Genomic DNA, 572,679 nt, shown 5'->3' on the forward strand with positions numbered 1-572,679 from the left:
CTGTCACAAACCAGTTTTTCTCTGGAGCGTTCTATTATAGGTGCGATTAGTAGAAGAAAAACAAATGTGTTCTTGGTATTTGCTTTCCACGTTCCATCCACTTTCAGACTTAAGACAACAAATGGAAACTAATGTGATTGTGGTGTGTGTTGTAACCACAGGAAAAAACACTTTCATCATAAATCATAAACCACTGTCGTCATTGGCGGCGGTTCAAAACCACCAGATATTTAATTTACCTTTTTTTCAGATTACTTGATTGATAACTAATGATTTGTTTTTAGATTTAGTCCAAATACCTGCCTTACTACTACTACCCTCTGTGTTGTGCTAATGTTTGCATGCTAACACGCACAGGTATATCATGAGAGAATCTCTTCTTTTTTTTGTACTACTTTGTATTAACGTTGTGATGTATTGCAGCAACTGTTTTGTATCTCTTTGTAGTCTCTTTTTGTCTCAATGTGATCCTTGTTATTTCCTCCTGTAGTTGATTTGTGCCTCTTTGTGGTTACTTTATGTTTGTCTGTGGCCATTTTAATTTTCTCCCTGCTTGGCATGTGTCTCTTTCAAGGACATTTTGAAGATGGATCCTTGGGCCCTACTCCTGTCCCACGTTGCCCGTTGAGTTATCTAACCACTCTACTACACTAAGATGAGAACCTGTTAAATATTAGTGCTAGCATTGTTATTGTAAAAAATTAGCATTGCGATGTTGGCATTTAGCGGTAAGCAGTAATTATTGTGCTTACAGCATGACTGTGGACTCAATATAAGAAGGTATTGAGGCCTTTAGATCCTTGTGCATTGGAAACGTAGCGTTATCAACGCCACGGCCCACCCGCCGAAAGCGCTCGCTGTGATACTTGAGCTGACGTTGTTATTTACGAAACCTGCTGTCACACCCGGTGTCTCGTCAAGTGTTTGTCTCCACCCTCTCCCAGGTGTTTCTCCTTCCCTGATTGCCTCCCCGGTGTATTTCACCTCTGTTCGTTTGTCGGCTCCCTGCCAGATCGTCTTGTGTTGTTTCCAAGCCTTCCAGCGGTCCTGTCTCCCTGTCTTTTCCGGCCTGCTCTTCGTACCTGACCCTCCCGCCTGTCTGACCACGTCTCTCTCTAGCCTGAACCCCGCCTGTCTGACCACACCTGTCTCCGGCCTGACCCCCGCCTGCCTGACTACGTCTGTCTCCTGCCTGACCCCCGCCTGTCTGACCATCCCGTATCGTGCTCTCGCCCAGGTCACGCTACTCACAAATAAAAACTCTGTATCCAGCTTACCTGTGTCCCCCGTCTGCTATTGGGTGGTTTCCTGACGGACCGTGACACCTGCAGCTCATTGGGTAATCAGCGCCTTTCTCTGCCCACTATGCCGCACATTGCAAGCATGTAAATGCCCCTTTTAATGGACCTCCTTCTCTCTTTCTATCATGGATCAGCCAAAGTCCCAACGGCAAAAATTTCACGTGTTATTTGAGCACGAGTGGTGGGGAAATTATTGTATTGACCGATGCGCTGTAGCAAAGCGTGAAGAACTTGTGCCGTGATTCGGCTGAGTGCAGACTGCGATATTCCCACTGCTGATGCGAACTATTTGAGATGATCCTGATGCTAATAATTGTAATGTAGCGAGAAGTTTAACACCTGCTGGAATGGAATGTGAACGCTGAGTCAGAGATGCAGAGTAATCTTTGAGTTCTTCCAGGTACTGTAATATTGCATGGCTGCTTAATCTGTAACGTGTGATGATTTCGTGTTCACGCAACTGAAAAAAGTGGGATTCTTGAGGGCAAACATTTTTTGCCGCTCGTCTCCTACGTTCACCAGGATGTCTGGTATTGGAAGTACGGAGAATTTCACTGCAAAACAGTTGCGCTTCCACAGGCGCTTTCTGTACATACCGCGGAATACATAAATATAATTTACGCATCTCTTTATAGGAAACTCCCACTTTCGCCTTGATCCTACCATGAATGCATATTTATGACACAAGAAAGGGCCATTTGCCATTTTCAGTTCCCGCGACGGGCAAACTGCGCTTTCACCTCCGTGACAAACAAACACACCTGAAGTGGGTGTTTTGGGCACGTCTTGGTGGGGTTATTACTTGTTGTAGAGCACTCCAATGTAAAGGTAAAAACTAAAACATAGATGTACGATGGGGGCTTGGGGGGTATGCTTGCATATTGACGACCGTGATTTAGCACATGTTCAGTCTTTGGTCTATTTTGGCCCGCCAGATGACTTTGCTATTGTGAGAATTACAGAAAGACATAAACTGCATTTCTATAAAAGTAGGTGTTATTTTAAACCAGTCCAACTAGTCCAAAAACTGAAAACTTGGTAGTGCTAATTAGCGATGTTTGCCTACAAACGGACTACAAACGGACACATGGTTGTGACGGTTCCCTCGACTCTGACAGATGAGAGGCCTGTTGGTTTGTTTTGCGCTTACAAAATGCAGCTTTTGTGGATTCCGGAGGGGGGAGGAGGTTGTAGTCGGACAAACGGGGAGGGGGGTCACCGTGGCTTGGTTAATTAAAAGTAGTTCGAGAGCCAAAAAAATGTGGGCCCCCCTGCGTTAACACCCCCCCCCCCACATCGGCCTGACCATTGCCTGGGATTTGACTGGTCTGCCCCACTTGAGATCAAAATACCCAAAATGAGTTTGACAGCCCAGCTCTAGACATCCAGTGTCATGATGTACCATAGCAGCTGGTGACTTGACACTGAATGGTGGAGAAAGCTTATGTGGTGGAATAGTTCTGGATGATTGAAGTGGAAGAAATGTTCTACTTATTTCGCTCAAGAAAAACCATCACGTTCCAGCAATCCGCTTATGGGACCTCCTGATCTCCTCTTGTTTGCAGGTAAGTAAACACAAACGGTTAATGAGTCAATGTCAGGGATATGACAGAGGGCGACCCAATAGCAGACGCAGACACAGGTAAGCAGGATACAACGCTTTTATTTTTGAGTAGCGTGGCCTGTGCGGGGCACGATGCGGGACGGTCGGGCAGGCGGGGTTCGAGCAGGGGATAGACGTAGTCAGCCGGGCGAGGGTCAAGCAGGGGACGGACGTAGTCAGCCAGGCGGGGGTCGAGCAGGGGACAGACGTAGTCAGCCGGGTGGGGGTCGAGCAGGGGACAGACGTAGTCAGCCGGGCGAGGGTCAAGCAGGGGACGGACGTAGTCAGCCGGGCGGGGGTCGAGCAGGGGACAGACGTAGTCAGCCGGGTGGGGGTCGAGCAGGGGACAGACGTAGTCAGCCGGGCGAGGGTCAAGCAGGGGACGGACGTAGTCAGCCGGGCGGGGGTCGAGCAGGAGGCAATCAGGCAGGCGGGGGGTCAGGCTGGAGACAGAGGTGGTCGGACAGGCGGGGGTCAGGTACGAAGGGCAGGCCGGGAGAAGACAGAGAGACGGGAACGCTGGAAAGCTTGGAGACATCACAAGACGATCTGGCAGGGGGCTGACAAACGAACAGAGGTTAAATACACCGGGGAGGCAATCAGGGGACGAGAAACACCTGGGAGGGGTAGAGACAAACACTTAACGAGACACCGGCTGTGACAGTACCCCCCCCTCAACGGGCGCCCCTGGGCGCCCTACCGGGAGCCGCGCCTGGTTGACCGGGATTGCGGCGGTGGAAGTCTTGAATGAGTGTTGGGTCCAGGATGTGCCGGGTCGGGACCCAGCAGCGCGCCTCGGGGCCGTAACCCTCCCAGTCAACCAGGTACTGGAAACCCCGGCCCCGCGGTCGGGCCCCCAGGAGACGCCGCACCGTATAGGCGGGACCACCGTCTATGGTCCGGGGGGCGGGAACGGGTCTGGGGGTAGAAGACAGAGGACAGTGAGAGACAGGTTTGACACGAGACACATGGAAGGTGGGGTGGACACGAAGAGAAGCGGGCAGCCTGAGTCGGACCGCCGCCGGATTGATCACCCGCGTGATCGGGTAGGGGCCAATGTAGCGGTGAGCCAGTTTTCGGTTATCGGCCTTGATGGGCAGGTCCTTGGTGGACAACCAGACCCGTTGCCCGACACGGTAGCGAGGGGCGGGGGTGCGGCCTGTGTCTGGCCCCCAGACTCCAGACTCCAGTTGGCCTGTGTCTGGTATCGCCGGTTGGTTCGGAGTAGGGCAGTTCGGGCTCGCCGCCAGAACCGCTTACAGCGACGGACAAAGGCTTGGGCCGAGGGCACTCCCACGTCGATCTCTTGGTCCGGGAACAAGGGGGGCTGGTACCCCAAGGAGCACTCGAACGGAGAGAGACCGGTGGACGTGCAGGGCAGGGTGTTCCTGGCCATCTCCGCCCAGATCAGTTGCTGGCTCCAGGTGGTCGGGGAGGCGGCTACCATGCACCGGAGAGAGGTCTCTAGGTCTTGGTTGGCCCTCTCAGCTTGGCCGTTGGTCTGGGGGTGGTAACCAGAGGAGAGGCTGGCAGTAGCTCCGATGAGGGTGAAGAATGCCTTCCAGAACTGGGAGATGAACTGGGGTCCGCGGTCAGACACCACGTCGACCGGAAACCCGTGCTGCCTGATGACATGGAGCAGTATAGCCTGGACGGTCTCTTTGGCTGAGGGGAGCTTGGGCAACGGGATAAAGCGGGCGGCCTTGGAGAACCGGTCTACGACGGTGAGGATTACTGTGTGGCCGTCCGAGGGTGGCAACCCCGTAATAAAATCCACCGCGATATGAGACCACGGTCTGTGAGGTACCGGCAATGGGCGAAGGAGGCCCGCAGGAGCGCGGTGGGGGTTCTTGCTCCGCGCACACACCTCGCACGCAGCCACGAACGAGGGAACGTCGGTGGTCATAGTGGGCCACCAGACACGTCGTCGTAGGAACGCCATAGTCCGTCTGGAACCGGGGTGGCACGTCAAACGTGACGCGTGACCCCACTCCAACACCCGGGTCCTGGCTGCGTCCGGGACGAAAAGCCGACCCGGAGGACCTCCTCCCGGATCGGGCTGCGACCGCTGGGCGTTGCGAACCACCGCCTCCACCCCCCAGCACACTGCGGCGGCGAAACAGGAGGCGGGAAGTACTGTGGCCGGAGTCGACACGGTCTCATCCGGGCCGAACATCCTGGAGAGGGCATCGGGCTTCCCATTGCGTGACCCAGGTCTGAAAGCCACTGTAAATTTGAATCTGGCGAACAGGAGCGCCCACCGGGCCTGGCGGGCGTTGAGGCGTTTGGGGGAGCGGAGGTAGGCGAGGTTTTTATGGTCCGTCCATATGATGAACGGCTGGTCGGCCCCCTCCAGCCAGTGCCGCCACTCCTCCAGGGCAGCCTTGATGGCGAGGAGCTCCCTGTCCCCCACGTCGTAGTTCCTTTCAGCGGGGCTTAAACGGCGAGAGAAAAAGGCGCAGGGGTGGATCTTCCGGTCCCTCGCGTCCTGTTGGGAGAGGATTGCCCCAAGCCCGGTGTCTGAGGCGTCCGTCTCGACGATGAATTGGCGCGTGGGGTCTGGCTGGATCAGGATGGGTGCCGTCGTGAACCGCTTCTGGAGGCGCCGGAGCGCGGCGTCGGCCTGGGGTGTCCACTGGAAGCGGTGTTTGGTAGACGTGAGTGCGGTGAGTGGAGCTGCCACCGTGCTGTAACCCCGGATAAATCGCCGGTAAAAGTTCGCGAACCCCAGGAAGCGTTGCAGCTGCGGGCGGGTGGTCGGGGCCGGCCAGTCCACCACCGCCCTTACCTTCCCTGGATCCATCTGGATGCTCCCTGCCGCTATGACGTAGCCCAGAAAGGAGATGGTGGAGCGGTGGAACTCGCATTTTTCTGCCTTCACGAACAGTCTGTTCTCCAGGAGCCGCTGGAGCACCTGGCGCACGTGGTTGACATGGTCCTGGACAGATTTAGAAAACACCAGGATATCGTCTAGGTAGACAAAAACTGTAATATTCAACAGGTCGCGTAGGACGTCATTAACCAGCGCCTGGAAAAATGCTGGTGCGTTAGTTAGCCCAAAGGGCATTACCAGGTACTCGTAGTGGCCGGAGGCTGTGTTAAACGCCGTCTTCCACTCGTCGCCCTCTCTTATGCGTACCAGGTTGTAGGCGCTGCGCAGGTCCAGTTTAGTGAAGATAGTAGCTCCTTGTAACAGCTCAAACGCAGACGACATGAGGGGAAGCGGGTAGCGGTTTTTGACGGTGACGTCGTTTAGCCCTCTGTAATCGATGCAGGGGCGTAACCCTCCGTCCTTCTTGGTTACAAAGAAGAATCCCGCCCCGGCGGGCGAGGAGGATGGACGGATGTGCCCTGCTTGGAGAGCCTGCTCAATATACTCCTCCATGGCCTTAGTCTCTGGGCGGGAGAGGGAGTACAGGCGACCCCGAGGGGGAACTGCATCCGGGAGAAGGTCAATGGCGCAGTCGTATGAACGGTGCGGAGGCAAGGATGAGGCACGTACCTTGCTGAAGACCTCCAGTAGGTCAGCGTAGTTGTCCGGAACCCCGGCGACGTCGCTTCGGGTCCCGGGTCCGGAGTCGGGAACCGGTACTGGTCGAGGTGCGGAGCGCAAGCATTGCGTATTGCAGGACGCACCCCAGCCCGTGATACGTCCGGTCTGCCAGTCCACCACCGGGTTGTGTCGCCGCAACCACGTGAGCCCCAGCACCACCGGCACCTGAGGACAGGGGAGAAGCAAAAAACGTATCTCTTCTCGGTGGTTACCGGAGATCAGCATGGTTATAGGGGAGGAGGCCCGAGTCACCCTGCCCAGGGAGTGACCATCAAGAGCTCGAGCGTGCACCGGCGCGTCGAGCGGAGTCCCATCTGGGTTGCCAGACCCGTGTCCAAAAAACACTCATCCGCCCCCGAGTCAATGATTGCCTGTACAGTCAGGGGCTTCTCACCATGAAAAAAGGTGACATGAAAACGGAAATGACGAGGGGTGAGCCCCGGAGCACCGGCACAGCCCAGCCGCAGGCTCCGTGCTACGGCTGGGCTCGCCCTTTTCCCGGGCAGGTGGCGATGAAGTGGCCTGATTCCCCACAGTAGAGACAACAGCGGTCCCTGATTCGCCTCTGCCGCTCGGTCGGAGAAAGCTGGGAGCGACCTAGTTGCATGGGTTCCGGGGCTGCGAACTCGGCTGCGCCCGGAGAGTCTCGGCTGTGTCTGGCGAAAAATCCTCGGCGTGGGCGAAAATCGTCCCGAGAACCCGGAAGTCCCGTTCCTCCCGGTCCGTAGCTTTCTTTTGTCCGCTCCCGTAGGCGGCCGTCCACTCTGTTGGCTAGAGCGATGAGCGAGTCCAGGTCTGCGGGCATGTCCCGTGCCGCCAACTCGTCCTTGATTGCGTCGGCGAGTCCATGTAGGAATGCGTCGAAGAGCGCTGCTTGGTCCCACTGGCTGTCGACGGCCAGCGTGTGGAATTCCACGACGTAATCCGCCACACTGCGAGCGCCCTGGCGGAGACGGAATAGCTTCCTGGCCGCCTCCCTCCCGGACAAGGGTGCCCCGAACACTCTCCTCACCTCCTCCACGAAGGCGTCGTGGCTCTGACAAAGTGGTGATCGATTGTCCCAGAGCGCGGTAGCCCAGGCGGCTGCTCGCCCCGACATATGGAAAATCATATATGCCACCCGGGAGGCTTCGGTCGGAAAAGATGACGGCTGTAGCTGAAACAGCAGGGAACACTGTGACAAAAACGGTCGACAGGTGCTGGCGTCTCCGGAAAAACGCTCCGGGGGAGCTAGGTGGGGCTCCCGGGTCGGCGTGCTGGACGAAGGAAGAGGCGCTGGAACCGGGGCGTCGGTGTTGGGGCTGGCTGCTCCTGCCGCCGCACAGAGGTGCCGTAATTTCCCCAGTTCCTCCATGATTGTTTGAAACGCCTGCTCGTGGTGGGCGAATCGAGCGTGGCTGCGGGAGATGGCGTCCCGCCAGTCCTCGGCGTCCGCTGGGTCGGACATGGCCAGATCGTACTGTCAGGGATATGACAGAGGGCGACCCAATAGCAGACGCAGACACAGGTAAGCAGGATACAACGCTTTTATTTTTGAGTAGCGTGGCCTGTGCGGGGCACGATGCGGGACGGTCGGGCAAGCGGGGTTCGAGCAGGGGATAGACGTAGTCAGCCGGGCGAGGGTCAAGCAGGGGACGGACGTAGTCAGCCAGGCGGGGGTCGAGCAGGGGACAGACGTAGTCAGCCGGGTGGGGGTCGAGCAGGGGACAGACGTAGTCAGCCGGGCGAGGGTCAAGCAGGGGACGGACGTAGTCAGCCGGGCGGGGGTCGAGCAGGGGACAGACGTAGTCAGCCGGGTGGGGGTCGAGCAGGGGACAGACGTAGTCAGCCGGGCGAGGGTCAAGCAGGGGACGGACGTAGTCAGCCGGGCGGGGGTCGAGCAGGAGGCAATCAGGCAGGCGGGGGGTCAGGCTGGAGACAGAGGTGGTCGGACAGGCGGGGGTCAGGTACGAAGGGCAGGCCGGGAGAAGACAGAGAGACGGGAACGCTGGAAAGCTTGGAGACATCACAAGACGATCTGGCAGGGGGCTGACAAACGAACAGAGGTTAAATACACCGGGGAGGCAATCAGGGGACGAGAAACACCTGGGAGGGGTAGAGACAAACACTTAACGAGACACCGGCTGTGACAGTCAAGTTCTAAAATGCACACAGATGCTGAGGTTAAGCAGAGATAAAGGCTGCGTACATCATTTGGTAAATATTGGAAACAAATTGTAAGGTAACCCGGAGTTAACCTGGAGAGCACGAAGCAGTGCCGCACCCCACCTCATACACACGGCTGGTGCAGAAGAAAGTGACTATGGATTACTTTTCGCCTAAATTGATTTGGACACTGTATCTTAATATGCCTATAATAATTACATCAGTATCTTCTCTATGTAAGGTCAATCATGTTTTTTGTATCACTCACTTTACAGCAGCAATATTTTAAATTGCCATCCCTATTTAGCTTTATTGTACACAGCTATCTCAGGGTAGCTGTTTCTCTTTTACCTGCACGATGAGTTGCTGGTTAATGATTTGTATGTGTAGAAATGTGTTTATGAAACTTGGTGCTGCTGACGAGGTGCACGTGGGTCCAACTGAATATCAATGTCAACCACAAGGATCGGCCTATGATTTCATTCGTGTTCGTTGTTCCTTGAAGCCTCCAAGGTGGTTGTTTGAACATTAAAGTCAAACTCTACCTGCTAATATGGATTGACCTTAAAGGGACAGTACACTCCTAAATAAAAAATTGTTACTTTTCTCCTTATCTGTAGAGGCTTCTCTAGATTGTTTCGGTGTGAGTGGCCAGATTTGAAAGATATCGGCTGTGGGACATCAAAAACAACATTGTCTCTTTCCAGAAAGTTGAGTAAGTACTTACAGGCGTTGTTGTGAGCATTTTAATGCAGGAAATATTTTCTTTTAAGAGGAAGAATATCCCCAAATTGTATTAGTTGAGCTAAATGTCAGCTTGGTGGAGGTGGGAAAGCTAACTATAACAAATACAGATGGAGATACGGTATGCAAGTGTAGATTAGTCCATATCAAAGATCAATCCACATTAGTATTCATATCAACAGGTCAAGTTTCAATAAAATATGTAAACCTTTGGCTTTGAGTTTTTGAAGGAACCACTGAGATAGTGACATCATACCCACATATTTGTGGTCATACAGTAATAATAATAATACATTTTATTTACATAGCGCTTTTCAAAGTACTCAAAGACGCTTGGTTACATGGTATTTACACATGGTTAAAATAAAAACAAAAACAAAGACATCATATAAAAACACAGCATCAATTACACATTAAAAGCAGATCTAAAAAGGTGTGTTTTGACTAGTGACTTAACAGTTGACAGGCTAATGCAATGTTAAAGGTTAATGTTAATGTCTCTAATGTGTTCCGGAGGGAGCGGCGATGGAGAAAGCTCAGTAAGATTTAAAGTAATCATTTATGCCTCGTCAGCAGCAACTAGTTTCACACAAGCATACCTGTGGTCATTCATTTATTCATTATAGGGACAGTGACCCTTTAAAAGCACTGCAAGGAATCTGGACAAACAGCTGATGGTCACCAATTCCTTAATTAACCATGAGGAGCAGATTTCAGGGCAGCAGTGCTGTTTGCTGTTCAAAACATTCAGAAGTAGCAGAGCTCCTGATAACAGAAAGAAATCACTAGTTTCTTCATATAACATGGGGCATAGATGTTGCCTGAAGTGATTATGACTTGTTATTTGCACTGTGTGTAGCTAACAATGGAGAGTAGATAAAGGAACTTTAAAGGAACCAAATAAAGACTCACTAATGCTTAAGCACACAGTCTGAGTACAACATTAAAATGTCGTTTGAGTGTCATGTCTGCATATTGTTTTAGCTGTATGGCATGTTGCCTGAGTACACAAAGTTACGCAGAAAGACTTTCTGGAAAGACAGGAACAATGAAAAACGCTGCAGAAGCTATAAGTGCTGCAAAATGACGGCTCAGAGCAACGGCTAAAAGAGAAACTAAAACTCGCTCTGAGAATTCTCGTTATCTCGTCAGCGGAAAGAACCGGAACTTTTCATGGACATACAGTGAAGTCCTTTCAAAATGCTTGAAAAACAAGAATTATCCTTGGTGGTGTTTCTGAAGGTCAGACAGCGTACTACGAGTCACACGCACACAATACTCCCAATGGTTCCCTGACGAAGCGGTCAGTTAAGATGCGTTTCACATGACCAGTCCGATGCTCCCACGTGTGCAGATGAGATAAAGACCAGAGGCAGGCTTTGTGTATACGTGGATAAAGGGATTTGGGTCATTTCCTGTGTCTACAGGACACACGTTTGGTGTTTACATAAACAAAAGTAAATCGTAAGGAGGGTAAATTTTTGCTAAAACCAATATTTTTGAGCGTGAGTGTGTGTGTTTATGTGTCATCAGGACTTATTCAGAATTCGATAAAGTGTCATTCTGGGGAAACCCAAGACTGAACTTTAAACTTTTGTGAATAAACACTATAGGTGTATATATATATATATATATATATATTGATATGTCTATTCATATGTATAAAACAGTTACACACACTCAGTTGCAGCTCTTGAGAGTGCAGCTGCTCAGTTACATAAAGCCCACACAAGCAGACACACCTACTGAATATATTAACATTTTCTCCATGGATTTTGGAATGTGCCTCTACAAAGTTTCCGATCATTTCGGTCATCTACAGCTTGTATGTAGAGGCTATATTTCTATACACAGGGCTAAGACTTATTTTCCGTGCACTAGCGTTTACAATACAAGGCGTGGCGTTGCTATTTCGCTCATTTTAAACCAGTAAAAAGCCAAACAATTGTACGACGAAAGCCAGTGGGTTCCCAGATCGCCGCTCGGCCGATTGGTTCTTCATCCTTTTGCAGGAGCAGGGTGGGGATGTGACAGAGCCGGGGGCGTCAGTAGGCTGGTCAGGAGCGGCTAACAATTGAGTAAATAGTAAAGACAAGCCGATGACAGCAATTATCTGAGTAGGTCTAACTGCAGGCGCACAATACTAGAGGACAGGCTACTATATTACCCAACCTCAAAAGGGTTGGGTTTAGGCAGAAAAACTACTTGTTGAGGTTTGGTACTGTAGTGAAGTGAGTCTGCAGACAGAACCATCTCCAATGTTCTGATCCAGTATGTCCTCTGAGAAATTAGCTGTTTACAGATTTTACTGCCGGTACAATTTTAGTAGTTGATGTGGAAACTTAATAATAAAATAAATAAATGGGACAAAGTTCCACATTGTCAGGCCGGGGCATGGTAATAAATGTTAAAACAAGGGATCTATCTATTGGAATTGGCCAGTAAATGAGTGAACAAGTCCAGTGATGATGATGCACGGTTAGAAGCACAGATAAAAGCATTCAAAACTCCAGCTTTGGATTGAACCCCTCTTACACTCTATAAAAGTGTCATGCCACAGTTTCCATTGGATGTGGGACCTAGTAAATCAGCAAGGATCCAGATGCTCCCTCAGGCTCCCTTTGGGTACCAGTTTTGGTCCTAACAGTACTGAAATATACGGCAGCCCAACACACATGGTGGTTTCAAACATCTGCAGTTTGATTTAGTGCCGGGAGACACGGTGTGACGGCACCTCTTTCTCCGAGCGGGGTCACACTGTGGAGAGGCCAAACCACTGGTCGATTGGACAGAATACGAGCCACGTCTCCTCACACATGCTGAGTCCTCATTGAACCGTGGCCAAACAGGTATGTGGCGTTTTGTTGTAAAGCCATCACATTGCTGTTACTCTCACTCCATTCCCCCCTCCATACCTTCCATAATCCATACAGAAATTCTTTCAACATTTTTGCACTTTTTCACCAACCTAATTTTCCATCTCCAGCCATCATCTCGTTTTTCCACTCTCTCATCCCGGCTGCTCACCGCCTGTCTTTGTCATTCACTCCTCCTCAGTGTGGCCAGACTTGCTCTGTGATTTATGTTCCCCAAGACACTTTTACTCCTCTATGCCCAGCATTCTTTTGTTCTAGAGCGCCAAGAGAGCCATGCAACAGAAACACATAATGGGATCACACCTGTGCACTGTTTTTAGTAAAAAGTTGATGGAAATTGCTTTTTAGATTGCATTTTATTAATGTATCCTTTATATTGAGACTTTCTTATATGAGGTCTAAGAATATATTGACTGATAAATATGGTCCGTTTGTGTGATTACAGCGTTGTTGAATACACAGAGAGTAATTGCTCGTTGCCTTTGGTTTGACTGGTTGATTTGAGATCCAGCTTTAGTACAGTAACGCCATCTAGTGGATACACAGGTCATTTCTGCCATGCTTTCCTAAAGGATTCACATAGAACATGAATACGGAAATATTCCAAAATACAAAATACTAGCATATAGGTACAATAAATACAAATTATGTAATATTTAGTTATCTTAAATGTTTATTATGCTCTCACTAGACAACATTTCATCTGGCAGCAGCAGGATCTGACAATCTAAATCCTGGTTCTGGTTCTAGTGCCTCCATTCTCTCCAGTGGGCTCAGCAATGCGGGCCGGGTCTCCAGCATGAGGAGAAGCTCTGCTCATTCAAAGGATGCAGCAAAAGCCCATCCGGGTAGCAATAACTATGTAGAAATAAACAATGTTCTAGCTGATGGTGTCGTTCACATAGGTCATTAGTATTATATTGAGACCTTTTCATAACCAGTTCAAGGTTTCTCACAGAAGCTTTTAGTAGATCGATTACAAAAAAAACTAATTTTCATTATTAACACGTGGTTTTGATTGCTTGCATCAAAAACCGTTTCAAATCTATCAGAATGCACAGGCTGTTCTGTTGCACAGAGAGTAAAATTTCCACTGAGTTGGAAAGTGACATGTGATCAGTGAGGTTAGCCCCATGTTAAAGCAACAGAGAAGCGGATGGGCTAACCAGACATAGGGAAAAGGAAGCATTGTCCCAGTATCCTTCCCTTTACACTGTTATTTTCAACCAAGTCAGTTAACAAACCCTGGAGTGGAGATTCACATGTGTTACAGTCAAGTGCTAACCGGAAGAAACAGCTGGTACAGGTCGCATGCCGCCGAAACAAACAATCCTGACTCAACAAAAGTGAGTCAATATTCTATTAAAGGAGAAAGGGGTCAAAACTGGCAACCCTATGCTTGGCCGCCCATTGAATCCTTGAAGACTCTTAACATTTCAGCCATACCTCATAATGGAAGTATGCCTCCCATTTCCCAATGGACAGATAATTCTAACTTGCAGTCTACTCAGTCACTGGAGGCTTCTTGATCTTGTCTTCCTCCTCCAGCTGTGGGTCTGGGTTGTTGACATCTGCATCAGCGGACTTGCCCTCTGGCTTCTGTCCACCCCACGTCTGTTTGAAGTGGGTGTTGAGTCGTTCCAGGATGTCGATGCAGTGGTTGATGAGGAGGGCCAGCCAGGCCAGGCCGAAGAAGATCCACGAGGCCATGAGGACACTGTACCACTGTGGGTATGTTTTGTCTGGATTGCTGTCTGTAAAGGAAAGACTGGGTTAATGCAAAGCTGAGCATAGAGCGTTACCAAATAAAAACATCCGCCCGAAGGAATGCAAATAGCTGCTCGGGGTCACAATGCGGCGGCGATCCGCTTGCCGTACCTGCCACAAAGTCTCCAAAGCCGATGGTGCTGAGGGTGATGAAGCAGTAGTAGATGGCCTGGGAGAAGGTCCAGCTCTCTTGCAGTTGGAACACCATCATTGGCATGACAAAGAAGAGCAACACTCCAGACAGGTAAGACACCAGGTGGACGAAAAAGCGGGTACACGTCTGCCGAGAGAAGCATTCCTAAGAACAACTCCCAGAGGGGTTTGAGACAGACTTCATCATTCGATTAGGTGATTAAAGACCTCCTCACCCTCCGCTTGGTCTTCCCCTCGAGGAAGTTGGAGAAGCTCCTCTCGATGGCGAGCATGTACTTGCCCACCCTGTTGAGCACGACTAGGTTGAGAGGAATGCCAAACAGCGCGAAGAACACACAGAAGATCTGGCCAGCAGTGGTGCTGGGACTCATGTTCCCGTAACCTGCAGAAACTGACAGCTGTTAGTGTCACATCTGGCTGTGTATTGGTCAGAAAGAGGTTCAAACCCACAGCTCTTGGGGTTCTTGGTTATGGTTCAATTAATCCTTATCAGGGCTAGTTGGGTCAATATTTTCAACATGAAATAAAATCCAGAATAGAGAATGAAAACTGGTTGTTAACATGGTGAAAAGTCTGATATGAATCCCAGGTGACGGGGGGTCTGGCGGCCTCTTGGGTTTCATGAGGAGACGACTGACCTATAGTTGTGACCACCGTGGCAGCGAAGACAGCTGAGCTGGTGAATTTCCAGAAGCCGTCCGACGTGGAGTTTCTTTTCAAACTAAGGCCTGCTTTGGATGCGTCTTGAACAACCTAAAACAGATGGTCATAAGAATCAAACTCAATTGAAAAGACTCCTGTACAGATTGATCCTAAACCTTTGAGGCGTTTTAGGTCAACGTAGCACAGCTGTCTGCCTGAGAGACCCCTCCTCATGTTGACACAGTCTGTTACATAACAGTCTTGAGTATGGGAAATATTTTCCACGAGAAATACGTAAGTCTGATTTGGGCTTTCAAACGCTTTGTTTCTTGTGTAAATGCAGATTTATACAGTGAGTAATTTGATTACATTCCACTACATTTTTTAAGAAGGGAACTTCCAATAATAAGTCTATCATAAACTGGATAGGCAAAATATAGAGTTAGACTCCGAGAGACAGGCTGGATTTGAATTGTCAAAAAATTACCTCCTAACATTTATTACTAAAAACCACTATTCCTTGACCTCTGTGGAAAACGTTACAGGGTCAAGGAAAGGTGGTTAGGAGAGTTCATGAGGAGTTTGGAAAAGACAACGTGGTGTTGAGGGAATCCGACATCACTTTCACTGAGCTACGTAGTTCTGATGCGACGGGAGACGCATGTCCGTCATGTCAGAACTACAATTTGTCTGAAGATGCACTACAAAGAAGCCTCTTAAGATGCTGAGTCATACAGACGACATAAACCACCAGGTTTAAAGTAGTACTATAATATAACTTAGATATGCGGGTGATTTACGTTTCTCGGCCATGATCGTTACGTCTTGTTCCCGCCCGAATGAAACGTCACTATTTAAATATTGCCGCCGCAAGGAATTGTGGGACAGAATGATCTCCTTTCTGTTGGTAAAGGATGGTCCAGTGGTTCCTATGCTAAAGGAGCTAAGTAAGGCAGCATTCAGGCTCCTTTCTTTAGCATTAGAGAGCACCTCTTATCATGGCGCCCACGTACACTACTTCATTTCACTCAGTTAGGATCCTTCCTATGGAAATCTGACAATTCAAATCCAGCCATATTCAGACCCGTAGGCTCCTTGATAGAAGTCTTAATTTTTTCCAAGAAGTTGGTTTCCCTGGTGTCCTCTGGGGGCATTGCTGCAGTTTTATCTGTTTGATGCAATACAAAAAATGAAAATGGTCTAGTATTTAGTATACAGGAAATATTTCAACACTTGTTTTGTCTTTGGATTACATTCAAAACATGCATGGATAATCAGTAGTTGGTTAAAAATATTTAAGCGCAAAAGTAATGCGTTACTTCCTAATCCCAAACAGACTGGAAGCGATTTCTTATTTCAATAAATCCAAACCAAACAAATTGTCAAATGGCTTTCTCTCATCGCAGAATTTACAACAAAGTGTTATTTAAATCCCTCTACAATCTGCTGTGTAAAAGAAGTCAGGGCTGGATGCAATGTAGAACGTGCGGCGCTGGGAACATGGAGAAGCTGGTATTTGCATGGAGGAAATGGCCTCTGCCTTCATTATGGACCTATATGTGACTGCAAATTGCCCTGCACTGTTTAAAGTGATTAGTGATGAGTTTGTTGCTCCTGCCGAATGGTCCCAATACTACTGGTGTTGATTATATTTATATGTATTTAAGAGTAACAAAAGTGCTCGTTCTTGCCACTAGGGGAAAACCAACAGGGATAAAAAAAGACTAATGAAAAAAATGGACAATTATATTTCCCGTATTTCATCATAATTTTAACAGCCGGTTCCTCACCTTAGCCACCTCCTCCAGGCCCTCTTGGTTCAAACAGGTGTACCTCTCAAACAGCCTGTTCTTGCTCAGCAGCAAGTTTCCGATGTCCTTCTGACCGAGATCACCCTCCAACTTCCAGAAAACCACCCCGCCGACCAGCACATAGGTCACATAGACCAGGCCGAGCAAGAGGGTGGAGAGCACCCGCGCCAAGCTGAACATTTCCTTTATCTTCATCTCGGCTGCAGTGGTGGAACTCGTCGGATCCAAGGAAGCTCGGGATGTGGACCTCTGCAGCGAGGAGTAAGGTTTTACCTACTTGGCTTCCTGTCTTTCCGTGCATTGCATGCAGGCAAATGACCCTCCACCCGCACTACTGTCTCAACCTCTCCAATGGCCTGTCATGCAAATCTAGCAAGGTGAAATGAGAAATGGGACAGACACCACATGTGGGGTGGAGGGGTCAAATTCAGGAGTTTCTTGACAAGATAAGTAAGGTCATGGAGATCATAAAAGAGGTGAATCCAAGACCTGTCACAGTAGTTTGTCGAGGCACTGAACGAGCTTGAGTTGCGTTACATTCTTTAGGACGACAGTCGTCTTACTGAGTGGCTTTGAGACAGAAAGGCCCAGTTTTGAGTGAACATAATGACGAGCATGCCGGGCAAAAGGCTTGCTCCTGGCTTCCAGCGGCCTTCCAGGGATCAGCGCTGCGTGCTCTCAGCTCCCCCTGACCCCAACATGTTGATTGATATGTTTGTGTAGCCCTCCGGTCTCGAGTCGCCACACCAGTACACAAATGCAGATGTGGGCCCACATGATCACACACACATTATATACATATACACATTGGCACTGTGCAATTGTAATGCTGCTTGGTAGCATATAACAGAAAACAGGACGACAAAATTAAACACAGACATAGTCAAGAAGGAATTTATAATGTAAAGTGTTACAAACATTACGTTATTCTCACCTGATAGAAACCCCATGTTTCCATCTTCACACTTTCATATTATGCCTATATTTATCCATAAAATGTGTTATTCATTTTATTTTGAAATAATTGGAGAATTGCATGTGATCATATTGCAAACTTTTTGTAATTCTACTTGCAAACCAAGGACCGCCAACAATGCCAAGTAGTCTTTGTCACTCTGATATAAATATTAGGCAAACAGCGAACATGTATACCTTAACATTACTTTCTTTAGGGAAACTCACACTGGTAGTATCAATAGTAGTAGAAACTCACACTGGTAGTATCAATAGTAGTAGAAACTCACATAATTTAATAAATTATTATGTGGGGTGCGCCAATGAAAATATTGCCAAATCTTCTTTGCTGTTGGCAATTTATGAATTGAACAATGTATAGATTTAACACTGCTGAGGGACCTTCAAAACACATTTGTCCCAAGTCACCAACGTGGTTATGTTGGTCCCTCTGTGATTGCTACTGGTTTGAGAATGGCCCAAAAGACTAAAAAAAATCCACCAAAAGACCTTACTCTACTGGTGCAGCAGGAAAATAAATAAATAAATAAAAGATTCAGAGAAAACATTCGAAGCTAGTGGTGTATTTTGCGTTTTTTGCAATTTTAGATAACGTGCGGCATATATACAGTATATGGAGGAATAAATATCTTACAAAAGCAGTTTCTGCTAGCTGCTACATCTTCTTCCCCACTGTACCGTAGTATGTACACAATCTTTCCCATCTACAGTCCACTGTCAAGTCTTTGACTCGTCTTCTAGTTTACTTGGTGACACCTCCTCCTTCTCCTCTTCCTCTTGAGTCAGGCCAATAACAAGCTCCATTATTCTGGCTCCCATGTTGAGGACAAGAGCGAGCCAAGCCAAGGCAAAGATGATCCAAATGCCTGCAAGGCTCCGGTACAATGAGATATACTCCTTGCCTGGGTCGGTACCTACCAGGATCGACATTGTTAAAAATGCCAGATCGTACCAGACTGAAATGTCATGTTAGAGTTGTTTGTCTACCTTTATACGTTAAAATAACATAATAAGTGTTTAAGGCTCTTTCCACCAAAGTAGATTGTGTTTGCTGTCTCTACTCACCCACCACATAATCTCCGAAACCAATGGTGCTGAGGGTAATGAAGGAGAAATAAAAGCCCTCGCCGAACGTCCAGCCTTCCACATAACTGAACAGCAGAGGAGGGATGACCAAGAAGACGAGGCTGCCTGTGATGAAGAACAAGCTCACGGCTAGAGCCTCCACCATTTGCTGGAAAAGAAACCAGTTGCGTCAGTTGGGCATGTTTTTTATAGCTTTGACCTCCGCAGTAGTGGCTTGCAATTTACAGAGCTAGAACTAGAAGGGAAGGAATCGCCATGGAGTTCAAAACTGTTCTCACTGCCACAGCTGCTTGGTCGGTGCCTCTCAGCGTCTGATATTGACCGTATGAAACACACTGGCTGTCATCTAACTCCAATGAAAACACATGTGTGTCATTATCGGATGGCCAGAGTAACTGACATAGTACAAAGGCTCTGATATTTTTGCCTAAACTTCCTATGAAGACTGAAGTTGAAATGACCATATGCCTGTGATGAGTGGAAGCCGACATGCTGTCCGTGGGTCCCAAACGGTCACTGGACGGGGAGCTAGAGCCTTCATGCTGAGGGGTAGTTGGGAGTGAGAATGTTGCCATGGTAGTTCCCAGTACACAAGGTGTCTCAAGGACACAACAGTAACAATGAATCCGGTAATAACGTGCCTAGAAACCATATCCCAGATGTTTTAATGGCGCCCAATGGCTCCTGCATCCATACCTTGTGTGGAACAACTGAGAACATTCCCCTCTCCAGCCGACCAAGGTGGATGGTGAGACACCTGCCCAGCTGTTTGAGGAAGACCAGGTTGAGTGGGATTCCGCACAGGGCGTAAAACACACAAAACACTTGACCGGATACAGTGCTGGGGGAGAGGTTGCCGTAGCCTGCGGACAAGGCAACGTTCTTATTATTATTTTTTTTAATCAAATGGTAAAGTTAAAATGCTGTTGATGTAAAGATGATCACCTATAGTGGTGACCACTGTGCCTGCAAAAAAGAAAGAGCTACTGAAGTCCCAGTTGCTGGGGTTTGTTGAGTTGCCTGAGGGATTCACTCCTTTTTCCCAGGCATCTAAAATCACCTGCGGACAAAAAAAGTGTATTATTACCCTAGAAATAAGATCCCATTTACCTCACTTATGCTGGCCCTATTAATCCCTTACGTAAACATCTTGGATCATGAAGCACTGATTGATTTCTCAGGTAAGGTTACAGCGACACCATTTACTGCTTTGCACCTTATCATAAAATGTATCTCTCAATTTCTCTGTGACACAAACTCTCCGCTGCACATATGCAACAGGGATTCCTTGAAGAACTGCAAAGAAAGTCAACCTTTACAAACGTCTCCAGGGCCTGTCCGTCCAGGCAGGTGTAATTAGACAAGAAGTTCAACTTTTCCACTTGGAAGTGGATCCGGTTGTTGCTCTCGGCCTCCCGCTCCAGCATCTGGAAGATAGTGGCCCCAATCAGCAGGTATGAGAAGTGGGCCACAATCAAAAGTACTGTCCAGTTCGCTTTGACCCACAGAGACTGAAACCTCGCCATCAACCTCCTCGAGCACCGGAACGGATCCAAACAAAGAGGTCGGTCCCGTCAGAAAGTTTTGATGAAATATGCAGATCTCATGGGTAGCTCCCCAAGGTTGTTTCCACCACTGCAGCGCGTGGCATTGTCCTCCGAAAGACAAAATAGGAAATGGTCAAAAATGGAGACCAAAGAGTATTGAAAGTCCTTTTACAGATTTAAATCACAGCAATAGAAAGAACATGTTGATGTTTGGCATATTGGGCTAACAGATCGATGTGGATAATCCCATAACAGTAAAACATCTCGACTTCTTGCCCTTACTCTGATTGGTCCAAGTACAATAGATGTCTGGGCTTTGATTCATGGGTTGCTTGGACTACGATCACACCCCTCTTCACCATTGGCGTGACATCTGGACCCAGACAAACACACTTTCAACCGTTTCCACTAATAAAGAAGCGGTGGCAGCATCTTTTCCGCGGAACAAAAGTTAATATTTTACCCCACTGCTGTCGGTTGGTTAGGCACACACAGCGTTGATTCCAGAGCCCTTCCACACAGTTCAACATTGCAGTGGAGTCATTCTATTGGAAAGGTGGCATGTTAAAATAGCCTGGAAAAATGTGAGGAAAATAATGGACCTCAGAGAAGATGGCGATAATGACAGCTATAAATATCATAACATTGTCCATTGTCCTGAAAATACCTTTTTTCATAATGGCTACATATTACACAGGATACTATGTAGCCTGATAGCTATCCCAATGTTCCATCAGTGATCAAACACACCCTCGTCACCGCTGAGAAGGTTTTATTTATGAAAACTAATTTTGTGGAGACACGTAACAACTCAAATTCAAATTCAGCCAGTGCAAGGAGTGTCGGAGGTCTGACCCGTGACCCGGCCCAATGAAACCTTCTGTCGCCGCCCAGCTGAGACCCTGAGAACCTGACACCAGGGTTTTGTTTCTGGCGGCTTCTAAGTTGCCACAAAAGCCAACTGGAGGTCTGTCTCCATGGAAAAGCAGATACTGTACCTTAGAAAATGGCGATACAGGTAATTGAAAAATGTACCGCTCATCAGAGCATAAATGAATGACGACCCGGAGTTAGAAAACTCTGCCCCCTTGGGAGGAGAGCCCTAGAGACGACCTTTAGTCCACTGGCTCGAGCTACTCAAAGTCAGCCAGGTCGAAACCCGGCACTCAGCATCACTGCCGGTTGGTGGCTATGGAGATTTTTCTTTTCTTATTAGACAAGATACTCTTGTTCATTTCTTTTCTTCTTTTCCAGTAGAATTTTTTTTCGGAGCAGCCTTATACAGTCTTACAGCTGTATGTGAGCTGGGAAACAGATACCATGCAAAAACAAAGACAAAAAAAAATGACAAAAAATGCATGCAAAGAAAGTTGGCAGAAATGAGCCAAAATTGGAAGTTCAAATCACAGTCAGTCAAACATCAGTCAGAGAAATAACAGATGCATTAATTAATGACAGCTCCTTGTTCCAAGCAACTGGATGCAAATTAGGCAGCTCCTTGTCATAACTCAAACAAATGAAGGCAAAGCCATGTAAACATGTTCCCTGAAATCTTCACAGGTAAAGTCTTGGGTCACAGGTGTGTCTGACGGCATATGGCCCATTATGATTACCGCCTATGTTGAGGCATTGAGTGAAGGTCAGGAGCACCGGGGCAGTCGGATGAAACCCTGCAGTCATGTAGTGATGTGGACTAACACATATGAAACATGCGTGTTGCTTCGTTAAGGCCAGTAAAAATCTAAACTGGAAATTAGCCAGACCTAATGCTAATGTTCAATAAAGTGTTGGTTTGACTGCTCATTGTCTGCACAGAACTATGAAATAAAATGTTACCATGGTAGAATATAACACAAACAACATCATTGCAAGTCACTACAAGTTCACTCCATGCAAATACATGTTTTTAACCTTATTTGAATTTCAAATTCTGCTTAAGGAAGCCTTGTACAGAGGTTTTTTAGGGTGTTTCCACGCCTTCTGCCCAGTGCATGCTGGGAAAGGTTCCACATCCCCACCTCCCTTAATAGCAGTAAGCAAAGATGGGTACATTTCAAGGACCAGATCGCACATTAGTTAACAGCTACACGATAATGGATTCTGCCCATACAATCTGCTCTTATCATTTTGTGGCCCGTATAATAGTTCTGAGGAGAATGTGAGAGGGGATTCGTACCACTGTAATGTAAAATCAATTTTCTGAACCGCCTTGTTGTAGCTTTATTGTCTTTATCAAACATCTTTTGATCAGATTCTTTTTTTATAATCATCAGAAAAAAATGAATCTGCTGTATGTATTACATACATCTGTTACAATATTTTACACAAATTGTGTTAGGCCTAGAATGAAAACCAAACATGTGTCTGCATGTGTGATGACTCCTTTCTTCAAACACGTACTGGAGCCAACTGGTTTCCAGTTGCCCGCTCCTTCCTCTGATATCTAGAGACAACATTTGTTCAGTTCAGATGGCCGGCGTGGGCTGTGATTTATACTGCTGTCAACGGCACGCTCTCCGGGAAGCCAACAAGTGTGTGTATGCAAATAATGTCAGACAGGATGTAAGCCTTGACCTGAGATCTCTTTTTCAGGTGAAAGCCAGCTCCCAGATGAGATGGTTTCTTCACACATCTGCATTTTCTCCATGGCGTGATTTTGAGTGTCTTTAAGTGGACGTGTGGTACAAGGAGTCACATGACGATAGCTTCCTGTTATTACTGAGGTTGGCCTGAAATACATGATAGAAAAAAGCACAAGATGGATTAGACATCCAGTTTAGACATCCACCTTGTCCTGGTGTGACAAGTGAAGCCAATGCAGAGGTCCATTAAACCCATGTAGCAAAATCCCTTGCAACACAAGCAAACACTTCTTACGTGCAGTCTGTAGTTGTAAGATTGTTGTTGTTGAGAAATAAGCATCAAGAAACTTGACTATATGGTCTCACAAAGGTTTTGCATTGTGATATACAGGTATGTCTTTATTTAACACCCCTAAATGACTTACACTGACAATACCAGCCTCCAATCTGCACCTGTGTGGGATACTTTATGCCAAGTGACCTATCCCAGCATGCACTAGTGCCAAAGCCGTTTTGGTAGGAGGGGTAGCTTCACACAGGGATTCTCAAACAACCAAAGAGAGGGGCTCTCCTGTCAAAGGTCCAGCCAGGTCAAAGAGTAGGGAAGCAAGTCCTCCTGACCCGACAGAGGGCAAAGAAAGAAAGAGAGACTTTTGAGGACGTTCTCTCTGCCACCGGTCTGCTACATGACCTCAGCCGGATATCTAGCCGCAAACTAAAAGTCAGCCAGGGAGTCCATCTCCCTGTGTGCCAAAGCAGCGAGCCTAACAGAGAGGGGAGGCCTGTTAGGTGTAACCAAGAGTCATCAGAAAGGGGGGGGGGGGCTTTGTGAGACCTGTTTTTGTCACTAAAATGGATACAAAATAGTGGATATTAATTAAAAAAACAACTTTCAGAAGCTTTTGTTTTGCTTGTTTTGCTGTTTACGTGTGTGTGTGTGTGTGTGCGCGCGTTACCTGTCCTGTTCAGGAGGTTTTGCCTGGCTTGGACAAAGGCCAGGATGTCTGCATCAGTCTGCTGGTCTCCAGTCAGTGGAATAGAGGAGGAGAGCTTGGTGGTGGACAGGGCCCTGGAGATGTACAGTTCCTTGCATAAGTATTCCGCCCACTTGCAGGTTTCCCCTGTTGTTGCTTTTATCCAAAATATAATGGTCAATATAATTTGGCTTTTTGACAAAATTTTCAAAAATAAATTCAACAATATAAAAGTGCAAACATATTTTAAAAAGGTAAAGTAAATGATTTTATAAAAAGGCCCCAAAAATCATCATCATCATCATCATCATCAGACCAAAGAACCTTCTTCCAATTGAAGCAGGAATACTAAAGAAAACAGGTATTTATACTCACCGGCCACTTTATTAGGTACACCTGTCCAACTGCTCGTTAACACTAAATTTCTAAGCAGCCAATCACATGGCGGCAACTCAGTGCATTTAGGCATGTAGACATTGTCAAGACAATCTCCTGCAGTTCAAACCGAGCATCAGTATGGGGAAGAAAGGTGATTTGAGTGACTTTGAACGTGGCATGATTGTTGGTGCCAGAAGGGCTGGTCTGAGTATTTCAGAAACTGCTAATCTACTGGGATTTTCACGCACAACCATCTCTAGGGTTTACAGAGAATGGTCCGAAAAAGAAAAAACATCCAGTGAGCGGCAGTTCTGTGGGCGGAAATGCCTTGTTGATGCCAGAGGTCAGAGGAGAATGGCCAGACTGGTTCGAGCGGATAGAAGGGCAACAGTGACTCAAATAACCACCCGTTACAACCAAGGTGGGCATAAGAGCATCTCTGAACGCACAGTACGTCCAACTTTGAGGCAGATGGGCTACAGCAGCAGAAGACCACACCGGGTGCCACTCCTTTCAGCTAAGAACAGGAAACTGAGGCTACAATTTGCACAAGCTCATCGAAATTGGACAATAGAAGATTGGAAAAACGTTGCCTGGTCTGATGAGTCTCGATTTCTGCTGCGACATTCGGATGGTAGGGTCAGAATTTGGCGTCTACAACATGAAAGCATGGATCCATCCTGCCTTGTATCAACGGTTCAGGCTGGTGGTGGTGGTGTCATGGTGTGGGGAATATTTTCTTGGCACTCTTTGGGCCCCTTGGTACCAATTGAGCATCGTTGCAACGCCACAGCCTACCTGAGTATTGTTGCTGACCATGTCCATCCCTTTATGACCACAATGTACCCAACTTCTGATGGCTACTTTCAGCAGGATAATGCGCCATGTCATAAAGCTGGAATCATCTCAGACTGGTTTCTTGAACATGACAATGAGTTTGCTGTACTCAAATGGCCTCCACAATCACCAGATCTCAATCCAATAGAGCATCTTTGGGATGTGGTGGAACGGGAGATTCGCATCATGGATGTGCAGCCGACAAATCTGCGGCAACTGTGTGATGCCATCATGTCAATATGGACCAAACTCCCTGAGGAATGCTTCCAGCACCTTGTTGAATCTATGCCACGAAGAATTGAGGCAGTTCTGAAGGCAAAAGGGGGTCCAACCCGTTACTAGCATGGGGTACCTAATAAAGTGGCCGGTGAGTGTATACTACAATCACATGACACACATCAACTGAACTTGGTGATCTCTCAACTAGCTCCTCCTCTGTTGAATTAGGTCAGTCACTTTGAAGGGGTTGAATAATTACAGTATGCACAGACATATTATGCACTACATATTTTAAGTCAATTGACATTAGTATTTGAGGTGTAAATTAGTTTAAAAAAGAGCAAAATGATATTGGCCATGATTTCATGTATAAAAGCAACAAAAGCAGAAGTACAAGTACATGCGCTTTTCCTGATTTATCGTTGCTGTATTAATAAAATGAATAGTAATAAAATGGACAAATCCAAAAAGTCAATTGGTGTGTGTGTGTGTGTCCACCAACATAAATATGAGAGGCAAAATGAAAAAAAAAATGAAATCGTGTCACAGTCCAAATGCTGATGGCTGTACAATGCTATGGTGGCTTATTTTTTTAAAAGTGGGGCACCATAAACTAGGCAACAGGCTGAACAAACTTAACGGTGAAATCTCCTCATATCATGGAGCCGCAGTAAAAAAATAAATCATCATAGCATCTCTGTGTGTGAGTGGTTGCTGGAGTGACAGACAAAAGCGTGCAAGTGTTTTACTGTGCTTGTAAAACGGTAGTTCCAGCCACAGTGCACAGGCCAGCCTCCTGCTCTTTGATTGGTTAGTAGAGTTTGGAGACATTACTCTTCAAGAAATACAAATCTATGGCTACGTTCCTAAGTGCAGAGAAAACACACTGCAGGGCTATAAAACGTAGTATGTATGGACTCAAGAGCTAACACAAACATGTTGGATATGTTGCTGCATCGACTGGGAACCCACTGTGTAAATGTATACACATGTTTTCAGGTGCCCTATCACATGATGAGAGACCCCAGCAAAGTCAGTGATCTCTGAACAGAGACGTTCAGGGAGCCATGACTTTAGTTGATTGAGGTGCTGGAATCGGCTGCAAATCGGCTGTTTTTCAAAGCTGTCCGTAACATGCCGGCCCTCCATGTACCTCCACTCAGAAGAGGAAGGGAGGTCAGCCCCCCTTTGATCCGAGGTCTCTTCACGTCCCGCTTCAACGGCCGCAGAGAGAGGGAGCCTTTTGGGGGCGAACCTCCTGAGATACAAAGAATGTGCAATTGTTGTATGATGATGAGGACAAAGTGTGGCATGCTGTATTTTTGTCTGGAGGTGAAGCTACGCTGACCTGAGGTCTCCAACAGCGGTGGAAGAGTCCGGATTGGGTTCTGCGTGGGCTCCAGACTCTCTCTCAGAGCTGTATGACAAGCCATTAATACATTAAGCAGTGCAGCATATGAAATCCACCTGGGCCCAAGAGTAGATCTAACCACAAGAGGGAGCCACAGAGCCACCTGCCACATGCACATTAGGATTCTGATGGTTCAAGCTCAACTTAGGACCTCCTAGATACCAAATCTAATAAAATGCCCAGATGATGTATCATTATTATATCACATTTACTTCCCGACAGTATATAACAGTGATTCCAGATCAAATGTTCAGTTTATTGACAAGGGGCCCCCCAGCTGCTGACTGAACACCCAACAAAAAGAATGAAACAGCCCTCTGCATGAACATCTAACTTTTACCTTTTAAAGAAAAGGTGTGTTCTGGTCAATGCCTGTATCAGTCACCCTCCGACACAATGACATTATATTGTTTAATATTGTTTAATGTTTCTTCCATGGACACAAGCGCTGAGGAGCAGCAGATTGTGTCCCGTTCAAACACACATGGTGAAGTATAAAAATAGCATAAAGGGATTAAGAGGAAATGACTCAGCGAGGGGCAGATGTGTCTCCTTGCTTCACTGTAACCGGCTCAGTCAACACTCAGTGACACAACCATTTCCTCTACAGGTCCTCTATCTGTTATTGGGGATTAGAAGGAAGTCATTATCAGCACAATGTCTCACCAAAATCCTGGAGTGCTAGGCAAAGGCGGCTGCAAGGTTCCATGGGGGGACCCGGTGGGACATCTGGCCGTGGCCTCTGACTCCTGGTCACAAGCATCGAGAAACATTTGAACAATTTGAAGAACACCCTTCCATACTGGCGACAGCAAAAACACAAGTGGGCCACATGTGACTCACAGGCGGAGGGAACAGGACACCTCCAGGTATGTTGTATTTGTGTTGTCTGGCTCCATCTCTTACTCAGAGCTTCACCAATTGCATGTGTACTTCTTTCCAAAAACAGAACAATAAATGGATGAACCCAGACGGGCCTGCTTCCTGCTTCCCAAACTGCACATGTAAGGTCTGTCTGTCACACATCCTCTTATTTGTAGTGAAGAATTCCTAAAACCTTGCTCAGATGAGAGGGATTAATCGTGTAAACCTCAGCAGTGTCTGCAGGTCAGATGTTGCTGCTTAACATCCTTTGTGTTTGAGGACCACAGTCATCGAGGGCAAGCTGACTGCGTGTGAGACCAGAGACTCCGTGGCGAATGGGTTCTTCTCTCTAAACCTCTGCAAATAGTTGTCCTTCACAGTGATGTGCCAGTCTCCTGGAAGGATGGTTTGGATTTTTCCCAAAGAGGTTGTATGAGGCTGTGTGAGTAGTTCCTACAGTACACAGAGTCATCAACTAATGCAGCTCCATGTACTGTAGACACCTGATACATCGTCAGCGGCTTAGTTGACAGTAGATATTCGTTTCCCACAAGGAACTGAAGACCAAACCACATGAACCTGTGACAATGTTTACTGAGGTTGCTGCCTGACTAACTGACAGAGGCAGCTCTAGTCCAGCAACCATTACTAGTGGCTCTGAGGTGCCCCTGTCGGTTTCTCCATCTTTAGTTGGGAACCCTATGAAGAAGTCCCTCATTTAACCCCACTTCAAAACATCAGGACCACACCGAGCATTCAAGCACCAACACAGTTGTTTTTTAGGACTGAACCAGTTGCTGACTCACTCCTTCTCCCCTGCCGTGGCGCTGACAAACCTCACGAACATGTTGTGCTTGTTAGGACTCTGCCTGGAGGATGTTGATGCTGTTGCTGTGTTGCCTCTCTAAGCTGCTCTCCAGGCCCTTGCTTGGGGTCACGTGTAATTCTGTTTGTCCTCCTACGCATCTCCCCCCCCCCCCCTCCCCCCAGAGCCCCATCCAGCACGATGCTCACCAGAGGCTGCACGGTTCACGCTGGTGCCGTGAAAAAGGATCATCTTACATGCACATGACAAAAGAAAGCTGCGTGATGAAGCGACACGGCCTCCCTGACTCATTCCACAGTCCGGCTGTCATGCTCACAGAAGCTTAATGTGGTGTTGTCACATAGATGGGTGGGGAGGAGTAAGGTCAGTCACCTGCACGTTTGAAGCCTCCAGGCTCCACCACTTATGGAAGTCTCTCTGGAGCTTGACCTTCGCTCTCTCCAACAACAGCTGCAGGTGCTCGATCTCGGTCCGCAGCGCTTTTAGACCGCCAATGGAGCTCTTGTAACTGAGGGGGGGGGGATATGGGCAGCACCAGATTCACCTCATGTCCGCCGCACACAGCCCCCGTTGTCTCCGATGAATCTGAGCAGCGTGTTAGCAGAAGCTGCACAACGTCTGGTATGCAATACATCAAATGCACTTCGACCCCACTCACCACTTCTTCTCTTGCTCAATGTGTTTGCACAGGTTTTCTTCCACCGGGTCGACCTCCTCCTCGACCTCTGGGCAATTCTCTGCGACACCTGTGGCAGAGATGGACAGACACAAGGCCCGGAAAATGTTTTTGAAGCCAGACAGAAATGTAGAAATATTATATAGACATAAATGTAATAGTCAGAGGGTTTTCTCCTTCTGTGGTAGTCCAGGAGCTAATGCGGGTGCGAGGCACGCGAGTGTGTGGCCTTCAAAGACAGCGCTTTGAGCACTTGGCCCTGGATAACAGAGGCCAAGTGCTCTCTGATGCGGGACTGGAAATAACAAGCAAAGCCTTTGGCGCCTGGACTGGAAGGGAGAGGTTTGTGTGCATTGCAACCAGATTTCCTCATCAAAGCATTGGTGTCACTGATGAAAATGTTCAGAGAAGAGCAAAATGAGGGAGTCTGTGACGCCCAGTCTTTGGTCACTTAGCGCTCAGTCAGCGAGGACCACTGCAGAGCTTTGAAGTGGGCCCCGCTGCACACACAGTGCAGGAGCCCCCGCAGTGGACCTGAATACTGAGGTCTTCTAGAGCGCAGATGTGTTGAGATCGTTGGTATTATGATGTGGTTTAATTGCTTCAAGCGTCTGCGCATTGTTTAGCTGTCAGTGTGTAAATGGAGATGGACGTTATGCCGCATGTCTTCAAACACACAGTTACATTTCCTACTGAAGGAATACCCATTTGGATCTTACTAAGAGCTGCCCTGTGCCTCCTCTGCATCGCTAACCGCTTCTTCAGCTCATCTGAAAAGAGACAGAGTGCAGGAAAAAACAATTACATTATTTCTACATTTAAAATACATATACATTTATTATGTTTTTTTCCCCACATAAATGCATGTTTATAAGAGAACTGTTTAAAACTTTAGTTTTGAATAGACAGACATCAGAAGGTATAATGAAAGTGTTCCAAAGGGATCTCACCTGAATCACGATGCTACTGCGTATACCAAAGCTAAGTACCACGTGTGATGACAACAGATTGAACAATGCGGATTTATATATTATATTATATATATGGGAACTGTATGAACCGGGTAAAATGAACTTTAAAGTGCAGACTCTCTGAACTCCCCGATGACACTGACTGCAATAGCACTATGAGGCACTCTTCCTCACTTTGGTTTAATGTTCCAACTTCAGTTCTACCAAAACAAGCCGTGTAGCTTCCTACTGTTCATCAACATGTTAAAAATGTGTTCTGTCAACTGATATTTCTTAGAGATTATAGGTGGTGATGTTTAATCCTCTTGGGAGGACTGCCTGAGCTCTTATCGCTCTTCATCCCCAAGCTGCTAGCTTGACGTGTGATATAACTAAGAATAAGCCTGTTTTTTGTTAACATTCATTGTGATCATTTTGGGGGGCGTGGCTTTGTGTGTTTCTGACTTTCTTGCTATGTGTAGCGACTTTTAGAGCTGGTGCTGCAAGCTACTTTTATTGGAAAAGAGTTGGTAAAAGTGGAGAGTGACCAATCAAGAGTAACCTCTCTGGGCTCAACATCTTTATTTTGACATAGATGAACTTGTGGTAGAGGGTTTACAGAAGAGCGACGCATTTTCCCCAGCAGTGATTGGCCTCCTGTGACTCCGCTGAGAGCCGCTGGAGGGAGGCGCGTCTGGTCGCTGTGGTGATACGGGGGCAGCACATGGGTTAGTCGTTAGTGTCTGCTCGCTGGTTTTCACTGCGTCTCTTCCCTCTAATTGACAAAATTAATTGTCCCATTGAAAGTATTGAATTTGCGAGGCGACGCTTTGGTGGGGCGACTTTAAGGCAAATGGACGGAAACATATTGTGTACTGTATTTGAGGCTATTTCCATCCACACTAAATCAGGGATACATTTATTATGAGACCAAAAAAAAACATTCCTCATTGATGTGTGTCGGATAGTGAGTTAAGTAAACCCATAGGACAACTACATGAGGCAGACAGATAAAAGGCACATTGAATGGCAGTTGGGCATGTGGGGAGTTTCCATTACAACCCCTCAGGTCTGTAACACAATCCTGTCGCCAATCTAAAAGCCCCAAGACCAAGCGCCAAAAACGAGAAATCCAGATGAAGTATCGTTTTGGCAAAAAAAGAGAGCAAAGGGGTAAAAGGGGTGGGGGGGGTCATACCTTCTTGTGCAACACCTCTCATGGTGCCATAAAGCAGTTGAATGAGAGCTCCGGCTTTGACGAAAGGAAGATGGAGACTTTGAGAGTATTTAAGACTAACATCTGTCCAGCTGAAGTGCCTTTGAGTAAAGCACAGTCTCTTATATAAAAAAAAACGGGATTAGTGAAGAATAACAATGTCGTTATTCCATAATACAGGTCCAGCTTTACATCAACTCTCCGCATTTCACTATTTTGACATTTTTTGAAAATGATTTGCAATCTGTCCAAGCAGCACACAGACCAGCTCATCTTTCAAATCTCTCGACACGCTCTTCAATAAATACATGTGGACCGCACCACTGGGGGGGGTTTCAGCAGACGTGAGGGGATGATGTGAAACGTGACAAACGACGTGCATGGACGTGTTGTGCCCACGATGATACTGTTTTTCCCTCTGACTTTGGAGCGGGAACCGGGGTCTGCGAACCCCTCCCAAAGCCACGTGTTTTGACACAGAGTCGGCGGTGGGAATAGCGGGGATTGTAAATGAGCTGTGGCTTCACGTTGTGGTCACATGCTCCAGCCTCCTCACCAACGGGACCCGTGACCAACGCACGCACAGGGTGCTTCTTCCACAATGGACATAGGACTTGGAGTGATGGAAGCCAAACGTGTGCCATGCCGACGGGGTGAAGGAGTGCAGGGAGCACATAACGGACTGCTCTAGTTTACTTTTATAAAACGCAGAGACAAACTCCGGCTCGCCACAGTAATCACATCTTTTTATGTTTTTTTATATGTTTTTTTTCATTGGTTGCCGTGCATCCGCAGTCAGGCGGCTACTGGCTGATGGAAGGTACTCTCCGGCCACAATTAGACAGAAAGTTTTAATCAGGCAACCGGCTGTACTTTGTTGCCAGGTTTTCAGAGTTATGTAGTTACTAAAAGCCCGGATGCACAGTATGGACGCCATGAAAGTCTAGGTGAATCAAAGAGACTAGTTCAAACCACCATCTTATACTGAACCTTCAGTAAGAACGTGACTTCAATACGTTTTGGGATGACAATCAAACTCCTGTTGGCCGTACCATCAAAATAATGTACAACAGTATTACTCAACTTCCATGACAGGAACAATTATATTAAAGATGCATTTTCATACGTGTCCAGTAATGGCAGAGTGAGGTGTTCTGGCTCCAATAAGCCATGCTTGCGTGTTCACATCCCGACCTCTTCCAAACCATGCGGGCTCTCCTCCCACGTGGGCAGGAGACGTGCCGTCGCCTCTAAGGAGCCGTGTTGAGCTGCAAGCCTCAATAAATATTTGGTGATTTTTGTGGCCTGGAGGTTAAATTGGATATGCTGCACACTACCACAGCAAGCTCAAGATCCAAAGATCATGCAGACTATCCACTTTCTCCATGTGTGGATGGGCGTGGGGTCACGTTTGTATGAAGGACGACCGCACAAAGTAACTGCTGTCATTTGTTGGTACGGTTAGCGATCATTTTGGAGAAAAATCCAAACCATCTTCTTGGCAATGCCATACATCTTAGGCGTGATAGACCTTGCATGAAATCTATCTGCAAGTCTTTGGGTCGTCTCAGCAGAGGTGAGCAGAGCATGAAAGTGGGACACTCAAAGCAGTTAGCAGATGCTTCATCTTGGACTGTATTTTAAACATTTTCCTTCTACATCTGGCAGAGAAATTCAAGGATGTCTGTTCATTTCCATCTGCCATACACCTTTCATGAGGTAGAAGATGTGCATCGTTGATCCCTCTGAATAAATATAGATCCCTGCTTTTTTGGAGGGCTTGGATCATATATGCTCCTCCAGAGTCATTTGCTGTGGCCAAGAGCAATAGTGTAAAGCAGGGTAATATTTAGACTCTGATGTCTCCACGGCCTATCGCCTCTCTCTTTCTCCCCTGCCACTGACCCTCATGCTCGGTACATCCATCAAAAAAAAACACCACAGAAGGCTTTTGTCTACATTCTACTGAATGTTTCCATGTTCTCCATTAACCATGAGACGCAGGTAGTGTAACATTTCCAAGAAGGGCTTCCAAGATGGCACGGAAACACACTGAGCTAAACATTATGGTACTACTTTCCATCCAGAAGAGGCAACCACCTTCCACTATAAACACCGTCTCTCATCTAGGAAGAATGCAGCCCTGTGCACCTAACAATGTAATAATATCTGACAGCGTCAAGATGTTTTTTGGGTATCTTTCCAAATGTGAAGAAGTTGAAGGATTCAAATGTTAAATCCTATCCTAAGAACACATATTCATTCAGTAAATCCAATTTCTAAATGCTACACCCACACAGTGATGATGTCTGCAGAACACATTGGAAGAGTTTATATGCAACACGGTGTCTTAGCGTGATGTATGACAGGTCCGATACACGGCTGTGTCAGCACCTCACGGACAGAATGCTCCTTCCAAGGATGATAAGTGTATGCTGGCATGAATGAGGGTAACAGGGAAACGCTACCAAACCACCAAGCGTGATCTGAGGCTGCAGTGATGCCAGACACCGGTGTGAGGCAAACCTCTCCATTTCAATGGCATGTCAAATGAGCCACACACTCACACAGCCCAGGGAAATTCATAAATGTGGCTTGCAATAGTAAATGCAAACCACATTGAGAAATAACAGCACATTTTTTAACATCAACTTTAGTGGAAAATTCAACAAAACTGCAAAGATATAATGTGAACCTATGGAAATCAGTGGTAGCCCTGTGTGATACATTGCAGAATAATTTGATTTGTACAGTGACTTCATGTCAAACGATGACTTTATCTTTAAAATTTTGAAAAAAGAAACAAGATAAGAGAGTATTGAGACACATGCACAATGTGACGTGACCAACAGTTGGCGTGCCGATCTCAACTTAGACAGGATTTGTACTTCAGTTTAACTCTTTCCATTCTTGCTGATGGACTATTTGTGGTGTTTACGTGTGGACACACAGTACATACACACATGTATTAATGTCATACAACAGGGACCTAAACGTTCTCGGCCTAGGCCTCGCTGCGAAGGCGTCGTAAAGCTGTGTGTCACAGACGCTGCTGAGAAGAACTCAGGGGTTTGCTTATAGAGGTGTCATAAAACAGCCTGAGCCAGGCCAGTAAAGAGCCCAGGTAGGAAGACCACAGGAGGTGTGTGGAAATCAGAACTACTCTCCGTTTTGGAAACGTTCAGGAATGTGCTGAGAGACATTAGTGCGCTGCGGGGAAACAGAAACCCATCAGAGATCTGTTCATTAAGGGGTTTCCGTGTTTTGGGCTCCAGAGCACGTTAACAGAAATGATTAGTGTTCTTGGGCCCTGTAGCCTCATGGCTTGTCCTTTACAATGTTAATGATGGAATGTAGAGTTTCATTTTTGGACAACTCCTGAATGTAATGTGATTTCCGCAGGGCAAAAACTCACTTATTCGGTTTTTGGCCTCGCTTAGTTCCTCCCCAATTCTTCTGGCCTCGGCAGACCTGTGCAGAAGAATTAGATGAATTGAATGTGGTAAAGTAAATATAAGCATGCCCAATGAAAGCAGACAATGTCTTCAATTTTGAGGCAATGATGCATCCAGGAGCATTAGTAAGGTATTGCATATAATATGTGTTATATCTTTTGGCATGTCACTCATAACACATCAAACAGCCCTTGGCTAGATGGACGTTGTGGAAGGTTTGTGTCTTTTTCAAGACCAAATCCACCCATTTCTGAAGTGCAACCCTGCAGGTGCCAATAACCCGAGTTGCGATGCCACATTACAACATAAGTTCTTCTCCAAGTAAAGTACAGCAACCAGGGAAACACAATGAAGCATTCATGAATCACAAGGTCAAATATCATCACTGTTAGCCAATCACTGTCTTTCTTGCGAGATTCATTGTGTGTTATAATTTCTGCAATTATCTGACATTATAATGTTTTTTACATGTGTTATAATTAAAGTAATAATGTATTATATTGTGGTGTTACTTTGAGGAAAAAACAATAAATGTACAGTTTGTTGGTTGTTTAGTGATTTCAATACATACCAATGGTGAAAATTATAACACACATTTCTTTGCCTAGTGTGAGTGAACAGCAATTATAAATAATACATTTAAAAAATGAATTTAGAAATGACTATATTTTAAAATGTGATATAATGTATTATGTTTTAAGGCATAATAATTTATGAGCACCTTTAATTATATAGCTCTCTCTGAACAGCATTATAATTGTGTTAAATTATACGCAATATAGGTTGAATAGAAGATGTTACCAGCATTATTTGTGAGGTCCAAAAAATAAGGAAGTTGAGTTGCTGCGTGTACAGATACAAAAATAGCATTAAATAAGCTAAAAATAATTAAATGTTTCAAGGGTGGCTAACAACTTGTGTTATTGGTCACTAACCTCTGCTTGAGAAGCTTCTTGTTGTCCTCTATGGTCACACAGTCCTCATGGTCCCTCATGAAGGTCTCAAAGGCCTCTTGCTTTCCCACAGACAGGTGTGGATCTAGAGGGAAAAGATCTTCATGACCTGCGTTGTGATTATCAGCAGCTCCTGTTCATATCACCACGCCCATCCTAACCCTACCCTACATAGTAGCATCCTTAAGAGGCTGCACGCCTGCCGTGCTACTCAAATGAATAGACTAATTGGGGGAAGTTGTGTAGATTATGTCAGAGCTGAGCTGTGTGCGCTCCCACATCCACAGGTACTCTACTCCAGTCTGGCAGCCAGATGCCAGCTAGAGCCTCACAGATACAGTGCAGTGGATGCAGACGCCTATTAGTCAGCCATTCGCTGTTTAAAGAGGATATTAACACAAATATAAACAGCATACTCTGAGCATGTCAGCATTACACAGCAGATTGCCTTCATCTAACTTTGACCACTTACCACATGCAAGGAAACATCCTGCTGGGTGTTTGTCTTTTGTGTATAGGCTTTGTTATTCTGTAAAGGAATTTGTCTTAATGTGCTATACATCTGCAACATATACTTTAACACAAGAACAACAGCAGGCCCACGTACAGTGTGCCTGGCACACACAGTCTCTCAAAGGAGACCGAAATCGTATGTGGGCACTGGAGGTGGTGGTTAAGAGCAGTCTGGGTTGTCATCAGGCAATGTCTACATTCTCAAAAACATTGAAGTTGTTTTTGTGGTAATACGCAAAGCCAAGCTATAATATGAAACAGTTTGATACAAACCAGCATTGATGAATGACAAATACCCCCCCCCCCTTGCTAAATTGTAGGAATCTTTGTGACAAAAAATGTTCTAACCAAAGAGCGTACACAGGACAATAACTCTTTGCGAGATTAATTGCAGTTCAGCGTGGATTTTTTGTTTCTTTATTTTTGTCGTGATTGAAACCAGCAGAAACCTCCCGGTCACTGAAAGAGCCAAGCTCAACCAATCGCTTCAAGGGTTTCCAGACGGGAATGCACCTACATTCCAGGGATATCTAACAGCAATATGACATCGTATTTGTGGAGTAATGAGATTGCGCGGACCAGGGGCCAACTTTCCAAATTCCTCTTTTCCGTGCTTCCGTGCTTCTAGGGCTGACAAAGTGCAGATGTTTCACAGGCAGGAATGTGTTATTGGGACCGTAGTTGCTGCTTCATCACTTTTTAATGAAATACCACATGAATGACTACACTGTTATTGTTATAGACATTGCTATTGTTGTACATCTGTGGCTAGTAGTACATTTCAAAGTAAAACACGGTGGCATCCTGATTGGGGACCGAAGTGTCTCACTGATGCTGGTAGAACCATCAGCGTCTAATTACATGCCCGCTGGGTTTACAGATCAAAGTGTCAGGAGCTTAAATGCAAGTCCACACCAGCCTGAATTACACCAGTAACACCTCGTCCACCCATTCAACAAGTTTGAACTTTACAAGAACAATCTGAAGAGCACAGGAAGAAGACACTATGCATCTGCGCCTGTGGAGGAAGTCAATAAATGAGCATACTAGAGTGGTCCACTTTGCAATCCACGCTGCACGTAGAAATCAGGTTCTATAAGGAACTCTACTATCGCTCCATCGTGCTTGTACGCCTAATGGCAATCGTTTGGGTTGCAGCTTACATCCATTTCTGTGCAAAATCTCAGCTCTTCATCCTTTTACCCTATTTGACATTTGAAGAAAGTGGTGACATTTATATGATCCCTTGTGTTATGGCCAAACAATGAACTTTCTAACAGTAGCATTTACATTTTGAAGCCTTAATGCTAACCACCTCATTCTCTAATCCAAGTGGGTCTGTGGGCCAAAGTAATTCTCTAGAGGCGTTCCTGAAATATATCGCAAGAATGGGGCGGACGGCAGGTCACTGTGACCTTTGACCACTCAAAACCAAATCAATTCCTTCTTGATTCAAAGTGGATGTTTTGCAAACATATATAGGGACAGACTGACAACCCAAAAACAACTACCAGAGCTGCCATGTTGGCATAAAAGGCTCCCCAGTGTTCATCTTTCATTCCATACCGGCAAAGCTGGGAGTCCAGTAGAGAAAGATTATGGAAAGGAGTGCAGGGGATAATACGCCTTTCAATCAGCATGAATGGTTTCCATGGAAAGGTCATCATCATTATATTCACAGTTAATCTTCATGGGACAGGAATTACCCTCAAGGTAACCATAGAGGCTGCGGCGCCAGACCCCTCCGATTAATCCTTAATTTAAACATTCAGTGAGCCATCGAGCGCACGGAGAGGAGACGTGTAGGGCATTCGTTTTGAATTAGGACAGCATGAAGAACAATGATCTAATGTGCACATACACTTTGGTTACGAGTCTCCAAGTGGTTCATGGAACACTGGCTCCCCACATGTGCAGCACATGACACAAAACGATGTGCACTCTACGAAACAACAGCGTCAAGCAGCGTGTGTTTCTACGACTGTTTGTGCTTACAAAGCGCTTCCGACCAATTATACCCATTGTGTCTTCAGAGCAGCCCCTTCTGCCCCAATGAATCGGGTATTCTCTGGGATTAAACTCTCTGATGTCTGCGTGCTGCCTGCTGCACGTGTTCTAGGGGACTCGTCATCTTTCCGTTCGCTAACGACACAATTCACTGTGGTCTGTGATTCACCAGCGTCACAATGAGACCGGGTCAGTTGGGAGTCTCTGCCCTGTCTACGCTGTTAGCAGTTCGTAGAGGAAAGGCCAGACATAGTGCATAGTTCTAGTTGTATTATTGCCTGAGAGTGGCACTATACAGGTCTGTGGACCAGGACTAAGCAGATAACTAAAGATCATCTCAAGGCATATTCTCCTCTAGGTGGAACTCTTTTTAAGAACATACAACAATCTAACTTAATATTAAAGAAACCAGCCATGAAAGGGCCGCTTGTTTTGGCCAAAAAATAAGAGATGAGATGCAGGAGGATGCTTCACAATGTCTTGTGTTTGTGACTCTGGCAGACATTGTCTGCGTCCTATTCTCTCAATATCACATGCTACACAACATGAATGGATGGATTAGTGAGGAGGCTTTCATCCACTTCCGAGAAGAGACCCGAGACAACAAGAAACCAACATAAACTAGAGGTAGGTGTCAACAGACAGACTACTACAACCACAAAGCAACACAGCAGCACACTATTGCATTTTGCATGTCTGTGCTCAGCGGCCATCGTCAGGAGAAAAGAAGCAGGGCTGAAAATCCTGTGTTGAGATGACCCAAACGATGATGCTTCATGGCGCTGTTGGATAGCAAACCATTCTAAGAAGCTAATACACACCGAGCACCTGAGTGTTTTTTATGACCCACAGGTTCGCAGCCCTCCGTCACAGCGCTCCTCATGGTCCCTCCGATGAACAACAGATCTGCTCTGTTTTCTAATAGGCTCTTCTTTCAGATGCCTGTTGGCCATTACCTCTGTGCTGGTCTCATCCCTGAATGGAAACAAAAGGAGAGCTGTGGTCATACTCCCGTGCCCCGTGGCTACGGCTGAGCTCGTTACGGGGCTCAGGTTCATCATCGGGGAGCAGGTCCCGCTCCATTGCTCGTATACTTTCATTAAGAACCAAACCCTCTGAAGGCAAACTACATCAACTGCAACGCTGTGAGGACACTCAGTGACAGTAATCTGTCAGTATCTGAGACAAACATCGGTTTAATCATTCCCATTTACTGTCCTGTGCTGTCCACTGTTACTTGCTCACACAGTCATACCCGGACGCTCAAATGACTTCTCAAAAGGGAAAATCTGACTGCAAATGCATGCAGTGGCACTGATGACATTGTTTAGAAATAAGACAACGAAGGGAGACTCTTCGCTGAGCAGCAGACTCCAGGAATCAAGGGTTCGTCATGCCTCAAAGGCACAGAAAATCAGCATCATTGTGTTCATTTATGTTTGTTTAGGTTAAAACATCTTTACACACTGTCTTTGCCTTGTAAAGAGCAGTTAAAGAAAAGAGACTTAATGCTTATAAAGTACCTCTTTTCTGTTCAGCTGGTCCTCCATGGTTGGCCGGGATACTGTCCAGGCTTCCTTCCCTGGACGGTGGGCCTGCTGCCGGCCTCAAGGCCCTCTGAGAAGCCGGGCTATTGTGTTTGGGAGTGTTGGCGAGCTGATCACCAGCGATCTGGAACCGCTTCTTCTCCCTCTTGAGCGTCTTAACTAGGATACCTTCAGGGACCAAGTTGAGGATTCTACTTGTCTTTTGTTTGGACAAAGTACGGTATGGAAAAAAAGGATATTTCCCTCATGTATAAATAAACGTGGAGACAGATCTCAGGATATGAGGAGGACAGTTGGCTGCATGGACGAAATACAGTAAAACCGGGAGCAAAAATGTCATTTCTTAAAGGCCGCTGGATCCATTGTGAACTTTTAGAAATAGTGCTGATATGGGACCAGCGTTTAACCCACACACTGTATTTAACCTCTTGCTCCTTTTCTCTCCCTAAAGCACAAATCACACAGAACGGGTCTCAATTTGATCGCAGATGTATTGACGTCGTGGTTAGACCTGTCTTTCTAATGGACTACACTTCAAACAATGTCACCAGCGCAACACGCCAGCTATCGCCTCCACAGTATTTTGGCTTCACCTTTGCGCAGCGGGGGGAAGCGGAGCCGTGTCGTCTGGCCTTGCAGCCCAGGGAAGATGTCATGGTCTGGTATGAATAAAGGGAGAGGAGAGGAGCCGGGGAGTAAGAACACTCTCCTATTGATGAGGTGGCACACGGGTTTGTGTGCTTACCGCTGAGTGGAGACGTGTCCGTACATCTGGGTGCGCTTGTGGGACAGAGAGTAATTAAGTGGTTAAATGGGGGGGGGGAGATAAGATCCTGTTCAAATCTTCATTGCCATGACACGTTTCAACGTCTCCAAGCATTGGAGCATTCACTGTAATTGATTTCTCTGTTCCATGTGTAATTCTTTGCTTCAAACTCAACAGCATTTGATCAACCGCCTCCTGCTCAGGCTCACTTTCTCCTTGTTTTTTTGGTGTATAACACACACAGCAGAGAATAGATCTGTTCGGCACTTTGCAAATCTGTATAAAAGACGTCTTTCAACGGCGGTGCCAGCACAGGAAATGTTGTTTTATTGCATTAGAAGTGCTGATGGATGGAAAGCTCTGATTGTGTAAACGAAAAACGCATTGAAAAGAAATATGTGATTAAGCCAAAGGTTGACAAGGTTGCTTTTAAAATGTCAACGGAGCCTGTCAGCGGCTAGCGGGTAAAAAGCTAGAAGTATTCTTACACATCACCTACATGAATAAAACATTAGCGCCTCATAAGATTCTTCCACTATAAATGGAAGTGCGCTTGACGGCCTAATTACAACCCATAATTTAGAGACAACACATTAGTCTGTTCTTCAAGCACGGGCCTATCATGAGATTAGCAGACATCTCCTTGTGGTCGGGCCAAAACTGTGGTGGTCAGCAGATACTCTGGGAAGTTCAAAGAAAAAAACCCAAAGAGTCAGAATGGCATTACTTTGGATGATAAATGAACGTAGTTTTGAAGGAGCTGGAGACGTTAATTCATACTCCTGTCAGCCAATACAAAGGGCATGTCAGGGGGAACAATAACATGAAGGAATCAAGTCTCCTATGGCATTTTCTAATGAAACCAACCATGCAGTCTCCTCAAAACTGCCAAGGTCTAAACCCAGACACGGTTCTAAATGATCTACTGCAGCCAAGTGTTACAAAAAAATAGGACTGTTTCTGTGTCATTGTTTCTCAAAAGTTATTACTTCAGGCTGTTGTTCACCAGGTTTTCCCATCATCGAGATCTCTGGCGTCTGATATCTTCATCTATGCTGAACATCACACTGGACTTGTGGCATGGGGTGAACATCTCTTTTAGGGGTTGGATCAGTGAGCGGCTTCGCATGCCACGCACTCTAAATGCGGTCAAACTCAGCTCACCAAGCGCATTCCATCTCTCCTTCTCATCTTCCCTGTCACTCTGTGTTATGCTGTCCATTAAAGCAGACTTCGCAGAGAATGACCACAGCTAGAGGAAAGGTGCAGTGCCAATCTCGCGTGGAGCCACAAATTGCTATTGATTTCCAAACAAGAACAAAACATATTTTAAGATGGGTTCGGGTTTATGGTTGATGCAGTATCAAAAACAAATACTGTGAAGTGAAGCTCCACGCCGCAAATATCCTCTTTCTGTGTTTTCCAAGTCAAGAGTCTAATGAATCATTAATCATCTTTGCTCTTTTAAAGATCCGTAACACACGAGCCTTGAATATACATAAGCTTTGCGCAGAGCTTAACTTCATTTTTAGAAACAAAACTACTTGATTGGGTTTAGGAGAAGGTTGTGGTTCTGGGTAAAATAAGTATGTTTGTAGCATACCAAGGGGATATAAGTCAATGCTGACAAACAACTTCATTAAGCTGACACTATGGATCTCTGGTGAATAAACACGAAATCTTACTAGAATATGCGACCTTTGACATGTGAACTGAATGAAAACTGAGAGATGAGTTGCCAATGACGCTCAAATACATTTTGATTTGTAAATGCTTTAAATGCTTATGTCAGACAAATCACTAGCTAGAGTTTAGAACACATCGGTTAGTTACTTATACAACGTGCAGTGCACAGGGTGTCAGACCTGAACTTGAAAGAGGAAGCCGTCTTTATTAGGATCTTTAGTGACAAAATAAGCGGCTATGGGAATCCTAGATTATCTAACAAAAGTTTTTAACAAAATCAGAAAGAAATTATCCCTAAACAGGAAATCACTCTTCCCAGAGGACCTAAGAATGTGAACTGGAAACTCAAAATCACTCCCTTAAGAGGCAAACGAGAAATGCTCTGAAAAAACCAAGAGAATTTTCTTAAGAAAATGTATAAATAGAACTTCACTCGTAAACAAAAGGAATCGGCTAAATGATCTGAGACAAGGCCAAGCAAGAACGGCTGTGTCTGTGGGGAGGTTTGGGTGAACGCGAGATCAGAAAACACTCAAGACAAAGGGAGACGCAGATGAGGGGAACAGGGAACGCAATCAGGAATCAGGGAATGCCATTTGACGGGTGACACGTGAGGAAGAGCAAGTGACCTGAAATGAGAGGAAGGTTACGTCTTTCATAATAAAACAGGAAATGACAAGACAAACCCTAACGTGACCTCACGGCGTTGTGACAGAGATATTAAAAAGAATCCAATAGACTGAAGCCAGCTGTCTGACGCTGATGTCAACAGAGCATCGAGTTTACAACTGAACCAGTGTCCTGTTCTTTTGAGTCCTACCCTGCTTCAAATCATTCAAAAATAAAAGCTTCTGATTCTGCAGTTTAATCCATGAACAAAATAACATTCCCATTCTGCTAAAAGACTTATGGAGGTCATTTCATTCAATCAGACCTCATTTGCATATACACTAACCCAACTTTGAATGTTGTTATTTTGGGGTACAGAGCTCTGGATGAGCTACACAGCTGACTCACTGCAGGCTAAACCAAATGCCTGTAGGCAAGGATGATTACTTATATACAGTAAGCACAAACCAACAATTTAATAGAGGCTTGTTATCCCAGCTATCTTTGTTGTCTCCTCAGCCTTTTCTCCACCAATAACCTCAAACTGCTATCGGCAACCAAAGACCCCGTGTAGCTAAACCTGACGTAAACTACAGCAGCTATGAGACCCCGTTTGTTTCTTTCATGCTTAGTCTTTGAGCGGCATTATTTTTGATTGACCTGAACTTGGAGAACCAGTGTCTCTATGAAATAAATCCTAATGAACAATGTTACAACAACCCAGGAAATCCTTGCCAATGCAGTAAACGGGCTGTGAGATAACTTCTGTGCTTTATTACTGTTGCCCTTTGGATTTAGTACCAGCCAAATCTCTACTGAAAACATGTGATCCAAGAGAAAATACAACGGAACAATCTGATAGTTGTATTACCATTCTTCTTTTACATTGTCAGTGCCAGAAGACAATGTTTTCAGAGTTTGCTTCTGTCAACCCTTCTAATGAATGTTACTATCAAAAGGTTGCCCTCCACGATGTATATTTCAAATACATATATGTAGTGAATGGGAGGCCATTGGGTGAGAGACTCTTAAAGGGAGCTGTGGTACTTTTTAGTGGGTGAAAATCAAACTGCTCCGTCCAACCGAAGAACGTCGCTGTCCTTCACGTAATCTAAAGCCCCCCTAGAGACAGTGATTGGTTTGTCCATCCGTTGTAGAAACATGCAACATGGCGTACTCGCTGGACAGGACACACTCTACTCTTTTTCAGGGGATGATACAAACTGGCCCTTTAAATGGCGAATTCATATTTGCCCCTTTCAATTGTTTTCTAATGTAAAAGATGCATAGAAAAGAGGTCTGTAGTGATGTCATACAGGCCATCTGTGCCCTCTCTATTATACAGGCAAAGTTAATGTAGTATTTTGTTTGTCCCATTTAGAAGTTATGGGTGCAGCTCCACTTCTGTAGAATGCAAGCACAGGTGAACAAGTAAAAGGCCAAGACACAATTTACTTGTACAACAGCATTTTACCACAGCAAAGGTTTGGGAGGTATGGAGTGCTCTTCAAAGCAGTGTCTGTTGTTTTCCCTTGTTGCCCTGTCATCATGTTGGCGGTGGACGTATCATAGCTCCAGCAGAGTCCACTAAGCGCTACCAGGTGCCCACTCACGCAGACTCTACCGCGCCTGGGAACACGCAGGGCGAGCGATTAATTAATTAATAATAATAATAATAATAATAATAATAATAATTAACTGTGCAAGGACTCAGTCTGGGAACAGTAAGCCTTCAGCAACAGGAACCTTTGAGCTCCTAACATCCGTTTTCACAGTAGTGGACAGGACAGTTCCATCGTCATGGAAAGCATGTTGATTTGCCAGGGGATGCAAGCTCTAGTTACAGAAATGATTAGGATTGTGGCTGGAAATGATGTCACTCCATCCAGACTATAGCGTATTAGACAGATTGGCTCCTTAGGCTCCTGCAGCTTTATAAACCATCTTCTCAAAGATAGAATGGGGGAATATGGTCTGCAGCGCCTGTGCATTACTCGCTGAAATATGTGCTTTTAAATGCGGAATGACAATTACTTTCGAATCATGTCAAAATCAGCGTCGGACATTTTGAGGGAGTAAAACCCCCAAAGGAGAGAGGATTTCACATTACATACACTCGGTCCAAGAAGTACTGCGGTGAAATATCTGCATGATAATATTCTATTTATTTGACGGGCTGAGGTTTTTGTGGCGAAACAATCAAGCACACGTCTCAATTTTCCAACTAATGCGCTGCGATCTAATGACAAGCCACGGCGAGAGGGGTTGAGGAAGGAATAATTACATAAAGCTATTAAAAATATCATAAGAGCATAAATAACTGTGATTAACAGCTATCATGACAAACTGCAGTGGGAAGATGGAGACCTATCGGAACGTACACATTAAAGCATCATTTAGTGTGTGTTTTGGGGGGCTGATGATAAATGATACACTGGCATTACTTAATTTGTAAAAGCGTTGCAATAACACAGGCAGATTTACTTCAGGATGAAGCCCATTAATCTAGCCATGATTTAACCAGCAAATAAAAGCTGACTCCACTGTATGTATTTTATGCCCCTGAATGGGGGGGAGATCTAGGAAGACTGCTCCCCTTGTGATAGATGGTGTTGTCGGCTGCTCCTATCAACTTTTACCTTTTCGCTTCTATGCAATCTGCTGCAGTTCCGCCTTACAACGTGTCACAGTGACAAGGGGAGTCAGAAGGGCGAGAACTAACAGTCTTGAAATCAATCAAAACAAGCCACATGTGAATCAGAACCCTGATTGGTCTGGAACTTCACTCCTGCAACTCAACGCTCTTAAAGCCTGGTGATCAATGACAGACTCATCATTGCTGTTAGAGAAGTTATCTACAAACCGTCAGCTGTATCAGGCTGAAAGGATACTGATCTCATTATCACGTTGCATCACCATCTCCTTTAGTTTGGTCACTTCTGCTGCAGAGCAGGGGCTGTTCTGAAGTACTGCCGCTGTGGTGGCTGGTGATGCTTCCCCATCACTCTGTCTATTTCCTGCACTCTGCTTGTCCATGATCATTATCTGCACAAAAAACAGAAAGCAAAGATTCTTGACCGTTAATGGAAGATTTACAAGGGCTTCTTTTTTGGGGATATGGATATGAAACAGAATTGATAAGAATGACATAATCTGTCTGTTAATCTGTTAATGCATACCATTAAATGTAATTGTTACGGTTAGGGCTAGAGTTATAGATTTGCAATGGTATGCCTTTAAACTGGTGTAAAAATACCATACCTTCACTACAATGCAAGCAAGCATTGTAGTTTCCATGACTTTAATATATTCTACAGAAAATGTGGCCTCCTAGCTACTACGCTAGGGTTCGCTATGCAGCACAAACCACCACCTAAAGGCATGAATGTAAACACAATTAAAAAAACATTTTGGTATCATCCTGGAAAGTGTTCTTCCTAGTCCTGTGATATTCCCTCAAACAAAAATAAATGTAACCTTTTATCCCGATCTGTAACGTACAGTAACCAGTCAAAAGTTTGGACACACTTTCTCAAAAAAGGAAGAGAAGGGGGTTCAAAAGGCCGAAGGTACACTTCTTGTTCAGTGCGCCCGCATGCAAAGGATCGCATGCCTCGTCCGGAGAGTGAGAACAAACGGAGGTTAGTAAATCACAAGGACAAACTGCGCACTTTAGCTTTCAGCACTGCACCAGCAGAGGGTTGAGCATAAGGACTCAAATCCAAACCAGATCCAAATTCTTTGAGAATCTGTGAAGAGCGACTGGAGCGATGCTCAGAGGAATGTAAACTGAACACGAGATAGAGTTTGTGGATCATAACAAACTGAAGGAACCATATACAGAACTCAGAGTGGGATCTGGATGTGCTTCTGGTGGCCTGATGTTCTCCAATGCAGGAAGGGTGTAATCCCTACGCTCTACATTCATTATCCGAGGGCCAGTGGCTGCTGTTTGACTAATGCTGAATGCACTCTCTCTCCAAAACAAGAAGGCTTCAACAGTTTATGTTTCCTACCGACAATTGGCATTGCAACACGCAATTTCAAACTTCTTCCAAAAAATGAGAAGAGAGCCAAAGAGCCAGAACCAGAAAAAAAAATGAGAAAAACAAATCACCCAGGGGGCTTCTTCACAAATAATGAATCAACCAGGATTTCAAACACTATAACAACACATTGTATTAAACTGGGTGTTGTGTGACAATGGATAGATGGAAATAATTGTACTGTCCCATTCATTAACGTGTTACCACATCAGCTACTATGAGAGCTCTCATTATCAAATAAGTCCACCAATTGGTACTCCTCAGAGTCAGCGGGAGGGTCCTTAAGGGAGCAGACTGGGATCGGGCCAATGATGCTTCCTTGTTCCTATGAACAGGATGTGCTACCGGCCTAATAGGGCTTCACCCATTTCTATTTCCGGTGTCGGCTTAGTTAGGTTTTACCTCTTTATTCAACAATTTACAACAATAACGTAAATTAAAAGCTGTGATTATAGCATTTAAATGTTGTGACAATTAAAATATAATTTAAAAAAATCTTGCAGACATGTCTAAAACATCTAAAAATAAATGCAACTTGCATGCAACAGATATCTGTGGATGTGACAAGTTTTGACAGAGCTCTGTGTCAAAACATGAACCTTCTTGATAGCAGCAACTACCTCTGGGAGAGTAAACAACCACATTCATACCTTTCAACTGCACATATTTTGTTCTTAGGTATGTCTCGGCTTAGTTTTCATAGCTGCCATGCCATTCTTAAGCCCTGGCATTGGCAATTGCATGTCACATTACACCTTGCCTCTAATTAGATGGCAAAGACCATTTGAAAAACAAAGCGTCTAGACTTAAGGCGAGTCATGGGAAAATCAACAGCACAAAGAACCTTTCTAGCCTTCAGAAAAGAAGCATTTTGATTTCTAGTTTATGGTTAGCCTTGAGAATAACCCTCACCCTTCTCTGTGAAGATAAAGTGAGAGCATTCTACCAAATGACACGGTAAGAATGTGCAGGAAGAAAGGTACATTTAAATACTAAATAAAAAGTGAGGCATCTCTCTGTAGACAGCTGCAGGAGCTGTATGCAGAAGGTGATTGGTCAACTAGTCACGTGCAGAGATCCGTTATGATACCTCACTGATCACATATGCTGCGTGAAGGTAGACATCCAGCACCAACACTAACCAACAGGAGCCAAACATTCCTTTCAATGAACAGACATATCTTCATGTACAGGAGGAGGGAGACAAACACCAATTGTATTGTGACCATATTACCTTCAGCAGGGAGAAGCAGTGCTGGATCTTTCTCATGTCTGGTCCCATAGAAAGGGTCACGTCTGGATCTGGGTCCTCGAGGAAGGCCTTGACGAGCACTTCCAAACTAAACACATGGACACGGACACGCAGATGCTCTTGAATAACCAACTTACGCTTTAACCGGTGCAACATTCCACATTACAATCCCTCTTCATCACACTTAACTTGGGCTCAGCAGCCACTCAATGTTTAAAATGTGGCTCTGGTCGAAAGAAAACTATTTACTTAAACGTGTTCCAGCTCCCCTAGGCCGCACAATGACAATCCAAACATCGGCTCTCTGAAATGGCCTCACAAAAAGACAGTTCAAGTCCTCCATGCAACCTCTTGGCTGAACTCTGACCCTGACTAACTGGGTCCCTCTGCCATTCAAGCATACCAGCAGAAATAAAGCCACGGGGTGCCGAAGAGGAGCCCTGGGGAACTCCATGTAAGGCCTCAGCGAATGCAATGCATGGCCAACAGAATAAGTTATGTAGGGACTTGAGTTAAACTCAAAATGCTTATACATCATAAAAACATATTAACATATCATAACATAACATATTTCTGGGCGGCTGATGAGATCATCAAAGCACTTTCCGACCTGACCCGACATGACTGGCTCACTGAGCTGCACAACATTGAGAAATGATGCTCTTTGCGATTTCAAGCATGATTTTTTTTTTATTTGTTCAAGAAACTCTCACTTTAAGCGAGATAAACAATGTCGGCCTGCTGGGATGCAATTTGGAATTTGATGTTTGCGACGCAACAGAGCACAACGATAGACGGGTCAGGAAAGATTGCTTAGAGAGAGATCAAGTAGAGAAGAGAGAGAATGAGACATACTGATCATCCTAGCCTTTCAGATAAGCCTCATAGGCCTGCACTCGTTACTTTGCCTTTCTAAGATTATTACATGATTATATTAATGCATTGGTTTGATTGTAAGGTTACTCAATAATCATACATCGTCATATAGGCCAAGCCGGTTGCAATGCATATATGTCCCTCTGCAGCCCATATTATCTAGGTTATGCACAGAGACCGGCTGGATTGTAGGGATGAAGTATCAGAGAGCAGAAGGAGGTGACATACCTCTGGATCTCCTCCCCAGTGAGCTGCTCATCTCTCTGTTCTCCTGTCAACATGGCCAGCTCTTCCTTCAGAGACTGGATCTCCCTCTTCAAACGGGCTATCAGCTGGAATAGATTCACAAAAAAGCAGGGTAAGAGATGGTGGAATACTTGTGCTAATGCACACACACACACACACACACACACACACACACACACACACACACACACACACACACACAATGTAAAGCACATTAGACTCCATGCAAAGACGAAGGCTGTCTTCCCTGCTGCCAATTGGTGAGACAATCCTTCTGAAAGTGGTCTTGCGACTTATCTTGCCGATGCATTTTGAGGACAAGCTTAAGTGATTCCAGACAACTGGAAGCTCCAATGCAGGAAGCAAAACATAAATTATCATTAGTTAGTTACAACTGTCTGGGCCTGGTGATATATATATACACTCACCGGCCACTTTATTAGGTACACCTGTCCAACTGCTCGTTAACACTTAATTTCTAAGCAGCCAATCACATGGCGGCAACTCAGTGCATTTAGGCATGTAGACATTGTCAAGACAATCTCCTGCAGTTCAAACCGAGCATCAGTATGGGGAAGAAAGGTGATTTGAGTGACTTTGAACGTGGCATGATTGTTGGTGCCAGAAGGGCTGGTCTGAGTATTTCAGAAACTGCTAATCTACTGGGATTTTCACGCACAACCATCTCTAGGGTTTACAGAGAATGGTCCGAAAAAGAAAAAACATCCAGTGAGCGGCAGTTCTGTGGGCGGAAATGCCTTGTTGATGCCAGAGGTCAGAGGAGAATGGCCAGACTGGTTCGAGCTGATAGAAGGGCAACAGTGACTCAAATAACCACCCGTTACAACCAAGGTGGGCATAAGAGCATCTCTGAACGCACAGTACGTCGAACTTTGAGGCAGATGGGCTACAGCAGCAGAAGACCACACCGGGTGCCACTCCTTTCAGCTAAGAACAGGAAACTGAGGCTACAATTTGCACAAGCTCATCGAAATTGGACAATAGAAGATTGGAAAAACGTTGCCCGGTCTGATGAGTCTCGATTTCTGCTGCGACATTCGGATGGTAGGGTCAGAATTTGGCGTCTACAACATGAAAGCATGGATCCATCCTGCCTTGTATCAACGGTTCAGGCTGGTGGTGGTGGTGTCATGGTGTGGGGAATATTTTCTTGGCACTCTTTGGGCCCCTTGGTACCAATTGAGCATCGTTGCAACGCCACAGCCTACCTGAGTATTGTTGCTGACCATGTCCATCCCTTTATGACCACAATGTACCCAACTTCTGATGGCTACTTTCAGCAGGATAAAGCGCCATGTCATAAAGCTGGAATCATCTCAGACTGGTTTCTTGAACATGACAATGAGTTCGCTGTACTCAAATGGCCTCCACAATCACCAGATCTCAATCCAATAGAGCATCTTTGGGATGTGGTGGAACGGGAGATTCGCATCATGGATGTGCAGCCGACAAATCTGCGGCAACTGTGTGATGCCATCATGTCAATATGGACCAAACTCCCTGAGGAATGCTTCCAGCACCTTGTTGAATCTATGCCACGAAGAATTGAGGCAGTTCTGAAGGCAAAAGGGGGTCCAACACGTTACTAGCATGGGGTACCTAATAAAGTGGCCGGTGAGTGTATATATAATATATATATATATATATATATATATAAACAAATATATAACACAGTTGTTTTCACACATTGTTTTCATTAGGAGCATGTTTACACCGATTAATACAGACAGCCCCATGTTTTTTAATCTTTGTAGCCAGGCAGTCTCCACCCCCTTAGCACAGGTAGGCCACAGACTGCCTTGCAAGTTTATCACACTATAAGGAAAAACATCTACTTGAGGCAAGAAAAAAAGAATCCTTCAAATACAGATGTGTCCTTCTCTCGGCCTCGTTGACATAGTAACCTTTAGTCTTTGGAGATAAGCCGGGGGCGCTCTGGTTCTCCTTGCTGAAAGGGTTCATGCCTCCAGAGGTCAGTCTACATAGGATATGTGAGTCTAGGCAGGGATTAGCAGGCCTCTAGCTACCTAGCAACTTGAGGATCAGTGAGTTCAGCGGGGAGAGCTTAAGTTACATGTATGTAAGAGTAGTCACAAACAATGGATTCTGATAAGTTCTTCTGATGTATTTCAGATACGGTACCCCCAGCTCAAAAGGAGCAGTGATTGGTCACATGAGCCAATGCAGCATCCGCGAACGCCAGGTTAAAAGAAAAAATAGTTAACTGTGGAACAGACGTCACAAAACAATAGCATATTGTAACAAAACAAGAAAAACCTGGCGACAGTCACGTTCAGAATGGAACTTATTCTCTCTCAGAGACTCTCAGTTCACAGCCCAATAGGTCTCACATATTAAATTCCTTCGTCGTTTTTCCAAATCCTAAACCTCCTGGTCCACAACAGGAGCAAGAGGTCAGAGGTGAGCCCATTTGACATGTGACCTTATTTTGAAGCTGAGCAGTGTGCCGTTACTTGAACTTGAGGCGTTAGGATTAAATGTGAAAGGGGCCACATCGATAACACACAACCCTAACTAATTAGCAGAACTAATTAGCCCGATACAACCTGTGGCTTGATTCCTCTGCAGCAAGTATGAGATACTAACAGGTCTTTTGTTTATTTGCCAGGAAAAGGGGAATAAGTGGAATAAGAGGATGAGCTTTCTATTACATTCAAATGCTTCTACAAAATGACATGAACGGCAAGAAAAGGGAAGAAAATACAACACCAAAACCAATGCATGGTTCAATTATTGAAACTAGGACCGACCACGTGTATTGAAAATGTGCATGTATCACAAAACAAAAGAGTGAATCCACTTTAAAAAACTTAACTAACTTAACTATCCCCCGCTGAATTTGACCACACTTCAGGATGCTAAGGGAAGGCTTGAAGAGAGCAAATACCACACAAAGTGGTGACTCCTGACACAAAGTTGCCAGGGAGCTTGGAAGTTCAGTGTACACTTAAATCAAGGTCAAAAGGTCAGACTGAGGCATCCACTTCAGCGGAGCTTTGCCCCTCCTAGCAAACCTTTCGACTGGGAAGTCTCAAGCAGTCAGACATTGTTAACTCGAGATACTCTTAACAAGACAGTTTGGGGTTGGTGCTACTTAGCTTCAACAATATTTCACTCCAAATCAATCCCCAAATCATATTGCCCCAAATCTCCTAGCTGGCCATCCCTCACCAGAGCCACTCCCTGCATTTCCTTCCTGGAGCTGTTGGTCTGATGTCATTCTCCTGGATGCATCCTGAAAGGCGCAGTTTATTTCAGACTGCTGTGCCCACAGCCGCTCCACAGCCAGCTTCCATATGTGCCATGTGACTGATGATACCAGCATGTCCTATGGAAACCCAAGTCAGTGCAATATGCAGCATGCAACAAGCAGTACTGCATGCTTGTCTGCATCACTGTCTATGTGCTGTAACAAATGTGCTATATACTGTACTTGAACGTTTAGCCCATGCTGTCCATGCTAACCTTAAAAATTGATGTCATTTTGGGGAAAAAAAGAAATAAATGATTTCAGGAATATATGCAGGATTCAATAGTGACAATAGATAAAAAAGAGATAGAGATGCTGAAGTCTAAATCACAGTGTAAAATGAATCACAACCGCTGTCAAAGGTCTTTTGAGGGACCCGATTTTCCTGGACTAATGTGAGGGTCCCGAGACAGAGGATGTCAAGCCCTCTGAGGTAAATTTGTGATTTGAGATGTTGGGCAACACAAAATGGACATAACTAAGGGACCATGGGAGAACAACCATCCCTCAGGAATTTTCACACCCGCTTCTTAAACATGTCTCTCTGGTGGGCTATGAGCAGGGTTCTGTTTGACTAACAAGTACACGATAATCAGAGTTGTCTTCACAAGCAAAATGTCATGTGTATCTAGGAGAGAGAGGGGGGGGGGGGGTCACGCTGCCTGCTAATGTGCTGTGTATAGCTGCAGAACAACGTAAGATCCATTTTTTTGACTTTAAGAATGACCTAGAAATGTGATGGAACTAAGCATGTCCACAATGCTTAAGGGTCCCATAAGTACACATCAAAAACATGGTGGAAGCATGTAAGAGCTGATAACGATTTCCTTTATACCAAGATCAGCCTAAATGATGATTGAGACTGGCTTTGGTGCTCATAGAGACCAACAGAGCCGACCTTATATGGGGAGCTCAGTATGGCTGACTTCATTATGATCAGAGGTCACTTTCAACACCTCATTCTTAGTCTATTAGAGACGTTTGTTGGGTCTGGTCTGGCTGGTTTCCTGCTTTACAGGCTTTGAATACGTTTATTCTGGAGCCTGAAGGCTACAGTATAGGAGCATTGAGGCCTAAGTGATGTAACACGCACTGCGATAAACCTCCAGGAGTCAAATCAATTACTGCAGCCAGCGTGAGCATTAGACGGTGTGACTTTGGATGAGGACTGGCAAAAAGTGGGAGTGTCACCCCCAAACCACAACAAATGACATCATTCTCAACTGAAAACTGCACTGCTGGCTGTATTTTTCTTTCTCAGTAACCCATGCAGAGGGAAAGAGGGAGAGACACAGAGACTGCCGCAATGGACAAAATAAGAAACATACTAAAAAGACATAGCTGGAGACAAGAAATTTGCCCGCGGAGGTTTGGGTTCGCCTGGAGCTGAAACAGTTCCCGACCCAAGTGGGAGCAGCCAGACACCGTCACAATTACTGTGCCCGGGCCGCAGACTCTCTTTAAAATACTTCTGTAGAGTTCGCAAGTGGCCAGCCAAGTCTCACCAGCAGTAATACAGTAGCAGTCGGTCCTCAGGCAGATCTGGGTGGGAGGGGAGGAAGCAAATGTAGCTGTGTACACTTACTACTGTATATCCCCCGAGGGGCCTTTATAACAGCTACCAGGTCTGCTTCCTGGCACACCACAATACAGGAGGGTGGGAGAGTTGTAAAGGGAGAAAGTGAAGAAGGGGAATCATCGTCAACGGCTAACTTGGTTTAAGTGATCAGGCCACTTCTCATGGGATTTCTTTTCCCTGGTTATACAACGTAAACCAAAAAAAGAGAACTCTGTTACAAACATACTGTATGTTGGAACCATTCATGACATCTTCTCACAAAAACTTTCCCTACTCTCAATCTCCTTCTGCGACTCACCACAACAAAGCATGTATCCACAGTGTATATAGCTGCTAAACAAAAGGACAAGAAGGTAAACAAGCAACAGTGGAAAACTGCTGCTCTCACCGTGACACTGTGACACTGGAAGGGAGGGCACTTGGTGGGTTACGTCTTGAAGCTTGATTCTCAATGCTCTAAGGCGGGCCTCTGTGGTGCGATTGTGTGGCTAAGCGGTGGGATTTGTAGTCACTCACCAGAGCAGGATCCAGTTCTTCATTCAGTGTCGCCTCATTCTTGATGAGAGCCACACGCTGAGCAAAGCGGCATGTGGAGATGGACTCCTGTGGAACCATTTCAAACAGAGGTTTCTATGTTTACTTTCATGCCCGAGGAACAATATCACTGCTAACGAATACATCTGGTACATTTGATGTAAGTGACTGCATGCAAGGACTCAACACAGATGACACTAGGTAGTATACAGTGCTGTTGAGATACCATCTATACAAGCCTCAACCTTCTATTCATTTTTATGAAGCAGAAGACACCCAAAGTATGTTATGATTTAAAAACAATTGAGTCAATGAACCTTTGAGATTTAAGCAGTAAACGTATGTTTAGATTTACTAAATGTAGATGTATTTTCATATTTAAAATATCATTATTTCACTCATAAACCTTGTTTCTTCAAACTTTTTGTGTCAATCTTCCAGAATAGTCTGAGTGAACAAGGCCTTACATCAAGGTTCCTCTTGTCCACTGCTATTGTGGCAATCATGGTAGTCATGCAGTTGCCCCCGAGGCTGTCCCTCAGCACCGAAGTCAACATGGAGTTCCTGTAGGGGATATGGGAGCGCTTCTTCTCGGACAAAGCAATGATCACCTGGAGAAAACAGCAGTGGAAGATGGAGATGGAGATGGAGGGTTACTCCATTCATTGCTGAAGTGATTGTACCAGACCAGATGGCAGTTGTAAGATGTCTCACAAAAAATGAAACGCATGGCAATCCAATTGAAGTAGCTATTGTCAGTTTAATTGATTTCTTCTCCTGCACAGATCATTATTATATTTTTATTATTATATTACATTCCCTAGCATTCAATTGAGCAAATAAAACGTATGCCAATTCATTTCTCGTACAAAGCATATATTCATTACAAAATTCTTTGCCCGATGAAAAAAGGCATACCTGTTCCAAGTAGTGGAGGGAGAGGTTGATGTACTTGGCTTCAGTAAGCAACTGCCCGGTCAAGCCAGTCTTGCTAACTCTATCCGAGCCGGCCAGGTCCACCAGGTGGAGCTTGGAGCGCCGCAGGGTGGCCGAGCCCGGCTCCCGTCTGCACACGTGCACAGTGAAAATACAATGGGAGCGCGTGGAGGCCTGGTTCATCGGAGTCTGGTGGGAAGAGTAGAGACACCATTTTGAATAAGTGGCAAAAGTGCAAGGTCTGCAGAGGAGTATTCAGAAACCTCTAAAATGCCCCATCTGCCCTACTTTCCATGTTGAAACAACAAGAAACATGTTTCTGTTGATTCTTCGTTTTCTTCTTGCTCCCGCTGGTTTGAAGATCAAAGCCACACCATGTGTAACCCAAGAGCAGTAAACACATGGTGGCGGCTTTACAAAAAAAAAATGGGGTTTTTTTTTCAGATGCTGACTGGAACAGCAGGAGTCAGGTTGAGACAGAGTGGGAGTCACTCTGCACAAACAGGCTTTATTAGCTAGAGGAGGATGGTTACTCACGGGGTCCTTGATAATAGAGGAAATGGATATTCTCTGAAATAGTGCTGATCTTCTCTCTTCTTCTAGGCAGCTATGACACATGATGGTGGATAGGAACAACAGATAGTAATTAAAACAAAAAGGGCTTGTCCAGCGGATACAGCACATCTTTTTTCCTTCTTTTGATTGGCCATAGGCCAAAGATATGGTTATGATTTATTTTTTTCTCTCTGCTCGAATTAACATCATCACCGTTCATTCTGAAAAGGTTCCCTGACCCCGACTTGTTTTGGGCGTAAATGTGCCAACACCTGCCTGTTAGGCTGGTGACAGCTCACAACATATCTTTCAGTCTTAACCCCTCCTGTCTGCTCCTTCCTAAGTCCTGAATTCCCATCACTCTGCACACATCCAAGTGTGCTCCTCAGGGAATCCCTTACAGTAATGTCAAACAGACCGGAGGATGTTCAAGGGATCACATAGCGAATAGATAAAAAATCATATCACGGGTAAGGGATAGAACATCCCTTTTTAAATAATCTGCACTACTACCAGCTAACCAAACAAAGGCTTTTTTTTAGTCATTGGTAAAATATGGGTCATGTGATTGTATGATCTATCAATCCCATTTTTGCCGAGGCCACTCTTTACAAGAGCAAATACAAGGTCGCCGCGCCCCAACTTCCAATATAATCAAGAGTCCGCTGATTCTTCTGCCACCAGTAAAAAAAAACATCATCCTCCAAGATGACCATGTGATTAAGCCAAAACATCTCTAAAACAATTTCCATAAAGCTTAAGCTTATAACCCTCATGATGGTAGGATTTACTGCAGAGCTGCATCTGTTTTCGCCGAGTGTGACGTATGCAGTGAGTGAATGTTATCACAAGTCCTACAGTGGAAAATGAAAGCAGCACCCATGGATGAGAGTTAAAAGCATTCTAAAAGTGGCTCATATCTGTCCATACTGTCCATGGATGACTGTTTGGGTGAGCTGTGTCGTGTGTAAGTTGTGTGCGATAAAAACTTAATTTTGATATCACCAGATATTATATAAGCAGGTCTTTAATGGAAAGAAGAATGAAATCGTGTTGAGAGCACTGTCTACATATGGTATAGCGTCTGGGACATTTAGGTATGTCTTTGCTGTGGAAAAGAAACCAGTGGGGACATTTCAACCTCATTGAATTGTATTCATTCCTGTATTCTCTTCTGTTCTCATTTGGCCGCTCGCTGATCTTCGATGCGCCACATGCTGACTGCACGCACACAAGCAGCGGTGCAGCGGCTCAGCAGGAAGAGGAGAAAAGTGAGCTTTCATTCAGACCCTTCTCTGCACTGCACAAGTTCAGCAGGGGTTGGGGATGTGGAAAGGGGAAAGGATCCAGGCCCACATGTTGAACAGGAACAGAGAGCAAAGGAGTGGATGAGAGGAAATGTTTCCTGGTGAGGTTCAGGGTGAGGAGTTTAAAAAAAAAAAGTGTAGTTTATTTCCTGTCCAATAAAAGGACTGCAGAGGGGATTGCCAAGTCTCAGAGCAAGTGAGTTCATGGTCTGCTTAGTGCAGCTACGGATGTGTCATCTTTTATCCACATGGTTGGGGAGAGAAGAAAGAAAGCACAAGTGTTAACTTCATTCCACGTCTCTGTGGACCGTGGACTTCTGGGATGACTCTGGCGGTGATAAATTGACTCTGTTGACAATTCTTTGTTTTCTTCTGGTGAAGAAGTCCCAGTGAGTACAGATGATTTCACAAAAGCGTCGTTGTGGGTGGACTGTGCTGAACTGTGAGACCTCTCAATTGCCTAATAAACGGAAGAATGTAACATCCAAGAATGTATTTTCCCCCCAGGTTCTACAACAGTGTCGACTCAAGATGCACAAAAAGAAAGGAGCTATTGTTCTGCCTGACTTGTGCTACCAAGGTCCAGGGAAATTCCATCGTGGATCCCATAACTATGTCCTTTGCATTGGTTTTGCTCTATGGTTGACCCCTTGGAATACTCGTGAAAAGTGAAAACCCATCATGCAGTTCACTTTTACTGTCGAGTATTTACTTACACACCAGCAGGAAGAGTAAACTAGGTGAGATCAGCCTTTTATTCCAAACCTGCGGTTTAAGCATAAGCTGCCCCACCACGTGTCACATCAGCCCGGGGAGTCCGGGTGTCTAAGTGAAGAAAAGAACTACTGCAACATAAGCAGAAATGACAGAAAGAACCCTCTGAAAACCAGGAAAATAAAGAGGGAAAAAGGTACCACAGGGGCCGAAGTAATACGTTTTAGAAGGGTCTTCAGGTAGCCTTCACAATACATATTCAATTTATGGACAAAAAATGACATTTCTTTCTCACCTCTGCAATCATGCGATTGGTGTCGCCCAGGAAGAGCAGGTTCAGAGCCTCCTCCTCATTGGCTGACTGCTGCAGGGACAGATTTCTCAGATGGATGTTCTGGTCGGGATCTTCCATGATCAATACCTTTCTGGGGAAGAAAATAATTAAATCCACTTGAAAACAACTAAAGAAATGACAACGAAGGACAAATCCAGGCAAAACCTTAATAATTCCAACACTGAAGCAATTATGTCATCAATTCTGGTTCGGCTCTGTTCTAAATCCAAACAAACCACATCTGCGAGTCAGTGTGGCCCGGGTCCCAGTGTGGCCCGGGTCCCAGTTTGACACGTGTGCATTATCTTTCCAGGGGTGCAGAACTTGATAACAGACAGACCCTGCAGCTAAAAACAAACAGGTGATTGGTTCTTACCCACATCAAGCCCTCAGAAACACAGTGTGCTTGGACTGAAATGACACCTATGAGCTCACCGTGTAATTTCCATCACGCCACCAGGGTTGTGACAGTTTGGCTACTGGTAATGTCAAAGGCGGTGCAATGACTGGAGAACATATGTGGACAATTATGATAACATGTGTGGGGAGTTGATGTAGCTTGATTAAACAGTATTAATCTTAATGTGATTAAAGGCCTGTGCGTTGGCAGCCCCGCACCCTCAGAGAAATGTGGATTATTGTATTTTACACAAATGTTATGACTGTTTAGCCTTTGAAGAGGGGCGAACGCTAAATGTATGATGGAAATAATGAACAGATGGAGACGAAAAGAAGTAAAACAGGAACAAAAACAAGTCCAAGAATGCGGGACAGACGAGAAGGAGCAGGCAGGGAAAGACAAGAAGAGAGAGATTGTCCCTGCCACGACTTCTTCTCGAATCAGCAAGTGTGGCCACAGCATGGTTAACATGGGGCTGTGTCTATTTCCAGAATACTGTTATTTGTGGGTATGTCAGCCTTAATCTGGATGCACTGCAAAAGGACGGAAGACACTTAAATGGAACTGGTACAAGGAACTACAGAGATGTCCAGACAATGTACTGAGACAACGTTGTGCCTGAAGTCTCATTTGAAATGAATAAGTATTGGAGTTTGACAAAAAAGAAGGAGGGAAAAACCAAGACAAACCTCCAGAGCTGGAATTTATAATTACAGATACAGATGGACCCAGAGAAGTTTTTATGTTTTTCTTTGGGTCATCCATTGCTGTCCCACAGTGTCATTATGGCAGTTTGAAGTGAGGTGGTAAATACTTAGGTCTCCATATTTCACCACACCACAACTCAAATGGCTGTTAGAGAATGAGCTTTGGTTTGCTCTTTCCAGCTTTGAAGTATTTCAAATAGATTTGGACTTTTTAGGCTGTGTGTACGGCAGCATCAGCGTAGTTACGGAATGAAAACGAACACTGACGGTAAGTCCTCCAGTCGAGATGCTTCATGTCGGGAATCCAGGAGGTCATATCCCATCTCATTGTAGATCTCCAAGTAGGAAATATGTGTGGTGTAAATCATACTGCTGTCCTGTGGAGAAAAACAATCTTTGTGTTTTTGATGTTTGGCGACAGAGAGAAAAGAGGAATGGCTGAGAGACAGTAGAGCACACATTGTATACATTTTTTTCATGCAAAATGTCAAAGAAATTAAATTATATGTTGTCATGTTATGTCAGCTAGAAGCCATGTTTCCTGCTGGCCCAGAGATAAAGACCAGCGTTACATAACATTTGAGCCATCAGAAACATGTGAGGAGTTAAATGTTTGCTCTTTGCTGCTTCTGAGGCTTCCACAATGTGCATAGAAATGTGTGAGTGGAAGCAGGGTAACTGTGCGTGGCCTAACTGTGCCACTGAAGCTACTCTAAATAAAAGAAATGGAAACAAGCCAACCACCTGGGAGAAGCGTTGGAACAGGTAGGAGAGGGTGCGGGGAATAATGCCGCGATCACCGTAGCGCTCGGCCCCTCCTGTGATGGTAAAGGTCTTCCCACTGCCTGTCTGGCCATAGGCAAAGATGGTGCCATTGTACCCCGCCAACACACTGCATGCATGCACGCAGACACACACACACACACAGATGAACAGATTTTATGCTTTCTTTTTGTGGTTTTATAGCTTTGAAATAGCATTAGACCTTTAGTTGATGAGGTGGACTGGAGACAGAGGGAAGGGTGTGGCATGCTGGCTGGAATTGAACCAGAAATTGATCTAAATATGTAATGCTGTTCATTTGCCAGAGTGCAAGGCACAGTCAAGCATATCCCAGAGCAGACGGCAAAAGTCTGAGGGAATTGGATGGGACACTTTAAATCCACAGGAAAGGATGGCAGTGGCTGGAGAACTGCGATGGCGACAGACATCTGCTGGTGAGGGAGGAATGTCTCGGAGTAGAGGAAAAAGGCCCAAAACCCCACTCAACCAGGCAGGGCCTGTAGAGTTTGGGTCTGGCACTGAACTGCCCCTTCTGCACGTGCACAGGGCCATGGAAACAAATGTTATTGAGCTCCGTTTGAATGAAAGAACACCCAAAATGGTGGTGCGCAAATGAGGCAGGATCAATTTGCAACAAAAAAAATACCACTTGTGTCCTATAGTCTTGCATATACACCACAAAGAAATGACCAAATGACGTCATGGCCTCTGACACACGAGCTTGGATCAAAGATGAGGATAAACGGTGTGCTCCCTGACATGCTAATCAAAGCCTCTCGCTTATTGTAATGGACTTGCCAACCCGGTACTGGAGCAGTTTGTGGGTTTTCCATCCCTGTGTACTGGACAGTCCACACCCTGCATGACACCAGTGAGGGGAAAAAACTGTTTATATATAACACCGCGTCCATGAGCGACGAGTGAAGACACAGGCTCCCTTGTTTGGTTCGACGTCAGCCCTTATGATGCGGCTTCGGGCCCTTTACTCTTCACACCTAAGCTTCCCTGTGAATTGGTAACTCGTCTTCCAGAAGATCCTTTTACTTCCAGTTGTTTTTTTATGGGAAGTCCAATCTTGCCTTGTGAAATTGGATTACAACGCAGATGGAAGGTTCTCTTTGCCAGACCAATAGCATTACAGCGACAATTCTTCTACTGGAGCGATTAATGCTGGTTTGTCCTCCTCCTCCTTTAAAAAAACGTGTTTAGGCCGAAATGACTGGTTTGGGTTACACCACAGTAGAGACAGAGACTAGTGTGCAAGTACACAGCCTTGATATGTGGATGACAGAGTTCTGACCAAAACAAGGACATGACAGTTAATGCTAGTTAACAGAGATTCACACTCCTGACTAAACGTTTGGAGATTAGGGGGGCTTTAGAAAAAACCTTTTCTTTCTTTTGATTCTGTTAGTGATTATTGTAACCAGATGTGCTTCTGTAACAGGTACCAAGTCAATATCGACATGGGTGTTAGAAATGATCAGCACACCAACTGGGATTCACGTAGCTTGGTCCGAGTCAACCCCAGGTCCTTTCAGGAAACCCATTTCAGGCGCTTGTACCCGCAAACTAGCTCTTTCGGGCCATGACCCATCCAGGTGAGAAACAAAGCTTTGCCATCCTTCTCATCTCTCTTTTTGTCACAAAGGTGCGGTAAAGCGAGTGCAATACCGCCCCCACTGCTCAGATTCTCCGGCCAAACTCACACTCCATCGCCCCCTCACCTGTGAACTAGACCCTGAGGTATTTGAACTCCTAATGGACACATTCCCTTCCAGGCGTAGACAAACTATTGGTTTCCATATCATCTGCAAAAAGCTACGATGAGATCCGCTGCACCCTGAACTGTAAGCCCTCGCTCCCCGACCCTGTACTCCCACAGTATCTCTTTCGCTTTCTCCAGGGCCACAAAACACGTAGACCAGATGAGTATACTCCCTGGCCCCCTCCAGGATCCTTGTGAAAACGCTACCTCTGAGTAGACTTTACCAGGGAGGCTGAGTAGTGTGATACCCCTGTAATTGGCGCATTCTGTGGTCCCCTTTTTTTGAAAGAGAGAAACCACCAATCGGGTCTTCAACCCCTCAGGGCGCTACACCAGACTTCCACGCAATGATGAAGAGGCGTGTCATCCAAGACAGCCCCCCCAAAACCCATTGCCTTCAGCTTCTCTGGAGAGATCTCAGCTTTGCCACTGCAGAGTTGTTTGACCTCAGTGACCTCCACCAGGCAAATTGACAATGATCCTTCCTCCGCCTCTACCAAAGAGGGCGCAGTAGATTGAGCAGTTGCTCAAAGTGCTTCTTCTACTACCTAATAACTTCCTCAGGGACAGTCAGCAGAGTCCCATCCTTACTGCACACAGCCTGCCCCACCCCCCCCCCCTGCCCCCCCAAGGTGCCAGGTCATAGCTACTCCGGACTCTTCCCACACTTGCTGCATTGCCTCCTTCCCGGCAGAAGCTGCCACTCTTTGGACCCGTCTGACTCGGGAGTCCCATGGGAGGAACCCCTAATTTCTCTTAAATTGATAGTACTAACAAAAGACTTATAGTGCTGATTATTTCTGTAGGTTCCTCTAATGAATGTGATCCTCATGCATGATGAATTAAACAAAGTGAGTGAGCCGTTACAACTTAACTCTGTGTTGTGGCTTGGAAATGTTCTCACACTCACGATGGCAAAGTGTGCCATTTCGCCTGCCAGCTCGGTCCACTTAGTGGTTTAAGTATGCAAAGCACGCCAACAATCACAGAAAGCCTCCATTTCCATCCTAAAAGAAAGCTGGGCTTCACCGACTTCCTGTCAACAAAGACACTTAAAGCCTGTGTGTCATGGAGAGCTGAGGGTTGCTGAGCATAGGTGGCCTGGCATTTTTGAATGGGCTAATCGAAAAGGTGGTAGTTTTGCTAAGCGTTTTTATGAAGTCATGTTTAGATTTGTCATTTGGAGAAGAACAATGAGATTGAACCTGTCTGCCACTGGTTTGGCGATGTCTGTAAATATCTCTTCTTGTTTCACGGCTTGATCGAAAACCTTTAGGAACCTGTGACAAGAAGTGAAAGAAACCACATCAGTCCGAACAGAATTTAAATTATTACCATTCCACACAGAACATGTATGTTGATGTTTAATCTCGCACATCGAAAGCTGCAATAAATAACGGAATTTGGTCACTTTGTTCTGTAAAGCCGCCTCAGTCCGTCACTTTGCATCCCTCAGAATGATGAGAGCGATGTGAGCGGAGTCCGCCCAGTAAGATTTTTAAATGTGGAAACTCTATTTCTATGAGGGCACAAGGGAACCTCCGCAGGCTATTACAAGCCGCTGTGGTTTCCGAAAGGCTGTCGGTGTCCGCTGCTGTCTCACTCGCCAACTGTGAATTTAGGGTTGGAAGCGTGGCACGGGCCCCGCCCGGATGGTGCAGTACATGAGCTTCAAACACATGTTCTGGCTGTGCACGGCTCTTATGTATAGCTTCTTTTTTGTTGATAGTTTACATTCTGCTGGGCAGCTCACACATACGCGGGGGTGCCCTCTGTTATACTACTACATGGATCTTTTTAGCTAATTATAGTGGTCATCTACAAGACACTCAGCCACCACGAATATTTTTTTGTGATTCAATTTCTATTTCCATAGATAAAAGATGCTTATTTGGTCACAGAAAAAAAAACCTGTCTAAGGAATTTAGAGCAGTAAATTGACATGGCTTTACGTTTAATGGCTATTCTTTTGTGGAAAGGAGAGCAGACAGGACAAATAATTATAAAGTAAAGTAAATATTATACTTCAAAGACGCCATCAGCTGAACTTACTTCAACCAAATGAGTTTGCTGATATGAGAAATGAATCTTCCAGGGTGGGAATTACTTTTCAGCCCATTAAACACAAAATCTCCATAAAACACACAGCTGTTCTATAAAACCTTGTTTTTACAGATACAAATACATCACTACCTGAACTTGTAGCACTCCCTCTTGTTGTTAACGAAGCCCTCAGCCTGGTCCCTGGGCACCAGAAACTCCAAAAAAGCCCCCGTTGGCTCATCGTTGTCCACAGAGTAGACCTGAGGGAGCCAGAGACAGTAGCTGAGTTACGCCTCCAGTGGGACACGGCTTACGGACTGCTGGTCATCATCGCAAGGCAACGCAGTAGGATAATTGACCACAATATTTGCACAGCAATTTAGAGTATCCATTTGCATTTATTTGAAAATGTTTTCAAGTGAGTGTAATGCCTGTAAACACCTAAAGGTTAGGTCAACAATAGAATTTTGGCAACGTGTGTGTTGTTCGTGTAATGCAGGCCCTAAAAGGAAATCGTTGGAGTTTATGTATCCTGTGGAAAGCAATAGAACAAAACAAGCAATCACGATCAGTGTGCAGTGTATGGGGACATTTCTGCAATATCACCTCCGCTCAGCGGGGCCCCAGGGGACCAGGGGGAATTAAACCAATACAGATTGGGCTCTAGCAGAAAAGGACAAGTCAACCCAGACACCCCCAGCCCTCAGCATGTGTTCTGGCATATGTTTCAGATGGACACAGATGCAATTACTGGTCCCCAGGGGTGTTGGGGATAAAAGATAAAACCTAAATGATTGGATTGTGTTTCACCTCCTCCCTGCTCAGAAAGCTAAAAAAAGACGAAAAGTCCCCAAGGAGGTAGCTGTGCTCATTTTGATTTCGCTGGATATTGTCGAGCTCACGCTGCAGTGCCACAGACACCCTCAAAGTAATTTGATCATTTCTTCCATCAGCTGTTACTCTCAGACAATAAACAGAGTTCCACAGAGAATAGTGGGAGTGCTGCCAGGGATGTTTATCATTGAAATTAGTTTTTTCTGACGTGTATCCAATATAGAGGCCACTCATCTAATAGTAGGTGGACACCTTGTGTGTAGAAAAATACAAAAACACAGGTAGGTTGGTTGATAAATAAATTAGGAAATTGGATTCTGGTTACACCTGTGCTTTCCTTGTACGTTGTGTTGTGAAAAAACTTAAAAACTAAAACGTAAAACTGTACCCAAGGGATATAGTGTCCAGACAGGTGTGTTTATAGCGGGTCAAAGTTGTTTTTTTGCAGGTAAAATGCCGCTCTGAACCGGGATTAGAGTTAAACAACATTAGCTCACGTTAGCTTAAATAAACCCAATGTCTAACCAGCATTTGATTTTAATGTTGTTTCGGTTTTCCACTTACCGCTGTAGTATTCTTAGAGGGTTTAATGCGGCTAAATATCTGTATCGTTTGTTTCACCATTTCCCCCGGTTCAACTTCAGGTTGCAAGTTGCTGGTTAGCTCGCATGCTAACGCTGACGCTGTGTGTCCTCTCGTTAGATGCAGCCTGTTGCTAGGCGACGGCGGTCCACTGCTGCTGACAAAGATCGTCTATATTTCTGGGGATGGTTCATTGGTGTGAAACAATCGTTTCATCTGCCCCGCTCATGCTGTCTTTTATCCCTGATGTGTGTTGGCCTGAGTCTTTAGATATGTCATGCTAGGTATGTATATAGGAGGGGGTATGGGAATAACACTGAAGAAGCTGTTGGGTAAAGAAATAGGACGCATACATGCTCTTTTCTTTCAATGTTGATTATTCTCTGAGCATGGGTTATGTGAATTAAGTAAGACAGAAGGTCACTGCAGGTTCAGTGACCCATACAGTGAGAAATGTGTTTTTAGCACTCCCAACACACTTCACCAACAACTGATGGATGGGAAAGTCATGGATATATCATCAAATAGGACATTCAGCAATGGTTACCACATACCTACTTTGACTTAAGATACCCTAGAATCTAGGGTCTAGATGGTGCATTAAAAAAATAAAAAAGACAGAAAAAAGCATGACCTATAGCACAGCATATTTTAGAGAAACCAAAGACACGTCCATGCATCACATTAGCTTTAGGGGTAAATTACCATTTGTTTGGTTGAAGTTAACTTTTGAACTGCACAACTTGTATTACGTGTGCAGTGTGGTGCTTACAAACACACTGGAAGATGTTATAGAATAGCACACGCATCCACCAGCCCAAAACAAACATGCCGTCCCTCGCAGAAACTTGGGAGGACTTAACAGCTGTTAGTACCACAGAAAAGAACATTTCTTGTGTGGGGCCTTGTTTTTGAAATAGTCCTGTGTGTCTTGTTGCGCATGGCTATATTCTTCATGCCGCTGATTTTAGAGTGCAATTTGGTTTAAATGTGTAGATAATTATATGCCAAGGTTGCGGTGCAGTTGCCTCTACAGCATTGCTGTAGGATAGGCGTTGTGTGTTTTAGAGTTTTGTGTTATGCAACGGTGTAAGTGGGGTAAGCTTATGCACCTCGCCACGCATGGCGCACGTTAACCCCGAAGCAGTAAAACAACATCAAACAGTTAACCTTTTTTAAGGGGGTGGCCAGGTGTACCCCGCCTTCGTCTGTTTGGCTGCAGGCCAGGTCGTTTCGTATTAGATTTACACACATCTCTTCGGGGACCTAACTTTTCAAAACCCAAATAGATTTCTTGGGAAGACCAAGGTTTATTTCTAAGAACTTGTGTAGACTGGGGAGGAGCCTAACTTATTGTAAGAGAGTGTAACTGCAGTTGTACAAAGATACTTTGCTCTGCTTCACACATTGTCTCAAACAGCTTCACAGTATGAACCACATGCCTTCCAGATGGACCAAAGGGAGGATTTGCTGCTCCTGTAGACACTGGAGCTGGTGGTGATTCTGGAGTGGTGTTAATAAGAGAACTAATGCGGTGACATTAACTTTTATTGATGTGCAGATTGTATCACTATCGAAATGCAGCCTTTGAGTTCCAAGAAGGAAGCAGCCACTTCCCTTTGTACAAAGCAGTTATACAGTAAATCTGTTTCCTTGAGGGAGAAGTGCAGAATCTGCTGGACTGGGCATGTTAGGGAGCTGTGAATTATTATTTTCGTTTAATTTCCTGTTTTGGTCCATGTGTTGTCTTTAGCTGACATAGCTGTGGTTTCACCCCAGAGGAGGCAAACAACTGGTAATGCCATAGTGCGACACATGGAAACAAACTTCAAAATCTGTATTTTTTTACTTCAAAGTGTTGCATGCGAGCAAAACCACGCGGACTTGTTTCTCTTTGGCGAAGTGAAGAAACCTCAGAGCCATTTTCTATATATTCTTACAAAAGAATCCCACCGATTTGGCACTTTCGTTTTCTTTCATCTTCGTGTATCAGGTTTACGAGAAGATCAGGTGACAACAGGAGGTGTCGGATCGGAATTGTCGCTGTAGATGACGATTACACACGGTGACATGTGCAAGCATGCACGCACTCAGAGACACACACACGCTTCATCAACTGTACACAATGTGATAAATAATGTTGATAGTGTAGAGTTTAGGCTCTTGTGTAAGACCTTAAAAACGCAAAAACAACAAAAAACCTGTTATTTCAGTGCTCTCTGCCAGAATCTGACGTCTTTGTCTCAATGCGCTGGCCTGGCAGGTATGAAAAAGGTGTGTTTGGTGTGAGGACTTCAGCTCCAGCAGCACTTGCTCAGCAGACATTAGCTGAGTCGTTGCTATTTTGCATGGATGTTTGCAAAAGATGACCTGGGACCCGCCTGCTGTGTGACAACAGGATGCGATGTGCTACATGAGTGACAAAGAGTACTTGTCTCATGCAGCGGAGAACTGGGAGACCGTTTCAATTAGTCTGTGTCGGCTTCTGTAAACTTGAACATTATTTCCAATGCTAAAAAATAGTAAACACTGCACCCTCCGCGGCCCCTGACTAATCAATCCCTTAGTTAAGCCTGCTGGAAAGGTTTTGATTCAAACAGGCCATTATTACAGAGCAGGGCAAGATGATGCTTTAGTTAAGTAGCTGCTTCTCTGTGGCCTACTGGTTGAGGTTGGATAGATTCCATAGGATGATATATTGCTGGCTGTGTGTGTGTGTGTGTGTGTGTGTGTGTGTGTGTGTGTGTCGTCCCGGGTCTGTCTGAGTGGCCACATGAGGCTTAGTGGTAGAATGGGTGCTTGATTAGAGACAAGCTACTGCCGCCCTGGTACCTTACGTTACCGAGTGTCATCATACAAACACACACATGCAACAAGCATACGCACATGCTGACACACGCAATGGTGGATGGGAAAGAAGTCAGTAAACTGTACATTCAGCCACACTCAGTCTCTCGGCTGGCGTTCACGCATCTACTGTATATTGAGTCAGCCTGGGTTAAAAAAGATTTATTTCTAACACCAGCACTTTTGCACGAGTGAGCGAGCCCTGCAGTTGGCAGGGAAACGAATGCAGGAGAGTTATTTACAGAGTGAATTACGTGGTCGCTGCGGCCAGAGGAGGTCACTCCATGCCCTGACCCATACATGTATGTAAGCGTGTAGGGTGCACAGATCCTATTTTTACCATGTCACCACCGCTCTTAAAAATGTTCAGCATACTAGGAGCAGTAACGTTTCCCCATGGAGCTGCATCAGCGTGCCCTGCAGTTGCAGAACACACCAAACGATCCCATACAGTCACTGGTACACATACTGGGAGTGTACTGGCAGGGGACCACACAGCGGCCTGTTTCTCCCTCAAATCCTTTGCTACAAAGCAAAATGAACTTTTAAGAAGCATAAAGACCGACGCTTTTAAAGCTGTGAGTCCAGAGCTGTAAGCAGGTGGTGGGGCAAGGTTTGTCCACAAAGCGAACGTGACTTGTTTTTGGAGCAAGCCTTGAGTGGCCACTCAAGGAACTGCAGTTTTTGGAAGTTCTGCATTGGTTTCATGCCACAGCATTACATTACATATCATTTAACTGATGTTTTTTTCCAAAGCAACTTATATTGCCTTATAAACCATGCGTTACATTTTGCCTGGGGAGTAATTAGGGGTTAGGTGTCTTGCTCAGGGACACTTTGACCTGGCACATGGGGCAGCCAAGATTCAAACCACCAACCTTGCGGTTCCCAGCGCACCACGCTACTCCATGCGCCACCATCGCCCCCCAGCACTGGAGGCTACGAGCGTTAATATATCCAAAACAGTAATGTTGGAACTTGCAAAAATGAATAATAAGCTGAAAGACACTAAGACGGACTGCAGAGCTGAGGGGTTAATTATTCAAAGGCATTCCTCCTTGATTAGTGCAGCTTTAATGTCAACTGTGAGTATAAATACCTATCCATATAGATATTTATACTCACAGTTAAGAGGATGTGGTCCTGATCAAAACATTGAATGCACTATTGAGTGGAATATGGTCAACTCTGAGGACATAGTGGGAGAAGATGGATAGAGAATTGAGATGAAATAAAATGCATAAAATCTATATTTATATAGATGGATAGATATTTATACATGATTTCAAATGGCCCAAGGCAGCCCAAACCAAAGTGCTGAGTGTCCATCTCAGTCACTCCACGTTATTTAAGTCTGGGGTTTCAGCAGTTCCAGGGCACGGTTTTCTGGTCAGTAGCTGTGTCCAAGGGAATTCTTTAGGGCTTTGGTTATGTTATTCTCTGAGGCTTGGGCCTTCTGTTATGCTAGCTACACCCAGGCCTATCAGACTTCAATCTGCATTCTGGAAATACAGTATATAATGTAGACCAGCAATATTGTGGGATGGATGTGGGGATGAGCAAGAAGTCACAGACAGGGTGACATTTAGCTTCATCTTTTTTTTTTTTATCCGTCAGCTTTGAAGACCATTTAAGGAAATAGTCATCTCCAATCCCACTATCCTTTGTACAGGGTCGCAGAGGGGCTGGACTAAATCCTAGCTAACCTCTCAAAACAATTTTGGAAATATATATTTACGATGTTGTATAGTTATTGAATGTCTACACCTACATCCATTCTACTTTTTATGTTGTCTTCATCATGCCGTCTGCCATGTTGAACCTATAGCCTGGAGAAGGCCTTTCACCTTCTGACGTTGAATTGGCAGCTTGTATTTGTCGTGTCAATTCCCCTGAAGGCCACACTAGGTTTTTCTATACGCTTGCTCGGCCTAGTCCTCAAGGATTGTCTTGAGTTGCATTTCCTGCCGTCAGTAAACATTATGCAAGTACATTACTTGTCCTTGTGATAGATTTACCATCCAAGTAATTCCAGATCTATTGCCTGCATGTGCATCTGATGCACCTTTTCCTTTTATAGCAACTGTCATGCTCTGCATTTTTTAGCGAGTGTTTCATTTTTTTTTTTCAGACCGGTGTTGAATAATGGACATCATCATGAGTTTTCATTGATCACAGCTGCATGTGTGCAGTGGCTTGGACAGGAGGAATGGACACGGTCGGGCGGCACGTCAGCAGAGAGGATGTGGGCCTCATCAAAACATTAAATGCGCTATTGAGTGGAATATGGTCAACTCTGAGGAGATAGTGGGAGAAGATGGATAGAGAATTGAGATGAAATAAAACGCAAAGGCATATCCACCCTCCAAAACAAGCAGGGTCCAAGTGAAGATGTTTTAGCACACACACACACACACACACACACACACACACACACAAACACACACACATATACACAGACACATTGCGTTATGTAAGCGGTGGGAAGGGAATGCTAACCGCAAATGTGAATTTGACACCCCAGTAGGTTCCCCAAAGTCCTGCTGCCATGGAGGATTCTAGCATCCAAATCCCTCTTCTTCTGCGTATCAGATTCACAATGACATACCTCACGGTGCTGAACTCAGCTACCTATGAAGTCCCATTCAGGACCATTGCATGCCATTCCTCACACACAATAAAGCTGTTTTGTGTTACCCTGTTACCCCTGGCACAGCCCCTGTGATGTGTCACACCAAAGTAGGCCGATCCATGCTCAAAACCAACAGCCCAAAGGATTTCTGCTGTTAACAAGAGTGCAGGCTCTAACATTTTGATTTGAATATGATATGCACCATTCACCACTTTGCAACATAATGCAAACACTGTGACTACATCATGTCTCATTGTATCATTTCGTTCTGTTGCACACGCACACGGGACATTTTGTCAACGTACGTAGCTTCTTCCAATCTATTGAGAAACAGAGACATCAGAAAACGCAGGTCACAGGAGAATGTTGCTCCTCAAGACTTTTAAAGTTATGGTAACGTAGTTTTAAGGTTAAGATTATGCTTATGGTAAGTCTCAAGGCAATACACATAACTCTTTTGGGCATACTTTACATTTCCAATGTATGTTGGCACACCTTTAAAATTGGAACTATATACTTCTAGGGTGAGGTTTCAACCATCGCCAGTAGACCTTCCAGTGTACCCGTTTGTAACGATAACAACAAACCTTTTCTGCATCATGCGGTGATCCCCAAATCCCGCTCTTGTGCGTAAGCACGGGTTTGGAGGACAGAGATTTCTTTACAAGGCTTCTATGAAATGGATTGTTTTTGAGCTCAATGCTAATGTGTGGACTGGACACGAGTGTCTGTGGAAGGAATACGGAAAGTTCACAGAGGATATTTCCATAGCAACAGTGGGTTTGAGCATTGATTAGCAACGTGTCACTTTCAATTAGGCCACACCGAGGAAATTACAGCCTGTGTGTGCGTGTGTGGGAGGATGCTGCTTTATTTATATTTATGCTGGCCACAGGGCAACGCCAACTTCATCTTGTCTCTAGTTAAAAAGTCATTGATCGTTCTGTTATCATTGGCACCCATTTGTAATACTTGTAATACTCACCAAACACACCAACACATGCACACATCACCTCCACAATAAAACAAGGAGAGGATAGCAGTGGAGGCACATTTGATGACAGCCAGGAAATAAAAGGCAATGTATCACTCAAGGCAGGAACAGAACAGAGAGGAGTCGTAGCGATCCTTAGATTCTGATTCTATAGTCATCACAATGCATACAGGGAGAAGGAGAAGGAGTGGGGGGGACGTGCAGTGCAGATAGCTTTGAATCCTCCCAAAGCTTTGTAGATAGTGCTGAAGTTTAAATGGATGTGTAACTGAGCTGCTCCTTCAGCCTTTTACCCTTCATCACAGAAGTTACAGGGAGAGATACAGCGAGGATGAGAAAATAGCTCCTACGTGTGTGTGTGTGTGCATCTACAAAGAGAGTAGACCCAAACAAGCAGAGCTTGCAGTTTCACGTACAATAGAGGGCCTCTGAGCTGAGTTAGAATGCCGTTCGGGGCAGTAAACTGCCATGGTGACGGTGGCCATGTTCTAACATTGTGTGTTTTGTTTTGTAGGATCCCAAGAACTCTAATAGTATTTGCAGATGGATTATTGCATCTCTTCTATTTTCTCCACAGTGTGTGTTTAGTCTGTTGGTACATGTTTAATTTATCCGGACATAACTCTGCATTATCTCGTTTCATCGGCCCGCTCCGTTTGAGCCATACAATCTGTTCGTACTTTACATGCCTCTATTTTCCCAAAACATGTCATTGCATTCATTTAAAGGACTGCTTTAAGGGCCTTACCTGGGTGGCATGACCCCCCATGCACAGTATATGAACAGGCCAAACCACAGCCCGCCACGTCACCTGCGCATTTGTCATTGTGGCCAATCGCAGCACCAACGCAATGCGTCTCCACCAGCCACAAAAACTCATGTGAAATACACACACCCTCGGGCTAATTGTGATTAGTGATGTCAGGCCACATGAGGAGAATTGAGTGTATCTCGGCTCAGGTTTGACACCAGGAAGTACGTGCCCGGACACTCTAGCAGACTTACCAGTGAGGCTTTCCCTTGTGAGATCTTGCAGTCCAACAGCTCCTCGTGTCATTAAACCTTTGAAAGAATTCCAAGAATACATCAGAACTTCGGCCTTTTCCTCATTAGTTTCTCCGACGTCAGCGAAAAAACATGGGGCAACAAACGGAGCCTCTCACTGGGCGCACCAGAATGCCACTTCCTTCGCGTCAGCGTCACTGGAGACACGTTCACTGTGACATGGTGGGCTCATGTTATACTATCATAGAGAGTCAACTTTGGGCTTTGGGTTTGTGTGTGTCCACATGTCACCATGTCTAATTCACTGAGTTTTGGGGGTCAGGCTAAAAGGCTCAGATTCAATTACTGACAGAGTGTCATTATCTGACATGAATGTAACTCCGCTATGATATACTATCCGCTCTGGATGATAGATTTGACCTACCCTTGGTTTTGCCAAATTGAAGAGATTAATTGAGGCCCCTCGCCTGGTTTCCTCCCAGGGGCCGAATCCCTGGCTTCCACTGGGTAATGTCATCCTGGCTTTGAGAGGCCAAGCCGCCGAGGCTCCCGGACAGCTCCATCAACTCCTGACACTTCAGTCCAAGTGTAGACACGCACTTCACCATCGGACAAACTTGAAACTTACAGTAGCTGACGTAATTATTTCTGGGAAGAGAGGAAAGTAACTCGTTGACAAATGCAGGGGTGAAAGGGTACACACACATTTGAGTGTCTGTAGCGTCTACCAACCCACGGACTGCGAAATAAGACATTTATTTTTGGACTTCCTCGATCTGAAAGTATATTCATTCATAATGCATCATACCTTTTTGCATAATGCAGCTGCCCTTACAAACTGTGTTCTCTTGTGAGAATGAGCTGGAAAAGCTCCTTATAGCTTGCGTACTGCAGAAGTTGACTAGATATGGTGTGGCATCCTGGTATTTCCTGAGATACTGCACTTCACATACTGTATATTGGACCATACTAAATCCTTTCTGGTACCCTATTTAGTACCCCAGTATGGGCATGCATGGCATGTGATTGAACCAGCCAATCCGATTTTGCTCCCCTTCCAATGTCACATGCAGGCTCAGAGCAGACTGGGCTTTTTTGGGAGGGGGTCCACTGGAAGGGAGGGTTGCAGACAGAAGGCGAATACATTGATATGAAGAAAAAAGAGTGTGTTCTTTTTAACATTCAAGCATGTAAACAGGTTTTAGTGCAAACCCAGGATGCATGTACAGACCACACTGTTATGTTCGACAGTGGCAAGTAGTGCTGAGGGCTTTGGAACGGTTTTGCGCCCACAGTGGGAAGGCATGTAAAGAATCCCAGGCAAACAATGCAGGCACAGCTACTTTCATTTTGACACCAGCTTCCTGTGGGTTTGCTGTCATATTAATAATGTAAATATCATTCCTCTCTGCCCCGAGAATATGCCAATGGAAATGGTCTCACAGCGGCTGTAGTTTTATTCTCAAACATGTGAAATTAGTATGGATGTCTCTGTATGCGCCAGGGTCAAAGTGGATGCCCAGAATCTGCAATTAATGAAGGATTACAAGGTGCGAGGAGATCAAAACACAGCCAGTCATACTGTTTCCTCATATTTCAGGGGATTAAATGCTTAGCAGCTGGGGGAAACGCACCCTTGACTCTAACATTTGTGAAAGTTTACTGGAGCTGTAAAATGCTGAAACCTGTTTGAGTACCAGTACGTGCTGTTAGATCTGTACGGTATTGTTGACATGCATGTCAGCTACTTTGCAAACACGCATAGTTCCGTTGTTTTACCAGAGCGGTACGCTTGTGGTCACGTTTTCTCACTGTTTTTATGACCCGCGACTTGACTTGAAAGAAAGATAATTGACTGGAGACTCGACCTGGTGGGTTAGAGACTTGTAACAGAACTTAACATGATGACTCAAACGTGTTTCTACAAACACATTGTACGCTTGGTCCTGGTCCCGGCTCTCCAGTGCCTCCCTTTGCCTGGGTATCTTGGTGAGAGGCCTAGCAGTAGAGAGGGGGGGGGGGGGGGGGGTTGACTTGGGACGACTTTAGAAGACATTCCTACTGTGTGCATTGACCTGCTAATGACTGCCGGTGTATTTACCTGTAACAATGGAAACATGAACCAGGAATTGTTCATCAAAACGGAATGGACTCGTGAAATCTTTAAACCTCAGCACACGCACGCGCGCGCGCACTCCGAGCAGACGGACGGTGGCTTTAAGAGCGGGGGCGTGGTGCCGCTGCTGCTTGTCAGCCCGCTTCTCTCCCCACCGACGCTCCGCGCGAGCAGCCTGCCACGGAGCACGGAGCACGGAGCAGGGCATCGGGTCTCTCTCGCATCCCTCCCCGGGACTCGGTGACAGCGGACCACCGGATTATTGCGACGTGCCGCAGATTGTTTCTCCGCCACGACGCCCGGAGGTAAGTCGAGCGATGCCGCCGCCGCCGCCGCCTCAGCGGGAATCAGGAGCCGGTCCCTTGTGATGGGGCTCATAACCCGCTCAGGGAGACGTCGGGTGGGGGGGCAGTGATGAATTGTACTGTGCGTGGGGGTGATCTAACATTATGAAATAAGGTTTGACGTGTTGCCTGGGTTGTCTGCTGTTTTTCTGCTCGTCATGCCAATCACGATGCAGCACGTGATGTGAAGCCTATAGATGTTAACATTACAGAGCAGCAGGATCCCCGGCTGCACGTCAACTGGTTGTCTATCAAATACCGCCCGTTACCGGCCACCATTTGAGGAACATTGCTCACTTTAGAGGCTGTTCACAGTGCGTCTCTGTGTCTCTGTCTGAGGTCTGGATATATGTCTGTGTCATTTCCAGTTATGGGTGTGTGTTGTGGCACGATTCATTGATCTCGATGGATTCTCTAATTGACCATTTGCCACACTGCACGGTGAACTTCCCGCGGGCATCCAAAGGGGGCGCTGCTCCGTCATCGCAGCGCGCGCCTCTGTCGTGCTGCAAAAAATGTCCACTCAGAAATACGTGTGGCTGTGGTCTCCTTTCGCTTTCATTGAGATTCGCCCAACCCTGGCTTTGGTTTCTTTACCCTTTTACCTCCAAAAGAAAACGTCTTTGAGAACTTCTTGATCAGTGTGTGTTGATATATTTATCTACACACACTCGTGGACATCTACCAGGATGACTGACTTGCGATGACTTCTGAGCTAAATCAGGTCAAACTACTTGAAACTCTAAAACCGAAACAGGTGTCTCCTTGTTGCTCTCCACATTGGAAAAAGAAACTGACAATGTGATCTGTAAAGATTTCTAGTCGCGTCAGTCTGTCAATGCTTGTTTTGTTGATCTGTAAGGAAGTGGAAGGATTGCACACTTGGTGGGTGGGGGGCATCCACACTGTCTGGGAGTTCACAGGATGGCATTTAATCTGACTGAACATCTGGCAGTGATGCAGCGTTGGCTCCTCTCAGTCCGTTGTTGAGGCTTTACGAGCATAGCACCATGCGAGGCACAGACCCCATCGCCTGCTTCTCTCACACACACACACACACACACACACACACACACACACACACACACACACACACACACACACAGCTTTGCCAATATAGCATCTGCTACATTCTTCCTTCTGGATCAGGACTGCTTCAAACCACAGGACAGTGATCATTTTGGCCAGTTTAAGGAAAAAAAGAAAGGAAAGTCCAGATGATGAATGCGGGTGATATTGATTGGAACAGGATTATGACGTGGAAATGACATTTTCATCGTGCTAAGTTACTTGCAGGAGTTGCACATGTAAGGCTACTGAAAGAGTTTTAAACAATAATGTCTCCTTACAGGCATTACTGGGCTTCCCACTGAACACTAGTGTTGATGGACAGCAGCAATGGATGGATTTGGGGCAAACCCTCATACTATAGCCGGCTGTATTTAGCTACAATCCACTGAGCTTTTAATATGCTTTAAGCGTTTTTCATACAATATAAAACAGGAACAATTGTCTGGCAAAGACCGCTGTTGAGTTGCAATGTGGCAGAACCATCGGCCCGGTGTTTTGATTGCGGCGCACATACCCTGCCCTGCTACCTGTGTGCTCTGAGGGGAAGAGGGGAGGAACCAGGCACGACGTCATCAACAAGGCCTCTGGACCCGGGTGTTGTGCCTCGGGCCGTGCCCCCCTGCGGACTGAGCGAGGGAAAGACCACGCACAGCATGTCCAGAAGCCTCGCTCAGCTCAGGGCGCCAGAGTTGGTCACCGGGTATCGTGTCCAGTGGAAGCCCCTCTGCCCCGGCGTAGAGGGTGCCCATTGTTCCCAACCAGCCACCCAGGTGGATGTTGAGTCTGACACAGATCTTTACAGCAAGGGGCCACCATTTTTCAAACCTTATGAGAAGCAGATCTCTCAATACAAAGGCACAGTCAATGAAAACACTTAATCGACCTGATTCGGGATAGCCTTTTTTTTCTCTTTTTTGAGGTTTAAATATCTATCTTAAAATAGAAAATAAAGTGTTTTTTTTACCTCAATCATTGCCCCACCTCTCATGTTAAAAAGCTGTAGGGGCTCGTTGTGCAGGGTTTTACTGATAGGTGGTTACAACGGCCTCTGGTCTACTTGCCCTGCACACTACCTGTGCAGAACTTTCTTTTACCAGAGACCCCTCAGCATGAGGCTCAATGTGCATTTGCTAACCCTTGCACCTCACCTCAACTTTCTGTATATCTCCAAGATTGTCTCTCTCCTCTCCGCATCACCCTACAGTCTAGTTATTGTGTTGTGCATGTAAAGCTATGCAATGCTGACCATATTCATCCTAATTGCATGAAACCAACGTTATTGTCCGATGGGATCTAAACAAAACCGTGCAAGACACTTTTGCATTCTTCTCCCCCCCCTCCTTCTCCTTTTTCCTTCTCCTAAATCCGTCCCTATAGTCTAATTTCCTGTCTCTCTCACCACACAAACTAACTCGCTCCAAAAGTAAGAGGAAAAAAAAAGAGAAGGTATTCTGGTAAAAATGTCATAAACCCCAGATACTATATCATACAATAGAACTTAAGTTCAGTTCCTGCAGCTCTGTAAAATGTGTCCATTTAAGCCAGGCTTTAATGCTCTTCCTGGAAAACGCAGCTTTGCTGCCTCGACTACCTGATTTAGACGTGTTTCATCCACTGGAATAAATTGGAGGCAATTTAAGTGGATTGCTGTGCATTGTTCCTAAAATGCGGAGTGACTATTTTGCACGTTGTTGTGCACATGATGTGCAGGATTGGTTCTTCACACACAGGGAGCAGGTGCTCGTGTTCGATTGCTTCTTCAAGGTCTTGAGGAATGACGTGCCTGTCACTGGGAATGATTTAGCACGAGGGTAATGGAGGTTGAGAATATCCTAATATGTCTTTACTTTTGGACATTTCCCTGCCCCCAACCTCCGCCTCCTAATTTCTAACCCCCCTTTCCACCCAGACAACTAAGTCAATGCAGCGGTTGTTTCACCCCCCCTGTCTCCATGTAGTCACAGGCAATTAGCCCCCGTCAAAATACCCTGCCGGACTGAGGGTTGAGACTCGGGCATCCAGCCCCTTGCTCTTGCCCCTCTACGCTTGGCTACTATTACCTCGAGCTACCGGGAAAGGGCCAGATAGGTTTGGTCGGTGGATAGAAGTGGGGGGGGGGGTTAGTCGCGTGCTACCTCACTGAGCACAAAGAAGCTCTTTCACATGGGATATGGAGCACATATGGAATCGTTTCTCAAGCCTCCAGTGCGTCAGTTCCCCATATCCCCTCGGCTGCAGGTTTCCCTCTCACCTCTGCATCTTCGGTTTACTTTACCCCTGGAATTCAGTTGAGGATGGAGATGCTCCTCCATCTGCCCCAGATCCCCAGCTAACATCACCCCGACACGTTGAGGTTTACTCATTTAAGTGCCCTGAAAACAAGATGAAGACCGCTTTGGCTGATTCATTGGTGCCAATTGGATCATTGCTATTGGCAGCAATGCACAGCGGGTACCAGTCCCACATACCATTATACATAGTTCTGTACATGAAGTCAATGTGTACCTGAGATAGATTTTAGTTTCCTTTTTTATCTTCAAGTTTAATTGGTAAAGTGTGCTGAAAGCATCCTGTCTCTGTAAAGCCAGTAAGCACCAGTGTCACCTTTCACTCACGTAGCAGCAAGTGAAAGCTAAGCACAATTTATTAGATCATTTCTGGGCCACAAAAAAAGCTACCGTCTGTGACCTTTTACTATTTACTATTTTTGTGTGTGGTTGGTAAAAAACCATTCAGTGGACATCATTTAGCTGGTGCACCACAATGATCTCTTGGTTGGCGTTTTGTTGAGCAATTTCAGTTAAGAGAAAGATTTAATTTTTTGAATTCGTACATGTATTTTGGGTGTCCACACAACACTTTATTTTTCTCCCAGTCTATCTGAATTGTCTGTATTCACCTTCTGTCTGAGACGTATCTCTTTAGGAACCTTTCCCATTCTTTTATTGGTTTGCGTATTCTGGTCTCAATCTCTACGGTATCCAGTATGTAAGTTTATATGACCTTAATTCAAGTTTCTAATAGTGTTTGCTTGCCTTTCCCTGAATTAATTTGTGCCTAAACAAAATCACAGGAAGCCTATTTTAACAGTAACGCAATGCCAGCGTGACATCATCTCCAAAGATTGGCCTCTAAACGGCACAGCTGGGTGGAGATAACGGAGCAGCCTGGATGTTTATTTTTTCCCCTTCTGCATTCCAGCTTCTTATTTATAATGGCTGTGATATCCAGCTCGGGGGGTTACTTCTATAAAAGGAAGTTTGAGGACTGCTGCTGCCCCATTTGAAAGGAGGCTTGCATGCCGCATTTTCTCAAGATGTAACCTTTTGATTTGGCGGAGAAGGACCTAAACCACCATGGAGAAGAATGTCTTGGGTATAAAACAGTGGGAAACATGACCGAGGACTGGAAACACAAAGCTGTCAGCTCCCTCAGCAGTGTGCTGACTTTGTAACATCCTGGTGTTTCCCCAAAGAATTTAAGTACAGTTTTTAGTTGTTATGCAACAAAGAATTTGGCTAAATAGCTGTATGAAACAGCTGAACAGCTCTTCGTATCAGAGGCCAATCCTAATTTGTTGTTGATGTTCGAGTCAACACATAGTAAAATGTGGTGAAAGGTGACCTTTGCCCTGTGACCCAACCCAACTGCCTTCCAAGAGATGGATTGTGTTTACATTGGGTTGTCAGTATGTGCTTGACATTTAATTATCTTCAAATGTTGGTGTTTGCAAATCTATCTGGAGTCATTTCACTTTCTTTTCCTTTAACAACAGAGCTAACATGTTCCTCTTCTGAAGAATTTCCTTCGAACAACATTTTGCTCCCAGTGTTGTTTGGCCCAAACCATCTGCCCTTGAGTTTTTATCTTGCATTGTTTGTTTCCCAGGATCAAAATTCTCCCAAAATTAGCCTCCCCTCACCGCTAGCAATCCAGATGTCCTCAGTGGCCTGACACCCCATTTAATGCCTTGCAGATGGTATTTGTACTAAAGAAAGATTACTGTAATGAGGTAATTTACCAATGAATGAGTTTTGCCAAATCATCTGGTAGAGGCCCACTCCAGCCCCCTGAGTCTCCAAAATGTATTTCAGGTTATTTGCAGGTTAAACATTCCTGCAAGACTGAAGTCCACCGAATATCCTCCACGTGACAGCGATTGCCCCTAGCGAGCATTCAGCGGGAGGGGCCTCTCACCAGAGACATGGCATAGCCTGAGCGTCTTTGGGCTGTTATTGCAATGATCACATCTTCCTCCTCTTTCACTCTCCCCCCTCCTTGGCTGACCGGGGTCCTTTTCGCTGCCCTGTGAGTGTGTTTGATTGTGGGAAAGTTTCTTGACTGTCCGTGAGAGTCCCCCGCTCTCAGGACCGGCTTTTCCCTTGGGGTCCAACAGACTTGGAGATGCTGAGCCCCAGTACTTTGCCAAGGGTTTCTTCCCCCCCTTGAGAGCTTCTAGTGGTAGCAGTTGTTTAAGCTGTATGTATAACCCGGCCCCCTTTACTTAGAGTCAGGACTAACCATACAGGTTATCTTTTCAGAAGAGGCCACATCCTTCAGGCTTTTCAGCACAGCAATAAAGCAGCTTTCCTTTTTTTCTGGATATTGACCCTTGAGAAAGGTCAAGTTTGTAGCTTTTTGCAGTTTTGCCAATGAGACTGAATGTTCTGGTTCTGTTTACGCGGATCCTCCCACACATTTCTTTCCAGTCATGTCATTTTATGGCACACTTGAAAGCTCGTAAGTAGAATCAAACTGTGACAAGCACTTGTACTGTCTTCTACGGGCTGTCCCCCAGCCCCTGATGTTACATCTGAGCTAACTGCTCATTGTGTTGGAGCCTTCAGATGGATGGCTGCGTGCAGTTGAAGGATTCGGGAGCACTAAGAAATGGTCCGGTCCTTTTTTCGTTAAGCAGATAAACAGAGCAACTCTGCCTGAACTGTGGAGCCGAGCCACAGATCCTTCATCCCCGGCAAAGTTCTTTTCAAAACCTCCTTTTTGCCAAGTGACAAACCGCGTGGTTGGTAACAACTAAAGCATTCAGAGGCCGTATGAATGGGAGCCTTTCTCAGGAGAGGCCTGTGGAAATGGGGCCTTTTTGCTGTTAACCCTCCGGAGAGGAAGATTTATTTCACTCAGGTTTTTTTGCGATGGCGCTGTGCTCGGCCCTTTAAACCAAAAGGCGACTCTTTGTGCCACGCAATAAACTGACTCCTTCACACAGTTTGATCATCGGTAGTTGTTCTTCGTACCAGGCCATCCCTTCCAGGTCATTTTGTCCATCAGTCACTGTTATAGCTCCTGACAAGCTCCTTTTCTTAGCCTCTACTCTCCCTGATCAATTCTGGCGGCTCCTCGTGTGGAATCTGCGTGTTCTTCTAAAGGACATGAGGAGGAAGCTTGATAAAACGGTTGGCACACTCCTCTGGTGTACACTCCATCAATCCCTCGTGGTAAATATCACATGTGGACATCAGGTGACCTCAATGTTGTTCCCTTGGTTACCGGGATACTGCCCCCCCCCGCCGTGCGCTTTCCGTCTTTGCACTGTGCAGAAGCCTCAGAGCAGTGTACTGTTTTTCCTCTCCTTCCACTTGTATAAACCAGGGGCCTGTCTTCCATCAGCATTCAGGAAGTGCAGGCGTAAACACACCACGGGATCCAACGAGAGGAACTCAAATGACCCAACCGTGTCCTGGCAACCGTCATTTTTGGTCGCTTCGATATCCACACGCATTGTGTTTAGAAAGGGGTTGTTTATATTTGTTTATGTATCGGGGCAATCGTTTGTGCACTTGAGTGAGATCACATGGGGCTGGAAACACGGAAACGAGCCCAGCTTCCTCTCGTTTTGAAGCCCCATCCCCGACCGCGCCAGATGGCGTTGGATGCAAGTTCCCCCCAGTCCTGCCGGTGATCAATTAGTCATTGAGAGGGTATTTACTCCCACACGTGCGGTTGTCTGCTACTGTGGTCACGTAGCTCTTGCCTAACTTGTCTCTAATCTTGGCTGTGGTTTCCATTACCGGTGGGCAGTTAATCGAAAGGGTTGACTTTTTCAACTGTCCTAATAGGAAAGCTAAAAGCTAAAAGCCCTCCCCCCCCTCCCCTATTTCCCTTTACATTGACCAGCAGCCGCAGGGATAAGCTGTGCCATGAAGCGTGAGGGAGCTGATAGACATTTGTGATCTGTAGGGAGCGACAGAGGGGGGGGGGGGGGGGGGGGGATCAGCAGAGTGTTAGTGATGCTACCGGACTGTAACCTTGGCCATGACCACATCTGCTGGGATAGCTAGCGCTGGGGGATGGGGTGGATTAGAGGTATTAGGTAAACAGATTGGACCATTGGTGCAGACATTTTAATGCCACTGTATCATCCCACGCACACGTCCACTATCCTGCTGTGCTGACAAGCAAAATCCCTTAAGTGCACAATTCATCGGCGAGTGATTGGGGCTGTTTCAGTGGTACGGATGTGAGCTTTACCATTGGACTGGACCATTTTATAAAGTGGTTGTCAGATAGCGAGAGCCACAGAGGGCTTGGTGGAATATAGCTGGAATAATGAGCACAGATCCAATTAGTCAATGAGAATTAAATGAGATTTTCTAGCGGACTCCAGTGAGCACTTTGTTGAGGCTTAGGACCTTCTGTTAAGTCAATCTAATATAAAGTATGATTGTAAACAGTCTACAACACAGTAACAGCATCATACAAATTCTCAAAGTAAAAAAATATTTGATATATTCACCATATGTCCTCACCTGTCTTTCTTCTAAAATACACATTTGTTAGAACTGCCCCCCCCCCTGTTCCAATCCTTGCCTCTCTCACTGTTCTCCATCCTTCTACCGTTGTTGCTGGCCCCCGATTCGGTGCCATGTTGCCTTGACGACAGGCCTCGGTACATAAACTTGGCAATGTTTGTGGAAACGCAGTGGCAGGAAATCTTTGGCATTCTTTATCACTGATTTACATCCATATTCCAGCGGCCCTAACGTGCATACACTCTGGTATCGTCGACCTTGTGACCTTGCCTTCCTGAAATCCCATCCAGGAGCGTGAGGAAGAGATCTGCTGGTCTGGCCCTTGAAGCAGAATGGAGGGAAGATGCCCTGCTGGGATTCATTTTTCGCCTCCATGCAAGCCAGCGTAAACTCACTTGGAACACTGGGGACCAAGTGTTAAAGCAGACGCTGAACATAAATCTATCTCGTACATTTGGCTACTGGTCAACTTCGTGCAATACATATCCCAGAAGTGTCTTCTCTTTGATTTAAACTATTCATTAGGATACAATTAAACCCTTCCTCAAAGGAACAGTGAAAATGATGAGCTGTTGACAGAGGAAGAGCATCAATGATTCTCTCATCGATTGGCTCCTTTCTTCCTTTCAACCCAGTGTGAACGATCAATGCTGATAATTGAAATGTTTTTGTGAAGCCAGGTTACGGAGTTCAACTTCATAATCTGCCTGTGGTCATAATATAGCCACTTGTACAGAACTGTGTTGACAGAAACACACAAAAAAAAATAACGACTCATTGTTCTGAGAAGGAAACCGAGATGCAGGGAGAGGAAAAGCTGCACCGTGAAAAAAATTCTGACCCAGACTTGGGTGCAATGGGACGATGACTCAAGGCCCGACCGGACCAGTCCGCTTGAATAGCATTTAATCGGAACAATGTGTGTCGATTGAACGCTGCCAGAGCACATGTCATTAACCCGGATGTGTACTTCCGGGTCGTAGGTGGGGGTTTTGGGGGGGGGCAGGCAAAGGGCCTCATTACAAAACCAAAGGGACCGGAATCATTTCTTATTTCACTTTAGGATAATAGGACATAAGAAACATTTAAACAGCTGTGTCTTAAATTGAAAGCGGCTGCAGCGCTGTTCTGTAGTGGTCATTATTGCAATCACAATTAAGATGATAAACAACACACAAACCCGGAAATATACTGATTGAAAGGCCACTGATGAGGGTTATCTCTCATCAGTAATGGTCCCTCCAACTTCTCGCAACTAAAAGTGAATTTTTTTTTTGGAAGAGCCTGCACGTTCTAAACATAGATGCAGTCTTCAGTCATAAAAAAAGATGTGAAATGTGGTTACTCGCCCCTCGCCAGTGGGGTTTAAATCGGGCAGAAACGCTGTCCTACAAAAATGGTGTCACTTATCAACAATGACGTCATGGCTGGTGTCTGTCCTTGATTCTCCACGCCCCCATCACATGATCCTTGGCCTGCAGAAAACAAATGGGCCCCGACTAGCTGTGGTTGATTCTGACATAGATATAGAATTCTATGCCATCAGCTGTTGCACCTTCAATTCAGTCAGAAGTGCCCTGCTGGTGGTCAACATTTCCATGATTCCAGAGCTTAACTTTCTTTGGAAATTTACCTGGAAGATTTCCGCCCTTTTGCAACTCCAACTACAAATGCACGTCAATTGAAAGTCTCCATCATTGTAGATACACTAACCTTTATTGTGTGTGTGTGTGTGTGTGTGTGCATCTTAGCAACAGAAAACGCCGGCAGGACTGTGCACCGAGGAGCCAGATGGATTTCAGGGCCACGTGCTGGGCGTGTGTCCCCCCCCCCCCTCCCCCCAGGCCTACTGTCTCTCTCACTCACTCAGCAGGGGCCCCCGTGTGCTCACAAACTCACAGCAGCATGTAGGATTTGACTTTACTTAGTAATTAGAATTATTAATGAATGTATCTATATTTATTTATGTATAATGATCGCGTGCTTGGCTGTAATCTAATTCCATGGTTTGTGGACATCATGTTTACCTGATCTTCCTGCAGTTATCTGTTGAGGAAGGTGTTGACCCAGCACACAACAGTCCAAGCAGAATTCCCTACGTGACTTTTCTTCAGGAGCCCTCCTCTCCGCTGGGGAACAGGATGTGACGAAGGGCTCTTTAATTTGAGGCAATCGCAAATCACTGTACGAAAACATGCCTGACCCTTCCCACCATGTATTGGGCAGCTGGACAGACCATCCCTCCGTGTGGTTGCGTTCCATCTTCCTCCTCGCCGTTGGAAATGGTCGTCGTTTCCTTCAGCCTCGAGACGTGACGGGCTGCACTGGCCGTACCTCGGTGATTCTACTATGGAGATAAACAGGAAGTGTTTGTTTATATTTTGTCATCTCTGGGGGAGCTCATAAGACGAGACAAGTTCCTGTGCAGTGAACTGCCGAACTCAGGAAGGGAATCATCCACCGAGAAAGAGAAGGAGAGGGATTAAGAAAAAGTGGTCGATGTCCTTTATTTTCAGCAGCGTTGCTCAGAGTAAACTGTGGGTTCAGTCGGGTTGGTTGGAACCATTATGGTCAGGCCAGAGCAATGGGTTTGAGAATAAAATTGGCAGGTTATTTTTATGCAATCCACTTCCTCTGGTTTGTGATTGAAATCTCTCGAAAGAGAATAGAACACTTTGTTGTTGCAGGGGCTGCTCCGATCAACGCCGCCCTCAGTCAAACTCATTTCAGGTAGGGGGGCCACGTGCTGCCCACGCCGACGGGGGGGGGAGGTGGCAGATGGTCTGGCTGACGGGGGCGGCCGCCGTCACTTTCTGCTCCCAAGAGTGAGGCCGATCTCTGTTTCTCACGGCGAGTCCATGGCGTACGCTTACTCATGCAGTGCGACTCCCAGTGGACTGATCAGGAATAGCAACTACTTTGATGGAAATGCAATTCATGCATTTCAGGGATTCTCACACTAGTCATCCGGCGGGCCAAGCAGGAGCCCACGGCGTGGGCTGGATCTGTGTATTTTTGACCACCCTAGTCTAAGGTAACATGGCCTTGGCTGTTCAGACAGAGGTGTCTGTGTCCCATGGTGCCCCCTGGGTTCAAAGACACCCCCCCCCCCCCCCATCCATAACAAAGAGGCTACGGGTCAAGAACCTTGCCATAGGGTCATGGACTCAGACACGCACCTGTTCACTGGGGGCCTCCTTTTTGCAGAACAGATGACTCCCAGATGTTATTATGGAGATAGAAGGGTGTGTGTGTGTGGCGTGACGGCTTAAGAAACTGCTTGTATCCCCTGAGAATGCACTATTTGGAATTGTACTAAACTTTTCAGTCCCACCATGCTCCACCTTGCCTGGATATACAGCACCAGTCAAACGTTTGGACACATTTAAACTGACTCCTTCAACTTAATGGCAAAGTGTTTCCAAACTTTTCACTGGTGATGTATGCAATGCTTTTCAGGGACTTCTGGGCCTTGATTTTTATTTTTATTCAATGGATTTTAAGAAGAGACGTTCTTACACCTGGAAAAGCGTAGATGGAGGGCTCAGTCTTGGGTTGAGTCTGTGGCTAGCTATAAAGGAACTCGTTCTGAGGGCCCCCCCACTGAAAAGGTTGGTGCCGTAGAGCATTTTCTCTTTTGAACAATGGGATAAAAATTGGTGATAAACTGTAATGTCTTTCGTACAGCTGAAGTTGTACATGGAGCAAAGTCCCTTTATCGGCAGTATAATAGGGGATGGAATACATAACCCTTTGGTTTGAATGGAGGATCTGGAAGAAAGAGAGGCCCACTTTACTTCCAAAACATATTTGCACAGTGTAATGAAATTATTCCAAATTGAATAGGGTTGGCCCTCATGCCTGAAGACCAAGGCTTTGCATTGGTTACCACAATGAAGCTGTCATGAGTCGGTCAGCAAAAAGCTGGACCTTTGCCTAAACATGACAGCATTTAGCTGGCACATTTCCAGGCAGACAGCAGAGGTTCTGTGGGAGCAGTCAGTGGGTTGACCTTTGACCCTGCCAGTCTGCCTCCGGGACAAAAGTCCCATTTAGATGCAGAGTAAAAAACACCCAAAAAGGCACCCTCTCTTTCTGACTGGTAATCCTGTTGAAATGCTTATTAACTCTTAATTAGGGCGGATAAACGCAGGTGAAGTGGTGAGAAGCTATACAAGAAGGGTGTAAATAATACTGACGCAAAGGAATGTCACCATAAGAACATAGTGACTCCAATTAGATCAATGGCTTTGCTGTCATTCGCTTAATTTTCCTGCGGAGGCTGTTGAAGTATCCTGACTGATAGCTAACATACAATAAGACCGTGTATCAAAATGCTCTCTCCAGTTAATGCTGTCAGGAGTTCAGGCTTCATGCGGCGACAGAATTCTTCTGGCAATTTATCTCCGTGCTGCCGTGAAAGAAAATGCCTTGACGAACCCAAATAGACCTTGAATAGAACATGAAGGAACAGCAAGTCGTAAAATATGTCAGTTTGCCATGTTGGCTTCAGACGCCACAAGTCCTCAAAGAAGACTCTCTGGTCAGCCAATAAAGTGCCGTTTGCAGGGCTTCTTTAGAGCCACTCGCCATGTGTTTCTTTGCCTGTTATTGGAGGTCTGAAGGAGAATGGGAACGTGGAGGAGACCAACTTCTTCTTGTCCCATATTCCGTTCACCTTTGCTAGTGCAACACTCGGAACAATTGACTGCTCCTTCTGGCCGTTACTTACTCCTTAACTCCTTGACCCACCGGACCAACAAGTGAGTGGAGGTGTCGGGCCTAACCTCGACGTGCTCCGTGGACGGTTAATCAGTCCTGGCGTTCGCCTTACGTTGTCATTCACTGTGGTTAAACGCCCAACCTCACTTCAGTTTAAAAGAATTCCCAGAGTTTGCAGAGGCCACAATCTGCGGTCATCTCCCTGGCATGACGAGTGACACCGTGGAGGTGAGTGTGCAACCTCTCATTGCATTCATTATGCAAAATGCTTGCTGTTGGAGGCGAGTGAAAACAAACGTACCCTCAAGAGGGAAAAGAACACCTCTTATTTATATATATATATATATATATATATATATATATATATATATATATCAAATTGAACGGGGCATGTTTATCTTAAGCATGCCAAGCCCACTCAATTAGTCGATGTAATTGACCCGGCTGTGATGGATGATACAGGGGTAGCTGAAAGTGCATTTGGAACTGGAGCATGAGCTTTGCCTATTTCTCTGGGTTTTCCTCCCTTGTTTTGGTGATGGAGATATTACCCCAGAGAGCGGGACCAGCAGTGATGCTGCACTGAAAAAAGAAGAAGAAGAAAGTCAGTGGATTTTGGACCCCACTGAGTGCACGGTTAATGGATGCGTCCTCAGGGTTCGCTGAGGAATGCACACAGGCATTACCGCCTGCAACTCTGTGTCATCTGCCTTCCGTCCCTGGAGGAAGCCGACAAATGGTATTATTGCAGCCCCCATCTCCACGGTTTGGTTTATGTGTGCATGCGTGAGAATAAAAATGCCACTGTTCAGTTCCCCAAGAATGAATCCTTTTGGGCTCTGCTTCATAGGCTATACAACTTATTTTCAATAAGTCAATGAATATTTTTACATAGCTGCTGAGTTCCAGATACCAAATTAAGTTAAATGCACATTTGTTGCATCTATCAGTCAGACTAAGTGTATCGGTCTTCCTGCTGGTTGTCTTTAACGTCATGTGTTGTAATGCTGCCCATGTTTTTATCTTCTCCCTAAAATCTGGTCAGCAGCTCTACATGTTCATGATAAAAGCAAGGCGGGGGTCAAAGGTCTAGTATTGATTTGGAAATCCCCCCCCCCCCCCAGACAGATCACTCTGTATGAAATCAATTCTCATTTGACCCTTGACAAATGGGTTGGCAGTAAAGGCTTCCAGAAACAATGTGGTAACGTATGGCGGGTGACGTCGGTGTTTCCGTTTAATGACCCAGACTGCGGCCAGCCGGAATGCTCCTGCAACAGCTTCGTAACGAACTGACAAATATTTGAACACATGCCAACTGGCTGGTGCATTTCCTCTAACAAGACTCCGTCTCGGTCGACTCAGGAAGGGTCGCTGTGGGTATGAGAACCACTCGCTTCAGAGAGAGAGAGAGAGAGAGAGAGAGAGAGAGAGAGAGAGTGGCTGAAAATACCACAATCAAAATGACTTATTAATCGAAATGGCCCATTTGAGAATAATAGGCTACATATTCTATCATTGGATTAGGATTGTTCGTGCATCACTCATCACACAGCTGGTAAAGATGGAGCGTCTGAGCTGCTGATTTGAATAATTATACACTTGATAATAATTTATCATTTGATTGTTTTTGTATTCTGAAATGTAACAATTTATGTAGTTAAGTTTCATTATTTGGGTTTGCTGATTTTGCCAGCGAATTGGGACTCTGTGGGGTCTCAGGTGCTCAGTGTAAAGCGACCCCTCCATATTATCCATACTTGACGTCCACTTCACAGACTCGTCTGTGGGGTGGACCTCCAGCCGGCCCTCCAGCCGGCCCTCCAAGGAGTTTACACCATGAGCTAAATCAAGCTGTCTGTCTGACTTTCTTCTTAATGACCACTGATTGGATCTGGGGGGAAAGCAACTTCCTGTCTGTGTCACAGAGAATCCCACTCTTGGCATGTGTTTGTGTGCATGGCCTTCACGCATGCGTCTGATGAGAGGACGATACAGAAAGGGTTTCGTGTGGGCGTTTTTTTGTCCGCTCGGTGAGGAAATCCATTGGGTGGAGTTGGTGATTGCGGGTGGGAAGCGTTGGGCCGTCAAGGGTCATTTCCTTTAATCGTGCCTCCCTTGTCCTCAAAAACAAATGCATATTGTAGATAAATGCATTTATATTCTGAGGAAACCCACCACCCTTTCCAGCTGACACCCACATGGATGCTGTCATACAGTGAAGGTAGAATCCAGAAGGGGAGGGGGAAGCAGGGCTAATAACAGAGCGAGTGAGTGAGAGAGGGAGCGGGAGGGAGGGAGGGGGGGAGAGGGACCGGGGACAATGCCAAGAGCTCAGCTCCCAGCACAGTCAGCTGAAGCTCAGAGAGGCGATGCAGACCAGAGTGCAGCAGCTTCAGTGAGCAAAACATCCAGCCACGGCATGAATTCCAGCCACGAAACACAAACTCCAAATGGCAATAAGAGGGACCAAAATTCAGAGGCTGTTGGAATGCTTTAAAACTTTCTTGTATCCTCACTTTTTTGAAAGGATATTTTTTACCCTTTTCAAGTGACGTGAAACGGGGGACAATCGATCTCTCAGGGCAGCCCGTCTGAAGTAGGTAAGTAGGGAAACTTGATCTTGATACAGATAGCCGTCACCCTTCCTGGTCCCTTGGAGACACAACAGTGGCGTTCCATTTAGTATGGGCTCCAGATGTTTGAAGCAAAACCCCAGATCGTCCCTGGACTGCCTCCCGCTGCTCAGTCCGGCCAGGAAACCACAGGCTGTTTCAGCCAATAAAATAAACATTTGTCAGAAGGCTCCGAACAGAGCTGAGCCACAGGGAAGCTGGTGGGCATCAACGGCTACTGGTCCCACTAGGCTGATTTAAAATGTAAAAATGTGTGTGTTGTCGTGGTTAGAGAGAGGCAGTATTTCCAGCACTTTCCTCTTTGCTACAGTGGCTTTATAGGTTATAAACTGCAGAAAAAGTTGAGTTGCGAAATTTGCATGGTCTTTATGTTTGGGTCGGTTGTCCGTGGCATTGCCAGTGCACCTTGCCTTATCCCCACGTGCGCTGGTGCATAACTTGTGGAAAGATTTTGGCATATTAAAGGGCATCTTCAACCCTGCTTTATCTGAGAACGTTTTGAGGTTAATTTTATTGGAAAACTTCAGATGGGTCGACTCTGAGAGCTGGTGGATAAATAAAGGGTTATGATACCCGTGTTGGTTGTCAACATAGAACAAATATGAAGTGTCTCTAGGAAAATGTTTGGCATTTCAGGAATTGAGGGAGGATGGGATAGTGTAATGGTCTCAGGCCTATTTTGGGTGCTATCCATGGGCTGATCACACGTGTTCATCAATCACAGTCATCCCTTTGGTGTGTAAGTGGTAGCCTGGCAGCCAGAAATTCCATATATGCTGTACATCTCCTCCCAGCAACATCTCATCCCAATATGGAGCCAATGCAGTAGACTTCTACATTCCTGTAAATATGGCCTGCTTTTGCCTTGGATGTTGGGGTTTCCTTCTTATATCCTCAACTATCCTTCCACATTTCCCTCAAGAGTAGCCGTCCACAGCTCAAACATGGGCATAAAAAAAAACATGACTAGGGCAACACACAACCTAATCTCTTCCTTTCAGTGGCTCGCTCTTGAAGGTTGATGAACCAGAGGGAAAACTAATTCATACATTCATAAGACCACGTGCTTTCTTTGATGTCTTGCATTGTGAACAAGTAGTATCCTTTTCCACCACATTAAAGGCTCATTCTCTAGTCCTCCCCCCCCCCCCTCACATGTGCCAGGGGGCAAGCCGAGTGACATCGCTAAAAGATTCAGTGTGTCGGGAGAGCATTAACGCACATTTAGGACTCACACGTAGCATTCATACGCACACTCTGCGGCCGTCAGCGCTCTCTGGCTTTTCATATTTTATCGACCATTACGGATGCAAAAACTGCTCTCTCAGGATTAGAGGAGGTGCGAAGGAGAGTTGGTGAACGAGGCGGCGTGTTTTATGGCTTCTGCATCTGACTGGCAGCTCAACGGCCTCCTCATTACAATAGAGACAGGGAGGAAAACAAGATGGGGTCCGTAAAAGCTGCTTAAATACAACTATGTGATCTTTTGGACCGGATTATCATCATGATTTATTTAGATTGCTTATGGGGTCTGAGGGACACAACCGAGGGCGGTAAGGCTGCTGTGTTTGTGCGTTCGTGTGTGCGCATGTGCGAGCGTCAAATGCCACTATTCATGCAATTGACACACTGGACCTTTATGATGTATAAGTATATCTTCTTTACAGCGTTTCAATACAGTGTAGTGTTACCGCAGGCTATTTAAAACAAATAGTGCGGGTCACTCCGTAGGGCTTTCCCTATATGTGTAGCTATAAGTGTCATTGAGGAGCATTCCAGACGTTACCCAGAAGCCGTCTGTCCTCTATGCTGCAGCTGTTGACCTCTCACCCAGGCAAGATTAATAGCTTAACTATGCACAATATAGACCGACCCAGTCCGTTCACTGACATTGATGGACATCATCAAAAATGGGTGCAGGGGGTTCGAAGGCAAATCGTGGCGTGTGCTAGCAAACAAATGATTGAGAACTGCTGAGCTAGCTAGCAAGTAGAGCCGTATGAATAGAAACTGGTATGGGTTGGTATGTCTTAATGACAGTTCCCAGTAATAAAACCAGTACCCTCAAAGTTATACTAATGGAGTACCCACCATGTGAATGGATGCTATTTGTGTGTTAGTGACCCACAGACTGGCTAATAGTGAAGACTGTTAGCATTCTTAGAGCTGTTCAAGCTCTGAGCGCCGTTAGCATGCTAGCACCACTAGCTGCTATCTTGTCTAGCTGCTGCGTTAGAGGACCAATAATCCGTCCCCTTCAATTAAAGATGTCTGTGATGATTGGCTGCCAGAAACCATACAAAGACTCCTTTATTTTCGATTCATTAGATAATATTTTGATTACCAATACCCAGCCCTGCTAATTGGTGACTAATGTAACAATAATTTTTTTGTGTGTTTTTGATTATTCTGTTCACCAGTTTCACCACGTAGAGCATTTGGATCTTTTCAGACATCCGTGTAATTTGGATAAGTGCACCGTACTGATAGAAATGGGTGAGAGACGGCGGGTGGGGGGTTGGAAAAACATGACGCAAAGTCTCTTGGGTGTTTTGGGACCTTTTCCATTTGAGATTGACCACTAGTGAGTGTACGCCATCCATTTTTCTACACGTATGATAACATGTCCTCAGTGAGACCCGGAGCTCACGACCCTGTTCCTCCCGTATAAAATAAGGACGTAATTTGACGCTGCAGGGTAGCACTATGGTGTTCTAGAGAAAGGGATGCCAAGTATTTCTTTCCATTAATATGTGGGAATGTTTGGGTCTTTGGAATGTGGCCAACTTTCTTCTCAGTCCCAGTATTAAAAGAGTAGTTATACCAGTGATTCGGTCAATTTGATGAGCAGAGATGTGACTAGTGGAGGCATGCCCATCGGCCAGAGGAGAAGTGGGTCAGCAGTGGGCCCGTGCTTCTGATGAAACCCCCCCCCCCCCCCCTTTTGATTTGACCTTCTTTCTGAGCCAACATAACATCTGCGTTGTTAAAGGTCCCACGCAGCAACTCGTGGACTAACCTCCTGCAACATGTGGATGATCATCTGAATACAGTTAATGCAACAAACTGAAGCCGTGATGGATGTCTCACAAAAAATGTATTTTTGTCCTGTCAGGCCTCCAAAACATGCGTCATTATCTTTTTCTAATATTTTGCGTCAAGCTGCAACTGGGCGTGGCTGGGTACTGCTAGAGCATGGGGCTGCTACTTTTTTTCCATCTAAAAGCACAGTTTTAACATCCCCATGGTACCTGATGTGATCTGTTCCTCACATCGGGGAATGTCTAGTTATTCTTTCTTTCTCTTTTTGAATGAATCAAGATAAATGAAATGGCTATTAATGACACACCCGGAGGATTGGAAACACCTCCAGCCTCTCCAATTTTTCCAGAGTGAACCACTGAGGCATTTCCTCTTCATGGGTGAGGTGGGTTACTGGGCCTCATGGGCCTGTGAAAGCCAACTGTGCTTATGTGTTTGTTTTGAATAAGCCAATGAGACCTCCGAGAATTCTCAAATATTTGCAGTGAAATGGTCGAGTTTATGAGGGTACGTTGAAAGACTGCCATGTGCGGGTGTTGGTGGAGAGACAGTTTTGGCAGCTATTCTACAATAACCCGTTTTTAACAGTTGCAGCACAGTGATGGGGGCATCAACTGATTGTACACAGTTAACAGGCAACAAACATAGGCCTTTTTCCTGGAGGGCTGACCTGGGTACTTCCCATGCGCTTCCATATGAATACACTGTCCTTCAGTCGGCTATCCAACGAGACTTGTTTGTAAATAAAAAATGGTCCGAATGTGATTGCCTTTACCTTGGAGACAGTCTGGATTGATTTAAGCAGAAGTATTAACCAGAGGCTATTAAAGTAATTCCTGATAATTGCAGGTGTGGTCAGTTTGAATGGAGGTACTCTTGACTTCAATTACATACTGTGAAGTTCCCCTGCATGTGCAATGGAACTGGCTGAGCAACATCTCCGTGACATTATTCTGTAGCTGTAGTTTTTGCTCACTACATACAGTGACCAGAAGTATGACCGTTTAAAACTGTATGTGTCATTCATTGTCCATTGTCACGTTGTTTCCCAGTGACACCAGCTGACGCCACAGCTCCCAGAGAAGATGAGCTGGAGGGGGGGGGGGTTCGGAGGAAGGGTTGAAGGGAAGGAAGGGTGTGGTTCTGATCATCTGATTCTGGGCTAAGTTGCACGTAGGCATGGGAGCACAGACCCTTGTTAGTTGCTGCTCTAAATGTCTAGAGAGTGTGGACGGAGCCAAAGCATGGTGCTCGTTATTGTTTGGCTGCCTACCCTTATTATGCTACTTAAAATAGGCTGACAATATTCATCAAAAAACATGTTATATCCGTGATATAGCGATGATATAATGGCATCATAATTCAAGAACAAAATTTCACAAGCGACTGTTCATTTCTTTTCAGGAATTGTAAGTTAAATAGTCTTAACAAATGAAGCAAAACCACACAATAAAAACAATAAATAACTTAAAAACAGCTCTCTGATTCATGTCAAAAATGATATATATATATATATGATATATATAATATGTCCATTTACCATATAATGAGTAAGAGTAAAAAGTTATTGTCATCATGTCAATATATTGAACTATTGTGCATGTGCAGTATATACATTAATTTAATCATTGATGGATCAGTGGCCCCTGACCCAAACAGGCTAAGATGTGAACATGGCCTCCCTGAGGCTCCATGCATTAACTGTGGGTGGGCCACAGATCCAATGGGGTCCCAGGTGATTTAGCTTGCAGCCAGTGGCTTTGGCGGGGCAGGGGGGTGTAGGTCCATTAGTCATTGTTAAGCCTGGCAGGCAGACCGTAGAAAGGGAGGGGTGGGCATGTTGTAGAGGGCATGTCTGGGTCAACAGTACCAAAAGAGTGGCACAGCTTCAATGTGTCCAAGGGCTGCATTGAATAGCTAGTCCATCTTAGATGAATGAGTGTGAGAGGTTCCCTGCCACATGTGATCTTTACACACCAGTGCACAGCCATGACTGCCCACAAATACAAGGGCAAGGGCCACCATGACCCCAATGAGACCTTGTGCTGTGTTGTTCAATGTTGGCTTTCTGTGTCAGGACATAAGAGATCCTGTGTGGTTTGAGAGAGAAAGCAGATTTTTACACATAGATGGTCAATTGTCCTCTGTTGCAAGTGCCCAAAAAGCACATGAGGAGAAGTAAACGATTTAATAACTACTTAGTTTCTTTAAAAAAAAGGACAAGTTATGGACCTGTTCTAAAGAAAAGGTCACCTTTTGTGATGATGATTTCTTGATAGAAAATAAAATTAAACAAAATAAACCTGACCTTTTTGGGGGGGACAGGTGAGGGATGGGCCCCCTCCTAATATAGTGGCCGTTGCATATAGAGAATAAATTTCATTGGACTTGCTTTGGTTATCTAGTTTGACAGATTCTCTTTCAGTGTGGCCAAATTACTCTCTCTGGCTCACTCTCAACAGAGATGTGCAAGGAACGAGGAACAATCAAGGAGTCCATTTTGGGAACCTGATATCACGTGGGACTGCACAGACTGCCTAACAAGCTGGTACCCCGTCCAGGGAGACAGCATTCCATCATTGTTGGACATCTTGGTTTTCCTTGTTCTAACAACGGAATTCAGGAATTCTCTGGGATCGGATTAAGACGAGGTCGCTCTCCTTTCATACACGGAAGCTGCTTAAGCTTGCTGTAGCGCAGGAACCATTGGTGCCACCGGATCAACCAGGACCGAGAGCCGCCTGGTGCTTTTCTGACTTCCGCCACAGTTGTCGGTTTGGTTTTAAATGTACGCTGCGCTCACCAGATGTGTGCCAACAGTTTGCCAAAACCTCGGCAATCCCTTACGCCGCACTACGTATGTGTCGGTTTTTCGTGCCTTACTCGGCCTTCTCTGGGGGGTGCTTATGTAACCCAGCACCCCAGGAGGAATGGTCCTCATTTGTGGCACCCAGAAACTGTGTGTGCCGGCCGTAGGGTTCCTTCTGATCTGTTATTCAGTGCTTCTTTAAAATAACTCTTTCTTGCTACCTATTCATTTCCAACCATTTTATTGCTACCCCTTGCAATTCCTGCCACATCACTCTTTATCTCTCTTTAGCCTCTCTTTATCTGCTCGGCAGTAACTGGGTGGAAAGACCTGAATCGGGAGTCCATTCATCCAACCATGTGTTACAAAGAAGGTGACAAGAGCTCGTCCTTACAGTGAAAGTGTGGCTCGTGAGGAGGGAACAAAAGGGTGACGGTTAGCGTGACAATGTGGATGCACAAGCACAGGGTTTACGCTGCACTGTGAAGAGGAGAATGTGCACGGCGATGCCGCTCTTTGGCATTGAGTCCAAGGAGGGATTTGTATGACTTCATTTAATTTAGTACTAAATATAAGATGTACACCTCTTCTTCTGTGTCTCGCCAAACATGAACACCGTCACACCCTAGCAGCAAGAGCCCCCCCCCTTCCTCCTTCCCTTCCTCCTCCTTCTTCCTCTTCCTCCTCCACTGACCTACTTCCTGGCGCTGGGGATGAGGCGGTGAGGTTGTGCGTTGAATGAGAAGTGGCAGCAGTATATCCCTTCCTCCCTGCCTCCCTCCCTCACCTCCCTCATCTCCCTCATCTCTCTCTGCTTGGCCTCCCTCCACACTCTTCTCTCTCACTCACACACACACACACACACACACACAGCAAGCAGCCTCTCCTCTCTGATGAGCGCATCCCAACCCTTGAGAGGGTGTGTCTGACTTTTCAAAACGCACATACACGCACACTGCATGGCTGTGCACATGCCATGAGGGCGGGGGATGAGTCCAAATGGGTCCCGTGTTTACAAGGTGTGCACCAAAATGTACGTTCCTCATGACATGTAGTTAAGCAGCTCCAAATCTCTAAGCGCCTCTTCCTACACCTCTCTCTTTCTCTCTCTCTCACACACACACACACACACACACACACACACACACACACGATGCTTTAATTAGCACCAGTGACACCTTCCTCTTCCTGGGACTTGAAGAACAGCCAAGAATACATCTGCTTCACTGTGTGTGTGTGTGTGTGTGTGTGTGTGCGGATGGAGTGCACGACTAAAGTTCATCCTTCTGCCGTGCGATTCTTCTTCGTCGTACTTTGGGCAGTGGCACTAAATGCCAGATTTGGTTGTAGCTTTCCATTGCGCAGCCTTGTTTGGCTTTCTGCAGCGTCAGGATGTTGGGAGGCGGCAGCACACAGATCCGGCTTTTCTTTGCCAACGAGCGCCGAATGCAGAGAAGCAAGTGAACAGAAGAGAAGGGATTAGAGCTGGCAGGAGGACATGCAAGGAGTAACGAGGAAAAAATGACAGATGTTACCGCCTGAGGAGGGTCGATGGAGGAAAATGTCACTTCATTTGGCGGGAAAAGAGAGGACGGGAGGAGGGAGGGATGAAGAGGGAAGAGGCTGGGACATGAGAAGGGCTCTCGGGGCACACATGGCGGTGGACATGGTCCATTTGCAATGTGTTTGTGTGCCGATGCCACACAAGAGGATGACAGGGCACGACTTTACAGTGCGTACAGTACACAGTGCAGTGTTTCTGTGTGTATTCTGTATGGCGTGTTTGGATTTCTTGGTCTATTTCCCCTGTGCAAGGGCTGGAAGACCGCCAGCAGAACTGTTGTTGAGTGAGGACTGGCCGCACGTGTGGGAATGGAGATTGAAAACACACACACACACACACAGAAAGAGATATAGCTTGTGTGGTTTAGTGCTGAATGGCTTTAAAACCCCCGTAGAGCGGCCTCTGTTCCATTAGGCCCTGCCAGCTGTCCACAGCGTCCGTACTAAATCACCAGCGTAAATGTTTGGCATCAGCTTGCACACCGCCTTAATGTAATAGAAATGATGAAAAGCAGTCACTGACTGTTGCACAAAGAGCATGGAAAAGAATCTCTGTATATTAACATCTTAAATTGGGCTTTTTACTGTCATCGCCGTTTCTATTTTTTCCCCACTGACCAAATGAATGCCCATGGTGTTATTCATTTGAGATGAGCATGCAATGCTTCAGCCACATAGCGTTTTAATATAAGCTGTAAATTCTCACAGTGCACCGGATGGTGCTCGGAGGAGGCTTCACACAGGACATTGGGACTTTGATTTCTATACAATGGCTTACTTTTCTGGCCAGGAGTTGTTTACATGGACATTGTGGGCAACTGGCAGGGAGTTAGCCAATAGGAAGTACCTCATGCTAAACAAGCATCCAACATTGTTGGAACCTTCCTGGAAATAATTAGAACAAAAAGTGCTAAATAGTTTGGTCCAGTGTGCTGGCACGTTAATGTGCTTTTTAGGTTTGTTGTAAAACCCAATCTTTTACATATATTTGTATTCTATTTGTATATTACGTGTGTTGAATGAGGATGTGCACAGAAGTGATGCAACAAGCCAAAGAAAAAACCTGCAGTTTTCACTTGGCCGTTTACAGCCCAGCTGCCATAGGAAAGATGTCAGGTTGAAGGAGGCAGAAAGAAGCGAGTGAGCCAACGGGGGCCAAAGCGAGACCCCCGTCCCTCCCCCTTTTTCAAGCTCCCGTCGAAGGCCCAGTGCATTCATAAAGTATTCACCATCCAGCTATATTTAAACCTTGCAGTGAGAACTCCCAGGCTGAGCGAAGATGTGAGAGAGAGCTCAGGCTTCTGGTGGAAACACAAGCTCTGCCGTATTAAACGGACCACGCATTACTAAACACTTGTTTGCTTATGTATGAATATCAATAAAATCACAACATGTGGGTGCCTTCCTTTTTTCCTGAAGGCAACTTCATGGAATAGTTTATACTGCATTTCACATAAATAGCTCGAAAAATTGATTTCTTTTGGTAGCATGGGGGAAATCCTCCAGGGTTCCCCGGACGCTTCAGCCCCTTGCTCCTGTTGAAGTGGGGGGATGAGCTAACATGAGGGTATGATGGCGGCCTCCCCTCCCTCCCGTACCCGCGGATCCCCCCTGGCACAGCACCTTAGTACCTTAAATCTTTAATCTCTAAGTATGGAATTAATCAGTTCTTTAGCCTGCATTTGTTCCTCCTCATTTAGCTGTTGCCTGCATGTTCCTCTGTTTGTTCCAAACAAACTGGGCCAGCTGGAAACGTGAATTGTTTCACTTCCTTTGCAATGCAAGCCTCCATGAACCAAGTCTCTCTCCTGCTACGTTGTGATTGGATATCCGATAAATGGTGCACCTTACCAGTGGAAATGTCCAAAGAAACCAAAACAACGTGTCTCTAATAGTTTCCCTCTCTCTTCTCTTCCTTCCAGAAGATGCCCCCGAGGTAGTGGCCTTGTCCTCCTTGCCACTCCCCCTCCTTACTCCTTGGCCCCTTTCCTCTACCTCCCTGGTTTTGGCAGCATCACCGGCACCTGTGTCCCTGCAGCCGCCATGCCCCCCAGGAAGAGGACGCGGCCGGGCCTGGGCTTCCTGTGCTGCTTCAGCAGCAGCGAGCCGCCGGAGATCAACCTCAAGGACAGCGTGCCCCTGCAGCTGCTGGAGTTCAGTGCCCCGATGCCGCCTGCTGAGGAGCTGCACGCACGTTTCTCTGAGCTGGTGGTGAGTGAAGATGGAGCCGGTTTTTTGGATGTCTAAGAATGTCATTTAGGATAACGTCTTCACACCTGCTTTGTTTAGTCTGTAGAATTCGCCCTTGGAGAGTTTACCCTCTTCTTGTGTTCTTTGGGGCTTTTGTGAACACAGCAATCATACTTGGCTGTGGATCAAAACAATTAGACCAGGACTAGCTCTTCAACAAGGTCCCGGTCTGGTTGTTGTGGTCTACCAGAGTGAGCTCTGCTTTAGTTTGGTGCTACTCATTTGTGGTCGTCACATGATTCAACCTCTCTTTGACCCAACGGGAGAAAGCGTTCTGCCTTGTCAGGATCAAACCAGCCTTTTGCACTACGGGAATACGCGCTCACTTCAAACGCACCCACGGCCACGATTTTATTTTCAGGCTATATGCCTGAACTATATTCAACTATATGCCGCCTCATGACGAATTGGTCCCTGATTTGGACCAGGGCAAACAAATTAAAAGGTGTGATAGGATCAATTCATAGATTCCTCATGCCTTTAATAGTTGATCACCTGCATCCTACTGCAATACGAACAAAGTGGTTTCATGATCCACTGAATGAGTCAGTCTTTCTTTAACACTAACTAACATCTAGTTATCGCACAGTGATAAGGGTATTTTGCACAATGCCTTCTCTAGGACAAGAACCTGTGGTAGACCACTTTCTGGATGGAAAGGAGAGATTATTAGGGATAATTTCCTGTTGTGATCCACTGATTCTGTTCAGTGAGCATGTTCATCTTTACTGCTGTTTTGGATACTGCAAAGCTTTTTTTTCCAAAATGAGTCACCACGTAGAAATGCTGCTCATTTAAGTAAAAACACAAGTAAAATGTATGAAATTGGCTCAAGACAACAATGTAAACCCTAGACTGGTCTTTTTCCTACTGCGGAGCGGCTCAATTCTTTCCCTTCTCTCGAGTGTTGTTCATTATCCTGACCAAACAGAATTAGGAGACGGGGGGGGTGGGGGTCCTGTGGACTGCGCCTTGATGGTTGGATGAGGCCCCCTCCCAACCCTGTTCTACAAATTGAGACGCTCACCCTTTCCACTACAGTGCAGCAGCAACAGTTCCCGTCTTGTGCACAGACCACACTTGTTGGCAGAGGTTGCTGGTCCCTCTGTACTGGTTCCAGACTGGCACGGCTGTGTTGGCATGTAGCCACGGTGCGGAGAAGCGTCAGGCCCCAGATGTCAGAGTGGAGTGGAGTCTGCTGTGGTTTTCCCCTACCACGCAAGGCGGATCTGGCTTTGGTGGAAGAACAGGGCTTTTCTGTTCGTCCCTTCGCCTCCTCGGTTGCTGTGTGGGGTCCATTTCGGCGCCTCTGCCATGCTCCCCTTGACCTCTGATTTCTCTCTCTCTCTCTCAGCAGCACAGCTACATGGTGCCTTGGCCTCGTCCATGTCTTTGGGAGTGCTAAACTTGACCATCTGCAGGACACATAAGTCCTCCCACTGTCATGATCAGATCAGGGGATTAAGTGAAATTCCATTTGGGATAAGAAATGACTTGTTATTATCAAGGCAGATGTTTTTCCAGAGGGAAACATTTCCCTCTTTATCCCGTTAATTGACCTGTCTTGATCTAAAATGTGCTGTAAGCCTCCATGATAAACCCTGGTGAACCTCATTACCCGCAGGCTATTTATCGGCTTGATTGGAACACATTAGAAGTTAGGATTGTTGCAATAAATGCATTAATCCACTCGGTAATGATCAATCCGCCTTTCATCTGTGCAATAACTGAAGATTACTTCTGTTGAACCAACAGGTGGTCATTTTAAAAACTCTGTGCCGCTACAGGCCTGCATAAAATGAAGCAGGCCTTGTGGTTAAGGTTGAATGAATGTACCCCAGCTCCACGATGAAGCACAACATGAAACAGGAGCAAATAGCAGACAGGTCCGTCTGCCAATTGAAAACCTCTTGACTTGCATTTTTATTTCCACCATGGAGAGAAAGCGAATTTGGCATGACGTCATTGGATCTGGGCCTTGGACACGTTGTGAATAGATTACTGTTCAGATGGTTGCTGGAAGGGCCTGTGGTGTCACTCAAACGTTTGACTCTGGGTCATGTCTGTGTCGGGCTCTGATCCAACGTGTCTCCACTCTTCTGCGTTGAATGTTGCAGATGAAAGTCCGACTCTTGTTGAATTGCAGCGTCTGCCCCGTCAATTCCTTCCTCCGCTCTCCTTTGAGGAGTTTTGAAGGCCAAAAAAATATATATTTCATACTTTTTTCTTGGTTTCATGATGTTATTTTTAGGGCTGTCAAATGATTAAAAATTTTAATCAAATTAATCAGAATTTTCAGTGGATTAATCATGATTAATCACACCTGAATCCTAACCATTTTTTCTTTCTGAAATGCATACTAAAGATAAATAACAGGACACAGATACATAATTATCATTATTATCATCATTATTATTTTTTACATAAATACATGTTATTGATATTTGATTTTTTAATTCATTTCAGAAAATAATCAAAGCAATGTTATTTGATAAGTCACAGACTGATTTCCCTGCATGGCTCTAGAAGGGTCTCGAGCCTCTGCAGTTTATCCCACTCTGCTGTGAGTTTGTGCTCCTGATGGTTCAGGGCTGCGATGACCAGACATGACCAGACATGTCAACCCTCCCGATGTTTCAAAGCCCCTCCCGAAAATCTCCCGGACCGACCTTTCTCCCGATTTCCACCCAAACAACAATATTGCTGCACCACCCGTCACTGGGCGCGCCGTTTCAGACCGAACAATAATAAAGGTTACACCTTGAAGTCGAGCGCGGCGATTAGAACGACTGGCGCTGCAAAGAAATTCGCTACCACCCCCATTTCAGTGTGAAATATCCCCATACCTGGGAGGATTTAGATCGCATTGGCTTCCCTTCCTCCGCATGTTTCAGAACAGTATTACGGGTCTCTCCGATGGTCCTCTACCTCAGCGCTGCTCTTAGCCAAGCTCTGCTGGGCGGAGCTTTTTTTCTCTGTTTTGCTGCGCGAGAACGGGGAGGGGGGGGGGGGGGGGGTGCGGGTCTCTGGCGCAAACGACTTGCTGAACCTGACGTCCTGACATATGCCTGCAGGTGGCAGTAATGTGTTGTATAGGATGAAGTGCATTCCCTAGAGGAAGAGGCACTTTACTGACCTGAATAATTTGTCACACTGCGCATGCGTGAAATGCGTCAAAAAAATTGACGTAATTAACAACAAACAGCTGATTAACGCCGTTAACGCGCTATTTTTGACAGCCCTAGTTATTTTACATGACCGTGCATTTAGAGCTGCACGGTATGGCCAAAAATCCACATCACGGCATTAAGAAACATTCTGACAGTATCACGGTATTTCTTTTTCAAGTGAACACACTAATTCATTGACCCCCAAAACGACCGTGGCTACCCGAACAGCTGCTCGCCGCTCGCTGGCCAACTTGCTCGCAACTGGCCGGCTTGTTAGCGTGTTAGCTTGTTAGCGTGTTAGCTTGTTGTGGCTGCTAGTGTTGCCACCAGAGGCTCGGCAGACTTTGCAATAAATCGTAACTTACGTCTGATTTACCAGAAACCCTCCAGACAGACACAGCTCCTCTCCTGGGCACAAGTTGTGTTGGTGCATCTCCGGCCTCTCGTTGCTCCTCCTGTGTCGCTCTTTCCCGTGTTTTCATGTAGCAACACAGTTACTTCTTGATTTGTGAGCTGTACCCAGCATGCAGTTCGGCGGGGTCATTTTAATAAATGTACAATTATTAGTGTTACAAATTGTTTATGTGTCACAAGCTGTTGTGTTGTGTTACCCTGTTAAAGAGTTTGTTGTGTGTTATTCATTGACCCTTTTCTCAACACACGTAAGACCACTAGCTCCGACCACGTGGCGCTCTGTGATGACGTGTGAAAATAAAATCTGCTGCCTCCCGAAGAGCAAACGTCAGTTGTTATGGCGCAACAGGATTTCATACTGTAAGGAGATCCTATTCTGGAGCAGCCCTACGTGCATTTCCATGGCAACAGGAGATTGGATTATTGTTATGAAAGGAGCAGGAGAGTGACACTCAATGGAGCCGATGGATTGGGAGCGATAAATCTGGGCCAAACGGAGACGCCAGCTGCCAACACGTGTCCTGCTGCCATAGTGGAGTCCTCCACTGCACACTGCACAGCTTACACTGTTAACGGGATTGTAATATAAATGATCATACCACTGTTCTGAACGGCAGGGGTCGTATTTGGTCAATAGCAAGTGTGAAACTAAATTATTGACCAATAGAATTATTAATAACCACCAAGATAATTCACAAAATAAATAAATCATGAGGAACTACCCATTAAAAGGTACTATTAACCAAACTATAAATCCAGCATCTTAATTCTTAGTAAAGAATTATGAAGGTTTAAGTTCAAGCACTTAAGCCTTCATATACCGCGGGAGCGACCCACCCGTCGTGGCTGAGTAATTCTGATCAAGTTGTAACTCCCGGTTTTACTCTGATTAAATGATCTCCGATCATAGAAGCTTCCCTGACCATGAAATGTTGCCACGCTACAATAACCGTTCAGCGTAATCATTTTGCAGATCCTAAAATCTTCAGCAGTAAAACTTGTCACAGTATAAGATCTCCAGGCAAAATGAGCCCAGCTGCAGGACTCAATCAAACACAAATCACTGCCCTCATGCCTTTATAAGCCACTCAACATAAACATCACAGTTTATATAAACACATTCACTTCATTCTGAAAAGCAGCCTGTCGCTGTTCAGTGGCTTCAGTCGGGGTTTTAAACAGGCTGATTGGTGATGACTGAGCTCCTTAGTGGAAACATTTATTGGATAAAGGGGTTTCGTGCATCATATGTCGACAAAAAAGAAAAGGGGGGGGGGGGGGGCGGCGAAAAGCAGCAGACTGATTTGTGCCCTTCTGGCTCCAAACTAAAATTAAATAAAACCACAACAAAATAAAGTCTTTGTTCGTCCAGCGAAGTTAAGACTAAACTTAAGTAAAATAAAAACTGCAAAATTGATCTCAATCTGTTAATGACAGGGGCCTATATTCCTTTTTTTAAACAAGTAAGCTTGGAGCAACTTCAGCTAACTTCTCTGCTACTTGATGAAAAAGGCATCAGCAGACCGTAAGTTATGGAGCAAAGGAGAAGCCTTGAAAGCTATTATTGTTATTATTATGTGTGGAATCCATCGTTGCTTCCCTTGTGTAAACTCTCCCGTTCCACATCTCATCCTGGAGAAGGTTGTGGACCTGTCGCCGCTGATTAGGACACCACGGACAAAGGATGCCACGCCATGTCAATGAAGCTACACATGATGTACACGCTGATATAATGGGTCCTGGGTTTTGATTTTCCGGGGAGAATTGAGTGCGTTTGAAACTGTTTCAAACCGAGTACACGTCTTGCACGCAGCGTTGATGTGTGAGGTTTGGCAGTGCTTCAAGGAAGGAGACTGCTCTATTTATTGCTTCCTATTAGCAATAACCTATCACCACCGAATGTGAGAGTGCTCTCGTATTCAGGTGATTCTGCTCAGTGATATTTAGTCGTGATGAGGTTGATGAGTCGAGTTTCAGCTGACGGCTCATGGTCACAACCTGATAACGTATTTTCCGGGTCTGTGAACGCAACTTCGCAGTGCCAATCAAGCACTGCAGAGTAAAACCTTTAAAATGGTCTCCCTCATCTGCGAAAGGAGACACTGTGACACTGAATCACATCTGGGAGGCCAACATCTGGCAGACTTGAGATTAGTGTGTGTTCTCTCTGCCTCTGTTCCCTGTGTGGGAGCCTCATTCTTTCTTCCTCCGTCTCGTAATTTGGGACAGTTTTAATCCAACCACTTTGGGCAACGGTCCAGCTGTCCAGCGCCAGGCGCTGCATCTGTGCGCCGCGACCTTTTTAATGGCGTTCACTCCCAAACACCATCCCAGCCAGCCCTTTTTTAAACATGAATCTTTTCCCTAATGTTCCCTGCGCGGTGACTTTTAAGCCGTAATGGGGAATGGAAATGTTCCCTGCCCTTTTACTCCACAGTTTACATCCATGGATCGGCCCTCTTTTTATTCCGTATCCCTCCCTCCCTCATTTGCGCTCCAGCCTGCTCCCCTTTTCTAACGTCCACTTCCTACTTCGGTTGTGAAGTCGTCTCTCACGGCCAAGAGCCGGCCTTAGCATAGACATTGTCGAGCCTGGTTGGCAGTGAGTGTGAGCCTAGTGTGTGTGTGTGTGTGTGTGTGTGTGTGTGTGTGTGTGTGTGTGTGTGTGTGTGTGTGTGTGTGTGTGTGTGTGTGTGTGTGTGTGTGTGTGTGTGTGTGTGTGTGTGTGTGTGTGTGTGTGTGTGTGTGTGTGTGTGTGTGTGTGTGTGTGTGTGTGTGATGCTTTACATTGGGACACAGCGCGGCCAAATCAAATCTCACCATATCTTAAGAATAAGAAGTTGGTCTTTGAGCTTTTCTTGGTTGTGGTAAATTAGTGTCTTTGACTTTTAAAACTTTGCCTGGTTAGGTACACACACACACACACACACGCGCACACACACACGCACAAACTCACTCGGGTCAATAATGGCAGCTACAGCTTCCCGTGAGTTCCCCCGAGGCCTCATATGACTTCCTGCCATCCTACTTGTCTTTCCTCTGCCTTCCTGTCCAGAGACTGCTGAAGGAAGTATACCCACCATATGTATACACGTGTGTGTGTGTGTGTGTGCGTGTGTGTGTGTCGGTGCTAATGCAGATCGAGCCCCTCAGACTTAACATGATGCGAAGGCATTCCTGTGTAAATGCCACTTCACATGGGTGTGAAGAGGATGTCATTCTTTGGACCCCACTCATTTCCCATTTAGGTGGAGCTTCACATTCTTAATCAGCTGTCACAGGGACACGCCCCCTCACACCCACCCACTAACTCGCTAGGATTAGTTTCTCTTCAAATTTTTGTTTTAGTTTGTCTTTGTTGTGCTTTTCCTATTTAAATCAAATGCACACACCTCCACCTTTTGTACCCCGTCCATTCCACTTGCAGTAGACCTCTAAGCCAGTGGCCCCCAACATTCCCCGGGGGGGGGGGCAGAGTAGGTAGTATCAGACAGAGCGGCGTGGGGTGGGGTGCAGTCCCACGCTGTAGCGAGGAGTGGAAAATGTTAAACGTGAAAAAAACGTATGTGACACTTGGGAAATGTGTGAAGAGGGACTAGCGCATGTGATTGGGAGAGAATCTGGTCTTTTTTCAAAATCAAATATTTTTTCAGAAACTAAGGTAAAATGAAAAAAAGCAAGTTTATTTATTCTTTCTGTGTGTTTGGAGACACTAGTCTAAACAACAGAAGCAGCTATGTAGGTCTTTCCCACTCTGACTTCCCTCCCATGCGTCATTGGAACTCTGCCCTGTCACTTTCCACATGGTGTTGATAAGTGCAATAAACCTTCCACTTACATGCTTTATCATCCAACTTTCTTTTTGTCATACAAATTAGCTCATACACTTAAGGCTTTGCTGGCAAATGTGCTAAATGTCATCATCAAGAGCCCTTGGGGGGTTCTGTACATCATTTATTTCCTCCAAGTAAACTTCTCTTCATCTCTGAGTGATTACTGCTCTATGTTGAGATTTGGAAGATTTGCCCAGCATTTGGGGAATTTACGAGTTAAATGGGGGGGGGGGGGGGGGGGGGTGGTGTCTGTCAGTGTTTAGCCTAGCTAACTGGCAGCATGGGCCAATAGCTAGCCTGGCTCTCCTAACAACACCTCAAGTGGCAAGTCCTCAAAGATGAAGACAGTGCAGAGGTGCCTTTTAACTTGTTTTCTCTCTCGTCTCCTCTGGTTGAATAGAAGTCTATGAGAGAATTCTCTCTTGATTTATTCCCTCAGTAAACATGGTAAACGAGGGTTTATGGTATCAACCTCTAGTTTCAAGTTTTCTTCATTACAGCATGATGTCCATTTGGTTTAGTAATTGTATCCCATTTAGAGTCCAATTGCCCATAAAGCAGTATGATTTGTGGTGGGGGTACTTGCATGTTTGCACCCTGTTGCCCAGTCTTTAGGTTGGCCTTGTTTGGGACGTACTTATTGAATCTTTTCCAGTGTGTTTTCAGTTCATTGTAACATTCAGACTGTTTAAAAATGTCTTATTCAGCATTTGATTGCACTAAGCTCCGCCCTCCTGTGTCACTTATGTCTTCTGTATTTAAAGTGTGTTCTTTGCCACTAAAGTGAACCTTCTTCTTCAGTGTACAGGTACAAGGCAAAATTAGCTTTTGAATTGTTGCTAACAAAATGAATGGAAAGATGTGCGATGGCACAAAGGCAGCCCGGCAGTCTCAAAGAGAAATATCCATTGCTGCGGACATGGCAGTCAAAGCTCAAAACCGCAAGGCCCTTTTTAAATGAGTGACATTTTTCAATAGGCTGTGGGGGAAATGGGAAATAAGAGGTTGAGAATCCATAGGTATGCATGTCTTCCCCTCTCAGGCAGCAGGTGTTACAATATTAGTTTTGGGTTATGGTGGAATTTGCTGGCGAAGTCAACCGGGGAACATGGAGACAAGTAAAGTGGTTCTGTTTTGGAATATTGACCGATGGTCTACTTGCTTTTGTGGTTGTTGCCTTTCTGGGCCATGAGGAGAGGATGGTGATGCAGATGTAGTGTCGACGCAAGTTAAAAAACAAATGGAGAAATATCGCAGAATTCCAAAACTCCTCTTGTTAGCATCAAGTGACCATTCCTTTTCCCACCCAGCCGATGTCCTCCCCCTCAACTCCATTTCTCTGAATCAAATAGCACTTCAGCCTGGCAGGGACTACTGTAAATAAAACATGCAGTTCAGACAAATTGGCATTCCTTCCCTGTTTTCCCGGTTCTTGCTGCCTTACTCGACTTGGCCGATATCCTAATCCTACATCCTAATCTTATGATAAGGCCTTATGTAATCATATATCTATTTCTAAAAGGAATTCTTGAATAAGGCTTCATCGGGAGGCTTGCTGAGCTCAGCTACCATCTGGTTCGCGTCCAAGGGTGTATCACTCTCACTGGTGTCCCCGCCGGCTCCCAGTGTCTCCAGGATCGCCGTCCAGCCCAAAGCCCCAGGATGGAAGGGACGGAGATACGGGGCTGAGATGTTTAGCCGCCGCAGGGTGGCTAGTTTTCTGCTTGGCCCTCGAGAGCACACAGAGCCCTGAATAACGGCAGTATTCATGTGTCGTAGCAGGTAATCCAGACCCTGGATGATGAACTCCTGGTGTGAGTCACAATTCATTATTGGATCCAAGCTGCCCAGATGAAAACGTCTTTGACCAAAGACTCCAAAGCGTCTTTGTGGTTTCTATCTGTATTAGACCGCCTCGAAGTTCACACCCTTCAGATCCTTTCCTTATTTCTGCCAAAGCCGCACTAATGCTGCTGCTGGTTCTCCCACTGAATGAACTGTGTGAGCGATGATGTCATCCCTCGTAGTGTCAGATACTTGGAATGCGGGCCACCTCAACCTACCCCGTCCAGCTGAATGGATGAAAACAAACTTTGTTAACTCTTCTATGGGGCCCCACCTCTGGCGCTGGTAGCCATCTTCACATTGGGGGGCCCAGGAGGCCCTGCATGTGTGGCTGACGTCATGTTCATGAGATTAGCTTGAGCACAAAGCCTTTACGGCATCTCTTCCGCACCCCATATTTTTTGGTGCTCATCCATTTTCCTGAACTAAATGACGCTGTTTTCACTTTCCCTCTTTCACCTTCATCCATCCATCCATCCATCCAGCCTCCTCTCTATCCCAGATGTATCCTCATTTGCATTTCAAAAGGTGCAAGAGGCTCCTTGTACCAAGCTGAGGAATTGAGCAGAGCAGCAGGGTGAATATTCAAAGAGCCCTGTGTGGGCTGTACAGAACGGGAAGGTTGGACAATAAAGTGATCACTGCTCAAATGCTCTGCTCTGTGTTGGGATGACAAAACAATAGGGATTGAGGGATGTGCCATTTGTCCTCGTGTCATCCAGCGATGAATGCCAAATTGCCAAATTAGGTGAAATGGTGGTGGCGGAGAGCTCCGTTGCGTACAGCTGAACACCACAGCTGGAGGCACAGGTCGTATTCCAGGAGGCCCAAGACTGCACAGATCAGTCACGTTCTGCTGCTGTCAATCGAGAGGATTTCCAAAGGGAATCAGGGCCTCCGAAAGGACGCTTCCTCTCTGTAGCTTTAATCATTGACACGCTACACTTCAATCTGATCCTATTCATTGAATCGTTAGCGCATTGTTTTGAAAATGACTACTGTGTTAATAAAGACATAAACTTGTTGTTGCAGGATGAACTGGACCTGACGGACAAGAACAGGGAGGCCATGTTCGCGCTGCCCGATGAAAAGAAATGGCAGATCTACTGCAGCAAGAAGAAGGTGAGTGGCTCCCTGCCGTGCTCTACTCCACGTCCGCTCTACTCTATGGCTGCCCTGCAGTTGACATGCGGTTTGGAGCTGACCTGCCAACCACTGAATGCTATCGAGAGGCAGAATCCATCCTTATTCAGCCGTTTTTCAAGTTTAGATATTTTCCATCCGCGTAAATGTCGTACGTGCACACAACGACCCCTCCAGCCCCTCTATCTCCAAATCTCCCTCCCCCACGGTGGAGCAAGCAATGTTCTGTTTCAAAATTGTCAACATACCGTGGAAGCATAAGAACATTGTGGTCAGCCCTCTCTTTCACCTCTTTCCTCTTGCCAAAATGTCTCCTTTTCCCCTCATACCCTTCAGCCTGTCTCTCTGTCTCTCCACTCGCTTTGTGGTCAAATATCCAGCAGGAAATGACATTGTGTTCAGAGAGAAATTGGGTTTTCAGCTCCCCCCCCCGACCTCTCGCAATAGCAAATTAGTAAAAAAGTAAATAGTGATAAACCCTCCTCTGTCTCCTTGCTAATTTGTTTGTTGGCTGAGGTTTTTTGTGTTGGCAGCGGGGAAAGCATTGGACCCCTCCTTTCTCTTTCCATGGCATGCAGGCCATGATGTGATAGACTCTGACAACCCACACCCACACCCACACACAGTGTCTGTGTACACCTGCTTGTGCAAAAGTCTGTACTTGTATTCCAGCAAGTATTGAGTTACAAGGAAAAAGGCGAGTGGTGGAGCTGCGGTGTGTTTTAGAGGGATGTCAAGGCGAGGATGGAAGCTGGAGCACCACACCAGTTTACAATGAAATCCAATACAGGTCAAAAATAACACACAAGAAGGATGTAATATTTCTTTCTAATACGTTATGAAAACCCACTCGGTGTGCTGTTCCCTTTCAAATAAACGGCATAGTTTCAAAAGGGGATTGAATTGTTTGCCGAATATGCATTTTGCACATGTGAAGCCACCTAAAAGGCGCATGTTAAATAATACTCCACTGTCAGTTATTCATTATCTCTCTGGAGCAACTATAGATGTTTATGAAGACTCTGTGCTGTGGTTAGGGGGCAGTGAAAACCAACTTTTAGCACAAGCCAGAACATGTTGGAACCAAAATGGTTTGCAGGGCCAGAACCAAAGCAGGTTCAGAGGTGGGACATATTAATTGTTGCAGCCCCATCTCCCCCAGTCAGAAATCATTTCCTCCGTGAGGTTAAGGTGAATAAAACCAGCCACGTGGCCGGAGAGCAGAACCGCAGGCTAACAGCGCGTAGCGGAAGGCTGGGCTGGGGGGGGGAATAAACAAACCGCTCCTTCACGGATAGGAGCGGCCTGATGGAGAATGATCTGCATGTCTGAGTAACTGCTGCACACACAGGGAAAGACGCGGGTCTTTTGTACACACTTGATTTGGAATGGAGAGCAGAGGACAGCAGAACGTCACTTTCGGAGAAAAACACTGCTTCCCTTGAGCAACAACTCCCAGTTGTTGTGGTTCGGGGCCACAGAGGGCGCGACAACGTGACACCAAAGAGCCACCTGGAACACCAAGACATCTACATTGATAGTTGAATGTGCAATGTACCTTATTTTATGTTTATTATTGATTATAAGCTAAGAAAGTAGGTGTTGCTATTGAAAATAGGCCCGAGGACAAGTGAGACAGCATCAACAAGTTCACCTTCCTGCTGTCCCAGAAGAAGCCGAAAGAAGCTTAAGTTTGAGTTTGTTATTGAAGCACTGGCTGGTCGTGTCTAGCTAGCTCAGCTATCAGCCGGCGGTGATGTAAGGGAATTAGTGTAAACATGGTCTCTGTGTACCATGACTAACCCCAACGTCTAGTCCAGGCCTTCAAGCATTACATAAGCCAACAGTATCTGCACCGCTGATCGCAGCCACCCAGTCAGCCATGGCCACCGGTGTTGGATGTCTGTCTGTGTACGTGTGTGTGTACGTGTGTGTACGTGTGAGAATAAGAGCCCTTTCATTCTTGGTAAGCGTGAGAACGATGACGGGGCTACACATGGCATGAGTGAATCTAGTTGAGTGTGTGTGTTTGCGTGTGCTTTTTGTTTTATTCACGCCTGTTTTGGGTCCCCTCACCAAATAGCGCACAGTGTCCCCCTCTTTGGTGTTAGGTAAGGAACACAGTGTATAATCTAGTACCTCCTGATAATTGCTCAGTGCCCCTGGCTCACATTAGTAGTACTACACTGACACCCATGCTCACAAGATGGCTCTCTATCAGTGTCAAAACAGCACTAGCATCATCTACTGTCACACATTTGTCTCCATCAGCCTTGTAGCCCTTTCTATAGCAGCTTATGTCTTCAATTATTACCCACTGCCGCCTCATCCAAATCACTGGAACTAACGTGACCCCCCCCCCCCCCCCGCTTAATATTTCTGCCGGCGCATGTGCTGTTATGTTAGCTACGTGTAAGAGGCGGCGAGCGGGCACGCGATCTTCCAGAATTCAATATCCTGTCCATTTCCTGCCTCTGGAGGTGAGACTTTACATCCCGGCTTCCAGAGATAAATATTCCACACGGAGAGTTTGGCTCCCTGGAATGTTGGACCTTCCCCATGGCTGCTCCTACGGGACCATGTTGTGGTGTCAGCCGGAGCAGAGAGGAGGCAAAGTGTGCATATATGTGGTGTACTGTATACTGTCTGTGTGTAGAAGTCAGCGGCTTTACGACTTTGGGCGATGTGCGCTGCAGAGAGCACAGGGGAATTGTAAACTCACAACCGCGTAGAGACAGAAAATGTATAACATAAATAACATGAGGCTATTTAGTTGGCTTTTTAAAATAAGCTATATGGACCTGTTCTACTGGAAAAGTAACCTTAAATGACTTCTGTTGTGATCTGGCCCTAAATAGAAATATGTGACTTCATCTGCGCTTTCAACAGGTGCCTCTGCAAACGCAACAGGCTGCCAAACGCAGAGGGAAATATTCTTGAACCCTGGCTTTCGTCGAGTACTTGGCTCTTCGGAGGAGCAATATATCCCTCAACAGATGGTTGAAACAAAGAGGAACACCTTGTAGAAATAGTACCCAATACCCTACCGGGGATTTCTCTCTTTTTGGTGCTGCAAACTGGGTTGTAGACCATATCTAACGTCCTCAGAAGACAGGAATGTACAGTAGTGCAAGTGTCTCATTTCTGTAAGAGAATAACTGGTGTTGACCCTAAACTGGAATGTAAGTTGAGGGCCACAAGCAAAAGAGCGCCATGTTTACATGTACTTGCATACACACACACATACATACATATACAAAGTATAAATAGAGGGCTTTCACACAAATATTCAAACAAACTGTCCATCCACCCTCCATTCGTATCAAAGGCCTGGCCTGTGGAAAATGGCAGCACTTTACTCCGGCCCGTGCAACTGTCGCAGTAAGCGATGGCGCTGCACATGTTTTTTTTGTAATTGGGCTTAAGTTGTTAATCTCAGCATCAGGATCTGCCTGGCCTCACGTCCTGAGCACGTCAGCAGGGTGGTGGAAGCGGCGGCCAGCTTGAAAACACAAGCAGTACAGTGAGTTCTATTGTTTTAGCTTTTGAGCTTGAATGCTGCCAAGGCCCAGAGGTACATAGTGTAACCCAGAGCTAGGGTTAGGGGTCAGAGCTGCTCCACGGCCTACTTACCACATTCAGTGGATCTGCTGTTTCTGCAGCTCATTCTTAAAAAAGCAGCAGGTTTATTTCTGGTAATGATAAAGTAAGAGGGTTTTATGTCTGAGGACAGTTAAGGAAGTTTTGTACACTGCATGTAATTTGTTTTCAGCTGATCTGGAACCACTATAAAAGTCTGGAGGCAACCTTTTACCCATAAGGGGGATTGGGTGGCATAGATTTGAGATTTTCAATATCAAGATGGAACACAGGAAAGATTGAACTCTTGCTGCAGTATGATTGCTGATGAACATTTAGAATGTCAGGAGTGTCTATGATATTGCAGGAGCCCTCAAGTATTTGAAGGCGATGTACAGGAGTCTTAAGTTTGAAATGTCCAGCAGGGGGCGACTCCTCTGGTCCTGTAGAAGTCTATGAGAAAATGACTGGATTTCTTCCCTCAGTAAACTTTTCAACCATGTATGGTCTTAATCTCTAGCTTCAAGCATTAGTCAATACACTATGACGTTCATTCATTTAATTAGCGTCCATTTGGAGTCGAATCATGAAGCAGGGTATGATTTAGGGCGGGGCTACCTTGTGATTGACATGTCACAGCCACAGAGTAGTCTGGATGTGGGAGTCATCTGTTTTTAATGACACAGTCGGTTTTAACTTCTTGAAAGTTTATTTTAACTTTTTGATGGACTCAAATATTAGCTTTCTCCCTCTCGTGTCACTTCTGGTGGTGAAACCCAAGATTGCAAAAGCCGAAATGGCCAAAGACTAGGCTTCAGACCATAGGTTACGTCAGAGGAACTTCGTTTATACAGTCTATGGTTAGACCACATTTAAAAAAATATGCATTTAAATAAAGAAGCTCCTCTTAATTTTTGGATCAAGTGAAATTGATGACATATGTCAAGTTTCTAAATGTGGTGAAGAACTCTTCTCTTATCTTACAAAATGTTTCTTTAATGCGGGATCCTGTGCCTTTCCAACTCTAGCTGATGTGCACAGTAATAAAAACAACGACCATGCGCACAAGAGCTCTTAGCCCTGGCTAAACCAAACCAGATGTGAGCACGCAACATGGTCTCTTTCTTCCCCGTGCCTTGGGTTTGCTCGTGGCCTCTTGCTCCTTCGGATGGGCCAGGACAAATAGAGCTATTTGAAAACTATTGTGGAGTGCACTTTGTTTCTTCTTTCTCCATGTAATAAAAGACAAAGGAATACTATAATGTATATATGTGTATATATATATATATACTGTATATATGCACATATTGTGGATTGTCTGATCTATTCAGTCCTCTCACGGATGCCGCATGCAGCAAGGTAGAAAGTGAAGGATGAAATTGTGGTGAAGAAACCAGACCCATAGTCAAACTGCTGCCCTGCTTCGTTCATCACAGCTGCTCAAGTTTACTCTACACACACACACACACACACACGTTGACAGTAGTTGCTGGATTACTTATTCCAACTTTTCAGTATATACGCTATCTAGGACTCTGCGATAAACAGTGGTGCTGTGACTCTTTCTTGTTGAGAAATTCGGATCATTGGAGTAAATCTACAAATAGCTTAGTCTCAATATGAGTGAAAGGCGACTAAGACGGTTGGTCAAGGACAGTCCTAATATCATGGACGGAGTCTCTATCGAGGGGCCCTTCACACCTGATGGCGGCACTACAGGCAAAGCGTTTTGTTGGATGTTATAGATGACATAACCATGACCATTAAAGGAGCGCTTCATTAATCCCTCATTCCTACACTCTGCTGTTGTCATACATGACAGCGAATGTCACACTCAAGGTTAAGAGTTGGACTAAGTAGGATTTTAGCACAGATCCCAAACCAGCTAATGTTTGGTTTTAGGCAGGATTACAAATGTTACCTTATCATTCTACATTGTTGCATTAATGAAACCATATGAATATAATAATAATAATAAGTCTTTGTGTTCCCCCACAGGAGCAAGAGGACCCCAACAAGCTGGCCACCAGCTGGCCCGACTACTACATTGACCGCATCAACTCCATGGCTGCTGTAAGTCAAACGTCAAACAAAATCCTAAAACAACCATATTTATAGCAAATAGCCTCCACAGCTCAATCTCCCCAACGACGATGTCATTCACCGACTGAGCACATGACCATTGCTCCCGAGAGGTCACTGTTCACTCAGTCATTCACTCTCTTGGCTCCCTCTTTATCGCCTCTCTGCCGCTTGCTGGTTCATTTTGCATGACCACATTCTTCCATGTGCCCCCCCCCCCCTCTTCTCCGGCATTCACACACACTGTGATGACAAACAGGCCGCTTAGACACTCAACAGTTCAGTCGGTGAAGACTGTAAAAAAACAACTGCCATTTTGTGACTTATTGGATCTATAAGGCCTCTGACCGTGACTACCTATTTGGCCACAAGCTGTTTTGAAGTTGAATGGAATGAGGTACTTATTGTCATTGCATTACCTACAGTAGATGGAGAATGGATAAAAAGACGGGAGCATCCCCATGGGAGCAAAGTAATGTCCTGTTTGGGTCAGCAAATCATATAACACAACACCTACAAAAAGGTGTATGATGTGTAACACGAATATTCTTTGGTTGTTCGTGACATCGTTCAATCAAAACCAAGCAAAGTTACACCGTAACCATAAGAAACCCCAGTGAACAGCGAGGAACATTTCTACTGAAAGAAAGCCTGGATGATTACTTCAGTACTTTGTCACAAACATTGGCTGTTTAGCTATCTCAAAGCAAGGTGACCCGGCAAAGACCCAAAATATAGCATCTGTTTTTAGGTACCTTAAATGCAACGTGCTGCTGCCTCATGCACAGCAGCACGTTACCCTGCTCCCATACAATTTGTTTGGCCAAACTGCTGACCGCCATCTACTACACCAACAATAGAAAAATACCTCATATGCTTCAAAAAAGCCAAACTATGCCTTTTAAGGATGGCATAAGATAATTAAGAAGGAATTTGATCGACCAGCAATTCATCCGGCAGACAGTGTTCTACCTTTCATGTCAGTCATCATTACCTCGTAGCGCCAAAAAGAAATGGCATCGAGAATCTGCTCATTCTGAATGGTACCTAAAGGGTATCTAGCTATGTGTTGAAGTTTGGAGCACTAGTTACACTGTCATATTCTTAGAGGCCCAGACAGCACGCACACGCACAGTATGTTAAGTATAGTCGAGAGAAAGCGCTGATTTGTGAGCCAGGGATTTAGAAATCCACCACTGCTGCCTCTGCTATTTGGCCAGACATGCTGCTTTCCTATTTTTACCAAATATACTGCAAATATACCGTTAATCTTCCATCTCTCTCCACTAGACAGCATCCTGACACGTGGGTGTTTTAACCATAAACTAGCGAGTGAGACCATTAACTCATGTTTGCGGTGTTTACTGAGGTAATAAATTCAGTAAGGAGGAGTTCTTTTTGCAACCAGAGGAGTCGCCCCCTGCTGGACATGAACTCATTACACGTTGGCTTCACTTTTCCGACTGGGTGGGTTGCAACTCGACTTATACCTATTCTGCTCCACTCTAGTTGGCGGAGCTTCATAGTGAGGGTCTGTTAGTCACGTTTAAAATGGCCAACCCTATTTTATCATTTGTAAAACTAGTAGCAAAGCTTCTGTTTTGGGCGTCTATTTGCAGTTTACCAGCTGCATTTCTCAGCAGTGACTTTTAAAAGTTGTGATTGCTAACAAACCCTTACTGTAAATACTACTCAACTTTCCGATCACATCATCCCATCCACATTCCCGCTGTTTGTTGTTGGCCACAAAGGAACAATAGGATAATAAGGCTTGGTTTCAACCTGCATGTTGTTAGACTAATTGGGTCTAATGCCTCAAGCATTTGCATGACTATTTAAAACAATGTTTGTGTCCATTTATATTGAACAATTACTTTCTTTTTTTTACTTTGCGCACCATTGACCCACATGTTCCTAATTAAGGTTTTGATGAGCTGCACTCATCACTCACTCGTTAACAAATCACCGACGGCTAGCTTGCAGGCATAGTTCTGGCTCTAAGGATTAATAATAAGGATTTGGGGAAATACCTTCTGCTGGTTATCAAATGGTTTTAATGGTATCCTTATGTGCATGTTTGGCCACAATTTCCAATGCGCTTACAAATAGCAGATGTAGGAAGGAGGCGCTTGGAGAGACTCATTGACACGGTGAACTGGTTTGCAGCGCGACCAGATCATCGGCACTTCCTATTCAATATGAACACATCCAGAGAAAACGGGAGCCAGAGCCTTTACTTCTTGGCACAGGGGTCCGTGAACCATCTGGACTTAGAGGCTACATTGACACGATGGATGTTTTGACTGCACTGTTTCTAGATTAAACAGACGGGCCGAAGCTGAGGCAGTCACGAGGTCCCGCTCCAGTTAACTGTGGACGGACTGCTGATCCAAAGCGTCCTGTCTTGCTGTGAAATATTTGTAACTTTGACCTTTTACGCCTTACCTTTTAAGGGGTTTACAGGTTCGAAAAGCCAATATTTAGTTTGCAGGCAAGTTAACGGGGCAGTCCCTGTGACTAGCTTACTCCACTGCTGAAGCGCAGCACTTGGCGGGGAGGCAGGGAAGGAGGTTGGAGGCTAAACAGAAGCCCTGTGGGCCTGACTAATGGGAGCACAGCAGCTCTTTGATGTTGCTGAAGGAAGCCTTGAAGTGATGCAGAAATGAATGAACACTACTGCCGTCCCAAGCGTTTAATAACATGTTTTCTAATGATTTGCTTGATTAGTGCTGCTTGCCTGCACATGTTGTATAGTTTCATGCAGTGCTTCATAAGAGATGACACCGCAAAGACTGGCTACTAATTAAGCTTTGATTACCTTTTAATGCTGGGATTAATCCAAGCAAAACCCTTTCTTTTGTAAAGGCAACGTGTTTTAATGGCTGCCAAATTGGGATCAACACGTTGGCCCAGTAGGAACATGTTCTGCATACTGAGTGGCCTTATAATATAATCAGTTACTTGGTACGATAAAGAAGAAAGAAAATCATAATGTCCAGTTAGGACAGACACAACTTGTTGTCTAGTCTTCACACTAAGTTTTATTTCTCTGTGTATGTGTAGATGCAGACGCTGTTTGCCTTTGACGAGGAGGAAATGGAAATGAGAAACAAGGTGGTGGAGGATCTGAAGACAGCGCTTCGGACTCAGCCGATGAGGTAAGTGAATCTCTTGCATATTTCTCTACCACGGCCCGCATAGAGCTCTACATCCACTGCTTCTATGTCATGTTCATGCGTTCCTGCAGTTAGATTTTCAAGCTAATGCTGCACAAAAATCTTTATTATTTTTTAACAAATCTGCCCCTTTTTAATAGTCATTAGCTGCTGTTCAGTCTCCCATCACCCTAAAGAAGTATTCAAGGTCACAGGACAGCCCCCGAGCACAATGGGCCTCCCTCTCCCCGTCTGCAGCTCCTTTAAAGCCGCCCATCAAGCTGTGCAAGTTGTTTGATGCAGTGGTCTGGACCAAAGCGGGGGTGTTGAGTTTTATATTTATAGATTTATTTATGGACCTTATGTGCCAGAGAAAGAGTCTGGGTCATGTCTGGGTCGTGTGTGTGTGTGTGTGTGTGTTTCTCTTTTAAAATATTAATTTGCATCTGTTTCTTGTGATAATTGTCACAGTTATTTGATCCTTGAACTGATCTTGGATTGGATGAGTTTATACAGCCTCTTAATTACATCCCAGAGCTGTACGTCTTCATCAGGTTAACAAATATCATTATCAACATTTGATTAGTTTAGCAGGAGAAATAGCTTCCTGTGTATCCATGTGGTATTTTAACGTAACCCTTTTATAAGCCCCTTATGGTGGCAAGTAAAGAGTTTTCTTATTGCAACGGTCAACTAATGGGCCATGAGGCTCTCCTTTGGCCGGCGATTTCAACTAACGGCCACATGAGTGCCGGAATACGCAGATGTATGTTTGACATCAAACAGCAAGGTCAATTACATGGCACAACTGCTTTTTATTGGTGAAAAACATTAACGTAAAAATTACTATTCAATCTAGTTGGTTCCAAATGGAGACTAATAAATAAACTTGGAACTGACTATCACAGCCATTTTTTATCTAGAAAGAACATTAGAATATGTGTATTTTATGGCACGAGGAGGCTGCTTGGCTTTGCTGCTTTGTGTGTCTCTCTGGCTCGTTTTCTCCGTGCATCGTGTTCAAGTGAACCTAACGACTCAATCTCCAGCGTCCAGTTATCCACCTGCACACCCCCAGCTGTTCGGAGTGAGTTATTGCTCATTAGCCAGCCGATGTGACGTGGGGAGCAGGTGTGTCCCACAGATTATGGCCGTTCGGGGGGGGAACAGGCTGGGCGGTGTTATAGTGTCCCGCTTTGTGGCTCCCTAATATGTGTCATTATGCGTCCCTGTGTGTACACCGTATGTCTGGAGTAGACTATAGCAGGTGAGCTAGCTGCAGCCTACGTTTCAGAATAAACTACTATGCAGCTTACATTTACGACCTGTCCATCATTTCGTCCTGTTCTGTTACATCTTAATACAACACATCATTCACATCTTGCATGTGATGTCAATAACCAGGTTGTAGACTGTATTTAGATGATATACTTTAGTATATATTGTAATATGTGGCCAGGCCAATGAACAACTGTAATGTTATTTTGACGGAGATTTAATTCTGCATGGTATACGTAATTTTTCTGGTCTTAAAAAAGATGTCCTTGTAGCCCGGCTCAAGGCTGCAAAATAAAGGGAGAAAAGTAGAATAGCAGAGAGAAGCATGTTCAGATGGAAGGTCTTTTGTATCTGGCAGTGGCCCATTCCTCCAGAAACCGTCTGAGATACTGGTGGAAGGGAGTGGTCTTCAGTGTGTAGCGGGGTGAAAGCTCCACATTCACACCTGTTTGCCTCTTTGTGTCTTTTATGTATATGGCCCACAGTCAAAAGGTTGGGCCACCTTTTAATTCTCCATGCCTTTTGAATGGCTGACTGAAATGGCCGCTTGGCCCCCTTCCCTGTGGCATCTCATGGTGGTGAAGAGGTCCCCTCCGCATGCACCACGGGGCCACGGCACAGCAGCAGCACATTGGTCATCATGCCTCTCACTCACATCGAAATGAAAAGGTTTGCTTCATGCACTCTGTTCTGCATTCACTAGTATGTGGAATCGGATATTAATTGGCAGAAAATATCTTTTAAAGCTGAAATATTATCTTCATCATGTCATCCTGTGCTGGAGGCCCCCAATTGAAAGCTTGAAGTTTAAGTCCCCTCTCATGGCGCCGCTTTGGGTCACAGCAGGCCGCTGGTTTCAGTGGAAAGTCCGATAGGACACATATGATTGGAATGATAAGTCTTATAAATAGCTGCTGTATTACTGTCCTCTGCAGATCATGTAAGTGTGACTATTTGAGACACTTTGTATTTTCTCCATTTAAATGATACCAAACAAGCTTCCTTTGTATCGGGTTGCATGGGTTACTCATCCAGAGTCCCCTGCAGTGGGTGGTGGTCGGCAGGTAGAAGCACAGATATTAGAGCTAAGCTTTGTGCCATTGTGGAAGGGGGGCAGCAGCAAAACTATTTTAGACACTTGAATAAATCAAAAGCAGTTTAAGTGAATGCTATATTTAGAATATTTTCACCGAGCTCTTCTGCTGTGACACAACCGATTCCAGCAAGGAACAGAAGCTGTCGTACCGGTCTGTTCTCCCTTCAGAAGCCAGCCAGCCACTTCATTAATAATTAAGTCATTTCCCCTCCCAGAACTAGTGACTTTGGTCTATTGAAGGGTTGGATTCTTCTAGAACAGCTCGACTCAAACCCAGTGAGACAAGCAGTTAGTTCCAGTTCTTAGACCAATGTAATTACCCAGATATGAATGTGATTCTTTCTAAACAGCCAAACAACTGCAACATTTCTAAATTGGCCCATTGTCACGCGTGAATTAGCAGCGTATCTCGTTGGGTTCCTGCAGTTGTTGCTTTGTTTACCAGCTGTCTAATGGAGCTCCAAGCATCACTGTGTGTGTGTGTGTGTGTGTGTGTGTGTGTGTGGATCTTAACTCTAGCATGCAGTCTGGTGTGTGTCTCAATTTGTCCTCCAGATATTTCCGACCTGTTCATTTATTGCACATCTGCGCTGATGTTTCTGTCCGTGCCGAGGAGCATGAACATCTTTGTGTCTTTAAGCTACAACGCTCCTCAATCTCTGTCATTTCTGTGATGAAATGTCTATACGCTTTTGTTGTGACGAGGGTAAATGTAATTTGTTACTTTCACTGATCGTGACTGTCTGGTTATTTTCTATATTTTAGCGTCTCATTAAATAAAGAGACTTTGTGTTACACGTCTCTGAGTTACACACACGTAGGCTGTAGATTTAACAATAAACAACTCCATAGGAGCCCTTTCCTTCCTGCCATGACATATTACACACAGATGTGCACCTTGGCTTCTACTTTTTATTGGTGTGTGTGTGTGCGTGTGTGTGTGTGTGTGTGTGTTGCCCTTTCTCTGGCCCTTCGTGTTACCACCTCCATACGCTGGGCCTCTCATTGAGTCTAAATCTATTTGAGTGAGAGCTGCGATACCATGTGACCTGTCCTTCAAGCTCCACAGTAACCTCAGTCAGATGGTTTGAAGCGGCACCTTTTGAAGAACCAACGCACACTTCCACTGTGGCCCCTTTTTATAGTAGAACAAGATATATGTGTGTGCCCTTGTGTGAGGTGAGTGGGTGTTAATGTTAAATGTCTAGGCTTGGGTGTGTAAGTGTGCGCCTGTATGTGTTTGTAAAGGTGCAGCATTTTGATACATGTTCCTGTCTTTCATTTGACCTTATGGTACCTTTGACCGCCCCCTTGACTCGACACACACTGTCAATTTCGTTGAGTCCCGTCACATTCCACGTTCTAAGCGTTGCTGTTGAGCTGCTCCTGAGCTCATATCCAATGCAGCAGTTGTTGAGCCGTCTCCTTGAACCCAGCTTTGGCTCTTTCTTTTGTTTCAAGTATGCAGCGGTTGTTCCGCAAAATAAAAAAGGGAAAAATGTCCCCACTCGAGTGCATGTCAGCGGAGAGGGTTTGGGAACCTTTGATGCAAGTGCTGTATGCAGCGAAGATGAAAGATGGAGAGAGAGTAGTCTCTGCGTTCTGGGGGGGGGGGGAGGAATGATGTGCATGTATGCATATATCCTGCTACTACTTCACCTAACATGTACATGCACAGGGTTGTGGTGGTGTGTTCATGCGTTTCTGGCACACAATCAGAATCACAATGTGTGCGTGCGCGCTTGGGGGGTGTGTGTGTGTGTGTGTGTGTGTGTGTGTGTGTGCGTGTGTCACACCGTGCTGCGTCTGAATCAAGTCGTACCCGACGGCGTGGATGTGTTTGTCGGCTTGGTGTCAAGTGGAGGCCGAGGGCTGAAACGAGAGGCCCGTTGTCTGCAGAAAGCTCGTGTGTTCTCAGGTTGTCTGAGCGCACACATCATGTGTGCTGGAAACGGACTGATTGTGAGTATGGGGTAATAGTTGGATGATTTAAATAGTTCTTTAGTCTGCTCTTTGCCAATGCAGCGGTGGAAAGGGGGCGATGGAGCTCCTGACATCAAAACAATGTGTCCAATGAGTAGCAACAACTCTTCTGCTAGCTGTCCTCCGTCCCTCTTCTCCCACCGTCCCCTGTCCACTGCCTCCCTCGCTCCCAACACAAGCCTCCGTTTGTCTGAAGCACATCAGGAATGTGACTCGTGGGACGGTCGTTTAGGAGCCACGGTGCATCCCTCCGTGTTTACATGCTGCTAATGAGGACTTGTTTCGTTAGCAGACCGGAGGACGTGGTCTTGTGGCGGTGTGAGCTATGAATATGTTTTTCTGGTTTGGCAGCACTTCAAAAGGAGCCCTCACACCTATTCTTCCCTCTAAGCCGAAGTCCTCCTCATGGGAGATGAGTGGCTCAGGAGTGCCTTTGTCATCATGGTTAAAAAGATTGTGCGATACAAAAAGAAGGTGGGAGGTTTGACGGATGGCCCATTGAGGGAACATTCAGGATATCCACTTGGGTTTCGTGAGCCTGCATGTGAAATAGGTAGGGGGGCAACCTCACCCAGGCAGCCTGGGTTGTCTTATTTTCACAGTTTGCAGGTTGCTAGAAACCCAGCTGGGTCAGTTTAGGATAGTGTAGGCCAAACTTCTATTGGGTCTCCTCCCTGCCATCAAAGGTGACGATTCATCAGTTCTTCCTCATGATATACATGCATTTGTACTTTGTTTTTAGTATGCTGATCTGAAAAAAGAAGTGAACTGAAGATGTCCCCTTGAGTCGTGGGATGTTGAGAGGGACAATTTAATCTGTAGAATGTTTTTACTACTCCAGCCACAGTGTGAATGCACATATGCTTCATTACAATATGGGTAGATGAAATGAGAGTGAGGGCTGCATTATTGAGCGATAATGTACATGTCCTGAGCGATGTGAATGAATGAATGAATGGTGCGGGACCCAATGCTGTCTACATGCACAAATGGGGACTGTTTTTTTTCTACACTACTGCAATGAGATACACAACATTTGGTGGCTACAACTATTTTTTGCTGAAAGGCAGCTATTTACTTACTATTTATAATTTTTTTGGGAACTGTGTTATAAAAGCAATAAAGTACTTGAGGCTGTACTTTATCTTCAATAATCTAACTGTTCAAGGGTTTTCTAACAAAGGCCTCGAACTGTTACACTATTGGACGATAAAGTACAGCTTCTCGTACCTTATTGCTTTAAAGTGAAATGTCATTTGCTCTTTAAAACAGCTGCACGGATTTAACCACATGTTCCTTTAAACTGTACTTTGGATACGGAGTCCGACTCTGTCCTCACCGTCCCCTTCCCCAGGTTCGTCACGCGCTTCATCGAGCTCGACGGCCTCACCTGCCTCCTCAACTTCCTGCGCAGCATGGACTACGAGACGTCCGAGAGCCGCGTCCACACCTCCGTCATCGGCTGCATCAAGGCGCTGATGAACAACTCGCAGGGCCGAGCCCACGTCCTCGCCCACCCGCAGAGCATCAACACCATCTCGCAGAGCCTGCGGACGGAGAACATCAAGACCAAGGTGGCTGTGCTGGAGATCCTGGGGGCCGTGTGCCTGGTCCCCGACGGGCACAAGAAGGTGCTGCAGGCCATGGCGCACTACCAGAAGTACGCTGCAGAGAGGACCCGCTTTCAGGTGAGGGGGGGGGGAGCCAGGATGGTGCTGTCGGGTCGCTGTACCATCTACCAAGTGTTGTGGTTGAAGCCTACATGGTTTAAGGAGGCACCGGGCAGATGTAATATATCAGTAAGGAATGTAGAAATAAATCCAGCTGTGGTCACTTTAATAAGTCTGAGACTAGTGCTTTAACAGCCTCAGATGGTTGTCCTTAGGTCAACACTTGGAGCATATTGGAGGCAGGTGAGGACATCCAGAGTTATGGAGGTCAGGGCATGTGTAGCACTTTAGTGACTAGCAGGACTGTGTCAACAAGCCAAGTCTCGAACACCACAGGAGATCACGGAATCCCAATTCATGAGGCCTTTTTTCAAATGTTGAGTTGTGATCAAGCCACAGACGTATGTCAGGGGTCAGGGGGGGGACACGGGGGGTGCAACCTGATTCCCCTCAGCATGGTGTTAGAGCGCTAATTCAGGATCTCCGTGCCGTGTTTCTTTCTGCGTCTCTGCACACCCAGTAAGCAGTCAATATTTCAGTTTAATCAGAAACACACTTGACACACGCTGACTAACCCACAGACCCTGCTGAATGAGCTGGACAAAAGCACGGGCCGCTACAGAGACGAGGTCAACTTGAAGACTGCCATCATGTCCTTTATCAACGCTGTGCTCAACGCCGGAGCCGGGGAGGTCAGCACACACACACACACACACACACACACACCTATCAAGCATCAGGAAGAAAAGTCCTGGCTGGCATGTTATTGTTAACCAGGCATATTTGCTGAAAAATCTCAAGTCTGTTATTGGATGCATTGAGATACTTTGATTTGGAAATCTCACTTTTTTTTCAATATGGGAATTTAAAGGAGTAACACCTATTCTCTTTCTAGCAGGAGAGTTTGATGAGAAAATTGATACCATGTTTTTTCAGTAGATGCAACAGTGAGCATTAAGAACGTATATTTGTAAATCCCAATCTCCCTCCGAATACATGAGGGCTCAAAATGTTTTTAGGAATGATGAGTTCAGATTCCCGAGCTCTTGCTAGATCCTTAAAGATGATCCATTATCACCACTTGTGAAGTCCTCTACCATTGATTGGTTCTTCCATGTTTCCAGGACAACCTTGAGTTCCGCCTCCACCTCCGGTATGAGTTCCTGATGTTGGGCATCCAGCCGGTCATCGACAAGCTCCGGGAGCACGAGAACGCCACTCTGGATAGGTGAGTGAGGCGCTGAAGGGCAACCAGTAACCAATAAGTGTTCATCCGCTTAAGAAACAAAAAGATACTTGTGTTTTGTTGAGATGTGATTTGTCCACGCTGACGGTGTTATTTCTATTGGTCCAGACATTTGGACTTCTTTGAGATGGTGCGAAATGAGGATGACTCCGAATTGGCCAAAAGGTTTGACACGGTGAGTAAATTAAACGTCCACCAAAGAGTCCGTTTACTCCTGAGACACAAAAAGAAATCTCTTGTTTTTTCTTGATTGAGTGATTTGAATACTATTTAAATGTTTCATGGTAGAACCACGTAGATACTAAGAGTGCCGGTGCCATGTTTGAGCTGATCAAGAAGAAGCTGAGCCTCACAGACGCCTACCCCAACCTCATCTCCATCCTGCAGCACTGCCTGCAGATGCCCTGTACGTACCCACAGGCAGTCCTTCTGGACCTCCTTCCACTAGGCTCAAATCCCACGACAATGAATAACGGTCCCTACAAACATTACACAGATAAACGAGGCGGGGGGAGCATGCAGCACTGGCAGCTCTTAGACCGGATCCTCCAGCAGTTGGTCCTCCAGGATGACAAGGGAGAGGACCCAGACGCCGCCCCCCTGGACAACTTCAGCGTCAAGAACATTGTTCGCATGTAAGTGGAGATCTCGCCGTCCTCAACTCGCATCAATGTGACCAGACATCAGGAATAATGCAAACACTTTACCTGAATCTAAAGCCGATTACCAGTGGCCTCCATATGGAGTTACTGTAATTCTTCCATCCTTCAATGAGTGCTCCTTGTCTTTTTTTACAAGCCTCTTATTCTACGAAGCTGCAAACTGCTGCTGTAATTTCTGCAAAATCCTTGTGGTCAATGCATCCCTCATGACGAAGATCAGAGATCAAGAGTCATCGTGCTTCATGTCAGAGTGCTTTGGGGCGTAGCTGGAAAGACGGAAGCATCCGCGCTTTGATTTGAGGAAACGTTTACAGCTAAAAAGAATTCACACAAAGTTATTGCTACAGCAATGTCAGTGGAGAATGTGTTTGCATGGTGAGGTAAAGTGAAGCTGGTGGCAGGGGGGGGGGGGGGGGGGGTTATGGGTAGGATCGGAGGGGAGCCACACTCCAAGGGTGAATTGGCATGAAGGCGGAAGCTGCAGATCAAAAGGAAAAAGGGCTCTAATCGCATTAAGCGAGGCAGGCCGGCCAAGTCAGCCATGTTCAGGTGGGGCCAAGAAGACCACTGGGAGAAATAACCATTTTAGCATTATGAATTGGGAGTAGATGCCTTCTGTTCACATTGAAATTGTTTTTTTTTTTTTTGTTTAGGCTTCACTGAATAAAAAAGGCCTTGATTACTCTCAACAGTTTTCATTTGATCTTTCGGACACTCTGTCTTCCCCTTCCCTAAGGGAGGCTTCACATCAGTGCCGAGTGGGTTTAGTCTCAGTGCGGGTGAGAGCCCCATAAAGCATGCGGCGTGGTAAACCTCGCCGCCCCCAGTAAGTCAGCCTCTACTGTGTTTGCGATCAGCTCACTCGAGCGCAATTCTCTGAACTGAACTTGAGCCCCGGGCGTCCATTACTGTGCGTTGTCCATCCATCCGCTTTACGTGACAGCCAAAGCCTCGGCGTGTTGACATAAAGTATTCTGGAGTAAATGACTTCTGGAAAGATTTGCATAGAGCTCAGAATTCCCAATTGTCAGCGAGTGTCAGTCCGCGGCCAGGGGGAGGAGAGTTAAAACAACTGGGAGGCAAAGCCATCCATCATCTGCAGTCACCATGACGATACCCGCAGGTGCCCAGCCACAAAATGAACACTCTGCTGCAGATCAAATTCCCCGACAACTGCCTAAAGGTTATCGATTTCACCTGGGAACAATAAAGCAATTGTCTCTTCTTCTTTTTGGAATGTTTTTTGGATCGAGGTAGGTTTTGACCACCGACAGGTTTCTGTGCGTTAATGTGCTTTTATATTGCTTTGTATGCATTGATTACCAGCATTTAAGGGCAAACTGTAAACGCTTGTTTGGCGGTCGTATCTCAACACTCTCATGTCTTGCAATGTGTGATACTCTCAAACGTGTCTATTCTCTTCAACTCCAGCCACGGCTTCCACCAATCTTCAAGGTTTTTCACTTTTCAAATCACCATTTGATCATATTTGCAAATCTCCCTTCATTCGCCTCTTTTTGACCTTGTGCAGCTTCACTCGACTCATCTCTAATATCTGTTGGTCCAACATTTATATCTGAACATCAGCGTAACCCCCGCTATACCTGAATTGAACTCATTGTGGCCCTGCAGTACTTCTGTTAGCACTAACAGTGTGTCATGCAGCAAAGGGGAAAACTGCATCCAGCCAGTCATGATGCCTCACACAAAAAAGGAAAGATTGACACTTGAATTTCCTCTAGATGTCCTGCCTTGACTTAATTGAGCTGCAGTCGAACCCTACATGCAAGAGTTTTTGTAGTTTTTCTATTGAGGCTGTGCTCACTGCTGTCCTCCTGCACCACAGGTTGGTCAACGAGAACGAGGTGAAGCAATGGCGAGACCAGGCAGAGAAGTTCAGGAAAGGTAAGACCCACTACACTCACTGCCCTCTGCATCATGAAAAGTCATTGTGCATCCTAAACGACTAAAGAATCTTTGAATGTCATTGTTCTAATCAACGTTGTTTACATCGTGTCCCCTGCAGATCACCTCGAGCTGCTGGGTAAACTAGAGCGGAAAGAGCGCGAGTGTGACACAAAGACCCAGGAGAAGGAGGATATGATGAAGACCTTGAACAAGATGAAGGACAAACTCCAGCGGGAGGGAGTGGAGCTGCGCTCAGCCAGGGAGCAGGTCCTTGACCTCTCCTCGCGCATCAATGACGTTTCTGTGAGCTGCTTTTAATACTGAAGGCTTCATGTACTAACGCTTTTGCGTATTTGTTTAAAAGCATGGCGAGGTTACGTGCCCACATGGCGCACTGAGGTGAAAGCGCCTGTCGCGAGAACTGAAAAGGGCAAAATGCGTACCCCATAAAGAGATGGGAGGGGATGCGTGAAGTCGGCCTCCTTATGCATTCCGTACAGGAACCGCCTGTGGAAGCGCGCCTCTGCCTTTCCTCTTAAAAGCAGGTGTTAACAAGAATGCGGGTTTCCTCGCATATGGCTTCTGGTGAAATGGCAGCAGTAATCAGAGCCAGGCGGCGACGTAGGCCGGGTAGACCAGCTAAGAGGATTTTTTTCAGTTGAGTGAACACAAAATGATCACGCGTTACAGGTTTATGCTGTTTTGACTTTGGCTGATCCATGATAGAAAGAGAAGTCGCTTGCGTGTTTTGTTTAGTGGGCGGAGAAAGGCGCCGATTACTGGATAAGACTTATTAAGACACCCTGCAGCCCTGAGTCGGTGATACGCTGCCGTTAGGGCGTAGTGTTTGTTGTTCTTACGGACAATTGTTCGTCACAAAGAACACTTTTCTAATCCCGGTAAAGAATAATCAACCTAACAAACAATATTACAAACAACAATGGAACAAGGAAATCGTGTATCTCGCCTCCCAACAGCTCCACAGCTATTTAAACAGAGGCACATTAGCTCAATGAGGTTAGCTTACGTTAGCTAGCTTATGCATTGGAGCAATTTACCAATCGAGCATTTCATCAAAAACCTTTCTGGTATTTGCTGCTTTTGTTATTGTGCACCATGTTGGACAAATGTTTGATACAGTAACTTCATCTTTATTTCCCTCTGTCCACCCAAAGGGGGTCAGTGTGTCTTTCCCGCCTCCCCCTCCTCCTCCTGGCGCCCCGGTGGCTCCGCCCATGACGGGCGGCTTTCCTCCGCCGCCTCCTCCGCTACCGTTCAGTTGCCCGCCACCTCCTCCGCCTCCACCCCCACCGGGAGGCCCGCCTCCTCCACCGGGAGCCCCTCCCATTTTCGGAGCCCCGCCTCCTCCCATTTCCTCTTTATTCAACTCTGCGGCCAGCACGCACTCCAAGTCCATCCCTCAGCCTTCTCATCCCCTCAAGTCTTTCAACTGGGCCAAACTCGGAGAGGTGAGAGGACTACGAGAACATCTGCTTGGCCTGCAGGCATCGGGTGAAACATTAGTCCATTATTAATAGATGTGGCGTTAAAATGATCTTAAAATAATTTTTCAGAATGTGATCAACGGCACCATCTGGAATGACATTGACGACCTGAGGGCCTTCAAGATTCTTGACCTCAAGGACATTGAGAAGATGTTTTCAGCGTATCAGAGACAGCAGGTTTGGATGTTTTCAGACTTTGACTCGCAGTTAGTTCAGTGTGTGCGTGTGGGTACGTTTTGTTTTTGGGAGATTAAAAGGGCCAGTGTGGAGCATTTCAGGGCTCTATGAGCAAAATATGGTTATCATCAAAATGTTTTCATTAGGATGAAATGACCTAGAAAATAAATCACTGCTTTTTTCAGTCCTTCATATCTCAACTGGGCTGCTGTAGAACCTGTTATGCTGCCATGTTTCTGGACAAACCAACCACTACAACATGTGTTTATGTCACTGCGTGAAATGGTTTGAGTGGAATGTCAATGAGTTTCTAGTGATCCCAGTTGAAATCAAAGGCCCAATGGAGGAGCGCTGCTGGGCTCTGTTGGGGCATCCCCAGTGTTGAATTCTTTAATAGCATTCTTACAGCTACAATTTCTCTCCTCAGGCTTTTATTGAAGAGCCAAAGGTCATTTGAGGCTTTTGCAGAGTGTGGTTACAGTGTGTATTCATGTATTTATCCACTGTAGCTTTTTATTGGCACCGGCGGACGGTTAAACAGCGATCCCTTTGATAATAGCCACATAGAAATGCTGGGGCTTTACTGGCTTTGACAACAAGGTTCCATTCAATTCAACATTGCAATGTTTGTACATGGCATAATTGCTCGTTTTTTTTTTTTTTTAACTTGTCATTGGCCTTTCTTTCAAAACGGACTTCTGTTTATATTCGCCCTCTGTAGGATTCCTTACCACACTTCATTTTTCATTTTTGTGTTTTTCCATGTCAAAGCAAGTGTAGATGTAATCAGAAGAACACATCTTAGCAACTGTGACCTCCTTAAGAACACAGAAACTAAAATAGAAGTTGCACCAAGAGACTTTCAACATGGACTTCATGAGCCCCTGATTAGCGCTTGGTTCTCACAGAGGGCTTCCCAGCCTCAGCCCGTAGCGTGCAGAGTTCTTCCTTGCTCTAGTCACCACTTTTTTTTTTCCTCTGCTTGAACTGCATATCTGCATGTGTTTTCAATTTTTCTTTGTGTGTGTGTGTGTCTCTGCACTCTCTCGACTGCCTGGCCAGGACCTGCTCACTAACCAATCCTTCAAGCAGGTGAGTCAAGAGGTCCTCAGCATCTTTATCTCCTTGATCACCTAATGCTCTATCAGCTGCTCTGAGTAATGGACGTGATCCTGTGTACAGACTGAATTAAAAGGGCTGCTGCTGTTGATGATCACCAAACTGATGTGCGTTCCTGCGTGCTGTGCAGAGATTGTAGATGACTCATTACGTTCTAAAACATGATGGTGCTAATCTCCAGTCACGCTGAGTTTAGTCTGCATGCTGTGCTCAAGTTGGCGATGCTGCGTTCCCAACCTGCCCAGAGGGTTTGCCAATGCCAACCTCCGTGTGTTGCCAGGCAACGTGGGTCAGCACATGCATGGAAAAACAACTCTTTCTTTACAAGGCACATCTGTTTCACACACGTCAACCTCGACACTCACTGCTGAAACCGGCTCGCACCATAAATAGGATTAGTTTAACACGCAGCACCGGCCGGTTTTCTCAGACATTGGTTCTTTCTCCCGTTGGAGGGTAATGTCACATCGGCGTGAATCTCCTAAAACTATTTATCTGACGCCTGGAGTTTAAGGCAGCATTTCCTGTTCTTCTGAGAGGTTTGCAATGGTTACACGTCAAATAAAGTCTTCTCACAGGACCTACTTATTTATTGACATGTTGCGCCATTTGTGACTGTGTCTTTAATGAGATACACCATGGCCACTGGGAGCTGATACACTGTAAAAGCCTACTGTATCTGGCTGGATGGTCAGTGTATGATGGTGTCAGTGATCAAACAGCAACTCTCCGCTTATTGCTGCACAGTAAATATTCTATACATAAATACATTATTAAATGCTCAGAGGATTTGAAGTCATCAACTCCTCTGAACAGATGTGTGCATTGCATGTGCTTATAGATGGAACCATGTTGCAAAGTGGATCTGGATGTCTGTCTTTATCTTCCAGCAGAAGGAGACGGGTTCCATGGACGACATATACGTCAGCACGCGGAAGGTCAAAGAGCTGTCGGTCATCGACGGCAGACGCGCGCAGAACTGCATCATCCTTCTGTCAAAGTACAAGTCCCGCCCACACATCATGCTTTTTGATCGCCCGTTGTAATAATTGTGAGAAGATGTTCCGAGCACGGTGCATGGGGACCTTTGAGTCCGAGGTTTAAAACGGTACCTCTGCTTGAAGCAGGTGCTCCTTATGTCTGGTACTGGAGACGGGACATCTGCCGGTGTAACCCAACAACCCTCCACAGTGACAGCCAACCCAGTCCTATTGCAGACAAACAATCAAGTACTATTATTCTCCATGAAGTCTTTCTACATCTGACCCGCAATGAATTCAAATCCTAACGAGACCATATGTGTGTCTTCTGACAGCGTTGATCCCAAAGCTCTGTAGAGAATTGGGATCAATGAATAGGCTTCCGGTCAGCATGGTCCCTGGACTGCTCTCATTTCAATAGCAAATGGCCCGAGGGTACAAACTGCACCCAAATGGGGTCAGCAGTTGGTCATAAGGCTTTAGTGAAAGCACTAACACTGCTGTTATAAATCACAAGCCGGGCACACTTAACACGAATCAGATGCACTGAGAACAGCTGGCTGTGCTCCCAGGGCTGAAATGAAAATGTTGTTCCTCTGCAGGTTAAAAATGAGCAATGAAGAGATCAAAAGGGCCATCCTGGAGATGGATGAGAGGGAAGAGCTGGCTAAAGATATGCTTGAGCAGGTGAGGTTGATGGATGATCATGTACGACAACTCATCAAGTTAACTACAGTTGGGAGAGGTGACAACAACGTGCATGGATTTGAATAATTGGGAAGGAAACATTGATGTTCTGTTGTTTATGCAAATTACATCAAACCTTTTTGAAGAGACAGGAGTTGGCCCAGATATTACATTTTCAATCATTTATAAGTAAAATAGCAGAAATAACCATCTTGAGATGTAAACAGCCATAGGTGTCGCCCCCTGATGGACAGTGCAGAGAATGCAGCCTTAATGCAGCGCTGCATTGACCGTACTAGGAATAGACAGCATGCATTTTAGTTTGCACCACAGACTTGAACTGCGTTCACATTTCTGTCCTTGCATCTTTGCAGCTGCTGAAGTTTGTCCCGGAGAAAAGTGACATTGATCTGTTGGAGGAGCACAAACATGAGCTGGACAGGATGGCGCGTGCTGATCGCTTCCTCTTTGAAATGAGCAGGTACACAGCACAGCGCTTATTGTACTACACTTTGCTCTGATGCCTGCAGGCTAACCACATGCCACGTTCATGTAGATAACTCTGGAGACACGTTGGTGAAGATCAGTTTCACAAAAGTTCTGTTCTTAAAAACAGTTGTTGCTTTTGTAATACAGATGTTTGCGATGGATAGTGTTGTCTGGCCGTAATCTAGAGAATGATCGACATGCTGGTACGATCGAGAATGAGCTTTTGAAGCAGCACAGAGAGGCTGAGGTCGAGAACAAGCCTCACAAACAATGTGATAGATTCATTATTTAGCTGTGGAAAGTACTCGTGCCTCCATTGGGGACTCTCGTCACATCAGAGTTTGAAACCTCTCACCTTTCTCAGAATCAGAAATATAACCTCGTCCACTTAGTCTTCTTTTGACCTTGTCTCCCGGGTCGCAGGAATCCATCTAGGAATTAGTCGTTTCCTTTCTTTTCCCCCAGTTTAATATCCTTGGTCAGTCTTTGAAATTCTAACTCCCTCCCACAGTGAACATTTGGGCCACTTTATCCCATTTTATTTGCCAGCTCTCCAACTTGATGGGATCCTATTAGATGATAAAAGGCCAGTGAAAACTGAGAGGGGGGTTTTGTACGATTGGGTGACTTGTAGCTTTTGAACTTTACAACTTTACATTCCCCTGGATACAAATGTGACTCATTCCCTTCTCTGCTTTCCTCCTCTTTTTTTATCGCTTTTCTCCCCCCATCAGAATTGACCACTACCAGCAGAGACTGCAGGCTCTGTTCTTCAAGAAGAAGTTTGCAGAGCGTCTAGCAGAAACCAAGCCAAAGGTTGAAGGTAAGGACAAACCCATCAGAGGCCACTAAAGCACTTCAATAAGGCAGACGGTATTATTTTCTTTTTGGCAACAAAGAAATCGATGATAATAGCAAGTATTGTGTGCTGAGGCCTGATGTGGCCATAGAGCTCCATTGTTGTGCGGAACCTATGGTGCAGGCCGAGAGCGTTGGCTCCGCTCTATTTCCCTTCCTCCGGAGCCCGCCTCCAGGTTACCACGCAGGCTGCTTTGGAAAGCTGGCCTCTCCCGCCCGTAAACACTGCAGACGTGGGTGTGTCCTCGCGGAGGCGTCACGCTGTCCGTTTCAGTTAGAGCTTCTCCAAAAACCGCCCTCCGCTGCCCTGAAGGTGTTTTTTTATTTTTTACGAGCACATCACATCATCTGCGCCAGCGTCCTTTTATCTGCAGACGCCTCACAGCTCAGCCCTGGTTTGTATCTTCTGACACACATCGCTGGAAGGAAACCGCAGGCAGAGGAATAATCCTGTGAGCTAGAGCGTCCAGAGTCTTTTTATACCCGTAATCAAATCCTTGTAGTTCGTATTAGTTTCCCCCGTACTGTGGATGAGACCACCCAGCATGTTCAATCGAAGCTCTTTACAGGACAAGTGCGAGGAGCTCGCCAGACCTTGCTGCACCCAGTCGAGCGCTGTCAGCGGAGCCAGGGGGAGCTGTAGCTATAACAACAGGCTCTGTTGACGCTTCTCACATTCACACCGAGGTCTTCCTCCGTGTGCTTGATTCTTTATGGCTGGACAGAGGGACGTAATGGGTTTCCCCACCGAGCTGCCCAGTACGGGGAGTTATTGATTAATCACCAAGGGGGATGTAAGAAACAAAGGGAAGCATGGAGAGCCTTTGGGCCATGTACAGTGGAGACTTTTCCATGTGTTTGCATGGATGAGGCGGGGGGGCTGAGTGGAGAAATAGAATGGAATAAGACTAGGCCATTATATAATACAAAAGGTTAAGGGAAGAACTAGGCACACACAACATTCATCACCCATATGATCTCTCCAGCTGCTTCTCACTCCGTTTCCTCCAGCTATCCTGAACGCATCCAAGGAGGTGGTCCGGAGCAAGAGGCTGACTCAGATCCTGGAGGTGGTGCTGGCCTTCGGCAACTTCATGAACAAGGGCCAGAGAGGCAACGCCTACGGCTTCAAGATCTCCAGCCTCAACAAAATCGCTGACACCAAGTCTAGCATAGACAGGTGGGCCGGGGGGGACTGTGGTTACTCGCTTTCTCTGATGTTTGTTAAGAGAAAAACGTCCTGCCGTTCTCTCAGAAAGCTTGATATCATAAACGTGCTCTTTGGGGTCTCGGTTTAAAAAAACCCGGCAATTAACACAGCACGATATTCCGTGACTTCAAATCCTCAAAATGCACACCAATTGCACTGTTGGCTGCTAGCCATCAGCTCTGCAGTCACCATCTTGAGAGCCTCCTGGAGGCCACCCCCCCATCATAGACATTCTGTGAATTTCTCATTTAAAAATCCCCCATCCCACATCCTTATTTCCCTTGAACTATTCCTATTGAGATGTGGGTGTAGACAGCTGCTTTGTTCTGGACTGAACCTCCACCATGCCATGTTGGTGAAGACCTGCAGACAAAGTCATGATTAAGTACAGCTTAGGATTCAAAAGGTTCCAAATAAAAAGATTTATCGATTATCTCCAATAAGCGGTTGTACAGTCAGAGTGGTTTTCAACTCTCGTTGAAATGCTTTTGTCTCGACCTGTGATTGAACAGGAACATCACCATGTTGCACTACCTGATCATGATCGTTGAGAAGAACTACAATGATACGCTGCACATTCAGGACGACCTCAGCAGTGTGCCGGAGGCCGCCAAAGTCAAGTGAGTGCACCCCGGTTTGTGCTTCACACTGCCCAATGCACACGGTACACTGCAGGACATGGGCAGTAGGTGGCGTCTAGTGTGATGATGACCTTTCCTGATTTCTGTTTTTCCACATTTGTAAAAGTGTAAATACGGTTGTAGGGAAGTGGCTCTCAAGGCCTTATCTGTTCTCTCTTTCGCCAGTTTGTCGGAGTTGGAAAAGGAGGTGCACAATATCAAAAGCGGACTGAAGGCCCTAGAAGCGGTGAGTCGTTGCCTCCTGCTGACTCTTCTCTCGTCTGTAATCATGTCCATGGATCGGAGCAGAGAGAAGTCTTTAAATGTCCCACACAAACCAGGGCATCTGTGCATAAAGGCATGTCCTTCCTCTTTGCGTACTTGAATCCTTTGTCCTCGCCCTCCAGGAGCTGCACTACCAGCAGAGCCGGACGCGGGAACGCGGGGACAAGTTTGTGGCCGTGATCGGCGACTTCATCACCGTGGCCGGCTTCAGCTTCTCTGAGCTGGAGGACCAGCTGAGTGAGGCCAGGGACAAGGTAGCACCACCAAAGTCTCATGTCCATGTGGGGGGCTCAATAGTAGTCCTCAATGTGAACCATTCATGTTGGACAGAGAGAGGAAAGGGCGGAGACGGAATGCTGAAGGGAGAAACCTTGAAGCCTCTCAGTCCACAGTGATGAGTTGAGCAGGGAAACCGGGCTTTGACAGGTCCCTGACTTGTCCTTCTGTGTCCGTCTCTCTGACTTATTGGAATTCAAACTCCCTCGCTTCCTACTACTGGGACAACGGTCTTTTGAACTTCACTGGCGTGTGCATTGATGAATGGTAGGAAGTATGCAAGCTGAAGACATCAGCAGGACCTTGGAAGTCCCAAAGTTACACTGTGTCGAAAAGATTTATGTGACCCGGTTACTCAATGCACAGGCCTTTTGGGCTCTGATGCTCATTTAGCATCCAGATGCTGACACACGAGAGGCTTTTTCACAAATAATTAACATGATGCTCTAAAATGCCCACATTGCTTAAATTCCCCAAAAGGAGCATCAGACAGATATGAGGACAGAAGGGGGGGGGCTCTTGGGTTTCATGTAGAGCCCCCCCCCTCTGCCCGGTTATTTAAGTAGTAAATCAGAGGGAAAACGGGCCAGTTGGGACGTCATGGCAACAGAACGGGAGGAGCAAGGCACCAGTTACTGCTGTGAAACAAAAGAACGTGTGTGTGTGTGTGTGTGTGTGTGTGTGTGTGTGTGTGTGTGTGTGTGTGTGTGTGTGTGTGTGTGTGTGTGTGTGTGTGTGTGTGTGTGTGTGTGTGTGTGTGTGTGTGTGTGTGTGTGTGTGTGTGTGTGTGTGTGTGTGTGTGTGTCCCAGTCCCAGTCCCAGTCCCAGAGTTTGCTACGGGAGTACGAGGCATCAACTCGCTGTTGTCTGCCGCTCTGTGGTGGAATACAAACTTGGAGGTGGAGGAGAAGGACTGAACACTGAGACAACATTCCAATAGTGTTTCTCCACTTTAATGGAATCTTAAAATCGGATCACGAAAATGCTTTTCTCTGGACTCTCGTGGAAGTGCCACTTAATGGAGCAAAACAAGCAAACATGCCTCTATGGCCTTTTGAAAGTCAGCAGTTCGCTTTTTTGTGACCAACCGTATGTGGGTTGTGTTTATTCCATGCTGGGGGGGGGGGCAGCAATGAGTGGACCAAACTATACAACACAGCTGATCCTTTTATACATATTATGAACCAATTTCCTCAATCTTATTTCCCAGTAGCCCTCTTTCATTGAACCCACCAGCTGCTAAACCAAAGCACTTTAACTGTGACACCTTCCCACCACTTCTTGTCCTTCACTTAATATGCTGGCAAAGCTCTGATGGCTCACTGGATTTTCTGAGGACTTCCTTCTTTGTGCTGGATAGAAACATTTAGTGTTGCTGGTAAATCAATGCAGTTTAGTTCATTAGGTTTCCCTTGAGTGCATTTTAATAGTAAGTTCCCACGCAGAGGAGTCCCAGTTGCTGTGTGTTATTATATTAACAGGAGCTGAAGGTCACACCGAATCCATGATGGGTCAGCCAGAGCCAAAAATCATGCTGGGGATTTTTAACCATTGCAAAACAAAGTGCTCAACAATGTCTTCAATAAAACTTAATGAAGAAATAAACAAATGCTCTACACATAATTATGCTGGTGAGGGTTGCTACGGCGAGAGAACCGTCCCGACTAGGTATCCTCGGACCTGAAAACAGAAGTGAAGCTTGTTTCCTGTCCTCCAGCCGTCAGCGGTCTCGATGCAAAAAGAAGTCGGATTGAATCATTTTCTCACAGACTTTAGAGGAGAATTGTAGTCTGTGTGCGTGGTTGCTTTTCACTACTAGATCAAAAAGATTAAAATGTGAAGATTTGTATACATATGTGCGTATGTAGGTATCCGTACACTTGAATGAATGCTTGAATCTCTGTGCAGTTCACCAAATCTCTGAAGCACTTTGGGGAGGAAGAAGGCAGGATGCAGCCCGATGAGTTCTTCGGGATCTTCGACACGTTTTTGCAGTCGTTCAACGAAGCGCGGCAGGACCTGGACAACATGCAGCGGCGCAAAGACGAGGAGGAGAGGAGGGCGCGCATGGAGGCCATGGTGAGACGCGCACAGAACCAAAGCGTTTCCCACTCACAGCGGCTGAATCGACAACTTAAAAGGGGCTTTCTTTGTTGCAGCTCAAGGAGCAGAGGGAGCGGGAGCGGAGGGCCAAGAAGGGCGGGGCCTCGGACGAGGTCGGCGGGGAGTTCGACGACCTCGTGTCGGCGCTGCGCTCCGGCGAGGTCTTCGACAAGGACCTGAACAAGTTAAAGCGCAACCGCAAGCGCTCCGTCAACCAGCTGGTGGAGGGTGGGGGCCGCGAGCGGGCTGTCACCAAGGTCAACTACTAGGTTGAGAAAAGGAAGGAAAAAAAACCCAAACAAAACGCCAGACTCTTTAATAGTGCCATGGTGTAGCTCTCCCGACACCTTTAGGTCCAGGTCCGTTGATGTTGGACAGGATGTAAATAGCGTGTGTGGACAGCCACGTCGCTTTGAAGGGTAGCCTCCTCTGATTGATCTCGCCAAGCTGTCCCCCAACCCGTTGGTCTTGGACGTTTTGTGACCCCCCCCCCCTGAGGACCGTCGTGATCTACGGATGGACGGACCACTGTGAGACGTCGCCCCGTATCCTTTCACCTCCTAACACTGTGCTCAAGCTTCCCCCTCACAAACCCCGCAGGCTTCCTCCCTAAGGGCCTGGGGGCCCGGAGCAGCCTCAGCCGGCACACTGTACTGTACTGAGAGTGGGTCCCAACTGAAAGGAGAAGGTGGGAAGTGTGGAAGCAAGCCATTCCATCCACAGTGTCCCACCGGAAAGGGCCTTTCTGAGCCCAAAAATAACGGGTATTCATTCATGTCCCTTACTGGGGGGGGAAAGGGACGAGCAGTTGGCAAATCCCAGAATGCTTTTTGGGGCTTGGGAAAGAGAGAGAAAAGGTACGAGCCCCGTCCCGACCGCGGCATTCCCAGGGAGGACGCAGTGTGTCCAGAGGATACCACTCGTCTCCTCATCTGGAGACGCCTGACAAAGTGTGACTGTCACCACGGGGTCCATCCTCGCCTCCACCCGTCAATGGTTTCCACAGCGGCATCCAACCAGTGCCAAAGCAAAGAGAGAACCAAGGCACTCTGCAGTGAGGTGTTGATATGTTTAGATGGAGACAAGCTGATTGCAAAGATGTAGGGGTTGTTAAAAAAAAAAAATTATACACGACAAGCGTTGTTGGTGTTGCAAGTTCACATGGGTGTTGAAGTGGATTTCTAGATATATTGCGCTTAATGTAAAAGACAAAAAAACAAATTGCTCATCCTTTTCACACCTCTCGTTTGCACCATCGCTTCTCTGACTCACCTAGCAGGGGCCGGGGGGGGGGGGCTAGGTAGCAGCGACTCAGGACTAAGTTGGTGGCCCAGTGGGTTTGAGGGTTTCTTAAGGTAGACCTAGGGCTGGAGCCGCTGTGTCTGTATGGTTTTTACTTCCGTCGGCGTGGTAACGCGTCAGACCGCACCGCTCCATGAGTCTCGTATTGCAAAGTGAGGACACAACAAGGCACTCTGAGGTTTAAGTTCAGCGGCAGCCTTGGAGAGGCTTTATTCTAGTAGACCCTGTTACTTTGAGCAACCTGTTGTCAACGTAGGCCACCTTTCCTTCTGAAATATTCAATGTGGTATGATTAAAAAAATAAAAAGTGTTTTATTTATATATGCATGTCTGGAGGCGTGACAGGAGGACATGCAGTACAGGGTAGCTTGATACACACAGGGGGCTTGAATCCTGGGGGCTGCATCATGGGTCATTAGGCACAGTGGGGGATCCGTTAAAAAACAAGAATCGTATGTAAAGCAGGTAGAGGTCAACCACGCACAGATGGAGTTTCTATGAAATATCCTGGGATCATCCATTTTGCTGGACACCCACTTTTTTGCTTTGCCTGCTTACTTTAGGACAACATTCAGCCAGAAACACAAGAGGAAAATTAAGAAAAGGACCCAACTAGTCTTTCTTTCGACTGGACTCCAGCTTTTCTGTTCTATTTTCACATGTACCTTTCTTTACCGTCTTTTTAGTTCCGCTTTCCCAAAAGAAAATGCACAGTGTTTGCCAGTGACAAGCGGTTGGACTTGCACTATCTGGCGCCATCTTGTGACTTTAGATGGTTCCCGCAGCCACTTTGTTGTGGCTGGCATGTGATAGGAGATGTTGGACCTTCTACCTGGATGAAGAAAATTCCAATTGGACTTAAGCGGAGCTTAATCTAGAACAGATCACTTTGCAGAGGAACCCCATCCTACCTGGGGTGTTTTCCATTTATTTGGCCTCAAATGGAAGCAGAGAGAAGCTGAAGTGTTGTTGAAAAGACAAAGGGACACTTTCAAAAATGAAACAAAGTTTACTCAAACTTCCACAGCCCTGAGGGGAGAATGCCGTATGATTGCCTTTTCTTTAACCAGCATCTCATGTATATTTGAGCTATTGGATTTCCTAACCTCCTTTTGTCTTTCCAATTAATCAGAGTTAGCGTAAAAGACAGACCATTTAAAACTCAATCCAGAGCTTTGACCCCGTCTTGTAGTGCAGACTATTTACTGAGGTGCATTGACAGTATTATCACACATTTATATGTTTCATGTTTGGATGTTTATTTTGGCCATTGACTGGCTGATAGCAGAGTGTACAGGTGGAAATCTGAGGAATGACATTTGTAGCTTGTTCAATGCACTTTTATTATGGGACATTTCCATTTGCCTGGATCCATTGCGAGGGTTTCAACCCCCTCTAGAAATGAGATGTGTGCAAAAAAAAAAAGAAGCAGAAGTAAAACAGTGTATGTCGTGTCACATCATGCACTTGGCAGAGAGCTGCACGCCGGGGGAAGTGTGCAGAGCGTGTGGAACCCACCTGTTGCACCACAACTTGTACTGCCTGAGAGAAGTTGCCCCCAGTGGCAGAGACTGCGTAAGTGCGAGGAGTTGGTATTTTTATGGTTGGGAAAAAAAAGTATACTCCACCGAAAAGATGTACAGTTGGATAGAAAATTTAAAAAAGCATTTTGTACACAATTCTTGATGTTTGAGAGAATTTATAAAACATTGAGGAATGTTCCATTTTCCTGTAAATTGTACCTATTTATTTGCCTTATTTAGTTTGCTATATTTTGTATGTACACACAGCATTACAACAAGATGTTATATTAAAATATGAATAGTTAAACTGTGGTCTGTGTGTGATGGATAGTTTTAAGACTTTTTTTTAATTTCTATTACTTCATTTTAGTTTTGTATTTCACCCTGTCTTTTGTAGGATTACAATAAACGTTTGTCCCTTATAACAGCTCGTGTTGTTTTCTTCTGAATCATTTGATATGGACACAGTTATAGCACATAAATGATTAGCCCATCAGTTGTCTATCAACCAAAAGTGTGTATATTGTGGGCACCCGGCCTCACGAGGGTCACCAGTGGGTGTCCAAACGGGGAAAAGAGCAGCGGAAACCCCAGGGTTGCAGTAAATGTTACACAATATTTATTTGTTATAATCAGAGGGGAAGAGGGCAGGGGGCATCAGGGGGCTCCGCCGGACTCTTCCTGGGGGAAGAGGGAGAGAGCAGTTCATCTCATCCAATAGTACATGTGCCAGCCTCGTACCCTGCAGCTGGTTTGCACAGCGTCTGGTGCTCGCTCTCCTGTGGCTCACATCTGTGTCTTCTTCTGGTGGGTTAGCAATTTGGGTCAGTGGCTCGGATTGGACGAGTGAATCCTCTGTCACCACGGTGATATCATTTCTGAGGTCTGACATCACATGTGAACATAAAGGATATGATGACACACCATAAACAATGAGAAAACCTCTCCCAAATCCCAGGTGGGCCACATAGACAGGATTACTACAATCTTATCGCTGCAACTAGTTTACACCATGAAATATGAATGAATGAAGTATGGTATAAAGATTGAGAACAAACCCTTTGAATTGTTGGCTGATTTGAGTGACTCAAGATGTTTAAGAGCAAGGTACCATTAACATTGGAGTCAATAAATTAGCCGATTAACAGGATTTAGATTTTGTCATTTTGGGAGCAGTTAACACAAATTTATCCCAAAAAAAAGAAGGAAGACTGAATGAGAAGAAAACTACGTTTATATGTTAGATTTGTTAGTGTGCCTTTGTGTACATCTAAATGTTAGTGTGTCTTATTGGACTTCAACATATTAGTGTGTCTTTGTGGACATCTAAATGTTATTGTGTGTTTGTGAGCAGCTAAATGTCAGTGTGTCTTATTGGACTTCTAGATGTTAGTGTGTCGTTGTTTAGATCTACATATTGTTGTGCTTTTGTGTAGAACTAACATTTGGTTGTATACAAAGACACACTAACATCTAGATGTACACAAAGGTGACATTTTAATGTGCCTTTGTGTACATCTAAATGTTAGTGTGTCTTATTGGACTTTTAGATTTTCGTGTGTCTTTGTAGACATCTAAATGTTAGTGTGTCTTATTGGACTTTTAGATTTTCGTGTGTCTTTGTAGACATCTAGATGTTATTGTTTCTTTGTAGACATCTAAATGTTAGTGTGTCTTATTGGACTTTTAGATTTTCGTGTGTCTTTGTAGACATCTAGATGTTATTGTTTCTTTGTAGACATCTAAATGTTAGTGTGTCTTATTGGACTTCTAGATGTTCGTGCATCTTTGTGGACATCTATATAATAGTCTGTCTATGTGTACATCTGCATTTTAGTGTTTCTTTGTGTACATCTAAATGTTATTGTCTCTTTGTGAGCAGCTAAATGATAGTGTGTTTTCATGGACATGTAGATGTTCGTGCATCTTTGTGGACATCTATATAATAAAGTGTCTTTATGGACATCTAAATATTAGTGCGTCAATGTGTACAGTGTACATCTAACATGTAGATGTACAATGTACACTGTACATGTACACATCTAGATGTACATGTTAATTTGTTTTCCAAAATGTTAATTTGTCTCAAGCTTTGTAAAAGTGTTTCATTCTTTGTAATGTTGCTTTGCACTTCAGGGCCACCGTACAATACAAACGTGTGTTTGTGGTTAATCTTTGCTTGTCTAATGGAGATCGATCAATAGTAATAAGTTTACTGTCGTGCTGTAGAGCTACATTCCACCGATGCAACAACAGTTTCTATTGGTTTGAATCAGACTTTCCTCGTCGCCGTATCCAATCAGCTTCATTGTCTTATCTAGTTGGTGGTGGGTCGTCTCCTCCCCCTGTCTGGAGCTGGAAATGACATCTGCGAGGAGGAGGAGGAGGCGGGTGAGGTTCGCACTGTGTCCGATTCGCGAGCAAATAGTCTGTTAGAGTGAAACTGAAAAGTAGAACGAGAACCACGACTGGTTGTAAGACAGTAACTGTGAAGAACGAGGTTTCATTTGGATTTGGCTGCTAAAGGAGGACGCGGAGGGCTCAGAAAAAGAGTAAGTATTCTCGTGTCTGAAGCTGCTTTGTTATCAACAGGTGCTGCAGGAAGCTGCAAGCTAGCCAGTTAGCTACTAGCATTAGCCTGATTACGTTGATTAACCTTAACGTTACCCACACTTGTTACATAAAGTGAGTTTTTCAGGGTGACTACTCGCTAACATTGTGCCAACGCTTTGTAAAAACGGAGTCAACTTAATGTCTAGTGTAAAATGAAGATAATCAACGTTAACAGAGACTTAACGTCACTTAACGCTGTTCGCTTAGCTAGCTGTCAACCCGCCTGGTCCGACGCGGAAAACTACTCGCATCGCTGGATCAGATTGACGCTGCTTGTAACTGTTAACAATACGTTTGTGTTTTGCCAGGATAATTTAACAGTTTTACTTGCGTTGGCTTGAGTAGTGTTAAATTAAAGTACTTATACTTGTTGGATTCTTACATTATGACGTGGTTTTTGTTAATGATAAGTTGTAACTTACGGCCTGCTACAATCAGACCCGAGACTTTTCAATTCCCATCTCAATAAGACATTTTGGGGATTTGAGGACATTTTGAGGACAGTTTGAGGACATAGATGTAACGTCAACAGATATATTTTTCAAACGAGTTTACCCTCTCGGAAAAAGTTTGCCATCAATTTGCTCTCATACTACTACTGCTAAAAAAAATCAGCTTGAAGTCAAAACAGGTTCATCTCATTTGTCTTCCTGTGTTTTCATCTAATTGCAAACTGTCCATGTATAAATGTATTACAGTAAGATATAGAGTCTGCTTTTTTAGACTGCAGGATTCTGGGTGAGTTTGGCTGGAATGCAAATAAGTAGCACACACTGGAAGAGAGAGGCGAACCCTAATCTAAAGACCAGCACTGTGGTCGCTCACGCCAGTGAATGATTGACCCCCTTGTTGTGTCATGCTCGGTGCAGGAAGCTGTCAGCACGGATGGGATTATCTATGCTCATTTCCAATGTTGGTTTCACAACATGTAGCTGGGTGCTGTGTTGTGTTTTCGGGGGAAGCTTACGCTCTCGTAAACCTAAACAAACTGTGGTAGGGACAATTGACTGTCATGCAACAAATTCCTCTTCCTTTAGGAACAAGGTGTTGTCTCTCACCGCTGAAGTGTGACGCTGAATGACAAGCCACATTGAAAATATCAATTATGCATTTAACCACAGGTATTATCAGATGGATTTAGTGTTCTTTATAACCGCTGGATTTAGGGATTAAACACATAGTGTATTTTAAATAAATATTGTCTATTACGTAAAGTGTTTTTCTTTTAGTGTGAGTGTATGTAGCTTCTGTTTGATGTCATTACATGTCATAGCATGAGGACTGCGTTTAACCTGAAAGGGAAAGGCTTTTTGTTGTGTCATACATATTCACCAGCGGTTGGTACGCTGCTAACAGGTTTAGACTTGAGCCTCGCTTAACGACTCACTTAAAAATAAAAAAATACTAATATAGTATAGATGTAGTTACAAAAGTTTAGAGATGTTGACGAACTACATGATCTGCAAGTGGAAAAGTCTAGATTCCCAGGGTGTCTTCCATCCAGGTACTAACCAGGCCCTACTCTGCTTAGCTTCCGAGATCAGATGATCTCTATCTATTATCATAACATTGTATTATGCTAATGGTATCCCAACTTTCGTATAGTGGAAATACTGTGGTGTGATAATTACATATTGTAATAATATAATGGTGATTATAATGTAACCTGATAATATCGTATCCTGACTTGGGTAGTGTGATAATCTATCTGGGTGCCTCTGGAGATTTCCACCTTTAGTAATTTCTCATAGCTTTTTTTGATACACAGTAGGAATGTCTTACTAGCCAGGTACCTTCCCATTAGTTATAGGCCGCCAGCCACTGAGCTACAGGTGCATGTGGTTCATAGTCTGTGCTCTCGAGCTCTGAACGGACCTTTCGAAAGACTCCTTTGCAGCTACGAGGTCACATCACTATGACCATGACTTTTATGCAAACATACTGTGAGCTAGAAACCAGAGAGATGAAGACCGGCACGTTGGGCCACAGGCAGCAAAACACATGAGTCCTTTGTTCTCTGGAATGCTCTCTCGTAGCCTTACTCACTCTCATTGTGCCTCAAGTTCTCTGACTTGATTAGGACCCCTGCCAAATAAAGATGTATCCCCAAATAAGGGTTAGAAATGAGCACGCTCGGGCGGATGCTGTCACCTGGTCGGTGTCATCTAAGGCTCGCCGGTATATCTGTTGAATGGGATGATATGATATGAGTTCTTCACATACAGTGATACCAGTGTGTCGCCGTAACAAATGATGTTCCTCTTTGGCAGGCAGCAAAAGCAAACAGGCTAACTCGCTGACCAGCCATCGAGCGGCAAACCTTTTCGAAAATAAAATACCGGGATACCTTTCTGTCCCGAACATAGCCTCTCATGTGCTTAATTTCAGTGTGATGTCAGTTAGTGAAACCCGCCACTTCCAGTAGGAACTACTTAGCCTACTTTCAGTGACTTATTATAAACAACAACATACAGACTAATGGCCATACAGTCAAAAAGAGAATTTGAATTCTGTGCATCATAAATTCCTTTAAGTATTTCAACAGAAACTGAGCTTGTGTCTATATTGCCCCCCTCTCCCTCATTTGGGCTCATTTTTTTTTCTCTTTGTCTGGTACAGGGTGGTACAGCCCTTTTCAAAGTGTGTGTGTGTGTGTGTGTGTGTGTGTGTGTGTGTGTGTGTGTGTGTGTGTGTGTGTGTGTGTGTGTGTAAAAAAGAGAAGATAAGAGGCAGCTCTGCTTCTGCTCCCAGTGACATTCACAGTTCACACAGACAGACTGCTTGACTCTCTCTGTGCCCGTAATATTGGTTGGTTTCAGAGTCCCAGGAACACTACCCAAACATCTTCATTATCAGGTCCACAGTTTGTATTTAAACCTGCAAAAGAAAAAAATAATTTCTGAAAGCAACTACTGCAATAATGTTTTTGAATGTAAACCAAATAGCTGTAATAGTGTTTTAATTCTTATGTCAATGATGCTTGTATTCCCCCTTTTTAAAATAGAGTGCTAAACCTCCCCCATTGACATACAGGCTTCAGTACATTCACAGCTACGATGTGCTCCAGTGTGTTTTTGCACATTGTAGAGAAGTTGGCCACTGCAATCAGCTTCTTCTCCATTTCATTTTTGTGTACTTCTATGTAATTGAGTGGAGCAGAAATAGACTGATTTGCTGTTTCCCAAAGGGAAGCAAACGCAGACAAGATGAAACTTTCTCACATTACCCAGTTTGCATTGCAGAATGACCTTGAACGCCTCACTGACATATTCTGTATGAATAGTGATTTAAAAGGCATTTGTCTTTCTCTAAAAGAGTGTACCGTATTTTCGCGACTATACGGCGCACTGAATTACAAGGCGCACCTTCAATAAATCGCCAATTTTAGAACTATTTTTATATATAGAGCGCACCGGATCACAAGGCGCATAGAAGTAACTGCAGTGAAACGTTTGACTGGGGCTGCGTTATGCATCCACTAGATCGGCTGTGCTAAATCAAACGTTATTAAGCGTTCTGAAAACTCTTCACTCCCATGGTAACGTTGTTCAAACGTTAATGTGGATATTAACAATATCTCTGAACCTCCAACTTTGTTCTTGATTCATGAAAACATTCTTGGAAAATGCTTTGGTGCATCTTGCACCGAGAGGCAGCGCTGGAACAGACGGCGGACCGTCAGCGCGATCCCGACATCCAACTACGAGCTTTAATGTACTGTAGCCACTCTCGCTAATTGTCTCTGGACAATGTGCTTATCTTCTGCTTTTATTGTGGAGAAACAGGCTCCTGTCGGCCGTAGCCTACGCCGAACAAAAACACACCATCGCTCTCCAAAACAACAACAATTCCCGCGTCCCCATAGGTGGCACTAAGATGAGTGACGTAACATTGTGCGCCCTTCACTGACCATCCCAAAACTCTGTAAAGTGCAACGCCGCTCCAGAACATGAAAACACAGTCCGTTACAATACGCTGTTGGAGCTGGAATTACCGCGGCTGCTGGCACCAGACTTTCCCTCCAATGGATCCTTGTTAACCAGTATGGATCAACCAATTGAGCCATATATATGGCGCTCCGGATTACAAGGCGCACGCGCCGTTTTTTTAGAAAAAAAAGGATTTTAAGTGCGCCTTATAGTCGCGAAAATACGGTATCTGAGTTCACAACTCTGCCATATAGCAGCCAGTGAAGATGCACGGTCCCCAACCCTTCAATCAAGGAGCTTGTTGTTTAACTGCTGACACACATGCAGACACACATTCAAACATGCACACCAGGGGGTAAGCTGTGGCAGCAGATGGTGGTGTGAGTCTGTGTAAGTTTGTGCGTGTGCGTCATGTTGTGTTTTCAGCTTATCAACTCTCGGTGTGTTTGTTTAGCAGACTTATTTTTCTAGACTCTGGTCTGACGGCAGAGATTCAGTAGGAGATGGCCCAAGGTCTTCATCAGCGGGACCGTGCACAGGAAACTGTACCCAGCCTCATTGTTTTGAATTAGTAAATTCTCTATAGAATTAGTTTGTAGTAAAGCATTAGTGCACGGCACCTGTTTGATAATGTGTCATCCACTGGTCATGGCAGTTGCACACTGACACATGTGTGAATATGTCTGAGTGGTGCTCGCAGCCCGACTACTGCATGCTACTATGTGTGTTTGGATATATATATACACACACACACACTTCCCTCTCCCTGATGGCCGATACACACACACACACACACACAGACACACTTATAAAAGCTCTTGACATTAAAGCTGCAAAAAACATGCAATTCAAATTTGCAAAAGATAACCCAGGCTGATGAATTGCCACGCAATGAAGGACGAACCTGAAATGGGAACAGACCAGTAGAGTGGAAACAAGAGTCCAGTGTGCTGCACTATGTCCCAGTACTAGTAGTATGTAATACTCTTGTTACCTTGCGCTTCATTTAGGTATGCTATTTTACACTTTCGGTGTCCGAAAATTCATAAAGTAAGTAAAGGTAAACCGTTTCTTTGCTTTTTCTGAATTCAAAAACAAACCCCACAATACCTTCATAAAACTGTCACTGCTCTGTAACTACGGATGGTTCCACCCTAAACCTAACCCTAACCCTGTAGCATTGTTCCATTGCTGCACTAGCTCTCACACAAAAGACTCTTTCAAGGACCCGTTATTGCCATTATAAATGTTCATCTGTCTACATAATAAAGCACAATGATTCAATCCAATAGAACAAGCGAAATATACGTAGCACTAAAGGAAGTAAAATTATAAAGGAAACAAAAGAAAATGATTTATCTGGGCTCCAGACTTTTTACATTGGTTAACATGCTGTGACTTTTGGATGTTTTAATTTAAGTGCATCCAAATGGTTATCTCCGCTGAACATGTTAAGCATTACAGAGTGTAGGACAGAGGAGACAAGTGGTTGGGCGGTCACCTTTCAGGACCAACAAAGGGTGCAACGCGGTCATTTATTTTGAATAATATTCTTAAGCTTTTGATGTTATGCGTAGACACTAGCCTTGTGTAGTGTGTGTGTGTGTGTGTGTGTGTGTGTGTGTGCGTGTGGTTGTCAGTGTTTCCCCACACGTTATATTATGGGGGTTGCCCCCCGCGGCACACCGCCTCCCAAGAAGTGTTCAAAGTCTCGCTCCCACCAGCAGACAGAGCGCTTTTTTAAGGAACCTGACTTGAATACCTGACTGTAATTTTCTTTTCATTTTTTTCAATTTTTCATATTCACTTACTAATCGGACTTGGACTGAACTAAGTCGCATTTCTAATAAAAGGCTGATATTGCAGTGTTCTGAGTGCAAGCAATATAAAGGTAAAAGCAGTCCAACAAGGATTTCCGGAGGATCTTTCAGCGTCTCCTGTTGGGATAGACCTATTTGTCTACTAAACCTGAGGCATCCAGAGAAAAAGCTTTGCTTCTGTAACACAATGATGAGCTAGCCTGCTGATGTGTGCTTCAAATGCAATGGAGGAACGTGTCAAACACCAGGCACCTAAACCCTACTGATATCTCCTAGTAAACCCACAGTACACTGAGCCATGATGCTGATCTCACCAAGTGGATCTCACCATGCGTCACTTTTCTGAAGAGAACATAACCAAAGAGTCAAGTCCCCTTGACTCTGTTGTCATCCAACGTTTCCCACACTGAGAATGAGTCGTCTGTTTTGATGGCTCTCACACACACACACACCCATCCCCCATCAGTTGAATTTTGTTCCCATGGCTGCCTCGCATTCCACACAACTTTATCATGGGACCTGTGTGTGTGTGTGTGTGTGTGTGTGTGTGTACACAGTCCTGCTGGTAAGAGATAGCATATCAACGTACTGTTGTTATTGTGGCAGTGAGATAAGGCATCCATCCATCTTACCGGTTTTATTTTTACCCTCTAGCTACTTGTGTGTGTGTGTGTGTCTCGGGGTGACCACCCGGCGACTGACAAAGCCGTTGTCATGGTTACAGGTGGAAAGTGGGGGGTTGTGATGATGATGTGGTAGACTGACCTAGATGGCGGGAGGGGGACTCAGAAAATCAAACACTTATTTCCATACAATAGCTGTCTGGTGTGTCATTTGCTGAAATTGAGTGAAATCCTGATTGTGGTGAAGAACAGTTTCATACGTTGGGGATAATTAATTAATAATGAATCAACAGATTGGGTATTTATGTCATAGCCCTGAAACTAAACTGTATCTCCTCATAATGGGCGATTGGGGCTTCCACCAAGTTATTTCACATGAGTCGCTGTATTTAAAATAAAAAAGGGTTATGTTTTCAAATCTCATCTTCTTATGATGCTGATTAGCTGTCTTTATTTCTTTTACTTTTTCATTGTTAAGTAACAAACTTTCTTAAAAATTAGAGTTTTGATTGTAGATTTCAAGATGAGTTTAATCTGTTTTAAAATCTGCCAGGTGCACGTGAGGGTAGAAAACAACACGACTGTAAATAAAAGAAATTAAAAAAAAGTCCAGTGGATATGCTGGCTCCCTGACACTCCATTATTAATGCTGTTAGTGTCACTTGTGTTTTTCCCCTTATGACCAGTCTAATTGTCAGTGACAGAAATACCTTGTTCAGCTGTTTCCTACAACTTTAGTTTCATCTTGTTGTCCTCATGGAGTGGCGTGCTGGGTTGTAGGAGCCCTGCAGCACTCTGGTTTCACAGTGAAGCAGTTCACAGGATCGGGAAAAACTAAACTGCCATCTTGTTGAAGCGTTTTTCTCCAGATCATGTGATCTCTGCAATGAACAGCCGGAATTACAAACGTATCTCCCACTTAATTACATGAATCTTTTACCAGTTGTAAGTTGAGACTGCTGTTAACTAGTTAAGTAATGAGTTGCTCAGTCAGTCCAGATAGTTGTGTAGTTTTTTTTAACACCCATTCCGTCTGTGTTTGAGCATTCATACCAGAGTGTTTACATCAGGTAAATGGATACCTGATGTTTGAGAAATTATGTCCCCCCCACCAAATGAAAAACCCAATTTTCTGCTTCCTCCCCCCTTGAAGGTGTCATGGCCGCCCCGTTTACTGAGCTGCCCTCCTAGACCATCTGATATCTAGATACACATACCGTAACGTCCGCCTAATTCACACACGCCCACTCCGAGGCATGACGACCTCCCACCTGAACGGCCGTGTCGCTGAGGAAAGAGGAGGAGGAAGGGGAAGAGGAGGCGATGAAGAGCTAAGGGGAGGACAGCAGCATCGGGAGATGGCCGTTGACTGTCCAGGAGAGCTGGGGAGTCGAACGCTGCCAATCCGACGCTCCACACAGCTGGAGAGGATACGACAGCACCAGGTATGCACACACACACTTATAAAAGCACTTGACATTAAAGCTGCAAAAAACATGCAATTCGAATTTAGCTATAATGTGCAAAAGATAACCCAGGCTGATGAATTGCCACGCAATGAAGTACAATCCTGAAATGGGAACAGACCTGTAGAGTGGAAACAAGAGTCCAGTGTGCTGCACTATGTCCCAGTACTAGTAGTATGTAATACTCTGTTACCTTGCGCTTCATTTAGGTATGCTATTTTACACTTTCGGTGAAAGTAAGTAAAGGTAAACCGTTTCTTTGCTTTTTCTGAATTCAAAAACAAACCCCACAATACCTTCATAAAATATAAGGAATTGTAACGTTAAATCCTCCAAAAGTTACTACAATTTGAATAGCCCTCACCTTGACTACCTTTCTGTGCAGTAGACCAATCGGGACACAGAGGCCAACTGTCAACAGGACAAAGAGAAGCAACACTTTACACCTTTGACTCCCAACACAGAATAGCTGGAGTAGAGCGATATATATCCTAAGGTTGTTCCTACACATCTCATACCGGAAACACTAGCTTCTCATAATAAAGGAATCTTATCTGGTTGTAGATTTAATATTATACACCCATTAAAAAAACTGTCACTGCTCTGTAACTACGGATGGTTCCACCCACATTTTCATTCATTAAATAATGTTTACACAAGCAGTCCTCCTTCTCATCACGCCTGTGGGAGAGCTATTGGGAGGGGCTGCATGTAGTCCACCATGTCACTGACTAAATATACACTCGCCGGCCACTTTGTTAAGTTCACCCTGCTAGGGAAAGGTTGGAGCCTCTTTTTTTCCTTCAGAACTGCCTTAATTCTCTGGCATACTTTCTCAACAAACATTCCTCAGAGATGTTGGTCCGTATTGACATGATGGCATCACGCAGTTGCTGCAGATTTGTCGGCTTCACATTCACGTTGTGAATCTCCGGTTCCATCACACCCCAGAGCTCCTCTATGGGATTGACATGTGGTGACTGGGAGCTATTGGAGTACAGTGAACTCATCGTCATGTTCAAGAAACCAGTTTGAGATGATAAAATGTCCTTTGTAACATGGTGCATTATCCTGCTGGAAGAAGCCATCAGAAGATGGTACACTGTGGTCATGAGGGGATGGACATGGTCAGCAACAACACTCACTAAGGCGCCCAGTGTGCCATCAACATATCTACTACACCAGCAGTCCCCAACCTTTTTTGCACCACGGACCGGTTTAATGTCAGACAATATTTTCACGGACCAGCCAAGGTGTGGCGGAAAAATACACAAAATAAAATGATACGACCGGCATAAAAACTGTGGTATTTTCTAAATAGAATAATAAACGTGAATCCACTGTGTACTCGAATGCAACTTTATTTGCAGCGTCCTCATAACATCGCACTAACAACATAACATGAGTAACATCTTCTCTGCCCCCACTCTCTGGTCGCTATGGTGACATTTAACATTGCAACCCATTCCCCGTCACTGAAATGTGCTGCCTGTAGGGACTTTTTTTCTGAGAGAAATCTCTGCAGCGGCTGGCGATCTCCCTCGGGAGAACCATCTTATTTCTGTGTATAAGAGAAGGTGTCTGTGCTCCGTGTCCATCTCCTCACAAAGCCGCTCGAACAGGCGCGAGTAAGGGCGGGTGCTTTGATGTGGTTAATAAATTTATCGGGAATCCGGTCATTTTTTAAAATAAAACATTGTTCAGACTCGAAAAATAAATCAAACGGAAATATTGTAAGTATTTAGTCTTTTGCTGCGGCCCGGTACCAAATGACCCACACACCGGTACCGGCCGAGGGGAGATGTTGAGAAATACTGCGGAACTTTGAATTGTAATTATTTTTATAATTACCTTGGTGCCCTTAGTTTTGGCTGTGGCTCAGCATGAGGAAAGAGTTACCTGGTCTCCAGATTGGCACAATCTGAACACATATTGGTTGGTTGTGGTATGGTTTCAGCTGGCCATGACCGTGATTATATAAGAACATTTACATTATACAAAGAATGACACAAAGACGTGTTCTGTTGCTTTATATCATGGTAAACGATGTGTTGCAGAAGATCTTCATACTTTACTTATTCTGTAAAAGTAACAAATCATTAAACCATCGTTCAAATTATTAAATTTTTAAATAAAATAATAAAACTAGAGAAATGAGGTCACATACCCTCTTGTTAGTCAATTGAATTAATAATCGTTTAAGATTTGTAGCTCCATGTAAGAATCAGATTTTTGCAAATTAACATTACAAAGTAAATTATGAGTGCATCACAACTGAGTTCCCCATTGTTCAGTTCTATTTCTATCTGATGCATTTATTTCTGTGTATCAGGAAGATCTGCGTCGTCGCAGAGAGGAGGAGGGTCGGCAGCTGGACCTGAATGCCTCGCTCCGACTCAGGAAGCTCTCCCAGCATCCCCACATCGGCATCGACAACCCCACATTCCTGCAGGACTCGCACACATCGCAGCAACCGCCACTCGGCATTCAGCACACACATGCACTGCTGGGTAAAAACACACACTTACAGATCTGGGTGAGGAGGAAATGTAAGGAAGACAAATTCCTCAGGGGGGGAGAGACGAGCACACAAGGTTCTTGAGGGAAGCTAAATTAAAACTTTGTTTTGGGAGGTAATGTTGACACACCATCACGCTAATGAAAACTCTTGCCATGTTGACTTTCAAATTTGTTGACTGTCAGTAATGAAGTAGAAGCCTTTGTCTCCAGTCAATCTGTGACGCTAGGTAAAAATCAACCGCTATTAAGATGTGTTTGGCGTGCGTGTTTTCTTGCAGAGTTGGAGGAGTTGCTGCTGTCCCTGAAGCAGGTCCGAGGCAGCCTGTCCGACCAGCAGAGTCAGCATGACGTGGAGCTGGTCCTCGCGCTACTCAACAAGGTACCATTGCGGCGGTCAATAAGTTATTGTCTTATTTTGAAGACTCCGAGGTTGAAGGGATTTAAAAAGAATGCCGTCTGAGCTGATCATCCATGACAACAAGATCCGTACACTGGGAATGAGGCATTCAGGGTGTGGGGGGGGGGGGGGGGGGGCGCAGATGCTGCAGGCTGCAGAGAGAGCTTAACTTCCCCAATGGTCAAATATAATCCTGTGTTCTTTACTGGAACGTGGAAGCAGTCATCAGCACCAGAACGCTCCCACTGGCCCTCTGAAGCGACATTTGCATGAATCTTTTTAGTGGACATACATAAAAGGAAGGTAGTTTTAGTGTCATTTTTTGTTTCTGCCTCCCCCCCAAATTGTCCTGCTGAGATGGAGATTAGGGTCCCTAAATAATTTTCCCTCTTCTACACAAAATATGATGAAGTCTTTGCTGAAGCACCATTATATAATTGACTATGAGAGGAACGCTGCTTTGTTTCTGTTTCTTTGTAGAGGCTTTCAGAAAGGATTTAACAACTAACTGAGCTAATGTGACACATTTTATGTCTTCTTTGACTTGGATCATGTGCACGCTAAGGCATATTATTTTCCTGTCCAAACACTGGAGTTTTTTTTCCACTCTCCAGGTGACTGAGCTTTAAAAGCTGCTGCCATTTAAAGGTAGCATGTTGCGCTACAGCTTACAGAAATAAACAGGCTGATCTACCAGCCGTTGTTAGACATTTATTTATTTGAACTGTATTTGATTTGGACATCACAGCGGCATTGCGACATTCAATTTGCACATATTTAGTGTTTGTAGCAAAACGGCTGTCTACAGGATGTCTACAGGATATAAAATAAATAATAAAAAAACAGAACTAGAAGATTTATAGATACAAGTGCACCTCTGGTATTGCAAGGTGCAGTTGGCAGTCTCAATATAATGTTTTGGTCTGGATCGAAATTCTTGATGATATAGTAACTGTTCATGAAACACATAAATGGTCGCTCACTACCTCATTCCATGTTGTGATGGAGATTAATTAATGCAATTGATCGACCAAACATAATGAGAAGAACCCTCTGTGCGCCCTCCTGACTTTGCTTGCTTTTCCCTACTTCTGTTTCTGCATGCTGAATCAGCCAAAAGGCAACCATCAACTAGGGCCAACAGCAAAACCTAACAAAACCTAGGCACAGAGACGCAGTGCAGCGTCCCCTCGGCTTAGTCTGACTCAGGGGTGTACAGCAACAAAAATGCACTGTGATTTGAAACAATGAGGCATAGTGACGTCAAATGGAGAACATGCACATACTTACTGTCTTCTTTGTTCTCCTTTAGTCTGACTTCCAGTCGGCCCTGAAGATCCATAATGCCGTGGCCACCAGCATGCACCGGCCCTCTCCTCCATACCCACACACACAACAGGCTCTTCAGCTGGCCCTGGAGGTATATCACAGCATCACGTTCATCACACACACACACACACACACACAGAGAGAGTTCAGGTCAGTGAGTGTATACTGTAATAACGAGGTTGAAGACAGAGCCGCTCTGTTCAGCATCAATTAGAGCTGTGCACAAACCCAACTCTTTTATGGTGCGATCACAATTTAAACGAGCAGTCCGTTTATAATGAATGCTGCCGCAGTCCATTTGGCTCAAACTAGAGTAGATTCATCAGAAGGAGCGCCAAAGACAGAAAGGTTTTTATTCTGTGAAGTTTGGATCTTATGGGTGACTACCGCAGTGCTTTCTTTCCATTGGCTAGCTGTTCGTGGCTCATTTCTGTGGAATCTCATTAAGGAGCAGCACATTATTTCTGCTCCATGTCGAATTATAATTAAAATAATGGTTGCTGCAACACAGTTTCTCCTTGAGGTTATCATTTCAGATCTCCTCTCTTCTTACTTGTATACGTGTCCCTGTATGATGGGACTGTTAACTCCTAGATTAGACCCAGATCTAATTATTTCTCTGTTCTCAATGCGCACCCATAATCTTCAGATGAACCCACAGTTGTCATCGCCCTATAGCCTAATGACTCACTGCAAATGTTTGTTTTTAAATAGCTGCTACATTGATACTATACTTGTGATGATGCCAAAGATGTTGTATGTTGCAACGGTTTTCAGACGAGAAGTCTCATCCAGTCAAGTCAGAACAAAGAGGGCCTGGAACTCCACAGCCTGCTGTCGGACACACACATCCAGGTAGAGACAAGCAGCTCACTCATTGGCAAAGACATTAAAGAATCGTCTGCAGTCCTATTGCTGAGGTGTGTGTGTGTGTGTGTGTGCGCGTGTGAATGATGTCCAGTCATTGCTCCTGGCACATGACAGCATAGCGGAGACAGAGATGCAGCCTGAGCCGCTGCCCTCCGAAGGAGAGACTCTGACCCAGTGGGGAGGAGAGACTGTGAAGATAGTTCGCATAGAAAAAGCCCAGGACATCCCTCTGGTAAGACTGAGAGCGCAACTAAGTAGTCAAGTACTTCTCTTCTAATTCCATCAATTCATCAAATATTTATTAAAAGATTTTCAACAGTGAATATAGAAACGAGAGAATGAGGTTGAGGATCTAACTTTTTAGAATAATCAACATTGTGTAGCTTTATTTAATCTCAATAAAATGATCTTCCAAAGCTTGAACCAGTAGTTGAACTCAAGATAAAACATTCGGAATATTGTTCTTTTTTTTGTGGTCCGTAAATCGTGTAAAGCTCTCCTTTTTAGGAAAAATGCACTCCTTACATTCTCTGTAAATAATGAGATATTACACAGTATAATTGCTGATTATTCTTTGTAAAGTACCAGCCTTTTCTTTCCTGGAGTCAATGTCCTGGAGATCACGTGATGTGTAAGTAACCAGGACGTGCAGTCATTCCGCTGTGCTTCTGTGTGCGTCCTGTAGGGGGCGACTGTCCGTAACGAGATGGAAAGCGTCGTGATCAGTCGCATCGTTCGAGGCGGAGCAGCTGAACGTAGCGGACTCTTATCAGAAGGAGATGAAGTACTGGAGATAAACGGCGTGGAAATCAGAGGAAAAGATGTCAACCAAGTGTTTGACATACTTGTAAGTATTCAATTCATTTTATTTTGTATAGCCCAAAATCGCAAATTACAAATTTGCCTCAGAGGGCTTTACAGTCTGTACACATGCAACATCCTGAAACCCTCACATCGGCACAGGAAAAACTCTGTCCATGGGGAAACACTAGATGAAACCATGAGAACGTCAGAGGAGGGATCCCTCTCCTGAGATGGACAGACTACAATGGACGTCCTGTGTACAGAATGAACAATGTATAAGATGTACAAGACATTCAGTTCCTCTAACAGAGATGATTCAATAATTGCGAGTAGTAAGCCAGGTGTACGGCAGGACCACTGCAGGGGCTACCACCATCAGATAGAACCACCATCCACAGAACTTTGTGGGGAGGGAAAGCACAGATACTTTAGGAAAGTGTAATGTTGGCTTATGATGACAGTTTTAGAGAGCTGAATTAGTGTAGCACATTAATGTTTACAAGAAATGGAATTATCAATGGTGTTAATAGCGGTAGGACTCAGGACCAGGGTCCAGACGGAACCACGATCTACGGAGACCTGTGAGGCGAGAAAAAACAAAATAGCTCCAGGGAAGAAGCTGAATTAGTGATGTGCATTAATAAAACATGGGTTATTGTAGAAGGACAGAGTGAGAGAGGGGCTCGGTGTGTCCTAAGAAGTCCCCCGGCAGTCTAAGTCTAGAGCAGCTTAACTAAGGGCTGGTCCGGACTGAAAGTTGAAGCTGTTTGACACAGTTCCTTAATCAATAAATCAAATCTATGCTGTTTCTTTTAAGTCTGTTGTGTCCTAAATGCCATATTTTAGCCATTTTCTCTTTTTGTGTCTGTTGTCTGTGTTTTTTTTTAAGGTGAAACATTTAGACCACTTTGTAAAAGTGATTTTCCCGTCTAGAAATGTCAGTAGTTGTAGCACACCAGAAATATGTGTGCACGTGGAGCCTTTCTAGATGTTGTACACACACCCTACCTCTATCCCACTGATTTGTGATCAGGCTGATTCTTTGTTGTGTTTTGTATTGATGGTGGTATACATTACATTGAACACAAGAGTAAACGGAAAAAAAGGCAGTCTCCAGATTCAATGCATTTGTACTGTATATAATAGCTGATAAATAATAAGTGCTCTCTCTGTGTGTGTGTGTGTGTGTGTGTGTGTGTGTGTGTGTGTGTGTGTGTGTGTGTGTGTGTGTGTGTGTGTGTGTGTGTGTGTGTGTGTGTGTGTGTGTGTGTGTGTGTGTGTGTGTGTGTGTGTGTGTCTGTCTGTGTGTGTGAGACAGGCGGACATGCACGGCCTGTTGACCTTTGTGCTTATTCCCAGCACTCAGAACAAACCTCCTCCTGTCAAAGAGTCTGTGGTGAGTGGTGAACACCTGATGCGTGGATTAGAAAAGGTGTCGACAGACAGGTGGGAAAAGGTGTTGACTTCTTTTCCCCCGTCGGCCTTCTCTCGCTCCCACAGATCCACGTGAAGGCCCATTTCGACTACGACCCATCAGATGACCCATACGTGCCGTGCAGAGAGCTGGGCTTGTCCTTCCAGAAAGGAGATATTCTCCACATTATCAGCCAGTCAGACCCCAACTGGTGGCAGGCGTACCGGGACGGGGACGAGGACAACCAGCCTCTAGCTGGACTGGTACCAGGTACTTGCTTCTTTTTCTTTCTTTTTTTGAGAGCATCTGAAGAGTACTTAAGTCAAACTCGATGGCCGCTGTTTGTTGTACTCACATTCTCTTTTCTTCCACAGGGAAGAGTTTCCAGCAGCAGAGAGAAGCCATGAAACAGACCATAGAAGAAGAGAAGGAGCCAGAGAAGTCTGGTCCGATGCTTTCCTCTCTACACCATGACACATTTGATAATTCTGTGAATGACCAGCTCAGAGCATACTGTACAGTCAGGTGTACAATGTACAGCATATAGTTTGGGGAATAATGTCTATAATGATTGAATTAACGTTCAGAGGGACCACAGGAGATATGTTTTTCACTCGGGGCTTCGTGAGTTCCTGATCTTCATTTAGCTAACAGACAGGAAACCATTTCCCACCATACATCAACTCCTCGTGCTAAAATGAAATAAGCAATTAATAAATGCATGGTCCAATGCAGCACGGGTGTTTCAAGATGGTTTGCTCGTTACAGGGAAGCTGTGGTGCGCAAAGAAGAACAAGAGGAAGAGAAAGAAGCTGCTGTTCAACACTAACAGGAATGATGGTACGGTAACTGGAGTATTTGGACTGTCTAAATTGTAGCTGTGAAGAAAAATTAGACTGCTTATTAGGAGCACTGCATGTGGAAAGACTAATGGGGTGTGAGGTACACTGTTCATTTACAGAATTAAATTGGTACACTTGTGAGAAAAGTCTCGCCAGTTTATATAAAAAACAAAAGGCAGAGTCTGAATCTTTAAAAGGACCTAAACTGTTCTTCTCAGCGTTTTGTCAAGTTACCCATCGTTTGCTTCAGTCTGATATCCTCAGTTTCTGTCCAGCTTTCCCCCTCTGTACCTTGTTCATACTTTCTGTTCCTTGGCCCAGACGTTGATAACGAGGAGGTTCTCACCTATGAGGAGATGGCTCTGTACCACCAGCCGGCCAACAGGAAACGGCCCATTGCACTGATTGGTCCAACCAGTTGCGGGCAGGCGGAGCTTAGACAGAGACTGCTCAACAGCCAACCAGAACGCTTCGCTGTAGCTGTGCCCCGTAAGACTTACACACACGTTCACACACTGCACACAGGCTTTTCAGTGTTTTATGGCTATACTAGTCTGTGTGTGTGTGTGTGTGTGTGTAGACACCACGCGGAGCCGCCGGGATTGCGAGCTGAGTGGCCGTGATTACCACTTTGTATCTCGTCAGACTTTTGAGGCGGAGCTGGCAGCAGGTAAGGTTTCATGTTATCAGATACTGTAGATGGATCATTTAGGGGGACGTTCTTCGCTCAGTGTCATTGCTGTTTTGATGTTGATGTTTTATGTATATTTCACTCATCAATTGACAAAATAATCATTTATGAGCCTAGTGTTATTGTTAGTGTTGGAAGCTGTATTGGCATCCTAATACTTTAGATAAGTTACAGTGTATATAGTTATGTCAACTTTAAATAGCCTGAAACTGAAGCCAGTGCCGAGGTGCCATAAATCTGCATTCTCTCTACTGGCCATCACGGGGCGACTACTTTGTTCTAAAAGTCTATTAGGAGAATTACTCTACACTCAATAAACATTGTATTTATATGTGTATGGTCTCCATATCTAGTCTTCTTCAATACATCATTATGTTAATTTAGTGAACTATGGTCCATTTAGAGTCAAATAGCCCATGAAGCATGGGATAGTTTAGGGCGGGGCAACTGTGATTGACATCCTGTTACCACGGCCTTGTCCAGTCCGGGTGTTATCTGTGTTTTGATATATCCTCCCACAGTGTGTTTTAATTCATGAAAAGTTCATTGTAAACATTTTAAAAGCTTAATGGCTTATTGAGCACTTTGTGGGGATTAGCTGCACCTTCCAGTGTTACTGCTGGTTGTACAGACACAAGATGGTGACTGTGTCGACGTCTTACATGCAGTCTATAGGAACACCACCGCTCACTGATGGAGCATTACACTGTGATATGGCCACTGTCTGCCTTTCCATGATCACAATGTAGACAGCAAACCGCTATTAGCAAGCACAGCATGGCTTTCCATGATGTGTTCAGTTATAAAAGTAATGCACAGAAATTAACATTTACAATGTAAATTCCTTAAGCTTGATATTGTCTCATCCACATGTTATCCAGTCTTACACAGATGCTTTTTAATTGTAATTAATAATTGAATTGTGCCTGTGGGTCCCAGGGAAGCTGATAGAGTCGGGAGACTATGAGAAGAACCTGTACGGGACGAGTACAGACTCAGTGAGACAGGTCATCAACACTGGAAAGATCTGTGTGCTCTGTCTGCACACACAGGTGTGTGAACACACACACACACACACACACACACACTGACCAATCCTGCAGAACACGGGCTAAAAGGTTTGTTTGTGTGTGTGTGTGTGTGTGTGTGTGTGTGTGTGTGTGTGTTTGTGCAGGCTCTAAAGGTGGTCAGGAGCTCTGACTTGAAGCCGTATATAATCTTCATAGCTCCGCCCTCCCAAGAAAGACTCCGAGCCCTTTTGGCTAAAGACAACAAGAACCCCAAGGTATTTATTCTGGTGTGCCTTCTCTCAAATGGTTAAGTATCGCCAGTGTTTACATCTCGTGTGTGTGTGTGTGTGTGTGTGTGTCCGACAGCCCGAGGAGCTGCGGGACGTCATTGAGAAGGCGCGGGAGATGGAGCAGAGCTGCGGCCACCTGTTTGATGGCGTCATCGTAAACACGGACCAGGACAAAGCCTTCAATGATCTGCTACGACTCATCAACAAGCTGGACACTGAACCCCAGTGGGTGCCTTGTTCCTGGCTGCGCTGAGAACACACACACTGTGACACTGCTGAGCTTCGATGGAGTATTAAGGCCACCGCCAGGAGAGAACAAGTGCTTTTACAGTGGAAATTATTCGAGATAAAGTTGTTATTTCACTACATATAATATTGCAACCTAAAGTGGGTTTTTTACAATACAATGTCATAATGTTAAGAGATAAATGATAAAACAACTATCATATGAATTAACATAGTTTTAGTCATAATATTAAGAAATTCAATTAGATTTTTACCTGACCGAATTCTACGCGACCTTTTCCTCATAAAACCGTTTTCTTGTAGTTTTAAGTAAAAATAATATTACAACTTCAGTAAATGGTATATTCTTAAAATAATTATTGTCTTCCTTAGCAAACTATGACTTTATCTCTACATTTGTTGAAATGTGACTTTTGTTGTGATTCCCACTTTATAGTCAGAACATCTTGACGTTTGTCTTTTCTGACCTTTGACCCTAACACTCCATTGATCTGCAGAGTACAAGAAGTAGAATGTATTGACCTGTTGGCACTGTAAAGGACAAATCTACAAGTGGATTAGCATTGTGTGAATGGACAGATGTTGGTTGGTGTGCGACATTCATCTTTTTCTTATCATATTCATTCTTAGAGACCAAATGTGGACCTTTTCGTCTTAACTTACTCCAAAATGAGGCCTCGTTCATGACGCACCCTTTGCCTTGATTCTGTCAGCATTTCAATTGTTATGATTTCCAATAGTTAAATGATCACATTCACCATTATTTGAACTTAATGCAGTGTCAAGAAACCTTGTAAAGAATTAGATTTTGTGTTGAGGCGTTTTTAGTTGTTGTCTGAAACAGGTTGGCTCTGAGCACAGAAGAGGCCCCTGGTGAGAAGTAGACGTGACACTGAGATTCATGAAGTGCTCTTTTAGATCCACGCTGCAAAGAACACGCACACACCCACACACAGTGCGTTAGACGCTGACTTTACCCAGACGTCTTTGTGGCCTTCTTCACACTGACTGAGCGCTCTGTCGAGGCTACTACAATGAACACTAAAACTAAGGACGCAGCACTTGATTCTTCCTCTCTGACGGCTTTGTCTTTCTGTCCTGTGTGATCACATTTAGGTAGTAGTGACGTCTGAGCCTGTGCAGGTACAGGAAATCAGGAAGTTGTAGTTTTAGTTGTGATGCTGAGTTATTATATATTTAGTGTGTGGGTGTTTGTGTGAATGGATTTGTGTGTGTGTGTGTGTGTGTGTGTGTGTGTGTGTGTGTGTGTGTGTGTGTGTGTGTGTGCACCTGTCTTTGACGACAGCAAAGTATTATTCTGATCTGAGATAGACCTGACAAAATATCACTCATCACTGGCTAAAGCATTTATATATTTGTAATATTGTAAAATAGATCTATGAACTCCAGAATGCACCAATAGGATTGCAGGTTTCACCTTTTGCCTCAACTGCCATTGGTCCAGGAGGAGAAGGGGGCGGAGCTCAGCAAATTAACTGTTGAATGTAAGGTTAATCAATCAGACATCACTTCTTGAGTAAATCTGCTTTTTGTATGAATATTCACAATGAATAAATAAATAAATGGTTAATTGAAAATTAAGCTTTGAGCTTTCTTCAAGTACAGATTTGTTTTGCATGTGATATTTCTACAGTAACATATTTTTCCTGAACAGTTCTGGCCAACAAAATGTTAAGACAGGTTGACCAATATCTGAAGGTAACTCCAATAAATGGAAATCCAGGTGCAAAAACATCTGTCAGCCGAGGTTCAGGATCAGTATTGGCCCGTCTGTAATGCTGAGTCAGCGCTATGAGTTGAACATTTTATTCTCTTATTCTCGCGATGAAGGGTTGTGTCACATGTACTGTTCCCAAGTGAAAACATAATTCTATTAGAAGATGTCATTTTAAACCCGCCTACCTTAACGTGCAAAGACGTATAGCTTTGAAGAACTACATTTCCAATAGCATCTCCCCATCAGCTGGCTTTGAGGGAAGGAGATCACATGTAGTAGAATAAATGAGCCACGCGGGGGGGCTGTTCTAAGGATTGTTGCTATGCCATGTGGGATCCCTGGAGTGGGACAGAGTCCAATCCCATAGTGAACACGGCCGGATCACCCCCATCGCTTGGTTTTCCTTGTATTGCGCAACGTGTTGGGTCTGGTTCTAAACATGATCATGACCCAATAAAAAGTTCGCTGTGAACTGTTTATGTGCCGGTTGGATCCAGCCTGTACTCCTCGACACCTCAGAGGACGTACTCTCTACAATGTCCCCACAAACATTCACATGACGTTGCAGAATTATTAGAGCACAATAGTCTCATGTAAATAATTACTTGTCAGTTGCTGCTACTTTGCATTCGGCCTTTAACCTTTGATCTGAGCGGATCTCCGGTTTCCTTTTCAACAGGTTTGAGGCGCAATCAGAGAGTCTTAGTTTAGAGCAGGAGGATTACCTCAATCCTTTTCTGTGTTAGTTTCATGGGAAAAGTCCCCTTAAAACATTTAAACCAGTGTTTCTCTTTATCTATTACCTGTATCTATCAAAATCTATTATATATCTATATATTATATATTTTCTTGTCTTTCATCATCAAGAAAATCACAAAGGCCTTTTAATTTATACATTATATAAACTTAATATAATATTGAATGTTGCTTGAAGAGCCTTCTCTTTTTACGTCTGTCATGTGAATTGCTAACCTATCGTTGATTACATCTTAATTTGGGAATACAATATTTGGCTTAACCCCAAGATAAATCTGATCCCATTCCATGGACAGGCTGAAATGATTGTCCTTTATCAAATTAAAATGCAAACTTGATTTTAAAAAAGTAATTAAGTTTAAAAAGCCCATATGACAATATAGCTAACTAGCTAAAAAAGTGTGAAATAGCAATAGAAGGAACCATAACTAATATAACAGACTATCAAGCAACTAAAGGAAACTGATATCATGATGCAGACGTTATCATAGTAATCTGCTTTAACAAACTCTGTCAAGTCACGATCATAAGACTGTTAAATGATAGATATATAGATAGATGTATATATACTCTATTAAAAGAAAGTAAAGTGTGTAATAGTAGCAAAACAGAACAGTAATTATAATGAAAAATGCACAATATATACACAGTACAATACAATAAAATAAAATATGAATGAATGAAAATAGGAAATTAATTGATGTAACTAATTTACTACAGTAGTAGTACTAGGGTTGTGAAGGTAATAAGTAATAGTACCTAACTCCCAGAAATACACTTGTTACAAAATGCTTAAAAAGTTGACGCTTACTATCTTGTTCCGTTAAAAGTCTTTGGCGGTGACGCCTTGCTCAGAGAAAACGCCACAGTATTGCATTGTAATTGGCTGATCTATCGCAGGGGGCAGAGGCCGCTATTTTTGCGATAGCGGATTGGTCGACGCTGCGATCACTCAACCCTCCCTCCCCGGCATCTGATCGCATCGCACAGTCAGGTTGATGGAGAGGATAGAAGTAAAGATACGTGGTGGAGATGTAGCAAACATTGGAAACATTTATTTTTAACATTCTCGGTTTGCTTCTACCGCGAAATTGACTTTTTCTCTACCCTTTTTACTTTTATTTTACTATTTCACAGCCGTTTCACGGTTGGAGTCTTGTATCCTTGGAAACGCGAACAACTGTCCTACGAAGTTTGGATCAAGTGTTACACCTTCAGCCGGGAAACCAACTGGATATTTACCCGCTCAACTACCGGGGCTGCCACTGTGGAGCAGGCGAGCCTTCGTGGAAGTATTTCGACCCGTTTTTGTTCACATTTAGCGCTTTTCATTTTAAACCCAGTGTTTAGGGAAACGGGTCAGCGCGAGACAATAGTGGCGAGGAGCTCGTGCAGGCGGGGGGGATCAATGCCTCGCGGGGGCTTTGTTCTGGTGACCTACTGCGAGCCTGCAGCGGATATCGATTAACCAGCCGTTGGATCTATGAATGTTTGTGATCGGTACACGGACTAGGAGCCGCTGGGACGACCATGGACGGGACTCTGTCCGAGTTACTGGCGACTTTCATGGAGTCGCCGCTGGTGGTGTGGGTGAGTGGGAGCAGCACGCATGCACACACACACGCGCACGTACAAGCGCGCGCGCGCGACCCGTGTCTGCGTTTTACTTTCTCTAAGGTCGGCTTCATTTTTTTTTAAACCTCCCGAAGGATTGTTAGAAAAGCCACGTCCTTTGACCTCTCATTTGCCATGTGCTGTAGTGTGCTCAACCATTTGTTTGACAGGAGGCCGTTTTCAGAGTAAAAGCCTCAGATTAACGTGCCTTTTGCGATGTTGCTTTTTGTGCTTCTGGGACTCTCTCAAGTTTCGATCTCATACTGAACTTACTTTTTGTGCTTCACTTGCCACAGTCCATCAGCTAACGATACCTCTGTTACTTTTTGACATTAAAAACCGGATTTGACGTTACACAACAATTCCCCCCAGCAGACTTAAGTGTTCTCAATTTTGAAGAGATTCCATGAAACACAGCAAACATCTGATATCATTGATCTACAGGCGCCTTTGCACACATTAACAGACAATTAAAGGTTGTGTAATCATTCCTTCGTAGACTTCACTCTAGCTATCAGTGTCCTGGTTGCAAGCCTGTGAAGACCCACACAGAACAATCGACAGCTTATTAACTCGGTGGTACTTCCTGTTTGCCTCTAAACCCATCCTGTTGACCTGACCTCTCACCCAACAGTTTCTCTCAATTAACACAGTGTACACAGCGGACACATGGAAGCTCACTAGTTAACTACACTCCTTTTATACGTCCACGGTTAGACAAACTGTGCCCAGGAATTTAGCCAAGATCTCTGAAGCAACTTTTTAGTTAGGGAGGACAAAATGAAATCCAGATCGGACTGGGTGGCTTCAAGCTGTGTCTATGTGTGTCTCAAAACAGAGCAGTACTCACAGCAAAAACTACAAGCTGAATAAATGAAACCTGTATAATATATTGAATTTAAATTCCATTAAAAATCTGAAAGGAAGATTGTGAAAGTGACTGATATTGTTGTAAATAGAAGACATCCGCACTTCTATGTAAGCAATGCTGTACAAAACCCTCTCTCCTGCAATGTGCCTCCGCTGTCTCTTCAATAACAAACCGTCACTGTTGGCCCACGGCTGTACAAGGGAAAATTCTCCATTCGGAATATGTTGATTCAGCGGGACGTCAGCCAATGTATAAAAACAGATCTATTAACGTGTGGTTGACTTCTCCTTCTGTCCCCAGGTGAGGACGCTGGGTCCTCTGGGTTCGTGCGATGACGCCGGCTCAAAGGAGCTTGTCAACATGTTCATGGAGCTGGTGGACGGCGTCTTCCTGCACAAGATCATGACCCACATGTAGGTTACACTGTGCACAGTGACAGGTTTCACATTTATTTTGTCGGTTAAAAAAAGAAACCACATCCTGACGCAGTGGTTTCAGGTTGTAAACAGCACAGCCAGATGTGCCGCTCAAGTGCATCAAGTTAAACAGCGAATATGAGAGATAATTACTGGCCCCTTTGGCGCTGAGCTGCTGTCTATTTAAACTGTGATTTAGTAATTACTCCGTTGCAGACAAGTTAGATTCTCTCAGAATATTCAGTTATTGCACATTTGCACATTTACCTAAACTAGAGACGCACTGAGACAGACCAATCGGTCCCAGCTTCAAGGGCGATGCAACCTGTAGTGACTCATTAAGACTGCAGGATGTACATTGCAGACAGCACAGTGTAGTGTGATGAGGCTTTCTGAAATGTGATCCTTCTTATTGTGTACCAGTGGAGCTCAACTGCGCTGAGGAATGAGATATGTCAGGCTTAGGATACACACACTACTTAAAAAAAGACACATTCATTGTTAGCTTTGGTCTTTTCATGGGATTTGTTGATTATAAAATATGTATGTGTGTGTGTATATATATATATATATATATATATATATATATATATATATAGGATTACCCCTGTTCTGGATAGGACAGACAGCATTTGGACATTAATACCGTCCACGGTCATAATAACCAAACATACCCACAAGGCCCTCTGTCCTCAATCAGAACACATGTTAGTTATTGTCTTCAGAAACCATAATCACGCCATTGTTCTGGGACCACTGAATGTAGCCTGGGCCTTGCGGGGGGGCGGGGGGATTATGTGTTCGTGGAGGTTAAGGGGAAAGTGGGTTGACGAATATTACTGGGAGAACCACTCGGGGGGCGTTGGTAAATCAGTCAGTCAGAGAAGCAGTCAGCTGTCATATCCATCTGTCTGATCTTATTATTCTCTCTTACCCAAAGCAACATACAAGCGGGAGCAGACATTTTCAATTATTCAATTATTTTACAATTAATTGTGGCATATTTGATTAACTGTGTTGGACTCTTTGACGGGGATACAACTCAAGGTGGTTTAATTTCCTGAAGAAAATGTTGCACTGCTCTGTGCTGAAACACAAAATTGACTGAGGTCTTAGTGGTGGTCAAAATCTAGTGAAAGGAGTTCACATGGTTTAAAGTGGACCCGCTGAAGAGCAGTTAAAGTGTGACTGTAGTGAACTACATACAGGGAGCAGCGGTAGTTTAAAAAAAATGGTGTTATCATGGTTTAGCATTGTGTGTGTGTGTGTGTGTGTGGTGTGACGTCAGAAGTATCAAGTTAATGGATTCAACCCTGAGGTGACAGGTAGGAACACTGACGTTGAACGTTGCTTGGCCAAGCAACACCAAAGGGTGATTTTAATCCTCTGTATGTTTAGTAAAGTCTCCTTTCGGCATCAAACTGACGTCATGTTTCTGCAGATCACCCACACAGCGTACCCCCCCCCCCCCCCCTCCCCAACCCGTTCACATGTAAATCAGTCTGGCACGGGTTGATGTGAGCATCAATCTGTCCAGCACAATAGTTTCCCCGCACATGGAATGTGTGTGTGTGTGGCTGTGTGTAATGTGTGTAAAAAGATCTTTATCTTAAGAAGTAACGTCAATCTAATCCGTGATATGCGTGTGTGTGTCTCCATAGCGACCCCAGCCCAACCAATCAGAGGTTGAACAAGAATGTGAACAACGACGTGGCTCTTCGCTTATACAACCTGACCGTTCTCACCAGACACATCAGGACATACTACCAGGTATGCACACACACAAATCACAACGGCAGCATGCATGGCTCAAACAGCAAGATTTCAATTAGTCTAGATCAGTGGTTCTCAACTGGTGGGTCGCGGGCCGTTGCATAGGAAAATGTTTTTTTTTTAAAAGTGATTTTATTTTGAAGGGACTTTTTGTAATGCAGCGGAGTGTCGTTTTTTTGCCGGCGCCGCAAAGACAGCCGCTAGCACCCTGAGGGCTGATGACTAACCGCTAGCTAGGGGTGATGGTGGGTCCCGGAGCCAGACCAGTTGAGAACCACTGGTCTAGATGTCATTTTTTAGTTTAAACCCTCTCCCTACCCCCCAAGCGTTAAGTCCCAACTCAGTCAACCTAATCTTAAACTTCATGAATACCCACATATTAGACATTCACATTCAGCATGGTAAACAAAATATAAAAACCGATGGGACTCCCTACCTTTAAGTGGTCAGATCAAAATGTGTGTCCTTTCCTCATTTTTTATATTCCTTTTGTCCAAAATGGTCCACTGATCCAAGGACCCAGATCAGTCTTTTTGTGAAATTTGTGAAAGTTGTCCAGTGAAGTCCTTTCTATTCGCTGTCTGAAAACTACACTCAAACTGGCACAGGCGATATTAGAGATATTTTCCCTACCAACTAAGTTTTCCCTCTGCATACTTTTGGGTTTGTTGGATTGGATTTTAGGAGGACAGGGAGAGGTGTTGTTACGTTTTCAGCTTGTAAGTTTTGAAGTGTGGAACGGGGTTTTTCCAGACTCACATTCCTGTTGCCAAACTGTCTGTCTGTGTGTGTGTGTGTGTGTGCGTGTGTGCGTGTGTGTGGCTGTGCATGATGGGACGTATCGCTAATACTATTACTCAGTATAGATCAGTTTTGAACTTACTGGCCAATCATGGTTTTTGTTTACTTGCTTGACAACTAGTAGTCTGCAGCGGTCAATGGGAGCAGGAAGTAACACAGGGTGGTCAAATGATTGGAAACAAATCTCACAGCTCAGTGTGAGACATTGAGTTCCTCTGATATAACACATTGACATCAAATGTTACACCTTCTTGTTTTATTATGTCATGATTGAATGCTTTAATAAAGGGCCGCTTCAGAAGGGTTTGCTCCTGTTTATGAAGGACAAATGTGTTCATCTTGCCTTCACAGCTATTTCAGCACTATACATTCTAATAGTGGATGTTGTTACAGTGTAAGAAACGTATTCTAGGAAACATACAGCTGCAAGATCACCAACAAATTGTGTCAGTCACAGATTTGCTAAACGAGTGACCGCAGAGGCTCACACATACATAGTACTAGTGCAATGGGATGACGGGTGGATTTGGGGTGCTAGTTGAGTTACGTGTGTTTTTTTGTGGCGGGGGAGGGGGGTGTATTTTCATTAGGGCTTAGACAGTGTATAATCCAGAAAGTTTTTCCAACGTCAAAGCAGTACTCATCGCTGTGTATCATTGGCAACACTTCTCTCTGTGGCACAGTGACCCGAGTCGTTCCAAATGATTGCTACTACTATTTTTCTTATCTTATTGACGTTTGTGTATGTATTAGGTGAATACGGTGTGCATTACGTGATCTGGTGTTTTCATAATCCATCCACATGAGTAGAGCTGCTTCACTCACAGGTGCACATTGGGGTTCCGTCTCCATCAATGTCAGCCATGACGGTTTTTGTCTTGAAGGATGGATTAATGAAGTACTTTTAATGAGCCTAAAAAGCTGTGATAAAGCACAGAACTCGTTTTGGATCACAGAACTGTATCCTTTGGTCAAGACAACGTCTTTGAATCTCAAGGGCCCTTTCTACGCTTGATTTGAGATTGCAAGAGGAAAGTTCTTAACAGAACAGATGGAGCACCGAGGGCCAATCTGATCTGGTCCCCCAAAACCACTTGGCAAAGTGGTGCGGGCGGGGGCCACAAATCTCCTGACGCGTAAAACTACTAATGCATTGTGTGGGTAGAGATACCTCTCTAGAGTAGAGCGTGCAACATCCTGGGGGATTTGGTTTGCCTTCAATGCGCCCGGTAGATGACCTAGTTTTATTTAGATTTCTTCTTTTAAAATCAGTCAGTCCCACCGGTTATACACATTTTGTATGTGACCGCCTATGGGTTGAGTATGTCACAGAAAACGGTAAAACACAAGTCATGTGACGCTGATCAGACAACAATCAAGGCCACATCTGCTGCAACAGTGCGCGGGTGCGTCCGCTTATGGTGATGTGGGTCATTCTGAGCAGTGTGGGGTTAATCTGTCCATGATAGTTAATCTCTAACCACGTTCAAACACCCCAGCCTACACACACGCGTGCATACACCTCACATTACAACTTGAAGTCAATGAGTTATGAACCCAAGAACACCATTTTGTCCAGGATCAGCCACTACCACTCACACATAAACACACACACACACACACGTTTCTATCCAGCTGTTCATAGGGGGCCAGGCGTTGGCTTTCTCCTAATTACATGATGTCTCAGCAGACACCCGGCTGATCCAGTAACTCCTCCCAGTCGTGTGTGTGTGTGTGAGAGAGATGAGGGGGTGTCCCTTCTGTTCGGCCTCTATTGTACAAAGCCCAGTAACCTGATCTTATGCTGGGTTGTCTCTTTATTGCTGGGATAAGTAACCCACTCCTTGTTTGACAGAAAATCAATCAAAGGCGTTTTAGACAGTAATATTTCAACTTATTGGTGCATCACGTCAAATGCATGGATTAGAATTTTCAATGTTTTAATCATGGTAGAAGGAAAATGACAAATTCTTACTGCCAGGAGAAGCTGCACCTAGACCCTTGTTAATATCTTTCTAATTAAACGGCTCTTAATTCATTTATATTTTCTGAAACTGAAATTGGATCATAAGAGGTCATTGAGGAATTTCATCTGGACCCCAAAAAAGATCATATTGGCTTTGCTGGAATCCAAAATTAAACTTGTGATTGTTTGTGCAATGTTCTTGTTCAAGTAGCTCTGCAGTTCGTGTAAAATGAAATAAAAATTGCAATCCAGACTTCAGTGTGTCAGGCAGCTGATGACAAAAGCCAGGACATAAGTGGTGTGAGAAGTTACTGACTGAATCTGTGACAACGTGTGTTAGAAGTTACCGACTGAATCTGTGACAACGTGTGTTAGAAGTTACCGACTGAATCTGTGACAACGTGTGTGAGAAGTTACCGACTGAATCTGTGACAACGTGTGTGAGAAGTTACCGACTGAATCTGTGACAACGTTTGTGAGAAGTTACCGACTGAATCTGTGACAACGTGTGTTAGAAGTTACCGACTGAATCTGTGACAACGTTTGTGAGAAGTTACTGACTGAATCTGTGACAACGTGTGTTAGAAGTTACCGACTGAATCTGTGACAACGTGTGTGAGAAGTTACCGACTGAATCTGTGACAACGTGTGTGAGAAGTTACCGACTGAATCTGTGACAACGTGTGTGAGAAGTTACCGACTGAATCTGTGACAACGTTTGTGAGAAGTTACCGACTGAATCTGTGACAACGTGTGTTAGAAGTTACCGACTGAATCTGTGACAACGTTTGTGAGAAGTTACCGACTGAATCTGTGACAACGTGTGTGAGAAGTTACCGACTGAATCTGTGACAACGTGTGTGAGAAGTTACCGACTGAACCTGTGACAACGTGTGTGAGAAGTTACCGACTGAATCTGTGACAACGTTTGTGAGAAGTTACCGACTGAATCTGTGACAACGTGTGTTAGAAGTTACCGACTGAATCTGTGACAACGTTTGTGAGAAGTTACCGACTGAATCTGTGACAACGTTTGTGAGAAGTTACCGACTGAATCTGTGACAACGTGTGTTAGAAGTTACCGACTGAATCTGTGACAACGTTTGTGAGAAGTTACCGACTGAATCTGTGACAACGTTTGTGAGAAGTTACCGACTGAATCTGTGACAACGTGTGTGAGAAGTTACCGACTGAATCTGTGACAACGTGTGTTAGAAGTTACCGACTGAATCTGTGACAACGTTTGTGAGAAGTTACCGACTGAATCTGTGACAACGTTTGTGAGAAGTTACCGACTGAATCTGTGACAACGTGTGTTAGAAGTTACCGACTGAATCTGTGACAACGTTTGTGAGAAGTTACCGACTGAATCTGTGACAACGTTTGTGAGAAGTTACCGACTGAATCTGTGACAACGTGTGTGAGAAGTTACCGACTGAATCTGTGACAACGTGTGTGAGAAGTTACCGACTGAATCTGTGACAACGTGTGTTAGAAGTTACCGACTGAATCTGTGACAACGTGTGTGAGAAGTTACCGACTGAATCTGTGACAACGTGTGTTAGAAGTTACCGACTGAATCTGTGACAACGTTTGTGAGAAGTTACCGACTGAATCTGTGACAACGTGTGTGAGAAGTTACCGACTGAATCTGTGACAACGTGTGTGAGAAGTTACCGACTGAATCTGTGACAACGTGTGTGAGAAGTTACCGACTGAATCTGTGACAACGTTTGTGAGAAGTTACCGACTGAATCTGTGACAACGTGTGTGAGAAGTTACCGACTGAATCTGTGACAACGTGTGTGAGAAGTTACCGACTGAATCTGTGACAACGTGTGTGAGAAGTTACCGACTGAATCTGTGACAACGTGTGTGAGAAGTTACCGACTGAATCTGTGACAACGTGTGTGAGAAGTTACCGACTGAATCTGTGACAACGTGTGTGAGAAGTTACCGACTGAATCTGTGACAACGTGTGTGAGAAGTTACCGACTGAATCTGTGACAACGTGTGTGAGAAGTTACCGACTGAATCTGTGACAACGTTTGTGAGAAGTTACCGACTGAATCTGTGACAACGTTTGTGAGAAGTTACCGACTGAATCTGTGACAACGTGTGTGAGAAGTTACCGACTGAATCTGTGACAACGTTTGTGAGAAGTTACCGACTGAATCTGTGACAACGTTTGTGAGAAGTTACCGACTGAATCTGTGACAACGTTTGTGAGAAGTTACCGACTGAATCTGTGACAACGTGTGTGAGAAGTTACCGACTGAATCTGTGACAACGTGTGTGAGAAGTTACCGACTGAATCTGTGACAACGTGTGTGAGAAGTTACCGACTGAATCTGTGACAACGTGTGTGAGAAGTTACCGACTGAATCTGTGACAACGTTTGTGAGAAGTTACCGACTGAATCTGTGACAACGTGTGTGAGAAGTTACCGACTGAATCTGTGACAACGTTTGTGAGAAGTTACCGACTGAATCTGTGACAACGTGTGTGAGAAGTTACCGACTGAATCTGTGACAAAGCCCTCTGCATGCAGAGAGGGGCTTCTTGTAAAAGACGCTTTGTTGTTGAGAAGTAACCTAAGCAGAGCTCTCCCCTCCTCTCTCCTTTCCTCACTTGACGTCACTCCTCCTTGGTAACCGTGGGAACGGCCGAACAAAGCCCAGAAAGTAGATAGGATGTTTTGAACTCCATGTCCTGTGACCTGCTTTGTACGCATTCACACCCTGTGAAATTTAGTGTGTTAGTGCAAATCCCTCTGCCTGTATGTGTGCTCGTGCTGCTGACCCTGGTCAAAGTCATCAACGTTTTATTGACCCTATCTAGCGTATGTGTGTGTGTGTGTGTGTGTGCGGGTGGGGCTGAAGATTTAATGTAGAATAACAGCACACCTAAGCTTGTTTTTAAAGTGATGAACTAGAACTGTTGATAAGTTTGAAATTGTTCTAAATACCATCAAGTTTTTTAGAGCACAGCTCTGACTAGTTAGCTAACATCAGCTAACCACTATTACTACAGACAGTTTTATTCAAAAAGGAACATGATGGTCAAAGACCTGCATCCATCAATGTTTTCTAATTGGCATCAATAGCACACAATGTTCTCTCTCTCTCTCTCTCTGATCTATAGATATTCTCCCGCAGCAATTTACCCAGCTTAATCTCACACTTAAAACTGACAAGGGATCAATAGCGCCTGCTACATGACCCATATTGGTGCATTTCCACCGAGCCGTACGGTTAGTCTCTCTCTCTCACTCACTCACTCACACCAGGAATGTGAGTCTGGAAAAATGGCCTGGATCCATGGCCCACTAACACACACTGGGCTCACATGTCTAATCCCAGATCAATAACATGGGGATGTGACTTTACCTGAGCTGCTGGGTTCTGACCTTAGTTATAAAGCTGTTGTATAGGGAAGGTGGCCTTGTTAGAATCTGCCGCTATATAGAAAATAAAACCTTTGAGACCTTTGTGGGAAACACTGATCTCACCAATGAGGTCAGAGAAAAGTCTGTTATGTTGTTTCAAGTGTAGCTTGGATTGACGGTTGACACTGTAGAGTGATCAACTTTTACCCTAGTCATTTTGGGCTTATTTCTTATCCAGCTTTCAGAGGAATGGTTTGTAAATTGTATCTTTGGATGGATTGAAAAACCAAGAACATGTCATGCAAAATATCCCCTCCCTCGCCCCTGCTAGAGTTTATTAAGTGTAGTTTGTATTTATCGTCGATCTCCATCTGCAGTCTGTCTGGATGAAACAAGAAAAAGAAAAAGCCTCCCGACTGAAGGTGGGTTGACATCTGGTTGTGTGTGTGAGCGACAGAGGGAGACTCCATGGTCTCCCATTACCTCCTGGTGTATTATGGTCCAGTGTAACAGTATCTGCAGGTAGCTCGACGCCGGCGCCCTCAAAGCTGTGACGGGGGTGTAAGCCGATGCGTATATTCCCCGCGGTTAGCAGATGGCACTCCAGACCAGAGCTCTGTTTCTCTGATCGTGAAGTCGTGACATCGACCATAATATACACAGGCACATTATGTGTGAGTGGGGTTATAATGCTTATGTTTTCCCTATAGTGCGTTTTATTCCAACCCGCCCCTCCCTGCTGACAGTAACTTCCTTCATCCCAACACCCTGACCTCACACACACACACACACACACACACACACTTCCCTTCTTCTCAGCTAGGGGTCATCAGTTCGTCTCCTCCCATGTGCCCTTTCTGTATACCTAATGTCTTCCTTTCTGACGTTATTCCCCTGTCATGTTTCCTCATCGCTAAACAACTGGCTTTAACCATCAAATGAAATGTTTTGATAAAGACTGCCCCTCTGAGTTCACTGGAATAAGTGTTTTCATTTGCCTAAACCTCCCTCTTCCTGTCTGGACAATCAGGTGTGTTTTGGCGAACAACAGAGGCTATTCTGGAATGGAAAGCATTCCCTCCTAGAGGGAACAGACACACACACACACACACACACACACACACACACACACACAGACTCTTTTATCGACAGCAGGGTGTTTCCTGTTGGCTGGTCGCCTATGTACACACTCACACAAACATGTAGGTTCACAAGTCTGGGTCAGTCGGTTTTGGTGATTGTTCGGTGATTTCTTTCTTCTTGCTTCATCAAAGTTTGTCCGACAATTGTGCATTTTCATAACTGGAATGACTGGTTTCTTATAGAAATCCCAACAACATAATGAAGGTAATCTAGAAACGCGTAGTGATGTATATGCATTCTTATTGATATATGATAAATATGACCCAAGTTGTAAACACGTGTTGTTGTTGTTGTACATTTCTGCTACCATGGGGGTCTGTGGGGATGGACAGTACCTGTTCGGCTCAAAGATTATTGAATTAGTTTTCATTCTCAAATACGGAGATTGGCCTGAAACAAATGAATCCTTTAGGTTCTCTAATACATTCATTTTGTGCTTTTGAGTTTACGACTGTGGGGAGGGAGGTGGGGGGGGGGCGTGACCGTGACTCAGTGGAGAATGTGATCAGCAGTTCAATCCCTGGTTCCGCTAGTGTCCATGTCGGTGTGTCCTTGGGCGAGATTCTGAACCCCAACATGGCTCCCGTAGCAGCTACCGATGGACAGGGGTCTCTGAGTGCTAGCTCCTGTCATCAGTCTATGAATTGGTGAATGATGACAAAGCCCTTTCAGTGTTCAGAAGACTAGAAAAGAGAAATACATGTACAGTCTATCTACCATTTCCCATTTGCTAATGTAGTGGATGTTTTTCACTGTCTAATCAACCCCTGCCCCCATCCTCTGTGTTGCAGGAGACCTTACAGCAGTTAATAGTCATGCCCCTTCCTAACATCCTATGCATCGCCAAAGATCCCATATCAGGTAATAAACACTCCCACACACACCTCAGTGTCTGAGGGAACAAACACAGTGCGGTTCCTATACAACCGGTACCTGCCGGACCGAAACGCAATGCAGATTTTGGTGCTTTGTTTCAGTGCCTTTTTTAAAATGAAATTAAATGATTAATATTCATCAAATTCCAATGAACTAATGTATACACTTGTATACACTGGCTCTTACAGAGGGATAACACTAGAAAAAAAACGTTCAGATATTGTAAGTGTGTATTTATATTTACAGTACTATTTAAACAGTTAATTTATTTTTCAATTTGAATAAAAAAACTGTTTGACTTTGACTCTTATTCACCATTTCCCTCATTGTGACTTTTCTTGTTGTCGTGGCTGCTTGGATTTGTGGTTTTTGTTAATATGCATTCTAATACACAGTGCGTCTTTGTGTTGTGTTTCCACCAGCTAACAGCATGGAGCAGCTGAAAAGACTTTTGTTGCTGATACTAGGCTGTGCTGTCCAGGTAACACGTGCACACGCATACACAAGCCCAAACACAGCAGCTTACCGGCTGGAAGTGTATTTTTTTTCTATTTAGTTTTGCATGTCTGAGCAAAGCGGCGCCTACTGACGAGGTACAGGGTGGGACGGCAGGATCCCAGTCGAGTCACATGGAGCCCCATCAATAGCACTAATAACCATTAGTGCTATGTAATAAATTTCTCTTGGCTCAGAACCCACCAAAGGCTTTTTTGTTTTTTTTTGTTTCTCCCGTCATCATTCCCACCTTCCTACTTTCCCCTCCCTCTTTTTGTCTCCCTCCCTATCTGTACTGGTTCTACTGGTTTCCGGGAAAGAGGCCATGAGGGAGTGATGAATGGAGAGAATGGGAGGGAGAGTCAGATAAAGCCACGTGCAAAAAACAATGTCAATGTCGTACAAAATAATCACTTTTCCATCTCAGGCAGGGGTCCTATTAATGTTTATATAACAAGCTTGAATCCCTCACCACATGTACTGAAATTTCCATAATCCTCCAATCTGTTGGCAACAAGGAAACATTAAGGAGCACAGTTTCAAATGATTTTGCTCTTTTCGTTCCCTGCTGTGTGTGTGTCAGTGTGAGCGTAAGGAGGAGATGATAGAGAAGATCAAGCTGCTGGACATTGAGACCCAAGCTGCCATCGTCTCTCACATCCAGGAGGTCAGTAGAGCGCCACCACGCAGACGTGATCATAGTAGAAGTCCCAATATTTCTTTTGATGGTTTTGCCCAAGCGCCACTGAATTTCTCATTCAATATGAAAACATGACTCATGAAAATATATGTATACATGTAGATATTGCGCCCATGGCTTCTGAACTACTTTTACAAATGTGCACCATTAGTTTAAATCAGTTTTTCCTTCCCGAATGTGAGTATCTGCTGGTTGTCTTGCTCACTACAGACTCACTATGTTTGATCTCATTTAAATGGAAACATGAATAAATCAAATGAATGACTGATGCCAAGTACTATAACGTTTTTTTGACTGCTTAACCCAACTTCAGAGCGATTGATATTATTATTTTAGATCAGTTTGTCTATAGCCTTGGAGCTTAGCTACTAAAAAAACAAAGACTACTTGTATCAGCTCAACAATCAGCATCTGTTTCAACAACAACAAAAACGTGATGGGGAATCTCTAAAAGTTATATTTGCTTGTTTTTTTCCTGCTGATCAAACGTGTGACTCAAAACCAATGATACAATCCGTGACACCTTTGTTATCCGTCTATCCATCTCTATGCAGCATGAAAGAGTCCAACATCAAAGACAATAAGCGCTCAGTCAGAAGTAATCACCTTAAAGAAATGTGATGTTTACTAAAGCTCCTTTTGACTCAGTCCTTACTCGCCGTGTGGATAAGCATTGTCCTGAGGTCTCCAACTGTATGAAAACAGTCAAGCCAAATTACAGCAGTAACGAGTTTAAAGACAATGCGAGTCGAAATATTGTCACTTGGGTATTAACGTTAGTACGGATTTGTTTTCATCTTGTCTGTCCGCCAGGTGACCCACAACCAGCTGAATGTTCTGGACCTGTCCTGGCTGGAGGAAGGATCGGAGCTGGACCAAGAAGAGCTGGAACCTCTGTCCCGCAACATGGCTGCTTCGTTACAGCAACTGATCGACCAGAGAGACAAAGCCAGTGAGGTACTGAGACTCTCACACATCAACGTATTATGTATATAGGGAAAAAGAAAGAAAGATAGATTTGAGCAGTAAAACAGTTCTCAAATCACAGAAACCATGCTCAGTTCATTGACTATCTATTTCATGAATTGAAATAAAATGTAATTAACGTATGAAACACTTTCCCAAAAGCCCAGGAGTGTTAAAAAAACTTTTTTGACACATGACACGTGTTTCCGCTGTGTCACATGGCTTCCCAGTTGCGCTGATGAGCACAGAGTTTTGATACGAAATAGTAATTGATAATTAATTGGATTTCAAGAAATATAATTATGCTAAGCTAAGACTTGGTTATTTTTCCTGATGGAATTTTTCTTGTCCAGGTGATTGTGGATTTGACCCAAGAGCGGGACTACCTATCCAGTCAACAGCCCCAGGAAGGTTGCAGGAACCTGGGCATGAGCAGCCCAGTGCGTGGGAAGACTTCTGAAATAGTGGGAGTAAATAACAGTGGATCGTCTGCGGCTGGGACCGGGCTCACCAAAGAGGAGAAGCAGCATCTGTCCGTGGAGCTCGTTGACACCAAAGCCAAGCTCCGCAGATACAGACAAGAGCTGTGAGTGTGGATCACATGACCACTTGTAACGGGAAAGGTGTCGCTCATAGGGGCGACCCCGTGTGGCTGAAGCAGTAAACTGTTACACACCAGTCCAAAAGGTTTCTGTGGGTAGCACTGTGGTGAAACTCCAGCAGCTGAAAGCCATTATACATCCAAACAGCTTATTATGCTGTCTAGTTCTGATACATGTGCAATGTAATCACATAGTTGGATCCATCTATTTGCCGGGAAACTATACACTGCAGAATAGAGTGTCTGCAAATAGCTATATTAAAGACTTGCAGTAAGTCTACAGTGTGTTTCTACACTTCTCAATTACCATACATTTTTATATAGGCAGGGCTGATTAAACAACATAATTACTGTGTGTGTGTGTGTGTGTGTGTGTGTGTGTGTGTGTGTGTGTGTGTGTGTGTGTGTGTGTGTGTGCGTGTGTGTGTGCGTGTGCGTGTGCGTGTGCGCGTGTGCAGGGAGGAGAAGACCGAGCAACTGATGGATTCAAAACATGAAGTGGAGCGTTTGGATCAGGAATTACAGCGACAGAAACAAGAGGTCAGGACCTGTTTATCACCTATAGTGTGTGTATGTATGTAAATAAAAAAAGGCCGTTCTCAGTCAATAGGTTAATGGTAGACGGTTTTCTGCATTATACGCTCTGCCTCCTCATATTCAGCCCTTATTTCCCCAGGATGACCTAAACCTGTCCCTATCCTGCCAATCTATTCAAAATATTTGATTTGTGAATTTGCATCGCTTCAGGTATGAATAGTTACATAAAACATTTCTTTATGTAAACTAAAAAGAATTAAATTGTTTTCTATTTGAAAATCAGCCTAATAATACCTACGAACACCCTGCTGTGCTGATCACCTGTCAATCATAGGGCTAACAAAAAGTCAAAAACAATTCACTCTCACCGAAACACACCCACAATTCAGAGTCACAAATTAACCTAACCCCCCAGAACATGTCTTTGGACCGTGGGAGGAAGCCTGAGAGAACCAATGCAGACACATGGAGAACATGCAGACTCCACATATAAAGAAAGGCTACTGGGTGGATTTGGACCCAGAACCTTCTTGCTGTGAGGCGACAGCACCCGTGTGCCACCCCATGAGAGCTTTTAGCTAGTTATTTTTTGGGGGGGGAAAATCCCAATCATTCTGCCTTTTTTTTAAGGTGAATTACCTGACCTTTCCTCTTTATGATCCCCCCCCACTCCTCCCCTTAGAACCAGTCGTTGTCATGTGAGGCTCGTTCGGTCCGAGTGTACCGGGACGAAGTGGACTCACTGAGAGAAAAAGCTGCCCGGGTGGATCGCTTGGAGACTGAACTGACCAGGTGTAAAGAGAAGCTCAATGATATCCACTTCTACAAGACCAGAATGGAGGTACACACTTAACCAACATGTAGCAGCTCTCCTGTGAAGATTCTATATATTGGGTATACGATCATCCATTGGGAATGTTCCCAATGTTCCTTTGTTTTGGAAAGTTTAGCAGTCCTGTGTGTGTGTGTGTGTGTGTGTGTGGGGTTGTACAGGAGCTTCGCGAGGACAACCTGACTCTCATGGAGACGAAGGTGCTGTTGGAGGAGCAGCTCTCCACCTCCAGGGGGCGTTGTGATAAACTGCACACGCTGGAGAAAGACAACCTGTTACTTCGAGCTAAAATACACGACCTGGAAATGGTATGGCACTGTCGTCATCCGCGTATGTATGAGCCATGGTGGACGATCAGCCTTTTTAAACGATCGGATCTGGTGTGTTGTGCAGGAGAGGGACGGTGAACGTCGGCGGTTGGAGGAGCTGGTGGAAGAGAACATGCTGCTGGAGATCGGACAGAAACAGAGTATGAACGAGTCGGCTCATTTGGGCTGGGAGCTGGAGCAGCTGACCAAGAACCACGACAACCCTAACACAGACAGTAAGACACACTGTTCCATTTCTGTGCCCCCACAGGTTCTTACCATATTCTGTCAAACCAAATTATTTTTCCCTCTGCCGCAGCTCGAAAGTCGTTGGTCCATGAGCTGAATGAGTGTGTTTCCAGTCGGGTGTTGAAGCTGGAGAAGGAGAACCGGGAGCTTCAGGCCTCCATAGACGGACTGAAAGAGGACAACCAGCTCCTGCAGGAGCAGCAACTCCACAGCCAGGAGCAAGATAGGGAGAACCAAGGCCTCAGCAAGAAGGTAGGACACATCCGTTCTTTAACTATTACATGTTAGCCATTTGCATTTACTAACAACTACAGTGGGTTTATTTTGTTTCTTTGTTAGTTGGACCGTCTCCAGGGTTTATTGGACCAGGAGAGACTGACCAATCAGGACATGGAGTCTCTGGGAGAGGAACTATTGAAGGAAAAACAGGGTCTGGAGCGAGAGATGTATACCCTGAGAGCAGAGAAAGACAGACAGGTAGTCAACACACACAGACTAAGACGGCGCTAATGTCACCATAAGAGACCAGAATGCATTGCATGGTTCACACTATGTCTTACTCTTCCTGTCCGATCAGATCACAGAGTTAGAGAGTGAGAAGCAGCACCTCTCGGACGCCGTGGCGTCCCTGCAGGAGCGCGCTCAGTCAAACAACGAGGCCAGGGTTCGCGAGGTGGAAACAGAGAACCGCCTTCTGCACCAGAGCATCACGGACACCAGCTCCCGATTGGCTAGCTTAGAAACCCAACTCAAAGTATCCAGTGAGGATGCAGAGAGACTGAGGGAGAAGGCGGGGCGCTGTGAGGAGGTGGAGCGGGAGGCGGCGAGGCTGGAGAGGAGCAGGGACGCCCTGAGCAGAGAGGTAGTAACACAAAGGGAAAATATATATATATATATATATATATATATTGCACATTATATTATGTATTGGTAAAAGTGAAATGACTTAATACAGAAATGAAAAAATAAAACATACTTCCCTGTTTTGCTTCTAGGTGGCTTCTCTGCGTGCATGCAGCGAGCGGTCCGAAGCTTTGGAGAAGCAGATAACCTCCCTGGAGCAGGAGGTGCACAGGCTGAAGCGGGAGGCAGAGGAGGCCCAGAGGGAGCAGCAGCGATTGGGGAAGTACGAGGCGGACAACAGCCTGCTGTCGAAGGAAAACCTGGATTTGCGCTGCTCCCTGGAAAACCTGCGCGCCTCGTCTACTCGCCTGGCCACCCTCCAGGAGGAGCATAAGGAGGCACAGAGAGAGGTGCAGGATCTGCAGAGGAGGCTTGAAGAGACCCAAGAGGAGGCACAAGGAGAAAGGAAGAGGGCAGAGAGGCTTGAGCTAAACGTGGCAGCCCAGAACCAGGAGAAGCATCGCTTGGAAGAGGAAGTACAGAGATGCAAAGAGGAGAGGGAAGACGAGGAGAGACAAAGGCAGGACACCCAGGCCAGAGAGGAGGAACTGAGAAGGGAAGTAAGTGAGCTGAAGGAAGAGCGGAGAAGGAGGGAGGAAGTTGAAGAGGACAGGAGGAAGCTTCAATTGGACTTGGAGCAGTCAGAGAAGAGCAGGAAGTACCTGGAGAAGGAGAGTTGGAGGATCAGAACGCTGCTGGAGGGGAAAGAGACAGAGCTGGAGGAGAAAGCCAGGAAATTGACCACTGTGAAGAAAGAGGGCGTGGCTCTGGGTAAGGAAGTGGATAGGCTGAAAGAGGTGTCAGTCAAAGCCAAGGAGTTGGAGAGGGAGAACAAGGAGCTGCAGAAACAGGCGACTATCGACAAGAGGACTCTGGCCACTCTGAGAGAGGTGAGAGGACAGAGTCTGTCGAACATAATTCATTTCTCAAATATTAAAAAAGCTTCCCCCCCCAGCTGTAAAGTAAAATAATAAATAAAACAAATCTCACCCAGTGCCGCTCATCTGATCAAAAGCTCTAGAACAGCTAACATCCTGTGGTTAAGTTGTATTCCAAAATATATGTGACGAAAGAAATACTAGTTGGTTTAAGTGCAGATCTTTTGACCGGAAAGAAAACTGTGATGTCAAACAGCTCAGTGTGGGTCATTTCTTATGATCTACAGTTTCCTTTTCTTTAACCTAATGCGCGTTGTACTGTCTGTGTGGAAATGTCAATGCGTATGGGTTTCCTAGCTGTAGCTCATGTATCTTTGTGTGTGTAGGAGTTGGTGTCCGAGAAGCTGAGTGTTCAGCAGAAGAGCGTTGAGTTAGAGAGACTCAATCAAGAACTGGAGAAGATCGGGCTCCACAAAGAAAAACAATTACAGCAGGAGCACGCTCTGGAGGACAGGTAGTTAAGCTCGAATTTGCTGCTACTGAGGTGCCATGCTAGACCTGCTAATCAGATCATACTGATTTAACGCGCACATGATGGGATGGGTCGTTGATGGGCTGATTTCTTTTTTGTGTACGGCAGCAAGTACAAGCTGCTGGAGTCTCGGCTGGAGGAGACGGTCCAACAGACGATGAAGATTAAAGAGGAGAAAATATCCTCTCTGGAGAAGAAATTGGAAGAGAGCCACACACTAAACACTACGCTACATGCTAAGCTAACCTCCGTAAGCACATTGATTTGAAAATCTCCTAGTAATTAGTTTTTCTTTTGTAGGGTGTGTTACAATTTGTTTTTGTTTTTTCAGGGGGAAGAAAACCACAACTACCAGCAGTGCTCGGGGGGCAACCAGGGTCAAGGGTCAGCCACTATTGAACTGCTCCGAATCAAAGATCATCTCATTGATGTTGAAAAGAATGTAAGATTTTTACTTATTGTATTTTTTGTGTGTACCTATATTTAATGATCTTTTGGATTTTTCTCATATCTTTAATTTGTTTAAGTCACATTTCCTACTCAATTAATAAGCATTATTCATTATATTCGTTATCTGTTCAATTATTGAACCAACAGGCTCAACAGGGCCTCTTTTTCACCACTTACAGTTGGTGAGTTATTAATTGTTCTGTTGTCACTACTTTCCCAAGAATTCCTCCCTGCAGACAGAGAGCAGTCTACTGAGGGTGCAGCTCAAACAGCTGGAGAACCAGAACACGTCTCTTAACAACCAGATGTTGGGGCAGCAGCGACACACCACCACCCTGCAGGAGCAGAACGCTGCCTTACATACGCAGACTGCAAAACTACAGGTACTCAATGTGCAATTCAGCTTTCACCTAGTGTTGTCTTTGTACAACGGAGCCTATAAGTGACTGTGTCTAAAGAATTATTGTAAGACTGACATCACTGTTTTTAAAGTTCTGCTTGTTTTCTGTGTTTCAGGTGGAGAACTCCACGCTCTCCTCCCAGAGTGCATCGCTCATGGCCCAAAATGCTGTGCTGCAGGGCCAAGTCACCGCCTTGGAGTCGGAGATGGAGTCGTGGCAGAGGCAACGCGAGGAGGCATGGCGAGCCAGAGAGAGCGTGCTCAGTGACCACGAGCGCCTGCTGAGCGTGCACGAGAGGCAAGCGCACGAGTACGAGCAGCTCATCAGTCAGCACGCTGCGCTTAAGGGCAAGCAGAGGGCGATGGAGAGCGAGCACCGCACACTGCACAGCAAGTAAGTGATGACATCCAAACCTCACTGCTACCGTTGTAGAGGTCGACGGTCTGTAGCTGCAGAAGCCTCTGAAAACACTTTTCAGTGTGCAACATTTGGTCATTAACCCTTTAATGAATGGATTTAGTCCTCAGTTAAAGTCACAATGAAATGCCCTCATCTTTAGCTTCTGTAACAAACCATGGATTGCTGGTGGTTTTTAGGGCCACCATACTGAGCCCATACTCCTACTCACCAAAATGTTGATGTAATATTCTGCTAGAGACTATTTGAACAACACGCCATATTTTCCACCAGCTCCCATTACAGAAGGTCCTGGTTCGAAACGCTTCATTTTCTGAAGTTATTGATAGGATAATGAGGAAATTATTAATTAGCTGGAATTGAAGTGGAGCGATCCAGGGGAGAGAAGATGTATCACTCTGCAGAAGTTGGTGAGACTACCGTTCTAAAATATATCCCCGGATGGGCCCTGACAGCGATGGGACATTTCAGTATCAAACTGCATGGACCTAGTACAGAAGTCCAGGTTTATACGGAGGATAACTTCACAAGCTACAAATGTTAATGAAAGAAGGAAGGTGGATTTGATCGTAGATTAATACACTTACTTGACTACACTATTGGTTAACATTAAATTACTTAAGTAGTAGTTAAGTAGAAACAGGACTGACGAGGTTCAACTAGCAGAATAAATGGCTGTCAGTTTTTCAGTTTGGCATCTCTTCACAGCTACTGTGGTCTGGTCTCAGAGGAAGAAAGTAGGCGCTGTATCAAAAGTTGATGTGAACGGTAGAACAAAACACAGCTTTGCTCAAGTTGTAATCACATCAATATCAATATGTCCCTCTGCAGGCATTGTACTTTGCTGCAGCAGAAGGAGAAATGGGAGGAGCAGGAGAAGCACGGTCGGAGGGAGAAGGAGGAACTGAACCAGGAGATCCAAAAGAGTTGTCTTCTACAACAAGAGAATCTACAGCTCAAAACAGAAGTGGGCAGGTACTGTGATAAAAGTTGTTCTCTTTGAGAAGGTCTGCAGATTGTGTGAGCTACTTTTTCACATTCAATGTATGACTTAAGGTATTACCTAACGTAGACGGTCAATACACACAGGAGCAAAGCAATGTGTTGCCCAAAAGAGTAAATATAAATATTTTAAATATTTTTGTCCTTTAAAAGTAGTAGAAAAGAGGGCTTCCTCAGTATTTCCCTCGAGTGGGCCTTCTCTTATGTCTCTAAAATATGTTTATTGACAGCATTACTTTGCTTTGCTTTCGTACTGTTTCTCTAAACCAGTGACATCATGACCAACCTTCTCGTCATACACTGACTGGACAAGCACGTCATGCAACATGATGTACAAAGATCCCAACCACAACTTGGGGCAGACTGCTCGTTATTATGAAACTACCTGAATAGATGACTTGGCTTTACTCATGTAGTGATTCTTTCTCTCCTGCCTCTCCCTTTAGGTTAATAGAGAGCCAATTGCAGCAGTCAGAGCAATGTGAGAGCCTGCAGCAGCGCATAAACGAATACAAGAGTTCTTTAAGCGCCGCTCAGCTGGAAGAGAGCCGATGGATGGCCCGATACGATTCACTAATGGAGAAACACCAGGGCTTGGATCTAACCATGACCAAACTAGATAACCACTGTGAGGTGAGCTCGGCCGGTAGGCAGCGAGGAGACATAAGTGACATCTTTCTTTTACTTTCCTCACCTGACCTGTGTGCATGTTTTTATTTAATTTTGCTTTAGTTGTTGAGCCGCCTGAAAGGGAACCTGGAAGAGGAGAACCATCACCTCCTGAGTCAGATCAACCTACTGAGTCAGCAGAACCACACTCTACTAGAGAGGAGCATGGAGAGCAAAGAGCTCTATCACCAGGAGCAGAAACTATACATGTAACTGCACCGCAACAAACAGCACCATAATCATCAGCACGTGTAACTATAGAGCAGACACGCCCACTAAGAGGGAGTTATCCGTTTTTATTTGTAGTACACGTTTGTACTTGTATGTTGAACCTGCAAAGACAAGTAGCCTTCATCACAAATACATGTGTTCTGAACAGTGAAGCCAATGCGGAAGTACCTTTAACCTCATATTTAGAGTCCATAGGACCATAAAGTGGAGTATGCTTCAGGGCGTGGCTACATTGTGATTGACAGGTCACCATTAGTGCTATATATGGCATCGCTGCGTGAGTCGCCAGCAGTCCAAATATGGTCATATCAGTTCACCCGTTATTAAAGCCAAGATGGCGACGGCCAAAAATGCCAGAAGTCTACAAACTAATGGGTGTGTCCTCTTGTTATGTACAGTCTATAATTTAATCGCACCCTGAAGAATCAAGTAGACTCCACTTCATGGTTTAAATCACATGAGCTAAATTGTTAAACATTAGAAAGGTATATAGTATGCTAAAGTATAGCATGGTGATGAATAACAGGTTACAACGTGTTTCTGTGTTTGTTGTTTCTCCATCAAGTGATAAGCTGAATGCTCTCCGTCGCCAGAAAGAGAAGCTAGAGGAGAAGATCATGGACCAGTACAAGTTCTATGACCCCACACCAAAAAAGTAATACTTTCATAGATTCAATCCATTGTCTTTTTGACAGAAACTCTGGACTAGTTGTGTGTAATGTTCGGTGTAGAACCAGCGCCATGTAACAGGTTCATTTTGTGTCTCATCAGGAGGAGTCAATGGTCCGGAGCTAAAGCTTTAGCCAAACTGATTAAACCTCGAAAGGAGAGCAGCAGGGAGAGAAGGCCCGACTGTGACAAGGAGGGAGGCAAAGAAAGAGAGAGAGCAAAGAGCGCACCAGACATCCCGCTGCCTTCCCCGCCCCCTCTCCTCCCCCCTGAAACCCCACCTCCTCTCCCCCAGCGCACAGGAAGTGACACGCTGGACAGCAGCCAGCCCTCCAGTAACCATAACAACCACATCGGCAGCACCAGTCTGGGACACCAGAGTCCCGCACTCACGCCTATCGGACGAGGTAAACATACAACGTATCATATGATGTCATCTTTATGGAACATAGGAGAGTGGGAAAATGGTTTCAAGTGTTTTATTTTGTAATGCATAATGTCAAGTACATTCTTTGCTCATATTTTGGTTTCAACATGATGACAAGGCGACACTGCCTGTGTTCACCTGTAGAGGGCGCTGTTGAACACCACTTAATATCACTGACCGTTTTGCACATCCATTATCATTCACTGTATCTGTACTTTGCTCCATAGGTACAACTCTCTGCTTGTACACAATAATTTCAATAGCCCACACAGGTATTATGGAATGCTCTAAACTGCCTTTCTACGGCACTTTTTGGGGAATATGTGTAATGTATCATTTTATTATACGGGTAGATGAACTCCAGCATTCTGATTGGTTCAGAGTTACAGGGTGTACTTTATTGAGCCATAATGTACAGTACCTGTTTACATTGACCTGAGCGCTCCATATCACTGCACACTCAAAATAACGGTTAGATTTTGCACGACCGTTACGTTAGTTGTCTTTTAAAGTTCGACAGTTAGCAATCCATGTTTCATATTGCATAGCAACAGCCACACGTATGGGGACTATTTTCTCGTTGTGAAGTGCGACACACAACGTATTGTTACAACTATTTTGTGCAGAAAGGCAGCTATTTACCTGCTATTTATGTCGCTGGTAACCATATTATAAAAGTAATAAGGTACTCGAGGCAGTACTTTATTGTCTATAATGTTACAGTTCAAGGGTTGCCGTCCCCAACACCCTCGAATTGTAACATTATTTGACGATAAAGTACAGCCTCACGTACCTAAAATAAAATGCTTAAATATTGTACACTTCCAGGTGCTTCCCGATACCTAACAATGTACACATTTTTCATATAAACAAAGAAATAAAAGTTTGATTCCATCAATTTAAAAAGATTAAAGATGTGCTATTATTGTTAGAATAAATACATGCTTTGTGGAACATTTTAAATAGGGTAAATTAATTCTCAACTCTAAATTCATCACCTTTCAACAAATGTTGCTAATATTGCCAATAAACGGTATTGTATCAATATTTCTTAAAAGTTTCTGAAATAATACTTCTGGAGCTAAAGCACAGTGAAATGCCTTTGATCTGGCTATGGTTCCTATAACATTTACACCGGACTCGAGCCGTGCTCATTCCCACATCGTGAATCGAGTGAAGCGGCCTCACAAGTACACATTGCTTTGTTTTCACACATACAAAAAAAGGTATGAGGCCACACCACCTAACATTTCAGACTTTTCATCTCTCTATCCTAATAATAAGTGGGTTATAATGCATGGTCCAAACTTTGTTTACGTTTCTTTTTCCGTGTAAATGTTTTAAATGCTCTACTCTTGCATAGAGTTCTCCTCGTGGCTGAGCTCAATTCACTCTCATAGGCTTTTAAAGGGCTTAGGCTTAGAAAGTTATTATTATTATACATTGAAATGAACTAAATCTTAACAAACAAAATGCCTTACATAAGGCAAGCCTTACACCGAGCTTTGCATTTGTAATAATACTTTAATTCAGAGTGAGTTGAGGTCAGCCTTCTTTAGTCAAATGCATGATTTAATTTTTCTTTTTTATTCTCATAGATTTTCTTGCACGATGTCTGTTATTTATTCAATAACTTCTTAACTAACTATTTCTTTTGATTTACCCACCATCATTATTTCATGGTTTGCCTTCTGTCTCTCCACCTCTCCCTCCTATCTCTCTCCATCTCAGCTCCCCTCCCCCAAAAACGCTTCAGTTTCCTCCGCAGTAAAAGTCAAGAGAAACTCCTCCCCTCCCGTCCCTCCCTCTCTCTCACCAGAAGACTGCGATTCTGGTCCTCCACTGACATCCCAGCTGGGGTCAACACTAGCCAGACAATCTCAGCCAACGGAGTATTCTAAAATCCCCCTCCTCCTCCTTATCTTTGACTATGTACATCATCGTCATCATCATCATCATCATCACCATCCTAGCCGCCTCTACGTCAGAATGCCCAGCAACACTCATCACTCTCCTTCTTACAGTAAAGCACATCTCATACAGGGATGCACTTCATAAACACTAAGCAGTCATACTGCAGATAATCATTCAGAACACACACAAACCGGTGTGCGCTGCAGGTGTGAGCCAGCCTGTAATACTCGTAAGTAGTGAGCACACACGTGTGCAGATGGTTTATCTGTGTCTCCCAGCATGCCATGCTAGCCAGCATTTGTCTGCATGTCCCTGAAGAGCTGTGTTATTTCTGATAAGTATCTGTGTGAGGGATGTTTGTGCGCTGTCTGCTCACATAATGTTCTTAATCTCATCTCCCTTTGGATCGCAGCCTTGATTTTAAGAACAAAGCTTGGCTGCAGAAAGTCTTTTGTCGCCAAACTATTACTGCAGACTCAGTCATCATTTTTTCTATGCCTGTTCATTTGCTTTAACCTTTTGTCTGTCCATCCCCCGTCTGAAAGGAGCTTTTTAAGCAGCAGAAGTCAACATGGGTTTTATGTACTACTGTTTTACACTAAGATCAGCGTCTTTTAAGGTAGCTTAAAGAAGAAACAGGACACCATATTGGCTTAAAGAGAGGCTGTCTCTTCTAAAAGTAGAAACAATATTGTCTTCCTCCTTCAAAGGAAAATTCAAATGCATAAGAAATGAAACACGCAGACATAAAACACACACAAGTAGAATTTGCATTTTGACTTGGTCGGGTACGACCAGTAGCTTAAGTGTGCTAACACTAGCTGGTGTTAGCTTAGATGCAACTGTGTGCTGACTTACTGTTGCACCTTAGCACCATCACATTGTCTCTGTTAGGTTTTTTATAATGTATTATCTACTAAACCAATGTAATTCTAGTTATAAGCTCTCATGAATGTTCACAGCCTCATTATATCACCATGAGTTATAAGGTCAGGTATAAAAATATTTAGTAATTGCCGTTCATTCACTGACTTTAATTTTGGAATGACCATAGTGTATGCAGCTCTGCCTTCCAACAATGGTTCCCTCAACAGAAAGCCAATGGGATTCTTTCATTGTATTTTGGATTGTTGTAGAAAATAATATATATGGCTCACAAACATTTATGATCCAGTGAGATAATGATCACAACTTTTATTTTTTAAAGCATGAATGTAACCAACGTTAACTAACGTTAAGCTTTAAAGAAACCCCACCAGGGGTGGGCTGAAGGAAAACCAGTGTTCTGGTCGTCTCATTTAGACCCGCTGTTTTTAAGCTTCTAAATGTACCAGATCTCTTCAGCTTGTGTCAGCCACAGACAGAACAACGAGATAAACGCCAGGGAGCGGGTTGTCGGTGACCCCCCCCTCCCTTGGCATCGTTTGGAAATACCCGGTCAGAATGTCATCGTGTCTGAGTCAGTGAATGGACTGCTGATGTCCTGCTTGCCTTCCTTGCTGCTTTATGTCATGCACACCATCGTCCACCACTATCATGGTCATACTATGGCCTCCAAGACGGATCCTTACGACGCTGTGATTGGTCTGCAGGTTTGGCTGACAGGGGCCGCGGCGTTTACCGTAGCAGTACCCCAGGGGGCAGCAGTGACAGTGTCAATGGAGACGATGGACTTGGACAAGGTAGTGAAAATGCCGATTAACACTCTGCAAAGTTGTTGTGGATCCAGCAGGACTGGAGCCCTCCACAGTGTTCATACAGTCAACCAGCTGCTCGGCGTAATTGTGAAATCAGCAGCTAGAATCATATTTTTCACTGAGGTCACACATGCCGACCTGTTGCTTAATCAGGTCTGGTGGATATTTATTGAAGAAAGTGATTGTTTGACCGTTAAAACCTAAAATGAGTAAATTGAGAATCATACAAATATATTGTGTCCTTTCACAAATATTTGTGACTAAGAAATGCTCTAAATCTTGAAGTTGAAAGGAGATATTTCTGATGATGTATGATATTATAAAACCCAAAGATACTTTCCCTCGTAATATGAAAAATTAATTTGGTTTACTCCTAGGTGCCTCACCTCTTTGATTGTTCTGCCCCCCCCCCAGGTCCGACTCATGCAGCTCTGAGCTCAACTCCCAGACATCCGTCTCCCTCATTGGGCCCCACTAGCAGCTCCAGACTGGGACAAGGTCTTAGCCGCAGGCCTAGAGGTAGGCCACACTATTCATTCTAATACCAATAGCCCTTCTTAAGTGTTTGTTTGCTTGTATTGTAATGGTGCATAAAAATGTACAGGTCTATTATTTGATGAAGACTCTCGTCACAACTCCACTGACTCCATGTTTGGTCAACATGGCAACGGGGGAGGACGCCCGGGGTCTGCAGACTTCAGCCACAACACCTCCAGCTCCAACTCGCCTGTCAACGTCAGAGGTCCACACACACACACACACACACACACACAGTCCTGGTCTCCCACATCACTTTTTAGTTTTAAAAAAGAAAAATTGAGAAATGCCAGCTGAAATGCAAACGTAACTGGTCATCCAAATGATGCACATTTTTATATTTGTGACACTCTATTCGTTGAACCCTACTGTTCAAGAGTTTGCCGTCACCCAGACAATTTCGTGTTTTCCATGAAAATCTGACTTTTATTTATCAAATGAGTTGCAAAATGAATAGACAATAGAGAATGATTAGAAAATTCGGAGAAGGAAACGGAGCGGCTGCACGTAAACTTGCCATTAATGAACCACTGGCAGAGCTGCCAACTCTCATGGTTTCGCCGTGTGACACATGCTGTTTTCACTCACCATAGAAAATCGACTGGTAAAGCAGATTCGTTCATGCCAGAGTTCTTTTTCTGCCATCTGCAGCCTTTTTCTTTGCATCCCTGCATAGAAGGTCAGCTTTCCAGAGTCGCCTCTTCACTCTAGACGTTGACACTGGCGTTTTGCGGGTACCATTTAAAGAGGCTGCCAGTAAACTAGACTGGGGCCTCCCACTTCTTTCTACTTAGTTAGAGACAGTAGTTCACACCATTGTAGGACATTTTCAGTTTCTTCACCATTTCTCGCTTGGAATAGCCTTCATATCGAAGAACAGGAAGCAGAACTAGACTGACGAGTTTCAAATGACAGTTCTCTTTTTCTGGCCACACATGTGATGCTTCAGGTACTCAACTAGCTCAAAGGTAGGCCAGTTTTATAGCTTCTTTCACCAGCTGTTTTCAGCTGTGCTAACATAATGGCACATGGGCTTCCAAAGGGGTTTCCAAATCATCCATTAGTCTTCTAAGGCTATTAGCAAACACAATGTACCATTAGAACACTGGAGTGATTGTGGCTGGGAATGGGCCTCTATACACCTATGTAGATATTTCTCTTCAAAAACCAGTTTCCACCTAGAAGTTGAAGGATTTACCACATTAACAACGTATAGTGTATTTCTGATTATTATTATTATTATTTTTAATAAGGCCATTTCTAAGTAACCCAAAACTTTTGAATAGTAGTGTACTTAAGTACCAAAAAAAGAGAAATACGGAATTAGAAGAAGAATTACAATTCAGCAATACAATTGTTGGAGACACTGTATCTGAAATCCCTAATTTAATCAGATTCTATATCAATCGCTCAATACACTCAACCAGCCTTTAAGTTAGGGTTTGGCATCATCCTTATCTGTGTATCATTTTGTGTCAGTTAGTGATCTTCACTAGTTCCACATTCTTGTACGTGTCCATCGCCCCGACGTACAAACGTGAAAGGCTCTCATTGAACCCCGTGTCTGGTTGGTCTGTTTTGGACTTTGTTTGGAAACTTATATGACGAAGGGCTTATTCTAAGCAGATGATGACTCCACAATGCTTAGTTTCATCAGCATCGTTATGAATATTATATTTCCATTTCTGCCAATTAATCCTTCCTAATCCTACACACTTGCCCTTTAACCATTGGGCGTGTCTGTTGAGGCTGGCTTCAGGGTACTCCATTTGTGCACATGTGAGTATTGGATAGATAATAAAGATACATGATCCGGTCTCTTTACAGGTCAGGCACGTTTTACATGTAATATTCCTCAGATTTCAGTCATTAATAACTCAACACTTCTGACTGTCTTAGACTCAGCAGATCGTCAAGCTCGCTCATCCAGCCTCTCTAGTGATGACGTCATAGGTCTGAGCCAATCACAACAGACTCTGTCACGGAGCTCCACCCTTCCATATGACCACGTACCACAGAGGGCCCAACCGCAACGAGGAGGCGGGGTTAGGACTAAGACCCGCCCATCATCCCCTGGAAGTGAGATGGTGTCGCTGGAACAGTTTCTACAAGAGAGCAACCAAAAGTCCCCTCCTATGGTAAGAATTGTATGCATACATTAAAGAAAGAGATTTGCTAATGTACTGTATGTACATACATGGAAACAGGAACATAAACTCAGCATCCACCTCGTTGTCTACACATCTCATCCCTTAGACAGGGAGTTACTTATACAACACATCGTCTGTGGTGCATTTTAGTGCCAAATAGGTTAAAGAAAACGGCCTCACGGTGAGTAACACACACTCACCGGTGAGAAGGGACAAATCATTATTACAGGGCTCCCATGGGTGTGTTATTTCCGTTGGAGAGGTATCTGTACAGGTCATGTCAGGCATTAAAATGCATGATCGGGGAGGAAAGTAAAAAATTACAGATAAGTCACCTTAAGAGAAAAACATAATGTGTTTTCTATGTGAATCACAAATTCCTTGCCAATGATTATGTCACTGAATCACTCTCAGTCTTCAACCCATCTTGAAGGTAATGGTTAATGTTGGGATTAATCTCAAAGCATAAACAACGCACAAATGTCTTAAATGTTATGATGGAAAGGAGCCGTTAATGAATTCTCCTCCGAGCCTCGAGCCCCCGCAGTCTGCTAGTGTTTGTTTGGTTCTGAGCGCGCCATTCATCACACATAACACTCACCGGACAGCCATGAGACCCCTTGAATGACCTACCCGCTCCTAGTGCGAGATGACTGTATGGTACAATTATGCAGTAAAACTCAAGACAGACAGACGAAAAGAAGAAGTCCTTTCTTTTAGTTGGCTGTTGTTTGTTTAATTGTTATTGTCTTTAAAGATGATGACATTGAGGAAATCAATTTAAACTCTGAGTTCCATGGTACTGCTTAGTCATCTCTTCCTGGAGTGACATATTTAAGATTACGCCAGCCTTTGATCAGTTAATAAACAGCCTTTAATGTGCATCACCATAGAGCACATGAGACATTCAGCCAAAAAAATGACGCTTTTATAACGTGTTAGTCATAGTCCAAATTCCTGAAGTAGTACTTTACACCTCTCATCCAACAGCTGAGGTAGACTCCTGCCTACAAATCAGAAGTTTCATTTCCGCCTGTCATCCGCGTTCGGACCGTGAGAATATCACTTAACGCCGATCTGCTGTTTCATTAAAAGAACTGTAACGCCCATAATAATTCTTATTGATTGATGATACCAAAAAGAGTTTGCTAATGACCTTTCAATAATTAGTTTTCTTGCAATTAAAACCTGTGTTCATAAGAATTTTTTTGCCAGTTAAAAAAATAACATTTTGCTAGCTGAATCTCATGAGAGGCTCGTTGTGGGGGTTTCTTTTAATATAAAGAAGGGGTAGATCGCCATGACCTGGATTAAAAAGTTAAGTAAAAAGTAGCTCGCAAGCCAAAAAAGTGTGGGGACACCTCGTTAGACCTTTTTGACGACGGCGTTACTCCAAAAGGTCTGTGTCCCCCCCGTCGGCCGGACTGTCTGTGTGGCACCACCCCCGCTATGATTTTTAATGGTCTGGCCCACTTGAGATCAAAGTGGGCGGAATCTGGCCCAAACCCAAAATGAGTCTGGGAGGTACCAGTACTTGTCCAACATGTTAGCCCTTATGGCACATTCTCCCAACGCTGATTTAGTTGAGTCTCCTTTAGTTTATTTTAAAATACAGCTGTAGTAATAATATTTTTTTTTTTTCATATAGCCCAAAATCACAAATTACAAATTTGCCTCAGAGGGCTCTACAGTCTGTACACATGCAACACATCTTCTGTCCTGAAACCCTCACATTGGCACAAAAACAATACAAGGTACAGATATTTTCTAAATGGTTCCCGAAGTCCCATCTGACTGTCTACAAAGTCCACAACTAGGTGGAGACATCTGTCCAATGTCCAAAGCAGGAGACCGCCACTGGAGCGAGTGGCGTACTAATGTGTCACACAGCAGCTATGCTATATCAGCTATCAGTATATACAGACGGGTAGTGCTGTGTGACGTTGCGGCCATGTGTCACCTGCTGTGTTGTTAAATATTGAAATCACTGAACCCGTCAACCTAAATTTGTCGTTTTTTTAAACTTTTCTTCTTTTGTCTAGGTGTCAACAGGAAGCAAGGAGGACTTGATGACGGACTATTTCACCAGAAGTCCCGCCTCCTTGGCTCCCGCCGGTAGAGATCAGATGACCCCCACGAGCTACGTCACTCCCACCGTGCAGACGTCCACCCAGAGGCCAGGCCAGAGTGTCAAACCCTTGCCCCGGCAGCCTGTTGGCCAATCCCCAGCCTCCGGCCAGCTCGTCACCCAGAGAAGCAGCCAATCACTGAGCAGGGCTTTCAGCCTGGCCTCAGCTGATCTGCTGCGCTCCAACGGGCCAGACAGTTTCCGTGGAAATGATGGCCAATCGGATGGGGTCGTTCGGAGACAAGGGGGAGGGGCTAGTGCGAGAGAGCGGCCACTCTCTGCTCGACTGGCTGGCCCGACCAATCAGCACGGAGACGTCAGCTTCTTGAATCCGCCTATTCACCATTCGTCCTCTCTAAACCTGCAAACAGAGAGGCAAGCGGAGAGAGAAAGAGAGAGAGGGAGGACACCCGTCTCTCGAAACAGCCCCACCTCGTCCACCACCTACCACCACCGCGGAGAGGTCGCCATGGTAACCCCCGTCAGGGCTGTGCCAGCCACGCAGCCTAACGACGCCTCGGAGCATGGGGAGACGTTAATGGGGGGGCAGTTGGGGGACTTAAATAAAGAAAGCGAGACAGCGGGGTGTGTCTCCGTGGAACGCCCAAAGAGCACACCGGCTTCCCCTGACCCCAACAACGACCCTCAGACTGTGTGGTACGAGTACGGCTGTGTCTAAACACTGACTCTAAAGACAGAAACCAAACACTCCGACTACAGTCTGCTGGGGCTGAATCCAAACCAAAGCAGTCCGTCTCTGGCCTGCGTCACATACTGTGGGAATATGTTATAACATCAGTTGGGAGTAAGTCAAAATACTGGAAAGCAGCAGCCAAATTGAATATGTACATAAGAGTCATGACTTCAGTTTGTATTTTATTGAACAAACTCAACAACCTGACCTGATTCCATATTCTACCTGCCGATCCAGCTGAATAACCCTGAAGAAGGTTTACGGACTGCACAAACACAATCACATCCCACCTCGACTACTGGATCTGTAGAAACATTTCAGCGCTTTTCATCACGTGCAGGATCCCGTGGAGGTGCATGCATTGTACATATGACCACTACACTATAGACGGTTTCTGAGAAGGCTGCAATTCATTTGTCTCTGCTGTTTTATTATCACGGGTCGTTTTTTATTTTTCACATCCAGAAATGGAGTACCACCACACGTACACGCCCCAGATGCAGAATACTGACTGGCTTGGTCTATGAGCTGGAACTCCTTGGACCGCTGACCGATGCACTGTTTGCCCCTGAGAACGTTTACCTGGAGGCCACAGAACAGAACTGCCCACCGGGAATGATTTGATTGAAGCAAAGGCACGAACGACTGAATGTATTAGATTTCTCCTCCTCTGTTATCTAGAACAAACACTGGAAGAGAGGAGCGAGAGTAGGAATGGGATTGAAGCAGAGAGAGCCAGAATAAATCAGGAGGATGGATAGATAAACAGGGCCGAAGGCGAGGCGCTCCTCCCAGTTAAATGACAGTCTTCTCTCTCCATCTTTAGATTATGTCCCAGCATGCAACACTCTTAACACTTTACTGGAAATGTTGCACATTGTGAGCCAACAGTATCTTCACTTACATGCATACATATAATGATATACACAGACACGGAAGAGCTGTCCTTCAGGGGCTTGGTTGTGGTGTCGTAGACCATTGAGTTGGACTTTGTTTACACACACACACACACACACACACCACTGGTCGAACCACTGGGTTTTGGTATGGTGGGCTGCTGCACTGCACAGAGAGCCCCACTGGGATCTGGAGAGTTAGTTTGCACTTTGGCAGTAGAGTTTTTCTGATGACTGAAAGTGTTGGTAAACATAAGATTGTGTTCTCATGCTATGATGGTGAATCATGACCCAGCAGCAGCAGTCTCACTGGGTCCTACATTGGGACACTTCCATCCACAATGGAGCACTGCAGACCCACGCTGTCAACATAACTGGTATTCTTTGACCTGGACCGTATTTTCAATATTTTTGTTTTGATGTGACAATCTTGGGGCAATCGTTTTAGAATTTGTGTCTTTTACATTATATGTGCCTTGTAACTTTATCGGAGGAGAAGCATCTTCCTCTGAACCTGCAAGGTGACTTATTATTAGAGGACAACAGTGGGAACGGGGGGCCGCCCCAGCAGTTTGTTTTGCGTTGTCTCTGATTTAATACGTCACGTTTGAATAGAACCATATTGAGAAGGTTGATGCGGTCTTTGAATTAAATTGCTGCCTGTAATTATTTGAGCAGCAGTATATGGATGAAGAGCTTGTGCAGATAAAAGGGTGAACAAAGAGAGGCGGGTGAAGCAGACGGGTGGTGCTCCTGTGACCACACAGGAAGGCTGCTCTAACGACACGGCTCATTGTGGGATGTAGACTCTGTAGTGATCTCTCTACTCCCTGAGCCCGTTTAGTGTACGTGACGGCGCTACAGCGCATCTGATCAATTTCAAGTGTTGACCCCATTAATCACTTCGACACCAAAATGGGGAAATGGGGACCATGTGTGTGATGTCTCACAAGAATAAGTTGTGAGACATCACACACAATCTTTACACTATAAGACCTTATGAAATGTACACAACAAATCAACCACACTGGAGCCTCCACCTACTAGTGGTGAGAGGTGTGACGGATGGGTTTCCAGCAGACAAAGTGAAGAGGAGGATGAAGATGTGGGGGGGTATAAAGGAGCTTATGCTTCTTATTGTAGTGGAGGGACCTTCTGCAGGTACTGCTGTCTGTAAATACAAAGCAATGCTGACGACTTTCCTAAGAGCACTAAGAGGGAGGAAGAGGATGATGCAACACTGCAAGTGAATATTTGACTTTTGACTTACTTTTCCGCTCACCTGTTGAACAGAAAGCCAACGCCAGCTAAATTATTTTACATGTAACATTTGTACATGACATTAGAGTTTTATTAACGGGCAAATATTTTGTAAAACCCTCTGGAACTGGAGACAAAAAAAAACATTTTCTGAATAACCCTTTACACTGAGGAAAGGTGCAGTTCCAAGAGTTGTAGATTTTTTTAAATTGTTGTTAAAACATTGTAGTCCTGCGACGATGTGGTACATGTACCGTCTCCTTATTGTCATGTGTTTGTGTGTGTGTCCCTGCACAACTGTACTGTCCCATCATTCCGTTTGGGGGGGGGTTGATGGTTCCTGGTGCTTCCTGCCCTGTGGTTGAGCGGGCGGAGGCCGGCCCCACGTCAACACCAACGAGGAGAGAAGTGCGAGCAGAAGGTGGCGTTGGGCCCACGTCACTGAGGTCTCTTGCAGGAGCTGGACTTCCCCCCTGGCTGTCATATGACTGTCATGTGACTAGTGTGTAGAAGAAGCTACTAGAGTGACCTGGTAGAAACTGAAGTTGAAGCTTTCCGCTAATAAAGATTTACAGACTTGGACTGATGCTCCTATGCATTGTGTTTTTTTCTAATTCTTTTAGCTCAGGAGCTACGCACTTCAGCAATATGAATGTTGTGAAGGCAACCATTGCAAATGTTTAAGAATATATCATGGAGACATAAATATTCATATACTCCCTGTTCTGTATGTGGATGGCATCGGCTTCACAGAAAGTAGGCGGGGACCAAATCTGTTGCTGATCAGTCATTGGTTTAACGGTGTAAAGGCTGTTTTCAAAGTGACAGTGAAGGTTTCCTATTATGAACTATATGTCTCCGCTGTGGAAACCTCAGCAGTACGTTCAAAATACGACGCTGACACTCACCAGCGCCTTGCAATGCGTTATTTGTTTTTTCTGGGTGTCCATCGTGTGCTGTGAAAAATCCCAAAGCACTGCGTTACTCAACATTTTGTTTAGATGTCCTAAATTGTGTTGTGATTGTATTCCAGTTTATTTCATAAATCAACATGATTTAGTTTGTTACTGCACAAGCATGTGTGCGCAGCGTGTGCGCAGCGTGTGTGTGTAGGCAGGGGGTGTGCTTCAGGGAGATGAACCACGTGTGTGAGTGTGTGTGCATGTCTCAGTCAGAGCGCCCCAGAGCTGCTCTGTGCTACGGACCTGCAGAGCGGAGGAGCCGGTAAGAAGCCTTTCTTCTCTCAGGGACCTTTTAGGACTAGTTGTCCTCACAAGGGATTGTGTGTATTGTTTCAGTGTTTATTATTCGTTGTGTCTTTGGCTTGAGGTGTCTGAGGCTGAAGAGACATCAGCGCACTCCTGTTGATTAGGCTTTATTACTATGGGTCATTACAATGGGTTATTACTATGGTTAATTGATGTGAGTTATTAATGTGAGTTATTAATATGGTTAATTGATGTGAGTTATTAATATGGGTTATAGATATGGGTTATTAATATGGTTTATTGATGTGAGTTATTAATATGGGTTATTATGAAGCAATCACTTGTGACAGTGAAGAGGTGAGATGACTAACAAATGCGCCCCCAGGTTCTCCAGTGCAGAGTGATTAATTATTGATCTGAACTATCAAGTCGGTCAGTCAGCAGGCTGTTGGTGGACACAAGCAGTGCTCTTGGAGTCCCACGGAGACATTTGCCATCACTGGTCCTCAATTGCTGTGATATCCACAGCATGATTGTGTGTGGAATCTGCGACAGGCTCTATAGTGATGGGATGTAGCATTAAGACCACTGTATCTTCATGTGTGAGGAGTATTTGGATGATAAAGTTACCGCGGTCTAGTGAGCACTTGGGACAGTAAGACGGATGCTTCCTCTCTGGCGGTGTGGCTCACTGGAGGAGCAGTAACTGAGTGAGTGATTACATTAACTATTTTCCATAATGTGTAACGTGATAGGGTGGCCTTTAGGGAACAATATGACACGTACTGTACTGTAGATGATTGGTCTTTACTGCATAGATGGTCCATGAGATGTGCTTGAAAGCTCCAGAAAAAAACATTGAGTTAAGAAATCTTTTGCGTTAAGCTTTTCATTTTGAATCTTTCAAAGTTAGAGATGTTTTGTGGCTTTACTATTCAATCAAATACAGATTTTCCAAATCCCTTACATATAGTGTATAGTGTCACAACATCCAGCGTTATTTAACGTCTTTGGCTTGATAAGGTTTGCCTACAATACAAGTCAATACAGTCTCTATGCTTCCAATTTAATATGAGATGCACTCTAATTTTCCCATAACCTAACGTTGACTCCCTGCCCACAAAAACAGAGCCCCAGCAGCTCTGCTAACTCACCCTGAGACTTCCTATCCGTCACATGTGGACACTTGTCCGGCTCTCTTGCACCGACTGATCATCATTTATAAAAACAGCCTTTGTCAAAGCAAAGAGCAAACGAATACGATTCACATGGTACAAAATGAAGGAAATCAACCTATAGTCAGAAAAGAGAAAAGCAATGCAAGTCCTTTCTAACCACTGGCACGTAGTACACACACTGCAAATCCAATTGTTTCCCCCTCACTTTCACATCAGCAGTCACAAGGGGGACACTGCAGCCGCTCGCCTCCAAACTCACAAATACATGTTGATTCCTTTTGACTTCTGCGGTTGATTCTCAATGCAGGGACTCCTTTCTAATCTCCTTACGGCACACACTTGGGTCCAGGCCCAGACATTGGGCACCAGTTGGACAGAATGCAGCGACCCTTTGTGGACACTAAGTCCCTTCATCTATGGAGAGGCCGTCTCAGGACGGTAGAGCTACATGTGGGGAGTAAGGACTGCCAAGGGCCTGGGGGAGAGTCCAAGGGTCCTTTGTGACTGCCAAGGGGCCACAAGGGAATCAAATGACCCTGGTGGACGCATCCCGGTCGTCCTGCAGGGGGTTCCAGGGTTCCTAAAAGACTTGAGCCCCCTCACAGTCCCTAGTAAAAACCAATGATACCTTGAAGACCCCCAAACTCCCCCTAGAGGCAGCTGGACTCGTGTGTGTCATTAGTGGGGTTTCAGAAGTCCACAACCCTATTGCAGCTTCCCCTTGGGACCTCCGCCGGATGCTTAAGAGGGTCTCTGATTGCAGGTGTTGTCGTCATTGATGACGGAACGGGTCATTGTTCAGGACCAATTAAACCGAGAACATCCCTGGACCCTGCCCGATGCCTCTGGGGATCTTGTCAAGACCCGTAGAAGGTGGCCGTTTCCTAGCAGGACTCAGGGCTTCCTTGTTACTTCTCGTACAAAGATTTAGTTATTATTCTGTGGGAGTGTTCACTGGCAGCAGGTGCTTTCTCCAAAGCCCCTTCAGTTGACCCTAACGTCCGCTTGTAACTGATATCTCCTGTTGCTTCCATGTCTCTCAGGATACAGGATAGTGTCTGAACTGAAGCTGGCTGGTGTAAAGCTCATTTCTTATTTACATTCAGCTGCACAGGCTTTCATCCATTTGAGAAGAAAAGCCCCCGATGCAAGGATACTGAGGCCTGTCTCCACCCTACTACAAGAACGGCTGCTTTCTATGTTTCTCTTCAAATGCTAGATGTGGGAGATTCAGCACATGGATGACTTGGTTTGACTGACAGCTATCGCATTGGCTGATTGCCGGTATATGGCCATATAGCTCCTCTCATTAAGTGGGGAGTTCAATTAACCAAACAAGTATCAGGTTCATCGCCTCTTATGTTTGTGTGGTCGGTTGATTTGTGCTTGTGACTCCACTTCTATATTAATGATATCATTTTCAACTGTAACTGAAATAATAAGTGAATCCAAGTAAGGCTCTAACTCATCACTCTCTAATCGATCATTACTTTCAATGGCTGCGCTGTCTATTGTCAGCAGATCAGAACCAGGTCAAGTAGCTGTCCCAAGTTTTAGTTTTTGACAAAAGATTTCTATTTCTATTTGTTATGAATGTAGCTGTCAAGCATTTCAATAATGTGTACAATGCTCTGAATTATTGATTGCTTATCCAAACAGGGGAGCTTTCAGGATGGATCTGTGGTGGTGATTCAGAGGGGAGACGAGGGTTATCATCTGTGCTCATAGCTCATTTAGGTTAAAAAGCATTCATTGCTTTGAGTATTGAGATAAAAAACCCACATGTATCATTTCTTTAAAATATCTGGACAAAACTACAGTGGTTAGTGTCTAAAAGTTCTTGAGTAGAGCGATTGCACTCAAGTAGTTATTTTAAGCACAGTTGTTAAATACAATAAACGTTCACAACGGTAATATGCTCATATTAGAAATGACACATTTCCACAAAAAATATATAAAGTACGTTAGGAAAAGCAAAGCTGAGCCCCTAGTTTGATGAGAGAAAAAGGAGAGTGTTTGCATGATCTCACCATCACATCAGAGCTCACTTTCTATCATTTGAATAACTGCCGGCCTTCGGGGGCCATTCTGCTTCTACTGGTCTATTGGGCAGCATAAAGACCCTCGGCATGATGTCTGTGACAATAAAAGCAACTTGTATTATTATATTATATATACAGTCATCACAGGTGGACTGTTGAGACAGGGAGGTCATTTGCATGAACAAAGCTGTTAATCCACACGCCAACATGGTGTTTTGAGTCAACAGTAGATGTTAGTGAGTGCTGAACATCACCTCTCTTCACATCAGCTTTACATGAACAACGGTCACCATACTCTGGCCTGCATCTCATTGTGTGTGTGGCTCCTGCCTGAGTTTGTTGTGAATCAAACAGCCGCCCGGTCAATAAATCCCAAAGTGTGCTGTGGAAGCAGAGTGACAAATCATAGCGAGCTCACATTAGAGGGTCAGGGCCAGGGTTTCCCACAGGCTACATACACCCTTTGGAATTACAATCACTCCTTTCCATATGTTCACTTATTATAACACTGCAAAAAGGATGCTGTTACTGAACTTCTCAGTCCAAGAATTGAGGCATAATTGGTGCTGACTGGTAAAATAAGCAAACATAGAAGATTTGCTTTGAGTAAGCCAGTAACACAAAGTGACACTGCGCTGGGGAGTACACACTAACATCCGATACGGAGGAAATGTGTTTGTATGTCCACACAACACATGTTGTAACAATCATGGACGACATCATGGACGACAGTGATGAGGGTGACGATGATGCAGGTTAATGATGTAATGAAGGGGAACAGCATAATCTCTGTAGTCGCGACAGGACACTCTTTATTGGTTGATTTACATCTTGCTGCTGTTGCCACGGTTACTGCTGTCAGGGTCATTGATCAAAGAGCAGCAATGGCATTCAGGCCGCCATAGAGAAGGATGTTAAGATGTTGTTCACATGTGTAGTGTGCTGTACTCGCACAGGGTAGTAGTTGTGTATAGCAAACTTACAGCATAAACTGCATTGTGTGTGTGAAATATGATGGAAAGTCAACATGCTGTATATACATGTATATATATTTTTTTCGTGTACCGTATACAAAATAGCAGTGTGAGAGGCTAGCGGCCCCCACTCTCCCCAGAGGTGATTGAAGCACAAACAGCCTGTTCATCCTGCGCTTTGATAGCAAACAGAGAACCAATCCCCTCTCAGAAGTGGTGTAGTTGACACTGTGCGTGAACTCTTTGTGCTGCTTTGCACCGTTCTGCAGCAGAAATCTATCACATTCAATTCATACATTACAAGATTTTATTTAAAGGCAAGGAGCTTTTACAATTAGGGTTCAAATACACTTATTTAATACAACAAACTTGTTTGATGAATATTGTTCACAGATTTCTAAAATGAAACAATATTTTAAAAACATGCAAAAGGCTCTTGATAAGATCAGAGCGTTATTGATGCCAGATGGAGAAAATTCAGTTGTTAGAGCAGCTCAATAGTCAACGAAGCAAAGATGTAGAGTGAATGAGGGACAAATATATTTATAAATGAATACAATCGCACAGCATGCAGATGTTTGATGATTCAGGTTGAGTTGGTGTGTGTGCTTGCAGACGACGTAGTGATCGTGTTGTGTTAGCGTTTGACTCTCTTTGTTGGACAGGAAGTCAGAGTAGAGACCTCAGAACTGGAGGGATGTGATCCACTTGGTCTTGGTGAGAACTCGAGCTGCAGCGTTCTGACTGTGATCCAGTAAGTCCTCACTCTGTGGCCTTCCCATTACTTCCTGGCTAGTGGTTTTGAAGCAGTCCCTCCAAATGTGACAGGGAAGCAGAAAGAAAGTGACCGAAGTTCAGGAGGAAGGAGAGTATCGGTAAGACAACTCCTTCAACACAATGCGGCCCAATGAGAAAACCATGTACACTTATCAGCACGCAATCACAGTACGTTTAAGAACAGCACTTTAAGAACAAGGCAAAAAAACATCCAATACACTAAAAAGGCAGAAAGAACAACAGAACTTCAGCGACTGGCCACAAGCAACCGTTACAAAAATGCATCCCCCCCCCCATCAACGGGACCTCACGAAATGTTTGTGACTTCCAAACCTCTATTGAGGCTATAGAGGTCAGGTGATGCAGGTTAACTGGTGCAGGAAAAGCTTCACTCCTGTGTGACGGCCTCAATCAGTAAAGTAGTCCACGTGTGCAGAGCTCTTCTACATTGACACTTGAGGAATGCATCAGCGTGTCCAGCTGCCGGTGGCTTGTTGAGGAAAGGAAGGGAAGGGAGAGCGAGCCGGGGCTTGTGGGTGCAGTTTGTTGTGTTCACGTGGCTTTAAATGGTTGCACAGTGTGTTATTATGGAGCCGTTCTAAAGAGGCAAAGAAAAGAATCGGTTACACGGGCCGCTGACACTGCGGCCGCAGAGAGGAAGCAGTGCTCAATTTAGACGCTATTCATGTGCTCACTTTTCTTACAGAACCCAGAAAAGCCCAAGTAAAATCGGACCTGAATAAAGTTGCACTTGCATGTAGAGTTCCGGGGCTGCGTTGGTCAGAGGTCTCACACTCCATTGTATGTGCATTACTTTGCCTTGATGTTGAAATGTGCTAAAACCAACTTGCCACGATGACTGGCAAACTAAGGGCTCAGTGCTTGTGTGGACAGAATGCAGCGGTGTAAAAACAGGAAGGTGTTTCTTCACTCCGCAGCTCGCTTTTGCGGCTGTGAGGGAACTTTCGAGTGATGATAATCTACAGTAGTGTAGCAGCTTCCCTCCTGATGAGAGATCGGTAGTGGCCATTGAATGCTTTATTAGCTATTTTTAGTTGGTTAATGAAATTATTGGTCACTTGCACTTTTTCAACTTTTTTACAATTTGAGATGTTTTCACTGGCAAAAACGTCTTCATCTTGGTTAGTAGGATTAAGGCAGTCACATTTCACTTTGTTACAAACTACACATTTTCCTATTCAACGTACTATGTGTGACATAAGGGAAGACTTCACTGTCCCCGTATGTTTGAGAGGATGATGACTGCTTCCTGCTTTGCGAGGACATTTAGCCAAAAGTGTTTAATCTCTGATGAAGATGAATTCTTCTGTGTTCCACAGTGGCCAGATGAAACTGGATTACGCAATCAGAGAAGAGGAAAAACTCAACCGACATGAAGATTTGTGTGTGTGTTGTTCCGTCATGTTGTGCATGTTAAAGGTGGATTAGTGTGAGTGGGAGTGGGTGTGATACCATGTCTGAGGACATGATGAACTGCACCATCGGGCATGAGATCCACCAGTACCTTTTCTCCTGTGTGTACATACTTGTACTATTGGTAAGTTTGTGCACTTCAATACCTGCACAAAACTGTTTTTTTCATAAAGTGCATAAGTATTTAGAAAGCTTTGTTTTTCCTGTGCTTCAGGTCTTAACATCTCACGCTCTGATAACCCACAATCACAACATTCTAGCATTGACGCACACGCTCAGTTAAAGTGTGCGAATTGCAGCTGTTTCATGTTTTATTGTGTTATCACTGTAATGGAGACGTGTCAGAGGTGCCCCCTTCTGTGTCCTGTAGATTACTGAGGGATTTGGTTACGAGGAAGTGCCTCAAAGCATCGTTTTGGTATTGGTTATCGAGCAGCTGGTTGCATCTTTAAATGATTCGTATCTGCACTAATGTTTTTATCATGATTAGTACATCGGTTGACTCACTTTGGAAATACAACCTGCGCTTGAATAATAAATAAAACCTCTGCGCACACTCTGTGACTCTGTAAAGAAGAACATGCAAGGAGAGACGCTGCTCAGGGAGATTTTATTTGATTCAAATGTGCATCAAGCTGCCTTAGGAATTCAATCCAGATTATTTTCCTTATTGTTCATGTCAACAATTGAGGAGGAAATGATGTAGTGGGCGCTGGGTTGGCAGTACTGTGTTCTACTATCGTGCAGAAGACAGATATCACAGACTTGTAATTAACATTTAGAAACCAAAACCACAATCTTCCCCTCAACCCAACTCCAACCGGCTTGGTTTATGAGCCGTGACTTAGTACCTAAAACCGAAGCACTTGATAACTGTGATAACTTGTTTCCCTGAGCAGAGCCATTAAACACTTCCCATGTGCAGATGTTTTAGAAGGAGTGCATGTTGGTAGTGTTGAACGTGATCCGGGGTTTGGCTGAATCATTAAACATGTGTTTGTAAGTAACAGAATGATGAAGTGCTCTTGATTGCAGGTGGGCGTCCCTTCCAACCTGTACTCTCTGTACCACGCCGCCCTGCAGCTCAAGCAGAACAACGAGCTGGGAGTTTATTTGATGAACCTCACCGTGTCTGATCTGTTGTACCTGGCGTCCTTACCACTGTGGCTACAGTATTTCTTTCAGGTAAAGCACAACCACTCGTCTACCCACTTTAAGAACTGAAACTGTAATTTGAGTGCATTCATTTAAGGGTCCTCTACCTGTATGTGTGTTGCTGTTTCAGGACGATGACTGGAGCCACAGGGAGTGGTTGTGTCAGCTCTGCGGCTTCCTGCTCTACGAGAACATCTACATCAGCATTGGTTTCCTTTGCTGCATCAGCCTGGATCGCTACTTGGCTGTGGTGCACCCGTTAAGGTCATTTTTGATGGGGCTTGATAGAAATACCAAAAGCAGGACACTACCACTGTTTGCCTCAATCCGCTTCACATTTTCATATCATAAGGGTTGTAATATGAGAGCCCATTTAACCCTACCTGTTCCCTGCCTTCAGGTTCACCTCTCTGCGCTCCATGAGAGCCGCGTGGCTCGTTAGCCTCGTTATCTGGCTCAAAGAGATCGCCGTCGGTGTGGTTTTCTTCCGCCATAAAGAACTGAGCAAAGACCGGAAGAACCAATCAGTGTGCTTTGAGCACTACCCCATGCAGTCGTGGGAGTATCCCATCAACTATTACCGCTTCACTGTTGGCTTCATGTTCCCGCTGGCTATTCTATCGGTATGAGAGCTCTTTGTTGCTATTTCCAAATCATAAATGTCATGACCTTTTGGTGACTGCAGACACCCACATACGTTTCCCCTTACAGCAGCTTTCCTAATTCAACCTTGTGTCTAACGATCTAACGTTCTAACTCACAGCTTGATCAGTGGCCCTGCGCTCTTTCACCTGTGACTAGGTGGCACCATGGCATCATTTTGGAATGGTCTTAACTTTTTTCATGCATTGTGTCCTTTCAAAATAAAGGTTTTCATGTATATTTGGTTGAATGAAAGAACTTCAGTAAAGTAGGTCAATGTGGACTCGGTTCATTCCGGCTGACATTTTTGGTTTTCACCCCTCTCACCTCCCCCAGACATCTGCCATCTTTACACTAATACAGTTGCTCCAGTTATGAAGTGGAGGGTCTAAAGCTCAGTGCATTGGGAAGACGAGCACAGGCTGCAGCGGAGTGAAGACCACTGCAGGGACGACGTACCCGGTTTTCCACCTTATGATTTATCAGTCAGCATGGCAACGGTCTTTAAGGACACCTGTGTGGGTGGGTTTTACTATTCAGTGAAACACATCTCACCCACTGACTGTAAGATAATGGAAGGCGACATTAGCCCCGAAAATGGATCCCAGGGCCGTGTCTCCAAACAGAAGTGGTGTGTTTGAGTGGGCCGTGCTTCCACTGAGCTCCGTTAAAAACCTTAACCGGATCTTGCTGCTGTTAACGTATATTTTAAAAAGTGCCAATATTTCAAGTAAACCCAAGATTTGTGGTCTAAATCAGTGGTTCTCAACTGGCGGGACCCCTTTTCAGTGGGTCACAGTCAGGGGATGAACAGTAGAAATGTGGCCAAGGTTTAGGGGGACAGGGTTGGTCTGCTGCACATCTACAGGTACCAAAGGGCTCTTCAGAAAAGCGAATGAGGGCTTTGTGACAACATTGTTTTTTCTACCTTGAGCACACAAAGCTTTAACTTAAAAAAAAAAAAAAATAGAATTGGATTGGATTTTTCAGAGAAGGTGTGCAAAAATGTAGTGGAGTAATTTGCATTGTGATGATCTAAGTGGCTGTGGTGTGTGTTTGTTTGGCTCCAGGTCAGCTACCTGTGTGTTCTCCGTGCCGTGGGTCGCAGCGCTGGGACTCAGCCGGACCAGAAGACGAGGATCAAGCAGTTGGTCAGCAGCACCATCCTCATCTTCCTCGTGTGCTTCTCCCCCTACCACGTCTTCCTGTTGGTGCGCACCCTGCTGGAGAGAGACTGCAACTTCATCACAGGTACACAATGTTCTCAGTGACTAAAAGGCTGTTTTTCATATCAAAGTTTAATTAAGTATAGAAATATACGTAGAAATCTTGCAATATCCAGACGGTTTTTCTGAGCTCTAGCTCCACAAATAAAGGCAACAACCAATAATGCTTGTTTTGTTTTGGAATGTACAATATGTGTTACATCAACATAGATCTCCACAGTCTGCACCAAGAAGGCAAACTTCAGTAGTCCTTTCATTGTTTCCATTGTTTCCATAGTCCATTTCAATAAAACAGGTTACTGGGACACAAATTCATTCACAACTGAAAGTATTCCCTTTGCCATTTCACGGTGAAGGACCAGACAGTAACGTCTGCCTTTTTGAAGAATAAAAACTCTGACCACAGGCTGTTCAGTCTGGAAGTCGTCTAGCACTTGCCTATGGCCAGTCCGCTCCTGACTCCTAGCTTCAGTGTTGCATCACTGCCTGTATGAACAGTTTGGATGGGGGATATTCGCAGATCAGTAAATCAGTAAATTGTTTATTTAACGGTGGATGAAACCGTTTTGTCTTAACCATGTGACCTGTCTTGGTTGTTTTACAGAAATATTTAACTACTACCACCTGTCGTTGTTGCTGACCACCCTGAACTGCGTGGCCGACCCCGCTCTCTACTGTTTCGTAAGCGAAAGTGCCCGCCGTGGCCTCTACAGAGTCATAGTCAAACCTATTGCAAGAATTCTTTGCTGCTGTTGTCGCCGTGGCAACACCAACCCCGCCAACCCAGCCACCGATTCCCAGGAGGTCGCCACGGACGAAAACAACGGACCTCCGACCGTGATGCTGCTCACACACACCAGCGGGCTCAATAACCTCAAAGCATACGATCTCAGCAAAAACCCAAATTTCATCTCACAGACTGATGAAAAAACGTTGATACCCCTTAATGTACAGAATAATGGAAACTCTGACACCTGTGCTGGCGGGAATGGGAAGGCCAGCTGTGTGATAGGCATAGAAGAGCCGTCCAGACACAAAGAGGACTGAAGAGACCACAATCCTCCATCACAGTGTTTCCCCTACCATTATAACCCTCTTTCTGAAGGGGGATCGGTAGGTCACGGCTTACTCAGTGGTTAGTGAATCCTGAACTAAAGTTGTGTTGGTCAGTTGTAAGTGATTATTAACAATAATGTGTTCATAGTGACCTGTAAAAAAGATGTTGATGAAATGGTCCCTGTGTGATGAAGTAGCAGCACGGAGCGTTCAGTATGAGAACAAACACGATAACAAGTGAACCTGATGCCACCACATCCTGTACATGGCAGCTCATTTCATACTACAGCGATACAATTCCTTTCATAATAAATGTATGGATTAGTTTATGTTTTTCTATCTTGTCTCGTGATGAGAAAACTCTTTGTTTGAAATGGAACTCTGTTTGGGTGTGAATACATTTAAGTTGTCCATTAATATACATTAATATATGTAGCTTCTGTGCACTTCAGCATAGAAACGTTGAATTGGAAGTCATTCACTTTAAAGCGTTATACTTTAAACAGTGTAATCGAATATATGGCCAATAATTGAGAAATAATTGATAAGGGAACCCTTAACATGTAACATGTAACGTGTGGCAGCAGGATAAAGTCAGCTAACTGCCATGATATGACGTTATGCGCTAGCTAAAATTAGCCACCAAATGCTAGTTGTCGTATCAGACCCATGATGCTGGTAGGAGCTTGATGTTAAAAGGGCTCATGAATTGAGCATATATATAACCGGATTTGTTATTTATTTTGTTAGAAGTGTTTTTTTTTATTTAAACGGTAATCTCTAAATGACATAACTGTGCTCCCCTTGCTACTTGTTTCAAAACTTTCACTCCAACTTTCCCCTCAACTTTAAAGTTTGTAATACCCTGCATTTGTTTTGTATTTGTGAAGTCCTGATATTTAATGTTGAATATATTCTAAAAAAGGCCGGTTGATACTCTGTAAGCGATGGCGTTACATTTCCATTTAGGGGTCAGTGAATGCAGCATGCGACAGGCTCTAAAGGGGTCTGTCTATTGGTTCCCAACATCAGCATGCATCCGTGTTTAGAGAAGAAACATCCTATAATGCGTGCTATTGCATGCATACTACATGGAATTACTGTCAAATTTTCAAAAATATGAAATTAACTGTGACTTTATGGTTCAATATTGAATTATTACAGAATATCTAACATTATGGTGAAAGTCATTTATTATGAAACTATTAACATGGTCAAAGATGCTTGTCGATGATAATTGCTTATTTCAGTGACGAATACAAAGAATATTTTCATAAATCTTTGAAACTGTAAAGGGAAATCTTTTCTTTTTTATTTTAAACTGGGCGTTGAGACATGCAGCACTGCTGTGTGTGTGTGTGTGTGTGTGTGTGTGTGTGTGTCTGTGCGTGTGTGTATGTGTACCAACATGGTCTCTGCGTCTGTGTGGTTTCAGTCTGAGCTCAAACTTCCCTTTGTGATGCTGCTGGTGTGAGAAAGCACCATTCTTGGACTCGTGCAGTTGAAGTTGCCAAAGCGTCAGTGCAGACTTAAAAAGTAGCACAATACCTTTTCTCAGGAACGGTGGAGCCCAAACAGGAGCTAACGACAACGGTGTAGACATGTAAAAGTATAACACTGAAGTACTTTATGCAACCCCCTTTAAAACATGAGAAACTATCACTGTGGGCAAATTAGACTATGCGCCAGGTACTTTTTCCCATTGCAGGAAAAGCAGAATGACAAAGAATAAATATAGACACATTTAAAAGGACATGGTTTTCCTCTATGTACCATACTTGAGTGCAGTTGCTGTAAGTTGTGGAAATGCATCAGTGGACTGGATGTGACTTATTAGTGTTTATTGGTTTTAGAAGATCAAAATCAAAATCAGTTTGTGTCTCTTTGTATTTGTTTTTGTAGCAGAATCCTTCCTCTGGAGGCACTTATGATGTTGTAAGTGTATATGTGTCTCCTCAAAGTAGTGTTAATACGTGAGTGTGAGAGAGTCAGTGTGGGAGCGAGGAACAATATGCAAATGCTGGTGATTGTGTGTATTAATCTTGGCAGTGTCGACTGCTGCTGGCTGCTGCCGCCGTCCAACAGGAAGTTGCGTTAAACTCGAGTTGGACTGGGTCATAGGTCACGGCTGAGACGAAATGACAAGAACAGACAAAACAGAAGCAGAAAGAAGAAATGTGTTGCAATTGTCCCTTAAACATTTCCTGGATTTACTTCCTCAATACTTCAGTTCCTGATCTATTCATTGAAGCTGGGCGTGATGCATTTCATACCTCCATAAAGTTTTAAATAAACAGAAGCAGAACTTTGTAAAAATGATCCAGAGACAGATTATAGCAAATTTTATTAGATTATATTGGAATAATTTAGAGAGAAACATAGCATCATTGAGTACACTTACAAATTATAGAGGCGTTAAGCAAAGTTAACCCTAACCCAAAGTTACAAGGAAGTCTCTTTTAGAACGGTTTTAAATGGTATCACAAAGAACAGGTCTAATACCTGTGTGTGGAGTTCACGCTAACACACTATTTATTTACATTTTTTAAATTAGAATAATAATTAGCACACCTGTGAAAGCGGCAAAGTTGGGACTCAAGACTTCTCTCAACAATCCTCGGGGGGGGGGGGGGGGGACACACAATTTGACCAGCGGTGACATTTTTTTGTATCTGTACCAAACTTCAGTTCCAGCAAGTGTTGTAACAACTCTAACCGCTGTGTGGTTAAGCAATATCCAATAATACAAAGTCAAGCCAAGTCCAGCTTTTATATAAATGGGCGTGCTGATGAAGTGATGGAGGCCACCAAAGAGACTCCACCGCTGCCCCTTTGTTAAACAGTTCTGGGGACCTGCAGGGGGTCTTCAGGTCTGGACCAACACAAGGTCAAGCCGTTTGGTCTGAAAACAGCCCAGCCATCTTTCAGCTGCTGATTGGAAATAGGACAGCTTAGAAGACAAAGGAGACAAAAAAATTAGGGCCGGAACTCAATTAAAAATATTAATCTAATTAATTAGAGGCTTTGTAATTAAATAATCGAAATTAATCGCATTTTAATTGCATAAATATTTGACCTGAGAACAGTGAGAAGTAATTTTTTTCACATGGATTTTTATTTTTGTTCAACCAATTCCAGCAGACAAGTGTGTTGTGTTGTGGATTCCAGCCTGAGAATCTATGAGAATTGAGGTTGGATTCAAAAGCATCAACAGGTGTGTGGTGGAACAGTGCAGGGAGATAGCAGGAAGGCTGAAGTGTGGAGGATCCTCAGTTCAAACCTGTTCTCTCAGAAGGAGGCTTTGGTTGCAGTCAGGGCTTCAAACTGTAAACTTTGAAACAGTTTTGAGGTTTAGTAATCAATCCCAAGGTCTAATATGAGAAACGGACACAATGAGGCAGGTGCTTGAATAGCACAAGGGAACAACTGAAGGGCTGCAGGCTCCAACCTGCTGTCTGACGTTGTGGGTTCATGCCACTTCATGCAGACATCACTTCTGCTTTGAAAGAGTTTTGAGGTTTGAGTAGCAGTCTCAAGGTTAAATACGAGAAACACAAATTTAATTTTGTGCATGGTGAGGTAGTGCAGCACAAGAGCTGAGGAGCTACTGTCCTTACCCTGTAGGTTGTGGGTTCAAGCCCAGTCTTGGGTTTGAGCCTTTGGCTTTACTTCAGGTTTGAGTAGCAATCTCAAGGTTAAATACAACAAACAAAGGCCTGATTAGTGTGTGGTGAAGTAGCACATCGGAAGAGCTGCTGACGTAAGCCCCTGCACTGCACTTGAAGGTTGTGGGTTCAAGCCCAGATGTGGAAATAGCATTTAAAAAGATTTTTGAGGTTTAACTCACATGCTTAAGGTTAAATAGAAGAATCAAAGTTGGCAAAATGTGACCAGGACTGGTAGTGTAGGGGTGCAAGAAGGAGCCGAAAGCCTCTGTAAGTGCCGCCAGTGGGTTCAAATCCTGCTCCTGCCAAGTCTTGAGCGCACTACCGCGGAGGTAGTTGTGGGGGCATTATCCCCACTGGTTGTTTCAGAGAAGTGAACCCTGGGGGTTATGCAGAAACACAAGGCGCGTTCACTTGTGTTATGATGGCATTGTCAAGAATGATGAAGAATCTTTTGGATGATGAATTGACTAAATTTGATGTTAATTGCTAATTAAGCTTTTATTACTTATTAGCCATGCTACATAGCCTATAGGTTTCCACCTTTTTGACGGGAGAGAAGGCCGGATGAGTCAGTAAAGATGAGCAGATATGTCTCATTCAGTGGTCACACTGACATGAAACTTATTACAGCTTCTGAGGGCATTTTTCAAGACAATCACATGTTTGTCTACTTCAGGGCATCCTGTGGACAACCTTAAACTGACAGTCTGGCACAGGGTGTAGATTTGTTTACCCTTTTTAGTGCATCCACCCTCCAATTCTCTGTTAGATTCAAATTCAATAATTGAATTGAATAGCATGGTTGATCCTCCAAGATGCACCAATCCGTCTCTGGGGCAATATCCCATTATGATTTTTTATAAATGTCAGTTACCCAATACTAAAAAAGGATTTAGGAAGAGCCACCATGTCCCTTGAGGGTTGAACCCAGATAAGGTTTAAAGTACAGAAATTTGGGGCATTTGGCATTAGTGACATGTAGGTTGCTCCATCTAAGATCATTCCAGTCATGTCATGGGAAAAAAATATTGTGAAAAAAGTCAAAATACGTAGGGTCAAAATATAATATATATATAATATAATATATAATATATACATTATTAGGGCCGGGACTCGATTAAAAATATGAATCTAATTAGAGGCTTTGTAATTAATTAATCAAAATTAATCGCATTTGACCTGTGAACAGTGAGAAGTAATTTTTTTCACATGGATTTTTATTTTTGTTCAACCAATTCCAGCAGACAAGTGTAGCAATAGCATATTTAGAAATATAGTACTTTCAGAAATTCAGGTAGCCTATAGGTAAGTAGACCTTCTGTAAACTATGTTTTTTTAAGTAGACCAATACTTTCAAGTACATTCAGAACATTGGTTATTTTGTCAGACGTGGGCTTAGTTACCCTGGTCCTTAAACCAGTCATCTGGTGCAGTGTGGGTTGGGTGTGGGTCTTTGTACGTCCACGCTAGCTGCTAATTGTGTTGCGTTGAGGTGATACTTGAGGCTCGATGTGAATTCCTTGTTGCACAGCTTGCACACAACCATGCTCTTATCGACGCTTCCATCCGTGTGTTTATTATAATAAGATTTCCCATTCACGGGGCCACCCGACACGGTCTCGTCAGCTTCTTCGTTCATGTTCACTGTGGTTTGGTGTTGTCTGAAGTCATGAACGCTAGTTGGTGCTCCAGTATAATCGGTCCTCCGAAACTCATCCAGTGAGAAACGTTCCGCGGTGCAAAAAATAAGTGTAAAAATGCGTAAAAAATGTTTAATGTGTTATTTTTTGTGTAATTAATTAATCTTAATTCACATTGTAATTAATTAATCGTAATTAACGCGCTAAAGTCCCGGCCCTAAAAAAAATGTATTCACAAAATACCTCGACAACATTTCCACGCATTCATGCAGAATTCTACAAACTCAAGCAAGTCAAATTACAGTGAACACCAGCGAGAGTCCCTGAAAGCTGGGAGAGAACAGTCAATCCATCCCTGCCTAATCCCCATGTCGGTGTGTCCTTGGATGATGTGTTGAAGTGGTCAGAAGACTAGAAAAGAGGAAAAGTACAGTCCAGTCTTCCCCCATATCCCTCAGGTTAATTGAGCACATGTTACCTGGTGCTGAGGGTCACCTGATGTTACAAATACATCTCAAGTAGCAGAATCCACCCCTGAAGAGGAGAAACTGTGCTGGTGGACCACAGATTGTCAAACTGCCTTTGAAATCCTCAATTAACTTGTGGTGAAGGCTCGGTGAGTGAACTTCAACCAACCTTGTGTGGTCTATTCGGATGCAATGGGGGGAGGGAGAATAAGTTTTGGCCTTCGCCTGAACAATCCACCCAAAGGAGTAAACACAGCATGAAGCCAGGTTTCTGTCAGTTTAAGGATCCCAAACTTGTGTGAGTCATCCTTTCTCCCACAGGCCACAGGGTTTTACTTCCAGGGTAAACGTTTACTTCACGTTAACACAAGAGAAACATGCCATTTTGTGGGCCATGTGGAAATAGACTTGGCTATAGGGTGAACCCTCGCCCTGTGCAGGGCCGGACGGGGAGCGCACACACAGCCAGGGTGGAGCAGGGAAGGGTGGATGACCTCTAAGGGGTGTAGTAAAGACCGGGCATGAACCAAATCTCGGGGAAACTGGCCTGCATAGTTTTCCTACCAGTTCCTCTGACACAACACTAAGCCTCCACACGGGCCGCCCAGCCTTCCAACCAGGAGTCACTGCAGCAGTCCCCTCACTGTGAAGAAATAACATCACTGGACACCTTGGATGTTCAAACTCCATCTGGGAAACCAGACCACAGCTGATTGCATCTGCTTTATTCCCACTTCTCCTTCTTCACTTTGATGACAAACATCAGAACCCTGCAGAGCGAAGCTGGGAGAGGATCGGAGGGCTCCATTTATGGCTTGTTCTTCTCTACCAAACTGTTTTTATTAAATGAAGAGAACTTCAAACCACACTCTCATCAGCTGTTTTCTTCTTATTGAGACAATAGTGAACTAGTTTAGGTTCTTGTTAACCTGCGGTGGTGCTGATTGTAATTCTATTTTCTCAAATCTGACTCCGAGATTTTTATTTCCTCCCAAATACACACGTCAGACTACCTGACGCTTTGTGTTTAGCTTAGAGGTTGTCATACCAACGGTAGCTTGGTTACCAAGATGTGTCTGTACTTCATGTTGAGATATAAAGTGGGAACTCATTTTGACTTTCAGTATAACCTCCAATTGAGGTTGTGTCTTAGTAACACAAGCATGACAAAGACCTCAGACTCATCAACCAGTGGATATTTGTAAATTAGCTTTGGAGCCCAAAACCTGGTATTTTGTTACCCGGGCGTGAACATGTTGTTATAAATTAAGTTGTGAATCTTAAAATGGACCTCTGCTTGGTTTACACTTATCAAAGAGTACAACTTATGAAAAAACGGATGAGCTGTTGATGAAGGTGCACAAAAGATCACTGAAGCTCCAGTAGGAAAAACACTGAGCATTTAATCAACAGAAGGCCAAAATATTTTTAACAGCACAAACGTACAGCGTCACCAAGGCGTTGTTGAGGAATAATACACTTGCTAAGGTGCATAAAAGGCTTCATCATTAGTGCATCTAGACTAAGCCGTAAGATTTTAAAGATTTTCTCTACTACTCAGGAGAAACTCTTTGAAAAGCAGCCAAGTGAAGGAAGTGCACATAACTCACAGCCCAAGGGACACATCAAATAGTTCTATAGATCTGTGACATCACAGTTATTAACACACGTTCTAGTTACTGGCAATGAATCAACTATATTTATATACCAACAATTAAAAGAATGAAAATAGCAGTTCATTACTCAGCCAGACAGAGAAAGAAGCTCTGATTTTACTTTCGCATCGTTAGTCAAGGAAGAGGGCTGAAAGGTAACACACACACACACACACACACACACACACACACACACACACACACACACACACACACACACACACACACACACACACACACACACACACACACACACACACACACACACACACACACACACCTTTTTGCATTCTGTCCTTTCTCTCTGGCTTCCTTCTGCTGATCTGAATAGAGAGGAAGCAGAATGTCCCCTCCGGTTTGTCTGTTTATGAGTGTGTGTGCATGTTCAGGTGTGTGTTCTCTCAGGGCTCTGAGCGTACATGGCTACATAACCAGCATCATGTTGATATACAATCACACACACACACACTGCTTTTAACAATAAACCGAAAAAATGGATCAAGGGTTTGGGGTGGTGCACAGTGTGACTTCCAGCAGTCTGGTGATGATGTCAGAGTGCGTGGGGTGAAAGGTCAAACCATCCACCTCCATGGCCAGGTGACCAGTTTTCCCGCTTCGTATCCCAAAACGCACCAGAGTGGAAAGGATGGACTCCTCCTGCAGGAGAACGACAGTGTGATTGTGTAAATGGAAGACCAAGAGGAACAAGGTGTCTTCATCCTAAACACAACATTCGATGTGTTAGTGCAGCTGGTGGAAACGCTGCACTATGTTAGCACTCATTTGGACGCGTGTCCAGTATTCAGCCTCCTTTTGGCCGAGTTCAGGTCTAATAATTGTGATTCACTTGCTCTAACCTCTCAGCTTTAATAGAGTTATGTACACCAAGAAAATACATATGCACTCTTAAAATGCTAATTATATGTATAAAATATATTATGAATCTCAGAAAAAAAGCTTCTTCAAGAGATTATCTAGAAAGCTGTGTGTGTGTGTGTGTGTGTGTGTGTGTACCTTGTCCACAGACGGCAGGTTAGCAGTCCAGTCGTGCAGCTGTTCTTGGGGGGTTGCGTGCTCCACACGCAGGCCTCTGAGTCTGTATCTCTGGTGGGAGGGGCAGGTGTGGAGCAGGTAGAGCCCACAGGCCACAGCGTATCCTCCCCAGTTGGACACCCCTTCAGGAGAGGGGGGGGGGGGGGGGGGGGGGCAGATAAACCACAGACACTGACTAGCCCCTTCAAGGGTAACTCATGATCTTAAACAGGACCTCACTATAACAGCAGTGAAGCCTGAAGCTGTCATTGATGTTGTGTCACTCATCTATACTAGTTGTGCGCTGTGTCTGAGCCAACCCGTCCTCGGATGTAGGATCCTTGGATGCAGCCGTGAGCCCTGATACCTGCTTGGATGGTTTCTCTTCCATCAACCTTGATCAACTGACTTCTACAATTTTGAAATCCAACTCTTCCACTTGTCTCCTGGATCCGATTCCAACTAAGCTGCTTAAGGAAGTTTTTCCGTTAATTAGCCCATCCCTACTGGATATTATGAATCTGTCTTTGTTGACAGGACATGTACCACAGTCCTTCAAGGTAGCTGTAATTAAACCTCTTCTGAAGAAACCTACTCTAGCTCCAGAGGTGTTGGCTAACTACAGACCCATCTCTAATCTTCCCTTCCTCGCTAAGATCCTGGGGAAATCTGTCGCGAATCAATTATGTGACTTTCTACAAAACAATGCTTTGTTCGAGGATTTCCAGTCAGGATTTTGAATGCATCACAGCACAGAAACGGCACTGGTGAAAATTACAAATGATCTTCTACTTGCATCGGACCAAGGACTTGTATCTTTTCTTGTATTGCTGGACCTCAGTGCTGCATTTGACACCATCAATCACCGTATCCTGCTGCAGAGACTGGAACACTTGATTGGCATCAAAGAAACTGCACTCAGCTGGTTTAAATCTTATTTATCGGATCGATCCCAGTTTGTGTTTGTGAACGGTGAATCATCGAGGACCACCAATGTTGGTCATGGAGTCCCACAAGGTTCTGTGCTTGGACCGATTCTATTTACCCTGTACATGCTTCCTTTGGGCGACGTTATCAGAAAACACCGCATAAACTTCCATTGTTATGCAGACGATACTCAACTGTATCTATCGATCAAGCCAGAAGACACCAACCAACTTGTTAGACTTCAGGACTGTCTTGGAGACATTAAAACTTGGATGACCTGCAACTTCCTGATGTTAAACTCGGAAAAAACGGAAGTTATCATGATAGGCCCAGAGCGCCTTCGAAGTCAGCTGTCACGTGATACAGTCTCTATGGATGGAATTGCTCTGGTATCCAACAGCACCGTCAGAAATCTTGGAGTTCTCTTCGACCAGGATATGTCCTTCAACTCTCATATAAAGAAGACTTCAAGGACTGCCTTTTTTCATCTACGTAATATATCGAAAATCAGGAACTTTCTGTCTCAAAGTGATTCAGAAAAACTAGTTCATGCATTTGTTACTTCTAGACTGGATTACTGTAATTCTTTGTTATCAGGCTGCTCTTGTAAATCGCTTAAACCTCTCCAACTGATTCAGAATGCTGCAGCACGTGTATTAACAAGAACTAAGAAATGGGATCATATAACTCCTGTATTAACTTCTCTGCACTGGCTTCCTGTTAAATCAAGAATAGAATTTAAGGTACTTCTCCTCACCTACAAGGCACTTGCTGGTGAGGCACCGTCTTATCTTAAAGATCTTGTTACACCGTATTGCCCTACAAGGCATCTACGCTCCGTAGATGCTGGGCTACTTGTGGTTCCTAGAGTTTTAAAAAGTAGGATGGGGGCCAGAGCCTTCAGTTATCAAGCTCCTCTTTTGTGGAACCAGCTTCCACTTTCAGTCCGGGGGGCAGACTCGGTCAGTTCATTTAAGATAAAGCTTAAAACGTTCCTCTTTGATATTGCTTATAGTTAGGGCTGGCTCAGGTTAGCCTGGACCAGCCCTTAGTTAAGCTGCTCTAGGCTTAGACTGCCGGGGGACTTCTTAGGACACACCGAGCCCCTCTTTCACTCTCACTCTCTCCTCCCACAATCATCCATGTTTTATTAATGTACATCACTAATTAAGCTTCTTTCCGGGAGTTCTTTGTGCTTTCTCGCCTAGCAGGTCTCCGTGGATCATAGTTTCGTGCGGACCCCGGTTATGACTCCTGGCATGGCTCTGCTGACACCTGCTGCTGCCATCATCATTACTTTAAATATGATTCATATTACTGTCATCAAAAACCAACATCTTTCTGCTCTCCCTCCCCACAGAAACCTCTGTGGATGGTGGTTCGATCAGATAGAGGTTGTCCCTGCAGTGGTCCTGCCGTACACCTGTTCTGCTACTTGCAATTACTTGTATCATTTCAGTTAGAGAAATTGAGTGTATTGTACATCTTTTACATTGTTGATTCTGTACACATGACATCCATTGCAGTCTGTCCATCCCGGGAGAGGGATCCCTCCTCTGACGTTCTGCCTAAGGTTTCTTCCCTTTTTTCCCCATTGAAGGGTTTTTTCATATTTTGGGGAGTTTTTCCTGTGACGATGTGAGGGTTTCGGGACAGAGGATGTTGCATGTGTACAGACTGTAAAGCCCTCTGAGGCAAACTTGTAATTTGCGATTTTGGGCTATACAAAATAAAATAAATTGAATTTAATTGAATTGTCTACTGTTGTCTGTACAATTTGTTTCCCCACTGGGAACTAATTAAGCTTTTTTAATTCTAATTCTAATTCTAGTCTTCTGGCTCTCCACATTGGCCCGTTGGGATGCCACCGTGGAGCTTTCTGACCCTCTTGGTACTTTTTGTGGGACCAAAAGGAGAGGCCAGGTGTTCATTGTGCGTGTGTGTGTGTGTGTGCACAGCAGGTGACTGTGCAGTGTTTAGGGTGATGGCGTACCAGCAGTGATGGCGTAGTCTGCAGGAACATCGCAGGCTATCAGCCCCCCGTTGGGCATCATGGTCCTCACCTTGTCCCTCAGTGCGCCCATCCCCAACTCATTACCACCATCCCCGATGCCTTAGGTCAGAGAGAGGAGCTCCTCAGAACAGCAAAGGACGTATCAACACAAGTTTGGTGTTTTTAAATTAGAGTAAGTATTATGAGAAAAGGGTTACCATGGCAATGGATAATGGAGGTCTTACCTGTAGTGATTATTCCGGGTATGTCCTTGGCAGCAATAAACAGGTCATCAATGGGATCCACCAGATGTTTGATGTTTACTCCTCTCATGTTGTAGTAATTTCCATCTTCAGCACGTCCAGTGCGCTCTATCGCCACCAGGTGGTCGTACCTGATATCACACAAACAAGGACACTGTTTAAAAATATATATATTCACATTTGTATGCCCTTGAGAATCCTTGACACATGCATCTCCAGTTTTCAAACATTATTTAATAAATGTCCTCTTTAAATATTTTACAGTCGAGTAAGACATGGACCTTCACAATTGGTCCTTCGAGCCGGTTCTCAAGAACTCTTTTCCTCTCGAGGTTTGGACCTGAAACTGTGCACAGACTTCAAAGTCCTCCCCCGTATTCCGTTAAAGGAGTCACATTTGGATAAGAGAGGCCAGGATGCGCTGGAGGAGAGTGATGAGATCCTAGGCCGGTGTTTTCTTCATTACGGGCTTGTACCTACTTCTTACTCAATACAGGACAAGTCTGAGATCCTTGTAAAAACGGTTTTGTCTTCAAGCTTGTCTTTCCCTTTAAACTTTTGGTGGAATTACATTTTCTTTCTTGTAAATTACTGAAAGGGATTTTTTTTCTTTCATGCTTTAGTACTGAGAACTAGGGACTGAAGTTGTGATGTTGACCCAAGTTCATACAGATGACAAAAACATCTAGTACGTATGTATTGTCATAATCCGTAGTCCCTGCAGACTGAGAAATATGCAATAGGTTGTTATATTCATAATCCGTGGTCCGTCGGGACTGAAAAATATATAATAGGTTGTTATATTCATAATCCGTGGTCCACAGAGACTGAGAAATATGCAATTCTGTATTATAAATATATATATATATATATATATATATATATATATATATATATATATATTATATAATGTTTATAATGTTTCTGATTGGCCAGAGAAAAAAAAAAGAGACCAGCTACAGGCCACGGGGACTGGTAAGCAACAATTACCAGAACAGTCTCTGAACTCCCCCAAAATACAATTAAGATAAAGAGAAACACAATACTAAAGTTGATGATGATGAAGTATCTAAACCTACTTATTCTTAGGAGTGTATTACTGAGACAAATGGACCGGGCTGTGGGGGGACAAAGTAACAACAGAGTCAAGAGATTGAATTTCCAATGGCAAATGAAGGCCGTCTTTCTTCTTTTCCCTCTTTCAAAATAGCACAAAAAGTTATTTTATTGTGTTGGGGTCGGCTCACCTGGGCTTGTTGGGGTCTCCATGGTGACACAGAAAGCGCAGTGCAGAGTCTGGGCCGCTTTCTTCAAACGTGACGATTGAGATTGCAGTTTTCAGCACACCTGAGGGCGGCATTACAGACTATCGAACCAAGACCGAGACATTTCATTTCAGGAGCAGGACACCGCTGGAGGTCCATCTCTTCCCCACCTGTCCTCACTGCTTCATCAACGATGGCCCGGTTCATCTCCAAGGCTCTCCTGTCCGTCACCATTGTCACCTGTTTCCCTAGTGACAGCAGCATGGTCGCCATGGCGATGGCTCCAGGCGGGCCATCTGTCTCGTCAGGGGGACTAAATGGGAAACACATTGTTCATGTTTCAGGCGACAGAACACTTAAAGGATGAATCTAAATATTTCACTATGCTTGACTTTGTATGTAAACGTACCTGCATCACAAGCGTATGTGTCTGGGTGCGGGTATCTACCTTTGCGTGTGGTGTGTTGGAAACCCGGTTGTTATAGCAACGGAGTTTGCATGCGAGAGTGCCAGACAGGAGCGCAGGAGTTCGTCCTGAACAAATAAAGCTCTGATCCCTCGCTGGCCTGAGTGAGGGACAAGAGACGGCTCACATCCACATCCATCCAAAGCTGCTGCTGACACACACTGAACGCTCCACCATCCCGCTGCCAGCGGAGGTATGGACCCCCCCTTAGGTGAGTAACACCATCCGATGTCATCGATTAAAATGTTCTGGCTTCTTTGTTTAGTAGTTTGGTTTATAGTATGAAAGCTGGTGTGACAAGGACAATGCTAACATGCTGATGCGCTCATCACCCTGTTTGACTCTATGAACATGCTACGCTTTGATAAAATAACATGAAAGTTATTTGGTCAAAGTAATAAATGATGCATCTTCACCAAAGTCAGGAACATGAACATAAATATCTAATGTCATGAAAATGTGTCCAACATGCGTCCTGATATTTCAGTCTATACACGTCCTCGCTTGCGCTATGCCACTGCTGGAAATAAAATGTAATTACAGCCTGTAATAATAATTCCATTCAGGAGGACCTGCAGCAGTACTTCATTTAGGAGCCCCAATGACCTCACTCCTTGCATGTGTGTACCTGGGTCCTCTCCAATAATGGTCTCCAGCTGTCTGATCTTTGCCACAGCCCTCTGAGATGCTAAACTGAACAGCAAGGGATTGTGGGATATCAGGAAGCAGAGGGGAATCAGTTCGGCGTCGTGATGCGTGCAGTGCGAGCCCACGGAGCCTTTGCTGGGTGGGTGGGGAGGAGAAGGTGGCGAGTCTGGGATGTCAGTCAGGAACATACAGCCTGGTGAGTGGCTGAATGCCAGATGAGGCTCTGCAGGGAGGCAGAACACCAGGTTCTTAGGACATGAAACCACTGTGAGCAAGTTGGATGCAGCATTAGCCAATCATAACGCTTACTGCTGCAGAGTATTGCTTCTATAGCAGTCACTCCACAGGCCCAGAACACGGGGACATCTCCGGGCAGCAGCTGGACCGGCTCCCCGTAGTCTGGTGTGGACAGGTCGTGTATGCCAAGGAGAGCTGCACGCACACACGGCCAAGTTATCTCAATTAGAATTTTACCTTCTATTTACAAAGCACTGAACAAAAAAACAGCACGTAAGGAGAGAAACAAAAAAAAAGAAATAATAATATCAACGAGGCAGAAAGACGACTTTATAACAGCAACAAAACCCAAACATAAAGACACACGTTATACACACGTTTAAAGCACATTTTAATAGATGAGCAATGGACAGAGTGGGGGGTCAGAAGGATGTGGTCGCTAGAGCTAAAGGTTGCTGGTGTGAGTGTGTGAACGTGTGAGTGTGTGAGTGCAGGAGGTCAAACAGTCACGAAGGGCTTTGTACGTGATGAGGAAAAGCCTGCAGGGAAGGTTCTGAAAGACTGGGGTCATGTGATCTCTGGTGGAGTGGGCTGGGGTAATGAAGGCATGGATGGAGTAAAGTCTGTGTGTGTGTGTGTGTGTGTGTGTGTGTACCCGGGTCTCCAATGTGGACAGGAGCTCCATGTGCAAGCGGGTTGAGGTGAGTGACCTCTACTGCTGCGTCCAGCATGGCAGCAGGAACAGGACGCATGGTGACCACTAGAGGGCAGCTGAACACTCCTGCAGGAACACAGCGGACCGCTGTCTGCACACACACAGACACACACACAAACACACACCAGCAAATAGGAGTCAAAGGTGACAAAGACCATAACGCTGAGTAATGTCGTAATAGAATTAATTTCTTTGGAATATATTATTTCAAATCATGTAACAAACCAGGAAACCGGAATCAATCGGTTGATAAGTAAATCATTGTTATTATAAAAATTGGGATTTCAGGTAAGAACATTGAAATATGTGTGGCATTAAGCTCCTCAAAAGCTTGTATTTTATTGCATCTTCTGTTTTATAACATGAAACAAAGTATATATTCGGCTTTACAAAAACTATTTTCATCTATGATATATTTTGAGTTGCAGCTCTGTTGAAGACCTCAGTTCTATATGGAAATTAATACTAGACAATGCAATTTAAACCCACAAATAGTCAGTCAACCAAATATGCAAATACAATTGTCAATGTCAATTACTTGATGATGTCATGGTAAGCGTGTCGTCCCTAATGGGGACCTAACCCAATCCGCATCACTCAGGAATCAGCAAAGGTTTATTGCCATCATATGTCAGACATACATGGAATTTGACTTGGCGGTTGGTGCACGACAGCAGACAGTAAGACGTAGTGCAAGAATAAGATAAAAAATGTAATAAAATATATGCTATGGGTTAGTTAGTTAAGAAATGAAGGTAAAATAAAAAATAAAGATAAAGTGCAGCAGCTAACTCCCCTGCCTCCACAGCATTGGACGGGTCATTTCTACAAGAGGTGTCACGCTGCAGATATTTGAGCCTTACCCTGTACATGCTGATGTTCGTGCCCTGCTCCACGTTTCTGACCGGGACCCCAGCTTTCCTCAGCCGGCCCTCAAAGCCAAAACTGCAGCCCAGATAGAAACAAACCATGTCTGACCATGGGCCCTGAGGAGCAGCCTGCTGCTGGGATGCAACCCCGGGAGCACTAGGAAAAGAGGAGGAGGGAGGCTGGTCACATCACAGAGTCGAGTCCAGTGACCACGTGTTTCTTTTGGGAGTTGTATCACGGATTTCTTATGGGATTAAATCCAACAGAAGTGCTACAAAATAGCAATTAAGCTTTACATCTTCAAATAGGAAGTCCTTTAGTCTATTTTAACTTAGTCATGTTTTAGCGCACAGGACGTGGCTGTGGGGTTCCCTCCTGTAGTGCGGCGATCGGTGAAATACCTCGACTGAGCGCAGTAACTCTGCAGACTGGAGACCGTTTTCACCAGGCAACCCTCTTCGTACACATGGTACTGAGAAATGTCCGTCCTGAAGACACAGAAAGACAGAGCGTTTGTCAGGTGTACATGGATTAAAGTGAGGCACAGAGACGAATTACATTCCTCTATATAGAGATACCCAAAAAGGGAGTAGTGAGTAGGGAACGAGTGACTGATTGAGTGAGGGTATAATTTCAGACGCAACAAGTGATTAATGAATTCTGAGATTCAATTCAGACTTAGATTTTAAAGTTCTTGTGAGAGCAGAATACTGCGCACACACACACACACACACACACACACACACACACACACACACACACACACACACACACACACACACACACACACACACACACACACACACACACACACACACACACACACACACACACACACACCTGCCCCCTGTGTGGTGTACTTTGCTCTACCTGATGTCAGCATTTCTTGCAAGAGGCGTGCAGGAAGTCTCTCCTGACCGGCTGTGATAAAGCAGTGGCAAGGGGGCGGGGTTTCTGCGACAGAACTCTTCAAAGTCCTTGGCCAGATGATTGGGCAGGATGACGACGTTGGCTTGCTGGTATCCTGACACAGACACAGACAGTTTATGCTTGTTATGACAGAAACGGATCAGACAACCAGCTCACGCTCAAGTAGAGTGGGAAGTACTAAAGGATAAAGGGTGGCCATCAAAGTGCCACATCACACCCACTAGAACAACAAAGTACCAAAGGGGATCAACTATGGGAGAGGGTTGAATGACCTCTCACATTAAAAAAGGATTAAATGATTTTTTTGGACATGAAGTGAAATAAAGTGGAGGATCACCTCACAGTGATAGCTAGCAGTTGTTGGGCGTAAATGAGAGCTGGAGAACAGAAGGGTGGGTTAGTCCGACTCACTGAACAGCAAACAGGCTGCACAACCAATATTTGATCACCACAATAACATCACTACAGCTCAAAACTACTGGACATTGGACTCCTCTTCAGTTACAATTTAACTGAAAAGGTGCGTATGTTTTCAGATTGTTTCTTGCTGACAAAAAGCCACTAGATTTTAAAATGTATCATTTTATAATATTTATTTGGATTTGTATGTTAATCATACTAGCTGTTAATCAAAATAGCACTTTTCTATGCCATTGTTATGTAGAATATCTTGATAAAAACATGTTTCTCTAATTGACCCTACAAGCTACTATAAGTAGTAGTTTACGGAGTCAAATCATCAGGTTGCATCTGTAAGCAACAAATAAATTCTTATTCATGGATCCACATTGCACACAGCACAGAGGTGACTCTCCTACCGTTAGCTAATCCTGTCGTGGTGCTTATTCTGGGATCTTCCTGCCTGATCAACTGCCTCAACTCAGCAGGACTCAGAACATGTAAACCATTGGACTGCTCCATTACAAAACGCGTGCTCCTGTCGGATACTCCAATGTGTGCTGGGATGACTTGCTCCTGTCCCAGTACAGGGGTCCGCTAACCGCCCGAGGGCCCAATAAGAGCGGCACACACAGTCGACGCAAACAGCAGTGGGGGGGAAGAAGTCTTGGCCCACTCTGGCCAGCTTCACCAGGGTTAATGTTTAAGTGGAGAATGTGGTCAATCGTTAAACTGAATGGCTCAAGATAAAATGGGGGGGGGGGGATATAAAAAGAGGAAATTTGTTTAAAGAGAGACAGAACAAAATGTATGGAAACTGTAGAGGGAGACAGTTGTAACTAAACCACTGTTAACTGTGTTTGTTGTCTTGACACTCTTAGATGTGCCAGCATCTATTTGCTCCAAAGTTGTTTCTTAAGATGCAATTTTTTTATCTCATGTCTTCTTCAACCTCTTACCCGGAGTCGAGGGGAGACCAAAGTTCCCTTTGCCGGGCTGCATCTACCGCATTGTTCCTCCTCAATCCGACCCCCGGCTGAAGCCTCCTTTCCAGCAGGGAGTAGACTTTACCAGAGAGGCTGAGTAGTGTGATACCTCTGTAATTGGCGCACACTCTCTGGTCAACTTTTTTGAAGAGAGGGACCACCACTGATGTCCTAGACTTAGACCACACAGTGACGAAGAGGTGCTTCATCCAAGACGGCCCCCCAACACTCATTGCTTTTAGAACCTGTCTGGAAGGATCTCATCTCTCCACCTGCCCAGGCTCAAGTCCTTTTGCACATCATTCACATCCATTCATACACTGATGACTGGAGCTACTACACACAGTTATACCCTTTGATCTGTGACCAACATTCACACTAGCAACTTAAATGGTTAAATGGGTTAAATGCCTTGCCCAAGGACACACCGGCAATTAACAGACCCGTGGAATCGAAAAGCCGACCCTCTGATTTAAGGGAGCACTTCAGCCTGGGCAATCCCAGGCCGCATCTAGTAGCTTTGACTGGGGGATCCAGGCCAGGTAGACCTTCTACTGGGACAGGCTAACTAATACCACTGAATACCACATAATTACATTAACTTAAAGAACTTTCCATGCAGTTGAATTCCAGTAACTATCATGTTACTCTTATTTTGTTAACTTGTTTACTCACCCATCTCTGATAACAGAAACGCACATCCAAAGGAACAAATGGTATATGAACTTTACCTGAGTCGATGGCATAGTTAGAGACACTCCTGAAGTATCCCAGGGAACGTCTGGTGGCTCGAACAGCAGTCAGCATGCTGAACCTAAACCTCCGCACACAAACAGACGGCACACTAAACCATTTCTTCTCAATGAAGTTCTTGAAATTAAATCATTTGAAACTCATGGGATCATTTCTGGCCTATTTGCATGAATTGCGTCAGACGCGATGGACAAGGGGCGTGGCTTATCACCCTGAAAACAGTTCAACTTCATTTTTCCTTTGCATCAACCAGGGAAGACTCTGGTGTTCGCACTATTAGACGCCATAGTATGAGTCCAATCAAAGAAATAAAGATATCGTTGGAGACCCAATACGCTACAGAATGCAGAAATATTCTTTATAATATACAGTATGTATGTGCGGTTGCAAAGTTAAAACTTTTAAAAAGCGTTTGCCTTCTTTGAGAAATGTGTCGTCAGAACAACATGGAGTCCAATGGGGCGGGTGGTTGGCGTTCATCTCGCTTTTAGTGCTCACAGAACCAAATGTGTAAGTCTGTTGGATTCCTTAGTCACATGACTACAACCAGCACATTTCCTTACGTTTTATTTGACAGTAAGTGGGCGGACACAGTCACCATAGCATCTCACCTAATTGGACTAAAGTTGCTAGAAGACGGCAATTTCAATCTTTGGCTTAATGCGCTTTAGAAATGAAGATAAAGCATTCTGTTTTGGCTCATATAGCCTGAAACTAATCATTTGGCCAGCGTTTCAATAACCTACCACAGCCAGTTGAGACTAATCACTGGTAACACTGGTGGGTACTACTCCGACTCATTTCATTAACCTGTCACTGGAATTGACGACCCTTTCTCAGGTTTATTTGACTCATGGTTTGGTAAATACAAAATAAATGGTCTATTTCCATGGTAACAGCAGTCTCCATTATGGCCAGCATCCTCATCTTGGGTGCATCACTAGACTCATGGCCACCGTACTAACCCAGGAAGACCAGCCCCTAACGATGCCACTATTAGGTACTGAACACATTGACATGAATGACTGATCCAACAAAATTGACAAACTTGATGGACTGATTATTTTCCCAACAACGTGTGATTATAGAAGGTTAAACAACTTTATAACCCGGCTTAATGAATCTTACTGTAAATTCAAATGCATTCAGTGAAATACTCTATTTTGAAACTATGTTATTAATAAAGAAATGTATGCAATGTAACACTGAATGGTACCGGCAAGTTCATTGGCGGAGTGACAGTCGAAATTCCAAATTGCAATGAACCCAACATCCAGTGTAAAACGTCATTGCACAATCATATTCAGTTATCTAAATAACTAGATGACATGAACGCACCAGGAGAATTCACATGCCCTGGGGCGTGATCTGCAATACACACCTGTATGCGCCCGCTGTTTGAGACACGTAGATGGACGCGAGAGACAGTTAACTACGTCATAGTCAGTCAACTACTCATTGAACACAACGCGCCATAAAGGTGCACTTACATGTAAGTTAAGCGTCTGCCGAGTGGATCGAAGTCGTTGACTTTAAGCGTATTCATTCAAGTCATTCTATTTAGTATTTATTCATGTCGACATACATGTCAACCCTCCCGATTTTTCCGGGAGACTCACGAATTTCAAAGTCCCTCCCGAAAATCTCCCGGACCGACCTTTCTCACGACTTTCTCCCGATTTCCACCCTGACAACAATTTTGCTGCACCATCAGTCACTGGGCGCGCTGTTTCAGACCGAACAATAATAAAGGTTACACCTTGAAGTCAAGCGCGGAGATTAGAAAGGAAAAACCGCTAGAACCCCCGTCAAGACCGCCGAGATAGCGTCATTGGGGGAAAACAAGTAAAAAGTAGTTGTTGGCGTTTCAATCCTTCTTTCTCCACAGAAATCTATGTTCTTTCATACCTTTCAGAATCTGAGAGGGCTACCGTCCCACGGACCGAGGCAGCTTTCAGAGGGAGCGAGTGCTGCCCTCTGCTGTGTCGGAGGGAGAATGTACGGCAATGTGACGTCATCACAATCAGCTTCATTCATACATCAAAGAAAACGATAGAGAAAACATTTGTTAGCAAACATTTTATTGTTGTTAGAAAATAAGAGTAAAGAACTAACAAAGTGTGCACAAACACCAACCAGACGTCATAACTTTAACATGAAGAAGGTTGAAAACAAGCAAATGTTGTCATTCTAAAGATGGAAATTAAATCCCACAATCACTCTTGAAGGAAAGGAAAGGCTGCAGGAGGATACTGGCTACACATTGAGTCTTTGAATAGATGCATCAGGAAACCAGATGCTACAGCAAAATGAAATGTCATTACATTGTACTTGGTCTCGTGCTAAACACTAGTTAAATATGCAGGTGTGCAGGGGTGTTATATTACTTGTTACCAGTCACACTGCAACAGTGGAGCTGATAGCACATCATTAAATGCCATTTGGGAAAAACAGTTCATATATAATTATATATAAAGTTTCACACACAAACGGTGAAGACCCCCGGATGCAGTTAAAGGCTGTGGTGAAGCGCCCAGGTGGAGTGGGAGTTGGGATTGTCTAGTGACAGTCCTGATTGGTGCTGGACTCTGACTCGTGTGTCTATGCAAAACTATGCAAAAGCAACCGCTTTGACATTTGACTAGAGTCAAAGGTCACTTCAATTGTGTGTACTGAATAGATATTAACACACATAGTAATACTATCTAACACGTCCGTACAATCAGTAACAGGCACATGGAAAACATAGTACAGATATATACTGTCCTGTTTCCTTCACAGAGACATTGTGACACTGAATAGAAGGAAGGTTAACTGTCATGATGCCAACAGCAGTCACTAGATCAAGGGAAAGAGTGCGAGCCCTTTCAATGGAAACTGATACACAAAGAACATCAGAGAGAATAGGTCCTTTTATCATTTGACTCTCGTTCATTATCCATAAACTAAATTCACAGGCCAGGAGGGTCCCTCAAACACCTGGCCAGGTACAGTACCATAAGGCAGCCCATCATCTTCACTGGTCCTTTATGCTGAGCTCTGGGTCCACCAGTCTGTTATGAACATGCATTAAACCTGCAATGGAAAACAAAAAGGATGATAAACGCATGTTTGATAGACACAAATGGAAAAAGATTAAATTCTGGGGACTGACATGTGGCTCAGCAGCACTTTACTGACCTGGATGTGCTCATCTATTCCCTCTGGATTACAAACAACTAGTCATGACAAATATGGTTGTTGCATCTAATGATGTATTCTAACCTGTTTACAGCTAAACTTTGCTGTATTAAAAGCAGACTGCTAGTGACACCACACTGTTGGCAGTGTTCCAACTTTCCCCAAATTCCACACTACCCATCCTTTGGTCTCCATCAATACCCCCACCAGGTGGAAGGTAGATTCAAACAGCTGTTGTAGAGAGATGCCAAGGACACACACACAAAGACCCTGAATGAAATATACAGTTAGACAAACTCCTGTCTACAGACTCCTACAGCCCCGGGGGCAGAACAGAGAGGATGCTGCCACCTTTGAAGTATTTGACTGTTTTGACTCGTAGTTCAAGGGTGGCGTCCTCATCACAGACGAAGATCGTGCGCGGGTGCTGCTGGAACGCCGATACAGTCCACATGTGGTTCACTCCCTCCTCTATGGCCTTATAAAGAGCAAAGGCTTTGTGCGCTCCTGTTATCAGAATCATCACCTAGGCAGAGGACATGGATCCAGGGAAGAAGGAACATTAACAGTTAGGCAATATATACATGTGGTTCTAAAAATCTTATTCAGAGTACCACAGCCTGTATAGTACAAGTGCAAATAGTGCATGCGTGGGTCAGAATATCCGAATGCTCCTACAGGACAGCGGTGGGATAAAAGATCGGCCTGTTAATCGGACCTCCTTAGCGTTCATGACGGTTCCGACTCCCACGGTGAGGGCCATGCTGGGAACCCTGGAGAGGTCGTTGCCAAAGAAACGAGCGTTGGCCACGATTGTGTCTTTTGCCAGGGTTTTCACTCGGGTCCTAGAAACAAGGCTGGAGCCGGGCTCGTTGAACGCTATGTGACCATCAGGGCCAATTCCTACAGAACGATACAGGAGATGGGACCGGTTAAGGACGGAGCTGGAGAGAAGCCCCAGAGCGACGGAATAAAGGAAGTGGGGAAGGTCACCAGAGGCTCTACGACACGATGTCGCTATAAAGTCACGATACAATCTCTTTGTCTGGTTAAACACTTTGTGACACGTTGAGTGTTGAAATACATTACAAATTTTGCAGCAAAATGTCTAAAAGACGGACTGACTGACGCTACACCTTCTTTACTACCTGTCAATCCTGCTGACTTTACCCATGAAGAAGCTTCATCGCAATCTAGCAGGCTGACAAGGCAATTGTTAGTAAATAAAAAATACGAAAAATAAATTAAAAAGTAAGATAAAGCAGAAAATCAAACGTGTAAAAGCCCATGTGTCCCACCTCCTACGAACATCTCGATTCCCCCAGCCGCTGCGATCTTGTCCTCGAAGGCCTGACACTCGGCCTCCAGGTCCTCAGCGTTTCCATCCAGGATGTGAGTGTTGGCCGGATCGATGTCGATGTGCTTGAAGAAGTTGTTCCACATGTAGGAGTGGTAGCTCTCGGGATGAGCACGAGGAAGACCTGGGATGGAAAGGGTCAATCTTCTTGCTCTTTTTGTGTTGCGGGGCCATGAGTGGTTGGGTCAAGTAGTAACTTACAGCAGCAGAGATTTGTAACCACCAGAATGTGGAAGGTGCACAACTAAGAAGACTAAAAATAATACACTCCATCCTTTTACAGTGTCATAATGTAACATATCGTCACCTTCAGCTAAGATGCATGAATTCCCTTTATCCAAAAATGGCACAGATAGTGTTTGTTATTAGTTGATTGTAAATCATAAAAATGTTTAAAATATGTTTTTGAGGAATGATGACCTCTCCCACCTTTGATGGGTGACCCTTTTACTCACCTACATATTCATCCATGTTGAAGGTCTTCACATATTTGAATGAGAGGTCTCCACTTCTATAGTATTCTATTAACTTCTGGTAGCAGGAGTACGGAGTGCTCCCTGGAAGCAGAGGCGCGTTCATGTTGACTCAAGTGACACAAACAACAAGAGAAGGACTGGTTGTGTGAGCAGTGCGCACCTGTCGGTAAGCCCAGAGTGAAGCACCTCTCCGCGGTGGGCTTGAACTGGATGATTCGGTTGCGGATGTATTTTGCTGCCCACTCGCTGGCCAGGTCATAGTCGTCCAGAATGACCAGCCTCATCGTGATGGCCCGCTGGATGAACGGGAAGGAGACAACGGAGTCACATGTCTGAGCAGGACACGGGAGCAGCACCATGCTAACGTCTGCTAACGTCTACGCGCAACTCATCTAAAGTACCGCCTTCAAGTGAAGCTTTCTGTAGGTTATATGTCGTTGAGGGAGAAACAGAAAGCCCGTCACAGTTAAGGAACATTGTCCACAAGCAGGAAATTGCTTGGCTGTTGCAATTCATAATTTAACGTTAATCAGTTGCTATTATTAGCAAGCGAAGCTACTCAAACCGGATTTTTTTCCCCCTAAATTGCAGTAATTTCTGAAAAGTCGGTTGGTGTCATTCAGATAATCTGCAACTATAACTTGGTTCGTTTTTAGTATTGCCTACACAGTTTAAGTTAAGCATTTGTACCTACTAAAACCTAACGTTGTTTGTTAAGAGTTGGAGGCAGGTTGGTCTCGAGGTTTGTTTGGTCACGTGATTTAACCGGTGGATGTACGGAAGTCCACGTAGGACATAAAAAGGAGAAAAGTAGATTGTTCAACACGTGTGGATGAAGAGAAAGTCAACTCCTTGACTGTTGTATCAACATTCGTGTGAACTGTTTTCATGGCTACGTCACTTATCCAAAGGGACATCGACCTTACAAGCACAATTCTTTTAGGAAACCCAGTTCTATAAATAATGAGTGTGTATGATTTAGTGTTTACAGATCGGCAAAAAGAATACTGCAAATTGACACAATAAGGTGACAGTTGTTCATAACTAGAAAATGCATTTCCTGCTGAAAATGCGTTGGAATGCATAAAGCTGAAATTAATTTTAGAATGTTGCTTTAAGTACAACAATGAAAAAAGCTAAAATGAATTCTAAACATTGCTGAAAGAATATACATAGGAAAAGCTGAAATGAATTTAAAAATACATTTTTGTAGTAGGTTTAGTACTAATTATAGTTGTAATTGTGGTGTTGATCGGACCATCAGGGGTGGGAAACGGCCGCGGTGTCCCTCTTTCAGGGCAGGTCATTTTATTTTCTAATGATATTTTGTAGAACTAGCATTAAACTTTTTCAGGACTTTTCAACCTCCCTTAAGGCATAGGTTATAAGGTACACTTTTAAAAAGACATTTTGAAACATTCCTTACTGTTTTAATTTAGGAGACATCCAGCAATAAAACATGTAAACTTGTGAAAGAGGGACTTCTGCATAGGGGGTATTTTTTATTTTGCAATATTAATGTTTTTGTTCTGGGGATTTCTAATTCATGACTTGTTTAATTTATTTTATTTACTAGTTGTAAAATGTACTCTTCTTTCGCATTGCCGATGAGGGTCCTCATCTTATCACGGGGTTTTGGTTAACCTAGAGAACCTCTCAAAGTCTTTGCCCATTGTCCTAACTTTTCATTAACTTTTTATTACCTTTAGGCTTTCTTGACAACCAGTGAAACCTGTTAAACTGTTCTGGCACCATAAAACCCATTTGGGGAATTGTAATTCACCCTAATAATTAAGTTTAGTTTCAAAAAGCTTTATCCTAAGCATACACACACATTGAATAAACACATTTCACAAGATAGTTGTGTTTTAAATTTAATGTTGTAACATATTGTTTAAGAAGAAAGATCCACTATACACTTTTCAATCAGAGTCCAAGTTGGTAACAGCTAATTTCAATTTGGGATGTGGAGTGGAACTGTCAGAGGTAGAAGACTGAAGGTACAACTTGTTCCATATTTTCTGATGGTCCCAGGTTGTCATTGGAGACTTTTAGACTTTTTAAATGTCCATTTTACTATTTGTTCTTGTAGTCCTCCAAGTGGGCCAGGATCCATCCAGATGGTCCCAGAATGGTCGCAGAGAACACGGTCAATCCAATGATGGTTTCCTGGACAACAAACGGAGAGGATCAGAATTTCCAGTGTCACGTAACAAGATAATCCATTAATCTGTAAAACTTCAAATCCTTTTACATCATTGTTTATTATTAGTATGAACTATTTTCCCTTTAAATGTGCCAATGGTGAGAAACAGTCACTCTGCCATGTATGTAGTCCCATTTCCTCTCCTACAAAAGCACCTGCACATGTATCCTGAACGCACATTTTATTGGATACGCTGCCTTGGTAGCTTTTTAACACAAATCAAAAGTTTTAGTTATAATTATAAATACAATAGTTCCCATACTTTAAGGTGTACTAAAAGTAAACTTATTTCAATGGCACTTTATATTTCTATTGTATTTACATGCACTGTACATAGTTACATAGTCTGAGTCAGTGGATGGGAGGAAAACGATGATCAAGCTCGGAGTCATCGTGGGCCCCCACCACCAAATAACACTGTGATCATCTAACATTATTATCTAATTGAATTCAATGGGCTGGTATGCACATTGTTTGGTCATTCCTAACCGCATCCAGTGCGAGTGAAGCTCCGCGCAGTGAGCCGTGAATTCATCAACTCTACTGGCCATGCAGCTACTTAAATTCAGTTATTCAGGTTGATAATACAGGTTGGCTTTTATAGCGAAAAACAGAACTGACACCATTTACTTTATATATGTCAAATGTGACCTCCAGAGGCAAGGGCAGCTAAGCTAACGGCTAGCTAGCATGCATTCGGAGCACAAAGCAGTTCAGCATAAGTTAGCAACACGTACAACGGTGCCAATCTTCTCCTTGGCCGGGCCGGCGTGGAGATTAGCCCGCAGAGGGACGGCGGGTCCCCGCAGGACGGGGGTAGCGCGGCTGGCGACGGTTCTCAGGAGCCCCGACATGTTTTTCTGCGGAAGTGGAGCGATGTCTTGTCGGATGAAGGAGCGTCAATGTTGCGTAAAGGAAGTGGAAGAATGCAAAGGTCGTTTCTCTTCTTCTGCGCGCTGCAGGTCGGTAGCGGGACGTTTAGCGCCCCCTGCTGCCCCGGGGCGCATGTACACACACTATGTTGTGGGTTTTGTCTATTAATTGTGTATTTCTGTACTATTAATAGCCACACTAGAGGAAAAATCTATTCATACAATATTTGTATTATTCTTGTAATCTGTTACAAATATCAGAGTCAGACCGGAGCGCTCTGCTGCTTTTCAGATATCGGTATGTTGTAAACACGCTAATGACTGCATCTTTCTGCAATAATCTTTGAACGTTTGTTAATGTGATGACTAAACTATTATAAGATTGTCTAAGGTCTAATGGTTTAAGTGAAATCTGAAAGTGAAAGCAGATGACAAATAGTTAGCCACATCTTTATTAATCTGCTCAAGTACATCCGTTATTTCCTCTGCTAATGAGTCAGACAGATCTCCTCCTGTGGGTTTCATTCTTTGGGCAGAGCACTGCAACAAATGCAACTCTTGACTTAACTACCAGACATCGTTTGTATGATAAACAATACCTGATTTGTGCTTGACGCATGTTGGGGGCTCATAAGTATCCGCGTGGCCCCAGAGGCTTCCCACAATGGGACACTCCTCTTTGTTGGGATCAGATGGTTTTTCAACTGTCTGTTTCCTTGTCACGATCCTTACTGTCAAGTCTGTGAGGAAAGCAAACCATCAATAGGCAGCATAAGTAGTAATTAAGTAGTCATTTTGTAAAAAATCATTTTGACATAAACAAGTGAAGCCTACTGGAGACATCCACAGTCCCTTTAAGGCCTTTTTCAGTTTATAATCCATCCATCCATCTTCAAACCGCTTATCCTGTACTCAGGGTTGCAGGGGGGCTGGAGTCTATCCCAGCCAACTTCGGGCGAGATAAAGTTTATAATCATTTGTCAAAATAATTGCCCATCCAGAAGACATGGGGCTCCTGAAGCAGGTGCCTGTGGTTGTCAGTTAGTAATCTGTACTGGTTGTGTGTACAGTATGTGGACTGAAGAGTCTCTGGTTTGAGCCTTAGGCATTAAATCAAGCACAGTTTTGTAACATCGAAGCTTATTGGCCAGAGCCGAGCAATTCCACGTGAGAGTTAATCCTCTCTTGTGAAGCCCTGTTGCATCCAGCTAACTGGGGACCAGTGGTATGTAATAATCCGCCTCACCCCCCACCACTCCACAACAATACCCAACAGATTTTAGTTTCACCAAGCATTTTGCAATACCAACTCTCTACATCTCCTCCCTCTTGGAATTTTCGCGTTGCCTCTTTCTTCCGAGACGGTGACCCTTTGACACCTATGAGAATGGGGATTGACTCTGGAGTCAATGTTTCAGACGATCTTACTCTTTACGGGGGGAAAAGTGCCTTTACCCAACTGGAGCACAACATAGTGGCTGGATATCTAATCACTGCAGGTAACGGCGCTGATGAACAGTGTAACGGTTGTGTATTCTCTGATGTTCCTTGTACAGTGAACGTCTTCACCTCTGTGGCCTTTCAGGAGCCTGCGTTAAGGCTTTTCCAGTTAACGGTCAAACCGTCAATAGTGGGATAAACTGGGAGTTTGGAGTGGGACTGGCCATTGTACATTTGCTAAAGAATGAGATTTCTTATCAACACACAACTGTTTGGAGGCAATTTATGACAAATTATGACTAGTTGTTACCCTTAGAGAAGTTTTCTGATAGCATTATGTAAGTGATTCAGGTCCTAGCACTGTATTTCAAGACCATTCAGAATTCCTTCTTCTCTCATGGCAACTTCAGTCACACTTTAACTTCTTCTTACCTTTTTTCAATTAGCATCATCGTTCCTTTGTCCATTCCATTTTGTTTTTATCCTGGTGTTTTGCTATAATATCTTTTTTTGGCTGCTTTTCTGCATCTCTGCTCAAGTCAGAGAACTCCTTTTTGTTTAAATTCACAAAATAAAGTTATCTGTAGTATCTATACTACATAAGCCACAAAGTCCATTAAGGAAAACACAGCTCTTTCACCCATGTGACCACTGTTGGTGTCCTGCGAGAAACCAAATGTTCACATTTATACTCCTTCTGAAATCTTCTTACACTTGTTACATAACGCAGTGTACCAAAATGCTTCAAGAGGGGCTATCTATTTACATTTATTCATTCATTTGACCACACATCGTCCTATGGCGTGAACCTACCCAATCGTTAGACAGCGTTAACCCCGCGTTACTGTGTATTTCTGCAAGCTGGATACAAGACCAATAAGAGAGGAAGAAAACACTGTGGTATTCAAAAAAGTACAATGCCTCATTTCAATGGTGACTGGTTTGAAGCACTCATGACACTCAGGATGTCTTTATGCCAAAAAACATAACAACGTGATGCAGCTGGATTCCATAATTGGTCAACTACAGGCAGCAGATCAACCATAACAGTGGAAAACCAATTCCTTATTGAGGTTTGGAGTGGACTGAATAGTGCAAATACTAACATTCTCTCTTTTTGCTTCTGTCAATGTAATAAATAGGACGAGAAGTTTACAAGTTTGGACCTTAACCTCACACTTGTGTTTTTTTTCTCTTCACAGGTGTCGTAAGTTTATTTAGCAACATTGTCGTGCTGCTCATGTTTGGAAAGTTTAAAGAGCTGCGGACTGCCACCAACTTTATTATAATCAATCTCGCATTTACTGACATTGGAGTGGCTGGTATCGGCTATCCCATGTCAGCTGCCTCAGACATCTACGGCAGCTGGAAATTTGGCTACACTGGTTGTCAGGTGGGTGGAATGTGTCTTACCTACATCTACAAGGATCCATCCTACATGGCAACTGTATGTGAACGGTTTTAGTGGCATTACAAATGGAATATCAATGTGTTTTTATTCATTCCATAGACTAACACAGATTCTTCATCTTTTTGCATATATTTACAATTCAAACATTCATTTGACCAATCATGTCTTTATTTTGTCCAAGGTAATAGCCAGGTCAATCAGCCATAACAAATAGTCATTGGTTGCTGCCCTGCGTTACAGGTGATTGGAACACATGGAAATATCAGATCACTGCAGCCTTTACTTCAAGGACACGTTAACCTGCTCACAAGGTCGGCCTGGCAACACTCCTTTCAGTCCCCGACTGCTATGGAGACATCAAGGCCTATCATTTTATATAAAATCTTTTATTGATTTTACAACATATTGAGATAAAAAGGGGAACATGGCTACCTCAGTAGGGAGAGGATTAACAGGATATTACCTTCAGTTGTGCATCACTTGGAGGTAGATAACTGTGACAAACTGCCACTGGATTCAGAAATAGCAAACAAACAAACAAACACACACACACACACATCGCTCTGTGGAGATATGAGTCGTAGGCTGGATAAGACGTAGGCAGAAGATCCCCCAAACAGCCAGCCGAGTAGAGCTGTGAAGGGTTTTAGTTTTGTGCCTAGTACTGACCCAAGTGTTTGGAATAGTTGACCCCAGAACTTGTTTCATTTTGGGCATGACCAAAACACATGGGTATGGTTGGCGGGTGACGGTGTGCACCTGCTGCAGCTGTAGATTTTAGCCAGACAGGCGTTTGTTTAGTGTACAGGAAACAACATTTTGCATTGTAGTAGCCCATGTGGGGCATGGGGCCGGAGTGCGAGCCCAACGCTTGTCAGGTATTGGATTACCGATTTCACTTTTCCAGGTCTGTCTCAAATGAGGCGTTTGATCCGGGTTAAAGGAGAATGAAACCATAGATAATTGAGATGCTGCGTTTTTGCAAGGGACCATAGAGCAAGCAAGGAGGCAATCATAGATTCAGGGGGGTGCTTAGGGAGGGGAGGGTATTCTGATTTAATGAAGTGTCTAATCTGTAGGAAATGGAAGAAGTTAGATTTACGAAAGTCAAACCTAGATGACATTCCTGTAAAACCAGTAGTCTACAAGGCCTATTATATATTATATTATTTATAATCTCTGTGTTTTTTGCCACCAGATCTATGCAGCTCTCAACATCTTCTTCGGCATGGCCAGCATCGGGCTGCTGACGGTGGTGGCCATCGATCGATACCTCACCATCTGCAGACCCGACATAGGTTCCTACTCGCTGCTCTCCTGCTCGCCTTCCACACATCCCCCTCGCTCCCTTTTTCTTTAGTTGGCCGCTATATTGTGTACTGTGATAACTATTTTGTTGATGAAGGTGAAAACGTGTGTGTTGATTATTATGCTGACAATATTAGAGGATAAATATCATGATGTCGTTTACCTCTAACGCATCACTTACAGCAGGGCTTTGCTTGGCCAACACCCTCTCTGGTATTCAGAGCAAGACACTTAATGTGGGCTGCAGGACTTTTAGGAGGGTGTACCATTAGACGGTGACTCATCCAATTATTCTTGACCCCCAGGCTAATCGGTGACTCCTGAACCTTCTTTTTGTTCACATCAAAATCAATTGTAGATTACTCTAGCTGAACACTATTTTGGTTGTAATAATTGTAATGTCAGTGACGATATCATAATCCAACCAGTATCTCCTCACTGACTGCTGTGGCCTTCTTTGAGAACGGAGATGTTATTTGTGTCTCCAGGGCAGAAAATGACGATGCAATCCTACAACCTGCTTATCCTAGCAGCCTGGCTGAATGCTGTATTCTGGTCCTGCATGCCTGTGGTGGGCTGGGCTAGTTATGCCCCTGACCCCACCGGAGCCACATGCACCATCAACTGGAGACAGAATGACGCGTGAGTCCTAATAAACCAACAAAAGCATACTAATGCCTTGCTTCCACAGCATGGTAGAGCTCTGCTCCCCTCCACTCGTGTTGTTTTGTCTGCTGAAAGGGCGATACAACTCGTGCTAGTCACATGCTCGAGAATGTAATCTTTTATAACAGCATGCAGTCGTCCTGTAGCCTTTAAACACACTATCTGATGTAAGTCTTTGGGGCGGGGGGGTGGGGGGGCAAACAATTCCCTAAAAATCACAGGGTTCACAGGAACAGTCAGTGTCGTCATTCCTACGAATGCTCTCGATGTTCTTGTGTTTTTAGGATTTGGATTTAAAGGCTGAAGAAGCTTGTCCATGTTTAAACAGACACTGAGTTGGAACGTTTCCCTCCACAGCTCCTTCATCTCTTACACCATGGCTGTGATTGCTGTGAACTTTGTGTTGCCTCTGTCGGCCATGTTTTACTGCTACTACAACGTGTCTGCCACTGTGAAGAGATACAAAGCCAGCAACTGCCTGGACAGCGGCAACATCGACTGGTCAGACCAGATGGATGTGACCAAGGTGAGAATGGACCACACCTCCATGCAAGGGCATGCGGATTTAGCTACGGCCGCCTTTCCACTGGTTAAATTTTCGCCACTTCCACTAAAAACCATCCTGTTCAGAAACCTTACTCACTGACTCTGATGTGTGTTTTTTAATTAAATTTATTGCTAAAAATTTGGGGAAGCTCTGGGTGGTCAAACAACTCTGACATACATGTAATAATAATGCAGACAAATTGAAAAAACCTTCATGGGGGGCGCTGTGTAAATGGGAATGTGCCAACATGAGGTTGCATCTATTTAGAAACGTTCAACAATTTTGAACAAAAAAAGACTTGGTTTGTGCAAAGTTCTTAAAAACCCTAAGATATTGTATTTCATCTCACTCATGTTTTTTTTTGCTACTGGAGTGGGAGCAAAAATATGGCATCATTTATTTGACTCTCTCTTACATAAACGTTTCTGACTGCATTATATGAAAGGTGTGTTGCTGTGTTTGTGGCTGGCAGATGTCCATAGTGATGATCATCATGTTCCTGGTGGCCTGGTCCCCTTACTCCATTGTGTGTCTCTGGGCCTCATTTGGTGACCCCAAGACCATTCCCGCCCCCATGGCTATCATCGCTCCACTCTTTGCCAAATCCTCCACCTTTTACAACCCCTGCATTTATGTTATTGCCAACAAGAAGTGAGTGTTTTCCTTGTGATTATGCTTTGGTGATACTTGTTGCTTGTGAGAGGTAGTTGTGAAGACACCCTTTAATAATGTCTTCATATTGGACATGTACTCTATTTTTTGCTGTAGGTTCAGAAGAGCCATCATAGGGATGATTCGATGTCAAACCAGGCAGAGAATCACCATCAATAGCCAGGTTCCCATGACAACCTCCCAACAACCCCTGACCCAGTGAGGTCACCTTGTTTTAAAGTCACCTGGCAGTAAAACCAGTGGTAGGAGATCGCTTCGATGGATTGATATGAATCAGTGTCAGTATTTTCATCCCTAATAGTCTAATGTAGTGTTTTGTTTACTGTGTACAACTCCACAAGGCATGATTTCATTTCCTTAAGCAGCTAGCTAACAGTAGTAGTAGTAGTTTCATTGAACTGTGACCCTGAAGGCCCACCATCACTTGTTGTATCAAATACTGTTTCCCCATCGATATGTGGGATCCTAAACAGATATTTAATTACTTTGGGGAACTACATCATCATTCTTTGGCTGAAACCCTCCACCAAGCTTTCTTGTTGCATGTTACATCCATTTCATCATACAAGGCTGTTAGAAATGGGAAATTCTAATAATAAGCATATTAATTATTGTGTTAGGGCCCAACATTTTTGGTTTTGTGACCTAGGAAAGTATTTGTGGCAATATTTAAAGAAATTTCCCTGATACATGTCAAGAATAGACAGAAATGCCAATACACACAAACACATAAGTCCTTCAATGTAGCCAAGGACATCGCTGCAGGACGGCCTCCGTTAGTGTTTTAAAGTTATGTCATATTTATTTGTTATTGTCGATCCATTACTATAGCAGTTTTTAACATTTTCAACGAAACCTGGCATGATGGTTGACAACATATTATTTAAGTATTATTAATGCTACATCAAGTTCATGTTCATGTTGTGAATACAAAATGTTGATCTCCAATACAAAAATATTAATTATAGTAGTGAAGCAAAGAACTTTGCTTTTGTTGCTGCTGGAGCCAAAAGAACATGAAATAAAAGTCATGGCGCAAATTCAGTTGTTTAAGTAAATGTTTATTCAACTCTTCAGCAAGTTTCAGTTCCATTATTGCTCACAGATACAAACGGCAGAATGCAGCTTCACATCATGTGGGAGGTGTGAGCTTCATGGCTGCAATGTGCTGCCAATAGAAAACTCACTCTGCCACAAGTTAAAATCTACTCCAATATATTCGCCAGATAAGAAATGAAGCATCGATGTAGAACTAGCCACATAATGGGATGTTGAACTGTTTGCAGTAGATAGATTGTTCACAACTCCTAACTCAATGCCTAACTGACCTACTTGGTGTGAGGCAGTGTAGTGAATGCTTTGGATGCTTATGGAAATATTTGAAGAGCAGAACCACACTCTGTTAAAGGGGCCAAAACTAAAGCTAAACTATTTCTAAAGTGTTTCACAGGCTGTGGCCCCTTAAGGCCACATTGCTCTCCAGCCAGCTTCTGATCTCGTTCTCATTGCTCCGGATCCATTCGATGTTGTTCCTCACCGTCTCAAGCGCCTGTTTCCGGGGCATCTCCCCGGCACCAGCGTTTGGAGTTTGACTGAAGAAATGCTCCATCTGTGAGCGCAACACACACACATATGTTTGGGGGGCCTGAAAGGAAACAGTCTACCTCTACTTGCTTTGACTCAAACGGTATCACACCATCAAACATTTATCCCCTTTTTGATCCACCTGTAGATAATATCCCATCCTTATGGTGCCTTCATTTGTAACTACAATGGTGACAAGTCTTCACAATGGGGATTGGATACAATATACTTGGCCATAAATGGTTCTGATTCTGAATAATTATGTTAGGAACATACTAAGTAGATGGGATCCAAAATTGGATCAGAATCTTTGAGGGGTTTTCTGATTTCCATCCTTTTTCATTTTCGGCATAAACTTAACCACTGAGATCCACCGTGAAAGACTTTGATAGAAGTTGACGACAGTCAGTAAGTACAGTCACCTTTCAGGCATACTGGAGTATCCATCAAGTTTTGTGAAATATTTTAGTGTAGTGTTTCTTTGAGAAAGAATCATTAGAACTGTGCATCAAGATGTACTCCCCGCTCATCAGTAAAAATAACTAGATTCATCAAATCAACAAGCTAAAACGATAGCAGTATTTGAATGAGGATACAACAAAGGATGAGACAGTTGCACGAGGACATGGCCAACCTTCCATAGCTGGAGCTCTGTGTTGTAGGAGGTGGTAATCCGACCGAGTAGGCGTCCAAGGTTCCTGTCGTTGATGGTGTACCTGTTGAGCAAGAGAAGACCTCACAGTGGGCGACCGCTCTCCTGTGAGCTATGTAGAGCCCCCTCCCAACCCACCTCAGTATGCAGATTAATAGCTCTCCCACCTCACTCTAATCTCCCACCACACATCCCTTACATCAGCAGCACTATTTCTGGTCTTTGTTGCACTGACCTGTTGACCAGGTAATCCCAGTTGAGTGTGGTCCAGTCCCAGGCCATGTCCTGCCCCAGTGGGTTGATGGAAACGTATCGCACCACGGTGAATAGATCCTGACTCCTCACCACACTCTCATCTTTACAGGCCTCCAGCAGCCTGATGGACAGAACAAAGGTTCCATTCATATCATCAGGCTAAAAGTAAAAGTTGTGCGGCAACACAGAGGAACGTCCCAATAAAATATTAGAAATGGAGTGAATTGATTTTTCTTTAACTGAGGGGGCAAAACAACTCTCCCTATGAGGTTGCTACCTGATGTCATTATGTCAAGTGATTTCAGGTTATCAGCTATGATAAACGGTTTAAATTACCTGTAGAGGAGTTCAATATTGTCCACAGAAGACAGTCCATACAGCAGCTTGTCCTTCTCTTGAGCCAGAGACGTGTCTTTGTACCTCTGGAACATTGTGTTCCACTTTGCTTCGGTGCCTGAGTTCTTCATGCCATATCGATAGACCAGCAGCCTCAGGTTCACTGCCACGCTGCTGCAGGTCCAAAGGCCAACAAATGGTAAAAAAATCATTTTACCCTAAGGCCTGTGCTCAGAAAATGGCATAACCATGATACAAAGTGTAATTACTCTGGAACTACCTTGTCTGTCTAGACAATGAACACCTGTGATTGTTGTTATGTGTAAAAATAAGTTTATATGAATACCTGACACTTCCACTGATCCACTGGTCGAAAATGCGAGAGGCTTCGTCCAGTGCTTCCTGATCTCCCATCTGACAGGCGATGCCAAGTGCCGTCTCCCTCAGCAACCTGCCGGCAGCCAGCAGAACACATGACAGCCATGTCGCATTGGTGGGTAAATCAGCACAAAGGTTAGCATTGGGTTAGCATAAAAGAGCCAGGAGAATTGCGAGTGCTCGCTCTGTACCTCTGCGTCTGTGTTCCGGTGTCATTCCATCCGAGTTGGGTTTGGATGGCTTTAACATGGTTACGAAACAGTTCCTGGAGAAAATGTAAATAATCAATTGTGGACGTTCCATGGGGTCTCCATCATTTTATAACGTGTGTTATATTTTCAAGAAAAATGTCTGTGTTTTAATCATAAATGTGCAAGAAAAGTAATCTGAAATACACTCAAAATTTCAATGAACCAAATCACTTCAGCCTGCAAGGTCGATCAACTTCATTCCTCCACTGACCCAGATGTTAAACACTGGACAGCAAGGTGAGCCCCAGAGAGCTATATATGTTAATAGCAATCACATCTATTTGTCTTAATGAAAGCCACATGAAAGTAAACACGTATATGTACCTTTCAGGACATTTGCTCAGAGGTCATCCTTACTTACTCAACCTCATATTACCACAGTTCTGCTCGAGTTCTTTAACGCAATTTACCCAATTTGCCTCTCTTTTTTTTCTTTGAATACTAAACCCCTCCTCTTATAGCCGTGCATACGTGTATTTTGCTGAGGTGGCTCGTTGAAATCTTGAAGATGAATGTGGTTTAAAAGCTGAAGGATTAAAACACCTCCCTTACCTGAAACAATGGGTAGAGTGCAGCGTTGCCTGACAGCATGTCTCGGACGTACGCGATGGAGGAGGCCACGCGGTCCCACACTATGTAGTCCGTCTCATTGGTCAGGTACTTGGTAAGATTGAAGGCATTACCATAATCTATAACATCTGCCCTACACAGTGTCATGAGAACAGTCGTTGGAATCATTGTGTATGATGTCATGGATGTTCGTACAATGGGTTTTGGGCTGAAATCCTACCTTGCGAGAGCAAAGACATCGTCAATGTAGCTTGTGCGATCAGCTGCATCGAACTCCTGTTGAAGACATAGTCAACTGGAAGGTTACCATACGAGTCAGAGTGAATTCTGTGAGGATCCACCACAGTGTCATTAGAGGCTCTCGATCTTCTTACTCTTCCACTTCAAGAATTTGCAATCAATAGTAAAAAGCATGACATAGAAAATTAAGCTGAAAATGATGAAATGATTTACATGTGTGTTGCTGTTTTAAATGTAACCCTGGCTGGATGCAGAATAAAAGTGTTTGCTATTATGCTGATGGAGTGTTCATTTTCATGAGAAAATGTCATGATAAGAGGTTTTGAGAACAATTCTTGGATAGATTAGATATTTAACAAATGTTTTGTTTTGTACAGTTAGAAAATACTTGGGTTACTGTGATGTTATTCATGAGAAAGCCGCTATTTAAACAGTAAACAGACATCTGTGTATTCAACCTGTTTTCTCCTGTCACTTAGTCACTATAGTCACCAGAGTACCGGGTCAAAAGTGAAGTAATGTTGGCTACTGCTGCATTTCTTGAAAGAAAGTACTATCCAAATGGACGAAAAGGAGGCGTTAAAGGAAGGTAACTCGGATGGAGGCGACATAGCGGAAGTGGAAGAGGAGCGATGTTATGAGCAGTAGAACATCCCGAGGGGTACCACAACACAGAGATCTAAACGAGAAGAAACCCTGGCTCACCGAGTGTTTGCTCTCTAGCTGTTGACTGATAGCGTTCCACATGTGGTCCTCGTGGTTGACCCTGTAGAATCCAAGGTGATCGTTGTTGACCTTCAGCAGCCCGTCCTCCGAGGCCAAATAGTTACTGAGTACGTGTTCTGAAATGACCAGTAGTCATTCTCAGTGTGTTGAGTGTGCAAATGACAATACAGCAAAATACAGACTCTGAGATTATCTATAGTGGTAAATATTCTCGCCCTCAAAATGCGAGACTCCAAACTTCCATTTGCTGAGTCTGAGCTGAATGAGTGTTTTCTCTAAATCCTTTTGAATGCACTAATATCAGTGGACTCATATCACCTGTGCTGCTCTTTTGAAACATGGCCAGCATATTTTTGTCACTTTTCACAGAGTGCCATTTGACTGGAATTGTCCAACTGTACCTGTAACAAAAACACATCCATTGTTATCACTGCACTGGCGTACCGAACCTACACAAAGGATCAAGGCTGTTGTGTTACACACTGTCGTCTCTGCATCACTAACCCGAGAGGCGAAGGCGGCTCGGTGGGATTAGCTTTGGGATCCAGGAGGAATCGCCTCTGGCTCAGTTTGGCAACTGTCTCTGAGACGGACAGGTCCAGCACAGGATAACCCATCTGTTTGGTCCAGGTGTCCATGACGTCTGCAACCGGCAGCCCGCTTACCTGTACATTACATTACATGTCATTTAGCTGATGCTTTTATCCAAAGTGACTGACATTAAATGCATTTCAACCATAGAGATACAAACTCAGAAGAACAAGAAACAAGAAAGTACAATTTCATCAAATAAGTCGTTTTACAACTTGTTATAGATAAGAACCATTATAAGTACAATTTAAATGCTATAATTTGTTAGTGTGTTTGGTCAAGGTCTAGTGTGAAGAGGTGTGTCTTTGGTCTGAAGATGTAAGGGCTCTCATCTCAAATGATCTCATCATGCTTTCATTACAAGATCATATTCAAACCGGCCTTTCAGCTTATAAGATTTGACTGACTTTGTCAGGATATGGTATGCCTAGCCTAGTTTGTCGGCTCCCTGCCAGATTGTCTTGTGTCTTTTGCCAAGCCTTCCAGCGGTTTTCTCCCGGCCTGCTCTTAGTAAATGATCCCCGCCTGTCTGACCCCCGCCTGTCTGACCACGCCTGCCTCCTGCCTGACCCCCGCCTGTCTGACCACGCCTGTCTCCTGCCTAACCCCCGCCTATCTTACCACGCCTGTCTGACCCTCGCCTGTCTGACCACGCCTGTCTGACCACGCCTGTCTCCTGCCCGACCCTCGTCTGTCTGACCACGACGTATCGTGCACCCGCCCAGGTCGGGTTCATAAATAAAAACTCTGCCTCCAGCCCACCTGTGTCCCGCGTATATTGAAACCTTTCATTAATTACTGGGGCATCAATCTGGTCTTGAAACATACGTCGGCAAGAGAATCCCAGAAGTTGGCAGTTTTTGCGTTTTTGAAGTGGTAGTCTTTCAAATATTTCTGGGGAAAGAAGAGGAAAATGCTTTGAATAATAATGTGATGGAAGCTTGGATGAACATGAATTGAAAGCGATACGTCCATTTGTCCGATATCTGCTGTGACTCACTCGACAGCCGTCTCTGAACAGGTCTTTTCCCATCCAATCCTCCAGCATCCTGAGAATGGACGCTCCCTGGATGAATTTGGATCATTTTCATTACAAACAGTATTTGGCTGCTCCATCTTTGATTCCCTGCATCCAGTGGTCGTACCTTACTGTACGAGATGGCATCGAACACAGAGGTGATCTCTGCTGGGGTCGACACATTCACGATGATGGGGTGAGAGGAGAGGAGGGCGTCGTCCACCATGACAGGAAGCACGTCACTGATGATCATGATGTCTCGCTGTATGCCACAGGAGGGACACAAGGGAAAGTCCTCAGGACCGCTGCACTGACCAGGGGACGAATTGCCGTGAGGAGGAAACTCACCATGCCCCAGCTGGGTTCAGCTTTCTCCACACCGATGTACTCAAAGAAACTGGCAAAGCCCTCGTTTAGCCAGAGGTCATCCCACCAATCCATGGTCACAATGTTCCCGAACCACTGGGAAAATGGCACGTGGCCTTCATGAATTCATTGCATGACATTTTAATCATTCCCGGGTCCAACCACCGCTTCGCCCCCCCCCCCAGGACAGATAGGGCAGGGGGAAACTCAGCACCTTCCCTGAGGGTTTGTGCTTTATAATGTAACTTTGTTTTCTTCATTCACTCCTTGACTCACTACGGTGCCCCACCACGGCGCTCCCTGTTTCTCTCCCTCGCTCTTTTAGCGTTAGAGGAGGGGCCACATATTGTACCTCTAACTGGATACTGTCCACGGTTCATTTTTGAGTACATGTTACAAGGCCTTATAAGAGCTGGCCCAGAAGACTACTTCACACAAATGAAGCACATGCTGACCCTCACTGAAGATCATAAAACTTTATGGACAACTCCAAGGCGTCTTACCTCCCATCACAGCAGAGCTGTTATCTCTGAAGGACATGTGCTTCCATAACATATTGAACAATAACACTAAAGGATTGTAAACCAATAATATTCTGAACTCTGAACCTTTTCTTGTCGCTTGTGTGAACTAAGGATACAGAACCATCCACTGGCAAAGGAAAAGTGATGTGGTTTAAGTAATTTTTCGATTCCCAGGTGGTTGAAACAAAACAATGTTAAAACTGCAGCATGAGTAAAACAGGCAACTAAAAAAAGAAGAGTAATGAAAGGTACCTGGTGAACCAGCTCATGGGCGATGACACTGGCCACTCGCTGCTTGTTGTAGGACGATGACTGCTCGTCATCGTACAGCAGGTTGGTTTCCCGGTAGGTGATGAGGCCCCAGTTTTCCATGGCACCAGTACCAAAGTCAGGGATGGCTATCTTATCTGGATCAAAACAGCACAGTTCAGTCCACTGAAGTAACCGCTAATCACAGGGTTTTATACCATTAGTGCTTGTGAGAAAATGATATCTTAAAACCTGCCGGCAGTATCAGTGGTTGTTGTAGATGCTGGTAACCCCTGCTTGAAGGTATATATAATTAGTTGCTTATTATGGGAGGTTTGTGGACATTCGTACATCAATCCAAATATTCCAATGTAGGTGCAAAATGGTCCAAATGACCAACCCGAGTATGTGCCTGGTGACTGCTACGTAGGTAAGTGACGTACTGCTGTGGACGTCCTGTTAGTTAAGCAATAACACAAACTAACCCCTGGAGAGAGTGCTGAACCACCAGCTTGTGTGGTCTAAATATAGTTAAAATGGTGAAGACGCGTGGATAAAATTCTGAAGCAATATTTTAACTATTTTTTTTCTTTTGCTTCCATCCACAATTGACAGGTGCAACAGAAAATACTATGTGTCAGTTTTGCCCAGTGAAAAACACTTTTGTTCAGATCAGTTTTAACTGCAGCAGTAGATAAAAACACAGTGTGTAGATTATTCTGGAGGCTTTTCTTTGCACCTGATTAAATAGAAGTTTACAAAAGCAGATGCAACAGAGAACTTTTACATTTAACAAATAAAGTGAATCTGACTATTGTGGAACACAGAGAAAAGAAAAGCAATTACATGTAAGTGCATTGACTCTGACGCTCTTCACCAACGATACATACTGTATACATACCCAGTTTTGTGATGGAGTATGTCATGTTGAAATATTCCTCAAAGTAATCAAAGATGACTTTGGTTGTGTTGGCTGCATACGTTGCAGTTCCTAACTGACTTGGCTGGGCGTAGATTCTCAGCTACAGAGGCAGAGAAAGCACACGCGTGCATGTATTGGCATTTGCCTGACAGTATAAATCAAATGGTATAGTGATTTGCAACACTACTTGACAGTGAGGGAAACTCACAGGAATTCCTCGGGCGGATGTTCTTTCCACATATTGGAACTGGTGCACAGCAAAACACACCAAATAGGTACTCATTGGAATGGACTTCTGGAAGGAGGTCTTTACTTTATCGCCGGGCAGTTGTTGAGGCTCGCCCTGGAGAGGTGGAAAGAAGGGGTGATGGGTTAATGGGGGTGTCACACAGACTCTTCTGTCCCTCCAAAATGAGATGGATTCCACTGCCCTCAGCATTCAAAGTGTTCACACTAAGCCTGGCGTCCTCATCTGTTGTGGGGTTTTTGTGTTCTCTTCCACTATTTTTATATATTTTTTATACATCTCCTGAATATGTATGTTGGGATTGATAACGCTGAATGTAATGTTATTAGCTGTATAACATGATACTATTAACATTATCAATATTTAATGATACATATTATATACATGAATGCATAGATTCACACTTGTATTTTTTTATTCACATATACTGTAAATCACTCCACAAAATATTCCTCGATTCCAACAAAAATAGATCCTCATAAATGTCTAGAAAATATTTCATAAAACCAATGTATTTCTGAAGCTCACATCACATTGAAATACATTGAATCCAAATATATTAAATGTGATGTATGTTGCTACATTAACTAAGTGTTGTACTGGCATTTTCTGTCCCATGTGGACATGTGTTTTTGAGATCGATGGCCCCTTAAGAGGTAAAAAAGGCAGTGACGGTAAAGGAAAAGGTGCAAAGGAGTGGAAAACGAATGAAAATAGGTGACAAAGCTGATCTCTGAGAAAGAAGTTTAATGACCTTGTGGCAGCATATTACGTAGTGGCGTAACCATAGAGACAATGTGTTGATGCTTGTCTAAATGTCGATCCAAGATTGGAGATATGTACATTTGTGAAATGAAACAGCACCTACTTATTTAAAATGGCAATGTTTGTGTCACTGACTCGAGTCCTACCTCAAGAGCCATGTTGGACAACGCTCCGTAGCTTTTATCATGAGTGATGGAAATGTTGTAGGTGGCCTTCTTGTTTGGTTCATCGAAGCAGGGAAACGACTTGCGAGCATCCGTTGGCTCGTGATCGGTCGCAGCGATCTTCCTGCAGATTGAATGAAGGACAGATTATTATTACATGAATAAATCTGTGTATACATTTATCTATCTATTTATCTATCTATATATTACTACATATTTTGGTATTAGGTAATAAACACTGAGAGACCAAAAGACCCAAGTGGCAGTATTCACTGTTAAAGTAAAGATCTTTAAAAAGTATGAGGTTGTGTGCATGTAAGTTAATATTAACTCCCCAAAAAATACTGAGCCAAGATTTTACTCAGCGCAGCAAAAGTGTGTTGGAATTTGGTTAAAGTTCCTCGGATGGATGAAACTATTATAGGTCAGCACTCTGGGGAACCTTGTACCACGTGTCATAGTCCATCAGGAGATTGCTGATGGAGATGGACCTTTTCAAACAACTTAGTAGCTCTTAGGAGTTCATCCAAAGCATCTCCATGACAACTGAGCAAATTCCAGCTGCTGAAATATATAATGTGCATAGCATCACATGCTCTGTGATTTACTCCTCATATAAAGGCATTTATGTTATTATTAATTTATTTTTTATGTTTCCTAATGTTGTTTTATCAACTATTGTAACTCCTTAATGTAAGCGTCTATGACTGGGTATGTAAACAGATAATCAGGATCAGAAGCCATTTATTGCCATATATGTTACATATATGTGAATTTGACTTGATGATTGATGCACTATAAGAATGAAAAAGTGAAATAGAGTAAAATAAGAGTAAAATAGAATAAAATGTTCCATACTTGGTGACCCCGTTCTCGGAGTAGACGACCCTGTAGAACCCCACCACGGAGCCGTTGAGCCAGCCCTGGAAATCCAGGCTGAGCACGTACACCTCTCCTGGGCCGGTGGCAGGCAGCTCCTCTGTGGCCTCCACCACCACGTACTGCTGGGGCACGTATTCGAAGCAGCCTTTCACTGCCACCTCCCTCTGGCCAGCTCGGCCGCTCAGCATCCTCAGCCTGGGCTGGGCACTGACAAACGTCTCCCTGATGTGGAGCCACAGGTGGCGCGTGGGCTTGCTGACGTTCAGGTGGATGTCCACGGTGCCCGTGTAGCTGTCCTCCACCAAGTCCGGCTCCAGGTGCAGGTCGTAGTGGATCGGGTTCACGTAGGTGGGCAGACGGAAGTCCCTCCAGTCGCCGCTGGCGACGGTGGAAGGTGCACAGGGCCCCCTGGCAGGCGGGGGGGGCTGGGTGGGCCCTGTCGTGGGTGCTGGTGTGGAGGTGATGGGGGGTGTGGTGCCAGATTTGGAGAGGCCCACGCCGAGGCCCACCGCCAACGAGCACACCACCACCGTCACGCAAATGATGATGACATGCTTGGTGCGGATGCAGTAGCTCTTCTCTGGCTTCTCCATGTCCATGCTGTCAACCATGGTGACTTCCAAACTTCTCCGGACTAAAACACAACGCTTCCTCCAGGTTCCAAGGCTCAACTGAAATCAGAGCTGCATGCTTTGGACTCTCGCAGTATTTAGATTAGCCACATGACCTGAACCAAAGCTTGCCTCTATGGTGCTGAGGGGTGGAGAGAAGAAAGCAGAAGAGTGGTGAGGAGAGCAAATCTGTCACAGGAAGCTAACACGCCAAGCTGGAGATTTATGGTGTCCTCATTGCTGCCAAAACGCCTCCTCCAGTTAAGCATCTACAATCTGCCTGTAAATCAAGGGCTAAAGTTCAACTTTATGTTTGTGTTGAGCTTCAGAAATACCCCACTTTCACACCTAAGTGTCCTCATATGTACAGAGAACATGAAGTTATCCCTGAAAGAGGGATTTAAATGTCTGAGTAAGTTGTTTGTAGAGCAATCTGTCCTGTCGGCAATGGGGAGGTTCAGAGGTTTTTTCTTGTGGGGGCTATTGTTTCATTCTTGTTTCATTAGCAAATTACGACAGTCATGAAGTTGATCATTTGTCCGTCTAACTTGTGGACTCAACAGGTTTTAACATACATTGGATTTGCTTGATACTGCAGAAGTTGAGAAACATAAATATAGTAAAATACAATTTGAAATAATACAATTTAGAAATACAAAAAAAAATTTAATGAGTTGTACAGTTTTCTTGAAGGGTTTTTAAGAACATCACAGTTTAATGTAAAGAGAATGTACAGAGATGACAATAATCTAAAAACATAAAAAATGTGTTAAGTTAATGTACATGCAATATCTAACGGGACAGTCTGAGTTGTGAAGTGAACTTAAAACAAACGCGAAGCAGTAAACGAACAGCACATGTAACCCTGAAAGCACTTTAACATGTCATCATTCAACCATCCACGTCCATCCATACACTGATGACAGGGGATACCAGAACATCTCTCCACCAGTACCTACATTCACACTGTTCACACACCGCAGTCACAGCTATGGGGTTATGTGTCTTGGCCCAGGACACACCGACATGCGGATTAATGGAACCAGGACCCTGGGGAATCTGCTTAGAACAAGAGTGCCTTCCACTCACCCACCAGCAGCGTACCTGATGGTGATGGAGACGTGGGCCATCATTGTCTTGGGACGATGAACTTTGTTCAGCTGCTGCAGGAAGGCCGTCCTGGGCTGAGGACTGCAGTATATCAAACAAACTTTGCCTAAATATGTAGTTATTTATTTAGAAGGGACAGTGCTTAATCAGCAATGTTTCAGTTTCCAGAGTTAGCAAAAGAGTTCATTTTGTCTGTACTCCAGCTTATTACAATTGTGTGGCTTGGTTCTGTCCAACGTTTGAATTGTGCAATCACCATGGGGAAACACTTAGTTAGACATTGGTTTACGGTTCTAAGCAATCCCAGTAGAGCGGCTTAATATGCAACCATTCTGACCCTGAGCTTCTTCCTCATCCTTAATCTTTAGGAGAAGTTTCCCAGTGATAAGATGCACATAAATGTTATGGCTCCTTCATCTTTGACCTTTATCAAAGATCTTCATGAGATACAATTAACTCACAGTTAGACATAAAAAGAAAAGCAAGAAAAGGTTCTACATGTCTGGGACCTGTCTGTGGTGTGTTAATAAAAGAAATACATGTTGTGCAAGGTATACTAAAAAAACGCCCTCAAACCCTGGAAACAACAACTATATTATGTTATAGTATATAAATTAGGGCTGGTAAAGTTAATGCATTAATGAAGTAATGGCAACAATTATTTTATCGCACATTAACACTTTTTGAAAATGATTATAATTATTTTGAAATGGAAACATACGTGAGATATTGTCCTGTTCGGGAACCGACAATAATAAAGTTTTACTGATTTCGGATCTTTGAGTTCCAGTGAGCAGAATTGATGTCCAACTGTGTTTTATTCGTCCTTCGTCTGGTACATTCGGGCTAGAACTGGTTACTCACAGAACATCTTACAACTGTTAACATGAAAGTCTTGCTCCCTGGCTCTGAATACACACAAAGCATCACCATGCGTCACAGGAGGGGGGTGTTGAATGCTATCAGTTTTGCCTTGGAAGTGTTGTCATCACGCATCTCAACCAAATAGAGCATTTAGGGGCGCGCCTAAGACTCCTGCTGCGCTCACATGAACCAAAACAGAAAAGAACTGGCAGAGACAGAAAAATCTCTTACGTGGACATTTTCATTATTTTAATCTCTTTCAGATGGCACACTTGATAGAACTAATGAAAGACTAGCATTAGAGCACAGTGACAGACCTGGAAATTACAAATGATCTTCTCCTGTCCCGTCTCTGTACTGTGTGGTTGGACCTTAGGTCTGAGTTTGACACCATTGATTATTGTATTGTGTTGCAGAGAAAATAACTTTTTGTTTTCTTATGCTTTCTTATGCTTACGAATATATGTCCGGTTACATGTGCTCTCTATTACAAGAATGCAGTACATACAATAACAAGAGATATACAACAGAAATTAAGAAAATAGTATCTGGTATAGGGAAGCTGGTTGATACACTGACACAAACTCAGGTAGGCATTTTTCATGGTTGGCAGATGTACCCCTTCCTACTAACTGAAATGCAGGCCTCCTCCTTGTCCTCTGGGACACGTGCTTGTCTACTGTCCCTTGTGAGCGCATATGTAGCAATCCTCCATGCTTTGTGGGTTAGGCGTCTGCCCTCACCCCACTTGATGGAACCCTCTGCCTCTATTGTAGCCTTGTTCTCTGACTCCATATTGTTGAGTATGTTGTAATCTGGCCTGTTGTTTCTTTTTATTGTTGGATGGGCTTTCTGAATTTTTAGAAGTCATGTCAGCTTCTTTCGGTCTTCTTAGCTGCTTACTGTATTCGCCTGGTGTCTAGATGAGTAAGGTACTCTTTCCATGTGGCATCATCCGCGTTGCTCTGTCCAACCTCTCCTTCTAGTGCGGTCTGCATTGGATTTGGAAAGCCTTTTTGCACTGTGTAGTGCCAGACTACAGTGGTGGCTTCATTGCTGTCATGTCTTCCTCTGCTCTTTTCAGCTACTGATTCATTTCTTCCTCTGTTTTTCTTCTTATCCCGATGAGGGCGGTAATGCTTTAGTAGGCCAGATCCTTCGTAGGTCTTGCCAGAACGGGTGTCCCCATGGTACATTTTCTGTTAGTTTCAGATAGCAAATGAACGCACATCAGACAGCTTGTGTGTTAAAGATCTGGGCGTGCACTCCTGCATGTATAAAATGTTTTTGGGTCTTGCACGTCGTTGAAGAAGCTTTCAGCACAGACACTGACTGAGTGGCTGGGGTGCAAACTGTCCCCTTGCAAGTAAAAAAAACAAGAAAAAGAGATCTTTAAATCTTTTATATTATTGATCTGTAAACAAAACAGTTTTCTGTGGCAGGTCTTTGTTCTCCATTGTTTCCTATATATCCGTCACCTCCCTCCTGTTAAGTCTCAGAAGGGCTGTGGAGGGGTCTCAGATGTTGGCAGTTTCTGTACAGTACACCTTCCTCTGTCTAGACTAGGTATGACCTTGGTGTGTCACCTTGCTTAAATACCAAAGCAGACTTTGTTCAGCTGCTCTCATCCTCCAGCTTCACAGCCACACCAGTTCCAGGCTAAAGGTCTGGTCGAGTTCTGACATTTTCCTTGTTGTTGCAGGCTTGTTGGAACTGAAGTGAGGATTTGCCTGCCAAGCACGAGTTGAGCTGGGCTCACGCCTGTCGGTTGAACCAGGGTCGGTCTGTAGACAAAGAGGGCTAAGAAAAGGTTGGATTGTTTTAGAATACGTTTGGCAGTCTGCAGAGCTCTCTCTGCCTCCCTGTTTTCTTGAGGGTGGTGAGCGTTATGTCTGAAATCGTACTCCTTAGAGACCTTCATCAAAGCTCTGCCTGCAAATTGGGCATCATTGTCTGTGACGAGTTCAATTGGGCAACCTATCTAGCAAAGATGTTCTTCAGCTTAGCTATCATGGTTTCACCTGACATGTTATTGAGGTAGGTTATTTCTTTAGATTGTGAAAGATTCTCTTGGTGGTTCTGTTCAAATTGTTCATTATTGTTCAGAGGTTCTTTTTTCTGGGTTGTATTGGAGTCCTTACACGTGCTGACAGCATCCTGGCTTGCCTATGTTATGTTAAAAAAAGGAACAACCTCCGGACGAACAAGGATATCTTGCATCGAAAAGTTTTCAATCGAAAGAATTTAATAAAGAATAAGCATTGCGCTAAAAAGTTAACACCGAGGATCCGCAGGCTCCTCAGATCCACAGACCACAGCGAGTCCTCTGACTTCATCGTAGTTCACTGTGCTCCGGTTCCACCTGCAAATTACACACGTACATACAGTATATAGACAGTCAAAAAGGTGTGCTAACTATCCTATTGGTCTAACTAAGTTCTAAGATGAAAAATGTACTTTCTTGTTACTTGTTCTTCTGAGTTTGTATCTCTATGTGGAAATGCACTTATTGTACTTTGGATAAAAGCGTCAGCTAAATGACATGTGATGTAATGTAAAAGTTCTACTGTGGTGATTGGGTTAGAGTTGGTGCGGTAGGCAGTGTCCACCCCTCTCGGCACATGACGTCTTCAGGTGCGTTCAAGGTGGCTAGATATTTGGTGTTTTCCATAGATAAGTGGTGCAAGGAGGTGTTACACTGAATGCTGCGTTCAATGAAACAAGGATTTTGAACGTCTCTCAGTCAATATCAGTTGTAGTGCTTTCAGGTATTACATGCATGCATTTCCGTTGGTTACATTAGATTCAATACAATCATAGCTGTGTAAGAGCTTGTATTATTCTATTGATTCTATTGATTATTTAGTTACACCAGTTTTCAGTTGTGTTGCATATTTCTCAGCAGGTTAAATTTATTTTCTGAAATGACAAGTAAAATATTTTCTCTGTATCGACTGTAAGGTGAGTTTAAGATCTTGCACCAGCAGTTTTATCGTCCAAGCCTTGTTTGAGTCGTCCACGTCTGTAATATCTCCCAGGAATCTCCCGTCTCCTTCCTCGTAGGGCGCAGGGACCTCATTAGTTATGCAGGAGCAGCGTAGTGCTGCAAATTGTCTTATAGCTTCTTACACTTGTGGCATTCTGCATCAATCAACACGTTGGATGTTTCTCTGTTTTCATTTTATTGCGCACGCTGCGAAGCTACTTTACTCACTTGAGAAATTATTAATAGCTTATTAGTCACATATCTATTGCTGACACCATTACTTCCTTTGTTAAAATAGTTAGTTTACTACATCCACTACAGCTGTTATTAATAGTAGTCATTTTAAATCAGCATGTGGCTGACAAGGTCATTGACATCAGCGGGGCCTCTGCAGCTGTACTCTCAGACACACCCATAAGTAGACCTCATAGAGAGAGGGATTTGTAGCAGTTCCTTAAAATAACTTCCCTACATAGGGTTGTCTTTTTCACCTTAGTGAAGCCAAATCCTCCAATTTTCCAATATTCAATATTCAAGTCTTAAACAGCTGGGTTTTTTCTTTTTTCTTTTCATACATGATATGAGAAACATGCTTTTTGCATCATATTGTATCTGATGATGCCCCCTACTGGTCACCTTCCATTCAGATGTGAACTCATGAACTGTAGAAGGAAGTGGCAAAACGCACTGGCGCAATATGTAGGCGTAAAGGTGGGATGCAGTAACAGGGCTCAATGTCAATTACATGGAGTTGCACATGAGGCACTGCATGTTTCTGCAAGCTTGAAACCAGGCTGACGTGAAGCTGTTTATGAAACATGTTTGTGGTTCAAATACATCAACATTTAATGTATCGGAGGCCATTTTAGCATCTTTTCTGGCAACTTGCGAGTTAGATTGGCCTGCAGGCTTGTAAATGGTGACTTCTTGTTTAGACTCCAGGTGTCAAAACATTCTTTTAGAAAACTAAGTTCAAATTACGGGACACCTAGTTAACGAACAAAGAGAAAAGGGGAAAAAAGACTACTAGAGGTTAACAAACATTAAGCTTTATTTTCAATATGTTGAAGTCAAGCAAGTGACAGATCCAAACTGACTTTAATGTACCTCAACCAAGTGTCTATGCAGTTGTAGAGTTGTTCATGGGCACAGATTAGAACTTGTCAGATGTTGAGGTCTTTGCGTCTGTATTTTACTTGTCTTTAGGGAACCCTTTTGGTAAAAGAATCGTCTGGGTCTTGTTGATGGAAGGTGCCGGATTCTTTTGGAGTATCTGATTGTCCTGTACTAAAGGGGTGTTGGTAGGAGTCTGGTTGGGCTTCCTGTATTTCGACGGTGGTTTGGGTGGAGTCTTTTGGGATTTCTTTTTTGGAAGACGGAATAGTCTCGAGACTCCAACCACCCTCAGCTTTATGGGGGCTTCCGATATCCCTGCCATGTTTCGTGCCTGGCAGCGGTATTCTCCGGCATCCTCGTATGATAACCCGTTCAGGATGATTATGGACCAGCGAACGCCCACCTGAGGCGATTGCTGCATAACTGAAACATAAAGTACAAGCTTAAGCATAAGTACAGCTTAGAGAGTGACACAGGCCCTGTTCCCTAGTTAACATCCTGGTAGAATGCTAAGAATCAAGTATCACTTTGACTGTCTCCCACAGGCAAATTGTGTTTATTTGGGTCCAGATTGACATCTAATATGAATGCAGCAGTTGAGAGGTTTAATATTACTGTTTTTTCATATATTTTCTAACCACTTGAAACAATTGGCTGTGATGGACAGAAGATCATATACATGTAATCATGGATTTAAAAAGATTAAGGTAGCACCACTTACAACTCTCCAAATTCCTTGGTAGCTGGTCGGAGTTTTTGAGGATGTCTTGTTTGCAGCAATCTGCAGAGAGAAGAAAAACATGTCATGATGCTCGGGTCTGAGTTACAGCCCTTAATCAGCTGAGAGTGACCTGGGACTGCTCACCGTTGTAGGCCGAGGTTTTGACCCAGGTCAGCGTCGGCGTAGGGTAGCCGGTGGCGTCGCAGCGGAGGATTACGTTGCTGCCCAGTGGAGAGACGACCCTGGTGGCCGCCGGCTGGACTGAAGGCCTCACACAGCGGGACAACTCTGTCTGAGTGAGCAGCACACCTGACTGACCTGGAGACCAGCGGCATAGCAGCAGCTGGTCCATGAGGATGATAGGACTCCCGAGAGACATGGACAATGACATCACCATGGAGATCTGGCAGTCACACAACCAGGGGTTGTCATGGAGACCTGGATATTCATGACAAATTCACTCATTTGGAGGTTTCTAGCGACTAGCCTTGTTTCAAAAGCAGGTTGAAGAGCAGGTAATTGTGATGTATGTATACTTTCCCTTGTCACACACTTTTTAGCCAGTTTCACTGAGGTTTATTCGAAAGGTCCGTACTTTAATGTCAAAATTTGCGTAACATGCAGATTTCTTTCCCTTAACTTAGCTGCTTAATAAGCAGCGCTGTGTGAGGACTTGGGAATGAAATATGTTAAACACCTTTTGATGGTACCTAGACAAAGCTTCTCAAAGAGGTATTATAATGGGGGGAAGAACCTAGTGTTTATCTGCACAGCACCTCATATGCTTTACTTGTCCGAAACCTGAACTTTCCTCTCCTACAAAGTCAGAAATGCTTCAGCACGGTCATATCTTAAGGAGCCCATGGTACCCTTTTACCCCCCTCCCATCTCAGAATGCAGGTAAACTATCCTACGCTAACCCTAGCTAACATGGATAGGAAAACCGATTACCTCTACCTGCCACTCTTAAACATACATTTACTATGAGACATTCTACATGTCTCATACTGTCTGACTGTCTTGAAGTCGAATAAATTAACAGTAGCTTCTTTAGTCAGCGTTATAATAATATAATGTGTTTCTACTACCGAAAACATAATGTACCCAAAATTCTTCTTTGCACTGATCCTCCCTGTTGTCCTGTGAGAGGAAACCAAAGGTCAAGCAGCTCCACGGGTAGTATAGTGAGCCTGAAGAGAGGAGGGGAGGAGAGAGAAGTAGAGCATAATTCCACTTAATGCTCTGTATCATAAGCTCCATGGCTTCATGCTGTCTGGACACACCTGTTGCTGGACAGGTCCAGGTAGGTAATGTTAGGTAGAAAGAGAGCAGCGTGGGCAGGAAGGCTGGACAGACGGTTGTTATGGAGACCTAGCGTCTGGAGGCGGGGCATATCCCTGAGCCCCTCCCAGGGGAAGGACGTCAGGAGGTTTCCGTCAAGGCGCAGCTCACGCAGGGCCTTCAGGTTGACAAAGCTGCTGGGGTGGATGGCTGTGATGGAGTTGTAAGTTAGCCACAGGAAACGCAGATCCGACAGGTTGTAGAAGGCTGCCCGGGGCACCCTGGAGATCAGGGTCTTCTCCAGACGTAGTTTCACCGTATCAGCTGGGACGTTTGTAGGAATGGCTGAGATTCTTGGATCACTGCACTGCACCGACCTGGGAGGTTAAACACAAACCTGTAAGTCCTCAGACAGATGAACACAAAGACGTCTGTTTTATGAGCCAGGCATCCAAAAAAACTTTGTTTAATGCAAAAACCTGTTTTTCTACAATTGCTCTCAGTCATATTTCTCCTTGTAAATTGACCCTGGATTGTTTGGTAAAGTTATCAAAAAGGGAAGTTGTCAACACAGTAATCTATTTTTAATTGGGGAATAAACATCTCATACTGACAGAAGGACACAAAGGCTTATTAACCTGTACATAATTTGGTGCAATAGGATACTGCCACCCTGTCCCTGCCAATGTTATTTGCTATCATCAAAATAATGTAAACTAATGTTTACATTTTCTTTTGTATTATGGGATGCTATTTAGTGACTAAATCTTTACATACAACTAAATGTTGTAAATCCCAATTTCACTGTGTTGGCTCCTTAGAACTTCAATTATGAAGGCAAATTGATATCAAAAATCCGAGAGCGCAAATCAGGTCCATGCACGCATGCATGGAATGGTTGGTCTTGAGCGAGCAAAAGTCTGTCCTGTGCGACAAGCTATTTTTTAGTTGCAAAACTTGAATCTTCACACTTGCTGTTTTTCTTTTGGACAATAACGGGGGGGGGGGGGGGGGGGGGTCACCACAGTATCTTTACATCAAATTGTTTACAAAGCCGTCTTTGGATTGGCCAGAGTTTTATCTCGTTGTTTCGATTTTCGAACCCCTTCATTTTTTTGTGCGAAAATGGGCTTCCATAGTCCTGGGAATGCATAACTAGCAACAGAGAGAAAATCCAGCCCAACCCACGACAAGGTTTGTAACCAATTAGATGTAGATAACCTGGGGCGTGGCTTGGTCCGCCGCCTCACTGTCAAATGGAAAAACTGCACAATAACTGGACACCAATTTTTGCTCATAAATGTTTAATTTTAATTGGTGAATAAACCAAGTTGGAGTTGATTTGCGTGTCTCGGATATTTACATTGATTTGACTTCATATTCAAAATTGTTAAAATGTTAAGTGAAAAAAAATATCTTGCACAGACATAAAAACAGATGAGAATGAAAAAAGCATCACTCGACCTGAGCGCAGCTGCTCCACTGTTCCCAAATGTGCAGGCACACTGAGCTGGACAGGATTGGACCACCAACAGATGGGACTGCAAGATGTAAATCAGGCCCAGCAGATACATCCTTCATCAGTCAAACCATACAGCCAGACAGGCACTTTGTAGCTCCATATTCCCAGTCTTCTACAATCGGAGGTTCGTGTCCACCGTGCAGTGTGAAACAGAATCCCAGATTAGCTGGGATTACACTATTTACAAGTGGAGTGTAATCCCACGGCCCTCCGTCAGAAGAACAAATCACAACATCAATCCTGTGCCTTTTGGGGGGCTTTAATTGTATTATGAGCTAAATATACTTGGTACATATTACACAGTGGAAAAATACAATTTGAGTGCAACAGTATTTCACATAATCTTTTTTATTGCTTCAACAATCGGTAAAGACAACATTTAACTGTTTTTTTAAAATAATCTTATTTTGGCTGGCTGGCTAAACAGTGACATCATCATACATGGGTTGTGAGCAGTGGCGGCTGGTCCAGAAAGGGCATTGGGGTGTAGCCCCACCATGAGCAACAAAAATAAATAAGGCTTGTTTTTGTTTATTATATTAAAAATGTATTTTACAAATAATCAATGTTTGTGTTTTTGAAATGTGGATTATACACCCGGTGATATTTGTAAATTAAGATATCTGCGCAAAATATATGCTTTTCCTGCATGTCCTCTCCCTTGTCTCAGCTGGGCGTGTCCCAAAGCGGGGTCTAGAAGCAGTTAGCCAATCACTGATAAAGTTACTACAGGTAAAACAGCTGGATATGACGCCCCTGGCATGTTTAGCTAGCCAGTTAGCTACGTGCTAACGCCATAAATTCGCGCATGACGTCGCCGTGTTAAAGTTAACATCGCTATCATGTGAGGATATTGTAACTTAAGGGGTGCTGACCATCGGTTCCATGTAACATTTCCCATAAATCCCCTTCCTAATATCTAATCTCTGCCACCAATACCATCACTTCTTTTAGTATTTCATGTTAACACTGCATTGACATGCTCTGTATGACATTTCGAATAGACCACGTGTTAGTTGAAGAACAACCCACTCAGCACTTTTTGACACCATGCTACATCTCGCGACTATAAATGCTACATCAAAAAGACGAGTAAAGTAGATCACAGAGAGCTGTCACGCTGTTTTCATAAAAATCAATTTCGAGGAGACGAGGCCCGACGGACTGGCAGAGAAAGACGGGTCTCATCGCGCGCAGCGCGTTCTCGACACAACCGCGGGAGTTGCTGTTTGAGCTCCAACGGATGTGTCGGGGACGCGCGGTGCGCGGCTCCGGGCAGACTGGGAGCGCGTGCTGTCATTCACTCGACTCGCATGCTTTGATTGTCGGGAAGTTGGCGTCCGTGGACTAAAGCTGTGAGATGTCCACTGTGACGCAGCCCGCTAGCGACCGGCGGGCTGCTCGTCGACGGGAAGCCGAAGAGCCGCCGACGGACTCCCAGAGAAGATGGCTTCCTCCCCAGCCCGAGCCCGGACGGACGGCGTCACACCCGGTAAAGAGAACTGCTCACACGGGCGTGTCACGCGACCTCCTCGCTAATCGGGCCGGGCCGGGCCGACGTTAGCGGGGCAGGACTCACCGGAAATCGGACTCCCGCCGGAGTCACTTAAAATGTACCAACTTAACGTTACTCACCTTCAGTTATCAGAGCTTTCAGTTCAGTGTCCCACGACTCCTACTGCGCACGAGGGGGGTTTCAAACCCGCCGGGACACAAGTTAACTCAGGCCCGTGAGAGGCTCCATGATGGAACTAATCATTAAACCGGTATACACACATATTTGTGTCCTTACGCCACTTTCTACTAAGTCAGTGAACTCTTATGTGTCTCTTATGGGGTTATTTTCTTATCACGTGGTATGGAAGGGCAAAGTTATATCTTATAGCCCTATATTATACCAACGTATCAGTTGAGCCAAATCTGCACAGTTCCTTTATTTTCTGCCTCACTGCCCACAATCTAAACTCAGTGGGAGCCTACAACTCATCATTTATTCCTTTAACATTGTGTCGTGAAGCTTTAGTTGTAGTTTTTGCACTTCTTTGTTTAATTGAAGAAAATTGCAGCGAGCCCAGTCTTTGATTTGTCCAATTCCTTTGTCCAACCCAATTTTTGTCCCTCGGTCCTGGGGATTATCAACCACAATATTAAAATCACCAACAATTACGACACAGTCCAAATCACTACAGATTGTAGTCAGCAGTCCTGTAAAATCCCAGTATTTATGTGGTCTATAAATGTTTAGGAGTAAGGCTCAAATGTAATTCAGAGGCACATATTCAAAAGAAGTAAGATGGCCAAAGTATTAGAGATGCATTAGAGAAAATGATGAAATAAGATGGCAATACAGTGATTAGATAAAGTGTGATGAAAATAAAAAAATAAAAGGGTTTACAAGCTGTTTATTGCAACATCCATACAAAGGGATTAGTAATTCATAGAGGCCTTACACCGTTTGTATGATCAATTATTAACACTGGTCAGTAAACGCTCCAAACCTAATAAGTGGCCCACTTAAGTCTGACATGTAGTGACATCACTTGTGGTCAGTGCACAAGGAATCGGCCACACTCCTTTTTTTTTATTACTGATAAAGGCCATAGTAACTTTGAACAATTCCAATGTGCAAAACGCCTACGTTTCCTGAGCAAAATGCATACTGGCTGACACTAGGGCTGCACGGTATGGCCAGAAATTCATATCACGGTATTAAGAAACATTCTGACGGTATCCTGGTATATCACGGTATTTGCTTTTTCAAGTAAACTCATTAATTACTACCCAAACAATCCCCCTGTTACTACTGGTTGAACACGCTGCAGTGTGTAAGCAGTGATGGAAAGAGCTCCGATATATCTAACCCATTAACAGTGTGAGATGACCACACCTCGGCCAACAGACGCCAGCCACAGGTACAGGCTTAACGAGCGCTCCTTGTGTGCCACGTGTCCCATCAAAAGGCCTCCAAGCCTTTACTTGCTCCCCTTACTCCATGGGGGAAAACATTTCACACACCTAAATAGTGACCAAATGTGCCCTTGACTGACCTCCTTGCCCCCACAGGTCCATGGCAGTCGGATCCGCGACCCCGCCACCATGTGGCCCCACCTGGACGACCCCACCACCAGGGAGCCTCGGTTCGACGACTGCGAGCGCATGGGCACCTTGTTCGGGACCCTCAACAAGTGCCTGCGGCAGATGGGTTTTGGCCAGATGTACTTTGGGGAGAAGATTGTGGAACCGGTGGTGATTGTGTTCTTCTGGATGCTGCTCTGGTTCCTGGGAATCCAGGCCCTGGGGCTGGTGGGCACCGTGTGCATCATCATCATCTACATCCAGAAGTGAAGAGGGCGGAGGGGCGGAGCCTGCTGTTTTTCTTTGCTTGACACTTGACATATGCAGGATCTATATACGCAGTGGGTCTATGCTTTAGGGGGAGGGGGGTGGTGATGCTTGATTCAGGAGGTTGAAAGTGCTACTTTGGAGTGATAGCATTGATCAGCTGATTTAAAGGAACACACTGCTTGTGTCTCTCAGGAACCATCTCTAGCTTCAAAGCTTCTCATCCTCTCCAACATGCAGTTTGTTAATGTTGTGTTCATCCAATAAGCAATTATAACGTGCCGTAAAATCTCTGTAATTGATACTTGGGAGGGACAACATACTTATGGCTGGTGAATGCGCTAATGCAGTGTCTCCCCTCCCCTATAGAGGCGGCTCACACTGACACTGAGCGCACATACAGGTGAGCACACTCCCACCGGCCAACAAAGACCTTGCAGTGAGAAACGACGCTGTCCCTCCAGTTCTGTGTGGACATTGTGAGACAGCTGTGGAGCGCGATGGCCAGGAAAAAACTTTCTCTTCACTTCTAGACAAGGGACACTTGTCCTTTCAATGCAGATTTGTCACATCAGAACACAGCTGAGTTCACAGATCGAGTCCTGACTTGACATTTCAATACCTGAGTGATGAAGCGGTCACTGGAGTGGCTTTCAACATATCCTTTCCTAACAAGTCTTCAGCATGAAGTGATTTAGTTATTTAAAGGTTTTTATTTTGAAGTGGCGCAAAACCTGTAACTGTTGGGTTTTCATCAGCAGTAACTTAACACAGCCTTCCACGTTGGTTGAGTACCTTTGACCCCAAATGCCTCTTGTTCCTGAGTCATATCACAACCATCCTCTTCCATCAGGTCGCGGCCTCCTCAAGCTCAGGGGTTAGTCTCTGAAAAATCAATGTGTTCTTAGCCTCAAATGTACAAACCCCAAACTGAAGGATCTCCCCCCCAGACTCTGCCACTGAATGACACTTTATGATGGATCGCCATTAATGAATATCAAATAAAAACGATGTCATCATTTAGTTTCACTCAATTCACAACAGTTCAAACAGCATTTGAATGCAGGGCGGTTCTTTTTATGAGACGTTGTCATGGTCTGTGTCTCCTACATATATATGTACACTCTCTGGTGATGCGAGGCGTCCAGGCCATCTTATATGTGCTTCATCTACGCACGCACACAGTTCATTTACTGTAATAATTCCATTTTTAACAGAAGGAAAAATCAAACATTCCTGTCACTTTATTTTTTTCCAATATTGGTTCAGGAAAATGTCAAACTAATGAGAGAGGAGCCCATAAACGATGTGAGGGAATGGGTGATGTCTCGCTGCTCTTTGTTTGACATTTATGCGACTCGAGGAGGAATACAAACAGCTGAAGGTGGAGCTCATGCTATGTTTAGCTCACTGCTAAGAACTTCTAATCAATTCAACATTCAAACATCAGCAATTACTTACATGACAAATGTGTCTACATAAGACAACAGCACAATATCAGTTACACACCATTAAGTTGAGTAAAATTCAAAGAAGTATTATTTACTATTTACAGGTTTACCGTCAGCCGAGTTTGTGCCTCCCATGTATTCAGACATCTATACACACACTGACTGAACCAGTCAAAAGGTTTGGAAACACCTTCTCAATGGTATGTAGCTTTGAGGTCTTCAATATAGAAAATAGGTTGAGAAAGTGTTCAAACTTTTGAATGGTACTGTACATATTTATCTAGTGGGGAAAGATCTCTGAAATCCCTGGACAATAAATATATTTAGATTTTTCTCCCCTAACTGAAAAAAATAAGACAATAATTGATAAGACAGACGTGTGACTGGCTCACTAATGCAGCAGCACCCTGCACACAGCTCTCAGGCTGCTGACTCAACGAGTCTAAAACTTGATTTGTCTTGAGCCGAAGCTAGAAGGCCCACCCCCAACACATTAACCCCCCGGCCGGGCCGTGGCGTGAATGAAGATGGATATTACCAACAGTATTGTGAGCAGCTGTCTTGTTCCAACAAGAGAGAAGCGCGTTTGTTCACATCAGAGATGGCTGATGGAACAACATCCGCTCCGACGGTGCATGCGCCCGTGCTGTCACTGTACGGACGGCGCCCTGCTGGGAGCCCAGTCAGTGTCCGCTGCCGCCCTCCGACAGGATGCGGTTGGGCTCCGTGAACTTGGCGGTGGCGATGTAGAAGAGGGCGGGGCCCGGCACCAGGGCCAGCAGCGGCAGGTCCTGCTCCAGCTTGTCCAGTCGGGAGATGGAGACGATGCCGTACGCGTGGAGCAGCCAGTGGCTGAACAGGACCACCAGGCGCTTCTTCTTGGCAGTCAGGTTCTTAAACGACTGGAGGGGGGGGCGGGGTGGGGGGAAGTCAGGTCAGAGCTAATCATTCCTTCAATAAACATAGCAGTGGATTGTTTATTGCACTGTACTTTCAAATTCACTTCCACAGTTCTGTGTCAACCATTCGCTTGTATGTATCTGGTTAGAAGAAAAACATGGATCTCTTCTTTTTGAAGACATCCTGCACTGAGGGACGTTTTCAATGAATCGTCCAATCAAAAACGCTTTGGGCAACAAACTAGCCGGACGCCTCATATGGAACAAAACATGTTTGCACATCGTAGTCGCTAAAACCATCCATATGGAGAGGCTGATTCCACATCTTTCTCTATCAAGAAGTACAATTTAGGAATGGGGAACATTCAAAGTCATGCCAAAGCCAGAGAGGATGTGTGTTTTTGTCCCCACATTACTTTTTGTATTTTGTATAAGGGGAATCCACTCTACACTTGATGAACATCATTAAGACCACCTCAGCGGCTTTTGAGGTCCAAACGACTTGTCATCCAAGTATAGGTGATGTTGAGTGCTGTTACCTGTATCTCAGAGGCAGACATGTACACAGCCAGTGTGACCAGAGACAGGACCAGTATGATGTAGGGGAATGCGTAGTCTGAAACAGACAAGCACAGCGGCAAAGGGGTCAACGTGAGCCATTCAGCACACGGGGCGTGGCAGGTCACATGGGCACCACTCACAGAGCAGCCCTCCTCCCACGGCCTGCAGCACGGTGAGGATGGGGAAGAAGTACAGAGCAGCGTAGATGCTCTTGAAGCGGTCCGACTTGCCCAGGCCACACGCTATCTTCTTCACTAGCAGAGGACGCAGCATCATCATCAGCACCAGGCAGAAGGCGTAGTAGATAAGCACGATGGTGTAGCTGAGGAGGAGGAACGCACGCTCAGTCAAAAGACAGCAGGAAATGTATACATCTGCAAATACCTCCCGCCATCAGGGTAGGAATGTGTGTTAATGATGGCGTGTAGCGTTGAAGACCTCTGAGTGGTTGGAGGACTAGAAAAGCGATGCACGAGTAGCCCCCCCCCCCCTGCCATCAGTGCTTACAGCGGGTAGACGGCCTCCTGGGTGCAGTGCAGTGTGTTGATGTAGTCCGGACTCGGGTTGTACAGCATGGTGTACCAGTCTGACAGCATCTGGACCCGACACGACTGGACACTGAGCTTTCCCACCGGCTCCGTGACCAGCAGGGTGACTACGGCCGACACGCCGCACTCCAGCATGGCCGTGATGTGCTGCAACAGGGCACTGGAACTGCAGCACGCAACACACAGAGCAACAGGAGGTCATCCACCTGATGTGATATTTCATGTGAAAACAAAAAGGTGAAAACGCTGCCTTTCCTGCGAGGCTACAGACGACTCTAATCCACCCAGATTACTGGATTTAGTTTGAGGGCAATGGTGGCGCATGGAGTAGCGTGGTGCGCTGGGACCCGCAAGGTTGGCAGTTTGAATCCCGGCTGCCCCATGTGCCATGTCGAAGTGTCCCTGAGCAAGACACCTAACCCCCAATTACTCCCCAAGCAAAATGTAACGCATGGTTTATAATGCAAGTCGCTTTGGATAAAAACGTCAGTTAAATGACATGTAATGAGTAGTCTGAAGTGCAAACAGTGTTGGATTTTCATGGTGGCAGGCTCTAGTTTTGCCTACCTGAGAAAATAAACAAGCAACACATTTCTATTTGCGTAAAATATACTCTAATAATATAAGAAGTTTGAGTTGGAGGAATATTAGCAGATGGGTTGGAAATAAAGAATGATCAACCATAGAACATAGCACAGGGCAGAGCTGCTGCTTCTCTGCAGCTGAATTGTGTCAGGAAAGTGAGAGACACCAAGTGGATTTCTTTCCTGTGTCAAGTTTATAACCACTGCTTTAGTTTTTACTGCTTAAACCCCACAATGTTTCCTGCAGTGACACAAAATATGCTGAATTAAAGCAGCCAAAACACCTTGGACATCTAAAACAAGAAGCCAGCACTGGGGTAAGAAAGAGCACGTGGAAAGCCGAGAGCGAGAGCCCCTGTTCTGGCCTCACTCACCTCTTCTTCCCGGAGTACCACTCGATGAAGAACCAGTGCAGCACGAGGGGCAGCATGGCCATGAAGCCCAGATAGAGCCAGTCGTACAGCTCGGGGGACCCAGTGCAGCGTTCACACACATTCTGGAGGTTGGCCCGCTCTCCGCGAGGACAAACCTGGCAGGACAGACAGAAGCTGGGATTAAAAACGACCCATCTCCCGTCTGTGTTTTTCCACTTATTCCTTATGTTCTCTCCTAAAGAGAGAGAGACACACATATTATTTTACATGCTATGCAATGCACTCATTTCTGGTGATGGACATTATATAATTTTTAATGCTGGATAAAGTTGCAGAGCACGCAAAAGCACATAAATCTACAATGCATTTATCAATTAATTTACTGTACTGGTGTATTGCACAATGACGTCTTCATCTAATGCAGCGCTGCAAAACAAAAGTATCACAGATGTGAGGGTAACATCCAGCAGATTGTACCAGATGGCACTGCATGGAATGGTGTTTCTTATGATACATGAGGGGAGCCAGATACCAAACCACCTCGCAGGCAAGTGTACCATATAAAGGAAATGGACTGCAATACAAGATGTAATAAGGTGCAGCAAAACACAATGGACCAACATGAATCAAATGCTTGTGTTTCCAAGTATCACAAGCATATTAATAAGTTCTTGATCTATGTATCGGAATCAAACATCATTCATTGATTTGTTCAAAGCTTCAAACACCAAAGCATCACTCTGCCTAAACTGTACATTTGTAAATTGATCATGCCATTCATTCGTCATGTCTTGTGTTATGTTATTTGTCTTGTTGTCCATCGTCTTAGTCTCCGTTGCTGTTGACAGCCTCAGTGCGTCACGGAGCTTTCTTGCCCCCAACCCACGCAGTACTCACACCACAGTCTCCCTCCACGGATCCGTTGACCAACATCCGGCCACAGTACGTGCCAGGACATGTTGAACTTATGGACACGGCTGCAAGGACACACAAACACTGTATTCAGCAGTCTGTACTAGTACACAGACTGTTTGGGGCACCGTAGAAGACATTTGTTATTAAACTGAAGGACATTGTGAGCTTTCATGTTCCCTACACACGGTCTGCGATACACCGCCGGGGAAATGACGTTAACTAGTGCCTCGCTCACAAGTATCTCACGACATCCTCCCACCAGCCCGTTTCTAGATAGTGTGTATTATGTTTGTGAGCAGCCCATCACGGACACATTTAGCTCCATGCATCTCTGCTGCTGTGGGGCATGTTTTTAGCCGTTAGCTGGCTCCCACGCAGGTAAAAACACGCTAATATGTGCGACGTTTCACTCAAACGAACGCTGTCTTTGCATGAAACATGTGAGGGGAAATTAACTCACCCATTATGCGCCCAATAATGAATCAAACAAAGCCTCCGTGTTAGCGTAATTTCATCTGGTGACTAGATCAATTATAAACCAACCGGAAGTGGATGAAAATGAGCAAAACCGGACGTTGCGTTTTCAAACAACTTTATTGAAAATGACAACTGTGACATAACATCGATAACAGGAAAACGTACAGTCAGTGACGCAACCGGATTATTTATCAGTTTTCATAAATAAAAGCTTGAAAACATAATCTGGTGAATAAAAAAAAAGTATTTGTTGCTCTTTTTGAGCAGTATTAAAATTCTACACTTGAATAGTGAGCACGTAATATTAATGTGAAATACACAATCTATTTTCTGCAGAACGCTGAAGTTAAATGTTGGGGTTTAAAGTAAATATACAATTTTACTCTTTTCCTGCCTTTTTTTTAATAGAAAAATGCTGATAACTTGTGAGACCAAGTCCCCAGAAAGTACGCCAGGCCTTGAAGCGAATTTGACAAAGTGAACTTTACCGTAAAAAAAACACGGACAGAACTTATGATCAAGACAATATGATGCAACAATTATAATAAGTGGAATTACAATTTACACGTCCTTCACGTCCCAAAAGGAAGTGACTCTGTCATTCTAAGTTTTCTCACTCTCAACTCTCAAACCGTGTGTCACTAGAATGGTAAAAGGTCGATGGACTTGCTCACGTGTACTTGTACCGACTCTTTCCAATCTCCTGACCACTAAAAGTTCTGTCCACTACATGCTGTCAATCATCTGTTCACCCATTCCTACACTGATGGCAGAGGTCAACATGCAAAGGGCCACCTGCACATTTCAAATGCAACTCACAATTTGCACGTCATTATGCTATGTTGAATGCTGCCATTCACTACATAAGCTGATAACAATGTAATGCCTGTTACTGAAGAACATATAGGGGGAATTCTTATGACTTCACTAATTGGGCAATGTGGTTAATTTAGGTTTATTTGACTCAAATGGGACATCATACTGTGTTTAATTCAGAATGCTCATGGTTAGAACACAACAGCTGCTGTGTTGGGCAGCTTCTGTTGTTTACTGGCACCATAAATGTCAGATTGCAGATTCTGTGGCTACGCTCCGTTATCAGCAGTATTTTTTTATCAACACCTTGTAGTGCCATTTTACTAGGGACAGGGTTGAAGAAATCTATCACCAGTTACCATGGCAACTGCATCAGACGTCACATGAAGAAACAAGCGCGTCCATGAGGAGGGGGGCGTGGTTTCAGAGGGAGAGCGAGAGCAAGGCATTGTAGGTAGAGAAGGCACGAGAGAGAGAGAGAGAGAGAGAGAGAGAGGGAGAGAGAGTTGTGCGAGTTGGTGAGCTCGTGCATAATCGCGTCTCCACTTGGCTTCTGTGACGCGGGCCTCGGTCTGTTATGATGGAGATATAGAGAAGAATAGTTTCCCCTACAGACATAAACAAGGTCCGAGCTGCAGTCTCTTTCGTCTTCGCACTAATGGACTGACTCGGTTCTCTTCGAGGGGCCACACCGCGAGGAGCCCGAAGACCAGCGGGGACCCTCCGTCCGTCCCGGGGGGTCGCAGCCAGAGGAGCCGAGGCGGGACCCGGAGAGCCGGGGGACGGATGGAGAGGCGCGGGGTGGACGCACCGGCACTAAGGTAACGGCACGAGGACGGCGGGGAGCACGTCGCGAGCGAATAACGGCTTTTATGCAAATGTCACCAAGTTACCGTGTCTCTAACGGAATGTCAACAAATAGCAAACTTCCGGGTTAGTCCTTGAGCTGCTCCTATGAAGAAACAGTCAGGGTTTTGGGGGGTGGGGGGCTTTGTTTGGGCAACGTTATGCTAACCCATCAACATCTGTGGGTTTGTGTTCATTCTTCAGACTGTAATGACGTTGAATGGTAAAAATCACGTAAAGCAAATGTCTTTGGCCCAAATATCATTAGAATTGGTAAGCATATATATAATGAGGTTTTGTTGAACTTGTAAATGTAACTCACAAATAAATGTCTAACAAGATCATTACAATGATACACAAACCAGAGAGAAAAGAAGCATAATCCCCAATTCATTGAAATGGCTTAATCTGTACACTTATTTTGAGGTTCCCTTGTGGGTCAGATGCGTCATCAGTCCATGTCTACGGGACACGGGCCCTTGGGAGCTTTATGGCCGACACGATGCCGAGCTGTTATAATTACTTTACATATAATTAAGCCTAACATTGTTGTAAAACATTGGTATCCATCATATGTGTTTTAAAAGTGAGCAGTGATAGTGAATCCTGGCTGTTCACTATCTTTGAAGTTAAAGAACTTTTTACTGCCAGTGTTTACTTAAATAAAGCTTAGATATTACACTGTAAGAAGTTCATTCAAAAAAGCTTGATATCAGTGTTAGCCCATGCAGCCCAATTTGAAGCCCTATTTGCTTTTCTCTTCAATCTGGGGGAAATGAAAATGACAAATGGAGGAAGAAGCGTTGCATGATGAATCCTTCGTGGAATGACTGTAATCTGAATGGATGACTCCCATGCTGCGTTCCCGCTTCATCGATGGATTCGCCCATTGGACCCCCCCTGTGGGGCAGCAGCGGCAACACCTACACGACTGACCCCTCCGGTCCAAGCTTCACCAACCAGCTGGGCACCCCCTCACCTGCTGTGCCAAGGTAGCTCCCCCCGTCCACCCACTATCCTTCCTACTTTGAAATTCATATTGCACTTTGCACGTTTGAGTGTGAGTGAGTCACTCGAGGTAACCAAGTTATACACATATTTCACATAATATTTAATCATGTATATATAATACAGAATACATTTAATTGTCGAAATAGAGAAACTAGCTCATTTCAGCAGAGATATAAATAGCAGGGGGATTGATTTCATATTTCTAATAAAAGAAATAGTATATACTATATACAGAGTGGTTATAAATTCCACTGGTGGTACAAATTCCTAAAAAACCAACAATAAACATCAATAATCTGTGGCATAATCCCCAATTCATTGCATTATTAACAGTGGTTAATCATGCTGTTGTCAATGTTTTATTTTGTAGGAGCCGGCCCTTTACCTAGCACACTGTTTCTATTCCTGCACATTTCCTTTCAGACCGGGCACCATGGTGTACCTCCACTAACTGGTTTGCAATAATACATGTCTAATGGATTTTTAAAGATTTCCCAGCACCCCAATGGAAACTCTCCCCTCAGATCCACGGAAACGTTTTTCAGTGCACTGTTGAAGGAGCTCGTCTGTGACCCCTGCAGCCATGCAGCTGCTCCTCACTTTGTGCCTTGCGTCATGTTTTTCTCCCTGTATATGAGTAAGAATATCTTCATGTATTTAGCTCCATGAATGGGATCGCACCACTCATAAGTGTCCCACTTAGCCCAGGCAGCCCATCAAATAGAGAAAACGTTTTGCCACCATGTTGTGGTGATTTAAAGCATTATTGTTGTATGGATTTAGCCAAGTTGCTCTACTGTTGTTTTTGACGCCATTCACAATTTAAAAACTAGACTCATACTAGTATCAAAAAATATGATGAAGCGCTTTAAGAACCTAGCGTTGTTATTATTTACTATAGTTTCTACCTCTTTTCACTTTTTAGGGTGGTTTCCATAGTGACCAGCCTAGTGAGCGCCACCACCCAGGCCACAGTGGGCAACACAGGAAACCTGTCGACTTTCGGAGCTCAAAGGGGGAGCGAGCTCGACCTGTTCCACCAGGCGTCCACCCCGTCGGTGCTGAGCGCCGCCGAGAGTAACTCCGTCCTGCAGGGCGTCGCCGTGGCCACCCAAGCCCTGGTGCTCCTCTTCATCTTCCTCCTCTCCAGCCTCGGCAACTCCGCTGTCGTCGTCGTCATCATCAAGCACCGCCAGCTGCGTACGGTGACCAACGCCTTCATCATGTCGCTGTCGCTGTCTGACTTCCTCACGGCCGTGCTGTGTCTGCCCTTCTCCTTCGTCATGCTCTTCAGCAAGGATGGCACCTGGATGTTCGGAGACCGGTTCTGCGTGGCCAACGGCTTTTTTAACAGCTGCTTTGGAATCATCTCCACCTTGACTATGACTTTGATCTCTTTTGACAGGTACTACGCCATAGTGAGGCAGCCGCAGGCCAAGATAGGGCCCCAGAGAGCAACTCAGTTGTTGATTGCCGTGTGGGTGACTGCAGTCCTCTTCTCTCTGCCTTGGTATCTGTTGGTCCGAACACCCGCGGAAATCCATAAGCGAGGCTTCTACCACTGTATGTACGCGTTCCACTCTGGGACCTCGCGCATGGGGACGGCCTACAGCGTCTGCCTTATCGTGGTGTGTTTTTTACTGCCCTTCTCCCTCATGTGCTTCTGTCACTACAACATCTGCAAGACGGTTCGTCTCTCTGAAATACGAGTTAGGCCAGTGACCACATACGCGTATTTGCTGCGATTCTACAGTGAAATGCGAACTGCCACCACAGTTCTGATTATGATCGTCTTCATCATTTTTTGCTGGGGTCCATATTGTCTGATGGGGCTTGTTACAGCCATGGGGGAATACACGTTCAACCCTGCGATGGACACCGTGGCCATCTGGCTAGCCTGGGCCAACGGAGCCATCAACCCTCTGATCTACGCTCTGAGGAACCCCAATATCTCCATGTTGCTGGGACGGAGCAGAGAGGAGGGCTATCGGACCAGAAACATTGCCGCTTACCTCTCCGGCCAGAGCCAGAACCAGGAAATTCGGCTGAACCGAGCAGAGAGGATAAGGGACCGCTACGTGAGTCGCGTGGGCGTCAACAATAACAACCGGCTGTCCAGTTCCAGTCCCAGGAAAGGACCAGGGGGAGGAGAGGTGGCCATGTGGGCCTGTAAGAACCCTGCTGTGTTCTTCTGCCGGGACGCTCAAGCCGACACGGCTACACTAGCCAACTCCGCCAGTGCCCCAAAGATGAAGACAGCTGACACCAGCCTGTGACACACTGGGAGAATGATTTACCCTCTTACCCTTGGTTTTAATCTCATCTGTATTTGTTTAGGCACTGGAGACTGCTATCACCTGTTTGTAAAAGAAATGGGAAAACTTCTAGTATGTGGGAAGACAATAGCTGGATGACACAAGGGGTATCATCACGTTCTTACCTTACATTGTTACCATACTTCATTACCTACGTTGTTACCTATGTTGTCTCGTCAAGTTATGTTGTTACCCTACATTGTTTTGAACATTGTTGCGTACATCCTTACTGTACACTGTTGCGTACATTGTCACATTACGTTGTTTACTTAAGTTGTCATGTTATTAATTGACAACGGTCCCGATCCTTTTTCTAACCCTTCAGTAACTTGTTTTGCAGCCTAACTCTGAACAAACATTGCATGACGTTGACATGTTGCATTGTGCCTTTCTGCAGACGTGAACTTTTGCTGAAACCTGTGCTGCCACTATTTTTTCGGGGCGGCTTGGTAGGATTTTGCCCTGTGGCCACGTCCACTGATTGCGCCAACTCTATTTAGATTTGGTCCAGAAAATGTTTTTTTTTCATGTTAGTGTGACCAGACCAATAGGGAGGTGCTTGAATTGAACCAAAACTTACCCTTGGAGGTTTTAGACCAACAACTGTGCCTATGATGAGTCATATGGTTCATTTTGAAAGTCACCAGTCATCAGACTATATATTATCTCGTGTGAGCTTTTTGCATTCCCATTTTGTCTATCTGTTAGCCTGTTGTTGAATTATTCTTATACTTGTTAGGCATGACTTGTTTTATGATGATTATGTGTAAAAGTGTCTTTTAGATGAGGTCTTTGAAGGGACTTCAAACTGTTGAAACTGTCCGATCAGCAGGTTTATTATGAGTTTATTCTTATGGCCTTGTCATATAGGATCATGTCAAACGTTGACTCACATTCACATCTCATTTGCTTATATTAAAAACATCCTGCTGGTTACTCTCTTTTGTGTGCTATAAGAGAAAGGAAGTTTTTAAGGGCCAATGTCATGCTCATTTTCGGGTTTAAACTTGTATTTTGGTTTCCCACTTGAATATTTTACAGTGGGTGAAATAAGTATAAGTAACACGTCACAATTTTTCTCAGTAATATGTTTCCAAAGGAGCTTGACATGAAATGTTCATACATATATACAGAGCAACCAAAACTAAGAAGTTCAGAAATAAAGCTATGTGTAATAATGTGAAATGACACTCTCAACTGGTTTCAAAGAAAGAAAATAAATCTACTAGAATGGCCCAGCCAATCACCTGACTTAAATCCCATCGAACATCTATGGAAAAAACTGAAGATCAAGATTCATAGAAGAGGCCCACGGAACCTTTAAGATTTGAAGACCGTTTGTGTGGAAGAATGGGCCAAAATCACACCAGAGCAACTCATGTGACTAGTTTCTCCATACAGGAGGCGTCTTGAAGCTGTCATTACCAACAAAGGCTTTTGTACAAAGTATTACATAAATATCAGTAACCGTGTTCAATACTTTTTCCCTGTGTCATTTCACTTTATTACACATAACTTTATTTCTGAACATCTTTGTTTTGGTTTCTTGTATGTATGCATTACTTGTGTTGTTACCAACATCTGGTGATAATCTCATGTCAATAGCTCCTTTGGAAATATATTTACTGAGAAAAATGGTGACGTGTTCAATACTTATTTCACCCGCTGTACATGCTTTAATGTAGCACCTGTCTCTTTAAGCTAAGTCTGCACTGATTGGCCGCTCTGTGTCCGCTACGCACTACTCGAGGCACCGCTGTACTGCGACGGTTTAGCGGTGACGTCACAGCCCTGGCGGCTCGTTTAAAGGCGCAGTTCCTCGATAGAGGTTGTGTGTGTTTGTTTTTCCTCTCCGTATTTGAATGCTTTTAGGGTGTAGGCCGGGTGGAGGACTTGTTGGCCAGTCCTAGAAATTAGCATAGCACTGGTTGGCTCGTCCAAAACCAACGTGTTGAGATCATTGATATAAGGCGATTTACTGTATTTTACAATTTAGCGCTCTTCAACCTGTGTTAACCATTCGCTCTTATTTCACACAATCGGGCAAGAAAACAATTAAAAAACCTAGTGACTTTAAGACGAGGTCAAGGATAATCTGAGGACTAATTTCTAATTATGGAACATAGACGTTACCTTTCTACTATATGCATACTATATGGCATTTTGAATATTCTGATTTCTCACAACATATAAATCGTACTGTTGAGTTTACTGTAGGTGTGTTTGGTAACACATGTCAATTAGCTGCAGCACTGGTACATCTGAATAAAATATTGGCATTATTATTTCCTATCGTTTGACAGTCAAGAAATGTAGTGAGAATGTCCTCCTCCATCTACTAATAACAATGATACAAGACAGGATGGACTCCAACTAATACAATGACTGATCTGCAGGTTTAAATGTTAACGAGGATGGGAAAACCCAAATTTGGACAGCACCTTGTTTCGTGGGCAGCTGCTGGCGTGAGTCCTAAAAGCTGTTTCATCGGGTCACATCCTGTACGACACCCTAAAGGTCACGTGTCTTTGAAGGTCGTTCCCCTACCAAGCTATTTAAAGACAAACTGCAATGACAGGAGATGTGAGAGGGAGGAGGACAGCAGCCCGTCATATCAATACTACACAGGAAAGAGAAATACTGGGGCGATGTGAATGTAAAAACCTCTCTTTAAGTCAGAGTTGAGATGACTTTACCATTTGGACATTTGTACAAAATGTCTTTGGATTGACCCCCCCCCCCCCCCCCCCCCCCGGGCACAGATGCTGTGGGGACATTTTCAGATTGTACTACATATTAGAGGTGGATATTGTACTTTTTACTCCAAGGAAATGTAGTTATCCAATAGTGACATACGAGCAGGAGAAAGGCGTTTTGCAAGCAGAAGAGCAGCGATAGAAGTTTCTAGAGGTCCTGCCCTTCGCTCAAAGCCCGGAGAAGCCATGTTAAAGCATAGTAGTAAGTACAATATGTGCACTGCTGTTTGATCTACACAACCACACACAATGATCTAATTTTTGATTTGTGAATTTTAACATTCATTTTCCTTCATAGAAATGCACCATACTTTACTAAATAAACATCATGCTGTAATTGTAGAATACACATGTTTACCATGTTTATTTATGAAATAAATAAAGTTATTTACTAATGGAATCTATTCACTCTGCGGCATTTCTAAAGTTGTATCTTATGTGATCTCATCTGAAACAACCAGAGGAGTCGCCCCCTAATGGACATTAGAGACAATGCAATTTTAAGGCACCGCTGCGTTGGCTTTGGGTGTCATTAGCTTTTAAGTCTCACAGTCTGACAGAGCTGTTTGTTGTTAAGGCTCATTGTAGGAAACCTTCTCATAGTTGGAATGCTGTGCTCATAATGCTGTAGGTACATGTTGGGTCAGAATGGCATCGATCCAGCCCGTCTGTCCTGCACCGTCAAGTTTCTACATGCGGGCAGAGGGTTGGAAACACACTGTTAGTGCGACAGGTTTCTGTGAATTTATGCAAACTAAACCCATATAACCTGTGAGCCTGGTGTTTAGACAAAAGGACGTCTGCCACTGCTCTGCAACAGCATGCGGTGGAATGTCACCTGGCTTTCTAACCCCCCCCCCCCCACACACACACACAGAGGGTGTGTTAGAGAAACGGAAATGTGTGACTCGAAAATGGAACACACTGTGATTCACACAAATTAATCTATTATTTTTATTGTACCCGACATCATATTTTGACAAACAAATATTCTATATTTGAATCATTACATTAAATATATTATACCTGTGATGACAAGTGCTCACTAAGAACAAAGTAGTGGTAAAATGATTTTTTGCATTTTTATCTTTTAGCCCAATAAAGTAATAGAGATGGCTTAACGAGGTTAAGTTTAAGCCAATTCATTTTTCAATAAGCTATAATGAATCAGAATGTGATCTACCTAACACAAAGGTTAAAGGGTGATGTGGAGAAATCAAATCCTTTATTTAGCGTTCACTAAAAAACATCTTTCACAACTCTCACAATCTGAGTTTCAGTAACGAGGAAATTCAAATGAAAATCAAGAAAAAACAAATAGAAGAAAAATACAGAGATGTTTATCACATATTTCTCTGAAGAAATTCACAGTGAGTGCTGATGAAAATGAGACTTGTCATTCCGCTTCTTTCGTCTTGATTGTAATGTTTTTTTAATGTGTTTTTCTGTTAGAACTCAGGGGTCATTCTTCATACTGTGTTTTGCAATTATATTTGAATGTTACAAAACATTTCGAAGCTCAATGAGAGGACTAAAGGTCTTCACTAGGACCTCCTTTTGCTCTGTGCTGATTGCGTTGGATTCTCAGAAATCAGAAAGTGGGGTTCATTATCTTGCTGATCGAAAGATCATAAACATTTGTTTGCCAAAAAGATTCTTTTCTGTAATCGTCCAAATCCAATGGCGTTTCTTTGGGGGGGGGGGGGGGGGGGGGGAGGGGTGTTTGCAGTGCGCCTCTAACCTCCTGGTTGGCCTGTGATAAACCTGCTGATTGTGCAGGATGTTTTGCATGTGAACTGAGCTCTAAAAATAGAAGGAATGTGATGTGTGCCTTAGATGGAGCGATGTCTACATCTGGACGGAAGCACTTTGTAAAAGTTTGTCATTGCGTGGCCTCGTCATCAGCCACGAGGTGACAGATATTAGCACACACACGGTCCCACCTCTCACACACACACACACACTCACTGGGTGAGGTCTGGGCGGGACCGCCTCCACCAGGAATGCAGTAGTGTGTGTTTTAAACTCAGCATGCTGTACTCTCGCCCAGGCAGATGTGTCAGTTTCTCTGCACATTCCATGGGGAAGACAGACAGACACGGATCCGTTTCCACCGGCACTCTGACGGGGACGAGGGAGGACGGAGGACACAGGAAACAGGAGACGAGAGCAGGTGCTGTACGGATAGATGGAACCAATGGGAGAGGATTTGGATTGTATTGGACACAGAAAACAAGCCTGTAACTCGACTGGCTGGATTTATTCACTTTCTCATTGAAAGAACTTTCCTCGGGATTAAGATAGCAGGCTGAGTTTGTACATACAACTACAACCCTGCTTCTGAAAGGTTATTTCAATCATCGCAGACCAACGTTCCTTCTTCTTCTCTGGATTATGTAAATTCTTTAAGAAGAAGAAGCATTCTGCAGGGACAACCAGGTGTTTCAATGTCATTGGAGTTTGAGGTGAGCAAATGACCTCCCCTGCAGATGTCCATGTGACCCCTGACCGCTGCCACACACACTGCTGAGGCCCAGCATGGCGTCGCATCACGTCGCATAGGAGTGCTTCAGAGAGGTCAGTACAGCGCCAACACTTTGAAATGTTATTAACACTTAGTGTTTGCCACAACTTTTAGATGATGATGATGATGATGCCACATCAGAACATATCTGTGACTTCATCCACACGATATGATAGTTGTAACGTATATGAGAGAAATATACAAGAAGGCTGCCATACTTAAAAACTCCCTCGTCGGAGTAAAAATCATCAACCGGCCAAACTTTCACCAATCGTGTTCCGCAGCAAGAAGGGAACGAGCCAATCCGAGGCAGAGGAGGGGGGCTTTCAAACAAATGTAAATAACAACCTGTAAAAGTATGTGAAAGAGTCTCGTAGAGACTCAAACGTGCACACTCATTGCTAACGTGCACACTCATTGCTAACGTGCTGACGGTTACAGTCAACGGGATCCAATTTAAAAGTATTCTTTTGGTCATTTAAAAAAAAAGTATACACATCGTTATTGTCAGCCTCAAACCATTAGGCAGAGACAAACATGTTTAGCTAACGTTCCCTTGGATGATGTGGTGTTAAATGGGTCATTTCCTGAACTCTGAAATCCAGGAAATAAACTGCTTTTCATTGAGCAAACTCCCCATAACCCTCCTTGCTGTAAGATAAAACATATTTATGAATGAGGCTCTGTCACACTTTTTACCCAGAGGTTCTTCTCAGAGCTTCTGGGGGTGCTTTACCCCACAATTTATCCAACCAATGTATAAAAGCACTAATCCTTTGATGTTACTGTTACTGACCGCTCTTTGGTTCCCATCAGCTAGATATTGTATTTCAACATCTCCATCTTCAATAAGGAATAATGGAGCTTGGAGCTGAAGAGGATACGGGAGACAGTAAGCTGGTTAGAGAGATTCATAAACACAACAAGCTCTGGTCAAACATTCACTCTCTTTGAGTCAGAGGGACACTGACCTCTGACCCCCGAGTCGTGAGAGAAAACCCTTTCCCTGAAGGGTTCGATGGAGTATTGATTAAACCCTGTGACCTCAGGGCCGATTGGTTGATCTGAGCGTCAGGCTGAATAATCAATCCATACACACACGTTGCTGATTGGTATCGGAGTCCCGCTGGAATGCTTTAACACAATTACGTAACTGGGGCAAGGACGCATCTGTGGACACGTCGACTATTAACAAAACATCCAGGGACGTTGTCGGTTGCCCGAGTTTCGGTCCTTCGATTCCAGACGCGTGTGTTTACAGTTTGCGAGGCGACGTCCTCCGGTCAATGACTACAGTGTGTTTGTAAACCATGGTCCACTCACTGGGGGCATTCCTGACCTTTCCTCCATTAGGATCCTGTATCTATGGCTCTCAGGACTGTAAAAGGCTCGTAATGATTGGACGAGCTGTCTGATCATGTGTCTTCTGGCCTTTCGCACATTTCTCGTCCACCTCTTCCAAAAAGCTACTGGCTTGTGATGTTGGAAACACCAAAGTTATACAGGGTGGCGGGTGGCGGTTCATTGATGTCTTGCGTCATGTCCGTGCAAACTGAAAGGGAAAAGGGTTTGACCGCTTTGACGGTAACAATTTGTTGTGTTTCTGAACATGGTGGTTGTCGTTGGAAAGATCTGGACGGGTTTTACAAGGTTCCACTCCCAAGAAAACAGACTCTCATTGAAAGAAAATAGTTTGTGGATGATGTACCCACTGCAATCATCCATGGCAAGGTGACCTAGGCTTCCAACCAGGTGGAGGGAAAGACGGTAAATGGTATCATTTTGATCTTACTTTTTACAAAAAGCTTGTCAGGTCAGTCTGTGAGTGAAGCCTCAGATTCCTTCTTAGGACGGTGGTCCTCTACCATAGTCATAGTCCTGTATGAAGGGAGGGACAAGACGACCAATAGAGGATGTGGAGATTTCAAGCTTTGTTAAGCGAATAGATTATCTGGCTTGTTAACCAATATTTGTCAAAATTTCAACTTTAATTTATTAATTTCGATATATCAACATATCAACAATGCGTTCTTTGAACTCGCATGTAGTGGAGGGAGTGATGCTGAAGGACAGTCTGCAGGTCACCAGGACTATGTGAAGGACGTCCCAAAAGAGGGCTGTCAGTCATTCTGGTTGAAAGTTAACAGACAGACTCCCCGTTCTTTCTGCCATTGAAGGGAAAGAAGCTGGTGTTGACGGTCGATTCAGAAAAGCTCAATTCTGTGCTGTCAGACGACATCTTGTGCAAATCGAGCAGAGCGCTTGGTACAACGCTCACTTGACTGTAGACAGCTTGCGGTGGGGCTCCACATTGAAGTCGTGCCTCAAAGAAACAGAGCTTTGCACGGAATGCTTTCATGTGTGCGTGTGGTTTTGACACCAGCTGCCTTTTGCCTTATCTCCACATCAGATGAGATAAGAAATCAGTGAGATCAGATAAGAAATGGTGTAATTCTCTGTGGTAGATCCTTCTTGGCCGGATTAAGTTGACAGGTGGAGCTGTGTCGGCACAGAGGGCTTCTTGGTGGAGGGCCCTGTGCAGTTGTACAGCCTCCTTACCTCCGCCAACATAGATGCCATTACTATGCCGTAGAGTGTTACCACCAGCAGAGGACAGTTTTGTGTCTGGGCTGCTTGTGCACACCTAGTTCAGGCAGCTCGATGAGTCATGACTACTGCGTTCAATCACTTAAAAAGGTGTGGTGTGCTTGAAAAGATAATTGCACTTATTGTACGTCGCTTTGGATAAAAGCGGCAGCTAAATGACATGTAATGTAATGCAATAATTGCTTCCTCGTATTTTCCGTTCTGTTTGTTTGGTCAATTAGGTCAACGCTCATTTTCTCAAAAAATAACATTCGGTTTCGAAATCTGAAACGATGGTTTTTGTGGCATTAAATCAACTGAATACTTTGTGGATTATAATGAACATGCGAGCAGCAGCAGGTGTTTGGGTGTGAAGGTGTGTGTTTGCGTTCATGTCAATTGGCAGAAAAGGGGGCGTGTCCAAATCCAAAAGATGTGAGTAGAGCTGGACCCTTCTGGTGGTTAGAAGGCATCATTGTCCTAATACGCATCTCACAAGTCCGTTTTAGTAAACAGCTATAGGACATGAGGGATGTATTCAGGCATACAGTTCTTCTTCTTTTCATTCAAAAATCTCAACAGACATGACAAATGTATCTCTAAATGCATTTTTCAAGGTACTAGAGGTGAAAAGGGTATTTTTTAAACTAACTTTCCCACTTGATCAATAACAACTAAACATTTGTCTTTGTATAACAGGTTTTACATGTTAAGATGTCTAATCCTTTTTAGCAGAATTAGCAGAAAGTTTAGCAGCAAATGAAACACGTGAATGAACCTTCTAGATGTCCTGAAAGAAGACATGTAATGGATGCAAAATAGAGCCCAAATGATTTAGCCTGTTGTGGTAGAAGATGGGTACAAATGAAACAAGTAACTAACTGGTGGAGACCATCCCCGTGGCGCTGTGTTGTGTACAATGCACCCCTCTGTCATCTATCATCATCTACTCGTACTTCTGGGCTCCCTTTTTAGTCGGTACTTCTGGTGAAGTCCCCCCTGAGACCATGGGGTCCCGTGTAAAGCAACCCAAGGAGAGCGGCCTGTCCTCTCTGTTTTCTTGCTGCTTCAATCGGAGCGACCCACCGGAAATCACCCACTGTCAAGACAGCACCAACCCCATGGCTGTGCTGGAGCCTGACCTGCCCATGCCCCCCCCCCAGGAGCTGGACCTCAAGTTCACCGAGCTGGTGGTGAGTGACAGGTCCTGTTCTCAGGGCCTTCAAACATCCATGTTTGTTCAGCAGCTTGCCTCTTATGATCATCTTCTCTGTCTTCTGTCCCAGGATGAACTGGACCTTACAGAGGAAAACAGAGCTGCCATGTTTTCTTTGCCAGCAGAGAAAAAATGGCGGATCTACTGTAGCAAGAAATTGGTAAGGAACTAGAAGTACAACAGCCAACTTAGGAATATTTGTAGTTTATGGACCACCACTACAACCTCTGCTATACTCCAAAGGCATGGCATGTGTTCCACACATACACAGTACCCAGACGAGCCTGTGAAATGAGCAGCACTGGGATGACCCAGTTGAAGGGGGGAAACAAGCATTTATCCTCAGTGTGAGTCGAATGCAGAGATGAGTCGCACAAATAGGACGACGTAGGAGTCATTTATTCTCAGCAGCTATTGAGTCCGTCCCCTCAGTGTAGACACAAGATGATGGCATCCTACAACTTTTTCTTGTCAAAACCTTACACCCTTAACAGTTTCCCACAGAGGTGAAATGTTTCTGCCATACAGTAAGTGGTTGTTGTTGCATTTTTGTAGAATTTTTTAGTATATCCTCCAACAGCGTCAAATTGAAAAGCTGGTCCTTCCTCTGCTCCACCAAGGCTTTCTGCCATCCATCCTTGTGTTCTGAAACCCAAATCTAACCTTCAAAAACTAAGGACAAATCCACACATTTCGTGTTCTCTGTTGTGGTATGAAGAGGTAGTTGAAGGAGACATGAGTAAGTGTCCATGACCCTGACTTGTGTGCGTATTTTTGTGTCTTTCAGGAGGCCGAGCAGAATAAAGGAGCATCCCGATGGCCAGAGTATTACATTGACCAGCTGAGGTCCATGGCTGCTGTGAGTAACTCTTTTTACTGACGGGCTGAGATATTAAAGTTATGTTATGTCATGTTCGTGCCCTCGTTTGACCTGTAGCACCACGTTCCAACATTTTTAGTTTTCTCTCTGAGTTGCACACAATATTTACTTTAGGTTTGATTATTGTAATCAGTCTCTGAATCTGTTTACAAGATGTCTACTCACAGACACAAACTGATTTATCTTTATATCAATGTAATGTGAAACTATTGGTCATTCTCAAAGCAACTTTAAGTACGACATGTTGACTTCTTTGGTCTCCATTCCTTGTGAATCAACAAGGACAACGGGTATATCAAACATATTGCATTCCAATAACTTAATCATGAGGGCTTTAAGACGCATTATTAGTAATTCCTACAGATATATATCTGCCTTTCAATGATAATATTTAATCCAATGCCATTGCGGTTATTTGTAACAATATAGAACCCATCCGGCAAACCAGAAGCATTACAGTATTTGACCTCCGGTGATGTAATACTTAGTCTTATCTTCACAGAGGAGGACTCTGCTGGGACCAGAGGACGAGGAGGAGCAGGAAAGACATAAAATCATAGATGACCTGAAGACAGCGCTGAGGACACAGCCGATGAGGTACAGCCCCAGTTCTAACGTGCTGTCCTGAAAGGTTTCCAAGGCTTCATTTCACCTTCCTTCCATCCCTGACAGGTTTGTGACACAGTTCATTGACTTGGATGGGCTGTCCTGCATTCTGAATTTCCTCAAGTCAATGGACTATGAGACCAACAACTCTCAGGTGCACACGTCTCTCATCGGCTGCATCAAAGCTCTGATGAACAACTCGCAGGGCCGAGCTCATGTGCTGGGTCACTGTGAGAGCATCAATATCATCGCAGAAAGTCTCACCACCGAGAGCATCAAAACCAAGGTACATGCAACCTGCATTTTACAAATCGTTCTAGTTTAGTCAAGGCCCAGATATGTTCTCCATACTTCTTAAACAGAAGAGTTTTGGACCTACCAGGACTCCTCTTAAGCCTGGCCACCCGGCTGGAGCAACATAGACTTCAGAGTCTTCCGTATGATGTCGAACTGAAGTCACTGTCACAAATCAGTACGTGACAATGTGTGCTAGAAGGTCAAGCAAAAGAGATGTAAAACAACAAAAAGAAACTGAAATTGATGTACAATTATTAAATTAAATTATTAAAAGATGTAAAATAATCACAAAGACACACAAGAGCACAGCAAAGAGACTAAATGCCTGCAAAAGAGGGACTATTCAACCTCATAGAGGAGTGAGAACACTAAAAAGAGACTAAATAACTATAAACGGACACTAAATCATTTCAATTGGTTAATAAATCACTACTTCAAAGTCAAGCAGAGATAATGTTTTCACTTCAGTCAGACACAGGATGGAGAATGTGGTTCATCTTGTTGATCACATGGGCAAAGGAGGAAACCATACGCTGTGGAGTATCAGTCGGTTTGCCAAAAAGAGCAGACACTAGTCATGGCAAGAGGCCCAAAGAGACATGTGACCCCAGGTAGAGGTGACATGCGGAACAAGCCGCTGTGGCATGCTGCTCCCTTCTCTTGGTGGACCTTCATCCTATTTGTGCCCATATTTCTGTGTTTGTTCTCCGACCTGGTTTGAAATGAATGCCCATGCCCCACCTTCTCTCTCCTCTACCTCTGTCTGCAGGTTGCCGTGTTGGAGATCCTCGGTGCCGTATGTTTGGTGCCGGGGGGACACAAAAAAGTTCTGGAAGCCATGCTGCACTACCAGACCTTCGCCATGGAGAGAACTCGCTTTCAGGTGTGCTTGTGCCTGGTCTAGTCTTCTGCTAGAGACAACTCTCAGTGGAGGCTTCAGGGATCATGTCTTGTCATTATGCAACATGGGGGTGTTCACTAGTTGCCCATCCTGTACTGGATGTGGAGCCCGGTCTCCGTGCACAACAGCCCCCGAACCCCCTGCTGCTTTTATCCATGTGATTTTCTGGTGAACACGAAGAAAACACCAGTAGACAAATATGTAGCATAATCCATGGGACATCCAACACAATGAGCCAAAGTTCCACACACAAAGGTAACAATGGCTTGAAACAACGTATTGTTGTTCTATTCAAGTGCACTTAGAAATGGTTAATGATAATAATAATGAGGTCCTCAGGTATCTACATCCAATGGGATGTGTGTTAGGGTTCCATCTAAAGAGAGGGATGAGGCACTTTGTGTGAAGGTGTTCCATTGCTTTTGTCTTTTGTTGGCAGACCCTAATGATGGACTTGGACAGATCCACAGGCCGCTACAAGGATGAGGTGAACCTGAAGACTGCCGTCATGTCCTTCATCAACGCCGTGCTGAGCCAGGGAGCGGGAGAGGTGTGTGGCGTGCGATGTTCGATGACAGACGGACAGATAATGACTGTAGATGTGATTCTTTGGCCTGCAGGGCCACAAGATGATGCTCACTGTGGGAGTCACACAGTACATTTACTACTATGAGATAATTAGTGTCTATGTTATGGCCCCCAGGAATAGGAGCACAGCAGCAAAGTTGAATGGTAAACCTGTAGGACGGATACAGTTGAACACCAGGCATTCAGATTGACATGCACGTTGTTTCTGCAGAGCGGGAGTCACGGCCCAAAACAACCCGGGTGCATATCTTTTCCACAGAGAACATGGCGGGGATTCATGTGTTTGTGTGTTTTCAGACCAGCCTGGAGTTCCGCATCCATCTGCGTTACGAGTTCCTGATGCTGGGCATTCAGCCGGTCATCGACAAACTGTACTCCAATGAAAACGCCACCCTGAACAGGTAGCTCCAGGTGTTAGCGCCGAGCATCACTGCTATCATTGAGGAGGCCGTACGGGGGAATGCACGTGTGCTGTAAAGGGCTTTCAGATGTTCAGATGTTCCGTGTGTGTTGTTGTCAGACATCTGGACTTCTTTGAGATGTTGAGGAATGAAGATGAGCTTCAGATGTCCAAACGGTTCGATGCTGTAAGTCCCTTTTACCAGCCTAAAGGTTTTCTTTATATCAGATGAGGTAAGCAGCCGAGATCCAAGATCTTTAAGGATGAAACGACAGAACCGTCACACCAACTTTAAGTGAGGATAAATTGATTGTTGATTTATAAGATTAAAACTTGCTGCATTATAGAACGTTACTCCAGAATGAAACACACGTGTGCTTCAGCACTATATTTCACTTTGATGACATTAAAACATGAAAAACCGACGTGTAAAGCTGAATGCCTTCTGCTTCAGGCCCATATAGAAACTAAAAGTGCCAGCCAGATGTTTGAGCTGATCAGGAAGAGACTGAACCACACTGAAGCTTACCCTCACCTCCTGTCTGCACTGCAGCACTGCCTCATGATCCCATGTAAGACCCATTCACACGTCCATGTTTCATCCCTTTGAGTCTCCATGAAACGCTCCATGGTGTGTCTGTCTGTCTGTCTGCAGCTAAGCAGAGCAGCACCACCCGTCACTACTGGGCGCTGTTGGATCGGATCATTCAGCAGCTGGTTCTGCAGACGGACAAAGGGGAGGACCCCGATGTCGCTCCGCTGGAGGACTTCAACGTCAAAAATGTTGTACGCATGTACGTTTCTGGGACACTAACTGTGACGTGCGTTTGGATGAGTAATTTGGTAGTAAAGTCAAGTAGGATGAAGAAACATTATGTATAAAACAAAACTGATAGAAGGAATTTGTTGGGATAAATCTGGTCCGTCCTTTACATCATCAAACTGAAATCTGTGGTGCTCTTAAACCTAATATTGTGTGCGTGTGTGTGTGGGTGGGTACTTGAAGTCAATGTGAAACGTGTTTGTGTGTCTATAGGCTTGTCAAAGAGAGCGAGGTCAAAGAATGGAAAGAGCAAGCTGATAAAACGAGGAAAGGTAAACACACACATTTACTATACTTCAATGTGTGTCTTTGGTAACTTGCTGACTTGATCAGCTGCTGAGGAATAAGTGCTAATAAACCCAACCCCTAAACCCTTCTCTCCAGAGCATCACAACCTGCAGCAGCGTCTGGAAAAGAAAGAGAGGGAGTGCGAGGCCAAGAACAAGGAGAAAGAGGACATGATGGCCATGCTGAACAAGCTTAAGGACAAGCTGGAGCGAGAGACCAGCGACCACAAGCAGGCCCAGCAGCGCCTGGCAGAGCTGTCTGCTCTGCTGCAGCCCGGCTCAGTACGTGAAGAACCATGGCCGCTCCTCGTCTCACATCGCACACATCTGCCTCCTCCGTTTGTAATGGATGCCGCTCTGTTGTCCCGTTAGACGTCCGGTGTTCCTGGAGGACCTCCCGTGTCTTCTGCCGGTTCAGTCTCTTCTGGTCCTGTGCCGGCCGGCCCTGCTCCTCCTCCTCCTCCTCCCCCACCACCACCTCCTCCTCCAGGAGGCCCGCCGGGTTTCGGCACGGCCCCATTGGCCCCGCCTCCTCCACCTGGAGCTCTGTTGGGAGCTGTCCAGGAGAAGAAGAATATTCCTCAGCCATCCAACCCGCTGAAGTCCTTCAACTGGAGCAAACTGCCTGAGGTACGCTGACAGTGGGACTGATCCTACTGCTGCCTCACTTCCTGCTGTCCGTTATAGCATATACCAACACACACGCTCCAGCTGCGTCACACATGGATGCGTTACCACCGGAGTCGGGTGAAGTCCTCTGTGCGTCTTCATTCTGGCCTCTCGGTACTACGGAGAGCTCCATTGCAACACCTCAGTGTTGCACTGTGACACGTTCCTTCATTACCACTACACTGGTGTTGCCTCTATCCCACAAACACCTTCCTGTTGCCAAAAATACTCACTACAGCACCAAATGTGGATCAATCCACCGCAGAAAGTAGTGGCCAACAAAAGGAAACCCTCCCTCCTTTTTTAGTTACATTTGATTTGAAAAGCTTTTAAAACCTTAAGAATGATCCAGCCTTACCAAATGTGACCTGTGTTACCTTAATTATTAGAAATGTTTTCCCCTCATGTCTCCACCGTGATGGAGAAACTCAGAACTAAAAATTGTCCAGATGAACTATTACTTTTCCTATGCTAACTACTTCCCAGAGGCGTACGTCTCTCTAATCAGCGAATGGAAACAACAGATGATTGATGGTGCTCTTGTGGAGTAAACCACTCACAATTCTAGGTTCAAGAACTCTTGAATGAATACACAAAAACACACATTGTCTTTCTATTCTATCGTTTGTCTCAGAACATGACCGAAGGAACCATATGGAAGGAGATCGATGACCTCAGAGTGTTCAAAGTCCTGGATCTAGAGGAGCTGCAGAGGACCTTCTCAGCTTACCAGAGAACACAGGTATCCCACAGTGACACTGTTACCGCCCTTCTCCACTATGTTCATTCATCTTCTAGAGACTGTGCTGCTCTGTTTATGTAAAGATACTAATAATAATATCAATAACATTGCCGTTAAATTTGCAAAGTTGACATTTTACGATGGATGATTTTCAGCAGAAGGATGCTGGGGACGAGCCGGCCGCTGTGAAGAAGGTCAAGGAGCTGTCGGTGATCGACGGCCGCCGAGCGCAGAACTGCAACATCCTGCTCTCACGGTCAGTGTGTGTGTGTGTGTGTGTGTGAGCGGTGAACTTCAGCCAGTGTGTTTTAGTCATTTGTGATACACCACAGAAAGTCCTAACAATCTGACTCTAAATCCTCCATCGGAGATCCCTTTGAGTTCTAAAAAGCGACATGTATGTTGGCGTCACAGGCTGAGACTGACCAATGAGGAGATCCGCCACGCTGTCCTGACCATGGATGAACAGGAGGACTTACCCAAAGACATGCTGGAGCAGGTGCAAAACACACTCTCAAAATAGCACATTATACACATTATTCATATATAAATACATAAAGCGCTGATCAAATGAATTGCACATTTTTATACTGTGTGTGTGTGTGTGTGTGTGTGCGAAGCTTCTGAAGTTTGTTCCTGAGAAGAGCGACATGGAGCTGTTGGGAGAACACAAGCACGAGCTGGAACGTATGGCCAGAGCAGACCGCTTCCTGTATGAAATGAGCAGGTGAACACACACACACACACACACAGCCATGTTTAACTACCTGTTTATTCTGCACAGCAGCACCGTGTAAAAGGTTTTCTTTAGTGAATAATAACCTGGATTATTTTTTTAGATGAGTTGTTTATTTCTACATACGGAGCAGGTCCTCTTTCTGGAGCTGGCTGCCATGTTGCTACGGTAACCTAGAAGCAACAAAGCACACATGTTTTGGACAGGGTGTCCCACTGACTTGAAATGAAACTCCATCTGCTCAAACACATTCCCAGGCGTCCCTTCACTCCAGGGGAATTTGTGTTTGATGTGAGCTGCACGCCGGGCGTGTCCTGCTGTGACCTTGTGGCTAGTGATCTCTAAATCCCACGGGCCCTTGAAGGGTTTCCCTTTGTTTAGAAACCAAAGTGGACATCCAGTCTGCAAAGGAGCGTGATGCTCACATTTACACCAAGTGACATAGGAGCTCCCTCTTGTGTCCTCTCCCAGCATCAACCACTATCAACAGAGACTCCACTCTCTTTACTTCAAGAAGAAGTTTGCTGAAAGAGTGGCTGACATCAAACCTAAAATCAAAGGTAGGTTACTCCCAAAGAGTCTTTAAGTTGGGTAATGATGTTGCATTTGGGGTTTGAAATGCTGCTTGTGGACATACAGACTGTACACACACATGACATCGCCTCCTGGTTTCTGCTGTCTCAGCTCTAAGTCTAGCGTCCAGGGAGGTGGTGCAGAGCGGGACGCTGCGCCAGCTCCTGGAGGTGGTGCTGGCCTTCGGGAACTACATGAACAAAGGACAGCGGGGGAACGCCTACGGATTCAAAGTGTCCAGCCTCAACAAGATAGCTGACACCAAGTCGAGCACAGACAAGTACGCTCACAGCAGGGACACAACACAGGGACCTGGTGTAGTTCATGCTGCCTACTACTGATGCTGCTAGATCTCTATGAGGCTTTTAAACAGACTTATAAAGTGTTATAATCGCCTTATAACCCTTTTTATGAATATCCACGGTGCTTACAACACCAATCATAACACATTATGAAGCATTTTTTTTAATGACTTGCAAGTATTTCATAATTCCTGGTTGCCCACTGACTCAGAGATCATGGTGTATTTTAATCCTCATAGTTGTTAAACATTCAAATGTTTAGCTGTTGGGTGCTTTAAGACAAGAAATTAAATTCAGAAATTAAAGGTACGGCCTGAAATAACTCCTGTACACTTACAACATGCTGTAAGCAGATTCAATGCACTATAAGTATGTTCATGGTGTATTATACACTTTCAAGCAGAGTCAGTGAGCGACAATTAGGAAGTGTTACAATATTTTACCTTGTAAGTGTCTTATAATTTCTGTTCTATGATTATAATCATTCATAAACGTGAACATCAGCGTCACCCTGATTGTTAATGTTGTCTCTGCTTTTCTTACTGTGACACGTTGACACCTGCTGTGACTCAAGGTCTCTTTTTAAATTTTACTTTGCAAAGCCGGCGTGATGATGAAATGATGAACTGACTCCTGAATGTGATTTTTAGAAACATCTCTCTGCTTCACTACATGATCACTGTACTGGAGAAGAAGTACCCGAAGGTGGTGGCGTTCAGTGAAGAGCTGGCGAATGTTCCAGAAGCTGCCAAAGTCAAGTGAGAACGAGCAAGCACACTCCTATGTGGAAGGAACACATGCGGAATCAAGTCTATTTCAAATGATAGTTAAATAGCCAGTGGGCAGTATTTTGGACATTTATTAACAGAAGAGAAATATAATATTTCCAACTATGCACAAAACTTGGGAACCTCACCATGGCAACAAGACTTGTGGGAGCTACACATGATTGTTGACGGCTGAAGAAATAGCTGCGTCTCCACCTTGTGAAGCTAATGTCCAACAAAGTTCAGGCTGTTAGTTCCCTCATGCCGAGTCTCCACCCTCCCATGTGTCTCTCCAGTATGACGGAATTGGAGAAGGACTTTGGCAATCTGAGATCTGGGCTGAACATCGTTGAAGCGGTGAGTGATGTTCTTTGACTGAATGTTCGACCCTCCTCATGGTCTGCAAATCCTTTGAAGCCACGACTCAACGCACGGGTGTATTCACATGCACGTTTACGCGTCTTTGTGTGTTCGTCCGCCTCCAGGAGCTGCAGTACCAGCGAGGTCAGTCCCCTCAGGGTCCCGAGGACAAGTTTGTCCCCGTGGTGGGTCAGTTCCTCACCGTGGCCTCCTTCAGCTTCTCGGATGTAGAGGAGTCGCTCAGTGAGGCCAGAGAAGTGGTGAGACAAACATATCGTTGTTCACATTCAATTTGTCACCACCTGTTCCAAACCCTTTAATGGCGAATGATCATCTTGTGCCTTTGTGTGTCATGTCAAAGCTCGTGAAGGCACTCAGACACTTTGGAGAAGACTCAGCCAACCTGCAGCCGGATTCCTTTTTTGGGATCTTCGACAGTTTCCTTGCAGCTTTCTCAGAGGCCCAACAGGACAACATAAGGATGGCCCGACGCAAGGAGGAGGAGGAGAAGCGGGCACTCATGGAGGCTCAGGTTAGAAGAAAATTGTCAAAAGAGGCGTTTTGATAGGATGCAAAATGTCAACTGTCTTTTACCAAGAGCCTGTAACAAAGTGGTCAGAAAAGTAATGGTTTAAGGTTAAAAGGCCACAGACATTGCCTACCCACTTCCCCAGTGTCCATACACTGATGATCACCTCAGTCGTGTATCATCGCACAGTATGTCCTCGTCCTCTCCTAATCTCTCTCCTGCCTTCCAGCTGAAGAGCGACCGGGAGCGGAAGTCAAAGAAGGCCAAACCAAACGAGGACGAGGGGGACGGTGAGTTCGATGACTTGGTGTCCGCTCTGCGCTCCGGAGACGTCTTTGAAATGGACATGTCCAAGATGAACCGCAGGAAACAACGGAGGCACAACTTGTTCGACGGCAGCCGCGAGCGACCCGTGGCAGAAGTGACCCAGCAGGACGGGTCGGTTTGACTCTACGCTCTGTGAAGCAAAGAGTAACAAAAAGACACTATAGTCATATAATTATATCCTTGTATATTTGTAAGTTTGCACAGCTCTGGCTTGTGAGTTTCTTTGGAAATGTTACCTTAAGAAGAGTCAGGACCTTTTTTCAGTCGTAATCTGGATGTTTTAATTCAGGGGCAATGGACGGGTCAATCAAACACAGGCCTATCTCGCACTGTTTGTTTGCAGCAAAAAATGAATGTTGAGATTACGCTTGTTTTGTAACTCGGGGGCCTTTGTCATCGGTTTACACGAGTTAGGTTGTTACATTACGTGGTTTCATTGCGTTACAAACCATTACAAACTGCTTTGTTTTCTAACCATTACCGAATAATTGTATTGCCTAAAGCCAAACAAGGGTTGAACGATGCTAATCACGTCCACAGGCATGAAAGTAGGCTGAAATGAAACGGATTCATGAAACCGAGGTTCGTTCTGAGGACTCTATACAGGTTCTGTTTAGGACACTAGATGTTGCGTTAGAAACCAGCTTCTCCCGGACCAAAATAAATGGATGCATCAGCAGTTGGAATGTTGATCTTCACTGTATGGAGTTATTTTAGTAACATTAATATTACATTGAGTTTAACACTTTGAAAGGCCCTGTGTGGGGCGTCACTCTCTGGCCAGACGTGGCTTTAACCTACGTCTTGGTCGATTGCATCTCAAGGGCTAACTAAATCCAGCACTAACTACCAAGGAACGATCCGGATGGATCCGATCCCTCAAAGCGCTTGGCGAGGACGTCTGTAACACGTTCGACCACATATCTTTTGAAGGGTAAACACCAATGCATCCTGATGCTCACAAAAAAGAAAGCACCATGAAAAAATGTCTTTTCTATTTCCTCTTTTCTCACCTAGATACGCTTTCTAATTTCGTAAGATGGTTTTGTGCACAACACTGAGAGATTATAGATATATGTGTATTAACATATTGGTAATGTTATGTCTCTTTTTGGTCTTTTTGTGTCTCTTTTAGGTATTTCATTTTGTATGTCTTTGTTGGTCTGTTATACATTTTCTCTGTTCTTTTTGATGTTAGTTTGCATCTCTAAGTGGATTTGCAGTCATTCTGTTTCTTTTAATTATGTTTTGGGCCTTTTGAAGTATTTTAAAGTCTCTTTGAAGATATTTGTTTGTCATATGTTAATTTTTGCACACTTAAGGTAATTTTCCCTGTTTAATAGTCCCTGTGAATTTTTGCAGCTGTTGTGCATCTCTTTTATATTTCTTTGTGCCATCGAGGATCTCCTGTGTGTTGTATGGCTGTATGTTACTGAAGGTCCCTGCACTGTGAGGATGTGTGAGTCCTCATCACGAGTCATATACAGTCAACGAGTTAGATAAACTACGAATAAATGAACCCACCACAAGGGACATTCCTTAGTGTGGACTGTGCCTGTGCCGGTGAAGCCCAGTCATCCATCCTAAGGAATAGACACAGTTTATATTCTGTTGATTTTGTATCTATTTTATTATATGGTAAATGGAAAGTACTTGTTTTATCTTTCACCCATTCATACACTGATGACATGAGCGTCCATACACAGCACCCCCTGTCCATCAGTAACTAACACTCACACCATTTGCACACCGTAGTCACAGCAGTGTTTGGGTTTAGTGACATGCTCAAGGACTCATGTGCCAATGTGGATTACTGAATGGTGATGGATTTGTGAAGTGTTGAATGTGTTCATTTAAACATAGATTTGGGAAAGTGCAATCCGATCAGAAGTGGTCATGTGTGAACTGATGTAGCCTACTCAGAGCTGTCCACCTGTGATCTGATTACCAAAGTAAATGCCAGGTCTGATCAGGGCTTACCCCTCTTTTCAAGGGGTGAAGGCAGTTTTAAAAGGGAGGCACTCACATAAATGGCATTGTTCTTGGCGGGTCCAGCTACCAGATTTGGGAAATTAAGGATGCTATGTCCTGAGGATTGTCTCCAAATTGGTACAAATCTGTCCAAAACTAGGTTTGTATTGTTCTATGTAGACTTCCGACTCTAAGAAACATACAATGCAAATTTTGCCTGTTGAATATGTACAAGTGGAAATAACAATATATGTATAGCATGTTTCCTTATTAGTTATGTTCTTTAAAAAAACAGTTGTAGAAGTATAAATAGATGGAAATAGAAAATAGATAGTATGTAATAATGATACTGTATAAGAATTAATGTTGCCCTTAAATAAAATGTACTGTTGCCAATGTTGATGTTCTGTGTCGCATTACAGTCCACATCGTTTTTAGTCCCAAACTAAACAGCTTGCTCTGACATACAGATCTGACTAACCCGGAAGCTGTTTAATATGCTTCTGCGTGTTTGTTTTGGACCTGGCTGCTGAGCCAGAACCTCGCGGATCAGCTGAACATCAGCAAGTTTAAACAGAACGCAAACCCGGTGATGAAGATACACTGTAAGCCCCGCCCACTCTGATCCGGTGATGAAGTTACACTGTAAGCCCCGCCCCCCCTGATCCGGTGATGAAGTTACACTGTAAGCCCTGCCCCCTCTGATCCGGTTATGAAGTTACATTGTTAGCTCCGCCTACTCTGCTCCTTCAAGATGGAAGCAACCGAAAAATACTGCATGTTCAATCGGAAATTAGAAAGGAAAGGTTAATGAATACAAGCTGTGTGCGTGTGAAAGACATACAATGTGTGTATGTGCGCGCGTTTGCTAGTCATGGAAATATGGTTTTCCGCCCCTTTCTCGTGTACGCAGAAACAAAACAAAGCTGCGTTCAAGACTACGCTTCAGCAGGGCTCGTTGAGGACCTATTTTTAAAAGGAATAATTTAAGCTGCATGTGACAGAGTTACAATAAAACATGCTGAGTAGTGAAACTATAATAACCACGGTTCGGCGTGTCAGATAGGCTCCTTTTAGGCTCATTGTCTTCCCTTCTCCGAGCGGGGGGGCGTTCGCGAGCAGCCGGCCCACGGAGCTTTCATCAGGCGCTGCTTCACTTCCTGTGTTCAACAGGAGCCCACGAGCCACCCATCCTGCATCCCGCGACCACACGACGACCCCCGGGTCCACACTCCGGCTTCCCCGGGTCGCACTGACGAGTGTCTCCGCTCTGCCGCCATGGTGGAGACACCGGCCGGCTGTCTGTTCGAAGACATCCAGTACGAAGACATCCAAGTGGAAGCGGTAAACTTAGTGACCGTCAATAAAGGGCTTTATTGCGTGTTGTTGTAGAGGACAGACACTGGCCACCTGGTGTAGCCCTTCACTGTCCTTTCGTGGGACACACGGAGACAGTCGGGTGCGTCGGAGGTTTCGAGCAAACCGGGGCACGCGACAGCATCTGCCGCCGTTAACCTGCCCGCTGTGTGGTCTAAAAGGCGTTTGTAGCTTCTTCTAAATAGTGTAGAAATACAGTTTACAGACAAGTTGGGACTATTCGAAGTCATGATAGTCTGGAGGGGACAGAACTTCCCTTTTCACCCGGGACTCGTCAAAGTGCATCGTGTCCACATTTTGTGTACTATGTTGCCATGTTGCCCTTTTTCAGGCCGTCGGTCGGGGCACATTTGGAGTCGTCTTCAAGGCCGTGTGGAAGGGGCAGGACGTAGCCATCAAGACCATCGAGAGTGAAAATGAAAGGAACGCTTTCCTGGTCGAGGTACGTGAACACGTCCCTGCGTCTCCTCAGTGGGCGGAGCTTCCAGGTGGAGTTACTGTCCTCGACCAAAGACACCCTTGAGTCTAATAGACCAATGATCAGTGCAGCAAACTGTACATGAGCCCACATGTGTACAGATTTCAAGTATTCTTTTCTTTGCGTACAGCTCCGCCAGCTGTCCCGGGTGAATCACCCCAACATTGTGAAGCTGTATGGCTCGTGTGACAACCCAGTGAGTACACAACGTGCTGAAAGCTTTAAGGTCGCACTACGGCTGGTGAAGGACGTGCTGACAAACGGAGGAGCACATCAGCCCAATCTCAGGCCACATTCACCTGATGTGTGTCCAAATCGAGCTCCGTCCACGCAAGCGCCTCAGCATTGTTTTTGACATGATTTCCGTCCATACTGAAAACTAAGATCACATGACATTCATCTGCAGAGGCTGGTGTAAAGAAGTAGAGATACAGACCGTCCTCTCTGTGTCCACAGGTCTGCCTGGTCATGGAGTATGCCGAGTGCGGCTCTTTGTATAACCGTAAGTGTGTGGAATACTTGTGATGATTCATGTTGACTGGGTGCATTGCAGTGGATGTGTAGAACCGTTTGTATAGTTTAATTTCTCCCTGAAATAGCTCATGTTCACATGTTTTGACATCTCTGGGTCGTACGTTTTCGGATAAATGTCCGACCCATGCCAAACCACACAGACCTCATCCAAGCACTTTACGTAGGAGGATTTGAGTTTCTCTTCATGTAGGTATCTCACGCTTAGCTTGTCTCCCAATCAAAGTCCTGCACAGTGCCGACCCCCAGCCCCACTACACGGCGTCCCACGCCATGAGCTGGTGTCTGCAGTGTGCCCAGGGAGTCGCCTATCTGCACGCCATGAAGCCAAAGGCCTTGATCCACCGGGACCTCAAACCACCAAAGTAAGTCTCCTCATGATCCACCAAGGTGTCAATCAAAACAAGGTGATGAGTCATGAGGAGCTCTAAAAATGCCTGTCATAATGTAAGACCGCTCTCCACCTCCTGAGATGGTCCCTGTGGGGTCTTCTTTCACTGGTCCCTGAAAGCGGAAGCAGCATGTGCTGAAGCTGAAGAGAAAGGGATTCTGGGTAACAGCGGCTTATGTGCCGAAGTCGCTGGGGTTGCCCCGCCAGAGGCGCGTTCAAGGGGCAGCAGAATGAGCGTGTTTTGTAGCCGCGTACAAGCCGCTGTGTTCCATGCTTTCAGCCTGCTGCTGGTGGCTCGTGGCACCGTGCTGAAGATATGTGACTTTGGAACGGCCTGTGATATTCAGACCTACATGACCAACAACAAGGGCAGTGCAGCCTGGATGGCTCCAGAGGTGTTCGAAGGTGAGCGCTTCCTTCTTGTAGAATCAGCCTCAAAGCTCCACTGAATTCTTAGATTGTACTCTACCTGCCGTAGAGCCGCGGGATGGTTTTTCTGTAAATGTAGCTTCTCTGTGAATAGCACCGCTCTGAGGTTCTAATTCTTTCTACAAAGGCCCTTAAGCTTTGTTTCTGAGCCTGCACAGACGGCAAGCATGAACGTAGGCGTTTATGGTCTCTACGCTGGGTAGAATAATAAACTAACCCTGCAGAGGATGCTTTGCATTTATCTCTAAACTCATATCTCATATTCTTTATTTCCTGCATACTAAACCCTGTAAAAAACAAGCGGAGTATTACATGTAAAATAAAGAAACAAAGTATCCTGTGAAATATTGTTTGGCCGCAAAATATTTACTCGAATGTAGATCTATGAGACCCTCTTTAAGGTCTCTATTTTTCTATAATCCTTTAACATGGCTAACACGTTTTTTGTAATCATTGTACTATCTCTTAGTCACATGGTCACGCTGGCTTTATTGCATAAAGCATGCTTGATACGGCATTTCCTAAAACGGATGCATAGCAACCTGGGAACAACATGGATCACTTGTGTGTGTGTGTGTGTGTGTGTGTGTGAAATCACTTTGATCCACTCTCTCCGTTGCGACCAGCCACGTGCTGGTGGGAGTGTGACATTAGCCAGTGCTAGCAAAAGGTTAGCAATTTGGTCCTATTTATATATACGCTGGAACATCTGTCAGACTGTAAAATGAGCCGGTTGTATGGCATTGATTGATTGACACGTGTTTCCTCTTCACTCCTTGAACACGCAGCAGGTGCAGTTGAACACAGCTTCACTGCATACTCGTGCACGTGTCTAAATGAGGCCTAAAGAATTTGTTTTGGCTTCATTCTCGCACGGTTGTGGTTGCTGATTTCAAGTTGTGCAGACAATGAGCGTGTGTGTGCATGTGTGTGTTCTTCAGGCAGCAACTACAGTGAGAAGTGTGATGTGTTCAGCTGGGGCATCATCCTGTGGGAGGTCATCACACGGAAGAAGCCCTTCGATGAAATCGGCGGCTCTGCCTTCTGCATCATGTGGGCCGTCCATAGAGGTGAGCCAGCTCCAAATACACACTGTCCATCGTAAGGTTGGTGGAAGAATTTGACTTCTGAATTTGCTTTGGATTGAAAATCCTGCCCATCATAGCAGAGGAAAGTCAAAGATGTTTTTTCTCAGGAGTGAGTTGGATTTGTGAATGTCCCATTTGAGAATGGGACATGTTAGTCATGAAAGGTTTCTTTCTTTAGGGTCTTCAGCACCATTGCATTGTGTAGCCGTGTGTTGTTGATGAACTAAACCAACCATTGAGGGTTAGTTGGGGTTTGCGTACATCTGCTCTCGTGTTCTGAGAGGTTTCAAAGGGGAGCTTTGTCTCACAGAGCTGCAGAAAAACTGTTTAATCCTACACTAGAATTAGAACATTGTCATGTCTTTATTTTGCCACCAAACGGCATTTTTTGACGAGGGAAATGGCGTTCCATTTAGTTGCATTACAAAGCGGTAATTAGACCTGACAGAACACAGGCCCTGCTTGTCCCCCGGTTTGTTTGTGTCAGCGTGACTTTCTGACCCGGACTAACGTGGCGCCAGTAGAGCTCGTCCCAGGCCTCCAACTGACTGACTATCGGCTGTGCTGCAGGTACACGGCCTCCTCTCATCAAAGACCTCCCAGAGGCCATCGAGAGTCTGATGACTCGCTGTTGGGACAAAGAACCCAGCCAGAGACCGTCAATGGAGGAGGTGAAGAACACCATGAGCCATCTCATGACGGTATGGTCCCAACACGTACACGTATTAATGGAGGAGGAGGTGTCACTTTGCTGCTTGGCTTATTTCTATGAAACGGGCGCTCGTTGGGCCAAGCGTTTCCTCAGCTCAACTGTTTCAAAAAGCTAAATGCAATGAGATGTGACTACGTCAGACCTGTGAACACAGAAGTACTGCACGAATGACACGCAAAGCGCTGACAGGCCAACTGAACAGCTGCCACTTTGAGAAGCTTGTTGGAGAGCTGGATCACTTCACTTCTTTCTATCCAATGAGCTGCCTTTTGGGGCAGGGCCTAGTGAGCAGTTCCCATGGTGATTTCTGTTATGCTGCCCTCAGCCCTGTACTTGACACAAAGAATGATGTTATGTTTCCATGGTTTGTTTAGTAGATACACTACACATACCTTTTTATTCATCCCTCATGTGAGGCGTGATGGGTTGTTGAATCGCACCGGGTGCTGTGTTTGGGTCTTCCAGTACTTCCCAGGCTCTGATGAACCACTCAAGCTCCCTCATCAGTCTTCACCCAACAGAAGCGGCTCTTCGTCGGCCACGAGCACAGGTGACTGTGGGCTCCTCATCCAGCGGTCCCGCCCCGTCGCCGGGGGCGACACGGTGACAAAGTGTTTTCATGAAAGGCTTTGTGCCACCCCCAGGCTCGTATGCAGAGTGCACCAACAGCAGCAACAGGAGTGACGACAACTCTGAGCGCAGGAACTCTGTCGGCAGGGAGGAGACCCTGAAAAGCTTCGAGGCAAAGTTCCCACTGCAGTTCAAACCCTCCAAGGTGAAAGGGCCGAGAAGAGTGACCGCGTGTGTGTTTATCTAACAAATATACTATAATGATGCCAATGCGTTCTACCCCCCCCCCCCTCAGACGGCCACTCTGCGTCCCGGCCCGTCCAAGGTGTCCAGTGTGGACAGCCAACCGGGGCGCTCCCAAATCCCCACCCCCTGCACCAGCCCGGTGACCACCACTGGCCAATCAGAGCTGAGGATGACCATTAGTCCCACAGGTAGGGAGCCTCCGATACCCACCAGGTTGTATTAGATCCCACTGTAAGAGACCCCCCTCCCCCTTTTGTGTGTGTGTGTGTGTGTGTGTTAAGGGCACACTTTCTGTAATCAAAGCCTGATTGATCCACCAGACAGATTTCTCTCACCTTCCCATGACTCCATTTATGACCTTAGGTAGACTCCTCAGGAGAGTGCCTCCAAACTTTGCTTTGCTGCCCACATTGCACCACTAGGGGGCGTTAGTGTGTGTTATGTGCTTTCTGATACAGGACAGTGACAGGTGTGTGTGTGTGTGTGTGTATCCTCAGCTACCAACGGTTTGGACAGCTCCATTCCTATGGCCTACCTGAAACTAGATCACCAGTTACAGGTAAGTTGGATGCATTGCAACTCTATGACAAATACAAAGATGTAAGTCAATCAGAAATGGCAACATCCCATTTGGTCCATAATACTTTAAAGCACAGATTTTCAGGTGGATCTATTGACAGAAATTGAATGTAATATTAAAAATGATGTTATTTATGTATAATAACCTGATACCTTGGAAATAGCCATTTACACCTAGCATATTGCTACAGTAGCCCAGAGGGGAACGACCAGACACCAGCCCTCTGTAGGCTTATTCATATTCCCGCCTGGTACACAGGGAGGTGTGGGGGGCAGATGGATGCAAGCTGCACCCTCATCTGTTATTGATACGCAATGTGCATGTGCTGCAGCATGTTAAAGCTGCTAACTTGACATTTATACCAGAGCTGTGTATAGGGCAAGGATCGGCACCATGATACGGAGTAAGCATTCAATATATTGCCATTGTGCGACTGCAAACACAGTATGATGGATTGAAATCCTATTTGAAACACTGTACCTAAGTGAATCCATATTTTCATATAGTGGCATCGCTTCAGAATGATCATCAGAAAAAAAGAGTCTTTGGTCCTTTCAGCCATTATTGTAGTGGCTCATATGTGTTGGTCGTGATGTAGACCGATATGCGGTGCACTGATCTCTCAGCTGTGCTCCTTCTTCCAGCCTCTGGCCCCGTGTCCCAACTCCAAAGAGTCCATGGCCGTGTTTGAGCAGCACATCAGGATGGTTCAGGACTACCTTAGAGTCCAGTCAGAGATCGCTGACTTCAGTCGGAGAAAGTAAGTCCACGACCACCTGTGTGTACATGCTCTGTATGGTAGCATGTGCCATCATGTTGGATCAGTCAGAAAGGGAATTGTGTGTTACAACCGATCCTTAAAACAAAGTGAGTGACACAACAACTGTCCAATCAGCGAGTCACCTGCCGGTCCATGTGACATTGGTGTTGGAGTCAGTGTGGCCAGAAAACACTGAATTAAATAGGCAGCAGTGTTGCATGCCTGAGAGTTCACTACCTGCTGTGAAGCAGGTAGCCAAGAACACCCAATGTATGTGGAGGGATTCATTTGTCATTTTTTGATGCTAATTTTAGCTTAGCATTCTTAACTTCCCTTACCTCTCCCTAGAGATCCCGAGCTCAGGTTTATTCCGCCGCCAGTGGTAGACTAACATCCATGAATAATGGTCGGATCAATCCAGAAAAACAGTTCAAGCGTCCCGAAGTGAACTTAAGAACTCTAAATGTTCTCCTCTGACCTTGGTTCTCTTTAGAGAGGACCTCATGTCCGAGCTGGAGCGGGACCAGAGGGAGCAGCACACCTCGTGTCGACTGATCCAGGAGCACAGCAAGCTGTTGGAGGACAACGACAGTCTGTCTGCCAGCTTCCAGGGCCTGAGGAGCAAGCTGAGCCTGATGAAGAGTCAGAACCAGCACCACAGCTAGGACACGCGCTCCACCCGACTGGCTCCTTCTCCCGAGGATGAGAGGAATCACTCCATGAACCGGCCTTAAATAGGGAAAGCCCATTATGCTGAGAAACATCACACGTGACTCGCAGCAAAGCGATGTGTCAGGAGAGCAGGGGGGGTGCCGTCGGTCCACAACCCGTCCCAGACCTCATCAGTGCCCAGCTCCATCACACTGGAGAGCACCACCCGAGAAAGAGGTGGAAGTTCTTTTTTTAGTAGTTTTACGTTTTTGACCAAAGCAAACAATTTAGGTTTTGTTGAACAAATCATTTCAGTTTGACTTAAAAAAAAAAAAAATCAGAGCACCTGTTTGTTATCAGGGTAATGAGATCAATAGTAACCCCAGTGTCCCTTGTGGGCCTCCGTACATTAGACAGGAGGGTGGACCTTTATGCTCAGTGTGCAGGCTAGTATTCCACGTTGGTACTGATGACCGTGGAGATTCACTTGGACTCTGAATCGCACCAGGAGGTGACTTGGTCTTTTTTTTTCAGTTTTATTTGACTTTGCTTTTTTTTTTACTTTTTTAGTTGTTTTAAAAGTAACTACGATTGTAATTTGTAAATTCGTACCTTTTGATATATTCAGTATATACACACCTATTGTATTGGGAGCTCTTAAAAGACGCGAGGCGCTGACGGTGTGCGCCGTATCCTTCTAACACCAGTTTGACTGTGAATACGAGACGTAGCTGAACGAGTTGAGCTTCAGAGCCGGCTGCCTTGGAGCAAAAGAAGAGCTTTGTTTGAAATGGAAATAACTGTGGAATAATGAACCTGGCAGACTTCTCTATACAGCTGTTTAATTATGTTTTCTTTAGCTCCCTTTTTACCCACATTTGTATTTCACAGAATTCTATTAACATTGTTCTGCACTGCACTTATTTGGGGTGGTTTCTATGACAGCGGGGTACTCTGTTTTTAATGCATCTCCTCAGACGCTGCCCAGGGATTGTTCTTCTACGGTTCATTGATTTCAACTCAGTTTATTTTATAAAACATGTTTCCTGTGATTTCAATGTGTACATATTGCAATTATATGCTTTTAGAGAGTAAAAACAGTTGTTTGTCTTCATTGAGAACACGGCTTCCTGGTGCCAACCCTGCTCTCGTAGAAGAGAAGAATTTAGAGTTGGATACGTTGAGTGGTAATGTTTTGGAGGTATTCGTATCACGCTAACACTCAGTTCAATGGCAACAAAACGACTTTTTGCAGCAACGCAATGTGGGATAACCACTGTACCTGAAGTATAAAGGCTCATCCGCAACCGCCTGCCCCCCCCCCCCCCCCCCCCATGCGGCGGGCGCCCTACGTCTCTCACTGTGAGGACCCAGCGTATCTGAGGTCTGCAGAGACATGCATTTCTGTATTGAGTTTTTTACCCTGGTGACAGCGCTGGAAGGACTCGAGCCAGCGGTGTGCTGGTGAAGAATTGCTTTGGATATCTATACCACATCCATTCACAAACAACCCAGTTCTCTTTTTCTAATTCCATGCTGTTCATTCTCAAGCCGTTTAAGTGGATGCAACAAGTTGAGAGTGTTGCTCTGATTTGAAGGTGGTGAAAGGATCTTTCCCTCCTCATCGTCAGCAGGTTATTGATGTTAACAGAGCTTCTCTCTGGAGGTGTGTGTGCTCTAAGTGAGGGAATGGATTCATCTGAATGGAAGGGCTTCAGTTTCCATAGCGATGCAGAGGTTTTTATAGATCCCAGTACTCCCTTCAACAACAGCCTGACATGCGCTACACACACACACACACACACACACACACACACACACGGAAAGGGGGTGAGAGCCTGGATGGTAGGTTTGACTGAATTTGAACCCACTGGTACAATACAGACACTTCAGCTTCATCTGCCTTTTAAAGAAAACATGTCCGATTATCTTGCTAAAGTAAAAGTACCGTGTCAATAAAAGGTTTTTCCACATCATTTTTTTATTCCATGAATTCACCATTGTGCATCACCATATAGCAAAGAGCAGTCGGGTCCTCGGGAAAAAAACAAGGTGATTATTAACAAAAGAAGGCCTTTCGTGTACGACAGGATCCAGATGTGAGCTGCTGAGTTGCATTGTGGGTAATGTAGTCTCAATGTTTTATTAAAGGAAAAGAATATATTGAGCATCCAGTAGTAGATTTGAGGTGATGAACCGCCAGAATTGTGATGTATTTTAAAGTAAAGTCCACTTGGCCTCTTTGATCTGAATGCAAACCTAACCAACCACCTGTGGTGTGTACCTGGGCCTTCTTTAAGCTACCAGTTAGCCCTCTTTTTCTTTGTCGCACCAACCCCATCAGGCTACCCTTGGATCCCTCCCAGAGAACGTCTCGTCTCCCCCACTGAGCTGATGTTCGCTGCCAGCTGAGCTCTACAAATCAGTTCTGGCTATTTATAACAACTTGACATTGAGAATGTGGGCTGATCTGAATCCAGCCGCTCAGAATGAGGCCCAAGAGGTGCCTGGCTGTGGCGAACTGATAAAATGCTGCTCTGCCAGCTCCCGCCGGATTACAGGCCCTATTAGAAACCGTATCGTACCGTATCGAGTGTCCTGTTCAGACCGGCCTCGGCACACTGCAAACCCTCAAACACATGCCATTCAATTCCATCAGGAATTACTCTTCAGTCAACATCTCTCTTTTTTTTATGATTTAAGAGAAAATAAGCAATTTGAAGACCGTTGCGAACCAGGGCAGAAGCTGAGCCCACACTGCCCAGGGGGCGGATCCGGGGCTTCAGGTTGGGGGAGGTGTACTACCAGGCACATGGCATCGGGCCCACCCAGATCAGAGGAACATATATTGACAGGGCTGGGAAGCACAGAAGAAGACAACGAGGAGCAACATCAAACGGGAGGTGACATTAAAGACTCAGCTCTCATCCGCCTGGCCACACAGGCACCAAAGACCCTGACCGGGAGGAACCCTTCACCCAAAGCTACCAATGATCTCTGCGTCTCCTATTTTATTCGGAAATCTTGCCTCCATGTCTGTTGTGGATCTGGGAATAAATGTTTAGCACTTATTTATGGCGCTTCCTTTAGAGATTAGTGTTCAACAGGTTTAATGCTTATACTATAAATGCTACTGGGATATTGCAGTCTGGACTGAAGTGGTAGGCTGACCCAGAAACATCCCAATCTCCTGCCCAACACAATTCTTTCTCCCAAACTCAATTTGCTTTGGGCGTGTCATCGATACTTTTTTATAATAAGAGGGAAGTGTGCGTGGAGAGGACGAGGAAGTGGATGAATGGGTCGAACCATCACAGGACTTTCACCCAAGAGGGCGCAGTTCATGTCTAGTGTGAAAACCAAAGGCAAACATTGACATGACAAAGAACGCAGATCTTCAGGTGCCGGACAATTGTTCGACCCAATGTTAGTCCACAAAGCCCATACGATATTATTATCCTGAACACGGTCGCTCATGGTCATAAGTGTGGACTCCCTTATTAGGCAAACGCCATGTGACCTTTCACCCACTACAGTGAAAGGTGTGACGATGTGCAGGGAAAAAGTGCCGGTTTCCATAGTTTGTAACATGCCGCGGTGGCCCCCTTCTAACAGGTGAGTCCCGACCCACCTGCAGGACTGGTCTCCTCGTATCTGACCCTTGCTCCTCCCCCTCGGTTGTTTGCATCTTTGCTCTTTTGTGCACGACTTCAGGAATACAGCATCTCATTGTTGGTGATGTGGACTTTGCACTGGGGTAAAGTCTGTTTAGTGTCCTGACGTCCCAATGATTCAGACTTTTGCCACTCCTCGGGTGAATGTCTACGTTGAGGATTGCGGTGCATGCGCGGAAAGAGAAGAACAGCATCGTGGTCAAGTGCTTTCTATTCCAGGGGTTTCTGGCTGGCTGCTCTTGAGGCTCTAAAGTCCTCCGAATATCAAGTTCACCGCTTTAATCGAGTAGTAACTCGTTTTCCAATAATTTAGTCAGTACTTAGTCAGGAAACTTTTGATTTATTAATTGTTTATGTCAGTTTTTTTTAAACTTGTCATTGATAAGAATGTCACATGTTTGTGGACTTGGGAAATACAAGACACATGAATCCATTTGGGTTGTGGGAAATTGTAATTAAATGATTTACTGACAATTTATTGAGCAGACCAAAAAAAAGCCTGTATTGAAAAAACAATATTTGTCCGTACTCGCAGTTTAAAAAGCTGTCAGTAAGCTAAACCAAGGCGGGGGGGGGGCTCCATCACAGTAGCAGAGGGGGGCTTGGCCGTTGTTGTGAATGGGGGCCGGCATGACGTCAGGAAGCCAATGTCAACAATGCAGCTCCTAGAGGAGAAAAGGCGTTTCATCCTCTCACACACACACACACACACACACACACACGGGAGAGCCATCCACCACGCGCCGACTGATGCCCACGGTGCGTTAAAAGCAGCGCTTGTGGCGGTCGAGGGGCTGCGGGAATAACACAATGCGGACTCACTCTTACTCCTGAGGAACCGGACGCACGACGAGCAGGATAAACCCGGGTAAGTGGTCCCGGTGTGGAAACCGAACGACCATCGCGCGCTACTACGGGACCCGCTGGTCTGCTTGGGATTTGCTTCTACTAATCCCCCCCCCCCCCGCCCCCCCTCACCTGTTTGTGGTGTAGTACACAGTAGTGTGTCCGCCCTCACGGTGTGCGTCTACCTGCCGCGGAGGTGTGTGTAAAAAGCCGCTTGTTACGTGTTGTGCTTCAGTGGGTTTCCCTCAACGAAGAAGGCGTCTGTCTGGCCGGGGAAAGTAGCGCCACGCTGACAAAGTGCTTTGTGTTGTTGCGGCCGTGGCGCAATGCCGTTTGATGCAACAAAAAGCCCGGACGGCGCACGCCACTTGAGGGCACGCGGACTGACAGTCGCCGGCGGGGAGCGCGCGTGTCTCCGGTGCTTTGTGGCGTCATCGGGACGGACCGCGCGCGTCGCCTCGCTCCACGAGCAACTTCTCGGCTCTTTCTGTTGGCGCCTCGTGCTTTTGTTTAGCTAACCGCATCCCGCAAACGCGACGAAGCCCACAACGCGTATCGATAGAGCACTGAGCGAGGGGGGGGGCGCTGCTGTCATGCCGCCGGGGGGAGGAAGGGGTCTGCAGAGGGACAAAGGACCCAGCCTCCCACCCCCCTATTCCCGCCCTCAGCCGCTGAACCGGTCGCTTCGGTAAACAGCATCGCGGTGTGGGCCATATGTTGACGTGTGTCCGCCGCCACGTCCCGCTATGGACACAAAGCGACTCAAATGTGACTTAAATGTCACAAAGAAGCCAATGTTGGAGGCTACCCCCCCCCGGACCTTAAAGGTCTAAAGATAGGAGTTACCGAGGGTTTCTTTTCACTGCAGCCCAACAGACGCGGTGTGTAGAACCGTGTTTAATGATCCATTAAAACCCGAGTCTTCACTGCGTGCATCGTCTGCTCAAACGATACGTCGTGGATGGACTCGTGTGCCTCATTTAAGGCGCTGTGAACGTGCCTTTTTATTGCCGAGAGATGAGCTCTTTGTCGTCCCTCCTACAAAGCCCCTTCCCTTCTTCCAAAGTACCGCGGTGTGTGCTGCACTTGCTTGGTCATGAAGGGGTGTGTGTGTGTGTGTGTGTGTGGGGGGGGGGGGTTTATGTACAGATCAGCCCAGTGCATGAATGGAGAGGAGAGGTGACTTGAGCCTATTAAATATTGACCACTTCCCCACTGTTATATGGAGAGGGTTATCTTGGAGACATGGCCTCTGTAATGTGTTATGCTCGTGGAAGTAACCATCATTAAAAAAGGATTATGAGTGGGACAATCCGAGAGATTTGACCTGTCACCGAAAGGGTGCTTCCTGCCACTTTCCGTCTTGTGAAAACATGTATTGTGTGATGTGGCGCTCTGTTAAGTCGGAGGATGGGATGGAAATGATGTCATCGCAGTGACCTCAGTGTCGCAGAGAAGGTGCGTTGGAAGGCAGGGACGAGGAAAAGCTTATTCCCCTGGCTTTGCGGTGGCAGCAAAAATAACTTGAGCTGCATAACGGGAGGTGTGTGATACAGCGTGCATGACCCACATTGAGGCCTAAAGGTCAGAAACGTTGTACTATATTTGTTTAAAACGGTCTCTGCACTACCACTGACTTTCTGTAAGTGCACGTCTCATCAAGTCTTTTAAAGTCACCAAAGGCCGGAGTCTGTTTGAGTGACAGCACACCAGTGGTTTTGTCAACATGTCTGTAGGCATGTTTTATTGTTCAGTTTAGAACGATATACCAAATTACTGAAAGTGATGTTTTGCTTTGCTTGACCAAAGGTCAACAACAAAAGCACAAAATATTATACTGAGATGTAAACCAGTAAAAAAACAAGATGTCACTTCCTTTTAAAAGCAGCAAGAATTTGGCCTTTTGGCTCAATGGACTAAAAAAAAATTATTTATATTGACCAGTACGTATCTGGTTGACTATTTTGAATACTTTTTAGATTAGCCTTACAGGTTTTACTATTCAAAGTCACCTGTAGTAATGCATGAATGCACATTTTCGCATATATATATATATTATTAATCAAATATTTCGTATATATTGAAGCTATTTTGATGAATAACGATAAAACGTTGTTTAGAGAATGACCTCTCATCTTATGAGGGAAGAGCTTGTAATATTTTCTGAAGTTGTCATGGTGACATGTGGCCGTCCCGTTCCTATTTACACACTTTCAAACCCCCACAGACTCTCGCTCTCAACCACTAACCAAGTCTTCTTCAGTACAGCAGGAGGTCATTTAGTACATGATGGTCCATTTAGGGTTCAATAGACCAGAAAGCAGTATGCTTTTGGGCGGGCCTACCAATTGATTAGCAGGCCACTACCACAGCTTACAGCATCTCGTCCCTCCCCTTCACTACAAATATGGCCACCTCCGTTCGCTGGTTGCAAAATAAATGTCGTCGACCAAAACACGGAGTGCAGGTTTAAAAACATCAGGTGACTAACCGATGAGTGATGTCATAACGCCAACGCGCCCCTCTCACACACAGTCTATGAAAGCAACCCCAGAGGAAGCAAACAATGGTAACCATGAGCTCAACCCAGAGCCTGGACAATGACGTCCCTTCATCCGGTGGCTCGTCATATGTTGAGTCTAGCAAAGCCTAGCTCAACTCCTTTCGCTCCCTGTCCAACACCCCAAGGATCTTGGTGAGATGGCTGCGTTTTAACGGTGGTTAAACACAGCTAGCACTCTTAGTATGATGTGATGTGAGGGGTTTCGGGACAGAGGATGTTGCATGTGTACAGACTGTAAAGCCCTCTGAGGCAAATTTGTAATTTGCGATTTTGGGCTATACAAAATAAAATGAATTGAATTGAATTGAATTAGTACCCTGCGTCTATTTCCATCCTCATTACGTCATGTGAAGACACAGTCCCTGAGGGGGATGGGTCTGTGTGTGTGCCTTCTCACATGTCTGTACTATGTCTTTATGTCCTCAGTCAGGTCCAGTTGGTGATGCATTCAGGATGTCCACCTAGAGCGCGCGCACACACACACACACACACACACACACAGGCAGACGAGCGTACACGGTTAAGCTGATCTAAAGTGTCTGTCAGGAGGCCTTACTTTACTCTCTGCTGTTCCACAGCCTTTGCCCTGCACAACCCTCTTCATACACAACATCACATGTTTCATTTCAAATGGATTTATGAAAAGGAAATTGCTACTAAATGGACAAAATGTAGAGGCCTCATCTTAACCCTTATCCCTACTCCATGAAAAACAGCCTTTGGTCATCCAGGATCATTGAATACAATGGGAATAGCTATTTGTGTAAACACTGCAGCAATAACAGGCAAGATGAGGAGGTAATGCCATAGACTCAGCCCTCAGTAGAACCAGCACAGAGGTACCGAGGGACTGACCCAGGTTCCGTGTACAGACAGCACGTGGACCACCCCCATGCATCATTGTGTTCGTCAGTCGCAGGAAGAGAGCTTGTTGTCTTCCTGCACGTTTCATTCTTCCTCTGTGCTGCTCGCTGCCAGAGAGACCGTGATGCATCATTTACACCCACAGCACTGGTGTGTGTTCAGCATGTGCAGGTGAGGGGAACTGATGGAGGGCAGCCTGACCGTGTGTGTGTGTGTGTGATGAGTACAGACTGTCCCAGGAGGCGAAGCTCCAGGGGCAGACAGGAAACTACGCTCCCGGCGTCTGATGGATCTTTTTCTTTTTCTTCCTTTGTCTCTTTTCCCTTCCTTTTTGGTTGTCCACCTCTTCCTCTCTTTCTCCTTTTTAAATTCTTAATCACTCTCTCTAGGCAGGTCTATTTTTATCACCCGCTCCTTCAGATAGTGGTGCCAAGTTTTCTTCGCGGCGGTCAAAGAGAGGTTTTAAAAGGTGCTCCTGGTTTATGATCTATAAAAGTCTATGATGACATGACTTTACTTCTCACTTGATTTATTACCTCAGAAAATATTGTAAACATGAGTTTATGGTCATAACCTCAGGAAGCTAGCGCCTCTGTGGGCTGCTGTAGCTATGTGGTCACAGGCCCGCCGTGAGCTGGACAGAGCTCGGTCAAGACTATTTTACAGTGTGTCCCTGCTTGTTGTTGAAATATTCCAACATGGATGTCCCTCCTCAAAAGAACGGGGAACTTTGAGCTTCTTGGGGTTGGAAGGCTCCACAAGCTCCTGCGGATGTAGCGGCCTCGCTAGCTGACCATTAGCTCTCCTGGACCACTCAGACAGAGCAGCCGTCACAACACTCGCAGCGGTTTGGAAACAACACTAATGACGTAGGAGTGACACTCATATGTTCTACTAATCATATGGCAAATATAAAGCAGTGTTGAAAAAAATCAGTCAGAGCAATGAATATTCAGGACTACTTTTGTTCCATTTTGAGAGCAAGGATCAGAGGGCAGTCTGAAGATCTCGTCAGGATGTAGTGCAGGCTCTCTCCACCTGGTGATCATCCCATTCAGGCAACCCCCTAGTTTACCACCAGTGCTACGTGGCAGTGTGGACTCGTCTTGAATGAATCGCTTGACTTTAAACACTAGAACATACGGTAGTTTTACCTTCTCCAGCGTGTGTCCTGGCGGTACTCTTTAAATATCAAATGTATCAAGCTATTCCAATTTATCAAGACTTGAGCCGCCGATGGCAACATATTCCAGGATAATTTCTTGGGTTTTCCCATCTTAAATGCAGTGTACCAAAAAGTTCAAACCAATTCACCAACAACAGGACTCCCCAGTCTCAGCTGTCACTGCCCAGGGCACTGTTGGCATTTTTGGGTTTTTATGGTGCATAACCTTGCCACATATCTAGCAACCCATCTGGCATGGCTGGCATTGATTTTTGTAGACTTGGGGGGGTGGGGCGGGGGGTACAGATGGTGACATGACGGTTGGCTGTTTTGGGCACTGCTTCAATCAACACGGGCAACATAGGCCTTGCTAAGCTAAAAGTAACAGAAAGAGACGTGAGACGCTTCTGAGGGACGAATAGTCTAGCAGAAGTTAATTTTCACAATTCTTCTGCTGGCTGGAGTCCCTGCTACTTCGGTGCACTCTGTGCTGCCCGTATAAGAGACGTGTTTGCTCATGATTGGTTCCCCCTCAGCTAAACACGGCTAGTTCTGTCGCTACTGTTACTCTTTTGCAATGTTGGCTCTGATAGCACTGTTAGCGGCTAGCTTCCGGCTCAGCCGTTGCCACCTAGAGGGACATTTGGAAACAATAGAAAAGCTCTGATTATTCAATCTAGCACCTTTTTAGAATATGACACCCGTGAATGAAATACAGTTTAGAGGGGGTTTTGCGAAGGAAAAAAACGGAGGAAAAAATACACTTGCTGTAAAAAAGTTTCATAAAAAAAAAAATTGTTATCCTAAGTCTTGCAACATTGCTGCTGCTTTGTAGCAGTATACATCAACCCTTTTAACATGATGATTTATCTAAAAGCGGACAAACAGCATCCCTCCGAGTTGGCCTCTCGAGTCTCGTGGGCTGATGTAACAGCGCCGGTGAAGCTGTTAAGGGCCCGTCTGATGTTGCGGAGGTTCCACCCGTCAAGACAGATTATGGTGCTCTGAAATTCGTCTTCCACGTCGGCTGCCGAGGGAAGACACGGCTCCGGCTTTGATGTGATGCAATTAAGGGTTAGTGTGCTGCAAAGGATTACAGCAGCAGAGGTAATAAACAAGGACTCTGTCATGCTTTACAGCCACGTGGGCCAATTCAGGTATTAATCCCAAAGCTCTGGACTGGTAAATTAGTTGATAATACATGTGCATAATGGATTAATGCTGATCTGTAATCGGTCCGGATGACCCATCACACTTTGACACACACGTGCTTCGCTAATCAATTTACACAAATTACCTGAACCACAGTGTGAAATGAAGTTTCACTGAGATTGTTATCCACCAATATTCAGTAAATTCATCACGTTGACATCACGTTGATACTTTTGGAGTCTGTTACATAGTAAACAAGCAATCCGCTTTGAAACTTCCGCCAAACAGAGATTCCATTATGAGGCCGGTAAATGATTATTTTAAGAACTGTAATGCTGTCTGATAGGTCGGTATGTGATCTTATAAAATGTAGTGTTAGTGAGGAGATGTTTTCCCAGCAACATAAATAGATATTAAAGATACATTATGACCTTCTTTTCAGTTCTTTATTGAATTTCGCTTGCCCAGTGCTAGTGTATATATGTATAATATATTCTTAATTTAAGTTGTGACACCACAGACAAAAACAAAATGCTTCCATTATAAAACTGAATAATATTTCAGACTGGTAAAACATCCAAAACACACATATAAAGATCTTTATTTGACTAGTTTTTCAATTTGCGTTTATAGATCTTTTCTTAATTGAACAAATTGTAGCAATAGAAAATGGCTCAAGATGTTATAATTATAAAATATTTAAACATTAGTTATTGTCCCCTTATTAATGTAATCCTATTGAGATCAATGTCTCTTCAGAAGAGACTTGACTATAGCAGCCTGCATTCTCCCTAATAGCCACCAGGGGGTGAGTCCTCTGCTTGGTTCACTTGTCTTAATGCATAGACCTTTTCAATACAGCATGATGTCCATTCAGTAAATTAAGTCCATTTAGAGTGAAATGGATCATAAAGCCCAATATGCTTTAGGGTGGGGCTACACATTGATTGACAGGTCTCTACTTTTCCTCAAATCAAATATGGGGCTCCTGACAGGCAGGAGCAATGATACTGTGCCAACCTCTGTGGTCTCAGATCAAAGGCTTACAACGGATGGCAAAGTCTCGTCGTCCACACTTGGCATAAGGCTCCTTCCTGTCTCCCTCAGCCTACTACAGGCCCTTTGCTCTGACAATCCATTCCTTTTTTAGAAGTAATTCAAGCTAAAATTCAGATTGATGGTTCATTTGTTATTATTAAAGTAATTCTAGCGTATTTGATGGTTGCTTTGTTTCACTCCTTCGGGGCCCTTTGACATGTCAGCGCTGCTTGGTCTCTTCCACGTGTTAACGATCAGCAGCAGCAGTGTTAATTGCAGAAAGCACCGAGTTACGAAGCCCTTCCTTCTTTGACACTCGCTGTTCAGGGTCTTTGGGGCTTCTGCTAATGAGCTTCATCGTGTCCAATTAACACACACCAAACCACTCAGGCACACACACACACACACACACACACACACACACACACACACACGCCTGCCTTGTGACAGAGGGCGGCAACAATTAGCAAAACGCTTTAGAAATTTTAGCTTAATTGATGCTGATATGATGTACGTGTGGGGGAGAGTCTTGTCACAGTTTTGTTCTTGTTCATAGTGTAATGGCCTCTTTTAAGGGTTGCCTGGGAGATGAAGCTTATTGCAGGCTTCAATATGAATCACAGTGAAATAAATCACAATCATTATTTATCACACGTGTTCTTGTGTTACACTCAAATATTTCAGCCTTTTTTCGATGTGGTTGCAACCACAACTGTGAAACCACCACAGGGTGCACACAGGAAGAGCTGCTCTTCATGTCCCTCAGGGCTTCCTGTGGGTTGTATGAGTAGAAATGAGACAGGTATGAAAAGGCCGTTTAAGTACTACCTGGGTAGAAGAACACTAATGTGTATTGTCTATGGCTATTTGGAGTTAAAGTTAGTATATTATTAACCAACCATCTATATTATTATTCAATATTCTGAATATACAGTTTAAACAATTTGTAATATAAATTTCATGATTGCTTGTAAGTCAGATTTACATATCGTTATCACAGTTAACGTGTTAGCTCGTTAGCTGGTTAGCGTGTTAGCTTGTTTTGGCTGCTAGTGTTGCCACCAGAGGCTTGACAGACGTTGCAATAAATGGTTTTCCGATCTAACTTATTTACCAAAAAAAAAAAAACAGCTTGGGCACAAGTTGTCTTGGTACCTGTGTCGCTCTTTCCCGCATGTAGCAACAGAGTTACTTCTTGTTGTGAGCTGTACCCAGCATGCAGTTCAGCGGGGAAATTTTAATAAATATAAAATATTCAGTGTTACAAATTGTTTATGTGTCACAAGCTGTTGTGTTGTGGTGTTTTACCCTGTTAAAGTGTTTGTTGTGGGTTATTCATGGTTATAAAGTTATAACCATGACCCAATCTCAACACACGTAAGACCTGAGCAAACTCTGATGGTATGAGCTGTCCCTCCTTTGGAGATCCATCACCAATAAAACCGGTACACCGTGCAGCCCTAATTCAAACCATGGGTCAGGTTGTCATTACATGCTTTTATAAATCCCAGAATATCCCAGGCGAGTGTTGGAATTTTGCAAGTACATCTTTGTCTAAATGAAAGTGCAGCTTCATGATTGCTTTGGACTGTTTGGCTTGTCAGCAGACCGGTTGCCCACGGTTACTACCCAGACAGCTGCCAGGTGTTGGTTTAAGGAAAAGGCTTGTTGGGGGTTTTGGGTAATTAAACCTACATCCTTATCACTATAAATACTATAATATAAGACCCCAGGCCGTATGATGAACCTGCAGTGAACACTGAGGAGTTTACATCTGCGTCTTCAGACTTCAGTCCCGTTTGGCTTCCTTTCCGGTGAAGCCAATTCGGTCTCCTGCAGGATTTCCCTTTCCTCAGTATGACTCTCACGGCAAGAACTACCCCCACTAGGTGTAAGGAGACGCATGACCGTAGAGGAGACTGGTGAAATCAAATCCATCTGACCAGGAGGGACTTCTCAATGTTTTTTGGGGGGATATTGAGGGCAGCGGCGCCACCACATTGTTGAGGACAAGATGTATGACACCATACTGCAGGGGATCATGGGAAACCAGTATCCAGAGCAACCTTTAGCATTTGGATGAGATCATCATCTGAGTCCCTGAAGCCTCCTTCTTATGTTTGGCATCGTATCCCAGTCTGTTGTTTCCTGCAGTGTAAAACAACGTTTGAAACACTAAATCACTGCTTTTCATCAAATGTGATGTTAATCTTTCCTGTAGTGGAACTTTGTGGGCGCCATGCAGCCCACATGTGTGCTTTAATTTTTCACGCCTTCACTGTGTGAAGGAGACAAAATAATCCTTCTGCTCAAAATCACGACTCCGTCCCAAAAGTGATTACTCTATCGCACAGTTGCGATGGACAGTTCGTTTGGCCCAACACCAGACACCAACATGTAGAGCTCACCCTGCCACGTATCCTGTAGTCCAACACCAGACACAGACATGTAGAGCTCACCCTGCCATGTATCCTGTAGTCCAACACCAGACACCAACATGTAGAGCTCACCCTGCCACGTATCCTGTAGTCCAACAGCAGACACCGACATGTAGAGCTCACCCTGCCACGTATCCTGTAGTCCAACACCAGACACCGACATGTAGAGCTCACCCTGCCATGTATCCTGTAGTCCAACACCAGACACCGACATGTAGAGCTCACCCTGCCATGTATCCTGTAGTCCAACAGCAGACACCGACATGTAGAGCTCACCCTGCCACGTATCCTGTAGTCCAACACCAGACACCGACATGTAGAGCTCACCCTGCCACGTATCCTGTAGTCCAACACCAGACACCGACATGTAGAGCTCACCCTGCCACGTATCCTGTAGTCCAACACCAGACACCAACATGTAGAGCTCACCCTGCCACGTATCCTGTAGTCCAACACCAGACACAGACATGTAGAGCTCACCCTGCCACGTATCCTGTAGTCCAACACCAGACACCGACATGTAGAGCTCACCCTGCCACGTATCCTGTAGTCCAACACCAGACACAGACATGTAGAGCTCACCCTGCCACGTATCCTGTAGTCCAACACCAGACACCGACATGTAGAGCTCACCCTGCCATGTATCCTCTAGTCCAACACCAGACACCAACATGTAGAGCTCACCCTGCCACGTATCCTGTAGTCCAACACCAGACACAGACATGTAGAGCTCACCCTGCCACGTATCCTGTAGTCCAAAACCAGACACCAACATGTAGAGCTCACCCTGCCATGTATCCTGTAGTCCAACACCAGACACCAACATGTAGAGCTCACCCTGCCACGTATCCTGTAGTCCAACACCAGACACCGACATGTAGAGCTCACCCTGCCATGTATCCTCTAGTCCAACACCAGACACCAACATGTAGAGCTCACCCTGCCACGTATCCTGTAGTCCAACACCAGACACAGACATGTAGAGCTCACCCTGCCACGTATCCTGTAGTCCAAAACCAGACACCAACATGTAGAGCTCACCCTGCCATGTATCCTGTAGTCCAACACCAGACACCAACATGTAGAGCTCACCCTGCCACGTATCCTGTAGTCCAACACCAGACACCAACATGTAGAGCTCACCCTGCCATGTATCCTGTAGTCCAAGCCCTCGGCCCGGGATTGTGCCCTTTTGCTAATCTCTGGCTGCACATCCCGTTGCTGCCCTGGGAAAAAAAATGTCATGTCAAATTGTCGTCATACCATACGGTGCCGCCATGTCCAATTATTGTACTGGGGACTCAACTGATCTTTCTTGAAATTCATCAGTTCACTTATGATGGAAGCAACATGCTCTCCCCAGTGAAACCCCATGTTGTTGTCTTTCTCCCATAGTGCTGTTGTTGTTCTCCACATGATAATACTGTCATCGGTAAGTTCCTTTGCCTGCTGGATAAAAAAACACATTCTCCAATAGGGCATAAAGCCTGAGTCTACCGTTCAAACGTTTCTACTAATGAGAGCAGATCAAATACAAATGAACACAAAGGATTCCTTTGGTGTTTGCCAAGTCGTGAGTGCCACAGAGTCTAAATTTCCTTTTGAAAAAACAGTATATGTACATATGCAACAATATTGTATTTGTTCATTTGTTTGCCACACGTGTGTGAAACTAAACATCTAATATATATAAATGAGCAGAGTGAAATGGACAGGACGTTAAGGTGCAGGACTCCGTTGGTGACCCAGCAGCCTCAAAGTGTTCGTTCAACTTGCAGATGTTTGCGCTGAGATAGAAATGGAGGCCCGAGGCATCGCAGACCACCGAGGCCTTCATAGAGAAGGTACCCCTCACCTCCAGGTCCGTATCTAAGCACGGCAGATGGGTTTTCAAACACTCACTGGCCTTTAGCCTAATGTTCAGCTTTGTTCGGCGTTAATAAATCAAACTTGTGAGTCACTGAATGTGCTTTATTAGAGGGGCTTGGTTGTGATTGTGGTCATTGTAATTCATCAAGGACACACACTAACACACAGACAGACCAAAGGAGCTGAGGTAAAGCCTTCAGTCTCTGGTGGGATGGGGCTATTCCTGCATTCTGTAACTGACGAAGGAATGTCTTTATTAAACAATAGTCGGATTATTAGACCATTACATGCATCTAATATAGTCATCTACTACATTCTTGTCATTTAGCTTTTCAGCAAAAAAAGGAGACTCCAAAAGCAGTTTTTTTATAGGTTGTTCGTAACAACCTGAATTAAATGCCTGCAATGTGTATATATATGAATTGAAATATAATCCATGCCATTCACTCTTCTGGTAAAGTGTAAATAATTCAGAGGATAGAATTGGTCTTGCATCCTGTGTGTGTGTGTGTCAGTGATAGGCAACCTCAGGGCTCTACAGTAATGGTTACCATTGGCAACCATTTTGAGAAACCATCTAGCAATTCTTGGCTTTTGGTTTCAATCCATGGAGACCACTTTTCAAAATAAGATGTGATTGACTAACCCGTCATCATTCTAACAAAGGATTCCACAAACACACTACATGTAGACATGTTCACTAAATGGCTAACATATTACTCCTATCGGGGATGATCAGATTGTTCTCAACTGAGATCTAAACACCAAGACAGCAGAGCATTAATGCACCTAAAACGCCTCACTATACCTGGACTAGGTAGCACTTTATTAGCACTAATGGTGCCACTTAGAGCACTTTGTAGTTTGACTTTCTTAAAGAAATTGTACTTTCTTGATTCTGAGTTTGTACCCTCTTCAATGCACTTACTGTAAGTCACTTTAGATAAAAGCATCAGCAAGATGAAATGTAGACCGATGTAACTCGTTTATTGCTGGGATTGGGCAATGCAAGACAAATAAAACCACCATGTTGTGAATCGAAGAGGATGGCATATGGATCCCCAACTTCCCTCCACGGTACTTTATCTGTGTGCACACACACTTACTGTTCAACAAATCGGTCCCCTTACCATACCTTCTGCATGGATTCTTTCTAGTGGAAAAACAAACGCTCTCCTTCAATGCCATCGCTGCTTTTGCAGACTCACGCTGCGTCTCAGCCCGCTAACATCTGAACATCCAGGTACTGAGAGCTCTCTTCTCATGGCTACAAATGGCCTCCTGATGGAAGCAGATTAGAGCGGTGAGTGCTCCGCATTAGCTCTGCTCGACCCGTGTTGTGTCAGCGTGTGTGTGAGTGCGCTTGTAGGACGAAAGGTGAACGTATCGATGGGGAGAGAGAAGACATCACAGCCAAAGTACCTCAGTCAGCTATTCGGGATCTACGGATCGTAACTTAATCCCCTCTAAAACACCCACACCCACACACCCCTCACCCCTCCCTGCTCATACCAACACGTAGGTCTTCCCATGAATGGTCCACGCACCCACCGCCTTCCAGGCCCCACGCTCCTTTCACTGCTCCCCTCCTACAGCGGCCCGCTCGCCCTTCGCACACACACAGAAGTCCTCTGACACGGGACGTCTGTCAGGAGAGGTGGCTACGTGCCGGAGGGATGAGGCCGTTTTTACTTGCACAAAATCCAATTGCACTTGACAATGGCGGGATGAGCTACAGCGGGTGGAGGGAGGCCGGGGGTTGGCAATGACCTCAGACGCCATTTATCCGTGGCCCCACACCCACGGGCTCAACAAACGCGTGTTTGCTGAATGCGCTCCAATGAGGTGTGGATATCTCAGGAAATGGAGGGCCACGGCTAACGTGGCCAGCACCGCTCTGTAGCTCTCAAATAGTATTCCCGACGTTAAGATTCTTCTCTATTTGTTCCCGGAAAGTTTATCATTGGAGGATGATTTTCTTTGAGGACGTTTTTCTTGCTGATACCAGCGTGGTACCTGACCCAGCGTATTCGCAAAAACTGCGTACTTATCTCGTAGTAAAATGTGCAACAGCCAATCGTACTGATCCAATACCAGTGTGTTGAAAACTAAAAAAAGTATATATGCATGTATTAAAACACACTTTTTTTTGCTTGGCTCTTGATTATTCTAACGTAGCGCCTCAACAGGGACGGGGCTGATTGGCCCAACATTCTGTGACATCACCGCCTGCCACTGAATTTTGCCACTTCAAGTGTCATTCAATGTAGTGTTCAAGCTCCCCACGTCGTTATTTCAATGATGCTTCAGCTGTGATTCATCCATAAGTCCAACATGTCCAGTAACTGATCTGTTTATGAAACATTTCAAACACAGAATCTGTTATTACTCATTATTCCTGCTTTAAGCAAATAGATCATCAGATTATTTGACAGAACTCACTACCAGTATACCCAGTATACCCACCAGACACCCTCAGACGAAAATGAGACATAATCAGGACAGCGGGGAAGGCAAGACAGGGGGGAGGAAAGTAGGGCAAAGTGGTAATTCAGACAGCACCTGCACACACTCAGTGTGTGAAATCGGTGAATTCTACGTGTTTGTTAATTCATATTTGTGTGTAGCAGCAGCTGTGGGGGGAGGCCCCTGCCTGGTGCTGGGCTCTGCTGCTCCTCTGATGAATAAATCACTCCTGGATGTTTCTACTCTGCCGGCTGTGTGTGTGTGTGTGTGTGTGTGTGTGTGTGTGTGTGTGTGTGTGTGATTGAATGTAGGCTAACGGAGCTCTTTGGTGGGCCGAGGGGGGGTGTGTGGAGGTTTAGGTAGCGCTGCCTACATTTGAGCCATTAACATCACGCTGACAGGGGTTACACATTGAAAGGTGGAATTTAACATTCAGATTCATCCCCTTTTGTTGTCTGACGTGTCGACTACAATGTGTGTGTTTACGGACACACCATTCTGTTACGGAACGTTACATAACTTTATTGTGAGGTGTTCAAATGTTATCTTGTTTAACGTAGTTTTGGCAGTAAACTTGAAAAATACAGTTGTTTGAAGATGTTTCTTTCAGCAATATAAAATCGATGTTAGAAAATTGTGCTTTTTTTAATTTACTAACACTAGCTTGAAGCAGCTTGTAACCCATTATCAAAATAACAGATTTCTTATCAATGAACAGTCAATCATTTCTATTGTGTTTTTATAGTTATTATTATTTATCGTTACTGTTACTATACTGTATATTACTATAAGAAAGAACAGATCAAATTGTCACTGTTGGTTGAAACGGCATCAACCTTCAGCCTTTAGCCTTATGTACCAGCTAATATCAAAAATACATAACAACAAGAGAAGGATCTGTCAGCCAATGTGGATCAATGGATATTAGCAAAGGAAACCTGCTGGTCGACTTTATTACCAGTACATCTACAGGAAGCTAGTATTGCTTTAAATGGATCTTGTGTATTAAAGTGCATAAAATAAACATGATATTGATGCACTTGAGTTAAAAAAACGGGATTGAGGGACCTGTTCTGAACACCTGCTCAAACCTCAATACGTCATCAATATGGCTGTAGCTTAATAAGTCCTCCTCATTAGTGTGTGTCTAACTCCCACCGTGCCCCTTTCCAAAGCCTTCCTGTGCAGCCTTATCCATGGAACAGGCTACACATACCGAGTAGAGTGGCGTGCTGTGGTTGCCTCTGTCCACCGTAGTCCTCCTCCTCCTCCTCCTCACTTGTGATTTTACAGCTCAGGGATTATGGGAATCATCTCGCTGCCTGTAAGCCCAGTCTCGGCCTTTCCTCGCACAAACCAGAGCGAGGCTCCGGCGCGATGATGCAACCAGCGGCAACGTTGTTTACCTAAGACCCCTGCTGCCTCTCAACAGTTTACCAGCACGGCTGCTTGGTTGCTAAGGGGGGGTACAACATGAAGAGGCACCGCTTAAAACTACAAAGATTGGGTTTATACAAAGTGAGTAATGGGGAAATGTTGATGAAATCCTTTCTGTAATTGGGGGAGTCCATACTGTGAGGGTCTGTGGAAGCAGTGGGAAGCTCCACGCTAAATAAAAAGGACGGCAGATTACTTTAATATTAAATTCCCGTTGCCGTCATTCATTTTAATGTTAATAATGAAAATAATAATATATTATATATTTTATACTCAATTATAGTAATAAAAAGTTCCATCGCTGTATTTAACCTTCTCATCTCATCTTCCCCCTGCCTCATACAAAACAAAACATCTGGTTTTACGAGTTCAATAATGAGAAAAGATCCAAAAAAGATTAACTAACAATAGATCATATAAATATCCTTTTGCAGCTTTATCTTGACTGTAAGACAAAAACTTTGGAGTGAGTGCTGTCACAACATGAATGAAAAAGTGTATAAAACATCATTACGACTACTAATGACAAGATTAGAATTCATTTATAAATATATAATAATGAAGTGCTGATCCAATCTGTAACCCAGAATTTACAGTTTGGATCCAAATGTGATGATCCGTCGGACCACCAGCCAACAACAGTACAAAACACTGTCTGAGGAACACGGTAGAAGACAAAGAGCAATGTTTGCCAAGGCCTTTTCCCCCTTTTTTTGTTCAGACAGGGGCAATGATGTAGTGAGTGGTGCAGAACAATGTGCATCATGAAAAGCAACAGAGGGAGTGTGAAGTGTTCCTGAGGGGGAGCAGGAGCCGATCTGTGTAGATCATCAGGGACAAAAGCCAGAATACGGCTTCAGCAAGCCCCCAATGCTGGGCTCTGCCCATTAAAAAGCCATGAGTCGGCAGAAAGCAGCCCTCTCTATGGCTGCTGACACACACACACACACACACACACACAGAGCCCAGGGCTGGGGACACAGACAGACTGCATGCTCAGCTGTCTGCGTTGAGGCTTTAAGTACTACAGCATTGAAATGAATCAAAATGGGCAGAACTGCCCACAATCTATTTACATGTATCTCTATTCACTCCTTGATATATATATATACAGTTACACTTTTATACATGTATCTTACAGCTCATCAAATTTCAGTCAAAATACCAGCAGGTGCGTTTTCATATCCTGACTAATGAAGTTCAGACAAGACTCTACTCATGTTTGCCTGGAGCTTATTTCTCATACAGCCAATCCCTCCTCAAGCTTCTCACTCATTGTCCTCACAGTTGCTGTTTGGAGCTGTCAATCAGGACACGGTCTGGACACTGCTGGTCTGTTTTTTTTAAACCAACAAGCTCATTTTGCTGCTGTCTCTCTTAAACATGGTTGTCTACCTCTTCAGCCAACAGCACCAGCAGGTCTGGACTCCAGTTATGGTGCTGCTGCTCAAGGCAGACGTTCCTCAATCGCAAAAAAGACTGACAAGACGTTATCCTCCTGTGTTGTTTATTAATAAGCCGTTATCTTTCTTTATCTCACTTTTGTCCCTCCTGATTGGAATGTCACCATCAAGTGATACTGTGAGAATAACCTTGGAAACCAAAGCCCAAAACCCAACACAGATTCCAGCTGTTACTGCTTCAGCAAAAACATGAGCCCAGCCGCCTTGTTGTTGGCCCAACCCCAATGGGAGATGGGTCATTATCCTTATGAGCTAAAACACAAAACACATTTCTAAAATAAAACAAAGTGTCCTCTCCTGTCAGCCTCGTCCACAGCGCTGCTGGAAAGCAGATGGAAGGGAGCCGGTGTCATAAACAAGAGACAATCTGCATACACAAATAAATAAATCATGAAAGTAAGCCTTGATAGTGAGATATCCTTCAGTACCGTTGTGCCTACGTATAGCCAGTTATCAGCTGTGCGGCTGTCAGGTGCCAGTCACTGATACCGGACCACAGGGCTCTGTTTGCCAAAGTGTCTTTCCTACAAAGGGCCCAACTCACGGGAGGTCCTCAAGTACTACCCATTGATCCTGCATCGGGAACCTGAATGTGAAGGGCTTGTCTTAACATTGAAGCCTCTTCTGTTTCATTCACTACAAATTCACTCCTCTGCACTGCAGCAATTCAGTTTTTCTTAACCGTCAACTGGTGAATATTTGTCATTTTCAAATTCTTCTGTCCTTTGCAACCACGTCGCCCCAACAAATGCTACAGCGCCTCTTTCCTTCCCCCGTCAGGGTGCCAGAGGGAGTGATGTCGGCGGGAGAGGAGCGGAATGGGGAGGCGGCGGCGCCAGTGTACGTGTACGAGTCCAATGTCCACTGTGCCAACGTGATGCTGAGCCTGGAGGAGCAGCGGCGGCAGGGCATCCTGTGTGACGTCACCGTGCTGGTGGAGGGCCGGGAGGTGCGCGCTCACAGGGCCGTCCTCGCCGCCAGCAGCCGCTACTTCCTGCAGGCCCTGCTGGGTCACAACGGGGCGCACGGCGAAGCGGAGCCCATCATTAACCTGCCGGACAAGGTAAAGGCCGTAACAGGACACTTCACACACAACAGGGACACGTCCCCGGGTCATTTTAGACAGGAAATGTTCCCTCTGTTTGGTTTCCGCTAGGAAATCCTAAAGAAATGATCCAAAGGTCGATGGGGGCATTGGAAACCCACTGAGCGACCTATGGCCAGCTGCCATGCATTATCATTGGCTCATTGTCAGCCGTGGTCAAATGTAACAACTGCGACCAGCTACGCCGCCTAGTGTGTTTTCAGCGTAACACAAATGGTCCACACTGTTTCTCTGGGACCTGTGAACCTGCACGTGTGTGTCCTTCACATATCTCAAGGACTGTTATTCTGACCTTGTGTTATGCTGGGTTCCCAAGGACGTGCAGTGACGGAGTCGGTGCGATTTGGACAAGGGACACATTCGATATGAATCCTTTTAGAATAGATATAAGTGCAGTGATGTCAGCTGTTTGGCTGTGTTACCACTTGCCATCATCCCGTGTTTGTACCTTTTTATAGAGGCGGAGAAGCGGCCGTGGACAGGATGGAAAGGGGGCTCTTGCCCCCAGCGGCGTACGTTAGCATATATTGCCCCAGATCTGTCATATTGATTAATATGTCCTAGTAACTCCACCTTACAGTGATCACTCGCGCGCTTCAAACTCCACCCGCTAACAACAGGAAGCGTGGCTTCATTCCTCACATCCCCTCCGCTGTCCCTTCACTGCTCGCATAAATTACTGGAACTCAGTTTGGCGACGAGGTAAACACGTTGGGTGTGAAATATTTCAGTACCACGGACACTACCGGCATAGTGTCAAAACACAACAGGGCCATTAAAAGGAGACAAATACGGATGGTATCCCCCTCACATGCGGTTTAGTCATGTGATCTGATCAAAATCATCTACTTTTGTGTTTAATTTTGTTTCAATACATCTACGTATTCTTTACTCCCATTTTATTACAGAGATTATTTTCCTCAGCAATTCTGCATTTAATATATTTCATCAACAATTACATGTAAGCCAGCATTCAATGTATGGAAATGACAGAATTGAGCAGCCAACAAAGTACAGGTTTTGGTGATATTTCACTGTAATACAGCTTCATGATAACACAATATACACTGTATCAACATGAAGGTGAAAACTAGACCATGGCCACTTGATCCATTTCCTCTGTGTGCTGCTACTCATCAGCGAGGTTGGTACCGGAGAGCCGTGAAGCTTCTCCCGGCTCCTCTTGGTGCTGATGCAAGCTGAAAATAGGCTTACATGCATGCAGCATCACACGCTCTCTCACGTGCACATGCAGTCGAAGCTGACTGTAGTGAAGGATTGGGAGGGTGAGGAAAAAGATATAAGCAGAAGACGGTTCATATAAGATTAACAAGGAGGAAACGTGGCAGAATTAAAAGTGGAGTAGTTGCTCCTGGGGGTAAAATTCTGTTAGAGTCACAATCTGCGTTGTGTTCCTCCCTGAAGGATGTAATACTGTGGTAACTTACAACATCCTTCTTTTGCCATGAAGAAAACACACCGACTACAATGTATTAAATCTCCTGGAGCCCCAAAATACTGACCATTAGAAGAAGCTTCTAATATTTGACACTCAAAGTTATCTTTTATTTTCTTGCAAGCAGAAGTTGTAAAGAATGTCAAACGCTCTGCAGAAGTGCTCAAAGTTAGATTTGTAACACAATGCCACACCACGGATCACCCAAGTTTCTTCATGCTACCGAAAAACAAGGTACACCACCAGTCAAAAGTTTGAGAAGGTGTGTCCAACTGTTACTGTAGTACGACGCGTCTGTTACTGAAACATTGATCCGCACGTTTAAGCACATTATAAAAAATGTATGACTATTGTAAGAAAAGTTTTTAGAGATAGTACACAACAATTTCACCATTCCAATAACATTCCAATTCCTCGTTTCATAGTGCGATGCTTTCCATTACTTATGATCCTGCCTCTCTCGTCTACAGGTGTCTGCTGAGGGTTTTGCTCCACTGCTCCAGTTCGCCTACACAGCCAAGCTGGTTTTAAGTCGGGAGAACATCCACGAGGTCATCCTGTGTGCGGACTTCTTGGGCATCCACAATTTAGAGGACTCTTGCTTCAAGTTTCTTCAAGACCAGTTGCAGAACGACAGCCACCGCGCCAGCAATGGCAAGGTGGAATATGACGATGACATCACGGCGGAGGACTTTTCTGAGGCAGTATCCTCGGATGAATCCGCAGACACAAGGCAGCAGACCAATCACTTAGCCAGCACTGCGTCTCTGCCTGCCGACCTTTCTCAAAGTCCCAAATACAGAAAGTATCAGTACCAGCTCTCTGATGACAAGCACAACGGAGAAGACCATCATGGTGATGATGTCATCTTGGCCAACCACACCTCAGGCAGCCCTGTCCGCTCCCAGCTCAGAGACAGCTCTGCTGCTCCACCAACTCTTCTTACACCCTCCAGGATCAAAGAAGAACCATTCGTTTTTGAGGAAGAAGGAGATGCAAGGAGCAACCAAGAACTGTGCACCGAGGAGGTCCTGGAGATGGAGCTTGAGGTAGAAGGGGTTCCAGTAGCAGCCGAGCACTCTCCTAACCAAGGTTCCCCCTCTTCCTGCCTGCGATCCTATCTGCAGAAAGGCGGGCTAGATCTCAGCGGCGTGCCGGGCACCACCATCCAGCAGCTGCTCACCAACAGACTGTCCCTCAACCACTACAGGGAACTGGTCAAAGGCAGGCACAGGGAGAAGAAGGAATCTCTCAAGACAGGCCTTGCAGATGTAATACCAACAGGGCTTACGGGCAAGAACCTGGAAAGGCCTGTGTCCAACGCCTCCTCCTCCAAACATGAGGGGGAACTGGACAGAGCCAGCGTCATTTTCTCCTCAGCAGCTGGCGAGCAACAAATGTTGGCCCGTTCTTACATGGATGATACGTTCAGAGAAAAGGGCTCAGATCTGATGCACACGGAAGCTCCTTCTCCTGGTCAGTCATGCCTCGCCACCAGCTGTCCTGTTCCCATTAAGGCATCGCTGCACTCGCCTTCCCCTTCTGAGCCCCGGACCCAGACCTCCAGCTCTCGCTCGTCCTTCTCGTACCCAGAGGATGCAGGCAGCGGTAGCTCGCCTTTCAACCTGCCCCAGTTTGACTTCTCCTCATCCCCGCGCTCCGGCTCCGCCTCTGGACTCCCTCCCTGCCTGGCCGGGGTGATGGAGCAGACGAACCCCCTGAGCGGTGAGCTGGTTTTCTCTCAGGGTTGCACCAATATCAAGAATGAACAGGGATTTGGTGCCAGCGGTGACAACTCCAGCGACGAGTCGGGCTCTTTCTCAGAGGGAGACAGCGAAAGCGGCATCTCCAGAATCTCTGGCCCCGAGGTTAGTGGCGCGCTCATTGTACTGTATTTCAAGTGGTTCTCTTTTGTGTAGCCAGAGTTCTTTGAAGACATTAGTGACCCGAGTGGATGGCAAGAAGGAAATGGCATAAATACATGTAGACTCAAAAAACAATGCGTAATGTAACTCACTGACTTTAGGAGAACATATCCTGTCACTATGATAGTTGTCTGATGATATTAGAGACCTTTAAAAAGGGGCTTTCATTGGAGTTAAAAGAGGCGTATGGTCGCCATGGTGATGCCTAAGCACATGCAATATATGAGATGTGAGTTCTCTCTCTCTCTCTCTCCCACACACAGCACATTAGCTTTATTAGATCTGAGTGGTAATGGCCTCCAGCCCGTGGATGACTCAGTGAATATGAGGTTAAGGTGCTCAGGCAGTTTACAGGAGTCACAATAACAAACTTAGGTATTCGCTGCTCTCCTCATAACCATCATCATCATTCATCTATAGTGGCATGTGATATTATCCTAAATGTGTTGCCTGCTCATCGGGCCGAGTGGCTGTAGTTAGATCAATACAAAGGCTTTGGGAAAAAAGTTAGACCTCACAAACGAATCCTTAAACTGTCATCGTGCGCTTCGTAGGCTACTGCTATATAGTAGCTACTCCTACTCTACTAAAGCATGTTGGAGCATGTCTTGAACCTGTGAAAGAGGTCACCATGTTGTGAAATACATTGGTGTATCAAAAAAGGGGGTAGAAAAAACAGCTCAATGTATATGTCCGCTTTGGGATGTCATAAGTTGTACAAAGAAGTCTTGGACGCAGCGCATCTTCCACTAACATTAGAAAACGGAGCATTCATGAAGATTTGTGTTCTGCTTGTTGGTCACATGTTAAAACTGCTGTTTGTCAAAGTAGAGCACAAAGTGAGGAGGACTTGTAGAGTGCCAGTAGAACCGTTAAGTCTGACCGCACCAATACTCTGGGTTGTAAAGTTGTATTGACAGGTTTCACCCACTGTGGAATTCTGTTTGGTAATTAGTCTGTTGTGGTATACCAGCATGGATGTATGTGGACAAATGTCCAGTTGGGGTTACATACTGTTTTCAGCTCTTCAGAAGAAGAGAGAAGTCTGTCAATGAAGATTGACAGATTAGTGGTGAAAGCAATTCAACTGAAGCACATTCAGAATACGTGTCTGCTCAAGTGTTTGCATTCTGAGATGCAGCTCGTCTTCTATACATGAGCCACGTTAATATGTGTAAAAAAATGACAACTATTTCTTCATGTTTAATGAACTCACCTAAATATCCACATTAGAAAATAGGATTTAGTTTTTAGCATTGCTTTACTTTGTTCTGTGTTCATATGTGTGTGTGTGTGTGTGTGTGTGTGTGTGTGGAGGGGGGGTGGGTGTGTCTGTCCCACTTCTTTGCCCTGACCCAGTTGTCTTGTCCATGGAGCGGACACACACACACACACACACACACACACACACACACACACATACACACCCTCGGGTGCCCTGCAGGTAGGTGGAAGGTGTTGTGGCCACGTTGCCTCCACCATCTGCTACTCCTGACCCCAGATCTGCCCAATTCAATTAGGCCGGCCCCACAGACCCCGTGCAGCCCATTCAGAGTTAACTCCCCTCCTTATCTAATTCTCAGGTTAACCAATCTTTAATACAATCCAAACACAAATGACCGTTTAGTTATCCGGCTTCACTGAAGTCAACAACTGATTTCAATATCCTTTTGCCAACCACCGAGAGGGGGAGCTCACTGTGTCCTTCCAACCTCGTTATGTGACTGTAGAGAGTCCTGTGGCTATATATAGATGTCTATACAGTAAAGGATACAGACACACACACACACACACACACACACCTTCCTGTGTTGTCGGAGCAGTAAATGATGTCATTTTGTATGCAGCTTCCATGTACACCACAGACATGTCACATGACAGTATTCACAGATTAAATAAGCGATATTTCCAAAGTGAGAATACCGCCCCAGATTGCCACGGCAACAAACCAGTGGATGATTGAAAGAATAGTTGCTCATAATAGGGCAGAGACAGAGGGAAAGATGAATGTATAGATGTGAAGAAAGAGAGAATATCTATGAGGGACTGGCTACGTACAGAAAGAAAATCAAATGTTATGATTCCACCTGATCCAACATAATACATTATAAAGTGTTCCTGCACAATGAAACAAAGAGCTCGTGTTGCCTTTGTGCCGAGCTGCTGGATCAATAAACGGCATCATACTGACACCTAGTGAATTCTGCACCACATTGACCTCCGCCAGTTATTTTAGATGGATTCAGAATATTTCATATAATGAACTGCTACTACTAACACAATATTACATTACATTACATGTCATTTAGCTGATGCTTTTGTTCAAAGCGACTTGCATTTCAACCATAAATACATTAGAACTTGCTATAGACGAGAGCCATTATTCCTCATTTTGGTTGACACTTAACCCTGTGGTCCTTTTCTTAGGTGAAGCTGCCCTTCCCAGTGGACCACATCACCAACCTGCCACGCAACGACTTCCAGATCCTCATCAAGATGCACAAACTGACCTCGGAGCAGCTGGAGTTCATCCACGACATCCGGCGCCGCAGCAAGAACCGCATCGCCGCCCAGCGCTGTCGCAAGAGGAAGCTGGACTGCATCCAGAACCTGGAGGGCGAGATCCGCAAACTGGTGCGCTCACGGTTTTCCCACAGTGTGTCTATTACCAGATCAAATGATGCATCGGGTGGCAGTAAGCCTCCAATGTGGTGTTGTATTCAGTGTAATGCTCTTTAGGTGATGTAGCGGGGGGGGAGGAGTGTAGCTCCTTCACTGTGTTGTTTGGCACACAGTGACCCCAGGTGTGTTTTGCACTCCCAGGTGTGCGAGAAGGACAAGCTGCTGAGCGAGCGCAACCAGCTGAAGGTCTGCATGTCCGAGCTGTGGCAGAACCTCTCCTTCCTCTCCCAGCAAGTGTGCAGGGAGGGGCCGCCTCCCGCCTGCGCCAGCATCGACCTCACGTCCAGCCCGCCGTCGCCTTCTTCCGACGGGGGCTCCCCCCGGCCCAGGTCCCCCGCCTCGCCGACCCACAGGGGTGCCCGTCGGGACGGACTTGAGGAGTCAGGTCTGGGGCGGGTTGACCCCGAGTGCCCCCCGGGGGCCACACAGGAGGTATGTAGCCCAAACGTGACTGTGGATTTCTGTCAGGAAATGACTGAGAAATGTACCACGGAGGAGCAGAAGAGACAGAGCTGCACCTAGAGGGTGGGGGCTGGCGACAGACACTTGGTCCTGGGACACTGGCACTTCTCTCCAAGTTTCAAGTCTTTTTCTTCTTCTTTGTTTTTTTTGTAATGGATGACACAAGCGTTGTCTTATCAGCAATACTGTTCAACAGGTGTTTTCAGACTGAAGATGAGACAGAAGCACTGGCAGCTGTCTTTCTTTCCGTGTCCCACCCTGACTCCCCCTCCTGTCAGCTCCCTCCCTCTCTCGTGCATCATGGGAGGTCAAACTCAGGAATTCCTCCGAATGTTCAGTAACGCCCTCGTTCACATGTACACGCACTTTGCTTTACAGTCCTGTGACTCCTTAATAATTACTTTAGTACGTACAAGTGATTTGTAGAAAATATAAATGGTTATTTAGTCATACAAAAAGTTATAATCACTCACATTTGACGGGTTCAAGTTTAAGCACTTTGACTAACTTGTCCTAAATGTGGGTGAATATGCTCATTTCCTTCCGTTCTCAGAGTGATGTTCTGGTTGTTTTCAGTGAATCTCCGACATGTGTGTTCAGTCCGAGGCTGGAGACAGAGCCTGGTTAGCCTAGCTTAGCATAAAAGCCTGGAATCCAGAGTGTAACTCGCCTCTATTAAAGACTCTACTGCAGCACGAGCTGCCACTGCTTCTGCAGGTGTGGTCCTGCTCCTCAAATTAGCTTCAAGAACTGAAATGGCGCTTTGCAGAGCTGGTGTTGGGTTAGTTTGTTTTGGGCCACAGAGCAGAACCTGGTGGTGGGGATGACCCGCTCTGTATGGAGATGTAAATGGCACAATTATACACTAAACAACATATACTTATAGATAGTAAATTGATAATAGATCCCTCATGAACGATTGTGCTTGAAATCAGCTTCTTTTCTTGGTCACCTACATTTATGGTGAAAGTCAGTTATTCTGCTGACGCACCAGTGGCTATTTTCACCAAGAAGGAGGCGCTGTGGCCAACAGAATTTCACATATCTCGTTAAAGAAACGCTAATGACTTGAATGAAACTTGAGAAGAGCACAACTCCTCCTCTCTGTGTCCACAAGGGTTCAACTAATCCTGAATTATTCACTATATGGTATTCCACCAAACCGCTTAACTTTTGTTATACCTTTTGTTATTTAAAGTGATCTAGTAGTTGTTGAGAGACACAGGACTTTAAAGTAAAATGTTACCAAAGGTGTGTATTTGTAATATTTTGCATTAGATGAAACAGTCAAATGAACTCTCATTATGCAATGTTTTTTTTGTTAAACTTCACTTGTACTTTTTCTTGTATTCAGATGGACATTTCTACACTATTCTCTCTCTGCCTTTTTTTCACATGTGCGCTAAGGGGACAGAACTCCATTAAGTTCAAGCAGGGCCCAGCTCCTCTAAGAGGTCCCAGCTGGCATCCAGTGTCCACATAGATAGGACGACCACACCGTGTGACGGCTCCATTTCTGCTCAGCCGATCTTTTCCAAAGCATGCTGTCAACTTTCTTTTATTCTCATTTTTCAAATGTCAAGATGGCAGCTTCCGCGTTGGGAATATATACGATTTTGTCTTTTTTTTCGGGACAGTGGGGGGGAAACGTATCATCCATCTTATGTTATTAACACATGCCCACTATCTTAGAACATCATCTCGAATTCCTTCAGGAAAATAACACAGAAATAATCTATTTCTATTTTCTACCCATTATGTAACAAACAGCACACATGTTCACGGGGTCTGATTCCGTATCTCGACCTCGCAGTTGATTTGAACATCACGCATTAATGTAGAAACCTGTCATGCTGTGGAAAATGGACACGCGGCTCGGTGTGGTCACCTGAAGAACAGCTTAAACAAATCGTAAGTGCTCTTTTTCGTCCTGTTTATTTATTGTCTTAAAGGTAATAAGAATTTGGTGTTTGTACTTCTGGTGATCATGTATTTAGCTGCACTCTTCTTGTATTGTACATAAGACAAATATCCCCACTAAAAGTATTTGGTATTGTATGTCTGAGGAAGTTCACACCTGGTACAGGATGATCCGTTCGTACCAACCAGTACTGAGCAAACACTCATTGATTCCGGCGGATGCTAAATTCATCTGCCGGGTGAACGTCGATGGCGAGGCACGTGGCAGCGGCGAGTGGCACAGCCGCGCACAGCCGTGCACGTCCGATGAGTTTGGGCTTCTTTTGGCCACCGGGGGGGGGGGGGGGGGCATCCTCTTTCTGCACAGCAACGCCGCACTTCAACAACAGACACAAAGGTCATTGGCGATATCACGTCGTACCTTTTCACAAACGGGTAGATAACCCTTCAAATGAAAGGACGCGATTTTGTGAACTCGTCATTTGGAAAAAATCGAAAGATAGAAATATGTTGAATTCTAAAATGACAACCGTGCAGCTTGATGGATGCCACAGCATCCAGCCGGGTACACTGAAGAACACCTCTCAGCTGACTTTCATAGACTTTAATTGTGAACTTGTTCATTTATTTATTTGCACTCTTGTTTTGGGGGGGGTTCTAGTTCAGACGAAAACGCTTAGATGTTAGATGTAGGTTGCCCCTCTTCTAGAGTTGATTTGTTAATGGTTGTACTTTTTTATTGTTGCCAATTTCCATATGAACGATAAGTACTCATTTACAAATTCCAAATGTACTTACTTCCATTTATTTTGACTTAAGAGGTGTGAGTATGTTTACAATTTTTGTGTATTACCTTTTCTTTGGTAAAAGATATCATTAGGACCTGAAAATTAGGTTGGAAGTTTTTTTTGTTTTATTGACATAAGTTAGAAAGTGTTGATAAATATGTGTGAAAAGGAAGCATGTGACCAGTGCAGCTACATGTTCTTGCAGAGGCCAAATGGTCCAGTGAGGGAACAATGGGTTTAGTTCAAGGGGAACTGCATTTGGGGTGTGATCAAACGTGGCCGTCATGTGACACCTTTTATCTCACTGTCCAAGCAGTCGGATCCAAAGGCATGCAGGCGAGGTGAACGTGTGAGTGTGGCCGGGTGTCTGTGTCTGACCAGAGACATGTCCAGGGGCCACTACCACCCTAATGGACTGATATTCAATAAGCTCCCCTTTGTGACCAATAGCAAGACAAGCCAACCCCAACAGCTTAATGCCAATACATTCAGAAATAAAAGAAATGGTATATTACCATCAAATCATTTATTCGAAATTTAAATTGCTGGAATTGAAAAAAAGGAAAAAGGAAAATAATATTATCTGTTGTAATAGTCAGCTGATTTTAAAAAAAGAAGATTAAATGAACTAATGTTTATTTAAGGTTTTTTTTATGGTATGTTCATAGAGGTTTGGATTCTTTTCCAATTGGTTAGCATTGTTGTGGGTTCAGACCAGCTCCTCTCCTGCTACTCCGGCTCCCTCCCAATGTCCAATGTCCAAAGACACAAGACAAGTAGCACACGTCCATCGGTGACTCAACTTGCCCGTAGGTGTGTGAGTGGTTGTCTGTCTCCTTATCAGCTCTGCAATTGACTGGCAACCAGTTCAAAGAGTGCCGTGCTCTGGCTCCACGCTGGCTGCCATCGACTCTTGGTTAGAAGGTGACTGAGTGATGTTTACATTATACACCTGCATGTGTTCATCCATATGCACATTCCTGCTTTGTTTATTTTGTATTGAGCGGTGTTACTCTCCCATTCACACACCTACAGGCTCTGCATGCTCCTGTAGGCGTCATTCAACCATAACGGAGGACCAAATGTTGAGGTTAAAATGTGCTTCATCAGGTCATGGCAGGCTGCCTTTCTGACATGACAGATCAGAATCTGGCACATTGTGAAACAAAGTTGATTAATGAATGAATCCCAGAACCCGTTGGCCCGAGTCCTCTTCCATCAGCTGAAACACTCTGTAGTATGATGACTAAGCAACATTAACACAAGGGGATGTGAGATTCTATTAGAACTATAAAATCCATTTACTTGATACAACAGCATAACGCACTCCTGAATTATGCTGATGTAGTTTCACTACAGACATGACTTGAAAAGTCCATCATGCACCTGAATACAGCTCAACCTGCAAACTGGAAGGGAGTGACACTTACAGGATATGACGACAGCATGAGCTCACAGGTTCATGGAACACAAGCAAGTTTCAAATATCTGCAGCTGGCGTGTTTACAAACTAGAGGGACAGATTTACACGGTGTGCTGCGATGAGAATGTGACTTCACACCACGACTCACCCAACGTGGAACCCATATCCTCCCAGACGTCCACCCCATGGCTGTCCATTGACTTCCCTTCGTCTCTGAATGCAGCTCCAGTGTAGACAGCTATTGTTTGGACCATGAGCAGTGGTTATCAGGGAAGACTTTTTCCTTTAAAGTATGTTTAAATGACAGTACACGGTGGCAGAATAATTTATTTATTCTAATCTGTTTACAGAATTTGTTAATCGGGGCCACTTGAATCCCATATTGTGATTTCTGAGATGTTTTCTTCTTATTATCTCAGTCAAACAGACTCGAAGCACTTATCTACCTGGATAATTCAGCATACCTCGTCTTAAGGGTAAGGACTGTATGATAGACATGTAGACAGTTTCTGTGGCGTTGTTTTAAACTTTTTACAGTGGTTACTTTTTATTGTATTTGTAGATTTCGGTGAGCCATTTATACGTGTTTCTTTTTTATTTGAGTACCTACAACATGACTGTTAAATGCAGATTTAACATTTTCCATTTCCTTTTTATCTTGGAATGTTCAAATGACTTGTGTATTGTTTCAATTTTTTGTAAATATTGTGCAACATGTCATGTTTTTGTTATTTGATATGAAAATTTGAAAGTAAAAAAATAACATTTTGTCCAGGGTTTTTGTCTTGGGAAATAAAACAAACAGCATGACAGTGTGGTGTGTGGATTCTCATTCAGTATCTGTTGACAAAAGGGTCACTGTTTTGTTAAGAAGCATTTTAATCTGAATACAATATAAAGTACCATCACTTCTCATGAACTGAGCGTATATAAAGGACCATTTACACATGCACACAGATTCTAAGTGTTCGCTTTAGAAAAAGCATTTGAAGCGCAGTTGGAGAAGCAGACTGATCCTCTGAGGACAACGCTCCATAACGCACTGCTTTGTTCCTGCACACATCACATGGAAATATGTAGAAAAAACACTTAATCCTTTTCTTCTCAGTTCCCACATGTGGACGTTCTAAGGTGCTTCAATCCCAAAACACACTGGGCGTCGGCGCTGAATCCCGGCTGGCTGTCCCCCGGCTGGCTGTCCCCCTGCTGGCTGTCCCCCGGCTGGCTGTCCCCCTGCTGGCTGTCCCACGGCTGGCTGTCCCACGGCTGGCTGTCCCACGGCTGGCTGTCCCCCTGCTTTTGTCCCGCTGAGACTTGAGTTTGTGTAACACCGAGCGCTGTACTGCCATGGTGTCAGGTCCCCGCCACGCCTCACTTCTTCATGATAGAGGAGATATCCAGAAACATGCTCTGAGAAAGACAAGAGGACAGCGTGGACTTAGACTGGACATGAAACACACGCCTTATATATCTGGGGTGCAGTTAAGGGGCAAACATCTGTCAGCATCTGCCCAGTGTAACTAATAACAGCTGGGGTTGGTAACCTTTCAAAATGGATTTTGTTGTAATTGAAATTCTCATCACATTCCAACAGCAATCCATGAATGAAATGATCTGTTGTGTCTGTAATAATTGGACGGGCTACCTATCTACCTGCCTATTTACATAATTTAATATAAACTCAAAACTCCCGAAGTTGTTGGGGGAGTGGCTTTGGAGGGAGGCCGGTTTCCAAACTTTCCTGGTAGATTTATCCACTTTGGGAGCAAGTGCTGCCAGCTACTTCCATTACAGGCCTTAGGTTTTCAGCATGACTAACCCTCGCCATTAATCAGTGACCCAATCAGTAAATGTGCAAAGAATGAGGAATACAATCTACAAATTCCAAAATGGAAGACAAAAAACTGCAGGTTTACGTATTCTAAAAACGTTGTTGATGATAAAACACTATTTGTTGCTATAATTTGAAATCTATGAAGCTCAGCAAAGAAAACAGCAAATGGGTTCAATGTTAAATCTAATTTGGCATCGTGACCTATTAATGCTTATATGTGTTAATTTGTTCAATTCCAAAATGAATTTAATTTCAAATACATTTAGATCATTTTAATTTACATTTTTATTCATGTTAATATTATCAAACAAATTATCATAATATTTATAAATTGAATTCAATATTTTCCTTTAATTCTGTCTAAAATTCCGGCAATTGTCCCCTGACTGTTGTTGCTGTTTTGCATTTACCGACAGAACTGAAAAGCTTTATCTGTAATTTTAGAGGAGTTTGATTTTGTCCTATCACATCCTAATGGATCATTGAATCGGGAGAGGCTGCCAATTTCTCCTTTTATACAACAGCAATAATGTGTTCGCTCTACCTCTCTATCTGTTCTAAACACTGACTGCTGCTGTTTCCACCACTTTCTCTTTGGCTACTCTTCATCATTTTCTTATTTCATATTCTGGCCGAATCAATTGGTTGACTTTGTGGATGAAAGGCATATTTTCATGTATCAATAAGCCAGTACACTATCATAAACTATGTTTCATACATATAACCGACATATCGATTAGACTCAGGGCACCAAAGGCAGATAAAACCAAATTCCAGCAGATTAGAACATCTCTGCTCTTTACTTGCCATTGACATTCTTCGGCCCCCAGGAGGCGGCATCATCATGTCTCCCTGTAGGGAGCCCAGTTCATCTGACTCCTCTGAGGTATGCAAGGAAGGGCTTGTGGAGCCACTGATGGAGGACAAGCTGTCAGATGGTGGCCTAATCATGAAGCTGGTCTTCCTTGGGTTGGATAGCAGGACTTCACTCTCATTTGACTCCCTTCGATGATTCTCATCCAGGTCTCTGATAGCGCCGGGCCTCAAGGTGCTAGTGGACAGCAGAGCTTCCAAATGGGTGGGTTGAGGGCACTCTCCCTCATGGGGATCTGAATGATGGCTTGTTGCGCTTCCCTCCCTAGTTGATACAGCAGCCCAGGCTAGATGATGGTCCACCATACCTGTGCGTATCTCTGGACCTTCATGAGTTTTGGGTGCTTGAATTGCAAAGTTCTGGCCAGACCTGGGTGGCATCCTAGGTTCGGGACAGATATAGCTGGTCTGACTGTGTCCCAGATACGCCAAGCTGTTGTGTCTTGGTGCCTCCTGGTTGGCTTTGAGCACAGTATTGTAATATGGAGGCTTCATATCCGCCTCTGGAATCACTTTGAAGGTCTGCGTCAAAGGCCCATTGTGAGGTGATACATTACTCATTACACAAAGGTGTGGTAACGACTTCTTCTTAGCCTTGTAAATCAAACTGTCATCTTCCGTGTACCTCTCTCCATACAGTGTCTGTTTGATTTTCCGGATTCCCAGGTGGGATATTTCCAGTATGTTGAGGAACAGTGACACACCAGCAATGACAATCATGAAAACCATGAAGATGGTCTTCTCTGTGGGCCTGGAGATGTAACAGTCTACACTGTTGGGGCAAGGTAGCCTATCACACTTATAGAGGGGCTCTAGTTGGACACCATAAAGTAAATGCTGGCCGAAAATGAAGCAGACCTCCACCACAGAGCGTGTAAGGATATGGATGATGTAGGTTCTCAACAGAGAGCCTTTGAGAGGAGCCTTCTTCACCCTCCTCTGCTCGTCTAGCCTCCTCAGCTCCCTCTCCATGCGCTTATGTTCATCTAGGGCCAAATCCACCTCATCCAGCTCCTCCTTCAGCTGGGCCCGTCTGCGGTGGCGCTCCTTCTCAAGGGCTCGCATGCAGTAGAGGGCATGGCCCATGTAGACCAAAGATGGCGCAGAGACAAAGATCACCTGCAGGACCCAGAAACGTATGAGGGAGATGGGGAAGGCCCGGTCGTAGCAGACCGCCTTGCAGCCTGGCTGGTCAGTGTTGCAGACAAACTCGGACTGCTCATCATCCCATACGTCCTCCGCCGCCGCACCCAGGATCAGCATGCGGAAGATGAAGAGTATGGTAAGCCAGATCTTGCCCACGATAGTGGAATGAATGTGGACCTCTTCTAGGATGCTGCCCAGCAGGTTCCAGTCACCCATGGTCAGCGTTTCACCTCTCCACTGTCACATGTCCTCAAACTGTAGAGACACAGACACAAACTCTGTATTACACATTACAGAGGGTTTCTTTGTATAAGAGCCATTGATTATGACAACAACACGTTCACGGGACACTGCAATCTCAATCAAGCAGCAGTCCAATGATCAGACTAAAAGTTGGTGCATCATCAGTTGGGTTATAAGGTTCTGTGGATGTTTAGAACCAACTGTTTAGGTTATAAATTTACCATTTGCATATATTTTGTACCTCTGGATGTCCACTTGGTTGACTTTGTTGCATCCATTTTCAACAATTTGGCCTTGGAAGATCGAAGAGGAATTTAGTGAGTACACCGTTTTTATAACCGTTGTCAACCAGATCTACTAAAACCCACGTTGTAACGGCAGCAATTCTTCTGAGAATAAAGTTGGTGTTGCTGTAAATTTTTAGAATCCAGTGACAATACTGAATGCTTCCCACCTCGTCAGAAGTTATAAATGTTGAGCCCATTAGTCCAGTATGTATCAAGATACATGTATTTATATACTGGACCAATCAGCAAACTGAAGGGAGGGTTTAGTTGTTGATGTAAAACTTCTCTCGTCCAAAGATCACAAACACCAATGATCTTTTCAATTCTAACATTGCAGCAACCACTGACATCCTCCCAAGTGGTGAGCTCGTCCAATCAAGTATAGGAGGGTTCATGCTGATGTCTGATTGAAGGAGATAGCTGTCAATCATGTGTTCTACAGCCTAATTAAAAAGGATTGTATGCATATTGTGCAATGAAAAGAGAATGCAAATGAGTTATGATTGAGGCTGAGGCAGTACATGGTGCGGCTCAGAATTCATCTCTGGGTGACATCATCCCAACAGTCTCGGGAACAGAGACATTTGTTTTAAAAAGAAGATGACTTCACGACTCCAAAGATTTTATTGTATCAACGACATTTGAACCACAGTTGTTCTTTTTCAAGGCCTTAATAAAAACGAGGTGTTATCATAACATTGATCATGCGATCACATCCCCGGGGCAAATCCGGACATCCTCTTGTCAAAGATGTCCTTTCCATTACCATCACATAATGGTTGCTGTGTATTGAACATACCAGCAATGCTGATTAATAGGCATTTATGAAAATATCATTGAGATTTGCATTGGTGTAGAAAATAACATGCACTTTCTATTTTATGGCGGAATTTGAACTGCACCAAACGTAGTGTGGTTGCTCTGCGAGAAGGCCAGTAATACAGCATTAACTCATTTATGCTATCATGAGTTACATGAGTCATGCTCAATTGGGTACATGACATTACAACAAACGAATCAACCATTTCAGCAGTACTTACGTTTCACTGGTACGTGCTCCCGCTTTGCCTCTTGATGCACTTCCTCATGTTTAGATAAAGATCCTAGGAATTGGCTGTGTCTGTATGGCTACCCCATGGAGGTGTTTGGTGATCCTCTTGTGCCGGTCCCAAACTCCAGTCCACATCCCTCTGCTCTCCTGTGTCTTTGTCTGGTTTGTGTGTGCTGCGGCTGCCTGTGTGTTGGGAGTGCTCTCTGCATGTAGTCCCGTGTTACATGAAGGGTTCACAGGATGTTATCATCGATTGCTTCCCGACGGGACAATGTCCCCTCACCCACAACCCTCCCTTCTGCCTCCCAGCAGTGCCAACTCCAACCAGTGCCATCAATATCAGTCGCTCTGACAGAGAGGTGATGTTTGTTTAAATGTGCACAGTGTGGAAGCAAATGGTTGCAAACATTCAATGTACAAACTTTAGATCTCGGTTCAATTACTGCAGAATTAGAAAATGGAAGTAAATTTTGCAAAAGAAATTCCAGGTCAAATGATAATTGCTGCATGTAAACAGGAATATTACTGTGATTTCCCTCTTTATTTTTCATGTATGTATGCATGTTTCATGCCTGATATCTTTGCGCTGCTGTATATAAAACTGTTTAAACAATGTCATGACATAGTCGTGAGTTTTTAGCATATTGAGTCCTGACACTATCCCAGCCAGGAAGGCCCCAAACCCCCTGCCTCAATGAAGCAATAGCACATATTACTGGCTTGCTTTGGTGCTTGGCTGCATAAAATGACCAGCTGTGCCTGGAGGGCCTTTAATTAGGTTTCCATCGCACTGTGACAGAGTCAATGGAGCATTGATTTGATTTTCCCTTCAGAAGCTGTGGCCATGGTCGCTGAGGCCAAACGTCACCCCGGGATCATTGGATTACACAACCTGCTTCATCAGTAGCTCCGCCCAATGGCCTGACTGACAGCTGAACAGTGTAGGGCCATTGTTTTGGTTACAGTGAATCAATAGTATTATTAATAAGATGATTAAAAAAAATAATAATAATAAAATAATATAACTAAACTATGAATCAAGTCTCGTCTTTTTGCTGTATTGCGTAGTTGAATAAAGGCATTATATACTATAGGATTTTGATATGCAATATCATTAGGACATGAATCTCTTTTTTTCATTTTTTTATTACTAATGTAGGACATTTTATTAATACATGCCAATATTTTGTTATCACTGGATACTACATTTCCATTACAAGTCCTAGTCCATTATTTGTAACATGGATTTGATATTATAACATTGTTTTGACTTTTTAGGTTCGATAACATTGTATAACTACTACAAACTCAACAATTACTTATAATATTAAAAGTACTACAACAACTCCTGCTGATATATGGCAATTAATACTAAGAGTACAACATAAACTACGAATACAACAACTTCAAATATTACTTCAACTACGACAGCAACTACTGCCACGTTTGGTCGTTACACTCCAGTTGTGATCTCCTTTCAAGTTCTTTTGTTCATTCCACATTGTGGACAATAAATGGATACATTAACATAAACACAACCTGTTTTAACAAATTCAAGAATTGTCTCTGAATGGAGATCTTCCCAATATGAAATCATCATACAAATCACAACCATAAAATGAACAGCTAGTCAACTATTTTCCACTTTACCATGTTATCATGTTCACCACATGGTCCCAATGCTTGCAGGTTCTTTAGAATATACCTTCTGCACTCTCATTGGTCTGCAGCCTCTGTAGCTCCTCCTCTAGCTTGCTTATTTGCTGCAGCAGCTCCTTGGTGTCCTGTTGGGCTCTTAGCTGCGCCTGTTGCTCCATCTCTGCAACCTTCCTCTCGTACCAACATTCCAACCGCGTGGACACCGAGTCAAAAAAACGCTGAGTCACCTGACAGAAGGGCAACAATACAATGGAACTTTGGTATGAAGATTTTCAATTGAAATATATATATATATGTTGTGTATATTATGCGGCCCGAAACAAAATGGCCCGGTTGTTGGGGACCACTGATGTATTTCATGCAGTACAGAGATCAGGGAGATCATTGATGTTGCAGTCCTGGTCATGTTTCGTACACAGGTTGGATGGATGCAACCTGTTGATCACTGAGCTTTAGGTGTTGGTACATGATTTCAGGTTGGTTGTGTCCCCCTGCGCCCAGTCTCTGTGCTAAGTGCACATCTGGAGTAAAGAGGTAATCAGCTCAGCTCTACATTAAGACTGTACACCCATCTGCAGCACATGGATTATTGCTGAAATCACAGCATCAAAGTCAGTTCAGTTCACGTTAAGCTGTGGTGGTAAAGTCAACACATCCAGATTTGTTTGGAGATTAAACTGATATTGCCGTATGTTCTAATAAGATGCAAATACTAGTGGATAGTGTCCATCCCAAGCATCAGTACACTCACCTCCACAGCCCGCTGATTGTTCCTCTCCTGGCTGAATGTGGGCTTAGCAGGTCGGTCGATGAAGAACTCCAGTGTTCTGGTCCCATCAGTATGAATCCCTGCACTCATCAGTTCTCCAAAGTGTTTCCTGTCTGGCCTGTCACAGTGGTGTTCCTGATTATTGATTAGTCTGGGTCCCTGGGCACTGATGCTGGACGGGCTGCTGCTGCTGCTTGAGAAGCCCCCCCCTCGCAGGGGCACCACTGCTCCGAAAGGCCCGCCCTGTACTTCCCGAGGCTGCCAGAGGGGGTCAACAGAGCACAGCAGGAGGTCTGTGGTCTGGGTGGACGGCATAGGAAACAGGGTTGTCTTCTCAATGTCATCTGATATCAGGCCTGGGGATGGAGGGAAAATAAATCATTAATATGAAGCAAAATTAAGTTTAGAGCCTTGATTTGTGACAAATGACAGGCATGCATAGCTTGCGTAGCTAGATATTGAATAGAATCCATTTGAATATAGCTCAAAATCACAAATTTTACAAATACCAATAATCTCTGTTCAGTAGCAGGTGTTAGAGTAAGGTAAAGTGTTACAGCACTAAGGACACATCAGGGCTTTACTGTGTAGAGACTTTTTAGGTGAAGTCAATGTTTGGACTGGATTTACTTCAGAGAATCTCAGTCATATTAAAATTACAAATAACTTTGGATCATCTCGTCTGGAAGAGATTTCAAATGAAAATGTCCATGTAAGAGTGTGTTACCGTTCTGCACACATACCTGGTGCCCTGTCCACTTTCATTTCAACGATTGTTCTGGCCCCCTTGTGCTTCTTCTCGGGGCCGCCCGGACGGTTGGTTGATTTGCATGGTGGGACGTGGACGTGGGTAGCCAGGGAGGTGTTGCTGTCTCCGGATAGCACGGACAGCAGGGGGAGGGACTCCAGGTCAGCTTCTGCTGCGGACCGCTCCACAGACGACGAGGGGAGGAGTTTGTAATCCCGGGCTTTGGCTGGGATGTGGACGTCTCTGTCCTTCAACTGGGACACGCACCACCTCTTCAGCTCACGACTCACCGCTGCCTGCTTGGGATGCAAATGAAGCTGTTGTTCCATCAAACCATCAAGTAACGATACTTCCACTTTGGTTGCTGTTTTCGGTTTTGTAAAAAGTGATGTTTTCTATACAGAGTTTAAAACAATAATCCATTCTGGCCTCATACTGACTATATTATTCGGCAATTATGCTCTATGACTTTTATGTTTATTGTTGATTTCCGGATTGTTCTCCATTGGGCTGCTGACCATTACGTTACATCTTCTAATTCAAATCCCAGTTTCTAAATTGATGGAAACAAGCTAATGATCAGAATTTAATCTCATGATCAGAATTTGAATGTATCAGGTCATCAGTGCCCAATTCTGAAGGTCACACATGTAAACATGGAAGAAGAAAAGCAAACGATATCATCTGATACCTGCGTCCCCCGGGCTTCTTCTCTGTGCTGAGCAGCTCTCTGCTCCATCTGGTAGACCATGGACTTCCTCTCTGCTGCTGCTCTCTCCTGATTCAGCATGTCCAACACTTTAATCTGCCCAAATCAAAGAAATCCTGCTATAAATCAAACAAATGTGTAAATTGTATTTCAATAAAGAATAAAAAAAGGGTTTGCTAAGGAATACCAATGAACGTAGATGTATCTGTGTTGTTTGATTGGTCCAAATGATCAAAAAGGTTAAATCTCAATGGGTTAAAGGATATTTCAGTGCAATATACAGTATATTACAATTCAAATAAAAAGCCAAATTAACTGAATCATGATACCCTTAAGAAGTTTTAACTGTTTAACTGTACGCAGAGATAGCAGAGCAGACCTGGTGTCTGTTCCTCTGGTCCAGTTGGGCCAGTCCAACGTTGACCTGCTCCTGCACGTTCAGGATGTGCCGCCTCATGTCCTCCTGCGAGGCTTCCAGGTTGCTCTCCAGCTTCTTGAACAGCGGCTAGCAAAGGCATCCGTTTGCTGGTGCCTACAGAGAACGATCACAGGTCAGGGAGGATGCCATCGAGCAACCTGTTTCCTTAACGCTTTCTCCTCCAGAGCATCTTTGCTCAACACCAACATGTGAAGTTCTTCTCAAAGTTCCATGTTTCATATACTGCACATGGGTTTATAGATGCTCTGGGAGCTTCCAATTATTAAAGACGCTCAAATCCCAATCCAACAAATGTCTTTAATCATCAGTAACCTGTTTAATGTTGCCCTCCTTGTCGCGGTACTGTGTGTAAAGCTGAAAGGCATCTTCACCATTTTCCCACAGCAGGTTCTTTTTATGATGAGAATCATTCTCCACCTTTCTTTTAGCATTTCCTTTCAGACTCTGCAAAAGAGTAACATGCAAAATGTGATCATTATCTCTGTTAAAAGTCTACTAAGACTACCACCATTTGTGTTCATATGACTCTCAATGAGCCGGGTTGGAGACCAGGCGTGAAGTTGAAACACGGCTTTGTTAATCTGATCATCATCACAAGCATTACCCCGTGAAGAAACGCACTCGAAGTAAGGCGAGGCAAATTCATTTGTGTAGCGCATTTCAACAACAAGATTCAAAATGCAGTGCATAAAACCATTAAAGGAAAAACAGACATTAAAACAATTGCAAGAATAAAAGTGGCAGTGCAGTTTATGAAATAAACAGTAAAAGCATCCAATTCATCCTTGAATCTGGTTCAATTTAAGGGAGCAGAAAAGTCTTCACTCTTAATTTGAAGCAGCTGCAGAGTCTCAGCAGACATGCAGCTTTCTGGGAGTTTGTACCAGATGTGTGGAGCAGAAGAACTGAAGCCCCCTGTTTGGTTCTGACTCTGGGAACAGAAATGAGACCCGTATCAGAGGACCTGAGGAGTTAGGGTGGTCCACAAGATGGAAGCATGTCATTTGTGTACTTTGCCCCGAAACCATTCAGTGCCCTCTCTGGGGACCGTCACCTTATCGTGGTAGAGAGGTTTGTGTGTCCCTATGACCCTGAGGACTGTGTTGTCGGGAGCCTTGTGCTCCTGGTAGGGTTACCCTTGGCAAAGTTGTCTCAGGCGAGGGGCCAGACTTATGGCGCATTTCCACTGAGCGGTACGGTACGGGTCGGGTCGGTACCCTTTAATTTGTGTCTCCACTGCCAAAAGTTGAGAAAAGTACCAAAAATCCGAACCGTACCGTACCACTTTTTGAGTACCCTCACGTTGGGGTACCTGGCACAGTTGTTTGGTACTAAAGGGTGGAGCTAGACTCACTGCAGAACGTTGATTGGTTACAAGAGTGTCGTCATTTGCGCGTGCCGCAAGGGGAAAGACAACACACGAGGCGCCATTTTTAAACTACAACACCGTCGCAACAATGTCGCCATTTACTTTAACAGCCACATATCGAGAAGCAAGAACACGATCGGCTGTATGTCCTCCATTGTTGTTTGCGGTTAGCTTTCAGTTTTCGCGCAATCGAAAGACGTCAATCTACTTTCCGTCCAATACCACGCCTATCAAGTGACGTTATCACTACTTTCAGGAACACACCACGCCTATCAGGTAAGGGTACTGTTGGCGGTGGAAACGCTCGCCAAATCATGGTTAACAGACCCGACCCGTACTCGGTGGAAACGCGCCATAAGAATGGTCCAAAAAGACCCTATGACAAAGCGGAGGAGGAAAGGAGCTACCCGGCCCGGAGGAAGCCCGGGGGCCCCATTTGGAGCCAGGCCCAGATGGAGGGCCCGAGAGCAAGCGTCTGGTGGCCGGGCCTGCCGCGGAGCCCGGCCGGGCATAGCCCCGAAGGAGTGACGCAGCATCCCATGATTCTAACTCCCATGAGCTCACCACCTGTGGAGGGATTCAAGCTGTGCATAGTAAGGATGGGACCCTGTTGACCGCGACTGAGGAGGTTATTGGGCTTCGGAAGGAACTCTTTGAGGAACTCCTGAATCCAACTACTACGCACTCTTGGGTAGAAGTGGAGCTGGAGGCGGAGGAGGGACTCGTCAATTTGCCTAGTCGAGGTCACTGAGGTAGTCAAACAACTCTGCAGTGGCAAAGCCCGGGGGATTGATTCGTCCAGAGATGCTAAAAGCAATGGGTGTTGGGGGGATGTCTTGGATGACACGCCTCTTGTCTGGGACAGTGCCAAAAGAGTGGCAGACCGGCATGGTGGTACCTCTCTTCAAAAAGGGGGACCAGAGAGTGTGTGCCAATTACAGGGGTATCACACTACTCAGCCTCCCTGGTAAAGTCTACTCCAAGGTGCTGGAAAGGAGGGTTCGCCCGATAGTCGAAACAAGGATTGAAGAGGAACAATGCGGTTTTCGTCCTGGTGGTGGAACGACGGACCAGCTCTTTACTCTTTCACGAATCTTGGAGGGGGCCTGGGAGTATGCTCATCCAGTCTACATGTGTTTTGTAGATCTGGAGAAGGCGTATGACCGTGTCCCCCGAGAGAAAATGTGCGAGGGGTGAGGGGGTCCTTACTTGGGGCCATCAAATCCCTGTACGCCCAAAGCGAGAGCTGTGTTCGGGTGCTCGGCAGTAAGTCAGAGTTGTTTCCGGAGGGGGTTGGCCTTCGCCAAGGCTGTGCCTTATCACCAATCTTGTTTGTGGTTTTCATGGACAGGATATCGAGGCGTAGTCGGGGGGAGGAGGGTCTACAGTTCGGGGGGCTGCGGATTTCATCGCTGCTTTTTGCAGACAATGTGGTCCTGGTGGCATCCTCGGTCTGCGGCCTCCAACTCTCACGGGAGCGGTTCGCAGCCGAGTGTGAAGCGGTTGGGATGAGGATTTGCACCTCCAAATCTGAGGCCATGGTTCTCAGCAGGAAACCGATGGATTGCCTGTTCCGGGTAGGGAATGTGTCCTTACCCCAAGTAAAGGAGATCAAGTACGTCAGTGTCTTGTTCACGAGTGAGGGGAAGATGAAGTGTGAGCTTGGAGAATTGGAGCAGCGGGGGGCGGTATTGCACTCGCTTTTCCGCACCGTTGTGACGAAAAGAGAGCTGAGCCAAAAGGCAAAGCTCTTGATCTACCGGTCAATCTTCATTCATACCCTCATCTATGGTCGTGAAGGATGGTCATGACCGAAAGAACTAGGTCACGGGTACAAGCGGCCGAAATGGGTTTCCTCAGGAGAGTGGCTGGCGTCTCCCTTAGAGATAGGCTGAGAAGCTCAGCCATTCGCGAGGAGTAGAGCCGCTGCTCCTTTGCTTTGAAAGGAGCCAGTTGAGGTGGTTTGGGCATCTGGTAAGGATGCCCCCTGGACACCTCACTTGGGAGGTGTTCCAGGCACGTCCAGCTGGGATGAGGCCCCAAGGAAGACCCAGGACTAGGTGGAGAGATTATATCTCTGCACTGCCCTGGGAACGCCTTGGGATCCCCCAGTCAGAGCTGGTAGATGTGGCCCGGGAAAGGGAAGTTTGTGGTCCCCTGCTGGAGCTGTTGCCCCCGCGACCCGACCCCGGATAAGCCGTTGAAGATGAGATGAGATGAGACCATTCAATGCTTCATAAACCAATGGCAGGATTTTAATGTTGAGTCTTTGTTAGACAGGAAGCCAGAGTAAAGTCCTCAGAACTGGAGTGATGTGATCCACTCCCTTGGTCTTAGTGAGGACTCGAGCTGTAGCGTTCTGACTCACTTTTTACACAGTTTTTACACACTTTTTTGTACACTGTGAACACACTGTTACAATAGTCCAGTCCACTGAAGATGAATGCACGGACAAGTATTTCTTAATCCTATGAGACAAAAGTCCTCTAATCCTCCATTTATGCTTCAGGTGACAGACGCAGAAGGAAAAACCAATGAACATCAAACGTATCCTTTCATAATGTAAATAATTGACTGAGGCTCCTGTAGGAATTCTCCCTGTAGATCAGGTGACTTCCACATGGTATACACATGTTTAAATGACATCCTTACTTTGTTTAGAATAAGTTCCCCAGTCACAGACTGGATCCTGCAAGAAGCTGCCAGTCTCTCTTTTCTTCTCCTTATTGTTCTTCTTTGCATGAAGCGATGAACCTGAGGACAAGTATGGTTAAAGAATTGGCTACATTTCATTGTGTATTTCCCCTGTTACAATACTAATGCTACTAATACCTTTGATAGTTATGTCTAATGGAAGCTCAGGGTAACACGTTGCTACTCTTGATATTCTTGACACTGCGCACCCTAACGTTTAGTTTTATAAGATATAATGTTCACAAGAACATGAAGTCATTAAATCCGGGTTCAGTGCCTACAAACCTGTGGAGCCCCGACCAGGAGGTGTGCCATGTCTCTGTGGTTGTTATCTCTGGCCTCGTCAAGGGCTCTTTTACCTGCCTGGAAGTGAACCGTTAGTCAGACGAGCTAAAAGACCTTACACACATCAGTACAATCAGTACCAACGACCATGAGGATGATCCGTCCCATTTGCAGTATTCATTTTGTGGTTCTGGATAAAAGAGTTGGAGGTGTGGAGTTTGAAATAAGATGGCACTTATAAGAAATAATAATAAAGAATAAGAAACACAGTCTTTGGGAATCACTGTCTCACGTTAAACGTTACTACGCTTGATCTCATTGTCATGAGCACTGTTACTGTTTCTGGAAAACAAGTGGTAGCTTTAATTGAATAAACGAGGTCCTAGTTGTACCTAGTTGTATCTTGTGACATCATGAACATTGTGAAGTACAGATGGAACTTACATTGTTTGTGATTGTCCCATCGGTCCCGGCCTCCAATAACAGGCGAACTGTCCTCTTATGGTTCAGAGCAGCAGCCACATGGAGAGCTGTGTCTCCGGCCTGCAGGCACACAGAAACATGTAGGCCCCGACAGTGCACATGTGGATGTGTGTGCTGTCCAACATGCAACGTGGCCCAATTGAATCATGGGTCATTGTGGATACATGATTTCACGTTGTTCCATCAAGCTACTTCTACGAAATTCTCTCCCCACCACTTTCGAAATAAATATGTCCAAACATCTTAGTTAAAGTGTTACCTTAAGTGTCCTGTATGAAACATACTTAAATAAATAACCTTCACACTCACAGGCAAAACCAAACCTATATTCTTACCAGTGAAACCACACAAGTGTGAAGGATAGTTTGTGTCCCACAGGGTGAAGTATTAAAAGCAGTGAGGTATTTTACCTGGTTCCTCTCTGTCACGGAGCACAGAGAACCCAACAGGATCTTTACCAGGGTCAGGTTGTCGTAGCGAGCCGCCACGTGCAGACAGCTGTCACCCACCTGCAAGCCAAACACAGTCCTGGCTGACACTAGCCTGGGCGGACACCTGACCATGATCCGCCAGGCACCAAGTACCTCTTCAATCCCGATGAGGGAGGCCTGGGGGACTCACATGGTTCTTGGAGTCTGGCGAGGATCCACCCAGCAGCAGGAGGCGAGCCGTGTGTGCATGTGCGTTCTGACAGGCCAGGTGGAGCGCTGTGTTTCCGGCCTGGATCCACACACTACAGTCAGTAAACACAGCCGGCTTTCATTTCAGACTTACAGAGTTATTTCCCTACCTTGTTCCCAATGTGTACATCAGCTCCGGTCTTGACCAGCAGTTTAACACAGTGAGAGAAGCCGTGCCAGGACACCTCGTGCAGCGCAGTGTTGCCGTCCTCACACACATAGGGGGCAAAGGATTCACATCAAAAAATGATCAGTAGACAACCTTCATGTCCCTGCAGAAGTCTCCTGACATGTCCACCACTCACTGTGCTCTGCAGGTCCACAGCACAGCCGCCCTGAATCAGGGCTGCCATGGCGGCCCTGTTCCCCACCGCGGCAGCTCGGTGCAGGGCCGTCAGGGGACCGGGGCCCCGGCAGGATGGTGGAACCACATGGGTCTGTTCACTCATCACTGCTGACACACACACACACACACACACATCCATGTGCTGTACGTGTGTGTGAACGCATTAGCAGATACTGTCCTTACAGCAGGCACAGCATGTCACACAATCATTCAAATATAGATTTTAGATAAAAAGAAAAAAACAGCAACGTTATCAGCAATGTTTTCCTTCTTCCTGCCCACCTTCAGAATAATGACGTCAACCCCGAAGTTCTAAGGCAGAACAGATCTGGCACTTAAAAATGTTAGAATTCAACTGAACAAAGGAGACTGGTGCTCCTGATGCTACACAAAGGATGCTATGCCCTCATCGAAAGATGTGAGTGTGAAAATGATCCCAAATTTGGTTCTATTTCCATATTAATAATGGACATGAATTGTGAAATCTAACGACGCTCCATCCTGTGTGGCCAACATTTCTTCCCTCACACAGCGACTTTTTCCAAATTATTATTATTAAAACCTCCAAGAGTATCGCATGTAATAGTCCACTTGTCCTCTCTCTGTGTAAAACATCTGTTTGGTTAACTGGTTTAAAATTTGTAAAATAATTAATAATTTGTTTTGTTGGTGGAGTTACTGAAAACTGACATTCATTTAAAAAAGAGCAAGCTGAATAAAAACATACATCATTACATGACATGTAATTTAGTTGATGCTTTTATATAAGGCAACTTACCATAAGTGCATTTCAACCAGAAGAACGAGAAACAAAGTGCAATTTCATCAATAAGCCAATTAACAGCTTGTTATAGATGAGAGCCAGTATAAGTACAACATCACTAACACATTTGTTGTTAATTACCATTAAAAACTTTCATATGTCAAAATGATTACCTTGAGCCTTCTCACTTCTGCTTCTCCATGTTAATAAAGAGCATATATCCAAAAATCCAGAGAAGCCTCAAAAAGCCGCTTGATGTGTAAGAGATAGGAGGACGATGATGATGATGATGGTGATGATGATGGTGGCGATGATGATGATGGTGATGATGGTGACGATGCTACAGCAGCAGAGCTGCTACTCAGTGTGTGAGCATTCACTGAGAGGATGCAGCTGTTTATTACAGGAGGGAGGGAGACACGTCCACAATAATATCTTGATCCCTCCATCAAGAAGAGCACACCATCATGTAAAAAGGTTTAATCCATGATGTGGAACTACAATAGTGTCAGCTGACTTTCAGGTCTTCTGGGGAGCACACACACACACACACACACACACACACACACACACACAGCGCAGGCCTTTGGTGAATCGTTCTGTTTCCTGTGGATTAGGATCAGGACGTTCAGATGAAATCTCTGATTCATCCCGCTGTGATGGGGAAAATCGACATTTTATAATCCCACACAATCACAAAATACACTGTAAATTCAGTCAGATCATATTATAATGACAGCTGGGTAGTTTCTGATCAGATATGAAGACAAACAAGTCAGACTTAAGAGATTTATTTATTTGTTACACCACGAGCTGCTGGACATTCAACATGACGCACGGACATTGATGCTTTTTCACATAGAACCACTTCCTGTGAATCATATCTCAAGTATACATAAAGAAAAAGTTAAACGTATTTACATGCTGTGTACTGTCTGTATCTATACAGCTTATACTTATTTTGTTACTTATGGCGTATATATATCATCACTGCTATATAAGAGGTAGATATTTGCAGCAGAGGTCTCAGAAAGCATTCACAGTATAATAGCATAGAAAATAGGCATGATAACATGATGGCAGAAACATCGTCAAAGAAGACATGAAGAAAGCGTGCTGAGCTTTGATTTGACATTATTTACATTACGTGGCTTTAAAACAACCCAGTGTGGTGTCTCCTGTAGGAACGGACGGACACACATTGGCATTTACTGTCTGCTGGTGGGAGTGTGCACAGGTGTCTGTGTGGGCCCACTGGGTCTGGACTCGTGCACAGGGAGCAGTGGAGGATATGATAGGCCAAACACTGCAGGGTGATGAACTACAGCAGAGATTCGCCCTGAGTTGCTGAAGGCAGCGGACAGTTTTATTTTTAATGTTGCATGCTGGTTGGACACAGTACCAATGGGTACTTTTCAAAAAAGATGTGGTCAAACTATCGGGGTTATGCTATGGTGCTGGAAAGGACGATCCGACCATTTGTCCAACCTCAGCTGCCGGAGGTTGGAGCAGTAAAACAGGCCTTGAAGACACAACGGAGCCGGAAGGAAAAGCTTTTTCAAACTACAGACTCACTTCCTTGGCGACCAAAGTAGTCCAGATCGTAGTAACTTTGATCCCTTACATTTTTCATCTCCTCCCACTGGACCTGCGAGTCTCTGTCTAACCCGATACCCCGTAAATATGAAACAAAGACATTCTGTAGTTCTGGATAAGGAACACTATTCATGAACCTGGTAAACTCCTCCACCAGCTCTGGATCAACTCTCACAGTAGAAATGGGCGTATTCCTCTCTGTAAGGAAAATTAGAATCTCAATTAGGACAAGATGATGTTCAAGTTCAAGGTATGAGGTATAATGTGTTGTGTTGATGTGTCTTGACTGTCTCTGTTAATACAATGGAATTTAGTTCACAAATGATCTAAAACCTGATAACATTTGTTCACACAAACACAGAGCGCTGGCACCAAAGAAGTCTCTGGTTTATCAGTGAATTCTTTTGAACTGCACTATGGACTAAAGTCACAGTAAACTGGTATGAACCAACAGGTGTTTATAACAGGTTTGATACCTGCATCTGCAGTGAGAAAGGACGGACTGAATCAGTCCACTAATTTATCCTGCTAAAAGGTCTTATAACAGAAATAATAACACGTCTTACCACATTTAAGCAGACATATCATTATGTAGGATATAATGGTGATTATGAGCCCAACGCAGAAGAGTCCAAGGAGTATCATGCCCATTTGCCAAAGGTTGCTTGACGGGTAAAGAAGGTAGCTGCCATCAAGAGTATAACCATCTGTAACGAAAGAAGACCCTGAAAACCCATTCTCACCAACAAAGGGTTCCATTCTGTCCACTCTGGATATCTGAGATTTGGAAATCTTAAAAAATCAGGATAAAAGTTTTTTCTAGGACTTTTGGTGCTGAATACTGAATATCAATTAAAGGGATAGTTCAGATTTTTGTAGTGATCTCATCCAAACTCATCCCTACCACCCACATCATGTGCCATTCAGAATGGCTGGCTGACATTCTAAATATAGCAAACACTTAAAGGATTATTCTGGGTGTTTTGCTGCAGTCCCAGGCTGCATTCACACTACTACTCTACCACTATTTTCCATGTTCTGAGCTCCGGCATTGGGGGGACGCTCGTGTAACCGGAGCAAAACATATGGGTTTCCAAATGGAAACTGAGTAGTGTGGACATGGCCCCAGTGCAAAGCAGAACTTTGTTCTTCAATGTTTCTCTAAAAGGCTTCCCACTAAACGGCTGCACACTGATCAGTGACAGTATTCCTGGGTGGGACGGTAGGGGATCTGGTAGAACACCAACTCTAACTAAAGGCTTGAATTCAATAATATAATATATGTTTTATTTGCACCATGTCAATCAATTCCAATGTTATAGTTGTCTAATCTCACCCCAGAAGACGGTGATGTTGTGACCTCCTGCTTGTACTCTGCAGCCGTATGTGTAGGTGTTTGCGCTCTGACGGATCCCAGCTGTCAGCCTCATGATCACGGATCCGTCTTCAGAGGGCAGCGGTCCAGCTACAGTGATCCAGGCGGCCCTGGTAGCTCCATCTCCAATCAGATGCACAGAGCTAATCAATGTGTCAGAACTCGTCACGTGACACGTCAGCAGAAACTGGCCGTTGCTATCTTTGGGCTTGGCAAATACACGTAACTCTGGAAGGAAACAAAGTAACATCAAAGATCATAATCAAGGTTATGAAGCAGTTACACCATACAATGGATGATATCACATATAATTCACATGACCTTCAGAGCTCCTTGTTCAGTAAACATACAAACAAACACAAGCATGACAGTTTATTCTTGGCCCCAGGAACAGCAGTCATTGATTCATGGTCCCTTAGCTTTTTATGGATCTTCATAAGCAGGTGGAGTTGTCATTTGACAACAACATATGGCGAGGGGGGTGTTTTAGATGGTATTGTAGTAGGATGGTAAAAAAATGAGCGTTGAGGTTCTCCTCATGTCACCACTGACGTAGGTGTAGAACTGTAGCTGTGCACCCAAAGCTCTACGATACCTCACATGAGACGCATACAGTACCAGTCAAAGGTTTGGACACACTTTCTCATTGAATTGAATGAGAAAATGTGTCCAGACTGAGTGCAATTGTATTGTAGAGATATTTTTCAATTTAATTTTCTTTATTTGATTTGACAGTTGAACAGATGTTAATTTAACGTGCAGCTGACACTTTGGAGTGTTTCAGAAGTACTGAAAAAAGATGATGATTAGCCTGATGATGGCTGGATGAAAAGCAATGGATCATCAACGTTATAATAATCCATCCTGTGGTGAAAATGTTCACTTAGTGATGAAGTTACAGAGATGATCACAACAAAAAGAACACCACTCTCTGCATCCAATGGCACGAGGTTAAAGGTAATTCACATCTGTCACCAGTGATCCTCTTTGAATAGAGGCATTAAGCAAAGGTCCAAATGCACACACTTACATGAGCACCATGTGTTTCCCAGCTCTCACCTGTATTCTGGCTCACTGATCTCAGTTGAATTTTCTGGATCAACAGTGGACATTGTTCTGTGATGAAGTTTCTGAAGGCATCGTTCATCTCTGTTTTTGTGTTCCAATGACGTTCAATGGCTTTTGCGGAGGGAGACTGGGACGTCCATTTCTGGGATTCAGGGTTAAAGGTCATGAAGTCCATCCCATTCACTGCCCAGGCTTCAAAAGCAGACAGCGTCCCATTGGCCGCCTGGACGCAGCCACGTCTCCGCTGTACAACATCTAAGAAGGAGGTTTGGTTTTCAAACATCAAACAGCCAATCACCAAAATATAATCAACACGTCACTAATGTACACTTACACACTGTGTCGTTGACAAATGATGGAAACTCGAGAAGAGAATCTAAGATATTAAAAAATGCTTCAAAACAGTCTTTGGGTAAGTTTTTGGACTCCAGGGTCAGTTTGAAGTGTTCTTGTTTTGTTGAGGCGTCACAGTGAGAGATGGGAACTCCATCAAAGACTGTGAGCTGCTCAAACAAAGGTTGATCTCCTGGCCCCCGTCCTGTAGACAAGAACTCCAGAGAGTGGGAACCTGGAAAAAGAAGATTTTCCAAGAGTCAAAACTTCCAACTTTGACTCCCTTTCTGTGAACCCAATCACATCCTATTTGAAATGACACTCCGGGATCTCCTCGTCACAACTTCACTTTTTGGGATGCATTGAAGAACTAAGGGTCACCTTACCTGCTTTTTTTTTTTAATGCGTTTTAGTCTGATTAGTTCCACCTTTTTTAAATGGTTTCAAATGTACAAAGAAAACAGGTTTTCTTTGTACATTTGAGTTGCCTCTGTAGGTGCTGGTTAACCATTTCCAATGAACACCTGAATTGTTTTCAGTCAGGGACTCTGTCTTTGAGTGGGGTAGGAGGCCAGTGTGGCACGTAGCATTTAGTGCCTTTGTGTCGTTCCAGCTTTAAAAAAAAACAAAATCCCAGTGCCTTGTTCTCCTGCTGGTTTGATGTTCCCCACCTTTAGGATATTCTGCATGAAGCTTGTGACCTGCCTGATGGATGGGCTCCTTGTTGGGATGTCTTTTCTCAAATAAATTCCTAAAATCATTCTGATAATAATTATAAGAGATTTTATTCATACAGCGCTTTTTACAGTATTCAAAGAGGCTTAAAATATAGATCTAAAGACTAAAAACACACAGCATTGGTCACACATTACAAACAGTTTTGAAGAGGTGAGTTTGGATTTCTTGATCATTGCAGTGCTGGATGTGTTTGGGGGAACTTCCAAAGGAAGGGGGCAGCTATGAAGAAGGCTGGATTGTTGATTTGCTCTCACTCGCCCCTACGGGTCGATAGTTGCTACTACACTAATGGTGGATCTTGTGTCCCTCTCCTGGTAATAGTTGGTACTACCAGAGTTGCATATTTCTGTCTCCATCTGCTGGTGATAGTGTTTACTACCACCACCGCCCTCTCAACCCCTCTGCTGTTAGACACTTGTTACTGCAGTTTTTCCTCTTCATTCATGATCATTATGTATTTGATTGTTTGTTTAGAAACCTTCTTATAGAGTGAATATGAATAATGAGACTTGATCGATGAACTGTTTTTTTAGTCCCTCTTGGCTGAGGGTGGTGACACATTATTTATTTATTTTGAGAATCTTCTAAATGATAATTAAATAACATTAAGCTGACGCTTTTATCCAAAGTAACCTACATTGCATTTAACCTATTGTTTAGGGAGGGTTAGGGTTAGGGTTAGGTCTAGGGAGCAATTGGGCACATATGTCGAACCCGCGGGGTTCGGTAAAGTTAGTAACATATTCAAAAAACGTATAATTAACGTAAAAAAACGTATAATTTGACCAATACGGACCAGTGCAGGAGCTGTACAAATCACATTGATCTTAACGACCGTGAGGCGAGTGCGCAGGGACCGTCTGCAAAGTGCAATGCGGAGAAATTCAATAACTTCACTATTATGAATGCTAGAACCACCAAAACCATGGCATATGTCCTTGGGCTTGTATACATTGTACTACAACTTGTATTTTGTTTGAAAATGGCTTTTAAATATTTGTTAAGAATATTTTTCAATATCTCTTGCAAATACCGTTCAACAGCTCCACTGATATGAATGATAGAACCACCAAAATCATGGCATATGTCCATGACCATGTACTTCAACAAGTACAAGCTTCATATGCTATCAATTTGGTGGTTCTACCATTCATAACAGTGGAGCTATTGAACGGTATTTGCAAGAAATATTGAAGAATATTCTTTAAAAATACTTAAAAGCCATTTTCAAACGAAGTAAAGGGTGTAGTACAACAAGTACAAGCTCATGGACATAAGCCATGATTTTGGCGCTACTATCCATAACAGTGGAGTTATTGAATATTTCTTTTAGTTCTTTTTACGCATTGTACTTGGCAGACGGTCCCTGCGCACTCGCCTCGAAAGCGACTGCATTTTAAAAACAAAATGATTCGTCTAGCACGCTGAGCGGTCTGTTCTGGTAAAATGAGGGTTAATACGGGGTTTAGTTGGTTATCGGCCTCACTACGGTTACAAAGAGGTGTCGTTTGTGTTTTAACGTCGTTTCGCTGACGAGCTATTGAACCGTGAAGTCTGAATCGGCCCGCCGCCGGGTGACTGCCGCGCCGATCAGTACCCTCGGCTGGACCGCATGCCGGTCAGATCGTCAGCGACTCACCTCCATGTTTGAAGTGGGCAGTATCTGGCACGAACCTGAAATGCGTTTGACACCCCTGAATTAGGGGTTGGGTGTCTTGCTCAGGGACACTTCTATATGGCGCATGAGGCAGCAAACGGCAAACTTTGCGGCTTTCAGCACATCCTCTGTACTCCATGGCCACCGTCGCCATAGATGTCAATCATTTAGTTTCCAGCTATTTACCAGATACGACCCCCGCCGATCCTAAAATACTGTGCACACGCACAGCTATTCATCACACTCACACACACTGCGTACCACAGGGACACGTTGAGACTTGTCCAGCACACAGGTTTCTGTTCTACTAAACTACTAAAATCAACATTAGACTCGACTGTCTTAATGCATACACTTTCATGCAATCCCACAACAACAGATGAGGTCATAACCTGCTATATGACACGTAAATGAACTAGGATTAAGCTTATTGCTGTGACATACTTTCTTTTTGATAAGAGCTCATCAAGCTACAGAATACAGAGGTAACACAAGCGTAGTTCTGTCTTTGACTGGTTTGCCTCCAAATTCAGGAGTAGTGCTGACAAAATGCTACTTACATGTATAACTGGAAAGAAGTGAACATAGAATCAAAAGCTGAATCATTTTCATCTGCATATTGGAGCATGATTATATGAAAGTAATGGTTGGTTGTCCTTTCCATGCGACTCTGTTCAGATTTGTATCTGAACAAACTGGATAGACAAGGGTAAGCGTATGATCATGAGATACGTAACACCCAGACCTGCCTGGCAAGTTCTCACATCAAATAACATGCAACAACTGTTCAGAAGCGTGCTGTTGATGCCCCATAAATGTTACCTGAGAAGACTTTCACACCATGCTGACACCATGATGTGAGTGTTTGGTCACAAGGTATTGTGTGCATGTGCAGATGTGCGATGCCACTGGATTCTTAGTTTTAATACATTTATTTTACATCCTGGCAGCAATCCATAAATGAAATGCTGTGGCAAAAGAAAAGGGTGTGTACGCGATGATCACAGGAACTCTAGTAGCGCAGTGTGATAAGCGGTTTGTGGAAGGTGGCAATTGTTCAGATCGGCATGTGCCAACTTCTCAAACCTGTCTGTCAAGTCCTGCTCTGATCAGCTGTGAGCCTAACCCTCACTAACCCTGGCTGTACATTATAAAACACATTATTTGCCACCACAATCACAGTCACTTCTCTACTATTGTTCCAACTTTTAAACAACATGAATAACTCACACATCACCAAAAGACATTTTTGTGGAGGTTGAATGTAGCTTGTTTCTTTTTGTTAACCTCCCACCACTTGGGGGGCACAGAGTCCATTTAATGAGGAAGATTGTTTGCCACAGGTGTTGGTGTTTGGGAATCAAACTCTGTGACATGGAAGGTTCCTGAAGCAGTGTAAGTCGGTGCCATGATGAGATCCATCCATCTTCAAACAGCTTATTCTGTACTCAGGGTCGCGGGGGGGCTGGAGTCTATCCCAGCCAACTTCGGGCGAGAGATGGGGTACACCCTGTATCGGTCGCCAGCCAATCCCAAGGCCACATAGAGACAAACAATCATTCACACTCACATCATTCCATACAACTACGGGCAATTTAGAGTTCCCAATCAACCTATTCCCCACAGCATGTCTTTGGACTGTGGGAGGAAGCCGGAGGACCTGGAGAGAAGCCACGCACAGAAAGGCCACTGGGTGGAGATGAACCCAGGACCTTCTTGCTGTGAGGCAACAGTGCTAAGAACCACACCACCGTGCCCTCCGCCATGATGAGATCAAATTCTCCAATGTTAAGGAAAGGAGCTTCAATGCTTCCTTTACAGGATGATCACAAGGACTGCTAACTGCTAAGTCCTTGTTTAATGGAACTTGACCAATAACCATCGCACTACTGCTTTCACTTTTTAATACCTATTCCACTCCACTGAACATCCATTTCACTTCTTTTCACTAAATATACTCTCATACTCTATACAATTGTTTTTAATTCTCCCCAAAATTTTATTATATATATATATTGTATATATTTATTGTGACACACACATTTTCCCCCCTGGGGATTAATAAAGTTTATATGTGTCTATCTATCTTGCAACACTGACACGTTGATGTGCTTGAGAAGCTGTTGGTAATAATGGCTGTAGTTTGAGCACAGATATCCCAGTGGAGCTGAGGAAGAAGACAGGAGTCCTTGTATGAAAAGACCTCATTGACATCACAGGAGGTTGTAACTCCACTGTTTGGCTGCCATGTAAAATGTGCTGTGAATGAATATCAGCAAAACACTGAATAAACCCCACAGATCCAAAGGTGAATGAGCATACCATTACTTTTATTGTTGATATACTGGGCTACAATTATAAAAAAGAAAAAGAAATCCAAACAAACATGGTTAAAGGTATTTATGATCCATAAGGTGCAGCACGGTGTACAGTATGAGGGAGTCTATTCCAATGTCTCTTAGCCATTTGCTGCAGGCTGTGACGGCCCAGAATCTCCCCCCCCCAGTCTATCGCTCCACCCACTGTGCTGGTGGTCTGTTGCTGGTCCGCCCCCCCCTCATCCCACCAGCACGGGTCTCCCTATGATGGCTTCATGACATCTCCACACAACACCTTCAGTTCTTGGTTCACATTAAATCAGCCCGACTTTCAAGGAAAAATCCCAACAACTGCTGGAAAGGGGGGGGGGGTCATTGTCTTGTTGTTTGGGGGCATTTCTATTGATTGAATGCCCAGACAAATGCACCTGACACGACATCACATCCAGATCCAATAAATGAGATTGGCATCGGCAGTGGACGTTGAGTCAAATTCTAATGAGGAACTAATATTAAAAATCATGTGACTTATTAAACCTAAAGCGCCCCCACTGCCCCACCCTGAGGAGACCCAAATATTACAATAAGGACAAATTGGAGGTACTTTGTTGGAGTATTCCTCTTCTATTGGCTCCATGTAGTACTTGGCCTTGGCTTTACTGCAATACACAGCTGCAGCTACTTCTCAGGTTAAAATGGATTTTCTTAGTGCATGAGGAGTGGGGGGCTCTGCTGTCACTCGTCACGATGCCCCCAGAAGCTCACCGGAAAGGTGGGGCGGTTGGCCTCAAGGTGGAGGGGGGGGGGGTAACACGGCACTGCAGAAGGACAGAGAGTCACGTCCTGACTTCACCGCTCAAGTCATCAATGGATTTTGTCACACCCCCGCCCCCCCCCCAACTCTGCTACAGTGTATTCTCTGATGATAACCAACTGGCAGGTTTGGGGCTCTCGGGGGACTCGTCCTCACACCCCGCCATCATATGTGCACTTCTGTTCTCTGCCCCTCTTCACACGGGGGACATGAGGTCAAGTCTGGCGCCCAAGTGCAATGATCCATTGTGCTACATGTACCAAAAGAGTGAATTAAACAGCCCGTACGAGAACACACTAAGACTCATCTCCAGCACCGCACCCCCCCCTTTAACAACAATAACACACTCCAATATGATCCTTGTTTCCATCAGTCACAGACAGAAATAGAGCGGGTGGGGCACCGAATGAGGATTCCACATTAGTACCCCCCCTCCCCCCTTTGCAGACCAAATGTAATACAAGCCATAATTATTGTATTGAGCCAGTGTGTGTATGTGGGTGTGTGTGTGTGTGAGCCACAGACTGAGGTGCTGCAGGGGTGTGACTGTACTCACACGGTCCTCTGCAGCAGCCTCTTGGGGCCATTGTAGGTAAGAGAAATGATGGCGGGGGCCACATGCTGCAGGAACAGAAGCATAGGGAATACTTTATCTGGCCCTTCCTCATACATGCCTTAACCCATCAAGCTTGTTTGCTTTAAGGACATGAGACAGACTGCTGTGTGTTGTATTCTGTGTGCGGGGGGGGGGGGGGGGACATCAGTCTCCTGTTTTGAGGTAGAAGCACCTGCTGGTGGGATGATCGGACTGTGGAGGAGAAACCACACAGGTGAAAGGTCTCTTTGGACCCCGCCTCACGAGGACACTATCAATGCCCTGCGTGGACTTTAGAGCAACAAGTACAACGTCCTCTGCCCCTCGCATCAGTCAATCCTCTGTTGCTTTTAACCCTGAATTCACAAACAGATTCTCAACTGATGGAATGAACAGCTAGTGAACGAGGAAAGAAGAAGAAGGATTTCTCAGCAACCCCCCCGTGTCGACCTTGAGTCGGATAGGAGGACACGAGGCTGCAGACCAACGGTCAACCAAATCAAAATCAAAACCAAAAGGTCAAATAAAGAGGTATTATAGTTACAGTGCAAAAAAAAAGATGAGATTCAAGCTTAATACAAAAACATAGCACCAAACAAAAAGAATATATATAAAGACGAGGAAATGCATGCAATTAACTGAGGTATTCAAGTGAAAAGGGGCTCATTGATGAAGGGAAAAGCACTAAAGAGGCTGCTGTCCTCATCTGCAGGCTCGTAGTGTCACATGGGTTACAGCTTTGGGACACACGGCATGTGTGTAGAAACTAATTGGCCTTTTTCACGAAAAGAAGACAGTATTTGGGAAACAATCTGAGCCTCAACACGAGTGTCCAACGTAGAAAAGTCTGGAGCACGTGGAATGCGTCCTCTTCTCAGATCGGAAGCAGACGATCGGCCCAGCGAGACGTTTAGTGCACGAGAACGAGTCCCTCCATTCCGCCGAGACCAAACCGGATCCTCAGGGTAATGCCGCTGACCCCAGGCTCACTCCACATCCGGGTCACGTCTAAGGGAGCAATCCAATTGTCGTGGTTCATACATAAACTACTTTCAATTACAGTCACTGGGAATGTTGGACTTCCGATTAGCAGGATGTGAAGGAGAATATTCCTCACGTCTCTTTTGTTTTCCATATATATATATATTTATAGACTTTGCTACGTATAGGATTTCGTTGTCAACATGGCCACACAGTTGTCAGAGTAACAGACCCTAAAGGAATAAGTGCAAAAATGATTAAGAATACCGTTTCCTGACAGAAGGGCCCCTCCAGTGGTGTCTGTTCGCCGTTAGCCACTAGTGCACAGGCTCAGGAGGTCAGCGTTTCTCTCCCGTTGTTTCCTTCTTCCTACTTTGATTGAACTACGTACAGTCGGACACTACACACTGAGCAGAAGCCGAATCGTACTGACATAGAATTGAACAAATGAAAGGGTGAGGAGTAGACATTGCAACCTGACCTTCTTTCAAACACGTTGCAGAACGTTGATAAAGCGCTCGTGTGATTACACAACGCGGAGAGGGAAAGCAAAGATTGTGTTTGCGCAGAAAAACAAGACAAAATAAAAAAAAAAAAACTAAAAAAAACAATGAAATAAAAGATCCGTGGTGAAATCTGCTGCTTGTGTGCGTCTCCATGGTGTTCCAGGATGAAGGACTGGCGCTGCGTCACAGAGCTGCTGCAGCCTTTTCTTCTCCTTTCCCATAGCGTCGGGAGCTTCGGTGCTGATGCTGAGGGCTCAGTTGGTTTGGACCTGAGGTTGATTGGCTTTGAGGCTGCGCAGAGCTCTTCGTGCTGCCGCCGACTTGGCGATCCGGTAGCTGCGGCCGACTCCTTTGAACTTGCCTTTACCGACGACCTCCACCGTCACTCGGACCTTCCCGTCATACGTCCTCTCTGCGGGGCTAGACACGGGGGACACGGGGGACACCGTTAATACCTCGTTTCCATCAGACTTACTTACACTATTATTGACTGTGTTGTGGTCCATTTCCTTTCTTTCAACCCAAGTGGGTTCTGTAATCATTTACAGACAATGAAAACACTTGATTCCACTCACTTTCAGTTCCTAACCTTAAACCAGCATTCGGACTCATGCTTTATTCTGTGTGATACGTGGAAGAGCAGAAGCCTACCTGAACTTGGCAGTTTCCGGCTCCATCTCCAGCAGCTCCCTCACAGGAGAGCGGGGCACGTTGGCAGAGAATTTCTCTGGAAGTGGTGAGGGAATAAGTCATCAGTTACATCCTCACACCTTTATGTTTGCAACAAACACTGTCCAAACAACACCACTGGCAAACCGACGAATGCATACACAAAACAAATGTGCCTTCGCCCCTGCTCACCTATGAGGGGTCTCATCATTGGATAATACACCTGCCACACCGTCTCCAGAGACATGCTGCTGTCCATGTAAATCGCTCCGGCTAGCGACTCAAAGATGTCCCCCATAGCCTTTGGGACCTCAATGTCCTCCTCCTTCTCCTCGTCTTCTTCGGAGCGACGCAGCTGGTTGCCCAAACACACAGATTTGTTTTAATCAGCATGATAGACACCTCTGTGTTGCGCATGATGACTCACAGGCTCCTTCTCACGTTAACACTGACTTTGTTTTAGCATCGATCATGCAGACATTTGGACACAACCCAAAAGGTGCATAGCATTGACAAAACAAGGGCGTACACATCTCTATGTGCATGATCGTGGCATGCACCCAAAGGTGCGAGACTTCTAGTGGTCCCACTAACTGCGTCATTGGGGGCGTGGCCATTCAGAGCCCGACACGATGTACAGGTGTGAAAAAGAGGCCTGTGACAACCCGCTGGCGACCACATGATTGACTCAGTAAGTAGAGCCCTGGATTCCCAGGATCTCTGCTTACTTCTGCTAAAGTGCAATATTTAGTCCATGACAAAATTAAATGAGACAAATTCACAAAAGAAGAAATTGACAGTGTTGGATTGCACATCTGTATCGGGTAAATGCCGAATGCAAAGATTAGGTTTCTTCCTGCAGCACCAATGCTAGCTGCGTTGTTGTTGTTGTTGTTTTGTGGATACAGGACTCACCTCGGAGTCCATGCCTTGCATCTCATTCTTCTCCAGCTGGAACTGCACAAAGTCGTCGATGACGTGGAAAAGCTCCGGCGAGATGGCCTTGAAGTACTTGTGGTAGTCGTACTTGACGGCCAGAGAGGCAAAGATGGTGTTGTTGACGAGTGCTGAGCGCAGGTCGGTCAGCACGCCGGGAGAGTGCTGCCGCGGGTCTTCATAAAGGTGCTTTGTTATGAGGTAGTCTAGAATTGCATCGCCAAGGAACTCCAGCCGCTGGTAACAATCTAAAGAGGAACAACAGAAAGGGTCGTACACGTGGCAACTGTATTCAACAGTAACTTGGATCAAATGTCTTAAACCCTCAAACAATCATCATTCACAACAACTCTACAGGGCAGGTCACAGCAAACAGATGCTGGTGGAGAGTGAAGATCTAGACTTCCAACACAAGATGTGGGACTACAGTAATGTATAAAAGAGTCCAGTTTCAAAGGGTAGGTTTGTTCATCTTCAAAAACATGACAAAGATCTGTGTGTGCTTGTAAAGATGGATCACGGGGTGGACAGGGTGATGGAGGACCAATTTAACCAGTTCCAATTTCTGGATTCATCCGCCATATAATGTTTAAACTAAATAATACGCCTCAACATCCTTTACCTTTTCACTATCATGATCAGATGCTACTACTAAGCACAGTGAGGTGGAGTCTGACCTGTGATGGTGTTGTAATGGTAGGAAGCGTGGGTGAAGGCTTGCAGCAGGTACGCCTTGTTCTGAAAGGTGTAGTTGATCTTCCTTTCAAAGTTTTCAAAGCCAGAGATGAGGTGGTTGAGAGTTCGCTCTGCGTCCGGATGGTCCAGCAGGCAGCGAGGCGGGATCTTCAGCCAGCCGTAGCCCAGGTCCATGGTGGAGGTCTGAGCGCTCTGCACCACCGCTCCAGTTGGGGTCCCTCTCTCCAACGGTAAAACCTGATGTAAAACACAAGTCAATGCGTGTGGGACAGCTGGAAAAAGTCGAGTCACACTGGAGTGGTCATAGAAAACGTGAACTCGCCCCCCTCTAATAGTTGGTACCATTGCTGAATCAGAAAGTACGTGCTGACCTTGAGGCCTAGCGAGCAGAGGAACATCTGGGCGGCTCTCTCTCCACAGCTGGTCAGGTAGCAGCCCAGCAGGGCCTCCACACAGTCAGCGATGCTCTTGTCGGCGATGCACTGCTCCGTGTGCAGGTCGTAAGAGATGGACTGCTTGCCCAGCTCTGCGCCGCAGTTCTCCTCAGATGGGTTCCAGAAGCCCACCACGAAGTCGTCCTCCTCGCCCGCCTTGCTGGGGTCCAGGTAACACATGGCGTCCCATGAGCTGTAGTCAAACTCCTCCACACTGGGCGCCGGCTCCGTGGTGTAGTGGGCCGCCGCCGGTTGGTGGCGCTTCCTGGGCGCCTTCCACTCGTAGGGGGATTCGGTGGCGGGGGAGGAGCTCGATGCCGGGGCGGGAGGGGGAGGGAAGCCGCTCAGCGAGATCTTCTTACCGAACGCGCCGGATCCCAGAAGCATGTTGTCGATGAACTTGATGTGCTCCTTGTAGTACTCCAAGTCGTCCTCCATGTTGACTTCGTCTTTTGGCTCTTCCTTCAGCATCAGCTCCCCGTCCTCGTCCAGCTCCTCGGCTTCCTCGTCGTCAACGTCGGAGTCATTCCCCGGCTGCCCGTTCGCCGCAGGCTCCTCTTCAGCCTGGATGATGGATGTAAACGTACATTAAAAAGTCGACCCTTTTCATTCATTAGGATTCCAGACACGGTGCAGAATACAAAGGATTGACTCTTCAAGTCTGGACTGAAAAATTCCCGGATCCCTAAAGCCATAAACAGTTGTTACATAGCATTGTCACTTAAATGCACTCAAAATATTCATTTAAACATACGAATTGCTTGAGAGAGAAATATCTCTTCACTAATCTATTCCTATTTGTGATCACTGGGTTTAGATAAACAGACATCCTCCTTTCTCTGAATTCTTCAGCTGAAATGTTCTTTTAGTCATATTAAGATGCCTTTATTGTGCCACTTTAACATTACATACAGAACCTTATCATCATCCTACATATATTTTAAAATGAGTATAGACCCGACTCAAATATGATGTTCAGCCTGACAGATGAATGCATGAATTCTCATTTCCTCCCTCTGTTCCAGAGTGGAGAAGAAGCACAAGGTCCACTGACCTCCTCTGAGTCCAGTTTGTCTGGGCTGCTCCTGTCCTGGTTGACCACGTATCCAGGAGGCAGCCAGTTGACGGGGGGGTCAAAGATGGACACCACCATCCTGCTGGGGAGCCCCTTCTTCTTCCCCAAACGGTACAGGTTACAGTTGCTCACCTGGAGGAGAGGATTAGATTTCAGGATGAAACGTTTGCTATGTGCGGTTTCCTGGATGGGCTGACCAATGAAAAGATGCATGACCTGTAAATGGACTGGACTCTTTCCTCGTATCTCCAACACTCAAAGCGCTTCAGCACTACATGTCATCCTTGGCACATTCACTCACTGATGAGAAACCCTTCAAGATACCACCTGCCCCAACATTCACACAACAGTCTTACACCCTATGCACGGCTAAGGGGGCGATTTGTGGTAAATGTCTCCCTCAAGGTCACAAGGACCACCCACTCGGAGTCACACCGGTACTTTAGTTCATTTGGAGATCATCATTTTAGACCTTTAACCAAACTGGGTGAAGTGCCCTGCCCAAGAACACTTGGAAGGGCCAATTGTCTGATAAAAGGACGACTATGCTCTCCACTCGCCCAGTGGCCATCACAACTCACGAATAAGGACTGTACAAAGGTGACTGGTGCATTGGACACACACACACACACACACACACACACAAACACATGAAGCACAGCACTTCGAACTAGTCAGGGAAAGTACCAGCGCTGACGGCCATCGCTTCAACCCCCAAATGCTCTAATGACTAATTCACACCAGTCAAAACTGTACTAATAGTTCTAAATCAGACCCATTTTCTTTTGAATAAATTCCAATAAAAGGGAGGTTTATAGTCTGTTTACAGCGGGTCAGCTGAGCAGGAAGACAATGTTCCGCATGTCAGTTGAAACTCAAAAATGAAGGTGAAAGCTCCTGAAAAACAATGTACGATGGAAGAAGCAGCTGTAACTGAATATTTGTACATTTGAATTGTTTGTGTTTTATATTGTTGCAATCCACTACCGTGCCACAACTTCACAGAAGAAATAAAAAATGTCCTCACCTTCTTGCTGCGCATGTAGCTCAGGCGGCCCTCGTGAGCGTCGGGGTAGGTGCAGAACAGGTACGTGGTGATGGCGTGCTTGAGGAAAGAGTCTCCGAGCATCTCCAGCCGCTCCAGGTTGAAGCCGTCGCTGGCGTTGGACAGGGTCAGGGCCTGCAGGATGAGGCCGGGGTTGGGCCCCAGGCTTTTGGGGGAGTCTCCGGTCTGGGTCGGATCGGGAGAAGGTGCTGTGGGGGCGTCAGGAGCCGTTGTTGCCGGGCTGCAGACTGAGGTAGCTTTCAATGCGTGGTGCGAGGTCCTCCCTGGTGTACATTCATCACTCAGCGGCGGAGGACTGGAGCTGGGCTTCATGGAGCTGTGAGAGCGCTGAGCGGGAACTGAGGTAGTGCTTTGTGTCCATCCAGCACTCTGCCGCCCAGGGGAGCCGGGCTGCGAGCGTTGGCCATTGTCATGTTGGTGAAGGGGCTCCTCCTGCTGGCCGTCGTTATCGCAGTCTGTCACCACGGCAGTGCCGTTGGTTAGATTCCTCGTGCACGGGGCTTCTCCGGGCTCGGGGGCCGCTTGGGGTCCCTGCTCGGGCTGGGGTGAGCTGCAACTTCTGGGGTGGGTTAGTGGATCTGGGTCAGGGCTCTCGGTCTCTTGGAACGGACAGTCAGCCTCGTCGTCCTCGCTGCCGGAGTCGGATAAGGAGATGAACGCTTTGCTGTCAATGGATCTCTTCCAGCCGAAGTCCAGGTTTGGGTACCTGCCACAGACACAGCATGTGTACATTAGGATGCTGGGAAACTGAACAAGAGCATCTCAGAGAAAACATTGGCCGTAATTCTTACTTTAACAGTTAAGGTAGTGAAACACTTACATATCTCCAATAAATAGCAAAAAAGTATTAAGTGTTTTGCAGGACAGATAGTGTAACATTCACTACGTAGCATGTTTTGAATTTGTATCGTAGAAGTGAGCTAGCAAACACGCAGCTATAATCTGCAGTGGAACGATAGGATAAAAAGAATTTATACTTGTGACCAACTGCAGTTCAAACATTTGGCATTGGACTTTACGCTGGGGAAGCAACTAGAGTTTAAGACTCTCCAAAAAGGTGACCGCTAGTGAACCAGAAAAAGGCTGGAGGTAAAACTTTATTAGAAATACAGCTGTTGTGAGGATTTACTAATACACACCAGCTGTGGAATCTCTTGATTCATTCCTGCAGAGTGAGCAGGTGTCTTCATGTGTTCCTCATGTGATGGGAGAGTCTGAAGTGTCGGGATTCAGCAGATGCAATAAGTGTCAGCAGGAGCTCATGTGCTGCGTTAGTGTGTGCAACAGGCACCTGAAGTCCGGGGGCAGGGTCTGGGCTCCGACTCCGGCTTCGCTGGCGGTCTGGGCTCGGAGCTCCTCGGCGGTCAGAAGGCAGTGGAGGCGGTAGAGGATGCTGGGCAGACACACGGCTTTCCTCCACAGGGAGGCGGGGATGGGGTGAATAGCACACAGCTCTGGAACCAGGATCTGACAAGCAGCAGCAGTTTAGACAGGGGCAGTCGCAGGGGGGGCGGCTCAAACCCTTTTCTGCAGATTCATTCATTACATATTGAATAGATCTGTAAAATGTAATGAAAAGTGAAATGTATTGTACAACCAAATTGTAATGGGTCGAGTCCAGATGGAAATAAATAAACAATACAAAGTTATGGATCATGTTGGAGCTTTAGTAATAAGATGTTCACTGGGTGTCCCGCTTGCACCTGTCCTGCTAACCTCACCATACACATGTGACAACTGTGGCTGAGCGATTGGAGGGAGATGGTAAAGTTGGCCATGTTTCTATAAGCAAGACACTTAACAACATGGCTCCCGTAACTGGGACTATGGTGTGTGAATGATGTGAACACCACCTTTAAATTGCATTGTTCACTTAGCACACACAGCTTCTGGAGCAGAGGACAACATGACAATATGGACCAGGAAGGATCACCAGACATCAAACTGCTGCACTGCGCTTTATTCCACCCACAGAATTACTTTCACTGAAAAGAATGAGGGGGTTGTGTTTTCCCCTCTGTGGGTCCTGTACCTGTTTGTTCTGCAGACTCTCCCACTTGGCCTTCCTCTTCTCTGCACTGCTGAGGGGCAGTGCTTTGCCCTTCTGGTTCAGGTGGCGAGGGGTTAACAGGTTCAGTCTGAGAGCACAGAGGAAGGCTGGTCAGAACACCATGCATGTACAAAGTGCTTTCCTCAGACTGATATTATTCTGAAAACCTCCTTTTACCTCGTCAGACTCACATTGCAAAATGCAGATACAGAGCAATCAAGTGGTGTTTAAGTTACGTTAGTGGCAGCTCATTTTTTTCTGGAGACTGTACTAGCCTGCAGCAGAGATGAGCAGCAGGCGACAGAGGTCTGGTTCCATCCCATCCGTCTGCATTCAGACCCAGCCCACCTTGTATCCCAATTCCCTGCTATATAAATACACTCTGTGCTCTGGTACACTTTGATCAAAGGCGCACTGACCCGATGGGAATCTACCTGTTGAATCATTAAAAAAAACAAAGTGACCGCTTTGGTGCTGCTGACCTGGAGGAGGTGTGGTCTACGTCCAGAAGCGGCTGGTTCAGGTTGGACAGGTCCAGGTTGTACTTGGTTTTGTAGTACTCGGCAAACGTCTCGTACTCTGGCGAAGGAAACTTACTGAGCGGCGTCAGGTCTGTGTACACATCGGCAACGTAGAAGCGGTGAGGCTGGTCAAAGTTCCGATACCTGGGAGGGAGAGTTTGACATGTTGCTCAAAACATCTGCTCAAAACATCTGCATTAGCAGAATTAACAGCAGAAGCCACTGCGGCACCTTGGAATGATGACCGCATCCTGGTAGTCCTCCAGCTTGAAGGTGAAGGGGTTCTGCTTGGTGTACTGAGTGGTAGGAATGCCAGTGCGGGCCTCGGACCTCTCAATGTCCTCCATGAACATGAAGTCCATATCTAGAATGTGGGAGTCCCCAACTGAAGGAGCCAAAGAAGTGGCAGAGAGAGAGGACACTGATGAGAACCTGCGCACGGCGAGCCGTCCTCCCGGCTCCCCCTGGACGGGTTCTACTCACCGACATTCAGAGGCAGAACGCAGTAAGCCGAGTCGGCCAGCGTGGGCTTGAACTCCAGCGCGGGCTTCTCCAGGCGCAGGATGTGGGAGAAGATGTACTGGTGCAGGCGTGTGATGAGTTCGAGCTGCGCGGTGTCCAGCGCAAAGCCAGACTTCTGCAGCTCGATGGAGATGGTCACCTCGCCCGAGCGAGTGTACACTGGGAAGTGTGGGATCTGGACAGAGAGAGAAAGCCATGAGAGGAGGACACCGGAGACATGAAGGTGTTGTTATGGTCTGCGGCGTACCCGAGGTATGGGTTTGGCGGTCAGGATGCCGAAGCACCTGGTGGTGTCCTCCGGTGGGTAGAGCTTCCTCCTGCGGAAGTTGAGTTCATCAGGGAGAGGCGTGGTGAGGACCATCCCGATCACGTACAGGTAGTAGGTCTGCTCTGATACAGCGTAGCTGTCCCGCAGGCACTCGGGTATCTGAGGAGGACAAAGACCATTTACTCATTTCTACAGGACATTCCCTACTTAACGTCCAGAAAGCTTCGCTCTGCGTTTGACCTCCTCCTTCTGACAACTAACAAACAGGGCCCACTCAAGAGATCCAGCTGTACAGGACAAGACTCTTACGGCTTTAGGGTAGCACTGCCTCCTCTTGGTGGAGCCGGGCCGGCCTGGTACGTTAGTCTCTTCCTCATCGTGGAGGTCCAGCTCCTCCTCGTACTTCACGGTCTCTTTCCCCACCGGCATCAGGTGATCATCCAGCTCACCTGGGAGGACAACGGGAAGACAGAGTCACGCGTAGGTCCTATGGTGGCTGAGAGGGAATGAGATTTACATTCATACATCGGAGACCTTTCAGTTGTGGTTCTACCTATTTTGTGAAGTTTCTCGCAACATAGAAGTGCGACAGCTTTCTCTGCCAGCCTGGCACAGTTCATTGTGGGACCCTGTAGACAGTGACATGTTAGTAAGTGTGTGGGTAACATGCACTGTATAGAAGAAGTGCAGACATCGTGATGAGTCAGGGCTCGCCTGCGTGAAGATGTAAGCATTACTAAAGTCTTCCTCACCTTCAGAGGAACTCGCAGAGGGGAGTTGATGGGCAGGTACAGAGTGGACTGGAAGCGATCGTCCTGCCTCTCCGCAGTTTTACATTTAGGTGCCAAGTGGGTGAACGGGTCACTGGGAAGCCGGGCACAGTATCTGAGCACCACAGAAAAATGGAGCCAAGGTACCCAAGGGAGTGTTACAGAGTTGAAGGAAGAAAAAGACGTTGGGGGCGGGGTTAATATTATGAAAGGAAATGACTGTATAGTCAACACAGTTTGTATTAGTATGCTTCTATTTACTCGCCAAATCTTTTGATAGTGTTCTCTATTTAGTGCACAGAATGACCATTTCATTAATACGTAATGTTTCTTATAATTAATAAAAATAATAAAATTACAATGATCATCCTCTACATAGATCTGTATATCTGTATTGTGTTATGGCAAAAACATTCTTCTACCTGTTAATGTGTCCGATGGCTGTGTTGATGGTGACCCGTGGACCTCCGTCCTCAGAGTGCAGTACGTAGGGCGGCAGGATGTCGTCATCATCCAGCACCTGCTCCACTTCAAACTCACTCACCTCCACCGTCTTGGAGCACTTGTTCCTTAAGATCTGCTCACAGGTCAAAGGAGATCAGCACCATGTTACACAGCATTTACCTTTCTCTGTACATTGTTGAGACAATCAACCACTAACTGACCCAAAGAGACAGAGAGCAAAGGTCACCTTCTCTATGGCCTTGTAGGTGGTAAGGTCATCTTCAAAGGTCCTGGTCCTCTCGCTGTCTGCCAGCATGATGTAGTTGGAGACTGGAGCTCGGGCACGCCCTTTGGACTGGACGTAGGACCTGTACTCTGCGGGCAGGTCGAACCGCACCACCAGGTTACACTTGGGGATATCCACGCCTTCCTCCACGATGCTGGTGGCGATCAGCAGGTTGGTTTCATGAGCCCGGAACTTGCGGAGAACCTAGAATAGAAGTTAGGGGTCTAACAAAGTCTTTGTACTGCTTCGATTACAGGTGTGGAATGCTTTCCCAACTATTTCATTTTGTATGACATTGTTTTAATTATGAAATGCAATATTTTCTTGTGGTGTCTTGTCAGGGTGTGAATGGAGCAGGGGAAGGACAGAGAGAGGGCTCTGGATGGCTCCCTTTGCTCCCTGAGGCTTCTCAGAGACTTTGCTACCACCAACGCGTGCAGTTGTGTATTGGCTCTCATAACAGGTTGGATATGTCAAATATATATGAAATGAATACCTGGGTTTCTTCACTTCACTCTTCACTGGATAGTAAGCAGGGGAACATTAAGATCTGTTTGGTGAATTAAGACCAAACATAGGCTATTGGATTGCATTCAAGACTGCATTAATTACAATTCTGAACTGCGATTAATCACATTGAAATGGGCTAAATATCTCAAAAGTAGTGTATTGCCTCTTTTATTTGTGCAAACACTTAAGGTATGGTGCTTTTTAACAGTTCTCCCTTTTAAAAGAAGCTGTTAAAACATTTATTTTAAATCATAACTTTAAATTAAAATTTAAAATAGAAAAATTATGCGAAACCAATTCTTTTTTTTGGTTTGAAATTTACAGAGCTGTCTTCGCCTCTGGATGCAATTTTGTACTAAAACACAACGGCGTTTGGTGGTCAAACGTGAGCAGGACTTCCACGACAGGTACAGAGTATCATGTCTTCCACAATCAATGAAGATGAAAAACAATGGCGGAAAGTTTAACCTTGTTTCAGCGTGAACGCATCTTTAAGCCCGCCTCCAAATGCTCTCATTGGTTAAGGCACATACTGATCACCGCCCCCCCTCTTGAATTTCCCCATGAGGAATTCCTGTGTACTTACCTCCTCTTGCTTCCTGAACTCCACCTCCATCTGCTTGTTGCGCGGCTGGTTCTTGCCGATGCTGTGGCCAGTGATGAAGTTGCTGCTGATGTAAGCCAGATCCGGGTCCTGCTTCCCCGCCTCTTTGATCAGACTGAGGAGTAAACAGAGTCAGCATGAAGCTGCAGTCACCAGGGTCACGGTTCTGGTCCGCTGCACACAGAGGTCAGCCTCTGCCTGAACAAACATTACAAAGAGGATGACGCAGACCCACCGATTGAGGACGACAGCTGTGTAGCGCCTCTCCACAAAGATGATGCCACACAAGATGTTGGTGAAGGGTGAGGGAAAGTTGGCTTCGGGCCTCTCTTTGGTCTCCACCTCCTCATCCTCGTCTTCGTCCTCCGAGTCGCTCCACGACACGTAGTTGTCCTGGTTGCGATTGTTGTACCACTCGACGCTTTCAAACTGCTGCCGCTCAAAGGGCTTGTACTCGTGCAGGATCTCGAGCAGCCGGAGGACCTTGGGGGTGACGAACTTGAGGTCCAGCGAGGCAGGCGAGAAGTGTTCCTCGCAGAGGGCGTGCACCTTTCGCAGGATGGTGTCTGTGAAGAGCAGAAACTTGCGGCTGAGCTCCTCCTGCTCGTGTTTGATGTACTTCTGGAGCTCCCGCACCATGATGCCCGCTGCCTTATCGGCACACCAGGGACCCAGGACCTGCAACACGGCCCGGCAGTCCCCCAGAACCTGGACAGGACAGAGACAATGTCAATAGCAGTTGGATTTGGATCTTGGACTTCTCAAAGTGAAGTCATGAACTTTAACTGCATATTGACCCGAAGAAACCAGCAAGTGGGCTATTATCCTCGTCACAGACATGCGAGGCCCAGGGATTGGACAGCAGGATCTCCCAGGGACATTTTGAAGGAACAGTTTGACTACAAAGGAAACAGACTGGACGTTAAGTCCCAGGTTCACCTTGTTCCCCAAAAAGCACTGGGCTAAGCGCCGCTTCATTCAGATAAAAAGGTAATAAGTATTCTGGTATCAACAAAGGACGAGTAGAGAGCGTTTGATAACAAATTGAGTCCAGTTTCCTGGGTCTCCTCTGTATTTCGTTCATTATGTCGGGCAAGATTAGAACCATCATTTCAGCAAACATTTATTAATTATTGATGATAGTTTGGAAATGACATATCCATTGTGTTACAGTATCACCAGAGCGTCTACAGCAAAACTATTATGACTTCACATGAATTAATCCCTTGTTCCATTTGTGCAGAAATAAAACTACAAAAAGGTTTGTAAGTCATAGTACACACACTCAAATTTGAAGAGAAAAGAGGTGAAAATCTTCAAAAGGTCTCAAATAATTAAACAAAAAAAAAAGCAAATGGTAGCTTGTACCTGTTTTGAGATGAACGTGGGGTCGCGGTCCTCTCTGCTAACACAGATGTTGCAATCACTCAGGAAGTAGAGAGCGTCATCCAGCTCCGCCTGCAGACAGGAAGAGAGGCCGCTCTTATCCGTGTAGGGGCCACAGTCCAGCACCACTTCTCTGGGTTGAGAGGCGTATCTGAAACATCCAACAGTGTTACTGCCACTGGCCTACGGAGGTCCTTTACTCTCAGTTTGAACAAACGCATCAGACAAAACGCCATAGTCTTACCTGTCCAGGACCACAAGGTCCGTGGCAGTTTCAGCGTTGCTCTTCAGGATTCTCTCCAGGTTCTGGATCTTGTGCTCCAGTTCTGACGGGTCACACTTCCCATTCAGGATGGAGGCTGTGAGCCCCAGGATACGGGGACCGCCCGAGCAGCCCTCAAACAGCTGCACAGAGGGAGAGCAGGTCATTCACAGATCTCTTGGTTGGGAAAATAGGAAGAAGGTACACACCAGAGGCCCACCTTCATGATGTCACAGTAGGGGTGGTCAGTAATGGCCAGGTGGCAGTCATCAAACACCACTAGGTTGATTTTAGACAACGGTAAGATTTTATTTCTCAAAACATGAAGGAAGATGTGGCAGGTCATGACCAGCACCTGTACGAGAGAAGGTGGATAAGGAGCCGTTATCAGACTGTAGAGGACATTCAGGGACTCATCATCCCCCAATTGCTGATTAGAGCTTGAACGCAATATAATGGAAGTCAATGGAATCCCTGTCCATTAACTGATAGCTACTGTGCTGTGAACGTGCCTCACTCTGCTGCAGCTGATGTAAACACAGGTGGGTTGTTCACGGTTTCATTACCAGCAATTATCGACGGTTTAACTGAGTAATTAACCAGCAGTCTACATGTGTGCCCAACTGTAGGCCTCGATTAATGCAGTAGTGTAATGTAGCTAGTGTTATCTTATTAAAACAAACCCGATAGTATGCAATGGCAATGATGAGCACACCTGATTCTCCATTATCTCTTGACTCCACCGTTGGTTAGTCCATGATGAGGTCTCCTTCACATCCGTGTATTCTCCCACTTGCAGGTCAGAATGAGTCCTGACTGCAGCTGCTTGCTGAACTACAGACACAGCTGGACAATGCAGACCACAGAAAGGGTCAACGACTTGGAAAGATACAATTCAATGTAAACAAGTTCATGCAGCTGAATTCAAACCACCATTGTATGAACAATGCTGTTTACAAAGTGACACAAACAGCTTTGTGCGGCCAGGTAACTAACAAGTACAGGCATCAAGTACAGCAGGTACCTGTGTTCACCAGGAAAAAGGTCCTCTTTGCGTTTTCATTGTAATGTCCCCGGATTTGGTGGGAGAGCTCCTTTGTTAGAAGTACTGCAATAAAGGTCTTCCCTGAGCCAGTATTCAAGCAGACGATAGTATTATGTTCAATAGCTGCTTCAAGAAGTTCTACCTGTGGAGGAAGGCACAGGTTCATCGGGAAAGTGAATATAATACAACACAAGAGAAGAGCAATGCAGAGCCTTTGATACTCGCGGTGGCTTCACAATCCCTCAAGCAGCCAGCTCACACATCCACAAGGACCCCCCCCCCCCCCTTACCTGATATTTCCGAGGCGTATAGATGTTGTCGTGGATGGCCTCCTGCTGCCACGGCAGCCCGAAGAAAGGCCCCATGGGTGAGGTGGCAGGGGTGACAAGCTGCAGGCCTGCCATTCTTCAAACAGGTGGCGGTGGGGGGGCGGGGGACTGAGCTGCTCCACTTTATCTCATTTCATCACCCTCTTCGGTTCACAAGTTCACTGGCAGGGGAGATAAGAGGACCAATTTTATGTCCTAAAATCTACAGGCAGAGGGGCAGCCAAATGGTTAGAAGAAAAATAAAATTTATTTATTTGGAAAAATTGTCCCAATTTCTTTTTATCAAGCAAATCAGATGGACTTTTATTTGCTGAGGTTGAGAACCTCTGCTGGAAAACAGACAAGAGAGTGAAACAAATGTGGTTTGCCCAGTCAGATACTCAAATAGTCAATTAGCATAATCTGAATTGGTTTTGAGAACTTCTTCGAGCACAAGATGTGTTTACACAACCTGGCTTACCGACGGAGAACATCTTTTTTTCCCTCATAACTCAGCAGCATATTTTTCAGATCATTTTAGAATATGCTTAGTCTTTAGTGCCATTTAGAGCTGGTTTACAATGAGAAAACAGCTTGTTGATACTCCTCAGAAGAGCTGGATGATAGACTCTTCAGAAGTGCTTGTTTAGACTCTTTCGATAGCTTTTCAGAACAGCTCTTTGGTTGACTGTTTAAATGGTTGAGAACAGCTTGTTTGGATTTTTAAAAACATTATTCTGAGTTTGTTTTGAACATATTGGCATGTTGAGCCCAAGAGCAGCTTGTTTGAGAACTAACTTTGAAAACATTAAGGATGTAAGGAGAGCGTTTCTGGAAATAAATAACAAGTAGTTTGGAGCTTCTTTAATAATGTAATGACAACAGCTTGTCAGAGCATCTTGAGTCTGGTTTATTTGGAGCTTAGGAATAGCTTGTTTAGAGCTAAGGGTGGCTTGTCTGGCATGTGACAACAGCTTGTTTACAGATTACCAAGGGAAGATTATCTGATGAATATAATAATGTTGGTAGAATCTATGTCTAAAGAAATATACTTACAGGTAATATCTGGGATTTTATGGATAAGCAGACAACACATAATCTGGGCTTCATGATAATTTCACTCTCTTTCAACTCTGGATGCTCCCCCACATTTAGCTGGAAACAGACCTGAGAAATAAAAGACAGAAAACAGTCATGTACTAATCCAAGTCACACCAGATTCTTCCCATCCATTCGGGTTGATAGTGATAGTACACTGAAAATAACTTCTCACCTACACACAAAGGGGAAGTGTCAGGACTGTGATTGCAACCTCTGCTCTGCACGGCCAAAAGCAGAGAGCATACTGAGAATGGTATGGTACAGAGGCTGGTACATCAAGCAAAGGTAGGAAGGATACATCGCTAGACTGAGAAGAGCCTTTTGACACATTTAGGCAAAGTGCTGCGAGTACTGCTTAACTTATAGTAATGCAGTGGCTCGTATTTACTGATGGTTGAAAATGCAACCTGGCTTTAGTCTAACAGTTGATGAATCCAACCTGATAAGTTACTGGTCTATGGCAAGGACAAAGTGTAAAAATGTAACAAAGTTCTGGTAAAGGGGTGCATCGCACCAGAACAGAATCACACATCACGATTCACACATTGGCAAAATCTCAAATGTGAAATATGTGTTTCTCAAGTGACAAAGAAGTCTTACTCTGAGACAGTAGAACTTGAGTGACATACATTATGAAAATGCCGCTAACACAGCAGGTCTAACGCAGACAGACTAAGTCACTAAATGAAATGAAAAAATGTTTCAACATGACTACGCAATTTAAAAATTGTAAGAACATTTACTAAGGAGTGTTGATGCGAAAGTGGTTCAAGTCGCTGAATCTTTCCACCAGTGAGCTCATAGTGACGTGCCATCACATCTGCCACGACACCTGCCGTGGCATCTGCCATGGCCTCTCAGTTCAGCACAACGGAAGCCAAACGGGGGAAAGGCAGCTCTAGCAAGCAGGCACACATGCAGAACGTTGGCCAGGACAACTCATTCTCCCTGCGTCATATCCATTGGCAGTGTCATTAAGAGTGGGAGGCTCAATATGTAAGCACCGGCCAACATGCCAATTCAAATGCTGCACACTAGACCGTTTAGTTCACTTTTCAATGACTCCATGCTGAGTAACACTGGCCAAATTAGCTAACGTTAGCTGCCTAGCAACTAAGCACTTCACCCTATTAGCATTGAGCTAACTTTTAATAAACATTGCCATAACGTAACGTAAAATATATTAAATTAAAAAAGAGCGGATACTTGCTTGACAGTACTTTAATACTACATAACGACGAACTCTGTAGGGGGCATTGACCCTTATTGTCGGTGCTATAACGTTAGTATGAACAGGGGAATGCTAGCTTGCACTAGCTGATAACGTTAGAGCTAACGTTAACATTACCATATGACACATTACTTTGTGTGCGTTACTTTACGTTTGCAGGGACTCCATAGTAAGAACAGACTTAAGTAAAATAATGTCTCAGAGAGTCTATTAGCCTCTTGCACAGCATGACCAAATATTGACATAGCGCTGACTGCAATGGAAAACCTCTTAAACAACGTAACATTAGCATAACCTAGCATGGCTAGCGAGTAGTACATCCGACGGATTGCGCCTGTTTGTTATTGATCTGGCTATTCGGGTAGTCAAAGACATATCTGTCTGAGCGTGGTCGCATGTTCCAGACTGCGTGACGAGCCAAACTAAAACATGGCGTCCCCTTTAAATACATACAGCTTTTAGCTACACAACGTCTGAACGGTGACTACAGCCCCCATGCACCATCACCATGTCAGCGAGCGTTAGCTAGCAAGCTAACATCTAGCAGGGCCAACACATGCAACAGAGTAACGTTATGTCACAAAGACAAGTCATATAACTCTGTAGACAATCTCACCTGATGTTTGCTTTTCAACTGACAGTGTGGGCTAAGAAATACTTGTAATTGTTCCTAGGATATCCACGGCTGTCGCTCTTGCTACTCGTTCCGCGGTGGGACCCCTTCTTTACACCCGGGCCTCTGCTACGCCAAAAGATCTACGTAATCTGCGTAACAACCAGTGGTTATACCGCACGCTGTTTTACTAAAGCGAAGGAGAATATCTGCTCACAGTCTGGAGGTTCCCTGTCACTGGCACTCATTTCAGGGGTTCAACCCGTTCACTGACCTCACATGTGTTATTATTATTATATCAGAGCAGCAACAACAGCTCATATATATATGCAAATTACATTTTCACATGAACACATTTAAAATTGATAGTGAAAAAAACTTCCATCCATTAGCCATTATGTTAATAGAGAATGTGAAGGTGAAAACAGAAATCCCAAGTCATATATGTGATGAGCGCATGAAGCATTTGTTCATTTTTATATTTTACTGTTCACACATCTTACATTTAAATTGGTAGATTCATTCATGTTTTGACCACTCCAACATGCTCAGGATGTCCGATCAAAGGCCAGCAGACACTTCACTGCCATATTTACAAAAACAGATGCTGAAGCTGTTTCATGTTACAGGATGTCCTCTACATGGCAATATTACCACACACACTCACACACACACACACACACACACACGCACACACACACACACACACACACACACACACACACACACACACACACACACACACACACACACACACAGACAGCAGTGGAGTGGTATCAAACATGTATAACCTGCAGCTGTAACAGTCTCAGATTTATTAAACTATGTGAATTCAAAAGCAAAATTGGCACTTTGAATGTACTGGCATGTCATTCATTGGCACTGTATTGAAATGAATGGCATGCTTTAAACACATGTTTGTACACCGGATAATAAATACATCAAGGGAAATAATTATGCTACACTCAGCTCAAACAATTGAAAATCCTCTGAATGGTTTTATTCTCTAAGAACTCCCCCCTACAAGTTAAGACGAGAATCGGGGTGCAGAGAGAACGTGGTCGATCTCACGTCTCCGCGCCAGCGCAGTAACGCCAGAGATGAAACAGGAAAAAGGTGCCTGTGCTTCCTCACACTCTGTAGGCTGTCCCTCACTTACTCAGCCCCTACATCACTGCTAATCTAGGACTTGTCCAATACGTGTTCATGCTAATAGGAACCCTGTGAGAGAGTTCCCACAGGGTTTAAGTACACGGCCCCGGGCTCATCAGGCTGTGAGACTGAGGCAAAGTGGGGCCTTTTCTTCTGGATTAATGAAAGAGAACAAAAAGCTTGATCGAGCTTAGAATGATGTTGTCCCCACCAGCCCCCTATTTCCAATTGCACCGTTATTTCAGTATTCCTTCCTGTAAAAACATTGATACGGGGGCGGCTTGCAGCTGACAGCGCAAACTGACCTTTTTTACTAAGCGTTTCCTTACCCGTAACACTCCTATAGGAATAGCTCAACTTTAAACCTTCCCCAGATGAATCTGTCAGTTCCCCTAAATTCAAAGCATTCACAGACCAAGGGTTTGAGACACGTCTTTAATCGCAGCCGACTGGTGCTGATGAAACAATTACAATGACTCAGGCTCCAATACAAAAGCTAATGTGCATGCTAGGTTCGTCCTCTTGGTGGTTTGGTGGTGGTGGGGGGGATCTGGTCCTGTGTCCATGGTCACTGGAGACACAAACACACACACACACACACACACACACAGTCCACTGCGTCCTTAACCCGCCCTCTCAAGACCTATCCCAGACTCAGAGGGACTGCCCCAGTGGTTGGGGACATTTCTTTTATAAAGGCACCGGACACGTGTGGCGGGCGCCAGCGTGTGGAGATGTGATTCATTTGTAGTAAAAGAGGCTGGAACCGTGGGGGCCTCGATCGGACCCTCAGTCTGACCTTCATTGGTGGAAGGACACAACAAAGGAGACGTATCATGGAAACGTCTCCCAGTGCTTGTACATTTGCACGTGGGTATGCTGAGGATAATTCTGTACACGTGACATCCATTGCAGTCTGTCCATCCCAGGAGAGGGATCCTTCCTCTGACGTTCTCCCTAAGGTTTCTTCCCTTTTTCCCCATGGAAGGGTTTTCATATATTGGGGAGATTTTCCTGTGCCGATGTGGAGGTTTCGGGACAGAGGATGTTGCATGTGTACAGACTGTAAAGCCCTTTGAGGCAAATTTGTACTTGTAAAAATGCAGAAAAAACAACTTCATGTTTGCAAGTCGGTCTCTCAGAAGGTACTTCTACATACTTATTTGGCAAAAGAACATTTAAAAAAATGTAATTTGAACTTTTTTAGTGAGGAACTATTTTTTATAAACACAGATGACAGGTAGGAAACTGTTCATACTCACAATAGCAAAGCTAATGCATCATTTTATTAACATTCTCACTCAGTACCTTTCCAAAAGCACTGTACTTGTCACATTTGGAGGTACTTCATGGTATTCCACAGATCGGGCCAATTGGGACATTTTGTATGGTGTATGCTGGTGATCAATAGAAGGGGATTGGGACACAGCTTTAAGGTTAAAGTGCAACAACACGTCCAGCACTCACACAGGAGACGGGGCGGCGATGCAGGGTGCTATGACCCGGTGTGTGTGGGTGGAGGAGCTGAGGGTGGATGAAGGATGCACACTCTGTCATTGTGCTGCATTACAGACAATGTTCAAAAATAGCATATATAGAAAGATATTTCATCGTAAAGCATTCTGTTCACAAGCAAGGCTCAATCACATACAACATTTCTTTATCATAAAACTTTAAAAATCCATTATAAGACACAAAATATAACAAATACATATTCTGCTCGACTATTATACAATATAGAGCCACTGGGGTGAAGCTTTAGTACAAGATCTACTTTGTGTTAAAAACAGGTTGTCCCTTAATGGGTTTGTGGCGTGTTGTGTACTTTGTTTGTTCGCACTGATACTTTATTAAGCTTATACATTTCTCCAATGCATATCTCTTATACATGTCTCCACTGCATATCTCTTATACATATCTCTAATGTATATAGCTAATGTATATCTCTGATGTATATCTCCAATGCATATCTTTGGCAGTTTGGATTCTTTTTCACAATGTGCAACGAATCAAAATCCCTCTTCGTCAGTTAACTTTATCACATAATGTATTCTTATTTTTTTAGCTGCTTCAGCTCAGCTATCCCCTTCAGCTTAAAGCACTTTTACTTTTAAATGGCTATTCAGGCAAGCAGTGCAAATCCAGAAATCCATAGTGTGTATATATCTATCTATCTACAAATCAGAGTGTGCTGTACAGTCATGTGAGTTCTGTCGGCTTTGCACAGCAGTAAATTACAAATCAGGGTTCCACAATTCGACATTTGGACCAAAACAACAATGTTATGAGAAGTTCTAATGTTAAAGTCTTAACTTTATGAGTAAATGGTCAATATCTGGACATTTAAGGAGGAAACCTTAGAAGGAAAACGTATCTCTTCTGGTCTTTGGATAGCTATAACTAAAATGATATTGTTTGTTTATATTTGAATAAATATAAAATGTAATTACACAAAAAATGTTTTACATTTACTTGAACAGCACTGACTTCTCAAAACCTTAGACTGATTAAATAAAAGCCCAGTTCCTAATAATACAAGTTTTTCTTTTGATGTGACTTTAAAAAAATAAGTTTACACGGTTTTGATTTAAACTTTGATTTAAAATATTACTTTTTTTCTCCAAATTGTAAAACGATATTGTTGAGAAGTTATGACTTTTTATCCTGTAAAATGTTTCCCGAGCAGCGGCCCCAAAACATGGTGATACCGACATCTCTGTGTGTGTGTGTGTGTGTGTGTGTGTGTGTGTGTGTTTTGGTGGTTCTGATCAGGTTTTCCCTTTGTAACGGCGTGTGTGTGTTGGTGTTCAGGGCTCCAGGTTGAGCAGCAGGCTGGGCAGTGTCTTCAGGTCCATCTGTGGCAGCAGCCAGAAGCAGTAGAGCAGCAGCCAGAGCAGCAGCAGCACGTAGAGCTCCCAGCTGTCACTGCACCTACACACAGCAGCACAACCCCTTAGAGTCCTTTGGTTCGTTCATGTTTGTTACAAGAACACACACTGCATGTACAGTTCTGACAGAGGCCATTCAAGTGTGACACCCTGTCTCCTTTCAGATCCATGTATCTAATGTTGTACATATGAACTGCCAAGGAAAATCCTCCCCAGTTTGATCAAAGCTAAATTGCAAAACGGTTTGATGTTGTGCACCCAAGTTCTTACCCGGAGTCGGAGTCGCCGCTGTCGTCTCTCCTGCTCGCTGCAGTCACAGCCGGCTGATTGTCCTGTGAGTCGTTAAGCACACCCCAGAGAAACACTCACTATTCAGTATCACACAGGACATCCATCCAAAAGGAAACGGAGAGTCAAACCAACCGTGGACTCGGCGAGGCGAGCGCCCTTCCTGTGACGGAGGACTGGAGGGATGTGGCTTTCATCCGGTCTGATGGAACCGTCACTGTCTCTCCTGTAAAGACAAGCTCCATCAGGCTGGGTCTGCACCACAGACAGCCGACTGAGACTTTTACAATATGCAAAGCATGGAACCAAATGAGGAGAACCAGTTGAGCCAATCAACAGGAGCAAAGCCGTGCTGAGGGCTTAATGATAGTAACTACACACAGGCCATTACGTCTGACCTATCAGAACTTTGATTCCCCTGTTGAACATGAACATAATCACACTCTATTGATTAATGAAACCACATTAATGTCCCCCCCTTGCTCCAGTGGGCCGTCTCGCAACCCTCATAAGGCCCGTCTTCATTCCCATCACCGGCCCACATACATCACGTAGTTCAGTACATTTAAGGAAATATCCGAGCCAGGTCACACGAGCCTCATCCATTGCCATAACACTGCTTTCCCCCCCCGGGTCCACTGTGTTTCTCAGTGTACCAGGGAGCAGACTAAGAATAGAAGGCCTACCTCACAGGCTCTGTGTTTTCCCTGGCACAGCCTGAGGTCCTGAGATCACTGCCGTCAGCTGGAGCATCATCACCCCAGACTCCTCCTATCGTCTCCCCGGGCAACACGCACAGTTCCGGGGATTTTGATGCCGTGTCAGTCTCCCGGTAGGTCTTGGGGATCTGCTGGCAGGGGCGGAACAGGCGATGGGAAGGAAGACACTTTAACAACTGCTGGTTGCCAGAGGTCGGCAACAATTAGTACGTTTATAGGCACAACATATTCCTTATTCCAAAAATGGGCCGTACTGCTGTTACGCTGTCTGCATGAATATCCCATATTCCAAAGTTATATTATTATTAACGTAACTGGGGAAGTGGGGGGTTGTTGTAGGTCTTCTACCTTGTAAACAAAAATGCAACTTTGCAAAAAGAAATTAAAAACATTAAATTTGTTTGAATAAATAATTAAAAATCCCAGTGAACATCAGCATGAGTTCATCCCAGTGACCAGCCAGTATGCATGGAAAATGTCAGTGGGACAATGTCACATTACTTCATGTTTGGGCAGTTGGACACACACACACACACACACACACACACACACACACACACAGGAGTCACAGGAGCACCGTATTACATGGAGTTAAGCCTGATACCAAGAAGTGTGACACTGTACAGTTACATTTCAATCCTAAATCAAAGAGTTATTTTAACTCTACTAAGCGTTGCAAATGAATCTGATCATGACACTGGATGATGACTCCAGCTGTTTCGTACAATTGACTCTGCGAGAGTTTACAGTGTGATTTCAACTCTGCACTTCAACACTTTAGCCGAACACCAGACAATTAACTCTAAGGATTTTGCTGTGTAGATATTCCCACCACTAACCACAAACAGCTGGATGAACACACATTCACCTCGTCATTCTCTGGGGTCCAATCCACTCCGTGGCTGAAGTCCTCATCCAGCAGGCTGAGGGGCTGATCAGGTGGAGTCTCCGAAGCAGGAGCTGGCTTGAGGGCAGATACACTCAGAACCGAAGGCCAACTCTGCATTTCAGCATCTGGTGGCTCTAGAAACATGGGCTCCTCTTTGTCAGGGTAGAACAGATCCATGGGTTCAACGGGGTCACCGACTACCCCCTCTGGGGCAGGACTTTGATCAAAGTCGCTATAAAACAAGCCTTTGTCTCTGTACAGACAACCTGGTCCAAAGGTACCATTTGGTTTTGGGTTCACGGCATCCGGTGTGTTCTGCTCAGTGGTGGCGGTGTCTTTGCTGGAAGAGGTGTACTTGTGTCCATCCGGGTGATCGGGGGAATCCACTTCCTGCTCAGCAGCCACAGGTTGAGATGTGGCTTCGGAAGAACAAGTCTGACAAGTCAATTCACATTCACTTATGGTCATTTTATCTCTTGTGTCGGACTCGTCAATAACTGGATCCAGGGACCGACTGGTGCCGTGTTCATCCAAAGGTTTGCTTTCCATGCCCCTTGTTTGTTCTGAAGCTTTTGGTTGTTCACTTTCTGTTACCGGACGTGATGGAATCTCCACATTGGACTCGAGGGTGAATTTGTGTGGATTTTGGGGGCAGTCGACATCCGTGTCAGTACCTTCTGCATGATGCACCTCATCTTGCCAAGCAGGATGTTGTCTTTCTGGGTCACATATTTCCTCTGGGTTCTGCTCTTCTGGCTCACTTGAAATAGAGATCAGAGGAACATCTATGCCAGCACTTGGGTCCAGACTTGTTTCTGGAGCTCTGTCTTTGTTGGTTGGACCTGTATTTGGTAAAGTCAATGGACTAAAGTTTTCTAGAGGATCTAGGTCTTCTCTTAGAACTCCTTCACTTGCTTCCTCTTGTGTTTCTCCAACACCATCAACCCTTTTATTTTCTTCTCTCTCCTGACATTCAGTTTCCACTTGAAGTTCCTCAGAGTTACCGCTTTCTTTCAGACCTACACTTTGACCAGCAGTTCGTCCTTCGTGGTCCCTTACACCCTCAACGAAGTCCACAGCTCTCTCTTCAACAGTGTTTCTCTTGGGTTGCGACTGGTTAGAATGATCAGTTTCATGGAGTTTTTCCACACCGGAGTCCCTCAGTTCCTCAGCATTGCAGAGTCCTAAAGAGGTCTCCGGCTCCCTGCTCTGACTCGTACCCTCTATTGTCTGTTCACTCTGTTCTTCTTCTGCCGTCTCAGCCTTGCTATGATCGGGTACCTTTTCCACAGGCATGTCCTGGTTGGACTTCTCAAGGTGCACCTCTTTCTCTTTCACTACTTCCGGTTGCTTTGTGTCAAAGTGCCCTTGGCTTTTCTCCCTGGCGCTTTCCAATGAGCTCAGTGAGCAAATTCCTTCATCTATATACGACTCGGAAATGGACTCCTCCTCAGGCGCCCTTTCTTCCATGGATAGGTCGCATCCTTCATCAAGATTAGTGACCTCCACAGGAGTGGCACGGTACACATCCCAGGCTGTTCCACTGTCGCACAAAGAACCGTCACTTTGGCTTTCACAAAACCTCTCCTGCATCCCCACCCCAAACTCGCTCTCCACCCAGGAGTCCGGGGAGCTTATGGCCGAGTCGCCAATCAATGACTCGGTGGTGACGGACTCGGTGGTGACGGACTCGGTGGTGACGGACTCGGTGGTGACGGACTCGGGCACCGACGAGCCTGTGGGTGAGTTAGCGTAAGACAACTGTGGGGAGTTACAAGTTGAGTTGGTTAAGACCTCACTGGCAGATTCTTGGGGGTTTTCGGCCACACTGCTTGAGATGTGGGGCGAATCTGCCAAGAGATCTTCACTGGACCAGGAGCGAGCTGCAGCAGTCCTGAAGGGGGGTGACATGGCACTCCGGTCCTCGGACACTGAGGAAATTAGGATTTTGGGTGGCTGCTGGGTACAGACCCTTTGGAACATGTGGGACCTCTCCTTCACTCTGCTTTGCTGGATACTATTCCTTATGTGGTTGGAGTCCTTCTCGCGGAAGTGGAGTCGGCCCATGGAGACACTTCGTTCAATCAGCGGGACGGGCTCCTCCGGCTGAGAGAAACACACAAATGTATCTGTGCTCACAATCAGAGATTATCATCAATGCTCTGGAAAGGCTTCCACACACTGGGGCTTATTGGATAAATAACATTGAAACGTAGACTGCTCAACTTGATATTTTTGTCAAGATTAAAAAGGGAAAAAGCTAAAAAGTAAAAAACAATAGTTGGAGAAAACGTATTGCGACTCAATCACAGGAACAAAAGTCTTCTGTGTGTAAAGACAGTAGGAAGGAATTGGTACCTCCTCTCTGCCAGGGAAGTGCTCCAGGAACTGTGACACATATGTCATGATGGATTGTTCATCTGGTGCATTGATGGTCACATCTGACAATGGGAGCATAAATATTGAATAATTAACACTGAGGCATTATTCACATTATACAAACATGCTACGTAAGCAAACAGTTGGAAGAAATCTTGCAACATAGAACAGTGCAGACAGTTTTACATGGGTATATTATTTCAGCATCCACATGGGGCAAACACCACTTTGCTGCTTGATGCAAAACATGACTGATCAAGTGTTATCAACCAAGAACCATGGCTATGGCTACACATCTGGTGAGATAGTTATTTTCTTGTTACCCTCAGGCTCTAGTAGGCGTGGGATACCCAGGCTGTAGTGGGCTATCCTGAAGCTGTCCTCCAGATTGTCCTTGGCGTTCCTCAGCAGTGCCTTCCTCATGTCCACCAAGCTGGGGTCAATGGACTTGATGACAGCCAGGAAGGCCAGACCACTTGTCCAGCTCTTCCCAAAGTCCTTCACTGCCACACTGTACCTATGAAGATACATATCGAGTGGTCGGGGTCATTCCAGAAAGACCATCAATCTAAACCACGCTTGTCCCTTCTTATTGTTTTGCTTGCGGTCAATTGGTAATTACCATGTATACAATACTAACAATTTCTGAAATGTGTTGATATTGCTATGATATTGGATTTTATTTATTAAAGACAGCAGATTGCACCCACTTGCGTGTTCGCTTCTGCACCCACTGCAGCAGTTTTTTGATGGCTTTGCTGTGTTCTCGCATGGCGGTGGACGCCGGCTGTCTCTCGCCCGACGGCGTGCTGCAGCAAGACGTGTCGGAGTCAGAGCTGGTGGGGATGGACGATAGGCTGGAGGAGGAGGGGAACTGGCTCCTGATGTTCCCAGTGAGCTCCTTAATCTGGGAGGAGACAGTGAGCTGGATTATATTCCCCTTGTTCCTGCAGCAGATTATTTAGCCAGGTGCTTCATGCTGACAGAGTGCTGTACATAGTTTGGAGTGTGCCCAGAAACAATCCCAGGTATGCAATACAACATGTTCTGATTCAAGATTCTTGGAGAAGATAACAAACAGGTAAAAGCCTTGTTCAATAACATGAACTGTTAGACCATGGTTACCACGGAAACACGGATACACAGTGCAATCAGTTCAACCGATGACCGGAGATACGCAAGAATCAAAGGCCTGAAAAGATTGAGAGGATCAGTTCGGTGCTGAATCTCGGCGATTTCCTGGTCCCGCTTAGTCTTTGTAAACACTGACGTAAGGACTTCAAGAGAAGCTTAACAGACATCTTTCCAAAAAACATGAACACGTTTTCTCATGAAAGATATTTATATCTTTCCACGTCAGCAGGTTGAGTCTTACAATCTGCAACCTTTCCTGTCTCTGAAGGGGAACCAGTCCAATTCTATTGTATTTTATTAGCACCGGCCAATTAATTACATTATGTAATGCGCTGCATCCCATAGTAAAAAGTAGTGGATTGCACTGATTTATGCAAACAAGTACGGTGCTTTTTAGTATGAATGTAATCAAATTAAATAAAAAACCAAAGCTCTCTGTCACAGCCAGGGCATTCCAGTTTTATCTGAAGTGTAGATAACCAGTTACCCTCCAAGATCAGAACAGTCAGGTTAACATTCATACATCCGTTTTCTTTTCTTCAGGGCAGGCAGCAGCATTAACCTGCTTTTATCAAGGAGCATAAACAGTGCATCGATCCATCAATAATGTAGCTTTCTATGTTCAGTGGCATGTCCCTGTTAAGAGTGAAATGGTCCAGCTCTAAGGACACATCTGGGACTTTTTAGTTTGTGCAATCCATGTTTTGTACTGGATCAATGAAAGATAACAACTTGGATTCCCACAACTCACTGTCTGAATGAGATGAAAATAAAAAAATGTAAGGTACGAGTTTGCATTTTTTGGTTTCTGTTCCTGCTTTGATTGGACACACTCCAAAATAGATAAGCGCAAAGTAAACACAACACTCCACGTTCAGTCACGTTTCAGTTCAGGTAGAGCGACTACACTTTGATCAGTCCTTTTATTGAACCCATTTAAATGATTTTGTACACATCACCACGTCCAAGAAGATGAGTGTCCCTTTGACAGCTACATAGAGTGGAGTGCTTCCAGAGCGGGTGGGCCGTCTGTGGAGATAAGTGCTTCCTCAGGGGGTCCTCAGGGGGCACGGGGACCATTACATGGGATCGACTGGGATTACCTGGAAGAAGAGGATGATGTTCCAGATGAGTCCCAAGATGATGGAGGAGTTTCCATCGGCGACGTCGGCGGCGTCGATGCTGACGAGCTTCACCTGGGGACACGCGTGCGTAGTGTCAGCCAACGGGCAGGAGGTGGACATGTCCTCACGCTAACCCTGCCAGTACTCACGTTTCGCTCCTCCAGGAAAGACAGGACCTTGGCAATGTTGTTGAGTCGGAAGATGCGATGGGTGGACCTCTTAAACTTGTGGAGCTGGAGGATTGTTAAGAATGAAAAAAGAATGATTGAACAATATGAAAACTACCGACCGACACTCGGTGGCTTTCACACTGACCATCTTGCAGCCGGAGAGTTCTTCCAGCAGGGCCATGAGGATGTGTCCATCCTGTATGTCCAGGAAAAGGTCTTGGACCTCTATGGGCGGGTCACACTGAAAATGGAGGAAAAATGGGAGCGTTGGAGCAACAACAAAAGCAAATTGACAACAGAAATGTATCTTATGAACATTGAAGAATCATGATTTTTCCTAAATGTAAGGATTGGATGTTTTTTTTGGGAAACCTGATTAATAATTAAACGTTTCTTTAGTGAAAGCCCTTGTGAGAATATTATTGTGAGCATTATTCACAGCATTGGATACCCCGACGCACCATGCACTGGCAAAGGTTGTGACAACATGACATTTCAATATACTGTATAACCCCAATATAAACAAAACTGTAAATGGAACCAAGAGGCTTCTTAGGACACACTGTCAAAGTGTGTGGTCCAACAACGTGGTCCAAACACACCCTGGAGCTTTAAAAAGGGAGAATATGTGAACGTCCAATCAGTGCTCCTGGTTCATGACGTCCTCCGAAGTGACACATTCTTCAGGTGCAAACATCCGTTGTACTACCTGCATCCAGCGCCTTGCTTTCATCCGACAGAGACTCTCTCGGTAGGGTGAGCTGTAGTTTGGGTAAATTATGCAGCTTCTCAGGACCAGGAATGCAGAGGAATGCTCTTTCAGGGTCAACACTGCGTGCACTTAGCAGTTCATTGGAGCATTTACCAACAACAGGGACTGGACAGCTGCCAATTCGTCCCTTTACTTTTACACACAAACTGTAAACAGCAGTGTGTAACAATAAGGGTTGCGTTTATGTTTAATCCCAACACATCACCACCACACGGTGCACATCTCTCTTCCTTTACTGGCTTGTTTGGGACTGGTGTGTGTGGGTGCAACAGAAGACAAATGTATGATTGTTCATTAGTGGGTCAGAGATTTGATGCGGGGCCAAACAATGAGTAAGAGAAGAGAAGCTCATTGTGAGAGGGGGAAAAACAAAAGACTCTTGGCTCACCCAAACTCACCCCTGTGGATGGGAGGTCACATGATGCCCCGCTGATTGCCGTGGCTACATGTACAGGTGTTCAGTGGCAACTTTAAAGCATTGCTTGGATGTCAGAGGGCAGGCATTGCATGTGTTAGCGTTTTTCTCCTATATTACACACATGAGTAAATGTATTTATCATTTTATAATTGACTCTTTTGACAAAAAGATGTTTAAACAACGGTGCCGTTATTTGTTCACTTTCTATTTCCCTGTTTATCCAGACGCTTTCGTTGACAGGAGTCTCCTTGGGTCCCTGGGAGCATTTCTCCCGTCTGGGGCCCAAAGCCCCGGGAGGTGGAGGAGGGGCCCCTCATCCAGCCAGCCATTGTTCCCATTCAGCCGCTAGCTGGGTGGTTTGGGGAGCAAGACGACCACCCTGGGCCAGTTAGACCGGCAACATTTCTACCGTAGTCTCAGATTTAAAGCCTGAGGAAAGTGTGGGCCCAGGCAGTTCCACACGAGAGGCTGCAGCTTATGTACACCATGCAGTCTGTGGTGAAGACTGAGCTACCTTCTCCCTCTCCCTGCACCAAGGCTCTCATTACCAAGTGTGGAGACCATGATTTAGACTTCGCTGGGCAGCAACAAGCTGTCAACAAACCTTTTCTAAATGTAGGTTCATCCATCGGGTGAAGGTCCTCTTCTGAACCAGCTCTCTCTCCACTGCAACAAAAGACAGAAAAGAACAATTCAGTCACCAGGAAGCTGAAGGACTCAGAGAGTCCTGAGGGAGCACCACGCTGTAGTGTTGTTCTACTTTAAACATTGAAGAACCTGAACGCCACAGCGATTAGTCCTCTACATACAACCCTATACGTGTTACTACATGGGGCACATCTGGTATGTGGGCCATGATGTGGGGGAAATCACAACAGATGGAACCTTACAAAGCTGCTTGTCCTTCATACAGGGCGGTGGGGGCAGCGGGGGAGGGTGGGGAGCAGGGTCAACCTACCAACATCAGGCGACAGACCGGAACACCCTGGATTGTTCGCCAGCCAGTCGCAGGCTGACTCAGAGACACACACACAAACACACACACACACACACACACACACAAGCAATTTACAGTCACCGATTGACCCAACCTCCAGAGCACGTCTTTGGGCTGTGGGAGGGATCCGGATAGAACCACACAGACCCTGAAGCTCAAACTATACAAGGGTCCATTAAGGGTTGCCATCAGAAACTGGACTCTGCAGATGTGCAATGGTGACAACGAAACATCTGGATCCCTTTAATCCATGGAAGCTGCAACACTGGCGACTGCTGCAAAAGTTGCAAAAGCGTCAAGCACAAGCCAAGCTTAGCAGAAGCTCACGTGTAATTGGTTGATAGTTCAACATGTCTTCGTGGTGATGGGCCTACCGGGTGCCACCAGAATAAAGGTCAGTACACATCTATTGTTCAGGAGTTCTTGGACATCATATTTGTGTGTTTACTGAAGGAGCTTTAGATCGCTCATGAGGAAACATATGAAGGGGAACGGCGACCGGAGACCTCTGGAAAGGTTACCATGGCAGCAAAGTGAGCTGTTATTCATCTTTATGGCGAGCACGGCTCACTGGAGGCACTGGGGCCAACTCTGCATCGCACACACACACACACGCACACACACACGTTCGTACGTCACGGGTAAGGAGCGCTTTGGCTGAGGTGATGAAATCGATTGACTGTAGCAAACACAGACACAGGAGAAGAGAGAAAGTACTGGGGGCGGGGGGGCATTGGCAGTTGTACAGCAGTGGCATTTGGAGGAACCAGCTCCTGATTACTTGCTGGGGCTTTAGTGAATGTGTCAGATGGAGTGGAATGGAGCGAGAGGCGGAGCCACGAAGGCAGACGAGCAGGTTCAGGGACAGTGCGGTCGCTACAAGCGTTGTTGTAACGCGTCCATGGACGCAGGCTTCCATGGACCACGGTGGTGTGAAGCCAAATGATTAAAGGACTTGGCTCTGATTGGAAACACGTACACTACAGTCTCATTACGAATGGGGAAATGCAACTGCATTTTTGTCAAATGGCAACAGGTCCCCCAGCATTCATCAGATTCCTCCTGAGCGCTGTCGAGAGGTTCAAAGTACGATTTCTCTCTCCCCTTCAGGTGTAAAAGGTATTTCATCTACTTGCAATTGACTTTGGATTTGATGAAATTATTTCAAACCCCAAACTCACACTGCACAGCAAAACCAGCAGAACCAACAAGTGTAAGGATTTAGCTGTGCATACTTCAGTAAAGCCAAAAATGTTATTCTCCCTGAACTTGGAAATCGGTTTGATCTTCATATATTCATGATGTATTAGCAGCTGACGTTTCTTAGATGGTGGCACTAGTGGCAACCTCAAGGATTAATCCATTGGAGAAAATGAGCTGAAGTGCCTTTTCATCAGCAACATTTTAGGTGAATGAAACATATTTGTGACCAGAACAGGTGATCAGCAGGGAGGTGAAGAAGGGAAGCAACTCTTTCCTCGGCCACATGCATAAAGTGACCCACCACAGCTGACCTTATGTCCCGTTCATAATGACACATTCCAGCAAGCGTCTCCACGGTGACCTCATCTTTCATAAAACCACTGAGCAGTGCTTCCACAGAAACCAGAGCCTCGCTTTGGATAGTACACCTGGAAAAATGACCTCAGCCTTCCCTCACTGCTCATTCTGGGCTTCTTTTAAAGTCACGGACGGCTTTGTTTTACAAGTCTACTTCCATCGCTGTTTCAATTACACACAAAATGGGCTCAGTGTGTTGTGGGGAATTGCAGCTTGGCAAAAGAAGAAAACAAACAAAGCGCCTGCCTGGGCTGCAGTGGGTCCGTGTTTGTTATTTCACAGACATACGGTAGAAAAAAGAAGCCCGGGGAAAGACTTGATCATTTATTAATGACTTGGGAGTTTGGTTCTGTGTACTCTATGTGTGTGTCAGCATGTATATGCCACCGGGGTGCAGGCTCAGGGAAATCCAACCAGTCAACATTGGTTTTGGACGTCATAGTTTTATGCACATGGAACACATTTTATGGACAGAATCAGTGAACATAAGAGCTCAGGTCTAGGTGAGCGTCGGTAACGACCGCTCACCATGGGGGCGCACGGCCAGCTGATTAGGGGCGGGGTCAGGTAGTACCAGCCAACCAGACGTGGGTGATGTTACCGTAAACCAATTGCATCAGACTGTTCTCTCTCTTTGCTGTCAGTTGTCATTTCAGCGCGCACCAAAGGCGACCCGCCACCACCCCTGACACCTCCAATCTACAGCAGAACCTGGCACGTCAGGAAATTGGAGCAACTTATTCTCTACCACCACCAGTGTCTGGACTCCCAAGGGGGGGGGATATAGCTCGGCTCAGCATCCCGGCCCCTGTTCTACCCTACAGCAGGATGGAGTCCAAGCCCCAAACACATTGCAATAGCAATATTCATGCATGTTATAATAAAGCAGTGTTCAAACTTCAAGTCTCTCCGGATTGAAATACAATTAGGTGGCACTTAGCTCTGAAGGCTATAAATGAACACAAGCCTACAAAAGAAACTGCACGGCCAATGAGTGTCTCTTTTGTGGCGTCTGTGTCTCTTTGCTTTGTGGATTCCAACCAAAGCACACAAGTCAATTGTGCTGTAGTCGCTCAGGGGGAGGATCAATACATATCAGACACACACAGTGCGCATTGTCTTCAATGGGGCTCCTGAAGGCTGTACTTACAAATGTTGCTGAGTTTGTTCGGGACTTTAAACAAATCAGGCCTGGCGGAAAGCCTGCAGTGAGGAACACCACATCATAATGTTTTTTTTTTTTAGGGTGAAGTTAGGTTTAGGTCAAGGTATGGTTAGGTCTAGGCTTACATTAAGTTTAGGGTAAAGATAGGTAAGGTTGGGTCATGGTTAAGTTAGGATTGCGTGTGGATTAGGTTAAAATGAGAGCAAAGTTAGGTTTAGGTAAAGCAAGGCTAGGTTTAGTTGTAGGTCTAGGTTAGGTCAATTTAATGTCTCAAAACACAACTTTATGTGTGTTTTTACATTTGCTGGCCATTTCCTACATGAATGTCAAATAAAAGTCACTTCAATGATCAATTCTTGATGCAACAGTACAAGATTCCTGAGGTGCCCCAATACGGTTGCTGTCCTTTTTAAAAAAAGGGTAGAAAGCCGACTGCAGGTCTAGACTGTGTGTGACGACACACTGGGCTGCCTGAGCCACTTGGTGAAGAACTGGATCGGAACCATTCAGAGTAAAACCAAACAAATGCGAGGCAAACACAATGGCAACTATGGTAACCACTACAAACCACAGTAAAGATACACAAGCTGGGTACAGAGCTGTTCCACACGTTAGGGCGGCTGTTCACAAGCCTGGTTTCCACGGGGTCCCATTTTTACCAGCCCGGCTATTTGTGGAGCCATTTGGTTGCTACTGGAAACTAACAGAGAAGTTGAAGACACTCTAATTGCTGAAACAAAGCGACTTGACACATCACCAGGCTTCGAAATAAATACCACAGTATCAGTTGGGCAACAATAAAAAAACATCATTAATCATCATTAATGATGAACATTAATCATCGTTATGTGGACTTGACAGCTAAACAGTTCACAAAAGTACAACATACAGTATATGGTACATTTAAAACAATCGAGTCTTATTTCAGGATGTCAACATCATATCTATATATTGCCCAGCCCTGTTGACACGGCTAGGCACACAGGAACTCGTTTAATCTGGTATTTGACCTAAAACAAGAAACCGGCATCATGTCTGGACTAGTGCCTCAGACACACAGTCATCCCAATGCTCCGTCCTTTAAATCGCCTCTTTGTAGTGGCTCAACAGGACCGTCTTATGTCCCTATGATCTCGTCAACATGTTTGTGTAACCACTGGTCAATGGCCAGAGACGGCTGCTTGTCCTCGCGTCATCGCCCACCACCGCCGAATATGACCTGCGAATATCCGATATTTAAGGGCATCTCCATGTTTCAACACATTAACCTGCAAGGTAACGCTGCGTGAGGAAGGCCATTACAAGCATTGGGAGCAGTCTGCTGCTGTGAAGCACCCTGGGGAGAAACTTGGGCTTCCGTGCCTCACTCAAGAAGACCTGGACAGGAGGAGTGGGGGCTTGAGCTGCAACCTGATGCACAGCCCCCCCCCCCCCCCCCCCCCCTCCCCCCCTTCTCTAGGTAGGACCCCGAACCCGAACATTAGTCCCAGCCAACGGTCAGTTAAGCTCCTCCCTCCATACCAACATCTGGATCTTCTGGATCTCAGATGATGTCATGGCCTCTACATCAATGCGTTTGAGCAGCCTATGGTTAAGAGCTGGGGTGGATAAAGTGTGGGGGTTAGTGAGGGCTCAACACGGAGACGTTCTGAGATCCTTGTCTGCAGAAACACAAATCCAAAATGGCTTTGTGATCCCTCAGATCAAATCAGAGACGGCCTTTGACAAAGCTCCCGTCCAAATTGTTTAACGGTAGTGAGAGCTCGACGCTACACGCCACGGGCATCAAACGTCCACATTCCGGCAGATTACCCCAACCCCGGCTACGGTTTAACTGGTCAGCTCGCACAACACCTGAGGGGACGGAGTCAGGCTCAAAGGTAAAAGGAGCTCTTTAAATGGCAGCTGGCCCTGGGGGGGGGAGGAGGTCCAGGACAGAGCGTATATCACCAGCTTAGGTTAAAAATGAAAAGCAATCTGGTGGGTGAGTGTTTTTCTGTGGAGTGAAGCCCCCCCCCCCCCCACCCCAGGGTCCATGGGTCAACCTGAGAGCTGGTGTGGCACATGGCTCTCTGTCTGTTAACCCTCGAAGGGCAGCTCTGCCGTTAATACGCATCAAATATGAGAAACAATCACAAGATGAAATTGCAGAAAGTACAAATTAAGAAGTAAATGAATTAGCCTCTTGGTCTTGGGTGCGATCATCATGGAGAGACTATTAATCACACTACAACCATTTTTTTCAAGAAATGCATTTGATATAGCAAATGTAGCACACTATGAATTTATTCTCTAAATAACACATTTTAATATTGTAATGGTGAAATGCGTTTTCCTAACATTGTAAATCTTGTTGCAGAAAAACATAATTTAACCCTGTGTTTAAATGAATAGCTGTAGCACTGCAACAAAAAGGTATAAAGAAACATAACATTAAAAAGGAAAAATGTTGATCAAAAGGTGGCTAAATACATATAAATATTCCAAAATACAGAATGTTTGAGAGCCTTAATTATGTCCATACAATACATAGATACAGTCAAAGTGTGCACCCCCCTGTGTTAAAACAAAACCTACACCCGCCCACCACCGGAAGCTTTGTGTCCCCGTCTCATAAAGCCCGAGGCTCGGTGAGAGAAGCACTTCTCTGAGCACATCCAAGGTTTCTTCTCTGGTATCGGCAGATTTAAAGTACTCTAAACTAAACTGGATATCGCTAAATATATATATACACCCCGAGCCTTTAAACCCCTCCAGTGTTCCCCCATTAATAGCTTTGGGGTTGATTCTATGTTTGCTATCTGGCACTTAGTCACCTCCTGTGTGTTTGCTCACTACTTACATAGATTAACGTCCTGAATGTTCCTGTCAGTCCATGTGGTGCCTCCCTGGCCACCCTGCTGTATTTGAATTAGATTACTCACTATGAAATCAAACACACACACACACACACACACACACACACACACAGTTAAAGACTAATGAGACCGAACTGCTCCCTGGTTCCCATCTAGGAGGCAGCATACCAGGAGGAGACTGAATTATCCACGTTCTACCCAATGAAAGATTCTGCTCAACGATGTGAAAATGACCACAATAAATTCACTCATTCAACCATCCAGTCGCAGCACGAACGAGGCAAATCATGGAGTGACGCCTGCTGTGAGAGTACAGAGGAGACTTAGTGGTCAACATACTGTATATCCCTTCCACTGATGCTTAATCGCCTCCTCCACTGAAACCAGGTGCTTAGTCATCATGTAGCCAGTCAGCCCACACCTCCACACACCTCCACCTAAGACGCACGGTACCTCCACTCGGAGGAGGGATGTTATATAACCTGAATAATGTATTCAGAAACATACGATGGAGTTGCAGACAGAGCTACTTTTGCAGCTGCTGGTTTCCATTCATTTAACCCTTTGTTTCAAAAGACAAATAAAGAGCCTGGAGCACGTTCACGTCAGTTTTATAAAAGAGACAGAAGCAGCTTTATGAGTTTCAATTTCCTAACAAACTCACTCGCACCTTGTCAGATTCGGTCATTCTGCACTTTAAAAACATGGAGCTCCAACTTCCCCTCCAGCGTTGGTCTACTGGTTAAATGCATACAACATCCCCTTTAACAAAAAAATGCAAAGTTTTTAGGGTAAGCTTCAGGAAACAGAACTAGTTGGTTTTAGGATAAGATATTAGTTTGCATTAATAAAAGCTTACATACTACATTATGTAACGGCAGCTATATAAGACCGGAAAAAAATGAGTCAAATAAGTCGCTGTTTACCTCAAATGGGAAACACTAGGTAGCAGCGAACCAAAAGTGCAGCAGAGGCTGTAGCGTGGTCTTTAGCGTGCGCTAGCGTGTGTACATGTTGAAATAAAAAGGCAATCTGTGACACAGAGGAACTGAGTGATGGGACTGTTGGGGTCCTGATGTTGTGTGTGTGAAGAAGAGAGAATACATCTTGATAAAACTATACTGAAGTAATCAGGCATCACATGAGACATAAAGGGGGGAAATGTAAAAATGAATCCTGTAAGCTGTATTCGACCTCTTACTGTGAGTTTTCCCAACGGCAGCCTCCTGAGAGAACTTCTGACAGACTGTGTCTCTGTACTGAAACACGAATGGAGAGGAAACCAGGCTACTTTGGATAAGCAAATGAAGGCTCCATGGAAAGCAGGAAACAACAAAACGTCTGCAGGGCTTTGCATTGAAGTATTTCAATTGTTCTTTGTACAGAATCAGGAATAAGGAACATTTATTGCCAAACTATGTTAGACATACAAGGAATTTGAGATGGCGGTGCATAAAATTGGACAGTAAGACAATGGACAACAAGACCTAATACAGGGAAAATGACATTTATTTATGTAAATCTACAGTATAAAAAATAATAATATAAAGTAGAGGAATATAAAAAGTGCACAGGCAAACGGATAACCATACCATTACATTACATGTTATTTAGCTGACGCTTTTATCCAAAGCGACTTAGATTGCATTATAACTCGTGCATTACATTTTTGCCTGGGGAGCAATTAGGGGTACATGGGGCAGCCGGGATTTGAACCACCATCAGTGGGGGACCTGGGGTATGTTAGTTTGGCGGGGAGGTCTTACGTCTCGATAGACCTCAGCCTCCTGCCGGATGGAAGGGGCACAAACAGTTCATGTCCAGGGTGAGAGGGGTCAGCTACAATCTTTCTGGCCCGCTTCAAAGACCTGGAAGTGAACAAGTCCTGGAGAGACAGCAGATTGCAGCCAATCACCCTCTCTGCAGAGCGGATGACACGCTGCAACCTGCCCTTGTCCTTGGCTGTGGCTGCAGCGTACCACACAGTGATGGAGGAGCAGAGGATGGACTCGGTGATGGCCGTGTAGAAGTGTACCATCATTGTCTTTGTCAGGTTGAATTTCTTCAGCTGCCTCAGAAGGAACATCCTCTGCTGGACCTTCTTGGTCCCACTTGACCCACTTTAGGTCCTGGGTGATGATGGAGCCCAGGAAACGGAAAGAATCCACAGTGGTGACGAGGGAGTCACACAGGGTGAGGGGGGGAAGGTGGGGCTGCATTCTTCCTGAAATCCACGACCATCTCCACTGTTTTCAGAGCGTTGACATCCAGGTCGTTCTGGCTGCACCACAACACTAGGCGGACTCATCCTCATGTAGTCCGCAAACTTTAAGAGCTTGACGAACTGGTGACTGAAGTTGTAGCTGTTGGTGTACAAAATGTATGTACAGTTTGTACATCTTTGTAGAATCAAATTCATAACACCTAACACCTATTCCGTCTTTAACTAGTGGTTAGTGCAGTTGTCTCATCTTCATCTAGCACCCCTGGTTGGGAGAGATTTTGTCTGAACGGTTAACTGGTATAAGATCTCCTTATGGTATGAAATTCTCACATACCGTTCATACCATTCAAGAGGGAAGCTGTGTCTGTTTGGAGGGTTTTTGGTTTTGGTAAATCCAACGTAAGTTACGTTAGATCAGAAAACAAGTTATTGCAAATTCTGTCGAGCCTCTGGCAGCAGCCACAACAAGCTAACAGGCTAGCAAGCTAACTCGCCTTGCCCACGGAGGCCACAGCACAGGAGAGAAATCCACCATCTGTTACCAAAGACAAACACCTGTCCAGAGAGCAAAAAGTCCCATCCCGCCCCTTACCTGCCCCCAAAAGTCGGGTCCTGTAAGGGTTCATGTTTGTCCTTTTTAGTCCTCTTTTGTGAGGATTCCTGATTCCTCTTCTTTCTTTTGCTCCTTATATACTATAAAAGGTAGATTATAATATGACCCATGAGTTTTTGGAAACAGTTTAAAATCAAGACCACAAAAATTGGAGGCTTCAAAAATTATACTCTTTCAGTAAAAAACTGTCCAAGCCCATGCCAAGACATTTTTTGGCCAATCAGAATTTAGTTTGTTATACTATGATGCCACTGCTTTATAAATTGGCAGAACATCAGTAATGTCCCAGTTACAACATCTCCTGTGTAGACACATGCCACAAAGAAACAGAATACTTGAGCGGGCTATATACACACACACACACACACACACACTGACACCCACCCACCTGTAAAAGCAGGAGCATGAGGGAGCAGTCCCTCCCCCGGTTGTTGATGTGCGTGTACTGGCACAGAGCCGGAGGAACATGTTCACAGATTCACTCGAAATAATCCAACCTCAGCGTCAAGGTTTGAGACCCGTTTGTTGCCCACTGATCCAAACACACATTTCACATAAGTTGTGATGCACTGATACCGATTTTCGGACATGCAACTAGAAATTGATGAACAGCAAAAGAAGAAGCACGGGACTATAACTGTATTTCTCATTCCACTGTTCTAAGCAACCTGCTCAGTGGGTGGTTGTGTGTGGGAGTGGGCACGAGTGTGTGTGTGTGTGTGGGAGAAACAGACTGCGCTGTGTGGGAAGCACGATGATGTTCAGAGACTCCAGCGCTGTGATGCAGGGGGAGCAGCTCTCCTCTTTCATCCCCAGTTATGTAACCGCCATTGTTTCAAAGCACTCGCTGCTCCTCCGGCTTAACGGAGTCATCAGACAGCTCGGGCCCGTCCGCCGCTGTCGGACCATAAGCAGGGAGACTTCTTTCCCCCCAGGTGGCCGGGGCGGGAACGCGCTCATGCAGCCGACGCGCAGAGAGAGAATGTGCAGCAAACCACGCCCGTGTAGCTCAGTGATCCCGCACCGACCATCTTCTGTGTCACAGCGGATGTCCATTGACGGGGGACGGCAGTGCAGAGAAGGTGCCCGAGTGCATTAACAGTATCCCATACGGAGCCCACTCCCACCCCTGGAGCTTGGGTGTCTTCTTTCCCAAACCAAGGTATCAAACAGCACCGTCAAGAGAGGCCTCAAAGGGCTCATGCAGACAGGACCAAGACCCTTCTCAACTACCGTGGCTCGGATATTTAAAAAGGAGACTAAAGCCACCTTTCCAGTAACTATTGTATTTGCATGTGGAGCGGCACGTTTTCCCCCCCGATGGTCTTTGCTTTGGCTGAAACAAAGTTAGATCATGGAAACCCCTCTGCTGTCCTTTCTTTAAACTAACCATTTGGGATCAACTGGGTTAAAGCTTTACAAAGCCTTTGTTCACCACACTCATTAAATCAATTACTTCCACTCTGAGGAGCAATTATTGTTAGTGTGCCCCTCTAATCTCTCACCGTGTACTCCAGTCACACAGCAGAGCAGCTCGTCTAGGAGTGGTTTATTGGAAAGGTTGGCCTGTACCTTGGTGTCCCAGAGCGGCCTGCAACGTGTGGAACAATAGGCTTTTAATTATACTCCTTTTCCTGAGGACTTTGGTTTATTAACAGCAATACACTGTATTTCTCAATTTATGAAATACGTTCAACTTTCAATAGTCATTCAACACATTTGGAGGAATGAAGGAAAACTTTCTATTTTAAAAAAGGGGAGAACTTGTCTTATGACAACTGCTTGGCAAATTGTTTGTATCTGCAAAGCGCTGCGAGACGTGGTCCAGGGTTCAGTTTGGAATATTAAATATCTACTGATGTAACTCGCTTCTCTGGGCTCATTGGCCTGTTTTGGGCTCTCGCTTGTGTGAGAACTCCCAGCTGAAGCCAATGTGACATCATACTACATATTTATATCTATGTATGAGGTGCATGAAGGCGTTTCACTGATCCTGTCGGTTCCGTCAGCAGCATGAGAGGCCGGGACCTCCAGCTGTGAGCAACGACACAAAGACGTCAAGGAAGCAATGTTGGAAATGTCTTCTTATCAAAGTACAAGACCGATCTCTTCATGTAGTGCTGCTGTAGTGCCCCCCCCATTTACTTCAATTCATCAGGACTTCCTCATTTCTGTCGAGGAATAACAGTTTTCACATACAAATGGTCGTCATCCACAAACATCTATCTGTCAGATACAAAGACTAGAAAGACGCTAACATTGGGACAGACATAAATGACGATGTGATGGGAAGCAGCTCCTGAGACATAAATGATCCACCATGGGGCTCACAGACATCAGTCCACTGGACATTCTTTGAAGAGAGCCTGAATGCAACAGGCTTCTGTTGTCATGTTTGCTCAACAAGGCTCTTGGTTTGTTGTGGTAAATTATGTTGTTTTTTTCTTGTTTGGAAGGTTTTTTTTGTAGATTTCAGGATGGTTTCAGTGAGTTTTTTATTTATTTCAGATCTCTTTGCTTTGTTGTGTATTCTTTTCCCTCCACTGGACCTGCTTTCGCTTGGACATCTTTGCCCTCCTTATAATCCACAAATCAAAGCAACCTATCCCGGTCGAAGTTTGTAAAATACTTGGACCCCGACCACCTCGTCACCACGCTGCACGGAGCCACAGCAACAAGGAGTAAAAAGCTTCCAAACACCGGCCCGAGCAAGGTCCGCACACCGGGGAGCAGCGGCTCTTCGCCCGCCCCGAGGAACGCGCGCACCGCGGGGGGAGCGCTTCCTACCTTGCAGGTTCTGCACTCGGATGTCGCTGATCTGTCCGATGAACTCCTCCCGCTCGAACCAGTCCTCCCACTCGTGTCCAGCCATCTGAGGCCGCGGAGAGTTGCTGCGTGGATCCCGGGCAGGAACACTGAGAGAGCTCCCCGGCCGGAGGAGGAGCAGGAGGAGGAGAAGCTGCTGCAGTCTATTGTCCGGCCGTCCGACCGACAGCCACGCGAGCCCGGAGAACTTGCAGAGGCCGATGGTCCACGCGGGGTGGGGGGTGGGTCTCAGTCAGTGGCGGGACGGAGCTGCTGATCACTGCGGCTTTTTCTCTCCGTCACATCGCGAAGGTGGAGCGGTGGAGCTCCGCGAGGAAAGCCCGGGGGGAGGAGCGGAAGGAGCGGCAACACCTGGTTGGTGTTTCCGAGGTGGGATGGAGCCGATCCAGAGCCCCCCCCCCCTCTCTCTCTCTCTCTCTCTCTCTCTCTCAATTGAATTCCAGAGGCATCCATGGAAACATCCACTTTCAGTGTCGAGTAAAGGCAAAAACATAAATTAAAAAAATAAAAATAAAAATCTAACGACACAGAGCAGTGTAGCATTGCAACAAGGTAACCAACCATATGAATAAAAAATAAAAGAGGTTTAAGTTAAAAAAGCAAACAGAAAAGTTGGGATGAGGCTCTTAAAGGGACAGTGTGCTGCAACAAGGGGGATCTATAAGCAGACCCCCCCCCCCCCCCCCCCCCCCCCCCCCGCTCCTTGTGCAGAAATGGAACATAATAATAAATAACTAAACTACCAGTATAACTAAATGAACAGTGATAACGTCTTTGGGCTGCTGTGTTTTCATCTACATCTGGACTATTGGTTTCTGGAGAACGCTGCCCTAAAGGTGGTGTTTGGGCGTAGCTGCACTGCTCTTTAAACCCTCCCAGATCTACTTGTTTATTCAAAGCCTGCAGATGATTGGTCAATACTACAAACTGCGACGCTTCTGATGCTAAAAGCTCGGTTTACAGAGATGGTCTTCTTCAATAAGGACAAAAAGATTCTAGAGAGACATTCACATTTTCATGTTACCTGAAGGCCAACCGTTTCCTTTATTGTATTTCCAGTAGGAGCCAAAGTGCTTTTTCATCAAATATGATATGTGACTTTGATTCATCTAGCGATCATCCATGAAGTCCCATCCGATCACAAAAGCTTTCTGAATCATACACATGTTTGGGTTGACAATGATTGAATGCTACACAAGTAGAACAACTCCTTAGCATGTGCAGGCTGGATGACATGGCAACGCGTCATTATCTCCTGCAGAGCCACTGTGGCTCAGCATTTATCTGGTTTCATTGGTGCAAACGTCCCTTCCTGTGAAGAGTCAGGATGCGTCTGGTCTCTGTCCCACACAGGAAATGAGACTCATATTAGCGAGGCGTGTGGATGCACTTTGGACAGACAAGATTCAGTGCACAGGGTGATTCGGGGTGATTTTAGTTCATCTTTCCCCACATTAAAACTGCAGACCAAGGCTGAATAGTTCTTCATTAGACACATGTGTCTAAGGTGTGCAGCACCCACATCTAGATTGCTTAAGGTGTCACGTTCCTCTGATGGAACCCAAACGCAGACCAGACCAGATGGGTTTGAGGTGAAAACAAAGAGTCTTTATTGACACAGTGCAGGAGTAGACCAACGTGTAGAATGGCGAGTCCAGGTGAGGTGGTGGGGTGGAGGCGTCCCCGTGGCCAGGTGCGGTTGACGGCTTTCCCAGGTGCAGAACTAGAAAACAGGACAAAAGACAAGTTAGTGTTCCTCAAGGGGATTCTCGGGATCTCAGTAAGTAGCGGTGGTAGCGAATGCAGGCACACGTACTACTTCGTCTAACAATCCGGCAGGGACTGGATGTCGGTCTCAGCTTAACTAGGGTGGCTAATCGTGATCAGGTGTGTTGGCTTGATTGGCCGCAGGCCTGGAACTCTCCGCCTTTCCACGTTGCTTGGCAACCATGAAAAACAACATGGAAACATGCTCAGGGAGCTGGGGTCGTGACAGTACCCCCCCTCCGACGGACGCCCCCGGGCGGACCACCCGGTGCACCGGGGTGGCGTTGGTGGAACAGCCGCAGCAGGTCAGCGTCCAGGATGTGACGCCGCGGAACCCAGCACCTTGCTTCTGGACCATAGCCCCTCCAGTCCACAAGGTACTGGAAACCCCGCCCTCGTCGCCGGGAGTCCATGATGCGTCGCACCGTGTAGGCAGGACCTCCGTCAATCGTCCGAGGGGGAGGAGGCCGAGAGGGAGTGGGTAGCAGGGGACTGAGCAGGACCGGCTTGATGCGGGATACATGAAAAGCAGGATGTACCTTGAGGGATTTGGGAAGCCTCAGCCGGACAACTGCCGGGTTGATGACCCTCTCTACTTTGAACGGACCAATATACTTGGGGTTCAGCTTCTTGGATTCAGTTCGCAGTGGAAGGTCCCGGGTGGCCAACCAGACCTTGTCCCCCACCTTATAGTGGGGTGCGGGGGAACGGCGACGGTTGGCCTGGGCCTGGTACTGACCAGAAGCTCTCAAGAGGGCTGCCCTGGCCTGGTGCCATGTCCGGTGGCAGCGCCGGAAATGAGCCTGGACCGAGGGAACCGCAATCTCCTTCTCCTGCGAGGGGAACAACGGGGGTTGATAGCCGTATAGGCATTGAAAGGGCGACATACCTGTGGCGGCGGTAGGGAGCGTGTTGTGGGCATACTCAGCCCAAGGCAGGCGGGAGGACCAAGTGGTGGGGTTAGAAGAGACCAGGCATCGCAGTGTTGCCTCCATCTTCTGGTTGGCCCTCTCCGCTTGGCCGTTGGACTGGGGGTGGAATCCGGAGGAGAGACTGGCAGTGGCGCCGATGGCAGTGCAGAATGCTTTCCATACCGCCGATGTGAATTGGGGACCTCGGTCGGATACAATGTCCCTCGGCAGACCGTGGATCCTAAATACCTCCTTGACCAGGATAGCAGCAGTCTCTGTAGCTGAAGGTAGTTTTGGGAGGGGCACGAAGTGTGCAAATTTGCTGAATCTATCAACTACGGTTAGAACAACTGTGTTACCTTCAGACAGGGGAAGACCGGTTACAAAATCCAGAGCCAGGTGGGACCAGGGCCGCCTGGGAATTGGTAGAGGGTGAAGTAGTCCTGCACTGGGTCGATTTGTTCCCTTATTCCGTGCACAGACTGGACAGGCAGCGACAAACCCCTGAGTGTCCTTTCCCATGGCTGGCCACCAGAAGCGTCTGCGCAACAGCGCCATGGTACGGGCCACGCCTGGATGGCAAGCAATCCTCGAGGCGTGTGCCCACTGGAGTACCGCCGATCGAAGGGGTTCGGGCACAAACAAACGACCCGGTGGGCCATTACCTGGACCAGGTTGGCTCCGAAGGGCGGTCTTTACCTCCTCTTCGATCCTCCAGACTACTGCCCCCACCACGAGGCTCCGGGGTAGGATGGTCTCCGTCCTGGCCCTTGTCTCCTCGGTCCTCGCGAATACCCGGGACAGCGCGTCCGCCTTGCCATTCCGGGAGCCTGGTCGATACGTGAGGGAAAAGTTAAAGCGACCAAAAAATAAGGCCCACCTGGCTTGACGAGAGTTGAGACGTTTGGCCGATTGTACGTATGCAAGATTCTTGTGGTCGGTCCAGACGATAAATGGTTGTTCCGCTCCCTCAAGCCAATGGCGCCACTCCTCCAAGGCAAGCTTGACGGCGAGTAGTTCTCTGTTCCCCACGTCGTAGTTTCTCTCTGCTGGGGAAAGACGACGAGAGAGAAAAGCACACGGGTGGAGCTTACCATCGGCAGAGCTACGTTGGGACAGGATGGCGCCTACGCCAACCTCAGAAGCATCCACCTCCACCACGAACTGATGTTTGGGGTCCGGCTGTGTGAGAATGGGTGCCGTGGTGAACCGGTGCTTTAGGTCCCGGAATGCTCTGTCCGCCTCCGGGCTCCAGCAGAAGGGCCTGGCACTGGACGTCAGGGCTGTCAACTGGGCGGCAACCCGGCTGTAGTCGCGGATAAACCGGCGGTAGAAATTTGCAAACCCCAGGAACCTTTGGAGTTGCAATCTGGTAACAGGCTGAGGCCAGTCCAGAACCGCCCTCACTTTCTCGGGATCCATCCTCACTTGTCCCTCCGAAATGATGTATCCAAGGAATGATGTTGTGTGGGCGTGGAAGTCGCACTTCTCCGCTTTAACAAAGAGGCGATTCTCCAAAAGGCGTTGAAGGACCTGCTGGACATGCTGGGTGTGGATACTGTAGTTCTCCGAGAAGACCAGTATGTCATCCAGGTAGACAAATACAAAACGCCCAATCATGTCGCTAAGTACCTCGTTTATCATCCTCTGGAATACTGCAGGAGCGTTAGTAAGGCCGAATGGCATGACTAGGTACTCGAAATGGCCCATGGGGGTGTTGAACCCAGTCAGCCATTCGTCCCCCTCTCTTATTCGGATGAGGTGATAAGGGTTGCGGAGATCAAGCTTTGTAAACACTGAAGCGCCCTGCAGGGAGTCAAAGGCAGAGTTCATCAAGGGCAGCGGGTACTTGTTCTTGATTGTTATATTATTCAAACCCCGGTAATCAATACAAGGCCGAAGGGACCCATCCTTTTTACCCACAAAGAAGAATCCAGCCCCTAGGGGGGAAGATGAGTGACGAATTAGGCCCGCTGCCAGGGCATCCCTGATGTAGGTCTCCATGGCCTCGCGCTCCGGTCGGGAGATGCTATAGAGGCGTCCCTTGGGGAAGGTGGCGCCAGGAATCAGGTTGATTGCACAGTCATAGGGTCTGTGAGGAGGAAGGGCCAGTGCCTGTTGTTTACTAAAAACCTCACCTACGCTGTGATAAACCGTTGGCACCAGAGTCAAATCCGGGGGGGGGGAAGACACCACCTGGCGGGGAATAGAGTGGGAGCAAGCCGATTTAAGACAGTTAGCATGACAGTGAGTACTCCAACTAGTTACCTTGCCTGTCACCCAATCCAGGGTGGGGTTGTGTTTCCTCAGCCAAGGGTGACCAAGAACCAGGGGCATGCGTGGTGAGGACAGGATGAAGAAGGAGATGTCTTCCGAGTGGTTGCCCGATAACTGCATCTTCACTGGCTCCGTTCTCATGGTTACCCGTGCTAGTAGTCTGCCGTCGAGGGTGGTCGCTTCCATGGCCTCCGGAAGTTGTTCCTTGGAGAGCCCCAGCTGTTCCACCAGACTAGCATCGATGAAGCTGTCATCTGCGCCAGAGTCAACGAGTGCATTGATCTCCACAGACTGGTCTCTCTTGGTGAGGGTGACAGGAAAAAGGGGTCTGGCACGAGGGGAGGGGGTCTGAGTGGTTTGGCTCGCTAGAAGGCCTCCCAAACTTAGCGAGCCCGGGAGTTTCCCTGGCGCTGAGGACAGGAGGCGATGTAATGGCCCGTGCGTCCGCAGTAGAGGCAGCTCCTGGTATCTCGCCGCCGCTGACGCTCTTCAGTGGACAACCCATGTCTGCCCACCTGCATTGGTTCAGGGTCAGGCAGTCTCACCTCCCTTGTCTCACTAAGTGTCGGGCGATTGGGGTGCTCTGTGCCTTGAAAGAAATTGGGTGACCGTGGATGGTTTGGCAATCCCAACCGTCTCTCCCTTCTTCTCTCCCGACATCTATTATCCACCCGGATGGACAAGGCCACCAGGTCGTCGAGATTCTGTGGCTCAGGATAGGAAATTAACTCGTCCTTCAGTGGCTCTGTCAACCCCTGGTAGAACACTGCCTGTAGGGACTCGTTGTTCCACCCACTCTCTACAGCCAATGTTCGGAATTCAATCACATATTCTGCCACGCTGCGGTTTCCCTGACGCACAGCGAACAGGCGCTTTGCTGCATCCTTACCCCGGGTGGGGTGATCGAACAGCCTCCTCAGCTCTGCCGTGAATTCCGGGTAGGCGGTGGTACAGGGGTCTCGTTGCTCCCAAATAGCCGAAGCCCACTCCAGCGCCTTTCCCCGGAGCAGCCCAATAACAAAGGCTATCTTAGCCTTGTCCGAGTGGTAGGTTTGAGGTTGGAGGTCAAAAACCAGACCGCATTGTAACAAGAAGGATCTGCAACCTCCCAGATCTCCCTCATACCTCTCCGGTGTGGGCACCTTGGGCTCTCGGACCGATGGGGAAACTTCTCCAGCCTCGACCAGGGCTGGGGGTGATGCAGTTGGCGGAGACGCAGCGGGAGCATTTAGCTGGACCTGAATGGCAGACAAGCTGGCAGATAAGGCTTGTACCGACGACATGATCTCCTGTAGGGCGGTGCTGTGTTGCCCTAACAAATTTCCTTGTAGGGACACCGCATGGCTCACAGAGTCTAGATCCGCTGGGTTCATGATGGCCGGATTGTTCTGTCACGTTCCTCTGATGGAACCCAAACGCAGACCAGACCAGATGGGTTTGAGGTGAAAACAAAGAGTCTTTATTGACACAGTGCAGGAGTAGACCAACGTGTAGAATGGCGAGTCCAGGTGAGGTGGTGGGGTGGAGGCGTCCCCGTGGCCAGGTGCGGTTGACGGCTTTCCCAGGTGCAGAACTAGAAAACAGGACAAAAGACAAGTTAGTGTTCCTCAAGGGGATTCTCGGGATCTCAGTAAGTAGCGGTGGTAGCGAATGCAGGCACACGTACTACTTCGTCTAACAATCCGGCAGGGACTGGATGTCGGTCTCAGCTTAACTAGGGTGGCTAATCGTGATCAGGTGTGTTGGCTTGATTGGCCGCAGGCCTGGAACTCTCCGCCTCTCCACGTTGCTTGGCAACCATGAAAAACAACATGGAAACATGCTCAGGGAGCTGGGTTCGTGACATAAGGTCGACTCCAAGTGCTAACCAATCAGGTTCATGAGTGATGGGAGCGCCAACTGTCGCTGAGGCAACGCTTTGGAAATAACAAAAAGGTCTCGTCTTGGGCCTGTGGATGGCGCCCTGAAGCTTTGATATGTACGCACACAGTTGTGTCAAAGCAACAGTTCATCACACAGCGCTAGGACACCGAGATGCGAGTTGGCCAAGTCGGGTCCTGGTAAAAGTTCCTTGTTGAGTGATGTTCCTTTGTATGTAGATGTATATACATTTCCTTGCTTGTTTCACTGAGTAAGAAATAAAAAAAAAATCTTAATCAACAATAATTTGATCATCTGGGAATCTGAAAAAATAAATTAAAAAAAGCTAGCAATTATTTGGTAAATATAAGGATTTAGTGCTTTTCTGATTACTTGTCCAACGGTCAGCACTGAACAGAACTCCTCCATTCGCAGCGCTGCTCAGTTGTGTGTGTGAGATCACATCCTGGTGTTGGGTTCATTGACCATGCGGGAGTGTGTAAGGGCAGGCAGAGGAGGCGGGGGGTCTCATTGTACGTGACAGAAGGCCAAACAAGTGGTCGCTTTTGGAAGTTGTTTGGACGCTTTATTCTCGGAAATATTTGGGCCTCATTTTGTCACGGTTTGGGTCTGCTTGTCTTATTTTGTAGCTTTCTTGTGTCTCGTGTCTCTGGGTAACTTCACTTCCTGTCCTGTGATTGCCTGATTGCTTCCACCTGTGTCCAATCACCTGCACCTCCCTTGTGTATTTAAGCCCTGTGTGCCAGTTGTCTACTGTCGTTCGTCGTTGGAGCACGTCCTGTATTAGTTCGAGAATAAAGAGCACTTTGTGTGGAAACCTCTGCGTTTGAGTCCTGCCTTCTCCGCCTGCACCAGCTTCCACTCTCTGACAGAATGACGCGACCACAAAGGGACTCAGCAGGGTTTGAGCTGAAGAACCCGTTTTTGGGAACCCGTCTGGCCTTTGGTGGGCCCCGCAGCGTTCAGCAGGCTGCCCGGCGCAACGCCAACCCCGGCTCGCCAGCAGGCGCCGGGCAGCGTTCCGGTCACCGCCCTCGCCGCCCTACGCTGACCTCAGGGGAGGTCACCAGCGGGCATTTTCCGGCACCAGGACCCCCCTTAGTCTGGCGGCCCTTCCCTGGGGTCGACCCTCATGTCGACCGGGTGCTCACCTTGGCTGCCAGGCTGCAGGCTGCCTACAGCAAGGCAACACGGGCCCCCAGAGTCTCGTCCCAGCCCGTTCCGGCCCCCAGAGTCTCGTCCCAGCCCGTTCCGGCCCCCAGACGCCCGTCAGCGCCCGTTCCGGCCCCCAGACGCCCGTCAGCGCCCGTTCCGGCCCCCAGACGCCCGTCAGCGCCCGTTCCGGCCCCCAGACGCCCGTCAGCGCCCGTTCCGGCGCCGAGACGGCGCCGAGACGCCCGTCAGCGCCCGTTCCGGCGCCGAGACGCCCGTCAGCGCCCGTTCCGGCCCCCAGACGCCCGTCAGCGCCCGTTCCGGCCCCCAGACGCCCGTCAGCGCCCGTTCCTGCGCCGAGACGCCCGTCAGCGCCCGTTCCGGCCCCCAGACGCCCGTCAGCGCACGTTCCTGCGCCGAGACGCCCGTCAGCGCCCGTTCCGGCCCCGAGACGCCCGTCAGCGCCCGTTCCGGCCCCGAGACGCCCGTCAGCGCCCGTTCCTGCGCCGAGACGCCCGTCAGCGCCCGTTCCGGCCCCGAGACGCCCGTCAGCGCCCGTTCCTGCGCCGAGACGCCCGTCAGCGCCCGTTCCTGCCCCGAGAACCACGCCCCCGGTCCCGGCTCCGCGGCGCCCGACCATGAACCCTCCCTCCCACCCTCTTGGGACCGCCTGGAAGTCGGTCCTTGAAGGGGGGGTGGTGTCAGGGGTTGGGCCGGAGCCCCACGCCACAACGACGCCGGAGCCGCACAGCTCGGCGCCCCCCGCCTTGACGACGCCGCAGCCGCACAGCTCGGCGCCCCCCGCCACGACGACGCCGCAGCCCCACTGCTCGACGCCCCCCGCCACGACGACGCCGGAGCCGCACCGCCCGGCACGCCCCCCCAGACCCTGACGCCCGGTCGCCGACCCGGCAGGCCCCCCGAGACCCTGAGGCCCGGTCGCCGACCCGGCAGGCCCCCCGAGACCCTGAGGTCCGGCGGTCATCCCGGCCGGAGGGACCCGACCCCGTGCCGCCGACCCTTGGAGTCCCCTGTGCGGTCGGGGGTCGTCGGGTTCCCCGCCCTCCCTCCCTTGTCTGTTTTTCTGGGTTCCACCCTCCTTTAGGACCGTCTGGAATTCGGTCCTTGAGGGGGGGGTTCTGTCACGGTTTGGGTCTGCTTGTCTTATTTTGTAGCTTTCTTGTGTCTCGTGTCTCTGGGTAACTTCACTTCCTGTCCTGTGATTGCCTGATTGCTTCCACCTGTGTCCAATCACCTGCACCTCCCTTGTGTATTTAAGCCTTGTGTGCCAGTTGTCTACTGTCGTTCGTCGTTGGAGCACGTCCTGTATTAGTTCGAGAATAAAGAGCACTTTGTGTGGAAACCTCTGCGTTTGAGTCCTGCCTGCAACCTGCCCCAGCCCGATATCCTGACACATTTGGGCTTTGTGTGTTCACAACAACAATCTAAATGGCACGAATACATTATAATATTCTCACTATGATATTTACGTGCTGATGATATTTGTACTGAATAATCTTAGTTTATTGTGTTAGCAGGCTAACTTTAGCTAATTAGCAGTAAGCGAAAGCAGATTGTCCCAAAACGTTGGACGAAGTAAGTAATGATGAGATGTGATACCAAGTCCCTCTAGGAGATGTCGAGATGTACGAATGAATACGTAAAATACTAGGAAGGAGCTAAACAAAATGTCACTGCTTCCCAAGAGCGTGGCGCTCATTCAATGGGGACTTTTAATATGATTTGGACGTCAGTAGTTGAAAACAACGAAATATCCCTTTGGATCCCTATTTGGGTGGTTTGTCCCTCCTGCTAGCTGCCATGAAATTCACTCTGTTTTGGCTTTATTTTCTTGTCTTTCTCTGTATTTACTGTCACTGGGCCAGTTATTAAAAACTGAAAAAGAAGAGCTGAGATTGGATTAAGCATGTGCGCACACTCAGACGAGAGCACCTGAGCTCAGGTGCAGGGTTAAGGTCCCCGACAGAAGGGCTTTTGAAGCCGCCATACCCCAAATAGAATGCGCCCGGTCAGCCAATCTGGCCGGCCGATTCATACGCAAGTGTGGTGGCCTCGACCACCCACTTGTGCGGCTTCTAAATTATTACGACTGGTCCGACGTCAGGAACGGGGGACAGGGTGCCACAAAGGAAGCGAGATACCAGATAGCAGACGGGGATAGACCTGTGGGGAAACTTACTGCAGGAAGGAAGATGGTCTCCACGACCTCGGTCGGGAGAGCGGATCTTAAAAGGCGGGTCCCCTCAAGGGCTACGCCCATAGCTTCCAAAGCTCGGGCGGGGGTGAATAATGGACCCCAACACCTGAGACAGCAGGTCCGACCTGATGGGGATCTCCAACGGGGTACCTGCGAGGAGCGACATTAGGTCCGCGAACCATACTCGGCCGGCCAGAACGGGGCTGCTAATAGTAGGCTGACGCCGTCCTGACGGACCCTCTCGAAAAACCCCTGGGAGCAGAGCAACTGGGGAAAAGCGTATAGGCGCACCCTTCTTGGCCACACCTGTACCATTGCATCCAACCCGAGTGGGGTGGGGTGCGTGAGGGAGAACCACAGAGGACAATGAGATATCTCTCTGGAGGAAAATAAGTCCACTTCGGCACGGCCAAAGTGACTCCAAAGGAACTCCACCGCCTCTGGATGGAGTCTCCAGTCTCCGGGCCTCGGCCCCTGCCTCGACAGGGTGTCTTTCCCCTGGTTTAAGGTACCCGGGATATAAGTTTGAGTTTCCAGAAGGACCACAGGAGGATTTGGCGGGCTAGCTTGTACAGTGGCCGTGAGTGCAGGCCCCTCTGATGGTTGATGTATGAGACCACTGATGTGTTGTCTGACCGGACAAGCACATGCTGGTCCGTCAGGGCTGGACAGAAGTGTTTCAGTGCCACTCCCGTGAGGGAAGCGTCTGTCGTGAGAGTAACCCGGCGACAGATCGCTCCTAAAACAGGCCCTTGGGATAAGAACCAAGGGTCCCTCCATACGACCAGGGCCCTCAGGCAGCGCCGAGTGACCTCGATCAGACGGTGCTGGTTTCCCCTCGGGGAGAACCCCTTGGTGTAGTAGAGCTGGAACCCTCCTCAGAGGGGGCGAACGGCCCTCGGGCTCACGCTCACTGGACCCGGTCGTGCCTAGAAGCGGCGGCGGGGACAACGGACCGACTCCCGGAGAGTACCGGGGAGAAGGGGGCACCGAAAAGTGCAATGGCACCCTAACCCCTCCGGTGGGGATCACTCTCCAGGTCTCAGCCCCAGGGCCTATTGGACGAAGCCCTCTTCGCGGCGTCCGTCCTCCAGACCAGTCCGGCCGCGAGAGATACTCGTCCGAGCATATTGGGCTGCGGCCCAGCCTCGACGAGGGGGTGCGCGCAGTGCGCGCAGTGCGACGCTCTCCTACTGCGCCAGGTGGTGCGAGCTCGTGGACGGCCGGGGCCGGCATGCTCATGTAGCCATGTCGCCTAGCCTCAGCTAGAGACGAGTACAATGCCGTACGCTGGTTGTACACGCGGAAGGACACCGGCCTACCCCAGGACGCCGACACCTCAGTGTGGACGTCTGGGAAGAACGGCAGGCACCGGCGCGGAGGAACTCTGCGGGAAGGCAAAAACCGCTCTTGCAGCTTACCGGAAGCAGTAGGCTGCTGATTACCCGCCGGCCAGCTGATATGAAACCTGTCAGCGACTTGGGTGAGGACCTCCAGCAGTTCTTTGGCGGCAGCGGGGGAATGACGCGCCTCGGCGTCAGCCTCCGCAGCCTCTATGCTCACCATGTCCAGCTCCGAGGAGCTGGAGGAACGTAAGAGCGGCGTCTCGTCCGGGGTTGAGGAAGCCGCAGAGCGTGCCTCCGACGCCGGAAACGAGCGCCTGGGTCCAGCGGTGAAGGGCCGGGAAAAGACCTCAGCCGTCCCGGAATCCTCCGCGAGATTCCTTTGTGGTCCCGGCGTCGCCCGCCTATGATGTACCAGCTCGCCATTGGTTAGATTTCACACGTGCTTCATGACGCGGTCATGCAGAGGCGTTCCCACAGCGCTGAGAGGGAACCACAGATCCACTCCAGTGGTTTTGCTGCTACCCGTTGCATTCCTCCATCCAGTGTCAGGGAGTACCAGGTGTGTGGAGGGTCAGTGGGAGGTCAGCTGACAGCTGACAGGAGGTTCTTGGTGTACTCCTGCTTTTGGGAGCACATGCATGATTTTCAGAAAGTTTTGAATGAAGATGAATTCATCACATCGTTCTCGTTCTAGTGAAATTTAAGTTCAACATCTTTTCATCATGTCATTTATTGCACAACGTTTACTTCTGCTGCTGGACCTACAATGACCATAATGATTTAAACTTCTAGCATTTCAATGAACTCTCTGCACAAAATCCATCTTCTCCTTATCAATAAGTTGAACTTTTTCGAAGGACCGGAATTCACACTTCAAAGGAGTGAAAAAGTTTGCACCCGCATCTTGCATTCAAGAGACTCATATTCTATTCCTTTTAATCATTTAAGCCGTATTCCTTCCCCTGTTGAAATAATTACAGGGTTCAGACCTCATGCTCTGCTGCTGCGACAGAGAGTTGAAATTGAAGACGTAAACAGGAAGTGACCGATAAGCCTGGAAATCTCAATTGCATCCAGCCATTAGCCTATGGATGCAGTTGGAGATCAGGTTGGACATTCTTGCATTAAGAAAGAGGCTCACTGAGTCACTGCCTGGAGGGCCCTCAGCCAATCAGGAACAGCGTGACACATGGCATGGGAGGCTATATTTAACAGGATCTGTAGGTGGATGTTGTGCTATCACCAGCTCTATGGAGCTAGATGAAGCTCCTTGTATTCAGTCCCACACAGAGACCGTGGTCAGACAATCAATGCAGCGCTGGTCAGTCAAACGAAATATATGTTTCACTTGCGAAAGAAAATAAAGCAAGTTTATGGAGCAATTTGGCAAAATTGTATCTGAATATCAAGAATCACATAATGAAGACATGATTTTCCACTTCTGCCAGGTGAATATTAGGAGCTGGTCGGTGGAGATGAACACCTGGTGGCATCATTTTTCAGATGGTGCCATTAAACCTTTACAGAATGAAGGAATTACAAAATAACCAGGCAGCACAACAAAAATAGGACATTTATTTTACGGTGCAATGTTTAATCATGAGATTTCTAAAGATAACAGCAGTCCTCATTATCTCCAGGTGTGTGTGCGCTGTAGGTAAACCGGAGGGTGTCACCTCACACCCCTTATTCAATTCAATTCATTTTATTTTGTATAGCCTTTATAGGCTTTACAGTCTGTACACATGCAACACCCTCTGTCCCGAAACCCTCACATCGGCACAGGAAAAACTCCCCAAAAAATGAAAAAACCCTTTGATGGAGAAACAAGGGAAGAAACCTTAGGGAGAACGTCAGAGGAGGGATCCCTCTCCCGGGATGGACAGACTGCAATGGATGACCATTATGACCTGCATACCCTGTGGGTTTATGTCTGGTCAACAATAGAACAAATGATTGACAGCCCACTTTTCAAATCCTAACAAAACATCCGATTTGGACGAGCAGCACACACTTTGATGCTGAAGCTGTAATGCAAGGGTGTCAAACTCATTTTCGGTAGGGGGCCACATTGGACCAGTCAAGTCATCGGCGACGGGGGGGGGGGGGTCCGTTCATCTTGAAGCGGGCGCTGCTGCTGGCTGGAGGAACGCTGTCGTCGGTCCGCCTGGTCCGACGCATGCGCTCACTCACAGAGTGCGACCCCCAGTGGACTTTTTAGGAAAAGCAGCTACTTTTATCAACACACAGTTGATGTCTTTCTGTCATTTTTACACTGTTGTCGTCTGTTACCCTCCAATGACACACTCCACCTTGGTATCTTTCCGATTTTTATGTTGCCCCCTATTCCAATACATTTTAGGTTCGTTTGATGAACGAAGGACATTAGCACGACGCTATGGTCTGGCTGCCTCCTGTCTACGTTATAGTGGCACCTAGTGGTTGGTGGCAGAATGCAGCCCTCCTGATAGTTTCCAGCAGTAATCAAGGTTACAATAAGAAGGCATCCAAATCAGCTAATAGAATAAATACAATCAAAGTTAAGATGTTAACGAATGAAGAAAACACACATCAGTCAGTGTGTGTGTGTGTGTGGTTGCGGTCAGCCCAATGCTTGTTACAGATAACAACTGACACGAAAACATTCAAGACTAATCAAGCACCCTTTTTATGATCTTTAATCATTTAGCATCGGTTCATACTGCGTTTCAGAAGGGAGGCTCCCTTATAAACACTGTAATTCTTAGCTTTAGTAGTTTTTAGTAAAACAATTCATTTCATTATCTGCCAGTAGATCCCCAAATGTTCCACACTGTTCCCAATAAAACGAATCTGGTCTGCTCCAGGGACAGGTTTTTTTTTTACAGTACATCTGAGCAGAAGGCATAATCTGTTCCCAAAACTTTAATACAGAAAAAGTTTCATGGTAGGAGAGGCGAATGAGGAATGTGAGTTGTTGCCATGACGACCTAATTCTGCACAGTATGACTTTAGCAATATGCATTCAGTAAATCACATCACTTTTTCCATGGCATGTGTGATTTAGAACTCTGGACCAGCATGGGAATTAAAGTGCAGGCGTCTCTGGTGACGGCCAATCATGTTGAGTTACGAGAAGTAACCGGGAGCAAGTTATTGATCTCCATCCAATGCTGGTAGGGCATGCTGGGACGTGTGACGTGTGAAACAGAGGATGCATCATAAATGATGGACATGCATGTGCACTAAAAAAAAGATGAAGCTCAATAATTCAAGAGAGATTACTTTAGGCCCAATGACAAATGGCATGCAGCAGCTGATTCAGAAAAAGCGTTTTTCTGTAATTCTTCCAACAGGATTTTGAGTTTATCCTGTAGGGTTTTGTTCTACACAAGTAGGCCAAGATCTTCACACATATTTGGCTGCTGGACTGTGACCCACAAACCTGAAAAGATTTGTGTCACTGTGGGTAAAAATAGAGATGGTAAATCCCGGGATGTTCACAAAGACACACAGAAACAGGAAAGATGGGACGTAGACCTCTGGCTTTAAGCTGTGTGCAGACCAAACACAAACACACACCAACACGTTCTTCCCGGGTTAACACAAAAAAGGTTTATTGGGATTTTCTCCACCAGTTGAGTCTTTCATTTGTACCGAGGGACGGCAGAGACCAATAGAATCCGTAAGCAGAACATCCCTAAAGCTGTTTGACCTGGTTACCTGGACCCATCATTTTCTAGATCAACTTCATGCTGTAGAGTTTGAGACCATAAACGTTGCTGCGGGATTTAATCCTGTGACAATTTTTACTATTGGACAAGAGGGGACTCGAGGAGACGAGCATCGGAGACGTCCTCAGTCGTCCACTTTGAGCTTCACCATATTCCGCACGATCTTTAGACCATTAGACACGTTCAATCGCAATCATGTGAGTTTTATGGTGGAAGAAGAACACAGATTGTGGGAGGTGATCAAACGAAGGATGAGACCTGAGCGAGGAGCTAAAGGAACCTTCACCGCAGTGTCCCATGTGTCTTGTTATGCTACAGGTGGTGAAGGTTTTCCATCAGAGGACACATTCAGCGTGCTTCTAGAGGGCCGTAGATGGAGGGGGGGGCTGCAGTGTCGTTTGGCACAGCGAGGGCTCCAGATTGCAGCACAGCTCGGTGAGGCTGGCTGGGACGGCGAGGTGAGAGCGGCGTGGGAGGACACACACACACACACACACACACACACACACACACACACACACACACACACACACACACACACACACACACACACACACACACACACACACACACACACACACGGGCGGGAGGGACGACGTATTCAAGTGTGTGGACACAGTGAGACTGTGAAAGTGTGCTAGAGACACACTTTCACAGAGCATGCATCACTGGATATCCGTTACTGGACTCAAGCCGCCGCATGTGAAAGAGTTATATGAAATATATGAAATCCTTTTTACCAAGTGATGTCATAACTCAAGCAAGCTAACAGGCTAGCGAGCTAGCGTAAAGATAGTGGGTGACAGTCAACAAAAACTCTCAAAAGTAAAACACACAGAATCTTTATTGACCAGAATAAAAGACATTGGGTAAACGCAAGCAGCGCTCTTGAATAACACGTTTCAAAAGATCAATAAAATCAAAGCATGTCACCAGAAGAAGCCTTTTGTCGCTCATCCCCAGTACATTTCACGCCTCTACCTGACACTTTTTGCATAACCGTGGACCCAAAGACACGTAATTAAAGGGCCAGAAGTGGCTTCATATGTTGCATAAGTATCGCTGGACGCCATGGAGTGGAGGAAGGGAGAAGGTGGTGCAATAAGCAGAACACACACTACGCCTCTCAGCTGTATGCTGGACTGACTGGGAGTGCTTCATGAAGCTCCTCAGTGAATACGTACAGGAGGTTATGGCACCGATACAAAGGATCCCCTGCATGGTGTAAAGCTTTAAGGCCATGGTCACATGGTACCATGTAGCATGGAGCGGTGGAGATGGAGGTGTTGATCTGAGGAGGCTGAAGTTCATCGTCTTTATCAACTGAAACGTGCTTCAGTACTTTGAATCAGACAGTGGAGCTGTGCAACAAAATGTAGATTCACTCCATTTGGTCACTGTTGCCGCGGCAACTTGATTGATCAATAGCAGTCTGCACACCAAGTGACTGTTTTTGAGGGTGTGCGGAGGTGTTTGGGTGTATTTTTGTCGTGTGATTCAAAGTCACACTGCTGAACCCTCTGACGAAGCACGCAAGTTAGAACCCAGAGCATTGGATGTGGATTCCATGAGGAATGTCACTAGAAGGGAAGAGGGCTCCTGCCCCCCCGACCCCTCCTACACACACACACACGATGATTAAGAGTAAGGTCCCATTCTGCCATGCGATTGTCGGTCTTCATGTGAGCAGCGTGATGAGAGGAGAGGGATTCCTCTCTCTCACTTTGCCGTTTGTCTGTGGATGTTCCTTTAAATCAATAAAAAGATGTAACAGGAAGCTCTGGAAGACCTCCCTGCTCAACAGGAAGTCCTGCTGTTCGTCCCATTCGTCCAGGCACCGATGATTGTGTTGGATTTCAGACCTCTAATCTCAGCTCCATTTGCAAAAAAGGCCAGCTGATTCGTTGGGCAGTACGCTGGGGGGGGGCGCTCCGTGCTGGGGAGTAAATCTGTGCAACATGTTAACTCGTCCATGACATGCTGCTAGTGGAGGAGCAGCAGGCATCTGCATATGAAAGAATCTGTAAGCAACGGGATCTGCAAGCAGGACGGCATGAGGCGTCCGCTCTCTAGTGGGAGTCCACGTCCACAGTGGACTGCGGGTGTTACAGACCACAAAGAGGTGGAAGCACCGGACGCCACCGGTCCCAGTCACAACAGAAAGGATTGTCATCCACACCAGGGACACACAACGTCCTCTTTAGACCTTCATGTCTTCAAAAAGAAGAAACACAAGCATTTCAAATAAAAAGCTGCACTTTGTAGTACCTGTGTATCTCTATGTGGAAATGCACTTATTGCAAGTCGCTTTGGATAAAAGCGTCAGCTAAATGACATGTAATGTAATGTAATGTAATGTATAACACTGCTACATGTCCTGAGCACAGCGTCAGCTAACAGCATTGAGCATCGGCTGTAACAGCTGACTGTCATATTAAAACTGTGAAAAAAGAGGACTCTTAGAATGAGAAGTGGAGTTGCAGTCCTATTGCACTCATGCATTTCACAGGGCGGCCCTTTGTGATGGAGCATGATGTGGAAGGAGCAGACGGTTGGAGATGGAGAAGCTGCTGCGTGCGTCCATGAAGGCCAGGAGGAGGAGCCTAAGAACTTGAGTTATTAAATTTCCCTCCTTGTGTGGACGCTGCAGAAAAGCCCCCCCTCCACCTCCCCGATTGATGCTTGTGGGGTGTTTATGGGCCCTCCTCCTATAGAGGGCGCTGTTTTGTGCTTTAAAAGATGACTGTCATTCAACTGCAATTGCAATTAGGAGAACTTATTTTCTCCTAATGACTACCCTATTATTTATTATTATCATTTATTTATTCTCTTTAGACTGTAAAGAAGCATGGGATCTGAGAATGAGCACAAGCATCAGGGAAATGTGGGCTTTGGGAATTCCTTCCATCACAGCATGTGATTTTTGGTGAGAGAAAATCTACTAAAAAGTTTGGGTTGGTTCTAAAATGAGATTAAAGCTACTGAACCAGTCTCCCGCAGTGTGATCAAAGGACAGGTCAACGTTTCCTACATTAGCCGCAGACCATGAGAGTGAGGTAAGACAGAACCCCGCCCTTATGTGGGGGGCGGTCCTTCATAACGGAGCATGATGTTGAAGGAACGGGCAAAGTTGTTGGAGAGGGAGCAACTGTTGCCTTCGTCCATGAGGGGCAGCAGGAAGGCCAGGAGCAGCAGCGCCAGGAGGAGGAGCCACAGAGGAAGAGCCAGGCGACACACGCGCTGACACAGGCCGGCCTTCTGCAACGACAGCAGCATCACAACAACACTTACTGGCTTGTTCTCATCCATGCACGCTTTACTATTATCATCAGCCTGACTCGATCAATACATACATGTACAGACAAATATTATCTATATACAAAACATTTCTCCAACAAGTGTTTGATGATCACACGAGTACCCCTCCTGTCAACTTTTGCCTGTCAGAACAGAGCCAATCGGAGGACTTTGGTGTGTGTGTGACCTTCTGCTACAGACGTTAGCGTAGCAGCAATAGCACGCGGTCTATCTTCATTGAAGAAATGGCAGAGAACGACACCGATGGGATTTCTCTCTGGAATTAAAATCTTTTCCTTCATGATTTCAGGTTGATGTTTCAGATGGGTGAACCTGCCAAATATCATTTTACAGTTTTCAATGATGTGCTCCGAGGATTCTGTGTCACAAACAATCTGTCTGGTGAAGTAAACAAGCTTTAGCAGTACTGGAGAAAAAAAGAGGGCGCCCCACATGCCCTACATATTGAACCCATCATTCATAGCCAATAGCAGTGCTGGAAGCTACTTGATGGAGGGATGTCACAAATATCATGAAAGGAAACTACATCAAGTGCTCCACACTCTCCCTGTGGGGGCATCGACCTCATTACTCATGAAATCACTCAAACTGTACTTCCTCAACTTGGACCAACGACGTCATGCATCCGATCACAGTAAATATACTGATGGGGGCTTTAATTACTCCAGGCATTCATAGATGAAACTACAGGGCTTAGAGAGGAGGATTTCTTGCCTCCCTTCCAACCGTAGTGCACTGAGAGGCGCGGTGAAGGGGTGAAAGCAGCAGTCATAAACACGGTGCACCACAGTGAGTGAATCCTGTTAACTGCAGTTCCTTCATACACAATACCAATGGTTCGTTTGCCATTATAAAATATGACTAACAGTAAGGACCAATGTGCTGTGTCAGGTCTCACTGACTGCAGCCGTACGGAGTGAAATGGTTCTATAACAGGGGTGTCAAACTCATTTCAGGTTGGGGCCAGATACTGCTGACCTGGCGGTCCGACCGACGGTTCACTGACGTCAGGACGTATGCGTTCCAGCGGCGGACCGTTTACTCTGCGTCTTTGCTCTGCTCATTGAAACAAACCAATACGTGGACAAGAGCAGCGAGTGCAGTCACCTACTGCTGCTAACACATCCCGTCAGACCAGGATTATTTATTTATATCCGCTAATGAACTTTTCTCCTCTTGTTACCCTGGTAACCGCTGTCATTACAGACGGTTGCGTCGATTCTTACTGTGAAAATCTACGTACTTCCGGCTACGCTTCGTATTTTCATTTTATGGGAAAAAACACAAAAAAAATTAACGGAGTAAAAAGTTGTTGGTATGGTTTTTTACGGTAAAAGGGACAATGATAAGGTACACAACGAAAGTTGACACAAGCGGTATGTAATACAGACTGTGAGGCACGCTTTTATTAGGCGATGCGTGCGATACACCGGCGGGCCAAAGATAATTCATTCACGGGCCGGATATGGCACAGGTGTTCTATAACATTGTGAAAACATCTTCTCCATGTTATCAGGGGATTAACCGTAACAGTGTCCCAATATTACCTAGAACTTGGATATTGTGCTAATTTTAGTGAGTTGGATAAGTCTACGACCTGGGGGCGATGTGTTTGGATTCCGTCTCTGCCTCACCCTTTTTTACTTTTGCCTTCCACCATCCTTGTCTTTGACCACGTGTGAGAATAAACCACCTGTGATGTTAACATCCGTCTGTGGTGCACTTTAATCCTCTAGCTGCTACCCTTGTCAAAGGACAGGTTACATTTTTATATTTTGACCTAGTTCCATTATTCTATGGGTTTGCAACGCACATCAGTTTGGGCACTTGGACACTATTCTGTGATGAGAAATTGCAGGCTAAATGTGTCAATCAGAAAACAGACATATAACTAGTGGAATGCAGACTGTGACTGTGTGTTAGCTGGTGGAGCATCTCACCACACAGGCGGTCTAGTTATGGTGAGCCATCTCTTCAAAAGCACTTCTCACTTTGTTGTTACCTTTTGCACTTTAGCTGTGGAGGCCGGCTCCTCTGGTTCGGCTTGGATTCTCTGCAGAAGCATAAAACACTGACGGTTACACACCTCACTGTGCTCACTGGATCCTGACTGAAAATATGTTGGACACACAAGGAATCTGACATGGGAACAAATCATTATGAAAACTTTTGGTTTTACACCACCACCTTGTGGAGGAAACACTGTCAGTACAGCTAAAGGGCAAACACTGTGACCACACATTGCAACTACACTTAAAACCTGTACTATTGAGTTAGTAAGTTAGTTTATGGATGATGATAATACTCTATTATTTTGTTGTATCCAAGCAGCAGACAAAAATGTAAGATGAGCACCAGGGGACAGGGGTGGCATGTCCGCTGGTGGGAGCACGCTAAAACTCCAGATGCTGAAAGGAAGGCTCTGCTCTCACCTTGGTCTTGGCCCTGGACCTGAGCTCCCCCACGTCCTTCAGTTTGGACTTGTAGAGCATCCAGCGGTAGCGGAGCTCCTCCAGACTCACATCTTCTGCTGGTTCAGCACCAGCGTCACTGGCCGGTCTCTCCTGGAGTAACAGCTGGAACTGCTCCTGGCCCCGTCCCACTGCGGCCCTCAGAGCCTGCAGCAGGACACAGCAGAGGCTTTAGAGAAGTGGACTAGAACAGCACGACAACACAGGGTCTGAAACACAACTCAGTGACCACCAGAGGCCCGTGTGGGGCTACTCTTGTTTCTCTGTCTCTCAATGTTTCCAGACACCGTGATAGAGAGCGGACATTGTTACGGTATGGCATACACGCAACGCAAAAGGAGTCTGTTTAGAAAACCTGTCATTACTGGACACAAAGACAAGGGGAAATAGAACCTGGATTATATAAAATACTGATGTTATCTGCAGCCCACAGATGTCTCATTTTCTCAGGCATAAACAAAAAACAATAAATCGGCTCTAGAATCTTGAGCAGCAGCATGTAGCTCAGGTTCTGTGTGTGCTAGTCCGAGGAAGTGCTTTCTTATCAGTCCTTACGTCAGGGCACGTTGACGCAGGCAAACACCCGAGTGGAACCACAAGTGAGAGACGGAGCGGTGCCTCCCATGGGTCAGACTGTTTCCCTGAGCATGGTTGTTTTCGTGTTATCAGTGAAATGGGATCTAAGGAAGTGCACCTCCACTTAATGTGTGATTACATCAGTGTCAGGGGCATTGGTCCTGATGTCAAAGATAGCACCAGGTTGGTAGCATATATACTGGATAGTGCTGTCAGTAGCACTGTGGGCTCTGATACAGCCACAGACTGTCAACAGAAACTCACCTTGAGGGTTCCCTGCTGGCTCCTGAGTTCTTTGGCACTGAGTGTTGTTCCCTGGCTGCTGCAGACCCCTGAGAGCAGCTCATTCTCTTGTGACAGCCAGGCCTCAAACTCCCTCCTCCTCGACTTGTACTCTGCCGTGCCCCCCTGAAAAATAGTCCAAACAACTCCTCAAGCTTTTAACATTCAGTCAGGAACACAATCGACCAAGAGGTGGTCCATTTGTGCCGTGCTTCAGTTGTGGAGTGGTGATACTTGTAGTGTAACAAAGATTGGTTGCAGCAGTGGTCTGTGCTTCTTTGTTGTCCTATCCATTTTCTTTCTTCTTCCACACAAAAGGATTAAATAACATGTCTCTCTCAAGGTGTAATCAAACTGTTATCATGGTTGAGTGTACGTGGGCAGTTGAGCCATGTCAATAAGTTATAGATAATATAATTTATAGATAATCTGTACCAACCAAGAGGTTTCTGCTCTGATTGACAGCAGGGGCTAATAAAGTCAAGCTTAAAACTGGGGATTATTTGGGGTTATTTTTGTGTACTTCTGCCCACGTGACCAGCGGTTTGATATTTCTGACACAAGGACAAAAGAACAAATCCCTCCTGCTGAATAATCATTGGAAACAATGGTTGGTTGGTTGGTTGAGTGAAAGACTATTGATCAGCCTGAATCAGTTCGCTGGTGAGCTGATGAAATGAATGTTGAGGGTATTGAAGTATGTTTTAACATAAAGGAAGGAAAACCCTAACCCTTTTGTGTATCCCTGTGTGTCTGAAAGAAGACTTTAACTACAGGCCGTACCGGTTGGTGCTGAGTGGGCTCCCTTCTGTACAGCATGAAGGCTCCTCCTCCCGGGCTCAGGCCGTCCCCTGCCTCCGCGCCGACCCTTGAGGATAGCGACGTTGCCTCTCTGTTTCCTGCTAGGATGCTGCTGCCGCCCCCCGGTGATGTGTCACTGTCAGGGCTTCCAGTGGAGCCTCTCTGGCCTGCTCTGCTGCAAATTCTCCAAGTGGAGGAGTCCACGTGGTCTCCTTTAAAGGAGCGCAGGCCGTCCTCGGCTATCGCGTCTTGTTCGTCCAGGCAGAGATGACCTCCGCCGTGGCCCTGGATCCGACCGCGCTCTCCAGTCGCTGTCCCCTGTCCCGCCTCTCCCTCTAGGCTTCCTCCTCCTCCAGATCCAAAGCCGACCATGGCGCCATACATGCCAGCAGGCTTGCCTCCTAGTTGGCCTCTCGAGGCCCCGCCCTGACCACCTCCCTCCCCTACACAGAGCTCTGTGGTCCGGGACAGGCCTGCATCCCCCCATGAGACGGACTGTGTCTGCTCTGTGGAGCGGTCCAGCAGCCTGGAAGACAGGCGACAGCTCGTCATTACGTGTCCATGCTTCTCTGGTAGCTGAAAGTAGTAGCAACATGCAAGAGGGCGCTCCGTGGGCCAAACACGAAAATGAATACTGTATTACTTTGGCTTGAGAAAGATCCATTCTTCAACATCTTTGAGCTCTCTGCTTTACATTCAACACCTTACCACGTCTTTCCTCTATAGTCTGTTGAAATAAAAGTAATTTCTGCGGATGTAGTGAGGTACCTGTGAAGATTGAGGCTGGTATCGGACAGAGCGAACCAGGACTCTTGGAGGCGGCGAATGTCTCGCAGAATGTGGACCCGTCCCTCCTCTGAGGTCCTCTCCAAAACGCCCTTACCCTGGACCTCCATCTGCTGCAGCTGGAGTTCCTTCTCAGGGAACTCTCCTAGTGCTCTCTGTGGACGAGGACAAAGCAGCACAATATTGACCATGGTGGAGCGGTAACAGACACCACGTAGCTCCAGCTCGGCCGATAACAAACAGTAGACGGTTTACACACATTTGGGTCTGAGGTGACCCTTTTGCAAAATGTGTAGGTGAACTACTTGACCTCTTGTGGAACGAATATAGATCTTGCGAAAGTACTAATATATCTATTTTAATCTCATAACAGAAGTTTGTTTTCTTTTAAAGGTGTGCATCTAATTTGCATAAACATTAAGCGCCACTTCAAAGTCTATAAAGACTGAAACCTCGGCTTAGTGCGGGGCATCCTAACTAAACAGAGACAGCGGCTCTCACGGTTATGGTAACCGTGAGACAGAAATGATGCCTGCTCACGGACATAGAGAATAAACATACTTGCTTTCATTGATCAGATATGCAGATTGCAGCAGTGTGTGTGTGTGTGTGTGTGTGTGTGTGTGTTTGACATCTGTGTTTTCTGTTGCAACGGACAGGTTGGGGTTTTATTTCCATACTTCAGGAACTACATTTCTGCTTAGTGCCCTGCAGCACTCCCTGTGTCCCTGTTGGATAAGGAACCGTGGCACGTTATTTCTGTCTGTGGTGAAGTGCACATACTCCTCTAAGGCAGCTGTTTAAACACTCTGAAATGGGGTGGATTCCTCCTCTCTGGTGCACTCCAGGTGTTTGTTCTAAGCTGAGAAGATTGGTGCTACTTTTCTGTTGTTCCCAAGCAGGAAACCGTTCAGCAGACAGAGACAGACGTTTGATATCCGTCAGAGAGCTTTAAGGAGGGCGGTGCTCCTGATCGGGACGACAGACATGTTTAACAATGATCCGAATGAATGAAATACACAGCGGTGCTGATGAGCTGTGCAGGTGGTTACAAAGGAGGGGGGAGAAACAAAGAACCCTGGAATTACAATCTGTCTCTGTGGGATCCACATTAACATTCATGCTGGGGCTCCCACCAAGGTGGCCTGGAGCCGCCGGCAGTCCTTTTACACAGAACACAGATATGAAAGGAAAAAATGGGGATCTGACTGAATATATGAGAACCTCGCCTCTATCTCATTAGGAAACTAAATGTTGGATTGTGTTCCTTAACAGTAACGGCATGACGTGTATCAGATGCAACAGCTCTCATGCATTATATTGCGCATTGTTTTTTCATGACAAAAGCAATGTCAATGCACACAAACGTCATGACAGAGAAATGAATCCCACAGGAATTCCCTGCCATTAAAATAAACCCTGAAATAATTAAGCTGGCAGATGTGAGGTGCCAGAACACACACACACACCTCAGCTTCATGCTGACGGCCCTCCACGCTCCACTCTGCTGGGGGGCTGTGGAAGGACTCCAGCCTCTGCTTCATGATCATCAGCCACTTCTCCAGGTTCAGCAAGCTGTCGTGGAAGCTCTCATGGGCCGAGATGCTCTCCTCGCTGTCGTGCACCTTCACCTGCAAACAGAAGACGGATCAGCTGGTCTCGAAAAGAAATCAGGAGAGTTAATGGGACGCAAACACACCAATATAAATCCCTGTTGTGTGCGTGGGTGTGTAATTGTTTAGTAGGAACAGATTAGTGTACTCGGCACCCTTTGACAAGCCCCCTTCAGTAGTGTACAGGGATGGGATGAACATGTCTAATCTTCTCACAGGAAGTCAATGGTGGTGCATTTGCATCATGGGGCTAACCATATGCTTTCATATGTAACTGGATGTCTGGCTTGTTTTCATTTGAAGGCGCCTTGACCCTTCTGCCTTACCCTGGCGGCCATGTGCAGGTGTTTCCACTCGGCATGGAGCCTCTCGTACTGAGTCTGGTTGCTCTGACTGGACGAGACCAGAGTCTCCAGCGCTGTGATGGGGGCCTCACAGTCCTCCAGGTCCTTCAGGATCACCTGAGGACACATAACAATTGGTTCATTGATTTAAGAGAGGTATATATATTTGTAATCTACATATTTATAATGACTTTGCAACACATTTCTCATAATTAATGAATGTATCACTTTGACAACACTAGAAGCAGCAATAACTTTGCTAAAGTGAAACCAACAACTGCTTTCCAGCACCACAGCAGGCGTTGGATATAAGGAGACATGTGTATGAGAAGTCCTTTTCTGATCTTTGCAGTGTGGCTATCATCTGTAACCTCTGCCACGTTGCATGACGCGTCATTTATACTCATCTGAATCAGTTGGAAACAACAACGCCACGAGGGCTCAGAACATCTGGTGCTCTCGTGGACCGGTCTGGGATCAAACTCACCCTGAACTGGTCTGACTGGCTCTTCTTGGCCAGGATATCAGGCTGCAGGCCGTCGGCTGCTACCAGCTGGTCCTGCAGAGCCGCCAGCCTGGAGCAAATCGACTCATGGGCGTCGCCAAAGTCCTTACTTCTTGAGATTAAGCCCTGAGAGACAATCATTTATATTTTAAATTGAATTCGGTAAGTGTAATGTCATTATTGAGCTTTTGTGTGTGTTTGAACTCCCTCCAATGTGGTGTTATTTTTAGATTTACATTTAAATGTGTTGCTGGTCCGCCCGTAGTTATTGGTGAAAAGTCACTAATGACTTAACTTTTACACTTTAGAGACTGACTATCATCATACTGCCAGTTTATGCATAAACTATACTCCTATACTTCTTATTACGAATCAAAGTGAGCTCAAGTAGACAAGTTGTGAGCCTGAAATAACACTTTCTAAGTCAGTAACGTTACAGAATAAATACAAAAAGGAACCAAACTTGTTTTGCTCCTTTTGTTTGTTGTGTGATTATAAACATTACATTTCATTTTGTTTTATGGAGCAAGAAGAAGCAGCCTCAAGCTGAAGGAGAATGATGTGTGTTGATGGACTGTATGGATTGATTTCCTCTGCCTTAAGATTGCAATATTACTTTCAGCTAAAAGTACATTATTTGAATATAATTTAACACAACCGGAAAATGTTATTTTCTCTAAAACCCATTTTTCAGGTTATAAGGCTTTCAATGCGCACCAGGTTGCTAGGCAACGGGAGTGGCGGAGGAAAAGCTGATGGCACTGATGACGAAGCGAGAAATCCCCTCGTAGCCCAGACTGTCCCATTTCATTATAATCACACCACAAAACAAAAGGAGCAAAGCGCCATGGTCAGTTTCTTTGTGTATTCATTCAATGTATGTTTACAACGTTTGAACCGTTACTGACTTAGGAAGGGATATTTCTGGTTCATAACTTCTCTACTGGAGGACCCAGCCCACATCAACTGCCAAGGCTGGGTCCTCATAAGGATGCGGTGGGGGGTGTGGCCCATGCTCCGCTGCAGGGGAGAGATCTGTGGGAGTGGTTGAGGGGAGCCTGGCACATCTGTAAGCTGCTGCTGAATATCCCACACGGCAATGAGCATTGTTTAGTTTGAAGTTTGAAATAAACTACGTTGCTTCCAACCTACACCAATGTAGACGGTGTTTGTGTTGGAGAGGACCTGCGAGTAGCACAGAGTCGTCCCCCCATTCATCCACTGAGGTGACACCTGTCCATCAGCACTACCCAATGCTCACAGCTATTCATTGAGCAGAGGCACAGGCTTCAGGAGCAACGAGGGGTTAACTGTTGCCCAAGGACACATGGTATATATGATGTTAAAGTAACACTTGTAAATGCCATACTTTTGGGTTTTATTTTTTCCACTTTTTCTGCACTTAAGAATCAAGTAATTTTTTTTCTTTTCCCCAAGTGAACCAAAACACTGGCAATGAGGAACAGCAAGTCGATGATGAGAATAAGTATACAAAAAAACTGGTTTGATGGTCATGGTGCCTTGTTTCCTTGTCATAACCTCTACTTCTTCTTCTACTATATGTACTGCTGGACTACAGCATTGTATAGCTGCAGGCTTTGATGAAATGCACTTTCTTGTTTCTTGTTCTTCAGAGTTTAATACCATCAACACAGTGTACATTTGCATTGGTCTGAAACTAGCCATTACTGCCTTTAATGGTGCCCTTAATCTAAAATCCTCAATGACCTTCACCATCTGTATGGACATTTACATTTTGACTCTGGTGTATGTGTAGATTATTAAAAGCGGCATTCAAAGTAAAGCAGCTGGTTAGTACCTGCAGCCTGCTCTTCCTCTGCAGCAGCTGAGCGTGCATCAGCTCTCTGTTCCTGACGGCGGCCTCCAGCTCTCCCTGCAGGTTGTCGGACCCCTCGGGGCCGAAAACCGAGTCCAGCAGGTGGCCCTTCACCTGCAGCAAGCTGAGGCGCTCTTGCAGCTGGATGCTGGCCATCAGCAGATGCTAGAGCAGGAGGATGGAAGAGAGGGAAGGTGAAGCCTGCTGCTCTCACACCATGTCATCTCATTCTATTCAGGGAGCCCTGAATATTAATATTAAAGCTTTTACTTTCATTTTCAGATCACGTCTATGGAGTATCACAGTGTTTCCCCTACCATTACATATAAATGATAGTCTGTCAGCACTAGCAGGCCGATTCCATATCTACTTACATCCTGCAGAAAGCGTCTCATGCAGCATTTCATGCAGAACTTTTTTTACAAAAACTGTTTGAGTGCTTCCCTAGTGACGCAACTCTTACATGAGCTTTGACATTTCTTTTACATGGAGGCTAGAAGTTAGAGTTCTACATTTTTCTGGGAAAACTTTTTCAACTTTTCATTTTTCTCCCCTTCTACTTGGTGAGCCTGGGAGCACGTTGCATCCTGACATAGTATTATTGGACATTGTTTATCCTCATTGTTTGACGGAGGGAGCATGAGAGAGAGACATGCAACACTTCTGTGTCAGAGCTCCCGCTGTGTTTCTGACACTGGCCTGAAGACCAATCAGAACAGCGTTGAGGGAGGAAATACACTGCAAAGATTCCATGGCATCACATTCGATTAATAATACACTTTTCATTCAAAAGAATCTCACAGTGCCATAGAGCCAGTATATGGTAATATAAATACAATATAATAAAGCAGAACTAGCATACAGTGTCTAAAACGCCTTCCTGAATAACACGTTTTTTTGGCCAGTCTTAAAAGAGTCCAGTGTGTGTCTGTGTTGCCCTTTACGTGGTTAGGAAGACTGTTCCTGGTGCCAGGGTAGCGAGTAGGATGGGTGTTATCTGCTCACATTTCTGGACTCCCATCAGGATCAAGCGCTGTTTTAAATGTTTTGCAGGTTCTGGATGTTCTTGCCGATGATCCCAGTGAAGAGGGACTTATAGTAGGTTTAGTCTTGCATCTGACGGGGTCAAGGTGGGCAGAGTTTGGAGATGTTTTGGAGATGATAAAAGGAGGTTTAATACAGGTATTTGATATGGTCATCAAAGGTCAGGTGAGGGTAAAACCTAACTCCCAGATTAGTGACTGTGGAGGAAAGGGCTATGACCTGACTGTCAAGGCTGACGTGGCTTATGAAGGATGCAGCGCCAACAAGGAGGGGTTTTGCTTCTGTTTAACTGGAGAAAGACGTTCTATCTCCCCAAGACAGGCGGTGACACATGACATGGCTGCAGGGGGGGCCTTGGGGCAGTCTTGATGTAGAGCTGTGTGTTGTCAGCATCACAGCAGAGATGACACGACTGAGGGGGAGTATGTAAATAATCAAGAGGATGGGGCCGAGGATCGACCCTTGTGGAACACCACAGGACACAGGGAGCAGTTGAAGGCTTTTGAAGGTCACTTTCACACATTAAATGCTAGGAGTGCTTGAAAAGCACCTTCTGCTTCATGTGAAAACCCAGCAAAACAATCACAGATTATAATCAGAGTCGATTTGCAATTCTTTTAAAGGAAAAACAGGCTAATTTACTGCTTCTACACGGCTGTCGACATGGCGACAGCTAGCAATGTTAATAGAGCAAACAGACTATGTAAGCGAAGCAGAGAGAACACACACTACGGGAGAGTGGATGACCTCTCTGCTCAGGTTAACATAGCTCAGTATTATTAACAGGCTGATATCAGAAAAGGATGTGCATTATCCTTTAATGGGAGAAACTAAGCAATTCTATGACATTTAACACCCATATATGGACCAGGTGGAACATCTTTTGCTTTGGGGATCCTTAGATCAATTTGTGAAAAGTAATCTATTCAAGGTCGCCTCGATAGTCGCTACGTAGTATTTATCTTTGGCAGTCCATCACTCCTGGACACTTCTCTTATTACACATGACAAACACATTATAGTTCAAATATAAAACAGCAAATCTGTGTGTTTTACCTCGATGCTCTGTACCAGCATGTCGCTGTGGGAGAAGTCAGTGACCTCAGCGGAGGCCTCCAGAAGCTGAGAGACCATGTGGGCCCAGTGTGTGTAGACCAGCAACGGGTCCTGGAGAACGCTCCTCAGCCCCGACTCCGACTCTGAACACAGCCTCGTCGCTCTGCACTTCACACTGCAGCAAGAGCACACTACTTCACTTGGCATTCACTCCACTGAACAACAAGGCTGCATTTAGGACTTTACACATTCAAACATGCTAGGTGTAATAATAAAACATTTTAAAAAGTAAATCATCCCACAGCGAAAGGCGTGTGTTCACAGGTTCCATTGGCTGCAGGGTATTCCTGATGTCCCTCGTTCTACCTCCAAACATCATACACCACCTTGTGATCCGAGGCCAGACGATACATTTGATGCCTCCGGTGTGGATCATCACCTTTGGGGCCACTAACGGTTGGTGTTTAGGTGTCCGGATGGCCAGAACCAACCTCAACCTAAATAGCTTACTTGCACATTCTGTTGTATTTAAACACAGTGAGACTCTCTCTTACTCTCTCTAGTTACAAACAATATTTTTATTGTGCATGTCTGATACAAATCAAACACATAAAAAAGTGACCTCAGCGGAGGCCTCCAGACACAAAGTGGAGGCTGCAGCTGTCGGTTGGACTACTAGGAATCCAATGAGACATTTGGAGACACGTCATATAATGTCTTTGGAATAGCACGTTATTGAGATACTTTTGATTTTGATAAATATGAACGAGTGGAGAACACTGCTTCTTGCCTGTCAGACATCAAACCTCTTTATCATGTTGAACTAACGTGCTGGGGACCAATATTTTAATAATTTGTTTGGGGGTGGGTTTTCTACTGCAGTTACCATCTGTAACACTTAAAGAAACACAGAACATAAGGGGGAAGGATGTAAACAACATCCTTCATGTTGAGAAGGATGTAAACCAGTGGTTCTCAACTTGTCTGGCTCCGGGACCCCCTTTACCCCTTAATGACGAGCCACGACCGAATTCGAGTCCCTTCAAAATAAAATCCCAGGATGAAATTTTTTTTTTTTATTCCATGCAATGGAATAAAAAAAAACCCACTACAAACGGTTGAGAAACACTGATGTAAACAACACACGTTTTACACGTGAGCCAATGCACACAGGGAGCGAGTGACGGGATGTGCTTTGTTTATGAGAAAACCATGTTGTTGTTCCACATTCCTAACTCATGCTGGGTACCAAATGCCTCCATTTGTCCCCAGGCATTTGATTATTTATAGCGAGGCATATGATAAAACTGTGTTTTGGTTGTTCTTCATTGTGCTCCTCGTTTTAACACCTCCAGGTACCCCCAGGATTTATGTCAGGATGACGGGTTTGATCCAGCATAACCAGATGGTTTGTGACAAGTCTTTTGCTCTATTTTTTCAACTGATGCTAATGTAGCTACGCTAACCTTTTGAGGAGCCGTCATTATATTGAACCAACAGTAGCCTGGGGGTTGTCTCACACACACCTAAACACACGCTACCATAGCTGCTACTTGCTCCTCACAGAGAGCTGACTGGTCCAAATGCATCACCTCTCCTTCTTTCTTTTCTATGCTGTACAAATTCTAAAGATCTCTGGGGCAAATTTGTAGTTTTCGGCAATAAAAAGGTATTGAGGTAAATTTAAGTGAATAACATTGAATTAATTGAAATCTGACTAAATGGATTTTGTGTGATTGTATGATTGAGCAACAATTGCGCTACTTTGCGAGGAAAAGTCCAATACGTATGCTTCTTGCAATGATATAAAAACTTTTATTTGGCCAGAGGTCTTCTTCTCCGCTTCCATTGAGCACCTCCTGCCTCGGTCTGTGGATATGCATCAACTTGGGCCAGCTCCACTGGAACCAGGCCTCTTGTTAGCTAGATCTTGGTCCCCCTGACCGTGTTTTTTTTATGGTTGAATATAATACACAAGCTATTAGCCTTACACAAATAGCTGAACTTGGTAGTTTTAACACATGCTTTGGCTAACATGAGATCTACAAACATTTGGCTTTTGGGGTTTTTACAATAGCGGTAAGCGTGCCGTCACATACCTCTGATGTTCTTTAACAACAGCTAGGACGTCATCAGAAAGGTGACGCGAGTCCTCTGAGAACCTGAAGAGCTCCTTGAGCTGAGCCTTGAGTAGTTCCACTTGGGACTCCTCGCCTGCCAGAGTATTCCTCACACCCTGCAAGACAAGTATGGGACACAAGCAGAAAACTTTTAACTCGTCCTTCAGCCTTCCGCCTTATTACACAGTTTGACCTTAACTCTTACAGGGGGAAATAATGTTTAGCTGAGGATCGTTATCTTCTGATATTCAGGAAATCATCATTCATGATAATAAAATCAGAAGCAACCACCCGTGTTGAGATTGACAGCATGGAACATTAGCAGCATCGCTAACTGCTAACCAACAGAGATTCCATTCAGTACCAACATCAGTGTTGGGTTTGGATTTGTGATTTGAAGGTGGAAGGTCGGGGGAGTCTCGGATGTGTTTGGGGAGAGAGGATGACTCCTGGGTGGAAGGGACGGGGTTTACCATCCGAGGAGCGGTGGTGGAGCAGGTCGGTGAGTGGGAGGGGCCTGTTTAAGAGTGGAACGCAGCCACAATGACTTTTATCAGCCACAGCCTGGATCAGCCAGCGGTGACACATCTGTGAAGACAGTCGGCTGAAAGGCACAGTGGGACTAATATGAAATCCTCATTCCTTCCAGTAACTGACACAAATTATTAAACACACTTATTCCACAGGAGTGCACCACTGTATTGTATTGAGGTTAAGACCCTTATTGGAGAATGTTCTAGAACTGTTCGGCATTTCTATAATTCTCAGGAGTGAAATATCTTCAATGGCGCATTTGCACTATAGATGTAGTGGAAATGTTCACAATCTATTTGTGGTCACACAAGGGACAGTGAGGTTGCAGCAGAAGACAGACAGATGAGTCAGCTGCACCAATAAGCATTCCAGTCACACCTAACCGAAGCCGCTCCACAAGTCCACAGCAGAGAGATCCTCCATCAAATCTCCCTTTACCCGTGTGTATGCCAACCTACGACAGCTCCATTCTTCAGAGGCCAGACCCGTCACATTCAGTGCCACTGTTGTACCACACAACAGTGCTCACATAAAGACATGGATACATGCTGCAGTGTGGGGGAGCCAGGTACAAGTAGTAATGTGACTGGGACTCTGCCACACCTCTCTCAGGCACTCATTGGAGCGACTCAAGTGATGAGCAGCCTCAATGACAAATTGCGTCTCCAGCACACCAGGAATGTGTAAAATATACTGTGATGGAGAAAAGAATTCAGTCAACCAGTCAGGACACGTAGATTGTAGAGTGATGTGTATAGAAAGAGGACATGAATGAAGCTGACAGAAAAACCACAAGAGAATCAATGTGTGCAACGACAGGGAAGAATGGATGAGAGAGAAGAGAAGATATACATTTTCTCCTGGATATGAGACAGCTGTATCAAATCTTTTAATTCTAAATGTGTCTGTAGAACTGAGTAAGTACCTAATATTACAACAGGGGATACCCTAAAAGATTGTAAGATCAAACACTAGCTTTCTCCCCTTTTAGAACCTATATTAGAATGAAAAAACATCATCTTTTGATAAAGAAATTCATTACTGGTTTATAACTATGGATACATAAATGTGCCCAGTGCTTAACTGTTGTAGATGGTCATGGTGGCGGTCTTTCTAAATATATTTACCTAATACATACCTAAGTATGTACCTAATTCATTTATATAGCGGTATTTATCAATGTTATTCTGTATTGCTGGGCAGGATGTGCAAAGTAAAGTTTCAGATACATGTAACAGAAAAAATGTATTTGACCTCACAGCAAGAAGGTCCTGTGTCCAAATCCACCAAGTGGCCTTTCTGTGTGAAGTCTGCACGTTCTCCCTGTGTCTGCGTAGCTTCTCCCCGGGTACTCCGGTTTCCTCCCACTAAAGTTTCCGTAGGTGTGCGAGTGTGAATGGTTGTTTCTCTCTGTGTCACAAATCTAGTCTCTCTTTGAAGATGACTGACTGATGTAGTGGAGTAGAAGCAGCATGACATCGCTGTCCGCTGGTGCGAGAGTGCGCACACGTCCGTGTATGCGCACATGTGTCTTTGCGCGCAGGTATCGGGTTGGAACTGTTGAACGCAGCAACGAGGCGCCGCCCCCATTCACTGGTAATGGTAACAGTACGATGTACAATAACTTGCATTCTCTCTACCGTCCATTAGGGGGCGACTCCTCTGGTTGAATTGAAGTGTATGAGAGAATAGTTCTCTCGATTCATTCCCTCATTTTATGGAATTCATAACAGCATAATGTTCATTTAGTAACTGATGGTCGATTTAGAGCCAAATAGAAGACCTACCGTGTATTTTTTCCACTGCCCCACCATCTCCTCCTCGGTCCTGTCAGTGTTGCCCCTCCCCTCGCGGCCCTCCTCCAGTTCCAGGTCCAGCCCCTGCAGCAGCACCCTGAGCTGGCCGATGTCCTCTCCCAGCCGCTGGCACCTGGCCACGTACTGACTGTGGGAGTCAAGGCTGGAGCGCAGGCCCTCCTCAGACTCAAACAGGCGCTGCCTCAGCCTCTGCCAGCCCAGCCTCAGGTCCTCTGCCTCCTCCATCACCACCTCCGCCCCAGAGGGAGAGGTGTTGCCCCTCACCGCCTCCGCCACTCCCTCGATGTGCTGCAGGGTCTTTTCCTCGCCGGCTATGCTGTCGTCCAGAGCCTGACACATATATAATGTCAAGATGGACAGATGTATGACTCGTGCAAAGACTAAATTAGATGAGCTGTAACATCCCACACAGCAACAACCACAACAATTGCACAAAATAAGGTAAAAGTAGGAAAATACAACAAGCCACATCTGCCCCTGTGCTTAACACACACTAGAACAGTGGTTCTCAACTGGTCTGGCTTCGGGACCCACCATCACCCCTTAATGACAAGCCGCGACCCAAATCAATCGGTCAACCGGGGGCGGTGTCGACGGGGGGGGCGCGATCCACCAGTTGAGAATCACTGCACTAGAAGAAAGACCCTATTGTGTTGAATGTCTTAAAAAACACTTGGAAAACCACCGCTCTGATCATGTGGACATAATCAGATAAAAAAAAAATCCTACTGTTAAATGTGGAGAAAAAATGTTGTTTGCACAGAAATAAAAAAGTGAAAAAAATTGTAAATGTAGAAAATGAAGGTAACATACTTATTTTAGAAAGAAGAACTGATATTATATAAAGTTTATATAAATAAAATTCATTCAAAAGAAAGAAGGTAAGAAAGTGTGTATGGGCACCCCCCCTCAGGTAAACACATATTTTTAGCGAAGTAGAGAAAGACTCCCCATCTCAAATGATGCATCTAGAGCCAAATTGTCAACTGGTATAATAGATAAAAAAAAGGTCCCTCATAAATAAAATGATCAAAATGTCTTTCTTTAACACAGATAACATTTTGAGAATGTGAATGTATGACATCTTTCATTTTTACAGCCTATTCAAACTATCCCCCTCTGCATACTGAGAAAGAAAGTCTCACTTGTAAGGCTTTGAGCTTGTTCTCAGCAGTATCCTCCCTGTCCATGAGATCAGTGAGCTCCTTGTTTTTCGACCGCAGCCACGACTGGAACCTCTGAACGCAGCCTTGGTACGTCTGGTGCTCCTCCGCCATCCTCTGGAGCAGCGACAGACGCTCCTAGCACAAATGACACATTGCGGACGGACATGACCAATTCCATTCTCCTTTCAGACTGGCAGCTGCTGTCTGTTACTTTAACTGTTAACTGTACTCTTGAGACCACGATGACATTTTAGGAAAGAACAAAGCGACTAAGTACGAGTACTTTTATCCCCGTGAAACACAGCAGAATGCTGTGTTCAAGTGAATGCTTGCTGTCATGACATTTGAAAGAGCTGTCTGAAAAAGGATCTCTTTGTGTAGCAGCAGGAAATGTTTTGTTAATATTTGTGTTTGTGTAAAGGTTAATCCAATGATATCTCCACTCTGAAGGAAATGTAATGAACAGGAAACGGTTTGCCCTCTTGCAGATTTGTTAATAGACACAGAGTAAATATAAAATGTATTTGCTGTTGTGTGGCTAAGGGAGTGGCCCATAAGTAAGAGTAAAGCACAGATCAGTAAAGTTTGAATGCTTGCTGTTAGGTAAATAAGGCCAAAGGATCACTGATTTGTGCTCACTTTAAATTCAAACATGATGCAAATCCAAAAACATTTCATCCTTCGACCTCTGTGACACCATTCCTGACTCTTTGATCCCTCACAAAACTAAACTCTGAAACTTAGACAACAATATGTGCTGGCAATATGTGTGTGTGTGTAGGTGTGTGTGTTGTGGAGGTGAAAAAAAGAGAGCTGAAAAAAACTATTTACGGTTGTTGCATTAAATCTATCTATATTTTTTTACATTTGTTCTCAAGCTTAAACTTCCTCTTTCCAAGACGCAGTTCCTCATTCACACAAAGGAAGTCTCTCCCGTTTTACTCTAGTCCACTGCTTGGCTCACTTTCATACTTGTCTTCCTCATGTGCTTAGGGGATTATTAAAGTATTATTCCACACGCACATTGAACCAGATAACCTGTGTGCACACATTTCACATAAGCCACAAGCTTTGTATTAAAAGGAATACTAGACCATAAAACATACTCATTTGCATAATGAGGTTGTTCAGCGGGACGTGAATGAATTGGCATCTGGTGAAATAGTCCAACCAGCAACAATCAACAACCGACAACAAGCTAGAGGCAATATACTCATGAAGGTGTGTGTGTGTGTCTATCTCCATACTTGCAAACAAGAACTTTGAGAATACTGCAATATAAATATAAGCTGCTGGCACTTTTACATTTCATAACTGTAAGAGCAGTTTCGATGCTAATGCGGTTCTGAGCATATGCCAATCTTCCGTGTAGGTGATCCAGAGTCTGACCTCACCAGCTCCTCACCTCAGCTCTGTCTCTGATATCGTTGTAGGCCTCCTGCATGCGCTCCTGGGCCTGGGGATCCACACTGGGGTCCTGGGTTCTGTTGTGCAGGGCGGCGGCCTCGTCCAGCAGCCTCTCCAGAAGTGCTGCCTGGCCGTGGATGTCGCTCACCACCACCCTCTGCTGGTCCACCTGCCAGAGCTTCTCCTTTGCCCCCAGCTGCAGCTCCACCACAACATCGAGGCTGCGCTGCCGGCTCATCAGCCACAACTCAAACTCCCCGTAGGCCTTCAGGTACTCGCCCCAGTGGAGCCACACCCACTCTATGCGACTGGGTTGTAGATCCGAGACATGAAGAAGAGTAAACACGGTTAGCTCTTCCACCAGGGTTAACTCTGCATGCATGTTTTTCATCATTGTAAACAAAACATTTTTGGGATTTTGGACTCGTGGTTGGACAAACCAAGCGACTTCTAATAGTTGGGCTGATCTAGATACGATTTTGGTATTTCTGCAGTTTATTGATACTGTAGATACTGTAGTCGGCATGTTGATACCAAATCAGGGGTTCCGCTGTGGTACGAGTACCTGCAAACACACATTCAAAGCTCCTCCAAACAGATCACCTATGGCTTAACTGAGGCGGCCAAGAGAGACATTCAGGGCAAACAGAGTCCAATAACTACTCCTCACAAAACACATGCATGGTAGGGTAGCACCTGTGACAGTGGATGATGTAGGTGCTGGTCTCCTCCCACAGGTTCTTCAGGTCTTTAAGCTTAGCATGGGTGTGGTTCCTCACTTCGTCGTCTCCGTTTTGCAAAAGGTTATCAGCTGCCACCAGCGCCATATCCATCTTCACACGACCCTCATGCGCCGATTGATGAATCTTCTGCACATGAAAGGTAAATAGTGTACTGTATACATCTAACATTGTGGTAAAACTACTGGAAACTTATTCAAGCTCCCAGGAGCAAATAAATTCCAAAGAATTGTAGCTAAAAGATGGGAAACTCTAAACTTAAACATGTGATATTTTTTAACCAGTTCATGTTTCATTCTGATAACACACATACATGTGGATCAAGTGTAAGCTACTCACTATAGACTAAAATACTTAATATAATAATAATAATAATATTTTTAAATGTGTTAATTTATTGAAATTGTCAGGCCCTTTAAGGATATTATCATTTAATATTATATTCAGAGTTTTTAATTCACCTTCTCGTGACTGAGGAAAAGGTCACTATTTATTTATACTCTTAATTTGCTTGTATATCTGCTAAAATGTAGGTAAACATTGGCCCTAATACAGGTGATCCTCAAATGCTGTATCTTTCCAAGAGGAACAGAAGCGTTGGAACTAAGCATCTCACCTCTGTCTCCCTGAGTCGGCCCTCCAGGGCATCCAGAGGTCCATGGGTGTTGTCATTGGCCTTCAGTCTCTCCTGGATGGCCCGCATCCAGGAAAGGGCCGCTTCCAGGCTCTCCGTGAACTCCTGCTGCTCCTGCTGTGTCATGGCCAGTCCTCACGCTGAGAAGAACAGAAGCCTCTGTGTCAGTAGACAAATCAAGTTGAAAAGGAACTCTGCATATTTTAATTTTAAGGAAAAACACAAAAAAACACAAAAAGCCTGGATTAGAAACTGGATGTCTGCAAATTGAAAGGTTATCAACATTTACAAAGCAAGCTGGGCCCAATAATGAGTTCTTAATGGTAGCCTCGTGTACGGTGTTCATTTTAGGACATCCTCAGATCTCGGACACAAGTGTCAGACTCAAACGAAAAGGTGTCAGATCTCATTGATGATAAGATACTAGCCTAATGTTGACTGTATCATGATGCAGTGATAATGTGGCACCAAGCACACAAACACTGGAATAGGCACGGATTCGTGTCCACCTCCTGTATATAGTGGATATTATATTTCATACTTTTGGAAGGATTTAAAATAACATGTGCATCAACAACATGCTATTGGAACAATTCCAGGAAGGAGTGACTGTTCAGAGGAGGGACAGGCTGGTGGAAAGGGAAACCTTGAGGTATGGAAGAAGAGTGAGCAGCCACATTTATGGGAGCGGGGCCTCCCCGTTTCTTAGAGGGAAAATAAAAGGCAGCAGGGACATTTTCCTCATGACTCATTACTCCCCACCACAACATTCCTTCTTTCTGCTTGTTTTGCCTCAGACTCTGGAAACTCTGTCATAAGTAGAACTCCCTGTTCTCAGTGAAAGACAATAAACCAGATCTCTGTATGGTCTTGTTTCTGTCTTGTATATTATTTGGGAAACAGGCACAGACAGACAGTGTGATCTAAATTAAAATAAATAGCAGCTAAATTTCACTTGCTTGCAATTAGTAACTACTGAGTCGTACCGTCTTCTCTCTGTCACTGTCTCTTTCTCTTTTGTTTGAACCAACCCACAGCACGCGGGCTGGTGTTGGACATGCGTCCCACCAGGTTCCTCTCCGAGTGAGATGGGACCCAAAGGGACCCATTGGCGCCACGGCAGTGGCCGTTGAGGCTGTTCCCAGCGAAGCCCCTCCCCCTCGGTTTGACAGCTCGTGCGCTAAACTGCTCATTAACATAACCTTGATCCGGGTCGCTCGCGCGGCCCGCCGTAGCTTTATTTGCTTGTCATGGAAACTATAGTGAGCGTGCTTGCTTATGACTAAAGGACGCACTGTGTGGTTCAAACCTAGAACTTGTGTGGCTTTAACGACCTGTAACATTACGTTACATCATGCTATGCTAATATGCGGCTGTAGAGTCAACGTACCTGGTAATTATGGTAAATAAGAACACAGACCGGTGTGTGCTACAGACCCATTTATTTAACGCTCCTTGTAGTCCAGTCACTTTAAAGTAAACTGCGGAGACTTCTTTTTTTAGATAGATATAGGCCTGTTATGGTCATGCTAGCCCAACAGCGGTGCAGTTGTATCGGTCGAGTAGGGCTTTATAGGAATAAAAACACTTACAGCTTCGTGTTCACCGGGTGAGAGCCGCCTCTACGGTGAACGTGGTCCTGTTGTGTACAGTGAAGTTATGGCACAGGAAGTAGAGCGAGGGGGCTGGAGTCAACACACACTTCCATGCTGCCTTCACTGGCTCCTTGTAAAGTGTAGGACTATCCGACATTACAACAGGAAGAGGGCAAACCGTAGTTACGTAAATAAATAATATCGGGGCTTTATTAAATATCTTCATACAATAGGGTTGTGACGAGTCTGTAAGAGCAACCAGCAGCATGCAATTTATCTGACCGGCACAAAACACTGATATTTAAAAATATTTGAAAAAAACTGCTCCAAACATACACGTTAGAACAGGCAAATTGTGTCTTGTTGGGGGACCACAACAGCAGCTTTAATCTAGCATGATCATTTTTCAAAAACCCATCGCAGCTCTCTTTCAATCTATTTCAGTATTTCACGTCCAACCCAATCGGCGTGTATTTCAGCGTTACCGGCAACACCTGAATGCATCAGCAGACCAGCTTGAACCAGAGAAGGGATTGAGTCCATGGCAGCTGTTGATTCAACGTCACACGTTCAAACTGTAGTCTTCAAACGACGTCATTACATGACTGCAACCATGAGTACAAATAACTGTGAGAATTTATCCAGGGTTTGTATTTGAAGTATACAGTAAATACTCGATAAGGAACACCGTTTGGGTCCCCCCTATAATAATGGATATTAAAAAACATAAAATGAGTTGATAATATAAGTATATTAAATTACTTGAAGTCACGAAACAAATGGCTTTGATTTAATATTATTGTATCTAGCAAATTATATTTTAAAATTATCTCGCCACGCGCACCATTGGTGTGCCAGTTGAAATTTTTGTACCTTGCAACGATTCACGCGTGTGCATTGACTTTACATGGAGCCCTCCCCATTTTGATTAAGTCTTTACGGGCAGAGGGATGTACCTGAGGTCTGGAAGGATGCCATGCTTTAACCAGTAGGCTTTTAGAACAAGTCACAATCTTGTGGGCTGGATACTTGATTTTTTAACTAAAAGGACACAAAGAATAAATGGAATTCTGTCTGACTGAGTTGGCTCCTCCACCCGACCCCACAAAGGTGTGTGCTTTTGCCCCTATTATTTATACTCTCCACAAATATGTGGCAGAGCAGGTATGGTAATAGGACCATCCTAAAGTATGCAGATGACTCTGTTGTTGTTAGTAGGCTCCCGGAAAATGACACCAGACACGGCCATCAACAACTTTATAAAGTGGTGTCAAGAAGCCTACTTTCAATTACACACATCTAAAACCAAAGATATGATCATGGATTTAAGACAAGCCCAAACACATGAACCTATACGGGTCAAACAGGGTGACTGTACAAATATCTTATGAGTCCATGGTTGACTCAAAACGGCAAACTGTGTAGCCGTGTGCAAAAAGGGGAGCCATCATTGTCATACTTCCACATTGACATACCATGATGAACTCCTTTATTTAATGGATGGTGTCTTATTCTTTGGTCATGGTATGAGAATCTCCCTTTAAAGAACACGATCGCTCTGGTCCAGCAGGCTGATGGTGAGCCACAGCTTCCTTCACATATATATATATATATGAATGAATTCTAAAATTACTTCAAAGAGAAGGAACAATCAGCCTTTAAATCCGAGCATATATTGAAAATCACCTTTTGTCCATGATTAAAATCCAGAGAGTCTTGTTTTATGCCTTGGATGTGAGCATGCCAAAATATAAAGAAAGTGTTTGAGTTAAAGTAAATTCAGGTTAATAAGTTGAAGAAAAAAGTTTAAACAAGTTGTGAGCAATATTGTCCTAGGATCTGGGATCATATAATAACATCCTGACACAAGCAGTGTTGGTATCAATATTCTTATCTAACCTAAGGTCATGGTTCAAAGTGGGCCTAGGTGGTAGGTGGGCTAGAGCCGGCCCTGCACAAGAGAAATGTAAAACTTAGTTAAGTGTATAGTTGCTAAATGTTGATTTGAGTTTCAACATTTAGCAACTATACAATGTAAATATAAATATATCAAAGTATATATGTACACAGCAAAATGGACAGACTTAAATGATCGAGTTAATTTTAACACTTTTAAAGTGTCCCATGGGGTCCACACTCCACAGTGTCAATGTAACACTTTTTAAAGTGTTGCCATTTTAACACTGTTATAGATTTAATTTTAACTCTTATATAGTTGGAATTTAACAATACCCAAGCGTTAGTTTCTCAACACCAGTGGGTAGTGAGTTATATTCACTCTGTGAGAGTCAACTCTAAGCTGGTGTTTATATTGTCCCAATCTTGTTAGTGTTAAATCAACACTCAATGAAGTGTTAACAATTTAACTTGGAATACGTGTCAAATAAATCTGCTCAGTGTTGAATACAACGTCATTTAGCTGATGCTTCTATGAAAAGCAACTTATGTTGCATTTTTAACACATTTAGTTTACATTTGATCCCAGCGAGCAGCTCAGGGTTATGTGCATTGCTCAGGGACACTTTGACATGGAACATGGAACCAACAACCCTGTGGTTGAATATGCGCTTTGTGTTGAGTGTAAGCCCCCTCCCCTCCCCAACCCCCTTCATTCAAAACATGTTGTACCTTTTTTGAGACTTCTCAAATTAAGGATGGACATGAGCACACTAAACAAAGATGAGTACTTTCAAACATCCGCACTGCTGGTTGTGTAAAGTAGATACATTTGTTTTATTGTGGGACTTCAGTTAAATGCAGAAACGAGTTCTATTCTGTATGAAATTAATTAATTCTAGTAATTATTATGTTGGTGCACGAAGGAAGGGCCTCGATGTTGGTGCCAAAGTAAGGCTGTAAAAATGCACCAAAAAGTGTGAAATGTCATATCACGATTCAAGGATCCACCACAGAGAATTTCAAGCATTCCCCTGTGATGTTGAGGATGACTGCCAGGAGCCACGCTACCATTCGGATGTGCGTTGGTTAAGTCACGGCTGCATTTTATTATATAAAATCAGTAATCCACAAGTTTCTGTAAAAGAAGCTCTTCATGAGCCGAGTGACCAACTCTGGCTGGCGTACGGATCTTCTTAAGACACATGAGAACATTCTGTGTGAAGCTCAGTCTCTTTGAGAAACAACTACTCAACTTGTATGTCGATCACTTTCGCGAGCTATCTGAAGTCAAATGTGGTTTCCAGAGGAGAAATATGCGCCTGTGATCACGTCTCTCGTGGCGCCTGTCAGCGCTTCCAGGATTTTTCTGAAGCTGTTCATTACTCCCTTCCTGCTGGATGCTGAAGAAGAGAAATGCATTGTGACCTTTCTCTGAAGAATCAACATCAGATACTACTACCACAGCTTAAAATGTATCCATACCCATTATACTCAATTATCTTTCTTTAAATAATTGTACCTTTAAGGACTATAATTTACCTAAATTTGATATATTTCTCCTACTTTAATAATCTGGATGTGAGGCAATATACCATACCTCAAGTGAGTGGCCAGCTCTCTTGAATATCTCTTTGTATATTTTCTATGTGTGTGTGACACCTCTGGTCGATACTGCTGAAATAAGTTTCAGCAGAACAATTAAAAGGGCACAGCAGAGTGTAGTTGAGTTCATGGTTGGTGCACTAACAACAACGCTGAATGAGCACAGCTTTTCCTTATTCCAAAGTCTGCAGCCCTCACAGGAATTGATCTAAGAAGTTGTGCTTTTGTCTCTCCTAGTGTGTCTAAATTTCTTAAATGTCTTTTATGATTTTCTCTGAACTGCAATCTGTTTTTGTTGTTGCACGTCGGTGCCACCATGTCTCTGTCCCACTGGCTTTAACAAGACTTTCAAAGTTATTCATCACATTCTGTCCATGTAATAACAAGTATGAGTCCCTTTCACTGTGCTTGTCTTTGGAACTTGAGCAACGTATGCAGATATATGATGATTGTGCAGAGTATTGAGTCATCTGTTAGCATTTAGATTCTTTGTTAGAATGAGATCCGAATCAGATGCACAAGGACACAAATATCCAGGAACCAGTAAGAATCGTAGAATCAGAAAATTCGGCATTCAAAATTCTTTGTACAAGTTCAGGGAAAATTGCAGTGATTTGGAGAAGATGCTGTTATCCATGCACGAAAATATCAATATGAATATCTCAAACTGCAAAACGAGAGACGTATGCAACCGTTTATTTCTAATTCCATGACAGTCAGTGTGAAAAAAAGAGAGTTAGGATGAGATCAACCATGAGATCGAATGTTCTGCTTGGCGTAGCATGGAAAAGAAAGATGATTCCAGGTTCCCAAATACTGGACTTTTATTTCAGACAAGAGAAATCAATTGATCCGAATGGGGCGATGTGGCGCATGGAGTAGAGAAGGTGTGCTGGGAACCCCGGCTGCTCCATGTGCCATGTCAAAGTGTCCCTGAGGAAGACACCCAACCCCTAATTGCTCCCCAGGCAAAATGTAAACCATGGGTTAAAACTGCAATGTAAGTTGCTTTGGATGAAAGCATCAGCCAAATGACATGTAATGAAATTCTATTTCTATTGATTGATTGGCTGCATTAAATAGTGAATCCATTTTACTAAGCCGGTATTTATTCATTCTGTTTGCTCACAATGACAAGTGACTCCAGTGACCCGAGGACAAAATGTCCCACTTTCAAATAAACCTGTTAGATATTATACCACATGTACCACCACAGTCTTCTCAATTAGCTGTATATGTCACATGCTAAGGCAATTAGCAACACAGTAATCCAGTGTTGTGAAAATTGCCTGGATACAAAAGTTTACCAAGTGGCCAGTTCATCAAAAAGAGAATCATCATCAAATCAGAACAGCATCAGAACAGCACAGCAACACAAAATCCTGGAAAATATATCATCTGAATTTGAACTCTAAGCCCGTTATCTCAAGAACAATACTTAATTATTACTCAATTTAAAGATGTATTTCTTTTTTTGCTTGAATGATATAGCTATAATGTGAACCCATCCCGGAGGTGTGTAGATCGGAGGGTGGATAAGTCAAACAAAAAACGTAAGTCATTGAAGTGCTCAGTACGTCTGATCCCACAGGTCATCTCAGTCGAGTCATATGAGTCATTATCTTCATGAGCGTGTGGGTCGCTAGTTATGTGAGTCGTGTGCTCAACCAGGCCGTCAAATGTAGTCGGCGGGGGAAAAAAGGTCAAAGTCTTGCTGCGGTTCTGCTTTTGGATGAGGATGGGAAAATGACGCATGTATCAACCTTGAGAGTGCCTTGGCGTTTGTCCGTTCCTACTGAACCTAGCAGCATGAAAAGAACAGGCCAGTGGTAAACTAGAACAGCCCGCCTTTTGCTTTCTTTAATTGGCTCCCAGGGAGCGGTGTGACTTTGCCCCCCGGGCGCCTAAATGTCAAGGATAAACACACTTTCATCCTCATCATGATTTTAAAACTTCGCCAAAAAATGTGACTTGGCCCAAGAAAAGACGGCGTACCACATAACAACAATGAGTTTGTAGCGACTTGGTCATGAAGTTGTTGCGGTTGGGAGTCACCTGGGTTGTAACGTGAGTCTCAAGTCAGACAATTAATATCAACCACCTTTTTGTCCTTTTGCGTGAACCCAACTTTGTGACGAGGGGTCCGTGGAGCATTACGTAAGGAGCTTAAGGCCACCGACCAAGCTGCCGAATTTGACCACTTGGATGTGAGAATGTGTAGAATATTCACATACATTTTTGGAAATTCCTTTAAATTTGGGCTGCTTTTGGATGTACATCGCCTAGATGTCCCGGCAGAGAGAAACGACTGATCCTCTGTGACCAAACCAAAGTACCAGAAGCCTGTAATGGTCAGATACAGATACGTTAAAGAAGTCTTCAGTGGAAAACGGTTTGTGCCCATCCCTGCACTGGGGCTTCAGGGAAGATTCAGGGCTGGTTACTTTGGTCCAACTTTACATATTCTGACAAATATTACATAAATTGTGTAGCAAATCTTCAGATGACATTGGTGATGGCATCTAGCGCCACCATGACGTTGACATTTTTGGTTTTGAGTGAAATATATCAACCGCTCTGGAACTGATTACCATAAACTGTGTCGAAGACATTCATGTTCTCCTCAGACTTCATCCATACTGTCATCACAATAGTTTGGTCTCCAAACACCAGGCAAACTAATGACCTCCCCGTTAGCCGCAGCGATGCTACGTAGCGATGTTTGCAGCCAGGATGGTGGTTATAGTAAATGTGGTCATACTGGTAACATGAGCAGGTTAGCTTGTTGGCATTAGCATTAAGCTAAAAGCACCACTAAATACAGCTCACTTTTTAGATAACTGGCTTAAAGACTGTTGTCAAAATGTGTTAACTTGATATAATTGCGTTATTGATGTTTAAAATGAAGTCAGGACTGACGGAGGATGGAATAATAATCATGATTCACTGCTTTACAAGCTTTCTAAATGAATACATGTGAAGAGACTTGTCAATTGAGTATCTCACAACAATTTAACTTTCTATCAACTCTAAGACTCAAACACAAAATGCACTTTTTATCAATCCAAGGTTTGCAGGACATGAAGAGCTATTTAACAGCACTCGACAGTTATTGAAGCCAAGAAAGACTCAAGGAATTAGCAGTAGCAGTAGTTTGAAAACAGAACTCAAATGACCCTTATCTTTGTTTACAGTTTACAGCGGTAATTAACATTCAGATTGCTGCATGACAAAACGAAAACATCAAATCAATGCTCCTCCCATCCCAAAGTCTCAAAGCTGATTGTGTATGTAGAGCCGGGCATCCTGCACAACATCGCCTTAAGAATCAGCGTGTCACTCGGATGTGGTGTTGGTTCTGTCTCTGTGGTTTGAGTTCAGAACCCAGACTGTGGTTCAGCAGTAGACCGACCAGTAGATAATGTTGAAGAAGATGTAAGAACCAGGGAAGATCATGCGGGAGTATTTGTCGATGGCGTGGGTGTTCTGGATTATGTTGAGGGTGCGCAGGGTCTTCTTCTTCTTGGTGGTGGTGGACTCGCTGCTCATGGACATGAGGACCAGCATACGTTCGGGTTTCTCCAGATCCTTGTGCAGCTCTTCCTGCTCCTCCTCTGGCACCATTGGTTCCTGAGTGTAGCCGGCCAGGCTGTTGGTGTCGGCCTCGCTGTAGGTGCCATCCAACATGGTCATGGTTCGCGTCTGGGAGATGCCACAGGTGCAGGGCAGCGACTGGCAGGGAACGACACATCCAAAGGAATCATTATACAACGTTTCTGTGGGTTATTTAGCTAAGTATTAAAATGAGTCAAATCAAACTCATCAGTGGTTTCATTTGTCGATGTGGGTGATTCTTAACTTGTTAGTTGCTCCAACACAAGAAGTCTCAATATCCGAAGGCAATAATATCGTATTATGAATATGTATGGCGCCCAGAGGATCTAACTGTTAGATGAATCCACATTAAATGTTGTATGTTGATGTGAGTCTAAATGAATGGTAGGATACAATCATTTTTGGTTAGTAAGATAAATATAAATATGTATTTCAAATGGTTTACTTTAGTTATAATACCTCAGTCATGTGTTTTCACTCATCACAATATACACTGTATATACAGATGTATAAAACTACTGCAGCTTTTCTACACCGAGAATCAAAATGACTGATGTTATCATATATGTAATTTTGCTGCATTCACAAATAATTCATAGCGCCTTTGCAGGATTTATGAGAGTTACTTGATCAAATAAAATGAATAATTAACGAGACGAGCAAATGTGCAGTAAAATAAAAGGAGTCTTTTGGTTGCCTAAGGTAAGTGCAGACATCAATCACTGGTTCAGTCAGTGTGGAAACAGCACTGATGGTGCCAGACCTCCTGCTGTGTAGAACTCAGCAGCCTGGGCTCGTCAAATCAACTTCCCCAGATAACCCCACCAATTCACGCCTGTTCAGTTGGAGGAAGATTTGAAATGAAAACCTAGCGCTTTTTTTTAAACAGAGCTGGCATATGCAAAGTATGTTTGCTATTTTTACATCTTGCTATGAGCCAAAAACACAAACATGCTTTACATGTACAAACCCCCCTCTTGTATCATGATAACAGGATGTGTGATATAAGATGTGGATGAAAATAATAATTAATAATAATATTAGTTTTAACACCACATCAAAAATACTTTTGATACACAAACCTTTAAATGTGGTGGAAGTGCCTTACGTGCCGGTTATTGTTCAGGGTGTTTAAGCTACCTTTTTAGAGGTTTTGTTTTGACTATTTACGGATGCTTCAAATTGAATGACAAAGTTTGCCCGTGTTTTAACAGACTGCACCACAGTGCCTCGGCTGGACGGATGCTCATGTGGCCTAGTCATTGAGGGAGGGCGTTTCTATTAAACAGTATATTCGAGGTTGTTTCTTTTCTCACGGCATCAAACAGCAGTAACCAACCTGAGAACGCGCCCGCTCTCTCATCTTGCGCTCCCGGCGGTCCTGGACGGTGGACAGGTAGTTAACGGCGGCGTACTCCAACACGGACAAGAAGACAAAGACAAAGCTGACCCAAAGGTAGATGTCCACCGCCTTGATGTAGGACACCCTTGGCATGGACGCATTGACTCCGGTGATGATGGTGGACATGGTCAGCACTGTGGTGATGCCTGGGCACAAGACACACGGAGAACTGCACATTGGAATGTGAGCTCTCTCCACCTTTACTTTCTCAGTAGAGTTTAATGATGTGCTCTGGTTCATGTGTTGGGCGGATGGAGCAACAACATCACCAGTTTTACAATGTGACGCAATGTGCTCCGACAGCCTGCAATGGATACTATGTGATGCAAGTGAGAAGGAGTAGTATGAGCTGTATGTAAATACAATTAATACCAGAGTGTAGAAACACTTATTTACAAGTAACGGTCATTTTGATCAAACAACAAAGCGTCTCTTTCTGACTTCCCTACTCTGTATGTGGCTCTCAGCCTATTGGTTCCTTTTGAAGACATGTCTGTTTAAAAAAGAAAAAGAAAACTGTATTTTTTAAATAAAAAATCCAAACTCCTCAAAGAGCAGGGAACTGGGGAACACAGAGCTTTTAAAGTGGACTATTTTCAGCGGCGGACTGTTACACACTTTGTGCTGCAGTGGTTTGTGAAGACGCTGTACGTGGGCTTGACATCTAGTTGGGATTTGTATACTGTTATGTGTTGCAAATATAAATACATCATTATATAATAACAATACAATAATAATACAAACTGCAATACAGAAATAAAAACGGGTAAAAATATCCCATTCTATCGGCTAAATTTAAAAAGAACAGAGACACGAGCCATGAGAGGATCTCAGCGAGGGGAAGGAAACAAAAACAGACGCCATACGAAATACACAGCAACAGCACTTAACACAGAAAATAACTCAAAAGAAAAGCGGGAGTGGGTGGATGGTGTGTGCGTGTTTCGGACTGGTGGAGCCAGCTTTCATCTTTTCCCAGACAGATTTTCCTCCGGCTCGCACAACCGAGCTCCTTCGTCTGCTACCAACACATTTCTCCGCTTTAACGCACATTTTATCTCAACTGCATTGTACGGGAATCATCCTGGGATTATCTTTCGTAGATCTCAAAGTTTTTTTTTTTTTTAAATTGACCCAACTCATTGAAAGCCGCACATACCTTGAAACAAACCAATGCTTTTCCATCTCAGAATTGACCCTCTTTGGCATCGTAGTGGCTTGCACTGCTCTGAAAAGCAATCCTAATTGCTTTAGCAAAGCCTCTTTGATCAAATAGTTCATTAGAAGGTGCACTGTATTTTGTGAACTGCTCTTATGCCCGTGCTTGTTCTAGTGGTCTGATGAAGGAACCTTGTCCAAGATGGGTTTGCTGAAAGCAACAAAAGCAAAGCTTTTGACTGTAACACAGTCTAAATAACCCTTGGGGGGTTTTGGCAAACCATAAATCCTATCTATGCCACCCCTCACCTCCCAATGTGGTTATTGGCTGCAAGTCATTTGTCCAAAAGCTACATTTGATCTTTTACACATTTCTCTCTTGTGTGGGCGTCTGAAGGGACCTTGAGTCTCCATCGACTGGCCCCAACAACATCCCCACTCTCGTCTTACAACTGGCTGCAGGAAACAAAAGGGAATCAGTGCACAGGCTTGTAATCTCCCCATAAAAGATAATGTCTCTCCTGATGTCTGCAAAACTCCCTTCTGTTCACTAGATCTTTGTGGAGGTCCGTGAAAGGCTGCTGAGTGACCAAACGAAGGGGTGCGTGGGTCTCTTTCTACTCAGTAGTCTGAGTTCAGTTAGAAGAACAGCACAATATGTGCTGCATTGGAAGTAGTAAACGACAACAACTATTGCAGTTTAATTCATTATGCCAGAAATATAGGCCTCTCAGACCAAACTGCAGGTGGTTCTAATATATGTCCTCATTTCTGTGCACAATTATATACAATTAGCCAATAGTGCAAGTGTGAGGAAAATTTAAAGCTTTTCTTGTTGACTTCTTGCAAATGACTTTTATGTTTGTGTCTCTGTATGAATATCTAGTCTGTAAATGTGTCCTAACTAGGTCTCTCTTGACAGCCAAGCAGGACTTTTAGGCACATTTTTCTCACCCAGGGACACTCTGGCCGGCACAGCGCGGCGGTCGATCCAGAACGACACCCACGAAAGCATCACCATGAGCGTGGCGGGAAAGTATGTCTGCAGCAGGAAGAAGAAGATGTGGCGTCGAAGCGTGAAGTTGATGTAGAGACGATTGTACCAGCCTGAAATCACAGCAGGTGACACGCTTAGACAACATTCAACGTGTAGAAACCGCTCAACTATTCACGCATGAGGTTGGATGACCCAAAACACACGTGCTTATTAACTAGGGTTTGCATTTGTAAAGATTTGATTGCATCAAGTAGGTTAAACCTTTTTCTGAATCTGTAATGAATACGGTGGTTGTGCTCGTTACACTAAAAACATCTTTCAAATAAAAAGTACACAAGAAACTTATGTGATGTTCTTGGTCTGAACTATTGCATCAAAGAAAGATGCAATCCAAACCAAGGAGCTACCGTTTGTCTGGAGAGAATGCTGCAGCAGGGAGCGGCTTGAGCTTATGTGACAGCTAAATGTTTGGCTGAAAATACCTTCTTTTTAAAATCTCAGTGAAACGACATGGTATGTTTTACAATGTATTTAACCCAGTTATTCACCCTCACCTCACCCATACGTCCGCAGTGTCGCTATTACAATACCTTATTCCCTTATTCCCCTCTCTGCTCGATTGTAATTTGAACGGCAGCCTAAGGGCTTTTACTCTTTACTCAAACCCCGTCAGATTGTTTAGCAGAAACAACCTTGCCAGCAGTGTTAAAGCAGCGCTTAAAATACGCCATTTGCCTGTAATGTGGAGCTGGAGGAAATGTCAGTGGGTCAAGGAAGCCTATTCAATGACTGTAGGCCTTACCGGCATGCTGTGATTCATTTGGACAAACACAAATGTTCTTCACATCATGATTTGTGCACCATGTTCAACAAGCATTATTTCTTAATGATATAATACGAGCACGAGTGAGTTGGTCCTGTGTGTGTGTGTGTGTGTGTGTGTGTGCGTGTGTGTGTGTGTGTGTGTGTGGGAGAGACCTGTGCTGCTGTAGAAGGCCAAGCGAGACGTAGTGTGGAACTTCTGGATGAGGAACTGTGACAAGGAGATGCGATCATCAGTGCTGAGAGACTCATCGCCGTTTTTCCAGTACAGCATGAGGTCTTCATCCGTGTAGGCATCTGCAAAACACACCGTCCAATCAAAAATAGTCTATCTAAAAATGAAATAACTATAGTATAGTAAACTAACTACTAATTAAAGCAGGATTCATAAGCACACCGGCCATTTCAGACCCAGATGCTATTATCTATGGACGTAGATATGCAACTGATGGATGATGCTTTTTTATCTTCTTATCTGAGCAATAACCTCTCTGAGTACCTTATTGCTTTTATAATACAGTTAACAGCAAAATAATAAGTAGTAAGTAAACAAAATAGTTGTAGCCCCCAAACGCGGTGTGTGTCATTTGAGTAGTGCATGTAAACAGCTTTGAGTCCAGCACCATCTCATTCCTTCACATCGCTCATGACGTCCACCTTCATTGTCCAGGTCCAAAAGAAACGTGTTACTTTGAGTGCGCAGTGATATGGAACGCTCAATGTGAACAGCTACTGTACATCATCGCTCAATAATGCACCCCCCGAGACTCACTCTCAACCAATCAGAACGTGGGATTTCTTGTTAGAATTGTGATTGAATCACATTAAAAATTCTAGAATGAATTATTATATCATTACTTTAAATATGATTCATATTACTGTCATCATAAATCAACATCTTTCTGCTCTCCCTCCCCACAGAAGCCTCTGTGGATGTTGGTTCTATCTGATGGTGGTTGTCCCTGCAGTGGTCCTGCCGTACACTTGTTCTGCTACTTGCAATTATTTGTATCATTTCTGTTAGAGGAATTGAATGTATTGTACATCTTTTACATTGTTGATTCTGTACACATGACATCCATTGCAGTCTGTCCATCCCGGGAGAGGGATCCCTCCTCTGACGTTCTCCCTAAGGTTTCTTCCCTTTTTTCCCCATTGAAGGGTTTTTTCATATTTTGGGGGAGTTTTCCTTGTGCCGATGTGAGGGTTTCAGGACAGAGGATGTTGCATGTGTACAGACTGTAAAGCCCTCTGAGGAAAATTTGTAATTAGTTACTTATTTTAAATATCCACTTAAACTTTATTGAATAAAACATTTTAGAAATAAAAATAATGTAATCAAATCAGATAGCTTTGGTGTAAAAGCCAGGATTTCATTCCTTTGGAGAATCTCAGTAACCAAAAAGAGAAGACAATCACACTTGCAGCTTATTGGTTCTGTCCACTCTGCTGTCTGGAAGACTTTCAAAATCAAAATGTTCCCGTAAGAGTTTGCTACGTTTCTCCTTTTTTCTGTCTGTCAAGCTTTTCAATCTCAGATAAAATCAAACACCCCTCCTCCATCTCAGGATCAAGCTGCGCTCTGAACCGCCGGGTGCTATTGCTCCATGGCATGGGAGCAACTTATTGGTAACAAGAAGTCTCCCCCTGTACGACAACTGCGTAGCATCGAGTTCCATTTAAACGTTCTCCTCCACTCCCTCCCAGTTTAACGTTTGAGACTTGCAGCCCCTGTTGTTCTGTGTTACAAAAATAGCTTCCTGTCTGAAACACCTGAACACGTCTCATGGCGTTCATGATAATAGTGATAATAGCAGTCCTTCATTTTGCTGCTGCCTGATGGTGGAGAACGAGTAACCCGGAAAATGGACGTTTACTCACAGCTCTCCAGTTCCAGCGAGCAGGTCTGGGAATCCAGAGGAAAGCGGCTGAAGTCCATGTTACAGGCTGCCGTCACCGTCACTCTGTTCCACCGCGGAAACAGACACACAAGGTGAGAACAGGGGTGTTCTAGGGGGAGGTATGACTTCTTGAAGACAGCTGTGAACGCATTACAGTTCAGACAGGCAGTGATGCTCACAGGTCAAAACGTCCAGCTTTCAACTGGTGTGCTTACCTAATGATAAGTCAAATGATGGGTTTATGGTCTCAGTCTCTTAGTGTTCTTCAATACAGCATGGTGCTTATTTTGTAAATAGAGGCAGATTTTGAGTCAAAAAGACCATTAACAAGGGGAGGCTTATTGTGGCGTTCAGTTTTACAGAAAGTGTCTGCTGTTCATTTTTTTCAACATGAATAAGCTTTTTTTCTCACTCCAAAAGCAGACAAAAATGAGAAAGACAGATTGTTCTAATTATCAAATGTCAGTCAGTCTTCTGCTTTGCTGCTTATCCTTGGTACAGGGTTGCGTGGAGTCGATCCCGGCCAACATCAGGTGAGAGACAGGGTACACCCTGGATCGGTTGCCAGTAAATCACAGGGCTGACACAGAGACAAACAACCTTTCACACTCACATCCACACACCTACGGGCAATTACAGAGTCACCAATCAACCTAACCCCCCCACAGCCTGCTTTTGGACTGTGGGAGGGAGCCAGAGGACCTGGAGAGAAGCCACGCAGACTCCAATAATTGAGTACCCAGCACAGAACCCTGCACATTGTGGTCATTACTGTGTCAAGTGCTTAAAGAACGCGGTGGAAACGCCAGCGACAGTTGGGTAGAGGAGTATTGGTTGTTACCCTAACGTGTCATGGCTGAATATTTTAACGTTACCGGTCAGCTTGACACAGAAACATGGGTAAATATGGATGTAACTGTCTAATGGAAGCCTTTACGTTACCAAAAAACAGGTGACGATAGCAGTAAGTTTCTACCTTAGCCACCTGCACAGAAAACACATCTTTGTCAAATTACACTGGACCACTTGACCTGTTTGATGCCCTCCTTCAGTGAGCCACACAATTACCAGCTGTTGGTCGGTGGGAAACCATTCGCTCTCCCCCAATGAAAAGAGCCCTTCACTTGCAGACATGTTAACATGACCTTCGGTGAGGACAGAACATTACTCTGTACCTACGGTGTTTTCAAACCACCTCAAGTAAGGGGCCAATGAGCGTCTGAGACCCATGAACAAAGCCTCAGGGACTTCTTTGAGGGTAAGCAGCTCCTTCAGACGGTATGACCTGCATCATTATTTAACAGAAGCAAATAAAAAGGCTTCAAAGCGAAGACTTGGACTTACGCAACGTTAAAAAGAAAATGTTTTATCCTGGCTCGTTTGACTTAATCGCGGTAGATCGGTAAATCGGTAAAAACATTATTTTTATCGCTTAGCTGTTGTTTCACATTAATGTCAAGTTGTGTGTGTGTGTCTACACTGTGTGTGTAGTTTCAGCGCTGTCCAAAGTGCTGATACGGGGCTGAAGGGATGGATGGACGGACAGAACATTAGCCTGCTTGATCTTCTTGGTTGTGAATAGAACTTTTAGAATAAATTCCTCTTTTCCCCCATTATAGCAACCCTCAGAGACAGAGAGAGAGAGACACAGAGAGAGACACAGAGAGAGAGAGAGAGAGACATTCATCAAAGTATCTAGTGCTCTGATTAATAACCAAGATGGGCTTGATAGTCGTACCGAATATACTGCAACTTTATTACTCACCCACACAATGAAGATTTTTTTCACATTCATATTAACTGTATATTTAATAGGCGGACATTTATTGGGAGGAACCCAAACTCAAATAGGACATTCAGCGCCCTCCATATATACAGAATAAAGTCATCCTTTGTTTCATTAATATATTTCCCCCCCAATGTGGGCTCCACCCTGAGTTGGCTCGATGGGACTGAGACATTGTGAATGTGCTTCCCCTGTTATGAAAAAAGGCCAATCCAAAACAAACGAGCGATCCAGTGATGCAGATCAACATGCGGGTTGAGGATGCAGATTGTGCTACAGACCTCAGGCTGTAGAGGACATGTCCGTCAGGAAAGACACGCAGCATGATGTTATCCGTGGTGGTGTCGTGGATGAAGGACCTCTTTGAGTGGACAAAGAAGACATCGGGGACCCAGATCTTCTTCACCAGGCGCCCATCGAACGTCATGCTCTTATTGGTGCTGCTAGCGAACGACAGGCGCTCGTCCTTCCAGTAGTGCCTCAAGTACAGAGTCATGGTGAAGTCCTGGTGGAGTCCAAGGAGAGAAGGAAGACGGTCATCAGTCTACAGTCTGGTTGCCATAGTTTGAGTTTTAATTTTCACTGCAATCAACTTGGTAGGATTTAGTCGAACACATCCATGTACAGTATGTGGCGTGCTTGTATTTCATGTGTCACCTTATGGAAGCTGAGTCCTTAAAGTTACATTATGGAAAAAAACCATTTGGATTTCAGTTCATTTGCCAAGTACTGTGTGTGTGAGTTACTTGCATCTTCTCCTCAGGAATCAATAAAGTTCAAACCAAATATATCTGTAAATGTGCTTTGTGACATGGTGCATTATCCTGCTGGAAGAAGCCATCAGAAGATGGTGCACTGTGGTCATGAGGGGGATGGACATGGTCAGCAACAACACTCAGGTAGGCTGCAGCATTTAAACCAAGCTCAAGTGATACTAAGGCGCCCAGTGTGCCATCAACATATCCACTACACCATCACACCATCACCAGCAGTCTGAAGTGTTGATACAAGGAAGGATGGATTCATGCTTTCATGTGTACGCCACACTCCGACCCGACCATCTGAATGTCGCAGCTGATATCAAGACTCATCAGACCAGGCAACATTTTTACAATCTTCATTTGTCCAATTTTGGTAAGCCTGTGTGAATTTAGTCTCAGTTCCCTGTTCTTAGCTGGCTCTTAGTAGCACACGGTGTGGTCTTTGGCTGCTGTAGCCCATCTTCTTCAAGGTTCCACGTGTTGTGTGTTCAGAGATGGTGTTCTGCATTCCACGGCCACATGCCTGAATGCATTAAGTTGCGAACATCTGATTGGCTGATTAGCAATTGGTGTTAACAAGTAAATCATTGTCCCTGATTCATTGATTTTTTTACATTTCATTTGTCCCCTTCCTGCTGACCTGGGAACGCCTCAGGATCTCCTAGAATGAGCTGGAAAAATTAAATGAAATTTGAAGTCTGGGTCAACCTGCCGCGACCCGACTCCTAATAATAAAAGCATTTTCATATGCTTGGTTTTATGTATTGTAAAATGAAATGACAGAATGCTTCTTTTACTTTTAGCCGCCATGTTGTTACAATACCACATCTTAACTTGAAGTTCCTCCCTATCTTCATGTCACACTGTGGCATTCTTCATCTCCAATAATCGTTCCTGTGATAAGGAGGTGTGGATGAATGCAGGTTGTCTTACCATATCAACCTCAGAGATGCTGTCCAAGCTTTCCACCTGAACATCCACTCCAACAGGGATGGCAGGCCCTGCCAAACAAAAACACAACATGAGCAAAAGGTGAAAGTAACCTGCAGGCGGTGCTGCCCTGCAGCTTTAAAACACTAACTATTGAGTTGTTCATGTTGGCTGCCTTAATCTGCAACATTCATTCCGTTTGCCTGAACCCCACATTCTGAAATACTAAGTTGCACTTTTGTTTCATCCTTACTTTAAATCTAGTCTAGAAAATTGACCCCTCTAATATTGAGAAAACAATGTAGCTTTGGCATATCATGGAGCCACTATTCACAACACCTAAATCATTTTTTACACACAAATTTGCAATGAAAGTAAACAGAGGACTAAGTCACAAGAAAATATTAAATCACAACTATTCATAAAAAAATAATTTTGTTAGATTAGTATTTTATTTTTCAATATTGAGGCCTTGCATTTCAAAAGCTCACAACTAATTGAATTCAGATCTAATCTGAAACATGATGTGCAAATGTTTGTCATTAATTTTCACTTAAACAGTTAAACACATTTTATTTAGAATGAGTTATTATATAAATATGTGCTGAATACATTTATTAATGTCAGTTTTTGGGGCCCAAATGGGGAGAAAGATGTATTTTTGTCTGTATTTTGGACATTTGGCCATATGGAACCAAATACAATTCCATATGGGCCAATATCATGGAGCCATTGGCCCACTTTCTCAGTCTGATTCAATTGGGGACTGTATGACCTAAGCAGTGCATAAAGCAGGGATTACCATATGTAAATCCACAGGAAGTCGAACAAGTGACAACATCTGAAAACTGAAAAATAGTCAAATCCGGCATCAACTCGTCAAAGCCTTTTCCTTAAAAACAACAGCTCTCAGCTTCATGTGTGTTACAATGCTGAAGAAGTTTCATTATTGTCACACATACGTCCACCAGTACCAGTAAACATGACAATTATTGGTTGAGTAAACCCACCTGAGATAGCGTTCCATTCATTTGCAATTTCAAATCCCTTTATACGACCTCTGACCTCTACAGCAGGATAACAACACCATGTGTAACCATCTCTCATACCACCAGGCAGCATGTACACACTTCATACATTGCACAAAAGGGGAGGGCACATTAACAGGCGATTTGCACCCGTTTGCATCACTTATCTATACAGTCTGTAATCCCAAACGATTAGCAGAGATGCAAAATGCTAGATTAAAGTCATCAGAGCTCTCCAGATGAGTGTGAGGGCGGATCGCTGTGCTCGGGATTATTATTCACTAAATGGGACAGTGAAGTGTAGCACTTCTTGTGGCTTCAGACATGAGGGTCTTCTGTTCACACGGTGGTCCTATTAACCAATATTATTCTCAATATTAATAAAATCATGAATACAGCTAAGAGGGGGTCTGGAAATTTCAAGCAGTGGTTGGTTAGAGATACCGACCACACAAAAAGGCTGATCCTCAGTCTGTGTGTGTGTTGGTATCCTTCTGAGGCTTTTCCCCATGGCAGGGGGACAAAGACTGAGCTGGGTGGGTGGGGTACTTGCTAGCATACCCCGTGTCCAGAGTCAGGAGGGTGGTCCCTACGGTGCTCTGTTTGGTCTCTCCGGTTCTCTGCGGCAGACAGTTATTTCTACCTCGCCGGTAAAGCAGCACTTTGGATCTAAACCTTCAGGTGTTCTATTGATGCATTGCAGGGGAAAAGGTTAGCACTCAAAATTCATCAAGTCTACGATGTCCTGTGAAGTCTTCCCACTGCTCGGCCTCCTGAGGAAGCCCATTCCGGGGTCCTGGAAGAGAGGCTCCAGCGACCGATTGTCAAATCTCACATCCAGGAGGAGCAATACGGGTTCCATTATAGCGATGGACAGAGGAGCCGGTCAGAAAGCTGTTGGGGTGTAATGGGGGGTGATCGATCCAGTCTATGTGTTTGGTGCACAGCTGTGTTTTCTCAGCACAACAGCATTCCCATTCTTAGTGGGTGATGGCCTCTGCCAGTATATTCTGTAGTGGGATCCGGTTCCTGATGTACATGGGGAGGAGAAGTCAGGAGGAAGCACAGTGTCCTGCTTGGGGACAGAATTACATTTCTGCTCTTTGAGGATTATGTTGGCTTCATCTGAGCATGACCTTCAACACGCACGAGCGCGGTTTGCAGTTGAGTGGGAAACCTTCAAGATGTAAGCTGGTACTTCCAAGTGTAAGACTGTGGTTGTGGAAAACTGTGGATGGGATTGAGCCGTTGACCACGAGCTTACTCGAAATGCAAAGCTTTCTTTTACTTGTATCAACCAACCCTTACCTTTTGTCAGGAGGTTAGCGTATCTCGCCCTGCTGCCTCCGGCAAAATACACACAATGTATAGTAATAACAATAATCGTTTGCTAAAAAATATTATACATTTGCACAAAAGCTGCATTGGCTGAACATTTAGGATATGTTCTATTTCTATTCATTTTATGAGACATTTAAAGGTTGGCTTACACGAGGACGAGAAGATGCATTTGAGGGTGTTATGTGAATATTATTAAGCAGTTTATGTAAAAGTTGTTGACATTGTCAACATATTTGCTAAATTAAAGACTTTGCATATATTCTGTACAGCACAAATTTCCCATATCAATACTGTTGAGAATGTTGGCAAACATTGGAAATGTTTCAAATCAACAGGTGAATAATTGTAAGAGCAAAGAGGCCACATTCTGCATAATCTGTCGTCTGTGGACGTTACACCTCCAAATGTACACCCTATGCTTTTAATTTTGATTTTATTAAAACTGCTGGCCGCCATTTCATTTGTGACCTTTGTGGTTAATTTCCCTGCTGTTTAAGAATAACACATAAATGGTGCACTAGGTGGTTAATTGTGTTACATTCGGTCAAAATCGGGACTCATAAAGCTCATACTGTGCTGGATGAGGGAGCGCGGCCTGGAGAAGGTGAGACAGCTGGATGATGGGACAGAGAATCAGGCTAAGCAATTCAAATTAACAACTAGACCGCCCACACGGAATTCGGAAGGAAATATACTGCAAAAAGCTAACTATATCTATTATATATTTAAAACCAGGATTAGCACCACAGGAACTACTGCCTGAAATGTGTTGGTGGTTATATGGGCAGGGCCATGAAATAGGAACCTAAATCATTTGTCAATAAATGGTCTCATTGTTTACCCTACAACATCATGATGTTATTACGGTTATGTATTAAGACATCACCAACTCTGCCGGCTGCCATGGCTTCTTCCACTTATAAGAGCTTCCCAATTACTGAGCGTGCTTACTGAGGAAGGCATTAGCTAAACCCTCTATGCTCGTATTACAAACCGGTAAAGCTTCTGAAAATGAGAACTTCAAAAGAACACTTTTGCTGCGGGTGCCAAACCAAGCAGTTTTACTCTGGTTGGATGGATCTGAAATAATAATAAATGAATTCAGTGGATTGTATAAAACAACAGAGACAAGGTTCTTTTGAAATGCTTAGAACAGCATTTTCACTTTTGAAGTTCGAAGGCCCAATCAATGAAAGATTCTCAAAATCCTAAACAAATGAATGTGTAAATATCTTCAAGGAGACATACCACAGGAGCAAATGAAATGAAAACATTTACATCTACATCATCTGTGTGAGTCAACCCTGTTGTACTACAAGTCTTTTCATTCTGGTTGCTGACAACTATATTTGCAATGTACCTTCTTTATACTGCATCTGCTGCACAGACCAGTTCTGGTGGCATGAATAAGTTCTGTCTTGTCTTTTATTGCCAAATCTCATAAATCTAAAAGTGTACTGTGAAGGGATGTGGAACCAGTCCAACTGTCCCCCAACATGGAGATTATGGGGACTTGTTTACACAGTGACTAACTCTAATTGTGTAAAGAAGCCATGTGCTGTAGCAGCAGAGTGTGATAACTTGAGACCCATTTCAGAGAGATAGGGAGGGACCAGCATAGCGCAGCGTAAAACGCAACAAGTACTTTCATACGTACGTCCTAAGAGGAACATAGAGCTTAGGAGTTTGACTCGTAGGGCCACTGATCAAGCGTCAGGGAGAACGTTGATGTATGCTGACGTGTCCATTTCCTTAAAGTTCAATGATGTTGTTCCAGGTCATTTAAGGCTCTATTAGTGCAGGTATTAAAACATTGTCCTGTTAAGTGTTTGTGATGAACGTGTAAGCAGACAGTTCTCCATTTACAAACCACAATAGATTTTTAAGCAAATGCAAGAGCCAACACATTATTTCCACTATAAAATGGAATAGAATATAATCTCATTTTTTCCCTCTTAGCTGTCAAAATTCGAAAAAACAAATGACGGAGTTTGGAAGTGGGTATGTGTTGGCAAACCGTTCATACATTCAGCGTTATTATTCATTTGGAGTCACTTTGAGTCAACCTATTTGATTCGTGGTCTCCTTGGAAACGTCCTGTGTTTGTTACACTCATCCCACCAAGTCAACACGTGAGTCCCAAAGTTCCTTCACCAGGACTCGACGGACTTTTTGAGAACCACTTTTTCAGTTTGGATAAATAGTGGTTGCAGGGTAACAGCTGCCTGATGGCGTAACAGATTGGTGGCCGTGCTAATCTAAACTGTAAACGGGAAGAACCGCTGCCAGCGTAATCCGCTCATCTGTGCTGGAGTGGGCAGAGCCAGGCTAGGCTAACAGAAGCTAGCGGCTGCAGCTCAGCCCCAGTCACCTCAAAGGAAGCCTGTGTCGACAGATGGTCACTGCGTGCTACTGACCCATCCATTAGTGAGCTGTTTAAAGCTGATGCCACGGCAGGAAAAAAAGGAAACATAAACTGTGGTTATCACTGAGGGGGTCATGACCCGTCCCAGTTAACAAACAAGGATAGTATGTCCCTATGCTGATCAGGGGGGGGGGGGGGGAGAGTAGTACAACAACACATTCCTGCCAATATGCACACATTTGAAAAGGAAAAATGTAACTTGGTGTGGAATGAAAAAGCGCCAACTAATAGAGCGTTCATGTACATGTACAGTAGCAGGCTTGATACAATCTGCTAATTGAGCCGTCATGACGCTGATGTTTGGTTCATATAACGCTGTTATTGTTAGACATGTGGGGGAGGAATTTCAGTCATGCACAATCATTTATTTTCATTCTTTTAAGTAGAGAACCTCAAAATGGAATATACAAACTGTCATGATTTTTAGTGGGTTAAGCAATGCCTCAATGCCCTTTGAACCCTCTCATCAGGACCAAAAGATTAGTTACTGCTCAGAGGCAAAGCTGCCACAATGAGGCTGCAGCAGGGAGTCACCAACGACCCTCGGCTCGGTTGACTTTCCCCGGGTAGATAAGAGTCAAGAAATACATCTGTCTTTTCCTCACTAGGGTGCAGATGTCTTTGTGATTGTGTGATTGAATGAACACAACAATTCAAGCAAGTCATCAAGTGTCGTCAAACCGATGTCATTCAAAGCGTCGTTTAATACACTCCTGTTATTACACCAAACAAACTGCAGCAGCTATTTCACAGTTAGCCGCCAGCAGGTTGCAAACCACACCATGAACAGCAGAGCAGCAGCCCAGAGCTGCTCAGCAGTGTGTAGGGGGAGTTCTGTTAGCTGAAGGCGCTTTGCCAAACACACGGCCCAGAACTAGAAAAATAGTTTCAATCTGGGAAACAAGACTAAAATACTTGATGATGAAATGCAGTTCTTGACAAATGGCTGATTATTATTAAATATCATTGCAGTTCAATGACGTTCTATCCCAATCTAATAAATATAGCAGATTGGCACCAAAATGACTCCAGTCTTGACACTTGTTTATAGCTCTTTCACTAGAGGAAATAATCTGGAATCTTTATATTTACAACTATGAAATGGTCTTTAAAATCTGCCCTTGTGGGGGCAGTTGTCTGATTACAAAGGTTTTTAGGTCAAATCAGAGAAGGTATTTAATGGAGTGGTTTAAACCCATCAGTTTGCTAGGTGTGGGCTATATTGAAGGAACTGCGACCTACAGAACATCCGCCACGCTGGTAAGCCTCCACATTTTCTGACAAGCACACGGGGGCTTTGGTATACAGTTGGCAGATCATAACATGAGTCCTCCTGACTTTCTCCCTCTTTCCTTTCTGCATGGATTAACAACAAGCTTAATAGGATATTTTACAGAGGATTAAGAGCAATAATACACGGCACACGTTCACTCCGTCTCCTCTGGCCACTGAAGGCCACACGGGCCACATCCGACTCCGAGGCAGACCTTTTAGGTTGTGTAGTTGTACTATTTAAATGTTACAGTGTGGCACTGTTCACCATATGTACTCATTAGAGTCACTAATGGGGAGATCAAGGCACTGCATTGCAAACTGGGAAGGTGAGATTTGAAAGCTATGGGGTCAGGACGGATAAACTACCATTAGTTGCATCAGAGGAAATGTTGTTTTGAAGTTATGAAAGATAGGATTTTTCTAGGGAAAAAAACATGAATCTTGGAGGTTTTACATCATAGAAGTAGAATACTGCATTTCCCTTCATTACGACAACATTTGCTATATTAGAAGCCTAATAACAAATCTAAATCTAAAAAAGAAGGATAGTAAATTAAAATATCAGTAAATAAAAATTCAATCCAGCATTTGTTTTTTTGGTTATGATAAGATTGTACTCAAGAAAGTAATCGCGGATATTCTGAAAAGCCGGGCAGTTACTGGTAAATAAATCCAGCGAGGCACAAAGTCAACAAGTAAAAAACAAGTTTTTCCATTATTAATCACAAGTTGATGCAACACCAAGTCTCTGAGTTGGACGACAACAGGCTGCTCTCTTATTGACTTGCCCATGTGAAGCAGTGTCGGGGTCAGTTCGGGGTGTTTTCAATTTTACGCCTCTTTCATTCTGAAGTGGCTAAGCCAGTAGTTTAATGAAACCTCCAAGACTGTTGCGCCACGTTTTCTGGTTGCTGAATCTTATAGAGATGAGCCCAGTATGGGGACCCTTCCACACTGGAAAGACACTTCTGCACGACACATTGTCCAATAAAATAGAAATCATGGTATCTGCATTTTAATTAGTTGCATGAAGAGATATTTATATCTGAAAATAGTGTGGAAAATTATAAATAAATTGTAATTAAACGAGAAAAACATTAACACCTGCCTCAAACAGAGATATTGGTTTATTGACAAAACCCAGACTTTAATGTCCTCTTATCAACATTTTCCAGAGCTTTTGACCACAGCACTGATGGTCCTCATCAGGAGAGTATAGATAAGATCGGATCAAAAGCTCAAGAAGGTCCTTGCTTTTGTGTCCATGAGTGTTAGTGATCTGGAGTAATGGCCTCCATGGACTGTATACATGATGTAATCCACACCCACCTCCAAACGCCGGCCTCATGGTGAAGTCGTGATCGTCCACTTTGAGCAGATTTTCTGTCTTTGTTTTGCGAGACTTGGTCACATCCGGAGGTTTCTTTGCCAAGGAGCTAGAGGAGATCACATTCAGAAAGAAAGATTGGTAAGACTGATCAGAAAAAAGAGGACTAACTTAGAACTGATTTTAGACAAAAAAGGATGTAATTTTCGTTTCACCTACGATGTTCTAGTGCATCGGAGACCACAGTAAATGTAATGTCACAAAAAAGTCCATAAAATATCAGCGTCTTAAAGCTCACACAGAAATAACGTCTTTTAAGGATGTTCTTATCAACTCAAGCAAAATAGTCAAACCGACTGCAGAAAATATACAAAACAGTTTGTGTCCTTGAATGTAGAGCAGTGCTGTGATAATTGTCAGTTCAATCAGGTCAGCCACGTCTGATGAAGAAAAGTTCATTGTTTATATTAATAAATGATACGTGTCGAGAAAGTCTCCGACTCTACAGGAAGATTTGTATTCAATTAACATGTAGCATCACGCCGAATCCCCCGTGTGGTGGTGGTGGTGTTGGCTGATGAGCTGCTACAAGGATGAGTAGCTGATGGAGATTGGGTGGAGCTGGGGAGGGATGTGTACCAGGGAGGGATGTGTGAATCAGATTTAAAGAGACAGCAGCTAGATGATAGGCTAACAATGTCATTGATTCAAGGTGCTTGCTGGACAGAGAAGACCAGCTGATATCATGATTGACAGCTCTGACAATGAGGGAGCGTGGTGAGCAGATTGGTAGACGTATGAGAAATAAGCCACAGGTTTGGCATGCAAGAGTGCCAGCGCCTCTCGGTTAGACACAAACTAACTTACAGGCGTTCAGTCTCAGCTGCCTGTGTGTCTCCGGTGAGCGGATGTTTTACATATTCACGCTGAGGCAGCAGGACGCCGCTGATGGCGAGCGGAGCATCTTAACGCTGATTGACTTTTGCGAGACATTTTTTTGGTGTATCAGAAAGCAGAAACCAAGACAATTTTGCTGCTCTGCTCAAGCACCAAGTATATTCATATCTCATTAAAAGTTGTGTTTCCGTGAGAATAATTAGTTTAAAGATACAGTTTATGCAGGCAAATCTTCGTTAGCGCAGCGCGTTTGTTGCAAGGTTGAAATCAATCAAGCGGGCTAACGGTTAGCATCATGTACCGCTGGAAGCTCGATGTTATTTTGTACCAAAACGACAGCGTGTAGTAGTCTGATGTGAGTAGGACCTCCACTGAAGGTACGTAATGTCTTCTATGGTTGATGTGAAGGAAAAACAATGGCGGAAAGTTGAATTGTTTTCAGGGTCATAAGCCACGCCCCCTCTCCGTCGCGCAAATGGCGCAATTCATGCGGGTTGACGAGCAGGACTACATTGTAAGGGAATTCTTTGATTTGTAACAAATAGTATTACAAATCCCACCACAAACATAGTTGGGGAGGCATCGGTGGTTGGATGATTGATATAAACACCACTATGGTGGATAATGAGAACATCAGAGACAGGAGTCAAACCGCTTTCCCAAAGTTGATGTTTACACTCAACAACTTTGACTGTAAATGCTGTAACATTTTATATTAATATAATAGAGAAATATCTTCAATTTGTAAAAATAAGCTTTTGACGCCTAGAAAAATTAGTCGACGCACGCAAGAGGGGGTGAAAAGGCCCAAAAGGCGCTCTTGCGTGTGCGTTTCTCTGAAAACGCAGAAGCATGAACTAGGCTTTAAGCCCCGCCTTCCCCGTATTGGCTTGTGCTGAAACAGCGACACAGATCATTTCCATAGCAACCAAATACTGTGCCAATTTCCCCCTAAGCAAAGGAACAATTTGACCACAAAAAGACTGATGCATTTAGTAATCTGCTGCCCAATCAGATCGACCACATTGTTTGTCAGTGGCCCCCAAAGCAAATATGTCCATTATAACGTACGACAATTATAGAAAAAGAAAAGCCCTACTCTGTTAAGACTTTAGTGGATCATGGTCAAAGCTAAAAGTGGACATGTAATGACCAACCAAAGCGGACTATGAGAAGCTAGAGTAGGGCTATCCAACATTAAAGTGCAAGCCTGTATCCTACAGCAGTACATTGCCATAAACACAAAGAATGGTGTTCAGGAATGCCGTTTTAAACATGCGTAAGGAAACTTAAGTGGAACAAAAAATAAATTGAAACAGAGCAACTTTGTTAGGTTTAGTAAAAATGTTTGCTCTTATTTTGAAACAGAGGTCTCCTGGGGGACAGTTCTGTTTGTTGACCAAAGCGTCCACCTGAGGATCACTGACCTTGAATAGAGAGAACAGCAATGAATAGATTTGTGATACATCAGAAATAAATGTTATCCGTAAGAAAAACAAGTTTCTGATAAAATGTAACTGCTAATGCAATGTTGTTCTTTTGGGAGGAATTATTCTGAAGACTGAGCCATTTCAGGGACATTTTCCACAACTGCACAAGGTCTCTTTTTCCTGGTTCTGAAATAAAAGGTGAATAAATGTCTAATTTCTCTGGGAGAGAGAGAGGTCTCGTCGCTAAATCCAATTGTCCTTCTGAACCTCTGAGTCCTCCTGTGGAGCAGGTCGGTATCTCGTCTGCAGCCCCACCCCATCAGTGGATGACTTTGTGACTGACTGCTAGGTACAGCACTGAAATATCTGCAGTCCGTTCATTCTGAATTGGATATGATTTCCTCTCCTATGTAACAGATTAATTATTGTATTGGACTATAGCCAATGATTCTGCAATGTACACCAAATATTGCATCCGCATTACAAACATGTCATCATTCTGCAATAAACCCAAGGAACCACTGACACACCTTATTTCTGCAGTATTTAAAGTTCTGACTGTTGCCGATTCTACCAAAAAACACAAAAAGAACACAAGATAATTTAAACTAGATGTCAAGAAAGTTGGATTTCAAAATTGGTTTCATATCATTTTGATGAAACGCATTTCAATCAGCAAATAATTTGCTATGCATCTCTAATTGTAAGTGATTTGGCAAAATCCTTTGACTTCTGTTACTTTTAATTGTTCTTTTTATTCCTAATTAGCAAACATGTAAATCATTCTAAAGGATATGACATGGCACAATAACTATGAGCTCCACCACTGCACAGAGAGTTTAACAACTCCCATTTAACGTTACAGATTTAGTGATGATGTTTATTCAAGTTCAACTTTTATCTTCATCTCCTGGGTGTCTGCACATCTGTGCACATTTTACCGCATGTTACAGCTTTTTAGCTTTTTTGTTGTTGATAAAAGCATCCATATTTTTCACTTACAGGCCATTCTTCTGGGTCTCCACGGTACCGGTCCATCTCCGCACCCGGTGGCCGTGCCCACGGCATTCTCCGCTGACAGCCAGGCACAAAAGTAAAAACAGAGGTTTCGTCAAATGAGGCATCTTGGCGGCGCCAATCCACACAAGAGTCCCTGGAAAGCGTCTCTCCGTCGGTTCATTCCAGCAGGGCTCGGCCGGCAGCGCATGGTGTCTCAGCAGAGGATGGAGGCAGCCGCGGTCATGGCATCAGACAGAGAGGAGCGCGGCGGAGTGCGCGCTGCTGAATGCGCTGTGCACTTGTCCTCACGAGAGAGAGGGAGAGAGAGACTACAGGCTCCGATGGGGGAAGCGCACACACAGACACACACACACACGGATTATGTGCATGACACAACAAGAGAGGCAGATTATTTCTCCCTCTTGTAAATATAAACCTCATCATAGGAATCCCGTTCCACCCAACTCAGGGACATGGTGGAGCCTTGCTGAGACGCCCCCCCCCGGGAGCAGTTGTGTGGCCCCTTTAGGGTGTAGGATTTAAGTGCCAGCATGATGCTGCTTTTTGGTTTGATTCCCAGTGTGAGCAAGGCACTGAAGTGAAATGCTACGTACATTTCAATATGTGGGGAGTGTTTATTGGCATTGCAAAACGCGTCTCTGGGTGCAGCATTAAAAAACATTAAAATGTTGGCATTGTCGCAAATGAGTTGGTGTTTTTAGTTTTCACGTAATGAATGAAACTGGTATAATATTTTTATTATATCAGATGAAACAAATCTGACATGGATGCCCATCTCTCAACTTTGCCTCATTTTGCAAAATCCTCCAGCGAGTAATTGGAGTGATGCTGCGTCACGAAAACCAATCACCGTTGTACAGAAATATTGTAGAGCTTTATCCCTCATATTAGAAGGAATCTTACGAATCTATGTGTTTAAACTACGGATTGTCGTAATTTTCATATGGTTTTGTTTTGATTTTTATTCTCGATCTGCTCCAATTCAGAACAAAATTGGGAGACATCCAACTACACTTTGATTCAGTGCAAATTCAAAGATGATCTTGAGTGTGTGAATAAGAAGGCTCAAGGTAAAAATAGCGTTTTAGTAAAATCGGACTGAAGTAGGTTCAATTATTATTTCAAAGCTTTGCACAGTCCATCAGATGTAAACATCTGGGTATGCACGTCTTCTTTATTTTTGTAATTGAACCAATATAAATTCAGTCACCAAAACAAAACAAAACAATCTTATGTCGGTGAAAACCGACATAAGATAAGAGAGAGAAGATGGATGTATTTATTTCACTCTGGATAAAAATGATGAAAGCTGTACTAATAACCATTTTTATATTCATAAAAATTTTAAATGCCACATAGCCACAAACCCACAAGCAAAACACTTCTTAACGAGATATTTCACTTGAAGAAAGATGTTCTTCAAAAGGTCAGCCCGAAGGACAAGTTGAGAAGCATAAAAACGGCTGTTGTTGGTGCGCTGTGCCCGAGGGTATTTCAAAGTGATTCATTAGTACTCATCATTTATTATGAGTTACACAGAGTGTATTTGGCGCTTGAACACTCAATGAGGCGATTTGAGACTGCGCTGCGTTTGCCCTGAGCAGCGGCCACGAAGGAATCCCCCTGAGAGGTGCAGACACTGGAGGTGGTGGATGGAGCTACTGCTGGAGTTTGCTTTAGTTGGTGGAGATGCACATGGTGTGCTGAATCAGAGAAGGCGGATGGTGCTGGGGAGGCACAGCGTCGCATGAGACACCAGCAGGATGCTGGAGGCGGGGACACAGCACATTTAAAAGGAGACTGCGGCAGCTGATTGGCTAGCGTGTGACTTTGCCTTTTTGGCTGATGAACAGCTGCAAGGGTCCCTGACTCCTCTGACAGGGACAGCCGCTATAGAACATGTGCTGCTGGGGAAGGAGAGGCCCACGGGCCCAGCGTGAGGGGATGGTCTTCCTGTCTCAGTTCATGCTTCATGTCTCTCCCCAAGCAGCTTGAACTACGCCAACTGGGCCACAACAAAGAATTGAGACACACGTCAAACTTATATTACAGTAGGTTCTCTTAATCTCGCCAACAGTTCACCTGATCTACTTCTCACCACAAGTGTGTTGCTAAGGACAGGTGTTGCTACATTTTAGACACAGAACAGGTTTAAAAGGGACAAACAGCGCTGTGTTCAGCAGGAAGCAACAGCTGCAGACCAGCTCGTCTTCTGCAGCGGGCACACTACGTTTCTGCAGACGCCACTTTACTTACTAATCAAAACAAACCAATCACTTGCCTGGAGTCAAAAACAAAAAACGTGACACAAAATGTAAGACTTCACCCCCAAGCAACTCAGATTTAAGAACCATGGTAACCATGGCAACTGCGTTGCCTGTCTACCCTGTCCATGCTGCCCATGCTATTGTGAAACCAAAAAGGTAACCAACAATATAAAGAGAATGTTTTTTTCATCACAAAAAAATCTTTTTCATAACATTTTAGATGCATGACTTGCATTTGATGCATTTTTTTGATGTTGGAAAAAAAAAAAAACATTGTTGGAAAAATGAAATTACATTGTTTATTACTCCCAAAGAATCTTGGCCTGTCACCGTATGTTTCTTTACTTTGGTAACAGGATGACAGGATATGTGTTGTGTTAAGAGAAGACAGGTGTCTGCTAGTCAAGAGGGAAGAGACAAACAGAAGCTATGTTGTAAGAAATGCAAGATGTTACATGTCAATTAGAAGACGCTTTTATCCAAAGCGACTTACATTGCATTATAACCCATGCGTTACATTTTGCCTGAAAGTGAAGCTAATGTGGTGTGGAGAGAGAGAGGACCCAAAAGCGGGATGCAGGAAAAATAATGCTTTTAATAGGAAGGTGCAAACTTAGAGGACGCCGCGAAGGCAGGCACAAAAACAGCAACTGAGGTCTTCAGAGAAAAAGGGGAACAGAAGATCTCCCGGTGAAACGGGGCATTAGAGGTCGAGGGCTGGGGAGAGGAGCGCTCTGCCCGTCGTTCCCGACAAAGCCGGCTGGCCGTAGTTCAGCTGGGACTCCTCCTGTTCGGCGGGACCGGACGCTGGATCTAGACAATGAACACAAGACACGGTAGGACAAAACTCGGCGTAAAGACTGAGGAGTGTGTCTCCTGTGTGGGTGGCAAAATAATCTGACAGGGAACAAAGGGAAAGGGGAGCTAGAAATAGCAGGAATAATTAACGTCATGGGGAACAGGTGTGTAACAATTGGTGTGAGAGGAGGGGGATGGAAAATGGGACTCAGCTGGTGAGTTGTGGACACGATGTATGAATAACTAAAGACCAGTAGGGGGGGGAAAGGGACAGGAGGAGCCCAAAACCATGACAGTGCCCCCATCTCAAGGAGCGCCGCTTGGCGCTCCCAAGGGGGGAACCTGGCGGGTGCGGAGGAAATCATCAACCAGAGAGCGGTCCAGGATGTCCCGTGAGGGGACCCAACTCCTCGCCTCAGGACCAAAGCCCTCCCAGTCAACTAAAAACTGGTGACCACGACCCCGCCGGCGCATATCCAGGAGTTTACGCACGGTGTAAATAGACTCATCCTCAGCGCGCACCGGAGGGGGCGGGGAGGATCTGCCCAAGAGGAAGGGTTACTAAATGCCAGACTACGCAGAAGACGACCCACGATCTGATTAGTGCGTTCGGCCTGACCATTGGTCTGGGGGTGGAACCCAGAGGACAGGCTGACGGCTGCACCCATAAGACGGCAGAATTCCTTCCAGAATAGGGACACGAATTGAGGGCCCCGGTCCGAGACGACGTCAGTGGGGAGACCGTGTAGCTTGAAGACATGCGTAGCAAGGACTTGGGCCATCTCCTTGGCTGAGGGGAGTTTAGCGAGGGGGATGAAATGCGCAGCCTTAGAAAATCGATCCACGACCGTGAGAATAACTGTGTTGCCAGCTGACGGGGGTAGACCAGTAATAAAATCAAGGGCAATGTGAGACCACGGACGGGACGGTGTGGGTAACGGTCTTAGAAATCCCGCTGGCGGGGCGCTGCTAGACTTAGTCTGCGCGCAAATGGTGCAGGCGGCGACGAAACGTCGTACATCACGGTCGAGAGTGGGCCACCAGAAGCGCTGGCGAATTGTGAACAGTGTTCCCCTGACGCCAGGATGGGCAGTCAGTTTAGAGGTATGAGCCCACCGGAGAACAGCTGACCGAACCACTACGGGAACGAAAAGGAGGTTCCTAGGTACCTTACGCGGAGCGACAGAGTGAGACAAGGCGCGTTTAACAATTCTTTCTATTCCCCAGACAACAGACCCGATAACTCGTGAGGGGGGGATGACCTCCTTAGGCGCGGAGGAGGTGTCTGGGGAATCGAAGAGGCGTGAGAGTGCGTCGGGCTTCACGTTCTTAGAGCCCGGACGAAACGAAATGGAGAAGTCGAAACGGGTAAAGAATAAGGACCAACGAGCCTGTCGAGCATTAAGTCTCTTCGCAGATCGGATGTACTCTAGGTTGCGGTGATCCGTCCAAACGACAAACGGCACGGTAGAGCCCTCCAGCCACTGACGCCACTCCTCCAGAGCCATGCGAATGGCCAACAACTCGCGGTTACCAACGTCGTAGTTGCGCTCTGCGGGCGAAAGGCGGTGAGAAAAAAAAGCGCACGGATGCACCTTATTATCAGAAGAGGAGCGTTGGGAAAGGACGGCCCCAACACCCACCTCCGACGCGTCGACCTCGACAATAAACTGCTTGGAGCTGTCAGGGGTGACGAGAATAGGCGCCGTGGTGAAAAGGGATTTGAGACGATCAAACGCTCTCTGCGCGGATTCTGTCCACTTGAAACCTGACCTTACTGATGTTAAAGCGGTAAGGGGCGCTGCGACTTGACTGAAGTTGCGTATAAAACGTCGATAAAAATTAGCAAAGCCCAGGAAACGCTGGAGCGCGACACGGGAGTCAGGGGTGGGCCACTCCGTAACCGCCTTTACCTTAGAGACGTCCATACTCACCCCCTCGGCTGAGATAACGGAACCGAGGAAGGAGACGGAAGACGCGTGAAAGGTGCATTTCTCTGCCTTAACGAATAGGCGGTTCTCGAGGAGGCGTTGCAGAACACGGCGCACCTGTTGTACGTGGACCTGGAGGGACGGGGAGAAGATTAATATATCGTCCAGATAAACAAAGACGAAGATATTCAGCATGTCTCTTAGAACGTCGTTAATTAAGGCCTGGAAGACGGCCGGAGCGTTGACGAGGCCGAACGGGAGTACCCGATACTCAAAGTGCCCTAACGGTGTATTAAACGCGGTCTTCCATTCATCTCCCTCCTTAATGCGGATGAGATGGTACGCGTTACGAAGGTCCAGCTTGGTAAAAACCTTGGCTCCCTGTAACAAGTCAAATGCAGACGACATGAGCGGCAAGGGATAGCGATTCTTAATGGTTATGTCGTTAAGCCCCCGGTAGTCGATACACGGACGCAGAGTGCCGTCCTTCTTCTTAACGAAGAAAAAACCGGCACCAGCAGGTGAGGCGGAAGGCACGATAGTTCCGGCGCTAAGGGATTCTGACAGATACTTCTCTAGTGCTTCGCGTTCTGGGGCGGACAGGGCGAACAATCTACCGCGCGGGGGCGTGGTCCCGGGACGCAGGTCGATAGCGCCATCATATGGACGATGGGGAGGGAGAGAAGTAGCCCGTGAACGGCTGAAGACCGCTCTCAGGTCATGATACTCCTCCGGTACCCCGGCCAAGTCACCCGGCTCCTCCTGTAACACAGCGACAGGAGAGACGGGGGGGTTAGCAGACAACAAACATTCGACATGACAAGACAGGTTCCAAGAGAGGATGGAACCAGTGGACCAGTTAATATGAGGGTTATGTTTGGCTAACCAGGGGTGCCCCAGCACTAACGGGGCAAAGGGGGAGCGAAACACTAAAAAGGAAAGAGTCTCATGGTGATTGCCGGAAACAGTGAGCGATAAGGGAGTGGACTGGAGGTGGACCCTAGGTAGGGAGCTACCATCTAGGGCAAAAAGGGGGGTGACCCCCCCGCGTTCCTTCAACGGGATACCTTGCTTTCGGGCCCATGTCTCATCGAGAAAATTCCCTTCTGCCCCAGAGTCTATTAAGGCGTTACATGAGACCGATGACCCCGCCCACCGCAGGGCTACTGGAATCAGGGTGCACGATTTTGACGGAGAGATGGAAGTAGCGCTCGCCAGTAATCCCTCCTCTACTGTCGAGCGCTGGCTTTTACTGGACAGGTTGACACGAAGTGGGTGGCCGCGCCACAGTACATGCAGAGACGGTTTGTGATGCGACGCTCCTTCTCCTTAGCGGTAAGGCGCAGTCCACCCAGCTGCATGGGCTCCGGTTCAGCCCGGGGGTTAGGGTGGGAGTGGGTGGGGGAGGCGGCCGGTTGAGGAATGTCCACCACCCTGGAGCGATGACGAAGGTCAAATCTCTTCTCGATTCTTATTGCCAGTTCAATAAGAGGGTCGAGGCGAGTAGGCAGCTCACGGGCGATCACCTCGTCCTTGATGCTGGCCCGGAGGCCCTCCAGGAAGCGCGCAACGAGCGCCGGCTCGTTCCAGCCGCAGGTGGTGGATAGGGTGCGGAACTCGATAGAATAATCCGCAACTGAGCGTCCTTCTTGACGGAGGGTGGACAGGATGCGAGAAGCCTCTTCGCCATGAGCCGATCGATCGAACACCCGTATCATCTCCTCCTTAAACAAGTCAAATTGGGTGATGTAGTCAACCCCAGCCTCCCATGCAGCGGTGCCCCACTCACGAGCGCGTCCGGTTAGGAGCGAGATGACGTAGGCGACTCGCGCTCGCTCTCTAGCGTAGGTGACAGGCTGAAGTGAGAACACCAGTTCACACTGAGTGAGGAAGGCTCGACACTGTGTGGGCTCACCGGAGTAACAGGGGGGATTATTGACCCTGGGCTCTGGGGGTTCCAAGTCCCTGGAAGCAGCAGGAGAGGCTCTCCTGAGGTGGTGGACCTGGGCGGACAAGTCCGAAAGTTGGGCGGCCAGGGAATCCACCGCATGGCGAGCAGCGGCTAGCTCCGAGTCGTGTCTCCCGAGCATGGCTCCTTGCGCTTCGACAGCTGCACGAATCGGGTATTCATCCGCTGGGTCCATTGTTGGTCAGATTATTCTGTGGTGTGGAGAGAGAGAGGACCCAAAAGCGGGATGCAGGAAAAATAATGCTTTTAATAGGAAGGTGCAAACTTAGAGGACGCCGCGAAGGCAGGCACAAAAACAGCAACTGAGGTCTTCAGAGAAAAAGGGGAACAGAAGATCTCCCGGTGAAACGGGGCATTAGAGGTCGAGGGCTGGGGAGAGGAGCGCTCTGCCCGTCGTTCCCGACAAAGCCGGCTGGCCGTAGTTCAGCTGGGACTCCTCCTGTTCGGCGGGACCGGACGCTGGATCTAGACAATGAACACAAGACACGGTAGGACAAAACTCGGCGTAAAGACTGAGGAGTGTGTCTCCTGTGTGGGTGGCAAAATAATCTGACAGGGAACAAAGGGAAAGGGGAGCTAGAAATAGCAGGAATAATTAACGTCATGGGGAACAGGTGTGTAACAATTGGTGTGAGAGGAGGGGGATGGAAAATGGGACTCAGCTGGTGAGTTGTGGACACGATGTATGAATAACTAAAGACCAGTAGGGGGGGGAAAGGGACAGGAGGAGCCCAAAACCATGACAGCTAAACCCAGGAATGAGAGACATGAAACTACAGAATGAAACACGAAGAAAACCCAAACCGTGACATGCCGTACGTCCTACAATCAGTACAATACACTATTCTCAGCTGGATCTCCAATTTTTGTTGAACAGTCTTTTTTTGTCTCCTCTTCATTTTCGGTTTCATCACCAGTTTTGATGATGTTGAGAGTGACTACTTTACCCGCCACAGCAGGATAATGTCAAGCCCTGATACGGAGTATACTTTACATTTGATACATTTGAAATATATGTTGGTGTACTGTTAAAGTTGGAAGTGTATTCGTCTAGGATGAAGTATCAACCATTGAAAGTCAACCTTCCGGTGTCCCCAAGTGTAACAAACCCTCTGCATTATGCAGATTACTAACGCTCATAACCCATGGTTTTATATATTTTTTTATTTTAGACACTGTTGTTTAGTTGTTAATGCTTTTTTAAAACACAAAAGGACATTTCATTTGACCATCTTAGAGGCAGAATTTCACCAGGTGGAACATGTTGAACCAACGACTCTTCCTGCTGTCCTCGTGCACTTTGCTCTCAACTCTCCATCATGATGGCTTGTGTTTGAAGTGCCAACAATCTCCCTACATTTTGCAACGGTCTTTTGAGGACACAGTGGTAGTCCTCTGCAGATTGTGCTGTGTAGGGCAGTGGTTCTCAACTGGTCTGGCTCCGGGACCCACCCATCACCCCTTAATGACAAGCCGTGACCCAAATCGATCGGTCAACATGGGGGGGGGTGTTGACGGGGGGTGCTTTCGCGTTCTAATTCCCGCGCTGTCTGAAAACATGGACGGACGAGCTGGAGAAAAAACCGACACTTTAAATATAAAATAAAAATATAAGCATTTTTAAAATAAAAGCATTTTTTTATTTTTTTTTATTTTCCCATGCAAAGGCCCGCGACCCACTACAAACGGGTCCGCGACCCCCACCAGTTGAGAAACACTGGTGTAGGGTAACGTTAGATGTTGAGCTGGAAGTAGCCTAGCCGCTAGCTTAGAAGCACTCTCCATCTTGATCTAATGTCTTGCTTTCTCCGATGTAACTGACTGCAGCAAGCGGCCGTTTCGTTTCCGCGGCCCAGACCGGAAGTAAACAACGTTACGTTAAAATATTTTGTCCAATTAGTCTCGGCCATATTAATTGCGTAGATAAGCGCGTTTATGTTGACGGCCCTAGAAATCACACATAAACAAAGGAATTACAGACGGCGGACAGCAGGTTGGAAGATCAGAAACAACGCATTTCGAGTATGACATTGGGAAAAAAAGGCTTTTACTGGGTCCAGCAACCCTACTCATTTTGAATTAAATGAAATGTGTTCTTTAGTAAGCATGGTTTTGCAAATTAGTTCACCGTTCGCATGCTTGGTGACCCTTAGGTCAAAAAACACAATTCTACTTTCCAAGGCAGGCGATCAGGTTTTATTATTATAGTTTTTATTATTTTTAGTAATGACTGAATGGACAAATAGTTTCATGTCAAATGCTTTTACAATTCAGTTTCTACCAATATTATTGTCCATTGAGTTCTAAACAGAATCTGGGAGGGTTAGGGATTCAGACACAGAATCTATATCTGATTCCCTTTCTCGCCAAATCAGCTGACACCCACTACGTAGAATTGCAGAGATACAACTCATCTGAAACTTCCCTGCCATGGGTTAAGATTAATTATGTAAAAACCTCTGATCATGCATCTTCATATGAGGCTCAGTTGTCCTGCTGCTAATAGGTTTTGTCATGATTAACTGTGAAGCTGAACAAGAGAGCTTTCTACAGGACTGCGCATGCACTGATTAGAACATTCATATTGATGTATGATTCGAATGGGATATAAAGCTGCCATCCAACCTTTGAAGGAAAAATAACTTTAGGGTGCTCTTTAACCTTCTGATCAGTGGGAATGGAATTTTTCCTACCTACCCTGGTGATTATGCCCAAATATTGCAAAGCCAACTTTCTCAAGAAAGAGGTGAAAGGAATGCAAGAGAAAAGCTGTGTTTGCACAGTCCAACAAGTCCACCACCGTCATGCGGTAGTTTTACATGAATCCAAATGTGCAGGGCTGCAGATCAGATGAAAAAAGATGAGGTAATGAATTCTTTGATACCGTTTCAAGTTGCCCACCATCAAAGTGCAATTGAGTGAGGCAGACGCCAACCCGTTTGACTTGCCCAAGGGCTGTGTTCCTTGTACAGAATGCTACCAGCTCACTCGTTCTTTTATTTAGGAAATTCAGCAAAGTGCACATGGGCCTGCACATTCCCAATCCTAAAAGCTTTCATCTTGATAAGCGGGACTCAATTATCTGTGGCAGACCAGAATATTTTATGCTGAATGCAGTGTTTCCCTTACCATTATAACAGGGATCGATTGGGGATCTTGAGAACTGGTGAGTTTTTTGGTTGTTCATGCCCTCTAAAATACAAACTGTATCCAAGGGATGGCTTGGGCGAGGAGTGAGGACTGGGGTAACCAGACCTCTCTGGAGCAACTAGAACAAGGGTCTCACCGACATGGTTTGGTCCGGGAAGCGATGGGCTGGAGAGGCCTAGCCGCGGAAAGCTGGAGATCCTGAATCCTTTATCCTATCAGACGCAAATCAATTCACAAAGTTGGTCTGAAGGAGATACTGTCGTCTTCACCTATCATCAATGCGAGTTGATTTGGAAAGGTTGGTTGGAAGGAGATGCTATTCGTAACCTTAGATTGACGAAAGTCAATTCACAAAAATGTGCATTTAACCCGGACTAGGAATACCACCAATTCGCCAATTCAGCTGCTGTTATAATTGCGGAAATTACCGTGATCTGTTCTCTCGAACCTGTGAGTCAGGACTTCAGAGTCCGTCTCCTGAGTCTATTCTAGCGGGAACACAAGTCTGTTCAAGTTATTGAGTATAAGTTATTGAGAAAGGGCCAGTGAGTGGACAGCAGTAAGACAGAGGTTCTAGTCACCTGAGGAGTTTGTCCCCATGTTCAAGCACAGTGTTGCTCCACTCTCCTCTGCTGCCAACTGCAACTTGTGCAACCAAGGGATATTCTTTGATCGATCCATGTCATTTAACCCCCATATCAAGCAGCTGTCTAGATCATATTTTATCCTTATCAGAACATCATTAAATTCACATCTGTGGTCTCATCTTCTGAACTTGAGATGATCATACATGCATTCATCTCGTCGTGCATTGATTATTGTGATTGAGTTTTCTCATCACTTAGGGTTAGCTGTTCTAAACCGTTTGCAGGTCATTCAAAGCGCTGCAGCCCATTTACTAACCAGGGCCCCCATACTCCGATCTTTCTACTAGCTCCCAGTAGCTTTTAGGATACACTTCAAAATTCTCAGCCCACGTACACAGCTCTACTCGGTGAGGCCCTACATGGCGGATTTACTCCACCCCTACGCACCTGCTCCCTAATGGCTTAGGTCTTTTGTCTGTACCTCGTACACGTCCAAAGACCTGTGGTGACCGAGATTTTGAGGCAGTAGCTCCAAACTGTGGAATGCTCTGCCTCCATCCTTACGCCTTGCATTTTCTGTGGACGTAAAACCCATGTTTGTGACTTTGTTTTACATTAAGTATTCGCTCATGTGTCTGTTATTTATCGGCACACTGTGTTATTCTTTTCATGTTGAATTCTTTCCCGGCAACTTTGTGATCTTGGTCTGTGAAAAGCACTCTATAAATACATTTTACTTACTACTTACTTATTTAAAAGGTTGTAGCACGCATCATGGAAACTGGTCTCCCAAAGTCTGTGTGAGGTTCCTCAAAGTGCTCCACTTTCCTTCCACAGTCCAAAGACAAACAGCTTAGATCAACCTGCTATCGTGCATCTAATTGCTTGAAGGTGTGAATGTGCTTTCTTTGTGAGCCCCCAGTGAGTGGATATTTTGCATTTGAAGCTTTTTCCATGCCCATTTAAAACTAATTAATACAATTATCCAAAAATATGCAATATTCTACTTGAAATAACACAAGCTTGACAGCACTTGATTCTAATTGTGGTAATGAAAATTGGGAAAAACTTAAAACTGGGAGAAGAGGATAGAGCCGATGACAGATACAATGATTATATTTCTAGTTCTACAAGCACGTTAGTATAATATGTTACGGACCGGTCGCACAACAAAATGACACTTGGGAATTGCGTCAAGAGAAGTGCTCGATTTGTTGCCTTTAATTCCTTTTTCTTCACCCAGGACTTTTGCTAGTTCAATATTGTCAATGCATTCAGACGTCTCTGATATTCCAGCTTCGTCATCATACTGTAGCTCTTTAATATCATTGTCATTGTCTAGAATGAACTGATTTAGAAGCATTGATGAACTAATGATGAATGTAATGTGCCTGGGGTGGCGGCTTTTAATCTGAAATGACCCTTGACAGCAACAACGGAGACAACCCCTTTAAAGATTTGGCAGCACCAATATGATCCGTTTAGAAACAGGGCTGCATCTGGTTTAAACATGGATGTCCCCAAAATCAGCTGACTGCATAATGCTGGGAGACAGACGGAGGTATTTATAAATTACCCCTGGTGTAAAGACAGTCTTGCTTTGTGAACTACCACTTAAGCTCCATTACATTACCCTTGTGAAAGTTCCACATTAATTCCCAACAGCGATTTATATAATAAAAAAATGTATCCACTTATGTAGCTACATATGTTTTTATTTCAAATCCAGAATTGATTTCTGAATTCAAATGAGCCCTTTGACACAAACATCCAGAGTCTCAAATGCTTACCTAGTCTGTGGCTTGTATCAAGCTCCCGCTCAACAGGCACAGCTCTTAATGTGTGTGTGTGTATGTGTGTGTGTGTGTGTGTGTGTGTGAGCTCGGCTTCAAAACACCGTCATCCTTTCTGCCAGTAAGCCGAACACTCGAGTGAGTTCACACGACTGCAGGTGACAAACACACACCCACGCACACACTACCTCCCATGGTGTGCAGCAGCAGGTGGGCTAGTTAGTGTTGTCAGAAGTTATCTTGCAATGCTGTCGCTGGATATTCACTCAGACGTCCTCTTCAGCATCTTAGATCACAACAGGAGACACCAATTTAGGTTTGGGACCTTTGCGGAATGTGTCACTCCAGCGCCACGCTTTGTTCTCACCCAGAATCACTGGGAGGTGCCGGGACTGATAAGGAACACGTTCATCTTAAAACGACAATAACATGCTGCAAGGTAAGCGTGGGAGACACATACATATGTGTTTAGCTGGTACAGGTGTCACCAATTGTGTTAATTCACCTCCCCCAGACAGTAAAGGGATTCTTCCCACTGACATGCCCAACTGCACAGTGGTTATTGTAGAGCCATGGGGAACCCAAGGGCTAGTGAATGTTCTCTGTAGGATTCTCACCAGAACAGGGTCTGCACAAATGTCAAGGGACACAAGTGTCTGCAATCAATTGGCCATCAATGTAGTTGTGTCAATATTTCAGCCTGGCCCAACATTGACATCCATAGAACTACTCTAGTATTCTATGATGGGTTCAGCGGTTAAATACTTGGCGACATATGCAACTAACAACCCCATTTTACACCCAGGGTCGCACCAAGATGTATAAAATAAAAAGTAAAAATTTGCATGATAATCCTAAAGTCCTTTTAGCTCATATGTCATTAACAATGTACAGTATGTAGCAGGTGTCGATGTATGTGCTGGACAGAATGAACAATGGTAAATCGAATTGTACTTGTCTTTGGATTACACAAGGTGCCTTTACAATACAACCCAGTCCATCACAAAGACGCAGTCACTATGTTAATAGAGCTTTACCAACAACACAGCCACAATGTTAAGGTTTCTTTTTTCAAGCATTGGTCAATACAATTGAAACAGATATATCCTCTTGATCTTGAATCAGTTCTACAATAACGTTTTGGATGTGTCACAAGTAGTTGCCAATCATAGACTATTGAAGTCCATATAGGGTGGAAGTTGGGGTACATGGGCGGGTCATACTGTCCCCATAGAAAAATACATTTTGTCCTTAACTTACCAGTTGTTTCTTAGGCATTATCAAGTCTCTTTGCATTTTTTGTAATTTATTTTAACCTACAATGTCAACCATTTCTCTACAACTAGGGTAACCACCTGCTAATAACCCCAAGGGGTGACAAGGGGTATGTTTCTGAGGGACAATGTGGGACACTGACTGGCGCAGCGGTGCCCACCCCACGGGCAGACTCACTGATAGTGGTTTACCTATTTCTAGCACAAACCACCTTACATGGTATATTAATAATGCCCTATACCCCTAAACATGTGTAATTGCTGCAATATGCTCATGAATAGGCCAACCAATTTGTATTTTCTTCTAAATAAAGATTCACAATATTTTGAACATTCTATGAATTGACAAATGAACTTCAACTTACGATTTACTTTAATTTAATTTATTTTTCATTACAATTTATTAACTTTAAATAAATTCCAATATAAAATTATAGGATTAACAGGAATTGGAGTTTCTGAACACCACAGGAACAGACTCCATTTTTTGAATAAGAAAAAGCGTGCCAGTGTGTATGTATGGTATGCAAGCGTGTGCGCTGTCATGACAACATGACGGTCACCCTATCTACAACTAACAAAATAGTTTTCCCTCAAAAAGGTCATTTTTGCCATTTAGTTGTAATGGAAATGCATTAGGAGACAGAGTTGACTCATTGCCTAAATCATGACCATGTTATTTATTGATTCAGAGCTATATTGCAAACAAAGTTGGTCTGATGAAAGAAAATCGGGCCTGTCCAGCCATTAGTCTTTGGGACAGCTGGCATGAATCACAGCATTGGTCAGAAGAGCTGGTGGTGCTCGGACCGGTCTTTACATATGGAGTAGTGTCGGTGTGGGGGGAGGGGAGGGGAGGCCCAGAGCTCTGGATGAGAATAGGCTGGAAATCCCAGATGGGGAGCGTTCCGGCAGCACAGGCCGGATTAGAGCTGTGAACATCAAATTGTCTTATGTAACACATTGTATTGCAAACGGCAGCCACCACCAACTGTTACGCAATCCACTGACCCGGCAAGGGAGACACACACACACGCATTATATTACTGCTCTTTATGTAAAATGACGGCACCGACCACACTCTCTGGTTTTATATTCTGTGCTAAAAACAGTACTTGAATTAGAAAAACAAAATTGAGAATATCAACAAAAAAAGGGATTAAATGTAAACACTTAACTCAATGATTTCAGCCAGTGTTAACATCACTACACCATGATATGATATTTGTAGCTAATCTTAGCACACATAATTAGCTGCATACAGTTAACTTTGTAAGTTTTTGTTGTTAACCTTTGTGTTATTGGTGGAGACCACGTGGCTTTTTCAAAACAATGACTGCATCCTGTCCTGTCCTCAATATACAATGTGAGAGCATTTCACTATACAACGTGAGAGAATCTCACTATACAACGTGAGAGCATTTCACTATACAACGTGAGAGAATCTCACTATACAACGTGAGAGCATTTCACTATACAACGTGAGCGAATCTCACTATACAACGTGAGAGCATTACACTATACAACGTGAGAGCATTTCACTATACAACGTGAGCGAATCTCACTATACAACGTGAGAGCATTTCACTATACAACGTGAGAGCATTTCACTATACAACGTGAGAGCATTTCACTATACAACGTGAGCGAATCTCACTATACAACGTGAGAGCATTTCACTATACAACGTGAGAGCATTTCACTATACAACGTGAGAGCATCTCACTAGACAACGTGAGAGCATTTCACTATACAACGTGAGAGCATTTCACTAAATAACGTGAAAGCATTTCACTATACAACGTGAGCGAATCTCACTATATAACGTGAGAGCATTTCACTATACAACGTGAGAGCATTTCACTATACAACGTGAGAGCATTTCACTATACAACGTGAGCGAATCTCACTATACAACGTGAGAGCATTTCACTATACAACGTGAGAGCATTTCACTATACAACGTGAGAGCATCTCACTATACAACGTGAGAGAATCTCACTATACAACGTGAGAGAATCTCACTATACAACGTGAGAGCATTACACTATACAACGTGAGAGCATTACACTATACAACGTGAGAGCATTACACTATACAACGTGAGAGCATCTCACTATACAATGTGAGAGAATCTCACAATACAACGTGAGAGCATTTCACCAGCATATGGAAGCCATGGGCTGATTTTGAACAGCGCAAAGCGCCAATCATATGCTTTGAAGTCCGGGCTCGCCCGTCCTTTTGTTCTTAAAACAAAAGTCTTAAATACTACCACAAAAGTCTTAAATACTACCATATTCAAGTCACGGAATGTCATTTTAGGACTTTTTCAGATGAGAAATGAGTTGTTTAAGCAACATTTCTGTAGTGTGCGTGAGAGTGTCGTGTCTCAGTAGTGTGCTTGAGACTGTCTCAGTAGTGTGCGTGAGACTGTCTCAGTAGTGTGCGTGAGAGTGTCTCAGTAGTGTGTGTGAGTGTCTCAGTAGTGTGCGTCAGAGTGTCTCAGTAGTGTGTGTGAGTGTCTCAGTAGTGTGCGTGAGAGTGTCTCAGTAGTGTGCGTGAGAGTGTCTCAGTAGTGTGTGTGAGTGTCTCAGTAGTGTGCGTGAGAGTGTCTCAGTAGTGTGTGTGAGTGTCTCAGTAGTGTGCGTGAGAGTGTCTTAATATCAATATGAAAACATAGTAAATTGAAAAGTTGCCGTTTTCATGTTAGAGACTCTTTGGGTGAGAGGGGGGATTTACTTAAACCTCTGAGTCAATGTCGCAGTGACACTCACACTTGAGTTACAGACCTTTTTGGATTTGAAATCAATTGGGAGTATTGAAGCTTAAATTAAAGCTACATATGTATATGAATGTGGATGAATCGCTCTGGTATCCAGCAGCACCGTAGACATAGACATAGTTCTCTTTGACCAGGATGTGTCCTTCTACTCGTAGATAAAGCAGACCTTAAAAACTGCCTTTTTTCATCTACATATAAAATCAGGAACTTCCTGTCTCAAAGTGATGCAGAAAATCGAGTTCATGCTTTTGTTACTTCCACACTGGATTACTGTAATTCTTTATTATCGGGGTGCTCTTATAAGTCTTTTAAACCTCTCCAGTTGATTCAGAATGCTGCAGCATGTGTATTAAAAATAATAAATAAAAGATCATATTACTCCTGTATAGCGCGACTGGCTCCTTTAAATCAAGAATAGAATATACAGTACTTCTCACCTAGAAGGCACTTGCTGGTGAGGCGCCGACTTATCTCACATCTCATACATTAGTTATACATCTTTTAACATTTTGGATTGGAGCTGAGGGTCACAGAACCTAGGACTGTTTATTAATCACGTGGGCAGATGTTAAACCCCACCTAAAATATAAAATTCATAGAGGGGCTCGAGGAGGGAATTACTCCCCGGGAGGAGTAGGCTTAACAATCTAAAGATAGCAGGTTTTAGAATTGGAAAGGAGAAAATATTTATTACTGAAAAGGAGGTGTCAAATTAACCAAAGATTATGCTTAAGGTAAATGAAAATAGGAAAATGAGGGATTTTAAATAAAGTCCTTTTATTACAAGTTAATCTGATAAGGCCTTAATAAAAACACAAACTACATTCACTCGACTAAGCCTAAAATAGAAAAAAACCCTGAATGAAATAATAATGGGGAACGCATTTTAACCAAATCCACCCATCCATCCATCTTCGAACCGCTTGTCCTTCATACAGGGGGGGCTGGAGTCAATCCCAGCAAACTTCATGCGGGAGACAGGACAAACTCTGGATTGGAGACAAGCAACCTTTCACACTCACAAGTAAATATTATGTGTGGGGGACAAAAATGACCCCCAAGTGCACGGCGGACAGAATGTAATCACAGTGGAGTAATAGCCATGTTAAAATCCACCCACCTCTTCCACCAAAATACATTCAAACCTCCAACGTGCAGAGCATCACATGTTCAGTCAGGTGTCACAATACGGCCCGCGTTCCTGTAAACAAGGGCGGAGTCTGTCCGGTGTGACATGCTCGGCCCTTATTGGGGGTTACTGGACAACCCATTGGTTGCACTCAGCTTGCTCCACCTCCTCTGACTGAGAAGTTTGCAGTTCTGCTGAACTTTCACCCGAACATCAAACACCTCCTGGATGGCTTTCTTGAAGCAGTGGAAGTTGTAGTCGATCAGTCCTGTGACAGAGAAAAACGATGATGTATTCACAACCTTTACACCCTGTAAATGACCCTTTGGAAGAGCCAGACACACCACCTCATCTAACACACTCCATATGGCCAATAACCAAGAGGGAGGCCAAAGAGTCGCTCTACCCCCAGAGGATGAGCCTTACTGACCGTGGTGATCCTCTGACGTTTTATTCAAATCAGGGTCAATACTTTCTCTTAGTTAAGGAAACACCTGCAAAACGAATAACGGCGTGACACAGAAACTGGGGTTTTACAAATCAGGCTCTTGTACTCGGAGCTGGTGAGTTGGAGAAGGTGGAGAAATGACTTTGAATTTGTCTTAAAAAATACTTTAGACTGTAAAAAAGTGTTTCGTTATATCTTACATTAATTAATACTTACTACTTATTACTACTTGTGAAAATGAGTACACTCTGAAACAGATTGCAAAGTGTGTCAAATCAGCTTGTGGTGGGGACAAATCACTACGTTTGGTTAACATAATATTTATTTCTCACGGGCCATCTGCCCAAATCTTTGGCCCCTCCTGTCTCTGAATCTCCCCTCATTAGATCTCTAAGGCTGTATTTAATGCTGAGAGGCTTTGGTGGGGGAGGAGGGGCCCCGAATGCAAATCATTGCCCGACTTGGCAACCTTCTCACTAGAATTAGAGATTTTTTGTTTTAATGCGTGCTGCTGGCTCCTTTCACTGGAAAGGCTTGGGCAACATTGGTTGGGTTTCTCTGTTGGATGATTTCTTTTAAACCGGCTTAATCTCACCTTTTTTTTCCAGATTAGTAAATATATATAAATATATATATATATAAAATCACTTTTCTTTTGGTGGAAATAGTTTACTGCTTTTATTGTTTACTGGCTTACGTAAAATTAAAGTAGCAGCAGTCTGTTTGGAGCCAGTGGCTGTGTAATACTCTTTCACCCTTAATATCATGTGTGTTTGTTTCCCACATAATATCGTGGTAGAGCAGAACACTCCGTGTGCCCTGCTGTGAGACAGACTGTTCCAGGCTTCTCAATAAGTGAGAGCAGAAGTACGAGTGGATGCTGCTTCACACCACCACTGACATGCAGTGACACATGAGGTTCATCTCTTGAAAAGTGCTACTTTAGGTTGTTATGCTGCATTTGTGGCTTTCAACGGAAGTCAGCAGCTACAAACAAACCATTGAAATATAAGCTGTTAGAAATAACTCAATGGAGATATCTGCCTCTAGAGGTTGACCTGGGACTACAGGGCTGGATGGCCTCCGCCTGTGAGACCATGCTGGGACACTGTTTTCTACCAGCAGCGAGTGTGCCAGTACCCTTGAGAGAGGGAGGGGGAGCCCTGCGGCTCCGAGGAGCTGACCCACCCGCTCCACCATTATAAAGCTCTCTACGTACATTCAGGCTGTGAGTCGACTTACGCCCTGAGACGCGTTTATTTATTTTGTGTCGTAGGTCATTCCATTCACTTAAGAGAGCCAAACACATCTCCCTATTTGCTATCACCCTGACATCCTAAAATGAATTGATTTAAGTTCATATAGTTTTTGTAGCCATTAGCTTTGCCAGCCTGTTCTCATATACTTTAGTGTGTGTATCAGGAGGCAAAGCCTCTTCTAGGTGAAATCAATGCAGAAGTGTCTGAAGACCTGGTCATCAGGTGGCGACTCCTCTTTTCATGTAGAAGTCAATAAGAAAATGATTGTTCTTCTCTCTTAATATATTCCCTTCATTGTCTCAATCTTTAGTTTTAGTTCTTCTCAACATGGCATGTTATAGTTGTATAGGTGTACTTAACGGAGTAATTTCTTTCATCCAAATAAACCACTGACTGAACTTTAGTACGTGACGTGTTGGGGGGCCCTTTTTTCTATTTTCAAAGTGCTCTTAATCTTTGGTACTCCTCGAGGAACTGGGAGAGTTTAAAGCCAGTGCCAGCCACAGTCACATAACATTGCTTCCCCAAACGGGGGCTCCCCCCTCTGCTCCTCTGCATTCGTCACTCCAACCTGGTTTACCTTTTCTCTCAAAGCTTTCATTACGGACGAAGCAGACGATCGCAAGGAACTTGGTGACCTCCTTCAGGTACATGACCGTGGTGTTGTTCAAGTGGATGATGGCCATGGACTCCTCGTCGTAGGGTAAACCAGCTTCACTGTCCGTCAGGCTGGGCAAGGGAGACAGGAAAACACACCTCCCTGAATTCCGGTAAGGAAAGACACTGTGTCCCCATTTCAGAAAGACGGAGAACACCGACTGAGGGATCAGGAAACAGTCCGGGGATTTCAGTGTTCAGGCCTTTCTTTATGGTGGGTGTGAGGATTCAAGCAGAAAAGCACGACCAGTGGTAGATCACGACTAGTGGTAGATATATAGTTATCTGTATATAGTACAATGTCTGCATTATGAACATATTGCATATCTTATAAGTCTGAGTTGAGTGGTTCTCAACTGGTCTGGCTCCGGGACCCACCATCACCCCTTAATGACAAGCCGCGACCAAAATCGATTGGTCAACGGGGGGGGGGGGGGGTGCGCTAGCGGTTGAATTATTATTATTATTTTTTGCCATGCAACGGGTCCGCGATGAACCACTGTTATAAGTCCTTCAATACTGTACACATGACATCTATTTCACTGTGTCCACCCTGGGAGGAGGGGCTCAACCTAAAGCTTCTTCCGGTTGAGGAGTTTTGGGGAGAGGGAATGTCGCATGTGTGTCAAATTTTGATTTTGGATTATATAAAATGAGTTGACTCTAATGTTTATGATGTTATGAAATGTCATGGTATTCATGAGGTTAGGGTCCGGTTCGGGAAGCAAGGGTTTCCAGGTTGGCCCACAAATGGAGCCAGAGAGGAAGATCATGAAGTGCCTGGGCGGAGCTCACCGACCCACCCTGAGGGCACAAAAAGGCCTATTCTCAAGACGCAAAGGCAGAATTTCCTGAAATCCATACTTTTTGGTCATATAGACTGGGTGGAAGGAGATTCTCGATTTCACTAAATATTACACTATAAATAGCGTATTTCACTTTGTAACTGTACTTGCTTCTGTAAGTTATTGACTCAAGGCGGTTCGCCACTGGCCTAGGCAAAGTGAAAGCTACGCTGGTCTTTGTTCTGAAGAGTTTGAGAGGGAAATGGAGGCAGTTTGAAGGAAGAGAAGAGTCTGAGAATATTCACAACAAGTGAGCAGGAGGAGGCAGATAGTTGCTGAATGCTTTGATGTGGAGGACATGCTGTTCTCTCTTGCTTCTCTCTAATGCAATTCATTCCGCTTCTGCAACAAAAAGGGAATCCTTGATTATTCTCTGCATTCAATCTCACAAATATGTTGTTTTCCTCATTCACATCTAGGGATTTCCTTTTCTTGTGAGTACTCAGCTTGTATGTTGCCACAGGACTACCCCCCCACAGAATCTCTAAATCTGGGTCAGCACTCTGATAAGACTAATTTGCGGGAAGTGTGAAGTTCTTTTCTGCGGTGGAGTAAGCAAAGCAAATGGAACCTGATGTCCTGTGCACTGTTTACATCATCTGTCCGCTCAACAACCGAATGTCAAGATGGAACCCAAACGCTACACCCTGTCCAACCAATACGGCATGTTCAGTAGGACACTTTACCCTCACCTCCGCTCCATGGTGAACGGATTTTATAACGTCACTATTTTGTGGAGTTTATTTGGTATAATCTGTGTTCTTTTTCAAAACAATGACTGCATCCTGTCCTGTCCTCAATATACAATGTGAGAGCATTTCACTATACAACGTGAGAGAATCTCACTATACAACGTGAGAGCATTTCACTATACAACGTGAGAGAATCTCACTATACAACGTGAGAGCATTTCACTATACAACGTGAGCGAATCTCACTATACAACGTGAGAGCATTACACTATACAACGTGAGAGCATTTCACTATACAACGTGAGCGAATCTCACTATACAACGTGAGAGCATTTCACTATACAACGTGAGAGCATTTCACTATACAACGTGAGAGCATTTCACTATACAACGTGAGCGAATCTCACTATACAACGTGAGAGCATTTCACTATACAACGTGAGAGCATTTCACTATACAACGTGAGAGCATCTCACTAGACAACGTGAGAGCATTTCACTATACAACGTGAGAGCATTTCACTAAATAACGTGAAAGCATTTCACTATACAACGTGAGCGAATCTCACTATATAACGTGAGAGCATTTCACTATACAACGTGAGAGCATTTCACTATACAACGTGAGAGCATTTCACTATACAACGTGAGCGAATCTCACTATACAACGTGAGAGCATTTCACTATACAACGTGAGAGCATTTCACTATACAACGTGAGAGCATCTCACTATACAACGTGAGAGAATCTCACTATACAACGTGAGAGAATCTCACTATACAACGTGAGAGCATTACACTATACAACGTGAGAGCATTACACTATACAACGTGAGAGCATTACACTATACAACGTGAGAGCATCTCACTATACAATGTGAGAGAATCTCACAATACAACGTGAGAGCATTTCACCAGCATATGGAAGCCATGGGCTGATTTTGAACAGCGCAAAGCGCCAATCATATGCTTTGAAGTCCGGGCTCGCCCGTCCTTTTGTTCTTAAAACAAAAGTCTTAAATACTACCACAAAAGTCTTAAATACTACCATATTCAAGTCACGGAATGTCATTTTAGGACTTTTTCAGATGAGAAATGAGTTGTTTAAGCAACATTTCTGTAGTGTGCGTGAGAGTGTCGTGTCTCAGTAGTGTGCTTGAGACTGTCTCAGTAGTGTGCGTGAGACTGTCTCAGTAGTGTGCGTGAGAGTGTCTCAGTAGTGTGTGTGAGTGTCTCAGTAGTGTGCGTCAGAGTGTCTCAGTAGTGTGTGTGAGTGTCTCAGTAGTGTGCGTGAGAGTGTCTCAGTAGTGTGCGTGAGAGTGTCTCAGTAGTGTGTGTGAGTGTCTCAGTAGTGTGCGTGAGAGTGTCTCAGTAGTGTGTGTGAGTGTCTCAGTAGTGTGCGTGAGAGTGTCTTAATATCAATATGAAAACATAGTAAATTGAAAAGTTGCCGTTTTCATGTTAGAGACTCTTTGGGTGAGAGGGGGGATTTACTTAAACCTCTGAGTCAATGTCGCAGTGACACTCACACTTGAGTTACAGACCTTTTTGGATTTGAAATCAATTGGGAGTATTGAAGCTTAAATTAAAGCTACATATGTATATGAATGTGGATGAATCGCTCTGGTATCCAGCAGCACCGTAGACATAGACATAGTTCTCTTTGACCAGGATGTGTCCTTCTACTCGTAGATAAAGCAGACCTTAAAAACTGCCTTTTTTCATCTACATATAAAATCAGGAACTTCCTGTCTCAAAGTGATGCAGAAAATCGAGTTCATGCTTTTGTTACTTCCACACTGGATTACTGTAATTCTTTATTATCGGGGTGCTCTTATAAGTCTTTTAAACCTCTCCAGTTGATTCAGAATGCTGCAGCATGTGTATTAAAAATAATAAATAAAAGATCATATTACTCCTGTATAGCGCGACTGGCTCCTTTAAATCAAGAATAGAATATACAGTACTTCTCACCTAGAAGGCACTTGCTGGTGAGGCGCCGACTTATCTCACATCTCATACATTAGTTATACATCTTTTAACATTTTGGATTGGAGCTGAGGGTCACAGAACCTAGGACTGTTTATTAATCACGTGGGCAGATGTTAAACCCCACCTAAAATATAAAATTCATAGAGGGGCTCGAGGAGGGAATTACTCCCCGGGAGGAGTAGGCTTAACAATCTAAAGATAGCAGGTTTTAGAATTGGAAAGGAGAAAATATTTATTACTGAAAAGGAGGTGTCAAATTAACCAAAGATTATGCTTAAGGTAAATGAAAATAGGAAAATGAGGGATTTTAAATAAAGTCCTTTTATTACAAGTTAATCTGATAAGGCCTTAATAAAAACACAAACTACATTCACTCGACTAAGCCTAAAATAGAAAAAAACCCTGAATGAAATAATAATGGGGAACGCATTTTAACCAAATCCACCCATCCATCCATCTTCGAACCGCTTGTCCTTCATACAGGGGGGGCTGGAGTCAATCCCAGCAAACTTCATGCGGGAGACAGGACAAACTCTGGATTGGAGACAAGCAACCTTTCACACTCACAAGTAAATATTATGTGTGGGGGACAAAAATGACCCCCAAGTGCACGGCGGACAGAATGTAATCACAGTGGAGTAATAGCCATGTTAAAATCCACCCACCTCTTCCACCAAAATACATTCAAACCTCCAACGTGCAGAGCATCACATGTTCAGTCAGGTGTCACAATACGGCCCGCGTTCCTGTAAACAAGGGCGGAGTCTGTCCGGTGTGACATGCTCGGCCCTTATTGGGGGTTACTGGACAACCCATTGGTTGCACTCAGCTTGCTCCACCTCCTCTGACTGAGAAGTTTGCAGTTCTGCTGAACTTTCACCCGAACATCAAACACCTCCTGGATGGCTTTCTTGAAGCAGTGGAAGTTGTAGTCGATCAGTCCTGTGACAGAGAAAAACGATGATGTATTCACAACCTTTACACCCTGTAAATGACCCTTTGGAAGAGCCAGACACACCACCTCATCTAACACACTCCATATGGCCAATAACCAAGAGGGAGGCCAAAGAGTCGCTCTACCCCCAGAGGATGAGCCTTACTGACCGTGGTGATCCTCTGACGTTTTATTCAAATCAGGGTCAATACTTTCTCTTAGTTAAGGAAACACCTGCAAAACGAATAACGGCGTGACACAGAAACTGGGGTTTTACAAATCAGGCTCTTGTACTCGGAGCTGGTGAGTTGGAGAAGGTGGAGAAATGACTTTGAATTTGTCTTAAAAAATACTTTAGACTGTAAAAAAGTGTTTCGTTATATCTTACATTAATTAATACTTACTACTTATTACTACTTGTGAAAATGAGTACACTCTGAAACAGATTGCAAAGTGTGTCAAATCAGCTTGTGGTGGGGACAAATCACTACGTTTGGTTAACATAATATTTATTTCTCACGGGCCATCTGCCCAAATCTTTGGCCCCTCCTGTCTCTGAATCTCCCCTCATTAGATCTCTAAGGCTGTATTTAATGCTGAGAGGCTTTGGTGGGGGAGGAGGGGCCCCGAATGCAAATCATTGCCCGACTTGGCAACCTTCTCACTAGAATTAGAGATTTTTTGTTTTAATGCGTGCTGCTGGCTCCTTTCACTGGAAAGGCTTGGGCAACATTGGTTGGGTTTCTCTGTTGGATGATTTCTTTTAAACCGGCTTAATCTCACCTTTTTTTTCCAGATTAGTAAATATATATAAATATATATATATATAAAATCACTTTTCTTTTGGTGGAAATAGTTTACTGCTTTTATTGTTTACTGGCTTACGTAAAATTAAAGTAGCAGCAGTCTGTTTGGAGCCAGTGGCTGTGTAATACTCTTTCACCCTTAATATCATGTGTGTTTGTTTCCCACATAATATCGTGGTAGAGCAGAACACTCCGTGTGCCCTGCTGTGAGACAGACTGTTCCAGGCTTCTCAATAAGTGAGAGCAGAAGTACGAGTGGATGCTGCTTCACACCACCACTGACATGCAGTGACACATGAGGTTCATCTCTTGAAAAGTGCTACTTTAGGTTGTTATGCTGCATTTGTGGCTTTCAACGGAAGTCAGCAGCTACAAACAAACCATTGAAATATAAGCTGTTAGAAATAACTCAATGGAGATATCTGCCTCTAGAGGTTGACCTGGGACTACAGGGCTGGATGGCCTCCGCCTGTGAGACCATGCTGGGACACTGTTTTCTACCAGCAGCGAGTGTGCCAGTACCCTTGAGAGAGGGAGGGGGAGCCCTGCGGCTCCGAGGAGCTGACCCACCCGCTCCACCATTATAAAGCTCTCTACGTACATTCAGGCTGTGAGTCGACTTACGCCCTGAGACGCGTTTATTTATTTTGTGTCGTAGGTCATTCCATTCACTTAAGAGAGCCAAACACATCTCCCTATTTGCTATCACCCTGACATCCTAAAATGAATTGATTTAAGTTCATATAGTTTTTGTAGCCATTAGCTTTGCCAGCCTGTTCTCATATACTTTAGTGTGTGTATCAGGAGGCAAAGCCTCTTCTAGGTGAAATCAATGCAGAAGTGTCTGAAGACCTGGTCATCAGGTGGCGACTCCTCTTTTCATGTAGAAGTCAATAAGAAAATGATTGTTCTTCTCTCTTAATATATTCCCTTCATTGTCTCAATCTTTAGTTTTAGTTCTTCTCAACATGGCATGTTATAGTTGTATAGGTGTACTTAACGGAGTAATTTCTTTCATCCAAATAAACCACTGACTGAACTTTAGTACGTGACGTGTTGGGGGGCCCTTTTTTCTATTTTCAAAGTGCTCTTAATCTTTGGTACTCCTCGAGGAACTGGGAGAGTTTAAAGCCAGTGCCAGCCACAGTCACATAACATTGCTTCCCCAAACGGGGGCTCCCCCCTCTGCTCCTCTGCATTCGTCACTCCAACCTGGTTTACCTTTTCTCTCAAAGCTTTCATTACGGACGAAGCAGACGATCGCAAGGAACTTGGTGACCTCCTTCAGGTACATGACCGTGGTGTTGTTCAAGTGGATGATGGCCATGGACTCCTCGTCGTAGGGTAAACCAGCTTCACTGTCCGTCAGGCTGGGCAAGGGAGACAGGAAAACACACCTCCCTGAATTCCGGTAAGGAAAGACACTGTGTCCCCATTTCAGAAAGACGGAGAACACCGACTGAGGGATCAGGAAACAGTCCGGGGATTTCAGTGTTCAGGCCTTTCTTTATGGTGGGTGTGAGGATTCAAGCAGAAAAGCACGACCAGTGGTAGATCACGACTAGTGGTAGATATATAGTTATCTGTATATAGTACAATGTCTGCATTATGAACATATTGCATATCTTATAAGTCTGAGTTGAGTGGTTCTCAACTGGTCTGGCTCCGGGACCCACCATCACCCCTTAATGACAAGCCGCGACCAAAATCGATTGGTCAACGGGGGGGGGGGGGGGTGCGCTAGCGGTTGAATTATTATTATTATTTTTTGCCATGCAACGGGTCCGCGATGAACCACTGTTATAAGTCCTTCAATACTGTACACATGACATCTATTTCACTGTGTCCACCCTGGGAGGAGGGGCTCAACCTAAAGCTTCTTCCGGTTGAGGAGTTTTGGGGAGAGGGAATGTCGCATGTGTGTCAAATTTTGATTTTGGATTATATAAAATGAGTTGACTCTAATGTTTATGATGTTATGAAATGTCATGGTATTCATGAGGTTAGGGTCCGGTTCGGGAAGCAAGGGTTTCCAGGTTGGCCCACAAATGGAGCCAGAGAGGAAGATCATGAAGTGCCTGGGCGGAGCTCACCGACCCACCCTGAGGGCACAAAAAGGCCTATTCTCAAGACGCAAAGGCAGAATTTCCTGAAATCCATACTTTTTGGTCATATAGACTGGGTGGAAGGAGATTCTCGATTTCACTAAATATTACACTATAAATAGCGTATTTCACTTTGTAACTGTACTTGCTTCTGTAAGTTATTGACTCAAGGCGGTTCGCCACTGGCCTAGGCAAAGTGAAAGCTACGCTGGTCTTTGTTCTGAAGAGTTTGAGAGGGAAATGGAGGCAGTTTGAAGGAAGAGAAGAGTCTGAGAATATTCACAACAAGTGAGCAGGAGGAGGCAGATAGTTGCTGAATGCTTTGATGTGGAGGACATGCTGTTCTCTCTTGCTTCTCTCTAATGCAATTCATTCCGCTTCTGCAACAAAAAGGGAATCCTTGATTATTCTCTGCATTCAATCTCACAAATATGTTGTTTTCCTCATTCACATCTAGGGATTTCCTTTTCTTGTGAGTACTCAGCTTGTATGTTGCCACAGGACTACCCCCCCACAGAATCTCTAAATCTGGGTCAGCACTCTGATAAGACTAATTTGCGGGAAGTGTGAAGTTCTTTTCTGCGGTGGAGTAAGCAAAGCAAATGGAACCTGATGTCCTGTGCACTGTTTACATCATCTGTCCGCTCAACAACCGAATGTCAAGATGGAACCCAAACGCTACACCCTGTCCAACCAATACGGCATGTTCAGTAGGACACTTTACCCTCACCTCCGCTCCATGGTGAACGGATTTTATAACGTCACTATTTTGTGGAGTTTATTTGGTATAATCTGTGTTTTCTTGGTACAGAGGTCAAGAAAAGAAGAAGCAAGGTCACCCACTCATTTTAACTCTTTTAGACAGTCTGCTTGTTGGTTCACTTCCTGTCATTGGGTGGCCTTGTGTTCTCACTGCAGGGGAAGGGCACCAGGGTTTGCTTGGACATGGTCGATTATCTCGGTCCGATAACACGACTACCTCAGGGTGATGTCACACTAGCTCAGAATCAGGAATCACAAAGTTGTGTTCACACTGCAGCATTTACAAACCGACTAAAGACTTTGTGATGCCCAACGACAATACTGAGTCACAATTGTATTCAGGTAACCAAAGTATTGTAGAAGAGCAGTACCGTATTTTCGCAACTATAAGGCGCACTTAAAGTCCTTTTTTTTCTCAAAAAACGAAGCGCGCGCCTTATAATCCGGAGCGCCATATATATGGATCAATTGGTTGATCCATACTGGTTAACGAGGATCCATTGGAGGGAAAGTCGGGTGCCAGCAGCCGCGGTAATTCCAGCTCCAACAGCGTATATTAAAGCTGCTGTAGTTAAAAAGCTCGTAGTTGGATGTCGGGATCGAGCTGACGGTCCGCCGCGAGGCGCCACTGTCTGTTCCAGCGCTGCCTCTCGGTGCAAGATGGACCAAAGCATTTGCCAAGAATGTTTTCATTAATCAAGAACGAAAGTTGGAGGTTCAGAGATATTGTTAATATCCACATTAACGTTTGAACAACGTTACCATGGGAGTGAACGCTTAATAACGTTTGATTTAGCACAGCCCGATCTAGTGGATGCATAACGCAACCCCAGTCTAACGTTTTACTGCAGTATCTTCTATTCTTTGCGCCTTATAATCCGGTGCGCCCTATATAGGAAAATAGTTCTAAAATCGGCAATTCATTGAAGGTGCCCCTTATAATCCAGTGCGCCTTATAGTTGCGAAAATACGGTAATTCAAGCGCAACTTTCTAAATTCACGATGCAGGGCCTGCATAGCGGGTCAGATGAGGATACAGGATTACTTTTCTTTTTGCATTTTTTCACAAGACAATTGTACGGTTTAAAAACTGCAGATTGAAAATACACAGAAATTAGATAGCACTGGTTTAATCCAAGACAGACCCAATGAAGACTAGATAACAGCCATATCCCCTCTTCAACAAGGTCTTGGGCTGGTTGTGTTGGTCAGCGGGACACACCATTTCTGTATTGTGTCCAGCACACTGGAGAAAAGGCCCTCAGAGAAGTCTCGTGGCACTTTGAGGCCAGAATGCACTTCAACTACGTAGCTGGACAGGTCCATAATTCTCCCCCATCAAAGTGTCACAAGTAATTCATGGATCATTTGGTTTAAAGGGCAAAAACACTCTCGCTCACTCGCCAGTGACTTTTAGCATACATTGTCAACAAAATGTGAGGTGGAGAAAAAGCTCTTAGCCTTGAAACAGATGTATTGGAAAATGTTGTACTCTGTAGACATGAAATGTTTCTTTCTTTGAAATCATTTTGAATGCCAAATTTCCTCTATTGTCTTCAATATTTCCTTTTATCAAGTCAGGTTTTATTTTCACTGTAATATTTTAATATATTTTGAAAATAGTAAATATAGATTTTTAGTCCTTGACAGGGGAGGCATTTTAACACACACAGTCTTTTACATTGGTTTTCTCATTCGTCTCCCAGGTCGAAGTGAAGTTGTAAAGAATCAGTAGGGGAACTTTCACATGTTTGACGTCTCTGTTAGGGTTAGTGTTTAAGGGAATGATTGATTAAAGGTTGTGGCTCTCGTTTGTTTGCATGATGCATGATACTCTCCATGACCTCTTCAGTGCTTTCTTGACCTGATGCAGCCAATTAGTCCTTTATCATAAGCTGGTTCCCTTTATGAACTCTTTCTGTAAACTTGGCCCAAATATCTTTGATATTGCTTATAGTTAGGGCTGGCTCAGGTTAGCCTGGACCAGCCCTTAGTTAAGCTGCTCTAGGCTTAGACTGCCGGGGGACTTTTTAGGACACACCGAGCCCCTCTCTCACTCTCACTCTCTCCTTCCACAATCATCCATGTTTTATTAATGTACATCACTAATCCAGCTTCTTTCCGGGAGTTCTTTGTGCTTTCTCGCCTAGCAGGTCTCTGTGGATCGTAGTTTCGTGCGGACCCCGGTTCTGACTCCTGGCATGGCTCTGCTGACACCTGCTGCTGCCATCATCATTACTTTAAATATGATTCATATTACTGTCATCATAAACTAACATCTTTCTGCTCTCCCTCCCCACAGAAGCCTCTGTGGATGGTGGTTCTATCTGATGGTGGTTGTCCCTGCTGTACACTTGTTCTGCTACTTGCAATTAATTGTATTTCTGTTAGAGGAACTGAATGTATTGTACATCTTTTACATTGTTGATTCTGTACACATGACATCCATTGCAGTCTGTCCATCCCGGGAGAGGGGTCCCTCCTCTGACGTTCTTCCCCTTTTTCCCCATTTAAGGGTTTTTTCATTTTTTGGGGAGTTTTTCCTGTGCCGATGTGAGGGTTTCGGGACAGAGGATGTTGCATGTGTACAGACTGTAAAGCCCTCTGAGGCAAATTTATACTTTGTGATTTTGGGCTATACAAAATAAAATTAATTGAATTGAATTTAAAGATCTGCATGCTGACAAATAGGACACCTTTTAGTCAGGCTTTTTGTGATCCTTTGTTTTTGTGGTTTCACCATGGCAGAGCTATATCAGTGAACAATTTTAATACACTGTGCAAAAATAGTTATTTTTACTTTTTTTGTTATTTGTTATTGCAAATACTTATTAAAAACATTTAGATTTCTCTGCTGCGGGACTAATAAAGAAATATTTTATCTTATCACATTAAGATTAAGTAGCTTAGTGAAAGCAGACTCTAAACACCACTTTGTCTTCCCCTAAATCCTCCTCAGTCCTTCCACACTTTTTCTTGACCCAAAGATGTTTTTTCAACAAGGTCAAGGAAAGGTGGTTTTGTAATGCCATGCGCTCTGTGTTCCTTTTCTCTGACTGGTGCACAGCGGTGGACAATCTGGCTCCTTACGAACCAGGGTTCATATTCCAAGTGTATTTCCTAAGGCTATTGACCCTGGTCCTGCAGGCCTTGGTTGGTAGTCCATATCGTCGTCCTGTAAGTTCTCCTTTGACTATTCATGGTAAAATACTTCTCCCCTCAGGGTGTAGAGCACCTGTTTGATCTGCCTGCCTCCGGTGTCGACCCATGGGACATCACACCGTCGAGGATGACGTCTCAAGGGGCATCACCCGGGACGTCATCCTCTTCCAGCTTCCGCCCTCGTGCTTCTGCATCAGCCTGTCAAAGCCAGCGGATAAGTCCTCAGGCTCCAAGTCCGTACCCGTCTTCCACCTTGGAGGGGGAGCCGTGTTCCCCTTTCGTCACCGGAGAGATAGGCGGATCAGAGTGGGCGAGTGCCTGTACTGGGGCAGCCTGGGACATTCGGTTTCCTCCAGTCCAGATCCAGATTACTGTCTCTTGCTGGAAAAGTCGATGTCTGCAGGTTACAGGCCTACGGTAATTCCAAAATAAGCTTCCCTCTTTGTGGGGTACAACATAGTTAGGATTCAGCCAGAAAGCCAATCATGAAATACTCATTTCACAAAGAGAAGAACAGTGGTCCCCAGGGCTAAAAGCTACAAATAGCTGGATGAGAACAGCAGGTTGATTTCTAGAAGGAAATAACTCAACACAATTGTCTTGGAACCAACCTAACAAAACTTGAATTCAAAATAACTTCTTGATTTTATCCATTTATTGAAGTCAAATCAGTTAAACTGTTTTGACTCACCGACCCCCTGCAGTTCGCCTACAGAGCCAACAGGTCTGTAGACCAGTGTTTCTCAACTGGTGGGTCGCGACGTGCCCGAAGGCAAGTGGATCACTGACTTTCTGTCCGACAGGAAGCAGCACGTCAAGCTGGGGAAACATGTCTCTGCCTCCCGGTCCATCAGCACCGGTTCCCCCCAAGGCTGCATTCCTTCCCCGCTGGTCTTCTCCCTGTACACCAACAACTGCACCTCCAGTCACCAGTCTGTTAAGCTGCTGAAGTTTGCGGATGACACCACCCTCATTGGACTGATCTCTGGTGGGGACGAGTCCGCCTACAGGTGGGAGTCTGACCACCTGGTGAGATGGTGCAGCCAGAACAACTTGGAGCTTAACGCCCTGAAGACAGTGGAGATGGTCGTGGACTTCAGGAAGAACGCACCCCCACCTTCCCCCCTCACCCCGTGTGACTCCCCCATCACCACTGTGGACTCCTTCCATTTCCTGGGCTCCATCATCACCTAGGACCTCAAGTGGGAGCTGAACATCAGCTCCATCACCAAAAAGGCTCAACAGAGGTTGTTCTTCCTGAGGCAGCTGAAGAAATTCAACCTGCCAAAGACGATGATGGTGCACTTCTACACGGCTATCATCGAGTCCATCCTCTGCTCCCCCATCACCGCGTGGTACGCTGCAGCCACAGTCAAGGACAAGGGCAGGTTGCAGCGTGTCATCCACTCTGCAGAGAGGGTGATTGGCTACAATCTGCTGTCTCTCCAGGACTTGTTTGCTTCCAGGACCGTGAACCGGGCCAGTAGGATTGTAGCCGACCCCTCTTAACCCGGACAGAACCCGTTTTTGCCCCTTCCATGCGGCAGGAGGCTGAGGTCCATCAGGACTAAGACCTCCCGCCACACTAACAGTTTTTTCCCGTGGTGAACTTCATCTTTAGTTTTATTTTTAATTTTGTCTTGATTTCTAAACTTACTAACCCATAGCTTTAGCGTACTAACCCATAGCATATATTTTATTATATTCTTATCTTATTGCTGCACTATGTTGTCTGTTGCCCATTATTGTACTGTCTTCAGTCGTGCACCAACCGCCAAGTCAAATTCCATGTAAGTCTGACATATGATGGCAATAAACGATTTCCTGATTCCTTGTTTTGGGTCCATAAAGTGGTAGTGAACCAGCCAGCATGTGGTTTTCTGGATTCAGTGGATGATGTCGTCAGTATATTCCAGAGAATATGGCTTTTGGTTTAAAAGAATATGTAGGACATACACACAGCAGCAATAGGTTGGGGAAACACGGCGCAAGGCCCCGCTCCTCTCCAGCATGTCTACAGTGAGTGATGACAATGGGCCGATGATCCTGCCATCAGACTTCCGCTTTCTGGGAACACAGCATTAGACAACCTCCCATCACAGAAGGGAAGGGTGTCACGGTTTGGGTCCTCTTCCTGTCTTATTTTTGTTTTCTTGTCTCTCGTGTCTCTGGGTGAACTTCACTTCCTGCCTTGTCTTGTGATTGCCTGATTGTTTCCACCTGTGTCCAATCACCTGCACCTCCCTAGTGTATTTAAGCCCTGTGTGCCTGTTGTCCCTTGTCGCGTCATTGTCTATTGTCACTCGTCGTTGGTGCATGTTCTTTGGTTTTGTGTTTGATTAAAGAGCACTCTGTTCGAGAAATCCTGCGTTTGAGTCCTGCCTCCTTCCGCCATTCCCAGCCTGACTCGGCCCCCAGACGCCAGTCCCAGTCTGACTCGGCCCCCAGACTCCCGTCTCCGCCCGTCCCGGCCCCCAGACTCCCATCTCCGCCCGTCCCGGCCCTGGCCCCGTCTCCAGCCCCCCGACGCCTGTCTCTGCCCGTCCCCACCCTCCCTCCCTCCCCTTGTCTGACTTTCTCCGGTTCTGTCCCCCTTGAGGACCGTCTGGAATTTGGTCCTTGAGGGGGGGGTTCTGTCACGGTTTGGGTCCTTATTTTGTAGTTTTCTTGTCTCTCGTGTCTCTGGGTGAACTTCACTTCCTGCCTTGTCTTGTTTCCACCTGTGTCCAATCACCTGCACCTCCCTAGTGTATTTAAGCCCTGTGTGCCTGTTGTCCCTTGTCGCGTCATTGTTTATAGTCACTCGTCGTTGGTGCACGTTCTTTGGTTTTGTGTTTGATTAAAGAGCACTCTGTTCGAGAAATCCTGCGTTTGAGTCCTGCCTCCTTCCGCCTGCACCAGCACCCACCCTGACAAAGGGGTGTGATTGATAGCTCTCTCTCTTATGATTGGTCCAGGTGTTGTGACGAAACAGACAGGAATGTAGCATTGTTAGAGAATGCCGACCATAACAATCAGATCTGATCAATGAATCAAATTCTAGCAGCGCCATCGTCAGTTGGTGGTGGTGTCCCTGATGGAGAAGATGGGCGCTGAGCCACTGCAGGAGGAGCGTCGATCTCCGGATCCAAAAACAAAGACACATCTGTGCCTAAACAGCACCTCTAAATTCCTTTGTCATACGTCACCCTCTCTGGTGTACGCGAGCCAGCTCTCTAAAGAGGGGAGGTGGGGGGGGTGCTCATATTCTTTGCACCATAGTTCTGGCTTTGCCTCAGTATGCTAAGTTTTTGTTGTTGTTAACAGAATGAATTAAATAATGACAAACATTTTGATATGTTGTTGCTATACGATAACAATCGGCCATATCATTGTAATTATTAAATCTAAACCCTACTCTTCTATTCTCTAAAGTCTGATGGCATCCGAGCGAAATGATACGGTTATTGTTTGGTGTTATTGTCATAACAACACAACATGTGCCCCTCATCACACAGTTCCGACAGAGTCTGTATGCTTTAGTTTGACTTCACACCTTCCTGAAAGCTGTTCTGGGAGAGAGATTAGAACCTAATTATAGTCCCAGCTGGAGTGATAATTGAGGGGAGACCAGAAGGGAATGGTGAGGATACGCTGTGGCACCAGGGGCACAGATACTGTGCTTTGGACTATTATTACATCCAGTAAAGCAGTTCACTCGGTTCCAGAGACAAACAACGACTGTGCGTACGTCCCCATGAGGAGGCAAATGATTTCAGCCACTTGAACAGCTGAAGCTTTATTCGTTGAGGGAACCCCATTGTGTGCGCTGCGATTACAAGTTGTATTCTCTTTCAACAATGGAAATACAAGTTCTCTGATGCACTTGAATCGCTCTTGTAGTCTTTGATCCAGCCACACATCTTCTTTCCTCATGTGTAAAGCTTCAGATAGAATCACAGAGTCCCTTCTGGTTTGCATGTCTTTCAAACATATTTAGTTGACTGAGAGACGTGTAGAGTAATGAAGTTTATCTCACCAGGTGTCATCTCCTGCAGTACAATACCCTTTTCATCCTGTTTCTTTAGAAAGCGGCGGTTAAAGAAAGAAGAGTGTCGCTGATACATGTAGATTACAGAAAAGGGACGTAGATGTCCTATACGTCTCCGATAGGGTAGCAGCCTGCCAATCACAAGGTAGCCTCTTCCTTAAAAATAATCTGCTTTATGGTCTGTGTGCCTCTAAATGGACGATAATTTCCTAAATGAAAATGGTGCTGTATCAAAGACTTGAAACTTGAGTTTGACACCATAAACTCATGTTGACAATGTTGAGGGATGAGGGAATAAATCGAAGTAGAGTAATTTTCTCTTTTTTGCATTCTATACAACCATTAGAGTCGCCCCCTGTTGGTCCGTAGAGAGAATGCAGGTTTCAGGACTCCCCTGAGCTTTCCTCCTGAGCAGAACATTGGCTGAGATATTTATTCCTCTTTATTGGCAGCAAACACAAATCCCATGGGCCTGCCGACGCCGGAGCCACACCAACTATTCTAGGCTGACTAAACGTTATCGTGACAAGCAGCGGGGGGTCTGATGGGGAGGGTATTTACGCTCCCCATCAGACCCACTCACCAGAGAGCCTAATGTAGCGGAGCCGCTAGCTCAGCTCCGACTCAGGTACCCAGATAAACTGTCAAAGCTCCAGCAGACAAAAGGAGAGTGTGACAGAAGCCTGTTGGTTGGCCCTCAGGGCATCCTGCTGCAGAGACTTTATTTGAACCCAAACCATGATGTTCTCCTGAAATCTGACAGGTTTGTTGCCTAGTTTCTTCTTTGTTGAATTCTTTACAGTCCCGGTGTGAAGGAGTATTTGAAGAGCGTGAAGTTTCTATCAAATATCGAAAAGGGGAGCGGACATGGACAGGATGCAAGAAGGGGGAATGTATCGTAACGCCACCCATTGGTTGGTGAACTCATGGCTTTTTGCAACTAGTGAAGCGAAGGGATCATAATTAAACCAAGGAGGTGTGAAGTAGAGTATGCAGAATGCCTCAAATGCCTTTGCGAGGACATCAGAAAGCTGTGCACATCGTAGTCATAACACCAATTCTGACGTGTTCTGTTTTGTGACGATACAGAAGTCCCTCTGGTTGGTAAAGGTAGTCTTTAGTCTTACCCGTAGATGCAGGAGATGTCGATGACCACATCGATCATGTCACAACACAGCTCGTACGTCTGCATGTCCACTGGGCTGCTGTCCGTGGCGATGTAGATCTTACTGACCACGTCGAACAGGAAGGCCTTCTCAATGCCCGAGTTCTGAAGGACGGAGGCAAAGAGAAGCATCAGCAGGAGCCAACCCTGCTGCAGGCAACGACATGACGTCTGCTACTTCTGGGAGGAGAGAGACATGTTGATCATTTTAGGACACGTTAGGACAATGCCAGTTGTAAGGGACAAATCTAGGATATTCAGCAATGTAGGTCCAAGAAATAGACAGAGATCATTAGTAGTGTATGAAGGCTGCAGCTAGTTGCTTTAAAGCCTGAGTTCTGCTCGTTGAGAAGTATGCGGAGGCGCTGGTGACGAGGAACCCATCTTATTTAGCCTTCTCCACAAGAAGAAAATGAACAAATCATGGACTGTAGAGGACGAGTGAGAGGATCCAGTTTGCTCTCATAATGCCTGGGAAAAAAGTGACAGCAAAACGAAAATATGAAGATGAACACAGGACTGACGTTAACAGAGTGGGAGAGTTCATAGTTTTTTGTTGAACGTAATGGCAAGCCATTATAGGCCTCATAGGTCAGGCGTCATTAGCGCATTTCAAAGCTTCAAATCTTCAGCACCACTCCAGCTCACTCCATGCGAACATCGACCGGGAATTTCTAAAAGATACTGAACTTCACAAGCACAAGTTTGTCACTTTGAAAAGTCAGGCAGAAAAGCAGAGTTTTACGAACATTTACAAAGCACTCGGAGACCGTGACGGTTGCATCGCATCGACTGGCTTGGGACATTGCACCCATCTTTGTGAGGAGGACCGACTGAAAGCTGCTTCATGGGAAGGGACCATTGAGTTCTGGAAAAGTGTGCCAATGGAAAAATACCCTAATGTCAAACGGGCTGCGATACAGTCAATGTTTGGGTCAACATACGCCTGCAAGTCTGTGTTTTTTACCCTGAAACACGTGAAATCAAAGCCTCAGTCTGTTCTGACTGAATTGCTTTGAGCGGAAACAACTGAATACAAACCAGATTTGAAGAGGGTTGTTCAAGGCAAGGAATGCCAGAAGTCCCACTAAGCAACATGCATAGTAAAAGAAAAATAAATGAAAAATAAATGTTGGTTGAACTGAGAGTTTGTGTGTGGGAGACAGTGCACACAATGTTCACTGTTGAAAATGACTGGCCTGTGGTACTGTAGGAGTCCATTTCTGTCTTCATCATGTTGGTGTGTGACATTTACAATACATCTGGCTGAGCAGAGGTCTGTGTGTGTGAGGAAGGGATGGGGTGATGCTCATGTGTGCCCATGTGTATGATGTGGCTCTTTGCAGTAACACAATAAACATGTGGCTCTTAGTCTCTGACTGGTTGGCCACCCCTATCCTAGACTGTCTTGTTTTGTTTGAGAGAGGCACAATGAGTCCAGCAGCACAGCCATTTAAAGGTCTCTCTTTGACTGCATCATGGTAGCATGTCCCCTACTTCCTTTACTCCAGTAGTTACAGCAATAAGCCCTGGCTCCCCAGCAGCATGCATGGTGTTGGTTCTCATAAGGAAGGGATGGGGTAAGGTTGGGGTTGGGGGTCTGCTAAACCTAATGCATGTCACTTTGAGAGCCGCATGCATAGAAAAACCAAGGGGATGCACTGCAACCAGCATTCTGTTACGCAGCAGTACCACCCAGTGGTTGGACGTTATACTGCCATTTGATGATTAGATTGTGCTGCTATGTTTCTAAAGAGACTCAACCAGAGACTTTGTAAATTTTCAGATGAATTGATTGAGCAGCAAGACTACAGATACAGTCACCCTGGTAGCAGTACTCACAGATATGAAGATGTTGAGCAGGTTTTCCAGCGTGGGCAGCTGTGGAATAAGCTTCTGGACCACTTTACTGAAAGCCTCGAATATGGAGTGATCGTATATACTAGTTAGGTAGAAGCTGTAGATATCAGGCAGAAAGAACTGAGTCACAATGGATTCCATTTATAAAATGCTACACAATTGGATGGTTTATTGTTAGTCTAAAAAAACACTGATCACAAGAGTAGCATTTCAGGGTCATCACACACGGTCGTAGATAAGATTACTGGGACTGGTGCGCTAGGCTAATTCAGGCAGTGTAAAGGGCCAGAGGCATTAAGGAGCAGGTTCAAAGTAACAGCACACCTGTAATGCACCACAGAAAAATTATGTTTGGAATGAATGTGTAATATTTACACAGATTGTGGTAAGATGTGGACTTTTTTAATTTATCATCAATGCGTATTAAAGCCCTTTCTGAATTATGTTTAAAAAAAATCGATGCTGCTTTATCTGACTGCTTGTGTTTGCGATGAAGAGGTGTTGTGCAAAGACAAAATTGCCGTACAGAAGCATCGAGAATCACTGAATTCTGAATGTTAGATGGGGGTAATAACAAGGCCAGGGAAGATTCCCACCTCCAGTAGTTATATTATCATTCAAGCATCTTCGACAGTATTATTTTAGCCTTTAGTATCAGTCTATAAAATATTATGGGATGTCTCAGCATGGACTCAACACCGGCACCACCCATTCATTCGGATTCTAGCAGCAGTGTTGCAGTCAGCACGCCCTAAATATGATCCAGCAGAATGAAGACACACATCCATGTCTAGCGAATAAGAGAGCATTTAAGCATTCTGAAAGCTCCTAGAACACTTTCTCTTCGATTGTGCAGCCCACCTCAGGTGTATGTGTTCCAAGCCGGCATCGGCGAGGTCATCGCTGGCCCGTTTCTGAATGTCCCGCTGCTTCTCAATCTTGTTGTCGTCTGACAGGCCGTCCACTTTGTGGATGAACACTTCAAAGTTGATCTCCGGGTTGACCTTGTAGGCCCGGGTCACGGTGAGATGCAGCCTACTCAGGGCCTCCACGTAGTCTTCCTGCCACAATAAAAGGAAGGAGTCACACGGCTTCAGGTCTTTCATGGGTTCTTGTATCACATTGCATCATTTATTGAATCTTTGTCTGCTGAGTTCTGCTCAATTCAAGTTAAGAACTCTTTGATTGGAATGTGCGCATGCTGCATTGAAGAATGAGCCTGACTATAGTCAAGGGATACATTTAGAATTCTACGGGACGTGATCAACTCCTATTTCCTTACTACAAGGTTAGTACACATTTTTTTGAAGACACTGGAAAGATAAAGATGGCAGAGTCAGAGGGGTCTCACTTCCATTCTTCAACTGAAAGCACAGGACCAATTGCAACGGAAGATACGTTTTTTTTAAAGGTTGCTTTCTCACTTGTCTTCCTTCCATTGTGCACTCATCATGTGAGAAAGTCCACTCATCATGTGAGAAAGTCCTGTAAACATGTTTGTCGCCTGCTTGCTGACTTGTTTGACTAGACATTGAACTAACTTCACATGTACATCTTTCAGATGTAGACTGGTTGCAACAAATCAGCACCCCCGATTCTTGCTGTGGCGAGCTAACTAGCTAGCCATCCGTCTCTGGGGCAGCAAGCTGCGACACCTTACGTCTGCATTTTCTTTTTAACTACAAGTGAAAATGGCTAAACTTAACTTCATCCTCCTAATGGGTGTGCAGGCTGACCTGTGAGTCGATGACAAAGATTAGCGCTCCGGTGCCTCTGAATATCATTTCATAGTCAAAGGTGGGGTCGAAGAAGTCAATCTGTCCAGGGAAGTCCCAGATCTGGAAGCTGACGAAGGAGCTGCTGGACACGTCCTCTCGGCAGATTTTGTTGGTGCTCTCCAGGAACAGGGTCTCGTTGGGCGACATTTTATGGAAGACCACCTTCTGGATGGAGGACTTCCCACTCCTCCTCATGCCCATCAACAGTATACGAGGTTTCACCTCTCCATTCAGAGAATCGCTGAAGCCCAACACTACACAGCAAAGGAATAGTCATGAAATAGCTGCAGGGGTGACTGGAAGACAAAGTCCACTCACTAAGCCTGCTCATAAGAGGTGGGGGATACGGTCTCAGAGTAATAGCATGATTTGTTTCTGGGATAGCCCTGACAGTGGGAATAAATACTAAATGTAAATGCCCTTTCCCCTCTCTATTTGTGGAATGGGTGTGTGAGAGTGTGTCACATTCTTGCTCCAACACTCCGAAGGCCCAATGTAAAGTAATATCAAAAGGTAATGTACAATAAGTCAATGAAATCGCACGTATATGCTGACATTTGTGGTATTAAACCGGAATAAAGGCTATTTAAACAACGTGTGCTTTCCGTTGTCGTTAAATTTGTATTGGCTCTGGCGAGGCGTATCTTCCTAAATTAAATTAAAAGAGAAGTTTATCTTTCTTATCTGTAAGTTTTGGGGGGTTTTAAGGCTTTTATTGTTAAGCTCAGCAGGTTGTTAGGCAACGGAAGCAGCAGAGGTATTGCTGATGACGCAAGCAGGAAGTCCCCCCGTAGGCCAGACCGTCCCATTTCAGAGACCTTGGTTCAGCCGATGCGGTTGTTGGAGGACTGAACCCAGGTTTGCCGTGAAGGCTGCTGAAAGCTGGAGGCTACAAGGAGGCAGCCTTGTGACTTTGAGACACAGCTGCTGTCTGCCGTGTCCCCAATGGTTTCCACCCGTGTGTCCAATCACCTGCACCTTCCCTGTGTATTTAAGCCATGTGTGTCTCTTGTCCTTTGTCGAGTCATTACGTTGTATGGGTTTTCCATGTCGGTTTTGCTCCTAGGCATTTTTTATTTGAACTTGGATTAAAGTACCTTTTGTTTGCAAATATGCATTTGAGTCGTGCTTCCGCCACCCCGACGTGACAGAATGGCTCGACAAGGGAAGGACAGATTGTTTTCCCTCAAACCAGTTCTGGGGAACCCGTCTGGGCCCTGGGCAGGCCACGCAGAATACAGCTGCCTATCTGTCTCTGGGCCATCGCTTAGCCCGGATCTCCAGGTGGCTTCCTGGCAGACGGCTGGCAGCGTTCCTGTCGGCGTTCTCTCCGCGCCCCGCCCAGCCGCGTTTTCTGGTGTGCGGCCGCCACTCGTCCTCCGGAGGAAGAGGCCAGCTCCTGGACTCCAGCCGTCGGATTGCAATGGGACCGGGTGCTATATGCATTTGAGTCCTGCTTCCGCCACCCCGAAAAATTGTCTTTTTGAACTTGCAATTATAGGACTTAATTAATTTGGAGAAATCTCATTGGGGAGAGCCGGGTAATGTGAGACACCCCCTAAATGAGAAGTATGTTTTTTGCACAAAAATGTTTTTTTGCATGTAAAATTAAAATATGTTAGTCTTAAGACTAGAACTATTAAATATTTTTTATTATAGTTCAAATATTGAGTAATGGTCCTTTTGAACTTTAAGATATAGGGCAGTTGTCAGAATGGCCCACACATACAGTACATACAGTGATGGTCCAGAGTCGAGTCTTTGATTAACCATCTTTCATTGTGGTTACTTGTTTAATACCGTAAATGTCAGCGTAACGTGCACGTGTCTTTCTGTTGTACCACGGAAATACAAGTGTCTGCTGAGCTACCCGCAGTGTCAAAACCAGGGTCATGCGAGCAGCTGACTCAGAGGAAAACACCAAGCAGTTTGTGACCTCCGCCTACCTCCGTCCTCACAGCCCAGCTCGTCGTCGTAGTATCCCGCCGCAGCCGAGTCTTCCTCCTCGTCCTCCTCCGCGCACGCCGTCGCCCCCCTGTCGCTGGCCATGCCGCGTGCCGCTCCTCCTCGTGTTGTTGGGTGGGTTTGCGTCCGAGGCGGCTCGCTGGCTCCAGCTTTGCCCACGTTGTCACCTGATACGTGGGAGCCATGCCGGTGAACTTTCACCCGCTGCCGCCTCCGCTCCGACAGGCTGCAGCCGCCAGTCGAGGGGTCTGGGACTACTTTTCTTGCTGGATCACATCTCATGTGAAAGTTTAGTCAGATCTGAAAATGAACAAATCGGCTTCTAAATGTGCCTATTTGTGCCCACGACCGACCGTAGTTAGCCTTGAAAAGTAACTTTTAATGCCTTTATTTTGCCTTTAAACATGGTAAATGTTGACTAATATCTTACTGAGGTTGTGGCAGTTGGATAGAATATAATATAACGAACAGAAGTGGATCAAAGTGATAAGTAAGGAAGCCGAAATATCACTCTCATGTTTAATAACGTTAAAGATGTTGTGAATAACTACAGCAATGAAATTAACTTGTCTTTTTTGCACCTTGTTTGTGGTGTGATTATAATCTTACTAAAAATGAGTTTGAGGGATCCAGGTGAAGGAGGCCGAGGGGGGTAGTACACGCACAAACATTCATCTACTGTCTACACACAATATAATTAACCCTACAAACTAATAAACGGGTTTGCTGATATTTATTTCCCTTTTTTTTACTTTCTTGGTTTATTTCCTTTGCTTTACTTTTAGATAAAAGTACATGTCTTGATAATAATGTTATTTAAAATTAGTTGAAAATGCTCAGCCTGAAATATAAAAATCTCCAGAGGAAAATCATATCCTCCTAAATGAAATGGAATATAATACGATTTGGATCTCCAACTGATTTTAACGCGATTAACACTTTAACTTTATTATATACACTTTTAATTCCACCATTATATATATTTATTCTGCATACCAATTCAACTCATACAAACCAAAATCTGCAATACTATTCAATAAAAAAGAATTATTTACTTGTGGTAGTTTGTCAGGTACAGATATGCAGTGATGATTGCTGGGTGATGCTGAGCTTGTCCATCGCCTCATTGTTTGTTTTATTAATTGTCCCCTGATGCCTGAATTGTGTTATGTCTAAATGAGGACATTTAAATTATAAATTGTTGCAAAAAGGAAACAAATGTTAAATAAACATTCACCACATTACAGGAAATAAAATATGTAACAGTTTATGTTTTCTCTGTCTAGGGTGAAGAAGAAATTGTATTTTAAAGGCAATATATTAATGTGAATGTCAAACAGTTGAAGCCAAGCATCACAGCCATCAGGTGACTGGGCTCCACCACCACTGTGGACCTGTTCTACGCTGTGTGGTCCTGGGTCAGGACGTAAACACCTCCAGAGACAGGAAGCATCACTGCGGACGCCTCACAACCTTTAACGACAAGTCCTTTCAGCTTCTCCCCCTCTGGAGGGCGCTGCACAACACCCCACAGCAGCTTCTTCCTCCAGCCGGTCACACCGTACGTCCTCCACCGTACATCCTGCACATACTCACTGTTAATATGGAACATATCATACTGCCAGTGCCAATACCAATACAAGCATCACGGCATATATTGTCCAACCGCTTGATGTAAATATAACGCACAATACAGTAGCAGCAAAAATAATTATATATAATATTGATCCATTCTACCTAATATCTAAAACCAAGTACCCAAACTACTTACCCTAAAAAACACCTATAAAATGTAATATGGGCCAGCCACAGTTTATAAAAGCCACCTTATTAATGTTCCTTTTTTGTTTGTACTGATTGAGTTGTGTGTGTGTTGTTGTTGTAGTATATTGGACTCTCTGACATCTCATTAACAAATTATTAAATGACCATACAAGGTCTGATTAGAATGTAAACATTACGCAATTCCAAAAATATATTAAATCACAAAATTTTACAAAAATAAAAAAATCAGCCAATTGTTGATTGCCCACTACATGCCTCAGGTGGTGTGGCTCTTTACTCCCACCGATTTAATTTATTTCTATTTTAGCCCGAGCTCTGAGCTAATTTTGCAATATGTGTTTTTCATTTTATTTTCCCTGATTTCTTTTCTTGTTGTGGTTGGCGACACCTGATCCCACAGCCTCGTGGGCCTCCAGCATGAAGACCAGCGCAAACCAGATAGTAGCAGAGAATGAGGCCCTTGATGGAGGCCTTAGAGAGTGTTAGCGAGTAGCAGAATGAGCTGGCAGCCCCCTTTGTGCAGCGCTGCACACAGGCCGCTCTCCGCTCTCTCCCTTCGCCTCCGGTCTGATGAGACGCAAATATTGAAATGAGGTTTGCAGCATCGGAACAGTGGGAGGGGAGCCACATAATTAAAAATATCATTTCAGCTCCCACTCGGCCTATTTCCATCCAGCATTACCGCTTCTCCACAGGTGAATTGCTCCCTGTACTCCTGCGACGATGGTAATGAGCGGTGGTTAGGTCTGACACCACGTCTCTTTGATTTAACCTTAATGAGAAATATGCCATCAACGGGGGGACTCAATCATAGCGACTTTAAATGTGATAGGAGTCCAGCTGAACTAGAGGGGGGGGAATCACAGTAAAAGCGTGATATTAGGTCGACTGATGGAACGGGATACACAGAGTGTGTGCTAAAAAACAACTATTATACAGATAATAATATGACAAAAACACATCAGCTTTGCTGTCTGCTCTGTCCTCGTCCCTCGTGGACTGCAAGCTGTCTCTACCCATCACTCACACTTTCAATTAATTGTGCTCTTCCTCCGAACGCCGGCAAAAATACAATTTGATCTCCTCCAACAAGAAGCGTGTTCATCTGAGAGAACCTTTTATGGACCCTGTGATGTCACACCTCTATTACATCCAACGACTACTTGTTTCTCCTGAAGAGATCGCAGCACAAATCCTTTATTTTCATTTTGAGTGGCTTGAAAGTTTTGGTCTACTGGTGTGTGCAATGCGACGATGCGGTCACCAAGAGCTGCGTTCATGGGCGGGACCAACAGATCCGTTGGGAGCAGTTGTACAAAGACTTCAACTCGTTTTTGTAGGTTTGTTAATGCAATTTTCTTCTCAGATGTATTCCCTCCGGATCTCGGCATTAGGATCCTCTGTTGTGTCATTCAGTTTGTTCTCATTGTGACACCCCACTGCCTTGAGTTGAGCTGTATTCTGGTTAACACAAGAAGACACAAACTGCACTGCTGCAGCAAGCATCCCATCTCTGTGGTGGAGCCCAGTCCGTTCCCACTATGTGATTAGTCATTAGAAACATTATCTGGGTTGTTTCTGCTCTAGCAGCAGCCATGCATCAATGAGGACAATCTCAGTTGGTTGATTGTTGTGAGCTTTCAGCGTTGGACCACAGTAATCGGCATGTCGGTTTAGATCAGACGCCCATCGGTCCGAGGATCATGTATACGCTGAAGCACCGGGAGACATGGATTGCCAGTGACATTTGGAGGATTTCATTCTCTGAGTCCTGATTAACGCCGTGTCAGACTTTGAGGAAAAGCACTAAGTGAAACAGGAAGAGTGCGCGCTGACAGGGACAAATGGACGCACTGGAACCACGCTCGTTCATGTACTTCATTTGGGCCTCGGCCGGGCTATTTGCATTTGAAGATGCTATGATTGTTTCACAGAAGCTCAAAGGAGACAGCTTGTCATTTTTATTTAGTGGAGTGAATTGTGTAGAACAATTTCATTCATTTAAAGCACCGGCATTTGAATTGTATTTAAGTTGATCTTGTTTGGATTAGTTGACACATTTACAAATATTGAATAAATAAAAGATAATGGAAGATCTTCACAGAGAGAGAGAGAAAAACTGCTATGCATCATAAATATCACAAAATTAGATGGAAACTTGAGTTTTCAACATGGTAGAGCTCAAATGGAGATCAAGAATTGATTGAATTGATTGATTGAGATAACAAGAATTGTTTCATTGCATTGTTTCCCAAAACTACTATATATATATTTAACATAGTTGTGTTTTGAGCACTTTCAATTGAAATGTAACTAAAGTACAATAACCCTTAGTTTGTCAAGACAATTTAAACAAATCACGTGCTTTTTAACAGCCTCTTCCTTGGCATTTAATATATTTGTTGTAAATAACAGGGAGCAGTATAAACTCTGTTCAGTAGTTGTGGTTTTTGTTATAAATAAAGCGTTTGCGACCTTTCTCCATTCTGTTGTCCCGGACAGTTGTTTTTTGTTAACCCAGCCCTACATGTATATATATATATATAACACCAATGTCATATTAGGTTGCCATTTGCAGAGATACCAAGAATGACCTAAACTACATCCCACACGCAGAGATCTGACTTGCTGTTTAATTCAGCTCTCCTTGGCCGTCCACCCATCAGCTGAGCTCCCATGGACACTGAGCCCTGTAGAATATTACGTTGACTTGTTGATCAGCGTGACTTGTTACTTTAAGTGTGAGCAAGTCAAGAAATTTACCATGAAGGGAATAGAGAAGCCCTGCAGTTTTTTAACCTTGAAATCTGAAATCTGAAGGTAAACCCCTGGAATCTGGGTCACGCCTTTGGTGGCCACGGAGGCGGATGAAGATGAGAGGGCTGGTATCGGTCCAGATGGTTCCGTTGAGTCTCAGTGACATTGACACTGCCTTAGATAAGCCACAGCATCTCCCAGCGCAGGGAAACCGCAGCAGTCTGCATTGAGCTGTTGTGATTGGTAATACGGTACAGCTGTGACCATAAAATCAGGATTTAGTGTAATTAGTCACTTTGAAGCAGAGATTTAATACCAAAATCTCCGACAAAATACCAGCGGATCTGGTGCTACTTAATGATAATCTGATATCCAAGTCTCTGGTCTCATGTATTTTCCTTCTTAACAACCGGTGCCGTACTGGAGCTGAGAGATGGGACCTGGGTTCCATTTGGAGCGTCTGTTCCTGAGCCAGACTCAAATGCCAGGGTGCAATACCCTCCATTCCCATTTTTAGGAGGGAGACCGATGCAAAATAAGAAGCTTAAGTATAATATTACAGTGTTATTAGGGTGTCTAAATACCTCTGTATTGGCTCCATACAGCTTTAGCGCTGATTTGCAGTGGTGTCTTTCCATGAAGCTCTAGGACAGACATGTGAGCAGCAGAGTTACGACAGTCACGTATCTTTTGTGTTCCAGCGATGCATGTATTTACAAAAGGATTCATTTTATTTGGAAATGTGCGAATTGCAAATGATGTCTTTTGACATAAACAATGGATTAAATGACTAGGTGTGACGTGACAGGGCCGTACTGCATTCCATCAAATATTAATAGTGAATCCCTGCGATGGGTCCTTCATGCGGAGGTCCGTTTGGGAAGCAGCATCTCGTCAGGGAGAGACACCGCAGGTTCTTCCCTTCCTGCTGCTGTCAGACGGCACAACCAAAAGTGTTCCCAGTGGACCCCCCCATTACACACACGGGAGGATATCCATTACTCACTCATTCATACAGGTGCAACAACAACGGATCTTTGCAAAACAGCACTTCTATTTCATACGTATTTGCACTGTATAATGTGAATAACATTGTATTATTCGCTCTTGTAGTTTAATGCCCTTTAGATATATATTTCATACCATTTTTAGTTTGACTATTAACATTTCTTTGTTATTTTCTTGTTTTATTTTTCACTGATGACTCTTCTACTGTCCACTTGGCTGTAATCCCACAGATTTCCACGTTCTGGGACAAATTATCTTTATTTTAGCCGCTGGGATGGGGGAACACAGACGTTATAAAGACCTTATGGTCCCTCAGGTTCAGGCCATGTCACTAAATAATAAACAAACTTTACAGAACAAAGAACTTGTCAGAATTGTAATCAAAGTGAAATAGCATTGACAACCTATCCTGAGAAAGGCATTGAAGTAAGTTTGTGACCTGATTTATAGGCTGTATATAAGAAGTGTACTCATCGTGACGTCCCACACTGGTTTGCCCCTGATGGTCAGGACAGAAGGCCAGTTTTAAGACACTTGATGCATCGGTTCCACTCGGCTGAGGATGGAGGCACCTGCGACCTCCGTTCAGGACCAACAAAGCAAAGTTACGTCCAGTGCAGATAAGATTGATCCATCTGCAGAGGTTGTTGTGATTGGACACAGACATTATATTAAACATTTTGACAGGTTGAACGCAGTCAGCATCTTCAACTACAGCCGGGCCGGTTTAGGGTCAACGTTATCAATATCATTATTGTGGGACTTCACAAGAATGACAAATGTCAAACCTCAGTGGTCCCATTTAACATACACACCTATTCATAACAAAGATGCATTTTAAAGAAAAGGTATCATATGAGAACTAAATTGCCATTGTTGTTAAGGAAACACCTTATTATTAATAATAATGTTATGATCAGCCTCTACATGATATGTAGATATGTATAGAGGCAGTAATGGCAGACCTGCTTTGTTAATTGGGTCCAGGGGGGAGGACTGGGGGGTCAGGGGGTTTACATGTTAGATAACTGACTTGCTGCCATTTCAACACATTCATACAAACACACGAGTACAGTTGGCAGGACGCTATTAAAGCCAAAGCAGCAGTTTGGGCTGAATCCCAATTCAGTTTTTTGGCCTGCAAAGTGCTAAAAATGAAAAAAAGTGAACGTACATGATGTTTGAATTCAGGGGGCTCTTTTTAAAGAGAAGTGTACAGCATGGACTCTTGGACTTTCTATTAAACATCAACCTCAGGTGTTACTGATGCTACCATCATGCAGCTTCATTTTTCTATGGACATCAACATTTGGCGTAGTGAGAGAAAGATTTTAGGGTTCATCCTTCCCAAATGGAAAGATTTAAAGGTCTGGAACCAACAAATGTAATCCAAAAACTAAACTTAAAACGTAAACTTTTTATTTGCCTTAACATATAATACAAAATGACTCTGCTAAAGAAAATTGAATATTAGGAACTTTAAGGTGTCTGATGTTGCGTTCGTATAAATGAATGCTTCAAATAAAGCAAGTAGCCACTTTAGCTTTAAATGGTTTTGTTGTTGGATAGACTAAACAAATATTTGTCTATTTGTTTTTTCCACCACAACAATCCCTACATGGCCTATCTGCTTCTCTGCATTTCCCTCCATTTACGGGCCATCGAGCTCAATTGTTTCAGACCAAGTAATCCCTCTAAACTCGCAACTGGCTCTTTGTGCCATAGCCCTAAACTCCTTCAAAGCTAATTTGACCGGCCGTGACTCTCCACCGGCGGCGTAAGCTGAGACCCCTCTGGCCGATGATGATGCCTAAACGGACCAAATCAGGGCTCCACTTTGGGCCGGCTGGGGCCTCTGCGGGGACGGAAGGCCCTTAATGAAGTGCTTTGAGAAAGAGAAAGGCTTTTTGCTCCCTTCAGAGGAGAATAAGAGAATTAGCTAAGCCTCGTCCGTGTCCCCCGACCTCACACCCCGTCCTAAACACAGGACTTACAGACCCCTACGCCAGCCTTCTCAAATCCCCCGATCCCACTCGTCCACCCCCCCCCCCAGCACTATCCACCTCTAATGAAGCTGTGATATATTTATGGCCAGCCAAATCCTGCTCTAATCCCACCCCAGGTAATAACAGCTCGGTAACTATTTTCCTTAAACATGCTTCACGAGCCTGGCTGGAGACCATGCTCGGTAACCTAATTTGCACTTTGCTGTGTGTAATGCACACCGATGTGTGGAGGGAGGGGAGGTAGCCGAACAGGTCAGTGGCGGGCTGCCGCATTGTGGAGGGGAGTGTGTGTGTGTGTGTGTGTGTGTGTGTGTGGGGGGGGGGGTGGTAGGTTAACACCCTAAAAAAAACACCCAAAAAATGGGGTCCGGTTTGCGTCACGAAACGGGCACCTCGGGAGGTTGAGGGGGCAAAGGCAACAGCAGGGCTACCTCGGCGAGTAACGAGGTGTTGCTGGACCTGTTTTTTAGAGTCCAATTACATCAGGGCTCCTGAGAGGCATTGTAAACATGGACACAGCGAGCCGGCCTGCGGAACGATATTTGAGAGAAAACAATCATAAGCCTGTACAAAGGTGACGTGAGAGGCATTAATACTGTGTTTCAAAAAAACATTCTGAAATGTGTGCTGGCAGAGATAGAGGTGATTTCATTTTTTTATTCTGCTCTATAAACAAAAATGTAATGTCGCAACTCTGCTAGGATGCAGAGGACATTTTGATGGACCTCTAGAGTCACGGTTCAGTTAATGGAGCAGAAAACGCAGTGAAAGGATTCAGTGTGTAATACCAGATCTATCTGGCAGAACCATATCAATCGAGTGTACTGTACATGTGTAATAGGTTACTTTATTGGGTGATAGGTCAATTGTGTCGAGCAAAGTCAGCGTGTCTTGACACCACCTGCTGAAAGCTGGACCTGGCCGGTTTAGTCCAACAGGAAGGAAGTTGGGTTGGAAGGGGAGTCGGGGGGGGGGTAGGGGGCGCTCTTTGATTCTCCAAAGGTGAAACTTTCACACCTGAGCTGTCAGCAAAGTGGCAGAGAGAGCGTCTGCCCCCCCCCCCCCCCCCCTACCTCCCGCCGGCGATGTCAGCAGCGGCAGTCGGGTCGCCTGAGAACTCACAGGGTCCCTCTCTGTGGGCCGTTGGTGCCATTTCAGGCGTGCTGTTTATTTTCACCGTTTCACACAAGAATTTTAATTCATTTCATCAGCCTTTCATTTTTCCTCGCCGACATTGACCGTTGCTTAAGGATACCTCGGCTCCCTGGCCAATTAGTGTGTCAGGAAGAGTGAGCTTAAACATCTGCTGCCGCTGGGGGAGATTTAACTCCTAGCATGTTGGAAGCTCCTTCCCCTGAGCCGGTGTTATGTATGGAGCTGGATGCAAACTGCCGTCTGTGTCGTCACGTCAGCAGAGACGACCGATAACAACACCTCAAAGGAAATTCTGTCCAGGCCTGTTATTTACCATCCTTCGGCCCAGAGACTGAACTGGGATTAGCATTCTCAGCCGAGAAAAACCTCCCTATTACCCTTTTACACTGTGACAATTTCTGGGGGCAATGCCTTTCGGAGTATTTCTTTGTTTAAGCTCTGCGCCTCTACAAGAGCGATTCAACCCAACGCACATGGGCAGTGTCAGCCGTAATTAGCTTTGACAGGGGCATTTAGTGGTTGTAATTCAAATCTAATTCAGAACATCTTAACCCTGAAGTCTGTCAAGGCGCTTGAAAAGCACTGGAACACTCATGGTCCCAATCAGGCCTGCGTTTGTGTGGCAGCAGGCTGATGTGTCAACATTATAAAACACTCGTCTACAGTAGAAAGCTGGAAGGGTTCGCAGCAGCAAAAGGTGGATCATCTGAACATCACTACTGATGAATCTATGCTTCAGGTGTTGATGCTGGCGCATTGATCACCCCTAATGGGGGAACCTTTTACCTCATGCTTCGCCTCACCTTTTGAACTTGTCCACAATACAACACCCCTGACCTTCAGCCGAGGAGACTCACAGTCCTTGAACCACTTTGTAATCTGTTTTAACTGCCAATGCTGCACTTAGCCTTCTGCAAGGAACTCTTTACTTTTGTTCCTTCTTCTGTAATCTTCAAGCCTCAGAAGTCACAAATATGCACCAACATATAAACTGTTTATTTTATCCACTCACCTGGAAACAGTGGACATGTCTATACAGCTGGATGATATGAGGTGAAACACAGTGCACAATCTGCTTTAACTTTAGAGATAACTTTTAGCCTTGGCTGATTTTGAATGAACAATTTTGCATTAAAATTATGTGGAAGCCGAGAGAGGCACGCAGGAAATAAAACTCTGTAGCAAATGTAATAATCATACTGTTTTTTCATTTCAAACTTAACTCATGTCAAAATAATTCAGGCCGAGCCGCATCAAGTGTTTTCCAAACAGGTTTCAAGAGTATTCTCAACCCCCCCCCCCCAACAACTGATCCAATCTCCACAATCTTTATTAACAGTGCACCCAAAAATGCACATGGACTGCTTGAACATTCTGGAAAGCTCAGGGAAGGTGGGGGGCAAATCTTTCAAAATGTGTCTAAGCTTGTCTGCTTTTCCACTCACCGCCCTGAACTTGGCTTTGCGTTCAGAATTGCACTGCAGGTCAATGAGCCCCATTTAACCTTCCTCTGGTGTTCGGGTCGGCACCGACCCGTTTCCAAGTTTTAAATGCATTAAAAAACACGTAAATTAGTTTATTGCGTCAAGGCTTTTTGACTTTGTCAAGAACCTCTATATCAACAAAATAAAACAAAAAAAAATGTTTTCATTAAATTATAAAATGCTCTGGTTGAAATTATGACCTTTGTGTTGTTCGGGTCGGTTTCGACCCGGTTATAAAAGTCAGATTATAAAGCAATAATAAGAACCAAAACTTAAATCATAAGTGAACTGTCAGCCAAAACACTGACAGACAGCTCCTCTCCCAATCATGTGAGCTTTAGGGAATGCTCATTTTGAGCTATTTATGCCATTGTCACTAAAAAGAGTCATCATTGCTATGACAAACCTGGAAGGAAAAAAAGTCCAGGGCGACATGTGGAAAGACATTGATGAGGAATACCTGGATGCCTATATTGGTGTTCTTCTTCTTGCTGGAGTGTACAGATCCTGCAATGAGGCCACTGATAGTCTTTGGGACGCATCGACAGGAAGAAATATTTTCCACGCAACAATGTCACTTCAGACCTTTCGCATGATATCAAGAGTCCTCAGATTTGACAACAGAGATACCAGAGCAAGATCTGACAAGCTTGCCCCCATCAGGGATGTCTGGGAGAGATGGACGCAGCTCCTTCCACTGATGTTCAACCCAAGGGCAGAGGTGACAGTGGATGAACGTCTTGTCCCTTTCCGAGGAAAATGCCCCTTCCGGCTATACATACCCAGTAAGCCAGGGAAGTACGGCATAAAAATCTGGGCAGCCTGCGATGCAAAAACCAGCTATGCCTGGAATCTGCGAGTGGCATCCCCGAGAAGAACCAAGGAAAACGTGTAGTCCTCGATTTGACTGCTGGACTGCAGGGTCACAATATCACTTGTGACAATTTTTTTACCAGCTATGACATTGGACAAGAACTTCTCAGGAGGAAACTTACCATGGTGGGCACAGTGAAGAAAAATAAACCTGAGCTACCTGCTGAAATCTTGCAGGTGAAGGACAGGGCTCCACTTTCCTCAAAGTTTGCTTTTACAGACACCACCACTGTTGTCTCATATTGTCCAAAAAGAAAACGGAATGTGATACTTATGTCGACGATTCACAAAGACGCAGCTGTGTCATCAGGAAGTGACAAAAAGCCCACAATCATCCTCGACTATAACAAAAACAAAGGAGGAGTGGACAACCTGGACAAGCTGACTGCCACCTACACTTGCCAGCGAATGACCAGGAGATGGCCAATGGTTGTGTTTTACAACATCATTGATGTGTCTGCATGTAACGCATTTGTGTTGTGGACCCACATCCACCATTTTTGCCACACATGCATCTAAACACACACACATACACATGCATGTTCTTGCACACAGAGACTTTTACTCTGATTTGGTATTTTGGTTTGATTTGCTGGATTGGTTGTTTGTTTGACCTTGCAAATCTATATTTTGTGTTATGACCTGTTCTGCTTTTCATTTTGTGTTTATATTAAAGTTCTATTGCTGAAAAAAATACTTTTTTGCCTTTTTCTTGAAGTAAATATATATGGGTCGAAACTGACCCGTAACACCATAGATGTTACTATAGTTAATAATATTAAAATTAAAAAATAAATAAAACAAATTTATTTAAGAGATGTGTTCTAATAGTGCTTAGTAATAGTCAGGTAACACAATAACCTTTTATTTATTTATATGATTCTGTTGAGGTTCATTTTACCATTTTTTAAAATTGAAATCGAGGGGTATACTGACAAAAAAAAGGCCCAGAGGCCCACACCAAAAATATTAAAACCAATATTTTCATGGATATGGAAGCCTAACAAGGTAACCAAGAGATGAGAAACAAATTGGATGATAGCTAATTGTTTTTAGTGTATTTTACAGCTGATTTAAGACACGGGTCAAAACCGACCCGTTAACATAAGAGATGGTAACAGAAAGCGAACACAAGAGGAAGGTTAAAAAAACATGAGGGGCATCTTGCACATTGAAGAAGAATGGTCTGCAAACCTGTGACCAGATTCCCCCTGTATTCCTCCTCGTGTGATGTCAACAAGAAAAGCTAAGTCCGTTTGCCATTTGCAAGCACAGAAACAGCTATCCCATCCTTCTCCATGAAGGCTTTAACTGCTGCTCTCCTCTCAAAAAACCTCTTCAAGACGTTTCCCTGCTCTTCCCCTGAAGTAGAGCACATCCTCACACGCTGACTTTATTTTTCCAAAAAGAACTGCTGGAGCTTTATTCCTCTGGATCTGATATGGTAGATACATTTCACAACGACAGACATCACATTGCCAAACTTCAGGCATTTGCTGCAAAGGGCCTGCTGGTGGATAATGGAGTGCAGAGCCACAGTCTCCTCCATACCCTTCTCAGTTTGTTTTAACAATTGCCACCAGTCCATTTCTCCTCCCTGCCATTGATGGCGCTCCGTCAGTTGTTATTCCAGCAAACCTCTTCCATGGTAAACCTGCATCCACAATGGCATCGCACCAGTGACGTGTGAGGTTCGTTGCTGGGGAGTCACGGACTCTTTCAAAGTCAGATTCACAAATATATGAATTCAACTGGGTAGCATAAATACACCATTCAACTAGTTGCTTGCACATTGACTACTAGTCATGTTCCATATTCCGTATCGTGTATTCATTTATAATACGGGTAGATGAAATCAAGCGTTCTGACTGGTTGAGAGTGAGTCACAGGGTGTACTGAATTGAGCCATAATGTACCTGTTTACATTGACCTGAGAGTTCTATATCAAAGCAGTGATCAAAATAACAGTTCGATTTTGCGCGACCGTTGGTTGTCATTTCAGTTTTTAGCTCGGTGGCGATCGCCTAAAAGCAGCCCAGTCAGATGTTCCCAATTGCATATAAACAGCCATGTACTGGGAAATTCTGTAGGCTACTGAAATGTATTACACAACGTTTGGTGGCTACAACTTGTTTTGTCCTGAAAGGCAGCTATTTTACTTACTAATAATGTCACAGATCATATTATATATATATTATAAAAGCAATAAGGTTTGCCAACAACACCCTTGAACAGTACATCATTGACGATAAAGTACAGCCTCTTGCTTAAATCTTCTTCTATATTTGTTAAATATTAATAAAAACAGGGCTGGTCTTTAATTTGTTCTGTTTTCATGTACAGCAGAGCATGCATGCTCTTACCTTTACTTGTAAATTACGTTAAGTCCATTCGCCTTATGGAAAAATCTCTCTATGACTTCTTCTTTTAGTTTCAACATTATTGCTCGGGGTGAAAGTTGTCTTTGGTCGCTCCGATTCAGACGGTATGTTTTCCATTTTCAAGGACTGATGCGGTGCACTTGACGTTCGCTACTTGACTGTTTTAGCTAGCACATGCTAACTAAGCCATCTGTCCGTAAAACGGGAAGAAAAACAACAGCAGCAGGAGCCCGTGTGCTCACACACGCCTCCTTCAGGGAGACGGAGGTACTGACTCAGCCTCCAGCAGTGAAAAGCAGGAGGGGAGGCGCACAGTCCAGCTGCCTCCCTTACCGCGTATTCACTGCGGGGTTATGTCAGATTAACAAGACTAACGTACGTGAAATACAGGACCCAGGTTATGAGGTGTGAGGACATGTGATAAAACTGTACAAACATTACATTGGCGACATAAAGAGACATTATTACACATTTGTTTGTGAGGGATTGCGTAATCCGAGCGGAGGCACAGCTCGTGTTTTTGACTATAACAATCATTGGATTGATTGGGATCTAATAATTATACCTCTATCACAGATCAGTGGGCAAATATATATATTTTTAATCTTTTTTATATTTTATAATTTTTTTTACGTTTCATCATGACACAGTATGTATGGACATTTTTGGCTTTCTCACGCAGTTGACTGGATGTGTTACCTGACAGGTAAGAACTGCGCTCTGCCACTGTGTTGGCTGGAATGCTGATGTTGCTAAACTGACCCTTATTTTCCCAATGCCCTATACTTTCAGCCTGTGATATGCACTTCTTTTGATTAACTCGCCATCTTTAAATGGCAATCATCTCATTTAGCACGTAGCTAACTTTGACTGCCGCATGACTCCCTTTGCTTGCTTTCTTGAAAAAAAATCTCTATTAAGATTGGCGACGCGGTCCTCTCTCTAATATCCCTGGTAGTTTGAATACTCCTCAGCAATTTCAAAACGGATGATAAAGAAAAAGCGGAGTTTATTGATCAATATGGGAGGTTCATGATCACAATGTTTATCTACAAAGACTTCAGCCTCACAACATTGCCCTGCATACATGTCATTGCTTTATATCAGCTCTGTCCTCCAGCAGTAACTCCTAAGTGAGAACAAGAAACACCGATAACTGGATGACAAGAAAACCCTCACCAAACAACAAGTATTTTTAATGCTTGGAAAGGGCTTCATGATTAATTTCAAAGGACTTTATTCTGAATGGATACGAAGTAAGGGGTGACTAAATCTCTAATGCTCAACATGTCATCCGTCAACGTATTGTGCTACGTTTCCTGTCATATCCTACATAGATTTCTGCCTGTCTTTTGAAAATAATAATTGACGACTGTCCATTACAAATCGTCCCTGTGTTCTGATCCGTTACACCGTATCATCAAATATCCAAACTTTGTTGAATGTATGCACAACGTCAGTATTTTATGTTTGCCTTCCTTTTCTGACTTCTACAACATCCATAAATGTCCATCCGCAACGTCTGTCCATTTTAATTACATCCTACCTGAAAACGCGCCCTGCTGCCAGCCTTCGTTCACGCAAGACAAGCCCCCGCCTGATGCTTTTTCCTAACAGTGCAAACAGTGAGCAGAGCCTGAAGAGACCCGGGGAGGGAGCCAGCTGTCGGACAGCATGCATTTAAGCCGCCGTATTTGCATTTCTCCCCATAATATAACACTTCTGTTAAGTGACACATGATTGATGACGGGGAGCGAGGTGGCTTTTCTAACCCCTGTAAGTGCTCTAAAAACAAATTAAAGCTTTCATCATTGTAACGCGTCTATTACAAGATGTGGTAATAGCCCCTCGTATCGAATTATTTGTGTGTCTAAATAATTTTGAAAAATTAAACTATTAATCATCGGCGAGGGCGTCTGACAAAAGATCAGGGCGGAACGTGCTGAGCCTATATTCACAATACACTTAGGAGGTGTTTATGGCTTACTTTGTGAAATGGCTGTAATTGCTTAATTGCTCATCTGTTGGTGGCTGCTGTGTCTCTTGGAGTAAAAGTTACCGTCTGTAGTTGAGTTTCAGTGGAATTATCTAAAGTAAAACCAAATGTTGGCTTTGAGCTTTTCGCTGCTAATTTGAAAATGTGAATGTGTTTGTAGGCTTTTTCTACATCCCACAAAGGGTATCGTTCAAGGCTGAGGCGTCAAATAAATAAATAGCCCATCCAAAGAAAACAAAACGGAATTCACTTCTAGATTTCTGTGTTTTAACTTTCTTTCTCAGAAACGTGGAACTGGCTGGATGAATTTCATGGGCAGGCTTTATTCCAGCAACACTCCTGCTATGATCCCGTGATTAATATATTCAACTTTGGCTTGGAGAAAAAAGAAAAGTTCACACATGGAGGTAAGGTGAGGTGTCGCTCTTCATGCTCCAGCGGATCTCATGAGGCGTCCACAATCCGCCGGCCCTCCGTCCCCTTGCTCTTTGTTATTAAGCAGGTCCAAGCAAAACACAAAGGGATACTGTGTTTTTTATATGAGTAATGCATTAACCTGCTGGAGAAAAGTTCATGTTAAACGTATGGGCTCGGACAGCATAAGATTTATGGCGATGGCTGCAGAAATTATGCTTTTCTTCCCCCCCCCCCCCCCCCCCCTCCCAAAGGCACTTTAATTATGTAATTATTGCCAGCTGCTTTTCATTTGTGGTCACCGTTAATTGGGGGCCCGGGGTCCGCAGTTCAAGTGCTGGGTCTCCCTCTCTCTCCCTCTCTCTCTCTCTCTCCCTCTCTCTCCCTCTGATAAGTCGAGTTGTCCCGGCCTGAGATGATTAGCCAAATCCTCAACAAAACTCATTCCTCATTCAGGCTCCCGCTGGGCCCAACAATGAACCTTGGAGCCCAGTTCTCCCCACGTCCTCCCCTCCTTTTGCCTTCAGCTCATCAGCAACAGTTGTCGTGAAATAAGAAGCAGTGATATCTCTGTTTGCTTTCCTTATTAGGCCCCCAGGTGCAGGGAAATCATGTCAGAAGTGTGGGGCGAGGGGGGGGGGGGGGGGTGAGGGGGCCGCGGCACCTGATACTGTGAATGAATCTGTACCGTCACAGTTTACGATGGGGGGAGAGCAGCTCATCTGAAGCAGACAAAAGAAGATGAATTCAATGTTGAGTCCCACATTTTTAATTTAAAATATGAATGTGATTTCTTTTTTAATGTTTTTTTTGCAGGTCATACATTTTGTTTGGGTCTTCTAAGATTAGACGTAGTTCAGGTGAAGAAGTGCTTATAGTTAGATTCCTAGAAAGATACTTTGTACATCACGTGATTTGGTACACAAAATAGCTGGAATGGAAACAGCTTGGAATAGTTTTTTGTGTTGAGAAATTTGGGGATACACTCCATTGTAATGAAACTTGCAGTAAAAAAGACAGTAGAAAAGCAAAGTAATTAAACAAAATATGTCACATGCATCCAAATAATCCTACATGTGTTAGGAGTACTCAGTGTTCCCTAAATCCTTCTATGAAGCCCACACAACTCAGAAATGGCTTGTATTAAATGTCTTGAAATATTAAATATGTGAAAAAAGTATAGTACCCCAAGTGTGTACATGCAACGCATACACAGCTACACAGTTCGCTATGAAACAACAAGCAAGAAAAGAGTAAACCAAACAAATGCAACTTCTTTTCCACAAACCTCTTTAAGGATGAGGTATCTGTAAATAGTGCTAACTGAGAACAAAGTGCCCAGCACGGGGCTAAGTGCTGCCATTTGTGTGTGAGCGTTCAGGGCCCACAGAGCGCCACAGAGCGCCACAGAGCGCCACAGAGCGCCACAGAAAGAAGACGAGCGCCGGCCCCTCAGTGTCACAGCGGTGAATACCAATGCTTCCTTTTCTTCCCCCATAGCTATTGCATCCATTTGACACTCAAAACGAAAAAGTCAACAATGGCAAAAAAAATACATATCTTTGAGTTTGAGTGTGTGTGTGTGTGGGGGGGGGGTTGATATGTCTGACAGGGGCTTGATATTTTACTCATGGAAATGATGCCCTCACCCGGCCATCAGTGTCAGGCAGTCTCCATTGGTGTCCATCACGGTCTTCGGGAGCCAATACAAAAAAAATGTATAAAGGGAAAAAAAAGGATGTTGTAAAGAGGATGGGGTTTTTTTATGTTTGGAGTGGCTGAGCGATTGGCCTGTCAGGAGGGGGAAGTGGCGAGAAGTGACACACATGTGATTACCTATGCATTAGGGAGGATGATGAGGGCCTTACAGCTCAGAGAGGCCTCACAAGAGCTGTGAAATATTAAGGCAATCTGGCATCGAATGCATTACAGTATTGGAGTGTTTATCTAAAGCTTATGTATTCCAGCTTTTATAATGCTGAATGAGAGGCTCGCCGTTGCAATTTGTCCAAGCAAGAGAAGCATTCAGGTTTCCTGCTCGGCTTTTACGCTCTACTGAAATGGAAGGGAGGATTTCTTACACTGTAAACATTTTTTACAGAAAATGACATAATATTTACAGTAGTTTTTCTAATATAAGAATCTCATTATCTGTAAATTAACAACCCAACTGTTAATTTAGTTATTATTCTAAAAATGAACATTTTCCTTTTTTTCCTTTTTTACAGCAGCATTACTGCATTATTAATACAGTATTTTACCGCTTACCTGAATTACATACATGTAAAGTAACAATAATTATTTGTAATTTAAATGTTTGTGTCCATACTAATAATTTAACAATTTTCTTTCAATTTCAAGCCAAATCCTATTATTTTATTTTGTACTTTAATATTCAAACTGTAATTCTGGACCTCAACTTTTTTCACTACATTAAACATAATGCAGTCTTTTTTTAAAAGTACAAAGCTGCACTGATGTTGAACTGATGTTGTGCCTCTGACCACGCTAAATCAGTAATATGAAGAAAAGCACATACAGGTCCATTTAACTGACAAAAGTAAATTGAGTAAAGGCAAAGCCAGGCAAAAAGTAGAAGCAAGAATAATACGTTTAAAGTCCTTCATGTGTACAACAGGGCTGTGGCACAGTGGGCACAGCGATATATATTCATATTTGTATTGATGGAATGTTGCTTCAGCCACCATTTAAACTTTAAAATGTTGACAAAACCCTGAACAGTTTTAAAAAATAAAGCTTTTTTCTTTCAATATAACTGATTATTCTTGATGAGTGTTTCAGACGGTTTCTGTGCTTTACACGGGTGTTTATATGAGTGTGTAGTGGTTTATTTGGCCAGCATTGTGAGTCAGGGACGCGATGTAGAGAAGTGTGCAGAACCGTGCTGTAAGGGTCGGGTGAGGGGCCGGGGCATGTGGTGGAGGGGGGGCCAATGGATTTTTTTTTCTCAAATACTTTTGAACCTTTTCAAATTCCAATCCTTTTTCTTCCTCAACCTGTCGCCACCTTTGAAACTTTAGAGCATTGAAAAAAAAAAAAGTATATTTTTTTAATTCAGCTTTTAGAAACTTTTTCCATTATCACTGACTATGTTTTTCTGAGATTAACGTTGGTGTACAATTTATGTGGCATTGTAGAGTTTAGCATTAAAACCTAGATTGGAGAGCAGCCAGAATCTCCATTTCCGTGACAACCAAAGCCAGCACTCACTCTCCTTCTCTCCCTTACACAGGTGATTGGTATTGGCCAATTAACTATTACGCAGACACACACACACACACACACACACACACATTTCCCGCCATTCCACCATTTGAGAGGGCAGAAAGGAAGAACATTATGTTTCAGGTTTATTTAGTCCATAGACACTAAATTGTCGGCCCTTCGGAGCGTTTGTTGTGTGTTGTTTCTGGCATCATCTCTGGTTAGCTATTGATGAATGTCAAAATGATTCCTGTAAAAAGTGAAACAGCTATTTTCTACTTTCATAAATCCCTTTGTGAACATTGGTCACAAATCACATACAGTCTTAAGCTAACATACTGCAGAAGAATGTAAAATGGTTGTGCATTAGCTTCATACTGGAAAAAGGAATGAGGTGTTGTATGAAAGACGAAGGTCTGGTCTCCAGATATACGATAACTCTGGTTGGGATTTTTCTATCCACTCATCCAAAGCTTTTCAACAAGCAGAGTTATCAGTGCTAGTTCACATATCATCCTATTCACTTGTATAGAGAATGTGGTGGTCATTTAAAGGCACCATCAATCAAACGAAGGCCGACTTGTGCCTGGTCGCCATTTTGTTCTCCATTTTTGGGGCATTTTGACTTGTGCACATATGTTAAAAAAATTAACCCTCCCTTTAAATTGTGGACTTAGTAAATTAAGTAAAAATGTGCCTATCGGGCTCGGTGCTCCCAAGTAGCAGCTCAGCACTCAGTAGTTGTCTGTGGAATTTGGGCCTTGGGCTGTTGCTTTTTGGGCAAGATACTTCCCTGCCAATGAGCGTCCATTAGTCAAGTCATCTTTGGAGGAAAAATCTTCGCTTCACTCTTCACCAGAAGCTAAGGGAGTCTTGCCTTGCTCTGCTCTTACTCAAATGAAAAGTACCATTGTTGTGAATTAATGTTTTTCTTTTTAAACACTGGGGGGGGGTGGAAAAACAGTATGCATGGAGGAGGAAGGGGGTTCTTGATTTTTACAAAGTCCAGGACTCCAGAGCTAAAAGTTGGGAGAAATACCCTTGATACTTCACTTTATGAGGGGTTTTGAATTCCCTGTCTTGTAATAATATATAATGCCTGCCGGGGTCATCTGCAGTGAAGCAGGCGGCCGTGACCTGGGGCCAATTACAGACAGGCATCAGCAAAGCCTCCCTTTAAGCCCCATCATGACTGAATTCTCCCGACAGTGCGTATTACTCTGCTGTCGGGGCACGGCCACGACGAGCCCCTCACCGGAGCCGTGAGCTTACAACTTTGCTAATGTTTGGCTCTCTCGGAAACTGTAGGAGATTATAAATCGAATAGGAAGAAACACCTTATAGATCGCCCTCTCGGGGGTTTGACTCCTACGGTCAAGGCTACAAATCTAAGGAGGGAGATGGAAGGGGTGGCGCAGTCTTGCTGGAAATCTGACAAAACACAGTGTGTTGTTTTTGCTTTGTAATTTGTTAATTCAGCTTACGCCCTCGTAAAGCACGGCTCCTTCACTCTTAGGGTTTGCCAAGTCGATGGTGGGTATTCAGAAGGAAATGTTCGGCCTTTTTCTTTCTCTCTTTCTACTATGGGTTCTTATTTCTGTTGGGAGCCCCGTGGTAATGGTTCAGATGCACAGCCAGCTGTCGGTATCTCGCCGGCCGGTTTAATTGACGCCGTCCAGCCACCCAGCGAGTGAGACAGAGGACACTGCCGACTTGTTCTGACAGAGAACGTATGATCTCTGTTTTCAATCCTAATCCTTGCTGATTTATTGGTGCCGTCCCCTGTGTTCATCCCGTTGCTTTGTGTTATACTCCCCATTCTCCTGTTCACCCTCAGGCAGGAACTAATAAAGGTTTTACAGGGTTCAGAAGCCGTTTATTAGCTCCAGCTGCCCGACTCCATATACTTTTATGGGATAGCAAGGATCCTCGTCCTCAGGTCGCCGTGTTCCAGCAGCAGGGCTGAGCCATTAGGGTGAAGGTTATGTAACCAAAACAAAACCGAAATAAAGCTGCTGTCTAATGTAGAATCAGTTACACTTGTCGTTGGTACTGGCTTGGAGTTTAAATCAATCAAGGAGTGAGCCAGAGCACTGGGAGAGGGATTCCGACTCAAATCCAGGCATTCACAACACACCACAAATACGGGAAATTTGTAAAAAAGAAAAGAGCAAATACTTTTACTCTTTTCTTTTAATGCCAGTAAAATGAGTTTAGTTGCCTTCCTAAACAAGGAACTGCTTCAAAAAAGCAACAAATAGGCATTTAAAAAAATAACCGAAAATAAATTGAGATTGAGTCTAAAAATAGCTTCAATTCTTTTTTGTTTCATATTTGGACTCGACATTCTCAGCCAATTACAAATAATAAATCTAAACACAGTAGTGTGTTTAGTAGTGCTCGCAAGGAGTATAAACGTTAATGAGTCTGTCCATTCTGGATGAAATGTGTCCACTTTTCTTTTTCTTCATCCTTATTTTTCTCACTCGTCCCTTTCTCCGATTCACTCGTCTTTTTCTCAAATATCCCTATCTCTCATTTTCTTTTCCAATATTCTCCTGCCAGGAATGCACAGACTCGGTTGGTTGTGTGGTATCACATGAGATGGCTTAACTCAATTGCAGTTGGTCTGTCCTTTAAGCCACTACTGTAAAGACTACCAAAGCTACGACGGTTGAAATAGAAGTGCGCCGTCAGGTTTAAGCTTTTTTAGCTTTAGGTCCTGGTCCAGATGGGACGGCTTCTGGGTCCGCATCCAGACCGCGTCCACCAGGGACCTCTGCTTTAGAAGGGCGCAGGAAAGGGCTGCAGCTAAGATTGGGCGAGACACGGGTTACACCCTGGACTGTTTGCCAGTCATTCGCACAGCTCACATTGCGACACATCCAACTAAGAGTCACCAATGAGCTAAGTCCCCAGATCATGTCTTTGGACTGTGGGAAGAACCTGGAGAACCCGGAGAGAACCCATGCAGACTCCCAGTGGCAGCAATTGGGCCTGGTCCCACATTGAGCCAAAAAGTCAATATGTGTCTATTTGTGTTTTTGAAACATGGAATATACCCAGTATTATTTGTAAATTAAGATATCTTCGCAAAAGATATGCTTTTCCTGCACATCCTCTCCGCTTGTCTGAGCTGGGCTCGGGCCGGGTCCCAAAGCGGCGGGTCTAAGAAGCAGTTCAGCCAATCACTGATAAAGTTAATGAGTGACATATCACTAAAATGCATTGGGTTCATAACAAGAGTGACGACAAGCAGTGTCCTTCCAAGAAGACCTTTGAGAAGAACTTTGCCGGAGAAACTAGAGGTAAAACAGCTGGACCCAGATCAGCCTGACCTCACAGCCAGACGCGTACCAGCGTCAAAGGGAAGCCAACGCTTCTGTATAGAGCACCTAGCTAGTTAGCTATGAGCTAACGGCGTATATTTACATGTTGCACGGGCGTGACTGGGTTTGGAAGACAAGGCTGGTTCACCGCAGCAGTAACTCAATCATGTCGCCGTGTTAAAGTACTTCGCTACCCAGCTGCGACGCACACAGGACTGCGGTGAGGACACACAACCAGGACGTGGATAAAAACAGGGACATTTTATCCAAAATAAGTTTTGTGGGGCTTTTTGGTTGGTCTTTCCTCAACACACTGATTGGGTGTTTCCCCAACAAACTAGGTTCATATTTTGCATCTCAATATATATATATATATATATATATATATATATATATATATATATATATATATATATATATATATATATATATTACTCGATAGTTATAATATTTAGATTGGATATTTATAATAAACTGCAATATGGTAGTTATAGCATAATCTGGATTTTTTTTTCATATATATACATACATATATTCATTAATATTCTGAATTGTTTGAATAAGATGTCCTTATTATGTTTAACAATTGGAATACATATTAAATATTTAAGTTATAACACCTGTTTGATACCTTTTTTTGCATTGAGTCATACTGGGATGTATACTGAAACTGATTGGCTGGCTACCAAAACAACAATCCACCCGCCGCCGCTGCAGACGCTACACAGAATGGCCACTAGGTGGAGTCGACGCACGACCTTCTTGAGGGGACAGTGCTAACCACATACTATTTTATGTTTAAGTACTTCAGTAGATCAGTTGATATATTTACATGAGTATTTTTAATCTATGATTTGTACAAAAAGCAAACCACAGATAAAACCATTTTCCACTGTGAGCGGTGCCCATGGTAAGATTAAAGCTGATTGATCAGACCATTTACTGAAAGGGTTTGAACCACAGGTTCTCCATGTTCATGATTATGTGTTTATCCGTTTGTCCCAGGTCGCGTTCTGTGACGATTGTATATTTATATGTGTACTTGTGTGTAATCTGGCGGGGGATTACATCACACCCCTGTGGTTCTTCAATTAGCGCAGTGACAGGCTGGCCAGCGGTAATGACCTGTGAGCGCTTGGTTCTGCTTTCTGGCTACGCCGGCCCTCCGTAAACCAGTTTGACTTTGGGTGTCCGTCAGAGCCCGCCTGTATTTACACATAACTCAAACAAGTGGGGGTCTGCTCCCCGTGTGAGGTATTCTGGCTCTGGCTGACAAGACCAAGGTTGCCTATTTCGCCTCGCTCTCAGCCTAGACACGCTAATGTCAGGAGGCTACGCTGATGGAAAAGGATAATCAAGCAATTTCTTTGTCAACAGCCAGGCGCGGACGATGTTGAGCCGTCGCATTTGGAAAGGAATGCAGATTTCTCCAAGAGCTATCGTTCCCTTTTTCCCTCATCAATGCTAACGCCCCTGTGCCCCAAGAAAATAATTCTGCAGAAGTGGTCCCATTTAGAGGCTATCCATCCACTCACATCCCCGTCCTACTGATTTGTAGGTAAATCATTGCTGTCAGTATAGTAGCAACCCTGATTAAAGTTCAGGGGTTTAATAGATCATTTTAAATAAACCCAAAATGACTCTCCTCTCCCCAGCTGATCCACCTGGACCTCGGCCCTGGGTGTATGGCAGTTTTCAGCCGTCGCGGGCCAAGCCAAGTCCAGCCTCGTCGGTTCCTGCCTATTCCCCCAGGATGCTGCGCTGCAGGCCTAGACCAACATTCTCAGCTGTGTTCAATCTGCTCTGAGACAAGCTGGCTATGAGAAAATGCAAAGGGAAAAGGCACTTATGTGCACACACACACACACACACACACACAGCACACATACAGGAGGAGAGACATGGAAAATCCTGGACAGTTAGCGCACTTTGTTCACTTGGTTCAGCTGGAATCTGTCTAGAAACACCCTGACACACACACACACACACACACACAAACACACACACATACAAACTGCCTCCAGCTCCCCGGGCGACTGGAGTCCGTTCCAATTAATTGTGTTTAACCATTCTAATCACACTTTAGCACATTAATCCTATTTTCAGTCCAAAACACATCTGAGGCGACTGGGATGTGGCCCGCTGACTTTTATTTTTTATTTGTCTTTTTTTTTTTATTGCCACCGCAAACCTGATGAAACCCAGAAGCGGCTGCAGGCCCCAGTTTCAGGCTGCACTCTGACTGAACTTGGACTTTCAGTCCCTTCTTTTTTTGTTTCTCCTGCTCAACCCAATGGTAAAATTCATAGCATGACGCTGATGCATTCACTCAAAAGACGTCCCTGCAGAATTGAACAATTACCTTGGGTGAGGTAATAAGTAGATGCCTCGGTATGAGGAAGTGCAATGTCTTTTTTTGTTTCTTGATTAGGTTATATTATTGTGCATGGTGTAGATACGGTTCGAGTATCTTATCAGTTTGACATCCTAAGTTACCAAGACAGCTGAATAACTTGAGCCCAATCCATCTGCCATGGGAGCAGCCCTGGAGGCCAGTCACGATATTCTATCTACTCATTCAATGCTCTTGGAACACACTTGAGCTGCTTCAATTCACCGTGGATCATCTGGAGGCTAACAGTTATCAAGCGGAGGGAGGTTGTCGTTGGGTGGAATTACTTTAGGGTCCCGAAAGTTTAAAAAAAAAATGGGGTTTTCTGCCTTTTTGTTTGCATGGAACTTTTGGCAGCAGTGGAGGTGTTTATAGCGCCTCCCAAGGTTCCTCCTGGAAAGCCATAGAAAAATAATAGATCTAACCTCTCCTGGAGCTCTTAAAACCTTACAAGCGGGGGTCCTGTAAAAGGTGCTGGAGCATTGATAATTGAGCCCTGTAAAGCAAACAAAGTGTCAGAAGGGGCGTTTTAATGAGCACCTCTTGGGCGCTCACAGCAGCGCCGCTGGAACGCAAGAAACATTAAGCTAATTGACTTTTAGAGTCCATGTAAAACTGGCAAAGACTGATATTCAAAATTATGAAAATAAACAAAAGGGCTACTCATAGGAAAACAAATGGCTTGGAAGCTGAGTAAACTGAGTGACATCACAGAGTCCCAGCTCAGCATGTGGGTGGAATGATGTAATGGGAGCTGGAGCTGCTTGCCTTCCATTGACTCGGACCCTGAAGACATTTAACTCCCCCACCCTCCATATGACCCAGCCACAGCGGTGCTCCAAGCGACATGTTTCAATTAATCACATGCTTGATTAGAACAGAGAGGCAAGCCTTTAACTGGGACTATTAGACACAAGACAAGTCTTGTGAGGGCATGAGTTTTCTCCTCTTAATGTGGCTGCGTAACATAATGGTAAGAAAACAAGGCATTAATCCAGGAGGAAGTGGGAGAGAAGTGAGCCACGAGTCAGAGACGCAAACCCACAGGAGTCAGAGACAACAGCTCCTGTCCTGTCTGTCTGAGGTCAGACTGCGTGCTGGATGGAAAGCAATAGGTGGCTTCATTTGCAATGAAGGGTACACATCTTCGATGAAAACAAACTCCATTCAATTCAATTCCATTGAATTCATTTCCCCCAAAATAACGAATAAAAAATTAAAGGGCTTTACAATCTGCACACAATCTGTACACATGTACACAACCCTCACATTGGCACAAAAAACCTTAGGGGGAATGGCAAAGGAGGTGGATAGAAGATTGATGGATGTGTACAGAATGAACGATATGAAATATGTATGATACATTCAATGCACAGCACAAAAATGATTCAAATATTATTAAGTAGATTATTGATGCAACAATTACCACGTATAACAGCTGTAGATTCAAGATTCCTCCCACATAATTACAATGACACACTAAGAAAATACATATAGCTAAAGTGCACCATGCGTTCGTTACAAATAATAAAATTAGAAAAGGTGACATGAAGTCACAGCAGTCAGTAATGGTCCCCCCATGAGCCACAAAAAAAAGGACAAGTCAAAAACACAAACATTGACAAATAGTCAATGTTTGTGTTTTTATGTTTTTGAAACATATTTGTAAATTAAGATATCTGTGCAAAATGTATGCTTCCCCTGCACGTCCTCTGCCTGACGGCATGTCTCGGGCCGGGTCCCATAGAGGCGGGTCTAAGAAGCAGTTTAGCCAATCACTGACAAGATAATGAGTGACATGTGAAATCATTTTAGCGTCCTGACTTCCATTCAGCTTAGGGCTAGCCCTTTGCCGCCCTACGCTGTGCCCTTGGGGCTGTGAGTCCCATCCCAACCAGACAATTTAAAACTTAAATGTTCTAATAAGTATCAGAAGTCCTACTAAAAGATACCACAGTTATGCATCAAAAATATATTTTGTATATTAGTCATGGCATTGACCTGTAATTTTTAACTGAGGTTGGCAAGCAATAAAACCTAAACTCAGTTCAGAAATGGTATAACAATTTATATGCTAACATTAGCATTCCGTTCAACTCTAATACTGCAAGACGGACCTACTATCCGGCACCATTACACCCATAGTATTGAACTAAGTTAAATTGCATTGAAATACTGTCACTGTTGCTTTGTGATAGCATTATGAGAAAACAGGTTTTGTGACCTTAAAAATAAAGAAGTTGATCACATTTGGTCCTGGATTTTTCACTTCAATTTCTACATTTTTACTGCATGCTGCATCTCTAGAGGGACAGTGCTGAAAGGAGTACACGGTACTGCAGCCAAATGGACATCAATCTCACTCAGGCTCGTAGTCTGAGAGAGCTTCATGCAGAACATTACTGACAACTTGGATGTCGCACGGCCATCGAGAGGGATGATGTAAAATGGTCTGCAGTTCCTCAACTTTGACTTTGCGAAATACGTAGCCCTGAAAAAGGCTGAAAGCGTGCTACATTTTCCCACTCAACAGCGGAACAGTTTGCAAAAAGCTTTTCTATATTAACTTAACACATGGTCTGAGAATGACTCTTTGTTTCCTCCCTTTTCCACAGCCCTCACTTAAAGCTGTGCAGAATAAATAAACTGGCAACGCAAGGAAACACTAGAGAGACAGCATGTGTTCTCTGGAGTTGAGCCACTGCTTGGTTGTCAATGCGATTGTAAGTAAGCCGCAAGTGTGAGCATTCACTGGAAATTATACGCTTTTAGAGGGATTTGATATAACGGTATTAAGCCGGTCTGAGGTGTTTGGCAGTCCAAATCGATGGGAGTTATATTAATGGAAATGATATGCACCACAACTGGGGTTTCTTGTCAGATCCATGGTATTTCACATTTTCCAACCGTCTCTGAGCGTATGAAGTGGATCCCAGCAGATTGGTATAATAGGATAAATGCGGCTATGGAGTGGGCTCGGGTCCGGCGAGGGCAGCGCATGGTAGGTGGGATGGAAACTTTACTCCTCAGCCCGCTCCCTTTCCTATAGCCTCTTCCTAACTTGTAGCGTCATTGGAAACTTGAGCGAGCCCATAACAGGCCGCTGAAGGGACCATGGTTAGAATGAGCCAGGTCCGTCTTCATTTAGGCTGCACTTTTACCCTTCCTTTCCAAGAAGGGATGGGGGGCGGGGGGCGAGGGGGGTGGCGAATTAGGAATAATGTCTGCTGCATTCAGCATACGGGACGCTTTGGTTCAGTCTACCATCAACTTCCAGTGTGGCCAATCGGAGTCAGCACAAAGACACGCAATCAGGTCCAACTTTCAAACTCGGTTTGGTGGGCATCCAACCTGGTTTCCCTGAGCATGTGATGTCAGGGTGCTGTGACCATACACTCGTGGTTATCAGGTCAGTGGTCCATGTGTGTGTGTGTCTGATTGTAAATGGTCAAACCTGATACTTAAGCGCAACAGGCCTTTGTATCCATGTTGAAATGAAGGTGTTTGAAAGAGTTCTCTGCAGATTGTACCTTGGCTCTTTACTTTTATTTCTACAAAAAAAGATGGAGCATGAAAATATGGCCATTAACTGAATTGTGTGGTATAAAAACAAACCATCCGTTCATTATTTGTCCCGATCTGATGACTAATGAAATGCAATGAATTTGTGTGTTTTTATGTGTGAGTCGGGTCATTGCTTTACCTTCATGTCAAACAACTATTGCCAACATGTTAATGAAGCTGTTGTGCTCTATTCAACAGTCGTTTTACATAAGAAAATACACAAGTTGCTGCCTCTATCAATTTGTGTGATTTGTGTTATTGTGTGACTTTAGTGTCTCAACGAGTTAAACTATGTGCACAATCATTCCAAGAATCAAACTAAAGAAAAAGAAAAATATGTTAATTCAAGTATTCAACCAATAATATAATTTAAATAAAACCAAATATAAATCAATATACTGTTTAGATAGAAATGATAGTGAATGTGAGAAGATGACGATGTATACATGGAAGACCTCATTTTTAAACCGTCCACCAGCGGAGTAAATAACAGTGAAATAGAATAACTCTTTCCACATGTATTGAATAAGAGGTAAATAAAGCATTGTGGGAGGAGGTTTGCTGCTGTAATTCTCCATCTCCAATCCATCTCCTGTATCAATATGATCTAGTCCCGCCAAGGCTGTGGCCTGGAGCAACATCCACTTATTAGTTTGTGCGGATGGTGTATTCATAAGGTACAGTGGACAAATGAATAGATTGTCTTATTCATCACCAACAAATTCTAATATTTGCTACGTGAGGTTGATGATGCGAAAGGAATCACAGCAGCTGGGTGGAGCCATTACTCAGGATAACACCCAGCCTGCGACTTCCATGTCTCACACACATGAGATTTCACCGAGCCGCATGTAGGGATGAGGTTTTTGTTATATTGCGTGTTATTTGACATATGATTGTGTTAAAATTGCTTCAAAAAAATAATTTGCCCTGTCATAGTAGCTGCACAAAAATATATTTACTGCTGAGGATCTGGTGTGACGTTTCTCTCTCAGCAGTATGGTGGAGGAGGAGAACACAGCCATTCCTGGTTTGACCCTCAACTATTGATTGATTGTGCTTGGCAGAGGAAACATTCTGAAATCTTAAGGCAGACTGAAACTTTGCATCTTCCTCTCTTAGTTATCCACGATCCTTTTGTCCTACAATGTTATACATACAGTCTCATTCTTTCTCTCATTTACTCCTTGTCTTTTTTAGAGATGGATGAAATGCGACTGCTACATTGTCTGATTGCAGGACCTGTAGTGGTGACAGTAAAGGCCCAGTATTGGTGCAGCCCATAGAAAGGACACAAGGTGATGGTGTACAGTGTGACCAGCGCTTGGTATTTTAAACATTACATTATCTTAGCACTTCACCTATCTCAAGAGAAATCCTGTCGCTCCATCTCTCTCCTGCGGACCCCCCCATTGCACCGAGTCATTTCCAAAAAACGGTCACATTATAGAATATTTATCATGCTTAGCATATGTAAAAACGATGGACATGTGACACATGATTGCAGATGAATGCATCGCAATCATTTTGACTGGGGATTTTTTATAAATCGATGAAGCCATCGGTGCAGTGAAGCAGGTGTACTGGATTCTTAAAGTTCTGCTGATGTATGCTGCAGAAGACAATCTGCATGGAACAAAAAATTCCATTTGAACTCTATTAAATAAAATCAAGAGTTGGGAACCGAATGAAACTCTGACCCCATGAATGTTAATGTTCATGTATTGATTATGTATTAGCTCTCCTCAGCCTCCCTCCTCCTCATCAAAGCCAGCCACGTTAGGGTCTATAATTATTTTCAGATGTACTCTGAAAAGGCAGGTTTCATCGGCCCTGCTCATCTGTCACCTAAAGCAAGACAAATGAGGGGGCAGGTAATGGGCATGTACGTTTCTGTGCCGACTACACAAAGCCCATACATCAGGCCAGCCAGGTTCACTGGAAAGGCTAGCACTGGTTTCCTGCAGTCTGAGATCAGATACAACACTTTGATTTTTGTTCATGGGTAACACACGCTGCCAGTGGCTGAAGCCAGTGTCAGAAGGGCTTAATTCCCCTACAGGGGAGAGACGGGGAATTCAGTGGAACACGTCAAGTTCCAGCTCAGTTCATCTGAAAACTTTACAGGACATGTTGAGATGCCATGTGTTTTTATTTAGATGGGAATTATGCAGCCTGCCTATTCGTAGTATACAGCTGACTGGGGGCGGCTAGATGTAGATGCTGACTCTCTTTCCGACATATTAGCTCAGATGAATGAATGAGATTAGATGCAGATACAGAGAGGTTTGAGACGGACAGATTGAGTTTCAAATGTAAGCTTTATTAAAAACAGACAACCAGAAGATCTTTAATAAGAAATATAATACATGTACACATGCTCTTGTATCTTCTTAATTCAGTTCAATGCAAATGTCTTGCCTCGCAAACAAAAAGTAAAGTAAAACTGAGAATAAATTCTTTTGCTTGTGAAACTATACATTGAAACGTAAACTTTTTGGCTGGTAGACAAAAACATTTGCCCGTAAAAAAAAATTATTTGGACAAAACCTTTTGCGATCTGAGTGTGGATGTAGTGGGCGGGGCATACGCTGCTGAATGAACCAGGAGTTTCTATTGGTGGTTCCAGGACTACTAACTACAGAGATATGTTAGCTTAGTTTGTGCTATCATGTGAGGAAGGTGAGGCAAACATTATTAATCATTTCTTTTTTTTTTTATTAAATGATTACATTTTTACTTTCACATACACTACCTAATAGCTCAATTAGGTTCAATACAGCCTGTGCAGTACACTGTAACGTCCTTTAGATTTCAAATCAAAAATGGTCCACGCCTAAAGGACCTGTGGGACGGAGTCATGTGATGGAAAGAAACACATGTCAATGAGCCAGTTAAATGTGTCTTTAGTCGGGTTATTACCTTGATGGCAGCAGTGCAATCACGCAACTATCATGTAATTGTGCCTTTATTTAATCCAAATCAGTTTTGTTGAGTTTGTTAGAAAGTCATCTGGTTATGTGCAACTGTTGTGTTCTTTACTCTGGAATACTTGGATGTGGTGCGCTTGGTTGAGAGGGCGATGGGACTTTTGTGTGAGGACCAAACGCATGGCCATGCTTCAGCAACTGCGTCAGAGTGATGAAGACGAAGCCAGAAGAGTCATCTTCAGAGACAACCAGGCCTCCAGCAAAATGCCACAACGCATCCTGGTGGTTCCCTCTGGGACTCTCACTCCGAGGCCGGTGGAATGCGTCCCTGCTGGTGGCAGCCGGCTCTAAGTTCGGGATGGACCCCCGATTACCTTCTGCTGGGCTTTCTGCAAAACACGGAAAGACAAATGCACACAGGCCACCAACCAACGGTCAGGGACGTAACAACCATGCCTAACCACAGCGTGTGGTTCCCAAGTATCAGTGCACAGACACCATCACATTCCAACCTTTTAGAACACTCCTGCAGACTGACAGTAAGTAAGGTGCAGGATTTATGATAAATAGTGTGATAAATATGTTAAATAGTTGCAGATATAGAGCATAGTTCTGTGTCATGTGTTTGACTTTTTTTTCTATTCTTTAGTAAAACAAACTACAGTTTTTTATGCCACCTGAGCAAAATAAACATCTATTTACTGTGCTTCATTTGGTGATTAGTTAAAGGTGCTTGTTTAAGAAGCAACACGTGAGATGTGCATCAACTATGTTGAAGGACACTAACAACATGGAACAGAGTAAAGTGCTGCTGCAATTAAAGGGACCAAACACAAAGTCAGCTTCCCTCCATCGTGACTGTCACCTCCCGTCAGAGGGACCGTTTCTCCCTGTTTCCACACTGTTGGTTAAGCCCTGCTAAACGGCTGCATATCCAGGTGAGCAAATAGTTTCCATAAGGACACACGGACCTCCACCTCAATGAGGTGATGGATAGAGAGAGAATAAATACATGCCATCGCCATGGCAACCCAGATTGTTTACATGTTTCAATCATTTTTAATAACCTTTTTATTTAGGTTTTACTGACATTTTTGTTTTTTGTTTCTGGCAATGTCCACATAATACATTCCTATTGCATACTGGGATGAAATACTTTCATCCACCAGGTTTATTTGCATATCCATCAGATATTGTAATCCTATTGACTAATAGTGCTATATGTATAGTACACACAGTACCTCCCTGGCCCATAGGATTCATTTAAATTGTGTAATACATACGTAGATAACCATAGAAGAGGTGGACAGGCCTCAGTGGGGCTTCATGTCAACACAGCATTTAACACTTTAATAAAAGACTGTGACACTAACAAGTGCTGCATTTTTTTTTTATATTCGCTGCATTTCATTTTTTGTGTTATGTTGTCATATTAAAATCTTATATTTTCAAGTTTCAGATCATGTTGTCCCTGATGTGGCGTAGGGGGCGGGGCATCGACTGAATCATTAAAAACGATCTGCCTTTAATGAATAAACTGACACCTAAATGTATTCTATTTTATATATAATTATTACTTATGTAATAGGTAATATAGAAGTATTACTTCCATAAAAAGCATTATAAACCAACCAACCATTATGAATGACAAATTCATGACTGTATTTATACTTTGAAACTCAAGGATGTTGCTGTCTGTGGTAAACGGAAAAAGTACACGTTGTAATCTACAGTCATATTGGTCCCTCCTTCTCTCTCATCAGGTGATGAGAAGTAAATAGATGATTAAGATCATGGTGGTAAATCAGAATGCTGTGTCAAAAGCTATTCTAAACCGTTCCTACAACACACAAAGTGCAGTGTGAGTGACACGTGTCCCTGGCAGTGTTGGCAACGTGAACAACCCAGCCGTCATTCCTTCCTTTACTCCAGAAGGTCTGCTGCTCACGTGACCCACAGAGCAGTGTGGGGTAGTGAGGGCTCCCCTCGGTGTTCGTCAACAGTAACTACAGGACGGACGATAGTTCATAGAGTACCCATGTCCCACTTGAAATATGTATTTCTTGTATAGAGAGGAAATAAACAGGAGGAAAAAAAATCGTAGTTATAACTTGAGAATTTGGTCACTGTGCTATCATACTTGACTGTAAGTAAGCGGAGGACACAGACTGATTTATTGTAGATCTTTAGATCTACCTCTGTAAAAATATCATTGCATACAAAATGAGAAACGTACGTACACAGTCAGCATGATGTAAAAACGAGTAAAAGTTGTGATTAGAAAAACTAGTTTGTAATACAGTATTTTTTGTTGTTGTGTGATTGTGTCTTTTTCAAAGCTCAACTCATATTCCACATTTTACTTCACCATTATCCAATTCACTTTTGTTGTAATGCTTCTGCTAAACCCTCATTTAACATTGCCAGTGTATATATGTGTGTGTATAGATATATTTATGCATATTACTGTACCTTGTGGTACCTCGTGGATCATGGGACCGTTCCTGCAGCTGGTGCTGAATTCAGGCGGGAGGAGACGACACTGTGGGCTTGAGTAACATGGCGGTGCTGGTCGGACCACCCGTAAGGATCAGATAAGTGTTTGTGGCCAGCCTGGCCCGGATCAGCATGGCACAGGGAATTAAACTGATGTTGAAGACCCCCCCCCGCCCTGCTCAGCCTTAAAACCACACTGTTCCCTTGTAATAGATTTCAGCAGGTTTTTAGATTTCCTCTGCCATTGTTTATTATTGTTCCAAATGACAGAGTGCAGAGTTTAGGGTGGAGGAGCCGGGCTGATGGTGGTGGTGGTGGTGCGTTGAAGGCCTGCTCTGGATTTTCTATACGTATGAGAACCAAATGTTACGACAGGCGTCAGGGGAAGAGGAAAACCCTGTGGAGATATACGTTAGCTGGGGCCTTCACAAGTGTGTGTGTGTGTGTGTGTGTGTGTGTGTGTGTGTGTGAGTATGTTCCTGGGAAAACCAATCATTGTTAAACTGTCAGTCTGCACCCAGAGAGCCAAGTTTTAGAGGTTCATGGGTTTTTAAAAGCCACCCATCCTGGAGGTGGCGTCCATCCGCTCGTCTAACCGTCCTTTGTCTGATGGCCAATTAGCTACTGAGGACACACACACACACACACATAGGGACTGAGAGTGGGTCGCCTGCCTTCCTCCCCCCCCGTCAAGCCAGTAACAGAAGTTGTGGTGTGGCACTTTTCTATGTGACAGGAATCGGTGGTTCTTTGTGCTGCGATGTCTCCGGTAAGGGTGAATCTGTTCTTAGGGTTACTGCTATTTATTGTGTGCTTCTCTAAACCTACTCCAGTTGCAGCAGACCCGGTGCCAGGGCTCTCTCCTACTGATCAGCCTCTGCAGCATGAAGAAGAAGAATTTTAGTCAGAAATGGGGGGTAGTCATTAAGTTATTTGACAACAGGCCTTTTCCAACGTGCACTCTCCTTTCGCTGCGTGGGGGGGGGCTCACCTGTGTGTGCACGCACACGGGTTTGTGTGTGTGCGTGTGGGGGCGGGGCTCAGCCGTGGGGCGTTTGAGGAGGCTTTTTACGTTGTTTAATACAAGAAGAAGGTATAGTTCTCTTAAAACGACTCGAGTATATAGAATTAAACCTTGCTCGGGTTAATGTGTAATGGGAATACTGCTTAAAAAAAATATATATATATATATATATATTTAAAGTGTGCAATACACAATTCATTATTATTCATTTATTTTGTAAATAGATCATGCAATTAAACTTTGTAATTATTGCCCGGCACTATTTATATTTCAATTGTTCTTTCTCGAGAAGAAAACGCATTTTCTCAAATGTTGTGTAAAATTTTACTGAATAAATAAAAGAGGGCTGTTGCAGTGGGAATTGAGGCGGAGACCTCATTGAATAAGCTAAACCAGTATATTTGACCGAAAAGGCACGTAGAAAGATCTGCAGAGGTCAGAGGTGAAGGGAACTGCAAAGCATGCTGCAGCCTCTGCCTCAGATTACACGTTGGATCCAGCATTAATAAGAAATCAACATTTCAACCTTCGTTTCTTACTCATTGTATACGTCTTCCAAGCATCTCTCAGGGCCAGATCCCCCAACACACCCAGACAAACACACACACACACACACTAGCTTTAGCGATTCAAGGCATTTGTTTCCGCGGCCTCCTCTATTGTCAGATTAATTACAGAGCTACTTATTAGTGCATTCTAATTGAGATGGGATTAGGCCGCTCCGTGGGGTTTTTCAATGGACTCCACAGCGGAGTCTGCCGTTTGCATTTGTATTGACACTACACCTACTTAGTGCAGCTCAATTTGTGGAAGCAGCCCTTACTGGCGGGGTTTAAAGGATGTCGGAGTTGGTTGAAACAGCTGCCTTCACCAGGAGAGTGAAGAAAAAAGTTGTGTTTTTCTACAACTGCCAGTCACAGTAAAAGAGAAAAAGTGGCTAGTTGGAATATGTCTTATTTATCCCAAATATTTTATGAGGCCCAGCATAATGAAATAATTGAGTCTAAGGGGGAGTCCAGGCGCAACTTGATATATGGACTCCAGCAACAATTGAATTTCTCAAAAAATCATCGGTCACCAGTAGAAAAGCAGCCTGGGTCTCCAAAGAAACACTGGGAAACTTTATCCCACAGCCCCCCCCCCCCCCTCCGCCCGGGTAGGACGCTTGCATTTCACTGCTGATTTAATAGAAATGAAACAGGATGGATTTGAGGATATTTCATTAATCTTTCTTCCCTTTCGCTGCAGAGGAAATTAAGGCAAATAGAGTTCAGAACCAACTTTTTTAACCCCCTATTGCCTTCTCACTCGGGCTAACCTCCTTTCTCCCTTTCATTCTCTCTCTCACTGGAAAGTTAAGACCCAATTAGCCGGCCCAATTCTCGGCTGATCCCTCTGACTGAGTGGATGTGTATTCTGCTGCAGGTGTTAATATACAGTATAAGCAGAGGGGTTAAACTACCAGAGGTGTTACATCCAGTCCTTCACTCCTTCATACTGAGAAAACAGGCATCCAAAACATTGTGGTCTTCAGCATGTCATAAAACACCTACATAGGTCAAAGGTGAATATTGCTGTTAGTTAGTAGGTAAAGTACTAAATCTGCTTTTGGGTGAATTAATTTCCCTAATTGTTATGCTTTTTACAGAGCACACAGTAAGATGACATTTGTTACCTAAAAAAGATATTTGCTTGTGAAATGTCATACGCTAAGTAGTAATTATGTATACAACTGAGTAAAAGGTATGTACTTAAACAAAGTACTGGTGCCTTGACCTTAAGAACCCAGAGGACAGTGAATCAATGTTAGCTTATTTCCTTCATGTCAACTTAAAGGAAACATCAACTTGTTTTATTTTAAGACAAAGTATGATGTTTTTAACTGTTTGAGAATACGTTGAATGCAGTATATTCTTTGTAAGTTCATTTTATTTCAATAAGTGTTTTCTCTCCCTGTTCCACGAACACAAGGAACAGCTACTTTTTGTTCCGTTGTATTTCAGACATAAATGTTTATTGTGTCCCAGTCATGGACCCGTGTATCAGCCTCTGCTCCTGCTGTTCTGCATTAAGGCATTTGATTGGAGGGATCACATTTTCTAAGAAGTCTGTGGTTTGCGGACGTTGCACATCTGTTGATTTGTTTGTGTCTTCATAGAAAGAACCTCCCCCCCCCCCCTTTTTATGCTGTTTACTTCTAGTTGTATTATCTGCAAATCTCCCAGGTTTTTCCAATAAGGGATATTGAATCAGTACTACATTAACCATAACATAACCTATGTTAGCTGCAATGCCCTCATGCTTATTAAATTAACCACGCTGGGATAGAAATCTGCAGCAGTTACGTGCCAATAACAACATGCTCAGAGGGCTCTAATTGGAGAGGGTGCAGTTTGAGGTTGAATGAGGGCTTTAGAGCATTATCTGGCATTGTTTATTGCAAGAACTATGCTCACTGTAATGAAATGTTCTGTCGATTTCAGGCATGAAGTGTTTTAAACGGCTAACGTGACAAGTGAATTCCATCCGTCAGACTTTGGTCTCCTTAAAAATACGTTCTCATACCACAGAACTACGTTGTCGAATAGCTTCACAGTAAATGTTTTTCCAGCTGGACTAATGTTGCACTTGATGCCTCATATATATCTTTAATCAAAGTATTTGTAAATCCGCGTAGGATAGATGAGTAAAACACAAGACTTAAGACAGGCTAGCCTTATTCAACGTTTGTACACACAAACAGGCTTTTCTAAATAAACCTCCCTCTTTACAAATGAATCGGAGTGCTGGCTTTTGTGGGAAAAAGGAGGAATAATTAATCATAACAACGCTTTTTTTTGTCATGTTCCTCGGAAAAACAAAGTTGTTCAATTCAATTTCATTTTTTTGTATGGCCTAAAATCACAAATTAAACACTTGTCCCAGAGGGCTTTACAGTCAGTGTTTGTTATGTTGTATTATAATTGGTCCTATTACCCCAAATCCGACTCCCCTACTTAGCCAAGATGCTTGTGATGTGTTTTGAGAAGTACAAACTTCCACATTCTACCCGCTATAATATAAAGGGATAATGTGTGGAGCCAGATGTTTCTTTAACATTAACACAGCACCGTGATGATGTCTGATTATGTGAGACTACTTTAGTAAGCCTAACCAAAGCTTTTGAGAATGCAGTTTAGAAAGAGTAATAGTGGCACAAATGGTTCAAACACTACTGTCGATATGCACGTAAGTACAAATGTTGCTAGATGCAATTTTTGGATTCAGAAAGCATGGGATTCAACGTGTCTGTGGTTTGCAGAAAGGAGCAATGCAAAGACGTTATTCTACCAACCATGTTGCACCAATAGAACCTGCTCAATGGCCATTTCGTTAATCCAGAAAATCAATATCTGCAGGGATCCACTAACGTGGCTGTGTGATTAAAGGACATTGTAGTGATTATTTGAATCACCCCAAAACTAACTCAATCATTGAATTTTACATAAATTCCTTCAGTGAAAGCCTCTCGCTTCCTCTCTGGAACAGGAAGGCTTGGAATATGGAAGTTGACCTTGTATACGAGAGCACAGAGCTGCAGGGGAATGTTGCCATGTATTTCCAGGATTATTAAGTTGTGTATATGACAGCGTGCAGCTTTAGCCTGAGGTTCATAAGCAGCTCCTGGTCATCTCCATGCTCCGGTTACCCCTAATGATGATAATTATTACACGGCTTAACTGTAATGCTGGATTGATTCTCAGGCTCCTGAATAACTGGTTCTGCCGCGCTGCACCCACCCCCCCCCCCCCCCCTCCCTCCCCCATCAGGCGGCCAACAAAGGCCACGTTCAGACAAACGCACTGCGCCCCGCCATGGGCTTCCTGCAACGGGCTCGCAACCCGTGCCAGTGTGTTTGACGGGGGGTTAATACTCCAAGCACATAAAGATGGGATTAGGGCCTGGGCTTACACAACGGGGAAGAAAATTAAAAGTTTGGGGGAAATATGCAGCTAATTCCTTTCTGTCATCAGTGGATATTAAAGATTTCTAGCCCCTCTTTCAAATTATTTGTAAATCACAATGGTGGTATTGTTAAAATCAGCTTTAATTTCCAGGGGCAAGAAGTGAGCAGGGAGTTTAAGTGGGCCATTGTCTCATATCAATCCCCCACTGGACCTCCAGCTTTTTAAAGGATTTTCATCCTCCTGTTGAAAAGAATCCAAGCGTTTTGTCTTGCCCGATATCTCTTATTTTGGAAGTCATTGCTTTTTATTGCATTCACAGGGCACATGAAAACTATAATGAATGGATATAGAAATAACTGTATAACTTATCTGCATATGTAGGTATTAAAGGGTCTTTTCCGCCTGCTGAGGGTGGAATGGGCTGTTTAGCACCTGTACTGGATTAATGGGGGTCCTCTGACAGTAGCTTGACAGAGTTAAGCTTTTAGATTGAGTTACACACGGAGGGGTGGGACCCATTATGGCCAGGTGCTGGCTAGGCAATACCTCCCAGAACCCAACAATCTGGTTCTGTTTCAGTGTTGCACTTTGCTGCCCTGGGTCTTGGTGGTGTACAAAAGAGTCAAGAATACTATGCTTTTTTCTGCACTTATATACTTTAATCAACAAAGATGTCCTTTATTGCATAATTATGGTAGTAATTTATTTAAAGGACATTTAACAATAACCTAATCCATATCCACATTTTGTGTACTAATTTTCCCACTTGCAATGGAACCAAAGTGCCACAATTGTCTCTCATCCCCAGGCTAGCATAGAATAGCCACAGTGACAAAGCAGATGTCATTTTATTAGGCCCAGAGCGCCTTTGAAGTCAGTTGTCTGGTGATTTATTTTCTCAGGGATGGAATTGCTCTGCTATCAAGTAGCACTATATAAAATCTCAGAGTTAGGATCTTACAGAGCTCATAATAGTATGTTGCCCTATTAGAAAGATGTGCACGCTGGGATACTTATTGTTCCTTAAAAAGTAGGATGGGGGCCAGAGCCTTCTGTTATCAAGCTCCTCTTTTGTGGAACCAGCTTCCACTTTCAGTCCGGGGGGCAGACTCGGTCAGTTCATTTAAGATAAAGCTTAAAACGTTCCTCTTTGATATTGCTTATAGTTAGGGCTGGCTCAGGTTAGCCTGGACCAGCCCTTAGTTAAGCTGCTCTAGGCCTTGACTGCCGGGGCACTTCTTAGGACACACTGATCCCCTCTCCCTCCTCTCTCTCCTTCTGTAAGAATTCACATCTCATTAATCATCACAAGTTCAGCCTCTTCTCCAAAGTCTCGGCCTACAGGTTCTGGTCCTGCTTCCTGCCATGGGCCCACTAACGCTTCTAACATTATTACAAGTCCCATTATTATTACCGTGAACATTAATACACTTGAATAACTTTGTTTCATCCACAGGGTATTTGTGCTTTTCTGTAGATCGTGTTTCTATCTGGACCCTGGTTCTGCCTCTCGACATGGCCCTGCTGATAGCTGCTGCTATCGCTATCATTATTAATATTAATCACATCACTATGACTGTCATCATAAACCAACATTACACACTGCGCTTCTTTTCTGAGGTCTGCTTTCCCTCCCCAGAGAGGTTTCTCTGGACAGTGGTCATATCTGATGGTGGTTGTTCTCGCTGTGATCCTGCTTTACACCTGGCTTTTTACCTTCTACATTTGAAACATGTGATCTATTGCATTCTGTCCATCCTGGGAGAGGGAACGCTCCTCTACCGTTGACCCAAAGGTTTCTTCCTTTTTTTCCCCATTGAAGAGTTTTTTAATCATTTTGTATATACTTCGCAAATTTGAGTTTTTTTGGAGAGAGGATGTCGCATGTGTACACAATGTGAATTTGTAATTTGTGATTTTGGGCTATACAAAACAAAATGAATTGAATCGGATAACCAGTCGACTGTGGTTCCGGTAGAAGCACTCCAGGTGGCCTATGCATTTATAACGTTTCTAAGTGCATGAGTTCTACCAGCCCATCAGAAACGTAGGCCCTCACGTACTACAAACGTAGCGTTATCAGCGGCACTGCCAACACGCTAGCTGTGATACTTTAGCTTAAGTTGTATTTACAAAACCTGCAGCTCATCACGTAATCAGCGCATCTCTCTACACGCAATATCACACATTGCGATTCCCACTGCTGATGCAATGACTGTTTGAAATGAACGCTATGCCAATAATTGTAATGTAGCGACGGGTTTACACACTGATGGAATGAATGTGAACGCTGAGTCGGAGATGCAACGTCCTCTTTGATTTCTTCCAGTACCTGTAATATTACACGGCTGCTTAATCTGTAACGTGTGATGATGTTGTGTTCACTCAACTGAAAAGGTGACAAAAATCCTTTCAGCTCATCCACTTGGCATGTGTGCTGCTGTCATCTCACCAGGAGGCAAATGTGAGGAAACCCACATTCTGGTTTACAGAGGAGCAGAATTTTCGCCAAAAAGGCGAGGCGTGCTTTCAAGGGTTTCTGTTTATGGGGGGGACTCCCACTTTCCCTTTGACCCTCCCGTGAATGCATATGCACAAACATTTGCCATTTTCAGGCAGTCGGCGCAGTTTACACAAGGCCCTAGGAATATTCACCCATCTCAGTAAAGATAGAAGCCCCCCAGTGAATTCAGCAGTCGCTGCTCATCCACCATGATCATCTTATTTATCCTATTTCCCAGATCATTCTTCTACTACACAGGTCATGAACACTTTATGTGTGTGCATTACATTATCCATTAATCAAGGCGGATGTACGTTTTTTATTCACTATGCCAAAAAGGATATCAAACACACATTTCTTTGCAGTTAAATATTAAACATTTATTCCAACAGTTTAACAAAATAAGGACTTTATTAATCAAACAACTCAGTATATCAATGAATATATATAACTTAAATATATATATATATATATATATATAACAATATTCCGAATATGATGTAACTACCATATCGGAAATATTATAAATATCCAATTTAAATATTATATATGACATATTATATTAAAGGAAAAATATATTACAATATAAAAATATTAATACAATAACTTCATGGCTTTCAAACCTTGGAGTGACATGTTGTCGGCCGATGGGGAGGCGCGCGGATGCTACGGCTACGTTCTTTTTTGCGTGAGAAATGGACGATGAAATGATGTCACTCGTTAACTTTATCAGTGATTGGATGAACTGCTTCTTAGACCCTTCTTAGTGCAGAAAAGCATGTATTTTGCGCAGATATCTTAATTTACAAATATTACCAGGTTTGTAAACCATGTTTCAAAAGCACAAAAACATATATATTGGCTATTTATAAAATGTATTTTTATTTTTTTTGTCGCTCACAGTGGGGCCATGTCCCATTCCCTTCTATGGACCAGATCGCCACTGCAAAATAGTAATGAATTATAAATAATGCTGGTTATAACCCGTTTGTGTCAGTGATCTTTAATTGAATTGTTGAAGTTTAAATTGGCAATCATTGGAGAAGAATGCTATACATTCACAAAGTAGCATTCAAAATCTTAAATCGTTTTTATAGGGGGGCTGAGGGAGATTCCTTAAAGCATGTGCAGAGCGATTGTCATCACTCTGACTTCTTTTTGCATGGAGGAAATGAAAGGTCAAATTTACCCCAGGTTCCCCCAGTATGTGTGATACATAATACTTTACGTAAGTAAAAGCAAGCGTTTTTATTAGTAGGCCTAAACAAAAAAGAACAGATTATTTCAGCAGAGGGAGTAAGTGCCATCTTGTGTTTTCACCTTCGGAAAATGTAGGTTGGAGGTAATGGGGGATGGATGTAAATACACAGTAACTGCTCCTTCCACACAGTGGCATGGCAATCCTATGTGGACATGTCAGAGACGCTTTAAAGACAGGGCTGAGGTTTAAATTCTAATGTGTTCAATCCATCACGGTAGCGTCTGTGCCGGCTTGTTTTGATAGAATAATTCTAGGTTCTATTATGTTCCTGCCACAGCCTGTAGAGCTGATTTGAATTTCTCATAATTCCAAAGTGTTTTAAGTAGCACCTCTGTAAGGAGAAGGGTGGGGGTGTCGGGTCGGAGAGCATGTTTCAGACCCTCTAATGTGTAAATGTGTTTCTGATTCCTGACATGACACACGTTCAGACAGCAGTGTGCACGTTTGTGTGTGTGAGTGTGTTTCCTCGACCCTGCCACATTGCTGCCTGCCTGTAATCAGTAATTACCAGGATCGGTTGATGGATTCTGATTATAATGAATGATTGATGACCTCTGCAAGAAAGCGGCCACGGCATTTCTGTCCTCTGACAACATGACGTTAGCACTGAATTGAAACCATTTAAGTAGAAAATGACTGGACAGGCATGGCATGGCTCAACAGCAGGTACCACACTGCCATTTGCACTGACACATCTGCATTTGCCCCCCTCTTTGAAAGCCCTTGCATTCAACTGAAATCTTAGGAAAATAAGCCCAAACGCTAGACAGACTTGAACACTTCTAAAGTGCCTTTCAAGTGCAACTTTAACCCTTTGAAAGACATATTATGTGGCATCATTTATGGAAACACTTTGTTTCTATATAGTGTGAAGCTTTTTACATCCTGCTTCCTGTTTTTGTAGTCAATTCTAATTCCCCTGACGACGTTTTACTTACAAATGACACAGATGAGGAGAAAATGTAAAAGCGCAGACTGCTGTTTGTTTGCCGTTTGCTGCTCTTTCTTTTTCTCTTTTTTATACTTTATCCATTGCTGACGGTAACCTTGGCGACAAGATTTCCTTTGACGTCTTAAGAATACTTATTTCCACTCAAATCTTTCACCAAATACACATGTGTTTCGCCCAAACCTAACCAAATCTAAACCCATCCTGAATATGGTTTTTAGTCCTTACTCATCATTGCAGCTTGGTCAGCAGTAGGGGAACTTTGAGTCTCATTGAAGAGGCATGAAAGGAATTGAAAAAAGCGGCCATCATCAGTGCCACTTGCTTCCCAGCAACCAGCGCCTTTATGTGTGTGTGAATTATTGTGTTTACAACTCACTTGAAGCTCATGTGTGAAGTCCTCAACCGCTGGACAGTAACTACATTTTGTGATTGGCGCCCTTTGATGTGTGGAGGCAGATATTAAACTTGTGGTTGGGGTTACAGGCACTTTGTGGTTGGAGAACCAGACGCTTTTCATGGGGAAACGAAGGAGGAGATGTCTCCTTGAACTGTAGCAAGCGGCTCGGAGGAACACATGGGTTTCATCGCAGATATTGAACGCAGCCACGGAGCAATTCAGCAAAGAGGACGTGACACGAACAATAAACAAGGATATGCATGTTTTTTATTTGGATGTATAAAACAAATACAACATTTAAATTGAACCGAAATATGTACCAAAAGTTCTCTTACACATCATCAAAAACATTAGAGGAGGCCTTTGTAATGGTTTATGGGGGTCAATTTCAGTTCCAAACCATTTAGTGAGGACTTCTTAAAAGTTGGGAATGCCTTATGTCAGAGAGGGTCCTCACAAGGGCAGAAGAACAAATTGCTGGGTTTTCAGGTGGGATTGAAAGAGGTCCATTAATAGTTCTGTGTGTCTCGTTTCAAATACACAAGAAATAAATACACACACACAGACTTGTCTGGCACCGCAGCAGCCTGCATGTATATCCGTCTGAGTGTCCATCACTCCGTTCACGTACTTCCCTAAACATTAACAGGGCCTTCAATTCCATCTTGATTTCCTCACATCCAGTTCAGTTCAGTCCTCTCACGCCTCCCACATCTGCAACATCTGCTTCAATTATTTAGCTTCACTTTCCAGCTTGTAACATCCCTCTGAATACAATCATCCTTCCAATTCAGGGGCCTTTGAAGATTGTACTGTCCTCCTTTTAGTTTTCTTTGAATACTTGTAGTTTATGAATATTTTTAAGGCTCTTCAATGTCCCTTATTAAAGTGATTTGGCAGCCTTTAAGTAGGACAAATTGATAGTAGTTGTAGTAACAATAAGTAATAGTAATGATGATAGTAACTGATTCAAAAGTCAGTGTGAAGTGGTGATTCATTACGGTCACTGTAAGAATAATATGAGCAACTGTGAAAAAAAACTGAAAGAAAAATGAATAGAAACTATTCTAAATGAATAGAAACTAACTAACATCCTCCATGCTTTGTCGTTACCCGCATGCTAGTAAAGTTCTTGATGGACGGTCATAATGCTGTGGTTGACTAGTTTCTTCACATCTTGGACACTCACACTTAACGCAGCCGTTAGCCAGGTGTGAGTGTAGACAGGGTCTGAACCTCTCCCTCGTTCCCTCCACACACAATCACTGCTCCCGCTGTTTCCGAGCTTCAGCATCTCAACAGGGACGGCCGATTCGAGCCGAGACACCAAATGCCAGCTAGTTTTTGTGAGAGAGACGTGTTTCGGCAGTCGGGTGAAAACTTCATTTAAAGCAAACTGACGCAATGATGCAGCATTAAGAGGTTGAGTTACATCGATCAGACTGGCTTCTGATTGGAGGAAGTGTGACAACTATACCCACTCTCCTCCTCTGAGACAGGTGTGGCCCCCATTAACCACCCTACCGTGGGTTAAAAAAGATCACATGAAATATTCTATACTCTATGTCTATCTATCTATCCCCCATCTACCTATCCATATTTCTATACAACCAGACATATCCTTGTGGTGTTGTGATTATCTCAATTATTCGGGCCAATGTAAAAGCACATCAGAGTGAAAAGCATGTATTTTTCCTCTTTTGGACGGATGCATTACCAAGTCTGGCTGTTTGATTTGCTGTGTTTAACCAGGTTTTACAGATCAGAGCTCTGATATATAAAGATTCCTGGGCTATTGTGGCTGTGAGAGTCTTCAGCCACCATCAGCAGCTTGATTGACACCTCTATTCACCTATAAGTGCCGCCTTCAGGGCGCTTTTCTCCACAGCTTTTATTTTACAAATGGACGTTTTTGCTTTTTACTGGTTCCTTTTGACTCGCTCCTTTCACTGCCACTTGGAGGTAGGAATACAGAAATAAATGTGGAAATAATAACAGCATCTGGCCTCTCTCCCACTTCCCTGGAATCACAGTGTGACTGTATTACAGACGAGTAACATGTTTCCATGTCAAAAGGCTGCAACAAGAAGGGCTTCGGTCACGTTGTCATGCATGCAGGAGAACGAAAAAGCTCATCCATGTTTGCACTGGAAACAATTGCTGTTATTTTACAGCCAATGTTCAACATTAATCTACTGTCTTTATGTAATCGATTTTGTACTGCAGTTAGCAAGACCCTTTATAGCGTCGGCACAGATACCCTGAACAGTATCCTAGTGATTTAGTAGAAACTCATTTGGGGAAATTTGTTGCTAGCTAGCTAGCTAATAGCCATGTGCTCCTTGTTAATAACTTAAAATGGATGGCACAAAGAAGCACTGAACAAACTAGTGAGGGGGGACCATTAAAGCAGGATGATTGTTTATATTTGAGAGGAAAGTAACTACCACTCTCAGTGTTGCATGTGTTTAAACTATAACAATTGGCAAGTGAAAATTGTTGTAAGTGGTACAGATATTTAGCCAGTAATTAAACTGAGCTTCTTTTTGACACATTTTAGCTTAATACCATGACACCAAGGTGATTTTTTATCCAGTCTCTGATATTCGACTGTTTGGATTTTAGGTGCTTCCTATGAGCATTGATCCATCCAGAGGAACAAAGACCATCCAGGACGATGTCGTCCCCAAGAAGACATGTGTGATTGTCCAGAAGAAGTCCACCATTGTCAGCACACATGTCTCTACACTACGAGACATCTTTGAGTTTAAATGGGACCCAGATTCCTTTTTTGAATTAGAATATACCACAATCTTTCGCACTCAACCTCAGGACTCCTTTACGATGTAAAACACAAGCATGGACTCCTTTCAGAGGTAAAACACCACCTTGTCTATTAACAGTAATTTAATAACAAGTGTGTCTAAATGTGGCTGTTTTTCCGAATGTTCTCACTGTACATTTGCACAGACAGAAGAGAGTGCATTTTAAACATGCTTCCTCAGTATTTGTTGGCCTGGTATTGAGCCCAATTGTTGATTCATGGTCAAGTTGGATTTTGGTGAAATAATTCATCTATAACAATATTTGGAAGTAGTTACCACTCAGTTGTCAGATCTTTTCTAGTTTCAAGCAGAGGCCAGTCATTGACGTGCCATTCAAGTATTTCAATGTCACCATGGGTATTTTCTCTTTTTTTTTGGCAACTCAAAATCTCTTTGGCTTGTTTTGTTGGGTTGTGCTTTTACAGTACCAGTATAGATCAGTGTTTGATTTATGTCCTTTCTAAGTTGTTTTTCTATAATATTGCAGTTGTCTGTAGGCCATGGAACAATACAATTGCAGTGTAGATTCATATTGCGATATTTTAAAAAGCTATATTTTTGTGTTAAAAATGTTCTACAGCAAACCCTAAGAATTTAAAGTAATCCACCCCTCTAACAGAATGCTAGTCAATTTAAATAATCAGAGGAATATATGTCAATTTATTTTCATTGTAGTAAAATGATTTAACAGTATGACTACTGTAGCATTGCAGTATATAAATCACTATGTAAAAGTTTAGCATGGGGATTTATTTTTTCCGCTGCCAGTATTTTAATGTATATTGAACAATACAGAAAACGACTGTATTCTAGTTTTAAAGCAATGTGCTGTACATACATTTCCCAGTATAATTGTTATAATTATTATATTACAGGAAAATAATTTACAATGTGCGTGACTGGTATAAACTCACAAAACACTCCCAGGTGATAATGGACAACAGATGATCCCTTTTATGGTCTGAAGGCGAAAACGGAACCTGATGCCGCGGTTCAGGTACGTGAGGGCGATCAGTCCATCGGGAGGCTCTCTGCATCCAACACGCATCGTAAAGAGCCAATCCTGGGCCGAGTAGAACCAAGGCGTTTGCTCAGGATCCAAACGGATTGGTGACATATCAATAGAATCAGTAAAGACACGTTATGCCCATCTCTATTTCACACTGTTACACAGAAAGACAAAGGGATGCATTACATAAACAAGCAGGCAGTGGCGACTATTTATGGACTGATTCATTATCTAAAATCTGAAAACAAAAGGAAGATATTTCAGTCAATAATAAAAAATATAAAACGGTCTTCCAAAATCCTTCTTTCTCAAAGACAATGTTGTGTGTGAATTGGTGTGTGTGTGTGTGTGTGTGTGTGTGTGTGTGTGTGTGTGTGTGTGTGTGTGTGTGTGTGTGTGTGTGTGTGTGTGATGACGTGCACGTTGAACCACATTTAGAAAGTAAAAAACCCGAATATTATTCATATTTTCCTGCCGGAAAGCAAGTTGGAGAAACTCATGCGCGGTGGTGGCTGAAATCAGTGTCCCAACGCATTAGTGCGTCCAACCGACCTCTAATCAGCTCCCATATCTCACCGGCACATTCTCAAATCACCAACTTATCCGGCGGCCCGACGTGAGCATGCGTTAAGGCCACATTGAGCGTGAAATGCAATCAGCGAGGCCCATTAAGGGTCTGAACCGGGAATCCACGTTCCTCCACAGCAGCATCCCCCCGAACACACACAGACACCCAGCACTCAGCACACATGTTGATTAGCGGTGTAAATATGCAATAAGTACTCTGTTTCCTCCGATGAATGGGAGCGATAATGGGCCGTTATCTTATCCTGGTTGAAGGAGGGGAGGGGGGGACTGGGGGGGGGGGGGGGGGTAGCGTTTGTCTACCCGCAGAGAGGGAGGCCCTGCCCCGGGAAGGGAAACGCGCTGATCTGCTCCCCGCGGAGAAGCGAGCGCAGGCCTGATAATGAGATGAGTCCCAGATATAATGCTCAGCGGCTTCTGTCTTATTATTCGCTTATTATTCATTTGCTCTTGTCGGGAGAGGAGACAAAAATAAACCCAAAAGCCTTGGTTGCAGTCAGCGCGTGTCTAGGTGTTTTTATTTTCATTTAGAAATGTTGTCTGACGTGGGACTTTTTCTCCGTGTATTAAAGTAATAATACATAATAAGAATTATAACAATAATTAAAACTTCCACAATATTAATCATTTGGTTGCATGTATAGGATAAGATATTCCTTTAATACTCCCACAATAGGGAAATTCACAAATTCATGGAATTTGAATACAGCAAGCAAACAATTTATTGCGTTTTTGTGTAGGCTAAATTTGACAATTTGAAATTGGCTAAAAATAAATAATATTCCTTTGAAGTCACCTGTGTGGTGCTTTGCCATGAAATAGCGTGTTTCTCCCGTGTATTTATTAATACATACATTATTAATACATTTAAAACCACATAGTGGAAACCTCATGGTAATTTGAAAGGTCGAAGAACTGATGAATAAATTCATTTTTCTAAGGCGTCCGTTGTGGTTTTGACTGACTTCGCAAATGAACCCCGAACTGTAAACACTAATGTAAATGGCTTCCATAGATTGTGATGCCTTCGCTGACAAGGAAATAATCGGATTACTCTGTGACCCAGCAACGGAGTTTTTCCAAAAGTCTGCAAACAGTGCGGATTATCTTAATTGAATTAATTCTCAATACACAGATGTGCGGCCGATCACACCGCAAGTTGCTACAGCTGACCGCAGAGCAGCCGCTGCGCCGTGACGTCAGCGGCGTATAAAAGCAGCCTCGCTCTCAACAGGTTTCCTTCAAACCAGAAGTCCACATCCTCGAGACGAAGCTCGCGCGCAGGCAGGGAAGAAACGTGCCCTCCACGGTCATGGCGCACTTTTAGGAGAACTTTCCTCACGGAGATCTGTCGGGTCCGGGACGTTTTCTTTCACTGAGTGCCTTTTACCAACCCCCGACTTTCCCCCCGTTCCACAGCCCGTCGCACACCGGTGTGATGCCCGCCGGGATGTTCAGCATAGACAGCATCCTGTCCGGCAGACCCAGCTGCAAGGAGCCGCTGCTGCTGCACCGGAGCGGCCCGGTAGTGCTGTCCGCGGGCCTCACGGACTCTATCTACAGCGACTACAATGGACTGTACTCGGCCACGTGTGGGCCGTCTCCCCCCGGCGTCCAGTCCTTAAATGGGACCCGGATAGGATATAACGGCTACTACTACGGACAGCTGCACGTCCAGGGCGCCGGCGGAGCGCCGCCGTGCTGCGGCTCGGTGCCCGGCCTCACCCCGCAGCAGTGCCCGTGCATCCCGGGAGGTAGGACACGCAGCCCCTCCCTCTCTCCGGAGCTTTATCGTTAGCGTAGAAGTTCATTTAGAAAATCAACACATAACAAATAGTTTCGTTGTATATTGTACATATTATATATGTTTGGTATTTTTATCCTAATATTATTATTCGCGGTTTGACAAGGGGAAAATAGTCAGAAAAAATCGGATTTTGACCCCAAATTAGAGGAACATACTTTTATATATATATATTGATCTTAACAAATGTTTATGCGTAACCTGCTTTTTGAAGATTTGTTTTTAATTTGTGTCTTTATCAAATAGTTAGTAGTAGTTAGTTAGAACTGAAATGTGCACATTTAATCAAAAGACAGCAACCTCTTGACGATATTCCAGGGTGGGGTCCAATGCTGCCTGATAATATTATCTGAGCCCAGTTCTGTTTGTGTCACGGATCAATGCCATTGAGCCGTTTCCAAACCGGTGCTTTTACGCACGAACTGATCCAACTAGTGATTCAAACGGTGTGCCCACAGTCTAACATACACACAGCTCGACGTTTTAATGCATGCGCAACAAGTCACGTGCAGATAAGTTGAAGTGTCCGATTTGCGCTATTTTGCGATGCAGCTGTGCTCATCGTACGCGTCGAGGTCAGACCGTTTCTCTATGAATGTGCACACTGCGGCCATTTGATCACCGTGCTTTTTTGTGGGATGTTTCTCTTCTCGCTATCCGCTGGGCAGGCTACGACAGCCCGGGCTCCGTGCTCATCTCTCCGGTCCCGCACCAGATGATGTCCTACATGAACATGGGCAGCTTGTCGCGGACCGAACTGCAGCTCCTCAACCAGCTGCACTGCCGCAGGAAGCGGCGGCACCGCACCATCTTCACCGACGAGCAGCTGGAGGCCCTGGAAGGCCTCTTCCAGGAGACCAAGTACCCGGACGTCGGCACCCGGGAGCAGCTGGCCCGCAAGGTCCACCTCCGGGAGGAGAAGGTCGAGGTCAGAGGCGCTTTGTCTTTACATACCGCTTCGTGTACTGCTTATTAAATCACGTGGTCCGGGAGCTTTGGGTTCAGAAGAGGTAGAACGCCATTCCCATTTAGTCTTGTTTATCACAATAACACAAACATTATTAAAACTGTATTGTGTTTGCTTCGTTGTGCTGCGTAAACAATACATTTGAGAAATGAGAAATCCAGTATAATAAATCAATGTATAGGTATTATTGCGTGTCTTAGTCC

The 572,679-nt window shown here is 44.9% G+C and overlaps 28 protein-coding genes across 57 annotated transcripts in view; 11 read left to right on the forward strand and 17 right to left on the reverse strand.

Annotated features, from left to right (window-relative positions):
* Positions 1-13,015: 13,015 nt before the first annotated feature.
* On the reverse strand, positions 13,016-16,804 carry kcnk17 (potassium channel, subfamily K, member 17). The gene is made up of 5 exons (XM_037486853.2): positions 16,575-16,804; positions 14,781-14,895; positions 14,358-14,524; positions 14,101-14,269; positions 13,016-13,976 (listed from the first exon to the last, which is right to left on the reverse strand). Exons 1-5 carry the CDS (start codon positions 16,788-16,790, stop codon positions 13,726-13,728), a joined length of 918 nt encoding a protein of 305 aa, XP_037342750.2. The 5' UTR covers positions 16,791-16,804; the 3' UTR covers positions 13,016-13,725.
* Positions 16,805-17,191: 387 nt separating this feature from the next.
* On the reverse strand, positions 17,192-20,182 carry LOC119227775 (potassium channel subfamily K member 16-like). The gene is made up of 5 exons (XM_037486854.2): positions 19,970-20,182; positions 19,602-19,716; positions 19,353-19,519; positions 18,636-18,804; positions 17,192-18,484 (listed from the first exon to the last, which is right to left on the reverse strand). Exons 1-5 carry the CDS (start codon positions 20,180-20,182, stop codon positions 18,288-18,290), a joined length of 861 nt encoding a protein of 286 aa, XP_037342751.2. The 3' UTR covers positions 17,192-18,287.
* A 2,617-nt stretch (positions 20,183-22,799) lies between these two features.
* On the reverse strand, positions 22,800-65,651 carry kif6 (kinesin family member 6). Of its 4 annotated transcripts, none has more exons than XM_037486849.2 (23): positions 65,443-65,651; positions 64,195-64,304; positions 63,207-63,281; positions 60,192-60,342; positions 59,718-59,827; positions 58,305-58,434; positions 55,416-55,622; positions 54,965-55,108; positions 54,480-54,566; positions 49,075-49,178; positions 47,953-48,058; positions 45,564-45,717; positions 39,588-39,779; positions 35,527-35,629; positions 34,552-34,607; positions 29,690-29,740; positions 28,953-29,040; positions 28,667-28,802; positions 27,271-27,353; positions 26,542-26,610; positions 26,347-26,451; positions 23,742-23,854; positions 22,800-22,932 (listed from the first exon to the last, which is right to left on the reverse strand). In XM_037486849.2, the coding sequence occupies exons 1-23, from the start codon at positions 65,500-65,502 to the stop codon at positions 22,919-22,921; spliced, it is 2,448 nt and encodes an 815-aa protein (XP_037342746.2). In that variant the 5' UTR covers positions 65,503-65,651; the 3' UTR covers positions 22,800-22,918. The 4 variants fall into 4 exon arrangements, with proteins under 4 accessions (XP_037342746.2, XP_037342747.2, XP_037342748.2 ...); XM_037486850.2 differs by having other exon boundaries at positions 60,195-60,342; positions 65,443-65,649; XM_037486851.2 differs by lacking the exon at positions 65,443-65,651 and having other exon boundaries at positions 59,718-59,822; positions 60,195-60,342; positions 64,195-64,266.
* A 9,532-nt stretch (positions 65,652-75,183) lies between these two features.
* On the forward strand, positions 75,184-142,405 carry daam2 (dishevelled associated activator of morphogenesis 2). Of its 8 annotated transcripts, none has more exons than XM_037485931.2 (27): positions 75,185-75,359; positions 99,934-100,222; positions 110,556-110,645; positions 116,244-116,318; positions 119,391-119,485; positions 125,194-125,527; positions 126,091-126,201; positions 126,634-126,737; positions 126,864-126,930; positions 127,044-127,161; positions 127,252-127,390; positions 128,849-128,872; positions 129,264-129,322; positions 129,444-129,628; positions 130,501-130,794; positions 130,900-131,007; positions 132,070-132,099; positions 133,017-133,126; positions 133,709-133,793; positions 134,168-134,274; positions 135,017-135,105; positions 136,152-136,320; positions 136,863-136,970; positions 137,157-137,217; positions 137,378-137,509; positions 139,440-139,610; positions 139,691-142,405. In XM_037485931.2, the coding sequence occupies exons 2-27, from the start codon at positions 100,055-100,057 to the stop codon at positions 139,901-139,903; spliced, it is 3,246 nt and encodes a 1,081-aa protein (XP_037341828.2). In that variant the 5' UTR covers positions 75,185-75,359; positions 99,934-100,054; the 3' UTR covers positions 139,904-142,405. The 8 variants fall into 8 exon arrangements, with proteins under 8 accessions (XP_062413134.1, XP_037341828.2, XP_037341831.2 ...); XM_037485934.2 differs by having other exon boundaries at positions 133,020-133,126; XM_037485933.2 differs by having other exon boundaries at positions 99,937-100,222.
* A 2,415-nt stretch (positions 142,406-144,820) lies between these two features.
* On the forward strand, positions 144,821-164,925 carry LOC119227287 (protein PALS1-like). Its single transcript, XM_037485938.2, has 17 exons — positions 144,821-145,011; positions 152,598-152,889; positions 155,243-155,420; positions 155,709-155,809; positions 157,140-157,247; positions 157,934-158,011; positions 158,118-158,258; positions 158,712-158,873; positions 160,149-160,226; positions 160,331-160,514; positions 160,619-160,690; positions 161,013-161,084; positions 161,408-161,575; positions 161,667-161,756; positions 162,717-162,829; positions 162,952-163,062; positions 163,154-164,925. The coding sequence occupies exons 2-17, from the start codon at positions 152,701-152,703 to the stop codon at positions 163,328-163,330; spliced, it is 2,022 nt and encodes a 673-aa protein (XP_037341835.2). The 5' UTR covers positions 144,821-145,011; positions 152,598-152,700; the 3' UTR covers positions 163,331-164,925.
* Positions 164,926-166,796: 1,871 nt separating this feature from the next.
* Positions 166,797-201,792, forward strand: ccdc88c (coiled-coil domain containing 88C). The gene is made up of 31 exons (XM_037485930.2): positions 166,797-167,407; positions 168,603-168,715; positions 170,380-170,488; positions 178,581-178,650; positions 179,088-179,146; positions 179,744-179,827; positions 180,674-180,817; positions 181,180-181,412; positions 181,886-181,967; positions 182,647-182,805; positions 182,958-183,104; positions 183,190-183,340; positions 183,424-183,605; positions 183,693-183,830; positions 183,931-184,215; positions 184,349-185,146; positions 185,521-185,648; positions 185,775-185,916; positions 185,998-186,108; positions 186,338-186,499; positions 186,633-186,910; positions 187,766-187,909; positions 188,383-188,569; positions 188,669-188,814; positions 189,402-189,491; positions 189,608-189,912; positions 193,439-193,528; positions 193,958-194,062; positions 194,148-194,285; positions 195,980-196,218; positions 198,273-201,792. The coding sequence occupies exons 1-31, from the start codon at positions 167,348-167,350 to the stop codon at positions 199,035-199,037; spliced, it is 5,844 nt and encodes a 1,947-aa protein (XP_037341827.2). The 5' UTR covers positions 166,797-167,347; the 3' UTR covers positions 199,038-201,792.
* Positions 201,793-202,365: 573 nt separating this feature from the next.
* Positions 202,366-214,144, forward strand: LOC119227290 (ovarian cancer G-protein coupled receptor 1). Its single transcript, XM_037485948.2, has 7 exons — positions 202,366-202,432; positions 208,728-208,945; positions 209,857-210,006; positions 210,107-210,240; positions 210,377-210,599; positions 211,689-211,869; positions 212,449-214,144. The coding sequence occupies exons 2-7, from the start codon at positions 208,862-208,864 to the stop codon at positions 212,889-212,891; spliced, it is 1,215 nt and encodes a 404-aa protein (XP_037341845.2). The 5' UTR covers positions 202,366-202,432; positions 208,728-208,861; the 3' UTR covers positions 212,892-214,144.
* Positions 214,145-220,058: 5,914 nt separating this feature from the next.
* dglucy (D-glutamate cyclase) lies at positions 220,059-233,847 on the reverse strand. 10 transcript variants are annotated; one of them, XM_037485944.2, is made up of 16 exons: positions 233,305-233,423; positions 233,196-233,208; positions 231,793-231,881; positions 229,617-229,770; positions 229,148-229,234; positions 228,740-228,902; positions 227,817-227,967; positions 227,234-227,356; positions 226,905-227,147; positions 226,259-226,376; positions 225,981-226,123; positions 225,793-225,892; positions 224,528-224,676; positions 224,283-224,402; positions 221,345-221,505; positions 220,059-220,987 (listed from the first exon to the last, which is right to left on the reverse strand). In XM_037485944.2, exons 3-16 carry the CDS (start codon positions 231,866-231,868, stop codon positions 220,829-220,831), a joined length of 1,947 nt encoding a protein of 648 aa, XP_037341841.2. In that variant the 5' UTR covers positions 231,869-231,881; positions 233,196-233,208; positions 233,305-233,423; the 3' UTR covers positions 220,059-220,828. The 10 variants fall into 10 exon arrangements, with proteins under 10 accessions (XP_037341841.2, XP_062413130.1, XP_037341840.2 ...); XM_062557146.1 differs by having other exon boundaries at positions 231,793-231,875; positions 233,196-233,218; positions 233,305-233,413; XM_037485943.2 differs by having other exon boundaries at positions 231,793-231,875; positions 233,305-233,377.
* A 31-nt stretch (positions 233,848-233,878) lies between these two features.
* LOC119228009 (glucosamine-6-phosphate isomerase 2) lies at positions 233,879-237,633 on the reverse strand. Of its 3 annotated transcripts, none has more exons than XM_037487264.2 (7): positions 237,522-237,633; positions 236,988-237,123; positions 236,807-236,908; positions 236,293-236,475; positions 235,713-235,897; positions 235,346-235,520; positions 233,879-234,889 (listed from the first exon to the last, which is right to left on the reverse strand). In XM_037487264.2, the coding sequence occupies exons 2-7, from the start codon at positions 237,109-237,111 to the stop codon at positions 234,831-234,833; spliced, it is 828 nt and encodes a 275-aa protein (XP_037343161.1). In that variant the 5' UTR covers positions 237,112-237,123; positions 237,522-237,633; the 3' UTR covers positions 233,879-234,830. The 3 variants fall into 3 exon arrangements, with proteins under 3 accessions (XP_037343161.1, XP_037343162.1, XP_062413131.1); XM_037487265.2 differs by having other exon boundaries at positions 237,518-237,617; XM_062557147.1 differs by having other exon boundaries at positions 237,533-237,602.
* A 3,356-nt stretch (positions 237,634-240,989) lies between these two features.
* Positions 240,990-247,073, forward strand: rrh (retinal pigment epithelium-derived rhodopsin homolog). The gene is made up of 7 exons (XM_037487315.2): positions 240,990-241,404; positions 242,548-242,738; positions 243,955-244,054; positions 244,553-244,706; positions 245,088-245,256; positions 245,750-245,928; positions 246,046-247,073. The coding sequence occupies exons 1-7, from the start codon at positions 241,287-241,289 to the stop codon at positions 246,149-246,151; spliced, it is 1,017 nt and encodes a 338-aa protein (XP_037343212.1). The 5' UTR covers positions 240,990-241,286; the 3' UTR covers positions 246,152-247,073.
* enpep (glutamyl aminopeptidase) lies at positions 246,982-257,459 on the reverse strand. 2 transcript variants are annotated; one of them, XM_037487314.2, is made up of 20 exons: positions 256,646-257,459; positions 255,770-255,911; positions 254,820-254,954; positions 254,591-254,711; positions 253,693-253,847; positions 252,899-253,012; positions 252,678-252,812; positions 252,533-252,598; positions 252,361-252,426; positions 251,446-251,606; positions 251,260-251,342; positions 250,921-251,057; positions 250,196-250,251; positions 249,958-250,108; positions 249,346-249,419; positions 249,123-249,227; positions 248,777-248,947; positions 248,421-248,561; positions 248,168-248,249; positions 246,982-247,558 (listed from the first exon to the last, which is right to left on the reverse strand). In XM_037487314.2, the coding sequence occupies exons 1-20, from the start codon at positions 257,278-257,280 to the stop codon at positions 247,394-247,396; spliced, it is 2,895 nt and encodes a 964-aa protein (XP_037343211.2). In that variant the 5' UTR covers positions 257,281-257,459; the 3' UTR covers positions 246,982-247,393. The 2 variants fall into 2 exon arrangements, with proteins under 2 accessions (XP_037343211.2, XP_037343210.2); XM_037487313.2 differs by having other exon boundaries at positions 246,983-247,558; positions 248,777-248,950; positions 256,646-257,458.
* A 5,902-nt stretch (positions 257,460-263,361) lies between these two features.
* Positions 263,362-266,979, reverse strand: lrit3b (leucine-rich repeat, immunoglobulin-like and transmembrane domains 3b). Its single transcript, XM_037486804.2, has 6 exons — positions 266,823-266,979; positions 265,361-265,735; positions 265,182-265,267; positions 264,222-264,515; positions 264,078-264,137; positions 263,362-263,779 (listed from the first exon to the last, which is right to left on the reverse strand). Exons 1-6 carry the CDS (start codon positions 266,930-266,932, stop codon positions 263,433-263,435), a joined length of 1,272 nt encoding a protein of 423 aa, XP_037342701.2. The 5' UTR covers positions 266,933-266,979; the 3' UTR covers positions 263,362-263,432.
* A 927-nt stretch (positions 266,980-267,906) lies between these two features.
* fam241a (family with sequence similarity 241 member A) lies at positions 267,907-271,469 on the forward strand. Its single transcript, XM_037486808.2, has 2 exons — positions 267,907-268,372; positions 269,944-271,469. The coding sequence occupies exons 1-2, from the start codon at positions 268,241-268,243 to the stop codon at positions 270,223-270,225; spliced, it is 414 nt and encodes a 137-aa protein (XP_037342705.1). The 5' UTR covers positions 267,907-268,240; the 3' UTR covers positions 270,226-271,469.
* Positions 271,470-271,660: 191 nt separating this feature from the next.
* Positions 271,661-276,128, reverse strand: jkamp (jnk1/mapk8 associated membrane protein). The gene is made up of 7 exons (XM_037486807.2): positions 276,015-276,128; positions 275,537-275,616; positions 274,640-274,794; positions 273,641-273,847; positions 273,274-273,455; positions 273,112-273,188; positions 271,661-272,575 (listed from the first exon to the last, which is right to left on the reverse strand). Exons 1-7 carry the CDS (start codon positions 276,016-276,018, stop codon positions 272,357-272,359), a joined length of 924 nt encoding a protein of 307 aa, XP_037342704.1. The 5' UTR covers positions 276,019-276,128; the 3' UTR covers positions 271,661-272,356.
* Positions 276,129-277,298: 1,170 nt separating this feature from the next.
* LOC119228122 (G-protein coupled receptor 135) lies at positions 277,299-281,955 on the forward strand. Its single transcript, XM_037487478.2, has 3 exons — positions 277,299-277,668; positions 278,488-278,685; positions 279,630-281,955. Exons 2-3 carry the CDS (start codon positions 278,570-278,572, stop codon positions 280,978-280,980), a joined length of 1,467 nt encoding a protein of 488 aa, XP_037343375.2. The 5' UTR covers positions 277,299-277,668; positions 278,488-278,569; the 3' UTR covers positions 280,981-281,955.
* A 3,559-nt stretch (positions 281,956-285,514) lies between these two features.
* On the forward strand, positions 285,515-302,255 carry daam1a (dishevelled associated activator of morphogenesis 1a). The gene is made up of 26 exons (XM_062557224.1): positions 285,515-286,352; positions 289,861-290,078; positions 290,172-290,261; positions 290,889-290,960; positions 291,484-291,578; positions 291,654-291,873; positions 292,654-292,767; positions 293,225-293,335; positions 293,671-293,774; positions 293,894-293,960; positions 294,228-294,345; positions 294,429-294,567; positions 294,810-294,868; positions 294,981-295,165; positions 295,256-295,513; positions 296,187-296,294; positions 296,450-296,550; positions 296,709-296,793; positions 296,915-297,021; positions 297,502-297,590; positions 297,715-297,883; positions 298,556-298,663; positions 298,969-299,029; positions 299,158-299,292; positions 299,394-299,564; positions 299,791-302,255. Exons 2-26 carry the CDS (start codon positions 289,893-289,895, stop codon positions 300,007-300,009), a joined length of 3,171 nt encoding a protein of 1,056 aa, XP_062413208.1. The 5' UTR covers positions 285,515-286,352; positions 289,861-289,892; the 3' UTR covers positions 300,010-302,255.
* A 324-nt stretch (positions 302,256-302,579) lies between these two features.
* Positions 302,580-310,040, forward strand: LOC119227946 (mitogen-activated protein kinase kinase kinase 7-like). Its single transcript, XM_037487156.2, has 14 exons — positions 302,580-303,203; positions 303,568-303,678; positions 303,845-303,910; positions 304,171-304,216; positions 304,472-304,610; positions 304,917-305,041; positions 306,007-306,135; positions 306,724-306,854; positions 307,331-307,415; positions 307,510-307,640; positions 307,731-307,869; positions 308,179-308,240; positions 308,906-309,021; positions 309,515-310,040. The coding sequence occupies exons 1-14, from the start codon at positions 303,138-303,140 to the stop codon at positions 309,684-309,686; spliced, it is 1,518 nt and encodes a 505-aa protein (XP_037343053.2). The 5' UTR covers positions 302,580-303,137; the 3' UTR covers positions 309,687-310,040.
* A 3,916-nt stretch (positions 310,041-313,956) lies between these two features.
* On the forward strand, positions 313,957-340,536 carry bach2a (BTB and CNC homology 1, basic leucine zipper transcription factor 2a). The gene is made up of 5 exons (XM_037486939.2): positions 313,957-314,214; positions 331,428-331,710; positions 333,679-335,076; positions 337,561-337,767; positions 337,957-340,536. The coding sequence occupies exons 2-5, from the start codon at positions 331,444-331,446 to the stop codon at positions 338,335-338,337; spliced, it is 2,253 nt and encodes a 750-aa protein (XP_037342836.2). The 5' UTR covers positions 313,957-314,214; positions 331,428-331,443; the 3' UTR covers positions 338,338-340,536.
* A 2,998-nt stretch (positions 340,537-343,534) lies between these two features.
* On the reverse strand, positions 343,535-346,499 carry gja10a (gap junction protein alpha 10 a). The gene is made up of 2 exons (XM_062557416.1): positions 345,046-346,499; positions 343,535-343,818 (listed from the first exon to the last, which is right to left on the reverse strand). Exons 1-2 carry the CDS (start codon positions 346,475-346,477, stop codon positions 343,535-343,537), a joined length of 1,716 nt encoding a protein of 571 aa, XP_062413400.1. The 5' UTR covers positions 346,478-346,499.
* A 3,037-nt stretch (positions 346,500-349,536) lies between these two features.
* On the reverse strand, positions 349,537-358,126 carry ankrd6a (ankyrin repeat domain 6a). Its single transcript, XM_062557417.1, has 12 exons — positions 357,983-358,126; positions 357,788-357,886; positions 357,619-357,717; positions 357,408-357,506; positions 356,959-357,057; positions 356,515-356,592; positions 356,188-356,289; positions 352,107-352,232; positions 351,710-351,823; positions 351,014-351,314; positions 350,253-350,626; positions 349,537-349,728 (listed from the first exon to the last, which is right to left on the reverse strand). Exons 1-12 carry the CDS (start codon positions 358,124-358,126, stop codon positions 349,537-349,539), a joined length of 1,827 nt encoding a protein of 608 aa, XP_062413401.1.
* Positions 358,127-359,598: 1,472 nt separating this feature from the next.
* On the reverse strand, positions 359,599-366,238 carry LOC119227189 (uncharacterized). 3 transcript variants are annotated; one of them, XM_037485710.2, is made up of 6 exons: positions 366,114-366,238; positions 363,160-363,393; positions 362,817-363,080; positions 361,719-361,985; positions 360,949-361,089; positions 359,599-360,580 (listed from the first exon to the last, which is right to left on the reverse strand). In XM_037485710.2, the coding sequence occupies exons 1-6, from the start codon at positions 366,169-366,171 to the stop codon at positions 360,345-360,347; spliced, it is 1,200 nt and encodes a 399-aa protein (XP_037341607.2). In that variant the 5' UTR covers positions 366,172-366,238; the 3' UTR covers positions 359,599-360,344. The 3 variants fall into 3 exon arrangements, with proteins under 3 accessions (XP_037341607.2, XP_062413294.1, XP_037341605.2); XM_062557310.1 differs by lacking the exon at positions 366,114-366,238 and adding an exon at positions 365,536-365,682 and having other exon boundaries at positions 362,817-363,069; XM_037485708.2 differs by lacking the exon at positions 366,114-366,238 and adding an exon at positions 365,536-365,682.
* A 1,624-nt stretch (positions 366,239-367,862) lies between these two features.
* dicer1 (dicer 1, ribonuclease type III) lies at positions 367,863-387,697 on the reverse strand. 2 transcript variants are annotated; one of them, XM_037486596.2, is made up of 30 exons: positions 387,568-387,697; positions 385,893-385,938; positions 385,676-385,786; positions 384,602-384,801; positions 384,291-384,453; positions 383,982-384,112; positions 383,487-383,621; positions 383,249-383,409; positions 382,987-383,155; positions 381,854-382,326; positions 381,601-381,733; positions 380,466-380,708; positions 380,197-380,351; positions 379,757-379,889; positions 379,558-379,633; positions 379,314-379,453; positions 378,984-379,163; positions 378,698-378,911; positions 378,446-378,599; positions 378,176-378,358; positions 377,676-377,781; positions 376,935-377,110; positions 375,605-376,349; positions 374,557-374,709; positions 373,440-374,066; positions 373,050-373,305; positions 372,352-372,620; positions 371,629-371,791; positions 371,419-371,494; positions 367,863-371,187 (listed from the first exon to the last, which is right to left on the reverse strand). In XM_037486596.2, exons 4-30 carry the CDS (start codon positions 384,713-384,715, stop codon positions 371,022-371,024), a joined length of 5,694 nt encoding a protein of 1,897 aa, XP_037342493.2. In that variant the 5' UTR covers positions 384,716-384,801; positions 385,676-385,786; positions 385,893-385,938; positions 387,568-387,697; the 3' UTR covers positions 367,863-371,021. The 2 variants fall into 2 exon arrangements, with proteins under 2 accessions (XP_037342493.2, XP_037342492.2); XM_037486595.2 differs by lacking the exon at positions 385,893-385,938.
* A 1,435-nt stretch (positions 387,698-389,132) lies between these two features.
* Positions 389,133-412,120, reverse strand: clmna (calmin a). Of its 3 annotated transcripts, none has more exons than XM_037486426.2 (13): positions 411,702-412,120; positions 400,102-400,163; positions 398,453-398,548; positions 398,287-398,370; positions 398,117-398,209; positions 396,590-396,786; positions 396,203-396,396; positions 395,859-395,941; positions 393,480-395,606; positions 392,579-392,739; positions 392,028-392,118; positions 391,875-391,936; positions 389,133-391,647 (listed from the first exon to the last, which is right to left on the reverse strand). In XM_037486426.2, exons 1-13 carry the CDS (start codon positions 411,784-411,786, stop codon positions 391,524-391,526), a joined length of 3,459 nt encoding a protein of 1,152 aa, XP_037342323.2. In that variant the 5' UTR covers positions 411,787-412,120; the 3' UTR covers positions 389,133-391,523. The 3 variants fall into 3 exon arrangements, with proteins under 3 accessions (XP_037342323.2, XP_037342322.2, XP_037342324.2); XM_037486425.2 differs by having other exon boundaries at positions 392,579-392,742; XM_037486427.2 differs by lacking the exon at positions 411,702-412,120 and adding an exon at positions 409,303-409,825 and having other exon boundaries at positions 392,579-392,742.
* Positions 412,121-426,385: 14,265 nt separating this feature from the next.
* Positions 426,386-451,762, reverse strand: syne3 (spectrin repeat containing, nuclear envelope family member 3). 2 transcript variants are annotated; one of them, XM_037486599.2, is made up of 18 exons: positions 451,648-451,762; positions 450,038-450,195; positions 449,378-449,550; positions 448,680-448,989; positions 447,254-447,409; positions 446,079-446,438; positions 443,737-443,873; positions 441,638-441,812; positions 439,521-439,703; positions 437,684-437,827; positions 437,179-437,313; positions 436,709-436,870; positions 435,222-435,394; positions 434,436-434,979; positions 433,635-433,778; positions 432,756-432,941; positions 432,326-432,376; positions 426,386-430,263 (listed from the first exon to the last, which is right to left on the reverse strand). In XM_037486599.2, exons 2-18 carry the CDS (start codon positions 450,179-450,181, stop codon positions 430,081-430,083), a joined length of 3,360 nt encoding a protein of 1,119 aa, XP_037342496.2. In that variant the 5' UTR covers positions 450,182-450,195; positions 451,648-451,762; the 3' UTR covers positions 426,386-430,080. The 2 variants fall into 2 exon arrangements, with proteins under 2 accessions (XP_037342496.2, XP_037342497.2); XM_037486600.2 differs by having other exon boundaries at positions 450,038-450,249; positions 451,648-451,756.
* Positions 451,763-455,831: 4,069 nt separating this feature from the next.
* Positions 455,832-479,715, reverse strand: gabrr2a (gamma-aminobutyric acid type A receptor subunit rho2a). Its single transcript, XM_037487203.2, has 9 exons — positions 479,249-479,715; positions 475,922-476,028; positions 468,527-468,594; positions 467,114-467,337; positions 465,027-465,109; positions 463,302-463,442; positions 462,281-462,433; positions 460,106-460,314; positions 455,832-458,883 (listed from the first exon to the last, which is right to left on the reverse strand). Exons 1-9 carry the CDS (start codon positions 479,368-479,370, stop codon positions 458,548-458,550), a joined length of 1,443 nt encoding a protein of 480 aa, XP_037343100.2. The 5' UTR covers positions 479,371-479,715; the 3' UTR covers positions 455,832-458,547.
* A 16,866-nt stretch (positions 479,716-496,581) lies between these two features.
* LOC134104100 (ras-related GTP-binding protein D-like) lies at positions 496,582-500,861 on the reverse strand. The gene is made up of 3 exons (XM_062557418.1): positions 500,851-500,861; positions 499,237-499,385; positions 496,582-497,217 (listed from the first exon to the last, which is right to left on the reverse strand). Exons 1-3 carry the CDS (start codon positions 500,859-500,861, stop codon positions 497,066-497,068), a joined length of 312 nt encoding a protein of 103 aa, XP_062413402.1. The 3' UTR covers positions 496,582-497,065.
* Positions 500,862-503,142: 2,281 nt separating this feature from the next.
* Positions 503,143-521,593, reverse strand: LOC119228180 (ras-related GTP-binding protein D-like). Of its 2 annotated transcripts, XR_009941591.1 has the most exons (8): positions 521,389-521,593; positions 519,401-519,696; positions 518,526-518,725; positions 517,647-517,761; positions 515,767-515,909; positions 505,802-505,950; positions 503,506-503,782; positions 503,143-503,374 (listed from the first exon to the last, which is right to left on the reverse strand). XR_009941591.1 is itself a non-coding variant. In XM_037487577.2 (7 exons), the coding sequence occupies exons 1-7, from the start codon at positions 521,489-521,491 to the stop codon at positions 503,631-503,633; spliced, it is 1,158 nt and encodes a 385-aa protein (XP_037343474.2). In that variant the 5' UTR covers positions 521,492-521,593; the 3' UTR covers positions 503,143-503,630. The 2 variants fall into 2 exon arrangements, 1 of the variants encoding a protein (XP_037343474.2); XM_037487577.2 differs by having other exon boundaries at positions 503,143-503,782.
* A 49,372-nt stretch (positions 521,594-570,965) lies between these two features.
* Positions 570,966-572,679, forward strand: part of gsc (goosecoid) — a 2,678-nt gene continuing 964 nt past the window's right edge. Inside the window, exons 1-2 of the mRNA XM_037486834.2 lie at positions 570,966-571,459; positions 572,178-572,437. Coding sequence (XP_037342731.1) covers positions 571,144-571,459; positions 572,178-572,437 — 576 coding nt within the window. The 5' untranslated portion in view covers positions 570,966-571,143. The remainder of the gene's footprint in view (positions 571,460-572,177; positions 572,438-572,679) is intronic.

Source organism: Pungitius pungitius, chromosome 14, assembly GCF_949316345.1.
Source record: "Pungitius pungitius chromosome 14, fPunPun2.1, whole genome shotgun sequence".
Classification (NCBI taxonomy): Eukaryota; Metazoa; Chordata; class Actinopteri; order Perciformes; family Gasterosteidae; genus Pungitius; species Pungitius pungitius.

Excerpts from the sequence above, each read along its gene's own strand:
- daam2 (XM_037485931.2), top strand. The coding sequence starts at position 100,055 with ATGCCCCCCAGGAAGAGGACGCGGCCGGGCCTGGGCTTCCTGTGCTGC. Across the intron at positions 136,971-137,156 it reads CCGGAGGCCGCCAAAGTCAA|TTTGTCGGAGTTGGAAAAGG; the intron begins GTGAGTGCACCC and ends CTCTTTCGCCAG. Across the intron at positions 137,218-137,377 it reads GACTGAAGGCCCTAGAAGCG|GAGCTGCACTACCAGCAGAG; the intron begins GTGAGTCGTTGC and ends CTCGCCCTCCAG.
- ccdc88c (XM_037485930.2), top strand. The coding sequence starts at position 167,348 with ATGGACGGGACTCTGTCCGAGTTACTGGCGACTTTCATGGAGTCGCCG. Across the intron at positions 170,489-178,580 it reads ACATCAGGACATACTACCAG|GAGACCTTACAGCAGTTAAT; the intron begins GTATGCACACAC and ends TCTGTGTTGCAG. Across the intron at positions 180,818-181,179 it reads AGAGAGACAAAGCCAGTGAG|GTGATTGTGGATTTGACCCA; the intron begins GTACTGAGACTC and ends TTTCTTGTCCAG.
- LOC119228009 (XM_037487264.2), bottom strand. The coding sequence starts at position 237,111 with ATGAGGCTGGTCATTCTGGACGACTATGACCTGGCCAGCGAGTGGGCA. Across the intron at positions 236,476-236,806 it reads CAACATGGATGAATATGTAG|GTCTTCCTCGTGCTCATCCC; the intron begins GTGAGTAAAAGG and ends TTTCCATCCCAG. Across the intron at positions 235,898-236,292 it reads AATCGAGATGTTCGTAGGAG|GAATTGGCCCTGATGGTCAC; the intron begins GTGGGACACATG and ends ATCGTTCTGTAG.
- dicer1 (XM_037486595.2), bottom strand. The coding sequence starts at position 384,715 with ATGGCAGGCCTGCAGCTTGTCACCCCTGCCACCTCACCCATGGGGCCT. Across the intron at positions 380,352-380,465 it reads CCTACAAGGCCATAGAGAAG|ATCTTAAGGAACAAGTGCTC; the intron begins GTGACCTTTGCT and ends ACCTGTGAGCAG. Across the intron at positions 379,890-380,196 it reads GCCATCGGACACATTAACAG|ATACTGTGCCCGGCTTCCCA; the intron begins GTAGAAGAATGT and ends TGTGGTGCTCAG.
- rrh (XM_037487315.2), top strand. The coding sequence starts at position 241,287 with ATGAGAATGGGGATTGACTCTGGAGTCAATGTTTCAGACGATCTTACT. Across the intron at positions 244,055-244,552 it reads CATCTGCAGACCCGACATAG|GGCAGAAAATGACGATGCAA; the intron begins GTTCCTACTCGC and ends TTGTGTCTCCAG. Across the intron at positions 244,707-245,087 it reads AACTGGAGACAGAATGACGC|CTCCTTCATCTCTTACACCA; the intron begins GTGAGTCCTAAT and ends TTCCCTCCACAG.
- kcnk17 (XM_037486853.2), bottom strand. The coding sequence starts at position 16,790 with ATGAAGATAAAGGAAATGTTCAGCTTGGCGCGGGTGCTCTCCACCCTC. Across the intron at positions 14,896-16,574 it reads GCCTGGAGGAGGTGGCTAAG|GTTGTTCAAGACGCATCCAA; the intron begins GTGAGGAACCGG and ends CATCTGTTTTAG. Across the intron at positions 14,270-14,357 it reads AGGGGAAGACCAAGCGGAGG|ACGTGTACCCGCTTTTTCGT; the intron begins GTGAGGAGGTCT and ends TTCTCTCGGCAG.
- LOC119227946 (XM_037487156.2), top strand. The coding sequence starts at position 303,138 with ATGGTGGAGACACCGGCCGGCTGTCTGTTCGAAGACATCCAGTACGAA. Across the intron at positions 303,679-303,844 it reads GGAACGCTTTCCTGGTCGAG|CTCCGCCAGCTGTCCCGGGT; the intron begins GTACGTGAACAC and ends CTTTGCGTACAG. Across the intron at positions 304,217-304,471 it reads GTGCGGCTCTTTGTATAACC|TCCTGCACAGTGCCGACCCC; the intron begins GTAAGTGTGTGG and ends TCCCAATCAAAG.
- LOC119228180 (XM_037487577.2), bottom strand. The coding sequence starts at position 521,491 with ATGGCCAGCGACAGGGGGGCGACGGCGTGCGCGGAGGAGGACGAGGAG. Across the intron at positions 515,910-517,646 it reads TGCTCAACATCTTCATATCT|AACTCGGGCATTGAGAAGGC; the intron begins GTGAGTACTGCT and ends TCCGTCCTTCAG. Across the intron at positions 505,951-515,766 it reads GACATCTCCTGCATCTACGG|CCTGACGGACAGTGAAGCTG; the intron begins GTAAGACTAAAG and ends TCCCTTGCCCAG.
- syne3 (XM_037486599.2), bottom strand. The coding sequence starts at position 450,181 with ATGACACAGCAGGAGCAGCAGGAGTTCACGGAGAGCCTGGAAGCGGCC. Across the intron at positions 446,439-447,253 it reads ACAAGCTCAAAGCCTTACAA|GCTCTGGACGACAGCATAGC; the intron begins GTGAGACTTTCT and ends TATATGTGTCAG. Across the intron at positions 435,395-436,708 it reads GCCGTCAGCATGAAGCTGAG|AGAGCACTAGGAGAGTTCCC; the intron begins GTGTGTGTGTGT and ends CCTCGTCCACAG.
- LOC119228122 (XM_037487478.2), top strand. The coding sequence starts at position 278,570 with ATGGATTCGCCCATTGGACCCCCCCTGTGGGGCAGCAGCGGCAACACC. Across the intron at positions 278,686-279,629 it reads CCCTCACCTGCTGTGCCAAG|GGTGGTTTCCATAGTGACCA; the intron begins GTAGCTCCCCCC and ends TTCACTTTTTAG.
- gja10a (XM_062557416.1), bottom strand. The coding sequence starts at position 346,477 with ATGGGTGACTGGAACCTGCTGGGCAGCATCCTAGAAGAGGTCCACATT. Across the intron at positions 343,819-345,045 it reads CCGAAGAATGTCAATGGCAA|AGCATGTTTCTGGATATCTC; the intron begins GTAAAGAGCAGA and ends TGTCTTTCTCAG.
- LOC119227189 (XM_037485710.2), bottom strand. The coding sequence starts at position 366,171 with ATGCAGATGAAAATGATTCAGCTTTTGATTCTATGTTCACTTCTTTCC. Across the intron at positions 363,081-363,159 it reads ATTTGTCAACGACACAGTGT|ATGTTGTACAGCGGAGACGT; the intron begins GTAAGTGTACAT and ends CCTCCTTCTTAG. Across the intron at positions 361,090-361,718 it reads CAACATCACCGTCTTCTGGG|ATGGTTATACTCTTGATGGC; the intron begins GTGAGATTAGAC and ends CTTTCGTTACAG.
- fam241a (XM_037486808.2), top strand. The coding sequence starts at position 268,241 with ATGTCCACTGTGACGCAGCCCGCTAGCGACCGGCGGGCTGCTCGTCGA. Across the intron at positions 268,373-269,943 it reads GACGGACGGCGTCACACCCG|GTCCATGGCAGTCGGATCCG; the intron begins GTAAAGAGAACT and ends TTGCCCCCACAG.
- LOC134104100 (XM_062557418.1), bottom strand. Across the intron at positions 497,218-499,236 it reads TGAAAGCTTTGAGAGAAAAG|GACTGATCGACTACAACTTC; the intron begins GTAAACCAGGTT and ends TCTCTGTCACAG.
- lrit3b (XM_037486804.2), bottom strand. The coding sequence starts at position 266,932 with ATGTATCTGCTGGGCCTGATTTACATCTTGCAGTCCCATCTGTTGGTG. Across the intron at positions 264,516-265,181 it reads AGTGCAAAGAAGAATTTTGG|GTCTCCATGACAACCCCTGG; the intron begins GTACATTATGTT and ends ATGAATATCCAG. Across the intron at positions 264,138-264,221 it reads CAAAACCTCGGCCTACAACG|ATTGCTGCAAACAAGACATC; the intron begins GTGAGCAGTCCC and ends TTCTCTCTGCAG.
- LOC119227290 (XM_037485948.2), top strand. The coding sequence starts at position 208,862 with ATGTCTGAGGACATGATGAACTGCACCATCGGGCATGAGATCCACCAG. Across the intron at positions 210,241-210,376 it reads GCTGTGGTGCACCCGTTAAG|GTTCACCTCTCTGCGCTCCA; the intron begins GTCATTTTTGAT and ends CCCTGCCTTCAG. Across the intron at positions 211,870-212,448 it reads AGACTGCAACTTCATCACAG|AAATATTTAACTACTACCAC; the intron begins GTACACAATGTT and ends GTTGTTTTACAG.
- daam1a (XM_062557224.1), top strand. The coding sequence starts at position 289,893 with ATGGGGTCCCGTGTAAAGCAACCCAAGGAGAGCGGCCTGTCCTCTCTG. Across the intron at positions 290,262-290,888 it reads TCTACTGTAGCAAGAAATTG|GAGGCCGAGCAGAATAAAGG; the intron begins GTAAGGAACTAG and ends TGTGTCTTTCAG. Across the intron at positions 293,961-294,227 it reads TGTCCAAACGGTTCGATGCT|GCCCATATAGAAACTAAAAG; the intron begins GTAAGTCCCTTT and ends CTTCTGCTTCAG.
- dglucy (XM_037485942.2), bottom strand. The coding sequence starts at position 233,847 with ATGAAGCTGATTGTGATGACGTCACATTGCCGTACATTCTCCCTCCGA. Across the intron at positions 226,124-226,258 it reads CCAACACACCACACGCAAAG|TCCCCCTGACGAGACAGATG; the intron begins GTAGATACCCGC and ends TTTCCCATTTAG. Across the intron at positions 225,893-225,980 it reads TGATGAAGCAGTGAGGACAG|GTGTGCTGAAAACTGCAATC; the intron begins GTGGGGAAGAGA and ends TGCCGCCCTCAG.
- LOC119227775 (XM_037486854.2), bottom strand. The coding sequence starts at position 20,182 with ATGGCGAGGTTTCAGTCTCTGTGGGTCAAAGCGAACTGGACAGTACTT. Across the intron at positions 19,717-19,969 it reads CCCTGGAGACGTTTGTAAAG|GTGATTTTAGATGCCTGGGA; the intron begins GTTGACTTTCTT and ends TTTTGTCCGCAG. Across the intron at positions 18,805-19,352 it reads TCTCAGTTGTTCCACACAAG|CAAATGGTGGAGGCTCTAGC; the intron begins GTATGGATGCAG and ends TTTCTTTTCCAG.
- kif6 (XM_037486849.2), bottom strand. The coding sequence starts at position 65,502 with ATGGTGAAACAAACGATACAGATATTTAGCCGCATTAAACCCTCTAAG. Across the intron at positions 58,435-59,717 it reads TCTCGACTGGAGGACTTACC|AAAGGTATTGATCATGGAAG; the intron begins GTCAGTGTTCGT and ends TTTCTTCCCCAG. Across the intron at positions 23,855-26,346 it reads CCTTCCTCTTCTGAGTGGAG|GGCCCTGTCCACCACCAAGC; the intron begins GTACATGGAGGG and ends GTACATCTCCAG.
- ankrd6a (XM_062557417.1), bottom strand. The coding sequence starts at position 358,126 with ATGAGTGAACAGACCCATGTGGTTCCACCATCCTGCCGGGGCCCCGGT. Across the intron at positions 357,887-357,982 it reads CTGTGGACCTGCAGAGCACA|GACGGCAACACTGCGCTGCA; the intron begins GTGAGTGGTGGA and ends TATGTGTGTGAG. Across the intron at positions 357,718-357,787 it reads ATGTACACATTGGGAACAAG|GCCGGAAACACAGCGCTCCA; the intron begins GTAGGGAAATAA and ends GTGTGGATCCAG.
- bach2a (XM_037486939.2), top strand. The coding sequence starts at position 331,444 with ATGTCGGCGGGAGAGGAGCGGAATGGGGAGGCGGCGGCGCCAGTGTAC. Across the intron at positions 331,711-333,678 it reads TCATTAACCTGCCGGACAAG|GTGTCTGCTGAGGGTTTTGC; the intron begins GTAAAGGCCGTA and ends TCTCGTCTACAG. Across the intron at positions 337,768-337,956 it reads AGGGCGAGATCCGCAAACTG|GTGTGCGAGAAGGACAAGCT; the intron begins GTGCGCTCACGG and ends TTGCACTCCCAG.
- gabrr2a (XM_037487203.2), bottom strand. The coding sequence starts at position 479,370 with ATGCCTCATTTGACGAAACCTCTGTTTTTACTTTTGTGCCTGGCTGTC. Across the intron at positions 476,029-479,248 it reads GAGACCCAGAAGAATGGCCT|CTCCTTGGCAAAGAAACCTC; the intron begins GTAAGTGAAAAA and ends GATCTCCTCTAG. Across the intron at positions 460,315-462,280 it reads GCCGGCCAGAGTGTCCCTGG|GCATCACCACAGTGCTGACC; the intron begins GTGAGAAAAATG and ends TCTTGTGCCCAG.
- clmna (XM_037486425.2), bottom strand. The coding sequence starts at position 411,786 with ATGGCTGGACACGAGTGGGAGGACTGGTTCGAGCGGGAGGAGTTCATC. Across the intron at positions 396,787-398,116 it reads ACATCATCCTCTTCTTCCAG|ATTAAGGAGCTCACTGGGAA; the intron begins GTAATCCCAGTC and ends GTCTCCTCCCAG. Across the intron at positions 392,743-393,479 it reads GGACCCCAGAGAATGACGAG|CAGATCCCCAAGACCTACCG; the intron begins GTGAATGTGTGT and ends CGCCCCTGCCAG.
- jkamp (XM_037486807.2), bottom strand. Across the intron at positions 273,456-273,640 it reads CAGGAGGCCGTCTACCCGCT|CTACACCATCGTGCTTATCT; the intron begins GTAAGCACTGAT and ends CCTCCTCCTCAG. Across the intron at positions 272,576-273,111 it reads TGTCTGCCTCTGAGATACAG|TCGTTTAAGAACCTGACTGC; the intron begins GTAACAGCACTC and ends CCCCCCCTCCAG.
- enpep (XM_037487313.2), bottom strand. The coding sequence starts at position 257,280 with ATGGTTGACAGCATGGACATGGAGAAGCCAGAGAAGAGCTACTGCATC. Across the intron at positions 253,013-253,692 it reads CCCATGAGCTGGTTCACCAG|TGGTTCGGGAACATTGTGAC; the intron begins GTACCTTTCATT and ends CCATTTTCCCAG. Across the intron at positions 250,109-250,195 it reads GATGTCTTTGCTCTCGCAAG|GGCAGATGTTATAGATTATG; the intron begins GTAGGATTTCAG and ends GACACTGTGTAG.
- LOC119227287 (XM_037485938.2), top strand. The coding sequence starts at position 152,701 with ATGACGACCTCCCACCTGAACGGCCGTGTCGCTGAGGAAAGAGGAGGA. Across the intron at positions 155,810-157,139 it reads TCCTCGCGCTACTCAACAAG|TCTGACTTCCAGTCGGCCCT; the intron begins GTACCATTGCGG and ends GTTCTCCTTTAG. Across the intron at positions 160,691-161,012 it reads GAAGGAGCCAGAGAAGTCTG|GGAAGCTGTGGTGCGCAAAG; the intron begins GTCCGATGCTTT and ends TGCTCGTTACAG.